This window comes from Mastigoproctus giganteus, chromosome 2, assembly GCF_048544385.1.
Source record: "Mastigoproctus giganteus isolate SK-2022 chromosome 2, ASM4854438v1, whole genome shotgun sequence".
NCBI lineage: Eukaryota > Metazoa > Arthropoda > Arachnida > Uropygi > Thelyphonidae > Mastigoproctus > Mastigoproctus giganteus.
In genome coordinates, this window is record NC_143576.1 from 82,704,183 (window position 1) to 83,280,898 (window position 576,716).

The following is a 576,716-nucleotide window of genomic DNA, read 5'->3' on the forward strand; positions in this document are numbered from 1 at the left end:
ATGTGGTTGTGGAATATATTACGTCAACAAGACCAATGGGAGGTTGGAAGACCATATCTCTGAGCACGAGGACTATCTGTGTAATCCATTTTGAATGCTCTGCAATTGCCGAATACTGTTGGAATGGGCAACACAATCATGATCCCTACCATGATGTCCAAGTTATTGACTCCCTGTGTGCCTTCTGCTAGTGCTCGTGAATTGAGGCACTTAATATTTTTACTGCAGGAGTCATAATAGGGAGACCCACGTGCTACTTATTATGGAGTCTACCATCTTGCAATGTGACAAGTGATAGTACCTTACAGGCACTATTCTTTCTTTGATTAATTTTTTGTTAAAAGGCAGCCAGTTATTCCTGGCCCATGGCAACCATGAACATTCCTTTAAGTTGTTAAAGGGGCACGCCATCTTGAAAGCTACTTGTTATTTAATTTTAATGCTTTTATTCATATCAATTTTTTATCAGATCTTATTGGTTTTATCCTTATTTTATTTGTATTTACTTTTAACCTATGGCATTGTGCCGCAAAGGGTATTGTAAAGTTATGGTACCTGCGTGTACCAGTGAACCTTACAATAAAGATCATATTTATTTTATTCTATTTAGTGATTACTCTTTTTCGTGTAAGTATATTTTATTAAAATTTGATTTTAATTCTCGTGTTTGTCAATTGTTTCAGGAAACCTTCCACAAAACAACATTTTTTTAATGGGAAAAAGATTACATTACTTTGTACATTTGTAGAAGGAAAAAAGAAATTTACCTCAATATGATACGTTGAACACTTCCGTATGATACTCTCCAGAAATTAAAATGAATAAAAGATTAATACAAAATGATTACAGCAAAAAATCAATTGAACACATTTCAAAAATTAACTAAAATTCAAAAAACAATTTAAAAAATTAATTAAAAATCAATTAAAGTTAAATGTAAATTTGAAAAACAATTTTCAAATTTACGATTTTGAGGAAGAAAAATCGTTTTTCAAATTTATGTTTAACTTTAATTGATTTTTAATTAATTTTTTAAATTGTTTTTTGAAATTTAGTTAATTTTTGAATTGTGTTCAACTTATTTTATCTTTTATTCGTTTTAATTTTTTGGAGAGTATCACACGGAAGTGTTCTACGTATCATATTGAGGTAAATTTCTCTTATCCTTCTGCAAATGTTGATATCGACGTAGGGCATATTGAGCACCATAGGTTTGTTATATACTGTCAAATTACTTTATACAAAACACTAACAAATTGGAAAATTATTAAATTGTACAATATTTTAGGGCTGAGAGCTTCAAACTATGACATTAGTTAGTGCATTTACATCATTACTGCATAGTTGAATTTTTTAGACAAACTGAAGTTTGTACCTTGCCATCATTATTGTAACACCTCATATTGTGAATATGAGATGTTATATCCCTTATACCTCTGAGTGCGTACCCACTCGCTGATGAGAAGCCAAATAGCTTCAAAATAGTTCTATCTGAGTGGTGATTTCAACTGAAAATAAATAACAGTAGTCCTCTAATGAGGAAGTGTTACTTATTTGGGATATAGTTGAAGGGTTTCACAATATGGGATGTTACAATGATGATGCCAATGTACAAACCAATTTGTCTAAAAAATTCAACTATGTAGTAATGACACAAATGCTCTTACTAATGTCATAAATTGTGCAATTTATGTAGATTAACCTCTGCAGTAATTGTTAAAAATGTCTGCTATCAGCTTGTATACATAGCTTGACTAATTTGTTTGGGAAACTTTATAATCTTACAAAGAACTTAAGCATTATTAAAGGGTCTTGTGGTATCAAAAATTCACTGGTTTTTCTTTTCTTGTATACACCTTGCATTCATACACAGTTTTTCATGGGACCTCATACGTGGCAACCCCTTATATTATGTGGCGGCCAGTTCAGCATACTGCCATTGTCATTCCAGCAGATAGGGAATTGCTTATTCGTATGCTACATGACATTCCTACTGAAATGCAAGAGGTGCTCCATCCTGCTGGTATTACATCTGCAATCATGTTTGTAGGGAACATTTTCTAGGAGGGGTCAGCAGTTCATTTTGTATAACTCCAGCATAAGAGTCATCTGTTAGATATAGCAAGAAGATATACAATTTGAGCAACTGGCCACCAAGGCTAACCACACCTTTACAGAAAAATTAATTTGGAAGTTACTTTCCACTATTCAGTGTTATGATTTTTGGACTCATTATCATGAGCCAAAAAATGGGAATTTGTGGTGGTGTTGATTCCACTGTGAGTAAATCATGCCTTTTCTGTGAACAAAATGTAGCAATGTAAACAAGGATGTGCACAATTCCAACCACTTACCATTGTTTGCTGGTTATGGTTTGAGTAATATCCTTCATTTATTATTGTTCTCCAGACCATCATGCATAGAACAATGCAGCAGGTGGCAGCTATGTACTAATTCGAATGTTGCATTGCATCACTTTAATAATTTTTTCCTCCACACCATGCTGTTTGCATTTTGTTGTTTTGAATGCTTGGCTGTCAACAGCACCCTTGGGAATGAGACATTTTCTCACAAAACTTGATGAATATTAATAAACTCTCACCATTCTAGGATTCTTTGCAGTAGAACATCGACTGGGACATGCATGTGTCCAAAGTTCAAATAATGTGGACTATATGGCTCCAGGCAGTCCCTCATGTTGCAGATGGAGACAGTATGTCACCCCTACCTTGACAACAAATTCTAGAATTTGATATCTTATTTCTGAGTACAGTAATACCCCGAAGTTACTCTATAGGTGGGTCCGACGAAAATCATTTAAGTCGAATTCGTGTAAGTCGGGGTACAACTTTGCATATAAATACATATAAATTTTGTTTAATTGGGACCAAGGACTAACAAAAACACTAGTTTAAAAGAAAAATATTTAATAAAATTGCAATTATTTATACATATTAATACAAATTATGTATTAAAAAAATAAATGAGTTACGTAAAAAAGTTATTTCAATGTCGATGGCTTCATAAAATCTAACAAATTCGTCTGACGACACAGTGCCTTCTTTTTTTCACGCAGAATTTCTTCGTAGCAAGCTAATCATTTTTTATTCCTTGCTTTGTAGCTATAACGCGTTCTTCGTTGGAGTCTGTTTTCTAAAGTTTTTAAGCCCTTTTCAATTGAGCTGAGACCTGTCAAGCTTGCAATTGTCATGTGCTTTTCTAGTGGAACTGGGTCTGAAGTGTCGGATAATTCAGTGACGTTTTGCTCACGCATCTTTATGAGCTCATTCATTGTTTAAAAGAAAAATATTTAATAAAATTGCAGTTATTTATACAGTTAGTTATACAATTGCAGTTGGATTCACTATGTGAATCCAACAGCTCGTTGACATCATCACCATTGACTTCCAAATCTAATTGCCTGGCAAGATTAGCAACTTCTATTATGAGCGACATGATCAGTTTCTGGCATTGTTTTCGTCTCATTTTTGAAAAAAATGGACAGAGTTTCTTCTAGACACCATTCAATGTTTTTTTGTGAATTTCATCCCAAGATTCTTCAGTGATTCTTATGGCATCTAAAACATTGAATTGTTTCCAAAAGTCTTTAACAGATATCTCACTATTTTGTCTCATAGCTTCATTGAGACGTGCAAACGAACGCCTCGTGTAGTAGGCCTTGAATGTTTTGATGACTCCCTGGTCCATCGGTTAAAGCAAGCTGGTTGTGTTTGGAGGCAAAAACACAACTTTCACACGTCGGTCGAAATTAATTAGGGTGGCAGGAGGGCGACCGGGTGCATTGTTAATAAGAAGGATTAGTTTAAATGGAATCTGTTTAGACTTGCAATAACGTTTGACTTCGGGTATGAAGTGGTGACCAAACCAGTCCTTAAAAACGGAGGCTGTCACCCAAGCTTTATGATTTGACTTCCAAATCACTGGTAAGCTAATTTTAGATATATTTTTTAAAACTCTTGGGTTTTCGGAGCGAGAAATTAAGAGAGGTTTTGACTTGCAGTCACCATCTGCATTCCCGCCGACCATCATTGTCAGTCGGTCTTTGGAAACCTTAAAGCTTGGAAAGTTTTTTTATTCATGAAAACGATGTAATTTCCGAAAAGTTGAGCACAAATTTGAACACATATAAATATGACAGTTGGAATGCAAATTCTTGTATATGTGTGCAGCTCATGCGGCAACAAAGTTTAATTTTGTTCATCTTTCGCTCTCACTCTCCGCCGTCGCACCGTATATTGATGGCATATGAAAAATTACCTTGAAGATAGTGGGTGGCAGTGTTGCCAAATGAAAAAATCAAGAACCGCGTAACTCAGAGTTCGCGTAAGTCAGGGTATTACTGTATTATAGGCGCCTCCGTAGCCAGGTGGGCAGGAGCAACAGTGCGTAGCACAGGCTTCTTGATTAGACCGGGGTTCAAGCCCATGACCACCAAATACGGAGGATGTGGAAAGGTCAGGGAATGACCACCGCATATCCCTGGAGCAATATGGCCTTAGTTGCTAATGCGCCTAAAAACCAAATAACAAACAAACAATACTGTATTATATTCCTGAAGTGGGTGTAGTCATCATAAGAAGCTCTTCAGAATTTAAAATTAGTACTGGATAGAAGACTGCAGTTAATAATAATGCATTATTAACTGCAGTCCCCTTGACAAAATCTAGAATGTTATATCTTATCTCTAAGAATTATATTCCTAATCTGGATGTAGACATCACAGAATCTTTTTTTTTATTACTGGCTTTTATCTGTATGACAGCGTTTCCCAAACTGTTACATGAAAAATCATAATTAATAATTAAAAATAATAATAATAAAATAAATAAATTTTGCATATTTGTAGCATGCACCACTTTTGTATCATAACATTTAACATAATTTTTTTTCAATTGTTAATATACTGGCATAGACTAATAATCAAATAGACTGTGGAACACTTTATTTTGGCAGGCTTTTGCATAGAGAAGTATGGGTAGAGGTAATGACATCTACAAAAAAGTAGCAATGTAGTGATCTAATATGCCATTCGTATGCAATTTAGCCTGGAGTACATAGATTGAAGGAGAAAAGGAAGTGAACCGATATCATAGCTAAACTCACTTTGTATAATTTTTTTTGATAATTATTAGTATTTCAAAATATTCAGTGGTGACTAGAAATTCGGCATAAATTGCGTAAAATTATTAAATTGTGACATGATGAGGAAGCTTCATCACTGAATAAGAGCTACTCCATTTATATGGCTGCGGCAGGTTTAGTAGATCGGCAGCTTAAATCCCAAGCCCGGATAAATGGTGAGGGTTGATGGCAGGAAGGGCATCCAGTCGTAAAAACTATGCAAAAACCAATAGATGTGTGCCGTTTAAGAAGTCAATCCAACTAGAGTAGAAGAAGAGGATGTAAAGTGTGAATTGGGAACATTGAATGCCGACCCCATATAATGTGGGAAAAGACAAAGAAGAAGAAGAAGAAGATTAATATTTCGAAATATTTATTAAAATATATGACCATAGATTTGTGGTTGAAAAAAAGGAACTTTAAAACGAGAAGCAAAGTACTTCTAGTAGTGCAACCGTGGTCGATGAAAACAAACATGATATTGTTGCACTTCAAAGTGAGGATGAACAATCGCAGCCCTTTGTTCCCCAAAAATCCGAAGTGAAAAAAACAGGAACCAACTAATAAAAGACCACAATGAAAGTATAATGACAGTTATTTGAATTTCGACTTCACATGTGTTGGAAATAAAGATCCTCCTCCTATATTAGCAAACAGTTCTTTGGCCCGCTCTAAACTTGTGTTTCGTAAGCATTCCATGAATATGTTGTGAGATGAAAAGTGTTCTGTGAATATGTTGTGAGATTAAATGTGTTCTGTGACTAAAAAAGCTTGGGAAATGCTGCTGTATAATATTGTAAATACAATGGGGTTTAGACCACCTAATACAATAAATAAATAAAATATATATATATATATATATATATATACATGGAAATCATTGTCTGTATTGTTCAATAGCAGTATTGGTGTTACCATTACAAAATTCATACACAAAATGGACATTCACATATTCTTCATTGGAAAATTGTATTTTCAAAATTACTTCTGTTATGACACACAACAACTTGACAGCACTGCTTGCTAGCATGTGCTACTGGTGTGTCAGTTTGCATAAACATTCATGCCTGCTGTGCATGCATACTACATTCCAAATACTCACAGCTCCATAACCACTGAGAATGAGACTTATGTTGATGTAACATTTTTCACTTAGAATGACTTCAATCATCACATCCTGAAGTTGTGGCATAAAGTGACAGGGCACCCTGTATATATATTACATTGAATTTTTAAATAATTTATAATCTGCCTACAGAATAATATAAAGAAAAGTAATAAAGAATTATACTTATCTCTGGTACTTACTGATACCCAAGAATTGGCACCAAAATTTCCCCCTGGCATCAGCAGGAAATTTCTTGAACTACTCGCCAGATCAAAAAAAAAATTAGTAAATACAAGCCTTAATCAGAAAATCACAAACAATAACCTTACTAGAAATTTGAGATGAAAGATGTTGAGTAGCACTAAATTTTATCCTACTATGCTTGCACTGTGATTCACCACTAACTGTAAAACATATTCTTATAGAGTGCACTTGTTATCATTCTGCCAGACCACATCATTCCAATCTCTAACTTAAACAAGTCTCTTCTACTTAGACATTATTGGGAACAACTCCAATTTATCTTAGTTTTTCGACTATCTAAAAACAGATTAATATACACGGTGTCTCAAAAATACACAGCATAACTTCAAGAATGAGTTCCTTATATGTAGACAATAAAAATATTTTATATCAGCATAGTTCCAGAAATGCTTGGTTCCCAAGTTATTAACCAGAATCTCCGGCGGGTGATTTCCTTCATCACAAGTACTGACAGAATCTGGTGGTTTTCCATTCCGACCATGTACTCAAATCAGGAGCAAGCGGATATGCACTTTATGTACGGTTTGGCGGATTGCAATGCTCCGGAGGCTCGTCGTTTGTACCACGAAAGGTTTCCAGAACGAAGATGTCTAGACAGGAAAACGTTTGAAGGTATCCATCGCCGCCTTTGTGAACATGGGACCTTTACACCTCATGCTGCCGACAGAGGACAACCAAGATCTATGACTCCTGGAGTAGAGGAGGAGATTTTGGATGTTGTGCATGCCACTCCTGGAATCAGCACACGCAGAACATCAATGCAACTGGCTGTTCAACGTTTGACTATTTGGAGAGTGTTGCGAGAACACCAACTGTATCCTTACCATCTGTAACAGGTACAGGCCTTGTCACCAGCAGATTACCCTGCGTGAGTAATGTTCTGCCAATGTTCTTGCAGCATTGTGGTACAACTCCTCACTTTCCTGCCTTAGTCATATTCACAGATGAAGCACAGTTCACATGAGACGGAATCCAAAACTTTCATATTCAGCATGTATGGGCTGAGGAAAACCCACATGCAATACTTCCATCACATCACCAACAGCGGTTCAGCCTCAAAATCTAGGCGGGTGTTTTTGGTGATAAGTTATTTGGTACTTCCAAACAAACTCAAAGGGCAGGTGTACAGAAACTTTCTGGAAAACAACATGCCTGATTTCTTGGACGACACGCCACTGATCATTCGTCAACAAGCACACTTCATGCACGATTGCGTTCCCGCAAATTCAGCCACCTAGCCTGCAATTACCTGAATCAAAGGTTTCCTGGTCAGTGGATAGGTAGAGGTGGACCAACTGCCTGGCCTCCACGCTGAACTGATTTAAACCCACTAGATTTCTTCTTGTGGGGCCATTTAAGTCATTGGTGTATTCGACTCCGGTAGCTGATGTGGAAACTCTCCGCAATGGAATTGTGACAGGTTGTGAGACAATACGAAACATGCCAGGAATTTGGCATCACCTTCGCAAGTTCATGAGGTGCCGATGTGAGGCCTGTATTCAGACAGAAGGTGAACATTTTGAACAATTACTATAAGGTGATGTGAACAGTTAAGTGTCATAACAGACCTTCATAACTCGGGAACGAAGCATTTCCGGAACTATGTTGATATAAAATATTTTTATTGTCTACATATGAGGAACTCATTCCTGAAGTTATGCCGTGTATTTTTGAGACACCCTGTATATATGCACTTCTAAACTCTTTATTAATCTGTGCAATGTCTCTCCATAGGAACAGGTGCAATTTGACCATAGTAACCCTTGCACCAAAAAAACCAACAACAACTAAATTTTATATAAAAGTGAACCCACCTAGCAGAGCTAATACATAAGTGGCCATTAGCTAGTGACAGTGGTTCCTGAGGACAAAGTAATATGCAAGAATAACTAAAAAAGGTAATTAAAAAATGCACATAAAAATAATCCTAGCTTCATAATACTTTACCTGTAAATAGTATTGGACAAGCTTCCATGAATATCACCATAGAGCACAGTTATACTTGTGCTATAATATTAAAAACATTATTGCAGAAAGACATAATAAAACTAAGAAACTCCAAGCACCTTTGTGTTTCTTAGTTTTATTTGTGGGATGCAGCCACAGAAGTTCACATGCCCAATGTAAAAAAACATAGCAGTTAATGTGAAGCTGAACAAATGTTTTGAATTTAGTTGCATTCATGTGATGCCGATTATTGCACACACAATGTCAACAAGCATACAAGCAAGCAAGTACTTGGCATTGAAATTCATTATGCAATATTTTAGAGCATAAATCATTGATTATATTTTGTTTTATATTTTGAATTATTTTTTTCCTATATAATGCTCTTTATATATAATGCTCTAGCATTATATAAATTAGCACAATATAGCATAGCCTAATATGAGATGCTACTGTATATGTGTGTGGCAATTAGGCGAAGTCTACTGCTATTTGGATAATTTGCACAGTGAACATCAGTACATTAAAGAACCACAATTCCAGATTAGCAAAGGTAGCACTAAAAATGGAGTTGAATATTCATAGCTGATGGCTTTCAGGTAGGCGGCAATGGGTAATTTCATTGATTTTCCAAAGTCACTGAAATATGAAAATGAATTTTTTTAGTTAGATGAATGAAAATTGGGAAATAAAAATTCCAGAATGCAGTGATTTATTTTTTTTCATTTCTTTGTAAAAAATCTTTTATACTTTTTAAACGAAAACAAATATAAAAATTTGTATTAGTATTACTGGCATAGGTTGGAAGCCCCCCCCCCAAAGTTTCTTGGTTCGTCCTCGCTATGCATTTTGTAGTACTGACTTCTGATGTTAACAGTGGGAAAAAAATGGCTTCCCCATATGAATTGTAAATTACATTTGGATCCCTGCCCCCTCTCTCCTACTATATTTTGGAATATTGCATTACATTGAGCTCAAAGTAGTGTAACATTCTAAAATACAGTGAAAAATATCAAATATATTGAATAAGGACACTTTTCATCATTCTTGACTTAAACTTGCTTAATTCTGGAAATATGCAAATATTTTTGATGATTATAAAGTAATTTAAACTTTAAAAATTATATATTGGGCTGTCCTTCAGCCCTTTCTCAGTGACTACCAGTAAACTACTTAAAAGGATTTTCATACTGTATACTTGTACTATTCTTACTGTATACTTGTACGATGCTTAGACTATAATATTAGTACTTGTACTAATATTATAGTCTAAGCATCTGAAAGATGCAGCCAAAATTTTTGATCTTTTCAGTTTTTGATAAATTTTACTGGTGGTTCAATTTTTTTCTTTTTTATATTTGTTTTAAATTTAATTTCCATTGTGCTTGATTACATAACTATGATTAGGTAGTTCAAAAATTATATAAAATCCTTCACACAGCCACCAAAAGTAACGTAATCAGTGGTGGTAATTGATAATTTGTCTATAGCTTTAGTCAGCAGAGCCGTGCCAAGAGTGAGGCGAACGAGGCTCTTGTCTCATGTGAAAAGCTGAAAGGGTTGCCAAAAGAAAGATTAAATAATTGCCAACGTTAGCACCATTAACAGTGGGGCGCAATTTTTAATTCTTGCCTCAGGTACTAAAATGGCTCGGCACAGCTCTGTTAGTCAGATGAAAGTTTGTTTAAAGTTGTAATGTAGGTTATTTATAAATACTTCATCTTATTGTAATTAGTATTTCACTGAATATATTATAATATTTTTGTAATTTCAGTTTAACTTTACCAAACAGTAACTGTGGTTTCCACTAGATGTGGCAAAATAGCATGATCCAGGAAATTGCTACTGGTGATTCACCTGTAAGTTATTGCTGGTCTAATTGTTTTTACTTGCTGTGGAATATATGGAGAGCTATACTGGTGATGCATTTCTTGTACATCATTCGGTATATGGATAGTGATTATAATAAGCCAAAAATTAATGTACTTTTTGGACAAGATTGAATCTCTGAAAATGAGTAAATGCCCAATTACTCACCTGGTCAACACCATGCCAAGTTAACACCCCCCCCCCCAAAAAAAAAGATTGGACATCCAGGAATTCATCATTCACTGTCTGCTTTGGTTCCAATGAAGTAATTTTAGTGAACTTCAATGAGTACAGAGAAGTACTCATTGAAGTACAGAGAAGTACTTTAGTGAATGAGTACAGAGAAGGGCAACAAGACTGGTGAAGGGAAGAAAGGGGGTGCTCTTATGAAGAAAGGCTTAAGTTCTGCAAATTGCAGCTTCTGGAGACTAGGCACCTGTGAGGCGATCTGACTGAGGTGTATAAGGCCTTGAATGGATTGAGCAGGTTCAATGCTGATGGGATTCTTCCTCTTGCTCAGAGTTATTATTATTATTATTATAGTTATTATAATAACTATAAACAAAATTAAAATTCATAATACAAATTATGTATATTTATATAATAATTTTATTCTTTATATAGAGGCACTAAATAAACATCAATTATAGAACACCACAAAATTAAAAGCATAGTGTACAATGGATACTGTAAACCTTTTTATAATGAAATAAATATAAATTAAAAAAAAAAAAATCAGTTTAATTAATTAAACCCAAATTACGTGGCAACCCTGGAATGTTGTTGCGGCACCCCAGTTGAAAACCAATGGTCTAAGAAGAGCAGTACCCATTTATAATAACCCCTCTGTCTTCTGCCATACCTTTATCCACAGTAGTAACTTGAGATTTGTATTTAGGGACTTAGTAGAGGATATTTGAGTTATTCAAAACTGGCATTTTGTACTAACAAATGCCAGTTTCATTAGCAAATTTATTATATTTTAATGTCGATCACTCCTGATCAGAACATGGGCAATTGGACCATCAGTTTTTCAAGTTTAAGGGTAACCAGAACAGGTATCATCTTTAGCATTAGCAGTCGCTTATAATGCAAGAAAGCAACCTTATGTAGCATCAACCAAAAAAACAATTTCACACATCCACTCCCTCTAAATGTTTGTCCAATTCCTCCTAGAATTTATTTAAGCTATCAACTTTCACAACTGCAGATGGAAGTTTGTTCCAGCAACCTGCTGGCAAAAGACAAATTTCCGCACATCTATTCTATAACTGCCTTTCCTCAATTTGAATTTAATTCCCTTCAGGTCAATAATCTGAGCAAGAGAAAGAATCCCATCAGAATTGAGCTTGCTCAAACCATTCAAGGCCTTATACACCTCAATTAGATCACCTTACAGGTGCCTAGTCTCCAGACGCAATTTGCAAAACTTAGAAGTCTTTTTTGGTGAAAGCAACCTTTTGTTCCACTCACCAATCTCATTGCCCCCTTCTCTGTACTCGTTCCAGCAGCTCTACATCCTTCCTAAAATGAGGCCTCCAGACCTATATGCAGTACTCAAGGTGTGGCCTGACTATTGCCTTATACAGGGGGACAATCACCTCCTCATCCCTGCTAGCAAAATTTCTGTATATCATTGACAAGACACCATGAGCTGCTCTTGCAACCTATCTGTACTGCTCTAAAAAATTCATATCTGATTGCAATACCTGAGTGTAGTACCACACAGTTGGTACGTTACTTTGGGGTTACTATTACCCATATGCAGTACTTTACATTTGTCAATGTTAAAATTCAGTTGCCACATCTCAGCCCATCTGTCCAACTTTTCTAGGTAATGTTGCAGTAGCATTGGGTTGTCATTAACAACCCTGCCAACCTTCATATCATCTGCAAACTTAGACATTAATCCTGATGTACCTTCATCAATATCATTGATAAATAACGAAAACAACACTGGGCCCAACACCGAACCCTGGGGGACTCCACTAATAACATTAGTCCATGAAGATCAGCATCCATTGATTACCACTCTGTCTTTTCCCACTAAACAACACTTTTATCCATTATAGCAACTTGCCCTTAATACCATACTGCTCAAATTTGTACAGCAGTCTTCCAAATGCAACAGTGTCAAAAGCTTTCCTGAAATCCAAGTATATGATATCAAAATTATTTTTTGTAACCACATCATAGCATCCAGTCAAATTTGTCAGACAAGACTTTCCCTTAACAAAGCCATGCTGTATCTGAATTATTACTGCAGTTTTGTCTAGATGATCCTGCAATGCATCATTTACCAGTGGCTCCACTATGTTTCCTGGAACAGAAGTTAAACTAACTGATCTGTAATTACTCATGTCACCCGTAGATCCCCCCCCCACCTTTGTGAATTGGCGCATTTGCACATCTCCAGTCTGAGTCCAAGGATGCTCTCAAAATTATGGCTAAGAGTTTGCTTACTACCGTTGCAGCCTCCTTTAATATAACTGGATAGATCCATCTACCCTGGGTGCCTTTCTTATGTTTAACTTCAATAATTGCTCCTCCACTTTGCTCTCAGTTATTAGAAAATCATTAAGCACCCTATTACAGTTTGATAAACTTCTGGCATTCTCCTCCCTTAATAACTCCTCGTGTGTGAATGTAGATGCAAAATACTCATTCAGATTGTCAGCTATCTGAGCAGGGTCATCAACGCTCGAACCACCTATATCAAGTGGATCAATCTGATTCATCCCCTTCCTTTCAGAGTTTATATAAGTAAAGAAGTCTTTGCTGTTTTTCTTTGCATCCTTTGCCAAAGATTTTTCATAATCTGCATTCATTTGCCTAACATCCTTTGTGACTTGGTTACAGACTAACTCGTATCTACCATAGGCTTCTGTGTCACCTGACAATTTATGTGCATCCTATGCATTTTTCTTCTTTGCCACAAGTCTCATTAGTTCATCTGACATCCATTTAGGCCTAAACCTAGAGTGGTATTTTTGTTTAAAAAACCTAGTAGTTTCCAAAATTACTTTCTTGAATGCTTCCCATTTAGAATTTGCTGTTGGTAATGTCATCAGTGGGTCCCACTGTACAGAATTTATAAACTGTCTGAGATCACTAGTCACCTCTACAAAAGCAAAAACCCTTCCCCTTACCAGTACACTGTGAACACCTATTGTTTCCTTTAACTGCAAATTCTTAATGCATGAATAATCACTGCTGATAACTAGATCAAGATGATGGACAAGCAGCCCTCTTTAAAATTTGCCATCCATTTAATAGTGTTCGAACAAAAACACAGTGTCTACTCTGAAAGCTGTTTTGAAATATTTTGCATGTTTCTCTAATTTGAAAGAAATTTGATGCATATTCATTTTCTGCTCACTGAAACCTCTCATTTTGAAATGTGATGAAACATAAAACGCTATTTGTTCAAATTGCGCTGATGCAGATAAATGGGTGATCAAATGAGTCACTGAACATGTGTCAAGTTACCATTTGCTATGAGACCACAATTTCAAGATACAAAATCACTCTTTAACTTTTTGATCACACCTTATATATTTAGATTCTTCCCTAAACTCTGTCAGCAACTGGCATCTGAGTCAAACAATTAATTGCACCCTCCCGAGAGATGGCCTTGCGAACAGTTGGCACACTCAGCAAACCAAATTAGTATCTATACGCTGAGTTGGCTTTGCATTAACAACATACCCTTCTCTAGGAATGAAATAGTCTGTGACACTGATGAAAGTTCAGTCAGTAACAACTGATATAAGATTGTAGTTCACACACATGGCAATCAGTTTGGGAGTGTCCATGAGGAAGAATGGTGAGCATTGAGATCTTTCTGAAAAATGTGGAATGATTGCAGGGGCAAGGTGTGCAGGTGTCAGCATGCCAACAATAGCCAACATGGTTGAACTCTGGTGTTATGAGTCTAGATCTTTGGCTGGTTCAGCTGCTGTATGCCAGTCATGGCTCAACAGATGTTGAAAAACAAGCAAAAGGTCACGAACAACCATGTGTCGTTCAACTATAGTAAGTCTTGTGTAGTAACACAGCAGCAGCAGCACAGCACAGTGAACCAGCTAACCACTAGTACAACATAAGAATAGAAAGGCCAATATCCACATGAACTATTCACCAAACATTAACTAGTATAGGCTATGACGGTTGACAGCAACATGGATACCCATACTCACTGCTCATTCACAAGAAACTGCCTTTGCTTGGCCTTGTCAGCACCAACATTGGACTAGACCACTGGCATCTGGAAATCTTTCACCTGGTCTCATGAATCTCATTTCCAACTCTGTCATGCTGTTGGGCATATCTGCATTTGGAGAAAGCAACATGAGGCCATTGCACTTGGATGTACTGTTTGGCAGGCTGGAGGTGGAGATGTTATGGCATGGGGCCTTTTAGTAGAATGCCCTGGGTCCCCTGATCACCATTAATCAATAGCTAGATGGGAAAGCTTACCTTTCTGTCATTGTCGGGCCAAGTATACTCTATGATGATAATGTATCCAGACAACATGCAGTGCTATGGTATGTTGCTAACTGGTTTGAGGAACATAACAGTAAATTCTCTGCAATTGCATGGCTGCCCAGTTCACCTGATCTCAACCCAATTGAGCATGTTTGGGACCTACTGGAAAAGGACCTTTGATGCTACGACCATGCACTTGACATTACGCTGGTATTATTGAACACTTGAAATGTGCGGATAACCATAGGATACCCTGCAACACCCTGTAGTGTCCATGCCAATATGTATGGGCTGTATTATGTATCAGGCAAAAATTAGGTCCACAAGCTATTAGCTGTTACTAATGCAATGCCAATTCAGAATGTGTATGTGTATATATATATATATATATATATATATATATATGTTTTTTGTTGTTGTTATTTGTTTGTTTGGACTTCCCAGAGGAGAAAGATTCACCTTCTCCTTCACACCTCTTGTGATGAATATAAAAGCCATAAACTTTTCTCCAGAATGCATACATTGAATTTTTAGTGATCAGAAATTTTTGCACATTTCCAAAGACATTGCAAATTTTGAGTATTTCAGGCTTTTGTGAGAAAACTACTTTCAAAATATGAGTATTTTAAAATTTTGCTTATAATTTTATTTGAAATGGTGGAACTGGGAGATACAACTGTCACCATCGTTCTGTATCTCTAAAGTTGAAGTGAGTGTTTTAAAAATAATTAAAAATGTGAGAAACAAATTTATGACAAATGAAATCCTTTTTTTTAAGTATGTATCAAAAATCATAGTAGACAACATTATAATATGATGTTTATGTAAATTTTTACACAAAAATGAAATTGATGCAGGTGTACGTTTGGCAATTGGTGTGAAGAACTACACACTGTTTCGCCCAAGTTTGCCCCCCCAAGAAAAGAATATCTTAATCAGTTTACATCTGTTTCATATATTACTTCAGCATACAAAAATTCAGTGGTATTAATGTTTTTTTTTTTTTTTAAGAAAACCCCAAACACGAAAGGTATCAAAACCTATAGTACTTAGTACCGTGCATGAGTTGAAGGAGAAGTATGGGGGGAGGGGGGTGCTGGAAACTTTGCTCTAGAGACTAAACATGGGTTTCACCACTTCAAGCCTCCAATAAGCAAAGTGGTGGTATTTCACCAGTTGATGAAAGTCATACAAGTTTTATATAAATTTGGACATTTAGGCATTTTTTTGCCTGTTATTTTAAATCTATTCTCATGTAACTTTATTTTAAATCTATTCTCATGTAAAAGTGACCATTCTGTGGTCGATGTCTTTCTGTCTGACTCGGGGACAGGAAGGAGTTTTTAAATGTGGTCTCCTTGAGTTCACTGCCAACATTGGCATCTGAAAATTATCACTTTCTCAAATAAACATTGGAAAACTGTAAAAACGTTTTGTGTTAGGCAAAATATAAAATAAAATAAACTTCTGTTTACGAATGTATTTCAAAACTTCAAAAAGAAATTCCTACGAAGAGCATTCACATCCATTCCTAATAAAACCTCTACATTAACTGGCCTTCCCAGGATCAAAGCTGAAATGATCATGCATGTTATTTAATTGTACCATCATAATTCATCAATTCTCATTGCTATATGTTTGAAACTATTCAAAACCAAATGCTAGTTTTTATTATATTAGCAAAAATAAAAAGCGAATATGATTTGGCTTACAAAGGGAGCAGCACGTATTAATACATTGTGCCATTTCTCGTGTGAGGAGACCAGTGCTGTCAGTTTTGGTTGAAACGGTATATGGTGGAGCAGATGGGGGAAAGCACAGCTACTCATACTTCATAGGAAGCCTGTGAAGCAGGCCCAAAAGTATGGGAGTGAGCATTAGAAAGAGTCCATTATGCCAGTATTATTTTTATTACTTTACCAGAATGAGATTAACATTTAATAAGGGTAACAGAATATTTGTAAAAGTGTTTCATGCGTCTTTCAAGTGGTTAAATCAGAAGTCATACATTCCCAAATCAACTTGTTACTCGCTGTTGTTCCCATGGTCATCACAGTTTCCTCTTCAAAGAAATTTATACCAAACCTCCTAGGAAATTTCTTAAACTATTACATTATCCAGTAATACTCCATAAAATTACGGATAAAATATTTTTATTCCAGAATTTCTCAAAACTTCTTGAATTTTGATAAATTAACACGATGTAGTATAAATTAAGATTGGGTTCCTTCTGAAAGGGGCCACCTCTGTAGCCAGGTGGGCAGGAGCAGCAGTGCGTAGCACACGCTTCTTGATCAGACCGGGGTTCGAGCCTGTGACCACCAAATACGGAGGATGCGGAAAGGTCAGGAAATGACCACCACATATCCCCGGAGTAATATGGCCTTAGTTGCTAATGCTCCTGAAAATCAAATAACAACAACAACCTTCTGAAAGGTTGTTGTTATTTGGTTAAGTAGGTTAAGCGGGAATGCTATAGCACACGCTCTTTGATAGACTGGAGTTCAAGTTCCTGACTGCTAAATATGGTTCAACTGCCACCCCGCACTGGACTGCTGTGGCAGATTATGGTCCATTCCCTCAACATGAATTGTTGAGGAGGCTTCCAACCTGCAGCGGGTTGATAATGGCTGCAGTTTACTTTTTTTTTTTTTTTCTTCTTTCTTAAAAACTGTTAAGTTCTGAACACATTTTTCTATAGCAAGAATGCTATAAATAGTGGTTGTTTCCTTACACTATCCTGAAAAAAACTATTTAATCCATAATGTAACTGAAACCAGGGCCCATTTAACCTCAGCTGGGTCTCATACATAGTGGGTTTGTCGGGGGGGGGGGGTGTCAGTGGTTTCACACAAAATTGCACTTATTGACACTGCAACAATGCAAAACCAGATGTGTGTGAGTTATGTGTTGGTATGTTATGTTATTTATCTGGCCACTTAGTTACTGGGAGGTGTGATCGCCAAGGAAGGCACCTCCCAGCATCTATCCACAGGATAGATGAGGAGCCTAGCCAGGATAGTAGGAGGGACATCTGTTGGAGCCTCCCCTCAAGCAAAGAAAGGAAGGAGAGAGCTCAGGAAAAGAAGTGGGGGAGGAAGAGAGTTGGAAGTGAAAAAAAGGAGGAGACATACAGGGAATGTCCCCAGGCAAGCAGGAATGTAAAACCATTAGTGAGTAAAGAGCCTGTAGAAGGGGTAATAGTTAAAAGAATAGGGGTAATAGTTAAAAGAGAAAGAAAAGAAAGGATAGACAGGATAGGAAGGGAGGAGGGGTTATGCTATTAGTTAAAAAACACATAAAATCCAAGGAAGTGAAGCCAGTTGACATCGCTGGACAGTGCAGTGTTGAGTCAGTTTGGTGTGACATAAGCATAGGTAAATCAAAATTGAGAGTAGGAGTGTGCTATAGGCCTAATGACTCTGATGAGTATGATAAGATACTGTACAGGGAAATAGAGTGGGCCAGTAAATCAGAGAGTCTTATAATGGGGGATTTTAATTTCCCAGATATTGACTGGAATTTGTGGGTTGGTCACTCACACACTAGCAAGGCTTTTGTGGATTTATTGGATGATTGTTTTCTACACCAGCATGTTCGGGAGGCAACTAGACGGAGTAATACTCTAGATCTGATTATCAGTAGTGATTCTTCATGCATTAGGAATCTGCAGATAAATGAACCACTGGGTGGCAGTGATCACAGTGTGCTGAAGTGGGATTTACTCAAGGAGGTAACTACCATCAGAGGTAAAGGGAAGGGTTTTTGCTTTCGTAAAGGAGACTATGCTGGTCTGAGACAGTATTTAAATTCTATACAGTGGGACCAACTGATGATGTTACCAACAGCAAATTCAAAATGGGAAGCATTCAAGGAACTAATCTTGGAAGCTACCAGGCTTTACATACCAACCAAGAAATATTGTTCAAGGTTCAGGCCTAAATGGTTGTTAGATGAACTAATGAGACATATGGCAGAGAAGAAAAATGCATGGGATACATACAAATTAATGGGTGACATGGAAGCCTATGATAGATATAAGTTGGTCTGTAACCAAGTCACAAAGGAGATTAGGCAGGCAAAGGCAGATTATGAGAAATCCTTGGCAAAGGATGCAAAGAAAAACAGAAAAGAGTTCTTTACCTATTTAAACTCAAGAAGGAAAGGGATGAATCAGATTGGTCCACTGGATGTTGATGGTTCAACAGTTGAGGATCCAGCTCAGGTGGCTAACAATCTAAACGAGTATTTTGCATCTACATTCACACATGAGGAGTTATTCAGGAAGGGGAATGTCGTAGGTGAAGTAAACATTGGCAGTGAGCTAGATGATTTTCTAATAACTGAGAGGAAAGTGGAGGAGAAATTGTTGAGGATAAACATAAAAAAGGGACCCGGGGTGGATGGGATCTATCCAGTTATATTAAAGGAGGCAGCAAAGGAAGTAAGCAAACCCCTAGCCATAATTATGAGAGCTTCTTTGGACTCAGGGGAGGTACCCATGGACTGGAGATGTGCAAATGTAACCCCAATTCACAAAGGAGGATCAAAGGCTGACACAAGTAATTATAGACCTGTTAGTTTAACTTCGGTTCCAGGAAAATTAATGGAGGCACTGGTTAAAGAAGCACTGCAGGATCATCTGGACAAGAATTCAGTTATAGCTCAGACACAGCATGGGTTTGTTAAGGGCAGGTCTTGTCTGACCAATTTGATTGGATACTATGATGTAGTCACAAAAGAACTGGATGCAGGGAATAACTTTGATATTATATATTTGGATCTTAGAAAGGCTTTTGATACTGTTGCGCATGGAAGACTGCTGCACAAATTGGAGAAGTGTGGCATTCGAGGCAAATTGCTGCTATGGATAAAGGGATGGTTGAGTGGCAGAAGACAGAGAGTGGTAATCAATGGACACTGCTCAACGTGGACTAATGTTATTAGTGGAGTTCCTCAGGGTTCAGTGTTGGGTCCATTGTTGTTTTCTGTATTTATAAATGATATTGATGATGGTGTATCAGGCTTAATGTCCAAGTTTGCAGACGATACAAAGGTTGGCAGGGTTGTTAAGGACACTACTGATACTATGCTGCTGCAACAGGATCTGGAAAGGTTGAGCAGATGGGCTGAGAGGTGGCAAATGAAGTTTAACATTGACAAATGTAAAGTACTACATATGGGAAACAGTAACCCCAGATCAACGTATCAACTCTGTGGTACTACGCTGACAGTGGTAGAGAATGAAAAGGACCTGGGGGTAATTGTGCAGGCAGATATGAAGTTCTCTGAGCAGTGCAGACGAGCTGCAAGAGTAGCTCATGGTGTCTTGTCAATGATATACAGGAATTTTTCTAGCAGGGACAGGGATGTGATTATTCCCTTGTATAAGGCATTGGTCAGGCCACACCTTGAGTACTGTATACAGGTCTGGAGGCCTCATTTCAAGAAGGATGTAGAGCTGCTGGAACGAGTACAGAGAAGGGCAACAAGATTAGTGAATGGAACAAAGGGTTGCTCTTACGAAGAAAGGCTTAAGTTTTGCAAATTACAGAGCCTGGAGACTAGGCATCGCCGAGGTGATCTGATAGAGGTGTACAAGGCTTTGAATGGCTTGAGCATGCTCAATGCCGATGGAATTCTTCCTCTTGCTCAGAATAATCACTTGAGAGGGCATAAATTCAAATTGAGGAAGGACGGATGTCGGATAGATGTGCGGAAATTCGCCTTTAGCCAGCGGGCAGTTGGTTTGTGGAATAAACTTCCATCGCTTGTTGTTGAAGTTGATAGCCTAAACAAATTTAAGGCTCAGCTGGACAGGTATTTCGAACGAATTGAGGGGTGAAATGGGAGTAGTGGTTGTTTTTTTTTTTTTTTTTTTTGGCTGATGCTGAATAAGCTTGCTTTCTTGCATCATATGCCTCTACTAATGCTAAGAAAGTGGAAAAACCAGTAGGGCAAATAGCTAAAAATGGAGGCAGAGCTACCAAGTAACTCTACAATCTTACCCCAGAAAGGGGATTGCAAGGGCTGGGTGAAATACCCAGTAATTCCATGCTGGAAAAACTCAGCATCAGGAGTCTAGTCTGGTGTACAGTCCTAGCAGGTGAATTTATTGATGAGTGGTAGCAGCCAGCAGCGATCTCTTAAAAAGATTTGAGCTAAAGTGAAGAGCAGAAGTGAATGTCCCTACTTTTGTGAGGTAATAAGGCTCAAGCAAAGTAAAATTGGTAGACAGTTTCTTGGATAAAGATAAATATTACAGCTCTGCATGAGATGGATCCAATCTTTTGACTCCCCACAAAAATACTTATCATTGTCCCGTCCCAGATACTTTAACTTGGCACTAACTGAACTATGGCCACTTATAAAGTAGTTGGTTTCCAAGTTAAGGGTTAACCAGGTCAGGGTGCTGGCAGTGAGGAAGCATATCTCAAGAATGAAATGAGCTTCCTCACTCCCAGCACCCTGACCTGGCTAACCATAACTTGGAAACCACCCACATTATAACTGGCGTGAGCTATGAAACCCAGCTGGCTCACATAACTCAGGCCCACCTGCCATTAAATGTATTCTCCGCCACAATTTTGTAGGCTCCTTGACTGCCAGAATATATAAGTAAATATGGCACCCTCTATTGCAGCTGTAGTTCTGGGTGATGGCTCTCTCCCCTCGCTTAAAGGGACCCTAGCTAAAATACATTTGCAGGGAAAAATATCATTTCTATTGCATCTCTGCACTGCTGCAAAAAAAGGGTGGCCCCAGGAATTTTTAAAGGAATGGACTAAGGCAGTGGAGCTTAATGTTCCAGGGAATCAGTATGCTTTAATCATCGTGTAGCAGTAAAAAGAAAAAAAATCCATATTAATTTGATCATAGGGGGACTATAGCCCCAGCCTCATATCACCCATGTTACAAACACTTTGAAGTAAATAATTATTTTACAATATAACATGACAATGTTATTGTCTGTTACTCTTCTGGAACAAGATTAAAAACCCATTGATAAACAGACTCTTCATTATTATTATTATTATTATCATTAGCCATATGGTGCAAGGAAGCCTGAGGCTTATACTGCACCAGCCAAAAAAAAAAAATTTTCTGAATTACCCCGAGAGAGAGTGTGTAGAAGGGAATCACCAAGAAAAAGAGGGATGATATTCAGCTCAGGACCCTGGGTGTGCCAAGCCCATACTCACCAGATGTGAGCCCCTTTGTACATCTTCCACCAACAAATAAACCTAACTGTAAAATACACCTGGCAGAGACACTGTAGCAATATGGTAAGGGCTTCCAAAAAGTCAGGACTCTGATTTGTTAAGTATAGTTGTTAAAGATTGCATGAGGGCAGTTCAGAAATCGGGGGGGGAGCAGAACTTATAGTTTTGCCTCATTGCACGTCGATTCTTGTTTTGCCTCTGATTGCAACAATGTTTTCTTTAAATACTGTACTGAGTTTGGTTCTTCTGCTTAAATGATCTCATGCCTAAACTGCAATTTATTTGCAGTCATTTTGTAGTTTTGTTTTAAGGTAAAGTTTAAATGACAGAATACACTATGAGAATTTTTCTTCAAAGTTAAGAAGGAAACAAAATTACGAATTTCAGAAACTTCAAATACAATTGCATGGAGAAAATCGTGAGACTAAATTTTCACCTGTTGCTAATCCATGAATCAGAGGAGTATGATGATGAAAATAAAACCGATGCCAGAGTTAATCTGAAACAACAACAAAAAATCTGCTTATAGGTTAACAGTAAAATTTATTTTTCCTTATAAGCAATGCACACATTAAGTCAGTGGCGAAATTATCATACTGCGAGGTCTGCAATTATGGGGGCAGTTCTTTTTTTTTCTTTTAAAGATCACCTGGGTCTTTCGAAAATCTGGCAGGGGAATTTCAGAATTCATAGTTTTTTTTTTTTTTTTGTTTTTTTTTAATCTTTCAGCAGTCTACTTGGATAGCCTTTATTCTTGTATTTCAGATTTTTATTTTTCTTTGGATATTAAAGTCAATACCATATATACCGTATTTTCCAGATTATAAGCTTTTTTTCCTTTTTCTTTTTTTTTTTTTTTTTAACAGGAAAATGTTCGCCTATAATTCCTTGTCTGAATAGTGCAAGCAGTGGTTTATTATTATTGATATTTTTATTTATTTACCATTATTATTATTTATTTTAATTTATTATATATATATTTTTTTATGAATCTGTAGATAGAAAAAGTATGGTCACATCCTGAAAAGTGTACTCATTCATCTTGTAACCGTTCAGGTCACATGTAATTAACGCAACAAAAAAAGGATTCAGGTTGCTGAATTAAGAGTTAGTTGTGTTTCAGGAGGCCTTAACCAACTGCAGACATTGAACATCTCAATTTACAAATCCTTTGTGAATTCGTGCATGAGAAGTGGACCAAATGGATAAAGGTAGTAGTAGTAGTAGTAGTAGTAGTGGCGTGTGATGCAAGAAAGCATGTGTATGAGCTTTGCAGCATCAGCCAAAAAAAATAAAAAAAATCACACCATTCCCTCCAAATGCCTGTCCAGTTCCTCCTTAAATTTATTCAACCTATCAACTTCCACGACAGATGGAAGTTTGTTCCAGCAATTAACCACCCGCTGTCTAAAGGCAAATTTCCGCACATCTATTCTACATCTGTCTTTTCTTAATTTGAATTTATGCCCCCTTAGGTTCGTAATCTGAACAAGTGGAAGGATCCCATCAGAATTCAGCGTGCTCAACCCATTCAAGGAGTTATACACCTCAATCAGATCACCGCGCAGGTACTAAAATACTTAAAGGTGGTGCATGTGGGAATAAATATTTTGTTCACCAAATTTTCGAATACGTGCAATATTTTAATTTAGTCAAGTTTGATTGATTTACGTATACAGCCCAGCCAACGTTTCGTGATCGGTGGGAGAAAGTACTTATATTTTGAAAGAAAGAATTTGTATTGTTTTAGTGTTTCAATAAATTACTAAAAATATTAAAAATTGTGTATTACTTCGAAATGCAAAGGTGGTGCGCTTGTACTATCTTGCACCAACAGAACGAAGAGGAAACCAACAATTTCACGTGTGCAAATGAGTGAAAAATTCGTGAGAGTTACTGAAACACTAAGACAGTTGTAAAGTCTTTCAAAAGAAAAAAAGGATGGGGAATCATCAATGCCATAATAATAATATGCACTCTTGGAAAAAAGTGAAAAGTTTAGACCGTGACAGTAGGGACAACGAGTTTTCGGCTTTCTATGACAAACAAAATCTTCGTTTTACACTGACATTTTATTTAATAAATACTGGGGGATTAGTGTTCCAAATATATGCAATATAATGTTTTCCCAAAATTTGCCTTCTAAATGTGGGTGCATCGTCGTTTGAAAAATACGAGTATATTACCACAAGGGTTCACATCTGGTGAGTATGGGCTTGGCACACGCAGGGTCCTGAGCTGGATATCATCATTCTTCTCCTACTTCTCTCTCTCTCTCTCTCTCTCCCCCCCGGGGTAATTCAGAAATTTTTTTTGGCTGGTGCAGCATAAGCCTCAGACTTCCTTGCAACATATGGCTAATAATAATATGCCAATTTGAATATTCATTACTGTCTCTAAAAATTAGAAATATTCGGATTGACGACATCTCTGTTTAGTTTGGAATGAATGCTTCGCATTCAGTGAAGCAGTGTAATTATTGACCAAATAACCAGAAAAACACTTTTTTTAGTGATAAAAGCTGTTAATTAAAAAAATATATCATTATTAATGTAGACAAAATTGTAGTCTTTATTAGTTTTCACCCATTTGTTATATTACACATATATTTGTTATATTACAGTTATAGATAAACCATGAATTATTACTATTTTCTTATTATATTAATCACCACAGAAGTGTGTGTTATATTTCAAATTTATTCCCATTAAAATCCAAGAGAAAATAAGTAAAGTACATTACAAAAATGCATTACAAAGGTTATTATAGTTTTAAGTCTCTCTCTCCCTCCAGGATTGCCATGTTAGAGTCTGTATGTTTGGACTCTGCAAATTTTAAATCCCTGTATAATTTGTAAAGTTGGAATTGAATTGACTGAAAAATTTCTTGGAGGTTAGCTGTTTTTTAACCTCTGGAGCTCCGAAACTGTCAAATTCACATTCTGATAGTTAAATTTTTAGTTTTAATAAAAAAAATAGTGCAGTGAAAAGGTTGAGCTCCAGAAATATCACAACTACTCGGTTGTGCAACTACAAATTCTATCTTCCCTCCTAACCCCCTTCTCTTTAAAAAAAAACTATACCATATATATACCGGTCGTAGACTAATCAATTTAGAAATTTTTTTGTTATGAAGCAAACTGGAAATAAACATTGTGTCATTTCAAAAAGTTGAATTTAAAATGAAAGCGCTTTTGAATTTTAATCGAACTCCAAAATGCTAATTTTACTTTTAATGAATGAACTGAGTAACTTTTTCATTTCAGATGCTGAAATAGTTTGATGAAAAAAAACTGCTTCACTGAATTATATTTTTCTGTCTTGGGGAAGCTAAGTTCTCTAGTGAATGACTTGGGCTTTTGATCTATTTAAGAACGACATCGTTATCAACGACAGGGTCTCACCCGGGCTTTAAAACAAGAAACTCCACAGTAGTTTTCTGTCACAAAATTAGATTGATTTTTCTATAAGCCGATGGCTCTAAACCCCAGCTTTCCCCAAAGAAAAATCCTGGGTGCGCCACTGATAATGAGTCAATCTAAAATTACTAATATCATTTTTAATCGATTCCACTATTCATTAAAAACAATATTAATAATTATAGGCTAACTCGTTGATAACGATGTCGCTCCTAAAGAGAGCAAAAGCACAAAATATAACTCAGTGAAGCACTGATTTTAAATTTTATTTTCAGTTTGCTTCATAAAAATAAAAATTTTCTTTATAGTAATCGATACAGAAATTAAATTTTTCAATGAACCAGCAGTTAAATATTTTTTTTTTTTTTTTTGGGGAGTAAGGAACTATCCTCTATAGGGGGTAGGCCCTCCTTAAAAGTTCAGTACACCCACAAACGAGTATATCGAATTTTCAAGTGTAAAGGTGTCTGTAACTGTGTATGTGATTCGGTCAGTTTGTCTACTTGTGAGGCGAAATCCCCTCACGTCCACAGCCTGAGTCCGACTAACTCAGCAACGAAGGGGGGAAAGCCGGAAAAACTTCCTAAATATTTTTTGCTGGATTCAAACCCAGATCCATCCACTTCGTGAGCAAGCACCTCACGCCCGAGCTACCATGAATATGCAAGTTTTTTTCTATTTTACGGAATGGGCCAGTTTTGAGTACAAACGAGAATAATTCAACATTTGCTTCATAGATGGAGCCACAGGAAGATGTTAACTGTTAAACAAACAGTTGTCTAAGTTGATAAGACATTTTTTTCTGATTAACAATTTGTACGTTCGCACAATCGAACGTCGAAATTGTCCTTTGTCCCCAAAAAATAAAAATAAATAAATAATAATAAAACTCTGCTACCAATTGCGAAATTTCCGACCTTAAAAGAAATAACTAATCTTTAGAATTCCATTGCAATGCTCGCTTACTATATGTCCCCACGTTGCGCACGCGAGCTCATGCACTCATTGCCATTTGTTACCTGTAAAACGTTCAGAAGTCATCATTTTATCTTTATCAACTAGTTTATTTGTTTTTTAAGGTGTGTAATTTAAGGATTTAGAAATATGTCACAGTCAGGAAGGTGTGTCCGCCGCCATGCTACTATGATTGGTTGTGTTGAACATACCTTGTAGAGAAGAAGGTCCACGCCTCTTCATGTTTCCGCAAATGTATTCAGGATTGGTCTGAAATGGTGAAATCAAAGAAAATTTATGTTTCCTCAGATACAACAAATGACAGAGGATTTGACGCTTACCACAAAACATGCACATCATTTCTTTAGAACAGCTAGAGAAAACTTAAAATTTGCATAATAATGAAGGAAAGAACTTTAAAAGAGAAATTCAGGTATGCATTAGTTTCAGGTCTGTGGTTGTGAATATTTTAGAGAACAATAAAGATCCGGACTACCAGACTACAGTTGAAAATATGTTGGCAAACTTCAAGAAGTTGGGCCACAACATGATTGTCACGTACATTTTTACACTTCCACATTTGGAAGTGTAAGTTGAAGAACAGGGTGAGAGGTTTAAAGAGGCATTAATCACATGGAGATGAGATACCAGAGCAGCTGAAATGTCAACATCATGGCTTATATTTGCTGGATACTAAAGAGGTACTGTACAGTAGAAGCATCTGTAAGAAAACGAAACACTAATGAAAGTTTGACCGAGTTTTTAAAGTGAAAGGTGAGTTTTTAGTGTACTTTTTAATATTCTGCCCCTTTCAGCAGTAATTTGTAGAGATGAAAATGAATTGTCCAAATATAAATATTTTCAGGGAATATATCAGGCAATAAGAACTGTGCCATCAATTGCGAAATTTTACCAAATGCGCTAAGGTAGGCAGCGTTACTGCGTGTAGATTCGAATTTGCCATTCTCATTTAAGAAACGGCAGTTTCCTATTCGGCGGGCTATAGATAAAAGTCAAGGGCAGACGTTTGATAGAGTTGTAATTCCGCTTACTTACCCTGTATTTAGTCACGGACAATTGTATGTAGCAATGTCTCGGGTCAGATCATTCCAGCATGTTAAGATAAGGCTACCAGAAGGGCACAAGAATATAAAAAATGTCATTTTCAAAGAAGTATTATAGAGACTGTACTACATTTTATACGTGTGAAATTGTTACACAACGTGCACATTTTGTATAATCGGAAAGATGGTGAAATGAAAGAAAATTTGTTTCCTCAGATACAAGAAATGAGAAAGGATTCGACGCGTACTGGCTTACCTGCTCACGACAAAACACGGACTACATTTCTTTAGGAAAACTAGAGAAAAACTCTGCTCCCAATTGAGAAATTTTCGCAATGGGTACTGCTGGTTCAAATATAATTAGGATGATTATCAATCAGATACAGAAAAAATTAGGTCACGAATTTAAATCTGATAATAATAATAAAATTCTCTTTTCACATAATAATCAAGGTTGAACGCTTATACTGAATGAATCAAAATTCTCACACAATCCGAATATCAGTAATTAAAATTAGTATTTGTTTTACAAATATTATTGAATCGTCGAATAATAAAAATCGAAAGCACGAATCTAAAAGAACAGCAGGGTGCAGAAGTAACTAGATGACTGAATAATTCAAAAAGTCAAACATTTGTTTGACAACCAAACCTAGTTTAACTAGATTATCTGCGAGAAAATTTAACTACTTTAATATTTGGTTTCAAACAAACGTTTGACAATCAAATCTAGTTAAACATTTTCAGCGGGAGCAAGGAACTACCCTCTCTCCCGGGCGGGGATAGTTCCCGTAGCAGAACCTTGAAAGTTCAATACCCCAAAACGGGGCATTGAAATTTCAAGAAACGCGAAGTGTAGTGGTCTGTAACCTCGTGTGTAACCGACGGTCGATTTTAGGTTTGTGAGGGGAAACCGGAGTACCCGGGGAAAACCTCACTCCACGGCCTGAGATCGACTAACTCAGCACCGAGTGGAAGAAGGTAGGAAAACTTCCTGAATACCTTGTGCTGGATTCGAACCCAGATCTTTCCACTCGGCGAACAAGCACGCTACAACTGTGCTACCGTGGACCTGCACAAACAGCGAGCGCGTCAAGTTATATGCTTTACAGATTCCCGGTAAAGTGGGATCGTTATGAGCATGCGAAACTCACATATCTTTAATTAGAATGTTAATTCTTTTAGATTATGTAATTATTAAATTTTATAATACACACTGAAAATGTTAAACTTCTTAAATAAATGCAGATTCTTTTCATTATATTCGATTATATCTTTTGTGTTTTTTTTTTTTTTTTTTTTAGTGTGTGTGTGTCACGAACGCTAACTATTTCATGAAAAAAGGTTAATAATCATGAAATTGTTGATTTGTTTGGTTCTAGTGAACCTTGATATTTTCTCGAAATTCCGCTTTGATGTTTGCATTTTTTGATGAGTTTTTAAGTGTAACGTTACAACCACTGCTCTGCATGCGAAGATTTACTGTTGCCAAAGGTGTGGTTTTGTACGAATTGCGTATGATTATCAAAATGAAGCAAACAGATTGTTCATGAATGACCCTAATACATTTTTATATTAAATTTTTTTTCATTATCACAGATTTTTGCAAAATTGCACACTGGACTTCGAATACCGTATACAGGTTCAGCTGAAATGTTTTCTTACATATTTCGAGGACAGATATTAATCCTAAAACTGATTATGATAAGTAATTGGGGGGGGGGGGGAGACAGACTGAAAAAAAAATATTATTACTTCTCAAGCTGAAAAAAAAATATTATTACACCTTTTGGGGGTAAGAGATTTATTCTCAATATGTCCTTGTTTAAAATTCGGAAAAGTGGATGAATCGTTACTGCGAAACATTTTATAAAATACAAAAATACAATATTTGTGTTATTACTTCCCTTTTCGGGGTGGTATTAATGATGCAAGGAAGCAAGCTTACACTCGGGAGCCAAAATATTGTGACAAGTGATTATCAGAGCGAAAGGTGACCTAACACTTAAGCAGGTAGTCATAATATTTTGGATCATGAGTGTAAGCTTGCTTCCTTGCATCATTTTCCACTATTTATACCCGGCGTGGCATGACCCCACGAGAATGCAGAAGGTGTTCTCAGCTGGACAGAAAATCGTCCCGAAGTTCGGCAACGGATCGAGGCACTGTCGAATGCTGCGTTCCACTGCTGCTCACAGATGTTCGATGGAGGTTGATGTTGGTGGAACTTGGCAGCCAAGGGAGCCCACAAAATGCTTGAACATGATCCTAAAACCATTTCTGCACGATTCGGGCTTTGTGATACGTTGTCTTGTTTAAAGTGGCCAGTGCCATCACGGTTACCATAGGGAAAAACTTGGTCCGAAACAATGCGCAGGTGAGAGGGTCCAGTGATGTCCATGAAAACATTCCCAAGCCTTGATATGTTGCCAGCCATTGGCCGGCGACGACGTATTAATGACATTCAAGTATTATTATAGAAAGTTATTGACTACATTTCAGAACAGCTTAGCAAGATAACATTCCTGTATGAAAATTAACTGTGACAGATGTAAATAATATTAAATGAAATATTTATAATTTCAAGAGAAAACTTCAGTAAGTTTTCCTGCAAGGAACAGTTGATGCTTTATCATCATCCTCGAGAACTACATATTTAGAAAATTTTATATATATGCAGTGACTATTACTAATATAAAATAACACTAATAATGGAATACTAATACAAACGCTAGGTAGCAGACCCCTCATAAAACGGTGCAATATCACCACTTTGCTTATTGGAGGCTTGAAGTGCTCACCCATATTTAGTCTCTAGAGCAAAGTTTCTGGCATCTTCTCCCTCAACCCATGCACAGTACTACTAATACTAATATAAAATAGCACTTATAATATAAAACTAATATGTACTAGGTGGTAGATGACGCTCATCAAACGGTGCTGCAATGCCACCACTTTGCTTATTGGAGACCTGAAGTGGTGAAACCCATGTTTCGTCACTAGAGCAAACTTTCTGGCATCTCCTTCATCTCCTTACTATAGGTTTTGATACTCTTCGTGTTTGGGGGTTCATAAAAAAAAATTGTCTTTAAGTCTCGCGACAGTTAGATGCAAAAGGCAAAAATTTACTGCATTGAATAAAGATGTTTTTAAAACCGGTACGTACGTTGCCACTACCATGTTCCTTCTTTGAGTTCACTCAGTGAAAACTGACTTTAATGGCACATACATAAAATATTTTTTTCGTAAGCTGCATTGCGTTCAAATGATTTGAGTGGAAGACTACGTGAAAATGAATTAATATTTTAAGAAGAATACTTCGCGCCACGGACGTATTGTTTCTAAATAAGAAAATTAATGGTTTAAATTACAACAACTCAATAATCTAGCACGTTGATTTGAAAGTTTCTACTTTGAGCAGGTTTTTTAATTCTGACACCTTGTGCTATCATCAGTATTTTTTTTTTTTTTTTACAGTTTAAACCATTTAATTTGTTAATTTTTCTCAGCACTTTTATTTTATCATAATTATATTTACTTCATTTAAGTAAATGTGTAAAAAAAACAATTATTTCAGTTATATTTTAATTAGATTCGTTTTGTTACGTTAAGCTGCGTTAGGATAGAAATATCATCTGAAATTTTTCTCTGCACAATTGTAGTTGATATATTAACGCTATTATGAAGACTACAGACTAAAGGGAAACGATAAACAGGTTGTACACTTCGAATTTTAAAATAAAGTAAAAGAATTATAACCGCAAAAGTCGGTTCTGTCAGTTAGCTGCTCCTCTCAGTTGTCAAACTCTTGATGTTCGGAATACTGTTAGCATTCTGCTATTTGTGATGCAGTGGACGCAAACAGTTCAAACGATCATTACACGTGCACCTTTTTAAAATTGACGATGAAAGTTTTTAATGCTTTGTAAAAACCGCTGACAGGTGATGTTCTAGAAAGCAAATCAGTCATCTGACGAGGAAGTGTACCAATCAATCAGAGTGATGAAGCCCAATAAGACTACAATTGCTAAAAGATCTGTCCCGTTTGAAGGCAAAAGGAGAGAACTCTACTATTTTTGCTGTACAGAAAAGTTAAGAAACGTTGAATTTATGTTTTGCAAAATTAGGAGATGAGAAGCTAGACACATGCCAGCGAATCCTCCCTACACAAAACGTCTTTATTGCAGTACCACTGATATAAATTTAAATCTGGGCTTTTTTTTTTTTTTTCTCGGATATTTGCATATATGTATCGCAAAAGAAATTTCACATAAAGTTATAGCTTGACAACGCTGACGGTTACATTTTAAGCAAATACTATTTAATTGGAGCACTCGGCTTATTAAAAAAAAGTGTAGACTGCAGAGTATGAAGAAATCATTATTACGAAAATAGTAGTGCTTGAGTTCGCAAAAGTTAGCTTGAGCATATCTGTATGTCCACACGTTTAACAATTGAATTCCCAATAAACGAATTTTCGTATTTGGCTCATTTAGAAACATTAATCGAGCCATTATTGCTTACATTAAAATCGGGTAAATATATATGTATTTTTAAATTCCGATTATATTCGACATATTTGATTAAATTTAATCAAATGAATAGCCACATAAACATAATTACTGTACAAATTTAAGAAGGTATTCAAAGACACAATCTATATTAAAATTTGTTAGATTTACAGGGGGGGGGAATTGAATTTATGCCTTCCTGTAGTTCAAGGACTGCTTCCAGCTATCGGAAATAAGTATACGAAACGTCTTCGTTTATTTTTTAACGTTGTTTCTCCCCACCACTATTTCTGAAACCTGCAGAACACTAAGACAAGTAAATAAAAAGTATTTTCAACATTCATGTCTAATCCTTGCAGAGGATGATAACTAGCATATTTATTGTAGATAAATATGCTAATTCTTTCCATCCCACAAAGAATTGGACCAAGAAGACTTTCCAGCAGTGTCAGATTTAAACGTAAGTCATAGCTTGGGATCTGATCATATCAAAATCAGCTCTGCTCGCCGATTCGCTCCAAATGCACCATAGTACCAGTAGCATGTGATGCAAGAAAGCAAAAAAAATGTATGAGCTTATGCAAAAAAAAAAAAAACTCACACCATTCCCTTCAAATCCTGTCCAGTTCCTCCTTAAATTTATTTAACCTATCAACTTCCACAAGGACAGATGGAAATTTGTTCCAGCAATTAACCACCCGCTGGCTAAAGGCAAATTTCCGCACATCAATTCTACAGCTGTCCTTCCTCAATTTATGGCCCCTTAGGTTCATAACCTGAACAAGTGGAAGAATCTCATCAGAATTCAGCGTGCTCAACCCTTGGAAGGCCTTATTCACCTCACAAGTGCCTAGTCTCCAGCTGCTGCAATTTTCAGAACTTAAGCCTCTCCTGGTAAGAGGATCCCTTCAATCCCCTCACCAATCTTGTTGCTCTTCTCTGTACACGCTCATGCAAATCTACATCCTAAAATGAGGCCTCCAGACCTGCATGCAGTACTCAAGGCGTTGCTTGACCATTGCCATATACCATTCACTGAGCGAAGCCTCGCCTAGTCAGGTAATATTAGGTACTTACGAGTAAACATCAGTTGGAGATTCATCAGGTCAACGAATTGTCCAGAAAATCTGGAAAGTTTTTTTGCCTGTCGATGACAATTTCGACCTTCCGTGATCAAATTCGGCTGCTTACTCGCTGAAATCATCTTCAGATTTTTTCTGCGCTTGGCTTTCTTTGACCCCCACACATGGTAATTTCTCTTCCCAGTTTAAAAACATAGTGGATTTCTAATGGTAGGCCTGTTAAGACACTATTTGTCTTGGCTCTTCTCCCTTTACAGAATGGCATATAGGGGCTCGTGCTGTCTACAATAATTTGCTTTCCCCGGTCTGAACCTTTCATTATCTTCAAAATCCAACGCGAGCACATAAAACACCTAGCAGGGTAAGTTTTTATAATGCGTGCTTAAACAGGTACTGATTGTTTCAAAAGAATAACCATTGATTCCATCAATGGTTATTCTTTTGGAACATAAAATTATTAACTGTAAGGTCGTCTGCTATCATTCTTTATGCTGTATAAGCAAATCTTATACAGCATCAGATAAAACAATTGATTACTCTGGCTGAATGCAAATTTGCATATCTATTCTGTAATGCGCCTTTTCCTAAATTGAAAAAGGTGTATTACAGTAAAGATGACATGAGTATCTTAACCCTTTAAAGCTTATTACACTTCAAGTACAAAAAAGTGCATCTTCCTTTATTCATTATACTAATGGCGCTCATCTGTAATCGTTGTGGGGAGCTAAAGTAATTTTCCGAGGAATCAGTAAAAAAATTCACAACTTTTGATAATGGTTGAAGGCTATATAATTCCGACCTGTAATATTCTATTTAATAAACGTCATTGTTAACTGGTAAGCTTCCGCCTGTAATTACAGACCAGTTAGTTTAACTTCTGTTCCGGGTAAAATAATGGAGTCACTGGTTAAAGATGCATTGCAAGATCATCTAGACAAGACTGCAGCAATAATTCAGACACAGCATGGGCTTGTTAAGGGAAAGTCTTGTCTGACAAATTTGATTGGTTATCATGATGTGGTCACAAAGGAACTGGATGCAAAAAATAATTTTGATATCATATACTTGGATTTCAGGAAAGCTTTTGACACTGTTGCGCATGGAAGACTACTGTACAAATTGGAGCAGAATGGTATTAAGGGTAAGTTGCTACAATGGATAAAAGGATGGTTAAGTGGGAGAAGACAGAGGGTGGTAATCAATGGGTGCTGCTCTTCGTGGACTAATGTTATTAGTGGAGTCCCACAGGGTTCGGTGTTGGGTCCACTGTTGTTTTGTATATTTATCAATGATATTGATGAAGGTATATCAGGCTTAATGTCGAAGTTTGCAGATGACACGAAGGTTGGCAGGGTTGTTAATGACAGTCATGGCAGTGTGCTACTGCAACAGGATCTAGATAATTTGGGCAGATGGGCTAAGAAGTGGCAACTGAAGTTCAACCTTGACAAATGCAAAGTACTGCATATGGGTAGAAGTAACCCCAGAGAAACGTACCAACTGTGTGGTACTACACTTAAGGTGGTAGAAAATGAAAAAGACCTGGGAATAATTGTGCAATCAGATATGAAGTTTTCTGAGCAATGCAGACAGGCTGCTAGGGCAGGTCATGGGGTTTTGTCAATGATATATAGGAATTTTGCTAGCAGGGAAAAGGAGGTGATTGTCCCTCTGTATAAGGCAATGGTCAGGCCACGCCTTGAGTACTGCGTACAGGTCTGGAGGCCTCATTTTAGGAAGGATGTAGATTTGCTTGAGCGTGTACAGAGAAGAGCAACACGATTGGTGAGGGGAATGAAGGGATCCTCTTACCAAGAGAGGCTTAATTTCTGCAAATTGCAGTGGCTGGAGACTAGGCACCTGCGCGGTGATCTGATTGAGGTCTATAAGGCCTTGAATGGGTTGAGCACGCTGAATTCTGATGGGATCCTCCCACTTGTTCAGAATACGAACCTACGGGGACATAAGTTCAAATTAAGAAAGGATAGATGTAGAATAGATGTGCGGAAATTTGCCTTTAGCCAGCGGGTGGTTAATTGCTGGAACAAACTTCCATCTGTCGTTGTGGAAGTTGATAGGTTAAATAAATTTAAGGAGGAACTGGACAGGCATTTGGAGGGTATGGTGTGATTTTTTTTTTTTTTTGGCTGATGCTGCATAAGCTCCTACATTTGCTTTCTTGCATCAAGTGCCACTACTACTACTACTACTACCTGGATTTCAGCGTGGTTAGATGAGCTGCTATTTCTGCAGACGCCCTCCAGCAAGGCAAAAGTAGAGCAGCCACTCACAAAGTAGGTGTACCGTAATGCTGTCTCAATGTAATTAAACTGAATACAATCGGGTACTCAATTTACACTAAAGACACAGCGTATCGTCACGGATTTAATAAAATTTTATTGTGGCTTTTCTTGTTTCTTACACTATCAATCGCTGGCTTTATGATAAAATACAAAACATGCATAACCATGTCTGCATGTAAGTACATACATGGTTAAAAAGCTTCGCTAACCAAAACTGCTGAATGGAAACTAGCAATGAAGATAGCATGTACTTCGTGGGGCAGCGACTCATCACGCTTTGTCATTACTGTGAATAGGCCTTAATTGTTGACATTTCTGCTCTATCTGTCTGCTATGTGGAATTCTTACTGCTCATAGTTCTTCTGCGCTTGTAGCACAGTGGTATCGTCACCGTCCTCCCCACACCGGGTTCGAATCCCGTCGATGACGCGAGGAACTTTAATGTGCGTTTTTCACTCGATGGCTGAGTCGGTCTGAGGCGTAGATAGCAAGTTTTTTCCCTCGGCAACTCGGGTTTTTCGTCCAGCAAAACAGGCAAATTGACCATATAACACAGCAATTTACAGACATAATGCACAGCAGATGAATTTAATTATTTTGGTTTTTTTTTTGCTGATAGTTCTTGAAATTTCAGATGAATATTTAATTGGTCAAAACACGAAATGTGGAAATTATGAAGCCTGGTTCAAGTAGAGACACGGTAAGTAAAATATTAATATCTATTTCCCATAAGTAGCAGTATTCGTTGCAAAGAAGCAAGTTTATAAAACATCATTTTCCATTCCCCTCTAATAATTAGCATTAGTAGAGGCATATAATGCAAGAAAGCAAGCTTATGCAGCATCAGCTAAAAAAAGAAGAAAAAAAAAACCACTCCCATTTCACCCCTCCATTCGTTCGAAATACCTGTTCAGCTGAGCATTAAATTTATTTAGGCTATCAACTTCCACAGCAAGGGATGGAAGTCTGTTCCACCAACCAACTATCAGCTGGCTAAAGGAAAATTTCCGCACATCTGTCTTTCATCAATTTGAATTTATGCCCTCTCAGGTGATTATTCTGAGCAAGAGGAAGAATCCCATTGGCATTGAGCATGCTCAAACCATTCAAGGCTTTATACACCTCTATCAGATCACCTCGCCGGTGCCTAGTCTCCAGACACTATAATTTGCAAAACTTAAGCCTTTCTTCGTAAGAGCAACCCTTTATTCCATTCACTAATTTTGTCTAATTTTTTAAATTTATTGAAACTACTTACTTCATTTACAACAAATTGAAGTTTCTTCTAACAATTATTGTAGTTTAAAGCAAAATTTCATTTCCCACAGTTAGCATTAGCATTAGTAGAGGCATTTGATGCAAGAAAGGAAACTTATGCAGTATCAGCCAAAAAAAAAAAAAAACCACTTCCACTTCACCCCTCTGTTCGTTCAAAATACCTGTCCAGCTGAGCGTTAAACTTATTTATGCTATCAACCTCCACCACAAGGGATGGGAGTCTGTTCCACCAACCAACCACCCGCTGGCTAAAGGCAAATTTCCGCACGTCTATCCTACATCAGTTGCACATCCTAAAATGAAGCTCCCAGATCTGTATGCAAATTTCAAGAAGTGAGCCATTGCCTTAAACAACAGGATAATCATCACCATCAACAACCCCATGAGCTGCGCCAGTAACTGTCTGCACTGATTAGAGAACATATCAGTCTGTACAACTACCCCTAGGCCTTTTTCGTTCTCCCCTTCCGTGAGTTTTGTAATACAAAATTGCTGTTATTTTCTCGGACAGCACGTTGATGGAGAAGAGAGGCTATGGTGTTTGCTTTGTATAATAAAAAAAACGCCTTTTGAAATAATGGTCCAGGAAATCTGCCTTTAGAGAAAACGTTTTCTAAGTCACGCCAACCCTCTGTAATTCACGGTGATAGTCCAACATAATGCCTCAGCCCCTCAGACATCTGAATATCACAAAAGATCTGAGCTGTTAATTCCATTCAGACCTCTCTCCAGATTGGTGTACATAACTCCCTATATCCATTTTCAACGTTTTTCCAATTATATATCAAAAGTTGATAGTCACACTCAATGTAAATGTTAATTGTAGTAATATAAGATTTCAGATATTTGCAATCTATGTTTTGCTATAATATAATTTAGTATAATCTGTATAGAATATTTTTAATCCACTGGCCTTATGGTTTTGGGGATTTTTTTTTTTTTTTGCAAAAGATATTTTCCCTCAGAAATAAGCAGACAGTTGAATGTTTCAGAGAACCTCTTATGATACAATGTTTAATAACATGTCGTCATATTTGTGGCATTAATTACGCGCTGTTTTCGTTGGTGAACTTAATTTTTGATAAGAAGAATGTGGTATTTTGGTCCTTTTCTCTCCAACAGCAGTCAGTTCTGCTACTGATTGCAGGCATGTTCGTCGGGTCTAAAGCTGACGTTTCAGTGAGTTAGTCAGGGCAGACCAATGAAAATTTTGCAAGCCCTTGTCACTAGAAGCTATGCAGTATATAGTGCATTGTCATTCTGAAACAGAGGTCCTCTCTTACTGCTTCCACAGTGTAGAAAGAGCAGAATTTTCCATATCAATGTTCATTCATTGTTTCAGGAATGATGGTTCGACTCCAGACAGTGACGGCATCTCCATCAAATTTTACATCCATTTTACATTTGGGATACAATACGCTTTTGTGTTTAACGTTCTGTGGGCATCCATGACCTAAAATCTCCATCGCATTGGAAAACTGCATCTGGTGATTTGTTACCATAATATAGTGTTCCAGTGACCAATTATGACGGGCGATGCACTAGACATGTCGAAATTGCCGCTCCCTATATATCGTGCTTCTTTTACTATCAGTTCCCCTGACCACTGAACTTCTGGTTGTTAGCAGTCGATGAGGACTGATAGGATCTACATAGCTGCCTGTCTGAAGATTTCCAAGATGTAGTAGTATCATGGCATTTCCATTAGCCACCATTGATCTAGGGTGTTGCAGTTTTGGTGCTAATTTGGTATCCTATGATGGCTCTCCATTTGAATTCGCTAAACTCAATGCATTGACCACCTATTACAATTTGTTTGTCTGATTTCCTGAACTGTGGATGACGCATATAATTGAGTTTCCCCAAGTTCTAATGGGGTCCCCGAAAACTAAGCGAATAGTAGTATTTATTGTGCACAAAATTATAAAAATTAATATGCAGTAATTCGAAACCAAATGCTCCCAGAAAGTTTAGGAGCTGAAGGCCTGAATGAATCTTTGCGGTTATTGAGGTGGCGCTACAACATAAAGTTTGGAAACCTCTGTAAGCAATAAAAAAATTAGCCCAATTTCTTTCTTTTTTTTTTTATAGAGGGCGCTTGAATTTGTTATTATTTGTTCCTAACGAAAAGCATGGCATCAACGAGGTCCTTACCTAATATTTTAGTTACAGGTAATTTTTTTTCTATTTTTAATATTTTAGTCACTAGATGAGTGCATTATGTCGAAAAATTACAGTTACATAATAGAAATTAAGCGACTGTCGAGACTGGTAAAATGCTATAACCTAGTTGCCCATATAGTACGTGCTTTTATTAACTAGTCGTGCCACGTGTTGTGGTTTATATATTATCACTATAATTTCCAAGTATTTTGCCACTGATAACCACCTGTTCGTTATTTTCATACAGAGTTTGTCGGTGTGCTTGAAACATAGTTTCTCAAAAATAACTGTAGCACATGCCTTATTTTAAGCATATGTTTGTCGCCAATCACAACGGAAATTGCTTTTATTATAATTTTTTTTTCTGGATTTGTCAGTGTTCTTGAAACGTACTTTCTTAAAAAATAACTCTGTAACATATGCTTGTCGTCAATCACAACGGAAAGCTACTTTTATTATATATATTTATTTATTTATTTTATTATTGTTATTTTTTCCAACCTAAGGTTTACAATGCGTCGGTTGGGAAACCAGGCCGTCATAGGAAAGTTTCCCGAACTGAGCAGTCCTCTATAATTGCCAAACCCACAATCGAGAATTCAGGAAAATAAAATAAATTTTCAGGTTTATATGATGTACAGTTTGAAATAACAGGAACTAGACATTTAGTACAATACCTGAAATACCAGGAACCTATGTCCATCTATAATACATGCATGTAAATAATATAAACTATGAGCAGTATTCTTCTCAAGAGTAAATTATTAAGTTTCCATGCAGAGACATGTTTATCATTTTGTTCTCTACTGGAGATTAGTACACTTGTGTCCAGACCATTTTATAGATAATTGGTATTATGTGTTGCTGATGCAATTTGCTTACTATCAGCATCACATAATACCAATTACTTGCTGCAATGTATCTCACTCAACAATCATTTCCAACTAAACCAATGAACCAACAAGACTTTACCTTAACATTGATGCCATAAAAAGAAAAGAAAACTTTTCTATCCCTTTTAATAGCTACTCTCAGATATACTATAAAAATTAAATCTGCTTGGGTTTTTAACAAGTTGTTTGTAGCAACTGGAACTGTTCCAGTTCAGTTCTTGTGAACAGACATAAGATTTATAAGTATGGACATAATATATTAGATTTGATAGTATATAGGCAGTCTCAGATTTATGCCATTTGTAACTTTAGAATTTAAAAACCTTTGCTTATTTTCCCATATTAAGAAGTATCATAAAAAAATTTAAACAGGATCTTGTAGTGTACCTGATGATCCTATTAATATTGAAGATCTCTGGTGCTGGAACAAAGGGAGAGCAACATTGAAAGCCTGTTATCTCCAGGGGGAGGTATAGTATTAACCCTGCTGTGCAGCAAGGGAACTGACAGGTCCCTCTAGAAAATAACTATTGATTCAATGGCTGAAACTTTTGCCACCCTCCTAAGTATAGGCAAAGTTTTATTTGAACAGTTTTGGAAGAGAATTACTATTGTTTAACTAGGAATTGTGTGTGCAAAGATCCTGCAGACCATTCCGACTACTATTTCCTCCTCCAGCTCTAACATGCTCATTTTGCTTTCATCTTATTGTAAACAAAACATTGCTGAAACCAAACCTACATATACATTGTTTTATGTTTATTTATTATACAAAATGCATTTTATTTTCCTCTTATAGCCCTTTCAAAGGGACTGCTTCCAAGGAGTTTCCAAGCTTTTTGGAAACTGTTTTTCATTTGTACAAAATACTGATGTTTTTTTTTTAGCATTTATGATGCAATGATTTATATGTAAGCTGCATACATGTAAAATACCAAAAATACTGTACTTGCAGAATTTCTGGTAATTTCTGTTTTGCTTAAAAAGGTTTTATGAAATTAAACTAAATATTTACTGTATATGAGGTGTGGAATAAAAAGAACACAAAAATGGTTTTATTTTAATTCAAAGTAATCACCACCTGATTGAATGCACTTATTACACCATTCTAAAAGTTTCTGAAAAGAATCAGCGAAGACGTCCAAAGAGATTATGTTCAGTTTGGCAGTTACATTTTTCTTTATGTTCTGACATCCTGAAATTTCTTTCCTTTGAAGACAATTTCCACACTGGGAAAGAGGAGGTCCACTGGTGCTAGACCAGTGAGTAGAGTGGCTCGTTGATCTGTACAAATGTACAATGTTTTGCCAGACAATGTCTTCACAACTGTGAATGGATGGGATAATTGTTGTATAACAAGAACTGGCTACCTTTCTCTTAAAATTGCAGCCTCACCTGGTAAATGTGCTTCAGTAGTGTTTGAGGCACCTGTGCATAGAATTCAGCATTGGCACTCTCCCCTTCAGCTACAAATTCCTTGTGAATCAATTGTACTTTGATTGTTGAAAAATATCATCAGCATAGTGTTGATCCTTGGATTTCTGTGAAGAAAATGTTTTGAACCTTGGTAACAATTTTGAAGTCTGCTGCATGCTCTGATGCTTCATTTCTAGGTCGTGTTGAAACACCCAACACTCATCACTAGTGACAATACAACCAAGGAAATTGGGATTGTCTTGACAAGTCCTTATGAAATCTTCACAGAATGACACCATTCGTTGCTTCTGCTCCTCTGTGAGATTGTGTTTTACAAATTTTGCACAGTCCTTCCTTTTTCCTAAATCTTCAGGCAGAATTTGACAAATCATATCCAGATCAGTCATCATTCTGAGGGTTGAACGATGAACTCTTCCCACAGTTTCCGAACTTTTGTAACCCTGTTCTCATTTTGAGAGGTTGCCAGGTGCCGACTTCTTGGGTCATTACAAACATCCTCATGTCCATCTTTGAACTGCTTATACCATTCAAACACTGTTTATGGTGATGAAACATTAAGTAATACACTTGTATTGCTTAATGGGTTCATCACTATAAACAGTTTTTTTATGTTTCTCTTGCATATTTTTTCCAGTTTAAAGCAAAATTTGATATTCATTTGTTGCTCCATTGCAAAATCATGACACAAAACATTAACACCAGTGACAAAACTGTTTGTTACTTGCAACCTGTCAGCCTACTGGACAGTCTCTCTGCTACCATCTGTTGGAGGAAGTTTGAATTACACTGAACCACTTACGTTTAATTTCAAAATCATTGAATGTGACCACAACATTTTCATTTATTTGTACACACACAATTATTACATATATATATATATATATACAATTTTATATACATTAACATTCTCGTTACACATATATAAGACATTATATTATACCTCCTGGTGCACTTCATACGTGTATCCTGGAGCCAAGGGTGGCTCCTAAGCAAAAACCCATCTCCACCTAGTTCTCCATCTGTTTTGGCATAGAACCTCAACAAATCTATCCTAAAAACATGTGCGAGGTATTTTACCACCACCAATATAAGACAGCTGTTGCCCGGTGCCCTTCTCTAGGCCCGGGTTTACGTTATGTATTTATGCTGAATGCACAAGTCCCACACCCACCAGATGTAGTGCAATACCAGTGGGTGTCAACAAATGAATTACTAGTGGAGAACATCCACAAATTATCCTCACTTACACCCACTAATTATTATATTAAACAGATATATACAATACTTTTTTTTTTAAATATGCTCAGAGTCTCTGAATTACTGAGAACCAAGAAAACAATATAATTGACATAAATCTTGTCAATAAGAATTGGCCAAAATCGGTGCAATATTAATTAACATAAATCAACACAATAGCAATCCATATAAGTCAACACAATAACAATTAACTTAAATCTTCTATTTACACATAAAGCTTTTGTCTTTTGGTCATTTGTGAAGTCAATTCCCAGAAGAAGCTGAAGTTCTTCAGCTTCCCAGAAGCTGAAGAAGCTGAGTCCTCAATATGAAAACTGATCTTGAGAAGGTTTGCAGAGCAGTAAAGTTATTATGGTCTTCAATTAAGATATTTACATTGTTCTCCAATAAGTTTGGAACCGCAGACATTAAATCTGTTCTAAGTTGAGAGTACAGTGGACAGTTCAGAAGTACATGAATCCACGTTTCATATTCCCCACATGTGCAGTACGGATCAGGCTCCAGGCCACGCTCAAATAACTTAGCCCGGAGAGACCCATGCCCTGTTAGCAGATAAGAAGTTGTCATAGAAGGTCTAAACCACGAAATAACTCCAGGGGTTGTTGAGAATTCCACTTGCACAATATACTTTCTTGTTACAAACCCAAATTCGCTCTCATCCCATCTTTTTTGCCAAACAACAGTAAATTCCTTCCAAAGCCTTTTCTTCTCCCTTTAAAGTCACTGGCTGGGTCAGTCGTAATTCCAAGCATTGTCTTAGACTGTCCTTTTTTTAGGTAGTAAATCAAACCCCGAAAAGCAATATATATATATCTACAGGAATCATACCACCAAATATTTGGAGTGCGTTGTTTGAAACAGTCTTTGGAATATTATTGATTGTCAAAAGAACTGAACTTTGTGTGGAAATAAGTTTCTGTTTCACTTTTACCTTTGATACTTTTTGGTACCAGACACTTGCTGTGTATGATATAATAGGCAAAAATATGGTTTTATAGTAAAGGTTCAAGGTTTTCTTTGATAATCCCCACTCTTTCCTTGAGACTCTGATAACTGAGGCTGTGAAAAAACGGATTTTGTCCCTGAGTTTTGACACGAGGCAGAAAACCGAGTTTATCATCTAAGGTGATTCCCAAATACTTAGTTTGAGATACATATGGTATTTGGATATTATTTGGTTGGATTTTGGGTGGTCTGTTGTGGCTAAAATGGTTCTTAAAAGTCATAAAACTGGTTTTACGGGGGGATATTTTCAGTTTGTTGACTGTAGCCGATGACATCAAGTCATCCAAAATAGGCTATATTTTCTCTTCAGTTATTCTCCTTGTGTTTTCATCAGCAACGATCACCAAATCATCTGCATAGGCTATCTTACTGATACCATTGTGTTCCCACGTTAACCACTGATCCAGCACAGCATTCCAGAGGAGAGGTCCCAACACCAATCCTTGGGGGTATCCTCTTGAAATCTGAGCCCAGTACGTAAGATGTTTGCCACCACCTTATATGTCTGTCGTTAAAGTACAATCGCATAACACTGTAGATATATGCATCACACTCTGCGGATCTCAAGCTCCCGAGGGCACTTAAAGTGTCAAAACGCGCCCTGAAAGTCCACAAACATAGCGAGTACATATTTAGCAGGTGAGTTGGACACATAGTTGGTCAGAAGATTTATAACGTCTTCAGTCAACCGTCCTCCTAGCCGTATTGTGCTTCTGAACATAACTGATGATCTTCTAGCATTTTTTGGATTCTTGGGGCTAACATTTGCTCAAACAATTTTCCCAGGTTTGCTAAAAGCGAAATAGGTCTGTAGGCCCGTGGATCTGATATTAATTTCTCAGGCTTGTGCAGTATCTTTAGTAGAGCTATTTTCCATTGATGAGGAAATATTCCTTCTAGTAAATACTTATTCATCAAATTTAAAAGAATGTGTGGAAAAAATTCAAAAATGACTGTGTTCTCAATCAGGTCAATACCAGGGCATTTCTTACCATTGAGCTTTGCCATGGCAGAGCCCAAATTCAGGAGTGAAAAGGGTTCAATGTCTGATGATCCTTCATACTTTTCATTATCATGACGTATTTGCATTTGTTCAGGTAAATCTAGATCCGATATATCTTTGGGAAATAGGTTGTTAATTATGGAATCCACCGTAGACATCCAATCTTGAGTCTCTTGACCATCTACTTTAACTGTGTTATAAACATCTCTGCAAGCCATTTTGTTCCTTGATATCCGGTAAAACAAGCCCCACGGTTCTTTATTTCCTATATCCTTTACAAAATTTTTCCAACAACTTTCTTTTGAGTTGGAAATTGCCTTTTGTTAGTTTTCCCTTAGAGTACTGTACGCTTTCCTGAAGGTCCGAACATCCTCGGCAGAAAGATGCCTATGTCACTGGAATTCTTTTCTAGCCTGTTGAACTTGCTTTCGCAGGTTACTTAAGTCTGAAGACCACCAAGGAACAGAAGTTCTTCTTGTCTGCTTTCTTTTGGTTGGGTACTCCATTGCCAAATACAGGTGGGTCTGGACGAAATTTATTTGTAAATTCCATTGCCGTCATAGCATTTAAACTATACAACATCTGCAGAGAAAATAGTGAGAAGGTAATCTCTGAATTTGATCCATTTAATGGTATTCATTGTGAAACATTTAAGATCGTGTGGCTGTGAATCATTATATTGCTGTCAAGGCTTCAAACCAAATAGTGCAGTGGTCTATTCACAACGTTTGGAATAACATCCCAGTCAGCTAGAATTTCATCTATTTTAATTGTGGTAAGAGTGACATCTATGTTTGATTTGCCATTCACAGTAGAGAATGTGAATGACTTGTCAGGCAAGTTTTGCACACTCAAGTTGTAGGATGAAATTAAATCCTCGAGAGCTAATCCTGTAGGGTTGGTAAAACCGCTGTGCCAGAAGTTGGATTTGGCATTTAGATCCGCTGTTATTATAAAATTTTTAGAAGTGAAATTAGTACATATATTGTCCAAATGATGGAGAGTCAATTGTATGTCTTCACTAGACGGACAGTAAACAGATGCAATGTAAAAATTTATGAAAGGTGTAGAAATCATTAAACAGGTCACAGTGTCTGTGCACAGACCTGTAATGTTGGTAACAACTAGATCATTGTTTATAACAACTATGGCACTTTTTGGAGGTTTGTCAAATGAATGAATAATTCTTGCTGACGTGGGAAAACCCATAACTATTTGCAAAGAATGAAAGGGTTCCTGTATGCAAATAATATCAAAATTATTTTCAAATGCTGTTATTCTAATCTCATCCATTGCCACTCTGCAGCGCTGACCATTTATCTGAAGAACTTTTATCCCCTCATATATATTACAGTCAATTCCAGTTATTTGGGACACATCGGGACTAGTGCATTTTGGCCTGATTAAGCGGCTGCCCCAATTATCCGAAGTTTCACGTAAATAGTTAAAAATACAGTGCCCCCCCCTTTACAATTGGTTCACTGTACAATCAAATCACGTTACGATGGAGTCACCATAGTAAAGTACCGTTCACTATACGATGTGTAATAAGCGCCGGTCATTGTGATCACGTTTGTGAATTGAATTTTAATTCAATTAAACAGCGATTCTAATTAGCAAAAATAGGAGGAATATTATCCACAGGCTATAAAAGTAAAGATATATTAAGTACAAATTTACCCTTTATTACCTTACCAATTAAAAAATTAAATGATACATGAAATTCGGAAGAATTAATATGTACATACTAACTAAACTAGTTGACATTTCTGTTCACTGTCATTTGTGGGTGGAAGTTAATTTAAAAAACCAAAAAGATAAGCAATCAATAACAAAGAACACGGCACACACAAATTGCAAGTAACACGATACGCGCAAGTGAGGACGGAGTAACAAATTAATAAGCTTTAAAAATAGGAATGAAGAGAAGATTCTGAAAATTATATTTTTATATGATTGAAGATTCCATAGAAGTGTAAACACATTTTACCATAATAACCCACAGAATTCCAGCTGTCGGTATTATCGCAAATTCAATAAGATCGAGTTTACTATCAGTTTATGATAGATTTCACTAACACAAAAGCCCAATAAACAGGTGACTGCTAATTGTTTTTATTGTTTTATGGTTGTGACCTCCAGAAATCCGAGCGAACTCGGAGACAATCATAGGGTAATCTTCAGTGCTGCGGTCTCCTGCCCCGATTAAATGGCATTTTGTCCCAATTAAGCGAAGTAAACCCTGGGCTATTTTCTCGATTGAGTTCTGTTTTTTAAGATTTGTCCCAAATAACTGGAATCCACTGTATTACCTAAAATTGGATTCTTATCAGCCAACGCTGTTGCTGAATTTGAACCATTATCACTCATGTTTGGTTCTGCTGTCTGTAAGTTGTACTGCTTTTAAGTATTCTGGACACTGGCATCCCTTACTGAATGATTGTAATATCTACCACTGCTCTTGCAGTTGATACATTTTGGAGAGTCTTCTTTATGGGGACAATCTCCATAGATATGGCCACCCTCTGCACAGTGTCCACAAGAAACTGCCTTATGCAAACAAAATTGTGCCGAGTGGCCATACCCCAAACAACAGAAACACTTGCTTACAATCGTAAACTTACGGAATCTGTGCTGCATATGGGTAGCAGTAATCCCAGATTAATTACCGTGTGTTACTGCTCTCAGGGTAGCAGAAAACAAAAAAGACCTGGGAGTAATTGTGCAGTCAGATATGAAGTTCTCTGAGATGCAGACAGGATGCCAGGATAGGTCATCGGGTTTTGGCTATGATATACAGGAACTCTAGCAGGGATAAGGAAGTGATTAACCTATTGAATAATAGGCAATGGTTAGGATGCATCTTGACTGCTGCATACAGGTCTAGAGGTCTCATTTCAGCAAGGGTGTAGAACTGCTGGAATGGGTGCAGAGAAGGGCAACAAAAGGATGGTCTTACCAAGAGGGACTTCAGTTCTGCAAATTGCATCATCTTGACTTTAATAAGAAAAAAAAGAATAATTTAGTACAACTGTTCATAAAATGAGGGTACCCATCGACTGAACTGAAGGATACTTTAAGAGTTAAATTTGTACAACTAAGATTTACAAGTTGTTAGCATAATTTATTCCTTTATCTGATATTCCTATAAAAGTTATAACTTTTTGTTGATTTCTTTTGCTCTTTTTTTTTTTTTTTTTTTGAGTAACAAACTACATTAAGAAACTTTTAGCACACAAACATAAATATTTGAAATGCTGCTAATCGATAGGCATTTAATAGCTTTATTAAATATTAATAATTTGTTTTAGGAACTCCAGGTACTGGAAAATCCACTCTCTGTGCTGAATTAAGCCAAAAGACAGGTTTGGAGTGGGTTAATGTTGGAGAAGTTGCAAAAACTGGTCAGCTGTATGATGGCTACGACGAAAAATATGAATGTGCTGTTATTGATGAAGACCGGGTATGATTATTAATGATTTTCCTGTAAATATAACACATTCATTTTATTTTTAGGCTTCTTAACTTTGGAATGTGTAATTAAAATATTAATGAATGCAAACCAAATTATTAGTATGAGTTGCAAAGACATCTCGTAGTCATACTAGAACAAGGATAACAAGAATGTGTAAATATACTTGAAATATCAGTTGTCATAAATTGCTTCATTTTAATAACACATATCTGCTGTTTTGCCCATTTCAGAAAACCAAATGTTTTTTAAAGATAAGTCAGTTTATTTTCTTGTTAAAGTAGGCCTTACATTCACTTTGCAGAGTAGTTTTGTATCCTTTTGGAAGAAATGAAGGAGCAGGATTACCTGATACTAATTATAAGGTTTTTATCAGACTAGCTCATTCATTTGTTCATTAGCTTCTAAAAAAATATAACATTTTTCATGGAGCAAGACTACCAGATTCCTTGTATAAAGGAATCTGGTATTCTTCATGAAGGCAAAGTACAAGAATAATGAAGATCTATACAGCTTCAGGACCATGAGGTAGGGGAACTTATATGAAAAAGAATATAATCCTCTTCCCAGTGTACAGATGAACTATATTAGAAGACTTAATAAAATCTTAACCTAAAGAAAAGATTATCTTCATTTTTTTTGACATTGGTGATCATGATCATGCAAGAAAGTTATGAATATTTCTCATAGCTATATGTTCATAATTGCATGCCCAGGTGGCAGTTTTCTTGTAGATAGAGCCCTCAGACATCATAAGTTGCCTCTTTGGACTACAGCTTAACAGAAAAGTATTGTTTTGATTGAAAAAAAAAAAACACCTACTAATTTCTGTATATTTCAGAACATTATGACCTCTCCTTCTGTGGATAAAAAGTTTAACATAATTGTCAAATCAGAGAACATGTAGGGTACAAAATGTGATATGTGGGAATAGCCTCCAAAGCAATATCATATACTTTATATCATCACCAAGGATCATTAATCTCTTGTCCCAAAGTACTGAATATGGTGCATTAGCAAAAAAAAAGAAAAAAATAAGGGGACTTTTGTGAGGCACTCCGTATCCCAAAGGAACATTGGTGGGCTACCCCCATGGATAACCATGGATCCTGCACTATATCCAGCTGCCTCACAAGATCTGCAGGAAAACATTACTTGGCATACTAAGTAGACAGATCATTTGGCTGGAGGAAACAGTACCCTTCACAGCTAGATGGAAGATTGAGCCACATGATCATCCTCCCACCACCATAGCCAGAGTTACTTATTACAAATGGTTCCTTCAGTCATAATGGATGCATTTTTTTTTTTTTTCTAATGAGGTATGGTTTTATTTGAATGGACAAGTAAACAGCCAAAATAACAGGTACTGGAGCTTAGAGCTTTGGTACAAGGAGGATTATTTGGCCTGTGTTCCTTACAGAAACAATTAACTTAGGAAGACACAAGTCTGGTAGTACAACCATTTTTAAGGAAAAGTTCTATTGACATTTCCAACAGGAGATGTCACTATGCATATCTGCTGAAAGTAAAAAGTTGTGGATTATGGCTGTTTCACTTTCCAGATATCACTTCCTGTTATTTATTTATTATTATTATTTTTTTTTATTGGAGTTACCTGAAGTATAGAATATGCAGAATAAATCCTCAAATGAATGAATTCAGGAAAAACATTAAAGTTGGAGTGGCCTGCATCAGAAAATAGCATTAACGAACCATTAACATTTTCTTTTATCTCCCTATAATACTTTAGTGACTTTTGCTAACCTAGCTATGAGCAACTAATCTGTTATGGGTCCATTGGTAATGTTCTGTCAAATGCCATTCAGTCTCTCTTGCTGGAGGCTTCTTTTTAAGCTATGTTAGAAAAATAAACTTTTTATTTCTAATTTGCAATCAAAAGAAGAAAATGTGCTCGTTTGTGAAAAGCAATCAAGTGTTCCGCTCATTGTAGTTTGCTAGACCTGCAATAGGATGTGCTATGCTTCATTGTCTTGAAAAATTTCTCTACATAAATTAATTCAGGATGGTCATATGAAATCAGAAGAATTCACAAGACAGTCTATAAGAATATTACCATATTTTATGGTATTTTGCAGATTCGAACAAGCAGTAAAAATGCCTAACCAGCAGCAGCACTATTCTCTTACATCATATAGAAAAGGCTTGAGTTTTATTTCTGTATTTAAAATTGGAATATACAGATAACATCTAAGTCTACATTTGGAAAGCAACAGTTACTTTATTGATTCTGTAATGTTCCAGAAACATAAATCCAGAATATTCAGCAACTGAAATTGAGAAATGCTTCCCATTTGAAAAATTAGTAGTTAATAATATAATTGGCTTATTAAGCAGCAAATATTTGAGGTCCTGATGAAAGAAGTTATAAGCAGACATTTGCCAGTTCTACCTAATAGAAATTGAGAACTTAATCATTTGCAAGTTGACTTCCCAGGTTAAAGCAACATTGATGATCGTCAATTTACCTTGTATCACTATTCCAAGTCTTGCAATTGGCATTCATTTTTCATTTTACTTCAGTTAACAAGATTAGCTGAAAAAATATAATTTCATATTTAAATAACCAAGATCGAAAGTTAGAGATATTGATTTCCAACAGGAAATAAGCATTGTATATGCTATCCGACTCATTCAAGCAAGGCTGTGGTGGTACCAGATACATAGTACTTTAAATGTAGCCATGAAAAATAAATAAATAAGGAAACTAGATTATATTGGCTCTGAATTAGTAGTGTATTTTTTTGGAAACTATTATTACTCAGATTTTGATAATATCATTGTATTTGATAAATTGTTTAAGTTAGAAACAAATGAGAGACTTTAGTGATAAGATCAAAGAACAGCCTGTAAAAAGATATAATTACAGGCCTGTAAAAAAGGCCTGTAATTATATCTGAAGGATTAGACTTTACGAAAATTAAATTTGTGTAAAACATATATTTTTTTTTGTTGTTGTTTTTTTTTTTTTTTTAGGAGCATTAGCAACTAAGGCCATATTGCTCTGGGAATATGCGGTGGTCATTCCCTGACCTTTCCACATCCTCTGTATTTGGTGGTGACGGGCTCGAACCCCGGTCTAATCAAGTGTGTGCTACTCCTTCCCACCTGGCTACGGAGATGCCCAAAAAAACATATTTAATCAATGAGCTTAATACATTACCTTACTCCTCTAGTGAGGATATAAAGTTTATTCAGGACCTCAATTATGATACAGGTAGTCATGTACCCAGATTTCTCAGTGAAACCTTTTTAACTTTCATGGTTTTTCTTTTTGCTTTCCTTTTTCAGGCTGTTAATTAAATACAAGGGTACCCGACTGTTCTACTGTCCTCTCTCTTTTCCTTTTGCCTTCATTTCCCCCTTCCCTTTTGAAGATGGTATTTTGAAAAGCATTCATCTTGCATTTTACCTCTTTAATTAGGATATCTTCATCAATAATACAGTGAATTCCGGTTATTTGGGCCACCGGTTAATCGGGGCAGCTGTTTATTTAGGGCAAATCTTAAAAAACAGAACCCAATCGAGAAAATAGCCAGGGTTTACTTCGCTTAATTGGGACAACATGCCGTTTAATCGGGGCAGGAGACCGCAGCACTGGAGATTACCCTGCAATTTTCTCGGACCGTACCACATGGTTCGGTTGGATTTCTGGAGGTCACAACCATAAAACAATTAGCAGTCACCTTTATTGGGCTTTTTTGTTAGTGCAATAAACGGATAGTAAACTCGATCTTATTGAATTTGCGATAATACTGACAGCTGGAATTCTGTGGGTTATGATGATGAAATGTGTTTACACTTCTGTGGAATCTTCAGTCATATAAAAAAATTAATTTTCAGAATCTTCTCCTCATTCCTATTTTTAAAGCTTCGTAACTTGTTACTCCGTTCTCACTTGCGTGCATCGTGTTACTTGCAATTTGTGTGTGCCGCGTTCTTTGTTATTGATTTCTTATCTTTTTACTGTTTTAAATTTTAACCGCCACCCACAAATGTCAGTGAACAGAAATGTCAACTAGTTAGTATGTACATATTACAGTACATATTAATTATTCCAATTATCACATATATTCTTCTGATTTTCACTTATCATTTAATTTTTTAATTGGTAAAGTAATAAAGGATAAATTTGTGCTTAATATGGCCTTACTTTTATAGCCTGTGGATAATATTCCTCCTATTTTCGCTAATTAGAATCGCTGTTTAATAGAATTAAAATTCAATTCACAAACGTGATCACAATGACTGGTGCTTACTACACATCGTATAGTGAACAGTACTTTACTATGGTGAGTCCATCGTAACATGATTTGATTGTACAGTGAACCAATTGCAAAGCGGGGGTCCATTGTATTTTTAACTATTTACGTGGAACTTCGGATAATTGGGACAGCCGCTTAATCGGACCAAAATGCACTGGTCTCGATGTGTCCCAAATAACCGGAATCGACTGTATTTGGTACAAATTTATGGTTTTATCAGTTCTTGTTTCCTGTAGGAATGGACGTAAATTTTCACATATCTTTACTCCTTGGTTTGTTTTAGTAATGCCTCTTGCTATTATGATTGTTTAAATGTAATACTTCCTTTTGGTTTAACTTACTGAGACATAATCTAGCTAAGTTTACAGTTAAAACAATATTTTTTTGTCAGTGGGATTTTATTAGGAAACCTTTTGTTCCACTCTACGGAAAAATAGCAGGTCTTGACGCAGAAGCAATGGGCTCTCCTACTGCCCCAGTGTGTGGTAGTCCCAAAAGCCATGTTTTAATTTTGTACAGAGTCCAGTCTGCTTCCTCATGTCAAGGATGGGAGCCACCCAGCAAATTTCCAGGCAAGTTTTGTTAAAAAGGCCAGTCATACAACAGCAAACATTGGCTTTGCAAAGGTGACTCAAGGCAGGTTTGAGAGAATTCTTACAGGCTACTGTAACAAAACTAAAACACTTGTATTTTGAATGAGATTTTTTTTATTTGTACTTAAAAGTAGTCATGGGCAAATTATATGATTATAAAATTAGAAGAATTCAGTCCAATGTTATCACAACTAAAGTACTGTTACCATTTGACCGATACTTTCACTGGGTGACTCTTGTTGTCAGTTTCGTAATCAATGAATTTGCTTATAATTGATTAGCAGTCATTCGCTTATGCTCACCACTACTTAAAACCTCTGCTCCAGATTTCACTTCTATTTTTGCATTGTTTTTCCTTCTGCACGTAAATTTGTTTATATCCAGTCAATTATCATCTTATTGTACTCACTCAACTCTCCAGAGTAGTAGTAGAAAAATATATTTACCTCCATTTCTATTACTGATCTGTGGAAAAGTTGGAAAATCTTCAGCAGTTACTCTCGACATTTGTAAGATTTCAGTTGTGTTTGTTAAAAAGGCCTTCTTTCTTATATTTCTTCTTTCCATTTTTCTCTGTGATTAGTCATGGCACTTGCTGGTTCTCTGGTTTCACTACCCAAGTTTCTGTTTTTTCAACCTGTCTATTAATGATATGAACTTTTCCCATTGGCTGTAAATGCTATCTATAGTTTTGCTGATGGTAAGTCACTACATTCCACTTTCTAGTTCAACAAACTCTGCTCTACACAAGCAGACAACACCTTGAATGTTCACAGTTGCTAAATATTCTACAGATGGAGAAAGAAAACTTTATTAATTTCAATATGTCCAGGTCTGTGTTTTTTTTTTTTTTTTTTTTCCACATAGAAATTTGTTGCTGCCATGGTCATCTTTGACAACATCCAGATTTCTATACAATATCGCTAATCTTTCGTTGCATTAAAAAAATTAGGAATTTTCTCTTTGTGGTACTTGTAAATGCCTGATTACAAATCTCTGTTGCCATGAATTGTCTCCCCCCCCCCCCAGAATTTCTCTTAAACTCCTAGATTTTATTCAAAAGAGAACAATCAAATCAGGTGGATTAATTGAATCCTCTTAATGTTTTACAAACTTTCTGTTCTTTCTAACAGCTTTTCTTCTTATTTATAAACTGAAAATTACAATCTGCAGAAAAAATTCATTGTTTTTAGGTATCTCGGTCTTTTCAACAGATACAGTTGGTTGGGGATTTATTTGGTGTATCAGCATCTATGGCCATAGTGTGCCATACATATGGTAAGTATGGATGTTATTTCTTGCAGGTAGGGATAATTTCCTAACCATGGCTATAAAATTATTATTATTATTTTTTTATTAGCTAAAGGAGGTGATATATATTAATCCTTACATACACAGTAATAGATATCCACTGTGATAGGGCTGACCAGGCTAGCAGGGTGGGTAAAGTGCCTGCCTGCCTGGCAGCCCAAAGGTTGTGGGTTCAAATCCCGCCTCGGGCTTGGATATTACAATGGTGCCGTACTCTCTGTACCATGGCCACAATACACGAAGGAAGGAGGAAAAAACTGGTTCCTTCGTGTATTGCTCACATCATACGATAAAATAAAATTTTAAAAACTGTGATAGGATTCAGTAAAATCTATTGTGCATGAGGTTATTATAAAAAAAAAGTAATAAATACATTTTAGTGCAAACCTATTCGGCATAAGCAAAAAGAAACTTCCCATTACCTATTTGTAATTTATCTAAGCTTTCTTTATACTTATTCAGGCTACCCACTTCTACAACAGTGGATGGAAGTTTGTGCTTACAATTTCTTTCATGAGGGGAAAGCATATTTTTACAAATTAAATTTATGCCCCCTGTGTGTGTTGTCTGAGCAAGCATAAGGATTCCAATCAGAATTTAGTTCACCAAATCTGTTCAAAGCTTAAGCATTTGATCAGATCTTGCAGGTGCCTCGTTTCCAGAACTGAAGTCTTTCTTGGCAGAGTAACCTTGACTAATGTGGTTGCTCTTCTCCACACCTTCCCAAAATGAGCCTTCCAGACCTGTAGGCAGTACTCAAGATGCCTTATACAACAGGATAATCATTTCCTTGTTCTCAAATTTGTTTTGATATTAAAAGCATGCAATTTAAGTTGAATTTACGGTAAACCTATGTTTGATTTAGCAAAAAGTTATGCATTGTCATTTTAGGCCAGTTTTCTCCCCCATTTGAATATACAATCTTATGCCAAATTATTTGTTTTTATTTAATTTGGCATTAGATTAGATTGAATAATCCTAGATACAATTCATTCCTTTTTTTCAGGCAGGTTAGCATGTATGTGCATAAAGTGCCTGTTGTCTCTGTCCACATGTAATAACTCTACTCCTACTGCATGATTTCCATATTTTGCTGTCAAAATGGGACCAATAGAAATCTGGAAATTATTATTTGTTACCATGTACTGATTGGAGAAATGAAATGCACTGCATACATTAACTAACTTGTTTATTATTCCATACTGTTCTTGAGACATAAATCTTAAGATGCAGACTGGATGTTTTGATAAAGGTACATTCTGTTTCCAGTAGATGTTAGAGAAGAAAAAGGAATGTACTAGTCTGAAATTTTTATGTTTGCTTATATAACTTTCACATACATTATCAGCATCAAATTTTTCAGCTTATAACAAGTGTAACAACATTAATGTGTGTTAATGCACACTTTTTGACTTTGAACTGAGAAGGAAAGATTAATATACTTATTTTCAAACTTTAAGATGAGAAATCCTTTGCTACAAATTTTATTTTGTTCTCAAATTGCCTTGTCAATTAATACTTATCTGCCATAATTGACTAAAATAAAAAAATTCTGTTATATGATAGTTTTTTTAACTATACCCCCTTGCAATCCAGGGAATTGATCCATTTGAGGCAACCTCCATACTAGGCTTAGTAAAGCAGGTAGTCAGATACCAGCAATTAGTGTTTATGTAGTTTAGCAAGAGAATGGACCCAATATCTTGCTGAACTACATGCCTGGGCACCATGAACACTGCCACTCTGCTGGAATGTTCATGCATAACTGTCTAGAATGAACCAACAACCAGAAAGATTTGAGCCAAAAAGAATTGTGCATTTTAACAGATGGGACCATAACCAGCCAAATGGCAGTGTATTATATGGGAATATACAATGTATTGGCATGGATGGGGGTAAAGACAAGCAGCTTATAGGCACAGGGAAGCCATTTGGCAAGTGGAAAAGAAGGTCACCTGATCTAGTGAATCCTGGGTCCTGTTATTCCATGCTTACAGCAAGAATCAATGGACCCATCATGCTGCTTTTGTGGTACACATTAAGTCCAGGGATACTGCTGGTTCAACATCAGAAATGCTGACGTCGACTAGAACACTGTTGCCAACCAAATATATTCCTTCATGCTTACAGTTTATCCATCTGCTAGAATAACCTTGCCATACATCATTGGTCTGTTTGGTCATCAAATCTCAACCCACTTGAGCATTTGTGGGATGTAATATTGCATCCCTGTAGAACATTTTTGGCACCAATGACTTCTGGCTGTTCTGTGAGGACTAGAAGAAGTGCTACTCACCATTCATTGTATGTGTTTACTTTTAAAGTCAAACTATATCTTTTCATGTGTACATGGAATGATTATTGATACGCAGATAAAGTATGCAGATTAATTTAGGTTTTCCCAAGTATAAAATATTGACTTTGATGACAAACACATTAGGTAACTCACATGGGTGTCGTGGTGTGCAATACTTGACTTCATTAACATAGAAATGATCAGGAGACCTTGAGGTGGGTCTTGACTGTAGCATCCCAAAAATACCCAGTTAGGGCGAGATCTAAATACAGTAAACCCCCGCTATTCGCGGTATCTGTATTCGAGGTTTCGTGGTCGCTGATTTAATATAAAATGAAACCTAAAAAAATGTGAATTTTAAAGCGCCATGAACATTTTCCGCCATAAAAATACATGGGCGTGGCTAAAATTATCTTTCCCGGTCAAAACAGCGCTCGGTGGGGGGTGACAAAATCACGAGTGTGGATGTTTCTCGCTAATCCTTGTTCAGTATGTGTTATGCGCTTGTCATGGAAGGTTTCATCATTTGCTTTTAATTTATATGCTTATAAATTGAATAAATTTATAAATTGATTTACTTACAAAAATGATAAATCTACCGTTTTGCAGTGTAAAACAGACTTTTTCGAGTGTGTTAATGGAAGAAAGTGGCTTTATTGTGGACAAGTTCTTTCTAACCAGTACAAAAATATGGCTACGAATAACAAGGAAACTGTGAAAAGATCAAAGAAGGTGATGACATTAGCGAATAAAATTGAGTTATTGGATAAATTTTCTAATGGTGAAAGTGTCTCCTCGGTGGCAAAACATTATAAAATCAATGAGTCAACGGATCCGCCGAAGTGTCCGTGAAAATGCGCTAATTGTTTCAAAAATTTGCTCTGTAACTCTTGATGTTAAATTAGAAAAAAAGAACCGAACTCAAAATAAAATTCCGTTAAGTTCACTCATCATTTGTGAAAAGGCAAAACTCCTTTATCAACACTTTAGCGAAACTGGTGATAGCACTGGCGGGATAAGTTTTTTAGTTAGCAAAGGCGCTGGTTTGAAATTTGTAATAAATATTACATTTAATATTAAATTGTTTCTTATTTTCATTTCGATGCCATATGCTTGCATTTCACTATGTACATAGTCATATTATGAAGGTACATATAATACATACATACATAGACAAAATAATTTTAGACTAGTTTTTCTTATATACAGTATTTCATACTTTGGAACGGAACCCCTTTATTACTATGGGAGCCATAACTCAGTATTCGTGGCATTTTTCAGGAATGTAACCCCCGCGAATAGCGGGGGTTTACTGTAGTAAAATGGTCAGTCCATGTGCTTAGTATTCATTTGATATCAACTTGTCAACCAGCAATGCCCAGTAGATATGGCATTATTATCTGAAAAGAACTGTTGTGGCAGGATTTTGCTCTCTCTCTAATGAAGCCAGGATTCCCTTGAATCCTCTGTGAAACACAGATGATTTTATACATGTCTTTCTGTAGCTGAAAAGAACACTTATTGTATTGATTCCAAAATCTATTACAGATGACATTGCACCAATCCCTAATGCCACATTTTGTTATCAGCCTTTAAAGTCCTGGAATTGTAAATATTATACACTGGTGTTCAAAGAAAGTGCATCACCTAGGAATTTCATATTTCTAATCCTTTTTTGCAATGGTATGTTACATTAATGACTAGCATCGCAAATAGATATAAACAAAAGATATAAAAAAATTGAATGGCAAATGCCTAAAAAACGGTACTCACCTTGTATAAATCTGCAATAAATTTATTGGTAAATGGTGGCTGAATTTAGTTTGGAAGAAGCATTAAAAAGAACTAAGGCAGAGAATGGGGTAAAAATATTTTTAACGCAAAACTTCCCTTCAACCTCTCACCGCCTTGGAACCTAAAATTCCCACGTGTCAAAAAGAGCATCACGAGAGTATAGACCAACTTTAAATACAACACGCGCTCACTTCTCTTCCATTTGCCAACTGATGACGGTTCATTTAACGAAGGTCTCTCGCAACGACTATTGGCACCACCAGTCTTCTCTTTTATTTCATTCGCGTCCTTCAACCTTTTTATGACAACCAAGGATTGGAGATCTGCACTTCTACTTCCTTGCGCTCATTTTAAAATTTGTTTAAAAATATTTTTACCCCATTCTCTGCCTTAGTTCTTTTTAATGCTTCTTCCAAACTAAATTCAGCCACCATTTACCAATAAATTTATTGCAGATTTATACAAGGTGAGTACCGTTTTTTAGGCATTTGCCATTCAATTTTTTTAGTCAGTTTGTCACGGTATTATAAGACTACTATAATTTCACTATCGTCAAACAAAAGATATTTATTAATAGTTAAGGGAAAGCAAAGTAATATTTGACAGGTGCTTTCAAAATATTCCAAAATGAGTTTTATACAACAGTTTTGGTAAACAACAATTATGGCTGAAATGTTATCCGAAGCCATCGACTGATTACAAGACACTCTATAAGCAATATGATGGAGAGAACATCTGTCCTCACGTAAAACAACAATAGCACTCTTTCTCCGTGGCGTCAACTGCACGTAACTCACCATCCTGACACAAGCAAGGAATGACTTCAACTCTTGCAGAGCATGCTTATATAGCTGAAAGTAACAGTTGATGCAATCTGTAAGAAATACTTACGTTATTCAGACGAAAATTACAATTTTAAGGGGTGATGCACTTTCTTTGAACACCAGTATTGCAATAATACATAATTTTACAATTTCAATAGGAAGTTTTCACTACTGTATTTGTTTTCATATAGGTTGTTGATGAACTGGAAGATAAAATAAATGAAGGAGGAAAAATTGTGGACTACCATGGCTGTGACTTCTTTCCTCAGCATTGGTATGATATTATTTTCGTCTTGAGGACAAATAATACCATTCTTTATGACAGATTGGTTGCAAGGTACATTAATTTGTTCTCTCTATATATATTTTTTTATTTGACATATTTGTACCCTCTAATTTTATATAATGTTATTAGCCCCCCCACACACACACACACACAAATAAGTTAAAATGTCTAGTGATTTCTTTGGTGCAGCAGTGATTCTCAAATAGGCATGTTGTGTCCCTTTCCATCAAGAGAGAGACACACACTGGTGTACAATATGCTTTACTCGCATTAAAATCTGATAGGATCTTTTGGGTATGAATTATACTTTTTATCAAATGAGATCTTAAAAGATATTGTTAGGTTTAATAGGATGCATGCATATGACAATGTCGATTTTAGGTATAATTCACGCCTGAAACTCCTCTCAGATTGGTATATTTTAGTTTATTATTATAAATATTTCTGATGATTATGGCCTATTGAATAATAAGCTCTATTCTTCGTATTAAGGAAAAGTCAATTTAGCTGATGTTTCTTTGTGCATTATAAATTAGCATTTCCTATTTCCCCAAATTTGAGAGAAATTTGTTTAGCAAAAGTACAACTTAAAATTCATTGTCATTTCATTTAGGTTGTTGCAGGTGAGGACATCTTTTTTGCCATATTTGAGCAAATATTTTTCAAAAGTGGTGGCATTTTTGACTGCATCTTTCAAGACATAGATGGTAAGGCTTCACAGACATCCATGTTTAAGCACATAGCATCTTATGAAGTGTAGGCTGGTCTATTTAGAACAGATCTATTTGCATTTTTCAGTGATGCAATTTTACTCAAATTAGCCATCAGGCAGCCCTTTACAGATGCACGCATTTTTTAAGACTTGCATTGTAAATTTTTTTTATTTTTTAGGAGCATTAGCAACTAAGGCCATATTGCTCCGGGGATATGCGGTAGTCGTTCTCTGACCTTTCCGCATCCTCCGTATTTGATGGTCGCGGGCTTGAATCAAGAAGCGTGTGCTATGCCCACATTGTAAATACAGTAGGTCCTGAATTTAACGGATGAAATTAATGTAGAACCTATTTATATCTGATAGTGTCGCACATCTGGCTGATGTGCTGACAATTCCTTCTAATTAAATAAAGGCTGTTTTACTGCTAGATAATGCACCTGCTCACCTTAATGCTGAGAGAATTAAATGTGTTTTTCTGCCTCCTGATACAGCCGATGGATCAGGGTGTAAGAGGTTGTATAGGAAGAAATAGAAGATACAAGAGGCACCAGGACACTGCAAAATTTACATGCATACAACGTCAGATTTGCTATCTTCAATTAGCAGCTGTGTGGAAAGATATGAAGGTACTAGCTTTGCCAATGCTTAGAAGTTGTTGCATCTAATTTTCAGGACACTCTTCTGAGGGCCGGCAACAAAAGTGGAACAGTGGTTCGAAAATGATGAAGGTGATCTGGGCTATCAAATTTTTTCTGAGGAAGAGATTGCAGAACAATAATGATAACAAAGAATCAGTTAGACCCCATCCTAAATTGTCTGTTATAAGACAACATATGGATGACATCATACATTATATTGAATCATCATCATCATCAGAGCCTGATGTGCTTCCTTATTATGAACATTTTAGAGAATTTCGATCTACAGTAAAAAGGAAGTAGCACCAAGGTGTAAGGCAACTGAAGCTTGATGATGATTTCTTCAAGACCACTTCGTCAACTGGACCTGTTTCACCAGAACCCTTTACCAGCAAGGAATTAACACCTCTCCCTCCATATGACAGTTGTTTCTGACTCTGAACATTGTAATTCTTTCAATTAAGTTAATATTGAAATTATATTGAAAGGTACTATGCACCATCATTTCTTTAATATTTTCTACTCTTACCATAGGCAGATAAGTCCTGGATGAAATTGCTCATTTCATCCAAAATTTTTGTAGAGAAGAAAGTTAAATATGTAAGCATCATTTGTTAATTTCATAATATTTAGTTTAGTGTAGGCTAGGAAAAATTCCTTGAGTTACACAGTTAACATGGTTGTGAAATAAGGCAAAAGCTCCTTTTCCCATTGGATTAATGTTTTAACGACAATTTTTTATTAAATACATACATTAATCTGTTTTTACTCCTGCATTTTCAAAAATTAATAACTTTTGAGTTATTATTTTTTTTCCCTTTGAATGTGTACAATAGCCCTGGCCATCATACAATTAGTAGGTGTAACATTTCCTGCTATAATAAATAAATAGAAAATATTTGCAACAAACACCGCCAGTTGTGTAGCACCAGCAATTTCTTTTACTAATGGTAAATCTGAATGTGTTTACTGCCCCAACCAGCCATAGACCCTCCTCATATATCTTTGGTTGCTTGAGGCTATAAATATTGCCACAATTGTGAATTCAAAGTTATGCCTCTAAATATTTAAAAAAAAAAAATAAAAAAAAATTTTTTTTTTTTTTTTGAATCAATATTTGTGAGATAACTGCACTTGCTATTTCAGTGCCCCACTGCTGAATAAATTATCTGTTACATTTTTGGATAACCTTTATCTGCAGATAAATAATCTCAAATTCATTTTGTAGAGTTTTAATTCACCTATATCAGTAATTTTCCTATAATTGTACTCCCTTTTTTTTTCCCCTATCAAAGAGGATACAAGGGTAAGAAATTGGAAGATAACATTCAGTGTGAGATTTTCCAAACGATCCTAGATGAAGCTCGGGAAGCATACAATCCAGGCATTGTCTTTGAATTACAAAGCAATACTCCAGATGATATGGAAGGAAATCTCGACAGTGTGTACGAATGGATAGAAATTTGGAAAACCAGGAATGTACATGGATAGCAAGGTGATATTTAAAGTGCTTGCACTGAAATTCCATATATTATTTAAAGATTGGCTGTTGTCCTATGCTTAAAATGGGCACAAAGACATGCAAGCTGCTTTTGTATATGGACATTTTGTAAAATTAGAAGGTAAATTAAGTGTATGAATTGCTGATGACAAAGAAATTGTTTGACAGATCATGAAGACTTAAAAAAAAAAAAAAAAAAAAAAAAAAAAATCTGTGCTGAATATTTGATAAGTTAAAAGTAGACAAGCTGTTATCTACTTTTATTAATTATAGCTGCAATAATTTGTTTAGTAGTTTTGATATTCAAAGGTGTGGACAGTATATCCATTACCAAATACGAGAATCTGTTGAAAGGTGTCAGAATTGAAGACCTCTTTTCACTTTAATAAACATTTACTGCTCTTTTTGTTTTTCTTCCTTTTGTGTTCAATATACAGGATCTTTAGAGAGAGGGGGAAAAAATGCTAAAACTATATGTTGATTAGAATAGCTAATATTGAATATAAGTTCCTTTACTGTTAATACCTGGGAGGGTTAATTTGTAGAGGAGGTTTTTCACTTGGTGCCAAGTTTTATAGAATCTTTGAAGAACAGGCATGCTGTTAAAAGCCAATGTCCATCCTTCTTCACAACAGTAAAGTAAACTCACTTGTGGTTCTACTGAAACAACTGATAACAGCTATTGTATGCTTTATTATCAAAGCAGTTAAGAGCCCATAAGAATTAAAACCCGTCAGCACATTATCAAAATACAACCAAACCATTCAGCTTTATAACTGAGGGGGAGGTTATAAATTCTTTCAAGAGTAAAACCTGCTGCATTCAGATAGTCTAAGAATGATCTACCAGACAGAAGTATATTCTAAAATAGTAAATCTGGAGCATGCATACTAGTGTTTTTCATATTTAATCCTGCACTGCCAACATATAGTCCATTTTTTAAAATTGATTCCTCCCACATATCTTTAATGATTATATAGAAAATCAATATTTAGTAACTTGTAATTAATAGAAATGCTGTTTTCAATCCAGTAAAAATAAATTCTTTTGTATTAAAAAAAAAAAAAGGCATCTGAGATGCTATGTGTGTGTATATATGGAAAAGCACTTGGTTGATTTTGTCCAGTAGCAGGTGATCTCAATTAGTAACTCTACTTCGTGTTTTTGATGAGGGACAAGCAAGTCCTCATAAAAATTAACTTTTCACTGATGTCAACTGTTAGAAAGTAGTGGTATAAGAATTAGTACTCACAGGGTACTACTGTGAGAATCTCTTGCAAGAATTTATACAGAGTACTCACTTTAAAATAGTACAAGTGCTTTTCCATGTACAGGAGTGAAAAATATGGTATATATTTTTCACCCCTTAAAAATACGTAAGAGTTTACCTCCATACTCTCCAATTAAGACCGACTTAAAAATGCATAATAACTTCTTTAAAATAATTTAATGTATTCATCACTCTTAGCACATGACATGACTGAAGACATTGTGTCAAATAAATCGTAGTTTAAAAATGAAGATAAATGCAACACACGACAATTTAAGTGGGGACCAAGCTTTTCAACCTCGGTCTTGTTCACAGGTTGGAAAACTAATGTGAGCTATGTATATGCTTCAATATAATAAATTATTTTAAAGAAGTTATTATACATTTTTAAGTCAGTCTTGGAGAGTATGGTGCAGAAGTATTGACAAAACGTAGGATACATTAGGCCTTTGTAGCTCTTAGTTTCATAGTAATCATTTTTCAACCCTGAAAATTCTGTTTCTTATGGTCCAAACAAATACTTGAGGCACAAAGTGATGTATAGTTCTTTTCTGTGTGAACATAACAGAAGGGATGGTTCCTCTATCAAAATGGAGTTGGCTGTAATTCCCAGAGGACTTGAATGTTCATTGAAGGCACCAAATCATGATTTTACATGTGTAAAATGAGAAATCAGTAATGCACTCTTTGAAGACCATATCAGAAATTATGAGTAAAAGCTTTATTCTACATTGACATTAGCACAATATTAAGAAGTACTTCTTAAAAAGTCCTCAGCATTAATGGCTTATTTATCAAGCAGGCTTTAAATTCATAGAAATTATGGTAAAAGTATCATATTAATAATAAAATCTCGATTAATACATTTGGAAATGTTATCCGCAGATTCATTTGGAGAATAAACCTGTAAAATAAACATTGGTTGTTAGTTTTGGATATATAATTAAATTAATAAGCAAGCTTGCACATTTGTGTTATCTCATTATGAGGTATTGCAAAAAGGACTGGAAGAATTAAAATCCAAAGTTAACTAAATTTTATTCTCCGTATTGGAGAATTTAGTAAGGAAGCTCATACAGCTCCCAGTCAAAAAAATTTTTAGTTATCCTTTGTCTGACTGCAACCATCCTATTTAAATTCCCTTGTGTGTATCAGCATTTAGTTATGTTTCCAGAGATTGCAAATTATCAAACCACAGTCTTTCTTGGTAACTAAACTTGTTGCTCTTCTCTGAACCCTTTCCAGCAGATCTATGGCCTTCAAGATGTTGCCTTATACAATGGGATAATCACTTCTTTTGCCTTTACAGGTAAAATTCTTGTATATCATTGACTGTTCTAGGAACCTGTTTGTAATATTTCATATCAGCTCAGCCTTCTTAAAGTAGCAGAACACTCATCTTTGTATCATCAATAACTTGAAAGGAACCAACCTCTGTGGAGAGCAATGGTCATTTGCAGCCACCCCAGTAATGACACAAATTTATACACCAGTCGGCCATTGCATCCAGTTCCTTTGTGATGACTTCAGATTTCTCAGGAATGCTGTGAGTGTTAAATATGATTAATGATTGAATTCATTGTAAGATCATGTTTATACTCTGGCACAAAGTATAAACAAGCAGGATCTTGCATTACTTTTTTAACTATTAACTACATTATTTTTCCTGGTCTGTAAGTGAAATATTTCACCCATCTGAATAGGAGATATATTTGCATATCTCTAAGGTTTAACTGCCACTTCTTCTTTTCCACCATTATAATGGCAGCGGCTTATATAGACCTAAATGTTCATAAGATTTGTAATGTTAAAATATTTCTGCTGTGAATCTGTTGGCAACAGCTTCATTTGCATTGGTTCAAAACAGTTTTCAAGAAACTTGGAGACTTGAATTTGCTCCTCTGAGCATCCACATTCATCCCCTCTTCAATGGGATGAATGGTTCCAGTGCGCATATGGAGAATACTGCCTATGCTCCTGTGGAAACGCGTTGTGAACTGGAGGTCGCTGAGATCTTTGGTGTAGTATCACCGAAGTCATTATGAATGTCAATTTATTATTCTAAAGTACTATACAGTATGTCCATCCTATCAGTTTCAAACAAAATTTTAAGTGGAGAAAAGAAATAATTATTTCTTCTTCCTGTCAAATTTGCATTAGGCTTAGCTTACAATTGTTTTATACTCAAGTAATACCAGTCAGATAATTGCCATTAAATGTATAAAAACTCGTACACCTTGAGTGTGGTAAGCATACCGCATACCTGCTAAAACATTTCTCTCTAATACACTCCATTTAAGATTTTGTATAAAACTGTTAGTTTCATAGAGAAAGGAAGGGATCAGCCTTATAAAGACATCTAATATTCAGAAAATTGTAACATGTTATACAGATTACCGAAAATGAAGTAAACATGACAAACAACAGAAGAGAATGGTATCATATATTGTTTGTGCTTAATTATATCAATGATTTAAAAATATATATATATATATACAAAATGAAGCGACAAGTTCCAGGCTATATAGCAATTTACTCTTTGTGTCAAATTTGGAGAAAAAGCTTACTAACTCCAGTGTTTAATTTCACACAAACTGTTCTTATAAAGTTACAAAATAGGAGCAAATGTGGCCATAATAGCTCTTGTATATTTACATTAATGCACCATGGCTCTTACAGCTACATTTAGAACTTTATTTGCTCACTCATAACATTATTGGGTTGTCAAATGTACTTGAGGTGCCTCCCACCACACAATAATAAACATTATACTTCTCTTTTTAGTAATGCAATATAAGGCAACTTGTGGCAGGCTTACAATCTGAACATCAGTGCCTCTCATAAGACTATGTCCTTTTTATACCTAGACTGTTACTGTATGGTTTCAAGACCTTGGTACACTTCAACTGAAAAACATATATATATATATATATATATATATATATTACTCTCTGGAATTCTTTCCATTAAGTCATAATTACTTCACCTATTCAAAAATAGGAGAGGGAAAAGAACTTTTATAAAAACTGTGACAATCCATGAGCTTTACTGCCAGCAAAGACAAATAATGAATCATTAAAAAGCAGCAGGTATAAAGTTCATGAAACACTACAGCAATGTACTTCATTTGATAAATTGAATGTAATAAAACAAATAACTGTTTTTTTTTTTTTTTTTTTTTATCTAAGCACTTTTGGTAGCTGTGCTTTACATGAATCAGTCTACCCATCTATTTATTTGGAAACTGGGAATTCACTGAGTTATCAATTTCCAGCAAAACTTCATTACCAAATTACTGGAAGATGATGATAGTGCATTCTAAACCAATTTAAAATTGATATTGTAGGCCTCTGTAGCCGAGACTGCAATAGCACATGCTCTGCCAACCCGCACAGCAGATTCCAGTCCATTTCCCTCAATATGAATCATTCAGGAGGCTTCTATCCTGCAGTTTATGTGGAATGTTGCTTCATAAGAAGAATGACTGCTCTGGTGATGTTTTACCCTATGCTGACCAAGGAATACCCTGAGTGGTTTCTGGCTATCTTAGTCTCTTTAAATTGATTATAGCATGTTTCTATCTCTATATATTTTAAGACTGCTATACCTTCAGTGATCCACTTCACCCGCAAACCAAATTCAAAAAGTTCCCAAATATTTTATAGAACAGGTTAAATAACAGTTTTTTCAAGCCTTTTTCTACCAGGGAAGGGGAAAAAAACCTCCTCATCCAGTTAAGCTTATTAGTAACCTGCTTAAGAAATTGGAGGTTCATTTCTACAAACAGAATGTCTTTGTATCTTTATGCACATACAATTCTTCTAAATGAAGAAAGCTAGAAAGTGCAGCTTTTTAATGTAAGGTTCTACCCTAGTATTTTAAGTTTACTTACCCTTCAAGCAGTCTTTGCTTCATTGACACATTCCTGATAGAAAAAGAAGTAAGAAATGTTAAATATCTAACTCTATTATAAACAGCATTATCCACTGAGAAAAGTAAACCTTGTTTCTATAATGGTGCATGTGAAACCATAATGAGCAGTTTATTTTTTTGTAAAATGCATACACAGTACCAACAATTTGGATACTTCTGTAATACTTAAAGTGAAACCAAGTCACTAAAATTATGATGCAGATAACTGTTTCAATTCATTAATACTAAAGTGACAATTCCAGTAAATCCTTTTCTAATAAAAATTACCTTTGTATTCTGCAAAGTAAATACAGTAGAATTTCATAGTTCAAGATACCTTAATTTTCAAGTTTTGTAATAAAGTTTGTCAAAAATGTCAGATCTTACTTGTTGTCTAGATTTCTTTTATAAAAGAAAATATTAGTATTATGAATTATTAAAGGGAACATTCAATTCCATATGCATAGTGTTTCTTACATGCATTCTTAACTACAGCACATCTATTATCAATATTAGTAATGGCAAATGATGCAGGGCAAGAGTATATAGCATCAGCCAAAAAATCTGTCCATCCTCTCTAATAGTTTGTCATGTGCTTTGAATTTATTCAAACTACCCACTTGCTGAAGGCAAATTCAGTATCTGCATCTATACTTCAAGTTGCATCCTTCCTCAATTTATGTTCCCTTGTGTATAGTAAGAGGAAGGATGCTATCAGTAATCTGTCAAAGCCTTAAACACTGCAAAAATCTCCTCACAGGTGCCTAGTCTTCAGATGCTGCAATTTGCACTCTCCTGCTAATATTTCTCTCCATGAAATCTGATCACTGAGAAGAAGAACAAACTTTTTTTACATTATACCACAGAGATTTTTATCAGCCACTCTCCTTGTGTATGCCCTGAACCTTTCCTGGCTGTAGATGGAATAATTTTGTGTCATATGCAGACAATATGAAATTTTCTTGAGATCCAAACATCAAGAAACGGTGAAGTATAATCAGAATGCAGGAACTTCACCACTTATTATAGTACAATTAAATTATCTTATACAGTTTTGCCAATAACAAGAAAAAAATCATCACAGCTCATACGATGAAACTGGAATTCAAAAAGTTCAATCTCACATGAACTTGGAGTTTTAAATGGGATGATGGATATTCCTGTAACCCACATTTTGAATACATTAGTAAGAAAGCTTATTCACAAATTTGATTGTTACCTCAGGCTCCAACTATCCTTGGCCTAGAACACTGGAATGGCTAAGGCTGTGCAAACATTTAACATTTTTACCCATCTCTAAAGTATACTCTTTTTTTTTTAGAAATTGCACCTGGAGACAAATAGTTATAACAGAACTGCATGTATCCACTGCCCCCCCCCCCCCTATACACACAGAATCAAGAAAGCTGCCCAGGTGTAGAACCTCTGAGGAGCAAGATGATACACTCAAATAGCTTATAGAAGTTCTTCAGCAGTTTAAGTGCTTACCTGTAGCATGAGTAAAATAAATGCTTGAAGCTCATATTAATACAAAATTTTACAACAGCTCAAAGAATACACTAAGTAGTAAAGACCTAAGCATAATACAAAATAAAAATTAGAAAAGGATGTATGAATTCCCTATTAATGTGTACATTTGGTGTAAAAAGTCTGATAATAATGATGTTTAAGTCAGGGACTGAACTAATATTTGGGAAATGAATCTTGCTAGCTCTACAAGTAAGTGCTCAATAATCTCTAATATAATCAATGCATCTTGGAATCTTTTTAGAAGGCAGCATGCAGTAACAAAAACTTCATTTTGCTTGATGATCAGTGGCTCTTCTAGTAATTGGCTTACCCCATGTTTTTCAATGATATTCTCACCAAAGCCAGTGCAACAACACAACTAATCAACATTATGGGTAGCATCATAAAACTGGGTAGTATGTTCTTCAGCTTAAGTGTCTCAACAGAATCATCCAAATGTTTATTTTTTTTCCCCCTACTCATAATAACCAAGACAAATATACTAAACACAACAATTATGGCTGAAAAATTTATCAGAAGCCCTCAGTTTGCTTCAGTTTATCATTTTAAATGGAAAACAAAATGAAAAGTTCACCAGGTGCAAACAAATATTTAGTTGAAATGCCTCTGGCCCTGATGACAGCAGCGCATTGACAAGATCAATTTCTGAAGATAATCGACTGATAGTTCGTGGTTCCAAACACTAATTATGGCTTCCCGAAGGGTCTTTGGTTTCTTTGTGGCAACTGCAGATTCCACACAATGCCAACAGTTCTGAGCTGTTTCCTGGCCAGCTAAAGGTTGTAATGGACCATTCTTCCAACCATTTTTTTCACCTGTAACAAATGTAAATACATTACTGTTGTACATCTAATGCAGAAATGAAGCTAAAGTAACTACAGAAGTGCCCGATGACAAGGAGCAGAGTCATCCTGAAAGACATAGTTGCTTGGGAGCAATTTGCCTTCCAGTATAGTCCAGTATCCATTGGCATTTACGGAACCTTTTATAAACTGCAGGTGACCTACTCCGTAATACACCTTCATATCGTTTGGCTGGTAGGGAATCTCACTGTAGACACCATACAGTCTTGATGGTATTCTTCACGTCTACGACGAATCATTTGTCTCCCATCAGAGCCATGCAGGTTGAATTTCTTCTCATCCGAGAAAATAACTGACTTCCACTGCTGGGGGGGTCCATTTGACATGTTCCTTACATCAAATTAATCGGATGTTTTCCATTTTTTGTGTGAGGAGGGGCTTCTTAGGATGACAGGCTACAAGTCCATTTTTTAAGAGGAGTCTTCTGTTACTGTACTTGCTACCACTTCTGTATGCTTCCCATTCTCTTTTCAGCTCAGAAGAAGAAGCTTTACGGTTTTTATGTCCGGTTCCTTTTTTCCTATCAGCAGAACCAGTATTCTTGAGTTTGGAAAGAAATCTACTCACTGTTGACTGATTACAAGACACTCTATAAGCAATATGATATGGTGTAATTCCTCATCTTGAACAAGGCTAAATCATCAAAAACCAGGTCCAACTTTCCTCTTTCTACTTCTGGTCACTTGCGAGGGACATCACTGGTTAAAGTCTGCTTAAGAGGAATATCAGAACAGTGTGAATGCTGCTGGGGAGGGATAACTCAAACTGTTGAACACCTGGACGCTTGCAAAAATACCCTCCTCTCCTCTATTCCAGCAGCAAATTCCATTTCCATACTCACCTCTGGTTATAGAACTGCCCTAGTTGGATTTCAGTCATGGGGTGAGTTGCAAATTGTACGACAGGGTCTTGCTACAGCTCAATTCCACATTTAAAATTAACTTTAAACTTTCCATACAAACCTATGGCACCCGTGGTGAGCAAAGTGCACTAATCTATAGAACATGCAAGCGAGGGCAAATGATTGTGTATGAAAGGGGGACTTTCCACAGATGGGGAGAGCTGCTTCATCCTGTGAGAATCCCCATGTTTAACTGATGGGGTAAACAACCTGAAAAAAAAAAAGTGTATGTGCCATTCTATTTAAAGTGCTGTCACAAGTGAACTCGATTGAGCATGTCTAATTAATTTTTATGAATGTGTCAAAAAAATTTTTTTCTTACAAAAAAAGACTGACTGCAGATTAAGATGTGTAATTATTGTGTGAATGACTTGGTCATAAAAAGTGTGGTGCTGTTTGTATTCAGGATGCTGTGATCCCATCTTTGTGCAAGATTGAGTGATACTGGGCAAATGTGGGAGTTTTAAGTTTTAACTTGTCTCTTCGTGCTACACTCTGAATAGTAGATTGTATTGTGAAGGAAAGCTGATGTTCATTTAGGAGAGATATAAAGAGGTAAATGAAGAAAAAAATGATCTCTTTGGAATTAAGACAGGTTGGTCTAACCTGTCTTAATTCCAAAGAGCATTGATCAGTAGCGTAGATACCCTTTTTCGAGCCCCTACTTAATTAATGAAAATTGCAAAAACAGGAGACAGCCAAAGACGCTGGGCCTCTAAAAAGCCCGGGCACGGAGGCAATTGCCTGCCTACATGGTAGCTACACCACTGGCACTGGTGACTGAAACTGCTGATTTGTTTAATGTATTAAGAGATGTCTGCATTCACCAAGTATGGAAAAACAAAACCTGATAGGACGAATTGTGACAGGAAATCAAAGCTAACTGAAAAGGATTGTAGCCCAAAAACATAAAACTACAGCAGAATTTAATGTGTCTCAGCAATCCAGTTTCTAGAAAAAAATTTGGCAAGAACTTCATAAAGCTGACATTTATGGCAGAGCCACTATTGCCAAATCACTTGTTACTGATGATAATGTTAGAAAGTAAGGGGTGCAAAAACTGGACACTCGTTGATTATAAATAAGTTAATTTTCAGATAAATCATCCATTTCCATACTTCACACTTTTTTCAATGTCAAGGAGCGTTTATGTTTGGCAAATGCCAAAGGAAATTCATCATCCTGACTGTGTTGTGCTAACTGTCAAACATGGTGGAGGATCAACAATGGTTTGGGGCAGCAATATCTTGGTATTTTTAGGTCCTATCATCACCTTGAATGGGAAAATTACTGCCACTGATTATCTTAATATTCAAAGTGACCAGGTTCATCCCATGGTACAAATAATGCCATGTTTCTTTCAAGATGATAATGCTCCAATACACACTGACAGATGTGTTCAATCTTGGTTTGAGGAGCATGAAATGAGGCTAAGCATCTCCCATGGCTTGCAATCACCAGATCAGCCACTGTGGGCATATTTGCAGAGGAAAGTAAGAAGCAAATTTCCTCAACCTTCATCACTCAAAAAGAGCTTGAAACATTTCTCCATGAAGAATGGTACAATATTTGACTATTCCTTGTAGAATATAAGCTGTTTTAAATAGTTCATATCTTGAACACTTCAGGTCCAACATAAACTGGAACTAGTTTATTATTTTTTGGAACCTTCCAACACTGATTATAACCACATAATTTTTACCAACAACCAAATTATTATACTTACAATTCTAGCATTGTTGTATGGCTCCTCTCCATAAATACTTCTGACACAGTTTCTTGCTCGATTGATCTAGATAACAAAAAAACAAGTTAGTTAATATATGCAGTGCAAGGCGCATTTAGGGCTAAAGCCTCAAGCTGCGAACAAATTTAGACTATGTATATAAAGTGCTTAGCATCATAATACACAGCCATTTCTGAATAAACAGAAAATTTTTAAGGTGGCATCGTTTTAGGTTATATCTCATATTGTGAATACCTTCACAACGAGTTGCCATGATATTGCACTACTTCGAATAAGTAACGCTTCACCTAAGGAGAAGACTAATGTTACTTATTCTCAGATAGGTACCACCACCCAGACAGCACTGTTTCAGGGCTATTTGGCCCTTCTTCAGTGAGTGGGTAGGTACCCAAGTGATGCAATGATGGCAAAAACAGTTATGAAGTATAACTCCACAATATGAGAGATGCCTGATGGTGTATGATGTATTTAGACTAAGGCGCATTTAGGGCTAAAGCCTCAAGCTGCGAACAAATTTAGACTATGTATATAAAGTGCTTAGCATCATAATACACAGCCATTTCTGAATAAACAGAAAATTTTTAAGGTGGCATCGTTTTAGGTTATATCTCATATTGTGAATACCTTCACAACGAGTTGCCATGATATTGCACTACTTCGAATAAGTAACGCTCCTCCTTAGGTGTCTTCTCCTTAGGTGAAGCGTTACTTATTCGAAGTAGTGCAATATCATGGCAACTCGTTGTGAAGGTATTCACAATATGAGATATAACCTAAAACGATGCCACCTTAAAAATTTTCTGTTTATTCAGAAATGGCTGTGTATTATGATGCTAAGCACTTTATATACATAGTCTAAATTTGTTCGCAGCTTGAGGCTTTAGCCCTAAATGCGCCTTAGTCTAAATACATCATACACCATCAGGCATCTCTCATATTGTGGAGTTATACTTCATAACTGTTTTTGCCATCATTGCATCACTTGGGTACCTACCCACTCACTGACGAAGGGCCAAATAGCCCTGAAACAGTGCTGCTAGGGGGAGCTTGATGATGTCCGGAGTTTCCGAGAATAGGTAACAACAGCCTTCTCCACTGGGGAAGCGTTGCCTATTCGAGGAGTTTATGAGTTTTTGAGTGGTGTGAGTTGAAGGAGTTACTGTCCCTTTCATTCTTCTACACTGTTTCTTTTCCTCTTCCACTCCTACTATAACTTTCCCTCTACCTTTTTTGCTTTTCTAAGTCTAATAGGGACAAGTGGTATTCACATACATACATCAAATAGCCCTGAAACAGTGCTGTCTGGGTGGTGGTACCTATCTGAGAATAAGTAACATTAGTCTTCTCCTTAGGTGAAGCATTACTTATTCGAAGTAGTGCAATATCATGGCAACTCGTTGTGAAGGTATTCACAATATGAGATATAACCTAAAACGATGCCACCTTAAAAATTTTCTGTTTATTCAGAAATGGCTGTGTATTATGATGCTAAGCACTTTATATACATAGTCTAAATTTGTTCGCAGCTTGAGGCTTTAGCCCTAAATGCGCCTTAGTCTAAATACATCATACACCATCAGGCATCTCTCATATTGTGGAGTTATACTTCATAACTGTTTTTGCCATCATTGCATCATTTGGGTACCTACCCACTCACTGACGAAGGGCCAAATAGCCCTGAAACAGTGCTGCTAGGGGGAGCTTGATGATGTCCGGAGTTTCCGAGAATAGGTAACAACAGCCTTCTCCACTGGGGAAGCGTTGCCTATTCGAGGAGTTTATGAGTTTTTGAGTGGTGTGAGTTGAAGGAGTTACTGTCCCTTTCATTCTTCTACACTGTTTCTTTTCCTCTTCCACTCCTACTATAACTTTCCCTCTACCTTTTTTGCTTTTCTAAGTCTAATAGGGACAAGTGGTATTCACATACATACATCAAATAGCCCTGAAACAGTGCTGTCTGGGTGGTGGTACCTATCTGAGAATAAGTAACATTAGTCTTCTCCTTAGGTGAAGCATTACTTATTCGAAGTAGTGCAATATCATGGCAACTCGTTGTGAAGGTATTCACAATATGAGATATAACCTAAAACGATGCCACCTTAAAAATTTTCTGTTTATTCAGAAATGGCTGTGTATTATGATGCTAAGCACTTTATATACATAGTATATGCAGTGCATTACTGTTCAGACTTGTTAATTTTTTTTCACCTGCATTTTCTGTGATTAATAGAAGTGAAAAATAAATATAGTTACTCCTTATTAATTAATTACTAAGATTATAATTTTATGTTCTCTGAAGTGGATGAAACTTATCCATTCAGTTTTAATTACTCTTTTCTCTCTGTATATATATGTCTCTTCACAAGACTTACAGCAAGAACTGGCTAAAGCTAACAATATTCCATTAAATTAATTTAAAAACTTCCATACAAATTGTATGGAAAAAAGAAACATTGCTGAATTTCTTCCACTGGTCCGATTTTAATAAAATTTCACTGGCAATCTAGGTGCTATATACAGGTGAACTGACCAACATGGTGAAGACAGTAGATACAAACATGCCTAATAAAGGAAAGGAAATGATTTATGTATTCACTTGGTCCTCACTGATCATAAGAGCTAGCCTACCAATATGTATATCTTTTACTATGGACCAGATATACACTGAATGCATAAATATATAATATCCTAGACGGTTTCCATATTATTGTTGTCAGCATAGATATAAATTTCCATTTATTCTCCCGTGATTTCAAGAGCAGCTAAATTTGATTTTTGGTGCCACAATTCATAATGGACCATATATTTTCTGTGGCAACATACAGACTCAAGGCTGAATGCTTACTACTGGCCCATGGCCAGCCCAAAAGATACACCCATTTACTTTAAAATAGATTTTACAGCACCCAACATCTAATGGCTTATATGCCATTAGATGATATAGAGGATTCTGTTTTGCAAATGAATAAAGTAAAATAATCTAGCATACTGTAATTTTGATAAGAGTTATAAAGCAAAGGTTTATAGGTTAAGAGAAAGAGCATATTTATATGTTATTCAGTAAGGCAGGTGTTTTCACACTTTGCAATACCATGATTAAAATTATAACAGAATTTGTATAACCCCACTTCATGAATAAAACTAGCAATTTCATTTGGGTTAGAGCTGGGCAAGAAATAAATATACCACTTATTTTAAACTTTAATCATTAAATCTATGCAAGCTGTTCTTTCAGAATTGATTTGGAACTGGAAAACAAAAAAGTTTATATAAACATATGCCTGAAATCACTGTGTCCCAAAATATACATGCATACACCTGTTAGTTTCTAAGTAAGCAACTATAGCATTCAATTACTATTCTAATGTGAATAGTCAAATTTATTTTGAAGTGGTATTTTACTGTTTATAATTATAACTTCTTACCATAAAATTAGTTCTGGAGGGGGGCCCTCCAGAACTGATAAAATAAAATAAAGAAGTGATGGCCATGAAGCTCATGTATGAATGTGCCAGGTGTATAACACGGCCGCAGAAAGGTCTCTGAATCATCTGTCAAATGAGAAGACCTTTCAGAGAATATTTTGGAGATACTGGATCATTCAACAAGTAAATTTTATATGGTAACAGAATTGTTGGGTTGGAGGAGTGGGTCCTGAAAAATGAGTTAAGAAAATCCTTAATTAACTGATTTTTTAATGAATGGTACAATCTACCAATGAAGATCCTCTCACTGTCCAACATTATATATGGTTTATGTATGACAGCACTCCATCTCATTTTAGTTGAGTATGTAGAAACAATTTAGATGAACATTTCTCTCATAAATGGATAGGCCACAAATCCATGCAAATTTTTACCTGCAGACTCATCTGAAATCCGTCATTTACATGACATCCATTGACAGCAATAAAATACTTCAGGTATAGAACAAGAATGCCAGCAAATTCAAAAAGTACACAGATTTTTTGATTCATGTATGGTTCATTTGAGCACTTCGTTTAAAGGTAACTAATTGTTGGAACAAAAATTAGGTAGGAACTTGGAAACAAAATAATTCTGGATATATGCTTATATAAACTTTATTTTATTGTTTTCAGGTCCTGAAAGTAAGGTCCATATGTTATGAAATGCCCTGTATATCAAATAAAACCATTTCATTGAAAATAAACCACAAAAAATCAATAGGGCCCAAAAAAAATTTTTAACAATGTTCAGTTAGGCAAGTTTTTTTTTTTTGTTTTAATGCAAAATTTTAGTCATTTCAGATGTGTGGGGAGGAGATAAATGAAAGGCATATATGTCTTTCATTTATTACAATGTTTACACTACAGGTGAATTTGCCTATTAATTTACCCAGATACATCAACTCATAATGCTTGTCGTATCCTTAAAAATCCTCTAAGGATACATTGCATACATCTCAACCACTTTTACATATCTGAGCATCTACCATTTAATGGTGTTTCTATTACCCTATGAGAGGGGGGGGGGAATGCCCATTAACCATTCATCTTAAATCTGTCTTTCCACAATGGGATACATCCTACCAGATATGGGAAATACAAGATCAGAATTTTATGGATAATCATCCTTATTTTATTAAAGGATGATCTACCTTTATAAACTTTACTTTTGGAGTATAATTAAATTCTTTGGAACCTGGACATTGTCCACTTAAGCTTTCACTTATGGCATATTTGGTTCGGCCTTTTTGAAGGACAGATATCTTTCTATAATTTGAAAAAGGATACTCTTCATGTAAGTAAGCTGCACAAGGCCTGTGGGCCCTTTATTTATAATTATGAACACCCATCACAGACTTATCAAAATTTTCAGGGATCCATACTTGTATATGCAGATGAACTAAAAATTTACAATTAAATAATGTCTAGAATTACAAAAATAAGAACAGTTCCCTTCCTATTAATAAATGTACAGTTGCCATTCTTAATAAGATCATGGACTGCTAATGAATTCATATAATTATTCTAATAATCATATTTCTTGTTTGCCAAAACTGCCTCTAAGCACTTATTCTACCTTTACTTAACTATTTCAATTGTGTCGGATCACCTCACTATTTATACCCTATTAACAGATTGAAAGGAACTAAGATGCACTGTATCCATTTCTACAAACATTATAAAGCAGAACTTCGCTGGTAAAATTAATAACCCCCTGCTCATCTTACTTCCAATTTACCAGTCCCATGCAGAAACTATACTATTGCCATATCTTATGAGATCCTTTGCTAGAATAAACAATATTTTAACAGGCATCACATCACTGTGAAGCTAGACTTCTTCCATTTTGGTTTTCTTAGAAAATGTTTATTTTGTTTATATAAAATTGATCAGCTTAAACTATACAGATTGTAATGATAATAATTCTCATCACAAAAAATTACTATGTTTAAGATTAAAAACAAGCACATTATAAATTAATCTAAATGGTGAACGTATTTCTAAAATTGTTCCAGCTGTTAAACTTTTCTGTTGTCACTGTCAACTAAAGGTTTGCACACCTTCATAATTAATCATGACATCAGAAACAATGAGAATGGCACAATTTTCAAAGTGATAAAGTTTTCTAACATAAGTGCTGCTCATGAATAAATTTCAAAGGAAGAAACTATATTTAGTAAGCAACTCTTAACATTTTATGTAAGGCTTGGAGAGTTACTTTGTATTTTTAAACCAGAAGGTGGAATTTAAATAATCAGAACAGCAATTTCTGTACCATTGTATATCTACCCAATGCAGTAAGTCCACTAGAATATGGATACTTAAACATTATTTAAACAGCTTTCTTGCATTTGTTTATCTTCTTCAGGATATGTCACCAGGAACTTCCATGGTGGGTGTTGATACAGTTAAGAGAAACATCTGGGATGAAACGGGCCTCAAGTGGAGAAGACAATGTCTTAAACATGCCCATGTACAATGGATATAACAAAACAGTAAATCTTCAACTTGTTGTAGTGGAGAAATACAGTGCTTGTTGGAATCTGGCATTGTATGGTACAGGACATAGTCCTGTACTATACAATCAAAGCTGTCATCCTTGAGCAAGATCCACCTAGGCGCACTATAGCCAGTGTAGCTTATGCACCATTAAACACCCATAACACACACTTGATCCACCACAAAGTTCATAGCTGTGCAATGTGGCACATGTATAACATAAACCCATTACATTTCCAAGACATGGTCACCATCAGTTTGCACTGAATAGTACAAGGCATACTGTTAAAATCATTTAAGAGAACACATCCCACCCCCGAGTTCTTATGGAGTATGACGTTGCAACAGTTATACTTAAATCAATGTTCTTTATGCTGTTCAGCTGGATATGGATATAGCTAAACACTTGCCCTTCTAACTTATAATGCTAGTTGTATTTCACAAAGTTTATTGGTATGTTAACAGTATAATAATCAGATCTAAACATTATTTAAAAAATAAAAATAACAGTTAAATTTTGAAGAGATATTACAAATCCCCACAATCTTTCAACCACCTATATTTCCTAATAAAAAGAAACCTTATTATGTAAGCCATGATAGAAATATTGTGGGGACAGCACTATTTGTCAATTATCATACAAACCATTATACCAAAAATATACATTTGATAACAGGTTATATGGAAAAACAGTTTCTAATTAGTGTGGCATGTGCCTTTTTCTTCATGCATGAATAAGGCTATCCAAGTATCCTGGAATGATTCACTCACACAGTTTATTTATTTTGATAACACAAATTACACATTCAATAGTTTACTGTGTATCTGTACAATTTCTATTTATTGTAATAGTCTTTCTTGGAAAATCTGATATGTCAACTATCTTTTTTTTCTGTAATAAGTTTTTTAAATTGAGTGAAATGGATCTGTTTGAAATATATGAATCCAAAAAAAGTTGTGAAGAAGCAGCAGCTACCAGCTCCAGAAATATTTCTAAAAGACATCTACAGATTCTATACATCTGCTTGTAGAACTGACTACTGAACTGGAACTTGGGATAAGTTCAGTAAAAGAAAGCACAGTATTTAGTTGTTGTTTTATGGCACACTGGCATCTAAGGCCATAATGCACCAAGTCAACAGTATTTTAGTATTAGTAAAAAAAAATGATTCAAGGAAGCAAGCTTTTTTTTTTTTAAGCTGTTGCTTTAAAAAAAAAAAAAAAATCCCACATCACCTGACCATCTATCTCATCTAATAATTTGTGCAATTTTTCTTAAATTTATTCAAACTAACCACTTCCACACCAGATGGATGTTTGTTCCAACAATCAACTACATGCTGGCTAAAGCAAATTTTGACACAACCATTTGTGTTGTCTGAGCAAGAGTAAGATGCCTTACTCTTACTCAATCCATTCAAAGCCTTAATGAGATCTCCTCTCCTGTATCTAGTTTCCAGATGCTGAAATCGGCAGAAATGAAGTTCTTTCTTGTAGGTTTACTTTTTCGATCTCTTTGCTCATTACTGTATCTGTTCCAACAGATCCACATCCTTCTTAAAATGAGGCTTCCAGATCTATATGCAGTACTCAAGATGTACTGACATACAGTTGAATAACACCACTCTTTCAATGTTTGTAAATTAATAGCTGTTTTTAACTCACTTTTTAATGCTGGTTTATTTGAGGGTTTTTTTTCTATCACAAATCACAAGTCGATATTATGAGTTGTATTATTGAATGTATTAAATCAGGAATAAATTCTGGGAATTTGTAAACTAAATCTTTACATGTTGGCAACGCTGCCTTCAGTCATTTGCTTCTTTATTTTGAGAGCTCCATGCAGCAGTGTTTATCAGCAAGAGCTCAGTTTATTTTTGAGATTATCGTGCAAAACTTGTGCTGAAAAGTGAGTAAAATGTCTTAACGCAAGTGTTTAAACAATCCAAAATTATTTTGTTATATTTGTGGAAGTTATGTAATCCTCAAGCAAACACAAGATATTACAGAATTTGTAAAAAAATGTGTATTGTGCTTCTTTTGGAGTGAAACTTGGTGACCAAGATAAACAATGTGCACCACGTAAAGTTTTCTTAACCTCTGTTGAAGCATTGAGACTTTGGAAAAATTGTAAAAAGAAGGCTATGCCATTTGCAATTGCCATGATTTGGTGGGAGCCCACAAACCACTGTGATGACTTACTTTTGCTTAGTTAATGTAGAGAGATAAATGAAAAGAGTATGAAGAGCATTGTGTATCCTAATATTCCATCTGCCATTATCCCATATGGAGTTAACCTGTTGATTACATGCCCTCTACTTATACTGAAGAATGTAGCAGCAGAAAGTGCTGAAAGTGAAGTGTCTGAAGATGAAACTGAAGTCTATATGCCTGGAGACATTGAATCCAGCCCTCAATGATCTGGTAAGAAATTTAAATTTAACAAAAGAATCTGCAGAATTCCTTGGTTCTAGACTTAAGTCAAAAATCTTCTAGGACATGGGATGTTTTTCTCATAGTACACAATGAAAATTAGTCCCCTACTTTTCTGAGGACAATTCTATGCTTTTTTGCAGTAATATAAATGACTTAATGATTTAGGAAATAGTTACAATTCTACACAGTGAAGACTTTTTAATGACTCATCAAAGAGGAGTCTCAAAGATGTGTTGCTCCACAATGGAAATAAATATGGGTAGATTAATTCCAGTAGGTTGCTCTATGCATTTGAAAGAAACATATGAGAATTTGAAGAAGCTGTTGACAAATATTAAGTATGATGAACATTGTTGGTTGGTCTGTGCTGACTTTAAAGTGATAGGCAAGTTACATGGACAGAAACCTGGCTACACAAGAATGCCTTGCTTTTTGTAAGTGGGATGTCAAGGTCTGGTCAAAGAGGGGGAGTTTGTTGTACTGGATCAAAGAATATAGTTCATAAACCACTGTAAGACCCCAAAACTGTTCTCCTTCCACCTTTGCACACTGTGTTTAATGAAGCAGTTTGCAAAAGCTTTACCCCAGGAAGGTCCCTGGTTCAACTACTTTTTTTTACTAAATTACCATCTGTCATCCAAGAGAAGCTAAGCTAATATAAGGTCAAATTTGCACACTGATGAGGGACCAAAATTTTAAGGGAACTATGAATAAAAGATAAAAAAAAAACAGGCATGGATTAGTTTCAGGTCTGTTATTGAGAACAACAAGGATCTATATAGTTGGAAATATGTTGGCAAACTTCAAGGACTTCACGTTCCTGGGCTGCAACATGAGTGTCAAGGTACATTTTTTAAACTCCCACATTGACTACTTCCCAGAAAATCTAGGAAGTGAAGAACAGAGTGAGAGGTTTCACCAGGACATTAAAGACATGGGGATGAGGTAGAATGTCAACATGATGGCTGACCTTTGCTGGAGAGTGACTAAAAAAAATCAAATAAATGAAAATTTGACCCATCCTAGATCAGTTTTTAAAATGAGAGGAGAGTGTTTAGTGAACTTTTTACCACCCTGCCCTTTTAATAGTGCTTTAAACATGTATTTAAATATAAAAGTGGCAAAAGTAGCATTTTATTATAATTTCAGTGCACAAATTCTGCCAAAATTTTAAAAAACATGATGTGAATCAGGTTTCTTCAGTTGTTTTTCTTGGATTACTGATACCCATATGCAGTACCTGCATTCATTAATGTTAAATTTCAATTGCCACTTTTTAGTCCATCTACCTAAATTTTCTAGATCATGTTGCAATAGCATACCTTTTCAGCAGTGAACCCTTTCATCATTCAACAATCTCTGAGCAAATATTGCTGACACTTGATGAATGCCAAGATTTCAGGAAGAATAGTCTGGCATCATTCAGCTGGGAGATACCCATTTCATCAGCAATTTCTCAGATAGTTAACTGCCAATCAGAATGAATTTTTTTCATGCAATCTAACAGTAACTTCATCACTGCTTGAAGTTGTAGGTCAATCAGAATGTTGATAATTTTAAACTGATTCTTAGCTGTTTTCAAAATTTCATCTATTGATATACAGTAGCCTTGCTTAAACAGGCATCGCCAGAATTGGTGATGCCTGTTTAAGCCTCCATTTTTCTTGTTCTTTACCAAACTTGATGCATACACATTTTTTTACATTGAGAGGCCTAAAACATGTTCAGTCATCAAAAAATGCTGTTTCTTTTGAGTCAGAATCAGATTGAACTAATACTAATAATGTGAACCTCCACACTTACTTATCATCTTTCAGGTAGCATTGCATACAAAAAAAGGTGAGCAAAATTCAATCATCTTCATTTTGTGTGAAGAAGCCTCCAGTAAAAGTCAGATAAAAAAAAAATAACAAAAATCATGAATTGTAGCTTTTTTTGAAATCAATTTGAAAAAGACTTCATTAATTACCTTGTGAACACTAGTTCCTGTTAATGCTGTACAGAACAAGTTCTTCCATACAAGTTTTGATCCTTATCAAAAATCAAGGCTAACACAGTTCAGCTGTATAACTGAAGCTTTATTTAATAATGAAATGGACAGTATAGAAAAATGTTAGTATTAGTAAAGGGACAATGATGCAAGGAAATGTGGAATGAATGTTCATTTTTCACCACTGTTGGTGGGGGTATCATATTTAAATGGCCAAAAAAATATATAAACAATAAAGTATACTTGACAATTATACCTGGGTGTAATTAAAACAAAAAGATTGTGACACTTCACCACCATTTTCAATGTGGCAGCCTGCTTGGTTATCATCACTAAACAAATCTCAGGGACCTCTGCAATTTGTATTCTGTCAAAATAAGTAGAGTTAACCTGTATTAAATTATTTATTTTTTGAATATTGTAACAGTGTATGTTAAGCTGAGTGGTCGGGTGTGAGGGTGCATAAGCACACGTGCCTTGAGTGACGGGTTCGAGCTAGCGACTGCTAAATACAGTGCCGTTTCTTGTATTCTCTCTCTACCTTATGAATTCTGACTGTGCGGCTGTCCTAGAGTATAAACAAATTTATTTAAACCCCTCTAGCTTGCATACTGCACAAGGGGCAATTGTAACTAGCAATCAATTGAATAAATAAAAAAGTAACCAGTTTGTTGTATTTTCTCTCAAATTTCAGCAATTTCCAATAAATATCAATTCAGTCGCTCAATGGTGTGTAAAAAGGCATGGTGGTGGGGTTCGGGTTCTCTTTATTTCAGAGTAAAATTAAAGTTAAATATGATTCACTCAGTAGGTGCTTTCAATCCTTGTTAAAACTTGGTGATTAAAATTTGGCCATGTATATTACACTTTTTCATGAGAGATGAAAATAAGAATTAAAATATCTTTCTTACCACAACTCCAACATGCATGTCGTCGAGATGGTGACACACATAATCAACAAAGTCATCAAAATGTTCGAACTCCTTGTCACTTTCTTTCTGGAAACAATCTTCCCAGTTATCATGCAACTGTAAACAAAAGCAACTTTAAGTAACTGAAAACAAAGGCTTAAATATAAGGTGTTTGAAAAGTTATGAGAATGGCCCACTAAAGTGCATACAATACTAAATCTACTTTTCACTGACATGGGGGGGGGGGGTCTTCCTCCTATGAATTTAAACACTGAGTGCATATGTAATGGTGATATTTAGTTAGTATTTTACAAGTTGCCATTAAATTTAGTCTGCAACTCTCATAGAAGGTAAAATACTATGGCAGGTTCAGATGATATTTTGTATGTTTTAAAGCAAAGTGTGAATCTGAAAAAGTGATGAAGATGGCAAGATGACAGTCAAACAAGTTCTCTTTCTGCAGCACTACATATCCTAATAAAACAGTGACTAGTAATTATTTTCACATGCTCAATTACTCAATTAGTAATACTTGAAGGATGTAATTTGGAAATAAAGGGCGCATCACCAAAAGACCTACCAATATCTGGATCTTGTCCATTTTGATTTTTGGGCTTTCTCGACTCAAAATGGCAAAAATATGGTAGTGCTATAGAGGGGAAAGTAATAAGGAAATACTGCTACACTGAAAAACAAAAGCCTGTCGAAGTACAGCCTGTTTCAGATTTGTGAAGGCTGCTATTTCATTTAAAAATATATATAATAAATAAAACGTCTGTGAAGAGTTCTAATTCCTGGAAAACAGGTACAATTGCACAAATTTTCAAACACCTCGCATACTAGAATTTTGAGAATAAATTAAATGATGAAATGCTTTTACACAAAAAATCTTGTACTCAAAATAAACTGATCCTGACTTCGAAATTAATTTAAGCAATCTTAAACAGGTGACACCAAAGGTTTGAAATAAATTTGACACCTATGGTTAGAAGTCTCCAATATGCTACATTATTATCATTGAAATATGTTTTAGAGAAAATAGTTGCATTCTCCCTAAAAGACGTATTTAAGAATGAATTTTTAATCTTCCTTCACAATATATTGGAATTATTTTTGCTCTCTTACCTTGTCATCCAGCTTTTCTGCCATACATATCGCCAAATCTTTACCTGAAACATAATCAATCATTCTTTTCACCTTTCATACTTTTGTTTTAAAAGAAATTAAAATTCTGTACTTCTTTTTACAATGTTGTCTGGCTACTTCCAAATTTCGAGAATTGCGCAAAACCAAATTTCCTCACTCATATTCTTTCATTACCTTACAAGTCCAGGCAATTCCGCACTTTCACCTTTTGCAAATAGCCAAACACCACTATAAAGTTTAAAAAAATATATATATATATATATATATATTTTTTATATATATTAAGAAATAAAGTCTCGTCTCTGCTAGATCAGGGTTACCAATATTGCTGGTTTTTTAACAACCAAACACTGCAGTGATAAGCCCATTTTGTGTCATCATGATTCAGCTCAATAATAGATTTAAACTGTCTAATTTAAATTATGTGCTGCCCATAGTTGATTTAGGTACTGGTGCGAACAACTGGACATGATAGCTGTCCTGTATGCCCCAGGAGCATAGGTGATAGACAGAACATAACCCTCATATAGTTGTTGTTATTTTTGGCGCAAGGGCTGCTTAGACCATATTGCACCTATCAGTGATATGAAAGTTATCAATGGTGACAGGTTATGGAAACAGTCAGAGACGATCATATAATTTTATTCATTTAAGAAAGCAGAATAACTCGAAAGGATTAGCATCGTTGCCTATGATATGAGAGAGTTTTGGTTCTTTTAGATTTGGAAGGAAGCTGAATGGACATTACCGAGCATGTTTGTACAGAGTGCATTCAACAAGAATGTGCTTCATTGTGAGCTGACAGTTGCATTGAAAATGCTGTGGAGGATCGTTTCCTGTGAAGAGAAATCTTCACAGGAAATGATTCGTGCTCTGGTTCCTCATATAGTTGTCGCTGTATGAGGAAGTCCAGTTTCTCAATGGATATTGACCTTGACCTTCCAATTTTGATGTTTTTGGTAGACAGAAAAATGGTCTAAAGAAAGTCACCAATGTAATTAAACTGTAGTGGACAGGGAATAAAAAAGTCTGGTAGAGATTCTCATTTTCGTTTAACCAACTTCCTCCGAAGAACTCATTCACACTACACTGATGAAAGAGGTGTCTGTTGCTTACCTCGACTAAACTAACATATACTGCTTGAGGCACTTCTTTCAAGATGCCTTGAACATCATTACATGATATTCTTGCCTTGCTATACATTTAAGTCGGCCCCACTCTTCGTTAGTTTTTCAATGCTAGATTCTCGTAGTCTAGGGGAACTGAACCGACAGACTACCAGAATCTGTCACTATCTTCCCCCCCCCCACCACCACCTCCAGGAGCAACTACACCTCAATAAACTATCTTGACTATTTCTCTTCTTGTTGAATTCAACAGTTATACTTGCTGAATTAGGCCTTTTGGCTCATCCACCAAAAATGCAAAGCACTTTCCATTATCATTTTTAACTGAGTTATATGTGTTATTATAATTCTCTAAAGAAGTTGTCTTTATTTCCTATATGTGCTGGTATATGATTCATCAGTTGCAGCGTAATATCCTTCTCTCTCTAAATCATTAGCCTGTTAAGCTTGATAACATTGATCACGCAAGGTGAGGTGCTTTCTGCCACACTATTTGCCGCCTTTCCTCATAACCAGTGAGAGTGACAAAAATGTTCTTTCCATCAGGTAATAGTGCTGATGAGGAAAAAAGCTGCTCTACAAACTTAAGCTGATAATTGACCTTTGCATTCTATTAGGCTTGAATCAAACCCTCCCTCTGAAAAGGCAAGAAAAATAATATCAGTTGAGTCCTAATTGGCCAACCCATCAGAAAGCCAAACATCACAAGGACCTGGGATGACCACCTGTTTTTCACAGAACACTTCACTACCACAATCTGTTTTTTTTTTTTGGCTAATGCTGTATAAGCTTGTTTTCTTACATTATATGACACTACTAATGCTCCAAGACTGACAGGCATTCATAATGCTACGGTAATGGAATACATTCTTAGGCGTGTTGCCTTATATGATTCATTAATACTCAAGAAAAGCTTAATAAACATAGAATAGTAGTTACATAAGGCCTTCAGTATGCTCTTTATAGTATCAAAAGGAATTCTGAATGCGAATATGGAGTGGGCGCCGAGGTTATTGTCATCAGGACTAGTATACATATCCTGACCAAGTTACTGACTTCTAGATATGATGTTCCAGTACCATCCAGCATCATCTCACATCCACAAAGCCAATGACATCCTGGCAGTCCGCAAATATGGCCACATGCTCCAACCTAACCTCTTTAAAAATCCTAAATCTGTAAAATACAATTGAGATCCTAACAAATGATGCTTTAATAAGGCATATTATAAAACTGCCTTCTTACAACAGTACGAACTCCAACACATAACTTGGAAAATATGTCGAGCCAATTAAAGGACTATAAAAGCTTTCCATTTAATACAGATGTGATTTAGGAAATTTTCATTCACCCATTAAATGAATTTCAAAACTAATTCTTGTATCTATGTTGAATATAGCAGACTCACCACAAGACACTGTTTTTGCATGCAGTATGATTATATTTAATTTTTCTGAGACTATGTGTGCACAATTTGCACTATAATCTACCATTCCCCTCTGGTGTGTTATACTACCAAAGGGGATGAATCCTGTAACTTTGTGCTTCATGTGCTGCTTGTTCACAGCACATGAAGCTTACAGTAGTCAATTCTAAATAAATAACAATAAGTAAATTTGGAAAAACTATCCTGCTTGGCTCTCTGGAACAGGAAAGTTTTTTTTTTTTTTTTTTTGTAAGGATCAATTATAGATTCTGAGCAGTGAATGGTGCAGACCCCACTAGCACTTTGCCGTCCATGGGTGAGATTATGATCTCTAACTGAATGAATAAATAAATTATACAATTTTTTGTTAAAAAAAAATTACTTGCAACAGACTGAACTTTTAACTATTTATTAATGTTAAAAAAAGTCGTTAATAAAGTACCGTTTAAAAATAATTTTTACTTATATGATCCAAGCAGCACAAGGCTTTCTTCTTTTTTTTTTTTTTTTTTTTTTGTTGTTGTTCAAAAAATTAGTCATTTCCAAAGGTACATTTTATTATTATTAGCCATATGGTGCAAGGAAGCCTGAGACTTATGCTGCACCAGCCAAAAAAAAAAAATAAAATAAATAAATAATAATAATAATAAAATAAATTTCGCATTACCCTGAGAGTCAGGAATCACCAAAAAGGCAAGAAAGAGAAGAATGATGATATCCAGCTCAGGACACTGGGTTTGCAAGCCCATACTTACCAGATGTGAGCCCCTGGGATTAGTCGATTCATCTTTCAAAGAGTGTCTGAATGCACCTCACAATTCTACAGGAGAATCTGAGAAAAGTAAAGCAAGCATTCCTACCCATTAAGAACAGAAAAAAGGTGGTGAAGAATGAATGACTGCTTTGATTGCTGTAGGAAAGGTCCATTTACTCGGCTAATAAGTTCTGCCGTATTCCATTTGGAAAATTCACAACGCATGCCTTTTTATTAACATATTAACGGAAAAAGAACTATATTCGGGATAAAATAAAATCATGAAAAATAGGGAGAAGAAAATGAATTATTAGTTTCTAAAATCCTTTTATAGGACACGAAACTGAACAATTTCACTTACCGCATAACTGCTTTAGCCCTGCTGGAACGTGATGATCTGTATCCCCCCGTACGACATTTCCAATAAAAAGTATAGCAACAGCAGCTAAATAAACCCAAGCCATTTCGATGATCTCGACTGGACTTACTCAAGAGATTTGCGAATGTCTTTTTATTATCCAGCATCACGTCATTAAGATAATTATTCACTTCACTGGAGGAGTAAAAGCTTCATTCTTTTATGCTTAGATAATGATATACTTATATCTAATGCTTTCGCATATACATTAGGATAATCTTCGTGTTTGAAGTAAAGGAAACTTATATCGGAAAAATGCCAAATATTCTACGAAATATGCACTTTTATAAATCAACAAAATTAAATTAATCTTTTCAGAAAAATACCGTCAATTTTAAAACTAAACTAGCTGAAATCCGTGAAATTTCACAAGGAAGTCGTTGCTTTCAGTTATAATTCGATTTCACTAAAAACAAGCAATTAAATAATTGCTTGTTTTTAGTGGATAGAAGAATTTAAGATTTTAAAAAAAATAAACACTGAGTGATATGCAGATACATATACTACACTCTCCAGCACATGACAGCACGGCGAAACAAATGGCCCTCAGTCCCCAGCGGCTTCCACTCCCCCTCTGACGACAGATCAGAGGAAGCAGAGGGTGCTAAGAATCTTTGGGTACGACTAAGCTGCCATGCACAGAAACTGAACTTGGCCTGTTACAACGTAAGGTCGCTCATCGGTGAAGACAGGATATTAGAGCTGGAAAAAGAATTAGAAAATGTGAATTGGAATATCATCGGAATATGGCTGGAAGAAGAAGAAGAAGAAATAGCCATTAGTCAAAAACCCCTGTTTGTGTGAAAAAGTCCAGTAGATTAATAGTGCAAGTTAAAGTGAAATTTTGCTAATTCTTGTAAAGGATTTTACGAAGAAATAGCAAATAATGAAGAATTATTAAGAAAAATTCACTCCGCGGAAAAATATATTTAATTTCTATTGTTTTGATTGTTAAAAGAAGTATATATTTCACAGAAACACCTATATTATATAGGGAAAAATACTGTATAGAGTATATTTGTTTTTTGCTTTGAAAACATCTATAGCAGCGCATAACAATAGAATGTAACGGAAGTTTAGCAATGACGTCACACTACCCACGCGAGTGGTGAGAAATGTGAAGTGAAATACTGAAATTAAAACAGCAGCATACGGGACCACGGTAGCCTTGTGGCAAAGTTGCCGGCTTGCTGACTAGCTGGTCGAGGTTCGATTCCAGCTGTTCCCGTTATGGGAATTTTATTCAGCATTGAGTTTGGCGGTCTCAAACCGTGGTCGTGAGGTTTTTCACCGGGATTGACTCCGGTTTTCCCCTCACAACAGACAAACCGCTGTTCGCGACGAGGGATACACTAAAATTTGATAGGGCTAGGGACGCGTGTAGACTAAACTTCGGAGCGTTTTCGCTCCGGACTTTACTCTTGAGGGAAAGGGGTTAGTGGGGCAGCCGCGCCACCATCATAAGGTGGGTTGTTCTGCATCCTTAAAAGAGAATGCATTGCATGCACTAAGGCAGTGAATTTCAGCTATAGCTAAAACCCATCATTAAAATGCGAATAATTATGCTGTTCAACAAAAATCAATTGCTGGGGTTTGCACCTGCTGAAATATATAGATATCTGCGCTCCTGAAATGAAAGAACAAAAAATAATAATAAATAAATAAAAGGTAGTTAAGTGCGAAGAGGTTTCATTTTAGGCGCGTTAGCAAACGTTAATAATTCACGATTTACAATAAAATAAAAAAAACTATTTATGCGCGAACAGAGAAAATTTCTTTTCTGTGCATGTCGGCAAGCATAATATCCAGTGCTTCAGCTGCAGTATATGGATAGCCCATGCGATATATATTCCAAAAAAAGAAAATAATAATTGCTCGAATTTATTAGTGTGATTTTAATGAAACATAGGAAGGGTCGACAAATCTTTCTTAGCGAAATATAAAATTACCTTAAAATCCATCCACTGGGAAGAGTTATTACATGCATACGGACGGAAAAAGAAATAATAATTGTAGCATTTTTATTGGTCCGATTTTATTTGGAATGCTCAACAATTCTTTCTAGAAGGTTCAAATATAAATTTCATGAAAATCCGTCCTGAGAGTTGAGTTGTTGCTAGTGGTTATATGTTAACTTTCTTAAAAACGGGACCATATTTTTTTACATTATATGTTTCATTAAAATCACACCAATAGAATTCCAGCAATTATTTTCTTTTTTTTTTGGAATATATATCGCATGGGCTATCCATATACTGTAGCTGAAGCACAGGATATTATCACAACATGCACAGAAAAGAAATTTTCTCTGTTCGCGAAAAATAAATGAAATCCTACATTAACTACTTTTTTTTTTTTTTTTTTTTTTGTTCTTTCATTTCAGGTGCGCAGATATTTATATAGATACCTATATATTTCAGAAGGTGCAAACCACAGCTATTTAATTTTGCTGAACAGCATAATCATTCGCATTTTAATGGTGGACTTTAGCTACAGCTGAAATCCATTGCCTTAGTACATGCAATGCATTCTTTTAAGGATGCAAAACAACCCACCTTATGGTGGTGGTGGTGGCGCGGCTACCCCGCTAACCCCTTTCCCTCAAGAGTAAAGTCCGGAGCGAAAACAATCCGAAGTTTACTCTACACGCGCCCCTAGCCCTATCAATTTTTAGTGTATCCCTCTGCGCGATTTGTCTGTTGTGAGTGGAAAATCAGAGTCAATCCGGGTTAAAAACCTCACAACCACGGTTTGAGACCGCCAAACTCAATGCTGAATAAAATTCCCATAAGGATAACCAGTTGGAATCGAACCTCTACCAGCTATTCAGCAAGCTGGCAACGTTGCCACAAGCCTACCGTGGCCCCGTATGCTATTGCTTTAATTTCAGTATTTCACATCACATTTATCACCACTGAATGTTAAAGTGTAACATTATTCTTGATTTTTATAACCAAACCTCCACGGCATTCTGTGATTCACTCAGATTACAAGTACGAGGTCACATAAACCGGCATGGCCTCCTTTCACAGGCGTTGTGGCGCCCAGGGCAAATAAAAAATGGCGTCCCTTGAAAACCGTTCTTTAAAATTCTGACTGAATTTTTGCATTTTTTTAACCATAAAAATGGCGCCCAGGGCACGTGCCCCACCTTAGTTACGCCAAGCCTCCTTTACGTACCTGTTGCACAAGTATATTAAATATGTAATCACGTGGTAGATGACTTTCATCAACCGGTGAAATACCACCACTTTGCTTATTGGAGGCTTGAAGTGATGAAACCCATGTTTAGTCTCTAGAGCAAAGTTTCCGGCATTCCCCTCCCCCCATTACTTCTCCTTCAACCCATGCACGGTACTAAGTACTATAGGTTTTGATACCTTTCGTGTTTGGGGTTTTCATAAAAAAAAATAAAAAAAAAGTACTAGCTTTTAGCATATATACTACGTTGCCAAAAATCTTTGAATGTAGCAGACTTTTCAAAACCATTTATTAACAAGTGGTCAGGCGCGCGCGGGTGCATAAGTACACGTGTGTACTTATGCACGTACTTATGTACTTGAGTGACCGAGGTTAAAAGCCGTGGCTGCTGAATACGGTGCTGTTTCTTGTATTCTGTCTAGCTTGTGAATTCCTCTGACCGTTTGGTCGTCCCGGAGTATAAACACCTTTTTTTTTTTTTTTTTTAACTCATAAGGCATAAAATCCCCACCTCGGGTACAATGCCACCTAATCAAAATATTACTCATATAAGGGTATATAAGTAATATTTACTCATATACCCTTATAAGAGTAAATACAAGGCGGACTCAAACCACCATCAAGGAATGTCCATGCCGAAAATATTGTAATAAGTAAAGCATTCTGGTGAAAGATGTTTCTAATAATCAAACAAAACTAAAATTAAAGTATTGCTAATTCTCCTTTTTAAATAACTGTTTTCTTTTCTTTTATTGATTAACAATAATTACTCTTTAATTTGGTAATAAAATATTTTTGAAAATTTCAACTGTATTGAAAAATATTCAAGAATGTGTAAATATTAGGAGTTACAAACAGTCCCAGAATTTTCTAAAAATGGGGGGGGGGGGGGGAGAATTTCCCATTAAGCTTTAATCATCTAGTAACGGGGGGGGGAATCCACATTATTTTGCACATAATGGAAAGGGTTACAGACCTGCTATAATTATAAATTTAGTATTCTTAAAAAAATAAAATCCATATGTAAATCAGTACTTTAATCTTACCCGACGGTACGCCAGATAGGTCAACCTATAAATTTATATAGCCATTGGTCGTGGCTACATTAAGTAGAAATGGGTGAAAAATCAAGGTACTGTATTAAAATATTTACTGGATAACAAGCAATTCACATCAGGAAATAAGAAACAAAACTCCAAACAATCACATTAATGAGATTTAACCATGAAGGAAATTCTTACTGGAAATGTTCCAAATGTTCTTTCGCAGTTTAAATAAACAATGAAACTGAGTTCAGACCATACTGCGTGAAATAACACTTTGGAAAAGTTTGCTTCGTGGTTGTAGTTACGTTAATATAGCTAAAATGAGAGTGTATTATTGTCATTAAAATCAGAAAATATTCCACTGCAAATAAAGTATATTCTTTGATTACGAATTAGGATTCAAGTGACTAATCACGGAGGGAAAGAGGTACTGGCCCATCCTATTTCCCAAATGGAACGTTTGCATTATTCTTAACTGTGTTTAAAGACAGTATGGGAAGAAAGAACATATTTTAAAATTAATTATTTTGGAAACATTAAATATATTACAAAACGAAAAGTGCCTTCATGCTTTTTTTTAATAACTTTTGCATATGATTTCAAATTATAAGGTAGGTTCAATAAGCACCGTTTTCGAGAGCAACATTCAAAATGCTTGCATAATCTCCCTCAACAGAGCCATTAACAGGGAAAATCATATCAGATGTCAGTATGAAGTGTTTAAGAGCAAGGGTTCAGCCGCATTACCTATTCGAGTAATATATTAGAGCAGTGGTCTCAAACTCAAATTGCATGCGGGCCGAATGCACGATCTGAAAGCAGCTGACGGGCCGGAATTTTTTTTTAACAAAATGAGAGTGAATATATATATAATGTATGGATACCACCCCTTTATAACCTGGTGTTATCCGTGACGCTTGTGTGTGGTGTGTTGCGTGTAAGTTTATAATAAGTTTGGAAATTTTACTTTTAAAATTTAATTTGCCTCGAACATGGTTTAATTGAAAATTTATTTCAATAATGTTCAATTGTATTTTCTACAATGTTTTCTTTATACTTACTTTTTATTTCTCAAACTTATATTTTTCTCCTTCTCTCCCTGGCTAAAATTATGAGACTTTCTTTCGGTTAAATTTTCTTTAGATGCCCAATCACGTAGTAAATATTTATCAAAACATACATACACAATAATAATAATAACGCAAAGGAAAAAATTCAAATTTATATTTATTTTATATCTGAAATCTAAAGGTTGGTACCTGCAAGAAATTTCTGTTGGTTACACTTTGTAATTCAAACGTATTGACAGCTAAATATTAAATTTTCAGACTGACATTTATTTCAAATAATTCTAATATGTTGAATTAACCACTAAATAACTTATTTTTAACTTAAACTAAAAATAAACAAATTATGAATTTGAAAACCTATTCTCTTTCTTTTATTTATTAAATTTTTCTTCGACACATACAGAAAAAATACATATGTATTTTTATAAACTTCTATTGCACGATTATTGTGCAGATTGAAAGTCTTCACGGGGATTGCAGTATGCTGAAGCAAGCCGACCGGGCTAGCCGGGTGGGTAAAGTGCCAACCTAGCAACCCAAAGGTCGCGGGTTCAAATCCCGCCTCGGGCTTGGATCAAAGTACTGCAAAAACCTTGAGAGGTGCATTATGGCCACAGAAGCCGATGCGCCAACAGCTACTACCAAAAAAAAAAAAAAAAAATGCTGAAGCAAGCAGTGGTCTTGACACATGACTGGTTACGCCGTATCATTCTCTGATTCTCAGGTTGTGGCAGGGTTTTCCACCTCATGAAGAGGCCCTGAGCAAAGTTAAAAAAGGCTGTATCGGTTTGGTGGTCTTCCAAGAGATGTTGCTCCTGGTCTCTCGGGATGAAATGAATTTGTGTGATGAGAGAAGATCTAAGGTCATAATATAGTAGGCAGTCATGAATCACGTGGTCCCAATCTCCTGGACAACACAGGTGCAAAGGGAGCTGTTGGAGAGTCCAAGAAGGTTCAGTTTTTCTGCGAAATTCACCATGCCCTGCTAGGAGGTATGTGGTTAGAAGACCAGGGGAGAACCAGGATGGTGAATTTAGATATACTTTGCATATGTCCAGTATAAATTTGCGGGTGATGGTCCCTTTGGTGGATTCAGACCATCTAGCTTGCCAGGTCTGCTGTAAATAGGTTAGGTAGTAGACGTCAGAGTGCCCAGCACATGGATGACTGGACCCAGGGTATCCCAGCAGAACATTGCCCAAAGCATGTCACCGCCGCCACCAGCTTGTTTTAGTAAACGACGCACATGTACCCTGCCGTCTACATGGTGCAAGAGGAAACGTGATTTATCGTAAAGCGGCCTTGTCGCTTATATTTGTGAAAGTGTTCTATTAAACATTTACAGTATTTCTCAAATACATCGATACAACTTGACCTAACCCAGAAACACCAAGGCTAGGGAAAGTAGAATTTACAGTTTCGTCTCTGCTCGGCATCAATTGCTTCGCTAACATCAATGAATTTCAAAGAGCTCTTAAAGCAAGCTTATTTGTAAAGTCGAAGCAGTATATAACGACCCCAAAGGGGAATGAGAAAAACGATCGTTATATTGATCATTCATAAAATCAGCAACAAAACAATTTTTTTTTTTTTTTTTTGTTAGTTGTTGGCGCATCGGCTTTTGTGGCCATAATGCACCTCCCAATGTTTTTGCACTACTCTGATCCAAGCCCGGGGCGGGATTCGAACCCGCGACCTTTGGGTTGCCAGGCAGGCACTTTACCCACCCGGCTAGCACGGTCGGCGCAACAAAATAAGTAAAAGCTTGAAAATTTAATGTAATGCTACTAATACAATATAGTATAATCTTATTTATAATATGTCCTACAGTCTTAAGCAAGAAAATTATGAATGAAAAGTTTGCATTGATTCTACAGCGCAGTAAGGTTACAATTAAATTGTAAATCCCGCTACATACCTATCGAGACCTAACAAGAAAATTGTTTCTTACTTTAAAATAATCTGTCATAATACGCTGATTCAATGGTAGAGCGTGTTTTAAAAGAGAATTATGAAGGATTATAAAAGAGAGAATTATTAGAACTTATACTTCGATTTTTTTAAAATCGACGTACAAGTTATAATTCTTGATGAGAATCTTTCACTGAAACTTCTTGTTTAACCACAGTAGGCTCCTGATCTTCACTACAAATGTCAGAAGACTCCATTACGTCTGCAATGAGTTCCTCTTCATTCGTGTATATCCCGAAACATTCAATGTCAACATCCACTTCTACGTAATCTTTGATTGAAGCTTAAGCTTTTCTCTAAGTTTAGGTGATGACGCACATGCTCAAATATTTCTTCCCTGTTATCGGACTGTTCTTCGCAATTAATAGAGGAAGAGTTGGTGATCACTTTTTCATCAACTTCATCCCATGCTGAAACACATAAATACACCCTGCAGGATGTCGATTTCGCACTGATTTTTGCTTTCAAGATAAAGCACAATTTTATTTAATAGCATTCTTCAGTAGTTTTTCTTAAACGATTTTCCTTCCATTCGTCTGTAGCCTCAATGTCCATGGCTGCATTTTCGCACACCTTTTTGAAAGACAGGCCATGACGAGCCTTAAATTTCTGGAACCATCCATCTGAGCTTTTAAATTCTTCAGTATCCATTAGATGCCCAAACGATTCAGCCTTAGCTTTTAAAAGATTTTCTACGGATAATTTTCTGCACGCATCATCATTAGCCATTTCAAAAGTACCATTTCAAGATCCGGATACTTCGTCTTTTGTGCTCCAATCCTATTATTATTTGCAATAAATGAATATTTATTATTATTATTATTACCCTGTACAGCAGATTTCTCTTAACTTTCAATATTTTTCCTATCTTTTAGAATAGTGAGCAGACTACTCTTAGGAATGCGGAACTGTTTGGCGATGTGAGTCTTAGAATGCACACCATTGTCCACAGCTTACAAAATTCAAATTTTCTGCGATTGGCAAAGCTATCCTCTTTCTTGGAGCCATACCAATAAACATACACTGTAACTTCTTCTAGCCGATGTTCATTTGATTACCGCATTGCGAGAAAAGAGCATAGAAATCTTTAAAAATGATTTTTCACGGTCAGGCTGCATTTACTCAATATATTTGAAGCGTTCTGTCATTTTTAAACGAATATCATATTGAAAAAGTGAGAATTCAGATTAAGAGATAGTAATTTATGGGTGTCATATAAAAATCCTTTTATTTTCAAGGTTGCTATTCTGAATCTAAATTAGCATTAGGTTAATGAGAAATTGACCGGGGCAACCACACAGGACGTTATAACGTTCTGAGATGTTAAAATGAGGGTATGCTCACTATTCTGTATGTACGCGTATACTGTATTTGTTTATTATAACCAGTTTACCCTGAGACGTGACGGATTTAGTAGGCAGTATTCTCGGTGAATGAGAATTTTTTCGAAAATGAACAGAAATAGCAATATATCCAGAATTGCCAATTCATAGTTCCATGCATTCCAGATTAGCGGACTTCTACCACACAGGTCCTTGAGGTTGTCACAAACATTCTCTCAGATATGCCAGACAAGCTCTACTTGCTACCTGGGAGTCTAAAACGCTGATGGAACTGATATTCGGGTGACACTCAAGTCAAGTGGACCAAATTTCGGCAAAGTCTGGACAGTCTATGGCAGCCAAATCCTCTGCTTGCACCTTCACGATGGTGGGACTGTTAGTAATCCTGGGTATAACCTTCATGCATAGTGGCATAGTGGCATAGTGTTTTGTGGAAGGCACCACCGGTGGTTTCCCACATCTGCGCCATGGTACTTTGTGAAGAATTTACAGAATCTCTGTAAAAGCCAGAAAAAGTGTGGTGTCTGGTTTGTGACAGAGTTGTGCTGTGTTCTGTTGTTCTGTCTCTGGCTGCTTAGCCGCAAGGCCCCTAAGGGAACCCCACGTTGCCCGCCACCACCACTGGGAGGTGAGCCAGGCTGCCCATTATACTCTGGCTGGCCTCCGCCAGGGTTGCCTGAGCTTCCTGACGGAGCCAAAAAAAAAAAAAAAAAAAATAATAAAAAAAAAAAAAAAATAATAATAATAATAATAATAATAAAAAAAATAAAATAAAAAATAAATAAAATAAATAAAAAAAAATGATAATAAAAATAAAAAAAAATAAATTAATTAAAAAATTAAGTAAAATAAAGTAACAGATTAAAAAAAAAAAAAAAAAAAAAAAAAAAAAAAAGGGAAGAGAGAGAGAGGAGCATAGAAAAAGAGAGGATTTGAGGGAGAATGAATTTGGGTGGGTTGACAGGGGAGAATAAATCCACCCTAATTTAGGCGAAGTATAGGAAAGACCTTCATGCACAAGTACATGGTGGGTGACCACCTAGGTGTGAACCAACGTAAGCAGGGGTCGAGGGGTGGCGCCCACACCACATGGAGGAATGCCGCCGCTCTATGTTACCAGGCAGTACTAGGTGGTAGATGACTTTCATCAACCAGTGCAATATCACCACTTTGCTTATTGGAGGCTTGCTTATTGGAGGCTTCGCAGGCCCGCCGCTAGTTAGTACACCGGACCGAACCTATTGGTAACTCTCTAGGAGGCTTCCGGATCACCTAGTGTATAATCTTGCTACCTCTACTCTGCCAGATAGTGACTGGAGGGAGTCCGAGTAGTGTGTATGCGGGGAGCATTGTCGAGGCCACGTTATGTCAAGGATCTGGGTATATTCTTACAATGTGTACGCCATATCCAAAAAATTCACTATTTCATACAGCATGTCCCACCCACTTTTTCTTACTATTGAATACAACATGAATTGTCAAACTAATAGAGGAAACTTATCTGCGAAAAGATCTAAACCTCCCAAGCACTTCCTAATTCATTTAACAAATATACGTGGTCTCAATTCTAATCTCAACGATGTCCATTTCCACTTGCAGTCTGCCAAACCCATGTACTGCTCATCTCAGATGCCCAAATTATTTGCTGTATGATTCCTTTCGCCTCAAAGGTGGTACTTATGCATATGTCCGTTCTAATATTCCCTGTCAGAGACTTGGCAATTTGGAATTTCCTCTCTTTGATCTTCTCTGGCTTAAAATCTCTCTACCTCATTGTGTCAAATTCATCTGTTCTCTCTCTAGTGTTCTCCCAACTCCTCTTATCACTTGGAGCTCTTTGATTTCCTCTCTTTGCAACTTGACTTTCTCCAGTCCAACTTTCCTAACAGTGAAGTAATTTTCCTTGGTGATTTTAATGTTCACAACTCCAGCTGGCTTCCGTTTTCTAGTCACGCCGACCCAGCTGGTCGAGATGCTGAGGCTTTTGCAATTACTAATAACCTTGCACATATTGTACATGTATCTACAAGAATACCGGACAATACTAATCATACAGCCAACACGTTTGATCTTTTTCTCACAAACAACCCTTCTAAGTACACGGTCGAAATGAGAGGTCCTTTAGGCACTTTAGATCACAACTTGGTGATTGTCTCTTCTCCAATGGAGCCTTTATCTCATGGCTATTCCCAACCTCATGTTGTTTGGCATTGCAAGAATGCAAAATGGGATGACCTGCGAGACTTCTTTTCCTTGGTCGGATTACTGTTTCAAAACTTCTGATGTGAACGTTTGCTCAGATCGTGTCAGTGAAATTATTCTTGCAGGAATGCAATCCTTTATCTCACACTCCACTTTAAAATCTCGTCCTTTATCTGAACTTTGGTTTTCCAATAAATGTGCTAAGACTGTTCAAGAGAAGAATGTTGCATATCGTAAATGGATTGTTTCTAATTCTTCAGTTCCATTTTTTGCCTACACCAAAGCTCGCAACAATTGTAAAGCAGTTATTCATCAGTCCAAACTAGAGTTTGAACAGGCTAAGAGTAGAAAACTTGCTTTTTGTCTAATGGTAACCGACCATTCTGGTCTCTTGTCAAAGCTATTGGCAGCATCTTTTGCCCACCTCTGTCCAAACTAGATGGTTCTGTTGTCACTTCAGCCAAGGATAAAACTGACCTGCTAGCATCCCCATTTTTCTTCCAACTCATGTATTAATGATCTTGGTAAAACACCTCCCACCATTCCTAACACGCTCCATTCAATGCCTCCTGTGGTCTTCCGTCAAAAGGATGTCAGAAGGATTTTGACGAATCTTGATGCTAAGGTGATGATAGATGGCTCTCTGTCTTCTAACTTCTCCACTAATTCCGGTGTACCCCAAGGTTCAGTTCTTTCCCCTATTCTTTTCCTCTTGTATATTAATGACCTTCTTCCATTTAATGGAAATCCTATCCATAGTTTTGCCGATGATAGCACATTGCATTCTACTTTCCATTTTGAGAAACCTTGCCCTGCTCAATCAGTTTGAACTGCTCGAAAATCTGCTACCAATTCCTTAAATGCCGATCTTCAGTTAATTCTCCAGTGGGGCAAAGACAACTTAGTTGATTTCAACCCTTCTAAAACTCAGTCTTGTCTTATATCTCGCAAAAAGGATTCTTCTGGTCCTATGCTTATCTTTAGTTACACTCAGTTTTCTAGGCAAAATGATATATCTCTTTTGGGGGATTACCCTGACTTTTAATCTCTCTTGGCACAAGCACATTACAAATATTGCTTCCTCTGCATCTAAAAAATTTGGTTTTCTCTTTCGCTCTCGGCGTTACTTTTCTTCCAAACAGCTGCTCACACTGTATAAATCGGAAATCCGCCCTGCCATGGAATATTGTTGCGACATCTGGGGTGGTACCCCCAAAACCTCTCTCAGGCTTCTTGATTCCATTCAGAAGACGGCAGTTAGGTTAATTAACGATTCTCTAACAGAGTCTCTCTCCACTCGCTGTCTCATAGACGTACTGTTTCTGCTGAATGCCTCTTCTACAGATACTTCCATGGGCACTGTTATTCTGAATTGGCTTGTATAATTCCCGCTCTCTCTTTCAAAACAGTCCGAACACGTGCCGCCACCAGCCAACATCCATTTACTGTCCAACGTCAAACCCACAGAACCAAATTTTCATCTTCCTCATTTATTCATTCAACTGCCGTTTTCTGGAACACCTTCCTTCATACGGTGAGTACTGAAAAATTAAGCCCTTGCTATTTTATGAATTTAGTCCAATAAAACAGTACTTTAAGACATACTATAACTTCTAAGAAGGTGAGTACTGAAAAATTAAGCCCTTGCTAATTTTTGAATTTATTTCCTTCATACGTATTTCCTGAAAATTACAGCCTACAGAAGTTCAAGTTCAATGTCAACAAATATCTTCTTTCGTCTTCTCAACCTCCAACCGAAGCACGGTACTAAGTACTATAGGTTCTAATACCTCTCGTGTTTGGGGTTTACATAAAAAAAATAAATATATATATTAATTATTGACGGAACGATCGGCTCTTTTTATTTTTTTTTAATTGTATTATTTTTGGGTTTCTCTGCGTTATTTTTATTAGTAATAGAAATAGCCACATATTAGACAAGCTGATTCCTAATTTATTTTCAAATGGGCCTAACCAGAGACTGAAAATATCCAAGAACAGAGTTATTTGTACCTTTGGAACAAAGACACACGAGCTTTATTATATTGTAGCAGGTCATATTACAATAAATCCGATATCTACGACGCGTGTCGTAGATATCGGAATCAAGTTTAATAAAAATCCATTTTCTGACTAAAATTGAAGACGAAATCAGTTTCCTCATCAATAATGAATACCTTATTAATTGTAAGTAGCATAATTATAATTTCTTCAACTTTAATAAGGGGCCTTAGTATTGATGACATTCCATGCGGTAAGTAATTGTGTTAACTCTAATATTATCCTCTATACAGTAGATCTAATTATCTCCTAAACGGCCATTCTTAGATAAAATATTTTTAAGTCGAAGGTGCTCTTTTCAACTCTTTTCACCATCCACTGATGGTGAAATTTGTATATTTTAAAATTCTATCCTCGGATTGTTTGAGTAAATGTGGGTTGCAATTTCTGATCCAGGAGAGTAGCCATGGTTAAACTATGTACAATAATACAATAATAATAACGTACAATAATAACTTTAAGATAAAGTTTGAAAATATAGGAATTTCACACTTGGGGGGAGGGGGATTTTTGCTGTCCATGATTAGAAACAGCATCCTCAACTTAATAATGCACTACAATGATTATTGTTTAGAAAAAAAGTTCTTAAAATAGGGCCGTGATTACCCCAGTCGGAGCTCCTTTGAGAGCAACTTAGAAGAGGAGTCTAAGCGTTTTTTTAATTTTTTTTATTTTGCTTCAGGTTTAATTAATTAATTTATTTATTTTTTGGTTATTCTCAAACGGTCTCATTTTATAAAGCTGTAAGATTCTGTCACTGTTTTATTTAACATATAGATTAATTTAATTAATAAAAGTAAAGTGATATATTTATTTCTTGCCCAAATGAAATCATTAATTTTATTCATATGAGGGAAGGAGTCGCATAAATTCGTTTATAATTAAGGGGGTTGCAGTATCACAAAAGTTGAGAACCCGTCGTTTAAGGAGATTGTCTGGACGAAGTATATAAGTTCCTGGAGCTTCGTTCATATATCTAAACTTCGTACAATAATAACTTTTTAACCCAGGCTCCTTAACTTTCTGTTTCATACTATAATGATATAGATTTATATACGAAATATTATAAAAATACACTATTATTATTGTTGCTCTTATATTATTATTATTATTATTATTATTATTATTATTTATTATTAGCCATATGGTACAAGGAAGCCTGAGACTTTTGCTGAACTAGCCAAAAAAATTTCTGAGTTATACTGAGAGAGAGAGAGAGAGAGAGAGAGAGAGAGAGAGAGAGAGAGAGAGAGAGAGAGAGAAGTAGAAAGGAATCACCAAGAAAGAGAAAAATGATGATATCCAGCTCATGACTCTGGAAGTGCAAAAGCCCAATTAAATACTGTACAGTCGAAGCTCTATACAACAGCCCCAAGGGAATAAGGAAATGGTCGTTATATCGGAAGAACGTTATAACAATTGTTCATAAAATAGCATTAGGTTAATGAGAAATTGGCAGGGACCAACCACATAGGACGTTATAACGTGTGGGGCGTTAAAAAGAGGGTCGCTATAAAGAGCTTCGACTGTACATTTATTCCGATCAATGTTTAAATAAATTAAAATAAATGACAAAGAAACAGTGTGTCGTAAAACGTATTATCACAAATAGCAGGAAGAAAATAAACAGGATTCTCAAGGTCACTCGCTCAGACTTTCCTTCGTAGCATTATTATGGAGTGAAAAGCCAAGCGACTCTGAAGCGCTTTCCACCCCCCCCCCCCTTTCCCCTTTAACGCAATCTCTAGGCTTACTCATTAGCATAAAGATCACATATACGTACAGTAATAAGGCACAGTTCCCATGCTGCACACTACAGTTCCTGACTAAGCGTGAAATTTAGAAAATTTAATGACTTAGTATCCGTATTCTCCCTCTCCAACATAAATTTGAGTCTAGAATAAATATTATTAAACGAATGTAAAATGTCTTGGATGGTGGCTACTATCGGTAATAACTCGAACATCGTCTAAATACCTCCCATAATATGTGACAGGGTAGAAAAGGCGTCACATGTATAATAGCACTATCCAAGACATTTTACATTCGTTTAATAATATTCATTCTAGACTCAAATTTACATTGGAGACATCGGATACGAAGTCATTAAAAATTCTAAATTTCAAGCTTACTCGGGACGCGAATAAAATCCAATTTAACATCTATCGAAAACCTACAAACACCGTTATGCTTCTAACAGCTATCACCCGTTCACCTACAAAAGATCGCTTATCTTTAATCAATTTCTAAATGCCTACAAATATTCAACGACGGAATCTGCTTTGAGCTCAGAAATACAAATATTAACCAGCAGATTCTTAAACGGGGGGTTATCCCCTTGCTACAATAGAGAGAATTAGGGTACAAGCTAAGGATAGAATACAAAAAAATACACCAACCAACAATAGTAATTATGAAAAAATACTTTATTTCTGACTCATATGTTGAACAGTGGCACAAACAACTTAACAGATTCTTTAAAGATACCGAATTTAAAATTGTAGCCAGGCCAATACGGAAGTTACACACTATACTGAACAATCGCTCAGTCCTTTCCTCGTCCGCAACACAAATAAATGACCTAGTATACATTTCTTGCGGTGATTGCGACTCGTCTTATCAGGGTTCTATGCGGTTTCCTCTGAATTTTCGTGTTATTCAACACGCCGCTCCAGTTCGTGCTTCTCGTTCAGCAGCGCTAGAATTAGCCTTTCATGCCGTTAATGAAAAACATACATTTTATTTAACGAGGCCAAAATACTTAAGGGTCCAACGTAATTATACGTGACTATTAATTTCAGAAATCGTCCAAATAAAATTACATGAGAATTCTGTTATTGTTCGCCGGCCATATCTAATCTCCGATTCGTGGTCTTTTACGCGAATGTGCGAAGACAAATAATCCCTATTTAAGTTCCATGCTCACCCCTATTCGGTAATTTTCATTCCTGTGATCACGACATACGTTCGAAAAGCATTGTCAGCTTTAGGAAGGAAAATCGTTTGCAATTTTTTCGTTAAATTAATTTTTTACTTAATTTTTAATTGCGTTAAATTGGTTTTTAATTATTTCTTACTGTAATGTAATATTTTCGAATTTTTAATTGTTTTCGTTTTAATTTCTGGAGAATATCATAGGGAAGTGTTCTACGTATCATATTGAGGTAAACTTCTCTTATTCTTTTACAAATATTGATATCAACATAGAAAATATTGAGCATTATAGCTCTGGTTCATACTATAAAACACTACAGTTCTGTATAGTTTCACTGGGAGGTGGACTGTGGAGTTTTTTTTTTTTTTGAGAGAGAGAGAAAAATCAGGATCCATCCATCGATTATGGCAACCCAGTTGCAACCATCTGCTTTTCAGTTATGAGGAGAAGGAACTGTTTTTTTTTTTTTTTTTTAAAGAAGGCTAAGAGTGCGCGAATTCCACCTTTATATGCTTTTCACTAAGAATAACAGTATTGCAGTTTATATCATTCATAAAGCCTTCTTGATGGAACTGCTTCGTTCGAATTCTGTTCATGTTCTGAGAGCATGTTCAATGCGAAGAAATTTAGTTTAAAGTCTGGTAAGAACTTTTATCGTGAAATTTTCTCTCAAGAACAGCCTCTTGAATACTATCACTGCCTCCTTCTGCCATTTACGGTTCGCCCAGCTTCTACAATCACTCTCATAAGGAACCAACTAAAATCCAACATTGTTAGAAAGCCTTTATAATTTTTCATTGCTTGGACACCGTTTCCTAGACCTATGAAATCGTGGACAGCTTCAGGCCATACTTTTTTCCACACAGCATTCAAAGGTCTTGGTGGAGACGTCATCTCAGGCTGTTGCAACAGTTTCAATTCTTTTCAAATCATTTTAAGCCTTATGTTCACGTCACCAATAGCCAGGAGCAACTGAGACACTTTTCCTATGGTAGTAAACGACCAAGACTTGATAAGATTAAGGTGGTAAACGACTGACTTAGTTATGTTTGGTGGTAAAAAAAAAAAAACAATTTTACGACCACGTATCATTTCCAAAGTTTGAAATTTAACTCTTATTTAATAAAAAAATATATTAGATGAGAGGTGACTGTACAAAATGTTAAAACTCTTGATTTAGACAGCACAGAGGAGTCTTTTTCTCTCTCTGTGCCTTTTACTCGGAATATGCCAACAGCAAGAAAAGACCACATATAAAATACTGCTTTAAAAAATAAATAATAAAAAACACTATTGAAGCAAACAGAATATTTATATTCACATACTACGATGCACAAAATATAGCAGGATTAAATATACAGTCGGGATTTATTTTCAAAGAAAAATCCGTGATGGATATTCCGATGGTTATAAATTTGATTCAGTTTTGTAGGAACAACGTCTCCCCAGTTGGAAAAAAAAAAAAGGAGGGGGAAGGCAGAACCAGCATATTCAGAGAAACTCATATTTATTCAAGAAATTAAATAAAATTGTTACTGTCAAGATCTACAATTAACATAATAATATTAGCGTTAATAAACGCTATGCATAGTATTTCCAGTCAATGGAAGGTCATTAATATTATAAGGAGAGTGTGAGAAAGAACTGGACCTTAAAGAAGGTTTAGGCTCACTTGCCCTAACAGTGACTTGCCATAATCGCACTCCCTGCTTATATGCAATACGACCAACTGGTCAACAGAAACTCAAACAACAAAAAAAAAATATATTAAATCTTTGACTATTTGGCCTCGTGGAGGGGGCAGGCTATCATACCCCCACCACAACAAAGAAGGTCACTACTGTCCGGGTCTTGGCCGTCGCAAAAATACCAATCTGGCAAATCTGCTGTAATAATTTCTAGTTAGTAATAATCCCTCCAAATTGAAGGTAGCAAGAGCAAGCATCCCTCTCCCAAGCCTCACTCGCAAATCCACATAAAGCTGAATTGCTGCACAATGTGGATTCCACATTGTGGAGGCCAGTCTCGGGCCCACTACAATCACACATCACCAAGAGAACAATTCCCAGCCGGGAAAGCCTCGACCTCAGGCCATGCCAAGTAAGGACAGCAGGCCGCCAACCCAAACTGTAGCCAGGAACGTCGTCCCCGGCTCACAGTATGAACAGAAGGCATAAAGGAGAACAAATGTTTACCTTTCTCAGAATTGGTCCACTGTACCTGCTAGACGGCCTCCAATTCATCATCGATGGGCCTCCGCTCGAGTGTTTAATTGGAAGGCAAGCCCGCCTGCCCCACCAGACAGGAGCGGACACCGAAAATCTGCCAAGAGAGTCCCCACTTGATAGCATAACGCAGGGAATATTGCTCCACAAACAGATCTGCAGGATATTCTCATCTAGCACACACACACACACACACACACACACACACACACACACACACACACTGCCTCTGTGGCCACCACCCTGCATGCCCTAGTGATGCCTAGAAGAGCAAGTCTTTGTGCCGAGAGCAAGATTCTTCGGATGTGTGAATGTTCAGTCTGCCCCCCCCCCCAAGTTACAGCCACATAAGTCAGGACTGGATTAAATACACTGTCATAAAGGAGGTGGAGGGCTTCCCCATACGCCCCAATCCACGCATGTAACTCGTTGGAGCCTGGCATACAGTCTTTTGATCTTATCTCTTAAGTACGCAGCATGCGCTACGAAACTTAATCTCTCCTCTAGGCAAACACCAAGTTACATAACCTATTTACCACTCTAAGAGAGAGAGAGAGAGAAGTCTCCCGACTGGCACACTGGTGGCCAAGTCCAGCTGAGGCATCCCCCTGAGTAACAAGGCCACAGACTTTTGTGCAGAGACCCTCAATTTATGAACCATGTTAATAGTTGAGATAAACAGGGGGGTCACCTGTTCCTCCAACTCCCTTCGGAAATATCCTCCCACAAGGATAACTAAGTCATCCACATATCCTACTATCCGTGCCTTCCACACAGTGCAGCTCAAGGTATTCGTCCAATACCAGTTCCAAAAGGTAGGCCCCAGGACTGAATCTTGAGGACATCCTCTGTTAACAGACCTTTCCTGGTCAATATACTTCGTTCCTCACAACTACCTGCCTCTGATGGAAATAGTCCTTTAGAAGACGGTATAGGTTTCCTGGACAGAGAGCCATTCTAGCCTGGGGAGAACGCTGCCTCACCACGGGGCATCGAAGGTCCCCAGAAATTCAAAAGGACAGAAGGATGTTGTTTATCTTCCATACCGTCATCATAGCTGTTCGGGGCATGCGAAAGTTATCAAAGCGGAGGATGGAGCCATTTTTAAAGCAAAAAGTGGCCGTCATAATCATGAGCCTGATATTCAGAACGCTATGAGAGCGAAAGTGGTGGAACAAATGAAGGAGAAAATCTTTACACAGCCAGCAGCAACGATTACTACAGTTTATAGGGAAATATTAAACAAAGCACCAGATTTTGAAGATATAGAAGTTGCTTTTGCTATGCCCAGCTTTAAGAACGTACAATCAATGCTCCATAGAGATTCTGCTAAATCACGTCCTTATTTTCCGGATTCATTATCAGAATTGATCTTCCCAGATGAATATAAGAAGTTGAAAGATGAAGAATTTTTGCTATTTGACGATGGCAAGGAAGAAAATATTCTTGGTTTCGGAATTGCGCAGTTCCTTCAGATTCTCTGCAGAAATACAGGAAATGCTATTTCCATGGTTGGAACATTTAAAGTTCTTCCTAGATTATTTTGCCAACTATATACTCTTCATGCCATGCATAGGAGCCAAATTTTTCTTTCTTTATATTCTGCTTCCAGATAAATAAAAATCAACTTACAATCGCATGTTCCAATTAATTCAACAGAAAGCATTGCAAATCCGGACAACATTTCAACCAAGAAAATTCCAATTTGATCACGAAAGTGCTGTAGTCAGATCCATAGAAGAAACATTTTCTGATACTGATATTAAAGGCTGTTTAGTTCATTTCATTCAAGAAATCTGGCGGAAAGTATAACATTTAGGATTATAACTGACATACATTGAGGAACAAATTGTCAGAAAGTTAGTGAAGTCAATGGTGGGATTGGCATTTGTTTCTTTAGATGAACTAAGGAAGCCTGGGAAGGAATCATTCGAGAACGTCCACCTTCATATGAAAAGTAAAGAGCTTATAAAATATTTCGAAACAAATTGGATTGGACCCACTTCTCGCTTTCCGCCATCACTGTGGCATCATCATGCTAATTTTGGTCCTCGGACAATAAATCATGCGGAAGGATGACATTATGCCTTAAATAAATCTGTGGCGCACCATCATGTTTATATATGGAAGATGATTACCCATTAAAAAAAAAAAAAAAAAACAACAAGCTAAATTTAAGAGTATACTAAGATCAGTTATATAATACTGGTGTAAATACACCATAGTTTACCCATAAGTAGTGTAAAGGCATCGTTTGATTTTATCTCGTATTGTGACTACCTTCAACAACGAGATACCAGGTATTGCACTACTTTGAATAAACAACGCTTCTCTAATAGAGGAGCCTACTGTTATTTATTCTCAGTGGGCACCACCACCCAGACGGCACCGGTTCGGAGCTTGATGGCTCACTCATCGGTGGGCGGGCAGGTACCCTCGTAATACAAACATGCCATCACGGTTGCAAAGTTAATTCCACAATATGATGGAATTCCCACAATTATATGGAAGAAGTATATTTTTATTATCCTTTATAGGGATTCGAAATGACTTTTATGGTACATCTTAGTAGTTGCTCGGATTTTTTACAATTTTAGAAACTGAAAAATCCATGCACTGCTATTCTTGGACATGATAAAAGAGAGAGCGTATGCCAATATAAATAAATCATGGAACGCATTTTTGCACCGACAGAGTATTGTCCTGGCTCTTATAGGCAAGGGTAGAGCATCTTGCAAAAATATTAATAGATATGCTTACCACAGAATATAATAAATTAAACGCACATAATGATTTACAAAATTAAACACTATTATACCATGTTATAGGAATTGTTGAAAACTAACAGGTGATGCTGAAGAAGTGCCAGCTGCCACCTTCCCTCACAAGAAAATCAGACTACCAAATAAAATAAATTAATTGAAATACAGAATAGATAAGCAGGGACCTACACTCATGATCAAGCGATCGTGGCAAGCATAGAGGCAAAATCTCCCGCTTAAAGAATGGCAGAAAAACAACCAAGGAATCTCGTCCTTCCCCCCCCCATCCCATGGACCAAACCTAACAGATGAATATAGACACCCACTTACGAAGAAAAACAGGAAAGTTTAGAGGAACCACAAAGACCACTTCAAGGATGCATCGGCCCTATGGAAATTCCCAACGCACTGGCTTTTTGTTTTTTGTCCATGGCCAGCGCAAAAGAATCATGGATACCCCTATGCGAGCGATCGAGACAGATACAATAGAAATTAAGTCTTTAATATGGTTAACCCGATAAATAGAAAGCAACTCAAACAAACTGGAGGGGGGATACAATTTTCGACCGAAGCCGCATGCCAGGTCAAACCAAATCGCAAATATGCAACGTAACTGAGCCTGCTTGGATGGATAAGCCCCTCTTTATCTATTCTGCGTTTTTAATTTATTTTATTTCGTAGTCTGATTTTTAATTTTCGCTTGAATGAAGTGGCAGTTGGCACCTCTTCAATTTACATGTAGTAATTTGCAATAATTCCTCTAACGCGGTTAGGTGTTTAATTTTATAAATCATTAACAAACTTTAATTTTGTAACATATTTACTCGTAATTTACATTTTATTTAAACATGTTTTTTTTTACTGTAACAGCAAAAAAACTATACTTAAATCGTAAATTTTAACTTTGTATTAGTTACGTGTTTTGTTAAAATAGATTTCGCGTTAAAAGTATATTTCCTTTAATTTTAGGTTTGAAATTGGTTATATGTCTGGATAAAAAAATGAATGGAAAGGTAAGATACTTTTAATTGAAGTTTTAGCATTGAAATGCAGTATTCTTAAGTATTTCGTATTAGTTTTTCTTTATATTACTTACCTATTTATTGAGTACTCGCGTAGTATGATTTAAATTTAGTGATTTCTAAGTAAATACTATATATTAAATGTTTAGTTGAATAACAATAGAAATTAAGGTCACTAAAAGCGTCGAAGTAGGGATCCCACAAGGTAGTTGTCTCTCAGCCTTGTTATTTGCAGCAATATTCGTTCCACTAATGGATCAAATTCCAGCGTTCCTATCGTATGCTGATGATATTGTTTGCTACTTGCCATGCAAACGCCATGTTGGTCCTTCACAAGAAAGACAAACCGCCTCTGAATCTGTAAACAGCTACCTAAATACATTCTGTAAGTATGCTAAATTTTTGGCCTGTCAGTCAATCCAGAGAAGTCAAACTATCTCATCTTTACGCCAAGTCGGATCACTTCTACTGATACTGCATCTTCTCTACTTCCGGAATTGGCAGGAAATGTCCTGACTCCCACAGACAGTGTTAAATTCCTAGGAGTAATCCTTGATGCCAACCTCACCTATAAAAAACAAATCCAAGCTCAGTATTCCAAAGCCCCGAGAGCGTTCTGGGGAATGAAAATTGATCTGTGCAAAACACACAATAAGAAAATAATCAAGAAGTACCTCGCAACTTACTTCTGTAGTGTACTCTCCTACGCCGTGGAAGTTTGGTCGGCGGCACCACCCACCAGCCTCAGGAAACTATGGGGCCTCGAATTCTGGGTGCTGAAGTGGGCCAACTTGTGGTCGCACCAGATCTACACAACATCTAAATCTACTCTCTGCTGCAGCCTGCAATATACGCCCATAGTCCACAGAGCCCATGTGCTAAAAATAAAGTCATTCCTTCATCTGTGCTCAGCTAAGCAGGATCACATCAACATCTGGAACACGGTTGGTTGGCGTTTGCCAGGCAGATATCTCCGTAGTACTCCCTCCTTATGCTCAAGGATCCAGCGGTTACAGAATTTCAAGAGACACTTCCCTAATGTGACTCTGGACACTCTCAACTCGCTCAACATCGACCTGTGGACGATAGCCAAGGCATATCGAGATGGCATCTTGTCCCATCTTGCTATTTGTAAAGGACATTTATGTAAGTGCCGATCTTAGTTAGCCGATGTAATTTCATGGTCTGCTCAACTTGTAGTCCTTTTTCGCTGTAATTACTACTTCATTCATTTTTACATTTTGACTATTATCTTTGCTTTGATCTATTAATTATTATTTAGTTATTATTATTATTTTATTTATTTATTGATTTATTTATTTTTTTATAAATCAAAATCACTTGTATAAACAACTAATTGTAAGATTCCTCTGGCTTTCTGTGTAAGGAATCACTATTGTATAAAATTTATGTTAATAAAGAATCTTATTATTATTATTAAATTGTTTCGCAAGAAAGTGCTGGATATTAGCCTCTGCACATGCTTAAATTAATTCGAGTAGTTGAAGAAAACTATCAAAGAAAGTGGATCCTTAGGACCGGTGGGGATCGAGAGGCAGGCATTATTACAGAGCCGGCACTATGGGGGAGGGAACTTCTCTTTATAAAGGGAGATCCAATTCTCCAACGCCACTGGCCAAGAGGTAGCACATCTTTGTTATAACTGCTATTCCAAACGCAGCAAGTGAATAAATATGCTTGATAACTTCAAAGTAATTTTTGAAGGGAAGTCTGTAAAGAGATTTGAAGGCACACAATCACATTCACAGCTTTTTTCAGTCTGCACTAAGAAGTGAATCATGCCATTAGTTTTTTGAGCAGAACATGAAAATGATTCATCAATCGTTCAATGGGTGATCTTAAATCAGTATACAAACAGGTCATGGCTTCTTTAAACACAACCTTAAGGACGTCTGCAGATATTTAATGTCAAGGACAGTATTCATAACCCAACATATCAAGATAATGCAGTCTACGTCCACACAAGTGACTGCAGGTATACTTCGGTACGTCTTTGTACTTGACTTCCTAAAATACTTGAGAATGGTGCGCAGTATCTTGAAGGAATGATTATGATCTATGCAAGATGTAGGTTGTTCAGCTCAGCTTGTGGAGACCACTCTCATTGAAAATATCAGGATGAGTGAACGAGTTAAGAGATATACAGTTACTGGCCAAAAAATTAGAAACCTTTTGCAATTAGAGTCAACAGACGTAAGGTAAGAAAATAAGCTGTCATATGAAATAATCACTAGTTCCTTGGTATCAGATAAATACTGTATCAGATAAATACTTAGTCGATCAAACCATGGGAAAGAGAGGTGATCTTTCCAATTTTAAAAAAAGGTGTTATTGGTGGAATACTTCTACCAGCAGCCACAATTGAGATAAAAAGAGAGGAAATCACTAGTGCAATCGAACGCAATCATCTCAAAAGTATACAATGAGTTGAAGACGAAAGGCGAATGCAGCTTTAAAAGAAAGAAATGCAGCAGAAAGTCGGTACTACAAGAACGAGACCGCAGAAATTTAAAGCGAATTGTGCGTCAGAATAGAAAGTCCACTTTGAAGCAAATGACTTAAAAATTCAATTCAGGCAAGGAAAGAGCCATTTCCAAATGAATCATACAGTAGGAGTTCAATAATCTGGGATTTGGAAGTCGTCTGCCTATACAAAAGTCACTTCTTTCTATAAAATATCGAAAGATTCGACTTGACAGTGAAAGAAGATCATATGGTCTGACGAGTCTCCATATGAATAGTACAATGAAATTGAAAGTAACACGAGGAAGTCTGGATGCGTGGTGCCATGCATCCAGACTGCCTCGTGTCCAGCACTCAAGCGGCTGGAGGTGGTATCATGCTATGGGTGTCTAGCCTGTTGATACAGACTGAATCCGCTCATACCTTAAGAAGGTCATGTGACTTCCAATGAATATCTTTTTGTCGTATCAGACAAAATTCACCCTACAATACTTCACTTTAATTAGGTTGCAATGGAGCCTTTCAAGACGACAATGCAATTAACTACTTGAAAAAAATGTATCTGAATGGTTCGAGGAACATTCCCAAGATTTTCAACATCTACTCTGGCCGCCTAATTCTCCAGATGTCAATCCAGTTGAGAATGTGTGGGATATATTGGAAACGGCAGTGTGGCTTCGCGGTTCTCGGCCGACTACAATACAGCAGCTGAAGAATCGTAAAATTTTAAGCTAGACTTCCTCAGATTTCAAAATGTGCACGGGATGTAATTCGGACAAAAGGTGAGTTTACTAGATACTGGATAAACGTTTCTAATATTTTGGCCGGTGTAGAATAAAAGGCCCGACGTAGCCAAGTGGTCGAACACTAGAGCGAACCATGATTCGATCCGCATAACTGCTAAACACGGCTAATTGATTATTAAGTGTCGAAATGACTAAATGTAAAACTCCTCTGACCTAGTGATCATGCCGGAGTACAAACAGAACAATTATAGCTCTCCCCAAAACACAAGTACACTTATTACAGTACTACACAATGGCTAAGGAAGTAGTGGACAAAAAGAGCCTTCACTTGGAAAACATTACAGCACAGTCAATAAGTTTCATGCAAAATGCCTTTTTAAATTTGCTCCTGTTGTATTGTTGGCCTGTGGTCCGGATATAAGATCTCGAAATGACTGATAAGGCTTACCAAGACAGAAATGTAGCGATGAGCCATTCATGTATATTTTAGCTATTCTTTTATTTTTCATTTTATGGTAATCCCCTGGCATTTTCTGCAGCGAAAGGAATTTGTCACTTGTCAATGTAACCGATATTTAAATTTGGTATGACAAAATAAAGATTTATTATTATTAGTTCCTCAAAATCGGCCCACCTTGAAAAACAGGCAGGATTTAATATCCAGAATAGGAAGCATCCATATTGACAAAAAAATATATCCTGGTGTCTTTCGATGTCGACTCCATGGTCACTACCGTATCCCTTGAAGAAGCAAAAGCATGTCTAAAACACTCTCTTAGCACTCACATATACCTAGGAGGTTCCAAACAACTACCAATTACAGAAATGCTAGACCTCACAGATCTATTGGTGTGAGAAGCGTATTTTTTTTTCCAATGAATCTTTCTATTCTAAATTTCAGGTTTAAGCAAAAAAAAAAAAATGTTCTCTCTCTCTCTCTCTCCTCTTGCAGTATATATTAATTTCCAGACCAACAATACAAGAGAAGAAAATTCAAAGAGGCATTTTGGATAAAACGCTTCTAACTCCAAAAACAAGAAGCGGAGTTTGACCTACAATATTTTTAAGTACAAAGTAGAACAAGAGCTTAAAATGAAGCTCCATACCGGTACTAAAATTAATATCAGTTGTTATGTATTCAACAACGTCATGGCCCCACCGATCTCAACTTTCCACAGTAACAGAAATCAATGGTCAAGGGTTTTCGGGAGTGTGGCTCTCTCAGCCATAATAGTAAGGGTCACATTTCTTTAGTCATAAATATAGTCTTTGGGTCAAGGCTAATTGGGTCAAAACGTATGTTGTAATTCAGCCTCAGACAATGACAAATGTATTAAACTTTAAGAACACCTCACATTGAAAAGAGCAATCTTAGTTAGATAAGCCAGAGTGAGTTGTTAGCAGGTATATTATTTTACATACGTTTAATTTATAAATTTAGATTTCATTTCATTCATTTATGATTAAATTGTATATTGTAATTTTATCAATTTCACGTATAATTAATTTTATAAAAACCTTTTCATATTTTTTGGACAATTATCTTCTAAAAGGACTAGTATTCTAAAAATGTTAAGAATTAAAATTTAATTAAAATTATTAGAATTGTTTTATATGTAAATTAAAATTTCCTTATGTTCTCCCTCATTTTAGTCCTGTTATTTTAGTCTGAAAATGGGATACGACAAGGATCGATCCTGAAATGTTACTTTTGTAATATATTTAGGAATTAGGTCAAACATTTAATTAAACCAATTTTGTATTATTTATTTAGTAAAAGTGTGGTTCATTTCAAAAATTAATCCATGGATAATCACCACGTAGCGTCATTTTCAAAAATATTGGCTCTGCTGACGAGCATCACTACCAGCACATACAGGACAGTTAACGTGCCCTAGCGTCCGCAAAAGCATAAAGTACTACTCCTATAGTGGCATGTAATTTAAAGTTAGACAGCCAAACTGTTGTTCTCATTTGACCCACTCACGCCCTCGTTGATAGCACAGTTTGTAATATCGCCGTCCTCTCCACACCGGGTGGGAAGACCTGAGTGAGTTCGAGTCGCGTCGATGACATGAGAAATTTTTACGGACCTTTTCACAACGTGGCTGAGTTAGTCTGTGTCAGGCGAGGGTAGCATGGTTTTTCCTAAAGAAAACTTGGGTTTTTCGTCCAGCAAACAGAAACTCCTCTTCAGAAATATGCAATTTACAGATAATATACACAGAGCAATATGGCCTTAGTCCCTAGCTGATTCTATTACAACAGCCCGCCCCCTTTAAGCTTGTTAAAATTATGTAGTACTATTTTTGTGGACATGTTTAGTTTCTGCTCTTTTTTTATGGAGTAATCTAAAAATTTTCGATTACTGTAGGTAGGCATCCATCAATAATCGTAAAAGCCAATTATGCTTTAACTCACAAATATAAGAAGAATTAAAAACTCTATTACTATATTTTAAAAGCTTATTTAAGACTTTTCTAATTATTAAGACTGTTCTAATGCAAATACATATAGTAAAGAAAAGCCTTTTCTAGTGATAAACAAATTTTTAAATTAACAACAAACATACTAGCTTCACACGCTTTTTGGTGGTATGCATATAAAACAATGTCTGTTGAATCAATGAAAAGAGTATAGTGTGCTATCTATCAGATAATAAATTCATTACTTGAATTATTTATTTCATTTTGTTGTATTACATATGCTTATTCATTGATACTGGAAATATATATATACAGGGCGTTTCAAAAATGATGGTCAATAATTTAAAGGTGAAAAGTACAAACTAAAATAAGCAAAAACGTCCCAGTGAACATCGGGCTGTAAATGAACCGTTTTCGAGATAATGCACATTTTTTCTTAAGATCCGCCACTGACTATGGGAGCACTAGTTTAGCAAAAAGCTGTGAATTCTTTGCTAAGGGTGGTTTTACTAAACATAAGATAATACATTTTTAATTTTTGGTTTCAACACCACAAGATTTTACATATGTTACATGATGTTACAAAAGGTGTTCAAAATGCTGTCCGTGCATTCAGTAGTCTTCTCTGCATTGAATTGCGAATCCTCTCAGGTAGTTCTAATTTGCTGAAAGGCTCCAACCCGACGCTGCAATTCCTCAACTGTGTTAGTCAGAAGTGTACACCAAGCTTTTCTCATGACCCCCAGATACAAAAATCCATAGGATTTAAGTACTCTTCATTGCTGTAACCTCTTTCCATGTTGACTATCCTTTGACAAGTACTAGTATGCCTGCTAAGTCTCAGAGCATTGAGAGAGAGGAAAGGGAGAGAATGGGCATAACATAACCTAACCTAAACAAACAAGTCAGTGGATCCCAACTAGAAATGTGCAATATCTCGAAAAGGTTCGCTTAAGGACCCATGTTTACTAGGCTTTTTTGCATATTGTAGTCTGTACAGTTAACCTTTATTTTATTGATCATCACTTTTGAAACACCCCATATATATATATTTTTTTTTATATATACTCAAGTTTTCCGGCTGGTGGAAAGAATGCATGAGAGCCAACGGTATTAATTTCAGAGGTGATAGAGCAGCTCTGGTGTATACCTGTACACATATGAACAGTGAGAAGGTAAGTGCTCCCTATTTCCTAAAGAGAAATCACTAAGAAAATAATTAAATAAAGGTCCACTGGTCGATTGAATTACCGCATTATTTTTGAATTACATTCATTTAAAATTCCAGTTCCAAAATGCTGTCGTTACTCTCCATTATACTGATCAATTTATTATACTGGCTAAAAATATCATTATTATTATTAGTAATGAAATTGCGCGTGACATTGTATACAAATAAATTCCAAACTTTTTTTTTTTTTTTTTGAAATAGTGTATTTGAGTCTTTTTTGTAATGTGCTTCAATTAATAAACAATAAATGCTGACCTCTACAGAAATAAATTTTTATTACTGTTGAAGGGAGCTTAATCCTCTACTAACTGAAAAATAGCTACTGGAAACATTTCATTTTTCTGAGAAGTACAAAGTACCGCAAAAATTTCTGAGAAATGCAAAAGTACTGTATATGGGTAGAAGTAACCCCAAAGAAACGTACCAATTGTGTGGTATTACACTCAGGGTGGTAGAGAGTGAAAAAGTCTTGGGGATAATTGTGCAATCAGATATGAAGTTTTCTGAGCAGGTCAAGGGATCTTGTCAATGATTACCTGTAGCGGGAATCGTGTCCTACATTTCTATGAATAAATAATTTTATTATTATTATTATTATATACAGGAATTTTGCTAGTAGGGAGAACGTGGTGATTATTCTTTTGTGGCAATGGTCAGGCCACGCCTTGAGTACTGCGTACAGGTCTGGAGGCCTCATTTTAGAAAGGATGTAGAGTTGCCAGAACGAGTACAGAGAAGGGCAACAAGATTGGTGTTTGAACTGCAAGTTGCAGCATCTGGAGACTAGGCACTTGCGAGGTGATCTGATTGAGGTGTATAAGGCAAATGGGTTGAACAGGCTCAATGCTGATGAGATTGCTCATGCTCAAGATTGCGAACTTGAGGGGGCATAAATTCAAATTGAGGAAAGCCAGTTGTAGAATAGATGATCGGAAATTTTCCATTAGCCAGCGGGTGGTTGATTGCTGGAACAAACTTCCATCTGTCGTTGTGGAAGTTAACAGCGTAAATAAATTCAAGGAAGAACTGGACAAACTTTTAGAGCGAATAGTTGTGTGAAATGTGTGTGTGTTTTTTTTTTTTTTTTTTTTTTTGGCTGATGCTGTATAAGCTTGTTTTCTAGTATCATATTCCTCTACTAATGCTAAGTCTGGTAGGTGCTTGTGCAACTGCTACTATTCTGCCATTTATCGGATCTCATTTTAACACTTCAATAGGAAAGAGTGCAGAGGTTTTCGTTGGCAGCTAACGGCAAAGAATGATATTAAACTTGGTAGGAATTAAATATACTATTCGAATTAACATAAATATCGTTACACACAAAAATCACATTCGCTCCATTTTCAGTTGTGGCTACTTAAATACAGTATATAAATAACTGCATGAAAATGACAAAAACTGAAACGTTTAATCTGTATATAATACTTTGTGATAATATATTAACTTTCATTTCAAGACTTCAAACAGTTAGCCCTTCACTGAGAGAAATTGATTCTATATCCCTACTGTACAACTAGGGTTGTTACCGCTCGAAGTGCAATCTAAAGTCATAGGCGCTCACTGCAGAGAACAGTGCTTCCTACTGTCTGGTTCTAAATATATTTTTCAGACTAAATCCATCACTCGCTTTAAGTGTAATGAATCACACAAAAAAGCAACTAAACCAATTATGAAAATAATTCAAGTGATATTCCAGCTGGTCTTTTAATGGATAAGAATCATTCTTTTCCTAGTTTATAAGCAACGCCTTGAATTCTGTTTCCCAGATCTGAAATATTATGCATTTACAGCTTCCCCTGCACTCCCTTCTTTAATGTCACAAGGATATCAGAAACAGGATGGGGCCCAGCGCCCAGACTCCATTTGTCCATGCTGAAGAATCGTCCGACAAGCGTCAACGCATGACAGTATAATTTAAATAATATAAAAGAAAACTTTCTCGGGAGGAGAGGAGTTTTGAGCCCATTATCCCCCACCGTGGATACGCCTCGCCTATGTAACAGAAATAATGACATCCTAAAATATTAATAAAAATACTGTTTTATGGCTTTCTAAACTCATATTGCGATTTAATTTACCACACAATATTAATTATTATTTTATTCATTATTATTATTATTTTTTTTTAACTTCACACAGAGTTCCACGCGACCCTTTACGAAATATATGTTGGCGACAGAAGTTTGGGAAGAGATTTACAGATTTGAGAAACGCTGACGCAGATGGTTCAAGAAAACTGTTTCCGAAATAGCATATTTTCTGTTTTTTATACTCCGGCACGACAACCAAGTCAGTAGAGTTCACAATAAATCGTCAATACAAATATTGCAAGTTAACAAATTCCTCAGAACATTTTTGCTTGTAATACCCACACTTAATTTACTGCAAGTTATCTCATACGACACAGATTTAACGTCTATCTAAACTTAATCTGTTTCAGGGTACAGTCTGGTCGCATTTATGAAACGTCTGATAAGCAGCTTAACCCCCCGTTCCCATCAGCCCTCGCTACTCTACTGAACACATGGCATTCACCATAATGGAACCGTTCATCTCTTATTTCTAGATGGCACTATGGCTCTGTTAGTCTTAGTAAATCAGCATTAGTTGCCTTAATCAAGTGCTTAAATTCGTTTAAATTTATTTACAATAGTCCTAGCGTTATTATTAAATTAAATTAAAAATTCACCATGTTTTTCAACTTGGATACCTCCCTTATAGGCTTAGTATAAGCACGTTTTTTCCTATATTCTACTGCGTCATTTTAATGTCTTTTTGTGTATAAAGTATTAGGTATCGCACATAAGTACTTTCGAGGAGGGTACTGAAGATAAACAAAAAGGATTAGCAGTTTTCTTTAGCCCTTAAGGACTCCTTTCAATAACATCATCAAAAACTCTTGCATCACCTCTGTTCAGATCGAGCATTTGAATAGAAGTGCAAAATGGTTTACTGTGCATAGAAGGAAATGGAAACAATCTATGTGAAATTTCTCGTTCTAGAGTGAGTGAAGGAAAACTTAACTAAAAAATCAGTTAAATCTTTAATTATTTACTGAGGATAAAAAATAAGTTACACAACTTTTACTATACACTAGCAAGTTTGTGCAAATTTGTATGTTTTTTCTGTTTGCAGATAAGGAAGACTTACGAGTGTACAGGAATGAAAACTGATCCCGATCTGTATGTAGCAAGGTTTACTGTAAGTACCTCTTGTTCATAATGTGGATTCATTTTTAGTGTTTAATCGTATTTAATCAGAATGGTTAAATTTAATCAGTTTCTCAAAGCAAACACTAAAAATATACTAGATACAATAATTTAGTCATCTGAAATAGCATATAGGATCATCTCTGGCATGCTAATGCTAAGTAAAAAAAAATATATTACACATAACTTAACAAATTAACAAATCGCATCACTTTACCACGGCTGTTCCCTGTGAACACTAATGAGTTTAATAACTGTAAAGCAAATTGTGAACCCTTCTGCAGTGACAGAAGATATACGAAAAATTGCTTACAAAAGGTACGCCATAGAATTCTTAAATATAAACGTATCCATAACGCGATTCCTTTTTCATTTCTTTGATTTCCTGCTCTAAATCCACGAGCACTCTTTTTGTATATACAGCAGGTGTTTGCATTGCAACATTAAAGTTTTTTCGGTATCATGTGAGGTATACGAAAGAATTTTGTTAAAATAATCTTTCGTTCATACTTTACATCCATATTTAATAACGACGTGCTTGTAATAAATAATTTATGCTTTCCACAAATTTTAATAGCTCCCTCATTCTGCTCTTAATTCTACAACCTGTATACAATTCTTTATATTGCTTTCTACTTATGCATTCAATCACACATGAGAAAGGATATACGATATTCTTTTCCAAAATTATTCTTTTCTATTCATCACACTCTTTATATGGGAAATGTCCCAGTATTTCTTCTGCCAACCTTCGTTATCTCCGAATCTCTTTCAGCTAATTGTAGTATTTACACCGCCGAACTTCATACATTCAAAATGGATATCGAACATGCCTAATGAAGAGATAATTACTTTTTCACTGACTGCAGTAGCTGCTTTACAACTCAAACATCACCCTATGTTCAAAGAAATCAGAACACATTTTGAGTGATTTATTATCAAACAAATCGGAAAATAGTTGATAAATCTCAAAAAATGAAAAACTGTGGTAAGGTTCTGCTGGAATTCAGGGAAACGAGAAGGCAGGCCAAGCAGCTAAAAATCCACTCAATCCTGCGTCTTCATCTGTCTTAGTCCCTCATACGGACTACAAACCTATTACATGACAGGCGTGTATTGACCAATGGGCATCAGTATGGCAAGAAACTCATAATAAGCTCTTACAAATAACGAAATTGTCACAACACTGGAACTCTAGTTCCCGGTTAAACAACCGAGAAGAGGTTGTCCATGCAAAGACACGCATTGGGCATACGCATCTCACCCGCCTTCACTTGTTCACAGGTGAGGATCCATCTCACTGTCCCTCCCTACTGACAGTGAAACACATCCTCCTTGATTGTCCCCACAATCAAGCTGCCGGAATCGCAAATTTTAGATCTATTCAAACTCGGCATAATTCATCAGAGCTGTGTCATATTGAGTGATGAAGCAAATCTAGCTGACTTATTTACTTTTCTAAAGCAGATTAATTTATACGAACATTTGTAACACATAACCAAGAAAAATTACTTCATTTGCATAATTACTCTGACTGGCACAAGTTGGCATTGGGCATACGCATCTCACCCACCTTCACTTGTTCACAGGTGAGGATCGACCTCAATGTTCTCATTGTGAGGTGGATCAATGAGAACAGGTTTTCTGGCAAAATCTCATTGATTTTTCCAGAAAACCTCCCATTAAAACCAAACCAGTATTGCTGCTATTTGGTGGAACACTGCTATCTATGTATAGGGAAAGATTTTATCACGAATGCACTTGTGCCAACTAAATGAACTGTAGGATTACTTATGGTAAAGCAACAACTAGCGCCACAGTATGCGTGCAGGCATTACAAAACCTGTATAATTTACGAACAGCTGTACTACTGTGCTTGATGCTTCTACGCATTCTATTAGCATTACTGTACAAGTACTATCATCATCGAATAGGTTTCTACCGTTTATTCAACAAGTTTCAATAACGATTACTGAACTGGGATGACAATAAGAAGTGTCACCAAATCAAGTTTATTATTATACAGCAATAAATTGATAGACATTTTTAGTAATAAAAAAGTTCCTTATTACGAGTAGAAGTAGACATGTATCTCTCGTTAATTTACAAGCTACGTAAATTTGAGTAAGCATTACTCAAAGTTACATAGCTTTTCACTTGCATAAGGTGGGGAGTTTCTTTTATTAATTACTTCTACGAATTAGTCACTGTTTAAAAGAAAGGTCCCTCGCGTTAAGCACAGTAATTACAAACAGCCTTCTTCCACACAGTGTGGGAAATTCTTGGGTTTGCATCCCGTCTCGACAGGGGTGATTGTGCGGCTTTTGTGACAAAGTGGCGGAGTTAGTTGGTCTCTGGGTTACATTTAGAAAAGGTAGACCTTTGCGATTAACATACACCACATATATCAAAAAGAAAGCTCTTTTGATAAATTACAGTTTATTTTATTAATAAAATCTTTCTAAAAATGAATATTATTCGTGCCAATGGCCAGAAGTAGTAGCAGGACAAATTTCACTGATAGCTTCCTTCACTACTAAAAAATAAATTAGCCTCAGGACCTCCTAGAAATTTATCACTGTTGTTGGTTCATTGATCAGTATAGTGGCAAAAACCTTTATTGTTGGAGGAGCCTTTGAACAGGGTCCATCAGAAACAACTAATACATTTTGATAGTAAATCGAAAAAAAAAAAAAAAAACGGAGAACATATTCTATTCACTTACATATACATTATCTCTTTTACGCATTTGGGAGTTTAATGTTGAAAATACTGAATATTATAAAACTGTCCCTTCCTTAATGTTGTCCCCAAAATTGTCCCTTAATAGTATGCACTCGAACACGTTGAGTGAATTATCATAACTCTGCGAAGCATTTCTTCATTTCAATTTCTTCACGAATAACACACTTTCAAAAGTCTCTCAATTCGCGACTTTGTTGCATGTACAGGTTCCATCACGAGAACGGGTCATGGAACACATACAGAACGAGAAACGAATCAGCCTGAAGATTTCACATAAAAGATGCTGGTACCATAATCTCATTCTATATTGCCAGTTTCTTCAAACTGTGTCGGAACTCCTAAATCACGTCACAGTAGCATTCTGCGTTGATTAAATTGTTCGGCCATTTTAATTTTCGAAAAAGAATCCATAATCTTAAAACTACACTATATCGTAACCACCTTCGGTGAATGAAGTGGCAATTGATGAACTTGCAAGGATAATTGTTGATATCACCATTCATATGAAAATATACATCATTGCTCATAAGTCTTTTCAAGTTCAGGTACACTCCACTGTAACTCAATATTTAGAGGATTCATTTTGTTGTTTGCGCTGAGTTCACGAACAACAGCCATTGTGTAAGGCAACAACTTTGGTGCATGAAGAATACGTTTCACAGGAGTCTTTGACAAATATAGTGACAATACGCGGAGCTCAAGGTGGCTTTGCCTGTTACAGCGTCGGTGGCACAGCCAACCTTTAAGGTTGTAGCGAATACAGAGTAGCTGGACCTTCACTGAAATGGGTCCCAAATCCAAACAAAGCAAGGACGACAGAATAGCTCAACATTAATTCTTGCATTAATCATTCTGAAATTAGGAGCGACCCCGTGGACAGCAAAATGGCAATCTATGACTTTATTGTATTTATGGAGAGCATGTTTAAGGCCTGACGTAACCGAGTGGTTAGAAGCGAGAGTGCAGTAGTATGCGCTCTGAGTGGATTGGGGTTCAAGCGTATTTATCATCCCATAACTGATAAATACGATTAATCATATTTATCAGTTATGGACTGATAAATACAATAACTGATAAATACGATTAATCGTATTTATCAGTTATTGTCGTGCGGGAGTATAAACAAGAACTTTTTTTTTTTGTTACGCTGAAAAAGCATGTAATTTCGGGCTACGAACAAGGAAATGTAGCCCGAAATTACATGCTTTTGCAGCGACAGACTCGAAAAACTGCACATGAAATATGGTGTTGAATGCTCCATAACGAATTGGTCTCTCAAGTCTGTTGCACGATTTCACTAAAATCAGAGGCTCCTACTGCGCATAGTCAGGAGAAAAACACCAACAAGTAGTGTCAGTTGTTTCTTCCGAACCCTGTGCATATAACATTTAAACATTTACTTCAAAACTAGCTGAAACTCGAGAGAAGTCACTGCTTTTGGAAAATAATTTTTATACTTCATTTCAAAATATTTCATCAGAATTCAACCATATTTTTTTAAAAAAATCAAAGGATGGAGACTTCATATTTCGCCTGCTATCAAAAATGGTTTGTTTGTTTGTTTCGGGATTTATTAGGCGCATCGGCAACTATGGCCATAGTGCGCCAGCTGTCAAAAATGGAGAATGGACTAGATCCTATAGTACTTGGCTGAGAAGACAGAATATACTCGCTGTCTTGAATTTATGTAGATTATATAATCTTCGGGAAATATGTCAAGGAAGGTTGTGCCGGGAAGCAGAAGGGATAGTTGGTTAGATAGAAGAGAAGCAAAAGTTGGTTTTGCGAATTTGGATTGAACAGTGAATTGATGCTGATGGTTGTGACTCGTGTTCGGACTGGTTTGGAAGGGGGGGGGGGAATTATGAAAAACAATTCATAACTGTGCCCATGGAAATATCTATATATCTCTGTACTCCATTCAAAAGGAATGCAGCAGAAATGGAACGTCTATTAGATTGAGAGTAGAGAGACTTTGTAAGAGATGGGTCATTAATTAACCTGATTGTCCTCTTTTGAATGGAGTACAGAGGCCCGAGAGAGGTTGTGGGTGTACCACCCCAGATGTGGGAACAGTATTCCACAATTGGGCTGATTTGAGATTTATGTGTTTAGAAGGGTTGTTTAGAATAAAAGTAACCTCGAAAATATAAAAGAAAACCCAGTTTTTTGATGCAGAAGAAGCAATATTTATGATCTTCTTACGCCAATAGAGATCAGGAGCCAGAGCCTTAAATAGAGATATGTCTTGTCTATAAATCGAAGTGTCATCGAAGATAAGCATAGTAGTAGTAGACGCTTTTGTTGTGAAAAATAAGACACGACTGAGGACTAAAGTCGCCCCACTAGAGAATTACTGGGAGATCGGCGTTTAAAGTATTGGTAGCGGATATAGAGTTGAAGCTGTTTGCTAACAGTTGTTCCTGTTTGAGAAACTAAATAGAAATTTAGATATTTAGAAGAACTAAATTTTTCTATTTAGTTCTTCTAAATAGGTTTGCGCGGGTAGCATAATGGTATCGTCACCGTCCTCTCCACACCCGGTGGAAAAGGCCCGGGTTCGAATCCCGTCGATGACGCAGGGAACTTTAATGGGCTTTTTTCACTCTGTGGCTAAGTTAATCAGTCTCAGGAGTAGACATCAAGGTTTTACCCAAAAAATGGGGTTTTTCATCCAGAAAAACAGACAAATCAGAACACAAGCAATTAACAGACATAAGACACAGCACGGCAGATGAATTTAATTATTCTGGTGGCCCAAAAATAATAGTTTAGTTTAGTTCTTCTAAATGTAGGGGTGCTATCATCAGAAAAACTAAGTATAGAATTTCCAGGCAGTGCAAGATTATTAATATACGAGTACAAAATAAGTGGAGCAATGCCATTGAAAAAAGTACGGTAAACAGAACCACCTTGTGGAACACCAGCACCAGAAAATTCAATCTGATTTGAAACTGTCCTGGAATAACAACTATTAGTTAATAATGAAGGTATTAGTTTGAATATACAGTATAGTTATAAAAAAAAACCGAACTATTATATTAGGCCACCCGAATATTTAAATTCATATGCCGTGCTGTGTCTTATGTCTGTTAATTGCATGTATGTCGATTTGTCGGTTTTGCTGGAGAAAAACCTTGCTATCTACGCCTCAGACCGACTAACTCAGCCACGGAGTGAAAAAGCCAAGTAAAGTTCCTTGCGTCATCGACAGGATTCGAACCCGGGCCACTGTGCTACTGATATACACTCCTCTATATTCCTCCCAAATGACTGAAAGGATGCCACTTTTCAATTGATCTTGAAAAACCCTAAAAAACCCCAGGACCAGCCAAGACTCTTACAGAATTGCCCTTTTGTTCGTAATTAGCAAACTGTTTGAACACAGCGAATAGAAGTACAAAATAAGAATGCCAATTTACAGTCTACAAACCAATATGGGTTTATGCTGGGCCGATCAACTGTGGATGCCCTGAAAGCAATAACTGAAGCGGATGCAACTGCCAAACAAAACTACAATGAAAAAATGAACGAAACTACAATGAATGATACAAAACACAAATAATTGACAAATTTTTACAGTTCACAATAAATTTTCGAAAATCCCACCGCCAACCACAGTGCACTTTTCAACTCTTGTGGTAATATGGTGTGTTGTTCTTCTGAGGTCATATTGGCATTCCTTTATGAGGGCAGCAGTATGCAAAATGCGAGCGAGCAATTTATCTCTCGTATTCACCTTTTCTTTGTATACTGCGCTTTTCATCCAACCCACAAACAAAAACTAGCGGAGTGAGGTCTGGAGACTTTGGTGGTCAATGAACCAGACCATCAATCCGATCTATCGTTCAGGGAAAGTTCGATTTAGATATTGTGTCACCAGATGAGTATAATGTGCAGGAGCTCTGTCATGCTGAAAGTACATACCAATCCTTGTAGCCAAGGAAACATCCTCCAATAGTAGTGGAAGTTCGTTTTGCAGAAATTCTAGGTAAATGGGCCCTGTAAGACGATTTTGTAACACAACACGCCCAATCAACTGATTGTCGATGATACCGCACCACAAGTTCACAGAGAAGCGATGTTGAAAATTTGTTTCTACAGTGGAATGTGGATTTTCGTCTGACCACCTATGAGAGTTACGGGTGTTGTTTATACCGTCACGGGTGAAAGTAGCTTCATCGCTGAACAGTATTAAGGGAATTAATCGGAGATTAGCATTTATCACCGACGAAATTCCAATCGCTGGGCGTTATCCTGGTTAAAGGTGCTGAATCGCTGTATGTGAAATGGATACAAGCCATGCTCACGTAATGTTCGCCATGCTCTTGTCTGTGTAACACCGATACGCGTAGAAATTCTTCGTCTGCTGATAGTAGGACTACGTTATACAGACTGAAGAATGTGTTCTCTTTCATCCACACTTTGTTCATTTGCACGTTCAGAAGAAATTCGACTGCTGGGAAGTGTACAAGTCTCACGCAGATTGTACCCTTGATGTAAACGCTCTTGACTCCGGTTTTCTGCGGTTAGGAAACCGTCGACGGTGTTCTCTACAAGCAGCAGTAGCACTTCACCATACACCCAACACCACATCGGCATGTAGGCCGCCGTAGCCTAGTGGTTAGGCGCGCGGGTGCATAAATACACGTGCCTTGAGTGACCGGGGTTCAAGCCCGTGACTACTGAATACGGTGCTGTTTCTTGTATTCTGTCTATCTTGTGAACTCCTCTGACCGTTTGGTCGTCCCGGAGTTATAAACAGAAAATTTTATTTATATTGAAGATGTGCGGCATTCTTAACAATACTTCTAACACCAAACAGCGTCAGGTTATAACTGCTTCTTGGTCACATCTGATTCAGGGAGCTGTGCGCCAGTTTCAAACAGCTGTCTCTCCGTATCCATTGAGAACTGGACACATGCTTATATGAACATTTTTACTCAGAATAATCGATACTATAAACTCCCAAAATATTTACTATTCCGCCTGAATTACCCTGTATAGTTATATGATCAAATAAGCCACTTCAATAAAAAAAACAAAGAAATGACAATTGCATGGGAGACAGTAGCTATATATTTAAAACTTCGCGAAACAAGAACTTGTCACTTCACCTCTTTAGATTAAAGAAACAAAACACACCAAACAAAATTTAGTTGATTGGAAGATATAGGTAGCTTAAAACTGTCACAATATTAATATTAACAGAATGCACAATACTGGCCTCCGATACTGATTTTTAAGCAAATGAATTTCCTCTTTACAATCAAAGTAATTTTTAAACTAAATTATTCGTTTCTCATCTAATAAATACTTAATTTTACATATTTATTTTATTTTAGGAATGTGCTTTGACAGTGGCGCAATAGATGTCTCAGAAATTCTGGTGGGTATATTTAGATGATTAAGAAAAACAGATAAACAATTTACTGATCTTTTATAACAAACATTAATTCTGGCATATACATTGCTCGACAAAATTAACAGAATATTTTTTTAGAATAGTAATATAATCTATTCAGAATAGTTTTCATGAATATTTTATTGTGCACAGTGTTGCCGAAGGCGAATATTTGATAAAATAGGCAACCTGGCATGCAAATTCCGAGTATTCAATAGAAATCGATCTAACACTTTACAGAGCCGCAGAGTATGCAAATTATTCATGCCTATGAAAACAAGGATTACCACCACATCACTTCATTCCCGTTTTTTTCGCTTGTTCAATGGTATGGCCACAACTTCAGTACTCAGGATGACAAGTCATCGTTGTTTAGATGATTCTTTGGGCCATTGGACGACTTGAAGCTGGCAGTCGCAGGTAAAGGTAGAACGTTGGCTTAATGTGTAACGCAGTATTTTCTTGGCCCTATGGAAGCGGTTTCAGGGTACAAGAACCATTATAAGAGCTGGCCAAGGCCACCCGAGGGCTATATCAACCAGAACAGACTGGCTCTAACTGCAAGATGGAACTGTCCGTCTTGCTGTTAGATCAGCTGTCTCTTGAGGTTGTTGCGGCCACAAGTGAAAATATTACCAACCAGACTGTGTTAAGAAGGCTCAATTCAAGTGGACTTTATACGAAGAAGCCAGTGGTTTGCATCCCATTAAACCCAAATCATCGTCTGCGATGTACTACGAGCTCTGGCTCGTAGAAACGTGGTGCCATGAACGTGTGACTTGGAGCCCTGACAAATGGCGTACAGTTATGTTCTCTGACGAGTGTATCTGGAGACAACGAGGAATACAGTACCATTCCTCCAACATCAAACAAAAGGACACTTACGGTGGAGGCGGTGTTCTCGTGTTGGGCGGAATAATGATCAATGGCCGCAAGCCTCTTGTTTTTGATAGAGGTATCGTAACTGCGCAGAGGTACCGAGAACAGATACTCGAACCTATGTGCGACTTTTTAGAGTGCGGTTGGCCGAGATGTCCCTTATAGCTATCCGAAGTTTCTCAAAACTCTCCTCATTTCGTTGTTATTCTATGATACACCACCATATCAAATTTTGTCCCGGTTCATTGCAAGCTGCACGAGTTGCACCACGTTTTCTACGTGTTCTGTTAATTTTGTCGAGCAGTGTACTACTTATCAAAACTATTCGGACCATATCATTTTGGAAAAACAGTTTTTAATGAACATATTAATAAGGAATTAATTGACTTCTGGTGTTTGCAATGACAGAATCGATTCAGACGTCGCTACTTCACTGTAGAAGAGGAGTATATTTCCTCGCTTTGATTCGATGTTCTATTATATCCCGAAGTTAAGTAAAATGAATAAATAAATTTTACATTTATATTCTGGGCTGGCTAGCTGATATCGCAGAAGTTTACAACACACATAATACATGGACATTACTGTATTTAGCGGTCAGAGTAGGCTCAAACTATAGCCAACTGAAACATGTGATACTGGTGACACCGTTCTAAAACCCCTGGAAATTTTTATTTTTTTATCCCTCCCCACCACAGACTAGGTTTTTACGCTGTTCATTGTATGGGATGGAGCATTACTTAATGGAACACTGAAGGCACATTTCAACAGAACTGCCAGGGAACTGTTCAAGATGTCAGTTTGTAACTCGGCATTGTTAAGTTCTAGCATTACAACCAATGGTCCGAGATCAAACCACGAGAAGCAGGATCATCACACTATGATCCGCCTCCTCCGAATTTGATTGTGGACGCAACAGATTGTGGTAGATAACATTCTTTAATCATTCACACTGGACGATCTCACCTAAAGCCTTTTTCAAGTGCTTTCGTTGCGCAGGCCCTGCTCCACCGTTTAATGGCCCAAGAACAACAGGCTAGCCACCATGGTTTCTTTTATATACTGGGTGGTTATAAAATAAGTTTCCCTATTCAGGAGACCCTAGTGTCAAAACGGTTAGAGATAGCGCTGTGAAAATCGGTGGGTATGTCATTTAGAGTATGGGGAAGCGATTTGTAGAACGGAAAAAAGTTCAAATTTCCGCCACCAGGGGAAAAACGGCGCTGCACATATGTAGAAGTTGTTATTTACTTCAAGACACGCTGCTTATGCAAATGACATCCTGTTACATAAAAGCAGAAAGGCCACCGTCAATAACCATTATGTCTCTTACAAAAAAAGGAACGTGTTCTTTAAGTAAAACTGTTCTACCAGAATAATAGTAACGCTAATGCAGCACCACGTGAATATCGGAAACTTAAAGGTGTGCGTGAAGGACCTTTGACATCAGTGGGGCTTCGAAAACTAATAAAGGAATTTGAAGCGACCAGGGAGTTAGGTGTAATTCCAGGCAGGGAACGACCACGTATCGGAACGGAGGTAGTGGATGAAGTGGCGATTGCAATGGTCAGAATGTCAGAGGTGTGTCAAGAGACCAGCCTGCCAGAGGTGTGTCAAGAGACTTAAACCTTCCTTGGTCTACTGTACGTAAAGTGCTTCGAATAATTTTACGCTGGTTTCCGTACAAGATTCACGTAGTGCAAGAAATCAAGTCCTGTTATCAGCAACAATGAACAGACTTTGCTCTACGATTTCTGGCTCGTATGGAACTTGATGATACATGGGCTTGAATGACCTTGTGGTCTGATGAGGCACATTTCACTCTTCGTAGGGCTGTAAATGCACAAAACTGTCGAATATGGGGAACTTCTCGTCCATCTGCTGTGCATGAAAGACCACTACAAAGTCCATATGTTACAGTATGGTGTGGATTCACAGCAGAGTTTATAATCGGACCATTTTTCTTTGAAGAGTCTACACCACGTGGTCCCCGTAAGGTGTAGGTAACTAGTGAGGATATTCGACCGCGACCAAATCCCTAAAACATCATTTAGGGATTTGGTCGCGGATATTCGAGAAGTTGAAGCTGTTTGTGCAGGTTAAGGGTTTCTCAAACTAGAAGGTAGAATTCAATGTGCTTTCATCAGCAAAACTCTGGATAGGATTTACAGTCAATGGAAGAGGGTCATTAATATACAAGAGGAAAAGAGTGAGGGAAAGACCTGGAACTGAACCTTTGGGAAACAAGTACATTTGTGGAGACTTAGAAAACAGAGAGCCGTCTACCGTCACCCGCAGTAAGCGGTCAGAAAGAAAACTGGATACCCAAACGAAGTCTGGTGTTCCTTGGTTTGAGTGTAGCTTGTGAGTACAAGCTGTGCATTAAAATTCATGCTGCACAGCTCCCTACAGACAGATTAAATCTGTTCCTGCTTTGCATATATCTTGTTCACACCGTTGAACACATTGGGAGAAGTGTTCGAATAGTTTTAGTAGGGTAGTTTATCTTAAAGTTTCGTTGGCAGTGAACTTCCAATACTATGGTATATAATTTTCTCCAGTTATATATTACTACATTAATTATAAATCAAAAGCATAATTATTCATTTAGCAACAGTTCTGTTTAGTTGAATTGCTTTAAGGTAATGCATTTATGTTTAAAATTGGGTGAACATCGTTAACTGCAAAAGCTCAGATGTAACCGTTCTAAATCTTAAAAAAAAAAAAAAAAAAAACCCCTGGAAATTAATTAGCCTGTGAGGTAATTGAAATAATGACTGATCCCGCCGCCTATCATTGTGATGTATCGTCAAGAGGTTGGAATAGAGTTAAAATCCTGAAAACTAAAATTCTAAATCGATCATTCTAATTGTTAAGTTTTAAATTTATTAATTTAAAAAGTAGAACTTTTACAATAAAAGAGTTAAAATGTTTTAAAAGCGATCACAAGCCTTTTTTTGTTCTCCCTAAGAAATTTAAGTAGTATAACCTAAAGATTATACGTATTATTTAAATTAGGCTTCATAAAGTGGATAATTAAGGTAATCCTTGTAGACAGGTAAGTACACCTCAAGACCTAAATACAATATTCCAAATCGCAACATAACCATCGCCTTATAGAGAAGTATGGAAAAGCAAAATCTGATAGGATAAACTGTGGCAGAAAATCGAAGCTAACTGAAAGAGACCGCTGGAAACTGAAAAGGATTGTAGCCCGAAAACATAAAAGTACTGCCTCAAAAATAACCGCAGAACTTAATGCGAGGACAACAATCCAGTTTAAAGTAAAACAGTTGGGAGAGAACTAATAAGGTAAAATTTATGGCAGATCCGCTATTACCAAGTCACTCGTTACTGATGGTAATGCTATAAAGTGGATGCAATGGTGTAAGAAGAAAAAAATTGGATCTCTTGGCGATTGGAAACGCCTTATTTTCAGTAGAATCATCATTCACACTTTTTCCAACATCAAGCAGACATTTGGCGATGCCAATGCCAAAGAAAGCTCATCATTCTGACTGTTTGCCAACCGTCAAACATGAAGGAGGATCAATAATGGTTTGGGCAGTAATATCCAGGTATTCTTTAGGTCTTATCATCACCCTGAACGGGCAAATTACCACTGATTATCTTGATATTCTGACTGGGTTCATCCCATTGTTTCCCACAAACGAGCCACATATCAAGATGATAATGTTCCTATACATACAGCCATATCTGTCAAATTTTGGTTTTAGGAGCATGAAACTGAGGTTAAGCGCCTCCCATGGCCTGCGCAACCACCAGACCTAAACGTTATTGAGCCACTGTGGGCATATTTTGGAAAGGAGAGTGGGAAGCAGATTTCGTCTACTTTAATTACTGAAGGAGCTTGAGACGTTTCCTTCATGAAGAAGGATCCAGTATCCTCTTAAGAGAGTTCAATATTTATCTGATGTATTCCAAGTAGAATATAAGCTGTTTTAAAAGCAAAGGCGGCTCAACACCATATTCGTACATACCTATAACTGTTATCAAAGGCGTTTTAGTTATTTTGTTCGCCTCCTCTATATTCCTCTTGGTCGATGAAATTATTTAGACCGAATTTGAAGTGGAGCACTGTTCATGCCTTTGTATTAGTTTTAAAAGTTTGTGTTATAGGATGTAAACCAGCTGAAGGATCTAAGTGAGAACTGTAAAAAGGTGAGATAGAAACGATTTCCAGCCTGAAACTGCTCACTGAGAGAGAGAGAGAGAGAGAGAGAGAGAGAGAGAGAGAGAGAGAGAGAGAGAGAGAGAGAGAGAGATTAAATTTCAACTTAGCCAGTATACAGCTTTTGTAGTTATAAAATACTTTTACTAAAATGGAAAATAAATATTTAACATGCATGTAACATTTCTCATTCCAGAATGAATTAAGCACTTCAGCTGATGTTTTCGAACTTTCCATCCAAACAAAGAATCACTAGGATCGTCTTCAAATCTGACACGCTCAGATTGAGATTCCAGCTATCTTCATATCTGACATAAACCACAAAGCAAACAAACTGATCACATTATGTCTAAATAAATAAAAGTCACTATAATTTAAATGCAGTGGCTTTTAGTGTTTCATTCGTAGGATTCTTTTAGCACATATTTACATACAAAACAATTCATTTAATTAAAAATGATGAAATGATATAACTATGGAAGCTGCTTACAAACAGAGGCAATATTGTTCAACCCTGATTAAAAAAAGTTTTAAAATTAAAGCAAAAAAAGGAATACGAAATAAAAAAAAAATCAGAACCATTACATCATTATTATTTACAATGGAAATCGATGGAACAATGTTTCAACTCAATAAAAAAAATTTATAATCCAAGCGTATAACACAGTATAATAATGTAAGACTACAAAATAAGAAAAGAGTATACATGGGTTAAGTAACTTTTTAAAACCAACCAAGTTGGGTTACATTCATTTTCTATCAAAAGGACTGAAGTCACTTAAAAGTTTATCTGAGGCAAAGTAACTTATTATTTCATGAGAATTACGAGTTACTTTCAAGTTTTATTTATTTTTTGTAATCTTAGGCCACTCGTTAATTTATAATCTGGATATAATCTACAACTGTACGATTATGTGCGTAATTTTACATTGTATATAATTTACTTAATATTATGTACTAAGTAAATGATTCAAGGAATCAAGCTTATGCAGCATGAGCCATCATAATTGTCCGCCTTTAAACTTATAAAAGCTACCATTTTCACAGCATCAGGCAGAAGTTTATTCCAACAATCGATTACTCATCCGCTGCACGAAATTTTCCGAACACCTGTCCGGCAACAATATTTTTCTGATTTAAATTTGTCTCCCCTTGTTGTTTGGTGTTTAGGAGCGTTAGCAACTAAGGCCATATTGCTCCGGGATATGCGGTGGTCATTCCCTGACCTTTCCGGATTCTCCGTATTTGGTCGTGACGGGCTCGAACCCCGGTCTAATCAAGAAGCGTGTGCTACGCACTGCTGCTCCTGCCCACCTGGCTACGGAGGCGCCATCTCCCCTTGCTTAAGTTGTCCAAGAAAGAGTGAGTACCATTAGCATACTCAACCTATTTAAAGCCTTAAACACTTCAATCAGGTCTGCTCGCAGATAACTACTAGTGCTATAGGTCACAGAATTCGTCTTTCTTGATAAGAGTATCCTTTTGCGGCCTCGGATAATCTTGTTTTTCTTCTCTGCCTTTCCAACAGATCTATATCTTTCCAAACTTGCATGCAGTATTCCAGATGCAACCTCTAAAGGTCTAACCAATGCCTTATAAAATGGGATAATCCCCTGTTTGTCCCTGCTGGCAAAATTGCTGTACATCTTTGACAGAAACCCATAAGCCATCCCAACAGCCTGTCTGCAGTGATCAGAGAACTTCATTTCAGACTGTACCCTAGATGTGTTTTTATTCGCAACTACCTTGAATTTTAATACCACTCAAATGGTATGTTCTTTGGAAATGACTGGTGCCAAAATGCAGTACCTTGCATTTATCAATGTTAGACTTCAACTGCCACTTTAAAGCCCATCTGCCTAACTTATCCAGGTCTTCTCGTAGCAGCATATCCTGATTACTTTCAATAACCACCGTTGACTATTGTATCGTCAGGAAGCGTAGAGGTCCAACAGCGAATTCTATGGAACTTCACTCATAACATCAATCTAAGAGGCAGTGACCATTAATAGTCTCTCTCTCTCTCTCTCTCTCTCTCTCTCTCTCTCTCTCTCTCTCTCTCTCTCTCCACAACCACCTCTTGATCCATAGCAATGATTTTCCCCCAATGACACACTGCTCCAATTTGCACAGCAATTGTTCATGTGGAACAGTATCAAAAGCTGTACTGAAATCTAATTACTGTTGTATGATGTCAACATGATTTTTTGAATATACTGTACTTACTCTGTGAATACCCCAGAGTTGTTAATCACAATAATTAGACAATAACTCCCCTTAATACGATTGCCGTATAATTGCATCCCTATCATGATCCAGCATCTTGATAGGGATGCAGGATCATTTTGATATCAGGGAAAAAAATGGCTTCAATATAACGAATATGGAAAATAATCATATCCCATTCTGCGTTTCTAGGAAGAGAATTAAAATAAATTAAAAAATTAAATCGATTATTTATTTAATTACTAATTAAACAAACGAAATTACAGCTATATAACAATTATGAATTGTATGCAATTAGAAGACAAACTTTTTTTCAGGTCAGTAGGAACGGAACAGTTGCAATGGTCTTTCGATGATCACATCTAGAACAGACCATGACTTTGTAACAAGTTATTATAGTACTGCGCTACTTATAAACAAATGACACCATTAAATGGAACATTACTGTACAGGTAATGTATAGCTTCAATTTGTACACAGCAATAAGCAAACTAGGTTTGCTACTTAGTGCATCAGTCTAATGTTGTGGAGGCGCTTCACAAGTTACCTCTGTTTCGCACTGCTCAAAGGGGAAAGATTTATTTAAAGATTTATTTAAAGTGCATTATTTCCTCATATAATAAAGAAATAAAATTACCAAAAGTAATAACTTAAAATTTTGTCAGGTGTTATTACCCACGTCTGGAAAGGAGCAGTACCTCTCTTTTAAAGAGAGGAACTTATTCAATCTGATTAAGTCCTGAAATAGGTAAAAATATCAATTTTTTATCTATTTCAAATGGAAAAATAGAAAGTTAAGCTGCAAAACCAACATTAATGATTCCAGCCATGCCTATACACAATAAAGCAAAACAAACAGCAACTGATAAAAAAAGATACTATCGGATGATCACAAACAATAAATACTATTGATTCTCTTAGAATAAATATCATCATCTATAATAAATACAGTAAGGATTTACATCTCGAATTATCGATACCCAGCGAATGTATTTTAACCTGAAAATCAAGATTCGTTCATTACAAGTCTGTTTCTAAAGCATATACATTATATTTGTAAATACATCGCAACAGTACAAGCAATATGTGATAATTTTATTCATGTTGTATGCAAAAAATCTTAAAATGTGTATTATTTTTTTTTTGACATGTCAATTGTAATCCTATTAAAATGCTGTCTAAATGCTTCTTATTCACAATAGAGAGTGCGGTGGTTATGATAATTTGTATGTATTATCGTGCATTGTGAATTCATCTCACCTCTTCCGTAGACCTATGTTGACTACAGGAGCTGTCGGGAAACAACAGTTCAGTATTAAGGTAATCTGAAATATGAATTTCTTTAATTCCTTCACAGATAAAAACTATATTGAAAAATTAAATAGGCTAAACTTGTTAATTTTCTCTCAGTCAACACTTCCAGGAAAATCAGAAAAAGTCACAGCTTTAAAGTACCTATGCAGTTGACCGTTTTATACGAAATGAATTAAGTATATACAAGACTGATCCACTGGTAGTAAGCCATGAACTAAATTTCTGGAGACGATATTCTGTTGTATTGCGCTGTGTGTGTATTATGTCTGTAGAAATCAGTGTTCACGTGCCGATTTGCATATTGTGCTGGATGAAAAACAGCAATAATTCAAGGGAAAAACTTTACTCCTTCCTCCTGAGATAGGCTAACTGCAGTCTCGACTGAAGAGGTCTTAATTCTTCAAGTTTCTGGCGCGATTCGAAACCGGACCTCTCCAAAAGAGTGATAGATAAAGAAACCACTATACTGTCACGAAGGATGAAGCAAGCTACTGCTGTTCGTTCCTGACAACTAATCAGAGTCATCAGTTGAAACATGAAGTTAGAGAAAAAAACAAATTGACTTAAGGCCAGTAAGATTTAAAGTACTGTCTTGTATGTAGATTTTTTTAAGGATACCAAGTTCTAACTCCTAACATTTACCAGTATACATTCTGAAATACATATATATTTTAATAAAATTAAATTTTCAAAAATATTTCATTATCAAACTAACGCTACGAGTTAGGTCAATTATATCTCTCATTAATATAACTTCGTTCTTTTTTGTAAAAAGAACCAACAAATAATTGGCGGAGACACTTGTATCTGTATTTGCTGACGTGTACCCGAAGTAATGATAACAAATATGAAACTATTTTATTCTATTATACAACTGTTCTCGTTGTTATGGCTATGCTTGTGTGTCCTGATTTACAATGTCAGTTAGTCCTGCATTAACAAATTACTTAATTTTGTATTTAAACTTATTATTATTAGCTATACAGTAGTAGGGAATCATCAAGAGAGAAGAATGATGATATCCAGCTCAGGACCCTGGGTGTGCCAAGCCTATACTCACCAGATGTGAGCCCCTACTAACCATAATATAATTCATTAAATTGTGGTTAATATCATAAACTGGATTCGTAGTTAAGACTTTTAGGACAATGTACGATTTATCTTTGTAATTGCAAACCTAGGGGCCAATATCGTGGGGGGGGGAAATATATGTTCAAGAATAGTTTGATAATATATAATAGATTCCGTTCGTTTGTAATGGAACTAAGCCTCAGATCTTTTTCAAATGGGTGTTATATCCACTACACTTCCGGTGCAGTGGATATAACACCAATGGAACCAAGTACATGTCACAGGATGTGGGGCGAGATACTTTTAAAATGGAGGGTGGGGGTGGACCAATTAAGGCGGCAGCAGAAGACAGTTTCATAACGATAACAGCAAGGCGTTCATTAATGCGGTGGATTTTCTCAGAGAAAACGCGTGTTTATTTTAGAGCATTACCTTACATCGAACTCGTTTTTTTTTTGTTTTTTTTTCCCAAGGAAACTAATTTTACCGAATAACAAAAGTTATTATTGAATGTCTCTTGCAACGCCAAGAGACATTCAATAATAAACATCCAAACTGGCCTTTATCAAATGAGATTTCAAAAAAAAAAAAAAAAAAAAACACTATATTCACGCCACTAATGCATACAATTCTTCGTAGAGTTACATTAAACACACTAAACAGATCATCTCTGCATGAGCAAGGTGGACATTTCCACAAAAGTTACGTGCTCATTGTTCGAGTAATTGGTTTTGGCCTAGCTTGAAATACCACGCAACTGACACAGTTCTGTTCGTGAAGTATCCTCTTTCTATCAGTTACTCCTTTTGGAAGTGGATGCTTCATCTTCGGACTACTTATAAATCCTTGATATTATATCCCTGGACAATCCTGGTGATATCCATAATTCTTGCGATGGCTTTCTCAACAATAGACACGGATATTGTCTTTCATATCCATGTGCAGTGTATATTTTGTCTATAAGTGTGTTCACGGGCCAATCTGCACGCTATGCATAGATAGAAGTATCATAGATAGAAGTTAACCTTTCACAGGTTTAATTTCTATCTATTCCACCTGAGGTGTAACAGACAATGGCGCCACTCATCGTGGACGTCTCTAAAAGTGCCCATTGTTTTCCACACACCTCAGATGGAATGACGTGGAATTGATCGTGTGAAATATTTTGTCTAGTATTATTCAGTGTTATTAATATTACTAAAAATAAAATTCAGCTGAAAGGAAATAAATTTTACCGAATAGCAAAAGTTATTTTATTAATATTATTATTTAAAATCTATATGTGAAATCATATACATAAGTTATACGCATGCTGTCATTAATATGTTTGACGATTAGCACTGCCTATAAACCGATTTATCAATTTTCATACTAGGAATGCTAGATTCGCTTAAATACATTAAAAACAAAATATGAATTCAGTCTAGGAGAAGCGTTTTTATGTGGCAATAGACGTCGTTATGAAGCAAGTTGCTAAATGCTTCTGATTTAAAATTCGAAATCAGTTTGAGATATAACATTGTGTTTGTGAAACGAAAGCGAAATGGAAAGGCACTGATGTACAAATAGCTTTATTGCTGTAGCTGACTGTATACAATAGACATTAAGGATCAGAACAACAAAGACAATCAGGATTGTGACTGCCACCGTTCAAACACTTCTTTTTTGCTGTTATCTTTTGGTGTTACTATTTTTAATGGCGCTGGAGTTGCACATTACGTCTTACGTAGGTGCAGGAAACTATAAAACACCATTCGGTCCGATATGGCTATTATTTTTAAGGATATCAACAGGAGCAAAAACTGAGGGAATTTAATAACCGCAGTAGTCAGATAGACCGAGAAGGCTACAAATCTGCATTTTCGTGGATATTAAGTAGGCAATGCCCAAAATCACAGAAACGCCTACAACCAACTTGATGTATGATGTTTTTCTCCAAGAGGTCATTTTCTTGGGGATCTTTCTACCAGACATTCTGGTAGCGGATTTGGACCGACTTTTTGCGGATGGGGCGCGTCCTTTAATTATTTCATAAGCACCTGACCACATCGTCGGCTTTGAAAGGCTAACATCACTCTTATGCATCTGTTTGATGGAACGTTTTTGAGATTTCTTTCCTTTTTGTTTATCAACGCTGCGGAAAGATGTACTTGGATAATCTTCGTCCTCGGGCATATATATATTATCATCTTTTGGATTAAATGACTTGAATGGTTTCAATTTATCATGTAAATCCTTTGATATTCCCAGATGAGAGGCAGTGGACCTAGTGATGATAGTTTTGGGTTCGCTTCCATTGATTCCTGTGAGAGTTTTCATTAGGGGTGGAAATCCAGGAATACTGTGTCTTGATGCATCTTCGAGCAGCTCACAGTTGGATCTTGTTTGCTGAAATAATAATTCACTCATCATAAAAAAAATTCCATTTAAACATGAGATCAAGTTCGTGTAAATGGTTTCCTAAATATATTAGAACTTATCCTTACCCAGATTGTTATCATCGTACCACAAGACTTCACTAAGAGAGTTGTTTATTCTACAAAATAGGCATAGCCAAGAAAATGAAAACTTCTATAGATTTAATGTTCTAGAGACGGTAGTGTAAATGCAAGCTTATTCTATTACATGAAGTTGGCATTATTCAACGAACGGTCATTTTACTGGGCTACAGCTACTTGTAGTAAAGTTCTATCGATAAGCTATTATTATAGTGGATTTTTCACGAAGTAACACGTTTTACCTCCCCTACATATGTGAAGCAGAAATATCGCGATGTAATTCACGAAGAGATAAGAACAAGAATTAACTTCAAAAAAATAAAGTTAATTAAAGCTGTACTTACCGGAAGTCTAACAAGAGCTGTTTGTGATCGGGTTACTATGGTGTTCCAGCTGGTTTTTATTTGTTCTGTATTGTCGTTTGATTTTGAAGCCATCTTATAAATTTTTATTAACGGGTTTCCAAATTCCTTTTAGGAATATTACCTGCAGTTCTTATGAGCAGGTTAGCCCCCTTCAGTTCAAACTGCCACTGTCGATTTTTGATTCTTTTTCAACACAGTACTGTTTAAAAATGCATCGTGAAGTACACTGTTGCTACAAAAGTTGAACTTTCATTGTTATGTAATAATAGACCAAACCAATTATCTGATGGTCAACAACTGAAAAACTGAGTGTTTCAATTTGTCTATTTTATGGTATCACTGATGTATTTAGACTAATGCGCATTTAGGGCTAGAGCCTCAAGCTGCGAACAAATTTAGACTATGTATATAAAGTGCTTAGCATCATAATACACAGCCATTTCTGAATAAACAGAAAATTTTTAAGGTGGCATCGTTTTAGGTTATATCTCATATTGTGAATACCTTCACAACGAGTTGCCATGATATTGCACTACTTCGAATAAGTAACGCTTCACCTAAGGAGAAGACTGATTTAGTCTTCTCCTTAGGTGAAGGTATCACTGGTTTATTAAGGTATCACTGATTTATTGAGCATGAAAATAAATAGCTTACTAATATGGTTTTTAAAACACAAAAAAAACACAACCAGAAATGATATTTAAATATAGAATTTGGCTGTAATGATCTGCTCAAGGGTTCTTCTCAGTTACATGAATGGGTTGAGCACGCTGAATTCTGATGGGATCCTTCCACTTGTTCAGATTACGAACCTAAGGGGGCATAAATTCAAATTAAGAAAAGACAGATGTAGAATAGATGTGCAGAAATTTGCCTTTAGCCAGCGGGTGGTTAATTGCTGGAACAAACTTCCATCTGTCGTTGTGGAAGTTGATAGGTTGAATAAATTTAAGGAGCAACTGGACAGGCATTTGGAGGGAATGGTGTGATTTTTTTTGGCTGATGCTGCATAAGCTCATACACTTTCTTTCTTGCATCACATGCCATTACTACTACTACTACTATATATTATCAAAAATATCCAGTGCACTTGGGATTTCGGAAAAATGAATAATATCCATTACATCAGGAATAAGTATAAAAGCAATTTCATTCACGATTGAAGTAAGCAGATCAACGATATACAGGGGACGTATCGAGACGTTGAGCTTAGTGACTTTCATTTTAGGAGTCATTAAAGAATACCATATTAATAAGCAATTCTTGCTCCCGTTTATGTGGGATGTCGCAGCAAAACTGCAGCATCCGACATCGACGGTGGCTGACGTAATCACAAAATGAAAAAGCGATGGAGAAGCCAGAAAGTGGGTAGACTGCAGAAATTGATGGAATGAGACTGGACGTTGCTCAGAAGAATGGTACATAGATTCCGTCAGTCGTCCTCATCGAATATGTAGATTAGAAGTCCAGGGAGACCACAGGAACTGGCATTAGTAAAAGGATGATACAAAGGGTACTACTGCACACAAAAACGAAACATCACAACAAGTAGTGCACAGCGTTTATTTGTTTAATGTATAATCCATCGCAACTAATCCCTAAAACAATGGAAAGCTGTATTATGTAGTGACGAATCATGATATATCTGAATTTACTGGGTTTTTTTTTTTTTTTCTTTTTTTTTACCGCCAAAATAAATTGACCGAGACATCGTCTGCCTGTTGTCAAATATCGGTTCGGATTTATTTAAGTCTGACATGTTATTAAAAATTTTATCAATAAAAAGTTCTTTTGAAACATGTGACCAGCTACTTTTGGAAATACAGTGTACAAAAACATATGTACATAACTAGTGCTGTAGTCGTAAAATTATCAGAAGGTGTACTCTATGAATGTTACGAAAAGCAGACGGTATAACTGTGCATATCAGGTTTATTAATCGAATTCCAGAGGATATTCGGCGTATAACCGTGTGTGTGTGTGTGTGTGTGTATACCGGTATAATATATATATATATGAAATATGAAAACGAAGAAGTGGAAAAAAAAAAAAAGGCTTGGCATTTTGTGTTTAATAACTTCTCCATCTATTTTTATTTTACTTTCATTTGTAATATATATATATATATATTAAAATAATAAAACTTAAGTATTGCCTAAGAATCAAATTCTAATAAATTTATTTTTTTAATTTTCAGTAAATATTTTAATAATTAAAATTTCAAGTCTTTCAAAAACCAGAAGGTATACGATATTCACCTAAAATCCAGCGGATATACGGCATATACCCTCCACTACAGCCCTGTACATAACTAATATATACTGTCTGTGCTGAGCTTTCAGAAGCCATTATTTATGAAGCAAATTTTAGGTAAAAAATAGCTTTTTTTTGTTAATTGCACTTGTGTTGAGCCTTGCTATCTGGAGAAAGATTTTGTATCTTGAATTGGAATAAATAAATAAATGTGTTTCACTGAATCCTGCTTCACAGGTTTATTAAGAAGACTGGTCCGACTGCCAGCGCTAAATAACCAGGAAAAAAATTTTAAAGCTAAAACACACCAAATAAACTTTTCGTAAAAATCATAAAAGAGGAATGTATCTTATGATGATAACTATTTCTCGAATTTCTAAGTAATTTTACCGTTAAGGTCGGCTAGTATTAGAAAAATTAAAAATTGAAGTAAAAAACAGAAATCAAATGGGTTCATGGATGAACCCACATACTAATAATCTACCATGACAACATACGGTTTCGCCACCCTACTCAAATGGCCTCAGTTCATTCTCATTGGGAAACAGAAGAATTATTTAATTCCTCTTCAATAAGTGCAGTTAACCGATCAACCCGCACAAGTGCAAGTCGGTTGGTGAAAAGACACTTGTACACAGCATCTTTACGGCCTTAGACTAATCTGCTATATAAATAATAACAACAGTACTGAGTCAAAAAGCGCTGCCTAACTTAATGACTGTACGAGAATCGTTGTACTAAATCTGAAACTAAATCTGAAAATTAACTAAATCTGAAAATCAGCTGATATGAAATTAAAACAAACGTAAAAGAGCACACTGTCATTACGTAAGAGTAGAGCCTGGCACTACGGCATCCAGTACGTCGCTGTTCCACGCGAAGAATAGGCCGGAGATTTGACAGCTTAAATGAGTTATAAAGTTATATGATCGCTGAGGCCAGATTAGCGGGATAACCAGTACATTGGCCACGGCCGTGTTGGTTCAGGTGTTTCCATATATAGCCGTGTTTCGGGAGTATCAAGAGTGGAAGAACTACCAGTCAGAGGATCCATGCTGGCCAGTCATCTGTTGTTAACCGAAAGATCGATAGGAGAATCCAACGGGTTGTCCATTGTATTGCATGGTCCATTTGAACCACGCAATACGATGGCCGACCGGGCTAGCCGAGTGGGTAAAGTACCTGCCTGGCAACCCAAAGGTCGCGGGTTCGATTCCCGCCTCGGGCTTGGATCAAAGTACTGCAAAAACCTTGGGAGGTGCAATATGGCCACAGAAGCCGATGCGCCAACAACTACCAAATCAAAAAAAAAAAAAAGCAATACGATGCGGGGGATTGCACGACCCATTTCAACGTGGACTATGTTTCGATATTACCATGGTTTCGCTACTGCAGCTAACGGCCCTCCGGAGTACCCTTGTTGGTCCGATGAATCGCGTTTCCAGATCTACATCCGGAATCTACACCCGTCCATCTACATGGACGGGTGTAGATGTGGGGTACCTAATATCAGTCTTTTTGAAGAACGACAAGAGACACTGAATAAAGGAAACCATATAGGTTAGTTAAGTGGTTAGTGGGCTGTGGCTCCCACTTTACCTATCGATCAGCACGTCACTAGAGACTCGTAGAAGTTCGTTATTTTTGAACATGTACGCCCGTTTATGGTGATTCCCGACCATAAATGTACCTTTCAACGAGAAAAATATTGTGTCAGAGCAGCTGAAACGGTGTTAAATATGTTCAACGATCATTCTGACGAGTTCGTCTTCTTTCTATAGCCACCCAACTCCGATTTCATACGAATTTGAACATATGCGGGACAGCGAAAATAGCATGAGGTTACCAACGAACTGTGTTAGTTGTCTGATGGCACCAGGGGTTTCCCCCATCTCCGCTGTTACCAACGAACTATCCAGTACCATTGAACACCAGAGAACTGTGGAATGCATGTGGTCAGTGTTGGTTTCCCTACCTGTGGACGCTCCTAGCACCTCGCGAAGACTTTTTGATTACACCTCGACAAGTAATCAAAAAGTTCGGGGACAACTAATATTTGGGAAGCATGAAGTTGCTCTAGTTAACTCGCTCAGCAAAGGCGACCCATGCTTGACCATCTTGTTATCGAATGAGACGGCTGTTTTTAGAAGTAAAAAACCGATCCCTCTTGTTTATAAAGGGAATAAATCAGAATGAAATGGACTATAGTTACAATCATTATGGGTAACGTCCATAAAAAAAACAACTCTCGGTCAACTTCTTGATTAAATAGTAATGCTTTTTCTTCTTGGGAACATCTCAACGTGAAAGTGGCAATTCCAAAAACGACAATTGGACAAAAAATATTTCCTTGCTTTATAAAAAACAATGCAGATGGTACCGAGTTATCTGTCCCCTCTGGTGCCAAGGGTTGTAACTACAACCCTTGGCACCAGATGGGTTGTTTTCCCGCTCAAAAACTCCCTCGAAGATGACATAGGAATGATAAAACATTTCTGTATATTTTGTTCTTTCATTTCTATATTAATGAGCGTATTCTATACAAGACGCTGGTTAGAACGCATTTGGAATATTCTATTGGGATGTGGAGAACATAGTGGGGGGGGGAAGTGTTGCATGTGCCGAGCACGCGCGGAAGATGGTTTTATGTGAAACGTCCTTCGTGTTTCTTTTAGGTATTTTGATTTGTAGTTCTGGAGAGAGTTCAAAGGTGTGTGTGTGTGTGTGTGTTGAGTGCCAAAGCAACTAATGCAAGATGTGTCCGTATATTGCATCTGTAATTGCGTGTAATCTTCGGTCGGTTTGTTGTATTCTGGACAAAAAAACCCATAAAAATAGCGTGCAACCCTCGCTTGAGACCAACTAATTCAGCCACGTCGTGAAAAAGCCCATACAAATTCCTCGCAATGAGATTCGAATTCAAGACTTTTCTACCCGCGGTGGGTTCAAGAACGGGGGCAGACCAGATCAAAAGCTTTTCCGTAGCCTAGTGGTCAGGCGCGCGGGTGCATAAGTACACGTGCCTTGAGTGACCGGGGTTCAAACCCGTGACTGCTGAATACGGTGCTGTTTCTTGTATTCTGTCTATCTTGTGAACTCCTCTGATCGTTTGGTCGTCCCGGAGTATAAACAGAAAATTTATTTTTATTTATGAGTACAAATCAATGCGCACACGGAGAAGTTTGAGATGTTTAAAGAAGGTGTGAACTGCAAAATTTGACAACTAGACACCTAAGGGGGAAGGCGTATGATTGAGGGGTAAAAGGTGCTAAAACGGGTGAAAATGAATAACAGGTCTGTTCTCCCTCGTAATTGAGAAGAGAAGCGGAATGGAGGAGGGGGAATTTATTATTTCTTAAGTTAGGGCAGTCCCAAGCCAAAACCGGGGTTGGGACAAATATGTGGGCTGAAGAGGTCTGTAAGAATTCCTTCAGTCTCACATGAGGGGGAAGAGGACGCAACCACTATACTGTGACAACATAGTATGTATAGTGGTTGCGTCTATTTTAAGTAGACTTTGATGGTTTCTGCTCCAATTGCGAAATTACATTAGAAATGCTAATATAATGGTTTCCATAACAATTGCAATTTAAAATGTTTTTCATATTTTCAAACATTTTCCGAATGTCTGAAAACGGTTAAATTAAAAATCACAGCCTAGTTGGAAGATATTTATTAAGGAGTTTAGATTTCATTTATCGAGGCATCTTTCAACAAGTACATTCGTTTCTTCTTAAACAGAGTACTGTATTCGTTTTGGTTCATTGCAGCCTCAAATTTTTACTTTTTTATCCTTAGGATTATTCATTACATCTATTTGTCGCTGACGTCTTTGATACATTTTGAATTATCATAAATTTATTAATTTTGATAATAATTCATTATTAAAATTGAATTATTATGCAAAAAGACTTAATTTATTGATTTGATTTAATTTAATTTAATCTAAAAAAAATACTAAATACATTTTTTTGACCTTCTGCATAGATGCGTAAATACATACTGACTGTAGAGATTTTCATTAAGAAGGAAGTTTGGTTGTATGAAGCATCGCTGAAAGGGTTCCTGTTCTTACGTCAGTGTTTAAACAGATGTGCAAACACCTCATGATGTATTATGAGGCTGAGATTGACAGCTTCTGTGCTTAGTGGGAGGTTCATGGAGAATATGTGCTTAGTGAGGCTGGTAAATAATATTATGGCTTCATTTCAGCGACAAGTACGTGCTCACTATGAGCGAGGATGCAAAAGTTAGTTACATTTTCTCGACTGGAATTGACCCGCGAAAGGCAGAGGCACTGGAGACAGAGGAGGGCCAGAAGTGGTAACATTTTATAATGTTTCAAGTCGAAAACTAAAGGGTGAAAATATTTTATACTGGAACGGCACAACTGCGGAATATTTTCAAACACACAACTCCAATAATTAGTATGAAGAGGATATGTCGTGTAGGATGTAGAATATACTGAATAGATTGTAATTTTTATGATTTGCGTCAACCAATGAGACAACGCTCACAAATAACGTTGAAAGAAGAAATGGTTATTTTTATTTGAAAGGAAATAATCAGCAAGGTCGTAAACCCTAAAGTTTGGTCACTTGTAATTTGTGACTACTGACTAGATAACAATACGTTGATCAAAATTCAATTACCATGCAACATATACCAGAAAATCCTAATCACACATACAACATTTTTCAGCATTTCACTAGAAACAACTTTTGTACATAACGTTAGCTGTCCTCTAGGCACCTCTGGATCACAACTCGATGGTTTCTCCTCCTCTAATGGAACCTATTTCCCATTGCTATTCTGTTCTCGTGTTGTTTGATAGTACAATATTGCCAAATCTCGCGATTTGTATTTTTCTTTTCTTTGGTCGGACTATGTTTTAATCAACTGAACATAATACCTACTCAGACCGTGTCTCAGAAATTATTCTGATACGCACGAAATCTTTTATTATCCATTTAATTTAAACGACAGTTTAAGTTAGATGGGTAATAAAAGTCACGGCGTTCCAAAAATTCGCTAGGGCTGCTCGAATAAAAATAAAGCATATCACAATTGGTCTGCAGCCAAATCCACAGCTTCATTTTCTGAGTTACTCTAAAGCTGGCAACAGCGATTAATAAAAGTTTAACATCTATATTTACTGGGAAACTAACCTTTTTTTTTTTACTAGGACTTCTAACCTTTCTTAGCAAGAGCACATCACAAATATTGCTTCCTCTGAATCAAGGGGAAAAATAACGTTTTTCTCTTTCCTTTTCTTTTAATCAGCTACTGACTGTACAATATGAAATACGGTTTGCACATGTCAGATGATGCCCTCCCAAACCTCTCTTAAATTTCTAGCCTCTCTCAAAAAAAGAGCATTCCGGTTAAATCATGATCTCTCTCGCACACACCCTACCTCCATGACAGAGCCGTTCGCTTTATGCTGCATGCCTTTTCTACAGGTATTTCCCATGGGTACTTCGTTTGAATTGGCATCTGTAGTTTCATCTCTTCCTTACAAACCAATACAAATACGTTTATCAACAAGTCAACGTTCAGTTACCGTTCCATTACAAACTCACCGAACTAACTTTCTTTCTCATTGAACATAAGTTCTTCGGAAAAGTAGGAGATTTATTCGAGTATATACAGGGTGTCCAAAAATATTGGTACAAACGTTTAGGGGAAGTAGGTAACATCTAAAGGAATGTGAATCGCATAGGAACCCATAACCGGAAATGTCACGGGAAAGTAGTAGCAGAGGCACAAGAAGCAGAAATGACACAAGACAGTAATTAGTGGCAAACATTTATTTGACATAATATTAACAATTGAATACGAGATGGGCGCATTCATGATGTTACAACAGATGCTCGAAGGTTCTACCATGAGACGCGATGCATGCGTGACACCGACGCAGCATGGATTGTCGGACACGGTCGAACACACCTTGAGTTTCTTTGACAGTAGCAGCAGCGCAGACGAGTGTCGCCACGAGATCCATTTCCGTCTCCACAGGCGATTCATACACGATAGATTTGAGGACCCCCCCCACAGAAAGAAATCAAGGCTCGATATATCAGGTGAGCGTGGGGGCCAGGCAATGGGTCCACCACGGCCAATCCATCGACGCCCAAAACGCCTGTTCAAATGGTCACGATCACACCTTCCATAATGGCAGGCGTCCCGTCATGTTGAAACCAAATGTTTCGTCTCACATTTGCTGGAACATCGTCATGTAATCCTGGTAGAACTTGTTCAAGAAAGATCCGATATTTAGCGGAGTTCATGCGGGATGGCAACAGGTATGGGCCGACTAAGCAGTCACCGACCATACCTGCCCACACATTTATTGCGAAGCGATGTTGTGCCGCATCGGTGCGCACACCGTGTGGGCCCTCTACTAATCCACACACTACGTGCATGTCTGCCAGCTCACAGTTCGTATATCGATGCATGCTCTTCGTGGGGCGACTACTGCTTGAATGAGTAAACCAGAAATTTTCCCTCTCGCGAAATGATGAACAGCGCCGTGTACCGACTTTTCCGGTTATGGGTTCCAATGCGATTCACATTCCTTTAGATGTTACCTACCTTCCCTAAACATTTGTACCAATATTTTTGAGACACCCTGTATAAAAGTAGAATAAATCTTAAAGGAGGGAACTTATTTGAAGATTATGTATTTTTTAAACTTAGAATTTACAGAAATTCAAGTCCAATTTCAAGAAGTATCTTCTGTCTTTTAAACACATATACGAACATGCAAAAACTAATTGTTCCAATAACCTTTTGTGTTTACTAAGCAACCGTAAAACGTCACCATTGAGCCAAAAATCAATAGAACACCGACAAGATCGAATCTCAGATAATTTATAACGGTTTAGAATTCCAACTAAGCACTTTGTATTATGTACAATTCATGTATTTATTACTTCCTACGAAACAAAGATCTACGACTATTTTGCACGTGAGATTCAGGCACAAATCTTAGAAGGACTGGGGTTATGGAACAGTGTTTCTCAATCTGTAGGTCGCAACTGCGGTGGGCTACAGAAAAATCTCGGTGAGTCGCTACTCGTAGACCGACATTACCTCACAGGAGGAAGAAAAATTTACAAACCTGAAGGAACACGGAAAACAATATAAAAGAACATATGCAGTTTCTAGAAGGGAAAAGAAATCTATATCTTAAAACAAATTTCTGAGATAGACAGGGAGGCCATTGCAGGAACAAACAAAATAGAAATAAAATAAAAAATAAATAAGATATTCGTAGAAATAACAAATTAATATAAAGAGAAACAAACGATGCATTTTATAATAGTGTTTGTCTTCTGTAGGACTCGAGTAGAGGCAATGGAGCGATCGTCCCCATCTAGAGGAAACACTATGCGTTTATGGCATTAAGTTGAATTATGGTAATTATTCCCATTGTGTATATACTATGTAATGGACAGTTGAAAATTCCAGATAAATTCACACTAAATTTGAGCTTATTTTTTTATTATTGTTAATCACATGTCACTGTTATATCATACCCATCCCCTTTAGAACACTGCTTGGATCCGATCTTGCCTGTCTCAGACATTAATTACTACCTTGATTTGTCAAAGTACTAATTCATGAAAATAACTAGATTATCCTCTTCCTTCCCCAGTTATTTTTACAGATCATTTAGGGGATAACTATGGTGTCCTCCAGATACAGATTTTCGCATGTAATATACATTTCTGCTTGCAGTACTTTACAAAAATAAGTTGCTGCTTTCCAGATGGTAGACAAATACAATATACAGAATAATCTTGTCCAATCTGTTGCGTAGTTTGGTCTACAAAGAGTAAGAGCAGCCTATTTAAATCTGTACAGTGGCACCCAAATTATTATTATTATTTTATTTTTTTTTTGGGAGGGGGACGCTCATACTTTACAACTAAATTAATATTGGATATAAGCATAATTTATCTTGAAATCGGTGTGTAAATTACAATATTTTAGGATAGGTATAGTTCATCGTTGCATTTATTCTGTGCAACAGAATTAAAGTTGCATTTTGCTATCTAAATTCTAATTAAAAATATTAAGCAATCCCTCTTAAACGGTTTTATATTTGTAGTAGTAAATCAAAATTTTACAATATCTTGCAAGAAAATTGCTTCCACCTTCTGTACATCCTGGGAGGTATAATGGGGTAGGGCAGAGAGAGAGCTAACGAGTTAGGTAATGTACGCAATGCGTTACATTTTTTAATCTTAAATTAATTGATTTTGTTTTCTGTGATTCATGGGGCATGTACGAATTGCGCAACCAGTTAACTAATCCCTAGCGTGTGTTTAGTACTCAGAAATTATGCACTGAGTGATCGCAGATTGTAGGACTGGGAGATAAGAGTGGTCAACAGATATAGTGTATGCGACTCATTCCATTCGAGTTTTTAATTCCAATATTTATAAATCTCATCCTTCGATTTTTCTGTTTCTTAAAATTTTAAATAACTTCAAAGAAATACACATCTTAAATTAAATAGCTTAAATGGGAAAATAAGAATACGTAATCCGGCGGTGCGTCGCCGACACGACTTTTTAAAAACGAAAAATTCGAGAATACCATCAAGAAAGTATAACCAGAGTGCACTTTAAGTGTTTAGAGCATTATTTCAAAATAATGTTTTATTCTGTACTGTATATTTATTATTTTTAATTTACATTTGCCCCTGGATAGCCTTTTAGGCTAGAAGGGCACATCACAACATCCATAATACATATTTCTTTAACATATTATCTCACATAAATTCATAATTTATATTAATATTACCGATTAATCTGAAGTTCCGCAATTTAAATGACATTAAAAGAAATGATAAAATTATCTCAATTTTGCAACTTAGAGGTAAGTTCCAAAATTCAGGTAATTTTACCACTCCTTTTATGTCATACGTCTCATCTATAATACATAGTGGTTGCTTACAATCACTTAATATTTCCAGTTAATGAGAAAGAGACCCTTATCCCCTATCTGATGCGCAATTCACCATAGTGTTTGGTGGAAGGCGCCATGGTTTCTCATATCATCTGCGCGTGCGCAATTCACCAGCTCTAATCTCTTTCCTAGTGCGAAATTCAACGCCGCCCCATCAGTAGAAGCAAAAAGTAAATAAATATTTTTTTACCAATGATTACTAATTGATTAATTAAAATATATGAAAGTAATAGTTTTCACTTCGCTGCACATACCTCCAAACGTAATACTAAATTTCACTCGTTTCATACTACTTTATAATCAACAGCGCATGAAATGCAACACGTACTTCAGGCTCTGCGATTTAATAAATTAAACAATCGTAGTATAATGTCAATGCTCTCGTAATGCAATTTTACTTATTTCTTCCTGAATTTTAATAGCAATTGTATAACATGCATTTACATTCAGAGTTTAAGTGGAAAGGTTTGGCGTTCAGACGAAAACCACTCCCTATTTCAGCAGATAGCAAGTTTTATTCTACTTGAGCCCACTGGATTGTTTGTTTCTGCAAATCATGAGCGATTTATGAAGAAGGATGGAAAAGCAATAATTATTAAAGTAGTACATCCAAAGCTCACGGATATGCAATCCGCGAGTGTTGGATGTACGAAATATATTTGTTCACGCGAGAGAGAGCAACTGAATGTACTTCTCCGCCGTTTGTCGCACAAAAGTGGTTTACTAACATGCTTAAGCTTGTTCAGATCCGTGCTATCGCCTCCCTGGTTCTGCTGTCAGCATGCAAAACTGGAATCAGGATTATCGCACCAGGTGACTATATTTTCTCCTCCTTAAATGTCCTGTGTCGGTATTCTTGTGTCCAGTGTAGCCACTCGCTTTTAGCTAACAAGAGTGCAATCCAGTGAGTTTGCCTGCTGCCATACTCCATCCCTGACAGGGTCTGTCGCATTGTGCGATCCGATACTCTTTGCAAAAGACTTGTGCTATCAGTTGATCAACTGAAGCCTTTCCGTTAGACTTCACAATTCTTTTCACCCACCTGCCGTCAGCCTCTCACGGGGATTCTCTCTCCAGGCCAGGGTCATTCAACCCACCCCTACCGATCCGAAAGCCTGCATTGTTGCCCTGAACAGAGAGAGACCCAGATGTCCTTGTAATTCGCGGACTCTGTAACCAGTTTGCACTTGACTTTCTGGGTTCCAAAATCATAATTATAACTTCAGATGTAGACGTAAAATCCCTGTTCTGACACTGCCCTGCTTCAGACTCCCGGAGACTCTTACTGGAAGACCTTATCTTTTCCCGTAATATCACAATTCACAACCAACCAAACCAGCCCGCCATATACTATAGTACAACAGGTCAATCAAATATTGATATCACAGTTTCTACCAATGACGTCCAGACCCAGATTAATAACTGGATCACTGTCTGTCCCGGACTGAACTTTGAGTGACCACAGGTCATTCCATTCTACGTGAATAATTCCACTCAGTAACCCCCCCCTCCTCAGATACAATACCCAACATTGTGAGGTTCGCCACCAACAAGGTCGAGTAGGTTGCCTTTGACGGCGCCATCAGGCAGGACTGCCCAATCTCCAGCCTGGATCGCTTTGACCCACCCTCGGCAGCCGAGATGGGGATATCATTCAAAAGTCCTTAATTAAAGCATTCTATAAATCTTCCAGAAAAAAAAAAAAAAAGAGGTCGTCCGTCCTAGGATCTGCTCTTGGTGGTCTATGGAACTTCTAAACTACGGAAAGAAGTTCACCAAGCCGATAAACTCTACCAACAAAATCCGGACTGGCGACCCCCAGAAGTAGACCGTCTTCACAGTGCATACATAAATAAAAAGAACGAGTATACAAAAGCCATTGCAAATAGAAATAAAAGAAACTTGGTAAAAAAAACTTTGTTGCTGAGTCTGGAAACTAACTCCTGGGGACTCTATAAAATAATAAGGAACAAAACCTTCACCTTTGATGTCTTCGGGACTGCCCTAAATAATTCACAGGAAACTCTCTTCCTGGCAAGACTCCATTAACACTATACTGGATAAACTCTTTCCCATTGATGACTCCTTGGAGAACCTCCCAGAACATTATCATCCGAAGTGAAAATGCTCAGTATTACCCCCTTCCCCCTTCACACTACAGAAACTTGAAGCAGTTCTAAAGAAAATAAATGTGAAGAAATATCCCGGCTTGGACCTTATAGAATACATCTTTATCTTCAGATTCGACAAGCTAATGCCAACACAACTCCTACAACAAATGTTCAACAAATGTCTGCTTAATAGACAGTTCCCCAAGTACTGGAAGGTGGCACTGCTCCGCCTCATCTGAAAGCCGAATAAATCCAGTACAGATCCACGATCATTCAGACCCATTGCATTATTAGTAAAATGCTAATAATGCAATGGGCAAAATTCTTGAGCGACTTATGGCACTCAGAATCACTGACCTGTTTCTTTCTCAGGACTTAATCTCACCATCATAGTACGACTTCACCCAGGTCGTTCCTGCGATGAGGCTCTCTTTGACTTAGTCCTACATTCTAGAGTCTTCCACTGCAAAATACGAGATGGCTATCTTTAGCGATTTTTGGGTGCCTTCAATAACGTGTGCTGGGCAAGTACCCTTGAAAGATTCTGCTCTGCAAAATGTCCATCCAATATTTACTGGCTATTTCGCGACTACGTCACCGAGCGCTCAGTGGTCGTGAAATCAAAATACTGTACCTTCAGGTCAAAAGGACCATTTTCCGAGGGGGGGGGGGACCTTCAGGGCTCTGTTCTGGGAACCTCGTCTGGAATATGGTGCTCCAGCACTGGCTGACAAATGCCTTCAACACTACCAAAGTAATAGCCTTTGCAGACGATCTCACTATCATTGAGTCAGGGCACTCACGGTCTGCTCTGAAGTTGAACGCGCAGCAAGTACTATCCAATTTCTCCTCCTGGACCAGGCTAAATAAGCTCAGCATAAATCCAGTTAAAACAGAAATGATAGTATTTACGAGTAGGCTTGACCTCCGACGGCCGCCTCAAGTGAAAATCTCAGGGAGGAAACTCCCGCTAGTAACTCAAATCAAAGTTTTAGGGATGATCACTGACCCAGACTGTCCCTCTTCCCAGTCTGTGCAGATAGCACAGTGGTATTGTCACCGTGCCCACACCGGGTGGAAAAGGCCCGGGTTCGAATCCCGTCGATGACGCGAGGAACTTAAGTGGTCATTTTTCATTCCGCGGCTGAGTTAGTCGGTCTCAAGAGTAGATAGCAAGCTTTTTCCCTCAGAAACTTTGGTTTTTTCGTCCAGCAAACAGGCAATTCGACCATAGAACACATGCAATTTCCAGACACAAATACAGGTTAATGCATTCAATTACGGGTAGCCCTAAAAAAAACTAAATAAATAAAATAATCAGAAACGATCCAACAAATCATCGCGGGATACAAGGTGATCACCCAGACTGAGTACACTCATAGACATGACCAGGTAGCCAGGATAATACATCAGAAGCTAACAAGGAAATACCAGTTGGTCGAAGAAAGTGTTCCGTACTACAAGTACAAACCCTAGGCAGTACTAGAGACCCAAAATCACAAGCTGTACTGGGACCGCGCCATAATAACGGATAGGACAATCCCGCACAACAGACCAGACATAACTTTTGTGAACAAGAAAGAAAAGGCTATCTATCTGATTGACATAGAGGCACCCAACACTGGCAACCTGCAAAAAACCCATGGGGAAAAAATCAGGAAGTACACGAACCTAAGACAGGAGATCAAAGAGATATGGCATATGCAACAACTATCCTGATCGTAGTGTCAACCACAGGTATGGTGCCAAAGACGCAACATAACAGCCTAACAGCAATAGGCTGTTATGTAGCGCTGTTATGTTATGTTATGTATGAATGAAGTCTGGGTGACCCTAATAAATAGTTTTTTTTTTTTTATCCTTCTCTCACCTCCAGCATCTCAGCTCTCAAGTCAAGAATTTTACAGCATCCATTGTCGGGGTCTCCAGGAGCTTGTCAAGGTGAACATCTCTCCTTTACTACAAAGCTGCATTCCTCTCCATTATTAGCATTGGTAGAGGCATATGATGCAAGAAAGCAAGCTTATACAGCATCAGCCAAAGGAAAAAAACCCTTACCATTTCAACCATCCATTCGTTCCAAATGTTTGTCTAGTTCTGCCTTGAATTTATTTAAGCTATCAACTTCGAGAATGACAGATGGAAGTTTGTTCCAGCAATCAACTACCCCCTGGCTAAAGGAAAATTTCCGCACATCTATTCGACAACTGTCGTTCCACAATTTTAGTTCAAGCTCCCTCAGGTTTGTAATCTGAATAAGAGAAAGAATCCCATCAGCATTGAGCTTGCTCAATCCATTCAAGGCGTTATATACCTCAATCAGATCGCCTCGCAGATGCCTAGTCTCCAGACGCTGCAATTTTCAGAACTTAAGCCTTTCTTCTTAAGAGCACCCCTTTGTTGCCCTTCTCTGTACTCATTCTAGCAACTCTACATCCTTCCTAAAATGAGGCTTCCAAACCTGTACGCAGTACTCAAGGTGTGGCCTGACCATTTTCTTATACAAGGGGATAATCACCTCCTTATCCCTGCTCGCAAAATTCCTGTATATCATTGACAAGACCACATGACCTGCTCTGGCAGCCTGTTTGGACTACTGAAAAAAAATTCACATCTGACTGCACAATTACCCCCAGGGTCTCTTTCATTCTCCACTATCCTGACACCACCCAGTTGGTATATTTCTCTGGGGTTAGTGCTACCCATATGTAGTACTTTGCATTTGTCAATGTTAAGCTTCAGTTCTCACTTCTCAGCCGATTTGCCTAACTTTTCCTGATCCTATTGCAGCAGCAGCATACTGTCATTAACAACCCTACCAACCTTTGTATCATCTGCAAACTTTGACTTTAATCTTGATATACCTTCATGAATATCATTGATAAATATACAAAACAACAATGGGCCCAACACCGAACCCTGTGGGACTCCACTAATAACATTAGTCCACAAAGAGCAGCGTCCATTGATTACCACCCTCTGTCTTCTCCCACTCAACCACTCTTTTATCCTTTTTTAGCAACTTGCCCTTAATGCCATACGGCTCCAATTTGTACAGTAGTCTTCCATGTGCAACAATATCAAAAGCTTTCCTGAAATCGAAGTATATGATATTGTAAGATGTAAAATCTTACAAATTTAAAATAAAAATAATTGTTTTGCTAGAAGTAATGTTAAAAATTGAAGAACGCTTCAGTGATGGGATAGTTTAAGCGTAACAGAAAGTAGCAGCCCTGGAAGCAGTCCTGAAAGGCACAGTAAGAAATAGCTCTAGATGGCGGAAGATAGCAGCCCTGAATGAGAAAGAAGTTGAAGGCCCTTACGAAAACATCCCGCCAGAATACAGAAGTAAGCGCCAAGTTAGAATAAGCACAGTATAGATTATTAAAAAGACTATAGGGAGATAATAAGAAAATTAAAGAGGATTAATATACCCTAAGATATATGTATATGTAGATGAGTTGAGTATTGTTATTAGAACGTAGTAATGAACAGAGAAATAGACGGAGATAGTCAAATTAAATATGAATGAACCGATGTAAAGTAGCTATATTAGACAGGCTAAATATCAATTAATATAACGGAACAGTTCATTTAATGTACCATATATGTTGTGTTATCTTACCATATAATGTGCATAATTATCTTTAACTTCATTTAATATATATATATATATATATATATATATATATATATATATGTAATAAAGAATTGTATATAGCCTTTAATGAAGTTGTAACTAGTCAATTTGAATACACAAGCCTAGTCCGAAGGAGGAATTTTACTTAATACAACAATTCTCAAGAATCTGACAGGAAAGAATAAATATGCGTGCGAACCCGATTCTTCTGTGAGGTACACGAGTCAGAATGCGGAATGTGGAGTAAGGAAACGAGAATAGAGTAAGGGTTTAAACAGAATATAGGCATTCTTACAGGTTAAAAAAAATCCCCCCCCCCCCACAACAATATCAAAATTATTTTTTGCATCCAGTTCCTTTGTGATCATATCATAGTATCCAATCAAATTGGTCAGATAAGACTTCCCCTTAAACCCATGCTGTGTCTGAATTATTACTGCAGTCTTGTCTAGATGATCCTGCAATGCTTCTTCAATCAGTGACACCATTATTTTCCCTGGAACAGAAGTCAAACTAACAGATCTGTAATTACTCGTGTCATCCTTTGATCCCCTTTGTGAATTGGGATACATCTGCACATCTCCAGTCCGCGGGGACTTCCCCTGAGTCCAATGATACTCTCATAATTATGGATAAGGGTTTGCTTGCTTCCTATGTCACCTCCTTTAATATATCCCATCCACTCCAGGTGCCTTTCTTATGTTTAATTTCAACAATTTCTCCTCCATTTTGCTCTTAGTTATTACGATATCAATCATTTAAACCCCCCCCCTCCGTTACAGTTTTATAAACATCTGGCCCTCTCCTTATTGAATAACTCCTCATGTGTTAATGTAGATGCAAAATACTCATTCAGTTTGGCAGTTATCTGGGAATGATTATCTACAGTTAAACCATTGATATCAAGGGGACCAATCTGAATCGTCCCCTTCCTTTTAGAATTTATATAAGTAAAGAAGTTTTTGCTGTTTTTCTTTGCATCGTTGGCCAAAAATTTCTCATAATCTGCCTTCGCTTGCCTAACCCCCTTTGTGACTTGATTACAGACCAGCTCATATCTACCACAGATGCATATAAATTGTCGGGAGTGACATAGAAGTCACCCGACAATTTATATGCATCCCATGCATTTTTCTTCTCTGCCACGGGTCTCATTAGTTCATCTGACATTCATTTGGACCTAAACCTAGAACAGTATTTCTTAGTTGGAACAAAAAGCCTAGTAGCTTCCAAGATTACTTCCTTGAATGCTTCCCATTTAGAATTTGCTTTTGGTAACATCATCAGTTGGTCCCACTGTATAGAATATAAAAAATCTGAGACCACTGTAGTCATCTTTACGAAAGCAAAAACCCATTCCCTTAACCTGTGATGGTAGTGGCATCTTTAAGTAAATCCACACTGTGATCACTGCCACCTAGTGGTGTCTTTATCTGTAAATTCTTAATGCATGAATAATCACTGCTGAGTTAGTTAGTTATTTAGTTTTTAGGAGCATTAGCAACTAAGGCCATATTGCTCCGGGATATGCGGTGGTCATTCCCTGACCTTTTCGCATCCTCCGTATTTGGTGGTGACGGGCTCGAACCCCGGTCTAATCAAGAAGCGTATGCTACGCACTGCTGCTCCTTCCCACCTGGCTACGGAGGAGCCCTAATCACTGCTGAAAATCAGATCAAGAGTGTTACTCCTTCTGGTTGCCTCTCTAACATGCTGCTGCTGTAGAAAACAGTCATCCAATAAATCTACAAAAGCCTTGCTAGCGTGCGAGTGACCAACCCACAAGTTCCAGTCAATATCTGGAAAGTTAAAATCCCCCATTATAAGACACTTTGATTTACTGGCCCACTCTATTTATCTGTATAATTCTTCATTGTAGTCATCAGAGTCATTAGGTCTATAACAAACTTCTACCCTGAATTTTGCTTTACCAGTGCTTATGTCACACCAAACTGACTCAACATTGCACTGTCCACCCATGTCAACTGGATGCACTTCCTTAGATTTTGTGTGTTTCTTAACTAATAGTATAGTCCCTCGTGCCTTTCTATTCTGTTTGTACACATTTTACTCCTGAAATTCCAATTCTGCGTTCCTTATATCTGTGTGACACCATGTCTCTAATTTTCCAACAATATCCACCTTTGATGTCTTTACCAGCACTTCAAATTCATCAAATTTATTTACTATACTCCTGGCGTTGGTGTACTTGCAAGTATACATGCACCTCTTCTTACTCTTAGTTACTCTAACATAGCCCATCTATTTACTTGTTTCATGACTCCCAGCAGTTCCTGAAATCCCCGGCAACTTGCTTTCCGGGCTGCTGCTTATTTCAGTAGAAGCAGTGCAAGAATCGCTTCCTCAGCCTGCAGCTACTGTTAATCTATTAGTATGTGAATGCTGTAGGAGCATGGATTCACTGGGCAATGAACTCCAAAATGAAGGGAAAACTTAATTCTATCCTACTGGCCATGATTCTGGCCAAGCATAGGTTCTGCAGACCGCTTCCACTGCAGCGGTACAAGTTATTGCAGATACACTCCCACTAGACCTGTTTTTTTTTTTTTTTTTTTTATCTTCCCGGGCGCTTGTTTAGGATTAGAAAGAGGATTCCGATTAAAATCCCGGACGTAGAATTAAATTTGACAGCAGATGCTAAATGAGAAAAAAACTCGCTGCTTTAATGAACTGGTAAAACATATAGAAATCCAGATGGGTTACCACGAACCACGGCATAGTAACTAAAAGATTCCTCCCTGAGGTAACGTTTGTCATGTCCAAAACAGTAAGTTTCTAGTTCTTCCTAAGTCTCAAAACGTCCTACCTTGTGATGGGGCATGGTGCCTTGAATGAGAAGTTACACCAGCTGGGACTTATAACAACAGATCTTTGCTTCTGTGGGGAAAAGGAAAACTGGCACCATGTACGTTTGATTGTAATTTATATGAAGATCACAGATATCGCCTGAGGAGTTCGGTACCCGAATTCTCCCCTAACCAGGTGGGGCAGCTAATACAAAACCCAGCTAACCTTTCTTCACTTCAAACCTTTGCAGCTGAAGTCTTTGCCAGGCGGAAAAACCTGACTGCGCGCACCAACTCCAATCCATCTGCAGGTGCCAGTAGTTACACCTCCAAAGTTGAAGGCTAACTTTGGCAGTTCACTGCTTTTCTCTCTCTGCTTAATTCTCTAGTTTAAATATAACTAACTTTTTTTTTTAAGTGTTTTTATTTATTTTTTCTTTCTCTCCTTAATGCTCTAATTTATATATAACTAATTTTTTTACCTCTGAAGCGTCTCTATTTTCTTTTCTCTGGTGTTTTTTTTTTTTTTTTTTGTGTTTGTGTGTGTGTGTATGTACATGACGGGATTTTTTTTTTCTCTCTGATGTGGGCCTCCAGAGGAATCTGGCCCACCTTTTGGCAACATCAAGTGAGTCGAAGTCTCAAAATGACATGGTTCGAGCTTTATTGGGACTGGTTCACCTTCCTGTGGTATGGACGAGTACCCAGAATCATCTCTCCAGTTGGCTGATGTTTCTGGGTAGCCAACTGGCCAGAACATAACATAACATATCTGGCCCTTTTACGGTGGTACTGTTCGTCACAAAAAAAAAAAAAAAAAAAAAAAAAAAAAAATATATATATATATATATATATATTTATTAGTGTCACCTGTAATTCATTACATCGACCCATGTGTTTTGTGGGTGTGGGGAGAACGGCAACGATACTACTGTGCTACACGCGCAGACACTGTTCGTCACAGAGATACGAAGGGGATTTGAACTTACCTTCTTAGGAGCAGCCCCTTTTAAAAATACACGTCTCTCTTTCCCCGGTGAATGCTGTCGCTGAGTGCATGTTTTTTGGTTGCTGCACCATTCTGGGAAAACTCTAGACACTGTATATAAATAGAAAATAGAGCAGCTGTATCCCCGAAACTTCCATTGACATATCTGACGCCTATCATATCATGTTCACAGTCATTTAGGCTGCCGTCACATTCTATTGCTAAATTACATGCAAACACAATCTCTCGGTATCTTCTACCTGTCTTATATAGTCTGGTATGGACACGTTAAAGTCTCTCAAGAGGCGGTTGATACCTTGGATGATGGTCGATTTATTAGGTTGATACCTAATAAATCGACCACAGTGCATTTGGCCCCCAGTATTTTCCGTACTTTCCCCGTGTTAATATTCCTCTCCAATTTTGAAAGACAGACCGAAAAGTTCGATTTTATCCCAGACCAAAAGAACTTTTAAAGGCCTTTACTCTACAGAATTAATCAATCTCGGGAAGATGAGTGGAGTTTTCTACGATTTTACTTGGTTTTTCATCCCATAAAAAGGTATTCAGTAGAGGTAGATTCTCAAAGCACATGTTGAATCGCTGCAAAGTACTTTTCTTGGCGGAGTCATATAATGAAGATTCATAGTTTAAGCGCCACCTGATCAAAGTTCTACAAAGAGGAAGCACAGAGTGTCGATCAGCTCCCCCATGACATGGAAAAAGAGAGAGAGAGAAGTTACATGAACTTGAAGTTCAATTTCCTGTCTAGAATTAGGACTAGAAAACGAGAAGTATGGAGAAGTAAAATGGATACATTTTTGATCAGAATGAAATGAATGTCGTTTGCAGAAGTAAGTGGTGGCTAGTTTCTGTTCAAGTAGGCGGCAACCAATGTGTATGATCCATGGTTCTACTTTTGCCATAGCAATTTGGAGCTGTCTTTCGACAGTGTCCATGCTCTGTGATTGACAACACAGGGTTAGCTCGCCTGACTAAATATTAACCTAAAAGGTTTTTAGAAAATACTGCGTCATGCTATTGACCCGGATGCACTCAGTATCGAATCCTGTGGGATACCCTCCTCTTGAATCTGAGATGTCGACAGCAGGTTTCGATATCAAATTTCGTTTTATTATTGTTGATTATATTGTTTTAGCATTGTATTTAAGTTTATTATTATTAACTGCATATTCTCCTTCGCTATTATACTGCAAACGAGTTAACTGTTGTGTATACTTTGATTGAAATAAAATAAAATAATCACTCTAAGCAATGGCAATTAACGCACAATACTATCGCGCAGTCAAACAAAACACTTGCAACCAATGGCCACTATCACCATGCACTTTCCTAAACAATAGGTAACTCTCGAAACTAAGCTTATCGAGAAGTGCAGTAATGCCCACGCGTTTAAGTGTTCAAACTTTTTCTCATTTCGGACAATTTTTGGAGAATATTCTCTGTTCACATCGTTAAGTACGGCAGTAGTAATCATTAAGAATTAGTAAAGAGAAAATGCAAATGAAGGAAATGTATTCAAGGGCTAGAAGCATAATGAAATTAATTACTGTGCAAAACAGTAAACGGATTACGGGTATTTACCAGTTTACTAGTCTAACAGAAAATCAGCGGAATCTACTGTAAGGTGACCGTAGTTCGAATTAAGTGACCATAAAATAGGGTTAATGATAATACCGTATTCCTGTTAATTGACTAGTTGCAAACTACTCTGGTCTAGTCTATCTTGTCGTGCTAGAGTATAAACAGAACACTGAGTTTTGGCACAAATTCTACGCTACCTGATTCTCGACTATCGGAAACTGTAATGAAAACCAGAACACTAATGAGCTAATGATCGGGTATGTTCAACGACAGCATATCCAAGAAGGGCGTCCTGAGAAGAGACGGGATGCAATACACGAAAATATATACTACGTACAGGAATCTTAATTTGTTTCTCTACAGAATAACCATGACGTAGTTACATTCTGTCTTCTCGGCTTGTTTATTGATAAAGTAGCTGACGTGTTGCGTGTTCCTTCAGCTCTGTTTGCTCGACTGTCGCCTTATAATGCATGGAGAATGAACTATACGGATTATGTCCGTGAAACGTTGTTTCACCCATAGAGTGGAACAGCAACTGAACATACTTTTTCCCACACGCACTCTCTTTGTTGTTTTTCGCAGAGAATCGGCGCCGTCAAATATATACAGTTGCTCAGATCGGTCTCGCAGTTGAAGATATTTAAATTGCATGCAGACACTTTCACTTATAAACTGTTCGATGGACACTTCGCATAAGAGATCAATCATGAAGATACTGATGTGGATTGTTTTTATCATAGCCAATGCTTTCATCGCTATATCCGAAGCAAGTAATAGCCAATGCATGCGGTACGGAGTAAGATGCAATGATGGGATTTTTAACTGTGGTAAGTAATGTTGTCATCTAAAGATATTCAGTTAATTCTGTGGTATTTGAGCTTCTCATTATAAACTAACCTAGCCGCTGTCAAACCAAAATTGGCCGCGGCCACATTCAGCTTTTGAGACAAATATCCACAGTCAGCACCGCAATCCTTTCGGACTACGGTGGAAGCGCGCGAAGCCTCAAAAGATACAATCTTCTTAAATTTTTCTTCCATCTCTATCTCCTCCCCACACACTTCCCTCCTAAACAAGGATCCACGATTTATTTTCGCGACGGTGTCGACTTTCCTAGTCATATTACCGACTGTAAATTAATTATAACCTGATCCAAGGTTATAATTGACGAGGGACAATACTAGAACTGACCAGAGACAATGTGTCGAAGACGAAACGCAACGAAGCGGACAAGATTTAAGAATATATTTCACTTATTTAATAGAAACAAGACCATCTTTTCTAAAAGCAAAAATATATAGAACAAATTAGTTAATGTACACAGTGCATTACATTTCAGGCGCGTCAGCAAACAGTAATAATTGATGATGTAAAACAACAAAAGAGCAAACAGCAACGACTTTCATGAGCGAAACAAAAAAAAAAAAAAAATTCGTTTCTGCGCATTCACCATATTGCCCATTCATTCCTTCAACCAGCGCATGGCAATAAACATAATAATAATATTATTATTAGCCATATGGTGCAAGTAAGCCTAAGGCTTTTGCTGCACCAGCTAAAAAATGGAAATTTTGAGTTACCCTGTGAGTGAGAGAGAGTGTGAGAGAGAGAGAGAGAGAGAGAGAGAGAGAGAGAGAGAGAGAGAGAGAGAAGTAGAAGGGAATCATCAAGAAAGAAAAGAATGATGATATCTAGCTCAGGACCATGGGTGTGCCATGCCCATACTCACCAGATGTGAGCCCCTGGGGAAAAATATCCTGTGCTTCAGCTACAAAATGATGTATGTAAGATAGCCTATGTGATACTGCTTGATATATCTGCCGGAATATTCTATTGGTCCGATTTTAGTGAAATTTAGAAAAAGACTTTGACAAATCTTTCTAACCAAGGGAAATATAAAATTTCGTGAAAATTCATTCACTGAGAGTCGATTTATTAAGTGCGTACGGAAAAAAAAAAGGGGGGGGCAACGATATAATAAAAATTGTCGGATTTCTGTGATCCGATTTTAATGAAATTTGGAACGGCTCAACAAATATTTTTAACAGGCCAAAGCATAGTTCGCGTTGAAGAAAATGGCGCCTTATGGATACATGCTAACATGAAAGAATTTAGAATGGGTCTACTAAAATCACTTCAAACAATGTCAAAAATAAATCCCAACATTGAAATCTCGTTTCGAAGATAACCTTAATTCTGTTTATTTACGACTTTCTCTAAATTTTGTATTATTTATTAAAATAACTGGTGAATCGATTTGTAGATTACTCCAGTTAACTGCGAGTGTGGTGGCGCTACCAAGGCCAGGTAAACTTCAATTGCTCTCGGATAACACATTTTATTCAAGCATAGGGTTTATTTTCATTTTTTTTTTTAAAGATTATTTTTCATTCGTTGTTGGGGAGGGAATGTTAATAACTTTATTTCATGTTAAAAGCTGAAAATTATTAGTGGTTCATTTCTCCCCCCCCCCCTATGATAGCAGGAATCACATATCTGCTTCCTGTCAGATTTCGTTCTGAGATAAACAAAATGTACTTTATGCTTCCTTTATATTCCATACGTAAATAAATAGCGGAATCAGTGCGGCGGTTATTTTATTATTATGCTTTTAGTTATTTATTTTTTACAGTATATCAAAGTAATTCGATATCGGTTAGGGCCCTAAAACATAAAAACGGGTATGACAACCTTGTCAACAACCACACTGGCTGTTGTCGAGGTAATGACATGTGCACGTCTGCCACCCCCCCCCCCTCCTTTTTATACTATTTTCTCTTCTTGATGATGAGTCGTTCCTGTCGCACTGTTTCGACAGCTGCACTACAGTGATAAACGGTTACCTACCTTTGGACCCCTCAAATCGAGGCTTTTGCTATTACCTTAGACATGCCATTTCAGTTCACTTTTTAGATATAATTGTTAATATCCACTGCGATCCTAAAACCGAAAAAAATTCGTTGCTGGAACCATCTAGCTCAACTCTGACACGATCGGCGGTCTTTTTCTTCCAAAGGTATGGTCATAAGAAAGTTTATTCCGTCTTTGCCTTACAAGTCTGTTCTAAAATGGTTCAGTCCGAGTCTCCACACTCTTTTTCTTCTGACTGGCCACGATTCGCTTCACGCTAAACTTGCTATGTTTAACCTGTCTGATTCTCCCTTCTGTAACTGTGGCAACACAAAAGACTGGCAGCATGTTTTTTTCAACTGACCATTACTATCAATGTCACTGTGGATCCCAAGGCAGAGAAAACACGCTGTTGGAATCTTTTGATGTAGCGTTGGCAAGAGGGATGGTCCGCTACCTCTTAGGGTCTTGTTACTTTAAAGTCCATCCCTACCGCCACCTTTTCCACGTTAGAGTCCGCTCAGAAATGGTTTCACCCTGGTCTGTACACTCTCTACTTTAATGTCTGTACACTCTCTACTCTAATGGTTTGGTCATGGCTCCCTTAATGCCCAACTTGCAACTTTCAACCTTGCTGAATCACCTCTCTGTTCTTGTGGCGCCCAAGAAAACTGGGAACATATTTTATACCACTGCCAGCAATACCTAGATCTTCGACAGAACCTTCTCTCCACTAGTGTCACTGTCCCCGGAAATGAGCCGGACTTCCTGAGCATCAGAGAAAATTTCCAGTCCCTGCAAGAATTTGCTCGTCATGCTTTTGATCGCCGAAGATGCCTTCTCATTCAACTACGGAATATCTCCTAGCCTTCCTAGTGGAGACTCCTGCTGGCAATATATATATATATATATATATATATATATATATATATATGTGTGTGTGTGTGTGTGTGTGTGTGTATGTGTGTGTGTGTCTAAAAAGGCACTATTCATTTTATTTTATTTTTTAATTAATTTTTTTTTTTTTTTTTTACTTTTATTCGTTTGGGCTGCCCAAGGGATGGGATTTTATTATTTAGCTTTTATTATTTACTTACTTATTTATTTATTTTTATAATACATGCGTAGTTGTGGCCTACTTCCCCGTGGTGTAGATGGACACCGGGCCGGCTTTCCAGGTGATCGTCTGCCTGGTGACAAAGCGGCCAGAAACAACTAAACAACACAACGACACACACACACACTGCACAAACTTAATATTACACACATTTCTGGCCTTTTACAGTGCTCTGTAATCATCACAGTGTACAAAGTCGGAGTTGAACTGACATTCAGGTGTGTCCTACATAAGATACCATACATGTCTACATGACCATATTACTTGGATCTTTGTCAGCCTCTGTCTACTGTCTGTAAACCATTTTCTCCAATCATGAGTTATCTCTCTTGGACTCCAAAGAAAAATTTAATCGTCTGCAAGATTTTTTACCCATAAAGTCTTCAACCAGACGTGGGAGAACTCCGCAGTAGTGCTTCAATTCCGGGAACTACCCCCTAGTTCGGCTCTACCTCCAGTCCAGGCCACCACCTCTATCGTCACCTTTCACAGTTCCTATTCTTACTTGTACAATGCTGAACGATCACTGTTTTCCTGTCTTTTATCTCCTGCTGGCCTCAGGCTGGTCCTGAGACGGGATCATCTGCTGACACAGGTTATCCTGTGTGGAATCTTTCTCTTCCCTCTCTCCCCTTTTAATTCATGTCTTTTCCTTCTGTCAAGCGTTTACTTTTTTACTTTTTTATTCTTCCTACTTTTTTTACTGCTATTCTTTCCTCTAATTGTGTTGCTCATTGCTGGCACCCGCCTTACACCAGTGCGGATTTTTAATTTATTTATTATTATTTTTTTATGTAGTTTGCTATCGATTTCTAATTTTTATCTTATTTATTTTTAATTTCTTTTATCACTTTATTTCCTCATATTGTCAATGGTTTGGACGTTCAATTCGTGATACTCGAGGTTTGTTACGGTTCGCGCTCAGTTGTGGCCCGCCTCCTCGTGGTGTAGACGGGTATCAGGACGCACCTCGCTGGTGCTTGTTGCTTCCTGGTAGCAAAGTGGCCAGAAACACAAACAACATAACAAACATATGCACAGCACAAACATAGCATTACACACATTTCTGGCTTTTCTGCAGATTCTGTATCATCCCAGTGTACCACGGCAAAGTTGAACTAGCGTTTAGGAGCCGTCTTATATAAAATACTATACATGTCTACATTTTCACTTCGAAATTTCGGACTCTAATAGCTCAGCAACCAGACCTCCAAACATCGCGATATTAGTGGAATTCAAGAGCCCCCCATCTAACTATTACTGCTGCAAATATCATTGCTGTATCTGTATTTTTCTAAAAGATATGGGGATCGAACGATGCTGGTTGCTTTCCCCATAGAATTACATGGAAACCCTCTGATAACCGAGAAATACTACATTTTAAAGAGATCTATGATTGGCATCATTAAAAATACCCAAATTACCCCAACTACACAGCAAGTTTCATCATCATGTTTACACCAATATTTTAAAGGATACTGACATTTTAAAATTTCCTATCCCCCTCCCTGGGTTAAGTCTATGATATTTTCGTGAAAGGTAACGGGAACCATAACTCATCACAGAATAAACCGTTTTAATAAAAGGGCACATCATCATTTTAGTGTCAACCTATCCCCCTCTTCCTCGTGTCTATACCAGTTGCTCTTCAAAATTCACATTATTTCCAAAGTTAGGAAAAGAAATGTCTTGCAAACTTGAACAGTATATACAGGTGCCAACAAGTATCTATTTGAGCCCCCAACTTTGTGTGAGGACTTCCACAGGTATTTCTTCTGCTCATACCGGAATCAGCAAGTGGGTAACCATTTCCAAAAGTCCCCACCTACCTTTCAGCAGGGTTTCTGAGACTCGTATTTTCCATACCACATGCTAAAATATGGAAAAATTTTCATTTTGATGGCCATAACTTCTCAGGAATGGAAGATAGAAAAACAAAGATTTAAAATCCTCAGTCCCTAATTCATCAAGCCCAGTCCCAAAGTTTACCTCTTCTCCCCCTATCCAGTGCTTAACCCCCAAATAAATCCTTCAGCCTCATTTCCATTTCAGCCCCAAAAGGACATTTTGGGCCCCCAACAAAAGGAAGTAACTTCAGATTAAGATGGCCAGACTGTTACTGAACCTATAATGAATTGGGACACTATTGAGTACATTTTTGCATTGAAGACAAACTTAATGGATGCTCTGAAGCAGGGAGCTAACGATATGAGGAATTTTTATGGGCCTTTTTCACAACGTGGCTGAGTTAGTCGGTCTCAAGCGAGGGCAGTATGATTTTTTTTTTCTCCTGGAAACTAGGGTTTTTCGTCCAGCAGATAGAAAATCGATCACAGAACACAAGCAATTTACAAGTAGTATATAAGGGGTAATATGGCCTTACATGCCGATGCTTCTAAAACCCAATTCAACCAACCAGCAGGGATCTCAGGTGACTCTCCAATGATTATAAAAATTACAAAAACTTGAGCAGCTTTAGAGAAATTGGTACTTGATCTTATCACACAGAATGAGAAATTAAAATCTAAATTTCAGGAGAAACAATCTGCACCCTCTGATACTGGTCAGGGTCAAGCTGCTACTTTTGCACAAGTTACTGCTCTAAATGTAACCCCCGTCTACATTCAATACCAAAGAAGGAGAACGGAAGAAAACAAACCATGTTACTATAGTATGTGTTACAGATGATAATATACCAAAAGCCAGTGAAGAAGTGAAGCAGAAAGTAATTTCTAAACGTAAACCGGAATTGAAACAAATAAAAATCAAATTAGTAAGAAAGATCAGAAATAAGGATATTATTATTGAGCTAGCCACCTCTAAAGGATGTTGAATATTTAAAAAATTGTCGGAAATGAAAATGAATCTAGATCTTCCTAAAAAACTAGGACCAGCAATGACTGCGTATTATAATATTAAAAATGATACACAAACAGAAGACTTTATTGATAATCTCCTAAACAAAAACCGAAAAGATCATGGTTTACTTTGAGTAAGTCCGAAACTCGCTTAAACTTACATTTAAGACCAAAATCAGGAACAAAGCCAAGGAAAGCTGGATCGTAAAAGTGTCTGGTGCAATCATAAAAGCGGTGATCAGCCAGGGCAACAAGATATTTCTTGGCTGGTCGGTCAAGATTTCCTGAATGCATCAAGATGCTTTAGATGTCTGGGATATGGACATTCCACCAAAACTTGTAGACAGACAGAAAACACCTGCGGGACATTGTACCTGCACCGACCACGTGTACTCGGACTGCCCAAACAAGTTTCAACCAATGCAATGACCTAACTGCAAAGCAAGAAAGAAAGACCACCGTCACTCCTACAAAGACGAAAAGTACCCCAAGTACTAACCGTTTCTCTTGCCTTTAACATATTAAAGGCAAGAGAAACGGTCAAACTCAAAACCGATTAGTAATAACCAAAACAGGATCAATTACAGAAGCGCGTCAACCCCAACGTTTATCCAATTAAATTATCAAAAGTCACTTTCTGTAATAAACCAAAAGCAAAGAAACTACTGACAGGAAAGTTCAGGTTCTTTTACTGCAGGAACACTACACTTACAAAGGAGCAATCGAGGGTCTCCCTGCTGGTGGTAGAGTGATCTCCTCCCAGATTGTTTCTTCTAGGAAGGGTGGAAACATTGTGGCCCTATGCTCGGCTACCACTGATGTCTTAGGCTCAGACATCACGATCACCACGATGAACAGTCTCTTCACCTTCCAAGCAGATGTTGCGTCTCTGGAGGAATCCTATGGACAGCTCTTAGTCCTCTCAATCTGTATGCAATGTAATAAACATTGCCAGCTTATCCAACGTTTTCTTCACTTCCTGGATGAAGCCATCTTGAGAGTCAGGAATGGTAATATAATTACTACAACTGATGCCAACGATAATTTCTTGCTGCGGAATAGCCCTCGGACTGACAGTAAAGGAGAACTATTAGAGGAGCTAATTAATGCCAATGACCTGAAAGTTGTCGATACCCCGGGACATCTCTAAACGTGCGTGACACTACCTGGAGACTCCTACATTGATGTTACTCTCACAAATGAAAGAATTCACAACCGAGTCCAATAAGACTGGCAAGTTTATCCTGCTGGAAGCAACCATAATCCCATCATTTTCAGCATTGCTCCAGCCGCTTGGCGAAGATCTCGGATTTTCGCCAATCGCCCACCATTTCATTTTTCTAAAGAATCTAATCCATACTGTGGAGCAGCGCCGGCTTGAAGCGGGGGCGAAGGATATGACACAATCGGCCCCGCGCTTGTACAGGCTTTTATTTTTTAGAAAAATATATAAAATTACAAAAATAAAAATATTTAAAAAATTAACTAAAATATTTTGTATTGTAATATGAAATAATTTCGTATTACTATTATAGTAATTAGGTACACTTAGCACCAGACATTTTACTTCCTCGTTTCGGCTGAGAGGCCCCGCTCTGCCGTATAGAAAAGCAGATACTGCTGAGCGCTTCAACAGGGCCCATCAAGGACTGTCGTGCCGCAGAAAGGAAAGATAATAATAAGAATATTTGCACTCAGCCCCGCGAAATATCTTGCCTGCCCAGCTGTGGAGATTATGTAACTGGCAGTTATCGCGAGGGATTGGTCTCGTTGTTGAATCCAGGTTCAAATAAACAATCCTGTGGTTATTCTTCACTGAGTATCCAGTTACATTCAAATTATAAAAGTAAAAATCACCATCGTGGTCCTTTGACTTACTCTATATGACAGGTTCAAAAAAGACACCGAATATCAACTTATTCGGTGTCTTTTTAACCAATCAGGTAATCCATTCCAACAAGCAGTACAAATAACATGTGACGCCCGCGCCTTATTCTAGTCACCACTGTACGCAACTGTGATTGAGCAAAGAGCCGCACACATAGCAAAATGTGTTTTGGTAATTTTTACACTTTCGAGGCATGTAAATTGTGTTTCAGTAATTCGCTTAATCTTACCTGAAACAATTTATAATAAAATAATTAAATTATGAAATAAAAAGGGTATGGATATATCAAACAATTAGATAAATATGAAATGTATAAACAATAATAATATCGATATTGGTTGACTGAAAAGGTATAATCAGTCTCATCATGTAATACTGCTCATCACAAAAACTAAACATGCTAGAGGAAAACTAAAACAGATTGGAACAGCGTACAAAGATCTATTCCGTCCATATGTTTTTTGTTGTTGTTTTTCGATGAAAAATATACTTTGACCTGTGTAATGTTTATATTATATATTATCCGCATTTTGTGTTTTGTAATATGGAGTTTGTGTCTTGTGCTTAGATCCTTGCTTCAGGAAATGCATGGAAGAAGAACTGGATAGGGTAAGAATTTATCATAATATACACAAAATAACACTTACACTATAGCTTGGTTTTACTTAGTTAAAAAAAAAATTACGGTGGTAGATTGTTCTTCATGTGATATTTAAGAAATTATTAATATATAATATTTATAATGAATCCTTTTTTGTTTATTATATTTTGATATAAGCCTGTTCATTTGCAAAATTCCAAGTGAAACTAGCTGCACAAGTACTATGCCAAAAGTACATAGCCTAAAACGTTTTTGACTTAAAGAAGATCGGCTCCTAGTAAACTGATAACACTAGTCAATAAATTTTCAATACTTTGTTCCTTTTATGAAAGAAATTTTTTGGTATTGTTTTGTATGTGCAGAGTTAAGAATTCAGAATAAAAAAAAAAAAAAAAAAAAAAAAATATATATATATATATATATATATATATACAGCTCAAATTTTGAAAATACCTACTGTTATATTCGATTAAATACGCTTTACAGACCTAAAACTGGATAAATAAAGAACATCCGCACTGTTGAAATATACACTGTGCTGCCACTTTATTAGGTACACCTACCTAGTAGCGTGTTGAGCCTCCTTTAGCCTTCAAAACAGCCTGAATTCGTCTAGGCATGGATTGAACAAGATGCTGAAAAACGTTGTGCAGGAATGAAGTACCATGCAGACATGAGTGTGTCACGCAGTTCCTTGAGATTCGACGGAGGTGTAGGCCTGCAGCGAACAGCCCTTTCCAGCTCATTCCAAAGACGTTCAATAGGATAGAGATCCGCGGACTGAGCGGGCCACTGCAGCAAAGTCAATGTCATGTTCCTGGAACCATTCCATAGTGATTCGGGCTTTGTGCACCGGCGCATTATCTGCACTTGGTCAGCAACGATGTTTAGATACGATGGGACACTCAGACGTGAATCTGGGTAACAGTGGACCCAACGTGTGCCAAGAAAACATTCCCCACACCATAACACTGCCCCCACCACCTTGCACAGTAGTCGTGAGACATGACGGGTCCATGGAGTCATGTTGTTTTCGCCAAATTCTGAGCCTTCCATCAACATGATGCACCAGGAACTTCGACTCGTCAGACCAAGCAACTGTTTTCCAATCCTCGATAGTCCAGTGCTGGTGTTGCTGTGCCCACAGGAGGCGTGCTCTCTTGTTCTTCATTCATAACAAAGGTACGAGATGTGGCCGTCGGCTGTTGTAGACCATTCGCGACAAAGGGCGACTAGTGGTCTGTTGCGATATTTTGTTTTGTGCACCAAGGTTGTATTCTGACGTGATGTACGACATTGTGGCCCATCTGTTTGCTTGCACAATTATAGCCATCCTCCTCTGACCTCTCTCATCAACAAGCGATTTTCTTCCACAGGAGTGCCGTTGAAAGGATGTTTTCTGTTCGTTGCACCATTCTTGATACATCCTGGAAACTGTGGTGCGTGAAAAGTTCAGGGGAACTTCCGTTTCAGAGATGTTTTGTCAAGCACGTCTTTCACTTACTACCATGCCACGTTCGAAGTCCGCTAGATCACTCCTTTCCCCCATTCTTGCTACGGTTTGTACGCTTAACTGATACTAGAAAGGTTGTTCTGCTGCATTTATATCCACAATTGTGGTCATGTGACTTGCAACGTTGTGGGACGAACCATTTGTGTGCACAGCAGGGGTGTACCTAATAAAGTGGCAGCAAAGTGTATGTTATATGGAAAAACATGTTATATTATAAAGAATTTTATAAAATATTTTTAGTTATTGAAAAAAAATTTAATCACATTGATCAGCAAAATATAAAATCACTTGATTCACATTTTATACTTCTTTTCCTGTCGTTTGTACCCCCACATCTAGGGCATCTCTTGTCACAGTCCAGCAATAAGTCAGCTGGCATTGCAGAGTTCCTTTTGCCTAGGTATCACTTCTGCATCGCCGAGATGTCATAATGGAATCTCTCGCCATGCTCATCATTTAATGCACCACAGTTGTCCAGGAAACAGTCCAAACAGGAGTGAAGAAAGTGTATTTTTCATGACACGTTGCAGCCTAATTGAAGGTATGATGATAGGTTTCTCACAAGCTGTTTATGCCCTCGTAAGTAGCACAGTTGGTAGGATCGCTGTCCTCCCTATAACAGGTGGAAAAGACCTTAGTATGAGTACCGTCGATGACGTGAAGAACTTTTATGGACACATTTCCCACTGAGTTCCAAACGTCCAAGCCAATCTATATGGTTATCTCTTCCACCCTCAGTTTCTGCATAAAATTCGCTTTCAATAATGCTTAATGTACAATAAACTAGACACCATCGAACAACGAGCCGGGGTGGCTATCCTTTTTTAACCTTTTTTAAATTCCTCCATGTTTTCAGTGGACCACTCAAGTTATTTCGAATCTTTTTAATGTCATCATTGTCATTCGTAAGTTGCTCGGGCAACTTATTGATACAGCGGTCATGATACCTCCAGTACAAACTTGAGAACACTGATTCTGTGGCTAGCTGTTTACTGAACAACTTGAACTTCTTTGTTAGTCAGTTGTAGATACTTTAATCTCCCTCGTGTTCTTCAGCATCATGCTGACTAACAACATATTTCATAATTTCTCAATACACTTGATAAATCACCAAATCCTCCAGGAATCGAGTCATCTTGACTGGTCTTTTCAACGTTCCCTGTGAGCTCCAACTATTCCAATCTGACTATGTTCCGATTACCTTTAAAATCCCGAAAAGACATTTTAATGCACCAGTGAAATTTAATACACAAAAAATTACAACTCCAAATTTCCTCTGCCCAGAAATCGTTGCGTCTAGGTTGTTGTTGTAGTGTGATTTTAGGAACATTAGTGACTAAGGCCATATTGCTCCATGTATACCGTCTGTAAATTGCGTGTGCTGAGGTCGATTTTCTGTTGATTGGAAGAAAACCAGAGTTTCCAGGTTTGTCTCAGGCGAGGGTAATTATTATTACCCTCGCTCGTCTGAGACCGACTAACTTAGCCACGTTGTGAAAAAAGGCCATAAAAATTCCTCACATCATCGAGGGAACTCGAATTCAGATGTTTTGTACCTGTTGTGGAGAGGGAGGCGATTCTACCTACTATGCTACCACGAGGGTGTGTCTCGGTAGCCTCAGCTATGCCATGAAACGTTCTTTCCGACTGTGATCTGTCGTTAGCTGTTGACATAACAAATGGAGAAGGTCACAGCTATGGAGTATCTAAAGCCATCAGGCCTATAACCCATTTTAATAGTTGGTCTCCTGCTCTGAATCAAATTTACTGGGAGAAATGGGAGCTTCATAAGTGGGGATTCTCTTGCGATGTCGCGAATAGAATCGCTTTATCAAGGTCTAGAGAAGCCTTCAACTGAATGATATCTGTTGTATAAGAACCATTTGAAAGCTACTCTGAAGAAAGCAAGGCCCTTCTCTAACTCTCAAATGGCTAACTACCATCGCCTCAATATTGATATGTGGCTTGATCATACTGCCAGGTTCTCAACCCTTACCCATTATTATTATTATTATTAATATCAATTTATTTCCGAAGAACTGTCCTTTTACAGCTATGCAGCTAGAGGACATGAGTTATATACAGAGAAAAAAACATAAAATACAGACATATGCATTGCATACAGAGCCAGATACAATATACGGCCTTAAACAGCCACTGGTGAAGATACAAAAACATAAAGTTATAAGAAATACAAAAACATAAAGTTACAACAAATAAAAGTGCATCCGGATACATCGAAGCGTGGATATTGCGGTATCACAGAGAGTCCACCTAGAGCTTGACTAAGGCATACATGTCTGCAAGAATGGAAGATCTGTAGGTTCTGTCCTTGCAAAGTTTCTCAGCGTCTATGGCTAATCTGTTAAATATTTGGAAGGAGTTGTGTGGAAACATGTTGTCCAAGGAGGACATGCTACGCAGCTTCGACCTGTATGGGGAGGTGTTGGACTGGCATCTTCTACTGTCGGACGGTCTGGCGATGATATCCCAAATATCGGGTGACTTCAGTTTTCCGGATAGAAGCTGAGAGAGGGTAAGAAGGTTCCTAGAGATGATGTGATACCTCCAAGGAAGCGTATTAAGATTGGTGACCAGAACAGATTTTGAGATTGTAGGTGTTAGCCCAGCAACCCTATTTAGCCATTTCAAGATCCAGAATTCCAGGGAGAGGAACCTGGCTTGGTATGATGAGGGTGCTGAGGACCATATAGTCGAGGCATATAATGGAATTGGGAAAATACAACGAAGAATGTATTTGATGATAAGGTCCGGGTTATGGAAGTTGGAGATCTCTTGTTTTACTGCCCATAAAGCCGAATATGTTTTCGTTCGAGTGGCATTAAAGTGAGGCAAGAAGGTGAGGTCTTTGTCCCAGATGATACCCAAATCTTTATGTTGGGTGACTTTTTTAACTGGAGAATTCGCAATAATGATGTCCACCTCGTTGGTATTTTTCTTCTTGGTGATAGAGAGTTGTGCAGTTTTCTCTTTATTAATGGAGAGTCCAATCGCATGAAGGTAGTTTTCCAGTTCATGTAGCTGTCGGTTGGAGCTCACAGTAATAGACTGGAGAGACTGGGGGCATTTTGTGATGACGAAGAACTTAATATCATCTGCGTAGGTGGTAAAATTAGTACGGTTTGATAGGAAGGGTTCTAAAGATGCGGCGAAGAGGGCGGCAGAGAGAACGCCCCCTTGGGGGAGTCCTCTGGAGCAGAGAATGTGGTGATTATGGTTTTGATTTCTGATCCATAGGATCCTGGACTGAAGGAGTTTCCTAAGGAGAACTAAGATGTTGCCAGAGATTTTGAAATAGTTGCACAGTATGGTACATAATGCATGGGTGGACAGATTGTCAAAGGCCGCCTTAATGTCGAGAAACACAATATCCAGTTGCTCTTTGTTGCTTAAGGTACTTTCAATTCTGAACAGTGTGTCCAAGAGGTTGGTGATCGTGGAACGTCCAGGTAGTACACTATGGAGGTATGGAGGTTTGTGGCCGAACATGTGATGGATGAGAGCAGGAAGTATGGCTCTTTCCAAGATTTTGAGAAAAGTGCATCCTACAGAAATTGGTCTGTAGTCATTAGGCAATTTTGGGTTAGACTTTTTTGGAACTGGAGAAACATAATATGTGTTCCAGATAGCAGGGTAAACTCCTGTTACGAGGACGGAATTGAATGCATCAAGCAAGAGATCAATGATATATACACTGCACAGTTTAACCATGAAAATAGGGAATCCATCCGGGCCAGTGGTAGACTTGTTGGGAAGACTGTTGATGACCTCAGTAAGGCGTTCCTTTGTGATGGCTATTTTATCCAGTGATGTCTGGTTAGCTGGTGGATTAACCCGAATAAAGGGGTTTGGGGCAGATAGGGGCTTAGTTGCGAGCGAGTTAGCCCATGCAAGGAAGGTGTCAGTGGACATGGGGGACTGTTGATTCTTGTTGGTGAAGATTCTTTTCCCAAGTTTCATTCTGTGTGCAATCCAGTCATTCTGCGCCTTCCTCCGAATGCGTAGGAAGCGTGCCCGATGTTTTTTATAGAGTTGGTAGTCGGCTAGATCCCGTGTTTTTTGCCATTTCCTGTATAGTTTCTGTTTCATGATGAAGGCGAGTTTTGCGTCGCTGGTAAACCAGTTCTTGGTCCTGGGAGACAGGCGTACAGATTTGGAGGCCCCTTCACAGGCGATGTCTTTTAACAAGTTTGCTAAATTGGTAAGCGTTTGATCAGGATGGCTAGCAGCAATTTTTTTCCAGTCTGTAGCTTTTAGTCTTTGTAGGATGATTTGAGGTTGCATATATTTTAATGAGAAGATCTTGAGTTGGGATTCTTTATGGTCATGCTGTTCAAGTTGTCGGGGAGAACATAGACATTCACTATCAAAGGAAATTGGGAGGTGATCTGATGCAAACTTAAAAATCGGCGTTGTGAGAGTAAGATGGTCAAGGTTATGAAATAAGAGGTCTAGGTTTTGATGTCGTCTTGTAGGTTGCGTATGGGTTAGTCTAAGGCCTAGAGATGAGAAGGAGCGTACGACGTCCTTCAAAGCAGCTTCGTGTCTTGGGGAAGGCATGTTGAAATCTCCTAAAACAAAGGTGAGCATGTGAGGCTTGAGGTGGGTTATAATCCAGGTAGTTAGCTCATCCCTTGTGTCGGGATTATGGTCAGGAGGTAAATATACCGCTACAACTTGAGTTCTCACTTCTTTAACTGTAAAAATTGCAGAAATGGCTTCAAATGCAGGGGAGTCGCTGAGTTGTGCACACACAAGGTGATGGATGTCTTTGTAAATGATGGAGACGCCACCTCCACGTTTGAGGTCCCTGCCGTTGCAAACATTTTTGTAATGGTGAGGAGTGGCCAGGTGGGTGAGTTGTCTTCCATGGTTAAGCCAAGTTTCCTGGATACAGATGAAATCATATTCGTCGAGCAGGAGGAGAGATTGCAGAGGGGCCAATTTGTTAACAATGCTGCGCACATTTTGCGAGAAGACCCTGATTGTGTGGCATGTATGGAGGTTTTTGGAATAGATGATTGCTATTGTAGAGGACGAGTAAGCAGGGATTGCTGAGGGGATGGCCTTTTTTCGTCCGAGAAAGGTCTGATAAGTATGCCTGGAGGCCAGAAGTCGGGATCCAGAACTTTTTCGTAGGCAGTGGGTGAACATCTTACTAGAAATGAGGCGTAGCCAGTTTGCCTAGTTTTAAGCTGTTTTACTTCGATGCGGACATTGTGTTCCACAAGAAACATTCTCTTTATGGAATCGGGGCTTGTTGAGGGTCCAAACCGGGAGACAAATATCTTGGTTCTGGGCAAAGCGACAGAGATGTCATATTTCTCTGCGAGCGTCTGTTTACTAGGGTGAGTCTTTGATAATCGCTTGTTGACTAATGTTGTTGGAATTCTTTGGTTGCCTTCTAGTGGGGGAGAAAATGGGGCGGGGCTCTTGCTTCTCGAAACACATCTCTGGTCAGCGATTCTCGGTTCAGTAGCTTGGTCATGTCTGTCGTGTGGTACAATATGATAATTTCTTTCGTGAAACAGAGTCAACTTATTAGTGTGGTTCACTACACCGGTGGTTTTGTTTACTTCCTGTGGACGTTTGTCGCTTTTCTTCTTCTGATCCCGATTCTCAAGTGATTTAAGGAACTTGCAGTAATCTGATTTGATTAGAAGAGTTTCAAGGGCGCTTTCATTTTCTTTAGCCACCCTAAAGGGATTCTTATTGTGCATCTTTTCTTTTTGTGTAAGCAGTTCGGCAGACTCAAGGGGTGTCGTTTGCGTGGCTGCATCCCGTTTTGTGACTATGCAGCGGTCATTAGTGCAAAGACACCGTTCAGCACTTATTTCCTGAAGGGTGCGAGCGATTGTCCCGAGGACTTCACACAATTTTGTAGATGCTTCCTCGATTGCTATTATTTTTCTTTTCCAATCATCCTCCTGCACCTTCAAAATCTGTCCCGCGAATTCTTTTTCTTTCTTTGCTACATGAGTTTTTAGCAGTGTTATTTCTTTCCGTATCGTCATTAAGCTGGGTAGTTTGGGTGTGGCTGACGTTCTGCTGTTCGCTGTCGGTGCTGCTTTAATATTTTTGGTTTGACTACTACAATCCAAGTTGTTTTCTTTCAGAAGTTGGGGGGTTATTGCAATCTTGCGTTTTGATTTGGTTTCGCTGCGGACAGATTTGAGTTTGCGACTCATTCTCGTGTGTTTCATACGATTGATTGTGCATTCCGAGACTTCGCTCTTGCGGGGAGATGCCCTTGAAATATCATGGCTATCGGAAGATTTGTTTTCTTGGGCGGCCTTACCCTTACTTTCGGGTATGTCGCGGTGGTTGCATTGTGGGATCACTGTGGTGTTTATGCCCGATAGGCGCTTTGCCACTTTTTTCATGTTGCCGAATAGGGCTGTTAGTTAGTGAATGGTTGATAATTCTAGTAAGGAATTCACTCTGTTAGGTCGGGACTCCCAAGGACGAAGAGTGGGGGTTCTTTCAGCTTCAAAACAAACAGCCCACGCAGTGAGGGGAAGCTCGCACGGACGACCTTGAGAGAAGCTAATGATTAAGGGACGGGACACAAAAGGCACGTAGAGCACTGTTGGCTTTTGATATAGCTAATATTAAAATCATAAATATCTTTTTACCTTGTATCTTCTGTCCGGAATCACTTAAAGATCTGGATTGGTGACTTAAATCCGCGTCGGAAGGTATTAAACTTAAGCCATAGGGTTACTGTGGCACTGAAATATTACAGATATTGGAGGAGCACGTTAATTTAGTTCCAGATATGCCTCTCTCCTTCATCCCGCTTCAATCCATTGATACTGTTCATATCTCTAAGCCTCAGCTGATGAAAACAATGAATAATCTTTCATCTTCAGCGACCTCTGACTTTTTTTTCAATTCACTTTCAACTCAACCTCCGTCAATAGAATCCATCAATTCATCCTTAGTGCCTAAGCACATTTATCCTTGAGCCTCTCTTCAGCATCTATAACGTGTTCTAAAACAGTGCCACTTCCCTCCCAATTAGAACTGCTACAGAATCAGACTTCTTCCAAAGACCCATTCTGCCTCCCACGTCATTGACTTCAGATAGATCCCAGGAGAACCCCCCATCTTCGCGTGCCGCCTCCGTAGCCAGGTGGGAAGAAGCAGCAGTGCGTAGCACACTCTTCTTGATTAGACCGGGTTCGAACCCGTCACCACCAAATACGGAAAGGTCAGGGAATGACCACCGCATATTCCCGGAGCAATATGGCCTTAGTTGCTAATGCTCCTAAAAACCAAATAACAAACAAACAAACATCTTCGCGTAGTATACATTATCTTGTGGTACATAACGCTGTAAAGGCCAGCGCGCAGTGGGGATAATGCTAGGATTTGAAAGGATGGAAATATTAATGGGCGAATGTAATTTAGATGAATGTCATTAGGTTTGTTTGGAAAGTGTGGAGAATTCGCTTGCATACAGTGGGGGAGGGAGACTGAGGGCTAGGGGAGATAGCAGTATTGGAGTCAACAGGCAAGACGACTCCAGACTCCAGTGTGTGTGTGTTACGCATTCCCTGGCAGCTACAGGAGGTTAATATTGACCGCCATATAAACCCTAGATTGCGATCTCGGAAGTGTCAAGTGCGTTTAAGGTCTAAAGGCACCTGAGGTTTCCCCCATCTCCGTGTAGCATACATTGTGGTGTGTTACAGTACGCTGTAAAGGCCACAGATTTAAAAGTGTATGAATATTGTAGAGTGTAGTGTTGTGTACACTACACTCTACAATTAATGTTTAGTGTAGCGTAGTATACTACACTAAACATTAGCAACTAGGGCCATATTGCTCCGGGGATATGCGGTGGTCATTCCCTGACCTTTCCGCATCCTCCGTATTTGGTGGTCACGGGCTGTATACCGTTGTTCTTCTGCCTTTTAACCGTTGGACCCCTAATGGGATCCACAGTTGTCCACACTTAGCCACGTGGAGGCAAGTCAGGTACACTAGCGCCGTAGCTAGTGGTCAGGCGCGCGGGTGCATAAGTACACATGCCTTGAGTGACTGGGGATTCAAGTCCGTGACTGCTGAATACGGTGCTGTTTCTTGTATTCTGGGTATCTTGTAAACTCATCTGACAGTTTGGTCGTCCCGGAGTATAAACAGAAAATTTATTTATTTTTATATAGTACTCTGGCAGGTCCTGCCACCTAATTTCCTGAAATTTCAGTGGCTAGGACCTAAAACAAAATCTTGGGGAGACGCTAGAATTGGAAAAGCCAAAATGTTAATGAGCGCAGTTCAATTTTACGTAGTTAAATTTAGATGTGTATGGCGTACGCTGGTGTATAGGTAGAGTAAGGGGGAGAGAATACTGGGGGAAAGACAGAAATATGGGGTCGATAGAGATAACTCTAGGTGATCAGTGGGGCATGCCCCACCAGGCAAAGAAAGAGGGGGGTAGAAGCGCATAGTATGATAGGTTTAATTTCCTTTTCTTTTATTAATTATTATTATTAATTATTATTATTTTTGTATCATTGTTTTATTCGGGGTTTTTTTTTTTTTTTTTGGCTGGTGCAGCAAAAGCCATAGGCTTTCTTGCACCATGCGGCCATTACTAATACTAAGTCGTCCCATCCCCCCGCCAGGGAGAGAGGGGGACGGATAAGACTACACAAGGGAGTGTGGTTTGGAGCTAAGTGCCACATAATTGTGCACGTCAAAGTTCCTGCTGGAACGTCTATACTGGGGGGACGCACAAGTGGCAGTGTCCTGTCCGGTAGATAACGCTGTCGTGAGAAGTCATGTATATGTTGTCATACGTGGGACACTTATCCTGTCAGGTCTCTTTTCTCTTTGTCTGAGTCGGGTTGTCCTGTCCGGTAGATGACACTGTAGTGGGAAGTCACATTCATGGAGTTTGACACACAAGGTTATAAGCGGAAGATGATCGGTGCTGTGTTGTCTCTGACCAGCCTGATCAGGAAGAAGTTGCTCCAGTCGCCGTTGTGATCTAAGAATGGAACAATTTATCTGTGTGCTCCTTTGTCTGTCCAACTCAGATTTACTTCAGGCAATACAAATCTTGACTTTGGAGTGCCCTGTTAATAGTGGCTTAGCCAGGCGCATATATCCATACAGTATACCTCTATGACACGAGAAGTCAGCCTCGTATATTATTTTACTATGTTATCATTCTTTATTTTTTGTTAACTCCTAGCGTAATACCGTAAAGGGTTACTGTACGTATCCATTAGTTTGTCTTTTACTTCCTTCCTTCCTATTCTTATGGTACGTCAAATAATGCCTATTTATATGTTACAATGATTTCTCTTATATCCAGGAAGTATGTAACCACTGGGTGCGTTGCTTGCAGCAGGCTGGGGTACCTGACATAACGACATGCAACCATGCTGTTTGGTTTGTTTGCCTACATATGCATTATGAGAGGGTAAGTATCCCTTAATTTCATTCCCTTATTTGTTCTAAATAAGCAAATGTAGTTTTTTTTAATTATTATATAGTTGTACATGCAGAAAATTAGAAATACTTGAGCATACAGTTTTAAATGGAAATTCTAAAGTTCATTTCTATTCATAACGAAGGCTTCAGCCTCCAGATCATATTAGGAACGCCATATGCTTGATCATTTTATGTCACTTTCTTTTAACTTTAGCCTTTTTCTGTAGCAATATCTCAGATTAACAGAAATTGGTAAAAATAATGCCCACTTTGCTTACTCTGTTGTTTTTCAGAACCCAGAAAATTTCACGACAGGCTAAGCTTCAGGTCATGGCGCACTAGTTGAGAAGTATTGCTCTAAGCATATAACCCAGAAGTACAACAATTTTTAATCATTTGAGATTTCGTTGTTAAAAAGCACTGGGACGAAGCAGCTCTAATCAGCTAAAATAATCGAGACTAGAAATCTCTTACCTTAGTTACTTGAGTACAAGTCGAATTCGAGTATAATTTGACTCCTAGTTTTGGGCCTCGAGAAATCAGAAATTCTATTGATCGGTGCAGAAGTCTATATTCGAAAATGTGCTCTGAGGGGGTAGCCAATATTGCATATTTCCGAATAACGAAATAGGTGAAGGTACAAAACTATTTTATCCAAAACCTTTTTTTGATAATAAATGAATGAATGAAATATTTATATATTTTATAGAATCAAAGATACTGTTTCTCATTTACCTTAATATTAAATGATTGAACGGTTTGAAAAACTGCCCAACAAAAATCAGTAACGACTACATATTCAATAAGCTATGCATCGCACTTACTTTTTTTTTTTTTTTTATGAAACCCACAAACACGAAAGGTATCAAAACCTATATACTTAATACCGTGCATGGGTTAAAGGAGATATCGGAAACTTTACTATGGTGACTAAACATGGGTTTCACCACTTCAAACTTCCAATAAAGAACTAGAACTGATAAGTTGAATTTTTTTCTGGTAACGTTAAAAAATTGTTTAAAATTTATTTTAAGTAAGAATGTGTAGTTTATTTTATTTATTATTATTAACAATTATTTAATTTTTTTGGCTGGTGCAGCAAAAGGAATTTCTTGCACCATATGACTAACACTATTAACATAAATTTTTCTCCGCTTGTAAAAACCTGACACGATTCCTATACAGGGTGTTTCAAAAGTGACGGTCAATAATTTAAAGGTGAACTGTACAGACTACAATATGCAAAAAAGCCTTGTAAACATGGGTTCTTAAGCGAATCGTTTTCGAGATATTGCACTTTTCTAGTTGGGATCCACCACTGACAAGGTGAATTGTACAAAGTGGGGATCCGCCACTGACTTGTTGGTTTAGGTTAGCTTATGCTCATTCTCTCCCTTTCCCCTCTCTCAATGCTCTGAGACGTAACAGGCATACTAGTACTTGTCAAAGGATAGTCAATATGGAAAGAAGTTACAGCAACGAAGAGTATGCGGACATAAACTTCATATATGGTAAAGCCAACGGCACTGCATTCGAGGCTGCACGTTTGTACCAAGAAGCATTTCCCCGGCGAAGGCAGCCCAACAAGCGCACATTCATCAGGGTACATCAACGCCTTGGAGAACATGGGCGCTTCGCACGTAGAATACGAACAGGTAGGCCCAGAAGCAGAACACATGACGTTGAGAAATTGGTGTTACAAAGAATAAAACTGTTATTTTAAGACCACTCGAATAATGAAATTCATCTGCCATGCTGTGTGTATCTTATGTCTGTTAATTGCATGTGTTCTATGGTCGATTTGTCTGTTTTGACGAAAAACCTGGCTATCTACGCCTGAGACCGACTAACTCAGCCACGGAGTGAAAAAAGTCCATTAAAGTTCCTCTCGTCATCGACGGGATTCGAACCCGGGCCTTTTCCACCCGGTGTGGGGAGGACGGTGACGATACCACTATGCTACCGCCCAGACTGTTAGAAAGAATAGAACAAAATCCAGGAATTTCGACAAGGAGTGTTGCTCTGCAAGAGCGTGTACTGAGTCATAGCAGTGTGTGGCAAAATTTACATCGCCAATTACTGTACGCCTACCATATCCAGCGTGTACAAGGTCTCAGCAATACAGACTACCCTCTCAGAGTGAACTTCTGCCAGTGGATGCAACAGTGTGTCCTGAGCCCCCAATTTTTAAACATCATTTCGTTCACTGACGAAGCTGGGTTTACTCGTGATGGTATTTTTAATTTTCATAACTGTCACGTTTGGTCCGACGAATATCCTAATGCAATTCACGACATCAGCAACGTTTCTCGTTCAATGTATGGGCAGGACTACTAAGAGGCCGTCTAACTGGACCGCGCTTTCTGCCAAACAGGCTAATAGGGGAGCTGTATCTTCAGTTCCTGCAGAATGTTCTTCCAAACCTCCTTGATGATGATAATGTTCCACTTCAGCAACGCCAGAACATGTGGTTTATGCATGATGGTGCACGGGGATATTTTGCTCGAGTTCCGACTCGGTATCTAACTATAAGGTATGGTCAACGGTGGATAGGTAGATGTAGGACTGTAATGTGGCCTCCCAGATCACCAGACTTAAATCCTATGGATTTTTGTATCTGGGGTCATGTAAAAAGCTTGGTGTACACTTCTGACATTAACAGAGTTAAGGAATTGCATCGTCGGGTTGAAGGATGCCTTTCAGCAAATCATAAATGACCCAGGAATGCCTTAGCGGCGTACGGATGCATGGACAACATTTTGAACACCTTTTGTAAAATCCTGTGGTGTTGAAACCAAAAATTAAAAATGTATTATCTTATGTTTAATAAAACCACCCTTAGCAAAGGATTCACAGCTTTTTGCTAAATTAGTGCTCCCATAGTCAGTTGCGGATCTTAACAGAAAATGTGCATTATCTCGAAAACGGTTGATTTACAGCCCGATGTTCCCTGGGACTTTTTTACTTTTAGTTTGTACTTTTCACCTTTAAATTATTGACCATTTTTAGCACTTATATCATCTGTAGCACTTATATACAGGGTAAAACACCCTGTATATAAGGAAACTCTCGTAGATTTTGAAAACGTCCAAAGATTCTTGACTGAATTATATCTTTATTACCCTCTCTTCTCCCAGTCTAGATCATGTTGATGGGACATTTATCAAAACGTTCCACAGTCTTTGTTCCAGCTTTTCTTTTGTCTCTGTTTAATAAAGGTTTAAATTAATTTCCAAAATGTCTGGCTCTACTTCAGCTAAAGCGTCCGATAGTTTTCCTGTCAATGGACAAGACTTTAGAGCGGTTGACTGCTTTAAGGTTTAATAGTTTGCTTTCCGAACAGTCCATAATGTTCTCGAATCAGTTTTCGTACTGGTAGGAGACACCAAATAGGACTTAGTGGAACTGCTTTCTCGGGTTAAATTAAGCAATTGGAAACATATAGCGGCCATTTTTTTTTTCAGACTTCTGCTGGGACATTCGACTCCCTATGGTGGAACAATCTGTTTGTTCGCCTTAAGGTTGCTAATGCTCAAAACAACTCTACCAGATCATCAGGCACTATTTTCTAAATCGCACCGTCCATATTATTTTAGGCTGGCAACATCTCGCACGTCCTGTTTCACGTGGCAATCCGCAGGGTTTCATTTCAGGACCACTCGTCTGGAACTTGGTTCTCGACAAGTGGCTCTTTAGGCCTACTCCTGTTTCTAAATTGGCCTAAGCCGACGACCTCACCCTTCTGGCACATGGAAATTCGCATTCCTCACTAGAACTCAGAGCTAATTCTATTATGATGATTTTTGTTGATGGGCTGCTTGTAATAAATTACCCATCTCCTCGGAAAAACAAAACTTTTATACAGAAAGGCAATCTTAACATTCCTGTTATCAAATTGTTTGACCAATCATTTTCCACGTTTAGCTTCCATAGATGTTTGGGTTTCACGTTAGATTAAATTTTTAATGCATGTTTCAATGTTCTCGGTATTAATGAAAACGTTATTAAGTATACATCTATGCTGCTACGAATCTCAAAACATTTTTGGGGCCTTAATTACAAAACTTTACGAATTCTTTACAAAGCGGTAATTTTTGCCTATCAGTACATATGGCACTGCCATATGGTTTCGGGTCTCCAACATAAGTGAAATAGATGTTTGTTGTTGTTGTTTGGTTTTTAGGAGCATTAGCAACTAAGGCCATATTGCTCCGGGGATATGCGGTAGTCATTCCCTGACCTTTCCGCATCCTCTCTATTTGGTGGTCACGGTCTCGAACCCCGGTCTAATCAAGAAGCGTGTGCTACGCACTGCTGCTCCTGCACACCTGGCTAAGGAGGCGCCCCCAGAAGTGAATTAGAGTCTGAGAATGAGAATTGAAGAGCATTATCAAAACGAGACCATAATATACGTTTAAGGGAAACGCGGCAAAGGTCCTGCAGAGGAAAATAAGTCTTTCGAGGCCTAAAACTGCGAAGGATTTTCGTCCGATCTCAGTAGGCACTTCGCTAAAAGTTTTGAAAAGACAATCCTAGCGCAACTTATTGAGCACTGTTTTCATCACAGACTATGTCACCTTTACAACGTTGTCCCTGGGAGATCTACTATCATCAATCTCCTTCAAATGCTGTTTCACATACAGGAAGCTATGAATTGTCGAAAGTAGCTCGACAATTTTTCTTGACGTTAAATCTGCATATTATAGGATTTCTATCACATCTTTACTTCACATCCTGAAGAACTACTTCAGTATCTCCGATAACTTCCTCACTGTACTAAAAAAAAAATTTGCAGGAAAGACGGCTTCTTCTTGAGCACAATGGTCTCTCACGATCCTTTACTGTCTTCAGTGGGGTTCCACAGGGTGGCGCTTTGTGAGCAGCGGCTTTGGAATCTCTGCTAGCAAATTTCAAAAACATGATATCGTACGCCAACGATCTGAAGCTTTTCATTCATTTCGATCAGCCGGAGCAAGCGCTCTCTGTCCAAAGAGCTGCAACAAAACAAATCTCTCAGATAAGCACATTTCTTCAATACATTGGTTTTGAGCTAAATGCTGAAAAATCTGCCGAGATGACGTTTACAAAGAGGAGAAGAATAAATTCGATGCACATCTCTATAAATGGACATCAAATTAAACTTGTCAACTTTCACAAGGACCTAGGTTTGATCTGGGATTCGAACCTGTCTTTTCTGGAGCACTTCAAGGAATCAAGAAAATTCTTCGCAGCCCTTTGGTCTGCTGACAGGAACTGATTGGTTACGGCAATAAGAAGCTAATAACTAGGTTTGTCCGAACTTGCAAGGTACCGGTGGCACTATACGCATCGGAAATCTGGTCCTCTCTCTGCACCTACACCAACCTACCTGCGGCAGTTCTTGGGGATTGAGTATTGGCTTCTGCGATCCCTCAATAGGACTTCAGGACATCCCCTTACTATCTAAGGGTATACTACATTCGCTACATGGAAGAAAATAATCACCACTCGCAACATAATTACTCTCTCCAAGCTGATTTCGGGTAGACTAGATGCTCCTAACATCGACAGAGCCTTATCATCCTGCCCACGAAGAACAGCAAAAAAATAACTAACCGGCAAACATCTTTGATCAGACCTGCCCTCAACCAAATCAGCTTGCTCAGCCATATGTTCCCAGCAAACACGATTGGACTCCTCAACGACCTAAATATCAACTCTGAGACGATTTGCCACGACAAAGCCTACAGATCAAAAGTTTTAGCTGATACCTACACAATCTTGCAAATTTAGACCATCAACTTTCACCTCATTTCACCATCGCTTTACGTGGCTACTGTGTTGGAGGATGATATGCGCTCATTCTCCTGTTTCGGACAGCCGCAGCATTTTGCCAGCATCCCTGCACTCTTCTTGGACAGACGCTGAATGTATTTAGAGTATTATGTCGAACCTAATCTGTCTTAACTTCTGTAATTAATTATTTATTTTTATTTTTTTTTTTTTTGTTAGTGCATTGGCTTCTGTGGACATAATGCACCTCCCAAAGTTTTTGCATTTTACTCTGATCCAAGCCCGAGGCAAGATTCGAACCCGCGACCTTTGGGTTGCCAGGCAGGCACTTTACCCACCTGGCTAGCCCGGTTGGCAATTAATTATTGACTTGATCTTAGTGTATTTTATTTTACCTAATATTGATATTGTTTTAATTTTTATAATTGTTTACCCTCCTAGCATTTGATTGCGGTTAAGGGGTGGATGTAACTTTTCTTTACCTGATTAAATAAACAAATCGTTCTCAGAGTTAGTTTATATAACAAACCCTTATTACGAGTAAACTGTTGTTGTAATAGTGTTTTAGGAGCATCAGCAACTAAAGCCATATTGCTCCGTGTATATTGTCTGTAAATTGTGTTCTATGGCCGATTTTCTGTTTTGCTAGACGAAAAACCCGAGTTTTCGGGAGAAAAAACCATGTTATCTGAGACTAACTAACTCAGCCACGTTGTGAAAATGCCCCATAAAAGTTCCTCACGTCATCGACGGGACTCTCGAAATCTGGTCTTCCAACCGGTGTGGGGAGCGCGGCGATTCTACCAAGTGTACTACCCAGGAGGGCTTACTAGTAAGCTTCATAGCTTATTTTAAAGTCCTTCATATTTTTCTTCAATACCTTAGTCACTGCCGATTTAAAAGCTTGGCTAGTACCCAGATTTGAGTTTTCCCGTGCCTTTAAAATAATAATATTCTATTGAACAGCTTGTTTGTTTGTTATTTGGTTTTTAGGAGCATTAGCAACTAAGGCCATATTGCTCCAGGATATGCGGTGGTCATTCCCTGACCTTTCCGCATCCTCCATATTTGGTGGTGACGGGTTCGAACCCCGGTCTAATCAAGAAGCGTGTGCTATGCACTGCTGCTCCTTCCCACCTGGCCACGGAGGCGCCTCTATTGAACAGGAGCCGAAGCGGACTTGGTTGCAACAGTGGCGGCTGAGGAGGAGATGGCCTTTAATTCAGGTGCTGGAGAACCACGTCATACTTGAGTATAAGTCAAGGTGGTGGAAACAGGATGTATAGGAAGAGAGAGACATGATTTTCATTTTCTTCCAGTTTGGTCTGAAGCTTTGTGTTCTCTAAGATACGTTTATTTAAAGCATGTTCAAGCCCAGTACCGAAGAAAATTTTTGGATACTTGTTTAATCACTTTGTTGGATTCTTTAAACAAATAATCCTCAAGATTCTTACGTAATAGATCTGCGACCTCCTTAGGTGGAAAATGAACAAAGGGTATGGGCGGGACCTTTTGGAAACTCTACTTTCAGAATAAGTGGTGGGATCAGCACTCCACGAGGATGCAGTAGAGTGCCATAAGTGAAATCTGCACTTAGAGAAACATCAAGTTGAGGCTGTATAGCAGAAGTACAGTTATCAGGTGTCGAAGTATCACCAGTAGAATCAGAAGCAGTCTCACAGACAGATGGAGAATGTGCAAGCGAGGCACAGATGTCACATTGAGAATTTAATAACTCAATTTCTGAAGATTCCAACCCCTTCAGAAGACTGCACATTAGGAGAAGCAGAAGTGTTGTCAGAAGACACATCACTAGAAGCATCATTATTATCAGGGTCAGTCGCTAAAGACAGAATTAGCCTGTTCTTGAATTGGAGAGGACCTTCCAACGGTTCTGTTAGTATTGAGAGACAGTTCACAGAGTCAGTGAAGTATACCAGATTAACAGAAGTAACAACAGTAGCGTAGCCAGGGTAGGGTCAGCAGGTATCCCCTGACGCCGAAATTGTGTTAATCTTGCGCGTTTTAGCATTAGGCGCCTTTTTTGTGAATGTTCCTACTGACAAAAAAAAAAAAAAAAACTGGATACGCCTCTGAATAACAAGCAGTATTTCTTGGTAGTATTTAAGTAATATAGTAATATTTGTTAATTTATTAAGTAATTAGTTAATTTGTTTATTAAGTCATATATAATGCAGTCAGGCATATAATGCCCTCATGTAATGCAGTCAGGCATATAATGCAGACTCATATAATGCAGTCAGGCATCAAGAACGGCGGTGACGCATTAGGCACAGCATAAGACAGGTGTGTCTTTTACGTAGTAAAGATTTGACTTACTCCGTCATAACTCTACATTTTACGTAAAAAGCGTGCGCAGGGGTTGGCGAGCAAAGCGAGCAGGGGGCGAAGTCCCCTAGTGGTAATTATAATAATAATAAAATTATCGGTGTTTCCTGGTAGCAAAGTAGGCAGGAACAACTGAACAACCCACACTGCACAAAAAGAGCACTAACTACATACATTTCTGGTCATTTTACAGAGTTTTGTATATCATAATAGAGAACCATGGCAGATCGGAACTAACGTTAAGGGGTCGCCCTACGTAAGACACAACACGGTCGCATGATCGGCACACTAAGGCAGCCACAGGATTGTGCCAGAGTATTGACGAATTATCCGAGTCCGATTGTTCGGTTTGTACATCATCATACTTACACTCATTAAAGCGTTTCCCGAGCAAGAGGCTCAACAACGCAATTTAACTATTTACATCGCCCTATTTAGCCTTCCATGCTGCAGAAGGAAGTTTACCATCCCTAGCCCCGTGGAGGCAGGTCGCTACTACCCTTTTAAAATTAACAATAATTTTTTCACTATGTACATAGAAATCAGATTGTTTTGATCAAACCACAATCAAAAATCTAATCAACAATATCAATTTAGAAATCATACATAATAATATATTACATTAATTTAGAAGTCAAAAATATCTATACATATATATATATACACACACACACACAACTCATAATAAGCAACGACAAGCAGTTGCAACATCCGAAACTAACATCCGAAAGCATGCGGGAATAATGAACATACGGTTCAAGTAGTGTCTAGAGCACTACTGCTATTTACAGTTCTTAGGAGCACTAAGGACACGGACCACATTGTACAACCCTGTACACCAAGGATAACTTCGAACCTTGTCATTCACCATATACAGCACATGCAAGGATACAGTCACAATCTCCAAACCAAATTCCCACTGCAACAGCAGGGCAACTGGCCAAGAGCACTAACCACCTGTGAAACATGACAAACGTTACCAGTGGCCATGGACATTGTCCATAAACAACTTTACTCTTAATCTGTTCTAAATAATTCTTGTAGATGGGACAATCTGTACTTCGAACAGAATGGTCAGAAGCATTACCACACTTCTTACAGTCACCACCAAATACGGAGGATGCGGAAAGGTTCAGAGAATGACCACCGCATATCCTGGAGCAATATGGCCTTAGTTGCTAATGCTCCTAAAAACCAAAAAACAAACAAACTTCTTACAGTTCACACAGGCTTATCAACCTGTTTTGGACACTCTTTGAGAAAGTGACCTTCTCCAGCGCAATGACCGCACACATCTTTGAATTTACAGTTCTTTGCTAGATGTCCAAAGGCTAGGCACTTGAAACACTTCACTGTGACGTATATATCACAGATCTTGTAGGACGACCAGTGCAAGAACACTCTGCCACTCTCGATCAGGATTTTCCGCAACTCTGTGGGAACCACAATGATCCAATTCTTAGTGTCTTTATTTGCAACTTTTGCCACAGCCCTAATCCAATGCTCTTCTGGAATAGTACTCTGCTGACCCCCACGAGAACTCTAGTTTCTATCATACAACTCAGACAAGAAATCTTCTTTTTCGACATCAGCATCTACATCGTAGATGATGAGACGACATCCAGGCTTCTTGAGGACCTCAGTCTTCATTCCCTTGGCCTTAATGGTCTCACACGACAGTACCCTTTGAGCGTCTTCTTTGCTAGCCACCTCCAGCACGACTCCGTTGTCTCTAATAGTTCTCATGCGACGAACAGTCACATTCTTGAGAACTGGCTTAACAGCCTGTAAAACGACTTCTTTTACGGCTTCACTGGACTTGAGACTGTCAGAGTCTGACTTTATAAAAATGGCGTGCACTTCCGCCTTCTTTTCTGTACTCGCACGACATCCGCGTACGAGGTAGGCACAACACTGACAGAGGACTGACTCTTCAGCTGTGCCTTAAGCGACTGGTTTTCGGCGTATACTTCGATTGCCTTTGCTTCTAGTTGATTCCACATACCTAGGATCGCATACACTGCCGCCCTGTTTGCTTTGTTTGAGTCGTTAAACCTGTAATCATGGAGCCTCTAACGCACAATCTTCATGTCTTTGAAGTTTTCTTGCGGATCTCCTTCGTCATCAGAATCCTGACTGAGACGTTTCACTGCAGTTCTCTGAGTAGACTCGTGATCCATCGAGTCATTAGTTGAGTCACTATCCAACAAGACTTGTAGGTCACTGGGCAATCGTTCGAGCACAACTTGTGTCGAACCCAGCCGAACTCTCCCAGCACTGCCGTCTCCAGTGACAGAAGCACCAGGAGCAACAACCTCCATCTCCTCACCGTCCAAAGCCTTTGGACCCAGCTTAACCTTTGGCTGGACAGACAGTCACCGTTCTTGACAAGCCTTTAAGAAATACAGACAATTATTTGCAACAGTACTTTCAGAAATATATGTATATGGCACAATACCTATGGGCTTTCCGGAAACAATGCTCGATTCATTAGAGTCCCGCACTACGCCATTCACTTTTGACCGTTCAAGTCCAACGGTCAAGGCCTACTTAGCTGACCAGGAGTTTCCTGGTCGCCCACTCCGGATTACGTGGAAGTGAGGCCAACCACCTAGCAGTAGCTACTGCACAGTTAAATAAGAAGTCTCTTATTTGGAACAATAAGATCACTATAATAAAGGCTAGATCAAAGCAATGAGAACACTGTGCACCCAGACCGCCAAAATAGTACCGGGGCTGTTCGGTTTGTACAGTGTAATTACTCTTATTATTATTATTTTCATTTTATTTTATTATTTATTTTTTGTTTCTTTTGAATTTTGGCCAAAGTAATCAAAGCCGTGAGGTGCCGTCATTATATCATGTCTATAAATTGTGCACTCTAAGGTAAGTTTTCCTACTTTGCAGAAAAAGAAACCAAAGTTCTTGAGTGAAAACTCCATATACTGCTCGCCCGAAACCGCTTACAGGCCTCGATCCTGGAATGTACCCTACAGAGAGTGATAATGACTGTGATTATAATCACTGTACTAACCGCTAACGTATCATAATGTACATAAAATAAATAACTAAATATTTTTATAGCGTAATAGCACATACCGGTAACTGTTAATGACTGACCAAGTAATAATATATACTTGAACAATTGTATGATGGCTTGCATTTTCATTACACAATTTTATTGCTCATTTCAGACCAGAAGAGCCAGACGTTGCGTTTCTGATAAATATGGGAGGGCGAGATACGATCAAGCAAGACGGGTAAGCAGCCATTTTTCTCCTATGTATTCTCTGCTAGCCACAGGATTTTACAGTTCTCAAAAGTGACACCAGGATGTACTTTGCGCTATATACTGTCAGTGCAACATAAATCTTGTGAACACACACACTAGTGACGCGTACGTGTTAGATACCAAAAAATGTATGGACACAATGGCAAGCAAAAGCCAATATGGTTCTGCAAACGAAATCTCGAACTTTGTCGGTAAAGCTCTTAAAAAAAAAAAAAATTAAGAGGAAGCTTTTCCCAAAATGGACCTTGCAAAATGAGAAAATTCATGGGAACAGATGCTTGTCTGTAGCCCTGACAGAGGATGCTGTCCAATTTTGATCAGTTTTTAAGCTAAACCAGTTTGGCTTAGCATAATAATTCTAAACGCAGATGACATCAAATAAATTATAAATGTAACGATTTTTAAAGTAAAAAAAAATTCATTTTTTTTTTTATAAATTTAACTATATCACTATTTTGCTGATTATTTTAAAACTAATTACATTTATAATTCATTTGATAAAGTAGCTTATATTTCCATACAAGACGGAGAGATAACATACGAATAATATTTCCTAATATAAACCCTCGCGTAAACAGTCTCGCGCGGCCAATAAGTCATGAAAAATTATAACAAAATTTGTGTACAATAAACATTATAGGTCCTCTAGCAGTCAACAAGGATATCAGCTTACCCCCATAACATGTTCCCGTACACTACTGGATTGACCATTAAGTCTAAGAATGCTTTCTTAATGAATTACGGGGTGGGGGTTAACATCTGTTCCATAATATCGGTCTGTCTATATTAGTCAGCACGATACACTGATGCATATCCTCGTTTGGATAGGTCTAGGTTCGATTCCCATCGATGTCTCGATTCTTCAATCGAGGCTACAGTTAGCTCAAGCAGAGTTAATAGGGTTTTTCCTATGAGTTATATCAGGTTTTGTAGCTCGAACAACATGCAAATTGACTCGTGAACACACCTATACAGATGAATACACGATTTGGATGTGAGCAACAAGCTCCGTTGCTTTTAAAATAATTTGAATTTCCATAACATCACCTATGAATATGTTTAATGATTAAGGATTTTAATTATAATAATAATCACAGGTAGTGGGTTATTTTCCTTTTCCCAGATTGTTGTGCAAGGACTAGAGGTGAGGCATATTGCACAAACAGGCGAAACTACAAATTCTGGGCACGAACCAGGAGAAACTTGAATGGAACCCCTGTGCTCTTTAAAAACAATGGATGCCAAATCAAATATCGGGCGCCATCCTTGCGTGGTGATGGAGTTGGCAGCATGACAGTTTCACCATTGATGACATTAATTGGAAGCAACAAGATCTTCGTGATGGACATGGCAGACTCCACCCAACGTGTCAATCCATATACATACCAGAGGGCTCTTTTATGAACCGGAGTCGGTTTGATTTTGCTTTCAATTTCATCATATTGTCTTGCATTGTCGCCTGTGCTGAGCTGAAATATGTATCCCGTTTAAACGTGTTTATAAAGAAGTCCGTTTACCATTTATTACCAATTACTTCAAAATTATATATTTGTTATTATCCAACTGTTTTGACACTGTTAATGATTTTTTTTTTTTTTTTTTTTTTAATTTTTAAATAGTCAATGTAAAAATAATCAATTTAAATAATCTTGCAGAGATGTATTGGGGACGGAGAAGAGAGATACGACTACTGCAATCAATAACTACAAAGTAAGTACGGATTCATTGCGCTATTGTGTCATCAAAACTTCTGATATCCACTAAGTAAAAAATTTTATTGCTTAAAATTACTGGATTTTGATAACCCTTTGTTTCAAATTTGCAGTTACATATTATTTGCGTTATTATTATTTGTCAGGAGGAAGTTATAGTTCTCTGCGAGGATTTTATGTACTTCAGATACAAAGAGTGTGGGGAAGATTAAAAGATTAAGCGAAAACTCCGGTTTCAATGAACAAATCTGGGTTATTGGGGAAAAGGACTGATGACTTTGAAGAATTTAAAAAAGGGGTACACGTCAAGCACTCAGCTGCCCAAAACGACACTAGAGCTTATATTCTTGCAACAGATAGCAAAAATTGTCAAAGGTGGGAAGCAACTGTCCCAGGGAAACATGCTATGCATAAAGGAAAGGTGGAATAAGATCAATGGTGTATTCGGGCTGGAACGGCGTTCGGGTACTTTTTTCTAAATGTCATAATAGAAAATCATTAAATTTATACACCTAATATTATGAAACAATGGCAAAATCAAAGGGGAGGGAGAAATAATATCTATTTTACCCATTGCTACTAAAACTATATATTAATAGTAATCTTTAAAATTAAAAATTAATAGATTTATTTAAAAATTTATTTAAAAACAAAAATATAAATTTCGGAATGAAACTTGAACGTTTCTTACTAAAGTACAATGTGTTAGATAAAGAGATCCAACGAATGAGATATACTGTGGTGCGTGCGAACGCTGCATTTTGATTCGACATGAGCTGAACGCTAGAACTGGTTGTTCTATGAACCGTGAGTCTGACGTTTGATTCAGTTACTGTACAGTCGATGTGGCGTTATCATATAGTCTTCTGAAGAACGAGCGTTCCGGTACTATTTTCTTAGCAGTACACCTCTGAATAAGACACCAGGGTATGTCTGCCAGGGACAAAAGTTAATGATGTGGTACAGTTAACTTTTAAAGGAATAAAAGAAGGTGATATTCTTGAACATCTTCGTACTAATAATATTAAGCACAGGCGATTTGGAGAATTTACTTCGTAGGTATGAAGCAATGTTGAAAAAATCCGCGAATTGGGACCAAATTTCAAAGTGTTATGTTATTTGGTTTTTTTTTTTTTTTTAGGAGCATTAGCAACTAAGGCCATATTGCTCCGGGATATGCGGTGATCATTCCCTGACCTTTCCGCATCTTTGGAAAGATGCGGAAAGGTCAGGTGGTGACAGGCTCGAACTCCGGTATAATCAAGAAGCGTGTGTTACGCACTGCTGCTCCTTCCCACCTGGCTACAGAGGCGCCTATTTCAAAGTGTCTGGAATTCTGTCCAGACATTGATAGGAGGGAGGACATCATGAGCTCGATGTCAGTCAATTCAACTCTGGAGAGACCGTACAAGATTTATGGGTTAGAATTTTCCCAACGTGGCCTATACTTGTTAACAGGAGGGACCTTTTTTTTTTTTTTTTTTACAAGGACATAGAGAGAGAGAAGAGGTACAAGCATATTGCCTGACGTTATCGAGGCAGTATTAGGTGGATCGGGAAGCTGCTACTTTGACTGAATTTACAGCCTAACAGATTAATGGGAGCCATAAACAGATTGGTACTGGTATTTCTGGCGGAAGAGCTATTGTGCTCTTAAGACCATACTGTGCCCCATAAACAGCGACGAAACTGATTCTTGCAGTTCTTCTATTGGGACATGCAGCAGCCCGAAAGTAAGGTGGGAGGAATTACAAGGGTGGGAGGGATTTGGGTTACTAAGAGCATAAAAGACACAATATACTTCATTATACGCAATGCTAGGAGAAGAGTAAATAAATTTGATGCGTTGATCAGGTCATCAAATGTAGACATCTGGATATGACATGCGGTGTCACTAACACAGGAATTTCAAAATTTACGATGTGTACAGAAGAGACATTTTAAAAGAGAAAAAAAAATTTAAAGACAATTTCGAATATATAAAAAAGTTTTAACTTTCTTCTTTTAAGGAATAATTATAACTGTAAGTGAAACGTTATCAATTTACACATTTTGATTTTATTAATTAACTGTGAAGAATTTCTATCAATCTCTTGTATATAATAAAGGTCGCTCAGTTCCATTTTTTTTTTTATCGACACTGAAATTTGTCATGAAGCTGGCGAGCTCTATAACCGCAGCAGGGAGGAAAAAAATGTGGCTCATGTCGGCTAAGCCTTCTCTTCCACATACCTTCGGGGATAGATAAAATAATAGAAACACCTGATATGAAAGTAGTAGTTTTTGTAATGGCTGTATGATGTATTTATGAACATGCCCTAATGACTTTTCTCATTGCAGGTAGTAGTGCAGAAAATACAATAAAAGCCGATGTTTATTTAGAAGTGATATCAAAAAGTACAAGAAGAAATGACTAACCTGTCTGAATTCCAAAAGGGTTAAATTCTTGGTGATTACATTTAGCAGAGGCATCAGTAATTAAACAAATCAGCAATTTAATTATCGAAAGCGATGTCTGCATTATGGGAAAAAATCTGATAAGAAGAATTTTGCAGAAAATCGAAGCAGACTAAAAGATCGCTGGACAGTGAAAAGGACTGTAACCCGAAAGCATAAATCACTGCTGAATTAAATGCGAGCCTCAGAAACTCAGTTTACCGCGAGAACTTCATAAAGCTGAAATCTATGGCACAGCCGCTATTGCCAAGCCACTCTTTACCAATTGTAATACTAGAAAGAGGATGCATGGTGTAAGGAGCGCAAAAATTGGTCACTTGATAATTGGAAACATTTTCAGAAGAATCATCATTCGCACTTTTTCCAACGGAGAGTTTATATTTGACCAACGGCAAGGGAAGCGCATCATCTTGATTGTCTTGTGCCAACCGCCAAACCTGGAGGAGGATCAACAATGGTTTGGACAGCAATATCTTGGTATTATTTAAGCCTTATCATCCTGAACTGGAGAATTACTGCCACTGATTACCTTGGATATTGTGAGTGACCCAGTTCGGCTCCTTGTGCTAGGGCGAGCATCGAGTGGTATTTGCCCATGTTGGTGGTTGCCACCTGATGGCAGAAAGGCCTGACAAATACACATTTACACTTCACGCCGATGTGATTAAGAGGATTTTTTTTCTCTCTTCATGACAATTGGTGGAGATGGACGAATAGTCCTGGTGCCACTGTGAGACAGGTATACATGTAGCATAGTCCTATCATCATCCTGAACGGGAGAATTACTGCCACTACCTTGGATATTGTGAGTGACCAGGATAAACCTGGTCACTCACAATATCCAATATGGTGCAAACATTGTTTCCCATAAACGATGCTATTTTTCAACATGATAATGCTCCAATACACACAGCCACATGTGTTCAAACTTGTTTTACAAAAGGAGCAGGAAACTGAGGGTAGGCATCTCCTACGGCCCGCACAGCCACCAAACTTAAACGTTATTGGGCCACTGTGAGCATATTTGGAGAGGAGAGCGAGAAGCAGATTTCCTTCACCATCACTATAGGAGCTTGAAAAGTTCCTCCATGAAGAATGGTCTAGTATCCTCTTAAGACGATTCAAGATTTATTTGCATCTATTCCATGTAAAATACTGTTTTAAAGGTAAGGGTTGGCCAAACACCATATTAGTGCATACCTGTAACTCTTATCACAGGTGTTTTCATTATTTTGTCAGCCCCTGTATATAAGCAAATGCAATTAACGCTTCTCCTCCCCACATGTGTTCATAATCGTTTTGTTTCTGTCTTCTTAACGTTCTACTCATACATACTAAAGTCTTTAATACCTTTCATGCTTAAGTTCACCTTTAAGTTATACTGATATTACAAGCTGATTCAGACCTCTCTTGTTAAACTTCGAATAACATTGGGTAGTTAACAATAAAGAAATTCCTCCTCATTTTCAGAATGCTATTATTAAATATTTTGAACAGTTATACGAAGCCTGTAGTTGCTTTTTTTTCCAAATATTGGATTAATAACTATAACTTCATATATTAGCTAAGTTAAAACATTTACATATTACTCTTACTTGTATACTGAGATTTTCATTTTCTTTTCAGTCCTGACCTTTCTTGCACTTTATGCGAACACTTCTTCAGTTGATGCATCGTTTCCTACACGCAGATATAATAGACTGCTTATAATCCGAGCTGTTTCATAAAAATAAATTTGTATAATAATCATTATTAGTAATAAATGTAAGAAAAATCACGTATAGAGGTAATTTCTTACTGTGGCTGTTGGCGTGGATGATGACTAGAAATAAAACACGTTGTTTACATTTACATAGTCTGCAATTACTGAATCACTATATCGCATGCAATGAAAGCAGCATAATGGCATTGATGAATGCCCATTTAACAAAATATCGATAAGAAAGTAAAAACGAATGATGTGTAATGAGTATTTTCTTAAAAATAACAAGCCTGAAGGCCCGTAATTTTGAAAATAAACAGCAATATTTAGTTTTCATGATGTTAACTAGATTTATTAACACACAATGCAAGACACACAACTTGCAAAATGAAAAAATAATCTTACTATTTAAATCTACCGGCAGGAGGATGCAGTGGGCAAAGGACCTTAATGTTTCATCGTGTCACTGTTCCGGAATTAGAATATTAATCTACACAATGGAAGAGAAAACCCACATAGTCTGAATTATCAATATACACTCATGGTAAAATAGTGGGTAAAAGTTAAGAAATTTCCAAATTTACACCTTATGTCAATCAATATCGGTCAAGATTTCAATAAAATTTTTATAAATTAATAACTCGAGAATAATCAACTCATGAAACCCATAAAAAATTTAACAACAAATTTCATATCTCACGATAATGACGGTTATTATAACTCACTCAATTTTATACACCTCTCACGCTCCATTTGAGAGATGTACAAAATTGAATAACCTTGTTGGCAACACGAGAAATGATCATACCTATCATGCTGCCAAGAAGGTTTTTCAGAAGGTCAGTAGGCAATAAATCTCATTCATCTTTGAAGGCAAATTTGCGCTCATGTAAGTTTCTTCGGGGAGGACGAATTACAGGCTTCAGGTTTGGGGACTCTGCTAGGGCAGCTCCTTACGTCCATAAATGAGGATCAACTGCTCCACCCTGGAATAACCTCAAATATCTCTAACCGTAATCACTAGATTGATGTGATGTCAATGCTTTGCCTATAAGTTATGGAGAGGCGTATGGTTACTAATGGTGACGTCTGACAATACCATTATTCTTCTGTCACCAAAACTGTCTATTCTATGTGTTGGTTGGCTGAAATCGTGCATCGCGTTCTCTCCAAATGTTAACACTGTCGATAATCACTACTGAAGGCTGAACCTCAATGAATAAAACCTTAATCCATTGTTCAGTGTCCCAGTTGCGGTGTGTTTTATTCCAAGTAAAAGCACCGTAAAATAGCTCTTTTGTGGTGCTAGTTAGAGGAAAAGAAGATTTCGAGACATTGTATACCTCGATGCAGCACAACCAACATAAAGGACAACTATTAATGATCTGGAAGAAATTGCTGAAGCGAAAATCACGTTAGTTAATGTATGCAGTACGTTACATTTAAGGTGCGTACGATTTTTATTTCTTAAATTAATTGATATTTTATTTTTCTTGATTAACAGACATAAGGAAAAAAGTAAATAACTAATTATCTTGTTATCAATTAATTATTAATTAAGTAATAATATATAAAATTAATTATTTTCACTTCACTATACAACGTAATATTCACTGAACGTTTCATAATAATTTGTAATCACGGCACGTGAAATGCAACACGTATTTCAGACTAATTTCTCTCTGTCTAAACATTAAAAAAAGTTTTCCTCCTAATATTTATTCGAGCCAATGAGAGAAGAGGGCGGGGCAAATACGTCACTACAAATGCGTAAGTAAAGAATTACATAGGTCATTTCCTGATTAGATTTCGATCAGTGCGTTACATTAGTATAATGTTATTATTATAGAAACAATAACAAAACTATACAAATATTTACAAAATACTAAACTATTCACAATCATACCTTTACTATATCGGGATGATGGCTCCCTTCATCAGCTGATATTAATATACAAAAAACGTTAAATGGAAGGATTACTGGGCAGAATCAGACACTTGCTGTTGACAATGTAAAGCACGTACGTGGGACGCATGCCAACGTTCGTCGCATTGCAAAACAACTGCCTCCATAACGTTCATAAATGCAAACTCTGCAAATTTATACTGACGGCTCCAAAAGTGAGAGCGCTGTGGGTGCTGTTGTGGTTCTACCAACATCAATAGTTGTCTCGTTACCACAGGAATGCAGTGTTTTCACAGCAGAACTCTATGCCATTAAGATGGGGTTGACCTTGATTACTAAAAACTCCACTCAGAAGCCATCCATGGCAATTATCGCTCTCCACATCCATTGATAAATCAAATAACTCAAATATCGGATCTTCATAACAATAGGCAGTGTCACTTTTTGTTGGATCCCAGAGCACACTGGAATACCAGGAAATGAGCATGCAAATAAAGCAGCAAGAAATCCCACTGACAATGACACTATATGCAAATTCCTTACAGAGACTATAAACTAATCATACACCGAATACGCAATGAAAAATGATGATATATTTGGGATAACCAGTTAAATAACAAGTTACGAAATATAAAACAGAATCCACAGCTGTGGAAATCTAGTTTCCGCTCAAACAGACACGAAGAGGTTGTGCTTGCCAGAGCACATATTGAACATACCCACCTTACACATCTCTATTTTTTTAATCTATATATAATCTTTATTGTATACAAAAGTGGTATATACAATACATCCTTCACAGCAGCAATGCCAAGGGTTGCAAGGAAATAATCCCCCCCCCACTATGCTTGCACTGTGATTCACCACTAACTGTGAAACATATTCTTATAGAGTGCAATCATTATTAGTCTGCCAGATCCACATCATTCCGTTCCCTCCGTAATTTGAATGAGTCTCTTCAACTAAGACATTATTGGAGACAACTCCAATTTATCTGAATTTTTACACTATCTAAAACAGATTAATATATATATGCTCTTATAAACTCTTTTTACTAATCTGTACAGGGTTGGGCCGACCGGGCTAGCCAGGTGGGTAAAGTGGCAACCCAAAGGTCGCGGGTTCGAATCCCGCCTCGGGCTTGGATCAAAGTACTGCAAAAACCTTGGGAGGTGCATTATGGCCACAGAAGCCGATGCGCCAACAACTACCAAAAAAAAAAAAAAAAAACAGGGTTGGTTTTTATTTTTTGTTTTTTTGTGCCCTTGCGCCAAAAAAGTTCATCAACCTCGTGCACATTCTTCCCTGTCTAATACATGACCATGCCTGGTATCATTTATTATTATTAAAATCAGTTTATTTCCCAAGAAACCTTGGGTCACCCCGGGACGGCTCTGTGCCAGAAGGGAGTGAATATTTACAGCCTAAGGTGCGAGGAACACATGTACAATAAACAAGAGTACATGTGTGCTCGATCTGAGAAATTTACAGGATTAAATATACAAAATATACAATAATATGCAAAATACACAACAATATACAAAAAATACAGTACTATACAAAACATAATTGCATGAAGACAAAAAGTCTTTGTCAAATACAAATAGGCAAGTTAAAAAAAAAAAAAAAAAAAAAAAGTCAGTCGTGTCCAGGAGCAGGTGAGTATCATAGATTCATTAACTGGTAACAGTTCTTTAGGATTTCCTTCCTGTAGGGCTTGTCTTCACAGAACCTATCAGGGTGGATCCTAAATTTATTGAAAATCCGAAGACAATTGGCAGGAAACATATTCCTCAGGGAATCAATGCTTGACAACGTAAGACGCAGAGGGAGACAGGTTGGGGTGCTCCACTCTTGCCTTCCTCGGGCCAGAGATTAATGTGGATACAGATGGAGCATCAATTCGCCCCGTTAGAAGACATGCAAGCGTGAGGACATTTTTTGTCATGATGATATGTTTCCAGGGAGTGGTGCACAGATTTGCTTGTAGGATCGATCTGGAGATAGTTAGGGGTGGCCTACCACCCTGTTCATCCATCTAAGCAACTAGTACTCTAAACTGAGATACTTGTGAAGGTATGAGGCAGGAGCAGATGACCAAATTCCTGATGCATAGAGAGGGATCGGCATAATACACCTCAGGATATGCCGAACAAGCAGCGCTGGCTGATGAACACCAACGAGCTCCATACGCACGGCTCAAAGAGCCGCGTGCGTCTTCTGCCTCATCCTGACAAAGTGAGGCTGAAAGGTGGGCTGCTGCATCAACACGCCAAAGGGTATTCACACATTTGGGAAACACTATGGTCCTAACTCTGACTAGACCATAGGAAAAAGACGTCTTACAGATCACATGAGAACAGTGTGGCAGAATCGGTGGAATTACTCCAATAAAAGCAGCGTAATTAGAAGCTGCATACCAGGCATTGGACGTGTTTACCCTATTTCCCCAACCTGGTACTCTCCTGGACTTCATACCACTTACCTGCTGACAAGGCATGGCTCCTTCAGGAAGAAACTATACTATTTTGGAATCTCGGACGTAGCCCACTATAGCTGTGGACAAGAAGAAACTTGGGAGCACCTGCTCTACGAATGTAATATCTATGAAGACCTCCGTGGCCTGCTGTTTACCAAACTACCCTCCATCCTTAGAAATCAGGAGGACATAGTGCTGCAGGAAGAAGAAAACTATAACGCTTTCAGCTCAAAATCTCTTCGCGAGGCAAAGAGCACCACCACCCTGAAACAAATTTCGGACTTTGGACCACCGAATAGACACAAAGAACACAACAGGCCATTAACGACCAGCTGAGTGACTACAGGACTTGAACACAAGAGACAGTGACAACCTACAGCAAATGAGTCTTTACTGGATGCAACCAAACACTGGGATACACTACGGACCTAGATGCAGCTGGCCTGTCACGTGCAGGTGATGCATCCTGGCCTTTGCCGAGACTAGGTCCATCACCTGGAGAGTCAAAGTGGACGACTTAGATTGCAGCCTTGCTGCCAACTAGCCAAATGGTGACCCAGGTCCGACACCTTGCTGGGTCTGCTTTATCTTCTTTTCCCGGCGGGGAGCGACATCCCTATCCCCATCTTTCGGCTACCAAACCCACTTATCCTCTGGTGTGGAATGGGCATGCCCACTGAACATTTAGGGGCCACCTTCTCTATCGGTCCCGTTCTTCTCTTACCCTCCAGCCATCCTCCTCCCCACCCAAATCTGTCTAACTTCACAGCCCCACATGCCAAAATTGTAACTACACCAAAATGCTTGCCCGACCCTTTCGGCCAAAAATAAAACTCATTCAGCGTACAGTCCCTTCTCGCTCTTAAAACAAATCTCTATGACCAAACAAAAAGCATCAACAGCGATTAAAGCGATTTTTTTAGGTCCTAGCCTAAATCTGAGGAAAGTAGGTGGCAAGACCTGCCAGCGTACTGATTTCTTACTGGTAACACTTGGCCAGCCTCCCCGTGGCGCGGTGTGGGCAACATCGTGTCCAATCAGGGGCCCGACGGCCAATAAGCCAGATGAACAATGGGCGCAAAAGACTTCACTATACACGATCCACACACTTTTAATCTCTGGCTTGACAAGATACTATCACTCGATACAGCGGAGATGGGAGAAATCCCAGGAACCACTAGACCCTCAGCATAACAAATACTTAAACATTATTGCTGACCAGGTACACCCTTTTATGGCAACGGTCTTCCCCTCTAGCGGTGCCGTCTTTCAGCAGGATAATGAGCCATGCCACACCGCCCGGATTGTTCGAGACTGGTTTGCGGAACATGAGGAAGACTTCCAGGTATCGCCCTAGCCTCCAAATTCCCTACACATCAATCCCATCGAGCATCGGTGATTTGTGTGGAACAGCAACTCCGATCTGCGGCGTCTCAACCACAGACCTTTCAGGAGTTAAAGGATCTGCTGGTTACGTGTTGGTACCAGATACCACAAGACACATTTAGAAATCTTGTAGCGTCCATGCCTCGCCCGATACGAGCTGTTTCGGCTGCACGTGGAGGACCAACACTATATTAGATAGGTGTTCATAATGTTTTGGCTCAACGGTGTATAACTTATGTATAAATAAGTCGTAGTTAACGGAATCAAATCCATGGGATATATCAGAATACATTACGTAAATTCTGTGACTGGCATCTGCGGAGGTAGACGGTGCCAAAAAAGGCTAGCAAATTAGTTATTATGCATCCTTCTCTACGAAAACCATATTGTTGAGGGATAAAGAAGGGTGTCTAAAAAAAGTAAAAATTTTATGACAGAGTATTGAATCCAAAACCAGCCAGGGAGTTTAGGGTAATCGGACTATAATTACTAAGTTTGTCTTTACGTTTCTTTTTGTGAATAGGAAAGATAAAACAAAATTTAAATGTCCAGGGATAAATACCTGCTGAAACGTAGAGGTTAAAAAAAATGTAGCATTTGAACCATTAAAATGTTTATACTTTTTCCTAAAAATACATGTGGCATTTGATCTGGACTTTTAGAATAATCTTTCCTTTTTCGTTCGGTTACAGTCTTTATATTTGTCTCGTAGGTCATCGTATTTGAAAACGTTTCTTTGCAAGGGATATGAGAGACATCATATTCAGATAACATAGAAGTAGTTTATTTAAAATAGTTCGCAATTGGCCGATGAATCTGTTATATATTTTTCATTCAAGTGAATTGATGAAATAACTGAGGTCTTAGTTGATCTCAATGATTTATCATGCTCAAAAATGGTTGAAATCATTACGAGATTTTATACTGTTGAAAAGAGTTTATATACTTCTTATACAAATCGTTTTTTTTTATTTTTTTTTTATTTCTAGTTAAGCGAATGTCATTATATGTCTGCGAGGATTTAGTTGAATGAATCTGGAATGAAGCTTGGATTGCTTTGACAGCAAAGAAATCAATTCGCGGTCAAACACCAACCTGGTTATTTTCTGTTCCGTTTATAATAACAAGGCACATTTTTGGCAATTATTCCGTTTATAATAACAAGGATCATACTGAGAAATTATCATCATTAAATCATTAAGGAAGAATTAGAAGTAGATTATTCTATTAAAGTTAATATTGTCAAATCTGTGAGTAGCTTGGACCCAGTGAGCTTTCTTAAAATTGAAGCTTTGATATCGGTCGATACGAGATGTGTTCAAGTAATTTAGATAAAGCATAGTAGCTTTATAATCGGAAGGAAGTAAATCGATACGAGATGTGTTCAAGTAATTTAGATAAAGCGTAGTAGCTTTATAATCGGAAGGAAGTAAATTATTACCTACTTCCCGGGAAATAGTTCCGTTTGAAAAGACAACATTGAGAGTATTATTCCCACGTGTCGGATTTATTTTGCAATATTTTAGATTGTATTTGAATATTATATTTAAAAGATTACGGGTGTTTCTGTTCTGTAGACCCAATGATAGAGATATATGTGGAAGATTCATATCGTCTATCATAATCGTGAAGGTAGATGATGAGATATTTTCAAACAAATCATATAACAAACAATCCAGACTGTTGATGACTGAAGACGGTACAGGTGGCAGAAGGTAGAGAACGATTATAAGAAATAAGGAATTTCAGCAATTTTTGACTAAAAGAAATAAACTTTGGATGGTAGAAAAGTATTCCGATCTGATTACTTTTTAATATCTGCGTGGTATAAAAACCAAGATCCCACCATCTCGACTGCCCCTGTCTCATATAATATTATAATGTCGAACCTTGATAAGCTCGTCAGGAATGTGATCGCTAAGTCATGTTTCTGTAAACACATATTATATTATAATCTTCAAGAAGTTGCATATTAATAATGATCCTTATATTGCAAAAAATGCCTTCAACATTTTGGTAATAAATAAAAAAGATTTTTACCACGAGGTTGATTAACTGAAGTTAGATTATTTCTTGACCACGAGTTTAATTGCTATTGAATAGATAACTTGATTTTCTTGCTGCGGAGAGGGGTGAATTAAAAGTCCCCTCAGGCCAATGTGCTGAATCTTTAATTATAGGCACCGCTTTAGGTTCACAAGTTATACAGAAAGAAGTATAACGAGATTATTTAGTTTTTAAGCTTTCAGATATTAACTAAGATATCCTGAAATTAATTAACAATATTATCTTGTGTTACATCCCGTGACAATATCGAAACAAAGAATTTATTTTTATATTAGCAGTAGACAAGTTATATTTTTTAAAATATTCAATAAATCCCCTAGATTCCTGATATTCGCTCTGGCAGTAGGAGAAAGAGAAAGGATTTGCTCTTTCTGTAATACAATGAGTGTTTTGTTTTACAACTGAAGTATACAAACAAATCAAAACAATAGCCGTAAATTTCGGTATAGAATCAGAGACACTATTTAGAGACTGTCTGCTTTTGAACAGTAGGTAGTTCAGTACTCTTAGGTTCCTCTTTTTCCACCGACGTAATTGAGAAATCCGTTGAGTCAGGTGTATGGTTAAATTCTACATCTGTTTGTTTCCCAACTGTGAAAAGATCAGAATCCGTTCAGCTAACTCGATCGATTTGTCAGAACAAGCAGCTGCACGAGGGGCACGGTCTGATACTGGATCAATATACTGTATTTCGTAGCAGATAATCGCACGTTGAATGACCTTGCCTTAAAGTTTGTTCGTCTCTTACACTTGATTTTAATATTGGAGGAGTACTTTTTCTTTCACTTAGACCTTTCGGAATAGCATCACTTGAGATGAAAGGACCATGTAGTAGACTTGAGTTCGTACATGTAGTCTCCAGCAAATCCAATCTATTCGAAGCATTGATAGTAACGGTCAAGATCAACTCTTGCTTATTAGATCTCGGTGCAATATATACACCCACAACCCCCGATGCTCAGACAATCAATGATATTGCATCCTGGCTAATAAATACGCTTCACACATCTGCTATCCACCTCATCTGTGGGGATTTTAACTTACCACCAAATCTCCAACATCTTCATGAGTCACTTATGGCTAAGATTGCACCTAGTGGCCTCAGGATCATAAACGAAGGCCCAACTAGAGGTATTCATCGCCTGGATCTCATATTATCGTCTGGTTCCTGTAGCGTCGACATTAAACCCGAAACTCACTTTGAATCCGATCATGAACCCATCGTAGTCCTATTGCAGCTCCCAACGCCCAACTTTAATGTCTCCCACTACGTCAAAAGGAAGATCATCATCTCTCCCACCTTCCTACAACCGAACAGATGCCTTTATGCAACAAGATTAATTCCCTGGGAAGTTCTCGAATCAGGAGATCCCGAACTGGCTCTAGACATATTAACTAGATGGTTGCACACTGTTACTATGTTCTCAGCAGCTAAAGAGGTCAGTATCTCCGCTAGAACTAATGCTTGGTGGTCTTCGGAGCTAAATTACAGTTTCAAGTGCAAACAGTCCCTCCATAAACAATGGAAACAGTCTGGTACAGCATATGACCGAACTCAGTACTCCAAAGCTAGAGCACTGTTTAACAGACTGAAATCGCAAGCCATTAAAGAATACACTGACAAGACCTTATCCAAAGGCAAAGTGCCATATACCCGTAACTCTGAACCAGATTCCAATTTCAATCCAGTTGAATGGATCAACTATGTAGCCAGATTCCAAGACAACATCACACAACCATATGATTACCAACCAGACCCCATTTCAAGTCCAGATGATGAGCTGTTTTCCATTCAAATCAATCGACAGTAGCTTCGTCAAGCCATCAACTCGCTGCGTCCGTCATGCGCCGCTGGCATCGATAATGTCCCACATTTCATCGTAAAGTGCCTCAGTCCATATATCCTTGATCCTCTGCTCTACTTGTTCAACTCCATCCTCTCTCATAGAGTGTTTCCGGCATCCTGGAGCAAATACAGTCTTGCCCCACTACCTAAAGTTCAACTACCAAGCCAGCCGAAGCACTATAGACCGATTTCCACTGCATCCACGCTCCTAAAGCTACTGGAAAAAGTCCTTCTTCCGCATATAACACGCCATTTTCTTCCACAATCATTAAAACAACTCTATTATGTTCTCCCTAATAGATCAACTGTCTCCAACCTTCTGGCAGTCCAAACGGAAAATTTTAAATGCATTTGAGGCCAAATCAGAAATGGCGGTTGTTTATGCCGATATTGAAGCTGCTTTTGATAGCCTCAACATCTCAGCCCTTCTGAATCTCCTAACCAATTTCTTTCGGATCAAAGGTGACGTTTTCGCTTTTCTGCACTCGCTCCTCCGGAACAGAACAGTGTACCTCACTCATCGTAACCTCTGCTATACCCGATCCATCAATGCTGGTGTGCCGCAAGGTGGCGTTTTATCGGGGTTACTTTTTACCGCCCTCCTTATTCCGTTTGTGTGTAACAGAGATGATGTCATTACCTACGCCGACGATATAAAGTTCCTAACGGAAATACCACCATCAGCCGACAGGGGAGTGATCACATCGGAAATCTGTAATAAGATCACAGCTTTCTCTAGCCATCTCAACCATTTCGGTCTCAAACTGAACCCCCAAAAATCCGTTATTATGGTTTTTTCTCTGAAGAAGTGTCCCACATCCATACAACCCTCACTGCAGGGTGCAGTTATTCCAAGTGTTACTAAACACAAAGATCTCGGTGTAACCTTCGACCCAAACCTTAGGTTCAACTGTCACATCGAATGTGTTCTACGCAAGATCAACCGAATGCGCTGGATTGCCCGTCAACATCTTCTTCATAACACAGACGCAAGAACCACAATCAGATATCTGGAAACCATTGTGTATCCTACCTTTCTGTATGCCTCTGAAATATGGGCATCCGCAGTACCTCCTCTCATGAAGCCCATCTTCGCCAGTGAATACTGGATATTGAAGTGGGCAACCCACAAACATCGACTCCCCCCTCAGCAGAGGGCCACCAGCATGGCCGACCAACTCCAAATCCCGCGGCTGCCTCAAATAATCAGCATGAGGAGAACTGTGACCACAGTCAAAATGCTGGTTGGCAAAATCAACTCCCCTGACTTCTGGGATATATGCCAGTGGCATGTTCCACTTCCGTCCTTACGAGCCACCCCTCTTCTTCAGCTACAACGGAACAGGCTGAAGATCAGTGACAGATTCCTACCTGGACAAGTACTTCCTACAGTACAAGCCCTGCTAATGATCGGAGTTGACCTCCATAAATTCGCATCTGATCGCAATTACAGGCGCTCGTTGGCCGAACTTGTTCCCCTTTTGTTTGGCCCCTGATGTCGACTCATACTGATATCTCCATCTGCTATCTCCTATGAGGTGCATAACGGCACGTCGCAGGCAAATCGACGAACTGTCTTCACAAGAAAATGCAATACCGAACAATAATTTGGCACTGTGAAATTTTCTGACTTGTGTGAATATGCTTAAATATGTGCTTTGTACATATGAACGTGCACATACCTTGGTGCACTGTCTGCCTCACAACTATGTACATATTCATATCTATTGAATGGCTAATGCTACGTTTTTAATTGTTATGTAATATTTTATACTGCACAAATTTTTATACAGTACATATTTTTATCTTACCCTATATCATTGTCAAGCCCCTGGCCTCCTGGCTGTGGCGGGCACATTATTGTATCTTTACTGTACAATAAAGATTTTCTTCTTCTTCTTCATGTAAATGACAGTGAAGTGTTGGTAAAACTAAAGCAACATCAGATCATTTTATTAATCTATGTGTCCGTCGAAGACTTCCTTAAAAATATATTGCTTAGTACCGAATTTGTTTGTACTAGTACATTTAGCAAAACGTTATTTGTATTATTAGAATCCATAATTTGGGATTTAAGGTCCGTTAATTATAACTTCATTGCATGTTGGTTAATAAGAATCTTATCAAGGGCATTCCGATATATTTACTTTAGACAGTTTTCTAATTTCGATTGTAGCTGTACAATAGATAATGTTTTTCTACGTTGTTCACGTTCAGCATCCTAAAGCCCTTGAATTAATTAAGATAGAATCCATAAACGACATGAAATTAATTAATTTTTCGTCGTTGTTATCATCTAACTAAGCATTTGGGATTTTAAAAAAATATTATCGAGATAATCGTCAAGAAGATTCTCCGAAGAACGAGGAAGTGTACTAGTACTAACAGTGGCAAATGATGCAAGCTTATCACGGCATTAGCCAAAACAAACACACATACACACAATTCACCTATCCATTCCCTCCAATAGTAGTTTCTCTAGTTCTTTCTTGAATTTATTCAAACTATCCACTTCCACAACAACGGATGGAAATTTATTCCAACAATAAACCATCCGTTGGCTGAAGGAAAACTTCGCACATTTTTATGTTGTATTTGTATTTTTACGGTCTATGGCAATATTCTGCATCGAGGTTGAGGGGAGAAATCAGATTTTCATTTCTACAGTCCTTAAAACGAAAATATTTAAGTGAGGCTTGATTTAGTTTGCTTCTTGGCATATTTCGCACCACTGCAGGGGAGGACAGAGATATGCTCTGTCTGTAAGGAGATCTTTATATGACATGTCTGTATATGACATGATTTTCATGCTTTTATATCTTTAATTTTCGCAGATTCTTATCGTCCAGGGAAAATAAACGTCAGGGAGCTAATAAAGCACTGTTAAGACTAGCACAAACTTAAAAACCTGTCACTAATACTTAATAAAATCGATGAGTCAAACTAAAGAGCTCACCTGAGGTGGAATACTGCAAAAATGTGATAAAAGTTAATTTTTTATTTAAGAAAAAAAAGTTAATTTACGAAAATGCAAATCACTGAGACAAAATGCCTTCTTAACACAATCTTAATACTACCTACCTCAGGTACATGAAGGAAGCAGAAAAGCATGTACACTGTGCTGTGCCACTTCAGGAATCCCAATATCTACAAACAACATGCAAAAAGCTAGACACAGTGTGCATTGCATGAGTATGAAGATAGCACTAAAATTGCTTCTTCTTCAATGTCTTGGTCTGGAAAAGTAGCAGACATGATTATCGACAAGATCCAAATCGCATTGGTGTCAGTGAGTATTTGGACTTTCATACCCATGTTTTAGATATGTTTGGAAGATGTTGACTAACCAAATATCCGTTTATTGGCCGACAAATATAGTTCAATACCTTAACCACCTACTAAACCAAGGCGAGAAGGGTTTACACGGTCAAGACACACCATCAAATAAGAATTAAAATAAATGAAAATATTTTTAACATACAGTCATTCACGCACTTACATGAAACAAAATGTATTATAAGAATATAATTCACAGAGAGTTAAGGCGTACAAGTTTTAATTATATCTTCTCTATGATATCCACTATTCAAAACAGAACAGGGTAAGGGTCAATACTGAACATCAGCCCGAGAGAGAGAGAGGGATAAGTAATAATCAGTCGAGCAAGGAGAATCTGTAAGCTAATGAGAAAAAGAGGCGGTCTTTGCTTAACGTTCCTTAACATGCCACCCAAATAAACCCCAAACAGCCGGAAGCCCAACGTCCAGATCAAATTTTAATGAATTAAGAATAATTATGACATTAGCTTAACTAGTAACCATCGTGAACAACGATCGATCCTGAATACAGAACGCTTCCTAAATAATCATAATCATATCATCGTCAACATGACGAAGGACGGGTCATGGTCACGATGCTCCAAACCTTGGTTCAAATCCCACCTGAAACCTTACTTTAAAAGTAAGCAAAAACACCACAGACAGTGGAAGAAATACGGCACTTCATCAGCACACATAAAATATAAAAAGAGCAGAGCATTGTTTCAACTCAAAAAAATTCAGTGATACAAAAATTATGTTATGTCCACGCTAAACCACAATAAAACAGCACTTTCTACAAAAACAACAGCTACCTTACAGCACGATCTAGTTTCTGAATGGATAAGATGGAATATGGAAACAAGCAGATCTGACATTTTCACTGAAGGTATACAAAACAGATTTATAGCATTTAATTCCTAGGAACAAGCAGACAAAGTGCAACATGATGTGTCTCCGGATCAAGCCCTGCTAATTAACCAACTTGTGAACAAGAATACAGTTCAGCGTGCAGTTAACCAAACAGGCCCTGATAGTAGTGAAGGTCCTGACGGCATCCCTGGTTTTATTATTAGATTGTCCAGCATATACATTATTGATTCGTTAGTGCATATCATTTCCAGGTGCATCTGCCAGCCATTCCTTCCAAGACAGTCGAAAACTTTCAGGATTATTATGATTCCTAAAAAAGCTTGCAGAAATAACCATCCCGGCCATCGACCAATTGCTGTTTCGTCAATAATTACTAAAATCATGCTCCCATATCTTCAACATGCAATCTTCGCTAATGCACCTGTCAATATGCATTTTGGTCCTAGACGGCGCTTCACAACAACAAGCCTAGCTGACACCATTGTACGCATCCAAACTGCGTTTCAAGATAATGCGATGTATTTTATTTTCACATCAAAGGTGCTTTCGACAACATAGATCTCAAAAAAGCTTTTCAAATACTAAAAAATCACTTTCTCGTTGACACAATGATTATTTCCTATCTTCAATACAGCCTAAATCGCAGACTTCTCCTCTTTCTCACTAGTACTGACGATATTCTCGTCACAACCTCAACAGGCATTCCCCAAGGAGCCGTTCTCTCCAGTACTATATTTTCAGCATCTCTTCAACCACTTCTACAAGAAAATCCAAATCTACTGGCATATGCCGATGATTTAAAGTTATTTATAATCTCCAAAGCCAGTGATGATATTCGCAAAGTTATCAATGATGCGAATTCACAGATTTGTGAAATCATCAAGTACCTGAAAGATCTCAATCTGAATATAAATGCAAGCAAATCTGCTCAAATTACTTATTCTCTTCAGAAACAACCCAACCACATAGAAATAAAAATTGCAGATGTCCCAATCCCAAATGTTTACGCTCACAAAGACCTTGGAGTTGTTTTTGATAAAAATCTCTCCTTTAATGCCCACTATTTATATGTTGCTCAAAAAATTCAAAAAGCAAAATGGTTAATCAAACAAGAAACAGCAGCGATTCAATTAGATAACGATTAAACAGTCATTAAGCATGTTCAAATATTCATCTTTCCCATTCTGTCCTATGCTTCCGAAATCTGGTCTGGTGCTCCTCAAGTAACCGTCAAGAAATTCCTTGCCCTAGAATATTGGGTTCTTAGATGGCTTAGTAGTAAGCTTCGTTTTCCCCATACAATATCCAGGCAACAGCTTTATAAAAACCTAAAAACAAAGCCTCTGCAACAGATGATCAACGAGTCTGGAGTCATGCTTCTTGCAAAGTTAATCACTTCTGCATGCGATTCACCAAACTTAGCCAATATAATAGCTGTCCCCAACAGGGAAAATTCAAGAAACCAGCAATTCAAATCCAACCTCTCCAGGCTCAAACAAATGGACAGAATGTTCCCCAATTCATCTCTTCACCTCATAAATCATCACAACATTGATTGCAACAGGTTAATCAACTCTGAAGCCTACAGGAGTCAGATCTCCGACAAAATGAAGAAAAATAACCCAACCCAGTAATTGCAATTGAAGGCCAAAATATCCTGTTCTGCAATTTTTTTAAATTCATAACTAAAATTCCTAGCCATTGTTAATATTTATATAAAATCTGCTATGTACATATACTTTTATGTCATTCCCTTTGTATTTTTACCTGCCCCTTGCCATGTACTGTGATGGGCTTGCTGTATTTGCAGAATATTTATTTTTTTATTATGATCTTGTGAAATGGCCTACCCAGTCACCAAACTGAATCCAGTATTACGCTGAAGTACTTAGCAGCTATTGTGAATAATATACAATAATTGTTTTATCAAATATCATTGAAATTAAACTACATTTCAACCGAACCATTTTTCTGAGACCTGGCATCACCGCCCTACAGACTAAGCTGTATCCCATAAATCGATAAATATTTCTTCTTTTTTTTTTTCTTTTTTTTAATAAATTAAATTTTCTGAATTCCCGTCGATTGTCATGTGTATACTTTACGTTATTTTTATTATTGTAATACAATCGCGTCGTTTCGCATCCATTTTTTTGATACTGAAAATGGCGTCACGAAACATTAAACATCATTTATTTATTATTTTTTTTTAAATTACACAGCTTTAATCTCCTAAGAATCATTGATTCCCTTTGTTACGAGAAACTCATTGCACGAGTTAGGATATGCAATTCTAAAATATTTGTTTGTTTTATTTTATACTTATACGAGTAAAATTTTGGAGAAAGTCTGAGTTCGAATCCCGTCGATAACGCGAGGAATTTTCATGGGCCACTTTTACAAATGGCTAAGATTGTCAGTCAGGCGAGCATCGCATGGTTTTTTTTCTCCCGGAAACTCGTTTATAAGACTACAAATCAACCCCAGAACACATGGAATTTACAAACATGATATATACGGTGCAATATGGCCTAAGTCGCTAATGCACCTATTAAAAAAAAAAAAAAAAAAAAAAAACCTATAATAATACAAATATACATAGTTAAATTTTATTTCTCACAGTTTTTAAAACGAATTATTAATTTATAAATTTATCGGTCGGCGCTTAACATAATTTATACATTGACTTTTTACCTGATCTTCAACGGTTCGTTTATAAACTGAATATACGACAGAACCGTAAACATGATGTCAAGCGAAACTGTTATTCGTATAGAACCATTAAAAGTTTCGGCATTCTTCGAGAACTTCATTCTACTTTTCGTTTCTTTCCTTTTTTTTTTATCTAATTAGCCCGCGACGTTGTAAAGGTTCGTTACTGACCATACAAATATAATGAATGGGCAGGAAAAGAAAGGAAAGGAAATGATTCGATGATATAATAAGGATGTTTGTACACCTGGCATGCGCGAACTCATGAGAAAACAATATTCCGAAGAGCTAGCTGGTGTGCAAATATCAAAACAATCGATATGATTCAATACAAGTACGGTACCTTTGAGATATTAACAATAGCTAAAATACAGTATATTTTTTTCGTCACGGTGCCTACAGTTTGTGAAAATGAAAAATCAGTTAACAGAAAGTTTCGTTCTTCAGGACTGCTATTCTGCATTTTATATTACTATTTAATATATATATGCCATTTACGGATTAATTTAATTTATTGTATTTATTATTTTTCAAATCTTTATTATTTTTAGAGTAAGAGATATGACCATAACGTAGATGACCAGTTACATCCCGAGAGTTTATTTTCGGGACTGATAAATGTCTAGGTTTTCCGAAATTTTAAACATAATGGTTTACCCAAAAGTTTTCATCATCTCCATTTGCAAGAATTCACTTTCAGTCTACAAACTAGATCTTTTCTTAAACAATTTCGCATTTCTACTGCTGTTAGATGTGTGTTAATTGCCAAAGCAACTAATACCATGAGGCGCCAATAGGTTTACTGGTATAAAAAACCCGATGTTTGTTTTATTTTATACTTATACGAGTAAAATTTTGGAGAAGATCTGAGTTCGAATCCCGTCGATAACGCGAGGAATTTTCATGGGCCACTTTTACAATGTGGCTAAGGTTGTCAGCTCAGGCGAGCATCGCATGGTTTTTTTCTCCCGGAAACTCGTTTATAAGACTGCAAATGCGTGATTTTTCTCCCGAGTTTCCGGGAGAAAAATCACGCAATCCTCGCCTGGGACAAACTCAGCCATGTTGTGAAAAAAAAAAATAAATAAATAAAAAAAAAAAATAAAAAAAAAATAATAATAAAAAAAAAAAATAATAATAAAAAAATATATATATATAAAATTCCTCGCGCCACTGATGGATTCGAACTCGGCCCTTTTCCACTCTACAGGACAGGGAAATAATTACATCCACATTCAATCAGCGAGGGCCCTAGTTCTCTAAAAACTAGTTATGCGCGTAAGTTCATTGAGAGCCGATTCTAGAAAAACAAGGCAGCTAGCCATATATTTCCTCTCTATAAGCGGCTTATTAGCACACCAATAGGTGTGCCAAGATGCTCTTGCAGGATGGTGCGCCATCCTGCAGAGCACCTTCCTGTGGGTTAAAAGGCGGAATTCTACGTGCACAGTTAAGAAACAATGTGCATTGTACGGTGGGAAAATTTGCCTGCAACATCCATTGAAATTCCTCAAGGTTGCGATGTTATTGGATACTGTTCAAATAGTCATGGCGTGTACATCGGCCACAAAGAGTATCCAGTGTTTCGACTTGTGTGGTGTGAACATAATGACGTTCCGTGTTAAGTGAAAGCCGGCAAAATGGGGGGGGAGCAGACTCCCATACCGAGATCCGCTTTTTGAATGTAAAGCGAATCGAGGAGCTGAAAGCTGGATCAGATGTGGATGTGTTCAGACCTATTAATTCAGATAAAGACGTGACTACGGCTAGTAGAGAGATATTTGTAATCAGAATCCACATCGAATGAGAGAACAGTTTGTTGTTAGATGCGAGTTCTATGAGGTGGAGAAGGTAATTATATATCAGATTTTAACGTGTGTTCTTTAAAATGCCATGACTATCCGCAACCGAAATGGTACATAAATTTTCTCGTAGAGTGCTCTGGAATGTTGCCCACGTACATATTTTCGTCCAGTTCATCAAGGGACTTTAGATCCCTGTAAAAGGCAACAGTTAATCCACAACTTAAGTACTGCATATAAGTTTGAGAACCTCATTTTAGGAAGGAAATAAATCTGTTGGAACGGGTGCAAGGAAATTATCAAGAGCACAAAGCAGTTCTCTTACCAAGAAAATCGCGTTCTGTAAATGGTAGCGTTTGTAAACTAGGCATCTGCTACAAAACATAATTGAAGCGTTAAATGGGTTCAGTAAACTAAACACTGATGGTATCCTCCTCTTTCTTGGACAATACACACAAGGGGCATAAATTTAATTGGAAACAGATGGTTGGAGGGAAAATATGCGAAAATTTGTTTTCAGCCAGAGTAATTGATTGTTCGAACAAACGTCCATCTGGCGTTGTAGTAGCCGACAGTCTGAATAAATTTTGAGAACTAAACAAATTATTAAAAGAGGAGCAAATGAAGTTAAGTTTTTTTTTTTTTTTGTGATGCCGTATAAGATTGGTTTCTTGTATAAATTTACAATTACTAATAACAGATGTCTTTTGTAAACATCTTTGGCTCACCCACAAACAACAATCCCCTGATATCAATCAACTTTTATAGAGTAATACACTCTATAAAAGTTGATTGTGCACTATTAGTGCATTCCGTCCGAACCATCTTCCAGAAAAGTGACTGTTTAACCACGCACAACCTGTTTGTGTGAAATGGAGAGGCGGAACCATCCTACATGAGTATCAGTTCAACCTTTGTTCCATTCATAAATATCCAATAAAATCCGTAAACACCAAGTGCAGTTAGATAAAACTATACAAAATAATTCAGATACAAGCAATATACACAAAAAATAAAATTATGTAATACAATAAATACAGTAAAAATATACGGAATGCAAAATACGCCCATTAAACAATAAAGAAAAGAATGTAAAATATATACAGCCTTCAGGGCACTGTCTGTGTCTTTTATCAACTTAAAAAGTGTTAAAACTAAAAAACTAGCGATTTATAAGCATACAAAGACAGTACGGCACGCATGTCAACAGACGGCACGTAAAGTAGAGGTAAAAAGAAATGGAGTAGGAGGAAAAATTCCGCAACACGACCGACTCCATTACAGGATGACCGCATGACCTTTGGTCTCGATTAATACTATTTCATCTAGTTTTACATTGATCAGTATTATATCCAGCGATAATGTCCTTCAGACATCTTGTTGATTCACCGATGTATTCTGAGTCGTAATGAGGGCAAGAAATATAAGTTACCCCTCATTTTGACAATCGGGATTTTAACTTTAGAAATTATTATTATTATTGCTCTTATATTATTTCTCCCTGACTGGGGGGGGGGGTTCCAGCCAGTAATGGGTAAACCGAGTACACTGGGTGGTTGTTATGTCTGGTGTTACGGTTGGTCGAGGAACTCTATCCTACAGATGTTCAAGGATTGCGATTTTATGGAGTTCCTTAAAATTGCTGTGAGCTGTTATGTAGGGTCTTTGACACCATACTAACGGCTGACACGATGATCGGGATGTCGTTACTTGTGGCATATGCCACACATCTTTGATCTCCAGTCTTAGGTTCGTGTACTTCCTGATTTTCTCATGGCTTTTCTGAAGGTTGCCAGTGTTGAGCATCGCTATATCAATCAGATAGGTAGCCTTTTCCTGCTTGTCGATAAGGGTTATGTCCAGTCTGTTGTGTGGGATTGTCTTGTCCATTATTATGACGCGGTCCCAGTACAATTTGTAGGTTAGAGGGCTCTAGTACTGCCTGGGGCTCGTACTTGTAATACGGTACACTTTCTTTGATCAATTGGTATTTTCTTGCTAGCTTCTGATGTATTATCCTCTACCTGGTCGTGTCTACGAGTATACTCAGTCTGGGTGATCACCTTGCATCGCGCGGTGATATGTTGAATCGATTCTAAGGCCAGGTGGCATCGTCAATATGTCATCTGACACTCCAGGCTCCTTGGCGATGTATTTTCTATAGTTCCTGGTGTTGATTACCTGGTCTTGAATGACGAGCATGAATCCTTCAGTCTCAGGGAAGAGCGTTCCACTCGTCAGCCATGGCATATCCGGTGATAAAGATCTTGCGGAGATTAATACGATTCGCAGCATTATGCATAAAGAAGTTTTCAGCAATGTATCCACAGGCTATTGTACAATATCGAAAATAATGTAGCCAGTGCGAAGAACAGGCGCTTCAAGTTGGAGTGACTCAGTAAATTTCTGTGATGACTTGCACCAACTTTTTTCCCACCCGAGATATTTCCAAGTTCATAAAGTGAAACTTTCGACAGTAACCCCATCACAAATAGAAAAATAGAACTCGAAACGACGATTTTTCTAGGCTTGTAAATTGTGTTAACAATCAACACAAACTGTGGAAGAATTTTTCAACAACAGAGAAGATTTAATTGTAGAGTAATAATGGTAAAATTTTCCTATGCTTGGGATTGGAGAGCCATTTGGTAGCAACTGGACTGTGCAACGCATTAGTAGTGTTTATCAACTTGCTGAAGTCTACCAAACAGGTTTCCTAGTCTTATCAGTGCAACCACAGTTAAACTCCAGAGCATGGCGTTACATTTATATTTAACAGTCTGACATTAGTAGTAATGAAGAAATTTCTGTGGAAGGAGAGAAGAATTAACCTACATTTCAAGTCAGACGTTTAATTGGCTACTCCAGTACAAGACTTAGGAAGAGGAATTATTTCAGTTTTATTATTAACTAAGAAGAAACTAGCCCGTGGCGTTGATCCGCGCTGGACACGCGCGGATCAACGCCACGTGGTTGACCGTAGTGTTTTGTGCGCTACAAAGTGTAAATTCTAAAGTGGTTCTGACTTCAGGATCTGGATTAATTTCCATACCAAACGATTCCTTTTGGTATGGCGAGTCGAACTATGGTATTTTTATGGCAAACTTCTTGGCCATTGTTGTGTTATGAACGTTTTTGATTTTCGCCCTTTGTCAAGTCATCCTTAGATTGCTCATAATGGCATCGTCCTATAGGTTTTGCCGTTGTTTCACGTAAAAACTTTGAGTTGGTTTGATGTTGTTAGAAGTTATTTTGACTAGCCTTACTCTAAAATGAATCCTTTAGGAAATATGCTGCATGCTGATATAATTTTCGGGTTAAGTTGTTAATGTTATTTGTCATTGTGGGAGAACTCTTCCTTTTACGCCAATAATTCAGTTGTTTGTCAACGGCCATTTACTCCTTTCCTGGCAGGAACAAACCCTTTTGCCCCAAACAACGACTAACCACGTAACTGTAAAGGGGAACGGCCATTGGTCAACAACTTCTGCCCTGCTGAAGACGCTATTTACTCTGGAAATTGGTATTGCCTACTATGACGTTGAATTTTATTGATTATGGGCATATTCTGATTAATTAATATGCAAATTAATTAATTAGTGACTCCTCGTTTAAATACAGTGTATATAATTAGTATAGGAAATTGCGTAATCCCCCCGTTACCATAAACTGACTATGGCGGATTCGCAACTCTCTTCCTATCATGATGTACAGCGCCCCTGAAAATCCCAGGGGAGATTAGCCCCGTTGTTCTAGGGGGAAAATTTTTTCCCCTAGAACAACTGGCGGTGCCATTGTGGATCCTGGGAGCATCTCATGTATAAGTGCCCTGCCTATGACAACAGTAGACTCAAATTTGTTACCGCAATTCAAAGGAATCCACGTAATCAGGAGTCCTCGCTGCTGCTTGACGAAAACACGTACAAGGCACTAAGCGTGTGTGTCCAGGAAATCTTCGCACTGAGGCGAGCCAAAATTGCTAAAATGAGAACAATGTTGGATTATGCTCCCCAAGGCCTGAATCAGACAGGCGTGGATTAGCTCCTTCTCTGCCCTGACAACTTGCTAACACCGCTGGTACCGTTTTGGGCGGGATTTAGACTCCGATCCACAAGGGTTGGATATCGCTGGCAATCCCTGAGTGCGAGATACAAAGTCCAGTAGCCTCTGGTGATCATGCAGGGGCACCTGTCGCCTGCAACTCTAACTCCCAGACCCCTATTTTCGCCTCACAAAGAGAGGACTCCTCAATTTTCAGTCCACCCTCTTTTCCCCTCATTCTATCCCTTCTTACCTGTACCCCCGTTCTATGTTTTTTTTTTTTTTTTTTTTTAACTTGGCCTCTGTCAGGAAGCTCAGGCGAGCCTGGCAAAGGCCAGCCAGAGTATGATGGACAGCCTGGTTCACCTCCCAGCGGTGGCGACTGGCAACATGGGGTTCCACTAGGGGCTCTGCGGCCAAGCAGCCAGAGACAAAAAAACATAACAGTAATCTGAACTAGACTACACTTTTTCTGGCTTTTACAGAGATTCTGTACTTCTTCACAAAGTACCACTGCGCCGATGTGGGGGAACCACCGGTGGGGCTTTCCATAAAACACTATAACCTCAAGATATATAAGAACAATAGCGTATTCGGCCATTTTGTATGATGCTGAAAGGGGCGTGAGCCACCCCTACGCACATTAAGGGAATATATGCGACTGAATTCTGGCTGCTCAAGTGGGCCAACAATAAACACCAACTCCCACAACAGTTAAGGACCACGCAGCTTGCTGAACACCTGAAAATATAGCGTTTACCACGCATTACTGCCGTGAAACGACTGATAACTACAATCAAGATGACTAGTGATATCATCACCGTGCTTCTGGCAGCTTTGTGAGTGGCACATCCCTCCAATCTGGCTTAAGAGGCACCAAATCCCTGAGGATAAAAACTAACAGGCTGAAAATGGCCGATAGGTTCATAACATAACAGCCAAGACATTGGAATCAATCCGCAGCTTGTCTCAAATTGAAATCGACCTTGAAACGCTAATAGAAGATCCGAAGTACAGGAAACAAACCGCAATGTGGTTTGCTCAGGCTACTATCACCTAACAGTTCTGTGCATTCTGGAATAACTATGTGACTCAATGCTGTGCTTATGTGAACAAGTGTACCACGTCTATAGTGTATTCGGTGGCGGCGTTGTTATTATATTCCTTTATGTTGTATTATACGTAAATCCCTTGGCATATACTGCTGTGAAGAGAATTTGTCTCTCACCAATGTAACACTTATTTATCATGTAGGACAAATAAAGATTTAATTAATATCCTTCGTTTCTGTTTTTATTCTCTCCATGTTCCATCTTTTATCTTACTTTCCCCTCTCATTCTTTTAAACTTTAATTTAGATCCATTATTACAATATTCTGATCAGAATATATGTCTGGTCCTGGATATGCATTGAAGTTCTTAACACTGTTTCTTAATCTATTCCGAAATAATATATAGACATTGATTTCCGTTTCCGTCCCTAGGCATCTTCCATGAATATTTCCTTCATTTATGCCGTTTAAACCAAATAAGCACACTGGCTAAAAATCGAACCTTTGAATTAAGACAGTCAAGACAGAAAAAATGAAAAGAAAACTGTGATGTGGAATGATCAGGTGTTGATTCGTTGAATATAAAGACCGCACAGGCTGTTCGACTGCAGTACTCTGAAGTCGGAATGGGGAAAATGCATGATCTCTCAGACTTTGAAAAATGTCTTATCATGGGCGCACGTTTAGTAAGAACCACCACTTCAAAAACGGAAGACGTAACTAGTTTCTCGAAAGCATCGATCTCAAAGGCTGGAAAAAACGCAGTCCTTCCATATCTCAAAGGCGTAAAAGGCGTATTCTAAGGAGGACTCTACAGAAAAATAGGACGTCCATCTCACTGGAAAAGCTAGCTGTGATTGTCTGGTTTAATAAATAATCTATCTATACATTAAAAAAAGTTTTCCTCTTAGTGATATTTATTCGAGACAATGGGAGAAGAGGGCGAGGCAATTACTACAAATGCAATTAATTATTGACAACTGCCTGCATAACGTTCACCAACCTCGTGCACGTGGTTCACTGTCTAACATTTGATGTTCCATTGTAACGTTTTTTGTATATTAATGAATATTAATATTCATTCATTATTCATTAGTATATTCATTAATATACAATATTCAATACAATGTTCTTATTAAATACAATATTCAATACAATACTGAAATGCCAAGTTCCATTGTATTTCAGTAAAATATTTTAGTCCTGCTCTTTCGAATGCAACAAATATTCCTCATGCATTATGCAACCCAAAGCAAAAGGCCTTTTCCTAAAATATCATATGTAAATGCAGGTAAATAATTACATAGTGATATTGGCTAAAGTCCAGTATAGTATAGTATAGTATACACTGTCAGGTACTTCGAAAATGGCGATAATTTACAGGTGAAGGCAACTCCCTTTTTCGATTGTTCTGTGTCGTCGAGGAGGTTGGGGCTTAGCTTAGTAGGGATAGAGGGTTTAGGCCTCTATCCCGCTGTTTTAAAATGGGAAAACCAGTTCTCGATTGAAAAACAGCGGCAAATGTGGGGAAAAACACCCTAGGCATATCAACCTAGGAGGACAATGGGCAGGAAAAGCAATGGTATCTGCCAATTACTGTTTGGTTCCTGCCCGTCTGGCAAAATATGGGAGTCACAACTCGTCAATCGCTGCTTTCCTACTGTTTTGCTTGCCGCCATGTTGGAGGGTGTACACCGTTCTGAAGTTTTACCGTGATATTTATTCGACCTTGAGAATGCCGCGGACTACAAATGCGCAGGTAAATAATTACATAGGTTATTACCTGATTAAATATCGACCAGTGCGTTTCGACAGGTGTGTCTTATGTAGAAAAGATTTGACTTACTCCGTATACCTCTACATTTTACGTAGAAAAGGGTGCGCAGGGGTGGGCGAGCAAAGCGAGCAGGGGTCAAAGTCCCCTAGTAATAATTAAAAATATGTGCATTAAGACGTTCTCGGCACAACTAGAAGCGGATTTTTCTCTGAAACAAATGGCTTCCGGATATGCAGAGGTGGCTGCTAATACCCAGTTTCTTCAATTCCCTGCGCATAGTTGATAATTGATAATTTATTTATCCCTATTTTGTGTTACAATTGTTGGAAGATAACAGCAAGAAGGGAGGGAGAACACATAAGCCAGAGGCTTTTTAGGGGGTGTTCCCTTTGAAAAAGATAACAATAAAACCAGACCTGAAATTACACAGGTGTTATTTAACAGATACATCAAGTTGAATTCAACTCGTTCCATGCACAGGGAATTGAAGTAATTGGGTATTAGCAGCCGCCTGCCCATTCGGAAGCCATTTGTTTCAGAGAAAAATCCGCTTCTAATTGTGCCAAGAATTTCGTGATTGCACATATTTTTAATTATTATTATTTATTAAACCAAGCAAACACAGCCAGCTTTTCTGGCATTTCCGCCACACTTATACAGTTTTCAGACTTATCTACGTGCCCAAAGACGAGTCGCACTCTACACTCAACCAGAATGCACTGATGATAGAGCAGAGCGAGAAAGTGGCGACCACCTCATTTATTATTATTATTATTTTATTATTATTATTAGCCATATGGTGTAAGGAAGCCTGAGGCTTATGCTGCACCAGACAAAAAAAAAAAAAAAAAAAAAAAAAAAAAAATTCCCGAGTACCCTGAGAGAGAGAGAGAGAGGGGGGGAGGGGCTAGAAAAGAATCACCAAGAAAGAGAAAAATGATGATATCCAGCTCAGGACCCTGGGTGTGCCAAGCCCATACTCACCAGATATGAGCCCCTGGCTTGCCTTGTTAAAACAATACCTGGAGATAGTAACTTGGTATGTGGAATGTTTTGTTGACACGGACTAGGTTAGGTTAGTTGATACCCGTGGAAGGTAGAATGCCATCCAGGGAGTATCCGAATTTTGTATCAGATCTATTGCACCCTGCAATGTTACACTTTCATCCCAGAGTGTGATGGTCACTTTATGGATGCCAATGGAACAGCGCATCTTGCCAGAATCGTGCAAAATGGTTCGGAGAACATCGTACGGATTTCCACCATCTTCCCTGGTCGCCACATTTACCTGATCTCACTCCTACTGAGAATGTGTGGAATATGCTGGGGAGAACTAGTTGGCAAAGAAGTCCTCGTTCTTCAATTTTGTCGTAGCTACGCATATTTTGCTGTAAGAATGGTTACAATTACATCAAAATGCACTATAATACTAAACAGAAATCACGCCGCGCCGCACACTTGCTGTTATTCGAAACAAAGGCAGCCCGATTCGATATTAAATAAATAAAGGTTCGTCATTTTTTTGGCCAGTGCTTTTTTTTTTTTTTTTTTTAATCATTAAATCAGAGGTTCCAAACTCAAAATATTTCATAAATTTCACGCCCCCTTCCAGAACAAATGCAAATAATCAGAATTCGCATAAAATTTAGCTCTCTATATATTTTAGAAATTATTATATAATTCAACACACTTAATCTCAAAGGTGAAATAAAATATGCTTCATACCTGGATTAATAAGATCGATGCAGTTGCCTCTCGAAAGAATTTGTCATGCCGAGGCTAGAGATTTGAAATGGCCACTCTAGTACTAGGTAATAACTAAACTATGTAAACCAAGCAACAATTTTTTAAAAAAAGTTTGTCCCATATTTTGTTAAAAATTTGCTTCATGAAAACAACACGTCCCCACCCCCACCTCCCCCACAGAAGACCAAGTGTCTCCAGGGAGGTGGGGTGTGCTACACTTTGGGAACCTCTATAAAGAAACATACCTAACTGTAACTCTAATGACTGTCCAAAGCACGCGTCAGCGCTGACGCGTGCTTATTATGGGCAGTTATTTATTACGCATCATACTAGTAAGTCGAAAATCAAGCACTCGATTAAGTATAATTACGCGCATAAGATTACAACGCTATAAATCGCATTTACAACACAGAAATTCATACCATTAACGATATTTAAAAAAAAAAAAAGTAGTAAATTTATGCTTTGAACTATTCGATAGAGCTTTTAAACCATTATAATTATTCTGAAAGTTTACAGAATGAATTTGATTTATTATATATTGTGATGAAAATGGTCCCTCCACTAATAATGAGCAATCAGACCTGAAGAGGATGTATCTTCCTATAATGACAATGCTGCTGCTGCTACAGCTGGATTTGCCTTCAAACGCTGTCATTGGTTTGTCTTTGAAATAAAAAGCTGAGTGCTGACCAACCCGAGTGTCGTCATCACACATCTGCTATTTTATTTGTAGCTCACGAAGAATAATTTTATTATAAAATGTTATATATTATAATGTCAGAGGAGAGTAAATATAATAGCTTCTGCATCGTATCAGTTACTATCCGTGAGCTATGAATGTCGTGACTGCTTCCATCGGGTTAATGCTGTGCGCCTCGCTTGTGACAGGGAATTTGGTAAAGAAAGGCGACTCGGAATACAAAAGCAAGCACAAACTTGGTACAAAGCTAAAACAGGCAGTGGCCAAGCTTCCATGTCGTAAGTAAAGACCATGTTTTGATAGACTCTACAGATTTTGTTTTGTTCCCATACAGTACAGAAGTTAGAAGGAATGACCAACATATAAATATATATATATATATATATATATATATATATATAAAATGATTTACATAATTTTTACACTGCGATTCCAGAAAATAACCCATTGGATTTCTTAAAATTGGGTGAAAAACTGCGTTGAATATACGTGGCATTCGTATAGCCTGTGACTATAATATGGCACTGCAACGGAGCAGTTTGAATAAGGATTTTTTTTTTTTTAAGGATTTTTCTCCACCAATTCTGGAGCCGTTACCCAAATGATGAGTTTGCTGTCGTTAGCAGAAATTCTCAGGTCACGCTTCTCCAATATCTCGATGGTCCCTCTGACTGCGTATAGTTTACTAAGAATGGTGAATTTGACCCTGCTCTGACGGTTTTATTGGGTGTCATGATTCAGTGCGCTAACCCGTGCTTAGAAACAACGTCTTTTACAGTAACCTTACGTGAGCGAAAAAGTTAAGTAACAATGGTCCAATCCATGTTTGAGGCCGTTTCAGATCTACTGCCAAGTCACCACTAAAGCGGCAGAATTTCAGGTATATTCGCTAAGTTTCTGATGAGCCTATTTTTTTTACAATGTCCGTTCGCACATGTAACACATCGGCTCCCATTAAAGGGATTTTCATGAATTTTATATCATATAAAGATTGCTCTAGAAATTATTATTATTTTTTTTTATTTTGCGTTCTCTATACATGTTGAGAATGCAGGGCCGGCTTCAAGGTCGATCGAACGTTCCGGCCGCACAGGGCGTCAAATGTCCCGAAAATTCACTGATTTGCTGTAAATCTCAAGTCGCGATATGAAGTCAATCTTACTTTCCGATTAAAGAAATTCGGATATCGTGCATTCGAATGCACGATAACTGAAATCTGGAAATAATTTTTTTGCCATGGGCGCAGGAATACTTTTGTCCGAGCCTTTATACATAGATTATATATTAAGTTTATGTATTATAGTTTTCAATTAATAGTAAAAATGTAATGCATAAACTTAATAGGAAAGTTGGAGGGCGCACCAAAAAAATCTCGCAAAAGGCACTGATAGGGGCCGGTTCTGTGAGAATGTTTAATCATTACTCGATAAGAAACAGTCAAGTAGACGCCAAATTTTAGCATATATTCTCTTAGTTCCTGGGAAGGTTTCGGTATTATTTTCAATTCTACAATCCCCCTCCCCACGTTTCACCCATAAATCTATATTAGTTTCTAATGTTCGAGCATCAAGCCCCAAATATTTAACATAGGTTCCGCTGGTCTCTGGTAAACTTTTAAGATCATTGCGATTCCACAGACCTCCAGTTATCCCCCCCCCCCCCCAAAAAAAAATCTATATACATGTACAATATAATACATCAGGTCTAACGTAGCCGAGTGGTCATGTACGAGAGTGCAATGGCGCATACTTTTTGAGTAGACCGTTCAATTTCGTGTCTGCTAAATACGATTATATTAATGGTTTATCGTAAACTCCTCTGACCGGAGTATCAGACAGGTCGCGTCGGAGTATAAACAAGACTGTACATTACAGTACGTGTCAGATTTCTAGGAATTACTCGATATGGAAAAGTCAGATCGACACTAAATTTTCAGCGCAGATTTTGTTGATCCCTATGGAGATTTTAGGTCTAATTTAAGTTCCCCACAATCCTCCTACTCTTAAGAAAAACATTGATAAATTAGGATTATCAGCTGCGATCCTTTTCAAAACTCATTTAGAATATTCTTAGCGAACACCCGTTTCTTCTTCTTCTCCCCCCCTCCCTCCCTCCATCACTAAAAAAAAAAAAAAAAAACCTTACCCATCACTTAGTGAAGTTTGGAGGAAAATTTCCTAAGTACGGAAGTTAACCCCTGCGGTACGTTATATGATAATCGAACGCGCCTGAAATGTTACGCATTCTCTCTCTCTCTCTCTCTTTATGTTAACTCCAAAACACAAAAGATTACTGGAACCTACAGTAGTAGCGCATGTGGGTTGTTAAGATATAAGATACTTCTTGATGTTGCACTTAAATCTGTATATTGCAATTTCCAGAAAACAGAAAGGTAGAGAGGATGTTCCACGGAACAGAAGTAGGAGTAAGTGAAGAAGAGGCAAAATCATTTGTGGGTTTGGATTCGAACTGTGAATACGATGCTAAATGAGGCATGTGTTGGGGTTGGTTTGGAACGAATTAAGGTAAATTACAGATGCCAATTCAATGGAATTAGCATCATTAATTTACCTCTACATGAGGGAATAACATCTGGGCGGTGTACCTCCCCAGAAAATCAGAGGTTTGTGATCTGTACAGAGTTAACAACTGTTTGGAAGAAATGTAACACAGAGAGCGAACGGAAAGCTTAGTTTTAATACTGTATAGAAAGAGAAGCAATATTAACCCCTTAATTGTACTACATTGGAGAGAAATTCTACATGCGATTAACGGTCATTCGTTAGCTGTTCTCCTCTCTCTCATTCCGTATACCTTTCACCCACAAATGCTTACAAAAGTAATCAGTTTCTTAGACCAACGGGTTGTTGATTAAAAATGGTGGAACTGTGGAGTGAATACCTGGCGTAATACTAGTGAATGACCTGACACGCGCAAAAAAATTCTCTCAACTATAGTAGTGGTTTGTGAGATACCAGCAGTTGCTTCTTTCCTTGCAAAATTAACAATGCTCGTCAGACAGTGTTGATCATCTGCGTATTTTCCTTAATACCGAAGCTTCAGCCAATGTATTTTGCTCTTGTTGTTGTTGTTGTTATTTGGTTTTTAGGAGCATTAGCAACTAAGGCCATATTGCTCTGGGGGTATGCAGTGGTCATTCCCTGACCTTTCCGCATCCTCCGTATTTGGTGGGCACGGGCTCGAACCCCGGTCTAATCAAGAAGCATGTGCTACGCACTGCTGCTCCTGCCCACCTGGCTACGGAGGCGCCTTGCTCTTGTTAAAGCGGAGTGGGGTACACGGCACAATTACAGGCATTTAAGTGTTCGTAGCTTGCTGAGAATTTTTTTTTTTTTTTGTCAGTAATTACGAGTATATTTTTGAAAAATAAAAACGTTCGTTTTAATTTTTTTTTTTATTCGTAGTAATTATAACTAGCGAATGACTTTTTGGTGAAATTTCCGCCTCCTGTAAGAGTTCTTTCTAGAATCTAGATGACAATAGTAAAGATTATCTTTCACCTTCTTCAAGAAAGACGAAAAATAAGATTCGACCACCTCAGTTGCCAAAATTAACTATAAATTCAAGCCCTTTCATACTTGAGTAGCAGGTTCATTTTGTTTTTCTTATTTTAACTTTTTAGAATTTTTCTAAAGCTTTTTCGCATCCTTTCATTCTTTGTGAGTAATCAAGTTTTTTTTTTTTGCATTCATAAAATAAAATTCATATGGAAGTTCTTAAACATTTTTTTAATACTAGCTTTGCACTTCTGCAAAAAATGTTTCTAAAGGGATTTACGTAAACTTGCGTAATAGGAAGTGTGAGAAAAAAAGTTCAGGTACTGAACTAATATTTGCGAAAGGATGAAAGCTTACCATCTATTTCCAGGGAACTCCTTCGAAGTAGTCGTCTTAATGCTCTATAGCCGATCGGGCTAACCAGGTGGATAAAGTGCCTGCCTGGCAACCCAAAGGTCGCAGGTTCGAATCCCGTCTCGGACTTGAATCAGAGCAGAAAATGCAAAAACCTTCGGAGGTGCAATATGGCCACAGAAGCCGATGCGCCAATAACTAACAAAAAAAAAAAAAAAAAAAACTCTATACTCCAATTCAACGCTTCTGTAACCTCCGGAAGTTCATGACAGGATTCTTTGGAATTGCTAATAATTCTTGTGTCGCATTCTCAATAATTTCCTTAGTCATTACAAATCCGTGACTTTGCAAAGAGACTTTAACCTGGTGGGAGTCGAAATCAAAGTCTACTAAATCCGGTGAATGTGGACATGTGTCTATGTTAGGGGCACTTAAACGTTAGTTCAAGTCCACCATGGTACGCTGTAATGAATACAGAACTCTGTAGAAATGAGTACGGGGTTAATACTGAGTACATTCTGTCTTGATTATTATTATTTATTTATTTTTTTTTTTTTTGTTAGCCACTTAGCTAGTACATAGCAGCGATCCCAGGAAGGCTGCTCCATAGAGCTCCTCCGCGACGCGAGCAGGTGGGCCACAACAAAACGCGTACTGTCAAAAGAAAATGACAACACAAGAATGTCGCATTTACTAGAGGAAAAACAGTTCCAATGGATGCCAGCAGATCCGTTGGTACCGGAAAAATAATAAAAATATAATAATTAAATAAAATGCAAATAGAAATAAAGGGGGGGGGGGGAATAAAATAAGTAAAATAAATATAAATGAATATTGAATGCACCTTTAGGATTAAAAAAAAGTTTAAAAAAATAAAAATAACTAGTATATTATCTAAAAGGACAGTCAGGAACGGAGAAAAGAGATGGTAAAGTTAACTAGTAATCGTTGTCATATAGCCTAGTCAGGTATTACAATCAGAAGTTCGGTCGTTGGATAAAATCAAGAGGGCACGGGCAAGTAGCCGTTGTTGTGTAATGAAATTTCACGTGGGCCTGTCTCCAGGACGAACTCTGAAAACACAAGGCAAATAAGGAGACTCAGTCGAGTTGATGTCAGAATTACATGAAGGTGGAGGTGGGTTTGGTTGTTTGGTTTTTTTTTTTAGGAGCATTAGCAACTAAGGCCATATTGCTCCGGGGATATGCGGTGGTCATTCCCTGACCTTTCCGCATCCTCCGTATTTGGTGGCTCACGGGCTCGAACCCCGGTCTAATCAAGAAGCATGTGCTACGCACTGCTGCTCCTGCCCACCTGGCTACGGAGGCGCCAGGTGGAGGTGGGAAAAACATATATAGTTAATATATGTGATAGGTTCTGAAATATTTATTCTACTTCGTAAAATAAATATATGAATGTTAATTGATGGCAGGGTCTGTTCGAGGCGGGTACCTGTATCATAAGAGATTGCATTGGCATTATCAGAGGCTTATGATGCAAGGAAGCAAGCTTATACAGCATCAGCCACACAAAAAAAAAAAAAAAAAAACTTCCCATTTCACCCATCCCACTCAAAGTTTGTCTAGTTCTGCTTAGAATTTATTTAAGCTGTCAACTTCCACAAAGACATACGGAAGTTTGTTCCAGCAATCAACCACCCATTGGCTAAAGGCAATTTTCCGCACATCTATTCTACAACTGTCTTTCCTCAATTTAAATTTATGCCCCTCAAGTGCGTAATCTAAACTAGAAGAAGAATAGTATCAGCATTAAACTTGCCCAAACCACTCAAGGTATTATACACCTCAATCAGATCACCTCACAGGTTCCTAGTCTCCACATGATGCAATTTGCAGAACTTAAGCCCTTCTTGGTAAGAGTAACCCTTTGTTCCACTCACCAATCTCTTTGCCCTTCTCTGTACTCGTTTCAGCAGCTCTACATCCTTCCTAAAATGAGGCCTCCAGACCTGTATGCAGTACTCAAGGTGTGGTCTGACCATTGCCTTATACAAGGGAATAATCACCTCCTTATCCCTGCTAGAAAAATTCGTATATATCATCGACAATACACCATGAGCTACTCTTGCAGCCCGTCTGCACTGCTCAGAAAACTTCATATCTAACGGCACAATCGCCTCCCAGGTCCAGATCTCCCACTAACCCGTAGTACTGCATAGTTAGTATGTTACTCTGAGTTTACTGCTACCCATATGCAGTACTTTACATTTGTCAATGTTAAACTTCAGTTGCCACTTCTCAGCCCATCTGCTCAACTTTTATAGATCCTGTTACATAGCGTACTGTCATTAACAACCCTGCAAACCTTCGTATCATCTGTAAACTTGGACATTAAGCCTGATATACTTCATCAATATCATTGATAAATACAGAAAACAACAATGGCCCCAACAAATGTTATTAGTCCACGAAGAACAGTGTCCATTGGTTACCACACCCTGTCTTCTCCCATTCAACCATTCCTTTATCCATAGCAGCAACTTGCCCTTTATGCCATACTGCTCCAATCTGTACAGCAGTCTTCCATGTGCAACAGTATAAAAAGTTCTCCTAAAATCCAAGTATGATATCAAAATTATTTTTTGCATCCAGTTCCTTTGTAAGCACATGATAGTATCCAATCAAATTGGATACTAAGAAGTCAGACAAGACTTCCCCTTAAACTCATGCTGTGTCTGAATTATTACTGCAATCTTGTTTAGATGATCCTGCATTGCTTCTTTAACCAATGACTCCATTATTTTCCTCGGAGCAGAAGTTAAACTAACAGGTCTGTAATTATTCGTGTCACCCTTTGGTCCTCCTTTGTTTAATTGAGGATACATATACACATCTCCAGTCCGTGTGGACCTCCATAGAGTCCAAGGATGCTCTCATAATTATGGCTAACAGTTTGCTTACTTCCTTTGCTGCCTCCTTTAATATAACTGGATAGATCCCATCCACCCCAGGTGCCATTCTGATGTTTAACTTTAACAATTTCTCCTCCACTTTGCTCTTAGTTATTACAAGTTCATTTAGCTCCCTGTTAAAGTTTGATAAGCTTCTTGCCTCCACTTTCCTACAGAATTCCTCATGAGTGAATGTAGATGCAAAATAATGTACTCATTCAGTTTTTCAGCTACCTGAGCAAGATAATCGACAGTCGAACAATCAATAATAAGTGGACCAATCTGATTCATCCCCTTCCTTCTAGAGTTTTGTAACCAGGTAAAAACCTTTACATTGTTTTGTAAAGGAAAAATCCTGCTTAACCAACCTGGTTAGCTATTTTAACAGCCACTCGTGAGTTGGATGTAGGTAATAATTTCAATATTGTTTACTTATGTTTCAGCAATGCATTTGACTGAATCGCACTGGAGGGCGATTCAGTACAGCATACTCTATATGCTGTTGTGTGTGTGTGTGTGTGTGTGTGTGTGTGTGTGTGTGTGTGTGTGTGTGTGTGTGTGTGTGTGTGTGTGTGTGTGTGTGTGTGTGTTTAATGGCGCACAAGCTACACTGATTATAGTGCGCCTCTGTAACATGTTGGAATCAGAGGAAAATCCTTAGATGGGTCAAAGGCTGTCTGTAGGTCAGGAGGAAGAGGCTTGTGATTAGCGGCTATTCTTCAGATTGGGCTAACATAAAAAGTCTGGTTCCTCAATGATCGGTAATGAGACTACTATTGTTTTTAATTTTCTTAAATGATACCGACGATGCGACACCGTGTAATGTCAAAATTTGAAAAAAAATGTTGATATTTCTTAAAAACTTAAACACGCAGCATATACAGAAATAACTAATGTCGTGCATGGTGAGTGTAAATCAATAATAATTCGTCCCCTTCCTTCTAGCGTTTACATAAATAAAGATGTCTTTGCTGTTTTTCTTTTGCATTGAATTATAAAGGCAGATATCTTTATAGTAGGGAAGCTGGTGCCGTCTGTTCAAGATTTATTTGAAAATTCTTGGAAGATTTTAAAAGTTTCCTTATTTTCAATTCAGTCGTTCTCATTTCCAGGAACAAAAAAATGAGGAGATATAGCTGAGGTTTGTTGCCAACGGTCTTGGTAAATTGGGAAAAAATAAATCACATGTTGCCAGTTGTTGGTGCCACCGCATAAGCAAGAATCTGTAGAGGTTGAGATTAAACTGAAAGATCTTCGCATTCAATGATCCATGTTCTGTATTAAGCGACGTGCAGAGACAGAGGAAGAACTACTTCTGTACGGTCTTGGAATAGGAAATGATATGTCAAGTATAAACGACTTATTAACAATGTCTTTGGTAATCGCACTGGAGGGCGATTTCCAAAGACATTGTTAGTAAAGGACAACCTGGATTGACAACAGCTGTGAGTAGATCCAGTAGTTCTATTTTTCTTTATTTTGGTTATCAGTTGGATCGACAGTTGTATTTAAGATAATAAGTATTCTTTTCTCAATCCTAAAATAATAACAGAGACCTTTACAAAACAAGGTCAGCAGATAAGGTGCCTGCGATAGCGTGTAGCATCGGTAGGAAGACTACAGCATGTACATAGTAAGGCCAAGAGAAAAGATCTCTGTATAGTGTCCACTTGGTTGTTATTATGGGGGTTTGATGGAGCATAAGCTACTTTGGCTATAATGCGCTTTGTCAAGTTGGGATTTTGTCCAGTTCCCTTTGAAACCAAATACAGGAGGGAGAGAAGTGGGATAAAGACAGTAAGATACAAGATACGAAGAGTACTGTGTTTATTCTCCATTCATTCCAAGATATTCTGAAGAATGTTGTTGTAGGGTTTTAGGTGTATCAGCAACTTAGGCCATGTTGCGCCGTATACAAGGTGTGTTTGAAAGGTTTTAGGACAACATTCATAAAAAATTGAAATATCAAAAGGGAAAAAAATGTATTACCATTTTATCTTCAAAGTACATCCCTCCTAACTCGATACACCTCTTTACACTGCCGCACAGCTTCTGAATTGCTCTGTGAAACTGATTTGTGTAACCCCTGTTTAACTCCATCGTCATCTCTTGGATCTCTGAAAAGCTGCCAAAATGGTGTTCCTTCAGGTGGGATTTCACTTTGAGAAACAGAAAAATAATCAAAAAGTGCCAAATCCGGCGAATATAGAGGACGGTAAAGCACTGTATCGCCCTTCCGTCCAAGTAACTGTTTGACGATGGTTGCGTTGTGTGAAGGTGCATCGCTGTGAAGAAATAACCATTCTGATTCGCCTGGGTCTGACCCTACACACAGAATTCGTTTCAACAGTCATTCACACTCCTCTGTAAAAGTCAGAGTTGACTGTCTGTCCTTCCGGTACAAATTTCTTGTGCGCAACTCCTTGCCAATAAAAAAAAAATCGCCAACATTGTTTTGGTTTGAGACTTTTGGATATTTATTTTTTAAATGTCTAGATCACTGTCTACCATCTCAATCAAATCTCGACACGTAGCAACTCATTGCTCCCCGTGTTGCGCTGTCAATGCATGAGTACCGACACTTTCCCCCTTTTTTTTCCCCACATCTTCGACAACAATCGAACGCATTGTATCCTTGCTAATATCAAGCAGGTCTGCTAGCATTCGAAGGGACAGAAGACGATCGTTCATTAACAGATGCCGAAATTCTTCGATGGTCATGGCCATAGGACAATCGGATTGGCCACCATCCCGGACATTGTCCTGAACATCTTTCCGCACTTCATAGAACCGCCCATACCAGCGAAAAATGATGGATCGTGATGGAGCTTCATGTCCACAGGTTGCACTCCACCAATATGCAACTGTTCCATAGTGTTTTGTGAAAGGCGCCACCGGTAGTTTCCCACATCTGTGCCACAGTATTTTGTGGAGAAGTACAGAATCTCTGTAAAAGCCAGAAAAGTGTAATTTCTGGTTTGTTACAACTGTTTCAGTGCACATGGTGTTGAGAGTAAGGTGCCACTGGTGGTTTCCCACATCTGCACCATCTGCTCTCTTGTGTTGAATATAGACTCTCTAGATGCCAGAAGCGTGAGTAAAGCGTGGTTCCTGTAGTCATATATCATTATCTTATTACATAGTTATTTTTACATTAAAAGCATAATTTGTAATTTTACAATTAAAGTAACATTTAACTATGTCCACATCTACAAGACCATTTACAGCGAAATAAAACAAATATAAAGTAAGTGCTAATGCGGAAATAACACAGAATGGTACATATTGAGTTTGTTTTTCTTTCAACCTACACATTCAGTTTGTCTTCCTGTTCATTACACTATCCATTTTCTGCATTCTGTTTTCTTCTATGGGCTTCACTTGCTCGCAGCATTTATAAGTGGAGTAACGCAATCTGAAAAACTTCCATCCTGTAGTTCTCGGTGCAAAGCCTTTCTGGGTTTACTTGCAGATCTTTGTAGACCTTGACTATGTGCAACCGTTAATTTGACCAATATTATCAGATAAACGCGTATCTATATTGCCCTTGTCCTCTCAAACTAGCAGTTTCCCTGAACCTTTAAGGTATCCTGAATAATACTGACAAAAACTCTTGCACCACCTCTGTTTAAATGTATCCAGTCTCTACAAAACAGATTCCTTCTACCTACAAGTGCGGGCCAAGCTGATAGAAATTCCCCCCCACCCCCAAAAAAAAAAAAAAAAAAAAAAAAAAAAAACCTGCAGAGTCCTTCAAGCCTTGAGTTAATCCACAAGGCTTTCAGCATATAATCCCTCCTATCATGCCTGGGCAGAATTGCAACCAAAGATATTGTGGCCTAACTCGCGGCATTCTTCAGCATGGTCCTATATTTATCTATCAAATTTCAAATTTAATTAATGTCATTAGTCCCCACATGAATAATATTCTCCTCTTTACCCCCCCCCCCTTAAAATCAGACAGGCTGTTGGTGACATCATTAACAGTTGCTCCCGGCAGACATACCCTGGTTCTAGTCCAGGGCATTTGTCCTTTTTCATTGAATGAACTGCAGTTTTAATTCTTCTGATGAGGAAGGAAACATTGAAGTGGAGATGAAATAGGATTCATTTGAACTCCTGATGTCAGACAGCAGAAGGATAGTCAAAAGTTGGAGCACCGTGTGGGAAGAGTCTGTCTAGAATTTTATTTACTCTATTGTTCCAGTTTAAAGAATCTTCAGTATTTGTGATAATTGTATTAAGGATTGTATTAAGGATATCTCCTGCTTTTATTTTGTTTCTGCAAATTTTGTAAATCAGATCCCTGGGATCCTTATTGCAGCAGTGTTTACGAAATATTTCCAGGATTCCAACTTACTTTTTTGAATCGTTTTGACGAATAATTTTTTGTACTTTTAAATTACCAATATAATCTTGAGAGTTCTGATGGTAAGATACTGATGTTTTTTCGAGCCTTTTGCAACGTTTCTCTAATGCGATGAACTTTACGCCTTAATATCGTGAATTCGTGTGCCCATCAAGGTATGATTTTAGTAGACAAGAACTTCTTCCTTGTTTATCTGGAATTGTCTTACTGAATTGTCTTTTGAATAACAAGTGCTCTTCCTCAGGATTAACAGTGAGAAATAGGTTTCATATCTCTGAAGGAAAATCCTGGATTACAGATTTTTCAAAGGCGTCACAACGAATATGGCTAAGAGAATACCTAACAAGATCCCTTGGTTTCCTGTTAGAAACTTGAGATGTTTCTAACAGAAAAGAGATGGCGAGTACGAGTAAATGAGAGTACGTTGTTGGTTACCAATATGATGTCTATGTTTGATTGACCTAAAGAGTTTCGAAAAATGTTTTAAGTTTACCTTGAAGATTAACGACGTTCAGTTGATGAGCAAAAATTAGATCTAAAAGGCGTCCTCTTGTACCTGTGGATTTGCTGCAGTCAGAGAAGATTTGGAATTTTTGTCCATTAAAATTAATAGAAACTCTGAATTAATAACATGAAGCGCTGATTCTAAGTAATGAAGATGAGGGGCGATATCTGTAGATGGCGGAAATGCAAGGAAATAATGCAAAATGAAAGCGTGTCTGTGGTAACATTAATACGCATTGCAAATTGGGTACAAAGACTGGAAATTACAACTATATCTATATTTTTATTGCAGAATCATGATTGGGTTGAACTCTTGAGGTCATTGGGTGTACCATGACTTTACCACGAGAATTAAAGGGCTCCTGCCCACAAATTATATCATACGGCGATACATCACTAAATGACGAACCTATCAGAATGTTCTCCAATGCATCCCTTCATCTCATAAATCATCACAACATTGACTGCAACAGGTTAATCAACTCTAAAGCCTACAGGGGTGAGATCTCCGATAAAATGAAGAAATATAATCCAACTCAGTAATTGCAACTAAAAGCCAAATGTCCTGTTCTGCAAATTCTTTTTAATTCATAACTATAATTCCTAAGTCATTGTTAATGTCTATATGAAATCTGCTATGTACATATATTCCATTATTTTATGTCATTTCCTTTGTGTATTACTCTCTGCCCCTAGCCATGTGCTGTGATGGGCTTGCTGTATTTGCAATAAATGAATATTTATTTATTATCAGTGGCCGATGTAGTATACGTACTTTAGATACTAAGAGAAGTGGTTGTGGTAAAGTAATCACTTTGCAGTTCCTTACATTTCGGAGTGAAGGGTTCGTGAGCCTACAGTTTCTAAAGCTCGTAAATACTCTGGGCAAGCAGTATCGCGAATGGAATGCCTGGGATCCTTATTTTCGCAATTCGAGCACACAGGTGGGTCCTCCTTGTGATGTCATTCATTGAATTATGTCCTTGCCGGAAACAGTGCATGCAAGTAAGCGCTTCCTCTTTGCACGTGTTTGATCTGTGTCCGAACATCATACAACAAAACCACTTTGTCACGACACCGGATGGCGTGACAGAGTGCTTCGGAAGAAAATTTTGATGTAAAGCTCCGAACGTGCACTGGTGATGTTGCAAGCCTTAATTACCTGTAGCATGCTTTTCCTGCAGTTTCGCCAAACGACATTGCGCAATCGCCGCGGAACTTTTTTGTAGTATTCCTGGTTCACCGCTTAACCATAGTCAAAAATACAATAAGCATGACCTTCACATTTGATCCAGTTTGTCTTGCTTTTTTTGGGCCTTGGAGAAAAAAACCTTCGTCGAAAAGACTAGGCCTTTGTTTCAGGATCTAACCGTTTATACTTCGGGAAGCCCACACGGTCAGAGTTCACAAAACATGATTCGTGACCAGTAATGATGGAAGAAACAAAGTGTGAGCAGCAGCATTGTAATCAAGGTCCTGACATGCAAAAACTTTTCTCTGATCATAAATGAGAACGCGAGAAAACACGTCGCATTCCCAAATGTGCTAAAATTCATTGACATGTCACATAAACACCAGTTTTACTACAACTTCGCGGATAGTAAACGACGTTTCTTCTTATTATACTACACATAGTTGGTTTTTGAAGTTGAAGGACAGCCAGAGGAAGGATGATCTTCGACGATTACTGAAAAGTTGTCTAACGAAACACAGCATCTTCTCAGAAAGATGATTTTAACATTCCGTGAATTTTTGTTGAACTTTTTCCTAATTTGAAAATTATTCAAACTGGCTGCTCAGTAAAAGAATTCATTTTAATGAGAGGAAACACATAAAACAAAATATATAAATAAATGAATTTTATGTTTATACTTCGGGAAGCCCACACGGTCAGAGTTCACAAAACAGACATAACACCAGAAACAGCATCGTATTTAGTAGTCGCGAGAGCTGAACCACGGTCACTCAAAGCACACGTACTTTTCACCCTCATGCCTGACCACTCGGCTACGGCGGCCCTAAATACATTTTCCGTATATATTCCGGGACGACTACAAGATCAGAGGAGTTTACAAGATAAGAAAGAATACAAGAAACAACACCGTCTTTAGAAGTAACGCGAGCTGGAACTACGGTCACTCAAATCACGAGTACTTATGCAACTTTCGATTGACCACTTGGCTACGGCCGTCCTCTATTCTAAACGCGCTAATTTATACGGACTGCAGATAAATTGGCGATTCTTGCATTACTATATCTAGATTAATCATTAAACACGTTGCTATCAATCGCAACTCACTATGACACCGCAATTTCAAGATACAAAAGTTAATCACAGAACTTTTTGATCAGGCTTATATGTATACTACGCTCTACGTTCTTTTCATGTAAACGTTTTTGTGTTGAGTGATTTTTTTTTTCCCCATCAGCACAACTAAGTTAATAAAAGCAAAGCAATATTAATGTGACATGCTTATGCCAAGAAACAGGAAAAGTCAGGGTTAACTTCAATAAAGATATGTGATCTTTTCCAGAAATCCCAGCATTCTCTGTTGCAGTCCTTTTTCTGAGGGGGAGGGGAAGAAAAAAAAAGACAACTGCATTTAGAAGGAGTGGGGATAATAAAGTTTTCACTCCTCACTGAAGAAACAAATGCCGGTTAATCCACAAATTGAAGCTGCTTGTCAAACTGGACAGTAGTGTAATTACTATTATTAACAAAATTATGGATTAGAATTTCATCCAAGGAAAGATGGTCAGAGTGTGCATAGTGTTAGGGTCAGGCGCCACCTGTGGTTTCCCACATCTGCGTCGCATGTGAAGAAATACAGTACTACTGTAAATGCCAGAAAAGTTTTTTTTTTTTTTTTGTAGTTGTTGGCGCATAGGCTTCTGTGGCCATAATGCACCTCCTAAGGTTTTTGCAGTACTTTGATCCAAGCCCGAGGCGGGAATCGAACCCGCGACCTTTGGGTTGCCAGGTAGGCACTTTAGCCGCTCAGCTAGCCCGGTCGGCTCTGCCAGAAAAAGTGTTGTCTGTTGTATATGACATATTGTCAGGACACACAACAGAACCTGTTGTGTGTCCTGGCATTTGGCTGCAGGGTCCCGGTGGGACCCTACGTTGCCCATACACACCACTAGGAGTTAGCCAGGCTGCCCATAATTCTCTGGCTGGTCTCCGCCAGGGTCGCCTGAGCTTCCTAGGCAGAGGCCAAGTAAAAAATAAATAAAAATAATAATAAAATAAGATAAAAAAAAATAATTAAATGAGGAAAAGAAAATGAATGAACACTTTTTAAAACTGATTATACTAGGCATTCCCAGTTTGTGGCAGGTAATATCATACAATACCGTACTTAGAAACATAGATACATGAATCCACTTATACATATATTTAAAACACAGATCCAGTTAGTCCAGTCCAGTAAAAGACGCTCAGGAACAACAACCCCATTATATAGGAATCTAACTAAAACGCCATCAGTACATCAATTATAAAAAAGTTCGTACACTGATGAAGTTCAGACTTCACGAAGATGGAACCAGAAAGAACAAGTTAGCTGACTTAATTCAATCAAGTCCAAAAGAAGTGATGGGTTCACCAATCTTGAACTTCGGCACTAGTTGAGAATTTAGAAGTCAGAGGGAGATATACAGTTTTTTTTTTTTTTTTTTTTTTAACTGTCCAGCGGTTGTAAGCTGGTCAGAGAAAACAGTGGGTATTCAATTACAAAAATCGGAAAGAAGGCCACAAAAGATGAAAATTTCTTAGAAGACCTTTATGTCCAACTGTCAAGAGTAGCTGTTTAAGTCTCTCCAAACTTTTCAATGGAACGTGTTTGAAGATGAAGAATGTAAGTCAAGTTATCTAAAAAAAACAAGCACCAGGGTGGTGCGTCCTGATACCAGTCTACGCCGCGAGGAGGCGGGCCACAACTGAGCGCGAACCGCAGCAAACCTCGAGTGTCACGTACTGAATGTCCAAACCATTCAAAATATGAGCAAATAAAGTTAATTTTAACAATAAATTAAAAAAATAATAATAAAATAATCAGAAAAATTAAAGATAAAAATAAGTAAAAAAGAAAAAAATAAATAAAATAAAAATAAAATTCAGTAAAAATAAAGATAAAAATAAGTTAATAAAATGGGAAAAAAAAAAAATAAAAAAAAAAAATCATCCTGCACCAGTGTAAGGATGCGTACCCCGTCTCAGGACCAGCCTGAGGTGTGATAAATGTAAATAAGTACGACAAGCGAAAAGAAGTGCCTTCTTCCTCCTTTTAGAAATTGTCTGATACCGAAAAAGTTCCACGCAGAAAGAAACATACGAATTTGAAAACAGTGTAAGTTTCAAAAAAAACAGGAGGGAGTTAACTGTGAACCCGGTTTTAGGAACTAGTTGGAAAATAACATCAAAAGTACTCAGAATCCAAATTTCTTTCTGTCGGAAATCAAGACGGGAATTGTTCGAGAGAAAGATATTTACCATGTTCACTAATGCAAGAATTTAAAAAAAGTTGCTAGTACACTGCTTGGCCACGTTATCAGACACATACGTTGTGTCCAATGTTAAGGTAACTCCTGAAAGTTAGTTTAATTACACTGTGATGATACAAAACTCTGTAAAATGGCCAAAAATGAGTATTATACTATATTTATGTATCGTGTATCTTGTTGTGTTTAGTTGTTTCTGGCCACTTCGCTAACAGGAAGCAGCAACCACCAGGAAGGCTGCTTCCCAGGACCCATCCACGCCACAAAGAGGCGGATCACAGATATACTTTTGTCTTAGTGAATAAAATTCTGGACCCATAAATAATACAGCAAGTCCAATTAGTTTCAATAATCTCGCACCGTTTGGGGCGTAACCAATAGTATTATGAAAGGATTCTGCCTTCTCACAAAGGTAAGAATTCCGGCAAAAATAAAAATAAAAAATAAAAATAAGAAAGAAAGAAATAAGAGAAAAATGGCCAAGGGCCTTGCAGTTCTTTTCCCTGATGTCAGAGGAATGGAAACGTGTTACATAATCTCTACACAAGAGATGAAGTCAAGAATTGCTAATACTAATTGCTGAAGACATCTCGACTCACCAATTAAACTTATAGAACATTGGCAATTGGTGATCCAGACAGTGTTATTTAAACGAAATCAAACAGCCCCCCCCCCCCCTTGGGAGGACTACGTTAGTGGGCTGCTAAGCACAGACAGCCCAGCATAGTCCCTTTTCCTGAAGCCATCTGTCTGTCTAAAGAAATAGTTCCCAAAATGGGTGATATAGTCTCCTGGGGGGGCGATGGGATTACCTAGGGGTGCTAAGAGGAAAAGGAAATGGGATGACAGGGAGTGCTGGCGGATGTGGGCCCTTCCGAGCGGGTTGATCGCTTATTTACAATTAACCAGGCGCCTAGGGCGAAACATCTTCCTTGCTTCGAATTTAAAGTTTTACTGCTCTTATCGCTACCAAAGATATTCCCTTTGGCCACTTCGTATTTACGATTCAGCGTTGTTACAAGATAGACAATTATTGTTAATGGCTACTGATTTTCTTATAATTTAGATACCGTACATCTATGATAGGTGAAGGTTTGTGCGTGTTCGGAAAATAGTTATATATAAATATTTTATGATGGTTTTAGCGTGGTTATCCAACTTCTCTCCAAGCAAAGAAATCGATTCCAGATTACTAAACGTGGTGGTTTAAGACTCTTGCTAAGTGACTTTAAATCAGACATTTGGAAACTGGCATCACTTCAGAAAATCCATCTATCGCATTAGCAATTTATTGAACAGTGAACCAGTCATTAAATGTGGTATCTAACCCTCTTGCTAAATGACTATCAGACTTTGAAAATCGGGTATCACTGGATCAAGTTCATCAATTTTGTTGAATTAAACAAAGGTTATAATTAGATTTTGAATAAATGTGCAATTATTTGTTACTGTTTTGAATTTTATTGTGTTGCTATCTTTCTTAGTGGGTCGTGCAAACAGCAAGTCTGAATAATGCTTTTTATCAGGTGGGATTGGAGGCACTGAGGATGAGTATATGTAAGCAAGGGGGCGGCGGTCGAAAAGGTTTGATAGCCACTGTAACTCTGAAGAGATATCCTCACTTTAATCGATTATATAAGGTACTAATCGATCATCGGAGCAGTAGCGTAGCTACCCTTTTCGGGCCCGGAGGCAAAGAACATGTTCGGGTCTCTACTTAATTAATGAAAATTGCAAAAACAGGAGACAGCCAAAAACGCCGAGCCCTAAAGGACACGGAGGCAATTGCCTTGCCTGCCTACATGGTAGCTACGCCACTGCATCGGAGTCCTATGTGAAAAAGGTAGAAGCTGATAAAATTAACCATGAAAAAGATGGTACGATGGATATTAGAAGACGCTGTCTGTGTATTTGTATTTACTTATAGTTTCGCATAATACTGCCACTTCTGTGATGGTTGAGAGGTCTAGAGACAGCTGTCAGGCTGTCGCCTACCGAAGGCTTCTCGTCATTAACGACTCGTAGCAGCCATTCTGGGCCGTGGTAACTTTTTCAACCATGAACTTTCCTTCATCAGTCCTGATGATACCATAATCTTTAAATTACCAATCCTAACAATTTAAGGCTCTGAGAATTTCAGCTTGCGAATGCCCCACCAGCAACTATCTAGCACTCCGGATCTTCTAAATATCTGCGTTGCATTCTACAGTAAGTAAGATAATACATAACCAGCTGTATTTTGTATGGCTTTAGATCAGAAATTAGTTGTGCTGTTATGCACATTTTTATAGTCCTACTGATTTGAATATTCCAGAACTTAAAATCGTTTTGTAAGCAAGTAACTTTTACATGAATCAAATTCATGTATAATTTACTCCCTCATATTAAAAAAACAAACAAACAAAACGAACTACTTTCGGACGTTAATTTATTCAAATAGTTACATTTGACTACTTATAACAGTTTTATACGAAAAAAAAAAAAAAATAGTGTTATGTGTTGTCTTTGCAGAAATACATATGCCAGAATGTATGATCAATCAGCTACCAGTCCCAGATAATGTGAGGGTAAGTAGTTTTTTTTTTTTTTTTTCCTCTCATTACTGCGTAAGTTCTAAAAATGCATATCACTAATGGCGATTAAAATGGGCTTTTGTGCTAATAAAATGTCTACTAAAAGGACAACTAGTTGAAAGCGTGGTGATAAATTAACTAATGGACAGTCATATGAATACCGGAAAACACCAAGTACCCAGAAAAGCCTATACAGCATCAGCAAAGAAAAAAATAATAATTTCCCCCTATTCTTTCCAATAATTTGTCTCAACTTTTCTTAAATTTATTCAAACTACCCAGCTCAACAAAATTAGGTGGAAATTTATTCCAACAACAATTGATTATGCTTTGGATGAATGTGACTTTCCGCACATCTATTGCGCAACCAGCCTTTTCTTAAGACCTCTTGTGCTTCATTTCAGAAAGTATAAAATTGGCATCAGCATTTAATTTACTTAACCTTTCTAAAGCTTTATAGACATTAATTAGGTTATCATGCCTAGTTTCAGAAGAACCCAATTTAGAGAACCCCAATCTTTCCTGGTATGAATATCTTTTTGTTCCCTAAACAAACCTGTTGCTCTTCTTCGCACTCTTTCCAACTGATCTACGTCCTTCTTGAAATGACGTTTGTAAACCTATATGCAATATTTCAGATGAGGCCTAACCATTGCATTATGCGTCACATCTTTTTCCCTGCTGAAAAAATTCTTGTATATTATTGAGAGAACCACATGGGTTGTTCTAGCAAGGGTTGTCTGTGCTGATCGGAGACATTCATGCCACCTGTACAATTACCACTAGATCCATTTGATGAAGCACTACCTTAAATTTAGTACCACTGATGGTTTTATTATTCCAGGATTACAGCTATCCAAATGGAATACTTTCCAATTATGATTTAAACCTCAACTGCCATTTTTCGAGCCCATCAACTAAGCTGATAAAATCCTCTTGAAGTATTTATACTTTCAAATCTGAAATACCTACATCAATATCATTAATAAATACAATAAACTCTAAAATCACGCGCTTCACAATCCGGCACACTTTACAAATAAATAAATAAATAAATAAAATCGGGGCATACTGAGCAATCCATCTGGTAATAGTATCAACGATCGCATTTGTCTTTAAAAATGCATTTCAGAAAGAGTGACATTTATAGTGCTTGTAGAACTATCTTGTCTCTTAATTTGTTATTGCGTTCTTTAAACGAGTTGCGCTGGTTCTCACTCTCAGACTACTCTGATGAGTTATAAATCCAACAAAGCAGAATGCTTAATGGAGGAAAGAGAAAGGATTTAAACTGCATAAATAACGCAACGATCTTAATTCTCACTGCTGGACAAACTTGCGTCTGCAACGAGTTGCTCTGGTATTGCACTATTTCCAAACGGATGGTCTTGCCAAAAGATAATCTGTAGTGATAACCTAGTGGCAACACTACGACAAAAGAGCTGTAAAGAGATCGATGTCAGCTGCCGTGTAATTGAAATTAGTGTAATAGTAGGGCAACTCGCACGTTTGTTCTTCTGAGAAAAGGACATGATAGTCATAAATGTGGACAGATGTAACTAAGTTCATTTATTTATGTTTAAATAATTACACTGGTTTACAGTATATCTGGGGTTTGAGAAAAAGTATGTGGCAGTTATTTATGCATGTTTACGGATTACTAAACCGAAGTCCGTTTGTTTCTATCATGTAAAGATTTTTCACAATTCGTTACCTAGGTATTATACACAAATGTGTACACAACTATAATTTCTGCAATGGTTTACAAGTTTTATACCCCTATACTCGTAATCAGTATCAAATATTTGCCTCAAATAAATAAATATTCATTTATTGCAGATACAGCAAGCCCATCACAGCACATGGCTAGGGGCAGGTAAAAATACAAAGGGAATGACATAAAATAATCGAGTATATGTACATAGCAGATTTTATATAGATATTAACAATGGCTAGGAATTTTAGTTATGAATTTTAAAAAATTGCAGAACAGGACATTTGGCTTTCAGTTGCAATTACTGGGTTGGATTATTTTTCTTCATTTTATCGGAGATCTGACTCCTGTAGGCTTCAGAGTTGATTAACCTGTTGCAATCAATGTTGTGATGATTTATGAGGTGAAGAGATGCATTGGGGAACATTCTGTCCATTTGTTTGAGCCTGGAGAGGTTGGATTTGAATCGCTGGTTTCTTGAATTTTCCCTGTTGGGGGCAGCTATTATATTGGCTAAGTTTGGTGAATCGCATGCAGAGGTGATTAACTTTGCAAGAAGCATGACTCCAGACTCATTGATCATCTGTTGCAGAGGCTTTGTTTTTAGGTTTTTATAAAGCTATTGCCTTGATATTGTATGGGGAAAACGAAGCTTTCTATTAAGCCATCTAAGAACCCAATATTCTAGGGCAAGGAATTTCTTGACGGTTACTTGAGGAGCACCAGACCAGATTTCCGAAGCATAGGACAGAATGGGAAAGATGCATCTTTGAACATGCTTAATGACTGTTTAATCGTTATCTAATTGAATCGCTACTGTTTCTTGTTTGATTAACCATTTTGCTTTTTGAATTTTTTGAGCAACATATAAATAGTGGGCATTAAAGGAGAGATTTTTATCAAAAACAACTACAAGGTCTTTGTGAGCGTAAACATTTGGGATTGGGACATCTGCAATTTTTATTTCTATGTGGTTGGGTTGTTTCTGAAGGGAATAAGTAATTTGAGCAGATTTGCTTGCATTTATATTCAGATTGAGATCTTTCAGGTACTTGATGATTTCGCAAATCTGTGAATTCGCATCATTGATAACTTTGCGAATATCATCAATGGCTTTGGAGATTATAAATAACTTTAAATCATCGGCATATGCCAGTAGATTTGGATTTTCTTGTAGAAGTGGTTGAAGAGATGCTGAAAATATCGTACTGGAGAGAACGGCTCCTTGGGGAATGCCTGTTGAGGTTGTGACGAGAATATTGTCAGTACTAGTGGGGAAGTGGAGAAGTCTGCGATTTAAGCTGTATTGAAGATAGGAAATAATCATTGTGTCAACGAGAAAATGATTTTTTAGTATTTGAAAAGCTTTTTTGAGATCTATGTTGTCGAAAGCACCTTTGATGTTAAAATAAAATACATCGCATTGTGCCTTATCTTGAAACGCAGTTTGGATGCGTACAATGGTGTCAGCTAGGCTTGTTGTTGTGGAGCGCCCTCTAGGACCAAAATGCATATTGACAGGTGCATTAGCGAAGATTGTATGTTGAAGATATGGGAGCAGGATTTTTTCAATAATTTTAGTAATTATTGACGAAACAGCAATTGGTCGATGGCCGGGATGGTTATTTCTGCAAGCTGTTTTAGGAATCAGCGTAATCCTGAAAGTTTTCCATTGTCTTGGAAGGAATGGCTGATGCACCTGGAAATGATATGCACTAACGAATCAATAAGGTGTAAGGTATATTATTGTCATGCGGCACCAGGGGTTTCCCCTACCTCCGCGTTGCTTTCTTTGTGGGTGTACCAGCTTCCTGGGAATGCCAGAGGTTTAAAAGTGTGTGGGTATTGTACCTGTGTAATGTCGTATACCGTTGTTCATCTGGTCATTTAGCCGCTGGACCCCTGCTGCAGCCCAGCGTTGTCCCACCTTCGCCCCGTGGAGGCAGACCAGGAAACACCAGTAGACTAAGATTTACTCTGGCAGGTCCTGCCGCTTAATTTCCTGAGATTTCGGCGGCTAGGACCTAAAACAAAAAAAAAAAAAAAAAACTTATGTACACATACACATATACAACAGTGATACATAATATATATGCATCCATGCAATCGTAATTACTTTGGATGTTTGCATACAGCACGTGTGCATGCATTCATATGAGAGGAGTAGGGCAGTGCGTAGGATAATTAGGCTGAGACTGGGCGAAGACGCCTCTCCAATATCGGTATTTAGGAATTCATCCAAGACGATGTTCCATAACGTAGGTCCTAAAACGGAGCCTTGTGGACAGCCTCTGTTGATTTTTCTGGTGAATATTTTATATGGAGAATTCACCATGCTGAGTCTACTGGAGAGGTAGCTTTGGATTACTCGATAGAGGTGTTTTTTTTTTTTTTTTTTATGTGAACCCCAAACACGGTTGCCTGGCATCCCACTCCCCCGGAGCCGGGCCAGGACGCTCGGCCACCAAAGGGTGTCGAATGCCCCAGAAAAGTCGATAGAGATAGCCAGGAAGTATTTGTTTTCTGTGGCAGCTGCACGTGCAAGGACGTTCTTCAGGGCATCTACAGGGCAACGAATCAATAATGTATACGCTGGACAATCTAATAATAAAACCAGGAATGCCGTCAGGACCTTCACTACTATCAGGGCGTATTTGGTTAACTGCACACTGAACTGTATTCTTGTTCACAAGTTGGTTAATTAGCAGGGCTTGATCCGGAGACACATCATGTTGCACTTTGTCTGCTTGTTCATAGGAATTAAATGTTATAAATCTGTTTTGTATACCTTCAGTGAAAATGTCAGATCTCCTTGTTTCCATATTGCATCTTATCCATTCAAAAACTAGATCGTGCTGTAAGGTAGCTGTTGTTTTTGTAGAAAGTGCTGTTTTATTGTGCTTTAGCGTGGACATAACATAATTTTTGTATCACTGAATTTTTTTGAGTTGAAACAAAGCTCTGTTCTTTTTATATTTTATGTGTGCTGATGAAGTGCCGTATTTCTTCCACTGTCTGTGGTATTTTTGCTTACTTTTAAAGTATGGTTTCAGGTGGGATTTGAACCAAGGTTTGGAGTGAGAAGATATTCTAACAATTTTGGATGCCGACTCTGTTTTCAGTTGATTCAGCCATTTTATAAGAAGAAATGTGGCGTCCTGTATAGGAATATTTTTGAGAGAATCCCATGGGTAGTATTTTAAGAGCTGCAAAAACTTTTTCTTTCTGAAAGAATTTAATTGATGATATTCTTTTAGTGATTTCCAGAGGGGGGGGGGCGAGGATTCCCGCAGCAAATTGTTGCTTGCAGTTCTATACGTTTGTGGTCAGATTTTAATGTAATGTTCCTGCTAAGATTTTCATGCAGTGGAAAGTTAGAGTATACAAGATCAAGCGCTTGATTACCTCTTGTAACAGGGACGTTGATTTTTTTAGCTCCTAGAACTAAAAATGAGTCGGACAGCAGCTTCATTTGTAGATTATATTTGGGCAGGGGAAGGTTAAAGTCGCCCATTATAATGATGTTAGTTTGAGGCTTAAGAACAGTAGTGATCCAGGTTATTACTTCATTAATGATGTCATCAGTAGGTCCAGGCGGAATATAAATATTATAAATTTGAAGCAGAGAATCAACTTGGATTAGTAGGGAAATTCCTTCAAAGTTGAAAGTATTAGAGTTGTATGTGTTCAAAACTTTAAAATTGGATTTTAAAATTATTGCTGTCCCACCACCTCTACGATTAATTCTTGATGTCATGAATGGCGTGTAGCTGAGATTCTTCGGCAGTAGGAAAACATCTTGTAAAGATTCCTGCATCCACGTTTCAACTAAACATATGATGTCATGCGATTCTTCGACCATTAATGAAATAAGCGTTGACAGTTTATTTTTTATGCTTCTTACATTTTGAAGAAAAATGCTGAGATGGACATACAACAGATTGTGCATGTTTAACCCGTAACTACACACACTGCAAGGTAGCCGACCTTGACCCAGGAAGACAGACGGCTCGCCACCCCGCTCTTCCGGCCCATCTGTGATTCCCAGAATTTTATTTTCCGAGTGGAGTCTGGGAGACTCCTATGTGTAGTTACGGGTTAAACTTGTCTGAGCATGCACTCACTTGTTTGTACAGTCCACTCAACCACAGAGCCTATGCACATCCCTTATGCGGTCACAGTACCCCTGTAAAAACCATCGTGAGCTCTCATTGCGTGTTAGTTTTCTTTTAGTATGGCAACCAGAAAGTGTATAAACAGTCCCGACATATTTTGTTACATATGAGGTTGTTTTGTTCCTGTAAAGCAGAGGCGAAATATTACCGATTTTGTAAAAAAAAAAAAAAAATCGTATTATGCATACTTTGACGTAAAACTAGGCGATCAGGATAAATCGTGGGCACCGCATAAAGTATGCCATACATGTGTCGAACATCTTAGAAAATGGAGTCAAGGAAAAAAGGTGTGCTTGCCATTTGCTATTCCTATGGTGTGGTGCGAGCCAGTAAGCCATGCCGAATGTTACTTTTGTGTATGTGACGTTAAAGGTTACAATTCAAAAAAATAAAAAGGACATCAAATATCCAGATCTACCGTCAGCCATAAGACCGGTTCCGCATGGGCCTGATCTGCCTGTAAAACCTCCACCAGAAACTTTGGAGTCCACATCTTCTTCCACCGAAGCAGAAGCTAAAGAGGTTAGTGAAGAGGAATGTTATCAACCAGAAAATATTTTAACGCCATAGCAATTCACGCAAGTCGAACTGAACGATTTAGTAAGGGACTTAGGTATTCCAAAGTATGCTGCTGAAATTCTGGGATCCAGACTTCAAGCGAAGAACTTACTTGCTCCAGGTACATCATTTTCCTTGTACAGAAATCGTGAAAGGGAGTTTATACAGTATTTTTCACAAGAAGGTCCTCTCATATATTGCAGTGATATCGCTGGTTTAATAAGTGCCTTAGGAGCTCCATCATATGTTCCTAGTGAATGGAGACTATTTATACTCTTCTAAGACTAGTTTAAAAAGTGTTCTCTTGTATAATGGAGATAAGTACGCATCTGACTTAAAAGAAACTTATTACAATCTATAGTTGCTTCTGGAGAAAATTAAATATCAAGATCACGAATGGCAACTAGGTGGAGACTTAAGTGTTATGTATGTTGTTGGGGCAACAGGGTGGGTAAAATTCCATGCTTCATTTGTGAATGGGATAGCAGAGCTAAAGCGCTGCATTAGACAAAGCAATGGCCTCAGAGGCACAATCTTACACCGGGGTCAAAAAATATCGTGCACGAAAGTTTGGTGAAGCCAGATGAAATACTTTTACCTCCACTGCATATCAAGTTAGGCATAATGAAGCAATTTGTTAAAGCATTGAATAAGGATGGCAACTGCTTTAAGTACCTTTGCAGCAAATTTCCCGGTTTATCTGACGCAAAACTTAAATAGGGTATCTTCATTGGTCCCCAAATTAGAAAATTGGTTTTAGACGGTCAGTTTGAAACTACTGAATGACGTTGAAAGGGAAGCCTGGATTGCTTTTAAAGAAGTATAATGGAAAACTTTCTAGGAAATCATAAATCACAGGATTATGAAAAAAATTGTTCAATGCTCGAAAAGCTTCGCAATTTAGGTTGCAATATGAGCATCAAAATTGACTTTTTGCATGCCCATCTCGATTTTTCCCCCGGAAATCTTGCACAGATGAGCGAAGAACAAGGGGAGAGATTCCATTAGAACATAAAGAAAATGGAGCAGAGGTACCAGGAAAGGTGGAATACAAGCATGATAGCCGACTACTGCTAGTGTTTAAAAAGAGAGAAACCTGGCACTGTACATAAAAGAAAAACGATTAAACGTTCTTTTCAAACAAAGAGACGAAGGTCTGATTAATGAAAGTTTCAGAATTTTTATTAATACTTGTTAGTATTTACGTATTTTTTGATATATGAAAATGTAATCCTATCAACTTGTCATTACTAAATACAATAAAGTTATATACTTTTGTAAAAAACAATACTTTTTATTTCTTAAATTGTGATGTATCTGGATGTGATAGGAAAAAAATCTAAGTCATATTTGAAATCACAGCAACATATTTCGGCAGTAGGACCTATTGAAATTCAAACCCCAGTGAACAAACTTAAATTTGTAAACTAATGTTACTGAAACGTGCTCAACCACTAGGTATACCACTCTAAAAATCCAGGCCCTCACAATTCCCGAGGGTACCGGATTTTAAAGACTTTACTATATAAAACAGTATGGGGTTCAATATTGATATCTCAATCCAACACCACTTATCAAATTAGTCCAAAATATACACTGATGGTGGTGAATGTCCATCCTGTAGCAATATAAGCAAACCTCTCTCATCCTTGGTCGACGTAAACAACGCTGTTATTCAATTCATCTTGCCGGAGAATGTAAAAGGGCTCTAATATTCTCGACTCGATTCTCACCAAGGATCCAAACTGCATCCAAAATCTGACAGTGCAAGACAAATAGCGAGTAGTAATCACAATATCATAAAATATGGTGTAATACGGAGGCCAAGAAGGCAAACAGTGTCCTCTCTATGATATACAGGACTTTCGCGAGTAGGGATATCATTACCCCTTTATGTAAGACGATGGTGAGAACGGTTTTAGAATATTTTGTTCAGGTCAGGAGGCCAAACTCGAAGAAAGGAAAAAAAAAATTTTTTAAAAGACTACTAGAAAGGGTTCAATTAAACCAACCAGATTGGTATGGGGTGCAAATCGACGTCTTTATGAAAAATGGCTTTGAAAGTGAGGACTGCAAAGCTTGTCAACTAAACACCTTCGGAGACTGATAGTGGTATATAAGGCCCTGAAGAGAATCAGTAAAATGAACGATGGAGGTATTTTCACTGGCAGAAGACAGTAGAACCAGGGGCACAAACACAAAAATTTTGGGTGAAAGAAGGCTGGATATTGTGAAGTTTACTTTCACAGTGGTCGAGGCAGATAGTTTGGTAAACTTCAAAAATGAACTGCATACACACTTTTTTGCTACGGTGAAGAAATGAAAGTTTTTTTTTTTTTTTTTTTGGCAGATGCAGAAAGTGACTGCTTGCATTATTTAGCGCTCGTTGGGAAAAAGCCTACTGAGCCCTTTAGCTAACAGACGGCATGCAAAGAAGCCAAAGGACGACCCCTCGCCAAAAAAAAACAAAAAAACATCAGAAAACAATAACTCGAATAATCAAAATGAATCCTCTGAAAATTAAACACATACAAAAAAAGTGAAATAATTTAAATAAAAAAGAACATCCATCACAATACACAGTTCACCTGAATGCAAAAAATTGATTTGGGGGGGGGGGCAGATTTTATTCCCAAAGAAATACGCATAACTTGTCTGACTATAAGGGTAAAATTTGAAAAACTGTTTTATCTTTAAAAAAATTATATATATATATATATATATATAACTGAAATTACGTATAAAAATTAATACAAATGCCAGTAGTATGGCAAAACTGTAGAGCAAATATTTAACATAAACCTAACAATTAATCGTAAAAGGGAGGGAAGAGAAGGGGTAACAAGACAAACTGTAGTAGCCGAAAGCCTCCAAATAATTCAGAATATAATTTAAACCCAATTCAAATAAATTCATTTTAAAATTTAAAATATAAAACCAATTGTATAACAATTTAGCGGCACCCCCTAGTACCTTACTAGGGGGGTGCCGCTAAAAAACGTTAAAAATCACCAAAAGAGACTAATCAAACTATTATAACAAAATAAAAATAACTGACCATTATGCCCCATATCGACAGAGGACCACAAGGCCAATAACGGTCATGGAATCGCTGCATTTCAATCGCTAGACAAATCGTCGCATGAGCGAACCGATCGTAGAACCTGTCCACCTCTCCATCCTCCGATCGAGCCACAATGCAGAGGATTTGCATAGCGATAGTCCTTATGCAGCGAAAAATAAACAATAGAACAGACTAGCACTCCAGATCACAGCCACACCATCAACATACTGAAAGCTTAATCAGCTTATATAGAGACAGAAAATATATTTATAGATGGCGGTACAGGCATAGCTCTAGCACGTCGAACCCACTACTACCATCTGATTTGAAATGAAATTAAAAATAAAATAGATAAAGAAGAAAATTAAAAAAAAAAAAAATTCCCCTACATTTGTAAGATTTCTATCTTACAGTATGAAGTAATGAAATTTTTGGATATGGCGTACACACAGCAAGAATATACCCAGCTCCTTGACATAACGTGGCCTCGATACACTACTCGGGCTTCCTCCAGTCACTATCTGGAAGATTACATCAGCGAGATTATATACCAGCTGATCACATTTCACATTGCATGGCAAATGTGCTCTGGAGTATCATGGATCAGGAAAATGGATATAACATTTAACTACCACTGAGGATGAAAATTTCAATCCTAAAAATTTCAATTTTTAGGATTGAAATTTATATGGCATTTTATGCTCCAGAAGACCTATGGACTTTGAATTTTATATGGCATTTTATGCTCCAGAAGACCTATGGACTTTGAATTGTGATTAGTGTATGATGACAAATCGGATCATAAGTGTTCTACACAAAGTTTCGGCCGTCATTTAGTGTAGCCACGATTTCTCGAGCTCCTGAATTTTGAATTATTTAATGTGTTTAAAGTGTTTTCTTCCACTGGAAAAGTGTGCCAGCTGAAAGAACTAAGTAAGCGGATTATTTGGGTGAGAAAATTTTGTCATTATCAGAGTTATCTTGTGAGAACCCTCTCGTTATCTACTTAATCTCATTAGGCTTAGCATTCTGCTGACCGCATGCTAACGCTTTTTGCTGTAATCACATACGCATTGTTGATAATTAGGCTTAGCGGTTTCACTATTTCAATTTAAAAATAAGAATCTGGGGTTTGAATGATATTGCTCGTTCCCACTAGAATTTGCTTCTTAGTGTGGTCAATAACTATCCAAATAACTGTCTACTAATTGAATCCTAAACAGGTAATATGTCTAATCTTGATTTTAAGCATTCATACTTCACGTAATAGTTGAAACGAGCTGTTGGTTTATAGTGATTCAGTGCAGCGGAACATAGCAATATTCTGCTTGAGGAAATACGGCATTTAAGCTTTGAACAAGGTTAAGCAGAGACAAAGTTAGGGATTAAACCTCCCCCACTCCCACCTGCATACTTCAGCAGCTAGTCATCGAAGGATAGAAGTGCCCTATCTTGTTGTACTATAGACTACCTGCCTCGAAATTACTGAAATTCCGGCTCCCGTTTACATTTCAAAATGACAGATTTCAACGCATCAGCCGTGCCGCTTACTTGCTGCATTTGTCTGACCAATGATAACCTCATAATTAAATGCGTTAATTGTCACAAAAGCTATTGCAATAAGCCTGATTGTACTTCGGTAGATATTAAGAGATTAAGCAAAACTAGAAAACGCAAGTTTGAATGTGACGCTTGTAGGCAACAAACAGGGAAAAATAATAAAGAATTACCTAATGAAGTCATTTGTGAAAATTCTTGCGAAGAACAGATTAACGATCTTGAACAAGCAACAAGAGTAAGCCTCTCGCAGACTGACCTTGGAAATGGCATCTTGGGCCATCCTGAAGGATCAATTTTGGAAATCTTGGGATGCGATACTTGCCCGGAAGACTGCGAGCACTCTGAAGGGGCTTCCGCTAGACAGAGGAGCAATCATAGCCTGAAGGAAAGGCAAGAAGAGAACCGTAAAGAATACGTCTCGCGTACGGAATTAAAGGATATCCTTGCAGACTGCATCAGTCCCTTTTCGATGCAGGCTGTGGAATACGCTGAAAACCTCGCGAGCAATTTAATCCCTGTACATAAAATGCTACAGGAATTGCAGGAAGAGAATTTTCTTCTCAAAGAACAAAACAGTAGAATATTGCACACCCTTAAACGACTAGAGGAAAAGCTAGATTGCTTTAAATCAGTACTCGTTGCACAAGGTGGCTCAGCGGCCCCCGTAACCGACGAAACTTGCTATGCGAGGCAGAGCTACCCAAAGAAAAGTGGTGATATGCAGGGACTGCACAAGAGGATTGAAAGCATTGAAAATCACAAACAGACGACAAGAAACGAATTGCATTCGGGGGAAAACATATCAGAACGAATTGCAAAACTACAAGACAGCCAAATAATATATGACCTTCAAGTCCAGCCGAGAACTGTCTGTTTGCAGCAGGACCTCGCAAGCAATAGTACCAAACCCAGTGAAGCTTTAGGGGCAGCACAAGAAAATGGCTCCACACATTCCACTAGGAAAAGTCGAAACCAAAATAAAGAAGTCTCAGAAAAATTAGGACAACAGGAATCCACTGAAATGATTGGGGCATGCATGTATTCCAAGAGTACGAACGCCAGAGTTACATCTTCCCCCTCAGATCATGTTCCTGCAAACCCACTCGCCTATGCGCACATCGCTAAGCTACCTAAAAAGCATAACACTTTTGAGGGTGGAAATACCCGCCCATCTCAAAATTTCATGCCTACTCTGGCCGAGGACGGCCGACGACGTAATCCAGTTCGCAGAGAATGTATTAACGTATCTTCCAGTAGCACACCTGAAACAAACAAACGGTTTTCTGAAATCTACAACATTACTTCCGTTGCAACCAGAGAGAAAATTTTTGTATCAAGGCTGGGGCCCACAACACAGCCCAGAAACATTAAAGCCATGTGTGAGGGCGAACATGGGATAATTGTAGAAGTAAAGCAAGTGAAAACACGACACCCAGCTTACTCCTCCTTTATAATCTCTTGTCCACCACATAAAGCAACTTGCCTACAAGACGTAAATGCCTGGCCAGTAGGTACCTTAGTCAAGCCCTACAGAGACAGATGGGCCAGACCACTGGTTAAAAATGATTCAAGGAATCGGGCTCAATAGCAATCAAAAAAACTCCCCCCAGCTGGGGATGCAGAACATCACATCCACTTGTTTGCACAAAACGTGAGGAGCATCTCAAATAAGCTCCACACCTTACAAACGATGATGATGCACCAGGACCTGGATTTCATTTGCCTAATAGAAACCTGGTTGGGAAATGGAAAACAGTTAGATCGGCTAACTGCGGCAGCAAACTGCAAATGTGTTGGAACCGGAAGAACAGATAGGCGAGGAGGAGGAGTTATAATTTGCTATCAAAATAAATACCAGCCTATAAGAGAAAGAAAAACCAATTCAAACAACTTTGAAGGGATTTGCGTTACCTTTTCAAAAGAGCATATGAAAATACAGTTATGCATCATATACCTCCCACCTGAGCACACAAAGGAGACAAGAAACGAACTCTATGCTTGGCTTGCTGCAAATCTAAAGCCATCAGTCGACACAATAATAGCGGGGGATTTTAATCTGCCTCTTCCGAAACACAGGGAGGCCAAGAAAGAGCTGGATACTACATTGGGTGCTTTGCACTTAACGCAACTTCCGACACCAGTGACAAGGGGAATGCAGCAACTTGACCTGTTGTATCATAGTTCCTTAGACATAAGACTAGCGCAAAACTGCATAAAATTTAAGTCGGACCACAATCCCATTGAAATAGAAGCAGCACTGAAGATGCATAAAAACATGCAGGGTAAGCACATAAACTGGATAAAACAAAGTAAGTATCTTTTCTCCGTGAAGTATATTAATCCAGAAGTCATTCTCAGTCACCTGACTAGTTACAACTGGAACGACCTGCAAGAAAAGTCAGTAGACGAAGCTTTAGAAATGATCACTAAAAAGCTTTACCAAATAGCATTGGAAGGAGCAGCAAAAGAAATCAAAATATCTGAGAGAACAAAAGAATGGTTCAACCCACAAATGAAAGCAAGTTTCCTCAGGAAGCAAAAACTGTATAGAAAATGGCAAAGAACGGGTCATCCCGCCGATCACGTGCGTTATAAGAAGGAAAGAGCACATTTCATCAAAGCAAAACGACAGGCACACTGCAGTGTTGTTCGTAACAAACTAAAACGAGCAAAAAGAATTACTAGCAATAGAAATAGCACCGAAAATATGACCGAATGCATTTTCAAGGAATGGGCTAATAACACTTTTGGTAACCTGCACGGACTGAATCAAATTAAAAACACTGATAATTGTAACAAAATTTTGGAATTCCTGAAAGATATAAACAAGCGAAACTATTCGGCAAGAGAGGAACCAACAAGACCTCCATTGAGTGAAATACAAATCACCAAAGAGAGCGTAATGAAAGCAATCAACGATCTGCCCAATAAGGCCACTGTTGGACCAGACAAATTTCCAATGTTCATCCTTAAAATAAGTAGCCCATTTATAATAGATCTATTACTGCACATCTATCAGGAAATCATCAGGTCAGGAGCTTTCCCGCAAGCTTGGAAAAATTACATTGTAACCCCAATACCAAAGATTAAACACCCAAAAGCGGCTAAGGATTACAGACCAATTGCTGTTAGTTGCACCCTACAGAAGGTTTTCGAAAAAGCAATGCTTCCCACCATCAATCAACACTGCTTTAGCAATAGACCACCACATTTGCACTCAGTCATTTCGGGGAGATCAACAATAACAAACTTACTGGAAACCCGTTTTCGCGTGCAGAGAGCACTAAATGAGAAAAAACAAATTGATATTATTTTTTTGGATATCTCCGCAGCCTACGACAACGTCTCAACTCCAGCGCTCATTGCGATTTTAAGGAATTATTTTAATGTAAGAGGAAACTTGTTAGCTATAATAACCAGCCTGCTAGAACACAGAAAACTAACTGTTAAGCACCAAAAGCTACAATCATACTTTACCATCTCGCGAGGAGTGCCACAAGGGGGAGTTCTTTCGGCTACCCTTTTCGCGGCCGCCCTGGAGCCGTTTCTTGCACAGTACCATGACTTGATAACATATGCTGACGATGTAAAATTCTTCATCACTTCCAAAGACCATGAATCAGCAGAAAGTATTTGCCAGATGGCAAATAGCACAATCCGAGAATTTGAGAGCTACCTGGATTGCATCGGGCTCCGTATTAATGCACAGAAGTCTGCACAAATGACCATAACTTACAAGCAGAATAAAAATGACATTCGATCTCTGTGAACGGGTCTAGCGTTGAAAAAGTGCACTCTCACCTGGACCTAGGTCTTAAGTGGGATGACAGACTCACCTTTGCTCAACACTTCGCCCATATGAAGACAAAAATATTCGCCGCTTTATGGGCAACTAGACAGGAACTGGTAGGAATTAGTGATCATCATCTAGCGACCAAGTACATTGTAATGTGTGTCCTGCCAATTGCAATGTATGCCTCGCAAATCTGGTCATCAGCTCCAGATTCACATTATAAGTCCGTCCTTGGGATTGAGTACTGGTTCTTGCGATGGCTTAACAGAGTTGCTGGCCACCCTTTTACTATCTCAAGGGCCATTCTCTACTCAAACCTTAACATCGTACCCTGGATGCAGCGGACAATTAACAGGAACATACACACTCTCGCACAAATGCTCACAGGCAGAGTAGATGCTCCAGTCCTGGATAATATTCTAGTCAAACCGCGTGCCACTGCTAGACGTTGCGGGGAAGTAAATAATCCACTCCGTCCAGTCCTGAACAATCTTAGTAGCCTGCAAAGATTCTTCCCATCAAATACAGCGAAAATATTTAACTCACTACACATAGATGCTGAAAAACTGTGTGAAGATGCAACATACCGGAAAGAGATCTTCCAGAATTCGTACAGATTTACCGAAATATGAATCGGCTGCAAAGTACCAAAGAATTGAGAGTAAAAGAGAAACTTTCTATTTTAAGAACAATAATAATTGTTGACCGGAAAAATACACCTTCTGTAACAGTTATGTAAATAGGTAAGTTATATGTGGAATTATTAATGAATTGTAAATATATGAGCTGTATAATGTTTGTACACAATCATAAATGTGTAAATACTGTATGTATTAAACATAAAATGTGTACAAAATATTTTGGGACGAGACTACGTGTACAGTATATGTAACCAATTGCACGTAGTATCTCGTACCCTGATATGTACTTAGCACCCTCCTGGCAATTTGCCGTCCTGGGGTGGTTCCTTATGGAAATAAACAGATAATAATAATAATAATAAAAAAGTGTGACTTTGACCATTGGAAAACTTTCATGGTCAAGTTCCAGTGGTTAACAACTGGTAGGAACCAGCGATCAGACAAAACGAGTATAGCTTGAGTGAACAATTATTTGACGATAATGATGATTGCGAAGATTTCTAGAAAATGACGGTCGGACAATTTAGGCTGCAAAGGGCAGTGGTCTCATTGTGGCTGCTATTCGCAGTGACAGGATCTATTCGAAGGGCAAGCCAAACTGTCAACAGTTAAACTGACAAAATGAGTTTGGTGAAAAAGCACCTTTTGTTTTGTTGTTGGTTCTTACGTGCTTAATTTTTTTTGTCGTCTCAATATGCTGAGAATATTTTGATTTTTAACTAGAATTAACTTAACGGTCTTAATTTAACTATACTGTTTTCTCAGAAGTAATGAGCTTTTTACAGTGATTTTGCCTCTAGTTAGTTTATTTTATATCATTATTATTTTTTAAAATTTATTTTTTTTTGTTTTTATTTTTTTATTATTAATTATTTTTATTTTATTTTATTTATTTTTAATTAATTTTATTTTATTTTTATTATTTATTATTATTATTATATTATTATTTTTTTTTTTTGCTGGCTGACAAGTTTGGGCAACCTGGGAGTGGGATTGCTGGCACCCGCCGGTATTGCACTACATACGGCAGGAGTGCGCTGAGCACTGACAGTGAATAATGTACCCGGACCTGGCTCCTCCAGCTTGGGACGAGCATTAGGCGGCAGCTGCCCAGGTGTTGGCTGCTGCCTAGTACGAAAAGTCCTGACACAACACATATAAAGGCTGGTTAAAAATTTGAGATAAATTCAAGTTAATGAACATAATTATTATCAACCATATATCACCATTGTTATATTCTGCTTCCCCCACCAGATATCAGTCTGGATGGGCCCCTGACCTGTATACGTATAATCGCGCTTGTTGTTTCATTTTCTGTGAAAAACCCATAAATATTAATAACGAAAGATGTTTACTCCTCACTTCAGAAGCTTCCACAAGGTCCCATAAATTTCGACATGCTGCATTAAAAAGAGGTTACAGTCAGGACAATGTCACGAAAACTAAAGTTTTATGGTTGTTTTATTCGTAATAGTGTGGCACCTAGGCAAATGTCCATCTCCACCTCGATCACCTGCGACAGCGCAAAACCTCTGTGAAACTGCCTGAAAAAAAGTGTTGAAGTATGTCTTAGTATTGTACAAAAGCACACTCGTTGTCCCAAGCCCGTAGAAGGTCCTCATCACTGGAAAACCGCCTCCCTTTTAGCTTCATTTTCACATGCGGGAACAGTGCAAAGTCGCAGGGAGCAAGGTCTGGACTGTAGGGAGGGTGCTCGAGAAGTTTCAGTCCTGTCGTGGTCAAATATTCGGTGCAGGCTTTGGCGCGGTGAGCTGGAGCATTTTCGTGATGGAGATACTAGGTGTCCATTCTTGACTATGGCCGCAGGTTCTTCCTAGATCCAATGACTTTAGGCAGGCATTGTTCAGTATACCACTTAGCTGTGACTGTCTTCTGCGTGTCCAAAACGACACGTTCCACAATTCCACTCGATTTGAAAAATACAGCTTTCATTTTCTTCTTTACAGATCAGGATTTTCTGACAATTTCGGGTATGTCGTCCTCATCAAAGACCCAAACTTTGTTTTGAGCCTTGGTCGGCAGATCGTAATAGTACAGCCAAGTCTCATCACCTGTCACGATGTTGTTCACATACCGAGATTGTCCCTTATCAAACTTTTTTAACATCTCCCGGCACCAAGTCACACGTCGTGTCATCTGCTCTTCAGTCAGTTGATGCGGCACCCAGAGAGAACAAAGTTTCTTCACATGCAAATGATCTTGCAGAATCGAACGAATTGCTGGTGCATTTAGGCCCAAAGTATCCTCTATCTGTTGGTAGGTCACTCGCCTGTTTTCGTCAAGCATTTTCCTCACAGCAGTAACGTTTTCCTCCGTAACTGACGTTCGTGGCCTTCCCGGCCTCTCAGAATCCTCCAGAGTGAAATTTCCCCTTTGGAATTCTCTATACCACCTGAATATCGTTGTACGATGTGGACAATCATCATCTAGTGCAAGAGTCATTTCTTCTAAGCACTGGCCTATGGTTAAACCATGCACGAAATTATACCGCAAAACTGTCCTTATCTCATTTCGTGATCACGATGCCATCGCAAGCACTTTACACTCTCACTACTAATGAATAACTGAGCCCATCGACTTGGCGCGGCGGCTACTATGCACGTTTGAACACGTCTCAACATGCAGCAACAAGCAGCTTCCTGTGATTCATTGTTGCGTCATATTGCAAAACTTTCCTAGTACCCTTTGTACTCCCTAGTGAAACTTGGCAGAACTGGGTTAAAGATTGGTTTCGGAGGATGGAGAGGTGTATTGAATGTAGAGGAAATTACTTTGAAAAAATTAAATAAACAAAGCTTTATTGCAAAACTTTCCTAGTACCCTTTGTATAACATGCATCAACACAAATCGTTACCATACAATCTAACATAAAATAGTATTTTTTTTTTTTTTCAGTTTAGGCCTGGGGGATGATCGCTCCCTACTAGATTTTCCCCTTTAAGAGGTTAATCTTTTTAGTTGTATTGTGGATGGTTAAATGATAGATGTGTGAGGTTTGGTCTCGATTATATGGTATTACTGAATAATGAAAAAAAAGATAACAGAATTGCCAATTTATACCTTTTTGACGTCAAATGTATTGTGATGTTTATTTGTTTTATTTATTTATTATTTCATTTAAAGCTATAACTTGTCAGAGGGATAAAATAATTTTAATATACAGTACTACTGTATTTTCGTAACTGAGTAATAATGTTTTGTAACTTTGTAGGTTATCGTTAAGTGGGATCTGTGCCTTTTGCTTCATGCAGATATTAATGTAACGATGATGGAAGGATCAACCAGTTATGTGTGCAAAAACATGTTCTCTGAAAAGGTACTCTTATTTTCTTTTTGAAATGTAATCCCAATCAGTGATCCAAAATGTCTAATAAAAAAAAAAAAAAAAGGGAATGAAAGCTTGTTTGTTTTGGTTACAAAGTAGATCATTCCCCCTCTTACAAATGAATTATGATAACGTGGATTGCTCCCCTTCACACTTGAATGGTAAGTTTCGCCAATTAAGGCTGTCCTCCCAGCCACTCAATCAAAATTGCAATAAAATCTCAGAATTTAGTTACGTAGGTATATTCTTTATTTAGATTAACTAAAAGCTCAGTATAGCTGTGAAACAAATGTAGCAAGCCTTAATAAAAGTTTGCAATATAAAAAAAAAAAATTACGATTGTATCACGTTTCAAACGAAGTACAGCTTGAACTCTGCTCTGCAGCAAAACGCTGAACTGACATATCTACATTTCACGAGGAACTAAAAAAAAAAAAATTCACTGCATATGAATAGTTCTAAAAATAATAATTATCAAATACAGCTTCTATTAGAAATGTGTCGCGTCACGTGCCAACCACGGATAAATCCAGAAGTTTGACTCCCCTGTATGCTTAATATCAAGAAGGAAAATCTGATGAAAGTTATCAACCAACTACCAAACAAAGCTATCGTCGGGCCTGGTGGATTTCCCTTGTTTATCATTAAAATATCCTGTTGTTGTTGTTGTTGTTGTGGGGGTTTTATGGCGCATAAGCTGCTTTGGTTATAATGCGCCTATTCCTTTATTGTAATAATATATGAGAATTTGTCACGTCAGAAAAGGCAGAAATCAGAAATGACTAAAAACTCCAATTTTCTTCAGAAAGTTAAAAAAATTCAGGAATATTTGCATTGTCACCAATGAGTCTCTAGAGTTATTGGTTTCCGAAGGTTAACCAAAGATAGCAGGGTTGTATTTCTGTCTGTTTGGTGACTCGTATATATTGCTAAGTGGTACTTATTTATTTTTCATTCCATGTGCAAAAAAAAAAAAAAAAAAAAAAAAAAAAGTGATAAAGAAAAATCACAGATCTTGAATCGGCACTTAAAATGGGTCCAAGTTCACCTAGTTGCAATAAAACGCAGAAAATATTCTTTAAAAAAAATATTAGTGTAATTGATAACGTTATAATCCACTGCAAATTCTTACAAAATGTAATTAATCTAGAGGAATGCAACAAACAATAATAATAAAGTCCTGTAAGCGCGCGCACAGTAATAATATGAACTCGGTTTTATCCTCTTCCATTTGAACAGAGATGCAATTCAGAGAAATGCATCAACTGCAGTGTTAAAGAGCGCAAGCTTGGATAAGAAGAGAAAACAGTTATTCTGCATTATTATTTTTTTTTTATGCATCGGATGTACATTACTTGTAAGGTTACATAAAGACTAGTAGAATAAATAATTTGTAGCTTTATAGAAAAAAAAAAAAAAAAAAGACCTTGGCTAGACTAGCTTTACAAAAATGTGTTTTTATTGCCTACTTAATTACTCAAATAAAATGATTTCCTTATTTTTTCAGACAAATAAGTCCAGAGAATGTGTTGCTAGTGACTATGGAAAAGAGATCTACGAGAAGGCGAGAGAGGTAATACCGTACTTAAAATTATATTTATACTCCGTGACGACACAGTCAGAGGAGTTTACAAGATAGATAGATAGATAGATAGAGAGATAGAGATAGAGAGAGAGAGAGAGAGAGAGAGAGAGAGAGAGAACACAAGAATTATACCGTACTCAGTTTGGTTTATTCTGATATTCGTTTCCTTACTCGGTTACTGATACTATGTTGACATTTATCTATAACCAGGCAGTATTCCTAAAGGAATAGTACCAGGACTCTAAAAATCAGATCAATTAAAATGATTGCTATAATTTATAACAGTGTTATTTAATAGGGAATATACTCCTGACTCAAATCCCAGATATCAGTCGCCTTGAACAGACTATTTTGGTTCGAGGGAAAACTAGAAATACATTGAGGACACAGAACCAAAATATGTTTGCATATTCTCGACGACATAACTAAACAGTTAATGCTATCTGAAGAGAACTGATTGGGTTTGGCTACACACGACGGTGTTAATATATATTAAGAACACCAACTGTAAAAAAAAAAAAAAAAAAAAAAAAAAGTCATTAATTAGAAAAAATGCTCCCCCGATGGTATCTCCACCTTGTCATGATGGGGGGAAGGGGGCGACTTGCATGACCGAATGATCCTGAGAGCCATGCCAGTGGTAGTATAGCTACCAGTAGGGCCTTCCAAGTCAGACAGGTCAAAAGTGAGGGAACAGACTAAGTGAGATATCCTGGTCTTGCATGTTGGGGGCTGACCATAGGACCAACAACTATCTCGTAAAAAAAAACGTATCCGTTACGAAACCAAAGCAGCTGAGTAAACAGACTGTCTCTTCGGTACTAAGACCTTGGCTATGGAAAAAATGACTACGATTCGGGTCATGGAATGCAAGAAGTCTTTTCAGAACTGGCGCACTCAAAAAACCTGATCGGTAAGCTGTTTAAATATAAAACAGATATTATAGCCATCCAAGAAACAAGATGGACAGGAAAAGATTGCATGAAAACCACTGTAAATGCCAGAAAAATGTTGTCTGTTGTATATGACCTAACGCAATATGACATATACAACAGACAACACTTTTCTGGCATTTACAGTAGTTCTGTATTTCTTCACAGCGTACATATGGCGCAGATGTGAGAAATCACAGGTGGCGCCTGACCCTAACACTATATGCATGAAAACCCAGCACCTCACAATTTTCTATGGAGAAACAGATAAACGTGAATTTTGAACATGATTTGTAATTAACAACAAACTATTAGAAAATATATTAACGGTGGAATTCATTTCTGACAGACTGTGGTATAAAAAATAAAAAGGTAACTGGTTCCACATTGTTGTTGTTGTTTTTTTTTTTAATCACCCCAACGGAAGATAAAAATGACAAAACGAAAGATAAATTCTACCAAGATATTTAAGAACTGTAAATTAAACTGTCAAAATATGATTGCAAAATCATCCTGGGTGACTGCAATTCAAAAATTGGAAGAGAAGGTATATGGCGGCCAACCATTGAGAAAACGTCTTCACGAAATGTTTAACGACAATGGCACAAGACATATCATTTGCAACATCCAAAAATATGATAATTAAAAGCACAGTGTTTTCGCAGAAACAAATACGTAAGTAAACCTGGATGTCACCAGATGGAAAAACATTTAGCCAAAGTGATCATGTTTTAGCTGACAAAAGAAGACATTCAACAATCGCAGATATTAGATATTACAGAGGTGCTGATGTTGATTCAGACCACTTTTAGTCGTTGCAAAGCTAAAAATAAAAATTATCAACACGCCACACAAAACGCCACACAAAAAGAACTGCTCCGCTAAAAATCAATACAAACAGACTAAAAGACAATGAAAATAAGCTTAACTTTCCAAGAAATCTAGAAAATAAAATTACTGGTCAAGCAGAGAAACATGAATTTAACGATGTTAATATTACACTTGGAAATACATAAAAGATGTTATCCCTGGAATCGGCAAAAGATACTCTGGGATTAGAACCTAAGACAAAGGGTAAGGAATGGTATGATGAGGGAACAAAAGGTGAGGAAAGAAGATCCAAACGATTAGATGGCAAAGGAATCCCAACCACGAGAAGTATGAACTGTATAAACGATGTTGCAAAGAAACTACGGCATTCCTTAGAAAGAAAAGACAATTCCGGGAAGACCAAAGAGTAAACATGGAAAACAACCACAAAGACAAAAATATAAGGCAATTGTATATTACTAATGACCTTGCACAGATTGTTCATTTACCTACAAGAATACCGGACAATCCTAATCAATGATCTTTTTCTCACAAACAACCCTTCTAAGTACAGGTCGAAATGAGAGGTCCTTTAGGCACTTCAGATCACAACTTGGTGATTGTCTCTTCTCCAATGGAACCTTTATCTCATGGCTATTCCCAACCTCGTGTTGTTTGGCATTACAAGAATGCAAAATGGGATGACCTGCGAGACTTCTTTTCTTCGGTCGGATTACTGTTTCAAAACTTCTGATGTGAACGTTTGCTCAGATCGTGTCAGTGAAATTATTCTTGCAGGAATGGAATCCTTTATTCCACACTCCACTCTAAAATCTCGTCCTTTAAATAAACCTTGGTTTTGCAATAAATGTGCTAAGGCTGTTCAAGAGAAGAATGTTGCATATCGTAATTGGCTTGTTTCTAATTCTCCAGTTTCATTTTCTGCCTACACCAAAGCTCGCAACAAGGAATAAACCAGCAGAAAAATGGTTACCAACCAACATACACCCTTGTCCAAAGATTAAAGGAACATTTTGGTGAACTCTGAATATAAAAATGGAAGAAGACGGACAAAGAGAGTAAATACAAGTGCAGAGCCAGAAATAGAGGAACCCATACTAAACGAAGTAAAATCCAGTATCCTCAAACTGAAAAATCACAACGTACCTGGAAGCGATAATATACCTTGAACTCATCAAAGTAGGAGGTAAAAACCTACATAACGCCATGCACAGCCTAATAACACAAATCTGGAGAAAAGAACAATTACCTGATCAATAGAGAGAAAGTATAATATGTCCCATTTACAGGAAAGGTAGAGCAGCCTGTAATACTATAGAGGGATTTCTCTTTTAAACACTTCATACAAAATTCTGTCAAATATCATACCACGGAGGCTAACTTACTGCACAAAGGAAACAATAGGCGGGGGCTGCCAATGTGGTTTTAAAAAACCTCTCCACAACTGATCAAATCTTTACAGGCGGGCAAACTCATGGAGAAAAAATACGAATATGACTAGAACATGTACATGCTATTTACAGACTTCAGTAAGACGCATGGTAGTATTAGAAGAGATGAACTCTGGAATAAAATATTAAAATTTGGAATCCCAAAGAAACTAGTCACCATAACAAAAATATGCATGACAGAATCGATAAACAAAGTTAAAATACAAAATGAAATAGCAGACCCGTTTGAAATAACGACCGGATTAAAACAAGGTGACCCACTTTTAATCCCTGCTCTTTAATTTGGCTTTGGAAAAAGTGATAAGAAAAGTGGAAGAGACAGGGAAAGGAGTACACCTGAACGGACCACACGATGATATACAGAGCCTTATTTTTATAATTTAATAGTGTTGGGAAAAAGAAGCTAATCTCATTGGCCTAAAAATAAAAAATAAATAAACAAAATACCTTAAACTTAGCAGAAATAAGAATATTGAGGACCTCAACATCGACATTGGAAATCAAACAGTTGAGAAAGTGTCAAGCTTCAAGTACTTGGGAAGCATTCTGAATGATTGTAATAATATCGCAGAAGAAATTAATTCTAGGATTCAGAATATAAATGTGCTTTTATGCGGTTCAAAAAATCCCAACTTCAAGACAAGTGTCTAGGAACTTAAAAAGATTTACAGAACGATAATACCACTCACTATAACCCATGGACGTGAAACCTGCCCACTTCCTAAACAATCACAGAACAGATTACAATTATTCGTAGGCGCCTCCGTAGCCAAGTGGGAAGGAGCAGCAGTGGGGTTCGAGCCCGTCATCACCAAATACGGAGGATGCGGAAAGGTCAGGGAATGACCACCGCATATTCCCGGAGCAATATGGCCTTAGTTGCTAATGCTCCTAAAAACCAAATAACAACAACAACAACAATTATTCGAAAATAAAATTCTAAGAATAATCTTCGGGTTAAAAGAAGATGAAATCACTGGAGAAGACTCCATAACAATGAACTAAAAGGGGAAATATGGAACTGAAAGTACAGTGTACAATTGAAATCATAAAGGTTAGAAAATTTAGATCAGGTGGACATGCTATCCGTACTGATGACGGAAGACATCCATCAAATCCTCATAGGATCCCAACCTGGAAAAGAAAAGCTGGTAGACCACCCCTGAAATTGGAGGATGGTATAAAGAAAGATAGTGTAATTTTCGGAGGAGAGGTGAACTGAAGAGAGCTTGCACACAACAGAGAACTCTGGAATTTAGCTGCCAAGGCGATCAAAGATCCTCGCGGTCCAAGCACCATGGAGTAAGTAAGTAAGTTAGGAAAAAATGAAATTGTTCTGGAAACATAACTAGGCCCAGCGCAATGGGGAAGGAATATTTTTATCATTGTGACCAGATGCAGCTGTCATAACTTTATTTTGCAAATATCTACATCTAAACACAGGAAGTGCAAGGGTGGTGCTCAATGCCGGATTTACTAGGGTAGTGGCGCAGTTGCTCCAACTCAATCGAACTACAAAGATATCTCTGAAAGTGATTTTGAAGGTACACGAAAACGATATTTCACTCAGGGTATTTTGCATTAAACGCTATACAATTAAAACGATGCCTTCTACGCTACAATCGTAGCTCAAATCTATGGGTTAACTATGGTGTATTTACACCGATATTATATAGTTAATTATCAAAACCCATAAGGATTATGCCTAGTGCATTTAATTTTCCAAATGAAAATAAAAGAAATGAAAAGATGATACAAAGCACCTTATCCTACTTATACAAAAGGAATCTGTATAAATGAACTGAAAAACAGTTAAGTTTGCTATACTTCTCAGGAATCACAAAATCCGTAAGGAAGACGTCAGTAATCTGCTTCGGATAGCAAAGGGGGAAAAAATTTGTGCCACTATGAGTGTTATGAGATTTTTGTTCTTTTGGGGCTTGGATTTGATTGTGATCTCTGATCTTCTTTCATCAGAGACGAAACCTGCATTGATTCGTCACATACAGGCCATATATCCTACAGGAATTCAAACCTCATCGCAATCAAGTTGTTGAACCAACTACTTGATCGCTGCTTTGTTCATTTTGTTTGCTTTTCAAAATGATTTTTCACATAATTGCAAACATTGTGAATACAATAATCGAGTCTTTGTTGTGATCAAATAAAATCCATGTTTAAGTTTTTAAAATTTTTCTGATAATAACTCTGTACGTATGTAAGATCCTAAAATGATTTACGTAAACCTCCCAATATATATGTAAAGTATGCCCCCCTACATTTATATGGAGGGGGGAAAGGGGTTTCAAAAGTCTGTGTCTGAATATGAAATGGTAGTGGTAAATTTCTGTACTTAATGTACAACCCTTCAAACAGTAACCCACCAAGTTTTATGCAGTTTCAATAACGTATTTTGTTTTCAGTACAGGTCCTGGAGTGAACAAAATCGTGGAAATGAGGAAAGATGGACAAAATCAGTCACCGTACAGTCATCCAATATCTGGGAAAAAGAAACTAACACCAAGGAAATTCGTGAGGATATGGTTACAATATTAGGAAGGGTGCCCCTTACTCTTCCGTGGTTAAGAAGCAGCAGAATTTAAAAGAGGAGAGAGAGCCCGGAAGATGACCTATGTTGTAAACGACATGCAACGCCCATCATACCAGAAACTGTTGTACCGTGCATGACCTGGTGATGAGTGACAGTTTGGTACCACATAATAACAGAGGTTCTCGCTATTAAAAAAGATGTCGGTACGATGGGTTCCAAAGTTGACAGCGGATCAAAAACGCAAAGAGTTGTCAAGTGAACATTAGCATCGTGTTCAAGAAGATCCAGCAAATTTCATTGAAAAGTTTGTGACCATGGAGACACAGATCTCCATGGACACAGTGGAGACACAGATCTTCTCCCCTTTCATCTGTTGCCAAGGTTATGGCAACAGTTTTCGGGAATACTACTAATGGAGTGTTGCTAGGGGATTACCTTCAGAAAGGTCAAACAGAGGCGTTTGCGTGAAAACACGAAAGACAAACGCTGAAGAAAACTCAGCAAAGTAGTTTTGTTCTACCAGGACACCTCACCTACTCAAGTCTGTCAGCTTATAACAACTGGACTCTTAATAGATGAATTTTCATAAAATTTTATATTTAACAATTTTGGAAAAATCTGTCGAGCCAAACGAAATTTCATTAAAATCGCACCAAAAGAAATCAGCAAATTATAATTTATTAATTCGTCCGTCCGCAAATAATAATTCGGCTGCCAATGGATGGATTTTGGTGGAATTTTAGATTTATCTCCTTTAAATCGAACCTTCCCAAATTTCATTAAAACTGGACCAACAGAAATCCGGCAACTATTATTATTATTTTTTTTTTCATACATATCATATAGGATATCCATATACTGTATATGGAGCTGAAGCACTGGATATTATTTTTGCGTGCGCTTATTGAAGGAATGAATTGGCAATATGGTGGATGCCAGACACCGAATATTCTCGGTTCGTGCATAAAAGTATTTTTCTTCCTTTTTTTTTTTTTTTTTTTGTTATTATAATCATGAATTATTACTATTTGCTAACGCGCCTGAAATGTAATGTGCTGCGTACATTAAATAACTTGTTACTTTTGTGCTTACTAATTCATGTTCTTGTATTGCAGTTTTGCTTTTCTGGTGTTGCTTCAGGAGAAAATAAAACAACTCCGTAAGTACCAATAATTTATTATATATTGGATTTAAAATAAGAATGAGGTATGAATGAGAGTATTCTTTACGGCAACAATAAAAATTTCACGAGAAGACCATGAGGTGTTATTACAAAGCATACAGTATGCACAACAAATCCTAACTTGAGAATTCTCTAAAACCTCTAAAAAGTTCGATGGCCACATCAATATATAAATCAGGTGAGATGAGGGAATGAACTTAGGAGGGGATATGTTGAGCTTCGACACCCCGAAAGGGATTCAAGGAAAACGGGGGTGGAAGGAATATGAGCAGTTTTTTCTAGGTCAGAGCAGTGTCTCACCCTAATCTTCGTACATTCTGTAAAGCCTAAAAACGTTTGGAAATGTATATATATCCCTGATCCTCTGCTCTACTTGTTCAACTCCATCCTCTCCCATAGAGTGTTTCCGGCATCCTGGAGCAAATACAGTCTTGCCCCACTACCTAAAGTTCAACTACCAAGCCAGCCGAAGCACTATAGACCGATCTCCACTGCATCCACGCTCCTAAAGCTACTGGAAAAAGTTCTTCTTCCGCATATAACACGCCATCTTCTTCCACAATCATCAAAACAACTCCATTATGTTCTCCCTAATAGATCAACTGTCTCCAACCTTCTGGCAGTCCAAACGGAAATTTTAAATGCATTTGAGGCCAAATCAGAAATGGCGGTTGTTTATGCCGATATTGAAGCTGCTTTTGATAGCCTCAACATCTCAGCCCTTCTGAATCTCCTAACCAATTTCTTTCGGATCAAAGGTGACGTTTTCGCTTTTCTGCACTCGCTCCTCCGGAACAGAACAGTGTACCTCACTCATCGTAACCTCTGCTATACCCGATCCATCAATGCTGGTGTGCCGCAAGGTGGCGTTTTATCGGGGTTACTTTTTACAGCCCTCCTTATTCCGTTTGTGTGTAACAGAGATGATGTCATTACCTACGCCGACGATATAAAGTTCCTAACGGAAATACCACCATCAGCCGACAGGGGAGTGATCACATCGGAAATCTGTAATAAGATCACAGCTTTCTCTAGCCATCTCAACCATTTCGGTCTCAAACTGAACCCCCAAAAATCCGTTATTATGGTTTTTTCTCTGAAGAAGTGTCCCACATTCATACAACCCTCACTGGAGGGCGCAATTATTCCAAGTGTTACTAAACACAAAGATCTCGGTGTAACCTTCGACCCAAACCTTAGGTTCAACTGTCACATCGAATGTGTTCTACGCAAGATCAACCGAATGCGCTGGATTGCCCGTCAACATCTTCTTCATAACACAGACGCAAGAACCACAATCAGATATCTGGAAACCATTGTGTATCCTACCTTTCTGTATGCCTCTGAAATATGGGCATCCGCAGTACCTTCTCTCATGAAGCCCATCTTCGCCAGTGAATACTGGATATTGAAGTGGGCAACCCACAAACATCGACTCCCCCCTCAGCAGAGGACCACCAGCATGGCCGACCAACTCCAAATCCCACGGCTGCCTCAAATAATCAGCATGAGGAGAACTGTGACCACAGTCAAAATGCTGGTTGGCAAAATCAACTCCCCTGACTTCTGGGATATATGCCAGTGGCATGTTCCACTTCCGTCCTTACGAGCCACCCCTCTTCTTCAGCTACAACGGAACAGGCTGAAGATCAGTGACAGATTCCTACCTGGACAAGTACTTCCTACAGTACAAGCCCTGCTAATGATCGGAGTTGACCTGCAGAAATTCGCTTCTGATCGCAATTACAGGCGCTCGTTGGCCGAACTTGTTCCCCTTTTGTTTGGCCCCTGATGTCGACTCATACTGATATCTCCATCTTCTATCTCCTATGAGGTGCATAACGGCACGTCGCAGGAAAATCGACGAACTGTCTTCACAAGAAAATGCAATACCGAACAATAATGTGGCACTGTGAAATTTTCTGACTTGTGTGAATATGCTTAAATATGTGCTTTGTACATACCTTGGTGTACTGTCTGCCTCACAACTATGTACATACTCATATCTATTGAATGGCTAATGCTACGTTTTTAATTGTTATGTAATATTTTATACTGCACAAATTTTTATACTGTACATATTTTTATATTTCTATATCATTGTCAAGCCCCTGGCCTCCTGGCTGTGGCGGGCACATTATTGTATCTTTACTGTACAATAAAGATTTTCTTCTAAAACGAGATTGACGAGCTATCTAGAAATCTATTTATGAAAAAAAGCACATACATTTCTGATGAAAAAGGCTGGTGTTGCATTAACAGATAGCGTAAAGACAGAAACAGTTTATAAAAAAACTCCGCGTATTCTAACTCTCCTTCTACAATCTAGAGAATAAAGCATGCGACTGTGTCAGTCACAAACCAAACTAGATAACTGTGGAATCTTCACATTACGAACCAAATGAGAATAGACGGAGAGGATCGATAACATAATATTAATAAAACTTCAAACTATGATACCCCAGGGTCGACCGAAGAACTTTTCGTATTCATGAATGATTCATCAATTTCAGTAAAAAGCTATATTTACTCGGGCAATATCCCATATTTTTACTTCGGTGAAAGACGACTTATTGCGTAATAAGTTTTAAGTCAACCTAATAGAGCCTACATTGAACTTCCAACTTGTGAATAGTAGATCACATTTCGATCATTTTCAAGATGGCAAATCAAAATAAAAATACCTCATTAAAGTACTGTAAATTTAGTTTGTACCGGATTACAAACATACAACTATGAGCTCTGAAGAGGTTACTTAGTTAATATTAGTGGTAGCTCATAATAATAATAAAAAATAATAATAAATAAAAAAAAGGCGAAGCAGCAACTTGTGTTTTGATTTTTGAAACTTTCTAGTTTCAAAAATCAAAACACAAGTTGCTGCTTCGCCTTTGATTGCATTTTTGAAGACCTAAGTATATGCTTTTATATGATAAGGATGTAGTTCTACCGTATTCTGATTATGTATGCTTTCTGTATTTTTTCAGACCTGCTCAATAGCCTCCAACCTATTCATGGATCGAGAGCTCTTACTACTTTATTCATCAGAGAATAATTTTTATTTACTCCTGAACATTAATACTTTCGCACTAAAGATGTAACTTGACCATATTTTATGTTATATATTAAAAAAGATTCTACAAAATAAAGTGCCTTCTTGTATGCATTTAAATTTTTTTAAATAAAAGAAAACATCAAACGGAAATCACCATTTTGAAAACTGGGACTAAATACGTATTGTGTAATCACAAGGTTTGTTCTCAAACTGTGGTTACAGACAAGACTACTCAAAGTGCTCTCGTTACGTGGTATCGAATCTATCGTAAATGGCTCAACAGCGGTCGAACAACCAGCTTCAAGATACATTTCTAGAGGGTGTCCGCAATGTTCAGTTGCATTATATAGTCAGCCACTACATAAACCTGAAAATGTCACGATCTTCGCCTATGTCACCTTGTGACACTAATTGCAGAAGACTTGCAATTTTTACGTAATTTGTTTACGTATTTGAAATCAAAATTGATGATTTTCAAAGACAAGCTTGATTATGGACCTTCACGCATAAAGATAGATGATAAACAGATCCCACTGGTACCTCAGCTAATGCATCTTGGCATAACTTTGGACGACCGATTCTTCTTTATTCCCTCAAGTAAATAATGTTACGAGAAGATCAAGCAGTTTACTGCAGCAAACATCCATATCACTAGATCTGAATGGTGATTAAGTAGGAAAACACTTCTGTTATATTTAGTATTCATTCCTATAGCTACTTTTGCTTCCTGTGTCTGATTTCTCAAAGCTACCAATGTTAGATTTCAGGTGAGACTTAGGTCCGCACACCGCGTAATGCTTCTTCCTTTGCTGCGATCCTGCATAAAGTGTCTTCTGCTACTTTTCAGGTCCTTGCTGGGATCTTTCCGCTACACGTGTGTGCAATTACCAAAAGTCTATGTTACAGGCTTAAATATGGGGTCCGGCTGACGTTCTTGGTATTGCTTGCAATCTTTCAGCAGACGTTAAAAAGGAAATGCACCGAATCTGGAACGAGTTCAACATGTGGCAAACACAATGATATACTCGTTTATTCACACCTGAAGTCACTTTCACCATCAGTAAGAAAGTTCGTAATTGGTCTACTCCTAGTTTAATAACGTCATTCATACTTACAGGACATGGTTCCATCAACTAACTTTTTCAATTGGGTCTTCCAATTCAAATCTATATTTCTGTGGTGCTGAGGGAACTTGGACCCACATTTTATAATACTACAACTCATACCATGACTCCATAATTAGATTACAAGCTTCAGTCAGTAATATGTCAGAGAGAAATAACGGCTTTTACTGAAAACTTTAATTCATATCTTGCTTTTCAACAATTCGCATCAGAATTTTTTAGCAAAAGGAAACTATTAACTTCGAATCCCTCACTATCTCAACAGCCACAGGGATCCAAACCTGCTTCGATATCACTTGCAGTTCGAGTGGATGGCATTCCTCATACTCGGACTGACTTCCAATCTATTACCTGGATTTTGTCTTTAAATTACTAGAGCAACAAATTTGACATTTCTCTTAACACCTGAAGAACATGCTCTGGCGTACATCTTTCCAGTAGTAGTAATTCTCTTCAGCACTGTTATTAAGCCTCTAGTTTTTTTCCCTGCTATTCTCCCACAGCGGAACAGGATTTTCTGGCCTCTGTTCGCCAGAGACAGATTTTTCTTATTTATTTTTATTTATTTTTTTTTATTTTTTTTTTTTGCTAGTATCCTGGATTAGGCGTTCAGTGGTATGGGATATTGCTGGCATTCACTGCCTCCGGTGGATGAGAGACTCCTGTGATTTTCGCCTCTTAGGCAGGATAGCCCACGATTCATACCAATCTACACCTCATCGTGTTGCAGACGGGAACTGGGCTGATTCCAGGTGGCAAAGTGGCCAGAATCAGCTAAAGAACACAAACTGCATAAACATAACATTTCAGGCAGTTTTACGTTCTGTATTATCACACAGTGGTCACAGTATATTAAAGTATGTATGGTGGCATCTAGACTTGAAGTCCATCTCCACAGTACGATCAGTATCAAGTAGAACATCTACTAATAGTAAAAAATAAGAGGGTCACTCTGTCACAGGGAAGCAAACACCAAATTGGTGATTGCTTCCCGATACTCATCCCTAAAGCCGGGTCTGGGTCAACTTTTCCTGTCTGTGCACAATGCACAATTCACCCATCGGATGAAGTGCAATACCGATAGGTGTCACTTCCCCCCACATCCTGGCTGCCCACACCAGGAAGCACCAAAAAAAAAAGTATGCAAGCAGTATGCAAAACTTATCTAGGCTAACTCAGCAATAATCCCGCATCTTAGCATTATAAGATGCCAGCAAAAAAAAAAAGATGACAGCATAGATAAACAACAAAAAAAAAGTGCACAGAAAGAATTTCTACACTTAACCACAGTCAATCAGTATATTAAATTACCTCTTCTTCTGAAAAGCTCTTCTGGCAAACTCCTGAAGTGTCTGAACATACTCAAAACTAGATAACTTATGTTCACTACCTCTGCATAAATCAACCACTATATTTACAAGTTTAATTCTGATCTGATCGTAAACAGAACAATCAAATAACACATGATCCCAAGTCTCTAAAGCCTGACAAACACAATACGTGTCAGACTCTATCCTTAACTCGCACAAATTGCCCTTCAAAGACCCATGACCGGTTAATAAGTAAGAAGTTTCCATTCTCAAATTAAACTAGTGGTTCTTCTTATAATCTATATTAAAAGTTACATCAGGAATAAACCTCCTAGTCACAGCTCCGGTCACACTGGAATTCCATCTTTCCTGACAAATTTCTATTAGTTTTACATAATATTCCTATTAGATATCTTTCGATCAACCTGAATATCATTAGTAACACCAATAATAGTAAATGGCCTATACTTCCTGGCAAAACAAACGAATCCAAAGGAAGAGCATTCGCAATAACCTGTATAGCGTCATCGCGAGTACCGTTTTACACACTCGTAATGTAGTTAATAACATAGATCTTTATAATGAATTTAACTTATTCCTAAATTTAACGGTACTCACTCGCAAAAACCAAACAGATGAATAATGACACAATAGGCAAAAATATAGCTTTGTAGTCCAAGGAAAGAACTCTTCTATTCAACCCCCAGTCTTTTCTTGTAATTCTGACAATAGAGGCTGTAAAATTTTTAACCTTACTAGCTAAGTATTCTAAATGAGCAAATAAGCCTAATTGGGCTTTGATAAAGCCCAATTAGGCTTTATCAAAACCTTAAGCGTAATACCCCAAACAGTGCTCCTAAAGCAAAAACCCAAATTCGCCATAAAACATCCTCGCGACTATTGATTTTTCTAATTTTTATTTTATTTATTTTGGTCCTTGCCACTGAAATCCCAGGAAAGTAGGTGGCAGGACCTGCCAGAGTACTGATTCAATCACTGGTAACCCCCCCCCCCGTGGCTGGTATTGGTAACGTCGGGCCCCTAGTGGGACCGGGCGGCTAACAGGCCGGATGAACAATGAGCACAACATACTACATATCCCACACACTTTTAAATCTCTGACTTGACCGATACAGAGAACATACGCGGAGATGGGAGAAATCCCAGGAACCGTTAGACCACCAACATACCAAATAACCAACAGATCCGGCCAGTAAACTCCACTTCTCGGACAAGAGTGATGAAAACGCGACAAGCACTGGACTTGACTACCACTTACAAAGACTACAATCAAGACAGCATGAACGGGCCCTGAATCTCATGAACGACAACTACCTGATCAGACCTCTGTGGAGGCTAGACGGATAGCACTGGACTTGACAGTGCAGCTCTGCTGCAAAGCGCCTTATTGGCGATCTAAATCGAGCTCCCTGTCTCGATTTACTTTATACCCTCCTTCCCGGAGGGGGAGAGACGGTTCTCCGTATGGCAGACAAGATGGGATACCATACCTACTGGAAGAGTGACCAACTTGTTTATCCCGAACGTGACTTTTCTGAATAATAAAAAAGTTCGCAATTGGTTTAAACCTAGTTGACAATCGTCATTTTTGTTAACAGGGCACGGGCCAATGAATGAGAAATTACATGCAATAGGACTAAGTAACATGGACCTTTGTTTTTGAGGGGTCAGGAAAGGCTGGCAGCACATACTATATGATTGTCGAATATATGACAATGCTAGGACAGCGATACTTGAAATTATTGAGAGTATAGCTCCCGGAGAATAAGCTATATGTTTAAGAGACTGTAGTAAGTTTCAGAGGCTCCAGGTACGTATTTGCTAAAGAAGTGTTTGAACTAAGGAAATATATCATTCTGGAATATAATTCGAAATATAATTCCAGTAATACGAGGTTGATCAAATCCATCTGGCTGGAGGCATCGAAGTGTTTTTATGCTGCCATTCTTAATGGTTGCACAACTGGAAGATCTACTCTTCTTTTCTTTATTTCTCTCTCCCTTCCCCCTTTCGGTTTTTGGTATATCCCATCAGGATGTCTAAAAAATATTGGTACAAACGTTTAGGGAAAGTAGGTAACATCTAAAGGAATGTGAATTGCATAAGAACCCATAACCGGAAATTTCATCGTAAGTCGGTACAGGGCTCTGTTCATCAGTTCGCGAGAGGGAAAATTTCTGGTTTACTCATTCAAGCAGTTTTGTTTGGTTTTTTTTTTTTTTAGGAGCATTAGCAGCTTAGGCCATATTACTCCGGGATATGCGGTGGTCATTCCCTGACCTTTCCGCATCATCCGTATTTGGTGGTGACGGGCTCGAACCCCGGTCTAATCAAGGCGCGTGTGCTACGCACTGCTGCTCCTTCCCACCTGGCTACGGAGGCGCCCATTCAAGCAGTAGTCGCTGCACAAAGAGCATGCATCGATATACGAACTGTGAGCTGGCAGACATGCACCTACTGTATGGATTAGCAGAGGGCAATGTACGAGCCGCTCAACCAATTTATGGAGAACGCTTCCCAGACAGACATGTACCGGACCACCGTTTGTTTGTGCGTGTGGATCAAAATTTGTGCGATTATGGGTTATTTAGAGGTAACAGGAGTAGTGCGGGCAGACCACGTTCGACGCGAACTCCCTCCATGGAAGAAAGTGTGTTGAATGCTGTCCAGAATAATTCTACTACCAGCACACGTGCCGTTGCCTCTGCCTTAGGAGTGTCTCTTTGCAGTGTACAGCGTGTCTGGCACGACGATTCCTTACACCCCTTTCATCTCCAAAGGGTTCAGTTACTGCTCCCCCAAGATTATCCTGCACGTGTGGCTTTTGCGCAGTGGTTTCTCCAAGAAAGTGTTCAAGACTTGAATTTTCCAGCCTATGTTTTGTTCACGGATGAGGCTTATTTCACTCGGAAAGGCTTATTCAATCAGCACAATGCTCATGTGTGGGCTCACGACAACCCACACGATGTGCGACCCCCATGCGGCACAACATCGCTTCGCAATAAATGTGTGGGCAGGTATAGTCAGTGACTGCTTAGTCGGCCCATACTTGTTACCATCCCGTATGAACTCCGCTAAATATCGGATCTTTCTTGAACAAGTTCTACCAGGGTTCTACTTGACGATGTTCCGGCAAATGTGAGACGCAACATTTGGTTTCAACATGACGGGGCGCCTGCCCATTATGGAAGGTGTGTTCGTGACCATTTGAACAGGCGTTCTGGGCGTCGATGGATTGACCGTTGTAGAACCGTTGCCTGTCCCCCACGCTCAACTGATTTATCGAGCCTTGATTTCTTGTGGGGGCCCTCAAATCTATCGTATATGAATCGCCTGTGGAGACGGAAATGGATTTCGTGGCGAGACTGGTCTGCGCCGCTGCTACTGTCAAAGAAACTCCAGGTGTGTTAGACCGTGTCCACCAATCCATGCTGCGTCGGTGTCACACATGCATCGCGTCTCATGGTGGAACCTTCGAGCATCTGTTGTAACATCATGAAATGTATCCATCTCGTACTCCATTGTTAATATTATGTCAAATAAATGTGAAATAAATGTAATTTCTGCTTCTTGTGCCTCTGCTACTACTTTCCCGTAACGTTTCCGGTTATGGGTTCCTATGCGATTCACATTCCTTTAGATGTTACTTACCTCCCCTAAACGTTTGTACCAATATTTTTGAGACACCCTGTGTATATATATATATATATATATTTTTTTTTTTTTTTTTTTTTTTGTTGTTGTCTTAGTTAATTATTTTTATTCTTTTCTTTCTCTTCCTTTCGGTTTTTTTTTTTTTTTTTTTTGTTATCATACTCTGAAACCATAGGTGTCTCATCTACTGGAACTGGCCCACCTTCCCGTGGTGTGGGCGAGTACCCAGAATCATCTGTCCAGGTGACTGATGCTTCTGGGTAGCCAAATGTTATGTTCTGGATAGGCCAGGACATAACAGAACACACAATATACACAAACATCCGTCACACACACACATATCTGGCCCATTTGTAGTGATACTGTTCTTCACAGAGATACGAGGCGGATTTGAACTGACATTCTAGGAGCCGCCCCTTACATAAACATGTCCGCATGCCACCCCTCCTTTCCTCTGGTGGGGCCTGGACAGGCCCCACTGACCACTGGGGTCGTCTTCTCTATAGTCCCCATTCTTCTGTCTTTTCCCCCCAGTCTTCAGTCTTCCTCCCCAACTCTACCTGACATTACCTACACAGCATTCTCCAAAAAACAGTTGGAGTACACCAGAGAACACACTAAACATCAAAATTGAATCATGCAAAATTGAACCTCCACGACTTTTGGCTACCAATTCTAGCGTTTTCCCCCTTTTTTTTTATTTTATATTTTATTTATTTTTATTTTATTATTTTTTATTATTAGTATTTTATTTATTTTTATTATTAAGGTCCTAGCTACTGAAATCTCAGGAAACTAAGTGGCAGGACCTGCCAGAGTAAATTTCTAAACTACTGGGTACCTGGTCTGCCTCCACGGGGCAGAGTGTGGACAACGTTGGGTCCCATTAGGGGCCCAGCGGCTAAATGACCAGAGGAACAACGGTACACGACACTACACATATACATAATCCATACACTTTTAAACCTCTGGCATTGACAGTGTTCTGTTTCACACCCACAATGTATACTACGCGGAGATGGGGGAGACCAAACATGCCGTTTGACACTAAACACTCTACACTGTACACTGTACTTATATCGTGGTTTTAACGGTGTCCATAATTTATTCCATTAAGTCATTCTCAGGGACATGCGCAGAAAGATGGTCGAAATTCCCCCCCCCCCCCTCGATCAGAACAAAAAAAAAATAATAATAATAAATGGAGTAATTTCTACAGATCAAATCAGCGGCTCTGAACCTCAGATTCCCTCCCCCTCCTAAAAGAAAAATCTTGAGTTCGAAAAATTCATGAGAAACCCACAAATTATTATTCGCAGTACTAAGGAAATTCAGCAGTTAAAGGAAATAACTTGAGCGCATTGCGTTTATCCTCTTAAGTCGGCCCAAATAGCAATTACAAAAAGGAAATATGTAAATGAATCACGCCTACTTATCGACAGACCAACAATAAAAGCCATTACTCGCCATACTGACCTAAGGCTTGATTGAAATGCGACCTTTACCTTCTAAATATAAAATACTGTATTGTTAAACGAGGCCATACGTACAACTTTGGGCCATAAGACAGGAACTTCTGGGATATGATGAAAATGCAATTTTGCACTGTACACAAAGTCTCTCATACCAATATCACTGTACGCATTGATCATTTAGTTCATTTCAGGGCCTACTTTAGGTCCTTTAGCATGCCTAATAACACCCTTAACAATAAATTTATCGATTAATGAACAGACTAAAGAAAGTGCTTCGTAATTTCATCATCAGCTTATTCTTCGTGCCAATTTGAGCAATTCCATGAAAACAGCAGACGGCAGTATATTTTCAAATTAGGGTTAAATAAGTTCTAAAATAAACAATTTAACAATTTTAACAATTATAATTTAAACTGCCGAATTAGGTGCAGCACACCCCGTTTGTTGGTTGGGTTTTATTGGCGCATTAGCAACTAAGGCTATAATGCGCCAAAACCTTGTCATAAAAAAAGTAAAACTTTCAGTGACCTAATGAATTAGGTCACTAAGTCAGGGTATAAAAACAAGTATAAATTGTAAAAGACAAATATCAGTAAACAAGTAACAATAATAAGATAGATTTTTTTAAATGTGAGTAAAAAGGTTTACTGATTTTAGAAAGTTAAAAATAGCAGACACATGGTCAGCCACACCGCGTAATGGGAAAGAAGGAAATAAGAGAAGTGATCTTTACCATTAAGAATGCCTAAAGAATTTGGTAATTTCCTCAGTAACTCTCTCTTCCGTTCATTACAAATCGATTGAAAATTGTATCGCATGAAAACCCTAATAGAGATCTATTCTGTATTGGTATGAACTAGTATGAACTTCAGAATGCTAATGTCTACAAAGGATAGTAGTCTTCTGATAAGAACTTCGTATAATTTCCTTCTGAATGATAGTTAATATTAATTCCCCCCCCACCCCATATGCTCAGAAATATATAACCCCTCTGATTTAATGTGCCGCCCCGGAGTGCCAAATTATGTACCAATATTGCGTTTGTCGTTACTAAAGAAATATAATCCTCTAGCTGAAATAGATCACGATTCACTGTTTTATTGATTTAAATAAAATAAAGTGGTATTATTCCCAAATATGTCCTTAATTAGAAATAGGGGAAAAAATTAACGAATCTTAAATAAATAATTATCCTTCACTGACTCGTGAAGTAAGTAATAACTAAATCAAGAACAGGCACAATATGGCCCAAGAGGCCCTTGTGCCAAAAAACCTCAAATACTACTACTACTCACGGACTCGTTAGTATAGCTATATGGGAGTTAAAATATATCCCCTCCCCATATTTTACTATTAACGAATCGGAAAGCGAAGTAGAAAGGGTATATATAATTCATTACAAATCATACACAAGTCACATTGCAATAATTTATAATGAGAGCTTAACGTTACATAAGGTGCCTTTATACCCGGGATAAAAGTTTGCTGAAAAATTTATACAGAATGGTGTGCATTTATTACGTTAAAAATAAATAAATTTTCTGTTTACACTCCTCCGGGAGGACCACACGGTCAGAGGAGTTCACAAGGTAGAGAGAAGACAAGAAACAGCACCGTATTCAGCAGTCACGAGCTTGAACCCGCGTCACTCAAGGCACGTGTACTTAGGCACCCGCGTGCCTGAACACTCGGCTAAGGCGGCCTCAATATAATGTCTAATAACAAGTCTCAATAATCCTACATAAGATATTTAACGATCTTGACGCACATTCGTTTGAAGGGAAGGGGTGAAATCTCAGAATGAACGTTGCACTGAAATGCAAACCAGTTTCTCTATGTTAATTTGTCGCGATACGTCGGAAGAATAAAATAGTCACAAAGAGGAATGAAAATGGAATGCGGTTACAGAAAATTAAAAATTAACCAGCTCGATATATGCATATTTAAACGAAATGGAATTAATTCAACAGAAATTACAAATTCAGAAATTTACTTACCCATAACAGAAAATACTGGAGCAAAACATACGCGTTAATTGCATTCACTACTTTAATTAAATCAAAAATTTAATAATACACTGAAAACCTAAAATAAAGCGGACAGTTTTCTGATAATAAATTACCAATTAAAACAAACACACATACACTGAACAGGACAAGCACTAACCTGAATAATCGACAACACTGCCCTCTTTGGTTTCATTTTTTAACTAAAATCAACATTTATTATCCAATGTATTTGTATCAAATCCTTCTTAGAAGTAAATTCTTTTGAGTTTGCCATAAATTTGGGAAAATAGTTGGAAATACATAATATATTTTGAAGAAACTGCTTCCATCCGTCTACGACCAGTGATCAGGTTATTGGTTTTAGACTTATATTTTGATCTACGATAATGAAAAACCAAACGACACAGAAGAAACGCAACCAAACAAAATTTTAAATGGATTGGTAGGTAATAAGATTCTTATCCTTAATTTGTTCCGTGTTCCTTGTTGACAGGGTTGCCACTTCAAGAGTAGTTATAGTAGTAAAATAATTTCTGGCAACACGCTATTTGTTCAATATATTTTTGCTCCATCTTTAAAGAGGAAAAATATGACATTTGTTAATCAGTTAGTGGCCGTTACCAGTAAAACTACTGCATGGCACATTAAAGGATTGCACCGTACACTCCTGAAAGTAATTTATAGCAAACGTAATAGTGTCATATTAGTAAAGCTTCGAACACATCATTGCAACGTATTTAGTCAAAATAGGAAAAGGCGTGGGACTAAGTCATGCAAGAAAGCTGTTACAGTTGGATTTTGAAATGGTCTTAGTGTAAGACATATGCCCTCATGGGGAGTACAGTTGGTAGAATCGCCGTCCTCCCAGCACCGGGTGGAAAAGACCTGAGTTCGAGTCCCGTCGATGAAGTAACGAATTTTTATGAGCTTTTTCAAAACGTGGCTGAGTTAGCCAGTCTCAGGCGAGGGTAGCATAGTTTTTTCTCGGAAACTGTGGTGTTTCGTCCGGCAAACAGAAAATCAAACACAGAACACACGCAATTTACAGACAGTATATAAGGAGCAATATGGTGTTAGTCGCTAATTCTCCTAAAACCTACTACAATAACAACAAGACACAGTGGCGGATTCTGAAAAAAATGACAGGAAGGGCACCATTTGTGACAGGGGACACCATTTTGTGCCTTGTTTGTGCACAAACAAGGCACAAAATAATGCATAGAACGAAACAAATATGACACTGAAACATAATGTGACTAGCGAACACAGGCACACAGCTAAAGTTTGAATTACTTTGAAGTAAATATTACGCATGACCAAACTGCATGACGCCACGTACTAGAATGGCGATTACATCAGCATCAGTGGTGCCAACTGTAGTCAGTTGAAAATAGCTGAGCCACAATGCAAAAATAGATAAAATCCTATGTTAACAATGAAAAAAAAAAATTAAATTTGAGCTAAACAGAATTTAAAACGGTTGGTGTATATTCTCCGAAAAACGACAGGGGCCCAGATGCCACGGTCCCCTTACCCTGTGTCCGCCACTAGAAAGACATATATTTAAAAAAGTGGGTCCGTAAGTAATGCTTCTTTGGCCATAAAAATATAAAGACAAAGAAAGATACAAAATTTTAATTTACATCATTCATTAAACGAACACTGAGAAGCGTGTATCCACCTTGTTTATGAAATATATATTTGTCATTATTATTTCCAGTTCACATATATGCACTGTGGTAAAAGGATGGGCCTTGCTGTACAGAACATCCTGTCACTGTCCTTTTTAGCTCCTCCTCCTCAATCAAAAAAAGTGTTTTAAAGATATCTTTGCATTTGCTTAAATAGCTACATGCAGGATCAGGAAAACTATTTATCCTAGGTCAGTCTAGTGTGGCTTGCTATTTTCATGGTATAATTTGGTGTCCTTTTTAGAGCCGTTCTTTTTTGTTTTATAGCCCTATTAAGTTTATCAATTGTTTGTCAATACCCTTCCTTTTTATAGTCTGACCTTCTTCCAAAAAATCGCACAAAATTGGGCCTTCTCTGTTCCAAAACACCTGAACGTAATTTTTTGAGGTCTGGCAATTACAGGTTTTTATTTCACTGGAAATACTGGATGTAACCAATCCATAAATTGGCGTTTAGACTAGGTCATAGTGAAAGGTTCTGGTTTCATCTCATGTTACCAGTGTTTATAAAAATCTTTATAAAAATTGCCTTTATAAAAATCTCCTTGAAATTATTTCACTCCTGCCTGGAGAACTTCATTTCTCTCATTAACAGCTTGGGTACCCAACCCATTTTCAGGATTTTTCTATAATCTAATGTGTCTAAAAGGGTTAATACACTTATTTTTGAACACCCTACTGCCTATATCATTGCATATATGGTTATTGTCGTCTTTTTGAACATTTTCATCCAAATTCTTAGTGTTTTTCATCTAGCAAAACAGGCAAATCGACCACAGAACACACCCAATTTATGGATACAATACACATATGCAAATCAGTAAGTTCTCCGGTGTCTCTAAAATGACAATTTTTATACTAGCAATACAAAACTTTATGATGTTAACTCAATTATCAAAAACTTTTGTCGACCAAGAGGCATAACGTATTGGCAGACCTTTGTATAACTAATAAAATTAGATTTAACCAACCAAAGAAAAGTGTGAAAGGCAGAAGCCAAGTAAGAGTAACCACAGAAGTTCAAAGCAAATTGCTTAAGCGCGTTGTTCTCATAGATCGCTATCTCTCATTTGTACAAGTGCAATATGAATGGGAAGAAATATCTGGAGTGACAATGAGGAGTCTAACAGTCCGAAGAATTGTACCCGTCTGGCTATGGCGAAATCTCATCTATAAAAACGGATAAGAATTCGATGCCTTCAGTGGTCAAACAGATGTCATGTTACGTGGCCAACAGAGATAACAAGGCTATCTTCTCATACAAGTCAAAATTTAATCTACACAGATGTGGTGGTATAATGTATCTGTGTCACCGAAAACGTAAAGAGTCTCTTCCTTTCTCACCACAACTGTCAAGCAACCAGAGGGAGAAATGCTATGGGAATAAAAAAAAAAAAAAAAATATATATATATATATATATATATTATATTAGGGTCACCCTGTAATTTCTTACATATACCCATATTTGTGTCCGTAAATTGCGTCTGTCTGTGTTCTCTGGTCGATTTTCCTGTTTTGCTGGATGAAACAACCCCAGTTTCTGGGAGAAAAACCTTGCTATCTACGCCTCAGACCAACTAACCTAGACCAAAGTGAAAAAAGACCATTAAAGCTCCTCGCGTCATCGACGTAATTCGAACTCGTGCCTTTTCCAGCCGGTTTGGGGTGAATGGTGACGACACCACTGTGCTACACACGCGGAATAAAAATTGACAATAATTTTCATTCCTGTGATCACGATATACGGTCGAAAAGCGTTGTCAGCTTTAGAAAGGAAAATCGTTTTGCAAAATTTACGTTAAATTCTTTTAGTTAATTTTTTACTTATTTTTTAATTGTGTTCAATTGATTTTTTTTTTTTTACTGTAATGTAATATTTTCGAATTTTTAATTGTTTTCAATTTAACTTTTTACTGTAATGGTATGTTTGTTTTAATTTCTGGAGAGTATCATACGGAAGCGTTTACGTATCATATTGAGGTAAACTTCTCTTATTCTTTTACAAACAAATCACTTTTGTAGAGCTATGGAAAAATAGGTTTTTCACTGGACTGCTTATTTTTTAAGAGAAAGTATAAATAACCACTTGAACAGATCTAAACGTTTTACTCAAGTGTAGCTTAATAAGCTCTTAGATCATACAGAGGATGTATTATGGCGTTAATCGCGTATCAAAATCTAACAGACCAAATACCTGAGAAAAAATAAGACGGAAACAATGTGGGATATTTTTGGATTAAGGGTGTCATTTCCAGGATATAGCGCACGAATGTTTTTGTGATGCCACATCCTGTTCTCGGCTGAACCTCTCTACAGAGCAATATAGCGTTTAATCAAGACGATCAGAGCATCAATAACTACCGTATAGCATTTTTCTGATCAATATCTGCGATAAGAGGAAGAGATCTGCAGATTTACACAAGTTCAGGTCAATATTGAAAAAAAGGCACGAGTTAGAGTTAAATTTGAAAGTGTCTATAATTCTGCCCAGACACCGATAGAACGGAGTATATGATGTGAGCCTTGTCAATCAATTCGGCCCTGGAGAGATTGAGCAAGGCTCATGGGGTAGAAATTTTTTTAGAGTGGTCTGTATTTGCTAACAGGAGAGACTGCTTCTATAGGGATGGGATACACTCAAATAGAAAAAGGTGCAAGAATATTTTCTGATGCTATCGAGGCAGTGATAGGTGGGTCGATGCTACCTTGGGGGGATTCATAGAATAAAAGATCAACAGTAGCCGCAGAAAGAGACGAAAGAGATTCTTGCACTGCTTCTACTGTAATGAGCAGCAGCCTAGAGAGCAAGTTGCTGGGGATTTCAAAAACTGCTGGGAGTCAGCATGGAACAAGTAAATACATAGGTTGTGTTAGGGTAACTAAGAGTACGAACAGGTGCATATACACCAATGCTAGAAGTATAGTAAATAAATTTTATGAATTTGAAGTGCTGGTCAAGACATCAAAGGCATATACAGGGTGTCTCAAAAATACACGGCATAACTTCAGGAATGAGTTCCTCATATGTAGACAATAAAAATATTTTATATCAACATACGGAAATGCTTGGTTCCAGAGTTATTAACCGGAATGTCTTATCTCCCGCAAGTGATTTCCTTCATCGCAAGGTACTGACAGAATTTGGTGTTTTCCATTCCGACCATGTACTCAAATCAGGAGAAAACGGATATGCACTTTATATCACCTCCTTATCCCTGCTAGAAAAATTCCTATATATCATTGACAATACACCATGAGCTACTCTTGCAGCTCGTCTGCACTGCTAAAAAAGATTAACAGTAGCCACTGGCAGAGGTGAAAGTGATTCTTGCACTGCTTCTATTGGAATGAGCCGCAGCCTGGAAAATAAGATGCAGGATATTTCAGAGACTGCTGGGAATCATTGGGGTACAAGTAAACACATGGGTTGTGTTAGGGTAGCTAAGAAAAAGAACAGGTGCATGTATACTTGTGTGTACACCAATGCTAGGGGTTTAGTAAATAAATTTGATGAATTTGAGGTGTTGCTCAAAACATCAAAGGCAGATATTGTGGGGATTTCAGAGACGTGGTGTCACACAGATATAAGAAATGCAGAACTGGAATTTGGGGAGTACAATGTCTACAGAAAGGATAGACAGGATAGGAAGGGAGGAGGGGTTATGCTATTAGTTAAAAAACACATAAAATCCAAGGAAGTGAAGCCAGTCGACATCGCTGGACAGTGCAGTGTCGAGTCAGTTTGGTGTGACATAAGCATTGGGAGATCACAATTGAGAGTAGGAGTGTGCTATAGGCCTAATGACTCTGATGAGTATAATAAGAAACTGTTCGGAGAAATAGAGTGGGCCAGTAAATCAGAGAGTCTTATAATGGGGGATTTTAATTTCCCAGATATTGACTGGAATTTGGGGGCTGGTCACTCACACAGTAGCAAGGCTTTTGTGGATTTATTGGATGATTGTTTTCTACATCAGCATGTTCGGGAGGCAACTAGAGGGAGTAATACTCTTGATTTGATTATCAGTAGTGATTCTTCATGCATTAAGAATCTGCAGATAAATGAACCACTTGGTGGCAGTGATCACAGTGTGCTGAAGTGGGAGTTACTCAAAGAGGTAACTACCATTAGGGGTAAAGGGAAGGGGTATTGCTTTCGTAAAGGCGACTACAATGGACTGAGACAGTATTTAAATTCTATACAGTGGGATCAACTGATGATATTGCCAACAGCAAATTCAAAATGGGAAGCATTCAAAGAACTTATCGTGGAAGCTACTAGGCTTTACATACCAACTAAGAAATACTGTTCAAGGTTTAGGCCTAAATGGTTGTCAGATGAACTAATGAGGCATATGGCAGAGAAGAAAAATGCATGGGATACATACAAATTAACACGTGACACGGACGCCTATGATAGATACAAGTTGATCTGTAACCAAGTTACAAAGGAGGTTAGGCAGGCGAAGGCAGATTACGAGAGATCCTTGGCAAGGGATGCGAAGAAAAACAGCAAAGAGTTCTTTACTTATGTAAACTCTAGAAGGAAGGGGATGAATCAGATTGGTCCACTTGAGATCGATGGGTCAACTGTTGATGACCCTGCTCGGGTAGCTAACAAACTAAATGAATATTTTGCATCGACATTCACACATGAGGAGTTATTCAGCGAGGGGAATGCCAGAGGTGTATTCAACTCTAGCAGTAAGCTAGAGAATCTTGTAATAACTGAGAGCAAAGTGGAGGAGAAATTGTTGAAGATAAACACAAGAAAGGCACCTGGGGTGGATGGGATCTATCCAGTTATATTAAAGGAGGCAGCAAAGGAGGTAAGCAAACCCTTAGCCATAATTATGAGAGCTTCCTTGGACTCAGGGGAGGTACCCATTGACTGGAGATGTGCAAATGTGACCCCAATTCACAAAGGGGGATCAAAGGCTGACACAAGTAATTATAGACCTGTGAGTTTAACTTCTGTTCCCGGAAAATTAATGGAGGCACTGGTGAAAGAAGCACTGCAGGATCATCTAGACAAGACTTCAGTTATAGCTAGGACACAGCATGGTTTTGTTAAGGGGAAGTCTTGCCTGACCAATTTGATTGGATACTATGATGCAGTCACAAAAGAACTGGATGCAGGGAATAACTTTGATATTATATACTTGGATCTTAGAAAGACTTTTGATACTGTTGCACATGGAAGACTGCTGCACAAATTGGAGCAGTGTGGCATTGGAGGCAAGTTGCTGCTATGGATAAAGGGGTGGTTGAGGGGGAGAAGACAGAGAGTGGTAATCAATGGACACTGCTCATCGTGGACTAATGTTATTAGTGGAGTCCCTCAGGGTTCAGTATTGGGGCCTTTATTGTTTTCTGTATTTATAAATGATATTGATGATGGTATATCAGGCTTAATGTCCAAGTTTGCAGACGATACGAAGGTTGGCAGGGTTGTCAAGGACACTACTGACACTATGCTGCTGCAACAGGATTTGGAAAGGTTGAGCAGATGGGCTTCGAGGTGGCAAATGAAGTTTAACATTGACAAATGTAAAGTACTACATATGGGTAACAGCAACCCCAGAGCAACGTATCAACTCTGTGGTACTACACTGACAGTGGTAGAGAATGAAAGGGACCTGGGGGTGGTGGTGCAGGCAGATATGAAGTTCTCTGAGCAGTGCAGACGAGCTGCAAGAGTAGCTCATGGTGTATTGTCAATGATATATAGGAATTTTTCTAGCAGGGATAAGGAGGTGATTATTCCCTTGTATAAGGCAATGGTCAGGCCACACCTAGAGTACTGTATACAGGCCTGGAGGCCTCATTTCAGGAAGGATGTAGAGCTGCTGGAACGAGTACAGAGAAGGGCAACTAGATTGGTGAATGGGACAAAGGGGTTCTCTTACGAAGAAAGGCTTAAGTTTTGCAAATTACAGTGTCTGGAAACTAGGCACCAGCGGGGTGATCTGATAGAGGTGTACAAAGCCTTGAATGGTTTGAGCATGCTCAATGCTGATGGGATTCTTCCTCTAGCTCAGAAAAATCACCTGAGAGGGCATAAATTCAAATTGAGGAAAGACAGATGTAGGATAGATGTGCGGAAATTTGCCTTTAGCCAGCGGGTGGTTGGTGGGTGGAACAGACTTCCATCCCTTGTCGTGGAAGTTGATAGCCTGAATAAGTTTAAGGCTCAGCTGGACAGGTATTTCGAACGAACAGAGGGGTGAAGTGGAAGTGGTTATTTTTATTTATTTATGTTACTTAATTTTTTTTTTTTTTTTTTTTTGGCTGATGCTGCATAAGCTTGCTTTCTTGCATCAAATGCCTCTACTAATGCTAATGCTAATATACGGTTTGGCGGGAGGCAATGCTCTGGAGGCTCGTCGTTTGTACCACGAAAGGTTCCCAGAACGAAGATGTCAGGACAGGAAAACGTTTGAAGGTATCCATCGACGCCTTTGTGAACATGGGACCTTTACACCTCGTGCTGCCGACAGAGGACGACCAAGATCTACGACTCGTGAAGTAGAGGAGGAGCTTTTGGATGTTGTGCATGCCACTCCTGGAATCAGCACACGCAGAATAACAATGCAACTGGCTGTTCAACGTTCAACTATTTGGAGAGTGTTGCGAGAACGCCATCTGTATTCTTACCATCTGCAACGGGTACAGGCCTTGTCACCAGCAGATTACTCTGCGCGAGTAATGTTCTGCCAGTGGTTCTTGCAGCAGTGTGGTACAACTCCTCACTTTCCTACCTTAGTGATATTCACAGATGAAGCACAGTTCACACGAGACGAAATCCAAAACTTTCACAATCAGCATGTATGGGCTGAGGAAAACCCACATGCAATTCTTTCATCACATCACCAACAGCGGTTCAGCCTTAACATCTCGGCGGGTGTTTTTGGTGATAAGTTATTTGGGCCCCATGTACTTCCAAACAAACTCACAGGGCAGGAGTACAGAAACTTTCTGGAAAATAACATGCCTGATTTCTTGGACAACACGCCACTGATCATTCGTCAACAAGCCCACTGCATTTACGATGGCGCTCCCGCACATTTCAGCCACGTAGCCCGCAATTACCTGAATCGAAGGTTTCCTGGTCGGTGGATACGCAGAGGTAGACCAATTGCCTGGCCTCCACGCTGAACTGATTTAAACCCACTAGATTTCTTCTTTTGGGGCCACTTAAAGTCATTGGTGTATTCGACTCCAGTAGCTGATGCTGTTAGTTAAGAAACACAAAATCTAAGGAAGTGCATCCAGTTGACATGGGTGGACAGTGCAATGTTGAGTCAGTTTGGTGTGACATGAGAACTCTCCGCAATCGAATTGTGGCAGGTTGTGAGACAATACGAAACATGCCAGGAATTTGGCATCGTCTTCGCGAGTCCATGAGACGTCGATGCGAGGCCTGTATTCAGGCAGAAGGTGGACATTTTGAACAATTACTATAAGGTGATGTGAACAGTTAAGTGTCATAGACAGACCTTCAAAACTCGGAAACCAAGCATTTCCGGAACTATGTTGATATAAAATATTTTTATTGTCTACATATGAGGAACTCATTCCTGAAGTTATGCCGTGTATTTTTGAGACACCCTGTATTGTTGGGATATCAGACTTGGTGTCAAAAAGATATAAACAGTGCAAAATTGGAATTTGGGGGGGGGTATAATGTGTACAGAAAGGATAGAGGGTAGGAAGGGAGGAGGGGTTATGCTGTTAGTTAAGAAACACAAAATCTAAGGAAGTGCATCCAGTTGACATGGGTGGACAGTGCAATGTTGAGTCAGTTTGGTGTGACATGAGCACTTGGAAAGGGAAAATGAGGGTAGGAGTGTTTTATAGGCCAAATGACTCTGATGAGTACAATGAACAATTCCGCAGAGAAATGGAGTGGGCCAGTAAATCAGAATGTCTTGTTATGGGGGATTTTAACTTTCCAGATATTGACTGGAATTTGTGGATTGGTCACTCGCACGCCATCATTTATTGTGAATTTATTGAAGGATTGTTTTCTACAGCAACACGTTCGAGGGGCAACCACAGGGAGTAATACTCATGATCTGATTATCAGCAGTGTTTATTCATGCATTAAGAATTTGCAGATAAAGTGTACCGATGTGGGATTTACTTAAAGACGTAACTACCATCATAGGTAAAGGGAAGGGTTTTTGCTTTTCATAAAGATGATTACAGTGGTATAAGACGATTTTTCAATTCTATACCGTGGGACCAACTGATGATGTTACCCACAGCAAATTCTAAATGGGAAGCATTCAAGGAATTATTCTTGGAAGCTACTAGGCTTTTCATACCAACTAAGAAATACTGTTCAAGGTTTTGAGCCTAAACGATGAAGGAAACTAAAACGTTGAAACGAAAGAAGATGAACTAAAGAAAAAGTGAGTCATGTATTACGTAATGCAACGTAAACTAAAAATGTTATGCCAGGAATATGATGAAGGTGATCGCTTTTTACCAGACTTTTTAATAACAGTAGCACACTGTATACGTGTGCTAAAAAATTTAAAATGCATTTAAAATCTGATACTTTCATTTATTTAAATGCCTGTTTTTATCCATGTGTTGCTTTGTTCTTTTTCTCTTTTCAATAAATATATAATTACAATTGTCTTTTTGTTATTATTAGATATCTGTATAAATCAATTGATTTACGAATTGTTCACATTTTCGAATTTATACTATATAATATTCATAATTTTTAAAAATATGTGAAACAGTTTTGTTAATATCATCACTGTAATAAGAGAATATGAGAAAACAAAAGGAACTATTTATTAACACTTAAATACTAACAGTATACAATCAGTTCACACAAACCACATTATTAACAATAATCACAGTTTAATAATATCAAAATCTTAGATTAAAATTCTCAAAAAAAAAATCATACAAATTTTAATCAAACGTTTAAATATTATAATAATCTTATTCATCTTTGCTTTTTTATTTGCATATGTATCAATCACATCAGTTATTAATTTTTCTAATAACTCATTCGGGCCTTCTATGCTTATCTTCTTGCAATATTAAAATAAAATTTACTATTTTTCGCCGGAATGGGGGAGGAAGAATTTTGTCCCACCGGAGGTAAAACTCAATTCCCCCCTCCCAATTCAACGCTGTGTGACACTAAACAATTTTTCCTTGAAATTATGTTAGATCAAATGGTTATGCATAGTTTTTAGGGGTGGGGGGAAGAAAATCGGATATTTTTTTCCGGGATAAGCAAAATAGGAAACGAAAGGAATATCATCACTATAATAAGAGAATATGAGAAAACAAAAGGAAACATTTATTTATTAACACTTAAATACTAACAGTATAAAATCGGTTCACAAAAATCACATTACTGATGATAATCACAGTTTAATGATATCAAAATCACAGATTAAACTTTGCAAAAAATCATACTTTTATATATAATCTAACATTTAAGTATTATAATAATCTTAATATACTTAAATAAGTATAAGTAGGAAGGTTTTGTCCCCCGGAAATTCGGATTATTCGTCCAACAAAACAGACAAACCGACCAAAGAACGTAAGCAATTTATGAACACATTACACATAGGCAGATGAGGCGTTCTCGGGTAGCTCTAATACGATAGTTCTTTTTTTCTTTTCTTTTTTTTTTTTTTTTTTAACGGTCCGGTGTAGTTTCACATTATCGGACCTTTCATTCTGAGAGACAATAAATGCTGAAGTAAACCTCAAAACGTTTCAAGTTCATGTATGGCCAGTTATTTCACTGAGACAACAGTGAAATTTTTAATTTTATGCATGATGGGGCTCCCCCTTCATTTTGCAAATGATGTCCGTACATGGCTACTAATTAATTCCCAGGACTGTGGAATAGTAGACGTGGTATACATGAATGACCTATCCTCATTTCGGATCTGGCTCCTTGCGATTTTTTTACATGGGGAGGGGGGCAAGGAAGAGGTTTACTGTAAAAACCACCAACTTGGACGAACTAAAAGCAACAATCAACAATGTGCTCAAAGACATTCCAATTAAGTTTTTGAAAGTAGTTTTTGCAGGGGCATATGTGGAATTTTAAAATGTAGTGTCAAAAACCTCAATAAATTTTTAATCATGTAACACAGATTTCATTAAAATTGGTTAAATCATAAAGAAGTTACGATAATTTAAAAATAGGGAGGGACACCCTGTATATTAATTTCAGCGCACTAACTACGGGGAAAAAAGCAATTAATCAAAATTATTCCGCTGTTCTGCGTTTGTAGGATTCATTTCGTTTAATGGAACGTATATTCCACTTTTTTCAAGATAGTGAATAATGGACGCTATTTCATTCTTATGAAATAAAAATGGAAATTTTTATTTCCATTTTATTTTAATCTGTTTCATGATTAAAATAAAATGGAAATAAAAATACACGTCAGAATATACTTGGATTCCCTCACATGCGAGCTGTGCATTGTAACTTTGAGTGAAACACAAAAGTTATTAGAACTACACACACACAAAGCCAAAAGTTGAAATACAGTACAGAAATATGCACAGCTTAGCTCAACTTGGCTTTAGTAACCCTTAAAACGATATGTGCCAAAAAAAAAAAACAATATAAAAAACACAAGGCACGCTTTCCAAAAAATGGAAAGAGGATGACTAAAGAGAAAAAAAAATACATGGCTTACACAGAAAGCAATTGAAAATCGTAAGTATTCCTATTTTTATATACAGTCTCCACTATCCGGTTCTGACTTATATCGAAAATTGGTTCATCATCCATTGAGCAGAGCTAATTTCTCCTTTTCGATTTATGCCTCTGATCAGTAACACTCAATGGAACCTGAACAAACAATGTAAACAAGAGGTGCAACTTTGCCTTTGGGGCTGCCAAAAATCTAAAAAGGTATCTTTAATAATTTTAAGTTATATACTTTGGAGCTTTCTTCTTTAAATAGAAGAACTCCCTGCATTGCGGTCTTTTACGGTACGACTGTTATGCCACTGAGTAGAGAAACAGAAGCAAATTAATTCATATATATCACCCAGTTATCCAGTTCTTCAATTCTAAAGAGGAGATCGGATATCCTCTGCCAACTTTTGATGAAAGAAGCTGCCAATTTTCAAAATGTTGAAAAGACTTTGTACAAAATGGGCGCAAAACATGTGTATTTAATCTATTTCACTAAAGATGAGCAAGGAAGTTTTAGAAGTTAATTTGCAAGCAGAATCTCGTTCTAGGGAGCTCAATTTTTGGGTTTTGTCATAAAGAGTTCTGTCAAAGAGTCAAACTTAAGCATTTTCTATGGCACTTAAGGTTTAACAGTAAATAAATAATAATAAGAATAATATTCCGTTTAGATTTTCGTTCATTTATAAGTGTAACCATGAGAAAAAGAAACTACATAATTGACATGAAAATATATAATTACTATCACATACACTAGTAAAAACATAATTATGGTATTAATATTAAAGGACAGTAATCTCAATTAACTATTTATTTTTTAAATAGTTAATTAAGAATTAAATTTAATTAATTAAATTAAATAATTACAATAAAAATTAAATAAAAAGGAAAATTATATAAAAATTGAACTAATTTAAAGTAAGAAACCAATTTCATTTGCATAGTTTATGTCTTATATGCATAATTAAGTAAGGCACATACACATTTCGGTGGATTTCAGAGACTGCTGGAAGTCATCGGGGAACAAGTAAATACATGGGCTGTGTTAGGAGAGCTAAGAATAAGAATAGATGCATGTATACTTGTGTGTCCACCAATGCTAAGAGTTTGGAAAATAAATTTGATGAATTTGGTCAAAATATCAAAGGCAGATAGTATTGGATTATCAGAGACGACGTGTCACACAGATATAAGGAATGCACAATTTGGAATTTGGAGAGTACAATGTGTACAGAAAGGATAGACTGGATAAAAAGGGAGGAAAGATTATGCTGTTAGTTAAGAAACACATAAAATCTAAGGAAGTGCAGCTAGTTGATATGGGTGGACAGTGCAGTGTTGAGTCAGTTTAGTGTGACATAAACACTGGCAAAGCAAAATTGAGAGTAGGAGTATGTTATAGGCCTAATGACTCGGATGAGTATAATGAACAATTATACAGAGAAATAAGAGTGGCCAGTAAATCAGAATGTCTTATAATGGGGATTTTAATTTCCCAGATATTGACTGGAATTTGTGGATTGATCACTCACGCACTAGCAAGATTTTTTGGATTTACTGGGTGATTGTTTTCTACAGAAGCATGTTCGAGGGACAACTAGAGGAGTAATACTCTTGATCTGATTATCAGTAGTGATTCTTCATGCAATACGAATCTTCAGATAAAGGAACAACTAGTAGGTGGCAGTGATCACAGTGTGCTCATGTGGGATTTACTCAAAGAGGTAAGTAGCATCAGGGGTAAAGGGAAGGGTTTTTGCTTTCGTAAAGATGACTACGGTGGGCTGAGACAGTTTTTAAATTCTATACAGTGGGACCAACTGATGATGTTACCAACAGCAAATTCTAAATGGGAAACATTCAAAGAATTAATCTTGGGAGCTACTAGGCTTTTCATACCAACTAAGAAATACTGTTCAAAGTTTAGGCCTGAATGGATGTCAGATGACCGACCTAATGAGACTCATGGAGGAGAAGAAAAATGCATGGGATACATATAAATTAACAGGTGGCACAGAAGCCTATGGCAGATATAAGGTGGTCTGTAATCAAATCACAAAGGACGTTAAGCAGGCAAAGGCAGATTATGAGAAACTTTGGCAAATGATGCATAGAAAAACAGCAAAGAGTTCTTTACTTATGTAAACTCTAGAAAAAAGGGGATGAATCAGATTGGTTTTCGATGGTTAAACTGTTGATGATCCTGCTCAGGTAGCTAGCAAACTGAATGAGTATTTTGCATCTACATTTACACAGGAAGAATTATTCAGGGATGGAATGCCAGATGTGTATTAAACTCTGGCAGTGAGCTAAATGATTTTGTAATAACTGAGAGCAAAGTGGAGCAGAAACTGTTGAAGATAAAGAAAGGCATCTGGGATCTATCCAGTTATATTAAAGGAGGCAGCAAAGAAAGTAAGCAAACCCTTAGCCATAATTATGAGAGCTTCCTTGGACTCAGAGGAGGTACCCATGGACTGGAGATGTGATGTGCAAATGTGATCCCAATTCACAAAGGAGGATCAAGTGGTAGCACAAGTAATTACAGACCTATTAGTTTAACTTCTGTTCGGGGGAAATTAATGGAGGCACTGGTCAAAGAAGCACTGCAGGATCATCTAGACAAGACTTCAGTTATAGTTCAGACAAAGAATGAGTTTGCTAAGTGGAAGTTCTTGTGCCAAGTGCAAGTTCTTGTGCTAAGTGCCAAGTTCTTGTCTGACCAAATTTGATTGGATACTATGATGTGGTCACAAAGGAATGGATGCAAAGAATAATTTTGATATCATATACTTGGATCTTAGGAAAGCATTTGATACTGTTGCACATGGAAGACTGCTGTACAAATTGGAGCAGTATGGCATAAGGGGAAATTGCTACTATGGATAAAGGGATGGTTGAGTGGGAAAAGGCAGATAGTGGTCATCAATGGACATTGCTCTTCATTGGACTAATATTATTAGTAGAGTTCCCAAGGGTTCAGTGCTGGGGCCATTGTTGTTTTCTGTATTTATTAATGATACTGATAAAGGTATATCAGGCTTAATGTCTAAGTTTGCAGACGACACGAAGGTTGGCAGGGTTGTTAATGACACTAATGACAGTACGCAACTGCAACTGGATCTAAAGAAGTTGAGCAGATGGGCTGAGAAGTGGCAACTGAATTTTAGCATTGACAAATGTAAAGTACTGCATATGGGTAGCAGTAACCTCAGAGTAACTGTGTGGTACTACACTGATGGTGGTACACTGAGGGTAGTCTTCTCCATCGGTGAAGCGTTACTTATTCGAGGTAGTGCAATAACATGGTAACTCGTTGTGAAGGTATTCACAATATGAGATATACTTAAATGATGCCAATTTGTAACTACTTAGTAGTTGGCTACGTATAGACATGATACCACTGCAATATCTTATATGTCAGTTAACTTCTTCGTAACCTAAGGCTATAGCCCTAAACGAATTATAAAAATATTTCTTACCGTAGAATCTACAGTCAGGAATTAAAGAATAAAAATCAAACTTGTCGGAATTATAACTCATAAAATGCAAGCTGTGCCCACTCCATGAAAAGAAGATGCAATAGAATGTAACAGTGATTCAACAAATCAAAACTATGTGAAAACGCTTTTATGTTCAAACGCCCTACTTAGGTTAATACACTAATTAAATTTTAATCATGCATGCCGGCAGGCGCATATCGCGTGATGTTATGTGTGCATCATCCACTTCGATAGAAATGTGGCATTCAGAGCATGAGACAAAGTGCTTAGAAATGTTTGATTAAGTGTTACTTTCGCACCACTTCCAAAATAATTGCCACTGTCAACTGTTATGGAGCTTGCATTCATGCAGCGCTCTCTAGCGTGAAAAAAATATAGCCGCCTTTTAAAATAAAGTATGAGTCTCTCAGAAATGCCGTTGTAGCTGACGCATGCGCGATTGTTTGTCGTCTCACAGAGGACAGAGCAGAAACTAAGAAGCATTCTATTGGGGTTATGATGAACTAATTTTTGGTGTAAAGGCGTTATCAATACAACTGGATAAGTTTATTCCATGTCAGTTCTGTGCTGTCTCTGTGATTTTCAGTACAAGTAATTGGTTCTTGTTAGTTTTGCTGGCAACGCCCTGTGGTGTTGAACCGTTTCCCCGGGCAACGGAGAATGGCTGTAGTAGAACTGAACGAAGCAGTTTCAGCTAGCTGAGGTGTGTTCGTAGTGCACATTAATCTGATGGAAGGATGAAGAACAGCCAAGGTAAGTGTGTACGCAGATTTCTATTCTGAGATAGTCACGTGCTCAAAGCTCAGCAAGTCGCAGCGAGATGAAATGCTGTTATTTCTTATCTCTAGCTTGCACGCCATGTAATAGTCGAATATACATGTGGTATTACAGGGATAAAGATTAGAGCTAAGGCGGCAATACGCATCGTTATAGTGCACAGCTGCAAACCATTATTACAAAAACTCTCTCTTTCTCTCTCTCTCATTTTAATAATGACGCATTTGATTCAACTACCTACAAATCCATTACACAACTGTTAATTCAGAGCACTTCGCTGAGATAATAAGATGTTGAGCTTCAAGACATCCCACAATTATCACGGTTGGAGTCGTCGCAGAACAAGAAACTGAAATACCATCTCGGAAACAAAGGGCATTCCTGTGTAAGAACTCTTCGCAATCGCACTTTTCAAGTCGAAACCAGTAGTCTTTTGGGTTCGGATATTTCCAATAAACACCAAGCCAACTAAGGCCACGAGATGTCAGTATATACTGTCCATAATCTTATGTCTGTGGTTTGTCTGCGTTTTGCAGGATGGAAAACCTATACCTCTGCCAGAAACCGACTACCTTGACCACCATTTTAAAAGCAATCTAGAATTTGTGCCGTCACCGATGGGAATTAAATGCATACCTTTCCAAACCCTGAGTCAAGTGAAGTCGCCATTACACGAACACAGAGTCAGCCCCTTGGAATAGTAAATAAATTTCTTTGGTATAAATTTCTAACACCCATGGCATCCATCAAAAAAGAGACTAGGAGCAGAAGAGGTTATCGTGTGTTTTCAAAGCAAAAAACGGTGTATTTAATCAATCCAGCCAAAGAACTCCAATGTTAAATTACCAACTACCACTCTGATCTTATCTCTGTTGTAATATAATTTCTCATTATTTACATTATGAGCTTAATTTTTGTTTCACAACAATACAGAACGATACTCGCTTACCATCCAGAAGTTATACGTGCTGTATCAAGAAATGATGCATCAAGAGTAGAGATTCCGCGGTTTCCTTATATCAACAATTCTTGGGAGACAACAATTCTGTCGAATGGACTTTTAATGGGTTTAGGCATACACGCAAAACCAATTTCAATTCTTTAAAATGTTCTGATGAATCATCTAAACAGATTTTATACAGGAAAAACAAACCTAATTACCACGATATTCAAATATGATTAGCCTTTCGATAGCCAAAGAAATGCATAATGATAATATTATCCACAAAGTTGGAGAATATTCTACAGAAAATAAAAGTTCCTATAAACATGTGTCAAAATTCTTCATCTCCATGATATTAATCAGAAATTAGAAAAAACAAAAAAGAAACTACAATAAACCTCTGAAAGGAAAACATCTAAAGCAGCAGTTTAAAGTAATTGCCATTTTGTTCGATGCACATTCAGGGCGAAGAATGCGCATTCCGTAGCATGTCTTATTGTTTCAGAACATTTTTAATGGTTTCAGCAGCTTCTAAAACGCGATTTCTCATTTTGTCTTGCGTGACTTCGTGGCAGCTTTATCCGCGCGATGCATCGCTACTACTTGTTTGAAAAAGTGTGGGTTCAATTCCCGTTGGCGACTGGAGGAATTTCTAATAGGCTTCTTAAATCGAGGCTGTAATTTAACTGATCTCAGACGGAAGTTTATAAATTTTTTTTTTTTTTTTTTTTTTTGGTAATTTGTTCTGAGTACATTTACAGTTATGAGCGTACACTTGGGGGCCATTAATACCAATATTTATATATATTTTTAGTTCGTCTTACGTGATAATACATGGGTGATCGTGATGGCAACTGTACAGGGCAGTTCCAACCAAACCATCGGTGATTGTACTCCATATTTAAAAGTCAGAAACATCACAAGAAAGGGATGTGGTATACGCACCATAAAATTTTCTGTTTATACTCCGGGACGACCAAACGGTCAGAGGAGTTCACAAGATAGATAGCATACAAGAAACAGCACCGTATTCAGCAGTCACGGGCTTGAATCCCGGTCACTCAAGGCACGTGTACTTATGCACCCGCGCGCCTGACCACTAGGCTATGGCGGCCTTCATGCATAAACAACATCATCTACAGATTTTCAAGGGTTGTGTCTTCCGATAGTTCCCATAAATTGTTGAAACTGCCATTCCTGAAAGCCTGGTAACTAAAAAATAAAGACCAAATAGGGTTGCCTCCAAATACACCACACCAAACATTAAAGGAAAGGCTACGGTAAAAATGAGTACTGACAACCTAATGTGGATTTTTCATCGGCGCAGCTATGAGTGTTTCAAGAGTTGAAAATTCCATTTCTTGTAAAAATTATTCATCTGTAACAAGAACATGGCTGAGATATTGTTGATCACTTAAAAATGAGCCAGTGGCAAAAGTTTCTGTGTTTATTCGTATTTTGTGGCAATAATTCTAGTAAAAGTATCTGCGAAATGGATACAATTGTTGGTCAATGGTACACATGAAACATTTACGGAACCCGATGATAACCTTCTGGTGTGTGTGTGTGTGTGTGTGTTATGCACCACAGCAACAGAAGCGTCAGTGTGGTGTACTGTATTTGCAATTAATTGTATTCTTTGTTCAATTTGCTGTTTACTGGACGAAAAAGCCAAGTATCAGGGAGGGCAAAAAAAAAAAAAAAAACCTAACGCTCGACAAACTCAGCCACGCTGCGAAAAAAGCCCATAAAAATTCCTCGCGTCGCTGACGGGGCTCAACTGTTATAATTGTCGTCCTGTAGGAGGACGGTGGATTACGACCACTGTGCTATTGCAGGAACCTTGTGGTTGAAAATACTTGTACTTTGCACGAAGTATTTTCTCTTCAACATTTTCAGTTCGTCGAAAAGTCTAAGCGTTTACAATAATGGCATCAGCATACTTCTTTTTATAAGTCGTCTCTCCAAAGCAGCCAATGTTTAATGATTTGCTACTCTTCCGTCGAGTTGGAAATTTTCGATGTATCTGCGAACAGCAGCTAAGGAATTCTTATGAACCTCGCCATAAATTAAAATCATATCAGTTACTTGGCAAAAGTAAACAGATTTGTAGTGTCTCCCACAATATCAGTTTTAACAAATGCCGTACTGGAAACAATGAGGCATTCGTGGGCGAATCTGAAATTGAAGTAATACACCCGTTAACATCCGGGATATGCGGTGGTCATTCCCTGACCTTTCCGTATTTGGTGGTGACGGGCTCGAACCCCGGTCTAATCAAGAAGCGTGTACTAAGCACTGCTGCTCCTTCACACCTGGCTACGGAGGCGCCTACATTCTTCGTGTTGATTATTGGTATATAAGTTACACAGTAATATTTTGATGATATAAATTTCAGCATAAAAATGTTTTGTCGTCTTACACGGTTTTGTAATTTATCATTAATGTTTTATATCTCGGGAATAAAGACTTTTGAGAGAGAGATATGTTTACAGAAACTTTTCGTTTACAGAAAAATTTCGAATCTATTCGTTTCCGATCACCAGCCCATTAAGCATATTCATATTAAAAACACTTTATATTTCACCTTCACTGAAATTAAGTACCTATTAAATACTCGCACGTGGATTAAGTTGGCACAAGCTTATAAAACACTCTATTCTCGGAATTCTGACTGTTTCTATAATTAACTGTTAGTGCCTCTGCCAGAAAGCCGTGACTGTACTGTTTCTTGTTGTGGCGTAGTAGATTAAGCACATCTACTAAACAAGAGGCAATATTTCCACAGCAGTATTTCTCAGCTGATAAGAAGTAATCTCATAATATTATTTACTTTCGCAGATGGTATTCTCCTACAATTTTATTATTCTGTCCCAAGCATATTTAAGTAATGATAGATCATGAGTTCAAGGGATGATTAATGAATTCTCTCCTGTCATTATAATGCCACAACCAACTTTAATATCTAAGTAAGAAAAATATCCAGAAGTGTCTCTAGATTGGCAGCTTTCCAAATTTCAAAATAAAGCAGATAGAATAGATTAATATTTTTAGTTAAACTACATCACACAAAATCAGATACTCTACGGTTCGTTTAATAAACTAAGAATTCGTTTTACTGACATTTCATCTCTGATAGCTAGGGTTGTCATACTGTATCTCCCTAAATCAACCATTGTATGTTCCTCCCGACAACCGTTATCAATAAAAGATCATTATTAATACCACGAAAATATCGTAGCAGTAAAATTAAAATTCATTGCACACACTTTTGTTAAATAAATCAAACGAGTTTCACTGTTCACATAAGGTGCGTTTTTAATCTGCTGCAAAACCTTATCTCTTACTATGTATTTTTCTCATTTTTATGATTTATTCTGTACATCAACGTTTCGAAAAGCACGATCTTCTCTTAAAAAGAAAAGATCTTCCATATATTGGAAATTCGCTACGAAAATAGATAAGCTGTTTGACTCGACAAACACCGAAATTACGATTTTCACAGATGAGTTAATATTTCATATAGAAACTTTGTGTTAACAAGGCCTACAGAACAAAAGTTTTTGCAGATACCTAAGCTATCTTGCTATCTTGCAATTTTAGACCTTCTTTTGCACGAAAACTTTATGCACCACATCAACGGAGTTTCTGACTTCGCATCTGATAATAATAACAATTAATTTCTAATCCATTTTTAAATTTATTAGGTTTAAAATTAAGCATAAATATTAAGCACATTTCATTAAGATTAACTCAATATATTACCACTCTTATACCACATGAAATTAATAATATAATTTATTAAGCTATTTGCCAAAACTACTATACATTAAGGTAACGTTTCAGGTATTTTACTGATACCCATCATCAGACAGTACTGTTGGAGGAACAAAAATAGAAAGGGTTACAAAATTTGATTACAGTTACTAATATATTACATTCACAATTATCCATATTACGATTGCAATTACCAATATTATGAATTTTACAATTACACTTCTCAACGACTTAAACATCAATCCTGAGGCAATTTGTGTTGACAAGGCCTACAAAACAAAAGTTTTTGCAGATACCTAAGCTATCTTGCAATTTTAGACCTTCATTTCTTCATCTTCCTACGTGGCTTCTGTAATTGAGGATGATCTGTGCTCTTCCTGTTCCAGTCAGCTTACAGCATCCTATTGGCATCCCTGCACTCTGCTTGGACAGACGCTGGCTGTATATATTGAGCATTTATGTCGAACATAATCTGTCTTCGCCTTGTATCTTTATCTTTGTATATTTTATATTACCCAATATAGATTTTGTATTGCTATGTTATGGTTTTGTTAACCCTTCAAGCATTTGATTTCTGTCTAGGGATGAATGTAACTTTTACTTTATCTGAATTAAATAAAAAAATTACAATTTGCAAATAAACAATTCTAAGTTTGGATTATTGTTACAACAGAACCAGATATTAAATTAAGTAAATACAAAGAGATTAAATTCTTACCTGCTGACAGACTCCTCTTGCCGATGCTCCCAGAAACCAGATATGCATACAGCTAAGAGGCCTGCCAGCAGTTAAATGAGTATAAGAGTGGTAATATATTGAGTTAATCTTAATGGAAAACTACCACGTAACATCCTTCCCTAACTAAATTAAGCATATTTATTAAGTATAAAACATATTTATGAATATGTTCAAGGGTTTCCTTGTTGTTATCTTAATTCAAAAGTATTGAATCTACCGTAAATCTTGATATTATAATATAGAAGACTTCTTATTATTCTAATAAATCACAAATATTAGGCATACTTTATATATATATATACTTTATTATATTTATAATAAATTACACTATAATTTAGATGGTTGCATATTATATATATCTGTGATTTCAGCAGGGTTTATGCCACTGTGCTAAGTAACGATGTAATTGCTGTTAGGCACAGAAGTAACTATTCAGCTGAAATCCAACTACACAATCTATTAGGTCTAAACGAGACAGATATATTTTAAATGTACATTCATCTAAATTGTAGAGAATAACATATCCGTACAATGGCTAACTGGTTAGCAATAACATTAACGCTAGAACTAACTACAACTAACACTCAATTTTATACGTAACTAAACTTTTAAACTAAATTTTATATGTACAACTAAATTTATAAATTCTTGATAGGATTATCAATAGTATGGTTTTACATATATGGAAATTTTAATTAAAATAACATATTTAAATAAATATATAGTTCCATACAGTAGCAGAATTTTAAAAAAAACTTGACCCTTACTCTTACATAACAATAATAATTTTAACTCTATGTTTAACCCATAAAGAGAAGAAATAGATAATAATAAAATATGGAATATAAAGTGTGAAAATAACATCACTGTGCACAAAAGAGCCACTTCCATTTCTTGAATCAGTAGGTGCTAATGCCTGTGTGGACCGAGTCCGAATGCAAGGTTGCAGAACATTACTGCTAGAGGGATGTCATAATTTCCAGCTAACATCCTGGTGGTAGCTATTTTTACCGCCATTCCATCCCTGCTTCGTCAGCACGCTTTCCTCGTTCAACACACACATACTCTCTCTCTCTCTCTCTCTCTTCAGATCTGCAACGTTGCTATTAGCAACCCCATCATTGTCATTAACGAAGCAAATCATGATACATCGAGAATACCAGTGCACTATCATGCCCTAACTGCGATGCCTGGTCGCCAACTCCCTCAAGGAATGAACAGTGTTAGAAGTATTAATTTATTTGACGCTAGTAAGCAACATTTAGTAACTCCTATTTAGAAGCCCGTTAATGTTTCCATTTCTAGAAATAATCCTTCCCTCTGAGGATTCCAAAATTTACCTTTCTGATCACTAAAAATCGCTTATATTTTACTAAAAATTAAACCGATCTTCAAATGAGAGTCTGCTGCTGCTAATGGATAAAAAATTAAATATTGAATATTGTATGAAGAACTAGTGAGAGAAAAAAAAAAGATAAAGCTGAAAACAGGTTCAGAATTCTGTATACTGTATTGGACTGCATGGAAAGAACTGCATAAAGTTAAATTTTAGAACAGAATGAAAATAGTAATTTACTGCACAAAAATAAAGAATAGATATGTTTCTATCAATCAACAGCATTTAATTTGTTATTATGGATTCTTCTTTTAAATTAGCATTTCAAAAATATGCATTGTGCAACTCAACATATCCAAAGAAAAGAGTACGCAGTAATTAGCTGGGGCACCATAATGCTGGAAAATCATAGTTCTTCTAGTATCCAGAGATACATTTTCTAATAGTCCGGGTAACTCGTTGCATAAGAAGTGTAAGTACGATGCACCCCTGGAAGGAAATAAGGTCCCACGATTTCGTTACCGATTATACCAGCCCACAAGTTCACGCTCCACCTTTCTTGAAAATGCGTTTCAACAGTAACGTGAGGATTTTCAAGTGCCCATCAATGCGTATTATGTATGCTGAAAATACTGCGTAGTGTAAATTTGGACTCATCAGTCCATAAAATTAGTGATAAAAATTGTGGATGAATAACCAATGGCAGAAAGCCATTCGTGGAACAAAATCACGAGCTCTTAGTCCGTGCACTCCGGACATGAAACGGATGCATCCTGTTCTCACGTAGTACGCGAATAATTGTCGACCTGCTAATCTTATGCCGAGAAGAAAGATATCTCGTACTAATACGAGGATTATTATTGACATCCGTCATAATTTCTTCTTCTGTATGATTAGGCAGTTGTCGACGACGTCCGCAATTTTGATGCAGAGAATGGAACGAACCACAGTCGGACAGCGTTTGCTCTACTCTTTGAATTACTCACCTGTCTGGATGATAACGATTGGGATATCTTTCTGTAATAATTTGCTGCAGCAGAAGTTTCCAGCACATGCTCCTAATACAAGGAGCATGTCTGTGTATCTTGCCATATCGATGGGTTGATAGAAACTGATAGTGAATACTGATAAGTAAGATACTAAGATGATAAAAAAATGATGACATTGTATCATAAAAATACGCCAAGTTGTGATATTGTATACAAATAGAAGAGTAAATAGTGGTCGGTATTTAGATCCGCTCAACGATGTCTTAGTCAAGTGCACACGTACTCAACTAATATTTAAAGTCGGTTTTCTCAAAAACGAAGCCTCATATGAAAAAAAATTATTCCGCAATTACGACTTATTTTTTCATGAAGAATCAGCCTCTTGCCGGTTGTACCATGAATTACGGACCACCCTGTATATATTTTCTGTTTTCTGGATGAGAAACCCGAGTTTCCGTGGGGAAGAACAACCATGCCTGAGACCGACTAAATCAGCCATGCTGTGAAAAAGGCCAGTAAAAATTTCTCACGTCATCGACGGGACTCGAACTCAGGTCTTTTCCACCCGTTGTGGGGAGGACAGCGATTCTACCACCTGTACTACCCACGAGAGCTTAAACATCTAAGAAAACGAATGTACAGTGTGTCTATAAATTATTCACCTGATTATGAAGCTCGATTAAAATTTTATTGTAACAGGTATTGTAAAACGGTTTGCTGCAACCCAAAGCAACCCAAAGAATTTCTTATCGGACAACCGTACTTCAGTAAACCTCCAGATGAGCACCTTTGGTAGAACTTACAAAATGTCAAGATGGTAGCCGATTTCATTCCAAGTATTTTGAAGCATCTCTTGAGAAATCATTTGGGAAGTCATTGCTTGTTCAATCCGATCTTTTTAACTAGGTGACAGTGTTAACTTCTTTTTTTTTTTTTTTTTGCATACACCTTGTCCTTTACGTAGCCCCATAAAAATAAATCCATAGGCGTGATATCTGGTTACGAGGAAGCCATGGAAGGGGACTATCCCGACCGACCCATAGGTTAGGAAATTGTTTACTGAAGAAATTGCGCACATGCAAGCCCCAGTGTGATGGTACCGCATCTTGCTGATAGAACACATATATAGGGCTACGTAAAGGACAAGGTGTATGCAAAAAGTTTAACATCTCAGGGTTAAAAGATCGGATTGAACAGGCAGTGACTTCCATATCTCAACAGATGAGTCAAAACACTTAGAAGTAAATCGGCTATCGCCTTGACATTCTACGTGTTACCAAAGGGGTCCATGTGGAAGTTTACTGAAGTACGGTTGTGTGATAAGAAATCCTTTGAGTTGCTTTATTAAGTGCAGCAGACAGTTTTACAATACCTATTACAATAAAATTTTAATCGAGCTTCATAATCAGATAATAATTCATAGACACCTTGTAAAATCAACTGAAATAAACAGAATTAGAAACAAGTTAAATTATGTACTCATGATAATTGGTACATGATTTAAATTATGTACCAAAGTGGGTTCGGACAAAACCCCTTTGGATAAAACCCACTTCATAGAACCCCCTCAATTAAAGTGCAAAGTAGGACAAAACCCCTAGGACAAATAATAATAAAAATTTTAAACCATAATTTTTATTCTTTTTATTTGTGGTTCTTTAAGAATGAACACTTAAAGAACACTTCTCTGAGATGTAAAATATTACATTCATTATATCATAAGCCAGCAATAAGGAAGACATTATAACTATTGCACTGTAGCATACATTAACACTTGCATTTTAAATTTATAGCTCACGGTTTTACAGGAGAACAAAATTATTTACACAATCATAAAAATGAACGTAATAAAAAGAACATCACACCATATCTATGAAAAATCGAACAAATAAAGCACAATACTGAAAATCTCATTAATCGTAAGGTTCATTTTACGTTCATTAAAGTTAATTAATAACTTTCATATTATAATAAGGTAACGTTCATTTTACTTCCACCTGGTGATGTGACCTACGGCATTCAGAAATTCCTCCAAGGGCTTCCTCTCATTCACATAGTCCAGACATAGGTTCTTCAAAAGCTGTTGATACTCTTTTGTGGCACGTTTGACTCGTTTTCTTGGAGGTTCACCACGAGAATCCTTAATCAGGGCTATTGATACAAGAGCCTGACCCTTTCTAATACTTTCAATGGCCTTCCAGATGGTCGGATGGTCATGCCCAAAAAGCCAATGGAAAGCAAGATTCCAACTCTCGCATAGGTTGTTGGTGCGATCCTCCTCATCAGTGGTTGCCTGATGGATATTCTATAACTGTGGTGGAAACAGGGGAGAAATCGTTCTCATGCATACTAGAGGAAGTATTCTGTCATGAAGAGCCGGTGGCTGGATGCGACAAGTGCCGAACACTTAGGTGCTACTGAAATAGTCCATTAGGCTTTCCAGTCCTTCAACAAACTTGGAGGATTTTCTGAATGCTGCAGGTTACAGCATCAGGTGGAAGTAAAATGAACTTTACCTTATTATAATATGAAATTTATTAATTAACCTTAATGAACGTAAAATGAACCTTACGCTCATGAGGTTATCAGTAGTGATTATTCGTGCAGTAAGAATTTACAAATAAAGAAACCACTATGTGGCAGTGATCACAGTGTACTGATGTGGGATTTAGGGGCTCACAACTAGTGAGTATGGGCTTGGCACACCCAGGGTCCTGAGCTGTATATATTAAATTCTTCTCTTTCTTGGTGATTCCTTTCTACTTCTCTCTCTCTCTCAATTTTTTTTTTTTTTAATATATTGTGATTACCATCAGGAGCGGAGCGAAGGGTTATTGCTTCCTGCTGTCCAAGGGGTGGCTCTTCGGCAGAGCAATAAACAGATTTAATAAATAAATAAATAAAGGTGACTATAGTGGTCTCAGACAGTTTTAAATTCTGTACAGAGGGACAAATTTCAAGCGGGATCGTGCAAGCTACTAGGCTTTTTATACCGATTAAGAAATATTGTTCAAGGTTTAGGCCTAAATGGATGTCAGATGAACTAATGAGACTCGTGGCAGAGAAGAAAAATGCATGGCATGTATATAAATTATCAGGTGACACAAACACCTATGACAGATATAAGTTAGTCTGTAATCAAGTCACAAAGGATAGGCAAGCGAAGACTGATTACGAGAAATCCTTGGCAAAGGATGCAAACAAAAACAACAAAGACTTCTTTAGTTATGTAAACTCTAGAAGGAAGGTGATGAATTAGATTGGTCGTTATATAGTGATGGTTCGACTGTTGATGATCCTGCTCATATAGCTGACAAACTGAAGGAGTATTTTTCATCTACATTCACACAAGGAATTCTGTAAGGAAGGGGAGGACAGAAGTATACTAAACTGTAACAGAGCTGATTATCAAATTATTATCGTGAACATTATTATCAAATAATCATGAAGAGAAAGAGAGTTGATTATCAAATTATTATTATTATTATAAATTTTTATTACTACTTGAGAAAATATTTACACTGAAGATGAGGCCCCTCTTCGGATGAAACCCACAGCCATGACCGGTTTGGCAGTAGCGTTAACGCGGCCGAACAACTAAACTTTCTTTCTCTTACGATCCTTCAATTTGCTTATCATTGTTAAAGATTTTCAAAATAATAATAATAACAGCACAGGCGTCTCTTAGTAGTTTCTGAGACAATCTTTAGTAGATGATGATGATGATAATATGATGACCTTTACTGGGAATTGCAAGAAAAATTAATAATAATAATAATATGATTTATATGATTACCTACTTATGATTAAAATTAATATAAATATGAAAGTTTACTAATCGCTCTCATCACTTCTTTATTCCTAAAACAGACTGCATCTGGTGGTAACCTTTTGTTCATTTTCATGGCAGTATGACGACAGGTTATAAAATTACATGAAAATCCAGTCATTAGAATTCGAGTTATTACATGTGGAAGAATGGATGTGCTAAAGCTCATAAGCGCTTACACATTTCCGAATACTCCATAAAAACAATACTAAATATGCAAATAAGGTAACATAAAGTAAAACTAAACTTTCTCTTGCGATCCTTCAATTTGCTTATCATTGTTAAAGATTTTCAAAATAATAATAATAACAGCACAGGCGTCTCTTAGTAGTTTCTGAGACAATATTTAGTAAATGATGATGACAATATGATGACCAGAGGAACCCTTTACTGGGAATTGCAGGAAAAATTAATAATAATAATAAAACCATATTGTTAACAATTTTGCGGACATCACTAAGAAGAAGAACTCTTTATTGCATACAAGAGGCACAAGCCTTCACGGCTACAAGAACTGTATTAGTCTCCAGGAGGATTTAATTTATATTTCATTTATCTTTTGAGTTAGCTTATATTCACGAAAAAAACCTGATGAAGACGAAGGATTCAGCTTCCCCTCATCATCCCACTACCCTGACATGAGGAAGTCTGAGTTCATACAAAGCTGTAGTGAGGTTTCTCAAAAAAAAAATAATAATAATTTATTTAAAATATAATTGGTTAAGAAGAAAAATTGCGAATTAACTGTAATCTAAAATATTTCGAGGACAGGTTTGTTTATAATTGTTGATATTTGACAGAGTAGCTAAGTTAGTTGATCTATCTCAGAATAGAGTTGTATAGTGTAATGAGAAATAACAAAGTCCTGCAAATCTTAAAAACTGACCAAAGAAATACGTATTTTATATACACAATTACACACACTTCTCATCCATAAAAGTTTAATAATCAGGTAAATAATTTATAGCCATCTTGTAAAATCAACTGCCTTTGCAACATTTTCAAACAACCCAAATCCACTTTAAATTTTAATTCTGTGCAGTAATGTTATCATGAAGGGAGAGAGTTCATTATCAAAAATTAAAAGTTCAAGGGTCGATCCATAAGTAATGCCTCTTGGGCGACAAATCTTTTTTGTAACTGAGTCAGCATCATGGAATTTTACATATTGCTAGTGTAGATATTAAGATATAAACATGCTAAAATAAAACTTACTGTCTGTTACCGATCTAAAATTATGAACAGACAAACTGATGTCCGTTTCTGGTGATAGAGTTCCTTTATAAGTCAGAGGAAAACTCAGCTGTCCGGCTTCATGAAAAATTAAGGAAAGTATGTATAGCAACAAGACACTATTGACATAAGCAGTGTTCTTATGTGACTTTCACGTTTTAAAGGAGGGGGTCACTGACATCTGTGACCAGCCAAGGAGCGAAAGACCAAAGTCTGTGTACACAGGAGAAAACACTAAGATTTTGAATGAAATGATTCAAAAAGACAGAACAATAACCACATATGCAATGATACAAGCAGTACGGTGTTCAAAGAGAAAAGCGCATTAACCATTTTAGGCACATCAGGTTATAGAAAAATGCTACAAATTGTACTCAAGCTATTAATAAGAGAAATAAAATTCTCCAGGCAGGAGTTCCGCCAAGACCTATTACAGAAGTGCAATAATTTTGAAGGGAATTTTATTAAAGGCCTGATAAAAGATGTTGAGACTTGGATCTTTCTTATTAGCAGTATTCTAAACGTGTCTATGGAGTGAACACATCCATCAATCCCAATGAAGAAAAACACCTCGAATTCCAGATCATTACAAAAAATTATGGCTAGAGATTTTTTGGAAGAAAGCAGGTCCAAATTTTGATTGATTTTTTTAGAGAAAGATCACACTATAAATAATATAAATACTGCCAAACACGTGATAAGCTTAATATGACTAAAAAACAAGTTAATCAGTGTACAAAGTGCGTTACATTTCAGGCGTTCGATTTTTTTTTTATTAATTGATTTTTTTTTTTTTTTTTTCCATTTCTATGTGATTAATAGAAGTGAAAAGTAAATACAGTTATCTCCTTGTCAATTAATTACTCAGATTATAATTTTACTGAACACTTAATACAACTCTATACTTTAACCTTCTCTAAACTTAGATGTTCAATTTAACTTCAATTGTATAATATTTATTAGTCTCTCCCGCATACTTTTTAGTCTCTTTTCACTCTGTATATATGTTTTCTCTTCACAAGCGGCGCCATGTTCACGAGTCATAACAATACATACGAAGTTTGCACTGACTGTATAAAGGTAACAGTACTACATTAAAACTACATTTTTCGAATTTCTTTTTTCCATGCAATTTGAATGAAAAATACATTTATTATACGTTATGGAGGCAGTAGACTTTCAATAGAAGACAACAGTATAATTATTTATCTGCGCATTTGTAGTGACGTAATTGCCCCGCCCTCTTCTCCCTTTGGCTCGAATAAATATCACTAGGAGGAAAAGTTTTTTAATGTATGGAGAGATATTAAAATAATTATTTTTCTCAACAATAAAAAGTTCTAATCAATAAAACAAAAGAATAATGAATAGTCAATTGATAAAATACAAGGAGTAGCTGGATAAAAATATCGTAGATCTGGTCTGTTAGACGAAACGAGAGAGAGTCTAGGTCTGTGTTTTAGAAAACGGCTCTATTATTTCGTATATCATGTAGCAGAAGCACGAAGTGGAATACATACGTAGTGTTTCTCCATTAGTATCAGTTCTGTCCTACATAATTCATACCTTGCTCTGAAGACTTTATCATCTGGGCATGTTTGCACACTGCAACCCTTTCCACGCCACTGCAAATGCCACTACTAGGCTCATATATTTTTTACTTGCCTCTTGGGTAACAGCTACAGTTCACGAAAAGCACTTTAGAAATTCACGTGACCGTCATAAAAAAAAAGATTTGTGGAAATGGCTGATGCGCCTCTAGACGTTATGGTATTTTGCTCACTAACAGGAAAGTACGTGGAAGTTAAATATGTGGGCTCTGAGTCTCCAACAAAGAGTGATTCAACTTTCGCTTTAGTATACCAAAAAAGATGAAAGTTCACATCTGAAAAGGAATTAAAGGTTGCTACTACATTAACAATACGAAAAGAAAGGAAAATGAGACATAATCTAAGCTATCCTTAAGTAGAAAGGCTACAATTAAAAGTGATGTTACCTTGACAACACCATATGTGGACATGTATAAATGTGTTGTCTTATGTAAGGCAACCCCTGAATATCAGCTCAACTCCGCTGGTACACGGTGATTATACAGAACCCTATATAATTGCCAAAGGTGAGAATAGCACTGTTTTGTGCAGTGTGTGTGGTGTATTGTTTAGTTGTTTCTGGCCACTTTGCCACCAATAAGGCAGCTTCCCTATTACTCGGCCACGCCACGAGGAGGCGGGTCATAACTATACAAGTGCTAGTCAACTAAATCCTTAATAACACCAGTTGTTTTAAGAAGAATTATTCAAAAGAAACACTATATAAACCAACCTATTTTTCTTAATACGTGACTACTAAATGCAACGCCATGTAGTCCAACCGTAAAAGTGACTAATTTCAGAAAAGAATTTCTGAATTTCTAATTTCAGAAAAGAATTTCTGAATTTCTAATTTCAGAAAAGAATTTCTGACAATTTCTGAATCCATGAGAATTTACAGTTTACAGAATTTAGTTATTAATGTGAATGAAATTTAATAGGTGCAGATCAGGATGAAATCCTCGAACCTGCACTCCCTTCAGCAAGCTGGTCTTGACTACATTTTAATGGAAGTATCCCACACCACACCCACCGTACAACGCTCAACTGTAAGTTGTTGCCAAAAAAATACGAGTATAGCATGTGTAAACTAGCAAGAGCAACGTTAATTAACATCGGAGATATACAAATATTCTGTGCATTTACTCTCTTAGCCCCCACCACTTTCTCCTAGACATTCATGAACTTACAGTGGGTTCGCTTTCACAAAAGTATTGGTGATTATTATTTCATCATTAGCAGATACCCGTATCCTGCACAAGAAGGTAATATGGCGTGTGCATGAATAATATACATAACATAATATCGCACGCTGGCCAAAAAAAAGCCAGTCTGATCTATCAGACTTCGAAAAATGTCTTCTCGTGGATGCACGTTTAGCAGGAGTCGCCATTCAAGAAACGAAAGACATAACTGATTTCTCAAAAGCATCCATCTCAAAGGTGCACACTGCAACCGGTTGCACCGCACAAGGAAATCGGTTCTTCCACATCTCAAAAGCGGAAATTTTGCAGAAAAACAATACTTCAAGAGCGAAGTCGTCATACTCTAAGGGGGCGCTACAGAAAAATAGGGTATCCGGTGTGCAGAAAATAACATCTGATTCAGCCAAGCCCAGAACTGCTCTATTTCAACCCGTACCATGCGCAGGGAATTGAAGAAATTGAGTCTTGTTAGTCGCCTGCCTATTCGGAAGGCAATTGTTTCAGACAAAAACAGAAAAATCTGCTTGCAGTGGTGCCAAGAACGTCGTAATTGGACAGGGAAACAATGGAAGAAAGTTATGTGGTCAGAGGATCACGATACACTTTGTTTTGCATTGGTGATAGGCAGAGAGTGTAACGAGGAGCTGGACCCTGCTTACCTTGTTGACAATCCAAAGCATCTGGAGGTGATATCATGGTATAGGGAATATTCTGTTGGCACGGGCTGTGCCGTTGATACAGGTAGAAGGTTGAATCTCATCCAGGGAGTGCCTGAACTTTGTATCAGATCTAATGCACCCTGCAATGTTACACTTTTATCCTGAAAGTGATGGCCACTTTAGGGATGATAATGTAACAGCGCATCGTGCCATAATGATTCAGAGAACATGATACGGATTTCCACCATCTTCCCTGACCCCCCACATTTAATTTATTGTATTCGCTTTTATTGCTTTAAGCTTTATTGCTCTTATTCTTATATCATAAGTAAGTTCATAATTAAACCAATTTTATTTCATGCTATATCATCAAATTCCTTTTTAACTATTTTAATGACCATGCAATTAACTCAAATTTTCATGCTGTAACTGGGTTCACTGCCTGTAATGTGCTTTACCAAATAAATCAATCAATCATTAAACAAAAACATCCACCTTGCCTAATCCTCTACAGTATTGTCGGCGGGAGGTGATTTGACACGTTCGACACTATTCTTTGTACATTTTGTATGGGTATAAGTAACTCATGGGTATTGTCAATGATATACAGAAATTTTGCTAGTAGGGAAAAGGAGGTGATTATCCCTTTGTATAAGGCAATGGTCAGGCCACGCCTTGAGTACTGCGTACAGGTCTGGAGGCCTCATTTTAAGAAGGATGTAGGGTTGCTTGAGCGTACAGAGAAGGGCGACAAGATTAGTGAGGGGAACGAAATGGTCCTCTTACCAAGAAAGGCTTAAGTTCTGCAAATTGCAGCGATTGGGACTAGGCACCTGTGAGGTGATCTGAAGGAAGTGTATAAAGCCTTGAATCAGTTGAGCACGCTGAATTATGATGGGATTCTTCCGCTTGCTCAGAGTATGAACCTGAGGGGGCATGAATTCAAATTGAGGAAAGACAGTTGTAGAATAGATGTGCGAAATTTGCCTTTACCCAGAGGTTAGTTAATTGCTGGAACGAACTTCCATCTGTCGTTGCCGAAGTTGATAGCTTAAATAAATTCAAGGAGCAACTGGACAAACTTTTAGAGGGAATGGATGTGTGATTTTTTTTTTTTTTTTTTTTTTGCTGATGCTACATAAGCTCATACGCTTGCTTTCTTGCATCACATGCCTCCATTACTACTACTACTACTACTACTTTAACCACCGTGGGCCATGAGCAACTGAAAGACGTGCGGTTTCCGCTGCGGAAGCATCCGATGAGCAAGCTCCCACAATCACGCTCTTTTGAAACTCCATGATATCTTTACTACCTCCCGTAATCACTTTGACTTGCACGACCAGATGCAAATTACCAAACGTACGAAGCTGTTTGGCTTTTTATACTGCAAACTAAGCGAAATAGTCGATTACAGATGGGGTGGTCATAACTCAGTGATCACTGAGAGTTTGTGAATATAATTATACTCTATGTATAATTATTAGTATTATCTAGTAATGTATCTATTTTTTATCCCTCTGAAGGCATTCTAGAGAGTTGTAATTATGTAGAATTGGTGCTGAAACTTCAGCATACTGCAGATTCATGTATTTGATTTGCCTGTGCCAGATGAAAGATCTGAATTTTTGTGAGGCAAAAACTAAGCACTCGTATGTGATAAATCACATGCATAAAAAGTTTACCAATAAAGTTAGCTGATTCGACAACTGACGTCATTTATTGGTAGTGTGATACAGCATAAGACTTTTACTTGTCACAAGACAGTGTTAATAGCAAATGAACACATCGTTAACTTTTACAACACAACTGTGTAAGCGAAAATTTGCGACTATGCATCATTATGGCAGATGTGTAGAAAATCTTCGGTTCAAATACTGATTAGAAAAGCTAAAAAGCACTGCAAGTGATGCAAGATTCGCAGTTAAGCGACTCATTCTAATTACATTATGTGTCTTTCACGAGAACCTCAGTTTCGAGATTAGTGTGAAATTATGTATTAATCCTAATTATAATATATGTATAATATTCAATATGAATTATATGTCACTTCCATTTACAATACATAACATATAACACTTTCTATATATGATAAACGCGAAAGAATCCTAAAACAGAAAGCTAGACAGAGAATGTCAAAAACGACACACAAACATTAATAACATTCCTGAGAAAATGTCGTGTATCGGTAAAATATCAGAAAATGAAAACAGATGCGCCGCATAATAATTTGTCTTATTTAAACTTTAAATGTAGAGTTAGGAAAGGAAACAGTTTGAATTTGAAGACCTTCAAAATAATTAAATGCTGATTGATTCTGATCTGTTAATCTTTCTGCTACTATTAAAAGAAAAGAAAAAGCTTTCCGCTTCTTCTTGCAAGACCAAGTGAGCAAGGTTCCTTGCAATTTAGTTTCATACTTCCCGAAGATCATTTTCCGTTCAGTATATAATCCCGTATCCTACAGTAGAAATATTTAATTTATGATTCTCCATGCGGATAAGAAACGCTGCCCATTCACAGTATGTAAATTATGCTTGTTTCAATTCCTTTTCCTTCCATTTTGAATTTAGTATACTCTAAAACACAGTCCTTGCTTTTGGTCAATGTCATAATCAATGCCGTCTTATTATTGGTGTAAATTCAAGTATCTGAGGGAGTAATGTGATATTAAGCGAAGAACACCTGCAGATGATGTACATACCAAACTAGCTCTTCAATTTTGCGCATAAGATATAATAGAAATTCACGGGCTTCTTAAGTCGTGATGTTAAATGGCTCTGATATCTTTACAGAGTTGTTAGTTTTATGCATGGGGCCCAAAATCGGCTACGGAGTCAAAACAGCCATCAAACTTCCTCCTGTCTCTTACAGTAGTATTTCTCAACTTCGGCCAGCGAGGGGAATCAAACTCCGTTCCTTACCGCATGGTCGAGAGAGAGAGAGAGAGAGAGAGAGAGAGAGAGAGAGAGAGAGAGAGAGAGAGAGAGAGAGAGAGAGACGCTATCCAACTCGCCATCCGCGAGAAACGTGCAGAACTTTAGGTGTAATGTTCATTCAAAAACACACCTGTGCATGATTTCTCGGTTCCCGAAGTTTAGAAACGTGACTTCGCAAACTTGATCATTCTCCAGATCCGATTTCTAAATCACTTTATTTTTGCTTACTAAACTAGTACCTCCACAGATGTATCTTGTCGATGACGAAAAACTAGAAAGCAATGCAGATTCAAGGAATACGATTTATTTTATTTCAGTAATCACAAACTTATTGATCTCTTGTAAATGATAACCAAATAAAAAAATAAGCAAAATTTAAGTTAACCTTCAAATGATTATTCAAAATAAAGTTATTCAAATAAATGACTGTTGACACTAAAGTTAATCGAATAACGGACTGTTCAAACTACAGTTAATCAAATAATTGAATGCTCTAATCAGTTTCCCTTGTTTAACTTTGCTCTTAATTAGCACATAGCACACAAATACTGAATTGACAATATTTAATGATCTATAGCGAAATTCTTCTTTAAATAGTGAATTTTCAATTGAAGTGTCGACAAAACAGATTTGCATCTAATTTTACAGAATTCCAGTTATGTTTTCGAAGGAATGAACTTCAAACTAGTATTTAATTAGCCTATTCGTTACGTATGTTAAGCCTTCAATTACAGTATATTTTATCAGAAAAGAGGAGATGATTAAAAGAAGTCATGTAACGTTTACCTAACTTGGTACTTCATTACATTTCAGGCGTATGAGGTGAAATTTGTGCAGCAGTTTTGTTTCTCTCTCTCTCTCTCTCTCTCTCTCTCTCCCAGGAGAAAGAAGAGCGCACAGAGGACATAGGTTAACCTACTGATATGATACTTGCAGATTTTGTCCTTGCGGGGGTGGGGGATGCCGCCAGTGCAACACAAGTGAATCCCTTATTGAATAGAGGCCTAAATCCAAGAAAAGGAAGGCTGTCAATCCCGGAAGGGACTGGGTATTCCCAGTCTTGCATTAAGATCCCTTGAGCCCTAGGATACAATATTTGGTTTAAAGGTCCAGAAGAATATTCTAAATAAGTGCTGAAATAAGAGTTATCGGTTGATAGATTTCGTCATTACTTTGACAACAGTAAAAATAAATGCAATGGGGCGATAATTGGAAGGGAAAAGAGCTATCACTTTTTTTTTAAGGAAATGGCTGGATGTGAGCATCCACAGAGGGAGAAACACCAGTGGAATAAGGAAGTGTAAAAAGGAAAACAAAACAGGTGCTAGCTGAATAGCATATGTGCATAAATTATGGTGTTAATAAAGAATTCTATTTGAACGCAGGTAGGCACTCTTTCAGAATCACTTATTCCGTTTTGGAAGCTGTATTAGGACATATAAACAATTTATTAGTGAAATGGGATTTGATTTTGCTAATGTTTTGAGTACAAGTGAAGAAATGCCATTAAGACCCGAAACATTCTTGGCATTAAGATTGTTCAGAATTCTTTTAACATTGTTCTGTCGCAAGATCATAGGAGGTATTGAGTGGAATGTAATGGGTATGACAAGGATGTGGTCCAAGATCATCAATACAAAAGTTGGCAGAAAAATAGGATATAGTAAGACGGCTTTGTCTTTAGCTGAAAATGCAATCGAACCATCCGATTGTAACAAATGTGGGAGTATAGATAGACACAAGTTGCGACCAATAGCTTGCTTGAAAACTAGCTTCTTGTCCAGCATGGACAAGAAGCTAGTTTTCAAGCATGGACAAGAAGCAAGTTTTATATTCTTAGCCTTTTCAGAATCGACTTTGGATTGATTAATAACTTTTTACATTTGTTGTGAGCTTTAGTATAGGCATAAAATGAAGCTTCAGATTTGAATAAATATAAAAAATAAATACATTTTCTGTTAATACTCTGAGACGACCACACGGTCACAGAAGTTCACAAGATAGAATACGAGAAACGGCACTGCTCAATACGGTGCTGTTTGTTGTATTGTCTCTATCTTGTGAACTTCTCTGACCGGAGTATAAACAAAAAATTTATTTTTTTTATTTATTCAAATCGGAAGCTTCATTTTATGCCTATACTAAAGCTCACAACAAATGTAAAACAGTTATTAATCAATCCAAAATCGATTCTGAAAAACTGCGACATGCTACATCCTTATATTTGAATAGCCTTATCATATTTAATCAAAGAACGAGATTTCAGGGTGGAATAAGGAAGAAAAGATTTCATTTCGTTCGTACAAGAATAATTTCACTCACGCGATCTGAGCAAATATTAGGATCAGAAGATTTAAAACAGTACCAGTACCCCAACCAGGGAAAAGAGGAACAGAAATCAAGTAGGTCATTCCACTTACATTCATGTAATGCCAAATAATACGAGGCTGAGAATGACCATGGGAGGGAGGGAGAGAGAGAGAGAGAATTCACTGGAGAAGAGATCATCACCAACTTGTGATCTGAAGTACCGAGATGACCATTAACTTTACCCTCGACTTTGAATTTTGAAGGAATTTTGAAGGAATGTTGATTAGAAAAAGATCAAGAATGTTGTGGTTGTAGTTTGGATTGTCTAGTATTCTGGTAGGTAAATGCACAAGTTGTGTGAGGTCATTATTAATCGCAAAAGCTTCAACACCTCGACCATCTATTAAAATCTCCAAGAAAAATTACCTTACTGTTAAAGAAATTTAGATTGGAGAAAGTCGAGTTTCAAAGCAAGGAAGCGAAAGCGATCTCAGTAACTTGTAGTGTTGAAAGAACGATAGAAGTAGAGGAGATTCCAGATTATAAAGTTTTTGACAAGGAATACCAAAGCAAATATCACCTCCGAAGTGAAAGAAATCACACAGCGAATTATTAAGACAACTGCAATAAATGGTGGTTGAGGAACCGATTATTGAGGTTCTGTTAAAAAAAAAAAAAAAAAGGACGTTTGGCTTGGCAGATTATGGACATCATTGAGTAATGGAACTGAGACTACTTTTACTCGTGAAAGGAATGAGGAAAATTTTCTGGAAGTTTAGCAATTTCGCAGATAAGTTTTTTTTTTTTTTTTTTTTATTCATGATGCACTGTGCAGATAAGGTAGGGGGGATATGTATGCATTAATGAAACTTTTGGATATGGCATACAGACAACAAGAACATACTTAGCTCATTCGGGATTTTCGCTCAGCTTGCAAAAACCTGAGTTTTCGGAGGGGGGGGACATGCTACCCTCGCCTGAGACCGACTAACAGCGGCAATCCCAAGGCAGAATGAGTTGGTCCCACAGGAGCTAGTTGTTATCGGTGACTTTGTTTTCTGTTTCAGGGAAAGGGGAAATATATTGTGTAAAAAGGATAGGTAGAAACCAGGGTATGCCTGCCACAGGAAAAAGCTGACAACATTGTAGAGCAGATATCATCTTTTAACGGCACAAAAGGTGATATTGTTGTACACATTGGCACTAATGACATTAAGAGAAGGAGATCTGCAGACTTAGACAAGTACAGGGCAATATGGTTAAATTTTAGAGTTTTCAATACTGCGCAGGCACGATAGGTTTGTTTGTTTGTTTTGGTTTTTAGGAGCATTAGCAACTAAGGCCATATTGCTCCGGGGATATGCGGTGGTTATTTCCTGACCTTTCCGCATCCTCCGTATTTGGTAGTCACGGGCTCGAACCCCAGTCTAATCAAGAAGCGTGTGCTACGAACTGCTGCTCCTGCCCACCTGGCTACGGAGGGCACGATAGGAGGGAGTATATAATGAGAGCTTTATCAATCAATTCGGCCCTGGAGAGATTGTACAAAGCTCATGGGGTTTAATTTTTCTCTGGGCTTGATTGCTGGAACAAACTTCCATCTGTTGTTGTGGAAGATGATAGCTTATATAAATTCAAGGAAGAACTAGACAAACTATTGGAGAGAATGAATATAGGTGAAATGGGAGGTGTCGTTTATTTATTATTTATTTATTTTTTTGCTGATGCTGTATAAGCTTGCTTTCTTGCATCATTTTACACTGTTAATGCTAACTCAGCCATGTTGTGAAAAGGCCCATAAAAATTCTTCGCGTCGTTAACGGGATTCGAACTCACGTCTTTTCCACCCGGTGTGGGAAATGACGATGATCAATTGTACTACCCATAAGGGCGTAACCGCTGTTCTAAGAAGGTTCAGAGTGCTTATCTAAGCGCCAAACAGTGTTTCTTTGTAGAAGCGCTTCATAAAACTATTTAAAAAACTATTATATTAGGATCACCTAGAAAGTCACTTCAAGTACCCACGTGTATTGTGTCTGTAAATTGCGTGTGTTCTCTAGCCGATTTGCCCGCTATGCTGGTAAAAAACCAAATTTTCCGGGAGAAAACCTTGACATCTACGCCAAAAACCGACTGACTCAGCCATGGAGTGAAAAAAGCTCTTCGCGTCATCGACGCGAAGAGCTTTAAAAGTTCTTCGCGTCATCGACGGGATTTGAACTCATGCCTTTTCCACCCGGTGTGAGGAGGACAGTGACGATACCACTGTGACCCAGGCAGACCATGGGCATTTCGTCCGCCGAACTCCGTTCAGAATTTTTCTCTGTACTTCAACCCGAAATTTTCTATTTTTTCATATTCTTTCGCAATGAAAATTTTCCGCCGCATATTGTAGGCCACCATAATTCTGGGGTTAAATGATGTGGTTACAAAGTTGACCACACAAATTCTAGATCATACGCAGAGCCTGCCTTTTAAATTTTCAATTCTGAGACTATAAGGTTTAGAGAAATACAGATAACTGAAACGTTCGAAGAATAAGACAGTCTTGGAGTACAAACAGAAAATTTATCCATTACGAACATTAACTACCAACAGTTAATTTATTAATTTAAAATTTGCATTTGTTGCAGTGTAAGAAAACCGAAATTCAAACTGGAATGTAATATTTCTTTGTCTGTTTTATTTCTGCTGTGTAATTTAAAGCACCTATTAAAACGCACAAAGTTTTAGTGAAAGAGGGAAAAAATGTGAAAAGAGTTCATTTCGCACCCACATGAGAGCTATGTAACGGCACTAGTTGAGAAGACATCCGAACGCCGTCGTTTGAACCTCGTGACGTTAAACCTCTAGGTAATATCTTCTTAACAGCATTCTGCATGTCATTTCAAAATCTAGTATGATGAAAGGAAAATTTAATTTTTTTTCCGTGCAGTCTCTAACAACAAAAATTATTTGTAAACCGTTTTATCCATAAATTGTAAGAGCTGATCCCGGAAGCAGTAATTCTGTAGAAGCATGTGGGATTTCTTTCCTTGAAACTGTCCTGGGGGTAGAGGAAGCAATTTTCAAACCGTTGGATATATCAAAGAGGCTGTTATCTTTTTTTTCATTAGTTTATGCACGAAATGGTTGAATAATTTCCATACTGTTTTTTAAAGTCAAAGACAGTCACAGAACTGAACAGATGTTCCGAAAATAACAAAATCAAGAAACGTTCCCTTCAATTTCCCATCTTTTGATTTTTTTAACTTCATTCTGCTGGGTTTTGTTTTAAAAGAAATGGCATTCAGATTAGGTGGATGTAGACTGCTTCTATGGGGTAACGTCATAACGATGATGATATACATGAGTGATACCAACTGAAAATTAAACTGGAATTTAGCTAGAATTTACCTCGAATGTTTAACTTAATATCATAAAACTGCAGCATTAGTAAGAGAAAATGATGCAAGGAGGCGAACTCTTTCTGTATCAGCCAAAAACAAATAATAATAATTAAAATAATCATACTATTTCCATTTCCAATTCTGCTTTAAACTTAGCCAGATTCACCACTACGTTGAGAGGTACGTAACTTATTCAAACGTTCGACAACTCGTTGCCTATAAGTGATCTCCATGAGATCCAATCTTCTGTTATTCCCTGAGATTTTACATCTGTGTCCTCTGGTTCGTCTCTCACCAACAATGGAGAACAGACATTCCTCATTCACTTTACTCAATCCCTTCCGTGCCTTATACACCTCAATTAGATCTCCCCTTAGATGTCAGATTGTCAAACTTTGTGGTCACACCTGCTAAGCCGTTCTTTGTATGCGCATCACTTTGCACTCATGACCAATCGAATAGTCCTCTGAAACCGCTCCAGAAATTCTTGGTCTTTTTTTTTTTCAAGTGTGGTCTCCAAACTGAGTGCATTATTCCAAATGCATCCTAACCATCGCCTTGTAAAGAAATAAGGATAATAATATCCTTCTCCCTACTAGAAAAGGCCTTATAAATTACAGATAGAAGACCGCATACGTTTCTATTTGTTCCAAAGGTAGCGGGTTCGAATCCCACCTCCGGCTTGGATCAGAGTAAAATGCAAAAAAACTTTGGGAGGTGTATTATGTAATTTGAACTATATTTTTAATGGAAATTTCTAAATTTGCTCATCAAGTCAGATTTTTTTACAAAATAAAAAAAAAACACGAAAATATTGATAGAGGTGCTTCCGATTTCTTTGCAGATTTTACAAATAAATTATTTTTATATGAAAATACCGATAAAAATACGTAAAAACAATATCAAAGGCTACATCCACTTGTCAAGCATAGATGGCCGCAAACTGGATTTCTTAGACTGGGTAAAATTTGTGCTTTTTTGACTTCCTCGCTTCTTCAGCTAGTTTCGGTGGCTGTTTCTCTTTTTTAGCATCCAGCAAAATAGTCTTATGGGCTTTTTTCAGTACGTGGCTGAGTTAGTCGATGTCAGACGTAGATAGCAAGGGTCTTCCCCCACCCCCGGAAACTCGAGTTTTTCGAATAGCAAGACAGGCAAATCGACCAGAGAACACGCGAAATTTATGAACGTAATAAATATGGAGATATACGTCCGTTCGGGATGCCCTAGTATGACAGTTTTATTTGTTTTCACTTAAACTAGTTATTTGGGAAATAATATAATTGACATGAGAATGTAAGAAGGCTGCAATAGGAGTGTTAAGGGTATCGTAACACTCATATTGGAGCTTGGTTTTCTGAACTTCGCTAGCATGGCGCTCATGTCCGTCTCATTATCTGGGTATTTACTGATTCCTGAAAAACTGGGCGCTACATTTTTAAAGCCAGCCCAAGCATCCTTTTCAGTTTGGTTCAAGGATTCTTCAAATGCAGATTCTAGCAGCAGGGTGCGGATTTGAGGCCTAACAAAAATTCCTGCTTTAATGATTTTTTCGTATGTAAGCGATTGAAATTTAGTGCAGACATACTTGAAACAATTTCCTTCTTTATTTAAAGCCTGGACGAACTGTTTCATTAAACCTAGCTTTATATGCAGAGGAGGTAACAGTTTGTTTCTAACTACTAGTGGCTCTTTTTTAATGTTCTTTGAACATGGTGTCAGAGACTGTATCGGTGGCTATACTTTCCTTTTCCCAATGTTCATTTTTTTCTCGACTGTCCCACTGACACAGAAATAAATGTATTTTTGTGTAACCATGTTGCTGGCCTAATAACAAATCAAAAACTTTAAACTTTACACATTAACTGATCCTTGTATTTGCTTTTTTTCGAAAAGAAGCTTCATTTTTTCGAGTTTTCTTTTCGGTATGCTGAATGAGCTACAGGAATAAATGCACACTTGTTTCCATTATGAAGGAAACTCCTTTGAGGCTTTTCTTCGATGAATCAAAAAATAGCGTCCACTCTGTTGGTTGGTTGGTTGAAAATTCCAAAAAAGTTTCATAACTGCAAGAATGTTGTCGCATTACATCATTGAGCTTTCTCTGGAAAAATGAGTAACCAATTTACACCATGATATTTATACCGTGAAATCGATATTTATACTGTGAAAAGACTGTTCCTGAGGCCAAAAGATCCTTGGATTTCAGTCTTCATCCTAAAAGCTCCAAATCCTTAGAACAGATTCAAATTTCTCACGAGATTCGATGAGTTCACTTTTTTTGTAAACAGCTATGGTTTAGAGTTGTGAAATTCATCGCCACAATTGTTGAAATTGCAAATGACAGATTACTCGGAATCTGATAGCATATCTGAATTTGATCGTATCAATAGTTTAGGTCCATGGGGTACTGGCCTTAGAGCTGAAGTAATGTTTCTGGAGATTTAAGGAACATTTAAGGAACAAAAACAGCAGTCATTAATGATAGTGAAGTTTCCACCACTACATGAGAACGCAAATGTTGTAGCTTTCTTTTTAACACAATTAAAGAAATAATCGCAGTCCCTCCACAAGTGTACGGCACACTTCACAGAAGGCCCAACCTTTCTGCAACACCCAGGAGTTGCCACTGTGAAAGACAAAATATGAAAATCACATTACAAGCAGATACCAATTAGCACGACTGCACCAGAAAAAAAAAAATTGAATGCGGCAGAATGGAACGCTAATCTAAAAAAAAATAATTCTCATCGCTTGTAAAAAAGCTGTAGATGATAAGTAAAAAAGGATTCGATTTTCTCAATTAGCACTAAAATTACACCCGGAAACACCATGAATTTTTGAAATATCAAAATCTATGCAGAGCATTGTTATCAGCTGTAACTCTCTATGTTTAAAAAACCTTCAAATAAAGGAACCACTGGGTGGAAGCGATCATAGTGATGTGGAATTTATTTAAAGATATAACTACCGATAAGGGTAAGGTAAAGTGGAAATTTTCCTTTAGTAAAGGCGATTACAATGGTTTAAGACAGTTTTAAATTCTCTTCAGTGGGACCCAATGATGCTACTACCAAAAATGCATTTTACACCTACTAAGAGATATATATATATATATACACAGTTCAACAAAATTAACAGAACAAAATGTTTTTCATGAATATTTTATTGTGAACAGTGTCGCCGAAGGCGAATATTTGCAATAGGCATCCTGGCAAGCAAATTCCGAGTGTCCAATAGAAATCGGTCTACCACCTTACAGAGCCACACATTATGCAAATTATTCATGCTTATAACAATACGGGTTACGACTTCATACCAGAGTTTTGGCTTGCTCAGTAGGATAGCCATATATGGAGTACTCAGAATGGCAAGTCATCGTCGTTTAAATGATTCTTTGAATAACAGGCCATTGGACAACTTCAAACCGGGCTGTCACAGGCGGAGTTGGCGCGGCTTAATGTGTCACGCAGTGTCTTCTTGGAACTATGGAAGCAGTTTCAGGAGATAGGAACCATTACAAGAAGAGCTGGCCAAGGGGGCGGACTGCTACGTCAACAAGAACAAACCGCTATCTGGCTCTAACAGCAAGACGGAACCGTACGATGTTCTCCATGAACTGTCTCTTAAAGTTGCTGGGGCAGGTGAAAACATTTTCAACCGGACTATGTTAAGAAGACTCAATTCAAGTGTACTCCACGTAAGGAAGCCAGTGGTTTGCATCCCATTAATCCCAAACCACTGCAGAGCTCGTCGAAACTGTTGCCATAAACACGTGACTTGGAGCCCTGACAAATGGGGTACAGTTCTGATATCTGATGATTCCCGTTTTAGCCTACAAACCGATTCTAGACGTTATTTCATCTGGAGACAACGAGGAATGCGGCACCGTCCCTCCACCATTAGAGAAAGCGATACTAACGGTGGAGGCAGTGTTATCAAGGAAGAATTATCAACGGCCGCTTGTTTGTTGTTTTGGTTTTTAGGAGCATTAGCAACTAAGGCCATATTGTTCCGCGAATATGCGGTGGTCATTCCCTGACCTTTCCGCATCCTCCGTATTTGGTGGTGGGCTCGAACCCCGGTCTAATCAAGAAGCGTGTGCTATGCACTGCTGCTCCTTCCCACCTGGCTACGGAGGCGCCCATCAACGGCCGCACCACTCTTCATTTTTGATAGGGCTACCGTAGCTGCGCAGAGATACCGAGAACAGTCCTCGAACCCTATGTACGACATAGGGTTCGAGGACTGTTCTCCGCATCATGCACAACAACGCCACTGCACATAGAGGAGGAACATGGAGGAACATCTTGAAACTGAAGATATCCAACGGCTGCCGCAGCCAGCACGATAACCAGACTTAAATCCGATGGAACATGTGAGGGACGGCGTCGCATTGCGCGCCAACAGCTAACTCCTAGGTCAGCTGGTGAGCTAAAGCTTGCGGTGGTGGAAGAATGGATTTGTTGTCACAGAATCTTATAGACGCCCTTATATGGAGCATAGTTCACTGCTGTCAGGCCTGTTTAGTCGTTGGAAGGGACTATACACCATACTGATGTCATGTGACCATATTTTCGAGCATCTTGTATGACTTCTGTAATGTGACCATCTTGGTAATTCTTATACAATCCCTATAAATATCCCTTATACTTGTCCGAAGTTCCTCGTTGTCTTCTCATTTCATCGCTATTCTATGGTACACCGCATACCAAATTTTGTCCAGCTTCATCGCAAGCTGCACGAGTTACACCACGTTTTCTACGTATTGTGTTAATTTTGTCCAGCAGTGTAGTTCAAGGTTCGGAACTAAACGGATATCAGATAAACTGACGAAAATAGTTTAAGAAAAGAAATCGTGTGGGATAATTATAAATTAACAGGAAACACAGAAGTCTACAATAAGTATAAAGTAGTTTGTAATCAAGTTATTGGAGTGGTGAAGGGGGTAGATAGGCTAAGGAAAATTATGAGAAATCTTGGCTAATAATGCAAAGATTTCTTTGCTTATGCTAACACTAGGAGAAAGAATTATCAAAGAATAGCTGAACTAATCCTGAATAGACTGCTGACAAGCCGAATAAATATTTTACATCTAAAAATAAAACCTCTTAATTCATAAAAACTTATTCATGTGAAGTATCTCAGTAGCCTGTGCCAGTTCACAGGAAAAAAATGTAACACTAGGGTCACCAGGAATGTTAATTCAACTACACAAATGTATTATGTTCGTGAATTGCGTGTGTTCTCTGGTCTAATTGCCTGTTTTTCTGGAAAAAAAAACTCGAGTTTCGGGGGTGGGAACCTTATTATCTATGCCGGAGACCGACCAGGTTATGTAACTCAGCCATGTTGTGAAAAAGACCAATAAAAATTCCTGGCGTCACTGACGGGATTCAAACTCGTGTCTTTTTTACCCGGTGTGGGAAGGCGGTAATAATGCTAACTGTGCTACCCACGATGGTGGAAACCAAAGTATACCTAATTGTACGTAGAAGTTAAATGATTTTATGATAATTATAACTGAAAAGATGAAAGATACCGGAAGAGAAATTTTTGAAGCTAAAAATAAATAAGGTACCTTGTGCTAATGGAATCTATTAGGTTTTTTTTTCCTGTTATATTAAAAGAAGAGTAAACAGGGTAAACAAACCGTTAGCCAAAATTTGAAAGGATACTGGAAGAGAAATTGTTGAAGATAAAAATAAATAAGGTACCTGGTGCTAATGGAATCTATTAGGTTGTATTAAAAGAAGGAATAAAGTGGGTAAGAAAACCGTTAGCCAAAATTATGAGAAAAACTTGGATTGGAGGATGTCCTTACAGACTGAAATGTGCAAATATCTCTCTTATACACAAAAAGGGAGATCAAAGGGCAACATTATTAATTACAGTTCCATAAGCTTCATTTCTGTGCCAGAAAAAGTAATATAGTGGATTAACGAAGTAACGCAAGATCATCTTGAGAGGATGCAGTTATGTGATAAGCAGAGCATAGATTTGTTAATGGGAGATTTTGTCTGGCCAGTCTTAAGTGATTAGTTACTGCGAGGTAGTTACAAAGGGACCGGATGCAAAAAATAATTGACTTCATATTCTGTATTTAGGTTTCAGTAGGAATTTTCATACTGTTCCAATTTTACGGATGCTGTAAAAATTGGAGCAGTGTGGCATTGCCAGCAAATTACTTTAAATTGGAAGAACAACTAAAGTTTAACAGTGATAACTGCAAGTATTGCATCTGGCTAACAACAATTATAACTAGTTGAGCTGTACCATACTGAAGCTAATGGAGAATGAAAAAGACCTAGGGGTAATTGTACAGTTCGACAAAGTTCTCTGGACAGAGTAGACAGGCTACTTCACGGTGTTCTGTCAATGACATTCAGGAATTTTAGCAGCAGAGACAAACAGGTAATTAGGTCGTTGTATAAGGCAATGGTTGGGCCAAATCTTGAATACAACATACAGTTTTGGAAGCCTTATTTTAAGAAAGATATAGGTCTTTTTGAATGGGTCCCGAACTAGGGCGCGTGTCCCGACCCGCGTCCTAGTTCACCTGAGTTGCTTCGATTTGTATAACGACTCGCTGGTCATAATGTTTGTTCGTCTGCGCGGGTAGCACAGTGGTATCGTCACCGTCCTCCCCACACCGAGTGGAAAAGGCCCGGGTTTGAATCCCGTCGATGATGCGAGGAACTTTAATGGGCTTTTTTCACTCCGTGGCTGAGTTAGTTGGTCTCAGGTGTAGATAGCAAGGTTTCCCCCCCAAGAAATTGGGGTTTTTTCGTCCAGCAAACAGGAAAATTGACCAGAGAACACACGCAATTTACAGACAAATAAATATATGGGTAGATGTAAGAAATTTACGGGTGACTCTAATATAATAATTTGAATTTGGTCATAATGTATACCATCGATGTATTCATAGTTCAGCAGAATCAGGCTATATTCCACAGAAAACGTTTTTTTTTTTGTCTGCCTTATTCCTTAAACGGAATGATTGTCACTAATAAGACAACTAATTGGTCCGTAGCCAATTAGGAAATGATTTTTAGTAAGTAAGAAAAAAAAAAAGATTTAATGAGCTCAATAAAGTTACCCCAGACGTTTTGAATGCTGAGAATCTTCTGTTATTTAGCATTTATTATCAGTAAAGAAAAATTACACAATTTTGGCGAAATTTCAGATTTTAAAGTTCTCATTTCAAAAAATATCAAAAAAAAAAAAAAAAAGAGGAGAATATATCACTTCAGAAAGTTAAACTATCCGTTTAACTTTCTGAAGTGATATATTCTCTCCCAGAACGTCTCTCTCTTAAGCTAAATCGCTAAATACAATATCGCAGTACTGGCTTGAGGTTTCATTTTTATGTGTGCTAAATTGGGTTTTGGCATTCAGTACATACAAGGATGGTCATAAAGTCCTTTTTTAACTTTAAAAAATGAATATCTCTAAAACTATAAATCGTACCGGAAACTATTATACGACCGACTTGATTGATATTGCATAGATATATATACTGCTTTCCCCCTGACACTGAGATCATATATCATGCTAATCAATAATCTTCATACAATGGCTAGTCACCTGATTTGTGGAGATTTTAACCTACCACCCTCACTTGCAAACTACAGTTGCTGCTAATGGCTAATCTTGCCTCTTGAAATATTAAAATCAAGAGATGCCAACCGATTTCACGTTATCCTTTGCTCTGCATCATGTCATAAATACCACAAAAAACTATTCACCGGAAAGATCCTTTATATCAGACCACAGTTCCATTGCCACTCTTCAATACGTGATGTACTGAAATCAAGATGTCAGTACATCACGTGATTTCAATACATCACATCAAGTGAAAAAAAGAGTGGCCAACTTACCGAAGTTCTTAAATACGGAAAAATTTCTTAATACAGCAAAATGCATTGCCTGGAATGTTTTACGAACCCCTCATCCAGACCTAGCTGTTCACATACTGACTAGATGGCTTGACTCTGTCACCTTACTGTAGCGTCCTTACTGTAGCGTCACATGGTGAAACCCCAAACTGGAAGAAACATTCTGGACAAAACAGACGCTGCAAAAGATATGGAAAGCTTATGGCACTGCTGAAGACAAGATCCAGTATTTTCTGACAATGGCACTGTTCCATAAACAAAACGCAGCTGCAATTAAAAATATACACAGGACATTTGAAATTAATGAAGCGCTACCATATACTCTACCACAAAATAAGTTTCCACCTTTTATCTCTCCAGGAGAATGAATGCAAAGCCTAGCTGAGCTCCACAAGTATAAGGCCCGTCCAACCGCTTCATCTTGACATGAAGCCGGTTCCTCACAAACATGAGTTGCTGTTTGGTTGTTAACAAACCGCAACTCATAGCAGCTGTAAGCTCTGTGACAATCAGCCACCGAAGGTTTAAATAACGCCACATTTCATAATTAAATGTCATTAACTAAACTAAACTATTATATTAGGGTCACCCGGTAATCTCTTACATATACCCATAAATGTATTATGTCTGTAAATTGTGTGTTCTCTGGTCGATTTGCCTGTTTTGCTGGACGAAAAAACCCTAGTTTCAGAGGGGGAACCTTGCTATCTATGCCTGAGACCAACTCAGCCACACTGAAAAAAAAGCCCCATTAAAAGTTCCTCGCGTCATCGACGGGATTCGAACCCGGGCCTTTTCCAACCGGTGTGGGGAGGACGGTGACGATATCGCTGTGTTACCGCGCAGACAATCAAATGTCATAGAACATGACATTTGATGGTCTGCGCGGACAATCAAATGTCATAGAACATGCCTCATAGATCCTCTGCTTTATATATATAATTCCATTGAATAGATTCTCATTTTTCATCTCCTTACCGCTACGGCCTTCGAGAGTAGCACAGTGGTTACAAGGTTATAATCACCATCCTCCCACACCCTATCGACAAAGCCAGGGGTTCTAATCTCATCAATAACGTGAATAACTTTTGTGGTTTTCTTCACATTGCATCTGGGCTATTCGGGCGAGGGTAACATAGTTTTTCTCCCTCAAATTCAGTTTCCTTTTTGTCCAGGCAGACAAGAAAATTTACGAGAGAACATACGCAATTTACAGACATACGTAAATACTTGTATGAGCTACTTTGTAGATAGGGTAACGCGAGAGTCAAAAATTTTTGTTTGTTTTCCCTTCTTTACGGTTTATAAGAAATAGCAGTTCATTACTTCACGTCACTGTCTTCAGATAAAATTTAAAAGTTTCTGAAGCAGAATTGAATTTAAATGCGGGAGAAATGAGTCCATATATGCTGAATCATTATTCAGTATTCGTATATGTACGTATCATTATATGCCAGCTCATTATTAATCCATTTTCATTCTTGGTAACTTACTCTTTGAAATATGATTTACTGGTTATTCAGACTTGTAAGGTTGCAATCTTAAGTAATAGATCTTATTATTTAATCTCAAGTATATATAGAAACCTCCCCTGAATACAAAGATGCTCTCATCATTATGGCAAAGGATTTGCTTACCTCTTTTGCTGCCTCCCTTAATATAATTGGATAGATCCCACCCACCTCAGGTGCCTTTTTCATGTTGAGCTTCAAAATTTTTCTTCCCCCTTCCTCTCAGTTATCACAAAATGATTTAGCTCCCTGCTTGATAAGAAATGAAAAGAATTGAATGAAATAATTCTTCATGTGTGAATGTAAATGCAAATCAGCTTGTCAGTAACCTGAGCAGATTCATTAACAATGAAACCACTGATATCAAGTGGACCAATGTGATCCATCTCCTTCCTTCTAATGTTTACATGAGTGAAGTCTTTGCTTCTTTTCTTTGCATTCTTTACTAGAGAAGTTACATAAACTGCCTTAGCTTGTCTAACCTCCTTTGCGACTTGATTGCAGACTAGTGTATATCTACCGTACGCTTCTGTATCACCTAATAATTTATATGCATTCCATGCAATTTTCTTCTCCCCAATGAGTCTCATTAGTTCATCTGATATCCATTTAGGTCTAAGCCTTTGAACAGTATTTCTTAGTTGATATGAAAAGCCTACTAGCTTCTACGATTACCTCTCTATTGTTTAGTTGGTTTTAATGGAGGTTTTCTGGCACAAGGGTAACTAATGACAAATTGTGAATGTTTCCCATTTATAATTTGCTTTTAGTAACATCATCACTTGGACACACTATAGAGTATTTAAAAACTGTCTGACTTACAAACGAATTATATGAACTTCGGATAACAACTAAACTAATTTTAAAAGCTTCAGTGCTCTCGAATCGACAAAATTATGTAAGATCAGAGGGAACTGAAAAAAACATCTGACAAAAGCCATCGACTCAGTTCGTAAATGAGAAAAGGTAGCCGCGCTTGAATTTTATTTTGAAATTTAATTGAATTTTGGTTAACAATATTGTAAATATACGCACTTGTGTAAATATTATAAATAATTGTAATCGTGGATTTTTGTAAACCCTTCTTATATTGTAAATAATCGAATTCTTGCATTTTTGTACACCCTTCTAGGCGGTCGGCTGTGTATAAGGGGTGAAAGCAAACACTTGCTACTTTAATAAACGTATTTAATAATAATAAATAAATACCGACAGAGAAGAACGACTCTGAAATATCCACAGAACATTTGTGTGACTATTTGTTGCGGGAAACTCATTCTAAAAAACTAAGAAGAAATAGAATCCTCTGCAGATAGAAAAACCAGGAGCATGAGTTAGACTTGTTTGAAGTATTAAGCGAATGCAGAGAAACTTGGATATGAACATTACTAGAAAATTCTTGTGTAAATTGCATGTCAGTGCTGCAACCTGAGCTGCAACCTTTTTCGTTTCAGCAGCATCAAGCATCAGTTTCGTGATAAAGTTGGATACAGAGGCAAAGTACTAGCTCCGCGAATATTCTTGTACAGAACTGCTAGAGAATATAGGCCTTCTACAATGTAGGCAATTTTCACTGATGATAGTGAACAAAGGTGCAAAATGATGCATATGTGTATATTCTTTACAATTTAATGAAAATGAATTCCTATTTTTTCCGTTTTTTTTTTTTTTTTTTCATTTTTCATTTCAATATATTTTTCAAAAAGGGGCGTTATTGTGTAACGTTTGACAATTTTCGATATCATTTTTTTCCAATCGACAGAATGAGTCTTTTAAATAGGTAAACAGAATTAGTTAAACCTAAGGAATTAAATTATATATTAAGATTTTTAAAAATGTGTAACATTTAAAAGTAGCAGCGTTGTTGAGTCCCTTCCCCTCATAGTAATTAAATATTAATTAGTCTCAAGCAGCAAACAGCAATAACAAGTATACTAAACTAAGAATAGAAATCAAAAATATTTTCTGGGCAATTATTTATATCCTACCGAATACAAACAATTAATCTTAAAAGGCGAAACAGGAAAGGATCACAGAATTTGAATATCAGAAGAGGAGAAATTCAGTGCCCTTCTAAAATTCTCAAACAACTAAGAGAAGATTTTAACAAGCACAATTCTTACTGTTTCTGTATTCCACAGTTGTGGCAATTTTCTGTCTAGAGTTCTAATAACGTGGCGAAAACGTTAAATTTTAATGCCTGAACAGACAATTAGGTGCATATTCTTATGGTGTAATGGTTCGCCACAATAAATGTGATGAAAGTTTGGAATGCTGAAATGCAATTAGCAACTAAATGGGAACCGTTAACCTTTTGGGAAACGTTAAAAGAAGAACACTAGTTGAAGGCAACTATCCATCTTGTGTTGTGAACATTTATGACGATCACAGTTCCACCGCTTCTATTGGTGGTATCCCAAATCAAACGGAATCACAGATGGAATCTCTATTACTTTACCCCGACAAAGATCACTGGAGCATGACATCATACAAATTATATAATATGCTGTCCCTCATTCTTTAAGGATTAAATTACGTAACTCTAAAAACAATTTGTAAACTGTGTCCATCTGTCATTTCGCGATCTCCTCGGAGAAAGTAGAATCAAACTCTTAACTCTTAATGGCCTCCTATTTCATCCAGGGGAACGAGGGAGATAAAGAGAGAAGTCATGAATTATGTTTGGAACCAAAAATTTTACCACATGGGTATTAATCACTACCGTCAGTAGTCATGCAGCTATTCGTTTGAACAAGTTGTCAAAACTTTTTCATATAGGTCGAAGCTAGGTTTAGATCTAAAACTGACTCCTCCAGATATTTTATTCTCTATGTTCTTTGATCCCAAGGATATTGTTAATAATATATGTTGATCGGGCAATTGTTTTCATCAAATTTTATACACAAAATCATTTATTGCTATCAAATAATTTAAAATAAAATCATCAAGCAGACCACCCCATCAAAATAGGAGTTCACCAATAAAAATAAAATGAAATAACGTAGCCATTCAAAGGAATTAATGATAGAGAAAGACTGTCTCCTAGAAGAATTCTTAGGGAAACCTATCTGCTATAATCTTTAACGCTGATAAAATTTTGATGAAGTTCATTAAAATTTTTAAAAAAAGATAAAAATATTTTACCAAGATGTTTTTAACTTCAAAATATAATAGAAATTATTGAAAACATTCATCCAAGTGATTTTCATGCGATATGTTTATACGCTACCAAGGTACATTTTTTGTATTATTCTGAATGTTGATTTTCCCTGGAATACGCTGTGTACTTCAACTATTAGAAATAAAAGATTCTTATTCGAATTATAAACATTACATCTAACGTTCAGACAGAATTTTTTCGTGTTTATTTATTATCAATATCAATAGTTTAACAATTTTCCTTTTTCGTGAACTTGTACAAAAGCTGAGAAAATAAAAAGAAATCTAATTGTGGGCACTCTAGTTTTTCCGAACTATCGTATATTCTATCTTTACCGACCTGCATGATTCTTTACTTCTCTTTCAGTGCTTGCTTCATAAGACTGATTCTATTTCTATTTCAACATAGGGCACGATGCAATCACCTGCTCTTCCTGTTGTAATCAATGCACTTCCTCTCTCTTAAGACTTGATCAATCGATCAGAAAAATCTTCGATCAAACAACACATCCAGAGTACACTTACAAAGATATTGTTAACAATGAGTTCTATCGTGGAACTTTTCAGAGTAACTGTTATAATAAGGTTGGGGAGTTTCCGGACTTTTAATAATATCAATATTCACTGTTAAAATTATTTATTTTCCTTATGTTTTCTCCAGAGCATAAGATTCCAGTTTCTGCTCACTTGGCCGTTCTTATGAGATAAACGTATGAGACAAACATTGACAGGAAACTTGGCTTGCTAAAAATAATAAAGGCGCTCTAACTAATAATGAAAGCTGTGCTCAAGAGAACAAGAATGATTATCATGCGAGCGATTTTCTATTGCATGAAGCTATCACATCGGTCTTCCGTTGACAGCAATTTTCACCGTTAATAGAAGAATATTGTCTCACCTGGACAAACCACTGCAGCGTAACCCCGCCGCCTGGCACATCGACACAATCGATAACGTGCCACTATGTTCTTTGTGCTGAGCATGATCAACAAGTCAACCTTAGAGTGCACTTCACGGTTCCACCTTCTATTCACCCAAAAGTACAACGAATGCAAGCGAAAAGTGGCGGATTATTTTCTTTCTAGACAAGTGGCGTTACAATTATTTATTTTTAACCCGAAATAATTTCGATTGGTGTCGAGAGAGGAGAAATTTTGTTTAAAGAAATCGGTATCATTTTATATTAATAAAAAGCACTCCTGTTTCGTGCCTAAGCACACTGACTGAAAAGCCTGAAAACTTCATTTCATTTCACTTCAATTGGTGGAAAAGTAACAGTTTCAAATTATCCTAAATTTTTCTTTAAAAGCAGCCATTATTAATAGATTTTTCATTGTCTCTTACTGGAATCAGTTTGTTCTCATAGGATCTTCATTGTAAGGTTCACCGGCACGCGCAGGTACCACGACTTTACAAAACTCTTCAAGCACCACTTTGAAGAAAAAACATTCCTTATTATAAACTTTAAATAAACAGATTTTCGAGACACGTGTTCTAAAATATTTCTGCATTGCAATATTATCCGACTGTTTTAATTCATCTTTTCATTATAGGGAAGTAACGGGTTTGCTGTTCTTTGATTTTTTTTTTTTTTTTTTAATTTTGTGGAGCACTTTGGGCAATAGTTGTTGTCGGCTGTCTTTCCCCCTGCTAAGTACTTTTGTTGTTTTTTTATAATGTTCCTGAAAATTTATTCATTTTTACCCAGAATTATGAGGATATACGAGCAGCATGTTATCATTTCATCCTGATTTCATCATGAGCTTATACTTTTTTAATATTGGATATATCATGATATATCCAATGTGTCACAAATTTAATTCATTAATTCTTCAGTTACGTAATAAACAAGGCGTCATCTTAAAAAAATCGCGTAATTATTTGTTATGGCCAGTTCATATAATTAGTAACTGTTGATAATCGGTTCATAACTTTCAGCTGCGTGTATTATTTGTTAACGTATTGGGAACATTATCATTCTGTTTCTAACTGTAGTAGTAATGGAGGACGGTATGAACCGATTTCTTTGGGTCGGGTCCCCAGGAGGATGCCCAGCGGGTCCCGACAATATGAACCGATTTTGCTGGGACGAAATCGGGCCACGATTTGCCGGGAAATAAAAAGTTTTGTTTTTCTCTCAATAGATAGCGTTAGTTGTAATTTCAGAATTTAATTTTCAGATTATTATTTTTGGTTTTTTTTTTACCTTTGGATGGTAGGCGTGAACTCCGGTTATCATGATCAGGCATCTTACCTTGTGACTAGTGCGGGAGATGGTAAAGATGTGATGTTAAAGTGGAAATTACCAGTATTAACTTAGACATTTTGGTTCTAATCACAAGAATAAAAGTTAGAATTGCACATTCACAGGTTAGAGGAGGTGTCTTGGACTCTTAATCTCTATAGTCGGGAAGGAGGTGGGAATATCAAAGGTTGACTTCTTATACACTCCGTATTATTTTCTTGTTTTATGACCTATGTATTTTTACTGAAAGATAACTAAGACAACGGACTTTATGCGACCATTGAAGTTGTGTGAAGTTAATGTAAATTACTCTTAGAAACACGCTTTCCCTTTAAAGATGAACGTACAATTTCAAAATATATATATATAGATATAAAAGTTAATATTGTAGACACTAAACCAACGATTGAAAAGGATCATTTCAGAAATAATTATCCTAGATAATCGGTTATTGGAGTGGGTTATAACGACTCCTTGGAATGTGGGCTCTCGTTTGAGACTAATGCAAAGATATCAGTCGTCGACTGATTCACAGACTGCACTTAAAGTTAGTGCTTTGTTGTTTGGGGTGAAAAACTTAAGACATTATGAGGGTAAAAAACCTTAACAGACGGTGTACTCGTGTGGCCCAAATCGACCCTAACACGACATGCTCTACCGCCAACTATACAACATCTCTAGGGTGCAGGGGAATGGACAATAACTTGAAACTGAAATAACGATACACACTACAACTATGAGACACTTTGATCGACAAAACGCAACAGCGACACCTACCGGAACAGAAAATAAACAATACCAACTGGTGGATAGAAAAATTTTCTCCTCCCACACAAACCCTCTTCAGGATAACAAATCTTCCTCCTCTTGACACGATGCAGAGACCACTGGCTAGTGTTCATTTCTGATTTTTCCCTTACATCCCAATCCAAAACACACAGACCGAAGGCTGGAACCTACTGTCCACCCAAACCGACCAAAGCGCGCCCGGCTGGGGCCACCAACCATCCCCACAGCCGCAGGCTTTCTGCGCAGCAGAAGGCCGGTGGCTGCTCTCTGATGGTTGGTGGGGCCCCGGTCAGGAGTGCTTTGGTCGGTTTGAGTGGACAGCAGGTTCCAACCTTCGGGGGGGAGATTGGATTGGGCTAACCCGCACTAGTCACACGATAAGGTGTCCGCTCACTGATCATGATGACCAGAGTTCACGCCTACCATCCAAAGGTAAAATAACCAAAAATAATAATCGGAAAATGAAATTCTGAAGATACAACTAACGCCATCTATTGAGAGAAAAACAAAACTTTTTATTCCCCACCAAATCAGGCCCGCCTCCGTCCCAACAAAATCGGTTCATATTGTCGGTACCCGCATCCTCCTGGGGACCCGTCCCATCCAAAACGGTTCATACCGTCCTCCATTACTGTTTATTTTGTTACCCGTCTTCTGGCTTAAAACTCTATTACTAACTAATAGTAATTCTAACGGATTGTTTAATTGACTGTTCATATTAATTATTTGCTGTATTTGGCTATTTTAATATGAATATACAGGTATGTAAGGTTCAGTCATGGTTGCTTCTTAAGGTTGTTGGCTATTGTCGTTTCTTTACATATTCTTCAGCGCATCTCTATTGTATATGTTTATAACCAAGACTTGACAAATCCTGTCTCCTGGTCGCCATTGGAACTTCGAAATTCGGCTTAGCGACCAGTATTTTACAAGTCAATTTAGCGACCGTGATGCTGAATTGCTAGTTATTTGTTTTAGGATCGCTATGGTCTGTCTCTTGACAAGGATTAACAGGACTTTCGGAAATGGACCCTTGATACAGTACAATGGACTCTTATACGTATGCAAAAACTATTTAATGTATTTATCCAATTGCATCTGATCAGTGGGAAAAATAAACAAACATTCTAAGTGTTCATTTGTGAAAACATTATGATGTTTATCTTATGGAATTCATCTTTTGTTCGCATCTGATGCTAGAAGTGTGGCATTCTTAACTTGAGAAGTTACTTGAATTTTCAGTGGACCACCCAATAACAAAGCGTGAGTTTGATTGATATCAACTGCTTTGGGGAGTTGGCATTATATAAAAATGCAAGGTAAACTATATTTGCTCCCTCCATCACGTAGCTCTGGAAACGTTTCTTGTGTAATGGTTGTTCCAAAAGACTTTTTTTTTAGTGTGCTGTTCCCACCTCATCCCACCTGACGAGTAAAATTTCGCGAGTGGCACCTAGATTTTGAACAAATATTTCGAGGCTCGTTTATAACCACTCCATTTAATTACGTGTGGTGATACATATATTCATTTCAAAACTTTTCGCAATGAATTTGTGTAAAAAAAGGAAAAGTTTTCTTCTTTAAGTGTTCCTGAGTACACTGATATAAAATTAAACATATATTCGATTCTTTTATGTCCTTCTGCAGCCTTGCATGTAATTCGAGGACGTTTAAAAGCAATTTATTCACGAGAATGCACATGCACCGTGCATTGCTATACTATGTCTCCATAAACATTAGAGCATTTCTCCCACCATTAGCAGTTTCTGCATATCCTCACATCGGAATTTGGCGTCACACTGATGTAATACTGCTTTTGTTACCTCATCGCTTGACTGGAAAAATTAACAGATATTCCTTTTCAGGCCTAAACACAAGAAAATATCATGGGCATATGCATTTATTAGGAAATGGGGATTAAAGGTTATTTCAATTATAACAGTCCATGGCCCACAAACTTAGGGAAAATAGAAGCACAGGATGCTCATACTGAAGATGGTACAATACAACTATAGAAGATCCCCATTGCTTCGTTTCAATAATAGAATTTTTTCATTAATTTTTATGCCAAAGTTTATAGTTTGTTATGTGTTAATTAACAATACGTAGCCGAGTGGTCAGGAGCGGGAGCACAGTAGCACATGCTCTTTGAGTAAACCGAGGTTCAAGCCTCTGACAGCTGAATACAGTCGATCTGCAAACCCAGTGGCAGATTATAGACCACTTCCCTCAACGTGAATCGTTGAGGAGGCTCCCATCCTGCAATGAATTGATAATGGCTGCAGTTTATCTTCTTCTTTTTTTACTTACACTATAACGCAGAACATATTCTGTGACAATCGTAATATGATAACGAATCCTTCACTCTACCGCCTAAGTCAGGTTATTGTTTGTTATTGTTTACAGTTTTGTAAAATTATTAATTTATGATTACTGCAATCCATTTTAAAGAGCATAATTACTGTATATGAATTACTTGGTATACGGTAATTATTCTGTTTAAAATGTGTTTAAGATATGTTTATGCGACCCTGAACTCATGCCGAAGTTTTCATGAACTGCTTGCTAACTATATACGTATTGAATTTATATATATCTCTGCCAAATTAGTGGCCGAAGACAATCATCTCATTTGAATAAACGTACATTCGGCTTTGAAAACTTTTAGATAGTAGTGGGCATCAAGCTGCTACTGACCACAGCTACTATACTGTGGTCAGTAGAGAACCAAGGAGCTGACCTGCCCTTTCCAACATTTTACAGATGTATTTCATTCTCAACTGGATTCGGATCTGGAGAATTAGAAGGCCAAGGCAGTTCTTAGAAATTTTAGGAATGTTCCTCGAATCACTCAGATACAATTTTTACAAGCTGAATAGTTGCGCTGTCGTCTTAAAATAATCCATCACAGTCCGGGTAAAAATGAAGAATTGCAGGGTGAAGTTGGTCCAATATGATGGATAGATATTTACTGGAGATAACACGACCTTCTAACGGTATGAGCGAACCCGTTCATACCAACAGAACATACACCATACCATTATACCACCACTGGTCGCTTGAGTGGTGAACATGAGACAGTCCTGATGCACATGGCTTCATGATACACTTTCACCTGCCATTGGTGTTCAAAAACGTGTAAATCAAGGGGATTAGTCAGACATGCTCTTTTTTCTACTTTAAGTCTAGTATTGGTGTTGGTGGCACCGCTCCAGTCGAATCTTTCGACTCCTTACGAAATAAGTAGCTTTTATAGGCACAAGACTATCATATCTCAGATTACTCAACCCTGCTGCATAGTTCAGTTAAAAATGGGTCTTTATTTGCCTACATTGAAATTTTCAGTCAACTTCTGCACACATTGACCTTCTATTCTGATGCACAATTCGCTTTAAATTCCTGAGGTCTTGTAGCACACACTTTCTGTCACATCTCTTCCTTTTAGAGCAGCATTCTCTTGTCGTCTTCCACTCGTCTTCCGTGTTGAACAATCAGTAAAGAATTTAGTCAAGTATGAACATAAACAATCAATATTTGTTGTCTCAATAGTGTGATGGGATGGGAGTAGTGATATAATGCACCCTGCAATCTCCAGGTGAATTTTGATTTGTTGAATATGTTTTATTTCTTGTGTGAAGCGGTCCCGAACCAGATTATGGAAACCCCACCATGTGTATGAGACGATACTTTATTCAGCAAAGCCAAGCTGGGTAGTGTTTTCGTTGTGTGTGTGTGTGTGTGTGTGTGTGTGTGTTTGGTTTGGTTTTGTTTTTTTTTTTAAGGAGCATTAGCAACTAAGGCCATATTGCTCCGGGTCATGCGGTGGTCATTCCCTGACCTTTCCGCATCCTCCGTATTTGGTGGTGACGGGCTCGAACCCCGGTTTAATCAAGAAGCGTGTGCTACGCACTGCTGCTCCTTCCCACCTGGCTATGGAGGCGCCATGTGTGTGTGTTGAGTGAATGATCGGTCTCTAAACCAGATAAGAAACAGAATATTCAACTTACAGGTTTACGTCCCTGCCCCGTGGAGATTAGCCGTCTAAGATCATCGTTCCAATCGCTTATTTCGGATTAAAAAATACCAGCGTATGTTCCACAGCGGCAGTGCACAAAAAAAAAAAAAAAAAAAAGACAATGGATAGTTACACCGTACAGTATTTCAATTGTGCATCGATCCTGTTGAACAGTGGATTTTGCTGGGGTGGCCTGTGACTCAATTGACAGGTCGCTACTGCCTGGAGAATAGGAAATTTTGCTTCTACAGTACGTTCAAATATGATAAACCGATGTAATTGGCTAGCTAAGGAGCATCATCGGAATTGCGTAGAACGTTTTTAAACTTTTACATCACTAACAGACATCATCTTCAGACAAGTACATATCGCCGTCCTATATTAGAATAATGAGTAGAAAGATAATCGTGGCTCGGAAAAAGTCAGTAGAGACAATATTAAATGCTTACAAATATCCTAGAAAATTTGACTATTAGACCGACGCCATGAAAATAAACTTAACATTCAGTCACACCGAATAGGGGTTCTTAACTTTTTTTTTTTTTTTTACAGTCACTTCACTTCCAAATTTGTCCTACAACCTCACCTCCCTTACTCCAGTTTCAAAATCTTTAAATGAAAAACACTGTAGTTAAAAAACTGAAATTTGGGAGGCCCTCGACCTTCCTGTACCCCCGACACAGAGGAAAGATCCTTAATAATGACGTCATTTCAAGCATGAAATGCTCGTGCCTTTGCTGGAACTTTTTTTCGCCAAACAGAAAGAAAATCAATAATATTGATAACTTCCTTTGATCTAGAGCGCACTCCGCGTGTCGAAATTTGGAAAACAACAGCACAGAGATAGACTCTAGAACGGATTGAAAACCAAGCCAACGCTTCAATATTACTTTATCTTTTAAGACTTTCCAATTTCAAGAGCACTTTTTAGATACTTGAGAAATTAAAAGCTTCTGTTGACATTTTATTTCGATAAAATACTCCAGGGAAGAAAAAGATCATTCTGTGTTTACAGGAACAGGCATGCTCAACAATAGCAATCGGCAGTTAGTTCTACAAAATTCACTCATGAAAGAACTAAAAAAAAGTACCCAAGAAATGAATAAACAATTTCTATAAGTCTGTCTCATTTTGCATTGCAAAATACCAGCAAATCAAGAAGTTCGCGTCTTCGTCTTAACTTTCTTCGCATTAACTGATAGTCCAATTTCATTTTGTTCTTTTAAAGTGAAAGATTCGAGAGACTGCTGATACTGTATATATATATACAATACGATAAAATTATGAAAACCTGTGTGTGTGTGTGTGTGTGTGTGAGTGTGAGAGAGAGAGAGAAGATGAGCTCACAACTGCTAAGAGCCGAAGTTAATCGGCGCCACCAAGAAGAAAAGCACAACAGCAATTTTTTCTTTTATGTTAAACTTTGGTAAACTTAGGCATATATTTTATAGGAAAATTAGTATTTTTTTTTGAAAGAATGTCAATTCTTTATTAGCGAGAGATATTTACTTTGGTTATCTATATCATAAAAATACTTTAAATTCAAGATAAAAAATGGATTTCGATCTCAAAATTCACAATTTGTAAAAGTTATAAAGTGAGTGCAGTGTAGAGCTGTTCGTCGCCTGCGGCTGTGGCTTTCTCTCGCTCATCAGTAAAGTACTGTCCAAAAGTAACAAATGAAGTTTTTGCACAAAGCAGGTCCACTTTCAGGAAATAATATTTGGAAAATACTCGACAGATGATATTAATTTAGGATGAAAGCAGATAATTGCGTAGTCATGGGAATAATTAGCCTTCTTATAAAAACCCGGGAGGGCTGAAGTTAAACGAAACCAGCAAAAGTGTCTAAAACATATGCCGCTTAACGGAGCCAACCTACCAAGAAAATGCGATGAATCTCTGGAAAACAGCCGTAAGTTATTTCTCATGAAATTTCTAACTGTACAATCATGTTTTGGAACAAAAGACGGAAAAAAAAAAGTCTAAGGATGTCAGTCTTACTTTTAACATCACGTGGCTCTCAAATCAGGCTACTGAATGCTGAATGAAAATCTCGTATACATCGTGTAAATTTCTATATCTAAATATGTACATTACGTATAACTTAATATACACGAAGGCGAAAAGGTTTTTGCCAACATTTTTATTTGACATATTTTGTGATTATTAACATTTCAAAATACGCAAATGGAAGATAAGCTGTCAATGTCTTTTGTATCCTCTTTTTTTCGGATAAGTGGTAACACTGCACGGGCTGTTCCAAGCATGGCACCTCTCCTGAGGAACAACAAATTGTTGTGGAATTTTTGTGGTCCCAGAATGTCACACCCAGTGGCATTTATCAGCAGAGGGCCCCTGTATACGGGGAGAAATATTTTTCACGCTGAGCAATAAACTGGTAGCGCGAGCAGTTCAAAAATAGACGGGGGGATGTCAACGATGTGGGAAGGTTCCATCGACCGCCAATACATGTATTAGCAACTCTGAACAACATTCCTGCTGTGAATGCTGCCATTCAAAAGCACAGGCGAGGGACAATCGACGCCACTGAAGCTAATCTGAAAATTTCATATACGCAACCGTTTACGGTAGCAACTAAGGAGTAATCCTTAGGCTGAAGGCAATGGGTGCCGAAAGAGCTCACTGAAGACCAATCGGCTATATGCGCTGCACTCAACGTGGTACATCTATAGTGCTATCAGCGTGATGAAAATATTTTTTTGGAAATGAATGCTGGTCTACCATTCCAGAGAACGGAAGGTGCACAGTAGAGTGTGGAAACTCCCCCCCCCCACTCCGCACTCACAAAAAAATGATCCATTTTGGCCAATTCCTTGTCTGCGGGCTGCAGCATCGCTTCCAAATAATATGGAGACCCTGCAGAGTTTTTCTGCTGCCATATTGTGCGAGGGAGGAAAGTCCACACTCCTTGGACTTAAACCTGTAACTTACTTTACTTCGTCAGTAAGTACATCGTGCTAGGTGTACTTACCAATGACATCGTAGGAGCTAGCCACCTCCTGACGTCGAAAGGCTTAAAAGAGAATATCAGGTTCTCAAAAGATAATACGTCAAGGTTATCACTACCTGTAAAATCAAATCTTGCAGAACTTGATTACTTCCAATAGCAATCGAGAACAATGGGGCCTTGTTCATCGCCTTAACACCTGCTTATCGCCTGCTGTTTTATTGTTCCTTACCTGCAAATGGCACGGAAACTCCTACCATTAACACTATCTTGAACGCTCCGTTTCCTTCTAATCGCCCAGAGGATGACTTGACTATTCATCAACAAATAAGACTTCTCAACCACTCCTACACTACTGCTTCCGAACCTCAAGTAATTTACGCAGCTGGAGGTGAACACTGCTGTCCTAAAAAGTAATAACTCTGGTTGCCCAGGCCTCGACCTTCATAGGGGTATCTTTATTAAGCAATTCCAAAAGCTCCGTCCAATGGTTCTTCCGACTCTATTCAACAAATATCTGAATAAAGTACTTTTCCTGTTATCTGGAAGACAGCTCTTCTTAAATTAATTCCTAAACCTTCCCACATCCCGAGTGCCAAGTTTTTTCGTCCAATTGCTCTGTTATTTCATTTGACAAAAACACTTGAAATATTGATTGCAAAAAGGGCCACTTCTCTTTTCACTAATATTCTACCTGGACAAGGTACTGAAGAATCAGTTGTTGAATTCCTTTCTCGAGTTCATTCTGCAAACTCTAAGTACGTTTTTGCTATTTTTGTTGATTTCTCTGCGGCCTTTGATCTGTTATGGGGATATAGTCCGCTTGCGCGCTTATGTGTTGCTGATTGTCCTTTCGCCTTATAATCTTCTAAGAACTTATTTTGAAAATCGTACGGTTTCTATTATTTCTGGGTCTAACTCCGTCTCACCCTCTCTCACTAGGGGGCTGCCCTCAGGGCTCTGTTCTTGGACCACTCATCTGGAACATCGTTCTTGACGAATGGCTTCTTAAAACTCTTTTCCTTCTACTTCCAAATTGGCTTACCCGGATGATCTTACTCTGCTGATCCAGGGCAATTCCCGTGCCTCTCCTGAAATTACTGCCAATTTAGTCATGTCAGATCTCTCTCTCTCTCTCTCTCTCTCTCTCTCTCTCTCTCTCTCTCTCTCTCTCTCTCTCGCAACGATCCACTATGAATAAATTATCCATATCCTCCACAAAAACTAAGATGATGTTGGTTAAGGGTTCGCTTAACATTTCACGGCCACCTGTTGTAAAACTTCAAAACAAATCATTGTCCATGGTTTCTCCTCTAAAATTTCTTGGTCTGATCATTGATAGTAAGCTTACATTTACTAAACACTTGGAACATCTTTCAGAGAAAATCAAAAAAACTTACTTTCTCACTTCTGCGTCTCTCCAAACAGTCTTGGGGTCTTAACTTTCTCCCCCTACAGTTGTATTATAAAGTTGTGTTTCTACCAATTTGTTCCTAGGGTGCGGCCGCCTGGTTGTGACACGTTAAGAAGGTTTCAGTCCGGACTAAACTTCACGGCATTCAACATCAAATCTAACCCCTGGGCTCATATCTGGTGAGTATGGGCTTGGCACACCCAGGATCCTGAGCTGGGTATCATCATTCTTCTCTTTCTTGGCGATTTCCTTCTACTCTCTCTCTCTCTCTCTCTCTCTCAGGGTAATTCAGCATTTTTTTTTTTCCTGGTGCAGCATAAGCCTCAGGCTTCCTTGCACCATAAGGCTAATAATAATAATAGTAAATGCTTTTGGCGATGTGCAGGACCTGTCAGACTGCGTATACTCCTGCTTTGCAGGTCCTTAACGGCTGTCTGTCCCTGTGACCTTCCTGAGTATTACCATCAATGTCACTTCGGATCCCAAAGCGGAGAAAACAAGCTGTTGGAAACTTTTGATGCAACTTTTGAAGGAGAGATGGTCTGCTACCTCTAAGGGTCTTGTTACTTTAAAGTTTATCTCTAACTCTAACATCGAAAGGTTATAGGGAGAAGACAGCAAGGGAAGCTCGCTCGCTCGCTCTCTCTCTCTCTCTCTCTCTCTCTCTCTCTCTCTCTCTCTCTCTCTCTCAGCATTCACAGGAATGACAGTTGACGAACTATACAGAAGGCTTCGAGTGAGGGAACTACAGTGGCGGAAAAAAAACTGCATCACTTGTGAATTTTTCAAATAATGTGTTTTGCGCTGCACTGTGTTTCAGAAATGTTCGAAATGCATTTGTTAGATGGGATATATATATCTCTATGAATGAAATCCAATAAAAAGACTCCACCTGATATACCTAACTGCCATAAATATCTTCCCAAAGGGTAAAATGTGTAATTAATGGAAATATGAGAAATCATGCAAATGGCGATCATGAACCAAACATACATTTTATTGCATTTACGTGTACAAACGGAAATTACAAGTTAACGTAATAGTATTATGTACTGTAAATCAGCAAAATAAGTCCTCAATATTTCAGTTCCTCCTCGAGCTGCAATTACAGCCTTGCAACGATCTGGCATAGAGTTAATCAAATTCTAGATATACGGTTGCCCAGTTTCGTGGTACCGCACCCTTACAATGTTCTCCTGCAGCTGAATCTTACTTGTTGGCTTCTTCTGAGCAGTTTCAGACGACATTATGTACAAACAATTTTCAATAGGGTTCAAATCTGCACTGTTGCCGGGCTAGTCCAACACTGTAATGCCAGCATTTCTGAGGTATGACTGCACCTTAATGGAGAAAAATGAGGGGAAACATTGGTGTAAGTATGTTTTAACCCTTGTGAAACAAGAAGACAAATTCACCATTAGATCGAAATACCATAAAACTTACCAATTTTGCTGTATGGCAAGGTGCTGAATCCTGTTGAAAAATGCAGTTTTGGACGTCTGTGTGGTGATCCCTAATAACGGGTTTCAGACACTCCTCCAAGATGTGGTAGATGACTTTCATCAACCGGTGAAATACCACCGCTTTGCTTATTGGAGGCTTGAAGTGGTGAAACACATGTTTAGTCTCTAGAGCAAAGTTTCCGGCATCCCCCTGCATACCGTGCATGGGTTGAAGGAGAAGTATGGGGGACCATACTTCTCCTTCAACCCATGCACGGTACTAAGTACTATAGGTTTTGATACGTTTCGTGTTTGGGGTCTTCATAAAAAAAAAAAAAAAAAAAAAAAGATAGCAGTGTAGGTTTCTGCATTCACCGTTCCATTCCGTTAATGAACTTAATTCGCCCCACCCCTTTGCTTGTTATGCATCTCTAGACCATTTGACCGGCGGGGAACTTTACAGTCGGTGTTATGCAGTCAGGACAATTCATGGTGTATTCAATAGTAAGAAAACGTGTGGGGGGGTGACATGCTGTATGAAGTAATGAAATATTTGGATATGGCGTACACATGGTAAGAATATACCCAGATCCTTGACATAACGTGGCCTCGACAATGCCCCCCACATATACACTACTCGGACTTCCTCTGGTCACTATCTGGCAGAGTAGAGGTAGCAAGATTATACACTAGCTGATCCGGAAGCCTCCTAAAGAGTTACCAATAAGTTCGGTCCGGTGTACTAACTAGCGGCCGACCTGCAAACACCATTTTAGAGCTGTACCCTCGAAATGTAAGGAAGATTGGATCTCGCCATGGTGTTCATCGTAACCTCAAAAGTCATCAGTCATACTGCATGATGGAAGAGATGGGGAAGGGTTGACCAGAACTTAGCTCTGGCGAATAAACATGGGTTCCACCACTTCAAGCCTCCAATAAACAAAGTGGTGGTATTGCAACGGTTGATGAGAGTCATCTACCACCTAGTACCACAGAGGGGCGGAATTCCACCATGTGGTGTGGGCGCCACACCTCGGCCCCTGCTTACTTTGGTTCACACCTGGGTGGTCACCACAGTGTGCTTGTGCATGCAGGTTATAACCCAGGATTGCTAACAGTCCCACCATCGTGAAGGTGCAAGCAGAAGATTTGGCTGTCACAGACCGTCCGGACTTCGCCGAAATTGGGTCCACTTGACTTGAATGTCACCCGAATATCAGTTCCATCAGCGTTTTAGACTCCCAGGTAGCAAGTAGAGCTTGTCTGGCATATCTGAGAGAATGTCTGTGGCAACCTCAAGGATGGTAGGCCTTCGATTTTCGTCTTCTCACATATCGCTTCCCATCCGAGCCATGCAGGTCGATTCGTCAGAAAAGATGACAGTCCGATTGCTCTTTTGTCCATTAAACATGCGTTTTAGCCCAAGCAAGTCGCTTCTTCCTCATTTGTTGGGTCGACAAAGGCTTCTTCTTGGGCCGATAGGCATGCAGACCACATTCCGAAAGCCATCTTTGGATATAGTGTGCATAGTGTGCATAGTGTTAGGGTCGGGCGCCACCTGTGGTTTCCCACATCTGCGCCATATGTACACTGTGAAGAAATACAGAACACTGTAAATGCCAGAAAAAGTGTTGTGTGTTGAATGTGTGGTTTTGTGTTGGGTTCTGTTGTATGTCCTGGCATTTGGCCGCAGGGCCCCTGATGGAACCCCACGTTGCCCGCACACACCACTAGGAGGTAGCCAGGCTGCCCATAGTTCTCTGGCTAGTCTCCGTCAGGGTCGCCTCAGCTTCCTGAGCGGAGACCAAGTTAAAAAAAAAAAAAATAAAAAATAAAAATAAAATAAAAATAAATAAATAAATAAAAAAAAAAAATAATAAAAAAAATAAATAAAATAAAATAAAAAAAAATAAAAAAATAAATAAATAAATAAAAAAAAAAGAAAAAAAATAAATAAATAAATAAATAAATAAAAAAAAAAAAATTAATTAAAAGAAAAAATAATAATAAATAATTAATTAATTAAAAAAAAAAAAAAAAAAACAGCGATTAGATAGAGTGAGGTAGTACAGGGTGTACAGAAGAGGGGGAATGAAAGTAAGAGTAAGGGGATATAGGCGAAGGCGTCCCCAACCAGTCAATGTACACTCAGTCAATCAGGTGAAGGCGAAGAAAGGGGAAGGAATGGGGTCGAAAGTGACTGTACAATTGAGCACAGATAGGATCGCCATTTGGCGCCTCTGTCATCGACATCGGGTGGTGTCCAATCCAGGGGTTTAATTCAATCCAATGGTAGCTTTCAAACTTCAATCATCAGATAGTTGTCCGTTTGATGGTGTGGCGGTCAAGTTCATGACTGTCTAGTCTGGATGAAAGTCCATCATGGTCTCAAACCGCCTGTTGTCTTCCTTGGGACTGCTATGGCGCAGGTACAGGAACTGTAGAAAAGGATTTCCTTCGGCTGAAGAGCTCTTGTGCGAAACGCGAAAAAGCTGTATATTCCTCCCTACTATCAAGCAGGTGTGTTTCTTGGTCTTTGGGTATGTAGGTCAAGGTAGTGATGAAGGTGCAGCGAAGATCCTCATACAGGGGGCAGTCATACATAAGGTGCGACCAACTCTCAGTCCCACCACAGGTGCAAGTGGGATCATCGATGATTCCCAGGGCCGTCAGTTTGCCTTTTAATGATCCATGGCCAGTTAACAGGTATGTAGCATAAAGACCAGGTGAAAACCAGGGGGGAAGCCTGGGGAACACCCTGTTAATGTAAGGGAAGAACTTTCTAGTGATTTCGCCTTTGTTGGAAGTAGTCCATCTCGCTTGCCACGCCTGCTGCAGATGCGTGAGGAGACGCTTCTTTTCTGCTGTTCTGTCGTTTGCGGGGTCTGTTGTGAATTCGAGGATGGTCTTGGAATTTGTTTTGGAGAGGTGGAAGAGTAGTCCACAGCGGACCACCTCCAGGTCCAGTGGCATGGCGCCTGCCAGGATTTGCAGAGCATGGGTACTGACAGTGCAGCAGGCACGGGTAGTAGCAAGCAGGATGTTCCTTTGCAGAGAGTCGAGGATTCTTCTACCACTAGCAGTGATTGCTTTCGGGTACCAGATGCCTGCTGCGTACGTTATAATCGGGGTAAATATCACTTTATAGAATAAGGACAGAGTGTGCCTATTGAGTCCCCAGTCCCGTCTGGAGACCCTGGCGACAAGGGCGGTGTAATTACGTATCTTTCTTCTTAGGTATTTAAGATGTGGCTGGAAATTCAGTTTGCTGTCAAGTATAACTCCTAGATACTTGAGATGAGTGGAGAATTTTATGGTCCTGTTGTCGATTTTTATCTGTGGCGGTCTGGCTTCATTGAGACTTCCTTTGAGAAGAATAGAATCTGTTTTGGCGGCAGAGATGGTGAGGTTATGGTGTTTAGCCCAGTCCTGTAGCTTCTGTAGTGCATTATTCGCCAAAATCTCCAGTCGGGCCCTAGAATCGCCGGTAACGGTGATAATAAGATCATCTGCATAGGCTTGAGAGGTGACCTCTCCCAGGTCCATGCCAAGGAATTCATCAAGCACAAGATTCCACAAGAACGGTCCCAAAACCGAGCCCTGTGGGCATCTTCTGTAGACCTGTCTGGTGATTTTCATATATGGAGCATTGACAGTGATTGATCTGTTGGAAAGGTAGCTTTTGATGGAGTTATATAGGTTTACTGGAAGCTTTGATTGACGCAGTCTGCCTAGGACGCTCGGCCACCAAAGTGAGTCGAACGCCCCAGCAAAGTCGACAGCGATGACCAGAAAGTATTTCTTTTGGGTAATTCCTACTGCTTCAAGGAGATTGTGGAGTGCATCTACAGTGGAGTGCCCCGTTTTGAATCCAAATTGTCTGTGAGAAGCCATGTTTGCATTGTTGTAGTGTTTGAGAAGTCTGTAGTAGAGTAGCCTTTCATAGAGTTTACTAAGTACCGACAGGAGAGCGATGGGACGGTAGGAGTTTGGGAGTTCAGGTGGTTTCGTCGGGTTCTTCAGGATCAGTTTTACGTTGGCCGACTTCCAATCTGTTGGGTAGTGACCATCACGTAGACAGGTATTGAATAGATGAAGTATTAATTCGGGGACACACTCCACTGTTTTCTTTATAATCTCAGGCTCCAGCAGGTCCGATCCTGGACATTTCCTATCTTTGATCAGGACCGCAGCAGTTTGTAGTTCTCCTAAGTCAAAGGGAGATTCCTGCTCTTCAGTGTGGTAAGTCTCATTCTCTGCACAGAGGGATTTTTGTTCCTGAGTGATTGGATTTGTTGCTGGTTGTAGGATGGCGTCCAAAATGTTTGTTATGGATTGCTGCCAGGTGGTTGCTTCCGTACCTTGTAATGACTTGGTTGAAGTGGTGACCTCTCCCCTGGGTAGTTTGTTTGTGGTGATCTTGTACACCACTCCCCAGGGGTCGGTATTGCCAGTGGTGGTGACCAGGTGTTGCCAGGATTCTTGTTTTCGTTTGCGGATCAGGGCCGTGTACTGGTTTCGCACTTCCCTGTAGTTCTGTCTGAGCGCCTCCACTTCACGTGCCGGCCAGGTCCTCCGGGCACGCTGGAAAGTCTTTCTTCTTATAATTACTTCTCGGCGCAATCTATGCAGCTCTGGGCTCCACCAGGGCTTTGCGCCTGGGACAGGGTTTTTCCTTTTGATTGCCAAGTTGCTGGCCGTTGTGATCAGATCAGTGACTTGTCTTTGGAGGGCATCTGCGTTGTCGGGAAGTAGGTGGGGTTGGGTCTCATTAGTTAGGGTTGTCCTGAAGACGTCCCAGTTCGCCTTTTCAATTGCATATCTATTTAACATGACTCGTATGGCTGGGGATCTAGCTAGAAATCGATTTAGCTGGAAGGAAATAACCCTGTGATCCGAAGTAGTCCACGCCTCGTTGACCTTCCAGTTGGAAATGTTGCCGACAATGTTCCTTGAGGCCATAGTGATATCAATAGTGGCCTCCCATAGGGTGTTTGAGAAGGTGGTAGGATTGTTCGGTTGGTTAATGACTGTCATAGTCGAGTTTGCCAGGAAGTCTTCCAGGCGTTGGCCATTTGCAGTGCTCCGCCTGTCTGGTGTCAAACTATGCCAGACCGGTGATCGGCAATTGACATCGGCTCCGATGATGATTTTTGCGTTTGGCAGAGTTCTCAGGACATCTTCCAGGTATCTGATAGCATAGGTAATCTCTTCGCCTGGTCTACAGTATAGGGATATCACGTAAAAGGATCCCATGGAGCTGATCAGGTGGGCACAGGCAGCCCAGGCTGTACACAGTGCTGAGATTTTAGTTGCTGTGATTTCTGGATTTCGAATGACTATTGCAGCCCAGGGGGTATCCTGATCTGTTTGAATTATTTTGTAGGTCAGGGGGTAACCTCTCACCTGCCTCGTGTGAGTGTACGGTTCCTGTATAATGAGAATATCTGCATTTTCTTCGTCTGCCTTGATTCTTATCTGATCGGCCACCGCCCTGGCCCGCTGTGCGTTGATTTGAAAGAATTTATTAACTCCGTAGTTATATCTTTTAGGCTGTGAGCCCATAATCGGTTTTCATCTGGTATAAACACTTGGCGCTTATATAGGACGGACACGTATTATCCCGAATAGAGTGGTGGTGGTCTAGTTTATTACTTTTACAATTTGCACAGACAGGCTCAGATTCTTTGTTAGGGCATGTGTTGTATTCATGTCCTTTCTCAGCGCAGTGGCCACAGGTCCTGACAGCCTGGGCACAGGTGTGTGAAGTGTGCCCGAACTTGCAGCATTTATAACATCTTGGTACAGCCACGTGCTCCCTGAAGCGGTGACTGCCCCAATTGATATAGATTCTCATTTGATCTTTTAAGATAGGCCAGACAATCGGCGCTAGTTCCACTATCCAGTTTACTCCATTTCCGACTCTTGGCTTGGTTGAGTATCTGGGCATAATAAGGTCACTCTTGTCCAGGTCCGAGAGATGTCCATGTACATTACGTCGGTATATTTCATCGGTGATCTCGGAGGGGGTGATGTCTTTATCTACGTCGAAGATGACAATTGACGGCCCTTTTCTTTTGGGGGCCGCAGCAGTGAGGCCTAGAGTTTGGATCTTTGGGTTTTCCATAATTTCTTGGGCTTCCTCCCTGGTTTCAGTCTCTATGACCACTCCGACGTTTCTGGTTTTCCTTATACTTTTGATTTTAGTATTTTTCAGTTCTTCATTTAGATTTTTCATAACGTGGTTTTTGATTTCTTCGCTTGTTTGCGCAGTATCCTGCGTTGTTGGTCTTAAAACTACCAGGTTTGGCTGTTTGATCAGTGTCTTCTTCCCCAAGGGGGGTCCACTTGCTTTTGGTAGTTGTGTCGCATTGGGTGCAGTCCTCAGCGCGTCTACGTACGAGGGGGCGAGCTGTGGCATTTGGTTGCCCCGCTCATCTAGGTATGCCTCCAACTTGGCCTTAGCCCTTTCCTGTTCTACGTGCTGGTTTACTATTATAGTCTCCAGTTTTGTCCAAATTGTCACGATTTCAAAACGGAGACCGGTGGTGATTCTACTGTTTGATTTGGACATTAAATTCTCTAGTTGAGTGCGCAGGGCAAACATCTGTTCGAGAGCTGTTCCTTCCGGTGGTGAAGTGCCCAGGGGTGGGATAGAGTCTTGCTTTGTCCCCTTCTCAGCGTTTTCCGTTTGTGAGCACTGGTTGTCTTGTACTTCTCTTAATCCACTAGCACTCCTACTCTCTCGGTCAGTCTTAGAGGCAGGGCCTGTCTTTGCATCTTCATTATTATCTGGATCATCGTCGAGGGTTATATTTACCTGAACTGAGTACTCTTCTTCATCTTTGGATAGTTCGTGCACTTGTTTCAACACCAAAGGCCATCTCAAAGTCCAGTTTTAGATCAGGAGCACTAGAATGGCGATTACGAAGGCATAGCCGCTTCAAATATCGATCTTGGGAAGGCGTAGTCACTCTCTTACGGCCTGATCCAGGTCTTCTCTTCACATCACCGGTTTCACGCTTTAATTTCAGCACCTGGGATACTGGTGACAGCCTATTTTATCAGCGATAGTACGCGTAGAAAGACCTTCCTGGGACAGAGTAACAGCTACACTTTTTTTTCTTGGTGTCAACTGAACATACGGAGCGATGCTTACGCCTCCGCAAAACAGGATACTAATGAGCGTGTATACCCTTCCAACGCCGTATTTATATAAACGGCTGATGCAATATCTTTGCTTTGCGACAAACAAAATGACTGTAATCAAACAATATCTTATTTGTAAATATCTTAAAGTAACTACAAATGTTACTTTTTTTAAGGTGATGCAGTTCTGTCCGCCACTGTATACGCGAGACAGCCCATAGGAGTTAATGATCTCTTTACAGAAGAGTCGAAATTCACTCTTCAATCTGATTCTCATATAGAAGGAACATGATCACACTGGTCTAACGTCAGGGAAAGGAACGATAATCGTGGCAGTGGTCTGTTGCCCTTAGAAACATAATAATGAACAGCTGAAGTGATCTCCTCATCCTCGAGGAAAACACCTTAACGTCTCAAAAGAGAAACGAGATCCGTTAGCCTTATTATGAAGCTTTTCAGAGGTGCCTTGACCATGAATTCGTTTTCGTTTTTTGAAACTTTTTTTTGACATTTTGAGATTATATTTTAGGACTTTTTTTTTAAATTACGATTATGAAACTGGATTTCATTTTTCACATGTAAAACCCAGCTAAAATGTAAATGTTATTTCATTCTTCGTTAGTTTTGCATGCGTGAACTGTTGTCAGGTTTGACTGTGTTTTTATTTTAGAGGATTTAGTAAAAACATAATTCGAGTTTTTGAATTGAGAAGCGACGGTAAATACTATCGAAAAAAAGTTGCAGCAATTGTTTCAGGTCTTGCAATATTAAGCTAGAGTTTGTTCGCATAGTTCCCATACGAATGTTGTCTTGTAATTACGGTCAAGTTCAGTGTGGAGCTTCATTTTTTCAAATTTCCATTTCAACAGTTACCCAATTACACAACAGCGCCAAGTTTCGTAACCTCTGTGATGAAAAACTTTACCTTCACAAGAAAATTATATTATTAAAAAATATGGTAACATGACTTATCATACTTCATGTGTTGGAAATTATAAGCAGAACCAATTATCCACCCATCCTTTCAAAATGCTGAATTACAGAGTGATTCGAAAAATGCCATGCTATAAATAGGAAAATTCAGAGTGAACTGAGAGTTGTTCAAGAACTACATCTACTTTTTTTTTTTCTTAAAAAAAAAAACAACTTCTAATGGTTTAATCTGTCATTAAAATGACCTCTATATTTATTCTCCTGTCATATAAGCAAAAAAGGCCTATGTGTCCTGGATTTATAATCAGGAAAGTAATAATACTGTGTCACAAAAACGGGTAACAGGTCACAGGTAAAATACGTTTAATGACAATACTATGAACAAAAACACAGGTAAAAATAATAATACATAGCTTTCGGACGGGTGACGTCCTTTATCAGTTGTGACCGTTATTGCAAAAATACAGAACACCATGTGCGTGCCATAGTGGTCGTGTGTGGTAAACCGCGTGCTATAGGTGCAGGTAACAATTAGCTGTTTGAAGGGAATGCATGCAATTGTAGCTGTAATGCCTGGGAACGTTGTAAATGTCAACAATTGTCAGCCAGGATGGTCGTATCAGTGATGGGATCGACGCGACATCCTCTGTTCCAGTTAAAGGAACCCCGCTACAGGACGAGATGTTCAGTGATTCCAACCAGAGGCGGCGATGGCAATGGCGGGACCGGTCAATAATCAAGATGTCGCGGAGTAGATCAATGTCGTGCTGAGTTGACCAGAGTTGCTCGGCAATGGCCGAGTGCTCCACGTCCGCTAAACGGATAGCTTTCTCGTGTTCAGAGACACGATTACTAAGCCTCCTGCCGGTTTCCCCAACGTAACAGCCAGTGCAGTCACGGCAGGAAATACGGTAGATTAATCCACTCTGCAGCAGGGGGAACTGATGTCTTAATCCTCGAAGGTTGCGATCCCTCGTTTCGAGGGTTAAGCATTAGCATTAGCATTAGTCGAGGCATACGATGCAAGAAAGCAAGCTTATTCAGCATCATCAAAAAAAAAAAAAAAAAAAACACAACCATTACTCCCATTTCACCCCTCCGTTCGTTCGAAATACCTATCCAGCTGAGCCTTAAATTTGTTTAGACTATCAACTTCAACAACAAGTGATGGAAGTCTATTCCACAAAACAACTGCCCGCTGGCTAAAGGCAAATTTCCGCACATCTATCCGACATCCGTCCTTCCTCAATTTGAATTTATGCCCTCTCAGGTGATTATTCTGAGCAAGAATCCCATCGGCATTGAGCATGCTCAAGCCATTCAAAGCCTTATACACCTCTATCAGATCACCTCGCCGATGCCTAGTCTCCAGACTCTGTAATTTGCAAAACTTAAGCCTGTCTTCGTAAGAGCAACCATTTGTTCCATTCACTAATCTTGTTGCCCTTCACTGTACTCGTTCCAGCAGCTCTACATCCTTCTTGAAATGAGGCCTCCAGACCTGTATACAGTACTCAAGGTGTGGCCTGACCAATGCCTTATACAAGGGAATAATCACATCCCTATCCCTGCTAGAAAAATTCCGTATTATTCCTGTAAATTCCTGTATCCCTATCCCTGCTAGAAAAATTCCTGGACAAGACACCATGAGCTACTCTTGCAGCTCGTCTGCACTGTTCAGAGAACTTCATATCTGCCTGCACAATTACCTCCAGGTCCTTTTCATTCTCTACCACTGTCATCGTAGTACCACAGAGTTGATACGTTGATCTGGGGTTACTGTTTCCCATATGTAGTACTTTACATTTGTCAATGTTAAACTTCGTTTGCCACCTCTCAGCCCATCTGCTTAACCTTTCCAGATCCTGTTGCAGCAGCATAGCATCAGTAGTGTCCTTAACAACCCTGCCAACCTTTGTATCGTCTGCAAACTTTGACATTAAGCTTGATATACCATCATCAATATCATTTATAAAAACAGAAAACAACAATGGACCCAACACTGAATCCTGAGGATTCAGTGTTGGGTCCATTGTTACACTCCACTGTTATTAGTGGAGTGTAACCTTGGGGTTACACTCCACTAATAACATTAGTCCACGTTGAGCAGTGTCCATTGATTACCACTCTCTGTCTTCTGCCACTCAACCATCCCTTTATCCATAGCAGCACTTTGCCTCCAATGCCACACTGTTCCAATTTGTGCAGCAGTCTTCCATGAGCAGCAACAGTATCAAAAGCCTTTCTAAGATCCAAATATATAATATCAAAGTTATTCCCTGCATCCAGTTCTTTTGTGACTACATCATAGTATCCAATCAAATTGGTCAGACAAGACCTGCCCTTAACAAAACCATGCTGTGTCTGAGCTATAACTGAATTCTTGTCTAGATGATCCTGCAGTGCTTCTTTAACCAGTGCCTCCATTAATTTTCCTGGAACCGAAGTTAAACTAACAGGTCTATAATTACTTGTGTCAGCCTTTGATCCTCCTTTGTGAATTGGGGTTACATTTGAACATCTCCAGTCTATGGGTACCTCCCTTGAGTCCAAAGAAGCTCTCATGATTATGGCTAGGGGTTTGCTTACTTCCTTTGTTGCCTCCTTTAATATAACTGGATAGATCCCATCCACCCCGGGTGCTTTTTTTATGTTTATCCTCAACAATTTCTCCTCCACTTTCCTCTCAGTTATAAGAAAATCATCTAGCTCACTGCCAATGTTTACTTCACCTACGACATTCCCCTTCCTGAATAATTCCTCATGTGTGAATGTAGATGCAAAATACTCGTTTTGATTGTTAGCCACCTGAGCAGGATCCTCAACTGTTGAACCATCAACATCCAGTGGACCAATCTGATTCATTCCTTTCCTTCTTGAGTTTAAATAGGTAAAGAACTCTTTTCTGTTTCTCTTTGCATCCTTTGCCAAGTATTTCTCATAATCTGCCTTTGCCTGCCTAATCTCCTTTGTGACTTGGTTACAGACCAACTTATATCTATCATAGGCTTCCATGTCACCCATTAATTTGTATGTATCCCATGCATTTTTCTTCTCTGCCATATGTCTCATTAGTTCATTTGACAACCATTTAGGCCTGAACCTTGAACAATATTTCTTGGTTGCTATGTAAAGCCTAGTAGCTTCCAAGATAAGTTCTTTGAATGCTTCCCATTTTGAATTTGCTGTTGGTAACATCATCAGTTGGTCCCACTGTATAGAATTTAAATACTGTCTCAGACCATCATAGTCGCCTTTACGAAAGCAAAAACCCTTCCCTTTACCTCTGATGGTAGTTACCTCCTTGAGTAAATCCCACTTCAGCACACTGTGATCACTGCCACCTAGTAGTTCCTTTATCTGCAGATTCTTAATGCATGAAAAATCACTACTGATAATCAGATCAAGAGTATTACTCCCTCTAGTTGCCTCCCGAACATGCTGGTGTAGAAAACAATCATCCAATAATCCACAAAAGCCCTGCTAGTGTGTGAGTGACCAACCCACAAATTCCAGTCAATATCTGGGAAATTAAAATCCCCCATTATAAGACTCTCTGATTTACTGGCCCATTCTATTTCCCTGTACAGTATCTTATTATACTCATCAGAGTCATTAGGCCTATAGCACACTCCTACTCTCAATTTTAATTTACCTATGCTTATGTCACACCAAAATGACTCGACACTGCCCTGTCCATGGATGTCGACTGGCTTCACTTCCTTGGATTTTGTGTTTCTTAATTAATAGCATAACCCCTCCTCCCTTCCTATCCTGTCTATCCTTTCTGTAGACGTTGTACTTCCCAAATTCCAGTTCTGCATTCCTTATATCTGTGTGACACCACGTCTCTGATATCCCAACAATATGTCTTTGATGTTTTGAGCAATACCTCAAATTCATCAAATTTATTTACTAAACTCCTAGCATTGGTGTACACGCATGTACACATGCACCTGTTTCTATTCTTAGCTACCCTAACACAACCCATGTGTTTATTTGTACCGCAATGACTTCCAGCAGTCTCTGAAATATCCTGCATCTTGTTTTTCACGCTTCTGCTCATTCCAATAGAAGCAGTGCAAGAATCTCTTTCACCTCTGCCAGTGGCTCCTGTTAATCTATTAGTCTTTGTCTCCCCCCAAGCTAGCAGTTTTCCGACCCACCTAACACTGCCTCGATAGCATCAGCAAATATTCTTGCACCCTTTCTATTTAAGTGTATCCCATCCCTGTAGAAGCAATCTCTCCTGTTAACAAGTATAGTCCAGGCTGAAAAAAATTCTACCCCTTGAGCCTTGCACAATCTTTCCAGGGCCGAATTGATCGACAAGGCTCTCATCATATACTCCCTCCTATCGTGTCTGGGCAGAATTGCAGACACTTTCAATTTCAACCCTACTTCACGGCTTTTTTTCAACAGTGACCTGTACGATATCAGTAGAGTCAGTAAGTTAAGATATCAGTAGAGTCTCGTTTCGGTCTCTTAGTCTATTAGATCTCTCCTCTAATTTTTCATTAGCATTTCTTCTACATTTTCTCAAAGTTGTTACACACTGTTCAGCCATTTTTACACTTCTTATTAAAATTGAAGACAAATAAAATAACACACATCGATAGCTTTCAGGCATAGGTTGCCTTTCTTCATTCGAAAAACGTTAGTACAAAAATTAATAAAGAATGCCTAGTATGGTGGTCATGCGATGTGAACCACGTGAACGGGTGCAACCGTGCAGGCAACAATTAGCAGTCGAAAAATTTGGGCAACATACCTAAGCGTTTTATATATATAGAAATGTCATCATCGACATATTTATGTGTGTTGCCACTACTCCCACACCAAATTTCACACCTATTTTATTACACACTTTATACTTGCACTTATTTTATACTTTCAGAAAAAAAAAATAAAAACTAATAAATAATATACGTAAGAACGGTAAATTCTTTGTATATACTGATAAGTCATATCCGGCGATGTCACCTACACAAAAATTTTAACATGACTTAACTCGTCATTATAAACCAGAGGGCTGTGGTGAAGGGTATACGCCGTATATCCTCTGGGTTTTTTTTTTTTTTTTTTAGGTGAATAGCATAACCTCCTGGTTTTTGAAAGACTTGAAAAAACAAATATTATTAAAATATTTACTGAAAATTAAAAAATAAATATACTAGAATTTGATTCTTAGGCAATACTTAGAGTTTTATGTGTTTTATATTTTATTATTTTTAATATAAATGCTGTATATATATAAGTAAATATGCCGTGTATATATATATATAATTTGTATTCATATTAAATTAAATTGAGTAAGTATAAATGGTTCCCGATACATGGTCAGGTGTAGTCCCCTGATGAAATACCTGATCATGTATCAATATTTATTTCTGCTGACATCAGATCAAGCATTTTTTGCATTACCTATATTAGACCTTTTACTTAAATTGTCCCCCCCCCCCAATATCTGATGACAGCTATACCATTTTCATTGTATTTTATTTTCATTTTATTTTTATTTTAATTTGCATTTTATTAATATTTTGTTGTACTAATTTTACTTTACCGTGCCTTCATTTTATATGGGCTTGGCAATCCAGCCCATAATTTACTTAATTCATCATAACCTCTAGAATATTAATATTCTTTCATCTTTCACTAATCTACTACTCTTCTTTTTCTACTTTCCTCACCCTTATAGTTACTGGCACGTTGTGTTAACTTTCACATCCATTTATACTTACTCAATTTAATTTAATATTAATACAAATTACATATACTCTTGAATCCTTTAATGCTGCTTTGCGCTTTTAGGTGCATCTGCCATACCTTATTTATTAATCTTGCTTTCACCCAAACCATTTCATCTACTGTTTACTTATTTTCTATGTGACTCTTCAAACTTTTATTTTAAAGAGTTACATTAAAAACCCATTTATATATATACGGGTATACGCCGTATGTCCTCTGGAATTCGATTAATAAGCATTATTTTGCACAGTATACTTTCTGCTAATTTTACGACAACAGCACTGGACATGAGTGATGTCAAGTTTATAAAAATTATTATTTACTTAGTTATTTTTACGAAATGACAAGGTAAATCAGATTTTTTTCGGGATTTAATATCCCGAGGAAATGTCAACGAATAACTATTTCCATGCATCAGGGATACTGAAACTCAATATCATCTAATTGTTCGGGGGAGATGAGAGAGTCCGTTAGGAAATAAGCTGTCTAGAATTCCTTCATGAAATTTTGTGTCATCACTTGACATCACACCTTTCCAGCCGAATTTTTGTGACGTCAAAGAGATGAATAATTTATAATTAAGGAAATTTCAATTATACTGTACAGTTATCGTTCACGTGAAATTTGCGTGTCTTTCACTAGCTTCATACATAGCATTACGAGTTCAAATATTAAAATGGAGCCTTGTTCACTATAATCTAGTTCTTTCTCCTTCAAAATCTTCAGCAAAAACTACTTTAACAGACCTCACTTAAAGAGAGATCATTTAAAAATGAGTGTCACTTTGGCTTCCTGCCAAGGCACCTCTTATGAAACATCTGCTAAACTAGAACCGGGAAATAAGGCTTCAATGGACATTAAATGCTCGAGAAAAATTGACGGTACGCAAATATTCTAAGCGCTCGATCTCCATTAATTAATTTGTATTATAATGATATGCGTATGTATTAGAACCCATTTAAATGGTTAATTTAGATTAGTAACTTTATTAAACTCAAGCAATTTAGGGTATATGTGAATTTACTATATCAATTACCGCATACAATTTCGCACAGAAATCTGCAGCTTACAGTATTCTCTGTTAGCACATGCACACTGAACATCCATTGAATTATGGAAACAAGTTTCTGGTGAACGTACTTTCCAATATAGTAAATACTACTCTTAATTACTAAATAAGACAGTAAATATTTTCTAAGAGAACATTCCAAATATATATTTATTTTTTTCTTCATTAGGCTCCGTTAATCCAGGCGCCCACCATTCCCATATGTCACCAACAGAAAACGGACCCTGTCCCCCAGAGGTAAGTCTTACGAATGAAACAGTGATATGAAAATAATGATGCTATGAAAGAACGTACTGTATAGGGAGGGAAGTAGATCTACAACTCAATATGACAACTTAACAACTGTATATGTAGGATTGATCATGGAAATTATTCCATCATCAACAGAATCACATTAGCAGACAGAATTATTATCATTTAACGGCATCGGAGTTTATCACTCATATCCATACTGATATTCTGTCTGTGGAAATGTGTGCGCTCACGAGCCGATTTTATGTTGTGGGAGGGCTGAAAAATCAGGACTAACTCGGTGGGAGTTGCTCCCTACTCTCTCCACCTGAGATCAGCTAATTACAGCCTCAACTGAAATTAGAAATTGATTTTTGAAATTCCTCCGGTCATCAAGGTATTTAAACCTATACATCACGCGAGTGACAAACAGCGATGTACCGTGCAGACTAACCTGGCAGAGGACCACACATTAGCAGACAGAGGAAGTCAAAAAAAAAGAAAAATAAAGAAATTGGTAGCTTTCTTTATTATGCTGTCTATTGTAAACTTAAAATTAAGTTTTACTGTAGGCCGACTACACCTATTTTTTTTTTTTTTTTTTTTTATGTTCGTTTTTGCATTAGTACAAACCAATCGGTAGTTTGCAACAGAATTGTGATTGGTCTGTAGACAAACATTTTTACCTCTACAAAAATACGTGGTCCATTTTTCAAAAATTATCAATTAATTTTAAAATCAAAGTGAACCTAGCTTAGACTGTAAAGCACCCAAACTACCTCTGAGTCGTGCGTTCGAGCTCCACATTCGCTGACAACTTTTAAACTCTTCTGATCCTAGGTGGCCGTCTTGGAGTATAAACGGAAAAAAAAATAATGCCTTGCATTATGAAATAATTAGGAAACAATGAACTGTATCCAGAGCTCTGTTTTATTCTGTAACCATAAAGATTCGTTATCACCTTGTATTTGCTCAATCTCTGTTTTCTTTTATTTATTTATTTATTTATTATTAATTATTATTTTTTTTTTTTTTTGCCTGTCATTTAAGGCAAGACGTTGGAGGCCACCGTAACGAAGTACCCTTTAAATTTCTGAGAGTAATGTTTGAGTTCTCCAGAATGGAAACTTTGCTTCCCCCACTGGATAATACCACCACTACTTCGACATACAGAGGCGGATTTAACGGCGGGCGCACTGGGCGCGCGCCCTGGGCTCCGACTTCTGAAGGGCCCACGCAAAACCCCAACTTTATACGCAAAACCCCAACAAATTAGTTGAACTAATATGTTCAACTATTAGTTCAAAACTTTGTGATTATTATTATGCTATTATTAATTATATTATACATATATTATATTCAAATTTTATTGGAAATAAAACATTAATAGTACATAATATTTTTTATTTATTTAAAAAAATGGTTAACATGTATTTTTATTTTCCTTGTCTCTCTTTTTTTTAAAGAGCCCAATATTTTCTTCTGCGCCCGGGGTCTCAATCGACCTTAATCCACTACTGTCGACATAACCCGGCATTTGTTGACAAAGAGAGAAAAAGATACTCGCTCATTTCTGAAGCGCACAGGTACTAGGTAAACTCACCCTGACGGTATCCACTTCAAGGCGTATATAGCGACCACTGACAACCGCGCACTACCACAGCTAGCTCAATGGCTGTTGAGTTGTAGATCAATTAAATGTACAGTGTACAAAGATAAAGAATACATTAAGGCGAAAACACTTCGGTAATAGCGTTCCTCCCTTATATAGTACATGAAGAACAAAGATATGATCTCAATAGGGATTATGTGACAAAATGTGGTATGTGTGTGTGTACTGAGAGTAGAATTTATTGTATATTAACTTCGCAACATCAATAAACGACTTTTCCTCGATCCATGAATTCTTTATTAGTGAAATTCCAATTTATCATCAGAAATTCATTCTGGATGTCCAAACTCTAATTCCTCCTAGGAATTAATTTGGGCATTCAGCTGGAAGTCACATAGTTTGATATCAAAAACAAGACAGCCAGGAAATTCAAGTATTCGTATAGGTTTCCTGTCTTCTAATGAGCAGGATAATTCCTAATGAAAGGGGAAAGGCTGTATTTTAACGTTTTCAATCTAGAAACTAAAAGATGAATAAGGTGTGTGTGTGTGTGTGTGTGTGTGTGTGTGTGTGTGTGTGTGTGTGTGTGTGTGTGTGTGTGTGTGTGTGTGTGTGTGGTGTGTGTGTTACAATTTAAAATTAAGGTTTCATGTTCAGTCGGTATTGCATCAGAAATATCTTCACAGCATTTTAACGATTTTGTAATATTTCGACATTATATGTTTGAAGTCGACTTCAGCAGCACTTTGATATTGCTTTATATTTCAAAGACACGTTCTTTCTTAATAATAAGAGTCGGACACACCCATCCCATGCCCTTGATGCCAGTACCTGTCTAGAGGTGGAAAAAATTCCAATAAGGAGAAAAGTCATAATAACAATCGAGAAGATCGTAAGAACGTTTCATAAATTATAGAAAAAAGGGGGGGGGGACTTCGAGTTAAGCAATAAATATTATTTCTTCAAGGCTTCGAATGCGCCAGAACACATCAGATCGTAATAAAGCTCCTTTATTAAGGAGCTTTTTTACGAAATATTGTTTTCATTATTTAGATATATTTTATATTGTTATTATCATTATTTAGATATATTTTATATTGTTATTATCATTATTTTAAGAATTATTTTATCCTAAATTTAATATTTTTAATAACTGGATATTTTTTTCTTGTTAGCCTATACAGCGAAACTGCGCTTTAACGGACTATATGGGATAAGATAAGACTTGTCCGCTTAATCGGATTGCCCTTAAACTACAAAGGAATACAAAACAGCCGAAGTTGCTACAATGTGATGAAAAATTGCCTTGCAATAAAAAAATTAAATGTTGTAACGTGGTACTTTTCTGGCTAACAGAATGAAGCAAAAAAAGTCTGAAATTCTGCTGTGTGGTATTGTCGTAGTGGAAATTAGCTAAATCTTATTGGGTCTGAAGAGCTCTCAAGTATCTCAACTAGAGGGTCAGATGACTCTCTGTTGATAACTGATCCGTTTGGCAAGAAATTAAGAGGAAAATCCTGGCTCCCTGGGACTCTGCTTTACTGTGAAATTATTTTAACTGACGGAAAATTATATCAGAGTGAGGTAGATACCCGTATGAAACAAAAATTTGTTTCGAACAGTGGATGCTGCCCGTTATTGCCGAATTAAACTGTGATTTGTTAAAACGAAGTTTTACTGTATCTAAAAAGTGATAAATTTCTGTATGACTGTCAAAATCTATTCCTCACTGTTGTTGTATTTCATATTATACTTTTACAAACACATTGTAATTCTATAAATACGAGGATCTGTAGCTCAGTATGGTCTACAAATTCTCGTATTTGCTTAGAATGATTTGTTGCTCATGATATTTTTTTGTGCTTCAGATTGTAAATATTTCTGTACATATCTGTACAGAAACATTTACAATATGATATATGATAACTATATACAGTATAATACGTATATAGTTCTAGTGGTTGATTAGTAGGGTTCGCCTGTATGTCGCAATGCATATAATAAATAAATAAATAATACGATTATGTTCTGTTTTTTTATTATTATTTTTTCCACTGCAAAATGCATTTGAATTTTTTGTTTCTGCAGTTAATGTTACCTTACAAGAGCGCACCAAGGGTTTTTCTTGGGAGAGGCTGAGCATCACAACTGTGCTTGACCTAGAGAAAATTACTCTCTTTTTTTTTTTCTGTTGCTTTTTTTTTTCTTTTTCGTTTTAATTGAGTTTCTCTAGGAATGGATGAAGGACGGCAACCACTACACCTAAGTGTGTCTTTGTTTCTTACAAAAAAAAATGTTAACCGGACTTGACTTGGAATTTGTGTGCCTACAGTTAAATGACTGGTAATTTTACTTGGAGAAAAAATAAATTACGGTTATATTTTAAGAAATCATAGCGTTGCTCATATTAGGTGCCCCAGAAAAACCAGGAAGTAAACATTACAACATCTGGCATTTATAGCTAGTTTCCGGAAATATCCCAGTTTTGTTTCTTTAGAATTTTTGTCCCAGTTTTTCATCTTTAGAATTTGTTTTGTCCCAGTTTTTCATATTCGGAATTCATTTTTTCCCGTTTTTCATCCCTGAAGATCTTGACACCTCACCTTGTTCAGAAGAAAGTAGAAGAGAAATTTTCCTTAGCATATAAAAATAGAAAATGCTCTCCTACCTATATCAGGAGGAAACATTCTATGATTGATAACAATATCTAAAACAATATAACACACCAGAAAGACTTATAAGAAAAAATGTGGTTTAGTGCTAGCAGATATCATCCTAGCACTCGCTTGGAGTGACGCTAAAGCAAGTATCCCATACGATTGCACAGTTACACCATGAGTATTACATTACAAAAATGGTAGTACGAAAGTAAAACTCACAGAGGTATTTGATTTTCTCTTTCTTTGCGGTGTTGTTATTAATTATAAATCCATTAAGAAATGAAATCTAGGTGCTGTTATTCTTTCCTGGTTGCTTATAACCTCTTGCCGCCATTTTAACTCCTTTGAATTAAAAAAAATTGATTGATTTAAAAACAGTAAAGGAAGAAAGGGGTCTGGGAGTCATAATACAGGCAGATATGAAGATTTTTTCTGAGCAGTATTAGCAATCACCAGGAAAGCTCATTGTGTCCTATCGATGATTTATAGAACATTATCCCGTAGAGATATGGAAGTCATAGTCCCACTTTATAGGGCAACTATAAGACCACATTTTGAATACTGTGTTCAAGCACGGAGGCCTCATCTGAAAAAAAGACATAGAGCTTCTTTGGAAGGGTCCAAAAAACGGGTAACTCGTAGTGAGATCGGCAAAAGGGCGACCATATGAGCAAAGACTCCGAATATGTGGGTTACAGAGCTTAGCAACTAGCACCTCAGAGGTGATCTGAGGTGCTAGTTGCTAAGGTGAGATTTATAAGGCTCTGAAAGGGGTTAGTAAAATGAATCAGGGCGGAATTTTCATTGTTATAGGCAGTGAAAATTCACTGTCTATAACAGTGAAAATTACAGGAGAGGAGGTTTACACTAGATTGTAGGAGGTTTTCTTTTAACCAGCTCTAACCTGTTCCAGCTTATTGCTGGAACAGGTTGCCTTCACAGATAGTTGAGGCTGACAGTTTAAATAAATTCAAAGTTCAACTGGATAGTTACCTATGTGAGGAGGGAAGCAAATGATCTGAAGAAGCAAAATATTGTTTATCTACTCGGTTTTTTTTTTCTTTTTTTTTTTTTCCCAGCCAGTGCAGCAAAAACCTGTGCTGTCTTGCACTATTACTATTACTTTGAATTGAAACAGTAGCATAACCAGGATTTGTAACGCCTGTGGCTAAATATACTATATTAGAAAAGAGCCTTTGATTTTTATGGGTTTTCACACTTTGGGAGAGTTAGTCAGCTTCAGGTACTGCCATCTTTTTTCCCCCAGGACAATTTACAGACATACACTGCAGTGTACCAAGATCGTGTTATTCGGTTCGGGTTCCTAAAATTGAAAATATCTTTGTTTACAAGACTGTTTGCCAAAATTTCTCCACATCAATAATCGAAAAGTTCCATTGCGGTAGCCTAAGCTCCAACAGTACGCGCTCTCTTAAAGAATGTTCGCTTTAATGTTGAGACCACTTTGCAAAAAATCATGTTCTATGTTTTCAAAAGCGTGATCCTGGCGTCCTTCGCCTGGCATGTCATCATTTTCAGATAACTTTACAGATTAAAGAACAACCAAAATATTGCTTATATTCATTTAGTTTCTTTCTGTTCTTAGCCATAAAGCCGTGATGGGTCTGGTCTGTATTCCTGGCAATAAAATAAGTACCGGTATTTATTTATTTCAGTAAGCAACAAGTGCCTCTGTTTTTCCTCACTGGCTGTAAATAACTACGTAACAAGTAATACCCTACACGTTTTTACTTTCTAGGATCAAGATGATGTCCGTCAATTAGCCGCTAAGGTAGTGGAGGATGTTCTTACGAAAGCCACAGACGCAGCTGCACATAAAACGGAAAAGGAGGAGAAGTTACCTTCAGTACCGGTCGTACCTTGTTACCTTCAGGTGAATAGGGCACGCTAAAGTGATTTCTTACCCATTATTTTAATTAAACTGTTATTTTTAATTAAATGTCCTAGAATATCTCTGCGACATTATGTTTTTCTTTCAATAACAACTGTGAAACTGTTTTCCAAATAAGAGTATATATTACAATTGGAATTTTAATGGAAAACTGTTGAAATCTAAATTTTTAATCTTATTCGTAAAATATATCATATAATTTAACAATATTAAATTATATTTTACATGCAATGTTAAATTATAATTTTTGTTAAATTGTTTTGTGTCCTGAATATATGATCCCGAATATACGATCCTGAATATATGAATTTTTGATGCTTGTTTTTATGATAAATAGCTCCAAGATATAAGGCATTCAAAAAGTCCAACTTAAAAGTAGGATAAAAATTTCTAGAATTATATTTAAAAAAAAAAAAGTCACTTATGGGATAATACCATCTGTCCTCTTGATACTACAAGGCCATTGATTCCACCATTGTCTGTCCCCACCCCATACTGATCTCCTACAAAAAAAAAAAAACACTAGGATTTTTCTATATATCTCTGAAATGCCATAAAAATCCCGTCTTTTCAATATAAATTCAATAAATATAGTTTTAATAACAAGCAGAAATCACAAATAGCCAGACATGAAGTACACACACTCATTAACCAACATACGATTAACTTCCATTTGAGAAGAGAAAGCAGATACATACCAAAAGATCTGGTATAAAGTTAAAAATAAATGGTTAGGTAAATGAATTGTATGGAATATCAAACTTCATAGAGCTGAGACATGGACATTAGACACAGGAGATACTATAAAGATGCTTTTGAGATGTGGGTAAGGAGAAGGCTTGAAAGGGAGAGATGAATGGCTAGGGTTAGAAATGAAGAAGTACTGAGGAGGGTAGGAGGAAATCGAAACATGATAAAGACTATAAGAAAAATAAACAAAAATTGGATGGAATACATACTGAGCGGAGAGAAGATGTACGAGATGTAAGTGAAGGGAAATGACAGACAAGAGACGAAAAGAAGAAGGAAAACTGGAATGTGGGATGATTTAATGCAAAGTTTCAATGTCAAGAGAAAATTTGTGTTTACTAACATCAAAGGGATCAAGCATCAACAGCAGCCTGCTTCCATCCCAGTAATTCCAACCGAAAGCTAACTGTGCTGTTCTGCAAATTTTTTTATGAATTCATTGTATAATTCCTATTCATTGTTAATGTACACTGGGTAGACAGAAATCATGATACCTACCTAGTAATGGATAGGCTCCCATTTCGTCCGGATAAGGGCAGTCACACGGGGAGGCATTGAGTCCACTAGTTCACGAAAGCGTTCCACAGGTATTTCCATCCATGGTATTTCCATAATTCCGTCGCATTCCTGGGTAGAGGATCCAAAGCTCGAATGGACTTTTCCACAGCATCCTAAAGATGCTCCACAGGGTCCATGTCCCGTGAACGGGGAGGTCATTCCATGGTGGTAAAATCTGCAGAATGCTCTTCGAACCATGTTCTAATCACCACGGATCTGTGGGGAGGCGCACTGTCCTGCTAGAAGAGTACATTGCCCTGTGGGTACACTATGACCATGAAGGGATGCAGATGGTCTGCAAGGATGGACACGTAACCTGGACAGTTCAGAGATGCGTCTAGACCTACCAGAGGTCCCAACGTGTGCCAGTTTAACACGCCCCACACCATTACCGACTGTCCACTTGCCTGAACAGTTCCTTGTTGACATGACGGGTGCATAGCTTCCTGCGGTTTCCGCCAGATACGCATCCTCCCATCTGCTCGAAATAACTGGAAACGAGACTTATCGGACCAGGAGATCCAATCATCCACGGTCCAGTGCCGGTGTTCTTTTGCCTAGTTGAGGCGTAGAGTCCTGTGTCGTGGTGTTAGCAATGGGCCTCTGTTGGGTCGGCGGCTCCCATAACCTATTGCGGCAAATGATGCCTGATGGTCTTGATGGAGACGTTTCTGGCACTTCTCTTGTTGAAGTCGGCGGTTGCTTTCTGGATGGCTGAAACAATGCGAGACAGACATCGACGGCCATGTTCATCCACCACCTTTCTCCGCCCACAGCGATGTCCACGATGAGATGTTATTCCGGACATGGCGTATTCCCGATACACGCCTCATACTGTCGAATGGGGATAGCGCAATTTCTGTACCACCTCCTCGATAGAGTGACCTACGCGTCGGGCACCCACTATCATCCCTCTTTCAAAGTCAGTTAACTCACGACGTTTATCCATACTGATATCGATTTACCGTCTACATGAATACAGTGAACTCATATACATGCCAAGCGGTGGATTAGTCCACTAGCGCGATGGGTGACAGCGTCGCGTTGGCCAAGAACCAGGTAGCCCATGAATTCTGTCCTTTCAGTGTATACTGTATATGAATTCTGCTATGTATTTTATATTTATGTTATTTACTTTTGCCGATTTCTGCCCCTAGCCATGTGCCGTGATGGGCTTGCTGTATTTGCAATAAATAAATATTTATTTATTTATTTATTAACAATCATCCCACCTAATCCAAACTGTCATTCAGCATTTTTACAAAAATGTTCTATAGCGGGTAATGTAACACGTGTGTGGTACCAAAAATACCTGAAAATTGTGCTGCAGATTTGTTACTGCATCACAAAAATGTTCCTACTCACACCAGTCTGAACGTAAATTTTTGGCTAAACAAAAGAAGTTAGCATTTTTCAGGATATGTAGGAATTTTTATTTTTAAATTTTTATTAAATGTTTCAGGAAAAATCACGTTATCTAGCGGCTTGTTGGCATTTGATTGTAACATCATCAATGAATAAAGGTGTGATTCAAGGCCAGGCCCTCGTGGTAGCACTGTGGTTATAAAGGCCTGAATTCGAAACCCGTCAATGAAGCTAGGAATTTTTATTAGCTTTTTCATAACGTGGATGAGTAAGTTGGTCTCAGACGAAGGCTTCATGATTTTTCTTTTGGAAGCTCGGGTTTTTCGTCCAGCAAACAGGCAAATCGACCATAGAATATACGCAATTTACAGACAAAATATATCAAGGCATCATAGTCTTAATTACTTTGGCACATAACATGTACTCCACTTCACCAAAACCAGGAAATAAATTAGTTTTATATTTAACATTTTGCTTTTTCATAGGCAGAAACTGAAGATCTGACTTAAAACAGACCTGAGACAGCACAATTATCAACGCTAAGGTACAGTACCGCACGTTTAAGTTGACTGTGGTTCAGGCCCACGTGATTGCTAAATGCAGTAATATCCTTGTATTCGCAAGCTTGTAAACTTCTCTCTATACATATGTGGCTGTACAGGAGTAAAAATTTCTATTTTTTTTTTTTTTTTTTTTTTTAAAACGTATTAGTGCAAAAGATCATTTTAATTTTTGGAAACTTTATTTGCGTTCCATGTGAACTGCTTATTAAAATGATGTTTTTTCGCCACCCAATACATGTTAGTAAATTTCACAGTACGAGGCCTTAAACTGCTTTAGTTTATTTATTTATTTAAATATGATAATTCATTTTGGAGTTGGTGCATTCAGTGTAAGTGTTCGATAGTTTTTATTATATCATTTATTTTCGACGGATAGTTCTGTCAAACAAAACTAATTTTAAGAGAAGTCTGCAAACGCGTTAGCTTGTCTCTGCTTTTTCAGTTGTTTTTAGAACATATGGAAGAACAATTGGGATTCAGAATGTCGCTTTCTTGTACCTGGAAAATTTCCAGGTCGGTTTAAAGTCACTCGTTTTCTTACAAGGGATTTCGAGTGAATTTATATGATGTAGGATAAATTAAGTTAGAAATAATTATTTTTAACGAACACATAACTTTAGACTAAATAAAAATAGAAGTAAGAAAAGGCTTCGTCTGCGATTTCTTCTTCAAATTTGCACAAAAGCGCATAAATGCTCTTGTGTAAACTATTTAAAGGTAATAATGCTTAAGTGAATTATGAAATGACTTCAGTTTTAACTTATTACTTATGATTAAAACCTGCGATATTTCAGATGGTTCCTAGTATTCAAATAGACACAGTGCCCTCGATGCCGCCTAGTCCCACTGAAGAAGATTTACCACTACACCATGAAGAGAAGCGGGAAAAAGAAACCAATCAATCAGTAAGTGGAGCTGCCTCTGTTTTAGAGGTAAGTAAAGAATTTGACTTATTTAACCTCTTTTTGTTCATGTGATATTGTACAGTTTCCATTATCCAATATCTAATTTCCATCTTACAATAACTAATTTAAAACTGGCTAGCGGTGAAAAAGTGGGACACCAAACTCACCAGCAAAGAGCCAGAAAACTTTGAGAAACCACTAATTTAAATAATTTTCTACAAAGGAAGACGGAAGATTTCTGGATTAATGCCAGGGCAACCTACGTCAGTATAATGCATATGTTCCAAGGTGGGTTTATCAATTTGTGGAAATGTAAAAAAGTGAAAACCACATACTTTCGCTTTGGCGAATGTGTGTTAATCAGTTAAAGGCAACTTTCATTAATCAGTTAGTCTTTGAGAGGATGATGGAACTCTTCAAGTCATTCAGTGTAACACAACATGGCAGAGAAGGGCAAAATCAGCATAGATTATTTTTGCAAGTAACAACTGGATAAACCACACTTTGTGATATACTGGACAATAAAATTTATCTGCAGATGGATGATATTAGATGTAACTTGCTCAGAGAGCGACTTCCATAATCTCACTAATCTATATCTCAGTAAATGATTATGGTTATGTGAAATTGTGGGAGCATTATGCAATTGAAATGCATTCTATTCAAATTGCCTGCTCGTTATCGAGAGGTTGATTCAAGTAATGGACAGACGGTTCCCGAAAGTATTTTTGATAACGGAGTTTCCACATTGAATGAGCGATGTTGTCCTAACTCTTCAATCAGTTGAGATCTCGAAGACCATCTGTTATTCTACTGATCCTCTTTCCTATATATATGCAAGTAATCATTCCAAAAGGTCTGTATCCTTTGGTATGCTGAATGAGCAGTTTGAGCCCAATGGGCAAAAGCAATTTTTAGAAATTCGAATATGACTTAAAATTTCTACCTTCATCATGTTCACATTTTTAATGGTGTTGTTCAAGTCCCTCAGAAGCAAGTTTGCCTTATCAGCTACAAAAGGTGAGTGACTCGCGAATGTTGATCTGCAGGTTATCATTGAAAGAGTGGCCCAGTTTAGGTAAGAGCACCTACGACAAAATTACCAAAGGGTGCAAGATCAACCTAACACCTGTGTTCATTCTCTTGTAATAAATTTTGGGAGAGATAGCCTAGAGTGACGCTGGTGTTTTCTTAGAACGTTTTGTAATTCTAGAATCACAAAATTTAAGTCACGGCATAATGAAGTACAAAGATCTGACATTCTCAGAGTTTATATAAAAGCATATATTAATCAACAGTAGTCCATGACCGAACATATTTTAGCTGTCCTTGAATCCCCCAGCGTTTTGTAGAGTGGAGAAATACTAGCATGTCTATTTCTTTCATCTGTTTTAAAATTAGGAGTTGCATGATCCAAAATTTCGCTCTCGGCGTTACTTTTCTTCCAAACAGCTGTTCACTCTGTACAAATCGCAAATCCGCCATACCATGGAATATTGTTCCTACATCTGGGGCAGTGCCTCCAAAACCTCTCTCAGGATTCTAGATTCCATTCAGAAGAGGGCAGTTAGGTTAATTAATGACTCCTCTCTAACAGAGTCTCTCCACTCGCTGTCTCATAGACGTACTGTTTCTGCTGCATGCCTTTTCTACAGATACTTCCATGGGCACTGTTCTTCTGAATTGGCTTCTATTATTCCCGCTCTCTCTTTCAAAACAGTCCAAACACGTGCCGCCACCAGCCAACATCCATTTACTGTCCAACTTCAAAGTCACAGAACCAATTTTTCATCTTCCTCGTTTATTCATTCAACTGCCGTTTTCTGGAACAACCTTCCTTCGTACATATTTCCTGAAAATTACAATCTAAAGAAGTTCAAGTCTAATGTCAACAAATATCTTCTTTCCTCTTCTCAACCTCCAATTCAATCACGGTACTAAGCACTATAGGTTCTAATACCTCTCATGTTTGGAGTTTTCATAAAAAAAAAAGCACTGTACTGGTGAATACAACGAGAAAAAGAGAGCTGTTAGCCGTTGAAATTATTTTTTAAGTTATGCAGACGTTCTGCAAAGTCAACGAGAAAAGAAAAATAAGTTAGTTTTTTTCTGTCCGGAAGTTGTGGATGGAAGCTTGCTCATAGATAAAGTCAAGATTTTCTGTTGCATACCATTAGCCCCTCTGATTACTTGGAGACTGTTACACCTTCCATTTCGAAGACAAACTGCTAAGCACTTAAAGAATGTGATAAATTTCATATAATTATAACAAATTAGTAAAACTACGCGTTAATCAAATCCAGTAATTCTTCAAATTTCAAGCCCTGGAATCAAGTCGCCACTTTAGTAGGGTCATACTAAAAAAGGACTCGCGGACTGGAGTGCCCACCTCCATTGGTCTAGATTCTGACAGCACCTGCACGTCAATGGAAGTCCAACAAAATACTACTGTAGAAAGATGTTTATGAAATAGTTACAAAGTGTTAATGAATTGTTCAGTAAGTGCACATATGCCCTCGTGGGTAGCACAATGGGTAAAATTGCCACCCTCCCCACACGGAGTGGAAAAGACCGGAGTTCGAATCCAGTCGATGGCGTGAGGAATTTTTATAGGCATTTTTTTAGAATGTGGCTGAGTTAGTAGGTCTCAGGCGAGGGTAGCCTGGTTTTATTTCCCAGAAATTTGGGTTTTTCGTCCATCAAACAGAAAATCGAACATACACAATTTTACAGACAACATATACGGAGCAATATGGCCTTAGTCGCTGATGCTCCGAAACCCTACTACAATAACAACAACAAGTGCACGTATCATATAAAAATTACTTCAGTTCGTAGACAAAATGAGGTTACAAAGTTTATGTAGGGAAAATACTAATTCCGCTTTTTTATTGAAAATTCAGTATACTGTAAGATTAGTAATACAGTACTATACACTATCAGGCACACACAAGACTAAATCTGACTTTGGAAAAGTTTATAAATTTGGAAAGAATCCAGGAACACATCCAGAGTCAAATTTAGTGTAATGTGTCCAGGGCTCCCACTCCTGGGTTTTTCCACCCAGATCTGGGTTTTTTGATTGTCATCTGGGTTGATAGGTTTTTTTCACAAAAATATCTCATTATCTGGGTTTTTTCGGTAATTTTTAATTTTAAGTCAAAATTTATTTTTATTTCTTGTAAATACAATAAAATTTAATACATTTAATAACAGTTTACAATTTTCTTAATTTTATATTCTAACAATACTGATCATAATCTGTAATATCTCAAGTGCTTGTACAAAATACTACAAATGTAAAAGGATTTCAAAGTTTTCGCAGGGTTCTACACTATGAAATTACGCTTACATGTTCATACATGTAAGCATACATGTTCGTGTTACTAACATGTATGCACAGGCAGAAGGCGGTCTTCACTGCACAGTCTTTCGCGATCGTTCGTGGTATTTATTGCATTATTTGGTGTGATTTTTACATTTATGCGTGTACTGCATACAGTGATATAATAAATTTAAATTGTAGTGACTATTTCTATTTTATGTTAATGGATTAGTGATTTATTTTTTATTTTATAGAACATTTTAAATAAGATAACTGCTAATTAGCCATACCCACAATGTCTGAAACTTGTTCCCCACAGAAAAAGATGAATAAAGTGGTATACTCAAAATTTTAGAAATGAATGGTTAGAATATCCGGAATTAAAGGATTGGTTGAAAGAAGACAGTAACGAAAAAGGTGCATCTTACTGTATTTGTTGTGAAATGAAATTAAAGAATGCCTACTATATAGATCGATGTTACTAGCGCATAAAAATACAGTTAAGCATAAAAAAGTGCAAATATTGCTAAGACAAGTTCAACGTTAGACACGTTCTTCACAAAACGTAAACCTACGGAGAATGAAGAAGTAGCAAAGGCAGAGTTAACAATTGCTGCACTCATTTCAGAGCATAATATTCCATTTGCGCAATGTGTTCACCTTATAGAAGCATGTAAGAAAGCATTTCATGATAGCAATATTGCAAAACAAGTTCAGATGAAGGCGACTAAAGTCTCTTATCTTATACAAGATGGCATAGCCTATCATGAAAAAATATACATTTCTAACATATGCAGAAACAACAAGTTTTCATTGATAATAGATGAAAGTACAGATTTATCTTTATCGCAAGTTCTAGCTGTTGTTGTTGTTGTTAGATATTTTGATATTCAAAAACTTGATGTTGTAGATGTGTTACTTGACACTGTTTGTGTCGAAAATGGTACTTCAGAAGGGCTTTATCAAGCTGTAAAAGATCTTTTCATAGAAAAAAAACATTCAAATAAGTAATCTCGTTGGCTTTGGAAGTGATAATTGTGCCACTATGATGGGTACTAAGAGTGGGTTCCAGTCATTGCTAAAAAAGGATGTACCATCAGTATTTATAATGGGATGTGTTTGCCATTCTTTTGCATTATGTGCTAGTCATTCAGTCAAGGTACTACCATCATACCTAGAAATATTTATAAAAGATATCTCTTGTTATTTTTCCCATAGTAGCAAAAGATTAAACGAGTTCAAAATGATTCAAGATGTTGTAGATACTGCTAAGCATAAAATCCCCAAATTAGCACAAACACGTTGGTTATCCTGTGGCAATGTAATAAAAATTATTATTGAGCAGTGGGATGCATTAGTTCTTTATTTTCAGTCTCAATCAAAAATTGACAAAATCGATGGTGCAGGAAATATTTACAATACTATGATCACCAAAGGAACTAAGCATATGTTGTTGTTTTTAGGATATGTACTGGAGAAAATAAACTGCCTGAATATTGAATTTCAATCTGAGCATTTCAGATTGCACTTACTTCATTCAATGGTTTCAATTGAGTATAAAAATATTCTTAGTTTTTTCATAAAAGAAGAAGTCATTACTTCGTGCAAGCTGGTTGAAATTGATCCCAGCAATGCAATAAATCATAAGCCTCTGAATAAAATATATTTGGGAGGCCGTTGTATGGCCTTATTAAATTCAACACCACTTGGTGACAGTGAAAGCAGGTTTAAAAATGATGGTTTAAAATTTCTTGTTGAACTTTGTATGGAAATCAGAAAAATATTTCCTCTAAATGATGATGGAATTATCGCCAGTCTCAATGTTCTTGACCCAGCAGTGATACATGATCGTGCCAATTCGCCAACCTCAATTTTCCATTTAGCAATGCAGTTCCCTCACCTTGTTTCTGAAGACAAACTAGATCTTCTAGATGATGAATGGAGATCATTTCGTTTAAATCAAGATTTAGATTTCTCTTACAAAACCATCCCTGAGTTTTGGTATCTGTTACGTAATGTAAAAGATGGCTTTAATAATTCTAAATATGAGATTTTATCTAACTTTATGACCAGTCGAACTATTTTACCTCACTCTTCGGCAAGCGTAGAAAAAATCTTCTCCCAAGTAAACCATATAAAAACAAAAGCCACAAACTCCCTTAAACCAGAAACTGTGAAAAATCGACTAATGGCAAAACAGGCGATAAATAGATCTAATCAAAATTGCTATACATGGAAACCTAAATCAGAATTGGTAAAAGAAGTCATACAAGGAACTTGTCATAAAAGATACGAAGAACGTTTGAAAAAAAATGAAAGAACTTCAAAAAATAAATGTGGAGGGAACTGAATGGGATGAAAATTCTGATTACAATTAAAAAAAATATATTTTTGCATGGTAAGTTTTATCTTATTTGTGTTGCTATACTATATGATGAAAACTAGGTTTTTTTTGGGTTTATTTAAGTTGCAATCTAAGTTTTTTTAAAATTTGTAAGTGGGAGCCCTGAATGTGTCACTTGATAGTGTATTATATTCACTACATTATCGTTTCAATAAAGTAAATTTTCACAAAACTCACGTGAATTTAAGGTTTTCCCTGGATACACTATATTACAAATATTTCAATGTCTTTTCTAAAGTACATTAAAACTGATGTTACTCATTGGAAACCAAACTAAAATATTTCAATGTCTTTTCTAAAGTAAATTAAAACTGATGTTACTCATTGGAAACCAAACTAAAATAAATATTTTCACATTATTTTTGGAGTTTTAAAATTTCAATTAATTTTAACGCGACTGCCAAAAGTTACATAAGCCAAGAGAGACATGCAAAATATAAGGGTACAATAACTGTTTACAAAAAAATCATATAAAATTAATTATTAATAGAATACAGTATATATAATAAAATGCTATGAAATATCTTTAACTTTAGTTTTAGAAAGATTACACAATATACTTCTTCAACGTTTAAATCTTTTAATAGATTTCCAAGTGCATTCTTTCACTTGAAAATAATTGCTTAACCTGTTCAACTTTATCCTCCTATTTTCCCTGATTTTCTAGCTCTCTGACTGAAATACTACTTATATAACTGCATCCACAGCATGTCTATTCTTCTTGTTATTAACATTTACAAGTTGCTTAACTTCGAAAATGCTATTAGTCCCAAAATAAATATGGAAATTAAGTAAAGCTGTATCTGTGCATGCGCTCTGCTTAACCCCAGACAAGGCACAGCTTCATACTTATTAATGCTTGCCCCCAATCCGTGCATCCTTATTTATGCCTGTCCCTCACATTCCGTGCATGCTTATTTATGCCTGCCCTCCCCGATTCTGTGCATGCTTATACACGTCTGTATCTTCCCCTTACCCTGCTTTCACTTTCACGCATTGCACTGCTACGCTGAAGTATTTACCATGTTGGAATTTCTATGCATTAGGAGGCGTCATCTCTGATGTCTGATGAACTGCGGGACTTTGCAAGCAAATACATCCAGGAAGTCCTGGATAAAGCACTTTCAGCATTGGAAGAGGTAACACATTGCACTTCTATTTTTATATTGCTGTATTCTGCAATTATTTTATTTAATTAGGTTTTATATTTCCAGTCTTGCATGCAATATCTGCACTTGCGCACATATTTATTATCAAATATTGGCTTCGCTTTATCTTCAGGCATACATTGTGCCATTTTAAGATTCCACTCGCTTTGTTTTTTTTTTAATAGGTTATTTGGTATAAATGACCAGAGTAAACAAATACCATTACTCTGACATCCAAAGGCTTCAACCTCACTTTCCAAAACAGATTATGCATTTGTTCCATTTTAGGTGATTGTATGAAGACAGGCCTACCAATACACTGCTCGACAAAATTAACAGAACAAAATGTTTTTTATTGTGAAAAGTTTCGCCGAAGGCGAATATTTGATATAGTAGGCATCCTTGGCATGAAAATCCAGTCATGCAAATTCCGAGTAACAAATAGAAATCGAACTACTACCTTACAGAGCCGCATATTATGCAAATTATTCATGCCTATAAAAACACGAGTTGAGGTCACATCACTTCATTCCCGTTTGCTTAGTAGGATAGCCACATCTCCAATACTCAGAATGGCAAGTCATCGATATTTAGATGATTCTTTCAGATGGCGGGTTAGACGACTTTAAAACGGCGGTCGCAGGCGGAGGTGGCAGGTTGTGGCTTATTGTGTCACGCAGTCTCGTCTCAGCACTATGGAAACAGTTTCAGGAGATGAAAACCATTATAAGAAGAGCTGGCAAAAGTCGCCAGAGGGCTACGTCAACAAGAATAGACCGCTATCTGGCTCTAACAGCAAGACGGAACCCTACGATGTTCTGTCATCAACTGTCTCTTGAGGTTGCTGCGGCCACATGTGAAACATTTTCACGCGGACTGTTCCGTTCTGTTGAGTTCCGTTTTAACCTAAAAACAAATTCTAGACATAATTTCACCGGAGGAATGGTGCCACAAGGAATGTGGCACCATTCCTCCAATATCAGAGAAAGGGACACTTAATGTGAAGGCGGTGTTCTCGTGTGGGGCGAAATAATGATCAACGGCAGCACCCCTCCTCATGTTTTTGACAGAACTACCGTTAACTGCGCAGATGTAACAAGAACTGATCCTCGAACCCTATGTGCGACTTTTTTGGGATACGGTTGTCTTTTCATGCACGACAACGCCACTGCACATAGAGTTCAAGTAGTGGAGGAACATCTGGAAACTGAAGATATCCAACGACTGCCATGGCCAAAATGATCGCGGGACTTAATCCGATCGAACATGGGTGGGACGCCCTTGGGGGGTCGCACTACACGCCGACAGCTAACTCCTCGGTCACTTGGTGAACTAAAGTCTGCGCTGAGGGAAGAATGGGATTTGTCGCCACAGAACCTTAGAGACTCCCCTATGTCGAGCATAGTTCACCGTTGTGAAGCCTGTTTAGCAGCTGGAGGGAAACATACGCCCGTAATGATTCATGTGACTATATTTTCGAGCATCATGTATCGACTTCTGTAATGTGACCTTTTTTTGTCAATTCTTATACAACCCCTATAAATGTTCCTTATGCATGTCCGAAGTTTCTTGCTGTCTCCTCGTTTCATTGTTATTCTATGGTACGCCACCATACTAAATTTTGTCCCGCTTTATCGCAAGCTGCGCGAATTACACCACGTTTTCTATGTATTCTGTTAATTTTGCGAGCAGTGTATTATTGGAATGCTATAATTTCGAAATTTAAGCTTATGCTAATAATTACTTTTATTAGAAACTTTAAGCTTATGCTAATAATTGCTTTTATTTATAAAGACAGGTACTCAGTAAGCAGGAGTCACCTCTGTACGATTTTGAATAATTCATTTGTGGGTGGGTGTATTTTGAAGTGGGAGAGTGCTATTGAATGAATTTTAGGAATTCATATTTCGGTGGGTAGTTTATCTAGCATAAATCAAATAAAACAATCAAAAAGATTGAGTGGTATTTTCTTGTTTATTATTATTTTTTTTAATTTAAGGGGTAATATTGTACATCTACCTAAACTTCGTTTATAATATTTTATATTTATTTTTATACTGTGAATACAACCTGAAAACAGAAACACCGAAATGCGATGCAAGAAACTTGAGACGGCGAAAGATGAAAGATTATTATGAGATCAATTCAATAGCAAACAGTAATATTCCTGAAATAGCATCATGTCATGCCATATACCCGTCAGCCGACCGGGCTAGCCGAGTGGGTAAAGTACCTACCCGGCAACCCAAAGGTCGCGGGTTCGATTCCCGCCTCGGGCTTGGATCAAAGTACTGCAAAAACCTTGGGAGGTGCAATATGGCCACAGAAGCCGATGCGCCAACAACTACCAAATCAAAAAAAAAAAAAAAAAAAATATACCCGTCAGCAAGGCAAGATCCTGTTATCAATTAGTTATTTCACGCTTTAGAAAGCAGGAAATCAGCTGGGTGACTTATGCGAGATCATAAATTATAGTATATTAGATTCCTCTAATAAACTCCAAACAGAACAATCATGCATACGATATTTGGTGCAGAAGACTATCAAACCACGGAAACTACTAAAATGGGAGCCAGGGCGGTAATAGGGCTAATTACCCAAAAACATATTCCAAACGCATGTTTCTTGTTTATGTTGTGCCTCTGTATTATTCGTAATAAGAACAATATATTGTACACGGTGTTCGCAAATGGTTCTATATATATATATAGTCGGTTTTTCCTCTTTTGCAGAATGAAAACTCGGGGGTTTCCGAGTGAAAACTCCAACTAACTCGAATACAGTGTCACGCAGTCTCGTCTCAGCACTATGGAAACAGTTTCAGGAGATGATGAAAACCATTATAAGAAGAGCTGGCCAAAGTCGCCAGAGGGCCCATAAAAGTTCCTCCTGTTGGTTGAATTGCAGTCCAGGCCTTTTCCACGCAGTGCGAAAGGAGAGCGATGATATGTGATACTTTTGGTGCCATAGGGTGTGTATGTGTGTCATACTTCCTAAGTAAGGAACAAAAAAATTCTGAATAGGGTTTTTTTGCATATGCAGAAAAATTCTGAAATAGGGCAACCTCTGCAGCGTTTGATGTGACGAAATAAAATCGGACATCATTTCCTGTACAAGGCTGGGGATGGTAATAAAATAGGGTTTCACCACTTTGAGCCAGATTAGAAGTTCAATGTTCAGTAGAACTGAATGTTATACTTCTTCGGAATCCCCGTTTCATGCCGGACAAATATATTCAAGACAAAACCATTTTCTAATAATGTAATGTATACAGTTTTATTTAATCAACGATATCCCATGCTTGTGGATCTCAAGGAACATGGAATTTCCATTAATCCCCAGAGATATGTAAAAACTGCAAACTCTATATACAGTCATCAAGAATGAGAGTGCATGAAAGATCAGAAACTGAATCGTCCACCTTTGTAATAACGCTTATCGACATTATAGAAAAAATAATCAAAATTCTGTACGTAACAGAATTTTGATTATTTTTTCTATAATTTGAACGTTTGTGCCTTAATTGAATTGGTAAGGCACCAATCGACTGTTGGTGCCTTACTCGACATCTCCCTTCCAATCTCTGGCGATTATTCTATCTTCGGGTGCCTAAAAAAAGGCACCAAAGTACAGTAGGCTTCATGCCATTTGTACCGAAGGGTTTTTAGGAAAAGGTGTCTCCATTTAGTGAAAAAACTGAATGCTTGTTTTTAATGCAAGCTGACTTTCTGTGAATACAAGTAGTCTCGTAGTCCGAATAGAAACCTACCTTGCAATTCTTTTATTTAATCCTACTTGACCCTATTTTCAGATTGCAATTAACCAAATCTTCTGGCTGTAACCAATCAAATTATGAAAGAAAAACGGCCAGTACAGCAATGATGCCCAAATCACCAGGAAAAAGAGAACAGAAGAAATTAAGTAAGTTTTTTTTTTCTGAGAAAGCAGAATACACACATAACAATCCATAAAACACATAAACCAGCAACCAACATGAAGTTCAGCTACATAAAAAATTGTCCCTCTTCCACAAAAAAGGGTCAATCCATCAAAACACACTTCCCAGGAGGTAACACCATCTTGCAGACTAGGGTCTACTTTATTGAATCAGCTCAACGACTAATCAGGAAGTCACAGTTCAATCACCGTGGTGCTTCGAAAATTGGCTTGGCATTTCATATAATTCTTAGAACTTAGCTGTCATTACTTGCTACTTGTTTGAGAGATGAAAAACTGTGTAAATATTACATCTCCGCATGAGATTATTTAACTCAACATTCCCTTATTTCATCTTGTAAGTTTTCTTACAAGAAATTATTTAATTATTTAACTCAACATTCCCTTAATTCATCTTGTAAGTTTTCTTACAAGAAATTATTTAATTATTTAACTCAACATTCCCTTAATTCATCTTGTCACCAAGTGGCATCCCCACTAATTCAACCTGTTTGGTTTGCGAAAATTTCTTAATGGAAAAATATTGGTTAATCGATTAGTAAAATAAAACATTTAAAACTCATTCAAACTACAAGTTTCAGAATTCAGTCTTCTATAAAGATAAATAAGAAGATAAAAAATGCTAATAAAGCTATAAACTAAACAAAAATCATCGGGCTAGTCGAAAGCCAACATAAAACTTCCACACAAGAGCAACCACACTAAGCAGCTTTACCAATTTGGTTATTAATTTCGTTTTTCCTCCAACATAAGTTTTATTGTGCCTGTAAAATGCATGTTTTCTATGTTCGATTTACTTGCTTTGCTGAAAAACCTGAATTTCGCACCTGTTCGAATTAATTCGACCACACTGAAAAAAAAAAAAAGCTCATAAAAGTTACTTCCGCCTTGACGGTATTCGAACTCAGGCCTTTTCCACACAGTGTGGAAGTACAATGATCGTACCCACTGTGTTCCTCACGAAGGTCGACAGGCAACAATCAGCAATAATCTCCACGCACGAGGGTCGTTCATATATCAATACCAAATTGTTTACCAGAGTGCAGTGAGCATACTCTTAACAAGTAAGAAATTCTGCTACATAATAAGATGCACATCATATGCTCTGAGCCTTGTGTGTAGCAGAATGGTTATAATACCGTTCTCCTGCATCAGGTAAAAAAATCATCAGTTCGAATCAGTGAAGAGAGTAATTAGCTTTTTTCACATCGTGACTGAATTAGTTTGTGCAGACAAGGGTCACAATGTTTTTAAGCCCAAAACTCAGGTGTTCTGTCCAGAAAACAGCAAATAGACCGAATAATTCAAGTAATTACTGAGACATCACAGCCATAGTTGCTTTGGCACTTAACACACAAACAAGTAACCATATGCTTCGAGACTGCTGTGCGGATCTATGTGTTCAAATAAACATCAGCTGCATCCATCCCATTAAATAATAAAAAAAAACATTTAAAAACAACACCTCAGTGCTTTCTGCGGTGTTGTTTTTAAATGTGTGAAGAAACTGTGGGTACTCACACCGGATATAAAAATAACGTTTACCATTTCTTTTATTTGAAAATTAGAATCAAGCACCTTCACAGAAAATATCTACGGACTTCCTTTCCTTCTGACATTAAATTTTTCTGGAATTTTGCTGTCTATCAAAGCTTCTGCATTTCATCCCCAACCACTAAAGTTAATAGCAGGAAAATATTCAGCTAACATCTGGAAGAACGTTCCTTCATGTTTCATCGGTGATGGAAATGAAGAGTTGTTTGTCAGTTTGACTACTGAGTTACTCAATGCAGAAAAAGCCGGTACTAAAAGCAGCCCTAATTGACGCCATGGGCAATTGCTCGGTTCAAACGCCTTTAAGTTGGCTCAAGTGTACGAAATTCGTTTACCAAAGTATAAATAGGATGGAGTTCAGAATTACAGTTTATTCTCGAGATTCATATGGTCCAATATATGAAAAGCAATTGCTTCCTTTTCTTGTAAATTTAAACTGGGTCCAGCTGGCTGACAATATCTACTAAGAAGCCAACGCAATCAATCACGAAAAATTGCTGCGGCAGTCAGGCAGATTAGAAGTGACGGCAAGCAAGAGCACATCACGTAATTCAAACAAGCATGTCAGATGTTATCCTCGAGGTAGCTTCAGGATTTAAACTCACTGTCCTAACGTACTCTTCAAGTTTTGATTAACTGGAAGCTTTTTATTTATGCAGGTCCTTGTGCCATTCTGCAGTGAGTCAATTTCGTTACCAAGTACCGCATCATGAATCTGTGAAACTAACTCACTGATTCTGCCAACGATGCGCAATATCGATACAAATTCTAATGAAACATATTCAAGCAAAAATAAATATTAGCTTTATATATGAATTCTCACAAAATTTTATAATAGAGCTCATGTTTACAGTTCTCGCGAGTAACAGTGATTATAATCATTAAACACTAAGCAAGGAATATTTATGAGCTTTTTTGACAACGTGGCTAAATTAGCCAGCCTCAGGCGAGAATTGCATATTTTTCCCAAAAAAAGTCGGATTTTGTAATCCTGAAAACAGCAAACCAATGATGCCCAAGCAAATACAGTGATGCCTCATAGCCTTGATTGCTCTAGCACCTAATATGTCGACAGTGTCAGACAATGAAAGTCTTCATGGCAAAAGTGTGATGCACTGAGTCATCAGTATGAAGAGAAATTCTGTTTTCTTTTCCATGAGGTGTTCTGTTCCTCTACGTTTTCTACCGTACTCATCCCAGGTTTCACTTTAGATAATGAACTTTCAGTATAATAATTACCTGTAATTTATTCCAAGGTCTTCTTTTTAATCAAAAGCTTTACTAAATCCAATCATTTATGGGAAGGAATTAAAACTACAATTTAAAATCATTATTCATTTGTAAGCGGCGTTAAGTAATTTATTTTAACCACGGTTTTTAATGCAATACATGGACAGTGGGAACTCAAAGGTACCCAGTTCCAATATTTCCGATAACAACAAAAGTGTATAGCAATCTCATGTGGCAGACATCTAACAAAAACGCAAATACACAATTTACCCTCAAATTAGATGCACAATTTAAAAAGAAGTTATTGTTAGATGTCTGCCATACTTTTTAGTGCTGGGTATTTTTGAGATCCCACTATCCGTGTATTTGATAACGTGGAAAGAGTAGTTACACTAAATCACTTTAGCATACTTCTACAAATGAATAATGGGATTTTAAATTCAGTTTTGGTTCTTTTTCATAAATATAATTAGTTTATCAAAGCTTCTGAGTCAAAATAACACCTCGAATAAACTATAAGTAATTATATTGATCTGCTTAACCAACACTCCGAACATAATGCTCTAATTTAATATAAAGAAATTTTGCGAACGTTTTCACTATTTCAGTATAATATACTACTAGCAAAAACCTGTTGGAATCAACGGAAGACAATATGTATGTAATCTGACTGAGCCAGTGTTATCAATTCCTGGAAAAATTACAGAACCATTTGAATTTGTTCACAGTTCTAGACGCTTCCCTCAGATCACCATTATCTTAATGGCAAAGATTACCAATAAGAAGCAGAAGATAACCCAAGTTACCAACAAGCGTCGTCTACTATAATGAATTGGACTACTGTCATTATGCTGCAACCTTGCCCGTAGAGAATAAACTAATATCATTTAGAAATGTTCAGTTTAATACACCCTATCTTAGATAAATTCGATCCTGCCTCGCCAGGATCGAATTCATCCGGGCAGAACTGACAAGTATCCATCGCGATACACACTGTACTGCCAAACGTATCCTGACATCCCTAGCATTTGGTAAAAATGAACTACGCTCTCTATTCAAACATTTATCCTAATTTTTTAAAAGATTTTCGATCTTGTTACAGGAATGTGTCATGACACTGGTAACTTTTAACACACTGCGATGTAACCTTATTATTATTAAGGAAACATTTTCCTTCAAGATGTTGGTAAAAGTGGAAATCGGGAAAACAAATGGAAATCGGGCTTTATGGGGGATGCTGAGACGTATTCCACTGATCTGCTCTCATTTGCGTAGTGTCATCGTACGGTTCACGCTAAAATGGCTCCATCATCAAGAAATTGGGGTTGTTTTCTTCTTATGGCGTTTCTCAATACCTGTAAAGTTGTACAATTGTCTAAGCATTAACAGTGCGACCACGTTCTGCCAAGTGAAACAAGAGAAACTTTCTCCTGCTTCAAAAGATTGTGCACATCACTTTTTACACAGAAGATTTTCGTTTGAATTTTTTGTTCATTCTGATCCACACCAGGAATGCGTCTTTCGATTGAAGAAAGAAATTCAAGGCCTTGAGCTCTTAGGAAACAAATAACTACTCGTACTTATTTTGTATACGTGTTTATGAGAATGAATATTTCGAATTCATCACTGCACAGTCACATGTGAACAGACGTCAATCAGAACAATTTAGGCTATAATTTTTTTTTTTCAAATAGCATTCTATTAATGTTAAAAGTTACATTTCTATGTAACATCTAATTTTTCAAATTACAACATTGTACACCTTACTTTCAAATTTGTCTTTGTGTAATGGCTATGTTTCTGGATTCTGCTTTGGGATCTATAAAAAGAGTCAACAGTCCAAAAATGGGATAAACCAAGCCATAATCACTGCTATAAATCAAACTGACGACTACAAAAGTTTTCGGTTGTTAATTCAGTTTGTACCACTATTTATGGTCTAATAACAGGATTCTAAACCAGAACCCAAAACCGTAGCCATTCCACGTTTTAGTAATTGAACTATTCTAGTACTGAAACATAATAGCTATAGAATAATAATAAACTAAAATATAAAAATTTTATGTGGGAAAACATTTTACCATTAGATGTAAGGAGATCGCTGCGAGCTAACAAAGTTTGGCATCCTTATCCGACATACAATATTTACTCTACCCACAAGATGTGAACAAAGTCATTACAGAACAGCATCGGTCTTATATGAACGCAAGCCTTTTACACACTAAGAATTTCAAGTCTAAATGTTTTAATACTGTACTTAATACACACTACACAATAAGAATTCCATCGGTCCGGGAATTACATAAAGGTAAACCAAAATCACAAAATAATCGCTCCACTGATAATGATCAGATTTCTATTTCAAAATTTAACCTTCGCAAGTAACGCAATGGTCACAATCGCCGACTTCCTACACCGGGTAGAAAAGGCCTGAGTTCGAATCCCGTAAATGACACGAGGAATCTTTATAGGCATTTTACATATCGTAGCTCAATTAGTCGATTTTAGGGTTGTATGACTGAATCCCTGAAACTCCTTGGGTTATCGTCGGTTTTTTGTCCATCAAACAGCATGTCTAGCAGGAAAATTTCATTAACGTCCTCCAAATACTTCACCAGGATAACATAGTCGTACCGACCGAAGAATTGACAGAATGTACTGATAATCCTTAGTTGTTTTGGCGGTTACACACACGTACCTTAATTTTAAAATATAGAAGTGGGGGGATGAATATTTTTTGCCATTACAACCACTTGGAAAAGTTCTTAAAAAAAGTATTTAAAAAGTAATATTTAAGTAAACGCGAGGGTTTGTCGGAGACGCATATTTAAACGTTCAATTGGAATCCCAGAATTGGAATGGCAGTCATATTGAGACAGTTAATAACTTTCAACCAAAAATTAAGTCATATTCGATACCTTCACGTTTTCTATAGACTGTTACCAAGAAATACTGTATCAAGGTGCCTGAGATGTGATCAGACCGATTCCATTAATCTAAAACTGTTTTCTAACCGTACAAAAAAGCAGAATGGGCCAATCAATGCTGTGTCTTTCAACACTATTCATAAAAAGAGGAATCTCTCATTGAATATTCTAAAATCGTGTCTGTAGGGTGGGACTATCGTTCAAGAAGAAATGAATGCCCTTGAGGTGTCACCCAATCTCTATGACCACCATTCGGACCAAGTCGATTTCCTGTTCTCTGTTCTAGAAAAATGAGGTCACAGAGTATAGTGGTATACAGGTCGATACAGCATATATCGATCTGCGCAACGCATTGATAAAATATATTTGTTACGATGTGTTAATGGACTTTGTAACCTCCCTCACGATGTCGTCATGGAGGTTACAAAATTCTTGTAACATAACTTAGCTACTATTTTACCGATCTAACAGCGGATTCGAAAGATGATACATATAAGACAAATCTCGGTATCATCAATCTCCTATGGGACCTCGCTAAGGCAATCAGAACACCTACATGATCCAAATAACTTAAGATCTTTGCAGTGCGACCCTGTCAAGCAGTAAAACTCCATAAATATCCTCAGTTTACCTAGTGGTAATGATATAAAAACTCCAGTAGGGGCAGCAGTAGCATCTATTAAGCAAAATTCAAAATAGTTAAGCAAATAACAGTCCTCTTCAGTAGCAGCAGCACCCATGACAACTAAATGATGCAAGACACATTTCTGTAAGCATTTTTCATGCTTTTTCCCAATGAGTGTACAAAACAAACCTTTTCCCTATGTGTATACATATCAATAAATTAAGTTTATTTAGGGTCTTGTGTGCCCTGTGGGTGAGAAGTCTGTATGTAAATAAATAATGTATACACATAAATCCTCACTGCAAGCCCTTTAACCAAGGCAGTATTTTGAATAATGCAGGATCACATTCGAAATCGTTCGGTGAAAGAAATGAGTTCCTCAGGACATAACGTTTTCGCTATTTCTACTAAAACTACTACTCGCGTGCGACAACTATGTGTATCTATACAAGTGACTGGACAACCTAGTGCCCAGTAGTTATACAGTCGCTAATGCAATACCAAATGTTGTCCCAATTTTTATGGAGTCTGCAGTCACGCTCAGGTTCCCATCTTTTCTGGCAGAAGTAGGTCTATTTTTTGGAAAAACTGGGGGGTCCCTCGCGGCGGAGTATGACACACGGTAAACGAAATCAGGCGTTCTTGCGATCTACGGGTGAAGATCTGGGTGCTCTAGAACTCAGCTACGAATGCGAATATGGAAGATGTGTGCGGTATCAATCACAAGCCTAATTTACACTGCTTATAGGTTCTCATATGCAGGATTGTGCTGCAGACTGAACACTGCGCGGTAGCACAGTCGTATCGTCACCGTCCTCCCCATACCGGGTGGAAAAAGCCCGAGTTCGAAACCCGTCGATGACGCGGAGAATTTTAATAGGCTTTTTTCACTCAGTGGCTGAGTTAGTCGGTCTGAGGCGTAGATAGCAAGGTTCTCCCCCCAACAGAAACTAGGGTTTTTTCGTCCAGAAAAACAGGCGAGTCGACCACAGAACACGCGCAACTTACAGGCATAAATACGGGTTTATGTAGTCAATTATGAGTAACCCTAATATGTAGGTTAGTGCAAAAGCATCATTTTAACGTAGCCATCTACCAAAGTAGTTAACTTAATTAATTAATTAAATTACTTTGGTAGATGGCTACGTTAAAATGACGCTTTTGCACTAACCTACATGTTAGTCATTCTACCTCGTAGCATGATGCCTTTGCCCTTAAATATTTTATAGTGTATATCACTGCACACCATCAGGCATCTCTCATATTGTGAAGTTATACTTCATAATTGGGTTGCTGCCACTATTGCAACACCAGGGTACCTGCCCACCCACCGAAGAGAAGCCAACAAGCTTTGAAACGGTACCGTCCGGGTGGTGGTATCCGCTGAGAATAAATAACAGTAGTCTTCTCCGCTGGTGAAGTGTTATTTATTCGAGATATAACCAAAACGATGCCAACTTAATTAATTAATTTAACTAATTTGGTAGATGGCTACGTTAAAATGATGCTTTTGCACTAACCTACATGTTAGTCATTCTACCTCGTAGCATGAGGCCTTTGCCCTTAAATATTTTATAGGGTAACCCTAATATAATAATTTGATTTTTTTTGTGTATGTGTGACTGAACAGAACGACTGAATTTGTTTCGGTGGGAGTGGGCAAGGATAGATAAATCTTTATTGCAACACAGAGATGATGATTACGTAATGATTACGTCATTGTGCCATGACGGGTAGTTGCAACTACCCGTCATGGCACAATGGCCAGCGGTAAGTGAGTATACACACGCTTAGTTACAAAATACATAACATAAGAATATACACTGGATTGCATAATTATGTACATTGGATTGAATTAGTTAATAGAATGCACTGATCGGGGTCAGGTTATAATAGTGGGCCTTGGCCATACACCACGGAGTATTCTTTTCCTATATTGTTGATCTTGACTTATTGAACTCATTGAAGTCTACATCTAGATCCTGGACACGTGCTAGCATCTGCTGACGAAGGATCAGGTTCGAAGACGGCATAGCTACAGAGATGTTCACAGACGCGCTACTGGGATCCTCCATGCACAGTTGTCCTAGAAGGAGGGAGAGGAAATGAAACCAGTCATAAGCTTGACGGTATTGACGAGCTTCCTTTCATTAATGAGCCACGTACGCCATGGGATATCGAGTGTGATGGCCATAGCGGTGGTTCGGAGCTGGAGAGGTAGGTTGAGCTTGTGGCAAGCCCACTTGAGGAGCCAATACTCGCAGGAGAACACTGGTTTGGTGGTAGAGGGAGATGCAGATGCCCAAAGCATAGAGAAGCGGGGGATAAACTATTGTTGCTAAGGAGATGGTATTCTGTTCCTGAATCAGGATGGGTGTCCATTCCCACTTCCGCATAATCGACAGTTTCGATTTTCTCTTGATGTCCCTTGGCAGTTCATCGTGCCGTCAGCATTGTTGTTATTGTCACGGGCGCCTCCGAGTTCCGACATTCGAGATCCCCAGTTCCTTATACTGATTCATGATTCTAGAAGAACTCCTCCAGCTCCTCGTGCAGTTCGTGATTCTACAGAGCTCAAGCTCCTTGTGCTGGCAGTTCTATCTTTGGCAAGCCCCGGACGCCTTAACCTGGACTTAAACACCGGAACCTGGACCTTCAATTGAGTCATACATGTGCGTATTCTTCTTTTCTACTCATTATTGTCATTACTTACTTTTTTTTAAGATCCTTCCACCACGCAAATGAGTAAGCGGTGGGGGAGGGGGGTGGTTTATAAGTGTGTAAATTGAATAGATAAATACAATACAATAAATAAATAATAAAATGTCCTAATTTTGCTGACGCAGTGATTAACCAAAAAACGAAGGGCCACTACACGTTGGTGTAACTGAAGCAAAAACTCAGTTTAAATAAACTAAACGTGTAAGTTACAACGAACTCTCTTCAAGAATGCTATAGAACTGAAGAGAGTTCGTTGTTACACACGTCGTTGTTTGTGGTTCTCCTGAAGAGAACTACACTTCAAAACCAGTCCAAGGGACGTGTGTTGAGGATACTATGTACACGTACACGCTACAAACGTAGGAATATCTCGAGCGATCCTAACTTTCTCAATGACTGAAAGTTTACCGAAGTGCAGTGGCGCTGTTGTTCCAGAATCCCAACGTTGAGTGGAGCCCTGGAACAATGCAGTTACTTGTTCAATAGTCCCCGCAACCTTATTTTTAGGCTCTCTTAAATTATGCGCGCCACGGCCCCACACTACCTAAATTCAACATTGATGACAGGTATCATAAAACAAGGTTTATTAATACTTGGCAACTGTTTAAACGCCTTATTGCTCTTATTACAATTGAAGTTATAAATAGAATAATGTTATTTTTAGTACTTAGTAGAATACCAAAATTTATTAATTTTAATATTAAACAAAATATGTATTAAAGTGATTTTTTAATCTTTTATACTTCTGCTATTTCTGCATGTATAACTTTCACTATCAAATTAGTAATAAAACTAAATAATATCTGTATTAAAAGAAATAAAACTTAACGATATTTATATATTTCAGAGAATAGCAACTGAAGAAAATGAAAATTTACGTGAGGCTGCTGCAAGAGTAGTAGAGAATGTGATACAGCGTGCTACGGAAGCAGCCTCCGAACAAGAAGATTCAGAGTCATCTGTCCAAATATCTTTTACCTTACCGGTATGTAACCTTTCCTGTTGATATAATAAACGTGTCACCCACTGTACGATTTTAAGTTAGCAGTGTCGTGCGCACAATGATGGGACTCCTTTCGAGAGCTCCAGCAACGTACTCGTTTGAAGAGATTTTGGTTTGATTCCTATCCGTGATTGCAGTAATTCTCTAGATCACTTCAATTGGGGCTGCAGTTAGCCTATCATAGGTAGAGGCAGAAGGATATTTTAAAGTAATTTATTCAGCCTGCACAACATACAAATCGATCTGCGAACACACACACGTTATGCCCCGTATTAAGATCAGTCATTCGGTGTGGGTGGGGATGGCTTGGCTTGCCATAGCTGCGGTTGTGTGATAATCATATCATATCTTTTTTTACTACCACATCATTTATTTACTTAATTAACACGTGAGGCTATGTTTAGGAAAGCCGCAAAAAAACAGGTCGAGGCCTGTTTTAAATTTTTAAAATAAATTTTAAAATAAACCGTGTTGTCAGTTTTTAGTTCGGCTGTAAAAATAAACGCATTATATCGACAAACATGAGGCTCTAAATCCTTTAGACCAGGGGAGAGCAACCTTTATAAATGGCGGGCCAAATAAAATGTCTGCGAGGTACACGCGGGCCAAATTTATTTCCACGACTTTTTGGATTATTAAAATTAAAATAGCGTATAATGAAAAAATTGTAATAAGCAGTTTTATGTTATTTATTATATTTATACATACACGCACATATAATTAATTTTATTAATAAGAAAAACTAAATACAAATTCAAGATAAAGTTAGAAAAATAGAATTATAGTAACAAAATACGAATACAATTCCCGTGACAAAAATTGCAATACTGTTTTTTTTTTTTTTTTATAATATTTAATGAGATTTGGTACTGTTTATTTTTTATCAGTGAATCGATATCTGGATTGATATTTGTCGTAACAATGCGCAGAGTATTTTCTAAATTTATGCCAGAAATTCCATTAATTCAAAATTACAAATGGCAGGCCCTTTATTATATACATTTTGAAAACGAGCGCGGGACGGAGATGAGCTGGGGAGCAGCAGGTTGCCCACTCCTGAAATTTAGACGAAAAACCCGACTTTCCGGGAGAAAACACCATGCTTACTCCGGTTATTAAAAGGTCAATAAAAATTCCTCACGTCATTGACGGGGTTCGAACTCGGGTCATTTCCACCGGGTGTGAGGAGGATGGTCATTACACAAACCGTACTATCCAAGGGGGAAGGTTACCCCTGCATAGGTAATAACCAATTAAGCAAGGAAGCTGAAACAACTTTAGCAAAATGACAAATCTGAACAATATCAAAATTTGGACCCTTATAATAACGCAAAATATATATTGAAGCACAGAAGTGATAGGAGTGCAGAAGATCCCAAAAAAAAAAAAAAACATTATTATGCATTTTAATTAGTTTTCAACGAAGAAGCGAAAGTTAGAACAGGCTACAATAGGGAGAATTTTTACAGGCAGATAAAGATCATTCACTAGCCATCCCGCGACACATTGACATTACAATTGCACCTCTTCCCAACAACAAGCTGTTGGTCTAAGAAGCTCACTGCTTGCGGAAGCAGTCAGTACCACCAATTATGTGCGTGAAACGTACACGGAATGAAAGATGGCAGCAGCTAACGAATGGCCTTCAACCGCCGATTCAATTTCTCTCCACTATGGATTGTTACATTGTAACTGTGATACTGGTTACATTTAATCCCAGTACTACAGTTGCACTGTAACTCTAACACTGGGATTACAGTTACATTGTAACTACGTTCTTATACACGGGAGTTTACTATATATATAGTAAGCTCCCGTTATAACGCTTCTGCTTATAGCCCTTTTCTTCTGACCCCATGGGCAATCCTATGAAGTGCAATGAATTTTTAAAAATCTTTTTTAAAGAATAAACCAGATATAAAAACCTTTTTCCTTTTTATTTTTGGTTTTCGTAAAGAGATAACAGGGACAAAATTTTTGGAATCGTTTATGGTGCAGTTTATTTCCTTCGTATTTAACTTGAAACTTTAGAAAGGACGCTCGTTACAACTCAGTGAATGGCCATTTATCGTTGTATTTACATATTATCCTCGGCTTTTTTTTTTTTTTTATTATTATTATTATCATTAGACATTATTCGTCCGCTTTTCTTGCTATTATAGTATTCAGGGTTTTGTGTGCGTATATTCGAAATGATATCAAAAATTAATGAAGACAATATTATTATTATTATTATTATTATGTTATCCACATTTATCACGTTTATAATACTCATGATATATTTAATTTAATTTAATAAAATCTTTTTAAAAATGTTCATTCTTTTTAATTAACAGGATGCCGTAAAAAAAAGGTTGAAGGTTGCAAAAAAGAAAGCGTAGTATATTAAGTGTACGTCTTCAACTTACATATTTAACATTGCTTCATAAACACTGCAAAAAACAAAAAAAAAAAAATAGAAAATTAGAATTTTTTTCTACCAAAATAATGAAATATGAAAAATCAGTCTCCAAAACGGGAGTCCCGCTTATAATCCCCCCCCCCCCCCGCGCTCACCCCGACAGAGCAATAGTGGGGATTTACTGCGTTTGTGTGTGTACACACACACACCGGATTTGGAAACAACAGTAATGCCAAAAAATATAAATACGACAGTAATATAGCAGGACGGAGGTATAGAGATCGCGCGGGAAACAAAGCAATAGAAACATAAATAGTAAAGTAATTAAATAGAAATAATAACGTGTAAGAAAAATAATATTGTCCAACCCGACTATATCTTATCAAAATAAAAATTTTGCTGGGCTATATGAGACCAGGTTTATCTGAGTGAGCATTGATCTAAATAAGATATCATACCTATAATAAACACGGAAAAGGGGGGGGGGAAGGAGAAATGTCAGACATGAATCTCATACTTTTCGGTAAACATGACTGACAAGCAACATTACGTAAACTAGTTAACCAAACAGCAACTTACTTGTTTCAATGGCTGCTGCTTTTATGCTACAAAACACTCAGAAAAAAGAAAAAGCAAAAAAAAATAAGCCATAATCAAATACAAACCTAGGACTCACAGCAACATAAAAAAAAAAAAAAAAAATATATATATATATATATATATATATATATATATGGCCTTTACCATTTTTTTTTAAAATGAGGCATTTTATGATGCAGGGGTAAAGGCCATACCATATATTTTATCGAAATTAGGGTATATTTTTGAAAAACTTGTTTTTTATATTATTTTTTATTTTCTTGTTTTTTTCTATTTTTATTATTTTTTATGAATAGAATTCTCACACATTTTTTATAAATAAAGTATGATTGAAAATTTATGTGAAAAGATTTTCCCCAACAAAAATCTTTACACACAATGCAAGGATAGATGATAAAATCTTGCACGCTTTATATGTATCTATATAATATCGGTGTAGATACACCATAGATAACTCTTAAGAAACTACGATGGTGGCATGGTAGGCATCATTGGCTCCACCTCATATTGTGCTTTTCCTTCACAACGAGTTGCCATGGTATTGCACTACCTCGAATAAGTAACGCTTCACTAATAGAGAAGACTATTGTTACTTATTCTCAGAGTGTACCACCACCCAGACGGCACCGTTTCAAAGTTATTGGCCTATCATCGGCTTTATATGTATGTATTACATGCATACAACCATGTAAAGTAGGGTAGCTGATATGAGGCATGTAATAGCTGCACAGTGAACCCGCGTTGGATTACTTCAAATTTAATTGGAAACATTATTGTCAAAAACAGATCGTTTACAAAATTACACCCATCTAACCAGATAAGAAGTGGGGAAAGGGTCCGAAATCCAGGTCAGGTATAAATCCAGGTAGCCGATATATGACATGCTTTGGCTGCACAATGCACCGCTTGATAGATTTAGCTCCAAGTTGATAGAATGCATTGTCACGCGAATCAGGAATATGTACAAAGTTCCAGCTGCTATCTCTATTAGAAGTGACTGAAAAAGCGATCGGCAGATTTGATGACAAAGGCAGTTACTTAATAATAAGGTATATAAAAACAGAGGCAGTAAGGTAAACAAAAAAAAACGAACACTATGAATGCGAATAAGTATATGACACCTGCGTATGAATACTAAGCTCTAAGATCAAAGTGAACTCACTTGAACTACAGACAGAAAATAATAATAATTCTTAAAAGTCAAGGATAACCTTATTCGATAACCTTTGCCCTGTTGTTGCTGCTGCCCCCATAACCTTAAAATTTAAGTTATGGGGGCAGCAGCAACAACGGGGCAAAGCAGTTTGTAGGTATACTACCGTAAACATAAATGCTAATAAAATGAGTGATATAAAGTAGAATACTTAGAAATTATATAAAAACTGTATGAGTAAATGTGGAAACCATAACGAAATAGTAAGCACAAAGCAGCAGGCATAAATTTTGCTGGAATATATATTTAGAAATAATAACAATACCGAAGAATATTTCCATGCATTCAACCTTTTTCATTCATTTTACTGGCATACAAGTTTTAAGAACTTCTTGCTTTGATTATACTGAACATTCGAAATTTTTTTTTTTTTTTTTTGGCTGGTGCAGCAAAAGCCTCAGGCTTCTTTGCACCATATGGCTAAATATAATAATAATAATAATAATAATAATTCGTCTCTCTCTCTCTCTACTAAATTTAATACCAAAGGTATGAAGAACGCTTACCTGTCAATATGCTAAGCAGACGACACACTTTTCGACTGACAGCCGCTCGTTTTAACGAACGAAGATAAGCACTTGTTCGGTCTAACATCCTAAAGATGTTAAAACCTAAGGAGAATTTAAATTCAGAACGAGACATATGACTAATGTCATATTCAAAATCAGCATATCGAATAATCAGTTGAATAATTAATAATTATATAATATTTTATTAGATAGTATGAATCAGAGCTGTGAAACTCAATATGTTCTACGTTGATAATAATATTAGTAAATAAATAAGAGGAGTCAACCTCAATATAGTACGTGGAACACTTCCGTATGATACCCTCCAGAAATTAAAACGGAAAAACCGAAAAAATCGAAAACTTACCGGAACATTAAAGTAAAATATAAATAATTAAAGAAAAATATAAATAATTAAATAATCAATTTAACACAATTCAAAATCAATTAAAAACAATTAAAATTCAAATTAACGCAATTAAAAGAATCTAACGAAAATAATCAAAACGATTTTCCTTCCTGAAGCTGACAATGCTTTTCGACCGACTGTCGTGATCACAGGAATGAAAATTACCGAATCACGCTAAACCTGCAACTTAAATAGTGATTATATGTCTTCGCGCATGCGCGTAAAGGTCCACGCATCGGAGATCAAATATGGCCGCCGAACATTAACAGAATTCTCGTGTAATTTAATTTCAACGGTTTCTGCAATTAATAGTCGCGTATAATTACGTTGAACGTTAAGTATTTTGGCCTCGTTAAATAAAAAAGTATGTTTTTCATTAATGGCATGAAAGGCTAATTCTGACGCTGCTGAACGAGAAGCACGAACTGAGGCTTCGTGTTGATTTACACGGATATTAAGAGAAAACCGGGTCGAACCTTGGTAAGACGAGTCGCAATCACCGCAAGAAATGTTGTATACTAGATCATTAATTTGTGTTGCGAACGCGGAAAGAACCGAGCGATTGTTCAGTATAGTGTGTAACTTCCGTATGGGCCTAGCTATAATTTTAAATTCGGTATCTTTAAAGAATCTGTTAAGCTGTTTGTGCCACTGTTCAACATATGGGACAGAAATAAAGTATTTTTTGATATTGCTGTTGTTGATTGGTGTAGTATTTTGTATCCTATCCTTAGCTTGTACCCTAATTCGATTTATAGTGTTAATGGGATAACCCCTGTTTAAGAATCTGCTAGTTAATATTTGTATTTCTGAGTCCAAAGCGGAATCCGTCGTTGAATATTTATAGGCATTTAGAAATTGATTAAAGATAATCGATCTTTTGTAGGTGAACGGGTGGTAGCTATTATAATGTAGAAGCATACCGATGTTTGTGGGTTTTCGATAGATGCTAAATTGTATTTTGTTCGAGTCCCGGGTAAGCGTGAAATTTAGAAAGTTTAATGACTTTGTATCCGTATCTTCCCTTTCCAATGTAAATTTGATGTTCTAGTTATTACCGATAGTAGTACTATCCAAGACATTTTACATTCGTTTAATAATATTCATTCTAGACTCAAATTTACATTGGAAAGGGAAGATACGGATACAAAGTCATTAAACTTTCTAAATTTCACGCTTACCCGGGACTCGAACAAAATACAATTTAGCATCTATCGAAAACCCACAAACATCGGTATGCTTCTACATTATAATAGCTACCACCCGTTCACCTACAAAAGATCGATTATCTTTAATCAATTTCTAAATGCCTATAAATATTCAACGACGGATTCCGCTTTGGACTCAGAAATACAAATATTAACTAGCAGATTCTTAAACAGGGGTTATCCCATTAACACTATAAATCGAATTAGGGTACAAGCTAAGGATAGGATACAAAATACTACACCAATCAACAACAGCAATATCAAAAAATACTTTATTTCTGTCCCATATGTTGAACAGTGGCACAAACAGCTTAACAGATTCTTTAAAGATACCGAATTTAAAATTATAGCTAGGCCCATACGGAAGTTACACACTATACTGAACAATCGCTCGGTTCTTTCCGCGTTCGCAACACAAATTAATGATCTAGTATACAACATTTCTTGCGGTGATTGCGACTCGTCTTACCAAGGTTCGACCCGGTTTTCTCTTAATATCCGTGTAAATCAACACGAAGCCTCAGTTCGTGCTTCTCGTTCAGCAGCGTCAGAATTAGCCTTTCATGCCATTAATGAAAAACATACTTTTTTATTTAACGAGGCCAAAATACTTAACGTTAACGTAATTATACGCGACTATTAATTGCAGAAACCGTTGAAATTAAATTACACGAGAATTCTGTTAATGTTCGGCGGCCATATTTGATCTCCGATGCGTGGACCTTTACGCGCATGCGCGAAGACATATAATCACTATTTAAGTTGCAGGTTTAGCGTGATTCGGTAATTTTCATTCCTGTGATCACGACAGTCGGTCGAAAAGCATTGTCAGCTTCAGGAAGGAAAATCGTTTTGATTATTTTCGTTAGATTCTTTTAATTGCGTTAATTTGAATTTTAATTGTTTTTAATTGATTTTGAATTGTGTTAAATTGATTATTTAATTATTTATATTTTTCTTTAATTATTTATATTTTACTTTAATGTTCCGGTAAGTTTTCGATTTTTTCGGTTTTTCCGTTTTAATTTCTGGAGGGTATCATACGGAAGTGTTCCACGTACTATATTGAGGTTGACTCCTCTTATTTATTTACTAATAATATTTTATTATATTAATAATTACATTTATATAATATATTATATTCTACATATAATATAATACTGCAAATATATAAAATAGTGACATGGCTCTTCTACTAAACTAAAAGTAGAAAGTAATTACTGAATTTGCCCAATATTGTAAATACACAATTTTTTATATTTTAAATATGTTCTATACTACAATTATTTTATTGTAAGTAATTAACCAACCATAATACTGTATATGTAAACTCAACTACAAGGCAATCCAATGTACAGTGGCAAAAACTGTTTGGCTAAATCACTGCATAATAAATAAAGAATTGTAAAAAAAAAAAAAAAAAAAAACACAGCAAGAAATGGAATTTTTTTATTTTGTCGCACAGCGTTAATCCGTCACACGTTTGCTGTATAGAACAACAAATATTTGCTGTTCTATACAGGAATATCAAAATTTTCTTAAGTTAAATTGCAACTCAGTTCACTGTTTCCGATTTTTATTCTCAACGGAATATGGTGGGGTGGGCGAGTACTAATTTTGCCCCATATGCTGATGGTAAAAGATTATAACACGAATTCTAAATTTATAACATTTCTAATTTTTGTCATACAGGAATGAATAATTTGCATTCCCGCCATATCTCTTCGGTAAAACCCTTCTTGCTACTGCCTCGGAGTGGCATTCATTATCCCTAAAGACAACATTGCCTTAATTTTATCGAACAATTATCTCGACCAAAACGTTAATTATGTATATACTTTACATAGCTATTCACCATGCTTACCTAGATATAACAGCACATGAAATAAGATATAAAATAACTTTAATTAACACTAAATGAAATAGCACCACGTTAAAATCACACATTACTCACAGATACTGGAAATTCGAGGAGTATATATATATATATATATGCAAACAATCACCAGGTGTCTGTAACATCCGTAACGCCAAACTAAAGTAAAAACAAATTAATAGCCTAAATTGCGCACAAAAACTAACAAAATTTTATAACTACTGTAATAAAAATTAAAAAATTAAATTGCGAATTAAATTAAAAATTAATAAATAATTCTGCAACGAGCAAACATTTGAAGCTAAAGGTTCTAAAAATTTTCTAAAATCGTATAAAATTGTTCGGTTATAGCAACACGCAAGAAGTTATTTGAGAGGATGGGAAAAATCAAAATATTAAAATAGTAACAGCTCTAGCAGAACATTAATATAATATGAAAATTTCACATATTTATGCATTCAGTTTTATCTCGGAAAAATTTTTGTCCTTCCGTTGACCGAGGCTGATTTTCGGGCATCTAGTCTTGTGCTTATGTTCACATTCCAGACGTTACCATTATTCGGGAGCCGATTTACGTTGCAAATATTGTTTTAATATAAATATCATCACCAAAAAGTGAAGCTTCTATTTACTCAAAACTCAAGCCCATGCTCACATCACAGGAGATCATTATTCATAATTCAATTTAAACAGTTGGACAGACAACTTGAGTAGTCGAGACCCGCTAATTTTCGAAAAATCGGACAAATGCTAATAATTTATTGTAATTTTTCCTTGTAGAGGATCTGCGATCTCATTATAGATTTAAAATAAACTTTGTAGATTTTTTGAAAAGGGTAGTTTAGGCTATTTTTGAAAATTTTAAAGAAATATTAAATTTTAAGAATATTATATATTTTATTTTAAGGCAGAAGAATACGCTTACCTGGGGTTTTCTTCAGGGACGGCTGCGTCCGGGAGAGGTGTAATTCAGGAGGTGTTGAAATTGCAATTATATGGAAGGAGGACGAAGGAAAAAGCCAGCTTTTGTCCTAAATCCTTGCATGGGGAGTAATTTTAGACATAAAGGGAGATGTCCTGAAGCCTGATGGGGGCTTTTCGTTAATACCATCTTCAGAGGAGGGTGAATACGTGTCGAGGCTGTCTTTTATGGCCCGAGCACATTCCATTGCCGTATTTCAAAAGCGTGGTGGGGGAGCAATGGAACGTGCCCAGGCTATAAAAGACGGCCTCGACACGTATTCACCCTCCTTTGAAGATGGTATTAACGACTCGAAAGTCCCTGTCTCATACTGCAAGACTATTAAATGAACTTGAAGAGATTCAGATTGGACTGATAGTCCTCAAAATTCCTAATATGCCCTACATGTTATTAGCTAAATTAATAGCACATGGTCCCATTTCCTTCGAAATTACTGGGTTCCTGAATAATTTTCAAAGGATAGTATATATAATAATATTCGTGAATTCATGAATTAATTATCACTTTCTGTGTTATCAAGTGCTCTTTGTTTCTTTCAGATACTGCCAACCATCCAGATTGATACAGTAGCCTCAATGCCACCGAGCCCTACAGATGAGCCAGAGCCGCTACCACCGCCCCAGCAACGTAAAAAGAATGTCGCGAAGACGGTTCAGAAAAAAATAGAAGCTCAAGAAGAAAAAGTAGTTAAGGAGGCAAGAAGGTTCGTTTTCAAGGAGGACGATATAATAGAGACAACCCCTCAGGTATGATGCAAAAAAAATACAATTACATAACTGCCTGACGGTGTTTAGTTTTTCTATTAAAATGTGAATTATACATCCCCGAGGACAACTTATTCTCCCGTTTGGAATTCATCATGCAGGTAATTGTAGTAATATACAGAATGACAAAGTGAATCTTATATGCTTATATTTATATGACTTATGAAGTGATATTAAAATAGCATTCACAATGTACTAATTATACACAGGGAAGAGAACTGGACGAAATACCAGCACTACTTCATTAACATCAATGTGCTGTTATCACCTGAATAAATCCATTAGTTCACCTGAATAAACGATTTAAACGATGCACTTGGAGAAAACAAATTAGAATAGACAAAATTGGGAGTGAGTCACAAGATGCTAAATAACATTGCTTAAAAAATCATTTATTGAATTAAGCTTACAGTTTTCTTCTTCAATTTAAAGCTATTAGTGAATAATATAACAAGTAACTTATTAGCAAAATACCACTGTAAAAAATAGGAGTTTATTTTTAAATAAACTCTTAAACCTCTCCTCCAGCAAATCAATTCCTGGGTAATTTATATTGATGACTGAATTTGCTCGATGGGTTTCAGGCGAACAATAAAATATATATGTAGGTTTCTCCCGGAAACTCGGGTGTTTTCGTCCAGCAAACAGAAAATCGACCGCAGAACACACGCAATTTATCGACAATATACACGGAGCAATATGGCCTTAGTCGCTGTTGCTCCTAACACCCTACGACAGGGGTCGGCAACCTTTTTTGAGTGAAGAGCCATTTTTGATCTAATTAAAAAAAAAAAGAGAGAGAATCCAAAGAGCCGCACCTCAGCTCAAGCTGGGGGGGGGGGGGGGTTAAGAAATGAAACAGTGTGGGAAGGTGTTTTATTAAAAATATATATTTTTTGAAATATTATTTATTAATACTGAAAAAACGTAACAAACATGCAATTAGGTACGAATTATTGTGACTTTTGCTGCTGAACTTCTTGAGCGAGTCTCTCAACATCAAGCGAGTATGCCGTAATTTTCATCTTTAGGCATGCTGAGAGACTCATATTGTTCAGACGTTTCTTGATTTATTTTTAATCTAGTTCATGTCCGAAAATATTTGCTCGCAGAAATTCGTCGAACCAAAAACTGAGTGAAGTCCAAACGCAAATATTTTAAAATTTGTGTCCGGTAAGTTACTCCATGTATCGAACACAATTTGGTCTTGCTTTTTCGACTCATCTATCACCGTCCATTTGTGTAGAATTTCAAGGGCAGCCTTTTGCATTTCCAATTCCTCGATTTCAGTTTTGAGGCATTTTAGTCTTGCAGTCCACATGTCCTTGATTTTTAAGTCCTCTAACTCCATTTTAAATGGTGCTTCATGTGGACTAAAAGTTAAAGAGCCGCATGCAGCAGGAATAGACTAACCCTGCCCTACGACAACAACAAAATATATAGGATTAACAAACTGAAGCCCTGGGTGGTCATTATTAATTTGCCCGGTATTAATTTATTCATCATAATTTATTCATTCATCATATTTATTTATTTATTTATTTATTCATCATAATTTATTCAATAAATTAATTAATTTATTAATTTTTTAGAAAAATTAAAAACGTTTTAAACATACATTTCATTATGTTCTTTAGAACTTTTTCAACAATATTTATGAATCCCATCCATCCAGGAGACGAAACGGGGGAATCCAAATTATAAAATAAGAACCGCCGTTTTTAATAAATTTTATTATCCATAAATTTTATATTAGTAAAGTTAATAAAACCTCTTTTAATCAAGCCTAATTTTCTGAAGGACGGAAAGTTTTTCAGAAATTTTTATCCCATGATTCTTAAAATGAACGTAGTTGGCCAATATCAGTATATTCACTGGAAGTTTAAAAGCCTTAACACAGCCTTGACAGGACTGAGCCAAGACTTTTAAACAAGAAAATACCACCCTTACCAAATATATGACAAGATCCCATTTGTACCATATTCATTTTGCTGCCGTCCCACCACAAGTAAAGTTCCTATGTATACTATATATTTTAAGCCCATGGGAGTTATCACCTGGATGCAATCATTTCCGTGCCTCCATAGCAACAGAACCTTGGTGTTATTAAAGTTCCTCTGCATATTATAACTGTAAGTAAATAATTGAATAGCTAGCTTTAAATGAGGATTACAAAAAAGAACTATATAGCAAATATATTTACTATTATTTATTATAAAACCATTGCACTTTATCCAATGGTAAAGCTATCGATAAACTCCTGTAATGATCTGATTATCGTTGTTGTTGTAGAGTATTAGGCGCATCAGAAACTTTTACTATATTGGCTGTAAATAATATGTCTATAAATTGCGAGTGTTCTGTGGTCCATTTTCTGTTTACTGGACATACAACCCGAGTTTCCGGGAGAAAAATCATACTACCTTCGCCTAAGACCGATTAATTCATCCATGTTGTTGTGAAAAAGACCCATTAAAATTCCTGGAGTCATTGACGGGATTCGAACTCAGATCTTTTCCACCTGTGTGGGGAAGACAGTGATTCTACCAACTGTACTACACACTAGGGCCTGTAAAGTAAATAGGCTTGTATAGGTTCAGTAGGTCTTTAGAATTTAAGTCGCTTATATAAGTTAGTAAATAATTTCGAGATTTTTTTGACATATAAACTATGTCAGTAAGAATTCCGAATAACAAAGACCTCAAAGTTCCATCCCTGCAGAACTCCCTTATCTATTAAAACCATTCCGAAGGTTCAGAGCGTCTTTTAATGGTGGATTTTACCATAAACAAAGGAATTTCGAGGAACTGCATGAAATTATTATTATCCCTAGAGACTGGGCATTTGTTGAGAGCTAACATTAAAATATTTGCTTACAATGTATTTCAAAGTTAATTAATTTATTAAAAAATATACTTTTTTTTTTTTTGTTTAAGCGAAACGTGTATATAATGGATATGTTTTCGTACCATATCGGTATGTTATTATATCATATGGAGCCCCTAAAAATATTCCCGCTTATGGCCCCGAAGGTGTTGAGTCCGTGCCTTTTATTGTTTTATCTTGATTTGGATATAACAGTTGAATTGCAACAAAATCCTTTTCAAAGGTCCCACAAATAAATTATATTAACTTTCACCTCTTTATTCAAAGAGTTGCAAATTAATATCCGGATATCATAGTGAACAGAAATGTCCACCATGGATATCCCTTTATATATTCTTAAAGAACACTTGCAGTGGTAATAAACTCAATACTCGACAATATGGATTTTGTGTCGCTAACTTAATCTTTTAAATCAAAGGTTAATAGGAAAAAGTGGGGGGTGAAGCAAAAGCAATTATATCGGTAAAAAGTCAAACTTAGAATCGAATGACAAGCCAGAAATATAAATTTGAACTGCCTATACTACAAGGCAAGCTCCTTTTGATTATTCTCTCAGTGCTCGCTTAATTTAAAAGTTGTACTAGTAATATGAAGAAGATCAGATTAATGTACATTCGATAGACTTTAATTGGAAAGTAATGGGTGCATCTTCTCAGTAATGTTTGTAGGCTCCTTTCGCGAGGAAACAATAACATGGTTATAGTCTTCTTTGGTTGTCCTAGGGCAGCCGAAGAAGACTTCTGGTAGCAGATAATTTCATCACGAACCATTGCAAAAACAAAACCCTCTAGCGTCTATTTACACAAGCGTTCCTCAGATAATGAAAAATATAAAGAAGATGGATTAATAAAATATGTTAGGAACCAAAATTTTAATCAGTAGGTCCCACACGTCTTAATTTGACTCTCTGCTGGAAGATTTGTACAGCTTTGCTGCAAATAAACTGGTTTCGTTAAATTTAAGGATATCCTTTATTTATTTAAAAATAAATGCAGCCCTATACCCCAGGGTAAAAAAAACATTACTGTGCCTTGTAGTTAGTTATGGGAAGCATACTTTGTGAATTTCAGCTCTTCTTAATATCTTCTCTGAAGCACTTGTACCTGAAGCCATAAGTCCATTTTGTTATATTTTTATGTTATATGAAAATAGCTACGGGATATTTTTATTATCGTTGTTAAGGTGTACACAGGGCAGAATAAAGTATTTCAGAATGGAATTTATCTTCATATGCCTTTGGCTAAAAATCTGAAAAGAAAGTCACAGGATAGACTATTAGCATATATTCTTCAATAAAAACCGGAAAAAAGAGTATATGACCAGTACCTAGATGCACTATTTGAAGAAGACTTCAGTTTAACTGTACCAGTCTAGCTTAACAATAGTAACTCCAAATGAAATTATTTAGAATGGTCACAATTTTAGTGTTTCTCATAAAATTTTATGACGCAATTCATCCAAAAAAAAAAAGATGACGTAATTCGTCACACAAATGAGATGACACAAATTCATAAAAAAAATGAGATTACATAATTCATGATTTGTCTTTTCAGATTAAAAAAGTGTCGTAATTCATATCAGAATTTCTCGACTACATAACACAGCACAGTAAAAGTCCAGCTGCATTGCTGGACTTGCATGAACTTGCCTGTGGAATGAACATTACTCGTATGGGTACCCCATTACGAGTTTACGCATTAAGTAATACTCAGCCAACCAGCATTACCCTTACACGTGGCAATCCTATTCAATGAAATGCAGTAAAGTGAAATTAAACGTTTAGTGACAGCAATATATACCGTAGTTTATTTCCTTTGGCTTAATTTTAAAATATCACTTTTTATCACTAAACACTAGTCACCGATTGCGCCTTTATCTCATAAACTGTAGAAAAGCACAAGATCATACTTCTTCATAACTACACCACGATTTTACTCTTTTAGAAAATGTCTAGTTTCTGTTTTAAGGTTACTACAACACGCCTACACATTTTCCATCATCTTTTTAATCTTTTTGGGTACCATAACGGATGGATGGATTGCAGTTTTTCAAGGTAATTTTTTGATATAAATCGTTGCCTTTTTGAATATTATTGATTTTATTTAATACATTTTTGTTAAATTATTTAATTCATTGTCTGTTTTCTAGTAGGTACGTAGGTTGTGCAACATTTTTTTTTTTTTTTTTTTTTTTTTAATATATGATTTTTAAAATGTGTTCGTTTGCATGGGCTTTCCGGATAGCTGGTATCTTAATATACTCTGTGGTTATATAATAGGAATCTGTAGACTTTTTAACTGATGAATATTAACGAAGAATCTATTATTACAAGAGAGAATGAAAAATAAATCACAAAAATGCGATTATTTGTTTTCGTCTTAATTTTTTTGAGTTAATAGAATGTGTTTATTGCTCCTAGAGCCAAGGTCCTCCTGTGCCGGAAGAAGTATGGGATTTTGCCACAACCTATGTCAAAGATATCGTAGCTAAAGCCATATCATTAGCAGAAGAGGTAAATAAATTTTATCCTCGAAGGAATATACAATTCTCGTATTTCTGCTTTTACTTCATAAATAATCAATTAACACTATGTTCACCTAAATTCACCTAAATTTGTTTAATCTATTGTGCAACTATACATCGTTAAATCCATCATGCCAACCACAACTCTTTGACACAAATTTAAAACAGCATAATTTAAAACAGCATTTCGAAATATTGAGTTACTTTCACATTGACATGTGAAAGTAACTCAATAAAAAATCCAACCATAGTCATTATGCAACTAAACAAGAGCCCACTGAATTTTAATATAATGCAATTAATCTTAATGGAAACGTTTCCTAGATGATGACAAAATGATTTTATTTAATAGACGAAAAAAAACTAGAAATCGAGAGAGATTTTTTTTAAACTCAAGCTGCATCAAGTTACAAATATGTTGTCTGCACCTTTCGCCAGTGAGAGAATTAATGAAATTAATGTAAGAATTAATGGCTGACCTCCTGAAGATATTCACCATGGATCGGTAGCCTTTGATGATGCAAGAGAAATCTGCCAGCCATTATAATAGCCAGCTGATATAGGAGAATGGACAAACAACTAGTAAACATTAAATTTTATTTCAATCTGAGTAAAACTGCAACAGACGTCCATAACTTTTTGTCAGGCTTGCTTTGGTTTTACTTTACTACGTTTGAAAGACTCTATATATATTACTACGTAAAGGTTTTAAGTATACAACATACATATTAATTTAAACAAAAATACTTAATTAAAGCAACAGTTTGAATAGCTAAAGTTATTCTTACGAATTTATTAAGAATTTTTTACCCTTTCCAGTGCTTAAGGGGGAACAAAAAAAACAAATCAAAAAATCATGCTTTGTTTTCCCTTAAGCACGAGAGAGAGAGAGAGAGAGAGAGAGAGAGAGAGAGAGAGAGAGAGAGAGAGAGAGAGAGAGAGAGAGAGAGAGAGAGAGAAATTAGGACCATCAGGCTGTGTCAGAGGTTTTAGAAGTGCTTTGCTGAAGATTTGTTTTATTCCTGAAGGGATTGGCTGGCTGCAGGGCTTGAACCCCCCATATTCATCATGCATCATTATCAAAGTATTTTGATCTGCACTTTGGGTTTATTTTCAACCTAATTTACTTTTTAGTCTATAAAATTCTCTTTAGTCTTAATTACTTTTGTAACTGAAGAATTGCATCGTATATTACAATCATTCTCATCAACGTAGGAGAGAAAATCTTTTAAAATTCTTGATAGCTTTAACTATGTAGTTACGGTTCTAGACGACTCAACTTCGACACCAGCATCTCTCTCTCTCCTCTTTATGTATTTTCCGCTGTTTTATTTGAATAAAATCGTCATTGCTCATTTCCTCCCTGTTGGAATCGCCAACTCCTCGATGTCCTCGAATTCATCAAAGAATTCATCAATTCCACTTGTCTTATTGATGTGATAGTGATTCAATCCCTGTTCATAGGATTCTTTGAGTTGGGGGCGTAGCCACTTTAGGATGTCAAAGGTGTGAGTGGGAATAATTTCAAACACATCGTAATCACAAACATAGAACGTAAATCAAAACGTAATCATAAACGTAAGGAATAAAGGCATCCTATTCCATTACTGACCGTCATTAGTGCCACATTAGCGAAATGAGGACGAAAATTTTTGTGAAGTAATATCCTCTTGAAAGAAAGCTGGGCCGTTTGCTTATGCCCTGCATTCAAAACACCACGATGCAAATCGTAATATTGTATGTTGACTGTAGCTTCACGTCCAAGAAAGTTCATATGGATTAAACCTAAATATGCAGTTCCATAAAAACAGCAGTTTTTAATGGTTGCATTGTATGCACGCTAGATCACTCGATTAAAAATAGCGTTTTTGGACTTTCGCCCACCTGAACAGTCATATGTGGCTGATATGATTTGCAATAGAGTTGGTATTACCAAAATCTTGATAATGCAAGGAATCACACTGACGGAGGTCGTCGCTTCAACACTGAACGACTCTTGTAGACTGGCTTTATAAACCTAGATTTTAATGTAATATAATGTGTGTTAAGCTATGAGGGATTATTATATTATATCTGTAAATATTGCGTGTATTCTGTGCTCGATTTTCTTCTTTGCTGGACAAAAAACTTGAGTTTCAGGGATAAAAATTCCTCACGTCATTGATGAGATTTGAACCTAGGTCTTTTTGGAAAGGTGGAAAAGGCCTTGGTGTGGGGAGGACGGTAATTATACATACCAGCTATGCTCTCGAGGGACCCTATGTTTTGACTTTTTTTCTTTTCTTTTCTGTTTATGTTCTTCAATGTAATATGACACATCCACGCTGCTGAACATAAGTACTACTTCAGCTGAATATGGGTAATATGCTGTAATGTCACTAACCTTGGATATTTATATTATTAATTTTTTTTTTTCTATTTTTTTCAGCGACTGGTGACAACAGCCCAAATGAATTTCGGTAAGTAAATTTCCTTAGCTGATATAATTATCCTAATATCTAATGTTGACCAAGGACAAATAATTTCCGGAACTCCGATTACACAGAGGTTAACGAAATATAATCCCTAATATTTAATTGCTTTGATGTCATTAACACGTTATCAAAATTCATTTGTGCATCTCAAATCAACGGCGAATTTAGGAAAATACCCGCCGAAAATGAACAATTTCAATGCTAGTTTCTCAAATTATGAAAACTAATATCTGTACATAATGTACAAATTATTCTATACAAGTTAGTATTGGCTGTCCTAAAAATATAATATTAATGTAATTTTATTGAATTTGTTATCATTTTCATATGTTTAAACTTAAGTTTGCAATACACTCGCCGTTTTCATTTAAAATATAAAAAACGAATTACATGCAAGTTCAACTGGAATAGACTAACAGCCTGCTTAGACTAACATTCTGCTTACCGGCTACCAAACATAACATCCATTATAGAGTGACCATAAACTAGAACCATGTCCAAAACCAGCTGTTAAAAAGCGAATTATCACAAAGTAAAGAATAAACTTCGCTCCATCTTTCTTTCTTTCGCACGCACATATATGATATTTAGATGGTCATTTTAAGCAAATATTTAAAATGTAAAAAACTAAGTTATTTTTAAAATATATAAAAAAAATGAGTCATTTTTGGCGGTGTACTACTAGTGCGGTCGATGAAGCAAAATTATAACCTTTCATTAATTTGCTTTTGCAGAGGAAGCTGAAAACTTCATAAAGAACAGTGGTCCTTGGTACATCCGGGCTAGAGAGGCATTCCTTCGGTTCTTAAGGGTCGCCTGCCTCTGCGGTTCTCGGAGGGATAATTCCTGAGTATGTATTGAAACGCATCGTGTGGATCCTCGTGATTTCGACCGGTGCATCCTTTCGCTGATTCGATGTGACGTTCCCCGTATGTTTGTTGTACAGCGATCCTGGTGACGAGTTCGTCAAATAAGTACTGTCGAATCACGTGTTTATGTGCTACGCATATCTATCCTGTTGTTCGAATGTTGTCCCTTGATGAGCACGGCATCACTCAAGATGTCTATCTCCGAGAATTGCATGTGCCTAGAAATGAGTGCCTAGCAACTGCTCACATGACTTATGAGAGCTTATATAGCTTTTAAGAGTCCCAGTACCTAAATGAACTGCCAGAGTTGCAGAGCGACAGCATGTTCACCTGTCAAACCAGTCAGGAAACTAAAGATCTATTTTATTTTTCTCCTTAAACTTATAAAATGGAAGACAATATATACAGTACATATATATCATAGATGATTTGTTCTAATAATAACTTCACCTACACGTTGTTTCTCTTATAATGTATTTCTCACGCCAAAAATATGGTCATGCTGCTGATCCAAGAGCTTCGGGATAGTTTGGGATTCCTAATGAAAGTCAGGTCTTAAAGAGTGTGTTATCAAGTAAAGTATATAGCTGGATTCCACCCACCCACACACACACACACACACTCCTAGCAATCCGCCCGGCACTTTGTAACCCATTTGACAATAATCTCGATGATCTGAACTCAAAAGTCATACTACTCGCTGGATACTCATCTCAGTGAATGAGGAAGGACTCTGCTTATCCTACTGATAGTAGGTCATCCACGCAGTGCTTCTTGATGTTGTTCTGCTTACTGCCATTTATGAATTTATTTTGTACTTCTGCCGCAGCAATTTTATTCCATTCCTTAATCTTTGTTCCTTTGTCTTAATTTTTATAAGTGGCACAATCTATCTAAGGATATTTTCCTTGTTTTGCGAGTTCTCGTGTTTTTTCACAACTGTTCGAGATCAAGAAAACAGGGATTCATATTTAAACACCGTAGCACGTAAACCGTTGCCTGTAAATTGCGTAGTCTCCCAGAAGAAAATATCCTGTAACTAACTCAGCTTCGTATGGAAAGTTGATCAAACACAGTAATATCTAACGTAGACTTTTCCAAACAAGAATGTGCCAAATCAACTATACATGCAACCAATATTCATAATAAACGTAAACTAATCTTAATAATACCAGATACCAAACAGATCACGTATCCCCGAGTCCTTGTGTGAAGTTATATTGGTAGTAAGAATGAAAGTTCCATTATTTTTCCTACTTTTTCTAAGTACAGTAAACAGCACACAAAGTAATACCACTTTCGGTTAAACTGCGTTGAATAAAGAAAGATTAATCATGATAAATCATGATATTGAGCAAAGACATTATCTCTGATTACGTGTAAAATATCAATTGCAAGGTCTGATAGTCCTTTCAGTTTCTTGATATGCTCCCAACCCTTCTTGAAAATTTTCTCTTTGATAGGAACAGAAGAAATAATATTTTCAGCTAAAATATTCATACCTCAAATCTTTGATGACAACTCTATTCCAAAAAAAAAAAAATCACTCAGTTTCACCAATTCATTTTTTTGCGTAATTACGCTGAATTTATTTCCCTCTTAAAAATAGATAAATAAACTCCATCGGGAAAGTTATCTGAGTTTCTAATGCAGCACAATGCTGGGAATTTAATATGCACAATCGTGTTTATAAATTTTTATATTGTATGGAATAAAATAACTCGACAAAGATTTCACCAACCTTTAATTATTCTGCTTTAACTAATAGATACTGAAACAAACATATCATTGCACTGCCATTTTCTGCTGTTTGTAAAAGTGCATCTCGTTTATCTAAAAAATACACTTCATAACATAATGAATGTAAAGCACGCCGACCTATTTGGTAACATAAAACGGACAGCGTTTAGCCCAGGCTGCATGTCTCCCAACCAGTTGTTTCTGTGGCTTCTACTTTCTAAACACGACATCCATTACTAGATGAGTTCGCCTTGTTGTTGGTTACGGTTTCTCCCAAGAAAAGTAATCGAAGGTCGCAATCCTGGCAGTACCCTGTCGCAGTCATTGCTGACATTTTCTTGAACAACGCGCTGCGCAATTGCATTAAAGCACTGTTGCCATGGGAACGTGCTACAGACCTTTGCATCTATAGTTACACATGCAATACTAGTGTTTCCTTTATCTCTCTGTCTCTCAGTTACCGGGCCTCTATTAGTTGCTATCGGATAATAGCTGGTACACTTCATTAACTTTGCATCTTTAATGAGAGGTTTATATCATCCCAATGACATCTACGACAGGTGCTTTCGTTCTGGTTTGCATAGACCATCTCATATATGGATCGTTGTGGTTAGTGTTCATTTTATCTACGTAGATGCAAACTTATTCGATAATCGCTTTCTTTTGTTTTGATGTGAATCGGTGTCTGTCGATAAAATCTGATCCGTCTTCAACTTATTGCGACACTGGGACTTCTTATAATGTTCTTTCAATGAACAGCGCTCATGTTTCATAACTGTCATGTGATTTCTGAATGAATCTATTTGTGTTTATTTATAACAATGGAAAGACATTGATAAGTACAGTCCTAATATTGACATACACCGTGTCGTTCTCCGGTAATGTTCCAGTTCCCATATCTGTAATAATGGAAACATTATTTGCTATGGACTTTGGCATTCAGTGTGAAGTATCTATTACTTCTAGAATAGCAGTGAACTTTTACTGAAGGAATTGAACGTTCTTCTCAAAATAATCTTATACGCTTTGGCAGTATGGCAAAGTGGATTTGTACAACTGGAAAAAGTCAGAACCTACTCCATAAAGCTTGTCCACAGCTGAAAATGTTGCTTGTCATAAACGTTGAGAAATGCGCCATCTAAAATGCTCACACTTCTGAAGGATGCTTCTCTTGAGAAGCATGCAAAGACCCAATAAGTACCAATATATGACTTCCTCTCCTCCATACCATACCGTAATAGATCTACGCTTCCTTTCACTGGAGCTGTACAATCGGGCTGATTGCCTTTCGATAAAGAAAATGACACGTCATACGTCATTTCATATTTCAGCTCTCACATATCCTCTACCACGCCGCATGTTCTTTTTCATCTCATCCGCTGCACTTGGTATGATTACAAGCTGTTCTCGTGGAGCCTGTATTTCTAGTCGACTCGTTAAACACTGCGGTCAGTGTGGTAACATTCTCAGTTGATTATCCATAAATCAGCCTTTGCAGAGTTCTGCTACTTTCTGTAACTTTTTCGGTACGAAATTTGCGGGAGATGTTAGCAAACCCACTTCTTTTCCTCTCTGAAATAACGTTGCGCACAGAATAATATTATTCTCCCTCTCTGTGTCCTCCTGAACATCCCAGCAACCAGTGATCTGATGAAATCAATAGGCTCTCATCAGTCGGCCAATTCTTAAGGTTCTTTCGTGAGATATAATAGATATATTCAGACCAGGATATTTATGCAGTTTTAATCCCTATACAGCCTTTGAGTTTAGAAAGGTTATATGTTATGATGCGATCATACGATAGCATTACGTATTTCATTGCGCGACATGTCGTAAATGTCACGTGACAGTCATGTATGCGTACTTCTATAGGTATAATGTATATTTGGGAAGTCAGAATTTGGATGCAAAGATTAATTTTATTGTAGCATAAATGACAGACGCTCAAACTTCAATTCCCTAATTCCACCAATGACAAATTGCACAGACGGGTAGAAGCTCGAGATGGTTATTGATTTGTATCTTTGGGTCAGTCAAACACGACCTCTAAGTCACTGTTTAACCAGGTATGGAGGTGCCATAGACAGTAGGCTGGATCAGGATGGAAATCTGCTTCAACAAGATCATGCTCTCGGACTTCAGTAGAACTTTGAGAAAAATTGGGTGAAATATAGTTAGTTACATGACCGCACCTGTTTCTTCTCCACGAGCTGATTCCGACTAAACCGTAATATGAGACAGCTTATCATAAATAAGGAAACGAATCTAGAAAAAACACCTTTGGAAGCTTTTAACCATCATACTGCACTGCTTCTATGTTTCTTATTATAGAGTAACGTGAATATTTAAATTTGAAGACAAACTTTTTTTAAAATGTTTATGAACTTATGAATATGAATTTAGTAACAACTCTACTGCTACAAGATAATTACGTAACTTATGTATTAAAGAACTTCGGTAGACCCTTGTAATCCTTTTTGAAGGGAAAGCATTGAAATTTTATTGCTACTGAAACGTAGACAGCGTCGAGGAACAAATATATATACGTATATAATAAAAAGCGAGCAGTGCAATATTTTCTCTTTCGTTAAGTGCATTTTATACATTTTTATGGGCTTCATTGAAATAGAGATGTGCACACTAGTTCATGTATTTTCAGAAAGCATGGGCAGCTTTATTCATCTGGAAAAAATGGGATGGGGGGGGGGTTAACTGATTAAGTTGAGCGAGAGCACCCCCTTCTCCACCTTTAATAAAAAAATAATGGCACAACTCTCTGTTACAAAGCATCGCATTTTATAGTTGCAATTCGGTGATAAAACAAAATATCTCTACATTTATTATATTGAATATTGTTATAGAAAATATTAATATTCGCTATTTAAATGCAGAACGTTTCCTATATTTAATACTTTCGGAATGAAATGAATTGAAAATGAGTTAATTCCAAAGAATAACATGTCCATGTTACCAAAACATAATTAAGAGAAATGAAATGTTTATCGGTGGCTTTATCTGAAACTCTACTTTACCAGGCAGCGCCATAAAATCCCAGAGTGCCTAGTCATTTATGAGAAAGAGCTCCAAACTCCCAGTTGGATTAGAGCACGGGGAAGAGGGTAGAAATTACAGAAGGAGAAATCGTAAAACCTCTTGTAAAGAATCGATTGAAGCAGACACTTTACGGTGGTTTTAACCGCCAGCCGGGAACTGTAAGCCTTGTTACTTCAGCCTGATTTCCCCCACGTAGAGTATGAAATGTTTGTGTAAGATTCAGTGAAGTATTCCAATGAATACCCATAACAATGTGGATAAACCTCCCCGAGTGACCAAAAGGATGATGTGGGCATCAGTTCATCCATGCTGTTTGAGGGGATTACTCAGATATATCACTGTGCAGCATGTTGAAATGATAAACACTGGCAATGTTAGTAAGGTGATGTCTGCGTTTTTGTATCCACTTCATTATTATCTCTCAGAAATCAGACTATGACTGAGTTCCGAACGAAATACAAAAGAATTTGTTAAGCCATTGTTAAACTAGGAAATTTATTTTCGATTATTTTTGAATTCATTTCGTGGTTCCTTCATATATATTTTATTGGAGACAATTCTTTATCAATTGGATATTTCACAGATGTGCTTTAGAACCGGACATCTCAGGTGTGCCCAAAAAATGCTACTGTAAGCATATTCTAGCAGGTTGTTGCCGAAATAATTTTTTTATGCATTTAAATTTTAAATAAAGAGTATATTAGTAGTAGTTGTTTTGAAGCAGTCATAATATTTTAAAAGTATATATTAGTACCATATCTTCGGTGAAGCCATATGGCTGATTATTGACCGCGTTTAATAGAAAATTAAGAGCAGACTGCTCTTATTACTGCTTTAGAATTTATTCCATTTTCGCAATCTCTTCAGCTATAATTAAGTATGAGGGATCTGTTGCGAGTTTTTCAAATAAGCAGCTTTTAATGCCATGGGACTTCCATCTACCATTTTAAAATGATAGACGTATTTGCAAACATCGTTTGGTATTTGGTATTGTAACTGAGATATTTCCATATCTGCTCTCTGGAAAAAAAAAAAAAAAAAAAAGGAAAAATTGAAAGAAAAGTAAATCTTTCTCACAGCGTGCATTTATTCATCTTCTGGCGCATATCCTCTTTGTTATCCATTTACTGCACTAGAAATATAATAAAACTTGAATCTGAATTATTTATTTTTGAATAATTCAGATTCACTGTATGTCCTATTACTTTTAGCAGTCAAGTTTGTTTGTAGCGAGCTGCGAAAGAAAAAAAAAATCAAAAAGAAAGGAAAATATTCAACAAAGTGCATCCTGATGTCTTGTAATGCTATCGTTTCCATCCCGAGACAAATGTCTTCGCCGTATATATGTAAATATTCCTATATGTACAGTAAAATAAACAAGAATTTATCACCGTCTGTTGCTTCTACTTTCACTGTAGTTGTAATCCTTCTCTATTACTGTAATAAGTTTTGTCATCACAACACATAACAAGCAATACACAACTCTGTATAAAAGCTTTATAGGAAGTAAGCAATAAATAAAGAAATCGAATTTTTCGCAAGAGTTATTTTAAAAGGAATCATTATTTCGGAGGCTGATGCAGGCATATATCGAGGATTTCCAAACGGAGGCCAGCAAAATAGTAAATACATTACTGTTCTCATATAGAACTTATTCCACGTAGTTCAATAAACAATCATTGCTCTGATGGAGCAAGGTTGCATTTTCTCTGGTGAAACATTGGTATAATGTTATTGAAATACTTTTCATTTCACTGAAAATATTTCGAGCTTAAATTTTGGTGGGAGAGCGTTTCCTCCTTCTCTAAAGGAATTATCTTTAATTTTTAATTGTAGATTACTGGCAAGAATTTTAACAATATTATTAGGGTCACCTTTACTCATTTCATATACGTATATAACCCAAGAATGAAATAAATAAACTGAAAAATTACGTAAAAATTTGTATGCCAAACGAAAAATTAGAAGATGCTGTTTGTCCACGCTTTGTATAGCAGGGAGCAAAACCGGAGTATGGCCCTCTTAATTGCCTTATTGCATAGTTAGGGGCTGATAATCGATGGCTGATAAACATACTGTGTATTTGAGGTTTTAATCGCAGCCCAACGCGCGTGAGCCTTCTCTTTATGATGTGAAGTGTTGTTTGCTACAACTAACCACTTAATTCATCCGTTCTTTTTCGAGGAGTTACCACTTAACGTTCCACTATAGCAACTGTAGATAATTTCAGCCTTACGTTATATTCTGAAATTACTTATAGATTTAACGTGATAATAGTACTACTGATGTAGCGGAATAAGTTGCCTGCCGCAGTAGTCGAGGTGGAGTTTGGTAAAGTTCAAAACGGAACTGGATAGGCACTTTTTGCGAGGAGGAAGGTAAAATGAATCGAAATTTTTTTTCCCTTTTCCTTGCAAATGCAGAAAAAGTCCGTAGTCCGTTCTTTTCACCATTGAGTCATTATAATAAGAATACTATTACATTGAAAAATCCTATCTTCAGTATCCAATATGGAGTAGGGGGTGATATCTGAAAAGTATCGGGTGTAGCGGTTCCATGGCAGTCTTTCCAAGAAAAGATCAATAAGTGTTAATATTCCTAACACGTGCAATTTGAATTGCTAAAAATAACACAGGCAACGACTAACACACAAATTCGATAAAATAATAAAAAAATCGCAAAATACACGATTTCTAGGTTTACCTCTCGGATGACCAAAATGGGTTAAATTCGATGGCATGATGAAAATTATTTAATAGACAATAATTAAAAACACAATTAATTAAAGTAAATTAGACAACAGTTAATTAGAATGAAAATCACTTATTTATTACAACTCGGGCAATGTTTTTTATTATGCTGGCATAGGATTTCTGCTATTAACATTTAAAAAAGCAAAGTTTAAAATAATTTTTTAAAGAAACTTTTTAAGTTATTGTAAAAGTGGTAAATATTTAGACTCTAAGATTAAAATAACAGTTTAACGGTTAGCGCGTTCGAAGAATACAGAAGATTATGCAGCGGTTAATGCTATATGAAAGGAGTGTAAATTTTGAAATACAGGAACGAATATTTTAAAACGTAAGAAATGTATTCATTGGGGGTCAAGACTATGCGAATCAGCATGAAAATATGTTTATGCTAAGGAAACGTTGCTTTATGGTTTGGGAGAAAATTATTTTAAAATATATTCGACATAATTAATTGGAAATATTGGACATTAGACATCTAAGAAGGAAGAAGAAGGATAAAAGCGTCACCTTATGAATAAATTCATTGACTGGAGATATAATATATATCCGTTTGTATATATAGACGACCTCTGGAAACGAGGCGTAAACCAGTTGTAATCAGCTTTCTGCACTAAGTGGAGCTCTGCTGTAGTCACCTTTTCTCTTCAAGAGCATCTCGTAGGATGCATGATGACTCTTCCTATGATGGTAGGCAATGGCATACCACCACATTATCTGATGCCATAGAGACCATAACAAAACTAACTCCAAAAACTGTTGTTAAAGGAAGACCTGTAACTAGGTGGAAGGATGGGATCAGTGAACTTTTGGGCGTAACATTTTGCGATGCCACTCGTAAAGCACATGATCGATCCAGTTGGAGGAATTTATTGGTGGCCACAACAGCTCCTCAGGGAACTATGTGATTGTTGTTTTGTTTGTTATTTGTTTTTAGGAGCATTAGCAACTAAGGCCATATTGCTCTGGGAATATGCGGTGGTCATTCCCTGACCTTTCCGCATCCTCCGTATTAGGTAGCGACGGGCCTATGTGACTGGAAGAAGAAGAAAAGTCTTATGGGATCAAATTTGACCTTTTCTGATCTTACGTGTGTTAAAGAGCGCAAATGTGTTTTACATTCGAGTTGGAAATCTCTTGACTTGATAAAGTAAAACCTCAAAAACAAATAAAAAAAAAACACAACAAAACTAGGTAGGTAAGTATTGGAAAATATGAAGCTGTCTGAATCTCTGAATAATCAAAGATTGTTTCTTCTCGAAAAATTAGATTAAAATAGCTTAAATCTTACTGAGGAAAATATCGAACTCTTTTAGTGGTACTTCGTGCGTCTTAATGAGAAGAGAATCCTTAAGCGTACCTTGGGCTATCGTTCACGTCGAATGACGTATTTAGCCCGTAAACATTGTTCGGTTGGCATAGCAACAGCAAGCATGTTGAAGAGAAAAATGTACACGCCTAATTAGCTTCGTCGCTGTATTAATTCACTGTTTATGAACATTGAATACAGTATCAGATACAGTCCGAAAACGTAGTTTTCGGACTGTATCTGATACCGGTTTTAAACACAGGTTCTTAACATGTCGAATTAATTAGAACAACAGATACTGGCAACTCATAGACCAGTTATTGACTTTTACGTTATTAATAACCGTGTTAAAACCCACGCAGATAGAACAACGATTAAGATCCTTATCCTTCCGTGTAATAAAAGACGGGTATAGACTACAAGGGGGTCTAGACCCGCAAAGATGAAAGACACTACGGGCTTTTTGCACACCATGAAGACGGCTGCATAGTGTTTTCAACCCGTAAAACAGACCACAAAACTGACCATAGAATGCATGCAATTTGCGGGCATCATATAGTGACTTCTCAAGCTTTAGCTGCGTAGGCACCAGGGACGTATCAAGACTTTAAGCACATGGGAGCAAATAAGAAAATGTCGACGCTCCCTCCCCCACCCTCTGAATACTTGAAGATGGTCTAGAAAAAGCATTTGGCAGCATATAGAAGAGTCGTGTTTTTTTTGTTTTTTTTCAAGAGCATCAGCGACTTAAGACCATATACAGGGTATATCGTAACATGTGGGACTACTACAGAGATGAGTTTAGGAATTCAGACTTTAAACATAGGTCTGAATTCATCTCATCTCATTTTCGAGTTAGATCCAATTTTGTGTTTCAGCAATTTTCCTCAAACTGAGCTGGTATACATTGGTGTTCAAATAAAGTGCATCACCCCTTAAAATTGTAATTATAAAGTGCATCACCCCTTAAATTGTAATTGTCGTTCATCCGAATAATGTAAGTATATGGCAATATTTCTTACAAATTGCATCAGATAAGACTGACACGCGTAGGTGATGACGTAATATTGCATCAGCTGTTACTTTCAGCTATATAAGCATGCTCTGCAAGAGTTGCAGTCATTCTTGCCAGGATCGCGAATTACGTGCAGTTGACGCCACGAAGAAAGAGTGCTATCATTGCTTTACGTGAGGAAGGATGTTCTTCCCGTAATTTTGCTTATAGGGTGTCTTGTAATCAGTCGACAGTGAGCAGATTTCTTTCCAAATTCAAGAATACTGGTTCTGCTGATAGGTAAAAAAGGAACCGAACGCAAAAGAACCTCTATGCCAAAACAGGACTGCGTTTTAAAAGCGCTTATGCTTTAAAAACCGTAAAGCTTCTTCGTCTGAGCTGAAAAGAGAATGGGAAGAACATACAGGAGTGGTAGCAAGTGCTGTAACAGTTAGAAGACTCCTCTTCAAAAATGGACTTGTAGCCCGTCATCCTAAGAAGAAGCCCCTCCTCACAAAAAATGAAAAAGGCCTGATGAATTTGGTATAAGGAGCATGTTAAATGGACCCCCGAGCAGTGGAATTCAGTTATTTTCTCGGATGAGAAGAAATTCAACTTGCATGGCTCTGATGGCAGACAAACGATTCGCCGTAGACGTGTGAAGAATACCATCCAGACTGTATGGTGTCTGCAGTGAAATTCCCTACCAGCCAAATGATATGGGAGTGCATTTCGTATCGCGGAGTAGGTCACCTGCAATTTATAAAAGGTTCCGTAAATGACAATGGTTACCTGGCTATATTGAAAGGCAAATTGCTGCCAACCATTAGAGACCATTTCAACCTGCCAAGTAACTGCATCTTACAGGACGACTCTGCTCCTTGTCATCGGGTGAAAAGTGTAAGTAGGCACTTCTGTAGTTACTTTAGCTTCATTTCTGCATTAGAGGTTCGACAGCAATGTGTTTACATTTGTTACAGGTGAAAAAATGGTTGGAAGAACAGTCCATTACAACTCTTAGCTGGCCAGGAAACAGCTCAGCCGGACCTCAATCCTATAGAGAACTGTTGGCATCGTGTGGAATCTGCAGTTGCCAGAAAGAAACCAAAGACCCTTCGTGAACTTCAGGAAGCCATAATGTTCGTGGTTCCGTGTTTGGAACCACGAACTATCAGTTGATTATCATCAGAAATTGATCTTTTCAATGCCTCGATGGAATGCTGCTGTCATCAAGGCCAGAGGCCGTTCAACTAAATATTAGTTTGCACCTGGTGAGCTTTTCATTTTGTTTTCCATTTAAAATGAAGCAAATTGAGGGCTTCTGATAGCAGTTCAGCTATAATCGTCATGTTTACCAAAATTATTATATAAAGGTTGCAAATGCTCTTTTTGGAATATTTTGAGAGCACCTGTCAAATATTATTTAGCTTTGCCTTAACTATTAATAAATATCTTTTGTTTATATTTCTATTTGCGATGCTAGTCATTAATGTAACATACCATCGGGAAAAAGTGTTAGAAATGTGAAATTCCTAGGTGATGCCCTTTCTTCGAACACCAGTGTAGTTGGTTCCATTCAACTGTTTACAAACAATGCTAGCTATCTCATAGAGGGTTTTGATGTACTTTTATAAACAAGACCCTCTCTAATGTTCTTTGAGTGATTTCAGTTAGCTCTCTTGACAAGGGCACTACATTTTGAGCTTGTTATTTGCATTTTGATAGGTGCATTTGCTGTGATAAAGGAACCTTATTCAAATCGAGAGATGGCAGACATGCATCTCATGTATGGACTTTCGAGGCAACTTGCAGAAACTGATTCATTTAGAAAACGAGTTTCAGATTGTCGTAGACCCATTAGCATCAGAACAGCAAATCCCTCAGACACCTGGAACTTTTGACGGATGAGGTCTATGATGACTTGTTTGCAGGCTTGTATTCAGGCGCTCGGTGGTCATTTTGAGCATTTCCTGTAATACCTGTCAAATAGCGTTGCTGGAACATAAAAATGGCTGTAAGTCGGAAACAAGGCGAAATCAGACCTATGTTTGCATGAACTTTTTATTATTGTTTTTAGCCCCTAAATCCATCCCTGAAGTGGGTCATATGTTATGATACACCGTGTATATATTGCTATAAATTGGGTGATTCTGTTGTCGATTTGACTCTTTGCTAGACGAATACCCAGAGTTTCCGGGAGAAACACGGTGCTTCCCTCGCCTGATCGACGGAATTCGAACTCAGGTCTTTTCCACCCGCTTTTTAAAAAAGCCACCGCATCCATCAGCCCGCACCAAACAGTCGTGTTAACACGGCCTCCTTTATCCAGTCTAAAACAACCAATCAGCCGGCTTTATTATATAGTTGTCGGTAGTTGATATAGAAGGTAATAATAATAACTCGGGTTTCAGGCGTGGCGTTATATCATGGTTGCTATGGCATAATCGGGCTCAAACACTAGAATAATATTCTTAGTTGTGTGTGATTGAGAAATCCACTATTCAAGTGGCAAAATAGAAATTATTGCCATATAATGTCCGATAATACCATGAAATAATAAAATAATAATGTCCGATAATATCATGAAACTAATAAAATACAAGTTACAATGCTAGTGGATGTATCTCTTCGCTTAACACAGAAAAGAGATACCAACCAATATTTCTTTACTTAATTAAAGAATTACGACATTCCGAAATACTCTTTAGGATACTCTCCCAAAAGCTTTAAATACAACCGTCATCTCCCCCACCGCTATGGTCCATTGTGACAGAATGATGGGTTCGTTACTTGACACTCGTTTGGAGAACACTGGATTTGATTCCTGTCGGAAGATGGAGGAATTCTTAAAGGCCATTTCATTTGGGGCTCTAGTAAGGATCTAAACATGCATGGAGTCCCTAAAGATCACCTTCACAAAAGAAATGAATACATTTTTAAACTGATTAAGAAAACTCACCAATATTTTGTTCAAAATCTCAAGAAAGTCAAAAGAACAATACGAAAATTCGTCAACAAAAAGAAGATCAAAATCGGATTCAGCATATGGATACGAGAGTGAACAAATAGTCTGGTAGAATATAAAATTCATCACCAGTAAGGCAAGGTGTCCTCTGAAATATCTGGAAGTAAAGAAAGGATTAATCAAAACAATTAATAATCTTCCTGGCTAAAATGTACAAGAGGAAAATACATTTAATTCATTTTTGTGTATTTTTCTCTAGAGCTGATGTACATGCTGCAAGAACTCAGAAACCAGAAGTAACTCAGGGAGAAATCCTACTCACTGTGCTTAAACTTGGTTAACTGAGCCTCAATTGAAGATGACTTTAAAATCTCCGGTCGATAATCGAACCCTGGCCTCTCCAAACGAATGGCAGATGACGATGTAACGTGCGGACTAAGCTATTACGGAGGACCTATAGCGGAAGCATTTTCCTTTTATTGGTAACACATTCGCTAGTTCAAGGAGGACCCAGTCCAAATTGGCAGGCCACACACTATGCAGAAATTCCAGCTGCAGGATCAGTTCATCAGAAATAACAGGCTTCCTGCTGATGACAACGGTAAAAGAAAAACCCTGCTGTCCCCCACCAAAAACAGCAAACTTGGACTTCAAGGAGAAAGTGCGTCCCAGGCCACAAGAATATTGGAGATCATAGCTCCCTGCACTAGGCCTGGAGAAATAATTACTATCCTGACAGTAGACCAACGTTCATTCTCAAAATCTTAATAGAAATGGATGTGTGTGTGGGGGGGGGGTGCAGGGTAAACAAGGCATCTTATATGAGTAGCTAAACAGTGTCTCTTCAGAACAACCCTGCTCTACAGTTAGTTTTAAGAAAACTCAATTTTCCACTTGATAAGATTTAATTAAGATTTATGAGAAATTCAGGATAGACATTTTTTTTTTACCGCAGTCAGTCCCACTTAAATTAAAATGGCTACTACTGGTGACGGAGGGGAGCAGAAATGTTGCCACTGAGAATTTATACTTTTGTACAATATTATATATTCAAATTGTGACCGTTGCTGCTCCACACTAGTTCATTTGAATATATGAGGGGAAGTACTCAAAATGGTTCCATAAGTTATGAAATGCCAGATAGTAATAATATTTCCCTATATTGTTAAAAGAGCTGAAAAATCGCACAATCTCTAATTTTTGGAGCGCAACATTTTCAGAACAAAAAGAATTTTTACCAATGCTCTACAGCACAAATTGATTCAACCAAATACGAATGTAATTATTCAGAAAATGTGCGTATACACATTTGCAAGTTGCATTAATAAAAAATTACTGTTAGATATTAATACGAAAGTCTTAATTACCTGGTGCTCACGATGCAATAATTAATAAAGGTGTTAGCCAACTAGTCACGGCAGCAATGACTACCCTAAGGATGGGGAAACGAACGTTTAAAACGCATGCGCTGCACCAGTCATAAAAGTATGCTGGATGTTTTGTTTGAGTGCAGGTTTTTTCCACTTATTCCTCCCCCACCCCGAATTACGAGTTAAATGTGAAACTGCTTTTTTTCTGCTCATGTTAGAAATAGCAAACATATGAGCGTTTAACGTATTTTGATAGTACGAAAACTGTGAATACAAGAGAGTAAACTTTAAATATATTAATTTATTTATTCAGTTGGAGATCATAGTTGGAGATTACAAAATAAAAATAAATCTATAACAAGAGTAAATTAGATTAAATTAATTCTATAAAAATGAACAGAAATTGATCAAGGCGATTAGCAGGAAAAATTCTAAGGTCCATTTTGAGCTCCATACATCCCAGGAAGAAAACAGCATTCCGAATTGGCCCTGTCAGTCGACGAAGTGGGATCTCTGGTTTGTAGAGCTAATCAACCATGGAATCTATCGTGCTGCGTTAGAACTGAACCACGGAGGTTTCAGGCAGGATTTCTTTTCAAAACATATTTTACTTAGGTCTATTTCATGAATGTTGCAGAAATTGATGGTATTGGAGGGGGACATGTATAAAATACATGTTTGGCTTTGAAGCGCATTTCTGTATATAGTGTAGTTGTAATTTTGGCCACTTCTTTTCTTCCTGGTGCATAGGATGTTGTTAATGTCGGGGGCATCCAAAGTGTGTGTAAACAGCTGACTAAGGATTATAATATTCCGTTTAACAATGAGATGTTTCCACGGTGGGATGTTCGGGTTTGAGAACAGTACCGCCTTGGAGATTGCGATGGGCTTCCTCGAGGTCCAGTTCAACCATCGCAGGTACCAGTATTCTAATCCAAGGTGACGTTTCAGGTAGGAGGGCGGAGCAGATTGACAAAATCACTGATGCGTACATAATGACTGGGACGATACATCTCTGGACATACTGAACGATTAGATTTGTATAACAAATATACTTTTATAAGTTTTTAAAACTACAGGTATATAGGTACACTGCATTCACATAGACGGTAATTCGATGTCAGTATGAATAAACGTCGCGAGTTAACCCACTTGGAAAGAGGGATGATACTGGATGCCCGACGCATGGTTCATACTACGTTATAATAAAAATACATAATTATTATTTCTGTAATAAAGATGAGTTACCTATCTTTACAGTTAAGAATGAGCACTCATAATAGCGCGCGTATTTCCGTAATCACTTTGTAAATCAATCTAACTCGCGCAAGCAATTTGATTGGCATGGTCGCGCTGAATGCCAATCCAACGGATGTCTGTAAAACCACGACAAACAGACTACATAGCCAACTTAAGTTTAAAATAATGTTAACAAAATAATATTCTCATTTCAAAAAATTATTTTTTTAATATATTGTAATCTCAGGTAACTTTTATATATAAGGTCAAGTTAAGGTTGTCTTTCACCACAACACTTTTGTCTCTGGATTCTTGTTCTTTCCGCAAAACGAAACCTAACAAGTCGTTATCATCAAACAATTACGATAATCAACTTATAATAACCTAACCTTCGATTCCATGAATTAATTTTCTTTCCTAAATATGCATCTTTAATACTTCTAAGTTTCTCCCGTTCTGTGAATTGAAAATATTGAGGACTATAACACCACAAATCCACCATTTGCACAATCGACAGATCATACACTAACGGAATCCTAGTTTGTTGTTTGTTATTTAGGAGCATTAGCAACTAAGGCCATATTGCTCCGGGGAAAAGCGGTGGCCATTTCCTGACCTTTCCGCATGCTCCGTGTTTGGTGGTCACGGGCTCGAACCCCGGTCTAATCAAGAAGCGTGTGCTACGCACTGCTGCTCCTGCCCACCTGGCTAGGGAGGCGCCGGAATGCTTGTTCCGGGCTGTAAACACAGCGTAACCTTTACAACGAATGATTTATCAAAATTGTGTTCCCTTGTAGTGGAGAAAATAAGTATAGCAACATGGAATGTACAATGATGAGAATACAAGTAAAATTTGATAAAATGTAATAAGCAATACGATGGGAAAGAAGGGAGAAAAATAATGTGCATTGTTCTTTTGATGAGCATTACTTTTCCTGGTAAACTTCCTCAACGAGTGCTTCCTTTTCTTCAGATACTTATTGGATCGTTCTGTTGTTTCGTGGTCTGAAACATTGCTGGTAATACTCTTTGAACGCAGGTAATAATCTGAGACGTGTTTTTTTTTTTTTTTTTTTTTGTATCGAAATGAAGATTCTTCCTTGCTAGGTTTACAGATCGATACCTACATGCTTGAACACACTGCGCACGCCGTCGAATCTGAAAACGATGTTACTGTATCACATGGTAACCATAACGACAAACTGGAAGCGAAAGACGAAGACGATTCTAGCCGAAAAAAGTAAGTAAATACATATCAGCATACCCTACATTTGACGAGTAGCAAGCGACGCAAGTTAAATTGGGCGCTTTCTTCGTATCACTAAAAACAATTCTGGAAAATCAGGCAAAGTTAATTTCTGAAATTCATTCTTCAAAATAAGTAGGAATTAAGAGAAGGAAAACTGAAGAAGAGAAGGAAAACTGAATGTAGATTTTCATGATTAAGAAAGAAAGCGTTTACACTTAATATAAGAAATAGTTTATCCAAAGTTTGTTATACGATAGATGAAATTACTCGCGATTCCTTATTAATTTGATACCTGGCAACGCGACGCTTTTCACCGCTTGACAGGTATATAGGTACACTGCATTCACATAGACGGTAATTCGATGTCAGTATGGATAAACGTCGCGAGTTAATCCACTTTGAAAGAGGGATGGTACTGGGTGCCCGACGCATGGGTCATTCTATCGCGGAGGTGGTACAGAAATTGCACTATCCCCGTTCGACAGTATCAATGGTGTATCTGGAATACGCCATTCCCGGAATAGATCTCATTGTGGGCAGAGAAAGGTGGTGGATGAACGTGGCCGTCTCGCATTGTTTTAGCCAACCGGAGAGCGACAGTGGCACAAATCACCGCCGACTCAACAAGGGAGGTGCCAGAAACGTCTTCACCAAGACCGTCAGGCGATCATTAGCCGCAATAGGTTATGGGAGCCGCCGACCCACCAGAGTCCCTTTGATAATACCACGACACAGGACTCTATGCTTCAACATCGGCACTAGACCTTGGATGATTGAAGGCAGGTCTCATGGTCCGATGAGTTCCATTTCCAGTTATTTAAAGCAGACGGGAGGATGCGTATCTGGCGGAAACCGCACGAAGCTATGCACCCGTCATGTCAACAAGGAACTCTTCAGGCAGGTGGACGGTCGGTAATGGTGTGAGGCGTGTTGAACTGGCACAAGTTGGGACTTCTGGTACGTCTAGACGCATCTCTGAATGGTCCAGGTTACGTGTCCATCCTTGCAGACCATCTGCATCCCTTCATGTACAAGCCGACGGGCTTGTACATTGAGTGAACAAGTCTTGGTTTTCACTTTTAATTGACATTGGCTAAACGTGATCATAAGATATGCTACAAGGAGTTACTCATCTTTGAAAACTTGCTTATTTATCAAAAATAATCAAAATAAAGCGCAAAATATTTGTAGATAATAAATCGAAATACAGGGTTGATTTGATCCGTGTTTTGTATTGGTTCAAATAAATTGATTAAACGCGTGCCTCATACACACCTAAAGAAACTATGTGAGTTTTCTAATGGCAGCGCCTAATTTTATTTATTGCATGTTTCTATCTTTACATAAAGGCCATACAGAAAAAAACCATAGCAAATTATCCCTCACAGACTGAACAACCGTGGCCAGAAGTTAAAATTTTCCGTTTATACTGCGGTGCGATCAATGTTAGAGAGCTTGCGATTAACCATCAGCGCACTCTATTGAAGAAGCTGTTGGATAAAGAAATAATTCAGCAGACAAAGGTAGTCATGCGCGGCAACTGCTGGCTACTGTTTCGACGAAACTTCAAGCAGATCCAACGTGTTTAAACTGATGGTCATTCGGATCCCTGTCGTTTTCTCAAAACATATCCTCACTACAGTAAGGGACCGCAACAGTGGACGTAGGCTTGGGCAGACTTAATATACAAAATGTGATCGAGAAGTTCAGTAAGTGCAATAATATTTCGGGCAGATCTCCTTTGAAGTAAACTCTTTGACATTATATATACCGATTCCAACGTTTCTATAACTTCTAGGAGCATTCCTAGTAAGACTTCTTTCGGAATTACTAATAGTTCCTGTGTCGCGTTCTGAAAAATTTCCTCAGTCGTTAAAAATCTGTGTCCTTTCAAGGGAGCCTTAAGCTTGAGGGGGGAAAATTCACGAGGAGCTAAATCCGATGGATACCGCTGATGCAAGAACCAATTCCCTAAAATCTAATTTTCAGAACAGTAACGAGAAATTGTCGTAGATTAGTATTCCGGTTCACTGTTTGATCACGAAGGACAAATTAGTAACGAACAATACCCTCTCAGCAAAAAAACACAATAAGCATGGTATTCACATTCGATCGTTGCTTTGTTACTTTGAAGACAGTCTTCCACTGAGAGGATTGGGCTTTTGTTTCCCGATCACAGCCATACACCCACGAATCGTCACCAGTAATGATGACAGAAACAAAGTGTGACTCAGGAGAGGCAGATTGACATGCGAGCCATGCAAGAGCTCTTTGCTCTCTGTGATCACCAGTGAGGATGCGGGCACAAACAGCTGTAACGCGTCGCATTCCCAAATCTTGGGTTAAAATTGATTTGCATGTCTCACACGAAAATATTAAATTCATTAGCAACTTAGGGGATAGTTAAACGTCAATAACTCCCAGTCAGAATAATTGAATTATTGACTTTTGAAGTCGAAGGTCGAACAAAACGAGGTTCATCTTTGACGGAAAAGGAGGGGCCTCTTTAAATTTGTGAACCACCGAAAAGTTTTTGAACGGCATATTCTTCTTCTAGGTAAGCTGTTTTTAATTAACATTCCGTGGATTTCTGTTGCATTTTTCCAATTTTAAACAAAAATTGAAGAAAACTCGATGCTCAGTAGAATCACTCATTTTAAAATGCAACAAACGCATAAAACATCTATTTAACACGCACTGTTCTGACTTCTTGTATTGATTGCGGCCTCCAGGGTTACCCTAGTTCTGACTGACTGCAGATAAACTGGTGATTCGTGGGTTACTATATCCAGATGAGTCAAAGAACACGTTTCTACAAGTCGCAACTCGGCACGACGCCGCAGTTTCAATGTACGAGTTCAGTCCCTGAACTTAGGCCTGGGGTAGCTGAGTGGTCAAGACCAGAGTGCAATAAGCACACGCGTATGAGTGGAACGTGGTTCGGGCACGCGTGACTGCTAAATATAGTTAACGACTGCATTCATAGAAAATAATTAAAACATCCTCTGATCTAGTGGTCATGCTGGGATATAAATAAGAACATTTTTTTTATTACACCTCGTACTACGCATACACATAGCAGAGCATCTTCGAGATAGTCGCTGCGACTGGATAAAAATTCTTGAAACTATATGAGACTTTTTTAGTGGTCCAGTAAGCCTCTAGTTTCTTGTAATAGTTGATAATGATCTTTCCCTTAGATGTAAAATGGTGGTGCACTTTCTTCAGAGAGGATATTTCCCTTATTAAGTAAATTCCGAACTACTTGGATCTGAATTTCATCAATTGTTATTTTAAAGAACTTAGCCCATATTGCGCCATATATAAATATGTCTATAAATTGCGTGTGTTCTGTGGTCGATTTGCCGTTGTTGGACGAAAAACCAGAGTTTCCGGGAGGGAAACCATGCTCTTCTCGCCGGAGACCGACTAACTCAGCAGCGTTCTGAAAAACATCCATAAAAATTCTTCGCATCATTCACGGATTCGAACTCGGGTCTTTCCATCCGGTGCGGGGGAGGACAGTAATTATTACAACTATGCTACCTACGAGGGCAGTAGTAGTAGGAAAGTGGAATATAAAATAAATACATCATATAGAACATAAAATACTTATTTTAAGAATGCAAATTAAATTTGCATTCTTAAAATTGCGTTAGAAATTAAACTTGCATTCAAAATTTTCATTATGAAAATGCAAATTACACAAAACATAAAGATTCTAAAATGTAAAAAACAAGTAGAAAATAAATAATATAAATACTAAAAGATAACCAAGGAATATATACACTGAGTGATCACTGAATTATGACCACCTACCTAATACTACTTCGTAGGTCCTCCTTTTGCCCTCAGTACAGCAGCTATCCGACGTGGCATTGATTCAACAAGATGTCGGAAGCGCGGGAGGTATTCCAACCAAGCTGTGTGTAATGCGGTCAGCAATGCAGGTATGGAGGTGATTGGTGTATCCAGACGCCTGATATGCCTTTCCATAGTGTCCCACAAATGCTCTATGGGATTGATATCGAGGGAGTTCGGAGGCCAATCGATATGCTGGAAGTCACAACTGTGTTCCTCAAACCATTCCTGCTCATCAAGTGCCCGATGGCTCGGCGCATGGTCATTTTGGAAGACACCATCGCCATTCGGGAAAAAAAAGTGTAACACAACGGGGTGTACACAGTCAGCAAGCAGTTGACGATAGCGGAGACCAGTGATACGTTGTTCCACATGCACCAGGGGTCAAAGTTCCTGCCAGCGAAACATGCCCCACACCATACAACCGCCTCCACCGGTCTGCATTTTTGATACCATGCATGATGGATCAAGAGCCTCATGTTGTTGACGCCAAATCCGTACACAACCATCCACGGTGTGGAGTAAATAACGTGACTCATCCGACCAGCACACCTTCTGCCAGTCTTCTAACGTCCAACTTGCATGCTCTTTGCAACAGGCGAGTCTTTTACGCCGATGAACCTTGGTTAGGAGAGGATGCCGTAGGGGTCGTCTGCTAGTATAGCCCATAAGTGCGAGCGTGCGACGCATGGTCATTCCAGATATTGTTCTGGGTTGGCCCATGTTGTATTGGGTAGTCAACTCTTCAACAATGCTGTGCTGGTTCGCCTGTACGAGTCGTCGGACCCGGCGTTCACCTCTAACAACCTTTCGCTGACCTTTGCAGTTTTGCCGTCGGGTCGTTGTTTGACCATATTTACGCCAGTCCTGATACACTTTAACTACGGCGGCTCTCGAACACCCCACCAGTTCAGCCGTTTGGGAAATCGAGGCACCAGCTCGTCGAGCATCCACAATCTGTCCTTTACCAAAGTTCAATAAATCCTTCTTTTTACCCATCACGCTCGGAATTTTACTACCTACTGAACCACTGACACCTTATCTATGCTACGTAGTCGACTAACTCCGCACTCTCGTACCTCACGTGGTCAACGGGTCGCATTCAGTTTTCATAGGGGTGGTCATAATTCAGTGTGTATATATATATATATATATATATAGTTTTTATTATTATTCTTTTTTTTTCCGTTCCGAGGGTTTGGCGCCCTTTGGATCATGGCGATCAGGGCAACTGCCCAATCAGCCAATCTATCTTCTTGAAAGCAAAGAAAAACAATGTCCCATCTGCTTTAAAATAATTCTAAAAAAACTACAGTATACACTATCACTAAATTTAACGAAGACATTCGTGAAATAAGGCAACAAGAACTTCTACAGTTTAAAAAACAAAACATCTATTTTTATTCTCTGATTGCATTTCATTGAGTTGCATCGATGGAAGAACACGCGGTATAGTTATTAAGGGAAAAGTGCCTGATTTGCATATTTTTTTTTAATGTAACCAGTGGTAAAATTTTGTAAATTTATGCCGAAAATAATGTTGCAGGCACTCGCATTTTATATATACATCTGCTTATCAAACTGTGGAAGTGCATAAAGAGGAACCTTGAGCTGTTTTGGATTGTCAACACGATAAGTTTATAAATCACCATGCATTGTTATTTGGAAGATAACTTGCCCTATCAAAACCTTAATTTCGAAATACAAGCTTATTTTGGCAAGGTATAATAATTAGGATGAATAACAACACACAAAGATGTATAATCGTTGGAAAATACAATCATCACAGAAGTGATAAAATACACACGTGTGGAGTGTTTGCCACCCCTGCAAAAGAAACAGCAAAATTAAGTGTTTCATCACACGAAATATCTCAGAGGCACTTTATGGTGAGTAAACCATGTCAGCCACTTGATTTAATCTTTATGCGACACAGAATCGGAATTGAACTTTTCTTCTTCTGCAACAACCACTGGAGAGGAATCCTTGATTAGTCCTATTTCCTTTCCCAGCCATTTGATTTTCTCGATGATCTGCTGTTGCATCAGGTTGATACACATACTGACAAGGGCCATGCCTATCAATATGAAGACGCAGGTGCCCAACATCTTCAAGGTACTCACTACAGGAAGAAAACAAAATCAATGAGAAGTCAATACAAAAATCTGACAGCATTTTTCAGTAATCAACAGTTATATAAAAAACGTTTCGCTTAATTATTTTAGATATATGCTACAAACTAGTTGATGTGCCCTCGCGAGTAGCACAGTAGACATAATCACCGTCCCCTCATACGGGGTGTAAAATTCTCGGGTTCGAATCCCATCAATAACATGAGAAAATTTTATGTACTTCTTTCATAACGTGGCTCACTTAGTTCTCAGTCGAGAGTTGCAGAGTTTTATCTCACAGAAGTTCGTGCTTTGAATTCAACAAATAGGCAAATCGACCACAGAATACACTTAATTCACAAACACAATGCGCTATTTCCTTTAACTTCAGTTCCTTTGGGGCTTAACACACAAACCAATGTACCTGATTTTTGGCCGTCGGGGAGGGGGGGGAGTCAAAGTATGCAGAAATATCTGATACATCAAAGGTAAAGGTAGACCGCAACCATTATCAATCCACTGCAGGACAGAAGCCTCCTGAACGATTCATGTTCAGGGAAATGCACCATAATCTGCCACGCTGGTCTAGTTCGATTGGCAGATCGACAGTATTTAGAAGTCAGGGGCTTAAACCCCTGGTCTACTAAAAGATCGTGTGCCATTGCACGTCCGATCCTGCCCACTCGGTTACGGAGGCCTTTTCGGATATACCAGCTAGTATGCAAATAGTACGATCGGTGTCCTTTTACAATGTATGGAAATAGCGTGGGTTCGAATTCCGTAAATAATGAGAAGAATATTTATGGGCTTTTCAACTCTAAAATGAAGGGAATGAATCAGATTTTTCCACTTGATATCGATGGTTCGACTGTTGATGATCCTGCTCAGATAGCAAACAAACTTAATGAGTATTTTGCATCTACATTCACACATATTAAGGACAACCGACCCATGGCATTCTTAAAAGTGCTAAGCAAACTCCTAGAACACCTCCTGCGAAACAGAATCGAGCAACACTATATAAACTCAGGTCCACAATATCCGAACCAGTTTGGCTTCCGAAGGGGATGCTCAGCTGTAGATGCCCTAGAGAACATTACCAGAGCTGCCACAACAACAAATAGAAAGTATTTCCTCATTATTGCAGTCGACTTTGGCAGGGCGTTTGACACTCTCTAGTGGCCAAGCGTCCTCGGCAGACTCCGAGAGGCTAACCTGCCAACCAACCTCTACAAGTGCATCAGTAACTACCTCACAAACAGATCCGTCACAGTCACAGCCCCGTACTGCTCCGTAACCAGACCTGTATACAGAGGATGCCCACAGGGCTCCTTACTTCTCTGGAATGTGGTCCTAGACGGCTTCCTGAATTTAAACCTTGGAAATGCCAAGTCCCAAGCATATGCGAATGACCTGATTCTGACGCTAGCTGAAGACACCAGAGCCCAACTAGAAACCACCGGAAAACGGGCACTAGCCACCCTGCAAGAATGGGCCAACCATAACTTATCAATATCATCAACAAAGACATGCTCAGTATTACTTCAAGGGACCCTAAACATTAGGAGACCTCTCCAAATCAAAGTGCAAGGGACCACAATCAAATTAACAACTGAGCTGAAACACCTTGGCATCATCTTGGACAGGCACCTATCCTTCACTCCTCATATCAGCTACCTACGCAACAAAATCAGACGGTACTCCTCCCTTATTGCCAGAGTTACTCGCAAAGACTGGAGCCTAAGAAAGAAAAACCCTCGCCCTCCCTCTACCACAAATCTGTCTTCCTACCAATCATCGTGTATATGGCTGGAGTATGGTACCACAAAGCAACTAATGCGACTAACAGACAAAGGCCCGACACAACACAGCGCCACATTCTGCTCACCATCTCCAGAGCATGCAATACAGTCACCACCCATGAATTCCAAGTTTTAATGGGTGCCCTCCCCTGAACTTGGAAATAGTTCGCTGTGGTCTCCTCCACGACCTTTCCAAGGGCAACACCAAGGTTTTACAATGGATCCGAGAAATGACATCAAAGAAGAGAAGAAGAGGCTCACCCCCACACCTACAGCAAACTTGCCAAACACGCTGGGAAAACTCTCAGAATGGCACAATAACTCGGAAATTCATATCTCAGGTACCTGCCGTCTATACAAAATATCCACACTGGCTATCACCAGAATTACTAACCACCTATCTGCTCACCGGCCATGGTGCCATCTGACAAAAACTGACTGCCTTTGGACTCGATAACACACCTCTCTGCCACTGGAGATACACAGAAACGTGGGAGCATCTTATGCACCACTGTGAATTATACGAGGACCTACGATGTCGCCTAATCACAGAAACACAATACGTATTACAAAACTAGAAGCATCATGCTAGAGGAGTATAGCTACAAGGCGCTAACTAAATATGCGCAGGACCTCTTCGGCCGAAGAAGAACCTTCCCTGAGCCACAACCATAAGCAGTGAAACCCTGCTGACGCATCAGCCCAAAGAACGCTCTTGCCTACATAAAATTTCAGACAAAAAAAACTTAATAAATATGATCTTTATTGTAAGGTTCCTAGGTACACGCAGGTACTCTACCTTTACAAACCCTTCACGGCACTAACCCAGGGGTTAAGAAGCGGCAGAGATATCATCTCGCCGGAAATGTAATAAATACATAATAGGATAAATAAAAAACATACAGCAGATTGAATTTTGTTAAACATAAAATACAATAATAACAATAATACATCAAATTAAAATAATAAAATAAATTAAAATAACACATGACAGTTTTCTTGAATTCAAGTTTCCCTGAAATTCTTGCCGAGCTGGAGCGATCTTACATCAGTTGATGGTTGTGGAACACAAGTGCAGATCCAGGATGCGCCGTCTGTACTTTTTGCCATCGACGATTTTGCACAGGTCGGCGTCCAAGGACTGAGCTAGACGGAGCTTCTGATAAGGGAGGAACCGATATTTAAAATGTAACTTCGACGGAAGAGCAAGAAGCTTGGGAGTGGAGCGGAGTGCTGGTTGAGGGATTCTCCAGCACACGGTGTCCCAAATGTTGGGTGCTGAGATTCTTCCAGTGATCATTTTGATGGTGAAGATTAGTCTTCTTTTGTTCATTAAGGCTGTGAATTTGGTTAAATTCAGTGCTTTCGCCATCGGTGTTGTGTGAAGTTGTGGTGGGAGATGACACTTCCAGGTAGCCCACTTCAGGAGCCAGTATTTCGCGGCGTTCAATGGTTTGATTGTTGTGTCTGCGGCCGAACCCCACAGCTCTACCCCATACAATAACTACCTGGAAGAAACCCCACCTCATTACTCAAACTCCGCACCCGATCTTCAAGGAGCAGGTTTACCCGCAGTCCCAAGCACAATGCAGGCTTTGTAAAGAAAACGATGACTACGCCACTGACAACCAGGAACAGCCGTTCACACAGGAAGAGCTTCAGAGCGCTGCTGCGCAGATAAAAACTAGAAAATGCCCGGGCAAGGATATGCTTGAACCGGAAATCATTAAGCGTGTTGTGGATTTAACACCAGTACTCCTGCTTCGACTCTATAACTGTTGTCTGAAACAGGGGTACTTCCCCAAGGACTGGAAAATTGCCAATACAAAATTAATCCTAAAAAATCCTAACAGAAACCCAACTCTTCCGACCTCCTATCGGCCCATTGCTTTGCTGTCGGTCTTGAGCAAGCTCTATGAAAGACTTTTATACAAGCGGATTCAACAGTATTACTCCATAGCAAACCTAGAGGCAGCAAACCAATATGGCTTCAGGCCGGGACTGTCAACAATCGAAGCCATCAGGAACCTTATAAATACTGCCAATTCATGCCAAAGTAAATATTTCCTGGTGATCGCTGTGGATTTCGCTAGGGCGTTTGACTCTCTCTGGTGGCCAAGCGTCCTTGGCAGACTCCGCAAAGCTCATACGCCCATAAACCTTTACAATACTATCAAAGCTTACCTGTCCCAAAGAAGAATTGAAGTCATAGCGCCCTTCCAAAGGATAACAAGAAATATCCATAGAGGATGCCCGCAGGGGTCCGTTCTTGGCCCCCTGCTTTGGAATATAGTCTTCGACGACTTCCTTGACACCAACTTGGGGGAAGTAAAGTGTCAAGCCTTCGCAGATGACCTTGCACTGATGGTGGCTGCAGACTCCAGGGCCCAACTGGAGATACAGGCAAACCATGCCCTAGAGATCCTACAACAATGGGCGGAAGAAAACTTCCTACAAATTGAACCGACAAAAACAACGTCGATCCTTCTCAAAGGATCATTAAATATCAGAAGACCCCCGCAAATTAAAATAAAAGGAAAAACGATAAAGTTTACCACCCAAATGAAATATCTAGGTGTCATCCTTGACAACAATCTCTCCTTCCAACCTCATCTCAAGCAACTAAGAATAAAAATTAGAAACTACTCTGCACTGGTAGCCCGTGTTACAAGGCGCGACTGGGGCCTGAAAAAGCGAACACTCTCTCTCTACTATAAGGCTACATTTATACCAGCAATCTCATATGCTGCTCCAATTTGGTTCCACAAGACAGCCATGGCCGTAAATAAAAGAATTCTTGATTCAATCCAGAGATCAATCCTTCTAACAATAACCCGCGCATGCAGGACTGTCAGTACGCATGCGCTCCAGGTGCTGGCGGGGGTTCTCCCGCTGGACCTGGAGATTGTCAGGTGTGGCCTGTCATACTACCTATCTAAAGGGATGCCCGTCACATTCATGGGGTACACCATCGAACTTACAAATGACAGAAAGACAGAAAAAACCCGATTATTAGGGCATCTAAAGCAAGAGTGGCAAACCCGCTGGACAAACAGTACCAAAGGAGAAGTGACAAGGAAATTTTTTCCGGAAATACACAAAGTGTACCCTAAATCACCGCCTTGGCTCCACCCAGGACTGCACTCCACTTACCTCCTGACGGGTCACGGCCCTTTCAATGAAAAACTTGCAGCCTTTCGGCTTGTGGAGGACCCACATTGTCCATGTGGGGAACGCGAGAGCTGGCAACATTTGATGCACCAATGTCCACTGTACGACGACCTACGCGGAATCTTAATCACCAGACTAACTTACTTACCTCAGGACCAGGAACACCATCTCCTGGACAGCTTCGATGAATATAGTGCGCTCGCCAAATTTGCACAAGACTTATTTGCAAGAAGGAGAACACAAATTGCAATCAATAATGCACGCCATTAGCCCAGGGCTCCCTGCAGATGAGCATCCAAACTGAACCAGACTATGGCCGTTATGGTGGGACCTCACTCTCCCTGTCTCCTAGGATTGAACATCCATTGCAAATGATAGACGATCCGACACCATATATGCGGACTCCTACTAGACAATGATCTCTCTCTGGACGGGACTCTTTCTCCCATGTGCGACTCAATGACTGGACCACATGACCACAGCAGCTCTGCTTCAGCACGCCGCCTGGCGTTCTAAACTGGGCACCTTTGCCCAGTTCACTTTTAAAACCCCATCCCTAGGCAGGGAAGGGGAAGAGATAGGCCTCTGTCTCATCCCCTCCCCTGTCCCCCCCTTTCCTCCCTGGTGGGGCTTGCTCCACTGACACTCCTGGGATCGCCTTCTCTTTCGTTCCCATACTTCTATCTGTTCCCCCCAATCTTCAGTCTTCCCCCACTCTACCTTTACCGACCGTGAATGTCCCACTGCATGCTGCTAAATTTCAATGTAAAAAATTAACCTAACCTTCATTTAAAACCTATCTCGGCCTTACCTAAACCTCTAGCGTCTACCCCTTTTTTTTTTTTTTTTTTTTTTTTTACATAGGTCCTAGCCACTGAAATCTCAGGAAATTAGGTGGCAGGGCCTGCCAGAGTAAATAATTGTAAAACTGGTGTACCTGGTCTGCCTCCACGGGGCCAAGTGTGGGCAACGTTGGGCCTCAGTAGGGGTCCAGCGGCTAAATGACCAGATGAACAACGGTACACGACAGTACACATGTACAATATCCACACACTTTTAAATCTCTGGCCTCAACAGTGTTCTGTTTCACATGACAATGTATACTACGCGGAGATGGGGGAAAACCCCTGGTGCCGTTTGACACGAATACACTTTACACTTTACTCAAACTCCGAGGGAGAAGCCTCTCACCTGGACTAGACAAATCCACCGTGTGCAACACACAGAGGCACTCACCATATGGACTTGGAAGCGACAACCACCCAAGACGGTGCTTTTAGATAAAAATCGATGACGTGACCCGCAGAAACCGCGTGTGACAGCTCACCTACCAGACAAAGAGCGGAAACTAGACGCCGCTGGCAACGCAGTCGAGCAAGTCACCATTGAGACATCATCCTGCAAATGGCATATACACTGGAGACAACAACTTTAGTGCCAGAACCTGTGGCGACAGCAACACCAATGACAAGACAAACAGCAGATAAACTGCTGCAGAGCCTTACTGGCGATATGAGTCGGCTCCCTTGCTGAGCTCACTATTCTCCCCTATCTGGCGGGCGGGGGGTCGACGTTCTTCCTGTCTCTTCCCTCTCCGCTCCCCTCTTTTCTTTCTGGCGGGGCATGGGCATGCCCCACTGATATCTGCCTGGGTCGTCTTCTCTACTGACCCCAGATCTTCCTACCTTTTCCCCCCAGTCTTCAGTCTCTCCCCTATCTTTACGCCAGTGTACGATCTAACCCAAATTTTTAACTTCTCTAAATTATTTTCGCCAACTCCTCGCCACTAAATCTCCAGTGCACCCCCATCTAACTAGGAAAATACAATATGTACGTGTTCAACATACCAACCGGCGCGATATACATTTATTTTATTATTTTTTTTTATTATTTGTTTATAGGTCCTAGCCACTGAAATCTCAGGAAATTAGGTGGCAGGACCTGCCAGAGTGAACTATACACCATGAGTACCTGGTCTGCCTCCACGGAGCGAATGTGGGGCAACGTAGGGCCTCAGTAGAGGTCTGGTGGCTAAAGGACCAGAAGAACAACGGTAAAAGGCATCACACATATACAAAGTCCACACACTTTTAAATCTCTGGCTTTTCCAGTCAACTGGTTCACCCACAATGTAAGCTACGCGGAGATGGGGGAACCCCCTGGTGCCATTTGACAATAAACGCAATGTACACTTTACCTAAACATCCTGCTGACCGGGTACACCCTGTCATAGCAACGGTCTTCCCCTCTGGCGGTGCTGTCTTTCAGCAGGATAATGTGCCATGCACACCGCCCGGAGTATTCGAGACTGGTTCGGGAACATGAGGAAGACTTCCAGGTATTGTCCTGGCCTCCAAATTCCGCAGACATCAATCCCATCGCGCACCGGTGGTTTGTGTTGGAACAGCAACTCCGATCTGCTGCGTTTCAACCACGGACCTTACAGGAGTTAAAGGATCAGCTGGTTACATGTTGGTACCAGATACCACAAGACACATTTAGAAACCTTAGAGCGTCCATGCCTCGCTGGGTACGAGCTATTTTGGTTGCATGTAGAGGACTAACATCATATTAGGTAGGTGATCATAATGTTTTGGCTCATCGTTGTAAATCAATCACAGGGGCTCACATCTGGTGAAATGGGCTTGGCACACCCAGGGTCCTGAGCTGGATATCATCATTCATCTTTCTTGGTGATTCCCTTCCACTTTAGACTCTCTCTCTCTCTCTCTCTCTCTCTCTCTCTCTCTCTCTCTCTCTCTCTCTCTCTCTCTCTCTCTCTCTCTCTCTCCCTCCCTTTCTCTCTCTCTCTCTCTCTCTCTCTCTCTCTCTCTCTCTCTCTCTCTCTCCCTCCCTTTCTCTCTCTCTCTCTCTCTCTCTCTCTCTCTCTCTCTCTCTCTCTCTCTCTCTCTCTCTCGGATAACACAGAATTTTTTTTTTTTTTTTTTTTTTTGGCTCGTGCAGCAAAAGCCTCAGGCTACCTTGCACCATTTGGCTAATAATAATAATAATGTCTGGAATTTTTCATTCATATCGTAATCAATTTAGTTAAGTTCGTTTGCCTTTATGGTTCGTTTGCCTTTATACTGCACGTACTGAATTTCAAAGCATACGTGAGAATTTAAGCAAAATTCTTTTAATGAAAAGGAATTTTAACAAATTCCATTTACGTTTAATTAACTTTGGTATACAGTACTTACCGAATCTGTTTGTATTGTTATCAGTGAATGCTTTTCCTGGCACATAATCTCCAAAGCCTATGGTCGTTAGGCTTACAAACGTAAAATAGCTAGCACTCAGGAGATCCCAGTTTTCAACAGAAGAAAATAGCACACCTCCCGCCAAAATATAGAGTGAGATGAGAATGAGATTTAATAAGATGGGAACAGTGACCTGACAAAAAACGAGGGAAAAAATAGCATGTTAGTTGAACGTTCTTTCTCAGAAATTATATTCACTAATTTCGATAAAGTGTGAACGTCATATGCACATTAGTGAATATAATTCCAGACATGTTTATTACACTATATAAAAAATTTTCGGCAAGCTTTTGTTTATTTGCATTTTTTTTTTGTTTTTTTTTTTTTGGTGTTTCTTTATGAATTTGAGCATGCTGATTCCGAATATACTTTAGTTTTTCGATAGCATCAATAGTTTTCCCAAAAATGAAACAAAATAAATATGAAATAATACTGTTTCAGATTTATTAATAATATTTAACTTATGTACAAAACAGAGAATTAATCTTAGCTAGAAGTAAACAGTAAGATAACAACTCACAAATAAAAAAGAAGAAATCCTCCGATTAATAGAAAAAAAAATTATAAACTATATATTTAAACGGCTTTGTCTTTTATTTGTGTGATCATTCGGAGCCAAGAACAAGAAATAGCCGTCCATCAGTGTTTTTTTTTTTTTTTTTTTCAGAGCAGTAGTTAAACTTTTAGAGGCCCAAGCCCCAAAATCGCTTTGGGCCCTTTGTAGGTCCAAAGTGATTTTTAGGCCAATTAAGTGTAGACTCCCAGCAAGAAAGGGCCTCTAACAAGTGCGAGCCCTAGCTAGCGCCTTTTTATTAGTACAACCTTAGCTTCATCCTAACTTCCTTGCTATCCCTTCCCCACTGATTGTATGTCCACATGGGGGAGAAATTCCAATTACTGTGGAATCGGTCCCCAGTTCCGTTTCACGAACATCGCCAGATTTCATCTAAAAAAATTTTTTTTTCGTAATCTTCAATCGTAATTCGTAATCAATTCGTAATCTTCAAATGATAGAGTTATCACACAGTTTATTTGTCAATTTCACTGTTAATGTTATGAAGAAATTTGCCATCCACTACAACGCGAAACGACTGCCAAGCATTACCCCTCAGCATCAGTCATTTTGTCTTCAGAAGCCAACATCTGCTTTTAATTTGTGAAATAAAATGTCACCTCTTTCCTTTGCATCAGACAATGCTGGAAACACAAATTGTATGTGCTTGAAGGTGTTACTTTGAAGATCGAGTGCTTTAACAAATTGTTTGATCTGTCTCAGCCTGATATGGAGTGGTAATTTACTGATGAAAAGCCAGCGTACTACTGTAGTTGCTTATACGAGAGTTATAAAGCCGATATTCAATTGGGATTGTTCATCAGTACAATATGAATCGGTACAATGAACTTTCCATGTTCCAGCTTTATCGTGCTAGAACATGGAGAGCCCATTTTCATAGAACTGCCTGAGTGTGAGCACCAAGGATTTATCCGCGACGTTAGGGTATCAAGATAGCAGCATAATTGAAGAATAATACAGCATTATTAAAGAGTGACAATAAATATGCACTTCAGTTGAGTACGGGTTATTAATAATTTTGGTCATAATTTATTGCATCTATATTTCAATTTATTTTTTTTAACTTCTTATGGAGTCATCCACAAAAATATACAAAAGCGTATCACCAAAAGTATCAGGAAAAAGCCAATAATTAACCATGTTTTTTACATCTCCACGACAATGTCCTTCTGCCTGCGCTCCAGCAGCAGCGTTTATAATTCCATGGACTCCATGGACAAACAGACAAACCGACCGATGTAAAAACGCAATTGCAGACACAATACACTGAAACCTCATAGCCTTAGCATTCGCAGAGCCCACAGAAGCCTTCTTGGATAAACCCTACCAGTTAGTACTGCAAATCTGGACTCCTCTTGCCTGTTGACTCCAATACTTTTGTCTATTTCCCCCCAAGCCTTCAGTCTCCCGCCCACACTCTATCTGTATGCAAGCGAATGTCCCACACTTTTTTAAACATAATTACATTCGCCCATTAATATTTCTGGCCTTTCAAATCCTAGCGTTATCCCCACTACGCAATTATTCTCTTTTTTTTTAGGTTGCAGGACCTGCCAGAGTACTTAGTTAAAATACTGGTGTACCTGATCTGCCTCTACGGGACGAAGTGCAGGCAACGTCGGGTCACAGCAGGACTTCGGCGGCTAAATGGCTAGAAGAACAACGGTACAGAACATTACACATATACAATACCCACATACTTTTAAATCTTTGGCCTTTACAGCGTTCTGTATCGCAAGAGAACGTATACTACGCGGAGATCGGGGGAGGGAGCCCTGGTGCCGTGAGATAAGACGTTCTTGTATAAAACTTCTTGTCTGCGCGGTAGCACAGTGGTATTGTCACCGTCCTCTCTACACCGGGTGGAAAAGGTCAGGGTTCGATGACGCCAGAAAATTTTATTGGCTGTTTTCACTCCGTGGCTGAGTTAGTCGGTCTCCGGCATAGATAGCAAGGTTTTTTCTCCAGAAACTGGAGTTTTTCGTCCAGAAAAACGGACAATCGACCAGAGAACACATGCAATTTACAGATACAATACACATGGGTAAATGTAATTACTTACCGGGTGACCCTCATATAATAATTTGGTTTTAGTTTGTATAAAACTGCTTATTCGTTAGTGACCAAATACTTTTGGTAACACAGTGTATAATATTAATAACTTTTCATTGCTCTCTGAATAAAATTATAAAATGAGTTTCAGCTTGAAAACAAACCTCGTTGGTTGGCATATATTCTTCCATGCCCACAGTGTCACTTGACAAAGGTGGTAAACGGCCTCCTAGTTTCACCATCGATTCTCGCGAAAATTCTGAACGTCGTCGACGACTCCGACAGCAGCGACAACATACTCTGCTGTATAGATAAATGAAGCTGCTAGCCATGACATCACCGATATTTGCAAGGAACACTAGAGTTAGAGGAATACCAACTACGGCATAAAGAATGGTAGCTATTTTTCCCAACTGCGTCTCTGGAGCAATATGCCCATAACCTAAAATTATCAAAACAAACAGCCATCACCTCTACAAATAAGGCAAGGATAAACATTACATATTAAGCATATACTGTATTATAAAGATAAGAACTTCGTTAACAATTAGCAAAATGAGAAGATTTATTGGGTATTAGTAGTGGCAAATGGTATAAGCAAGCAAGCTTATAATGCATCAATTAAAAAAGGAGCGGGGTGTACGAGGTTCAATTTGAAAACAATTATTAGTTACATTATAAGGTATACAAGCTTATATCGCTTTTAACAGTAATTTCCATCGGATGCTACAGTAAACATAAAGCTGATAACATCAGTAAACTCTTTGTTGGGCGAGTACGTTGGACACAGGAAAATTTCTTTTCACAGAGCTGATATTGATGGCTAAATGGGTTCCTCGAAACGTATCTTTTAATCTTTGGAAATAGATGTCTGAAGAAACTAGATATCAGAAGAATACAGTGGGGGAGGAGGAGGTACTTCCATGTTCCCTTTTTGGTCAAATCTAAACTTGTGAGAAGCCGAATTATCTAAATGAAAAATTATATTAAATGTCGCAAAGTGTTAACATGGTCATATGTGTTTGTAAAATTTTCAAAAATTTAAACCATAATAATCCGTTAAGACCGCTGTCTCTTTCCACTCCGACTTCGTTTCATGCCGGGTGGTGTTGGAGTGGTCCGGGCATTTTTCGGATCCGGCTAAAGGGAGAGTTAAATTAGGGGATACATTTAGTTTGGGTTTAGTGGGAATATTTATTTATTTTATTTTATTTTATTTTTTATTAAATATTATTTAATTATAATTACTAATTAAAATTATTAATTAAATATTATTATTATTTAATTTTATTTAATAGTGCCTTCTGGGGCAGGATTCGCTTGTCTTCAGTTTATTAGAGACGGGATTTTCACCTGCTTGTACCCAGATTTGGGCTTCCTGGATATAGGTACTGCTGTTACAGGCGCCTCCGTAGCCAGGTGGGAAGGAGCAGCAGTGGTTAGCACACGCTTCTTGATTAGACCGGAGTTCGAGCCCGTTACCACCAAATACGGAGGATGCGGAAAGGTCAGGGAATGACCACCGCATATTCCCGGAGCAATATGGCCTTAGTTGCTAATGCTTCTAAAAACCAAATAACAAACAAACAAACACTGCTGTTACACTTTCTCCAGTGGATGCGGGATTCTTTGTGGTATTCTATTTCGCGCGATTCCCATCAAAAAAGAAAGAAAAAAAAAAGTATGGTGCGTTTATAAAAAATTGTATACGCTGCATTATCGAGTATATTCTTGACAGGAGAGATTCCGTTTTGACTAGGCGTCGATGAGAACCGAATCCTCCGCTAAAATTTTACACTTTTACTGATTGGAAGAATTTTCCACATACTAGCTTCTGGCTCCGTACATTTCAAACCTTGTTTCTCCTCCACTACCCACATACTTCCGGTATCGAGCGCCATAGGACACGTTCATATCGCGATACGACCTCTGGCCCTGCATCTTCGTGTCACAACGTACGTAATTATAGGAGACTGCTGCACCCACAGGACTTGCACTTCTTTCTATGGGTGCTGGAAATATTACATTTAGTTTGGTACGTGTATAGTTCGATCCGCCTCCTCGTGGTGTGCACGGGTACTGGGAAGCAGCCTTCCTGGTAGCAAAGCAACCAGAAACAACTAAACAACACACACACACACACACACACACACACACACACACACACACACCGCAAACATAACACTACCCTCATTTCTGGCCATTGTACGGAGTTTTGTATATCATCACAGAGAACCATGGCGGAGATGAACTAACGTTTAGGGGCCGCCTTGCATAAGACACAACACATGTCCATTATTTTATTTAAATCAGATTAAGGTTATTTATTTAAATCAGATTAATAAACTGTCTGCGAAGGCAGGGGAAAATATGCGGTTAGCAGTCACTTCCGTGTATAATTAAGTTATTGCTAGCCGTCCCGGTGTAGGAATGGCTTACAGGAATACTCCTTCTGCCCATTGTGCCGACTCACCCGGCGTTGTGACACGAAGATGCAGGGCCAGAGGTCGTATCGCGATATGAACGTGTCCTATGGCGCTCGATATCGGAAGTATGTGGGTAGTGGAGGAGAAACTAGGTTTGAAATGTACGGAGCCAGAAGTTAGTATGTGGAAAATTCTTCCAATCAGTAAAAGTGTAAAATTTTAGCGGAGGATTCGGTTCTCATCGACGCCTAGTCAAAACGGAATCTCTCCTGTCAAGAATATACTCGATAATGCAGCGTATACAATTATTTATAAACGCACCATACTTTTTTTTTTCTTTCTTTTTTGATGGGAATCGCGCGAAATGGAATTTATCAGAATTCCTGTGTTTGTAGGACGTGAAGTCGCATGTTTTATGCATCCCAAAGTATCGTCTTGGCGTATCTGACGCATCTTGTCCTGACGAAGTCTGGCGGTCCCAGACGAAACGGCACGCAAAATTGCCACCGACTCAGCCGAATGGTCTGAGGAACTGGACAGGCATTTGGAGGGAATGGTGTGATTTTTTTTTTTTTTTTTGGCTGATGCTGCATAAGCTCATACACTTGCAACAAGTGTTTCAGTGACAAAACTCCTATATTCATCAATAGTATGTAGTATACGAAGAGTAATTTGATTATACAATTATGTAACTCAATACAACGTAGGGGCAATTTTAAAATGCATTTGAACTGCGCTTGTGTGTGTGTGTGTGTGTGTGTGTGTGTGTGTGTGTGTGTGCGCCTTAATATCAGATTAATTTTGTATATTTTTTCAGAATTATTAATCATATCAAAATTCAAATATGACCAGGGGCGGCTCATCCATAGGCCCTGTGTCACTGCAGCACCCCCAGCTATTTAAATCTAGATATACAGTGAGCGGAGTTATATGAAATTTTGTGAAGAACAATGCAACGCAATGAATATTTTTATTAACAGAACCCGCTTATAGTATGTGAATACTCTATTGCCAGTAATCGTTTCAATAATAAACGAATAAAAACACGAAATCGTTTCCGACTTTGAAGTTTAATTAACCGTAGACCTCACTGTGCGCCAGGCAGTGAGTGACACATTTTCCATTCCAGTGAATATTTGGTAGTTGGTTGCCATTGGCAACCAGAATATTGGCAACTTGCCAATATACATTTTTTATAGGTGAAACGAATCAAAGTCACTGTAAAGCGCGTAGTGCATATTTCATCGTTGACCATAATGGGTGTGTAGCCACAATGTCGGTGTCTTTTTGTGATTCGTCCGAATTCCTATTAAGTAACTAAATAATATCAGTGTTAAGTCAATACTCAACAGTGTAATTATAGATTAATTGCGAATTGAGCTTGAACTTGGTAAGTAGAAATTATATTATGAGGTGATGTGTAAGAAAAACATTTCTACGACACACGATTTTGTGAAATTTGATTCGATCATGGCCTCCATGCTTCCCCATGAAGTGTTATTATTATCATCATGTCTACGGTGGCATCTATATCTTCCCGATGAAGTAAATTGCGTGACAGTAAATAAACTTCAGCAACTTTAGTTTTTCACAATTATCTCTCCAAGAAAAAATGCGATTAAAAAAGAAGGCCGCCCCACACCAAAGATTCACATTTCTCAGTGGGGAATAAGTAATAATAAGAAATATATTCGCATTTTTAAAACTAAATGGTACCAAAGGAAAAGCTGACTCACATGTTGTGAAGTTAAAAATGCATTGTTATGTTTTCTATGTTTATTGTTCAGAGGTGACTTAACGTGGACAAAAAGTGGCTTTACAAACATAAACAGAATGAAAGAAAAAAACTCTAAAACATGAGAGTTCGAAGAAACATATTGATAATTTGATTTCACTATCGCTTTTAGGAAGCATAAATATTAGTGAGGCCTTTCGATCTGCAAATTTAAAAAACTTTCGATCTGCAAACATAACAGAAAAGTTACCAAGAATCGTGAGGTATTATCTAAAATAATAGTCTGCATTAAATTTTATGGACAGTTTGAAATTCCTTTACGTGGACATGACGAAAAAGACTATTCTAAAAATCCAGTATTCAGAGGATTAATAAATTTTGCCTGTACATTAGATTCCAATTTAAAGAACCATTTAGGAAGTAATGCAGCATTTAAAGGCATTTCAAAAACTATTCAGAATATTTTGACTGTTTGCTGCAAATATACCAGGATGAAGTAAAAAGAGAAATTAAAGAAGCTTCATTCGTAGCTATCATGGCTGATGACACAACAGATTTTTTTAGAACATATACAAATGGTAATTGCTCTGAGATATGAACTGGATGGAGACATATTTGAGCGTTTTTGGGTTTTTTTTTTCACTCCGGAAAAATCAAACAGCAGACGGAATACGAAGTGCATTCTAGATCAGTTAGACATAATCCTCGAAGGAAATACTGAAAAACTGGTTGCTCAGACATTTGATGGCGCAAGTGTGATGAAAGGCAAGAAAGGGGGAGTTCAGGCTAAAATAAAAGAAGTGTACAAAAATGCACATTTTATTCACTGCTATGCACACCAACTGAATCTGACGATTAGAAATGCAGCAAGTAGGACCCGAGATTCAAGAATATTCTTTTCGAACCTCATGTCGATACCAACATTTTTCTCGAGATCACCACAGCGTCTCTCTGTTCCCAGAAAGCATATGGACAGCCGTGTTGCCCGACCTTCCCATACAAGATGGAACTTCACTATACAACAGCGTTTATGAAAATTTTGAATCCTTAAAAAAAAGTGCACGGAGGAACTACAAGCAACAGCAAAAGCAGATAAGACGATTTCAGAAGCAACCGAAATTTTGCAAAAAAAAAAAAAAAAAAAAAATGTCTGAGTTTCCCCTGAGAGAGAGAGAGAGAGAGAGAGAGAGAGAGAGAGAGAGAGAGAGAGAGAGAGAGAGAGAGAGAGAGAGAGAGATGATGATATCCAGCTCAGGACCCTGGGTGTACCAAGCCCATACTCATCAGCAATTGATCTGTTAATCTGTTCTCCAATTTTATTTCCCAGTATGGAGTGGACAATACTAAATGATCTGCAAAACAGCGATCACTACCCAATTATATGCAAAATTCAAACAAAACAATCCCACTATCCAAATTACAGAGTAAAATGGAAGTTCTTAAAAGCAAATTGGGCAAAATACTCAGCCAGTGTCTCTTTTGATGATCAATTTATTAAAACACAACCGATAGACAACGTCACTGAGCACATTGCCACACAAATTTGACAGGAGCGTCTGAAGCAATCCCTCAGGCGTCTGCAGACAAACATAGACATGTAAAACACTGGTGGAATGAGGCTTGTAATAGTGCCAAAAAGTAAAAAAATAAATCCTGGAATCTATTTCGTAGGTTTCCCACAACTGCCAACCTCATATTATACAAAAAACAAAAGGCAAGAGCACGACAAATCAGAAGACAAGCCAAAAAAGAATCCTGGATAAGATTTGCCAGTACCATTACAAAGAACACTAGTAGTCGGTTAATATGGAAGAAAATTCAACAATTAAATAATAAATGCATTCCTTTTTCTGCTCCAATCTTAAATAAAAATGGACGAGAACTGTCCTCTCCTAAGGAAATAGGCGATTTCCTTGGAGAGACTTTCAGTCAAATAAAGAAAAACAATTGTCATATGTAGATACATATGACAATTCTTTCCTGAAAATCAAAACCTCGGCAGAAAAATATAAAATAAATTTTAATACAATCCAATCTCTTCCTTATAACCAGCCTTTCATCTTAACTCAACTCAAAGAAGCTCTGAACAAAACAGCAAACAATGCAGCAGGACCGGACGAAATCTACTATATAATGCTCAAACATCTAAACAATACAGACTTAAATCTATTATTAGTTTTCTATAATCGAATTTTTCTTGAATGTGTTTATCCTTCCTCATGGCGTCACGCTATCATTCTTGCTTTTCCAAAACCAGGAAAGGACCAATCACTTCCAGAAAACTATCGGCCCATTTCTCTCACTAGCTGTCTGGGTAAAACACTAGAAAAAATGATACACAGCAGACTAAAATGGATCCTTGAAGGTGAAATGCTGTTAAATATCAAACAATAAGGTTTCCGAAAAAACAGATCCTAAGTGGACCTAATGATAAGAGCCGAAACTAATATTCGCAATGCATATGTTAAAAACCAACATCTAGTAATGGTTAGTCTAGATATTGAAAAGGCATTCGATACCACATGGCGGTATGGCATTCTTCGAGAGCTCCATTCCTACGGATTGAGAGGACACTTACCTCAATTCATTCAGAATTTTCTTAAGCACAGAACCTTTCAAGTCCGTCACCAGAATGTACTTTCACAGTATTTTGTCCAAGAAGAAGGAGTGCCCCAAAGGATCTATCCATAGTGCCACCCTCTTCGCAATTAGGCTAAATACCATGACACAATATATTCCCAAAACTGTAGAAATATATTTGTATGCCGACAATCTTGCCATATCATGCCATTCACCAAACATTATCAGCATAGAGAGACAGTTACAACTTTCCATAAATAAGTTGGAGACGTGGACTCTACAAAATGGTTATCGCCTGTCAGAACAAAAGACGCTCGCGATTCACTTTTGTAAAAAGCACAAATTATATCTAGAGCCTGAACTTAAATTAAGAAATCGACCAATCCCTCTTGTCAGCAATATACGTTTTTTTAAGTTTTTTAGGTTTAACACTAGATACTAAACTCAATTTTGCAATGCATATAAGTTACCTCAGAACCGTCTGTCTGAAAAAACTCAATATACTCAGAGCCATCTCAGCTATGGCATGGGGAGCAGATAGATACACTCTCCTGCATTTGTATCGATCTCTCATCAGGTCACGTCTAGACTATGGTGCAATAGTCTATGACTCAGCTAGGAAAACTGTACTTTCAAGACTGAATATTATACAACACAGTGCTCTTCGTACAGTTCTCGGAGCTTTTCGAACATCCCCGGTCCAAAGTCTCTATATCGAAGCAAACGAACCACCACTCCATCTAAGAAGGAAATGTTACTCCTCACCTATGCAGCCAGAATTAAAAGCCTCCCTGATCATCCCAATCAACCGTTACTTTTCAATCCTGAATGGATAACTTTCTATAACAATAAACCCACTGAAAATAAACCAACTGGTATTAGACTACAAGAATTGATTCAATGCTGGAATGTACATCTTGAAAACACACTTAAAGAAACCAGAATACCTGATCCACCCTGGTAAACAAACTCAACTTATTGCGACACCTATTTCCAACAATGGGGGAAAAAGAACCTGGAAAATTGTAACATAAAACAACTGCACGCAGGACATGCTTGTAGTAATGTGCAGAGCTGCATAATCTATTACTGATGGCTCAAAATTAGATGCCGCCGTAGGTGCTGCAGCAGTCTTTCCCTCATTCACAGTGTCTGTATCTCTTCCGACTGAATGTAGTGGTTATACTGCAGAACTGTATGCAATTCAGCTAGCTATAGACAATATCAATATCCGTCTCGACCCCAGTAGTTTAATATATACAGACTCCATGAGTGCGCTGTCCACAATAAGTAATAAAATCTCAACCCCACATCCCATAGTAAGAGAAATCCGGTCTCGTCTAAATCATACTGTAAGTTTCTGTTGAATTCCAGGGCACACTGGTATCACAAGTAATGAAACAGCAGACCAGGCAGCCAAGCACCCAAAAGAGCAGTGCACCAACATCTTACCAAGTACCCTACATATTCCTTGTAAAACATATCCGACATATCTGTAGAGACCAGTGGTTAAACCTTTGGAAGACACAGACGAACAATAAATTATTTGAAATTAAACAAGAACCAGAAATATGGAACTCCAGCTTCCGACAAAACACGAAGAGGTAATAATGGCAAGATTGCGCATAGGACACACACACACTGGACCCATCTGTTCCTGCTCATGGGCGATGACCCACTTTTATGCATTCATTGTTTATCAACACTGACTGTAGACTGTTTTTTTTTTTTTTTTTTTTTTTACTCACATATCAGAAATACTACCTTCTGCTCCCTGGCCCAAATCCAAGAACCCTTATCACTAATCCATCTGTTGGGAAACAATGCTAATTTAGATGAGCTTTTTACCTATCTCAAAATAAAAACAGACTGTATGAACATCTCTAATATCAAATAAAGCAAATTTCCAGCATCTATCCAAACACTGGATTAGGCACTTTTTGGCCTAGTTGCCCTTATGCCGTTAAACTTCTATACCAACCAACCAACCATACTCATCAGATGTGAGCCCCTGGGTGAAAAATTCGAGTTCTGATTAGAACTTCCTCCATCAGATAATGCCTCACGTGGAAGTTATTTATAATCAAATGCCATCTCGAGAAATTGAGGCAGTTAAAATACATGAATATATAGGAAACTTTAAGAATGCCATTCTAAAAATCAGGAATTCAATGTATTGTGAAAATCCTTCAAAAACACTCATGATTGAAGCGAAGGAAGTATGCGACTATATAAGTGTTGACATAGGTGAGAGATATTCTTTTACAAAGCAATTAATTGCTGCTAAATTGTTTTAACAAGGAGAACTTTTATTTTTCGTACGAAAATGCCCATGGAACAGGTACGGGAGACTACTGGGGCATATTCCATGATTGAAAGAGAAAAACCCTTCACGGAATTACAAGTTTTCTATAGCAGACATGATGTACACAATCATTGCAAATCAACTGACTTGCTGAAATTTATCTCAGAAAATAATCTAGCTGAAGTTCTTGGTGAACTTAAAAAACTCAAAGTTATTTTGACCATTCCAATGACTACTCCACCCTTGAAACTGTGGTGCGTGATAAGTTCAGGAGAACTGCCGTTTCAGACATGCTTTGTCCAGCACGTCTTGCCCCTACTACCAGGCCACGTTCGAAGTCCGTTAGAGCACTCCTTTTCCCCATTCTTGATACGGTTTATACACTTAACTGATACTAGAAAGGTTGTTCTGTTGCATTTATATCCACAACTGTGGTCATGTGACTTACAACTTGTGGGACAAACCATTTGTGTACACAGCAGGGGTGTACCTAATAGTGGCAGCACAATGTAGATTCTACATTATAGATTCTACACCGGACGTAACAAACACTGATCAGATGGAGATTATTGTGCGCTACTATTATAACGGTAAACCTTATAAGGGATTTTCAACTTTTTCGCCAACTGAAAAACCATCCATCTGTGACTATTGAACAAAGGGAAAAAAGTCCTGGACGATTGTAATCTGCCGTTGAACAACATTCGCGGTCAGTCGTATAACAATGCAGCTGTTATGAAAGGTGATGACAAAGAGCTGTAAGAACTCTTTAAAAATATTAATAAGTAAATATTAATTAATAAGAACTGGAATTTGGGGAGTACAACGTCTACAGAAAGGATAGACAGGATAGGAAGGGGGGAGGGGTTATGCTATTAGTTAAGAAACACATAAAAGCCAAGGAAGTGAAGCCAGTCGACATCGCTGGACAGTGCAGTGTTGAGTCAGTTTGGTGTGACATAAGCATTGGGAGATCAAAATTGAGAGTAGGAGTGTGCTATAGGCCTAATGACTCTGATGAGTATAAAAGAAACTGTACAAAGAAATAGAGTGGGCCAGTAAATCAGAGAGTCTTATAATGGGAGATTTTAATTTCCCAGATATTGACTGGAATTTGGGGGCTGGTCACTCACACACTAGCAGGGCTTTTGTGGATTATTGGATGATTGTTTTCTACATCAGCATGTTCGGGAGGCAACTAGAGGGAGTAATACTCTTGATTTGATTATCAGCAGTGATTCTTCATGCATTAAGAATCTGCAGATAAATGAACCACTAGGTGGCAGTGATCACAGTGTGCTGAAGTGGGATTTACTCAAAGAGGTAACTACCAGTAGGGGTAAAGAGAAGGGCTATTGCTTCCATAAAGGCGACTACGATGGACTGAGACAGTATTTAAATTCTATACAGTGGGACCAACTGATGATGTTACCAACAGCAAATTCAAAATGGGAAGCATTCAAAGAATTAATCTTAGAAGCTACTAGGCTTAACATACCAACTAAGAAATATTGTTCAAGGTTTAGGCCAAAATGGATGTCCGATGAACTAATGAGGCATATGGCAGAGAATAAAAATGCATGGGATACTTACAAATTAACACATGACACAGAACCCTATGATAGATACAAGTTGATATGCAACCAAGTTACAAAGGAGGTTAGGCAGGCGAAGGCAGATTACGAGAAATCCTTGGCAAAGGATGCAAAGAAAAACAGCAAAGAGTTCTTTACTTATGTAAACTCTAGAAGGAAGGGGATGAATCAGATTGGTCCACTTGATATTGATGGGTCAACTGTTGATGACCCTGCTCAGGTAGCTAACAAACTAAATGAATATTTTGCATCGACATTCACATATGAGGAGTTATTCAGCGAGGGGAATGCCAGAGGTGTATTCAACTCTAGCAGTAAGCTACAGAATCTTGAAATAACTGGGAGTAAAGTGGAGGAGAAACTGTTGAAGATAAACAAAAGAAAGGCACCCGGGGTGAATGGGATCTATCCAGTTATATTAAAGGAGGCAGCAAAGGAAGTAAGCAAACCCTTAGCCATAATTATGAGAGCTTCCTTGGACTCAGGGAAGGTACCCATAGACTGGAAATGTGCAAATGTGACCCCAATTCAAAAGGAGGATCAAAGGCTGACACAAGTAATTATAGACCTGTGAGCTTAACTTCTGTTCCAGGAAAATTAATGGAGGCACTGGTTAAAGAAGCACTGCAGGATCATTTAGACAAGACTTCAGTTATAGCTCGGACACAGCATGGTTTTGTTAAGGGGAAGTCTTGCCTGACCAATTTGATTGGATACTATGATGCAGTCACAAAAGAACTGGATGCAGGGAATAGCTTTGATATTATATACTTGGATCTTAGAAAGGCTTTTGATACTGTTGCACATGGAAGACTGCTACACAAATTGGAGCAGTGTGACATTGGAGGCAAATTGCTGCTATGGATAAAGGGATGGTTGAGGGGGAGAAGACAGAGAGTGGTAATCAATGGATACTGCTCATCGTGGACTAATGTTATTAGTGGAGTCCCTCAGGGCTCAGTGTTGGGTCCATTATTGTTTTCTGTATTTATAAATGATATTGATGATGGTATATCAAGCTTAATGTCCAAGTTTGCAGACGATACAAAGGTTGGCAGGGTTGTCAAGGACACTACTGACACTATGCTGCTGCAACAGGATCTGGAAAGGTTGAGCAGATGGGCTGAGAGGTGGCAAATGAAGTTTAACATTGACAAATGTAAAGTACTACACATGGGAAACAGCAACCCCAGAGCAACGTATCAACTCTGTGGTACTACACTGACAGTGGTAGAGAATGAAAGGGACTTGGGGGTGGTTGTGCAGGCAGATATGAAGTTCTCTGAGCAGTGCAGACGGGCTGCAAGAGTAGCTCGTGGAGTATTGTCAATGATATACAGGAATTTTTCCAGCAGGGATAAGGAGGTGATTATTCCCTTGTATAAGGCAATGGTCAGGCCACACCTAGAGTACTGTATACAGGTCTGGAGGCCTCATTTCAAGAAGGATGTAGAGCTGCTGGAACGAGTACAGAGAAGGGCAACAAGATTATTGAATGGAACAAAGGGGTGCTCTTATGAAGAAAGGCTTAAGTTTTGCAAATTACAGTGTCTGGAGACTAGGCACCAGCGAGGTGATTTGATAGAGGTGTATAAAGCCCTGAATGGTTTGAGCATGCTCAATGCTGATGGGATTCTTCCTCTAGCTCAGAATAATCACCTGAGAGGGCATAAATTCAAATTGAGGAAAGACAGATGTAGGATAGACGTGCGGAAATTTGCCTTTACCCAGCGTGTGGTTTGTTGGTGGAACAGACTTCCATCCCTTGTAGTGGAGGTTGATAGCCTAAATAAGTTTAAGGCTCAGCTGGACAGGTATTTTGAACGAACAGAGGGGTGAAGTGGAAGTGGGGTTTTTTTTTTTTTTTTTTTTTTTGGCTGATGCTGCATAAGCTTGCTTTCTTGCATCAAATGCCTCTACTAATGCTAATGCTATGCCGTGCGCAGCAAATACCCTTAATGTCTTCGGAGAAAACGTTTCCTCCACAGTACCTGAAGTTGTTGACTACTTCGGTATTTTGCACAGTTATATGTTTTCTTTTCGGGTTCGGCTAGTACAACGGTTCTGAAACTACTGAGATTTCCGGACCCCTTCGAAAATCAAAACAAGTTTGCGGACTCCCTTCAAAAAAGAAAACCAAGTATGAACACTGGGTTTTCTGAAAATAAAATTCAAAGTTTAATGTGCGAAACAGCTCAGCTTTATTCTTATTTTTATAGAGATATATAATAACTTTATTTATCGTCAATTTGCTGTTCATAAAACGAATAATTTAAAATATGTATACAATTATATGTACTAATCGTATCGAAAATAAGTAATGTACTATAACGAAATTCGTTGCGATTCTATCAGCATATTTTTTGAGAAAATAAACACATAATACTTGATACCTTCTGAACCTGGCAGACCCCTGGAACTGGTCTACGGACACGAGTTTGGGAAACGTTAGTCTAAAAGATGGAGTATTCTAAACCCACATGCCAACTTGGATAGAGTCTAAGTGTAACGAGATGGTGTGCCCATTATAAAGCTGTTCAAGCCTTGCAATGTGAGTACGACTTTTTAAAGGCTCTAAAATATATTTTCGAAGACTTGGAAGAGAAACCGGAACACAAACGAGATCCAAAAAGTTCATTCAAAAAGTTGATAAAGCTCGAATGCATCATTTTAACTGCAATTTGGAAAGACGTTTTGGAATGTTCAAAAAAAAAAAAAAAAAGTGAGAAATTAAGACTCCTGATTTGGACGAATATGATTCTTTTGTCATCTTTAAATTTAATTTTTTTAAAGAACTGACAGAAATTTCAAATAAAAATTAATGGAATATGAAACAAAGGCGATAAAGATGTGTAGAGCGTCGCCATCATCTTATGGATGGCCCTGTTCTCTTTGGTTACGTGGCACGTCTTGATTGGGTTGGTTCTCTTGCTCGCTTCAAGGCGCCATCTTGTTTTCTCTCGTTTCTGTGGGGCGACGCCCTTTTTCCGTCTAGTCGCTCAACTCACTATCTTTTAGGACAAAATCCCCGCCCTCGGTCTCCAGAAATTATATAACCCCTGTGACTGCAGCAAAGGATTAGCGTTGTGTTAAAGGATCGACCAATCACAATGCGTTGACTCGATCCCCCGCAAATAACTTATTTTAGTTGGTTCTTACCTGTGCTGGTGTGATTGGATATGGGCAGAGAGGATGAGACTTAGTAAAACACATAACAATATTTATTATCACAAAACAAACTAAATATACAACACTTGCACTCTACTTAAGTGATCAGTTTAAATAGTGGCAATCAGGCATTAGTTACATTTCATAATGTCAAATGTGTGAGTCCGTATTAAGCTAGTACATTCAGCTCTTCGTAGAAATCCTGTATTTTATCTTGCGACGTTACTCTTCACAATTCTTACTTTTTTGTAGTGTACTAGATTATTCTAGGTTAATCGTCCAGAATACTCATAGACCCTTTTTGGTACTCCTCATATTCTGAGTCTAAACGCGGGTGGGTGTGTTTAGGTCTCCTGGCTTGTTAACTCTCAGTGCATCCTTCATCATCATCCGGAGCTTAGCGCTTGATCACGCTCGATTATACTGCACTTTCTTATGAACATCAGGATGGGGATTTTCGTGTCTATGGCAGCATTCTAGTCGTTTAACCTACAGTGTATTAACATGTAATTCATTTGTGGTTAGGAAAGAAGCATTGAAAAGGTTGTCATTTTAGTTTCAGGTTTTGATTGTTACATTCACACGAATAATATAATAGCTTACCGGTTAATTCGCTCGCTCCTAGAATTCAGTGATACGGCCTTCTTCTCTCCAGCGAAATCTGGGCGGGGTCCTCTACTGGTTTTCGGGCGACTTTTCTGGTGGCCGCTCTGCTTCTTCTCCGCCTTTTGTCTCTCGCTGCTCTGGCGATCTTTCGACTAGATGTTCGTCTGCGAAGAGCCAACTCTCCTCCCTTCGGTGTCCTCTCTCTGTCTCTGTCTGCTTCTCAGTCGTGACTCCCTCTCTTGTCTGACTCAGCTCTCCTGTATATATCTCGGACTTGGGCGCTACTTTCCCTCTTTAACTTTTTTCTTCGTTGATTACTCAGTAATGAGGAATTCTTCGCTCCCTCCCAATGACAGTGGGGAAAGTCGTAAATATGACAGAGTACTGTTCTTTTAGTTGCCCAAGTCTGCGTCATAGGCAGGTGTGAGCCTGGTTTCGCTATCAACCTAAACCTTCCTTTTTGTTTATTATCGTTAGCGTGGGGCCGAAGTTCTCGCTGGCTCTTTCTACCCCCGTTACGATCCCCTGTTCAGAGCGAAAGTAAGTTTGTGTTAGTCATGGGCTCTTGCCTTCTCATAGGCTCGCTCACCTCTTCCTCTTGAGCCTGGTTTCGCTATCAACCTAAACCTTCCTTTTTGTTTATTATCGTTAGCGTGGGGCCGAAGTTCTCGCTGGCTCTTTCTACCCCCGTTACGATCCCCTGTTCAGAGCGAAAGTAAGTTTGTGTTAGTCATGGGCTCTTGCCTTCTCATAGGCTCGCTCACCTCTTCTCTTCAATACTTTTGGTTTGGCTTTCCCTAGCTTGAATATTACGAATTCTAATTGAAAACTGTTTTTCGATAATTTCGCCCTAATATCCTAAATATCGGTTTTATTTATTGAACAAAGAATTAGATTTATCTGATCGTCGTGAGCTGAGAATTTATCAGTCTCACAGATGAGCGATGAAATCAATAGAAATTATTGTGATATCGAGAAGCGAATTGTAACAAAAAATTTTTTAGATCATACCAAAAGCAGTAATTCATTAGAGGAAGAGGTAAATTTCGAATAGAAGTAATGAATAGGCTCTTCGACTGTTTGATAATCCAATTATTTCTGAGAAGTGGATCATATGAACACACTAGAAAAAGATTTAAATTGAAATACTGATATCGACGAAGATAACATAAAACGCATAATACACCACTACAACGAGGACATCAATGACAAACTGGCTAATGAGTTCATCAGTTCAAAGACTATTTAAGATTAGTCACTGCACAAGAAAACTTGAATGCCTTGAAATCTTACAGCTTATATATGAAATAAACTTGATAGAGGTTTTCCCAAATTTGACACTCCTAAAAATTTACATAACATTACCAATTTGGGACCAGCAGAATGGGCTGGTCCCAAAGAAACTAGTTATTATTGGTGACTATTGTCAGGGAGACGGGGAATATACTATGCAAGAAGAATAGGTGGAACAGGACCAGGGTAAGTCTGCCAGGTGCAAAGGTTGATGACGTTGTAGGGCAGATATCATCTTTTAAGGACACAAATGGTGGTGTTGTTGTACACGTTGGAACTAATGATATTAAGAGTATGAGATCTGCAGATTTACTCAACAAGTACAGGTCAATGTTGAAAAAAAGTCGCAAGTTAGGGTTGAATGTGAAAGTGTCTGCAATTCTGCCCAGACACGATAGGAGGGAGCATATGAGAGCCTTCTCGATCAATTCGGCACTGGATTGTGCAAGGCTCAAGGGGTAGATTTATTTCAGCCTGGTCTGTGCTTGTTGACAGGAGAGACTGCTTCTACAGGGATGGGGTACACTTAAATAGAAAAGGCGCAAGAATATTTATTGATACTATTGAAGCAGTGTTAGGTGGGTCGGAAAACTGCTAGCTTGGAGGATACACAGACTGACAGGTTAACAGTGGCCGCAGGCAGAGGAAACGTGATTCTTGCGCTGCTGGGAGTCATAGTGGAACAAGTAAATACATGGGCTGTGTTAGGGTTACTAAGAGTAGGTACAGGTGCATGTATACGTGCATGTACACCAATGCTAGGAGCACAGTTAATAAATTTGATGAGCTTGAAGTGTTAGTCAAGACATCAAAAACATCATCAAGATAGTGTTGGGACACCAGAGACGTGGTGTCACACAGATATAAGCAGTGCAGAATTGGAATTTGGGGAGTACAATGTGTACAGAAATGATAGACAGGACAGGAAAGGGGGAGGGTTTATGCCGTTAGTTAAGAAATACATAAAATCTAAGGAAGTGCATCCAATTGATTTTGGTGGACAATGCAGTGCTGAGTCTGTTTGGTGTGAAATAAGCACTGGGAAAGGAAAAATGAGAGTAGGTGTGTGTGTGTGTGTGTGTGTGTGTGTGTGTGTGTGTTATAGTCCTAATGAATCTTATGAGTATAATGAGCAATAGTGCAGGGAAATAGAGTGGGCCAGGAAATCAGAATGTCTTATAATGGGGGATTTTAACTTTCCAGATATTGACTGGAATTTGTAGATTGGTCACTCGCACACTAGCAAGATTTTGTGTATTTATTGGATGACTGTTTTGTACAGCAACGTGTTCGAGAGGCAACCAGAGGTAGTAATATTCTTGATCTGATTATCAGCAGTGATTATTCATGCATTAAGAATTTGCAGATAAAGGAACCACTAGGTGACAGTGATCAAAATGTATTGATGTGGGAATTACTTAAAGCTGTAACTACCATCAAGGCTAAAGGGAAGGGCTTTTGCTTTCGTAAAGTTGACTACAGAGGTCTCAGACAGTTTTTAAATTCTGTATAGTCGGTTTAACTGAAGATGTTACCAACGTTGAATTCTAAATGGGAAGTCTTCAGGGACTTAAGTTTGGAGGCTACTAGGCTTTTGATTCCAACTGAGGAAGACTGTTCAAGGTTTAGGCCTAAGTGGATGTCAGATGACACAGAAGCCTATGGCAGGTATAAACTAGTCTGTAATCAAGCCACAAAGCAGGTTAGGAAGGCGAATGCAGATTACGAGAAATCTTTGGCAAAGGATGCAAAGAAAAACAGCAAAGAGTTCTCTACTTATGTAAACTCTAGAAGGAAAGAGATTAATCAGATTTGACCAATTAACATAAATGGGTTGACAATTGATGATCATTCTCAGATCAGATAGCTGATAAACTCAATGAGCATTTTGCATCTACATTCACACATAAGGAGTTATTCAATGAGAGGTGTGCCAGAAGTTGAACAAACGCTAACAGGGAGCTAAGTGATTTTTATAATAACTAAGAGCAAAGTGGAGGAGAAATTGTTGAAGTTAAGGAAGGCAGCTGGGGTGGATGGGATATATTCAGTTATATTAAAGGAGGCAGCAAAGGAAGTAAGCAAACCCCTAGCCATAATTATGAGCTTCCTTGGACTCAGGGGAAGTCCCCATGGATTGGATGTGTGCAAATGGAACACAAGTTAAACTAAGAGATCTGTAGTTACTTGTGTCACCTTTGAACCCCCTTTGTGAATTGGTGATACAAGTAACTACAGACCTCTTAGTTTAACTTGTGTTCCGGGAAAATAATTGAATCACTGATTAAAGAAGCATTGCAGGATCATCTAGACAAGACTGCAGTAACAGTTAAGACACAGCATGGGTTTTGTTAAAGGGAGGTCTTGTCTGACCAATTTGATTGGATACTATGATGAGGTCACAAAGGAACTGAATGCCAAAAATAAATTTGATATCATATACTTGAATTTCAGGAAAGCTTTTGATACTGTTGCACATGGAAGACTGCTGTACAAATTGGAGAGGTATGGCATTAAGGGTAAGTTGCTACAATGGATAAAGGGATGGTTGAGTGGGAGACGACAGAGTGGTAATCAATGGACACTGCTCTTCGTGGACAAATGTTATTAGAGCAGTTCCCCAGGGTTCGATATTGGGCCCATTATTGTTTTGTATATTTATCAATGATATTGATGAAGGTATATCAGGTTTAATGTCCAAGTTTGCATATGATACAAAGGTTGGCAGGGTTATTAACGACAGTAAAGACAGTATGCTACTCCAATTGGATCTATATAAATTGGGAAAATGGGCTGAGAAGTGGCAACTGAAGTTTAAGATTGACAAATCTACAGGGATGGGATACACTTAAATAGAAAGGGTGCAAGAATATTTGCTGATGCTATCGAGGCAGTGTTAGGTGGGTCGGAAAACTGCTAGCTTGGGGGGAGACAAAGACCAATAGATTGACAGTAGCCACTGACAGAGGTGAAAGAGATTCTTGCACTGCTTCTATTAGAATGAGCAGAAGCCTGAAAAACAAGATGCATGGTATTTCAGAGACTGCTGGGAGCCATTGCGGAACAAGTAAACACATGGGTTGTGTTAGAGTAGCTAGGAATAGAAACAGGAGCATGTATACTTGCGTGTACACCAATGCTAGAAGTTTGGTAAATAAATTTGATGAATTTGAGGTATTGCTCAAAACATCAAAGGCAGATATTGTTGGAATATAAGAGACGTGGTGTCACACAGATATAGGGGATGCAGAACTGCAATTTGGGGAGTACAACGTCTACAGAAAGGATAGACAGGATAGGAAGGGGGAAGGGGTTATGCTATTAGTTAAGAAACACATAAAAACCAAGGAAGTGAAGCCAGTCGACATCGCTGGACAGTGCAGTGTTGAGTCAGTTTGGTGTGACATAAGCATTGGGAGATCAAAATTGAGAGTAGGAGTGTGCTATAGGCCTAATGACTCTGATGAGTATAATAAGGAACTGTACAGGGAAATAGAGTGGGCCAGTAAATCAGAGAGTCTTATAATGGGAGATTTTAATTTCCCAGATATTGACTGGAATTTGGGGGCTGGTTACTCACACACTAGCAGGGCTTTTGTGGATTTATTGGATGATTGTTTCTTACATCAGCATGTTCGGGAGGCTACTAGAGGGAGTAATACTCTTGATTTGATTATCAGCAGTGATTCTTCATGCATTAAGAATCTGCAGATAAATGAACCACTAGGTGGCAGTGATCACAGTGTGCTGAAGTGAGAGTTACTGAAAGAGGTAACTACCATTAGGGGTAAAGGGAAGGGTTATTGCTTCCGTAAAGGCGACTACGATGGACTGAGACAGTATTTAAATTCTATACAGTGGGACCAACTGATGATGTTACCAACAGCAAATTCAAAATGGGAAGCATTCAAAGAACTTATTTTGGAAGCTACTAGGCTTTACATACCAACTAAGAAATATTGTTCAAGGTTTAGGCCAAAATGGATGTCAGATGAACTAATGAGGCATATGGCAGAGAAGAAAAATGCATGGGATACTTACAAATTAACACATGACACAGAAGCCTATGATAGATACAAGTTGATATGCAACCAAGTTACAAAGGAGGTTAGGCAGGCGAAGGCAGATTACGAGAAATCCTTGGCAAGGGATGCAAAGAAAAACAGCAAAGAATTCTTTACTTATGTAAACTCTAGAAGGAAGGGGATGAATCAGATTGGTCCATTTGATATTGATGGGTCAACTGTTGATGATCCTGCTCAGGTAGCTAACAAACTAAATGAATATTTTGCATCGACATTCACACATGAGGAGTTATTCAGCAAGGGGAATGCCAGAGGTGTATTGAACTCTAGCAGTCAGCTACAGAATCTTGAAATAACTGGGAGTAAAGTGGAGGAGAAACTGTTGAAGATAAACACAAGAAAGGCACCCGGGGTGGATGGGATCTATCCAGTTATATTAAAGGAGGCAGCAAAGGAAGTAAGCAAACCCTTAGCCATAATTATGAGAGCTTCCTTGGACTCAGGGGAGGTACCCGTAGACTGGAAATGTGCAAATGTGACCCCAAATCACAAAGGAGGATCAAAGGCTGACACAAGTAATTATAGACCTGTGAGCTTAACTTCTGTTCCAGGAAAATTAATGGAGGCACTGGTTAAAGAAGCACTGCAGGATCATTTAGACAAGACTTCAGTTATAGCTTGGACACAGCATGGTTTTGTTAAGGGGAAGTCTTGCCTGACCAACTTGATTGGATACTATGATGCAGTCACAAAAGAACTGGATGCAGGGAATAACTTTGATATTATATACTTGAATCTTAGAAAGGCTTTTGATACTGTTGCACATGGAAGACTGCTACACAAATTGGAGCAGTGTGACATTGGAGGCAAATTGCTGCTATGGATAAAGGGGTGGTTGAGGGGGAGAAGACAGAGAGTGGTAATCAATGGACACTGCTCATCGTGGACTAATGTTATTAGTGGAGTCCCTCAGGGCTCAGTGTTGGGTCCATTATTGTTTTCTGTATTTATAAATGATATTGATGATGGTATATCAAACTTAATGTCCAAGTTTGCAGATGATACAAAGGTTGGCAGGGTTGTCAAGGACACTAATGACACTATGCTGCTGCAACAGGATCCGGAAAGGTTGAGCAGATGGGCTGAGAGTTGGCAAATGAAGTTTAACATTGACAAATGTAAAGTACTACACATGGGAAACAGCAACCCCAGAGCAATGTATCAACTCTGTGGTACTACACTGACAGTGGAAGAGAATGAAAGGGACTTGGGGGTGGTTGTGCAGGCAGATATGAAGTTCTCTGAGCAGTGCAGACGGGCTGCAAGAGTAGCTCATGGAGTATTGTCAATGATATACAGGAATTTTTCCAGCAGGGATAAGGAGGTGATTATTCCATTGTATAAGGCAATGGTCAAGCCACACCTAGAGTACTGTATACAGGTCTGGAGGCCTCATTTCAAGAAGGATGTAGAGCTGCTGGAACGAGTACAGAGAAGGGCAACAAGATTAGTGAATGGAACAAAGGGGTGCTCTTACGAAGAAAGGCTTAAGTTTTGCAAATTACAGTGTCTGGAGACTAGGCACCAGCGAGGTGATCTGATAGAGGTGTATAAAGCCTTGAATGGTTTAAGCATGCTCAATGCTGATGGGATTCTTCCTCTAGCTCAGAAAAATCACCTGAGAGGGCATAAATTCAAATTGAGGAAAGACAGATGTAGGATAGACGTGCGGAAATTTGCCTTTAGCCAGCGGGTGGTTGGTTGGTGGAACAGACTGCCATCCCTTGTGGTGGAGGTTGATAGCCTAAACAAGTTTAAGGCTCAGCTGGACAGGTATTTGTATTTTGAACGAACAGAGGGGTGAAGTGGAAGTGGGTTTTTTTTTTTTTTTTTGGCTGATGCTGCATAAGCTTGCTTTCTTGCATCAAATGCCTCTACTAATGCTAATGCTAATGCTAATGCTAAATGGAAAGTACTGCATATGGGTAGCAATAACCCAAAAAAACGTACCAACTGTGTGGTACTACACTCATGGAAGTGGAAAGTGAAAAAGGGGGTAATTACCCCCTTTTTCACTTTCATATTTTTTTTCATATTTGACTGCACAATTACCTAGGGGGTAATTGTGCAGTCAAATATGAAGTTCGCTGAGCAGTGCAGACGGGCTGCCAGGACAGGTCATGGAGTGTTGTCAATCATATAGAGGAATTTTGCTAGCAGGGACAGGGAGGTGATTATTCCTTCATACAACGCAATGGTCAGGCCACACCTACAGTACTGTGTATAGGTCTGGAGGCCTCATTTTAGGAAGGATGTAGAGTTGTTATAACGAGTACAAAGAAGAGCAACAAGATGAAGGCCGCCGTAGCCTAGTGGTCAGGCACGCGGGTGCAAAAGTACACCTGCCTTGAGTGACCGGGATTCAAGCCCGTGACTACTGAATACGGTGCTGTTTCATGTATTCTGTCTATCTTGTAAACTCCTCTGACCGTTGGGTCGTTCCGGAGTATAAACAGAAAATTTATTTATTTTTTATTGTGAGGAGAACACAGTGGTGCTCTTACCAAGAAAGGCTCAAGTTCTCCAAATTGCGGCACCTGCGAGGTGATCTGATTGAGCTGTATAAGGCCTTGAATGGGTTGAGCAAGCTGAATGCTGATGGGATTCTTCCTCTTGTTCAGACTAAGAACCTGATGGGGCACAGTTTCAAATTGAGGAAAGATAGTTGTAGACTAGATGTGCCGAAATTTGCTTTTAACCAGCGGGTAGTTGATTGGTGGAACAGGCTTCTATCTTTTGTTGTGGAAGCTAATAGCCTAAATAAATTTAAGGCGGTGCTTGATAAGCATTTGGAACGAAGGAGGGGTGAAATAGGAGGTTTTTTTTTTTTTTTTTTTTTTTTTTTGGCTGATGCTGCATAAGGTCGCTTTCTTGCATTGTATGCCTCTACTAATGCTAATGCTAATAAAGTGTTGTGACGATGAAAGAAACTTCTCTAAACTGTCAATAATAAAAAAAAACAAATTTCGATCAACCGTACTAGAAGGACTAAATTATCTTTCTATTCTCTCCTCTCTCTAGAAAATGATATTACAAAATCGTAGTCACATGAAGAGGCGATCAAAGGGAATGCAGCCAAACAATGTAAGAAAACAAAGTATTGTAGAGGTGTGTCAGGCAGTTAATTAATAGTCAATTCCAAAATCATACTTTTTTTTGTAGATAAGATATAATTTTGAAATCATAAATTTAAAGACTTAATGATTGAAATTCTTTCTACCATTCAAATGAAATGACACGATCCATGAAAATCTTTCACAAATTGCAAAGAAGAGATTTTTGTTTAACAAGTTATTTAATTTTTCTGATATTTACGGTTGATTAAAAATTGCATTCTGCAGTGGCTTTCTGACAAAAGGGAACAGAAAATGTTCTTATAATTTTTTCTTTTCTTTTTGTAAAAGGCTTAGTCCTTAAGAAAAGCAATATTAAAGTTTCCTAACGCCACTTTCAATATGAGAGAAATCGGTACGAAACTATGTAGGACGACGGTGCAGGTCTCGGTGTATCCCTAACATACTCAAAGTCAATGCACTGCTCTCTACGGACTTTCCATAATGAAGAGCATATTGAACGTGGATATTACAAAAGTGTGCAAAAGGTCCTATATCCTCTGGAAGGATGAGGCCTGTTATTCAAGAAACCGGTTCAGATTATGAAGAAACGACATGCAGATTGTGCATCAGTCTTGTCAGCCTCAGCTGGCTTCATGCATCAGCGCGCTGTTACCGAAAACAGGACCGCCGTTGATTGTATTTGGTTATAGGACCAATATAGTTACATCCAACACAGACGTACATGAAAAACCCCAGCAGGGCTGCAGTTTCCAAAATACTAATGCCTCTAACGCGAACTACCGACATGTTCCAGGTTATTTAAATTTTCATTTGGTCTCTTTTTGTACTGAGCTGCACACGTTTATTATCAATACCTATCTGTCCATTGTTTTATATCGCATGATACGATTATTTTAAGTTCGGTATGTTAAGCACCAAAGGCTTGTGCACCGTAACGCTGCGTTAATCAGTTAATCAGAGGGGGTTAAACCTTGCTATCTACGCCCGAGACCGACTAACTCAGCCACGGAGTGAAATAAGCCCATAAAAGTTCCTCGCGTCATCGACGGGATTCGAACCCGGGCCTTTTCCACCCAGCGTGAGGAGGACAGTAAGACTACTGCAAACGCAGATTCCGAGTCATGTTTCGTGGGATGACGGCGTAGTTGACATCCACGCTAAAGCATACTCTTGATACAATCTTGGAGGGGATAATTATTCCACCTGGATGTCGTTAAACTGCTGCGACAAATTAGGCAAAAAATCAACAGGAAAGGTAATTGTAATAACTAATAAGTAACATTCGAAATTGCATAATAAATGGATTGAATGATTAGTTGTGTGTTGGTAACAATTCGTGACATAATCAGAACTTACCTATTGATGTGAGAATGCTAACTACGAAGAGAAGTGTATTTCCTATCGTCCAGCTCCTTTCCCAAGATGCAATATCCGTGGTACCATCATAAGAAAAATTTTGAACAATACCTACTATGTATAAATCGTGGTTATTTAGCTCTTCATAAACCCTCTCTCGGAAATCTTCGAACGTCATGTTAGTTTCCCTTAAATAAGAAAAGAGATCAACAAGATAATTCCTAGTGTCATTGGCATCTATAGATCTTATCTGTCTCTCCTGTTTCATTTCCTCTTCGTTTGGGCTTTCCAGAGTGATAAACAACCAGGTCCCAAAAGCCGAATATCCACAAACCAGGATAAAAAGTCCCACGTGAGAAAACAGGAATCTGAGAATTAATTTAAAAACAGATGATTTATTCTCCGACATTTCTGTTAATATAGGACAGCTCAGCTTCCTTTCATTTGTTTTCGGAACTGTTTCTTAGTAGTTATTTCAGTAAGAATACGCGAATAACGTTCGAATGTTCATTCCGAAAATGTTCTGATTCAATTCTTAGAAGGCTCTGTCATTTTCTCCACTTTATTCAGTAACAGGCAAGTGAAAGCAGCTTGAATGAAATCTCATAAGGCAATAGCATCAGATATCTGAAAACATTTACTGCGCAACATAATGAAAATTAACATACTGAGGCCAATTCCCTATCGTGACCAGTGCCTGAATAATGACACAAGCTACCAGCCACAATTTAAGGAAGCGTTACCATAGATGCCATAGTCAACATTCAGTAGGGAGTTGCTAAGAAGGCCTAGTGTGACTTGTTTGCTACACGGTATCCACAACACAAAATTCTAAAATGCTTTATTGATTGTAAGCATCTCTAAACGTTTTTCCTTCCCTTTTTTTTTTAAATAATTTTTTCTGTAATTTGTGATTTTATCGAACATCTGGTATCCCTTAACAATTTCCTCGATTTCGTTATCGTTCCTACTAAATTTAATTTCTTCAGGCGCGTTCGAATATATATGCTAAGCACTTATACTTCACCCTTTCCGTCCATCTGTAACAGAGGGACTCCTAGTAGACAGATTTTTATGCAATTTTGTATTTCATAAAAATCAACGTTTTCTTTTTTTGTTATCAAGCCACACCAAATGTTATTAAAATCGAACAGATAGAAATCTTGCATTTTTTATTTTATTTTTTCCCCCATATATTTCCCCGTATACAGTCGGACCTTTATATAACGAAATCGAATCGATTGTGCGCTCGGAAAAATTCGCTAAAGAGAAATTTCGTTATAAAGAAATATGACCTTTTCAACAATGAAAGTACTGCGATTCAACGTTAGGAAATATAGTAAAAGATGGGAAATAAATTTTCTAACATTTTAAAACAATTAATTTATTAAACACTCAAATACACTGTGCTGCTACTTTATTAGGTACACCCCTGCAGTGCACACAAATGGTTTGTCCCACAATGTTGCAAGTCACATGACCATAGTTGTGGATATAAGTGCAGTAGAACAACCTTTCTAGTATCAGTTAGCAAGAATGGGGAAAAGGAGAGATCTAAAGGACTTCGAACGTGGCAAGGTAGTAGGTGCACGAGGTGCTGGACGAAGCATCTCTGAAACGGCAATTCTCCTGAACTTTTCATGCACCACAGTTTCAAGGGTGTATCGAGAATGGTGCCACGAACAGAAAACATCCTCTCAATGGCACTCCTGTGAAAGAAAATCGCTTGTTGATGAGAGAGGTGTAGAATTGTAGCCGTCAGAGGATGGCTAGAATTGTGCAAGCAAACAGATGGGCCACAATGTCACACTTCACATCAGAATACAACCTTGGTGCACAGAACAAAATATCGCAACGGACCACTAGTCGCATTTTGTCGCGAATGGGCTACAACAGCCAATGGCCAGATCACGTACCTTTGTTATTAATGAAGAACAAGAGAGCACGCCTCCTGTGGGCACAGCAACACTAGCACTGGACTATCGAGGATTGGAAAACAGTTGTTTGGTCTGACGAGTCGAAGTTCCTAGTGCATCATGTTGATGGAAGGCTCAGAATTTGGCAAAAACAACATGAATCCATGGACCCATCATGTCTGACGACTACTGTGCAAGGTGGTGGTAACAGTGTTATGGTATGGGGAATGTTTTCTTGGCACACATTGGGGTCCATTGATACCCACAGATTCACGTCTTAATGCTACATCGTACCTAAACATTGTTGCTGACCAAGTGCATCCATTCATGTTGACAGTTTATCCTCAGTCAGATGGATAGCAGCAGGATAATGCGCCGGTGCACAAAGCCCGAATCAGTATAGAATGGTTCCAGGAACATGGCAATGACTTTTCTTTGCTGCAGTGGCCTGCTCAGTCAATGGATCTCAATCCTATCTTTGGGATGAGCTGGAAAGGGCTGTTCGCTGCAGTCCTACATCTCCGTCGAATCTCAAGGAACTGCGTGACCCTCATGTCTGCATGGTACTCCATTTCTACACGACGTTTTTAGCATCTTGTTCAATTCATGCCTAGACGAATTCAGGCTGTTTTGAAGGGGCTAAAGGAGGGTCAACATGCTACTAGGTAAGTGTACCTAATAAAGTGGCAGCACAGTATATATTTTTGGCACATTTTCTTCACCCTGATGGCCTCGATGCAAAGTTTCAAATGCTTCCAAAATTTCATGTTTGGAAGATTTAATATTACCCTCATTTTCATCCACCTCATTGTCAATAGGTCTTTGAACTCTCCAAAATGCTGGAATCACTGGGATATTCAGCTACTATGACTTCATTATCAACTCCTAAAAATTCGCCAAGAACAATTTCTCTACTGATCAAACCTCTCACATGGAACTCTTTCCAAGATTGCTCAATATCTTTTAGTAGTTCATCCCCCCCCCCTTTTTTTTTTTTTTGCTTCTTGCAAGTAATACTGCGAAGGAAAGACCTGATAAAAGCTGACGATTATTTAGCAATAATATAAAAAAGTACATGAAGAAAATGACTGACCTGTCTGAATCCAAAAGAGGTAAAATCGTTGGTGCACATTTAGCAGGGGCAATAGTAACCAAAACTGCTGATTTGTTTAACATATCCAGAGCAACCTTGAAAGTGATGTGCACATTTGCCAAAAATGGAAAGCAAAATCTGATAGAACGAATTGTGGCAGAAAATTGAAGTTGACTAAAAGAGATTGCTGGACACTGAAAAAGATTGTTGCCCAAAAACATAAAACGACTGCCCCAAAAATGACTCCAGAACTTAATACGAGTCTCAACAATCCAGTTTTCCCTGGCAAAATATGAATTCTCTGAGCAGACGGGCTGCAAGAGTAGCTCATAGTGTCTTGTCAATGATATACAGGAATTTTTCTAGCAGGGATAAGGAAATGATTATTCCCTTGTATAATGCAATGGTAAGGCCACACTTTGAGTACTGTATACAGGTCTGGAGGCCTTATTTCAAGGAGGATGTAGAGCTGCTGGAACGAGTACAGAGAAGGGCAACAAGATTAGTGAATGGAACAAAGGGTTGCTCTTACGAAGAAAGGCTTAAGTTTTGCAAATTACAGTGTCTGGAGACTAGGCAACGGCGAGGTGATCTGATAGAGGTGTATAAAGCATTGAATGGTTTGAGCATGCTCAATGCTGACGGGATTCTTCTTCTTGCTCAGAATAATCACCTGAGAGGGCATAAATTCAAATTGAGGAAAGACAGATGTAGGATAGATGTGCGGAAATTTGCCTTTAGACAGCGGGTAGTTGGTTGGTGGAACAGACTTCCATCCATTGTGGAAGTTGATCGCCTAAATAAATATAAGGCTCAGCTGGACAGGTATTTCGAACGAACGGAGGGGTGAAAACAGTTTGGTGGGAACTTCGTAGAGCTCAAATTTATGGTAGAACTGCTATTGTCAAGCCACTTACTGATGGTAATGCTAGAAAGAGGATGCAACAGTATAAGAAGCACAAAAAACTGGGCAGTTAATGATTGGAAACATATATTTTCAGGAAAATAATCATTTACTTTTTTTTCCAGCATCAGGGAGTTCATTTGGTGAATGCCAAAGGAAGCGCATCATCCTGTGTTCTGCCATCAAACATGGAGGAAAATCAGCAAATTCATAAAAATGTTTTTATGAATTTGAAGTACTGGTTGCGTCATAAAATGTAGATGTTATAGCGATAGCAGAGACTTGGTGTCACTCAGACATAAGTGATGCTGAATTTGAATGTGAGGAGAGGTGGGTGGAAGGGTTATTAGTTAAGAAGCATATTAAATCTAAGGCAGTTCATCCAGTCGACATGGGTCACCAATGAAATGCTAACTCAGTTGGATGTGATATAAGCACTGGAAAAATAAAATTGAGAGTAGGAGTGTTATAGGCCTAATGCCTGGGATGAGTATACCAAACAGCTGTACAGAGAAATAGAATCGGCCAGTAAATCAGAATGTCTTATGAAATTTTTACTTTCCAAAAGTTCACTGGAATTTGTGAATTGGTCACTCGCATGCTAGCAAGATTTTTGTAGAATTCTTGGATCTACAGGTAAAAGACTCACTAGGCAGCAGTGATCACAGTGTACTGATGTGGAATGTAATTAAAGACATTACTGTCAAGTGTAAAGGCTTTTATTACTGTAGTCACCCTTACGAAAGCTTTTGCTTTCATAAGGGTGACTGCAGTGATCTCAGACAGTTTTTAAATTCTATGCAGTGGTATCAACTGATGATGTTACCATCAGCAAATTGTAAATGGGAAGCATTCAGGGAAGTACAGTCTGTCCCTGACATACATAAGAGATATGTTCCAGGACTCCTTACGCAAGTAGAGTTTTATGTAACTTGTTGTTTGTTTGTTTGTTATTTGGATTTTAGGAGCATTAGCAACTAAGGCCATATTGCTCCGGGATATGCAGTGGTCATTCCCTGACCTTTCCGCATCCTCCATATTTGGTGGTGACGGGCTTGAACCCCTGTCTAATCAAGAAGCGTGTGCTACGCACTGCTGCTCCTTCCCACCTGGCTACGGAGGCGGCATGTAACTTGGGAATGACTAATAAAATATTGCTACTATATTCCTGATATGCCAAAATTACAAAAACCACATAATATTCTCAGAAGAATGAAGAAAAAGTTATATTCCATAACAATTAAAAACTTTATTTGGGGGACAGCGGTGAAGTAGCCGGAGTGGCACATAAGAAAAGGAAACATAAAAGGAAGAAAAAAGGCATACTGTTATACTGTAAAAATTGATGTGTATGTATTTCGTACACCATGTAGGCTACTAGGGAATCAAAGGGCTACTAAGAGAATCAAAACCAAAGTGTACATATTTAAGAAACCTGGACTGACTCTACAACTCAAAAAGAAAGAAAGGAAAGGATGTAGACGAAGGGCTAGAATGTAATTCTCCAAAGAAATAGCCGATGCGACGCATGGCTTGAACGTTGTGGGCAGTGCTGTAGTCATAAAATTAGCAGAAGGTATACTTTATGAATGTTACGTGCATATCAGGCTTATTAATCGAATTCCAAAGGGTATACGGCGTATACCCATATATCTATATACTGTACAGTGCTTTTTTTGTGACGGTATGGCGTACCAGCACCTTTATTAACAGTGACGTGTGACATTTGGATGCAATGCACTTCGAAATTTATAATATTCCGTAAATTTTTTCACATGTTTACCTACTATTCAAATAAGCTTAAAATGATTTAACTAAATTTGCATTTTTTACTGTCTATTGTTAAGATATTTTCTATGTAAAACTGTATAACCATTTTTATAATTCTAAATTACTCAGTCGGACCTCTGTTTAATTATTTTGAATTTCCCTTGGAAGTTACATTTAAAATAGTTTCAGTTGAGGGAAGATAATTTTCATATAGCGAACGGATTAGGAGAGAGTAAACTTGGAATGGCTTGTTCGCATTTCTGACCTTCAGGCAATTAGTGCTGCTGCGGGAATTAAGAGAGCTAAAGTGATTGTATAACTTAGCGGTACCTGGTAAAACCTATCCGACCACCTGTCCCACATATGGAGAAGTTGCACTGGTCAAGAGTGAGCGGATCAAGGGGTATTCCCAATGGGCTCTGGCCCACCTTCTACTGCAGTGGTGTCCAACCTTTTCCAGTACCGGGGCCATATTCAAAAAAATTCAAAGTTTCTTTAGTGTGTTACATTTTCGATATCTTATTGCATGTAAAAGTAAAATTGAAAATATTCAAAAATTTTATTAAGTACAATACACAATTACATTTACTGAACAGAAATTTTTTGATAATAAAATTTAAAATGCTGTTTTAGCTCACTTTCCTCGCGGGTCGTAGGTGGGACAGCTCTGTGAATCAACTGAAAGCACTCCGTTCGAGAATTAGCGGAAGTGCGTTATCCACATTTTTCCGAAAAATTTCCCTATCTCTGTTTACACTTTACTTTACCTATCCGAATGATACTGATATTTTGGACAGTTTCAAAAAAAAAAAAAAAAAAAAACAAGAAAAGAAAAAAAAAATTAATTTAAGAACTAGTGACAATACCGATGACGAGAGAAGGAAAACGAGGACAACGAAGGTATTAAACCTTCTAAACATGAATTGTTGGCATTTGGTGAAAATGAAGTCAGAAAACTGTCAATTAGAGTTAAATGCAATTCGTGGATACCTAATTGATAAGAAGGTTTCCGAAGAACTGAAGCACTTGATGAACGCTCTGAGTATGATACCAATTTCACCAAGTGAATGTGAATGAGGATTTTCAGAAATAAATCTGATCGCCAACCAGCGCTTCGTTAATGACAAAAACAGTTTCTTCACTGCTGTTTCTTAAAATTGTGGGCCGTCCGCTGATCCAGCAAAATATGTCGATTCGTGGCTGCTTCGGAAACGTCATTCAGCAACCGATACAAAGAGCAGGAAAAGAAGTCAGCATAGGGTGTCGGATGAGAACTTAATAAAAATTTGGAATATTCTACAAAAACTTTACGAAATTATTTTTACTTATTTTACTTATTTTTTTATATACTTCAATAATAAATTTATGCTTAATAAACTGTGTTAATATACTTAATTTCTTGTTCTTATTCTAAAAAAAAAATATTACTATTAAAGTAACAATATCATGGGGGAGGGGATTAGAGTACTTTTCATATCCTTTTAATTTTCAATTTATCCCCATAGCAAAGAATGAGTACCGGCACCTATTTTTTTTTACAAAAAAAGCACTGTATATATATATTATTCTTTTGTATTATCATTCTATTGTAGTTTAATTCGTCTTTGTTCATCATTAATATCATTGTTTTTCGCCATGATGGCTAATTAAACATTGTCCGTGCCGGTGTTTTTTACCTATAGATATTATAGTTAATACATTACTGGTCTTTAAGCTAGCCTATTCTCGGTTATCTTAATTACCCGTGGCCTATACATTTAGGATTTTGCAACTTGCTGCGCATTACTAAAGAAATTTTCATAACACTTACTGATGAAAAACTGTAGCAATAGGCAAATTATCAATATTATTTTATAACTATATCTATAATTTATACATTTTTATACATTTTTGTATTACATCACATGGACGTCAATCCCCTACTTCATCGGGGGCTTTGAGTGGATTGACGGCCCATTCGATGTAATGCATTTTTTACTTACCCGTTTCTGTTTGCATCTATCACAGCTTTGCTATTAAATTAATTCTAAATTCCAAGGTTATTTTTGAATTTTTTTGGACTTATGTTTATCTTATTCTTCTTAATTGTTGTTAGTGCAACAAAAAAAAATTCAAAAAGAACCTTGGAATTTAGAATTAATTTAATAGCAAAGCTGTGATAGATGCAAACAGAAACGGGTAAGTAAAAAATGCATTACATCGAATGGGCCGTCAATCCACTCAAAGCCCCCGATGAAGTAGGGGATTGACGTCCATGTGATGTAATACAAAAATGTATAAAAATGTATAAATTATAGATATAGTTATAAAATAATATTGATAATTTGCCTATTGCTACAGTTTTTCATCAATAAGTGTTTTGAAAATTTCTTTAGTAATGCGCAGCAAGTTGCAAAATCCTAAATGTATAGGCCATGGGTAATTAAGATAACCGAGAATAGGCTAGCTTAAAGACCAGTAATGTATTAACTATAATATCTATAGGTAAAAAACACCGGCACGGACAATGTTTAATTAGCCATCATGGCGAAAAACAATGACATTAATGATGAACAAAGACGAATTAAACCACAATAGAATGATAATACAAAAGAATAATAATAGGTACTCTGTTTGTACCCATGCATTGCTAAAACAGCTACTGGGACAACAGAAAAAGCTAGAAAGAAATTAAATAAAACTACTATAATAGAATATTAAAAATAAAATGCGAACTGAACCATCATAATACAAAAGAATAATTATATATATATATATATATACACACACACACACACACACACAAGATATTTACTTACTTATGTATATGGCATATATATTAAAAATAATAAAACTATAAGTATTGCCTAAGAATCAAATTCTAATAAATTTATTTTTTAATTTTCAGTAAATATTTTAATAATATTTGTTTTTTCAAGTCTTCCAAAAACCAGAAGGTATACGCTCTTCACCTAAAAAAATCCAGAGGGTATACAATGTATACCAGCATATATCCTCCACTACAGCCCTGGTTGTGAGGATTTCTCTGAAGTGCTTTGATATAGTTCATATGCCTCAAACACATGTTGTTGAATATTTCTTTAGAATTTTTAAAGCAGAAAATGAAATGTTAACCCTAGTTATTTACCTATGTTCTAGTTATGCCACAGGTTATTATCTAACATAGTTTGTATGGGAATGAAAATAAAAAGTTATACTAATTGTTCCTTCATGTGATTTCAGCCTTAAAAATTATACAGAAAGTATCTTTACGATTTTACCAAAAAAATTTACATAAGCAACACGGAATTACATAAGTCTGGGACTTACTGTAATCATAGAACTACTAGGCTTTTCATACCATTCAAGGCATAGACCTAAATGGATGTCAGATGAACTACTGAAGCAGAGAAGAAAAGTGCAAAGTGCATAGGATGAATATAAACTATCACAGATACAGAAACCTTTGGTAGACATAAATTAATCTGTAATCAAGTCACAAAGGAGGTTAGGCAAGCTAAGGCAGATTATTAGAAGTTTCCTGCAAAGAATGCAAAGAAAAGCAGCAAAGACTATGCAGTCGATTCTGGTTATTTGGGACACATCGGGACTAGTGCATTTTGGCCTGGTTAAGCGGCTGCCCCAATTGTGCAAAGTTTCACATAAATAGTTAAAAATGCAGCTTTACAATTGATTTTCTGTACGATCAAATCACTTTACAATGCACTCACCATAGTAAAGTCCCGTTTACTATACGATATGTAGTAAGTGCTGGTCATTGTGATCATGTTTGCGAATTAAAGTTTAATTCTATTAAACAGCGATTCTAATTAGCGAAAATAGGAAGAATATTATCCACTATAAAAGTAAAGATATACTCTATTAAGTAAAAATTTACACTTTATTACGTTACCAATTAAAAAATTAAATGATATGTGAAAATCGGAAGAATATTTTTCGCAGATTAGCAAAATAAAAATAAATTTACGCTTACGTGCATAGCTTAATTAATACGTACTGTAATATGTACCTACCAACTGGTTGATATTTCTGTTCACTGACATTTGTGGGTGGGGGTTAAAATTTAAAACAGTAAAAAAGATAAGCAATCAATAACAAAGAATAAGGCACACACAAATTGTAAGTAACACGATACACGCAAGTGAGAACGAAGTAACAAAGCTTAAAAAATAGGAATGAAGAGCAGATTCTGAAAATTAATTTTTTTATACGATTGAAGCACTAACAGAAAAGCCCAATAAACAGGGGACTGCTAATTGTTTTATGGTTGTGACCTCCAGAAATCCGACCGAACCAGGTGGTATGGTCGGAGACAATCGTAGGGTAATCTCCAGTGCTGCGGTCTCCTGTCCCGATTAAACGGCAGGTTGTCCCAATTAAGCAAAGTAAACCCTGGCTATTTTCTCAATTGGGTTCTGTTCTTTAAGATTTGTCCCAAATAAACAGCTGCCCTGATTAAACAGTGGCCCAAATAAACCGAATCCACTGTATTAACAGTAAAAGAAGGGAGATTGAATCACATTGGGCCACTGTCAATGGGTTACCTGTTGATGACTCTGCTCGGGTTGCTGACAAATTGAATAGGTATTTTGTATCTACATGCACATATGATGAATTCTTTAGGGGAGAGTATGTCAGAAGTTTATCAAACTCTAATGGAGACCTAAATGACTTTGTGATAAACTAAACAGAAAGTGGAAGAAAAATTGTCGAAGCTGAACATAAAAAAGGCACCTGGGGTGGATGGGATCTATCCAATCATATTAAGGGAGAGGAGGTAAGCAAACCCTTAGCACATAATTATGAGTGCATCCTTGAATTCGGGTGATGTCCCCGTGGACTGGGGATGTGCAAATACAGACCTGTTAGCTTCTGTTCCAGTTCCACAGAAAATAATGGAGTCACTGGTAAAAGAAGTAATGCAGGATCATCTACACAAAACTGCAATTATATTTCAGACACAGCATGGGCTTGTTAAGGAGAAATCTTGTTTGACCAATCTGATTGGATACTATGATGTGGTTGCAAAGGAACTGGATGCAAAAAATAATTTTGGTATCATATCCTTGGATTTAAGAAAGATAAAAGAATGCTGTACAAACAAGAGCGATGTGGCATTAAGGGCATTTTACCACTATGTACAAAGGAATGATTAAATATAAGAATACAAAGAGTTGTTATCAATGGGCACTGCTGTTTGTGGCCTTATATTATTAGTGGAGTTCCCCAGGGTTCAGTGTTGGGCCCATTGTTATTTTCAATATTAATTAATTGGGTCTGTAACCAAGTTACAAAGGAGGTCAGGCAGGCGAAGGCAGATTACGAGAAATCTTTGGCAAAGGATGCAAAGAAAAACAGCAAAGAGTTCTTTACTTATGTAAAATCTAGAAGGAAGGGGATGAATCAGATTGGTCCACTTGATATCTATGGTTCAACTGTTGATGATCCTGCTCAGGTAGCTAACAAACTAAATAAATATTTTGCATCGACATTCACACATGAGGAGTTATTCAGGGAGGGGAATGCCAGAGGTGTATTCAACTCTGGCAGTAAACTAGATGATAATCTTGTAATAACTGAGAGGAAAGTGGAGGAGAAATTGCTGAAGATAAACACAAGAAAGGCACCTGGGGTGGATGGAATCTATCCAGTTATATTAAAGGAGGTGGCAAAGGAAGTAAGGAAACCCTTAGCCATAATTATGAGAGATTCCCTGGACTCAGGGGAGGTACCCATGGAATGGAGATGTGCAAATGTGACCCGAATCCACAAAGGAGGATCAAAGGGAGACACAGGTAATTACAGACCTGTTAGTTTAACTTCTGTTCCAGGGAAATTAATGGAGGCACTGGTTAAAGAAGAATTGCAGGATCATCTAGAGAAGACTTCAGTTATAGCTCGGATACAGCATGGGTTTGTTAAGGGGAAGTCTTGTCTGACTAATTTTATTGGATACTATGATGTAGTCACAAAGGAACTGGATGCAAAGAATAACTTTGATATCATATATTTGGATCTCAGAAAAGCCTTTGATATTGTTGCACATGGAAGACTGCTGCACAAATTGGAGCAGTGTGGCATTGGAAGCAATTTGCTGCTATGGATAAAGGGATGGTTGAGTGGGAGAAGACAGAGAGTGGTAATCAATGGACACTGCTCTTAGTGGAGTCCCTCAGGGTTGTGTTGGGTCCATTGTTGTTTTCTGTATTTAAAAATGATACTGATGATGGTATATGAGACTTAATGTCCAAGTTTGTGGATGATACTAAGGTTGGCAGGGTTGGCAATGACACTAATGACAATACACTGCTGCAACAGGATCTAGAAAAGTTGAGCAGATGGGCTGAGAGGTGGCAAATGAAGTTTAACATTGACAAATGTAAAGTACTACATATGGGAAGCCTAGTAATCCTAGAGTAACATATCAACTCTGTGGTACCACACTGACAGTGGTAGAGAATGAAAAGGACCTGGAGGTAATTGTGCAGGCAGATATGAAGTTTTCTGAGCAGTGCAGACGGTCTGCAAGAGTAGCTCATGGTGTATTGTCAATGATATTCAGGAATTTTTCTAGCTGGGATAAGGAGGTGATTATCCCCTTGTATAAGGCAATGGTCAGGCCACGCCTTGAGTACTGTATACAGGTCTGGAGGCCTCATTTTAAGAAGGATGTAGAGCTGTAGGAACGAGTACCGAGAAGGGCAACAATATTAGTGAATGGAACAAAGGATTGCTCTTACGAAGAAAGGCTTAAGTTTTGCAAATTATAGTGTCTGGAGACTAGGCACCTGCGAGGTGATCTGATCGAGGTGTATAAAGCCTTGAGTGGTTTGAGCAGGCTCAATGTTGATGGGATTCTTCCTCTTGCTCAGAATAATCACCTGAGATGGCATATATTCAAATTGAGGAAAGATGGTTGTAGGATTACAACCGTCTTTCCTCAATCCTACAGGTTGTAGGATAGATGTGCGGAAGTTTGCCTTTAGCCAGCAGATGGTTGATTGGTGGAACAAACTTCCATCTGTCGTTGTAGAAGTTGATAGCCTAAATAAATTTACGGCTGAGCTGGACAGGTATTTGGAATGAACGGAGGGGTGAAATCGTAGCGGTTTTTTTTTTTTTTTTTTTGTGGCTGATACTGCATTAGCTTGCTTTCTTGCATCATATGCCTCTATTAATGCTAATGCTAAAGCCTAAAAGAAAAAAAAAAGAAAAAGAGGCTGGGGGGGTGGATACAACACAAAATTGTTAAAAGAATGCACAATTATGTCAAAAAAGCAAAGGATTTCATATCAGTCAACAGCACTGGCCTCAGAATTATTTATGCAATAGTGTGTGTGTGTGTGTGTGTGTGTGTGTGCGTGCGTGCGTGCGTGCGTGTAGAGGCTGATGAAAATGTCACTTTTAACCAGTGTTCGAAATCGGAAATATCAACAACTGATATTGATGCTGTTTTTAACATTTTTTAGTACTGGAGAGTACAAATCACTGAAGAAGGTATGCAGTCATACTGAAATGTTTGATTGACCTTTAATGTTGAGTTTCTGTTAAATTAATTTATGTACTAATTACACAGAAATTTATTAGTTGAAATAAACTGATTTATTTTCAAAAATAAACCATTTAACTAACTTCCTGAATAACCCAACTGGCAGCATAAAAACTCAGTGCAAGTGTTGTATAGCAGAGAAGAGTGATCACGTGCTCTTCAAATGTATGCTGTTAAAATCAGTATTGTGGTACAAAATCTGTATGATTTATATGAGTTGATTATTCCTTCATGACATGCACAATCATTATTTTTAGTTTTATGAATTATTCATTTATAAATGACAACAATGTTTTAATGGAATCTCCAAAGGGGATGATGATATATTTCTAAAAATGTGTAACTCTCTTAATTTCTGCACTTAGTATATGAAAATTCTGAACCAGAAACTGATTGGTTGCAATGATTTGAAGAGTGACATATACTGTAAAGCTACGAGTGGTAAATAAGGTGGAGCTGATGCAGCCACTGCTCATGGGCAGTTTTCAATCAGTGATCACACAATATGGTTATCCATTATTAGACATTTAAAATGCTGACAAAACTAGGCTTCTTGATCAGATGCCACCTTCCAAGACTGTACTCTGTTAGGTATGATGGGAAGGGAAGAGAAAGCAAGCAAACAATGCATTATTCTTTTTTGCATTAGTGAATAGCATCAATATAAGGGTACCACTCATCATTAGAAAATATGCAGAGCCTTTGTTTTAAGGGAATATTAATTTATTTCTCAATCAATACACTGCAATAACAAACAGGCATGGATAAAGGGGCTCACATCTTGTGAGTATGGCCTTGCCAAACCCAGGGTCCTGAGCTGGATATCATCATTTTTCTCTATCTTGCTTTCTTGGTGATTCCCTTCTACTTCTCTCTCTCTCTCTCTCTCTCTCTCTCTCTCTCAGGGTAATGCGGGAATTTTAGCATAAGCCTCAGACTTCCTTGCACTATATGGCTAATAATAATAATAATTATTATTAGCCATATGGTGCAAGGAAGTCTGAGGCTTATGCTGCACCTGCCAAAACAAAATTTCGGAGTTACCCTGAGAGAGAGAGAGAGAGAAAAAAGAGTCAGAAGTACAAAGGAATCACCAAGAAAGAGAAGAATGATGATATTCAGCTGAGGACCCTGGGTGTGCCAAGCCCATACTCTGCAGATGTGAGCCCCTGGGGTGATGATGACATTCCCAATGAATGACTGGTAGAATTTGTGAAATAGTATAAAACAAATATTCTGTTGATGCTTGATAACTGTGCATCCTGCAGGGCTCTCTATACATTAATAACAGAACTGGAGTTTTTCCACTAAGCTCTACTTCAAAGATTTAGTCCCTAGGCCAAAACACAATCACAAGGTTTAAATGTAATTACTGAAGAATTGCGTACGGAATTCAGTATAACCTAGTTTTGCTGTGATTGGAATTGAAGTAATTTTTGATGATGCAGGCACAGAACAGCTGTGGAATAAAGCCATCTTCCATATCAAGGATTTACTATTAGTAATATAATGGCTCAATGATACAAGGAGGCAGGCTTTTTCTATATCTGCCAATAATGGAAAAAAAAAATATATATATATATAATTCATACTTTCTCCATTGCCAAAAAGTACCTATCCAATTTTGCTTTAAATTTCATGAATCAACTTCAACCACTGTGGCAGGCAATTCATTCCAGTCGCCTACAGCATGCTGCCTGAAAGTAAACTTCATGAGACACAGTCCCCAAAATTACTCTTTTACTCTCCAACTATTTTATGATTTTATCAAAATAATTAACTAGATTGGTCAGGCTACCCACCCCTGATAAACTCACGCTGTGATCCATTAAGGATACCATTCCTATCAAGATGATCCTATATTGTATCGTTAATCAGAGACTATATTATCTTACATGCCACTGAAGTTAAACTCAATTTTTTGTACATATGATTTTTTGACAGATTTTTGACATTATTAACAGACTCTAAAATCACTATTCCAGTTCTAAACCAAAACAAATAGTACAATGTAATACTGAAGACAAATTACCACATGGTATAAAAAATGTTGTTTTTGGATGTAGAAGCTGCCTTGTGTTATGAGTCAGTTAAAAGTCCTTTGGTGTTGTGTTGTAAAGCATATGTGCTCAGATTGTTGTACCAGATAAAATGGATTTTCTTGAAGGTGTAGTGAAGAGACAAAACATTGTAATTTAGATGAATAGTTACTTAAAACAATAGATGAGTTTGAACATGTCAGTTATTTTTACTCAACACACTTTTTTACATTTTATTGTTGGCTTTTTTTTTACACTGTACTGGATTTTATCCTCATCAACTGTAGAACTTATAAAATAACTTGTACACTGCACTGCATAAATTCTTTTATAATAAATTTATTGATATATAACAATTTTTATACATCAACCTTTCACATGTTCATTATACAGGGTGTCTCAAAAATATTGGTACAAACGTTTAGGAGAGGTAGGTAACATCTAAAGGAATGTGAATTGCATAGGAACCCATAATCGGAAACATCACAGGAAAGTAGTAGCAGAAGCACAAGAAGCAGAAATGACACAAGACAGTAATTAGTGGGAAACATTTATTTGACATAATATTAACAATGGAGTACGAGATGGATGCATTTCATGATGTTACAACAGATGCTTGAAGGTTCCACCATGAGACGCGATGCATGCGTGACACTGACGCAGCATGGATTGGCAGACATGGTTGAACACACCTAGAGTTTCTTTGACAGTAGCAGCAGCGCAGACGAGTCTCGCCATGAGATCCATTTCCGTCTCCACGGGAAATTCATACACGATAGATTTGAGGGCCTGCCATAGAAAGAAATCAAGGGCGATAAATCAGGTGAGCGTGGGGGCCAGGCAACAGGTCCACCACGGCCAATCTATCGACACCCAAAACGCCTGTTCAAATGGTCACGAACACACCTTCCATAATGGGCAGGTGCCCGTCATGTTGAAACCAAATGTTGCATCTCACATTTGCTGGAACATCGTCAAGTAACCCTGGTAGAACTTGTTCAAGAAAGATCCGATATTTTTTTTTTTTTTTTTTTATGAAAACCCCAAACACGAAAGGTATCAAAACCTATAGTACTTAGTATCGTGCATGGGTTGAAGGAGAAGTATGGGGGAGGGGGATGCCGGAAACTTTGCTCTAGAGACTAAACATGGGTTTCACCACTTCAAGCCTCCAATAAGCAAAGTGGTGGTATTTCACCAGTTGATGAAAGTCATCTACCACCTACTTTTTAGCGGAGTTCATGCGGGATGGTAACAGGTATGGGTCGACTAAGCAGTCACCGACCATACCTGCCCACATTTATTGCAAAGTGATGTTGTGCCGCATGGGGGTCACACACCGTGTGGGTTGTCGTGAGCCCACACATGAGAGTTGTGCTGGTTGAATAAGCCTTCCTGAGTGAAATAAGCCTCATCCGTTAACAAAACATAGGCTGGAAAATTCAAGTCTTGAACACTTTCTTGGAGAAACCACTGTGCAAAAGCCACACGTGCAGGATGATCTTGGGGGAGCAGTAACTGAACCCTTTGGTGTAAGGAATCGTTATGCCAGACATGCTGTACACTGCAACGAGACACTCCTAAGGCAGAGGCAATGGCACGTGTGCTGGTAGTAGGATTATTCTGGATGGCATTCAACACTTTCTTCCATGACGGGAGTTCACGTTGAACGTGGTCTGCCCGCACTACTCCCATTACCTCTAAATGACCCATAATCACACAAATTTTGATGCACATGTGCAAACAAACAGTGGTCTGGTACATGTCTGTCTGGGAAGCTTCTCCATAAATTTGTTGAGCGGCTCGTCCATTACCCTCTGCTAATCCATACACTAGGTGCGTGTCTGCCAGCTCACAGTTCGTATATCGATGCATACTCTTCGTGCAGCGACTACTGCTTCAATGAGAAAACCAGAAATTTTCCCACTTGCAAACTGATGAACAGCGCAGTCTACCAACTTACGGTGACGTTTCCGTTTATGGGTTCCTATGTGATTCACATTCCTTTAGATGTTACCTACCTCCCCTAAACATTTGTACCAATATTTTTGAGACACCCTGTATAGTTGAACTATAGGTTCAACTATATAAAGGTTTGTTTCTATCTACCACAACTGTGAACTGTTGATAAGGGTAAATAAAATTTCCTATCTGGAAATTTATGAAGATATAGAGGAGTTTTGCTTTGAGCTTCTGAACATTTTATGATTTTTTAATTAATTCCTCAATGACTGGGTGATGTTTTATAATAGTTTTTTGATATACTATGAACAATATAGAACAATACACAATGAACATAAAATAAAATTAAATGACACTGAGAAATTAACTCTAATATGCCACTGAGTAGTACTATATAACATTAAATAATATAACATAAGATAAAAATCAGAATTTTTTTTGAGATGTTACCAGAAGGCTATCTAATAATTACTGGGGTTAAAATGATTTTATGATATCTGAAAGGACAATGGAAGAGAAACTGTTGCAGCTAAAGGTAAACAAGGTACATGATACTGATGGAATCCACCCAACTACAGCAGAGTTCCGATTAACCGAGACTTGTTTAAATAAGGTATTCCGCATTATCCGAGGTGAATTGTTGAAAAGTTGTATATACATCAAAGACAAGAGTACGTAGTTCAGTACAGAGCAGGAACTCACACTAGTTGACTGTTGAGCTGTGCTGATCTTTTACGTTTGTTGATTTTGCAACTTTTTACTCTATAATTTTAAAGATTTAAAAATTTTACTCACTAATTTTTTAATTTATTTATTTGTCATGTTTCATCTATATTATTAGGGCCAGCCTTTAATCCAACAAAGACTGGCTCTAATAACCCTAATTTTTAGGGTCAGTGTAAGCACTATGAGTGGAAAACGGAAGCGTGTTGTTGTGTCTTTAGATATGAAGTCGAATGCAATCAAACACTTGGATCAAGGAGAAACAATAAAAAAAGTGGCTAGTGACTTAGGTGTTGGTGAAGTGACTATAGAGGACTGGAGGAGAAAGAGAGTGGAAATTGAAAAATGGTGTTCACAAAGAGCATTTGTATGTGATAGTGAAAATTTGAATAGAAAAACAATGAAGAAATAAGAATTTGATCAAACGTCTGAATTTTTTTTTTGTGGTTCACACAGATGGGAGACAAAGGAAGTCTGATTTCTGGACCGATTTTAAAAGCTAAAGCCTTAGAATTTCATAAGCATTTAATGAAGGAGAAGAACAATTTACTGAAAGTATCGGTTGGTTGGATCACTGGAAAAAAAGGTTTAGAGTTAGAAATCTGAACATCACTGGGGAAAAATTATCAGCTAGTATGGAAGAAATAACTTAGCATTTACTGCTAAGTTAGCAAAAGTTATTCAAGAAGAAAATTTGAATTTGGATAAAATTCATAATTGTGATGAAATGGACCTGAATTATAAAATGCTCCAATTCATCACTTGCAGCTAGAAAAGAAAACTCAGCTTCTGGTTATAAATGAAGCAAGGAGAGAATGACGATACTGGTATATTCAAATTCATCAAAAGCTTAAACTAACTCTCATTGGAAAGTCAAAGAATCCCTGAGCTTTAAAAAATGTAAAATGTTTGCCTGTTAACTATGCAAATCAAAATAATGCATGGATGGAATAAAATTTGTTTAAAGCATGGTTTCATGAAGAATTTGTCTCTAGCACAAAAAAATATTTGAACAAAAAGAAACTTCCCTATAAAGTACTTTTAATTTTAGACAATACTCCATCCCATTCAGATGAAAGTGAACTAGTTTTGGGTGACATCAGAGCTCTGTTTTTGCTACCTAATGTGACATCCCTTCTTCAACCTCTAGATCAAGGTGTTTTGGAGACTTTGAAATACAACTATAGGTGACATCTCTTAAAATATCTGCTTCAAAATCTTGAAACAGGGACCAGTGTTGTTGAGAATCTTAAAAAAAATAAACATCAAGGACATTATTTACTGGATGGCAGAAGAATGGAACGATGTTAAAATATCTACTCTTATTAAATCCTGGAAAAATATTTTCTGCTCCCAAAATGAAGCCAACAAGAATGAGATGGCAAATGAAGATGAAAGAGGTGAGGAAACCCTTTTAGAGCTAGCCAATAACCTTCCTGTTTTGGACACTCTTACTACAGAGGATATTAAAGAGTGGATGAATTCTGATGAATAGCTGGAAATGACTGATGACATGATCATAAAGCTTGTTGATGAACAAAAAGATGAATGTGAAGATGATGAAGAGTTCACAGAAACTACATAAAAAATGACACACATGGAAGGGCTAAATGCTACTGAGTCAGCTTTATGTTATATTGTATGCAAAAATTATTCGAGGCAGGAGGATACGACGCCCACTGATGTTTTGTTACTTAGGTGCCTACAAAATATATATCAGCTAAAATGCAAGGTGCATCTATGAAAGAGAAACCTATTAAGGAATTTTTATATGATATTAAGGTGTAGTGCTAACAACTGTAAGTGTACATTTTTCTTGTCTATGAATTATAATTTTTATATATATGTACTATTTTTTTAAAATTTTTGTAATATAACTGTTGTAAATAAAATTAAAAGCATTTTATTGTGTAATTATATATAATTATAGTTAAAAGCCATTATGTTCAATAAGTAGGTCTAACCTGAAAACAGAGTGTACATCATCACATTAATGTATTCAAATCCAGTTTATTTAATAATAATTTACAAACCTTCCATGTTATCTGAGCTTTTGATTATCCGAGGTTCCCTCTGCCCACATTACCTTGGATAATTGGGACTCTACTGTATAATTATTTCATTAATGTATTTTATTAAAATTAATTAATTTTAGTAGAGGAGTGGGATTTTTTATAAAAATTCAGATTTTGAAATAATTTAATAATTAATACTTACTACTGCTTTATAATTCTGTGTTGCTGTGTGAGAGAAACACTGCAATTTGCCTCTTTTGAAGATGTTATTCTACTAAAAATGAAATTAGTAATTTTAGGTAAACTTGTGGACAGTAAAGTTATTTCTAAATATGAGTGTAAGCCTAAGACTGTTGTTGTTGTTGTCTCAGAATGAAACACAGCATTCTCCCCCTCCACCAGATAACAAAACAGAATTATAACATGGTAGCGTTAATTATAAAATTTATTCTTAATTAATCAATATTTTTAATATATTAAAAGCAGCATCAAAAGAGGTAATCAAACCTTTAGCTATAATAGTGGGAGCATCCTTGGATTCAGAGGAAAATCCCCACATACTGGAGATATACAAATGTCTCTTCTATTTGCAAAGGTGGTTTAATGGATGAAATGAATAACTGCAGACTCATAAGGCTGATTTCTGTGCCAGGAGATGAAATATTTTCTGTTTTGCATTTCCATTTTCTATTATGCTGTTTGTAACTTACATACCTGATTTCCCTCATAAATTCAGAGTATATAGTTTCTGCTGTGCAATTTTCTACAGTAATACTTACTACTAGATTATGTTAAAATTTCTCTCTCTCTCTCTCTCTCTCTCTCTCTCTCTCTCTCTCTCTCTCTCTCTACTCTTCTTCTAATGGTCATTTAGGCAGGCAGATCAACTAGAAAATAAGAATATATGTTATAATCTTATACATTAAATAAGTAAATATCAGTTTATTAGCTGCTTCAAGAATTACATGAGAATTACTCAACTTATGTTGTGTGGCTGTGGCATAAGTTACATATATATATAGGTTTAGAAAAATGTCACAAATTATATAATTTACAAGTATAAAATACACAGCAAATAGCATTAGCACATGAAAAATAGGATTATTTACATGGGTGTACATCAAAGGAGACAATCAGAAGAAAGACATTCTTACAAGTATGAGTTATGGTATGAGTTACACTTCAATTTACAAAACACTGAGTGCACCAGAGAAGCAGGACAGTATTAAGAATATTGGTTGGCCTCAGAAAAGGGATATGGAAAAAAATATGCCATGAGACAGAATTTTAGTGAATTCTGTCTCTTGACATATTTTACTCAGAAAAGGAAGTCTTGAAAAAGACAAGGGATAATCAAGAGTGCATTTTACTGAAGAAGGAATGTGCTAACCAATCTACCAGATCAAAGGCATTCAATAAAACTAGAAAAAAGTCTTAAGGCAGACAGCAGTATTTTTTTACCTACTTCTGTAAGTTAAGCAGTAGTCAGTTAAAGTCCTTTACATTGTTCACCAAGAAATTGTACACTGATATTCTAGATGTAGCTTGTACTGTATAAAAATAAGATTTTTATATAACATTTAATTTTTACAAAATGTTTAATCTTCTCTACACAATACTTGTGAAGAGACGATTAAACATTTTTTCAGCATAAGTATGAAAGTTAATTCTTTGGGAAAGATGCAGGCATTCAAGTTTCTAATTACTCAGGAAAGGAAGAATGTAGGATGGATGCTCAAATTACAAATATTACAGTATTAATTTTTATAATGTTTTAAACTCAATGCAAAGCTTTTTAGTGGGACACTGAAAACTAAACTAGACAAAGAAATAAGGATTTCGGAGGAGCAGTGTGTATTTATAGCTGTGCAGTCCTGTACTGACCATTTATTCACAGTCAAGCCAGATTCTGGAAAAATGCCATGCTACTGGACAAGATAAAGGATTAGTGTTTATTGACTTGGAAAAAGCTTATGACAGTGTCCCAAGAAAGATGCTGCGGAGTGCCACGGAAAAAATATCAATACGACAACCACTGATTGACATAATTAGAAAAATATACAAAAATAACGCTTGCTGCATTAAAATTGGGTCAGAAATATCCAGGGAATTCAAAACATCAAAAGGCTTGCTACAGGGGTGCTGTTTATATCCCACGTTATTCAAGTTGTACCTGGAAGTTACTCTGGAGGCTTGGTTCCAAAGATGCAGACCAATGGGATTATGTGTGGCTCAAAACATCTACCTTTCAAACCTTTTGTTTGCAGATGACCAGGTACTGATAGCACAGGATGTGGAGGATGCTGACTATATGTGCAGAAAGCTACTGGAACAATATAGAGAATGGGGTTTGACAATAAATTTTAATAAGACGGAATATATGAATTCAAAGGGGACATTTTGAGTGTAAATGGATTAGAGATAAAGAATGTGAAGCAGTTTAAATATCTAGGAGCTATTGTGCAGATAGATGTTTCATCTGAAGATGAGATTATAAGGAGAATTAATGAGGGAAGAAAAGCCTTGGGAATGTTGAATCATATATTATGGAGTAATAATATTCTCCCAAAAACCAAACGATTACTATAGAATGCAATTTTTCAGAGTATCTTACTATATGGATCTGAGATTTAGACTATAAAGGAAAGGCAAAGGAAGAAATTGCTAGCTATCGAGATGGATTTTTGGAGATCAGCCCAAAGATCTAAACTAGAAAGAGTTAGGAATGAAGACATAAGAAAAGCAACCGACGCTCAAATAAACATCAACAAAATAGAACAAAAAAGATTAGAATAGTATGGTCATGTTATGAGAATGGGGGAAGAGAGATTATCTAAAAAAAAAAAAAAAAATGGAATGGACATCCCCTAGAAGGTAAAGGAGAGGAAGACCTAGAAGCACATGGATGGGAGGGAGTGAGGGTCGCTATGGAAAAGAGGAAATTGAAGAATGGGAAAAATTAAATTATATAAAAAAAAAAAAAAATTAAAATTAAATTATATAAAAAAAAAAAAAAAAAGTTAGATTGAGAATAACTGTTGATACAATGGAGAAATCCAAGATTTTTATAATAACGTTTAATTAAAAATTCTAATCTCTCTCTCTCTCTCTCTCTCTCTCTCTCTCTCTCTCTCTCTCTCTTTCTCCCCTCACAGACAAACTCACTGAAGTGTAGTTTTTACTGTACACCTTTTTGTATGGATATTTCCATGAGCACTGGTCAGAATTACTAATTCTTCCAAAAATTAGTATTATAATTCTAATTATTTCTTTTAAACTAGTCCAAATATGTGCATTAACTAGTCAGCATGCCTCTATAGTTCAACTCCAAACTCACTGAACTAACTATTTTGATTCTTGATTTTTTTCTTCAACTTCTATTCTTTTGAAAAAAAATTCTTTCTTATGTATTTCCTGAAAATTTCAATCTACAGAAATTCAAGTTCGACGTAAACTCTACTTAATGCAACGTACAATTATCTATGTGAAAAACATGGTGATGCTAAGTCAACACCAACCTTAGATAATGTTTGATCTTGACTTTTATTTATTGTCATACTAAAAGCCAATTTCACAGGAAACTGCGTTTGTTGAAAAATGAAGTTATAATCCCCTTCGTTTGAATACATATGAATCCGTGGAATATATGCTTTTGATCCGGCTCTGACACCTGTGATATGGAAAAAGGGATATGGAAAAAATATGCCAGGAAAAAAGTGGAAATAAGGAAAAAATATAAACCAAACATTTCTTCCTTATTTCCGCTACATGTAGTCATTTTTTATATCTAAGTTTCTTAAAACCATAACAATTACGTTTACATTTAACAGTAATTTATGGGGAGGCGATTTGGCCTTCTGATGAATAAACTATTTTCAATTCTCCTGGAATCTTAATTTCTGATAAAAATTTTTTCATTCAGCGAACAGTATTATTTGTTGCAGCTAAACTGAAACTTTTCTTCCAAATGAGTTTCAATACTTCCAAAAACGTCATGTATTAAATTTCCTGAACTGCGAATATTTTCAGGAATCTCTATTTGATCATTTTCTCTTTTACAACTTTATCATTTTTTATGATTTTTTTCTTTTTTATCACCGATTGGAGTTTCAGTAGAACTATCAACAATTTGTGATTCATTTTTGTTGCTCTTTTTGTATCTTTCCTTTCTAAATTGTGAAGCCTTTAACTTATTATAATCACTTTGTTTTCTTCGATATCAGGATTTTTAAGTGCTGCTTCATATTCTTCAATATCTTTTCTTTTCTTCTCAGCCTTTCTGATGCAATCTTTTCCTTTCCTATTATTGCCATTATTAACAACATTGCTAATAGCTGAAAAAACTTTTGAAAAAGTTGAATCGTTGCCTTGAGACATAGAGAATTCTAAAATTAAACCCTATAATGGCTGAACATTGTGTGATGTTATAATGCTACTAAATGCTATCAGGTAATGAGTCATCACTGTGGTATATGCAGCTTAATTTAAGAGTGACATACCTAGGTGTGGTCTTTGAGACAGACCTGCCAATCACTTTGTTGTAGTATGACACAATAGCAGTTAGCCCCACATTTGCGGAAAGCAAAAAGTATGAACGTGAAAAAGCACTATTTTAGCATTAGCATTAGCATTAGTAGAGGCATATGATGCAAGAAAGCAAGCTTATTCAGCATCAGCCAAAAAAAAAAAAAAAAAAAAAAAAAACCCAATCACTACTCCCATTTCACCCCTCCGTTCGTTCGAAATACCTGTCCAGCTGAGCCTTAAATTTGTTTAGGCTATCAACTTCAACAACAAGCGATGGGAGTCTATTCCACAAACCAACTGCCCGCTGGCTAAAGGCAAATTTCCGCACATCTATCCGACATCCGTCCTTCCTCAATTTGAATTTATGCCCTCTCAGGTGATTATTCTGAGCAAGAGGAAGAATCCCATCGGCATTGAGCATGCTCAAGCCATTCAAAGCCTTATACACCTCTATCAGATCACCTCGCTGATGCCTGGTCTCCAGGCTCTGTAATTTGCAAAACTTAAGCCTTTCTTCGTAAGAGCAACCCTTTGTTCCATTCACTAATCTTGTTGCCCTTCTCTGTACTTGTTCCAGCAGCTCTACATCCTTCTTGAAATGAGGCTTCCAGACCTGTATACAGTACTCAAGGTGTGGCCTGACCAATGCCTTATACAAGGGAATAATCACATCCCTGTCCCTGCTAGAAAAATTCCTGTATATCATTGACAAGACACCATGAGCTACTCTTGCAGCTCGTCTGCACTGCTCAGAGAACTTCATATCTGCCTGCACAATTACCCCCAGGTCCTTTTCATTCTCTACCACTGTCAGCGTAGTACCACAGAGTAGATACGTTGATCTGGGGTTACTGTTTCCCATATGTAGTACTTTACATTTGTCAATGTTAAACTTCATTTGCCACCTCTCAGCCCATCTGCTCAACCTTTCCAGATCCTGTTGCAGCAGCATAGTATCAGTAGTGTCCTTAACAACCCTGCCAACCTTGGTATCGTCTGCAACTTGGACATTAAGCCTGATACACCATCATCAATATCATTTATAAATACAGAAAACAACAATGGACCCAACACTGAACCCTGAGGAACTCCACTAATAACATTAGTCCACGTTGAGCAGTGTCCATTGATTACCACTCTCTGTCTTCTGCCACTCAACCATCCCTTTATCCATAGCAGCAATTTGCCTCCAATGCCACACTTCTCCAATTTGTGCAGCAGTCTTCCATGCGCAACAGTATCAAAAGCCTTTCTAAGATCCAAATATATAATATCAAAGTTATTCCCTGCATCCAGTTCTTTTGTAACTACATCATAGTATCCAATCAAATTGGTCAGACAAGACCTGCCCTTAACAAAACCATGCTGTGTCTGAGCTATAACTGAATTCTTGTCCAGATGATCCTGCAGTGCTTCTTTAACCAGTGCCTCCATTAATTTTCCTGGAACCGAAGTTAAACTAACAGGTCTATAATTACTTGTGTCAGCCTTTGATCCTCCTTTGTGAATTGGGGTTACATTTGCACATCTCCAGTCCATGGGTACCTCCCCTGAGTCCAAAGAAGCTCTCATAATTATGGCTAGGGGTTTGCTTACTTCCTTTGCTGTCTCCTTTAATATAACTGGATAGATCCCATCCACCCCGGGTGCCTTTTTTATGTTTATCCTCAACAATTTCTCCTCCACTTTCCTCTCAGTTATTAGAAAATAATCTAGCTCACTGCCAATGTTTACTTCACCTACGACATTCCCCTTCCTGAATAACTCCTCATGTGTGAATGTAGATGCAAAATACTCGTTTAGATTGTTAGCCACCTGAGCTGGATCCTCAACTGTTGAACCATGAACATCCAGTGGACCAATCTGATTCATCCCTTTCCTTCTTGAATTTAAATAGGTAAAGAACTCTTTTCTGTTTTTCTTTGCGTTCTTTGCCAAGGATTTCTCATAATCTGCCTTTGCCTGCCTAATCTCCTTTGTGACTTTACAGACCAACTTATATCTATCATAGGCTTCCATTTCACCCATTAATTTGTATGTATCCCATGCATTTTTTTTCTCTGCCATATGTCTCATTAGTTCATCTGACAACCATTTTCCAAAATATTCTTTTATATATAGATAAGTTTTGATGGAAAATGATGAAAACTGATAATAATCAAAATTTTTACTCACCATCAAACTTTAAACAAGTCCAAAATTTTTTCTGAACTCTGTTAACTTCTTTAATTGACCTAATGACCCTGGAAGCAAACAGAAAAGAAAAAAATAACTATTTTAATAAAATAAATGGATGCATTTATTTAATGTAGTAATTAAAAATATTTACATGGAAATTAAAAGTATTTATAACAATGCTGTTATATAAATATTCTCATTTATCCTTTTCAACCAATAAACAATGCTGATCACATATATAAAAAGTGTTTTTAATGGTCAGAATTCTAGAAATGAATATAATTTAATGAAAAGTCTGATCAAAATAATCTTTAAAAACATCTAACAAACCACCACATTGCATAAGTGATTCTCTTTTTTAACTCAACATATACTCTGTACTTGACTCCTAGGTTGTTTAATTGTTTGTTAAAGGACTTTTTTTTTTTTTTTTTTTTTTTTCCGCTAAATGAGCAAAAAAATATGTCACATGCTGATATGTGTGGCATACTTTTTTTGGCATGCTAAAAAAGCTATAGTATGCCACACATATGGTAAATAGTAGGGAATCCAGGTTAGGAGAAGAGGAAATCTTATAATAAGGGTAGCAACGGAGGTTTGGATTTCCTATTTAAAGAGGTATTATTAATAATGTTTAGGACAAAGATGTTTTAAGATATGAGGGTTATCTCAAAAGTAATGTACACTGTTTATGTGCTCCTCACTCCTGCACAAGTGGCATTTACAGGGATAATAATTTTTATAAAGTTTAACCTTTAACATTAGCATGCTTGAAACAGAGTTCCTACATAAAATGTTTGCATAGAGGTTTTGTGTACAATTTCAGATCAAAATTGAAACTTTAAGTGGTTGAATGCTGACACAACTTTATGGATTTTTGCAGGAAGGTAAATCAACACTATATTGTAGCCTGATTTTACAAAGATTTCATCAAGGTCAGACCAGTATTGAAGACAAGCAGTGCTCAGGTAGACCAAGAACATCTACTAACAACATACTGATAGTCATTATTACCACCAGGTTGAAGGACGACAGACATACGAGCTGTGAAGAAATAGTCAACAAATCTGGAATACTAAAATTATCTGTTCACTAAATATTAACCGAGGTGTTACAAATATGAAAGGGTGCCACTTGCTGTCAGTCCCACATTTGCTGTCAGATGAACAATGAGTAAAGCATAAAGAAATTACTACAGCTTTTCTCGTTGTTCATTACTTGCATGTTACTGCTAAGAGGATGAAGAGTTTTTAAAATGCATTTTTGCCACTGAGACACACGGACAAGCAATTTGAACCTGAACTAAAGTCACAATCAGTACAGTAGAAGTATATATATATCCTTTCAATACTTTTCTAAATGTCACTGGCAACAATCAAAGGTGAAACAAATGGTCGTCATGGCATACAATTATGAGGGCATTATTGCTGCTAATCATGTGCCACTTAGAAGATCAGTAACTGGAAACTACTATGCACAGATCTCAATGTGTGTACATGTTTTTTCTGGCATTGCCAATTTTAGTACCACACACACACACACACACACACACACACACACACACACACACACACACACACACACACACACACACACACACACACACACACACACACACACACATGTTGTTGTTTGTTTGTTATTTGGTTTTTAGGAGCATTAGCAACTAAGGCCATATTGCTCCAGGATATGCAGTGGTCATTCCCTGACCTTTCCGCATCCTCTGTATTTGGTGGTGACAGGCTCCAACCTGGGTCTAATCAAGAAGCGTATGCTACGCACTGCTGCTCCTTCCCACCTGGCTACAGAGGCACGCACACACACACACACACACACACACACACACACACACACACACACACACACACACACACACACACACACTGTACTGCCACTTTATTAGGCCTACCTAGTAGCATGTTGAGCCTCCTTTAGCCTTAAAACAGCCAGAATTCGTCTAGGCATGGATTGAACAAAATGCTGAGGACATCCAGGAATGGAGTACCATGCAGACATGAGTGTGTCATACAGTTCCTTGAGATTCAATGGAGGTGTAGGCCTGCAGTGAACAGCCCTTTCCAGCTCATCCCAAAGATGTTCAATAGGACTGAGATCAGGGGAACTGAGCGGACCACTGCAGCAAAGAAAAGTCATTCTAATGTTCCTGGAACCATTCCATAGTGATTTGGGCTTTGTGCACCAGCACATTATCCTGCTGGAAGTAACCATCTGACTGAGGATAAACTTTCAACATGAACAGATGCATTTAGTTAGCGATGATGTTTAGGTACGATGTGGCATTCAGACGTGAATCTATGGGTACCAATGGATCCAACGTGTGCCTAGAAAACATTCCCCAGCCATAACACTGCCCCCCACCACCTTGCACAGTAGTCATCAGACATGACGGGCCCATGGATTCATGTTGTTTTCGCCAAATTCTGAGCCTTCCATCAACATGATGCACCAGGAACTTCGACTCGTCAAACCAAGCAACTGTTTTCCAATCCTCGATAGTCTAGTACTGGTGTTGCTGTGCCTACAGGAGGCATGCTCTCTTGTTCTTCATTAATAACAAAGGTATGAGATGTGGCCATCGGCTGTTGTAGCCCATTTGCGACAAAGTGCGACTAGTGGTCCATTACGATATTTTGTTCTGTGCACCAAGGTTGTATTCTGATGTGATGTGCGACATTGTGGCCCGTCTGTTTGCTTACACAATTCTAGCCATCCTCCTCTGACCTCTCTCATCAACAAGCAATTTTCTTCCACAGAAGTACCGTCGAGAGGATGTTTTCTGTTCATTGTACCATTCTCGATACACCCTTGAAACTATAGTATGTGAAAAGTTCAGGAGAACTGCCGTTTCAGAGATGCTTTGTCCAGCACATCTTACATCTACTACCATGCCACGTTCAAAGTCCGTTAGATCACTCCTTTTCCCCATTCTTGCTACGATTTGTATGCTTAATTGATACATGAAAGTAGTTCTTTGCTATGATTTGTATGCTTAACTGATATGTGAAAGTAGTTGTTTGCTATGATTTGTATGCTTAACTGATATTAGAAAGGTTGTTCTGTTGCATTTATATCCACAACTGCGGTCATGTGACTTGCAACGTTGTGGGACAAACCATTTGTGTGCACAGCAAGGGTATACCTAATAAAGTGGCAGCACAGTAAGAAGAACAAAAGGGCTGAATAAAAAAATGATAAAATACTGGCAAACATCAGAAAGTGCAAATATAAAGTAAAACAGAACATAGGCAGAAAGGAAAAGCAAACAATCAAAAAGTTAAACAATGAAAGTAGTTAAACCTAGGCAGTAGTAAGCAAAAAAAAAAAAAAGGAGTGGAGAGAAGTAACTGTGGAAGGAATATGTATTTAAAATTTAGAACATTTAAATAAATGGCAAACGTAGACAAGATTACGAGCCAATAAATAATAAATTTAGATCAGCATTTACATGATGGGGCTCAAGGCTGAAAAATGTGAACAACAACGACAAAATACAATAAGCCAACCACAAAAGTATAACAGATAGATAAAGAATGATGAATAAATAATACAACTAAAAATATAAAAAACAGAAAACAGACACCCATTGTGACCATTCTCGTCAGACGGTCACTGGACAATAATAGTCGTAGAAAATACTGCAACTTCAAATGACATGCAAATCATTACAACAGAAAGCTACTGACAAACAAGGGTCAACCCACTGAAGCAATAACGCACCACAGAAGCTCTAATGCAGTAAAGAAATAAAACTAAGAAAACCTATGTAATATAAACCCAGGGGCTCACATCTGGTGAGTATGGGCTTGGCACACCCAGGATCCTGAGCTGGATATCATCATTTTCTCTTTCTTGGTGATTCCCTTCTACTTCTGACTCTCTTTCTCTCTCTCAGGGAAATTCAGAATTTTTTTTTGGCTGGTACAGCATAAGCCTCAGGCTTTCTTGCACCATATGGCTAATAATAATTATAAACACTAAAATTAGTAGACTATGAAGAAAAACAAACAAGCTGGATAAATAAAGCAATAAATAAATATCGGCAAACATTAGAGGCTGCATAAGCATAACCACCACATTTTTTACTTTGCATACTTCAAAAATACACACTGGTTTTCAAATAAAGTGCATCACCCCTTAAAATTGTAACTGTCGTCAGAATAACGTAAGTATATGGCAATATTTCTTACAGATTGCATCAGATAAGATTTACATGCATAGGTGATGACATAATATTGCATCAGCTGTTACTTTCAGCTATATAAGCATGCTCTGCAAGAGTTGCAATCATTCCTTGCTTGTGTCAGGATGGCGGGTAATGTGCAGTTGACGCCACGAAGAAATAGTGCTATTGTTTCTTTACGTGAGGAAGGATGTTCTTCCTGTAATATTGCTTACAGAGTGTCTTGTGATCAGTCGACAGTGAGTAGATTTCTTTCCAAACTCAAGAATACTGGTTCTGCTGATAGGAAAAAAGGAACCGGATGCAAAAGAATCTCTACGCCAAAACAGGACCACGATTTGAAGCACTTATGCCTTAAAAACCATAAAACTTCTACATCTGAGCTGAAAAGAGAATGGGAGTGTAGCAAGTGCAGTAACAGTCAGAAGACATCTCTTCAAAAATGGATTTGTAGCCCGTCATCCTAAGAAGAAGTCCTTCTTCACACAAAAAATGAAAAAAGCCTGATTAATTTGGTGTAAGGAGCATGTCAAATGGACCCCCGAGCAGTGGAAGTCAGTTATTTTCTCGGATGAGAAGAAATTCAAACCTGTATGGCTCTGATGGGAGACAAATGATTTGCCATAGACGTGGTGAAGAATACCATCCAGACTGTATGGTGTCTACAGTGAAATTCCCAGCCAAATGATATGGGGGTGCATTTCATATCATAGAGTAGGTCACCTGCAGTTTATAAACGTTTCTGTAAATGCCAATGAATACCTGGCTATATTGGAAGGAAAATTGTTTCCAACCAGCCAAGTAATTGCATCTTTCAGGACGGCTCTTCTCGTTGTCATCGGGCTAAAAGTGTAAGTAGGCACTTCTGTAGTTACTTTAGCTTCACTTCTACATTAGAGGTTCGACAGTAATGTGCTTACATTTGTTACAGGTGAAAAAATGGTTAGAAGAACAGTCCATTACAACTCTTAGCTGGCTAGGAAACAACGCGGACCTGAATCCTATTGAGAACTGTTGACATTGTGTAGAATCTGCAGTTGCCAGAAAGAATTTTTTTATTTTTTATTTTAAAAACTGGTGCTAATAAATAAATTCTACTTACTTTTGCGATGGATGAATGCCTGGTAGAGGTGAAGGGCAAGAAAATCCCAATAGTGTTTTTAGAATTTGGCGGTGGACTTCTTTTGGAAGGTAATCCTAAAAGAATACTAAAATTAATTCACAGCTAATTTTCATTTCTGGGCATACATATATAGTTAAATTATTTAATTTAACTAATACTATAATCCAGTACTTTTCAATATCATGTCAATCTAATGGGTGGGTTTATTTTTCTAATTCAGATACAATGAAACCTTTCTAAAGTCGACATAACTGGGTCAGAAGAAAATGTCCATATAGGTATCTATTTTGCAGAAGTCAGTACAGCTGGTTCCAATCGTTTGGAAAAATGAAATTCATTGCTTCCTCAAGAGTTTTTTTTTTAATTGATTATCATTGTACATATGTTTCAATTAATTAACTTTCAATAACACCACTTTTTGTAAACACAATTAACTTTTAGTAAAAATAAATATAAGTGGCTTTGTTTAAAGCATTTCATTTTCATTACGGATAATTAGATCACTTACTAGTTTTAGTCAATATTTATTGCTTTTACTAACATGGAATTTTTTTTTATGTAATAGGATATCACCCCTTTAACAGTTCAAAACCCTGCCCTTTTCAAATTTCTGCATACAGCTCTGCCATAAATAACAAGAAATTTAATTTCTTAAACAATTACCATGCAATCAATGTAATTCCCAGGAAAATTTTAAACTGAGGGACAATGACAAATTGTCTTTGTCCCTCAGTTAAAAAGCTGAACACTGCTGTGACTAAAGTAGTTATGAAAGTAATGTCAAGCATCACAGCATTTTTATCTAATATACAGGGTGTCCACAAACCTTTACAAAACTAAAACATTACTGTGTGAAAAGGGTACATGATACGAATCTGAAATCACTTCCAAGTGATAGAGGAGAGTTTCAAGTTTTTACTCACCAATCAAAAAGTGTGCATGCTGCAAAAGATGGCAAAGTAATCATGGAAAAATTTACCAACAAATTCCATTCTCTTGGTTTTGCAACTTGTATGGCTTCTGCACAAGCTATACAAGTTGCAACTTGTGTGGTTTCATCCTCATATGGCAATGTAATGTATTGACATATGAGGATGAAACATTGTTGACTTTGACATGTTAAGCTTATGACTGGCGTATTGTATGGATTTCCCTGGGTTTTGCATAAAACTTCCTCAAACCAGCTCTGCTGTACCTTCATTGACTCTTGTTTGGCCACCATCTCTGTCAGGATGATAGCACAAACAGGAGTCCTTTATAAATTTTTTGCACCATTGCAGAATTGCAAGTCTGTTTGGTGGCATCTTTTCAAAATGCCACCACTATGTTCAAAATTTATGCATAAAGCAGTGGCACACTACAACTCATTAAACTAAAGAACACATTGCATCTTCTCGGGTTGCCTTATTAAGTGATGCGCAGCAGCAGAACTGCATTGTGGGGAAAGCCCAATAACTTTGTAAACAGTCCTTACCAGCAATGAGTGTATTAATTGCATATTGTGCCATCTGCTCTGTAAGTAATCCATGGCCATCAGAAGTCTAATTAGTGTCACTATAATGACCTTGACCTTCACTGCAAATGCTGTTGACTAACACAAATGCCTGTGTGTGTGTCAATTACCACTGAAAGTATTCAGTCTAAGGGAGGTTGAAAATACCACTTCTGGCCTGGACCAAATCCTGAGTGTCTATAACAAGAAGGTGTCTGTTAAGGGCAGTTTCACTGCAGTTAAAAACTTAAAAATTCTTCCATCAACATTGGACTGTTGTTTGCCTGACGCAGATAAGCTCCTGCTTTTCAGATTTTGAGGAATTATAAAAAGTATATGTAGCTTGCAATCAATTGGGTTATATTTTACTATAAATTGTATTGTAGTTTATTTTATAGATTATTTTATACTGTAATTTTGAATTGTTAAATCAGAGCAGAGTAGCCAAAAGTTTCAATAATAAAGTATTGGGAAATATAGCCATCAAAAGTGTAATAACTGAGAGTTTACAATAAAATAATTATTATGCAGATCTATATTTAAAATTGCAGCATAGCATATTTTTAAATGTATTTCATCATATTTACAGAGTGCAACCAATAAAACAGGTGTTGGAGATAACTTTATGCCTGCATTATAAACAAAGAATGCTACAGCTGAAAATAAAATTTTTACTTAATTTTTTCCAATTTTTTTAAACACAAATACACATTAGCCAAAAGACAATCTCAAGCAAGCATTTTTATATTAGAAAATTTCATTTTGCATGTTTTTTTTCTTTTAGTTTTATAATTGTGCCATCAGTGGACAAAAGGGGTTAAGCATTTTAAATGGCAAATGTACTATTACTACAGCTCTTTTTGTAGTTTTTTTTTTTTTTTTAAATACTATTTTGCTGTCAGTGTACAAAATGAGTTAAATGTTTTTAAATGGTAAATGTACCATTGCTGTATTTTAAAATAGATGCTTAATTTTAAAATAAAAAAATTAAATTATGCTTCATATACTTCAAAATTATTAATTTATTATAATGATTGTTCACAGAGAAACCAATTTATAGTACACTTCATAAACAGGAAATAAAGAAACTCAGTCATATAATCATGGGCCACATAATATAACAGCCACCACAGCTGAGTGATATACTGTAGCATAATTATAGAGAAATTGTGGTCAGTAGCAGCAACTTCTATACACAAACGGTTGGTCAATTCATGCACACTTAGCATTGTGCCATCAGCAGTTTTTGGCATTCTAAATGTGATTTCATCCTTGAAAAGAATGTCACACATTGTTGCTTTTTACAAAAATTTAAAACTAAATATATTGCAACTGACAAATACAACAGCTGGTGCTCCTCTCAGCACTAAATGTTTAGTTTTGTGAGTGTCCCCTAGACAAGTAGCACTTCATTGATATATCTTTTACTGCATCTCTTACTGAGGAAAAACATGGGAGAAACTGATCTACAGTAACTACCAGAGCTGTGCCGAGGGTGAGGCGAACGAAGCTCTTGCCTCAGATTAAAAGCGGAAAGGGGTGCCAAAAGAAAGATTAAATAATTGCCAATGTTACCAATGATTAACAGTAGGGTGCAATTTTTCATTCTTGCCTCAGGTACTAAAATGGCTTGGCTCGGTACGGTCCTGATAACTACTACTTTTTTTTAATAAAAATTTAATCATCTAATTGAAGGAATTACAGTTGAAGAGAATAAAATAGCTCATTGATCCACACTTTGAAAACCACTGCAGTAGCTGATTCCCCCTCTCTGAGGTACAGTGTTTACTTCTGCTAGTGTCTATTGTGACACCTGTGTTTTGCCATAAACTTTTTTAAGTCCCTTTTGGGAGACATAATTACACTTGTGTTATATCCAAAACTACAGTATAACCAACCACTGTATGTTGAGTTGTACTGGAATTAGCACTCTTCACTGAATAATTTGTGATTTTTTTGTAATTTCAGTTTAATTTTATCTAGTAGTATATACAGTTTTCACTACAAAGGTAAGCATAGCACAACTCTTGGAATTCTCTGGTGATTGATTCACCTGTATGCAGGTATGCAGAGTTTTTCCTAGCTAAGTAATGTATTTCTGTGTGATAGATGTAGAAGAGTGCAATGATCTTAAGATGAGACATGGTATACTAATGGATGAGACTGAGAAAGTGAGTAGATACCCTGGAAAGCAGTAAATCTGGGATAACAATGGTTACTCAATGGTACTACTCTGCCAAATGATGCTCTCCTGAATGATTTGGCTCCCAGAGGCAGAATATCAGGTGCTGAATGTGTTGGTTCCAATTAGGTAATTTTATTGGAGGACTCAACTTTGAGGGAATAGATGGAACATATTAAAATGGAATATTTTAGTGATTTTCAGAACTAAGAATATTTAAAATTTTAATCTGGTAAACTTTATTTTGCAATGAATCTAATTAAATCAATCATTAACTGATAGTTATGGTATATGTCACATACCTAGGCTAATTTAGCTATTACTAAAAATTATAACAGTAAAATAAGCTAAATATAATTAAGCACAGCTAACATAGGGAAATAATTCTGGATACTAAGCTTCAGTGAAAATTAAGCAATTCATAAGGTCCTAATTCTTTTCTGCATGTTATGGACTGGATAATTTCTATATGCTAAATTTTCAGTAGAGCTATTCTTTCTATCTTTACATGGGTCTTCCTTGTCCCCCCCCCTCTGTTTTAGACTGAATAGTAATTTTGGAATTCTTTGGTCTTGTATTTTTTTGACATATCCTCTTTCCATTTTTGTTGGTATTTCTTTATTTCTGCATTTTCACAAATGGCTCGAGAATCACATTTGGATGGCTCCCAGTCTGTCAGGGCCTTTTTAAGGACCCAAAGCTTACTTTCATGTAGAAGTGTGTCTAACTGTTATGCTGTAAGTCCGAGTTGGGTTTCATTGGTCAAGCATTTTCCAAAGATGTTCTTGATTGTTTCATTTATTTTGTTGTAATTTATGATTTTGAAGGTCTCCCCCCCAATTTATTCTTGAAATTACTTTTTAAAACCCACATATTCTGACCTTTGATTTAGAAATTTTTTTATCGTAGGGTGGTAATGTTAGCAACTGATTCTGTGTTGGTGAATATGAATTGAATGTCAGTAAAAAAAGAGAATGTTTTTTGTTTTGTTATTTATTATAATTCCTATTCTGAGCTGATCTATCCCCATTTCAATAATCTGATTACTGCAAATATTAAATATAAAATAATAATGGAAAAAGTCCACAGCTTTGCTTGAATGCCTTTGATGGAATTTATTTGCTTTGAAGGCTTTCTCCATTTGCTATCATTACATTATTTGTATTTTTATACAGGCAACCCAAGCTTAACACGGTATTTCTACAACGTGGTTTCGCTCTAACATGATTGATAAATTGTGGCAATCCTCGCACAACATGGTACTTATATAATATGGTTTCACTCTAACACAGTTTGAGAATTGCAGGAAATTTCGCATTACGGTATTTTTGAGCTTTTGTGCTGGGAAGGGAAAACTCTGCTATTATGTTAGATGTAATTTTTCAACATTTCCATTCCTTTTTGTGACTCCTTGCTGTTGACTTGCTAGTTGTTGAATAAGCTATATACAATTAAAATAAGCTAAATACAATGAAATAAGCCTTCGTGATAATTTCCTAAAGAACATTTCTGGAGGTCACAACCATAAAACAATAAAAACAATTTGCAGTTTCTGGTTTATTGGTCTTTTCTGTTAGTTGTTGTTTTTGGTTTTGGTTTTTAGGAGCATTGGCAACTAAGGCTATATTGCTCCGGGGATATGTGGTGGTCATTCCCTGACCTTTCTGCAGCCTCCGTATTTGGTGGTTGGCGCCTCCGTAGCCAGGTGGGAAGGAGCAGCAGTGCGTAGCACACGCTTCTTGATTAGACCGGGGTTCGAGCCCGTCACCACCAAATACAGAGGATGCGGAAAGGTCATTCAGGGAATGACCACCGCATATCCCGGAGCAATATGGCCTTAGTTGCTAATGCTCCTAAAAAAAAACCAAATAACAAACCAAAACCAAAAAATTTGGTGGTCACGGGCTTGAACCCCATCTAATCAAGAAGAGTGTGCTACGCACTGCTGCTCCTGCCCACCTGGCTACATTTCTGTTAGTGTAATCAATTATAAATGGGTAGTAAACTATCTTCTTGCATTTGCTATAGTACCAATAGCTGTAATTCTGTAGGTTTTCACGTTATTGTGGTGAAATTCCTTTCCATGAAATATTCAATCATATAAAAAACTTAATAAATTTTCAGAAACTCATTACTCCATATCTCACTTATGCATATTGTGTTCTTTGTTATTAATTGCTTATCATTTTTACTGTTTTAAATTTTACAACAATGAACAGAAATATCAATTAGTTAGTGTGTACATATTACAGTACCTATTAATTAAGCTACGTACGTAAGCATAAACTTATTCTTATTTTGCTAACTGGAAAATATTTTTCCGATTTAACTTTGTTAATTGGCAAGGTAATAAAGTTAAATTTGTGCTTTATATCTTTAAAGTGGGGGTCCACTGTATTTTGTTGGGAGATCCCTGGGTTAGGTTCTGTGCTATTGCACTCGTGCTTGTTTGAGGCCATAAAAAATTGTGACTTCGAAGCATGCAGTTTGTGACTTTTAAAGAGAGCAGAAGGTATAAAATCTAGATGCTGCAGAAGAGATTGTGCTTAGCAGCGATGAAGAGGAAGAAAATTAAAGACATATAAGTATCACAGTTTTTAAGGTAAGATGTTTGTTCAGTTATTACTATTTAAGTTACTACTATTATAAAAATAAAGTTAAAATATTAATGTTATTGAAATGAAAAAATTATAATTCCTCAGAGCAGTTAATACTAGAATATACATATAGAGAACGGTTAGTATACAAAAGAGCCGAAAGCTCTTTTGTATACTAACTTTTCTCTATATGTATATTCTAGTATTAACCGCTCTGAGGAATTATAATTTTTTCATTTCAATAATATGAATCCGGAGCGCATAGGCCTCTTTCACCTTAAAATATTAAGTTTAAACTACTATAAAAATTAAGTTTCCGATAGTTATATATATAAAAAAAATGGCGTATTTTTGTTAGCTTTTTGGAACATAACCCCCCTTTTTGTACTGGTTCTTAGTCCTGTAAACACAGTTTCGCATTACACGAGATTTTGTTGGAACCAAACTACCGTGTTATATGAGAGTTGCCTGTATATAGTTTTAAGAGAGTCCTGACTATTTTTATATTTAATTCATTTGAAATTAAATACTTCTTCCTTTAACAAATGAATATGCCAGGAAGGAAAGAGCTGATGACAACTGAATGACAAATTTAACAACATAAAAAAGTGGGAGAAAACATTGCATAACGTATTTGATTATGATAAATAAATAAAACACAATAATATAAAATAAATAAATAAAAGTATAAGGTAAATAAAGAATTTCATTCCTTAAAAATACAGGCAAGTAAAGCAAAGTTCTCTTTTAGTGGTGGTATGTGGAGAGATCAGCAGCAAACTAATTTTTGCTACTGATCCTCACGTAAGGTGTCTAAGGAAAATATTGCTGGCATCAGCTTAGAAAAACAGATCAAGGGGACAATGACTATTTCATGACATGATTTGGAGAAAATAACATCTTATAACAGAGATAGAAACAGGATACTGGCAACCAATACCATCATGGGGAACACTTTCTAACATATCTGCAGCTGACCTTAAAGGAACACAAATACACTACTCTCCAAGAGTATCTGGTCACACATCAGTTTCACACTGATGTCACTACCATACATGTGGACAATCTCATATTCCCTACTATTGTAGGGAGTATGGAATTGTCCACAATGTTAAGGTTTGTATTCCCCACACGCAACCTTATCTGTATCATGAAAAACAGCTCCACACCATAACCCAATCTCCTCCGAGCTTAATTGTTGGCATAATACACTCTATCAGCAGACATTTTCCCAGCATTCTACATATACAATCTTGTTCAGTTGATCACAACAGGGTGTAGTGAGATTCATCAATCCACAAAACTAATTTCTCTGCTCTATGGATCAATTATGGAATTCATTGCACCATGTAAGGTGAGGCCACTGATTGTGGTTAGTGATGCTTGGATTAGCCACTGCTGTCCCATGGAAATTGAAGCCATGAAGCTCTGTAACGTAGTGTGTTTATACAGAACTCAACCACTGGTGATACCTTAAACTCCTGGTTGATGTTTTGCAGGGATGTCTGATGAGGTTATTGTACTATCCTTCCAAGTAATCCTCTGGAAGATTAACTCAAATAGGCAGATGTAAACTCTGCCATTAGAGTTAACAAACATTTTTAGGTTATCAACATATGTAATGAAGTCACTATGTCAAGAGCTGAATGGGGCTACAGCAAAAATAGTTACAGAGAGGATCCCTCCAGGTGGGCAGCCTATGCTTACTGTGAATTCAAGGCATGAGACTTCTATGTCCACAATGATTTTAACTCTCTGTAAAGGGTTGTTTTCAAAATAGCAGACTGGAAATCCTGAAATGATTTTCAAGAATAATGAGAAGAGAGTACAGTGAAATCCAATCAAGTGCAGCCGCAATGTCTAAAAAAATTATATTAAATTGGCTTCTACTACTGAGCTTTTCATAATCTTCATGATGTTTATTATAGGTTGGTAACAGTTGATCTATTTTCAATTACTGGATGGACATAAGATAGTCTGCTCAAAGCAATAATCTATTAGTGTTCAGGATTACCTTTTCTCAAAAATCTTAAAGAGACTGCAACTGATAGATATGAATCTGAAATGTTTCAGGGTGATGGTGGAACTAGTCTTTGAGATAGGCCTGGAAATGTAATGCTCCATACAGGCAGGATGGAGATTATCTCTAAGATCTTATTGTAGATGGATAGGAGACTTTTGATATCAAAAGAACTACACATTTTGATTAAGAACAGCAGGAAGCCATTACAACCTGAAAGTGCATATGATTGAAAGGCTATTTATAATCCTAATAAGCTTTTTCTTTATTAATTGTTATTGGCGTGAAAGGCTTTTTTGTGACTGCAACAAGGACAGGGTCAACGCAGAGAATTACAACAGCTAAGTCTCAAATATCAAACGCTAAGGGTCGATGTATGTTGACTCCACTTTTGTACATGTCTTGGTTCATGCTATTTTATGAGTGCATTTGATGAGGGTCTTCTTATTCTCTGATAGCATGTCTATAAGCATTTTGTGCTTATAGACATGCTATCAGAGAATAAGAATATTATGGCATGTTTATAACTTCTGAACAACTGTATTATTTCTTGAGAATTTAAAACAGTAATTGCTGGCTGTTGATCTTTTAGAGTTTAATCTTATTTATGCTACCTCATAACATTAACTCAGCTTGATGTAACAGCGGTCAATACAAAATTACAACAGTACATATGCTTCAGTTGACTGTGATTCAAATCTAAGACACACAAATACAATTAATAATGATACTCCTTGTAAAATGACTCCTCTGATCTTATGTCACGGTGGAGTATATACAGAACATTTTTTTCAAAAAAGTTTCTATTCTCTTTATGAATTATAACTTTACAAATTGTAATGTGGACAGCTATGCCTTTGTAATTTCATTATGTAAATACTATGTAGAGACCTCTCTAATGTTAGTAATCTCCATTTCAAGATTATCCATCTTTTTTATAGCATTATAAAAAGATTATGATTCACTTGGTTCCATGCTGGAGATGACATGGAATTCCATTGACAGCACATGGCATCAGTCTATTTATAATGGACTGGTGTCATGTGCTGAAGGCTATGTTTTAGATGCTTGAGTGATAAGTTGGTCACGTGCCACATGACTAAAGTTCAAAGGCACTTCTAGATATTTGGAGATTAGAATAACCTTTGGGCACTTAGACAACACTTGAGTTTGGGGGGGGGGAGGACATGTATTTGCAAATGGAATCATGGGCAGTGGGCATTTGTACCCAGAAATTTTGTTGGGGGGACACTCATATGTTTCACACTAGTAGCTTTATTATTATTATTAGCCATATGGTGCAAGGAAGCCTGAGGCTTATGCTGCACCAGCCAAACATTTCTGAATTACCCCAAAACAGCAGGGGGGGATGGTGATATACAGCCCATACTCACTAGATGTGAGCCCCTGGGGTTCAACCAGTATCAGCACATGGTAGTATAATTATATAATATAAAGCAAAATGTTCTTGGTGGTAGGGGGAATGCACCTATGGTAGGTGGGCAACCTTTCCTTGCTTACATGACTTTGACAATAACACTAGAACTGCAGATATTATTGTAGTATAATATACAGTATTTGTCCTTGATGGTTTTTAGGCACATCAAACACTCTGTGCCATTATGTGTTATGTCTGTGTTCACAGGATAATTTGCATGTTGTGCAGAAACACTATTCCCTCCACATGAGACTGGCTAATGTATGTTATATTCAGAATATAAATCATTTTCAGATTAGGGAGTTAAAATTTTACAGGTGTATATGAGAAGGAAACCTTCAAGCACCACAAAGCTGAAGACTTTAGATCTTTGGTTTCATAGTGCTCAAGGACTTTAAACAAACTTCAGCTCTTTGAGGACTACAAAAACAGAATGTTTGCATGTGTACAGGCTTTGCAAAACTCATTGGTTTCATATAACTTTTCTTGTTGTTGAAGGGGGTTTTGGAGTTTATGAAGAGAATAAATAAAGTCTAGCTGAACTATATACATTTTTTTTTTTCAATTATGGTTCTATGCATCCTGTTACCATTCTAAATCCATTTTACTGCATAATTTTAAGTGAAATGGTGTTATTATGCTGTGAAATGAGCAAAATCTCTCTCTGCAATTATCATGAGTTTCTGCTCCCTTTTTTATGTAAAATGATAATTTAAGTTTGTTACTGTTCAGGTACCATACACTTTTGTTCAATGCTGTTAAAGGGACATATTAACTTATCGAGGATATCTTATTGCCTCCATCTTTTATAAGTACTATATCAATATTTTATTTTTTTTTTTTATCCTGGGTTTCAGTTATTCAATTGAATTTCCTTCTTTAATTCTTCTGTTGTAATTTCTAAGTATTCATTTGTGGTATTGGTGATATTTACATCTTTGATGTAGGATTATATTCCACATTCTACTATAGTGTTTTTCAGTATACAGTTAATCTACAGTTTGTTCCTTTCCACCTGAATTAATATTTTAATTATTTTAAATATGAATCTCTGTAATCCTTAAACAGCAGAGGAATTTCAATTTTCTTGCTTTTAATCCCAATCCTTTCTTCTTACCTCTTTCATTTTTCTCTCATTATTGCTCTGAATGCATTACATTCAATTTTATTATTTTCAATGCCTGGTTAAAAATGTTTTTTTGCAGGTTTATTATTTTTCTGTTTAGCTTTTGCTTCCATTCTTCATTATAGGTTCCTAACCTATTTATTTTCTTTTTTCTTTTATATCCAATTACTTCTTCTGCAGTAGCTTTCACAGCTTTCTTAAGTTTTTTTTTTTCTAGTTTGTTTCAATTTTTGTTGTATATGACAGTTTTATCTCAATTCTGTTCTTATAAATATTTCAAAAAAAAAAAAAAAAAAAAAAAACCATTTTATTTTATTTCTCTTATGGAAAACCAATGTATCATACTTAAATATCCATTTCTCATGAAAGCGTTGAAATTAGTAGTGGCTTGTGCACAGACTATTTTTTGGTGAAAACAAGAAAAAGTTTCAATTTCTCCAAGCCTAAACATGATCAAAATTACATTTTACACCAATTAAATAACAGGATTGTAGTGTGACCGTTATTCATCTATTAATATAATTTTAGATACCATAATTCATTTAAAATTTTTTAAAAAATTAAATTTGCATAAGATTAGCAAATATCAAATTTTCAATGTGAATATAATAAAAATTACTTACCTCAGCCACAACAATTAATTTCCCATAGGCTAATGGCAGTAAGAGGTGAATCATATGGCATAAGGTTAAAGCAATGGTCCTATTATCCTGCTAACAGAAATGTCATCAGAATCAAAATGAATTATTTTTGAAAGCTATTTTTGAATTGCTGTCAGTAAAATTTTCCTTTCTCTCTCTTATTCAGCTTCTTAGAAAGAAAACATAGCCATTTCAGAGTGAATATTTATTTTTAATACAGTATCTAAAACTTTGCACATGGAAGACTGCTGTACAAATTGGAGAGGTATGGCATTAAGAGTAAGTTGCTACAATGGATAAAGGGACGGTTGAGTGGGAGATGACAGAGAGTGGCAATCAATGGACACTGCTCTTCATGGACAAATGTTATTAGTGGAGTTCCCCAGGGTTCGGTGTTGGGCCCATTGTTGTTTTGTATATTTACCAATGATATTGATAAAGGTATATCAGGTTTAATGTCTAAGTTTGCAGTTGATGCAAAGGTTGGCAGGGTTGTTAATGACAGTAAAGACAGTATGCTACTCCAACTGGATATAGATAAGTTGGGAAAATGGGCTGAGAAGTAGCAACTGAAGTTTAACAAATGCAAAGTACTGCATATGAGTAGCAATAACTGAAGAGAAATGTACCAACTGTGTGGTACTACACTCAGGGAAGTGGAAAGTGAAAAAGACCTGGGGGTCATTGTGCAGTCAAATGTGAAGTTTGCTGAGCAGTGCAGACAGGCTGCCAGGGCAGGTCACGGAGCCTTGTCAATGATATATAGGAATTTTGGGAGCAGGGACAGGGAGGTGATTATCCCATTATACAAGGCAATGGTCAGGCCACACCTAGAGTATCGCGTACAGGTCTGGAGGCCTCATTTTAGGAAGGATGTCGATTTGCTTGAGCGTGTACAGAGAAGGGCAACAAGATTGGTGAGGGGAATGAAGGGATCCTCTTACCAAGAGAGGCTTAAGTTCTGCAAGTTGCAGTGGCAGGAGACTAGGCACCTGCGCGGTGATCTGATTGAGGTGTGTAAGGCCTTGAATGGGTTCAGCACGCTGAATTCTGATGGGATCCTTCCACTTGTTCAGATTACGAACCTAAGGGGGCATAAATTCAAATTAAGAAAGGACAGATGTAGAATAGATGTGCAGAAATTTGCCTTTAGCCAGCGGGTGGTTAATTGCTGGAACAAACTTCCATCTGTCGTTGTGGAGGTTGATAGGTTGAATAAATTTAAGGAGTAACTGGACAGGCATTTGGAGGGAATGGTGTGATTTTTTTTTTTTGGCTGATGCTGCATAAGCTCATACACTTGCTTTCTTGCATCACATGCCACTACTACTACTACTATATATCTCCATGTCTCCATTTGTTCTTAACATCTGTGCAACTTAACAACATCTGCTCAAGGTTCAACACTACTTTGAAACTTTCCATTTGATTAATGATTACTGATATGGATTCTACCAGAGCTTTTTTGCTGAATGGAAAATCAATTTGTATTTTTGGTGACAGTACACTACATTCCACCTTTCAGTTTGAGAAACCCTGCTCTGCACAAAACATCTACTTTTTTTAATGTCTGTCACTAGCACCCTAATGCTGATCTTCAGGTAATTTTCTAGTGGAATGAAAGAAACTTAGTGAGGTTCAATCTTAAAACTCAGGTCCTATCTGTTTGTCTGCTTCTTCTTGCAAATATATGAGGTGCTATCCAAAAGTGTTTCTTAGATAATAAAAAACACTTTTTTTACTATTCTGTGGAAACCGCCCCCTAAATTTGTCTCCATGCAAGATAAGGATAATACACCTTATCTAGTAATGGAAAAATTGCTGTATTTTTTGAGGCACTATTTTTTTTTTTTCTCCACAGTGCTTGATTTGATTTTTGCTGAATTCCAGTTAACATTAAATCCTTTCGCATTTAAATTTTAGCCTAAGAAACAAAAATAAATCTCAGAAAGTTAAATGTGGAAGTGTGGAGGAAAAGGAGATAAGGACCATGTTATTCTTGGCCAGAGATGGCTATGTGAGTGAGTGAGTGCATTTACTCATTTGATTTGTCATAATTCAGCCACCAATCTATTGTGTGCTATTCTTTGGATATAATCTGGATTTTCTCCTAGAATCCCTTTGTAAAAATAATGCTGCTTAGCATTATGACCATGTGGAACTTATTTTCTTTCAAATCCATCACCCTAGTAAAACACAGAAATTGTAAGGGATACTCAACATATCTTGCTTGCATGGAGTGGGGAGGCGACAAAATGATAGTGAAGCAAATAAGATGGGCAAATCTTACATTATTTTCTGATCACAAAGGTATACACTATTATCATCATTTATTGTCATATAGTGACAGAACGTTAAAAAAAAACAAAAAAAAAAAAAAACACCAAATATACTTCACACATTACAAGCTATGAACAGTAAAAGAAGCAAGCAAAACAAACTTGATAAAGAGCATATAGCAACAAAAATGAAACTAATTATTACAATGGGAGGAAAAACTGAATAGCATTAGCATCCTATTCATCACATAGCTGCTATAATTTATGCTAACATAGCACCAAACCAACATACAAGATGACCAATTTAGGGGTGAAAATGGTATTAAATTTATGCATTTCATGAACCCACTGGTTATGCACACCGATTCAGATATTTCCCCCAAAAAATGTACTTAATTTAGAAACACTCCAGGTGTTATGATTGCTTCACTATAACCACTTTGCATCAGATATGTTAAAATATGGTGATATTTTATCATGACAAAAGTAAAAAAAAAAAAAAATACCTTGGCAGAATCTGCAGTACTGTTCCACATTCCACTTGTTTCCATCATTACTACTTGTGGATTAAACTATTACAAAAAAAAAAAAGGAAGAGAAGAAGTAGGAGATGAAGAATAAGAAAAATATAAATATAAATAAGGCCTATAAATATGACGTGTAACTGGCATATAATAATAATCACACATAATAATCATACATAGTAAACACACATAATAATCACATATCAAAATAAAAAAAAAAAAAGAAATATACCTTTTACACACATACACGCGCGGGAAAGAGTAAAATATTTACATGGAAGTTTTAACTAATGTAAAAATAATAATAATTGTAATAACTAATGTAAAATTATTTAAAACTATCAAAACTTGATTTTTACCTGATGTTTGCTAATAGCAACAAAAGACAGAAAGATGGATGAAGAAGACACTCCATGGCAGACACTACAATGACCTCCATCATGACTATACAGATAAGATGGCTTCCAGCACTTGACTCACAAAACGAATGCTCTTCTCCAAGACTGAAGAATTCATGCTCACCATCCAAGATTGGGTCATCAACATCAGAAACTGCAGGCAATACATCACTAAACATTTCTGAGTGACAGATGATATGTGTTGATGATGCCACCTGGCCCGAGAAACAATCCACCATATCATCACAGGATGCAGTGATCACCCAGAAAGAATACACTCACAGACATGACCAGCCACCCCATTCACTGCAAAAATACCAGCTGATTAAAGAAGGTTTATCGTATTACAAGTACGAGCATGAGGCCATACTAGAGACTTCTACCCTTAGATTATACTGGGATCATGCCATTATAATGGACAAAACAATCCTGCACAACAGACCAGAGGACATAACTCTCATCAACAAGAAGGAAATGGCTATCTACCCAATTGACATAATGGTGTCCACCAGCAATCTCTAGAAAATATACAAGGAAAAGATCAGGATGTACTCAGACCTAAGACAGGAAGTCAAAGATATGTGGCATATGGAACAAGTAATGACCAAGTAATGAAAAAAAGCTGTGAATTAGGGTTGAATTTGAAAGTTTCTGCAATTCTGCCCAGACACGATAGGAGGGAGTATATGATGAGAGCCTTGTCGATCAATTCGTCCCTGGAAAGATTGTGCAAGGCTCATGGGGTAGAATTTTCTTTAGTCTGGTCTGTACTTGTTAACAGGAGAGACTGCTTCTACAGGGATGGGATACACTTAAATAGAAAGGGTGCAAAAATATTTGCTGATGCTATCGAGGCAGTGTTAGGTGGGTAGGAAAACTGCTAGTTTGGGGGGATACAAGGACTAATAGAATAACAGTAGCCAATGGCAGAGGTGAAAGTGATTCTTGCACTGCTTCTATTGAAATGAGCAGAAGCCTGGAAAACAAGATGCAGGATATTTCAGAGACTGCTGGGAATCATCACGGAACAAGTAAACACATGGGTTGTGTTAGGGCAGCTAAGAATAAGAACAGGTGCATGTACACCAATGCCAGGAGTTTGGTAAATAAATTTGATGAATTTGAGGTATTGCTCAAAACATCAAAGGCAGATATTGTTGGGATATCAGAGACGTGGTGTCACACAGATATAAGGAATGCAGAACTGGAATTTGGGGAATACAATGTGTATAGAAAGGATAGACAGGACAGGAGGGGAGGAGGGGTTAGCTATTAGTTAAGAAACACATAAAATCCAAGGAAGTGAAGCCAGTCGACATCAATGGACAGGGCAGTGTCGAGTCAGTTTAGTGTGACGTAAGTATAGGGAAATCAAAATTGAGAGTAGGAGTGTGCTATAGGCCTAATGACTCTGATGAGTATAATCAGAGAGTCTTATAATGGGAGATTTTAATTTCCCAGATATTGACTGGAATTTGTGGCTTGGTCACTCACACACTAGCAAGGCTTTTCTGGATTTATTGGATGATTGTTTTCTACATCAGCATGTTCAGGAGGCAACTAGAGGGAGCAATACTCTGGATCTGATTATCAGTAGTGATTCTTCATGTATTAAGAATCTGCAGATAAAGGAACCACTAGGTGGCAGTGATCACAGTGTGCTGAAGTGGGATTTACTCAAGGAGGTAACTACCATCAGAGGTAAAGGGAAGGGTTTTTGCTTTCATAAAGGTGACTACGATGGTCTGAGACAGTATTTAAATTCTATACAGTGGGACCAACTGATGATGTTACCAACAGCAAATTTGAAATGGGAAGCATTCAAAGAACTTATCTTGAAAGCTACCAGGCTTTACATACCAACTAAGAAATATTGTTAAAGGTTCAGGCCTAAATGGATGTCAGATGAACTAATGAGACATATGGCAGAGAAGAAAAATGCATGGGATACATATAAATTAATGGGTGACATGGAAGCCTATGATAGATATAAGCTGGTCTCTAACCAAGTCACAAAGGAGATTAGGAAGGCAAAGGCAGATTATGAGAAATACTTGGCAAAGGATGCAAAGAAAAACAGAAAAGAGTTCTTTACCTATGTAAACTCAAGAAGGAAAGGGATGAATCAGATTGGTCCACTGGATATTGATGGTTAAACAGCTGAGGATCCTGCTCAGGTGGCTAACAAACTAAATGAGTATTTTTCATCTACATTCACACATGAGGAGTTATTCAGGAAGGGGAATGCCAGAGGTGAAGTAAACACTGGCAGTGAGCTAGATGATTTTGTAATAACTGAGAGGAAAGTGGAGGAGAAATTGTTGAAGATAAATAGAAACAAGTCACCTGGGGTGGATGGGATCTATCCAGTTATATTAAAGGAGGCAGCAAAGGAAGTAAGCAAACCCCTAGCCATAATTATGAGAGCTTCTTTGGACTCAGGGGAGGTACCCATAGACTGGAGATGTGCAAATGTAACCCCAATTTACAAAGGAGGATCAAAGGCTGACACAAGTAATTATAGACCTGTTAGTTTAACATCTGTTCCAGGAAAATTAATGGAGGCACTGGTTAAAGAAGCACTGCAGGATCATCTAGACAAGAATTCAGTTATAGCTCAGACATAGCATGGTTTTGTTAAGGGAAGGTCTTGCCTGACCAATTTGATTGGATACTATGATGTAGTCACAAAAGAACTGGATGCAGGGAATAACTTTGATATTATATATTTGGATCTTAGAAAGGTGTTTGATACTGTTGCACATGGAAGACTGCTGCACAAGGAGCAGTGTGGCATTGGAGGCAAATTGCTGCTATGGATAAAGGGATGGTTGAGTGGCAGAAGACAGAGAGTGGTAATCAATGGACTAATGCTCAACGTGGACTAATGTTATTAGTGGAGTTCCTCAGGGTTCAGTGTTGGGTCCATTGTTGTTTTCTGTATTTATAAATGATATTGATGATGGTATATCAAGTTTAATGTCCAAGTTTGCAGATGATACAAAGGTTGGCAGGGTTGTTAAGGACACTACTGATGCTATGCTGCTGCAACAGGATCTGGAAAGGTTGAGCAGATGGGCTGAGAGGTGGCAAATGAAATTTAACATTGACAAATGTAAAGTACTACATATGGGAAACAGTAACCCCAGAGCAACGTATCAACTCTGTGGTACTACACTGACAGTGGTAGAGAATGAAAAGGACCTGGGGGTAATTGTGCAGGGAGATATGAAGTTCTCTGAGCAGTGCAGATGAGCTGCAAGAGTAGCTCATGGTGTCTTGTCAATGATATACAGGAATTCTTCTAGCAGGGATAGGGAGGTGATTATTGCCCTGTATAAGGCAATGGTCAGGCCACACCTTGAGTACTGTATACAGGTCTGGAGGCCTCATTGGAATGAGTACAGTGGAATGAGTACAGAGAAGGGAAACAAGATTAGTGAATGGAACAAAGGGTTGCTCTTACGAAGAAAGGCTTAAGTTTTGCAAATTACAGAGTCTGAAGACTAGGCACCGGCAAGGTGATCTGATAGAGGTGTATAAGTGCTTGAATGGTTTGAGCATGCTCAATGCCGATGGGATTCTTCCTTTTGCTCAGAATAATCACCTGAGAGGGCATAAATTCAAATTGGGGAAAGGCAGAAGTAGGATAGATGTGCGGAAATTTGCCTTTAGCCAGTGGGTAGTTCGTTGGTGGAACAGACTTCCATCACTTGTTGTTGAAGTTGATAGCCTAAATAAATTTAAGGCTCAGCTGGACAGGTATTTCGAATGAACGGAAGGGTGAAATGGGAGTGGTGTTTTTTTTTTGCTGATGCTGAATAAGCTTGCTTTCTTGCATCATATGCCTCTACTAATGATAATGCTAATGCTAAGGCAGGAAGTCAAAGATATGTGGCATATGGAACAAGTAATGACCAACCCGATCATTGTGTCAATCACCGGCATGGTGCCAAAGGCATAAGAACCTAGTAGCATCAGGCATCCCAGAAAACATTTACATGGAACTCCAGAAAGCCGCGATCCTGAACATCTGTAGGGTAGTATGAGAGTTCCTCGACCAACAGTAATAATATCAATAATAATAGTAACTGGACACAAGCAGCCACCCCATGCACTTGGTATCAGGACCCATCACAGGACAAAAAATTTTTTTATATAATAATAATAATAATAAGGGTGATTGACAGCCTGCAGGATTACTTCAAGAAAAACACAGTACCAATCTACCAAGCCATAAGAAAGATATACAAATGGCACATAACACAACCTTAACAAGGAGACCCACTCAAAGAGAGAGAGAGAGCGAGAGAGAGAGAGAAAACAAAGACAAAAAGATGGGCAAAGAAGGCACTCCATGGCAGACACTATCAAGACTGCATATATAAGATGCAGGGTGACAACCCAGAGGATTACAGACACAATGAGGTGACCAGGATAATACATCTAAAGCCTGCGCAAAAATACCTACTGATCAAAGCAAGTTTATCGCATTACAAGTATAAGCATGAGGCCATACTAGAGACCTCTACTCTTAGATTATACTTGGATCATGCCATAATAATGAACAAAAACGATCCCCACAACAGACCAGAGGACATAACTCTCATCGACAAGAAGGAAATGGCTACCTACATGATTGACATAGTGGTGCCCACAGTAGCAACCTCCAAAAAACATACAAGGAAAATATCAGGAAGTACTCAGACTTAAGAGAGTCAAAGAAATGTGGCATATGGAACAAGTAATGACCATCCTGATCACTGTATTAACCACTGGCATGGTGCCAAAGTCCCTCCATAAGAACCTAGCAGCAATAGGCCTCCCAGAGGGATTTCCACAGGGATTTCCAGAAATTCTGGCACCAGCACCCATTATGGGGCAGAAAAAATCCCATAAAGGAGAATAAATTTTATAATAATAATAATAATAATAATAATGGGAATTATGTTTTTCCTACATTGATTGTGTGTTATGTCAGCATGTTTAGGATGTGTTTTGATATGGTAAATTGTACTTTTTTCTTTACTGTAACAAATTAAAACAACTTATTCTTTTACCCTTTTCCTCTTCCATATGAATGGCCATTCAATGAATTTCAGAAGAATCCTAACCATATTTTACCAATGCCATTTTTGCCGTAACCAAAAACTATATTTTCTTTTATTACTCTTAGAGTTCCTTAGAGCAGCTATTAACTGACTGGAAATCAAGTCTACCATGAAATATTTTTCTCATCTAAACAGGTACCCCCCTCCAAACTTTCTCTCTCTCTCTCTCTCTCTCTCTCTCTCTCTCTCTCTCTCTCTCTCTCTCTCTCTCTCGGACACACAAACAGACTGTGTTTAAAAGCAAGGAACCAGATTAATCAATAACCCCTCTCCTCGAAGCTCACCACTTCTTACTGAACAGATTTTTCATTTCCGCTGCCTACTTCTCTACAGATATGTTCATGGACTCTATTCTTCTGAATTGGAATTTGTAATTCCCCCTCTTTCTTCTAAACCATTAAAAGTGCAGCAAATAGCATTCATTCCCATTAACTTCTCTGTTCTTTGAAACAACCTTCATCCATTTTTGTTTCATAAATTGCAACTTGAAATACAAACCTGCATGACTAAATACAGTGATGCTTTTATATTCCATCTCTCTATCTTGAGAACTCCTCTGACCTTATGTGGTCATTTTGAAATATAAAGAGAAAATTTATTTAAGTCAAACATCAATAAATTTTTTCTTGTTTTCCAACTCCTGATTCATTACTGTACTAAAGCATTATAGGTTTCAATAGTCTTTCATATTTGGGATCACCATAAAAAATATTAAAAACCACACAATGATCTAGAAATGTTTATTCTAATATAGAATAAACATCTGTGACTGTTGCAAAATGGTTTTCATAACATTAGTAACAAAGTAAAACTTTCAGAATTTTTAAATAATATGAACAAAACATGATTACCTGATAGGCAGCAGGAAGTATTATGTGAAGAAAGGCTGCAATGTAGTCACCAATTGTTGCCTTTTCCTATAAGATAAAAAAAGTAAGAGATTACCTCAATATTTTTTGTGGAATGCTTCCAGTCAATTCTGTCCAAATGTAACGAATAAAATAAGATGAAAAAAAAGAAGAAATCCTTCACTCATAAAGATACGATCAAATTCAATGCGCAACAGAATTCAAAGCCGAGAGCCCCAACCCAACCCTGAAACACATCAAACCACCACAGCAAGACCATGATTTTTTTTTTTTTTTTTTTTTGTTAGTTGTTGGCACATTGGCTTCTGTGGCCATAATGCACCTCCCAAAGTATTTTTTTTTTGCATTTTATTCTGATCCAAGTCCGAGGCGGGATTTGAACCCACGCCCTTTGGGTTGTCAGGCAGGCACTTTATCCACCTGGCTAGCCCGGTCGGCAGAGCATGAGTGTGAGAAGACTGTGTCAGAATAAATAATTAAAACTGCTTCTGATAATAAATAATTAAAATCACTATTAAAATCACGATTAAAAAAGATTAAAATCACAATTAAAATTTCGATGAACACTCAAATTAAATGAAATGCACAGCTGTTTCCCTTTCTATAATCTCTTGCTTATTGCGGTGGCTCCTACGGTTTTGGCTGCTGGCCCTTTGAAGAAGTAGTTAAAGCCCTAGGGCCCACTACTTTAGGTACCATTATTATCCACCTGGCTAGCCCAGTCGGCAGGGCATGAGTGTGAGAAGACATTGTGTCAGAATAAATAATTAAAACCACTTCTGATAATAAATAATTGAAATCACTATTAAAATCACAATTAAAAAGATTAAAATCACAATTACAAAAAGATTAAAATCACAATTACAAAAAGATTAAAATCACAATTACAAAAAGATTAAAATCACAATTAAAATTTGGATGAACACTCAAATTAAACGAAATGCACAGCTGTTTCCCTTCCTATAATCTCTTACTTTTTTAATATATTGAAAAATCGTGGAAGTTGAGCCTCGCAGCTCTGAAATTTTTACTAGAAGATAAAAAAAAATACAGTACATATATATAAAATATGTATGTGCATATACATATAAAATATATACATAATGTAAAAAGAATAAAAAATTGAAATACAAATAATAACATATATAAATATACAAATTTAACAAAACAAACACTTTTCTTAAGTTTTGTCGATGTCGTTATTTGAATTTCAATTTTTTTCTTCCTTTTACATTTCCTCAATAACAATACCAATACTGACTTAAACACATGAGGCATTTGTCCAGTCTTCCATCCAGGGACCGACTATGGTATGAGTTTAACAACTCGACAACCCGAGTACAACTATATTCCCCTTCTTCCAATTGCTTTCTACTGTCCTTAATAACTACAACTTATTTCTCATGTGCGATTAGGCTGGCCAAAAGCAATATTGAGATGCTATTCCTCTGCTACCACTCCTTTTTTCTTCTTAAACAAAGTTTAGTGTCTTTTCTACACTACCTTGTCAAACATTAATTGTCCCTTTGCTGGTACTTTGCCTCATTTGTTTAATTGCTTACTTCCCAGTCACACAGGTACGGTTCATTTTGACAATTTCACACCTTCTCTCTCTCCTTACCTCTCATTCAAGGTTACTTCAACTGATATAAATATACTGTACAGAGAACTATCGGCTTTCTTCTTTGGGTCTCCAATGCTGCTCTGTAATCACCACACATAGCAAACTTCGCCAATTCTGGTCTAAGCAAACAGAAAGTTGGCATTAACCTGACTTTATTCCGTTATCTAAAGTTACTTTGTTTAAATTTCATACTGTATTTTGCCTTCTTTTTGAATTCAAACTTTCATTAATTTTTCCTTTAGCTAGATTTAATTGGCATTATTTTAGCTTTTTAGCTCTATTTTATACTTATATATTTGTTTTTATTTATGTTTGAATTTTATTCCTTCCTTTTGGTCACTGTCGGGTCGGCTATGATGTATATGTTTCGCACATATACATTATAACAGAAACAGAGACCCTGCTTATTGCGGTGGCTCCTACGGTTTTGGCTGCTGACCCTTAGAAGAAGTAGTTAAAGCCCTAGGACCCACTACTTTAGGTACCATTATTATTATCATTATTCTCACTCGATGAAGATCTGGGAAAGAATTGTGGAAGGAAAGATAAGGCAGGAGACGGAAATAGGAGAGGAACAGTTTGGTTTCATGCCAGGAAGAGGAACAACAGATGCGGTCTTTGCTTTAAGGCAGGTGATGAAAAGATACAGGGAAATGCAAGTAGAGTTGCACATGGTGTTCATAGATTTGGAAAAAGCATATGATAGAGTGGCCAGACAAGAGGTATGGAGATGCATGAGGGAGAAGGGTGCATCAGAAAAGTACATAAGGCTTGTGAAGGAAATGTATGAGGGAGCAGTGACTCAGGTTAAGAGTAGTGTAGGTATGACTGAGGGGTTCAAGGTAGAAGTTGGACTGCACCAGGGATCAGCTCTCAGCCCATATCTATTTGATCTGGTAATGGATGTGTTGGTGAGAGAAGTGAAGAGTAGAGCACCATGGAGTATGCTGTTCGCAGATGATATCGTACTGTGTGAACCATCTCAAGGAAAGGTAGAGAAGAAATTGGAGGAATGGAGGAAAGCGTTGGAAGAGAGAGGCATGAGGATAAGTAGAACAGACAGAATACATGGTAAGAATATACCCAGATCCTTGACAAAATGTGGCTTCAACAATGTCCCCTGCATACACACTACTCAGCCTCCCTCCAGTCACTATCTGGCAGAGTAGAGGTAGCAAGATTATACACTAGCTGATCAGGAAGCCTCCTAGAGAGTTACCAATAAGTTCGGTCGGGTGTACTAACTAGCGGCCGGCCTGTGAACGCCGTTTTAGAGCTGTACCCTCAAAATGTAAGGAAGATTGGATCTTGCCATGATGTCCATCATAAACTCAAAAGTCATCAGTCATACTGCATAATGAAAGAGATGGGAAAGGTTGACCAGAACTTCGCTCTGGAGATTAAACATGGGTTCCAACCACTTCAAGTCTCCAATTAGCAAAGTGGTGGTATTGTACCAGTTGATGAGAGTCATCTACCACCTAGTATTGCCTGGTAACACAGAAGGGCATCATTCCTCCATGTGGTCTGGATGCCACACCTCGACCCCTGCTTATGTTGGTTCACACCGGGTGGTCACCCACAGTGTGCTTGCACAAGGGGGTTATACACAGGATTACTAACAGTCCCACCAAGTGGCTGTTAGTAATCCTGGATATAACTCCCATGCACAAACATAAGCAAAGAATTCTTTGCCAACTCTAGCAGTAATTATCTTCTTTCCTTCTTCTAATAAATCCGCAACTGACTGCCAAGCTGTTAGTTCAGTACCTCGTATATTTGTTTCAAATAACATCATCACCTTTCAGGAATTTCTTTATTTGAGACCCAATGAAAATTTCTTCATTCAGATTTTATCTGATAAATTGGGAAACACTTCCCTTACATTACAAAATACACTTCCTTCTTTATCCAGAGCATTAACAAAATTCTTCATTAATCCAAGCTTTATATGCAAAAGTGGAAGAAGAACCTTTATGGGTTCAACCAGAGGAACACATTTTATATTACTTCTCCCTGGTAAAAATTCCTCCTTCCTTTCCTACTGCTGCACAATATAATGGTTTCTGTTGCATGACTATCTCACTAACATAGAAAACAACAGTATTTTGTGAAACCTACCCATAGGCCAGTGTGTAATACAATTACCTTAAGATCATTCCACACATTTCAAGCGAAGTCATGGTACTTTACTGCACTCAGGATCTTCGACATACTTTCATGTTTCTTTTAAGCCAACAGCATGAAGTAGAGAATGCATTTTAACTGTGCAGAAAAATTGCTCTTAAATTTAATTTTGAGGCATCAATAAATATGCCATTCATTAGGATTGTGTTCAATGCCCAGTTCATTCAGAAACCACCGATATCTTTACAGAAACATACCATCTTCCATGATGAACTATTCTGAAAACACAGTTTTTTATTTCGATATACATATTTTAACTCTTGCTTCAAGTAACTTCCACTGTTGTAATCAAAAACCGAAAAGTTCTGTTTGCTCTTTAGATAAGTCAAAATTACAAAGTCTTCCAACTCTTCTTAATTAATTAAGCGCAGTGCATTATACTTTTCTGGTTATTAGTCCAAATCTGTTGTAGGGAATAGTCCAGAAAAGTCTTCAACACAAGAATTCTCACTATATTCATCACTGCTTCCTTTATCCCACGATTTGGTGATTGAGTGGAGGGATTCTGCTATTGGCAGGTCTTCATTATGTGGAACAGGCCTTATTGTAGATGATATTTTGTGTGCTTTCTTTTTCTGGACATTCTCATATTTCTGTCATTCAAAAATAGCAACTGTCAATATGATTGCACAGTTCTCGCCAAACCATAGGAATAGCAAGAGGCATACTTTTAATTTTTCCAGTTAGTCACATCCTCAGATTTGTGGTACAGGTAAAAAAAGCACATATATAGAGTCCAACTTTATCCTGGTCACCAACCTTGCAACAAAAGTACAACACACATGGTTCCAAATGAAAAAAATATGAAAAAGGTGGAATATCAGAAGTGAGTCATGAATACTACTCATAAAGGCATCCTATTACAATGTGATCACAAAGTACAATCTGAAAATTTAAAAAATTAGGTAACTTTGGGGGGGGGGGTAAAATTTCACATTTTCAACTATACTTCTGAGTATAAACATTATGCAAGGGGTGAATATGCATGTAAATATAGTAAACTGGGATCTTATTCCATAAAATATTATGAATGTAAAATATTTTATCAGTAAATTGTTTTAAAATTTGCTAGCTTACTTTTTCTATGGCAAAATTTATGTGGTATTTTGAACTCTTAGCACCGTCAGCTTCATTTTGATGTAACCTAATAATTAGAAATCTGCCAAAAAATAAATAAATAAAATTCACTAAATATAACACATTTTATGTAAATTATATGAAACAGGATTTTAATAAATTTTCATGGTTCAGATATTAACCAATTGTCACTTAATTATGATGGTCCTGCAGCTGTCACTTAATTAGTTAAGCAACAGCTAGAGGACCAACTGTGTTCCAACTGTTACTTAATTATTTAGTTATTTAGCGAGGGGAAAGCCAGAGGTGTATTCATCTCTAGCAGTAAGCTAGAGAATCTTGTAATAACTGAGAGTAAAGTGGAGGAGAAATTGTTGAAGATAAACACAAGAAAGGCACCTGGGGTGGATGGGATCTATCCAGTTATATTAAAGGAGGCAGCAAAGGAAGTCAGCAAACCCTTAGCCATAATTATGAGAGCTTCCTTGGACTCAGAGGAGGTACCCATAGACTGGAGATGTGCAAATGTCACCCCAATTCACAAAGGAGGATCAAAGGCTGACACAAGTAATTATAGACCTGTAAGTTTAACTTCTGTTCCAGGAAAATTAATGGAGGCATAGTTAAAAAAGCACTGCAGGATCATTTAGACAAGACTTCAGCTATAGCTCAGACACAGCATGGTTTTGTTAAGGGGAAGTCTTGCCTGACCAATTTGATTGGATACTATGATGCAGTCACAAAGGAACTGGATGCAGGGAATAACTTTGATATTATATACTTGGATCTTAGAAAGGGTTTTGATACTGTTGCACATGGAAGACTGCTGCACAAATTGGAGCAGTGTGGCATTGGAGGCAAATTGCTGCTGTGGATAAAGGGGTGGCTGAGGGGGAGAAGACAGAGAGTGGTAATCAATGGACACTGCTCGTCGTGGACTAATGTTATTAGTGGAGTCCCTCAGGGCTCAGTGTTGGGTCCATTATTGTTTTCTGTATTCATAAATGATATTGATGAGGGTATATCTAGCTTAATGTCGAAGTTTGTAGACGATACAAAGGTCTCTATGCTGCTGCAACAAGATCTGGAAAGGTTGAGCAGATGGGCTGAGAGGTGGCAAATGAAGTTTAACATTGACAAATGTAAAGTACTACACATGGGAAACAGCAACCCCAGAGCAACATATAAACTCTGTGGTACTATACTGACAGTGGTAGAGAATGAAAGGGACCTGGGGGTGGTTGTGCAGGCAGATGTGAAGTTTTCTGAGCAGTACAGACGGGCTGCAAGAGTAGCTCATGGTGTATTGTCAATGATATATAGGAATTTTTCTAGCAGGGATAACGAGGTGATTATTCCCTTGTATAAGGCAATGGTCAGGCCATACCTAGAGTACTGTATACAGGTCTGGAGGCCTCATTTCAAGAAGGATGTAGAGCTGCTGGAACGAGTACAGAGATGGGCAACAAGATTAGTGAATGGAACAAACGGGTGCTCTTACGAAGAAAGGCTTAATTTTTGCAAATTACAGTGTCTGGAGACTAGGCACCAGTGAGGTGATCTGATAGAGGTGTATAAAGCCTTGAATGGTTTGAGCATGCTCAATGCTGATGGGATTCTTCCTCTCGCTCAGAATAATCACCTGAGAGGGCATAAATTCAAATTGAGGAAAGACAGATGTAGGATAGACGTGCGGAAATTTGCCTTTAGCCAGCGGGTGGTTGGTTGGTTGGTGGAACAGACTTCTATCCCTTGTCGTGGAAGTTGATAGCCTAAATAAGTTTAAGGCTCAGCTGGACAGGTATTTTGAACGAACAGAGGGGTGAAGTGGAAGTGGTTTTTTTTTTTTTTTTTGGCTGATGCTGCATAAGCTTGCTTTCTTGCATCAAATGCCTCTGTTAATGCTAATTACTCACATATGTAAAAGACAGCTTATTAGCACTTTTTCCTATGCTATTTTAATGCTTTTACTGTGGAAGGTAGAAAAGGAACAGATATGTTAAATTTGGTACTGTGGACATTGTGGCTATAATTAAACTGCATCACTTTGGAGGTTTGTAGATAATAAATACAGCCCACATAGACAATGCAGTAGTTATAACTGCTGCACTTCTACATGCCATGTGAAAAAGGCCTTTTTTTCCAAATTCCATCTTAACAGGAGAAACTTTTATGGGCTTTTTTTCAGAGTGACTGAGTTAGTCTCAGAAAGTTTCATCCCACAAAACAGGCTTGGTTTGGTTTGGAGTTTATTGGTGCATTAGCAACATAATGCTGTAATGTGCCAACAATGGTGAATGAATAAAAACAGTCATAAAAATGGTAAAATTAAAAAGGGGATAAAAGACTACAGTAATCCATGAAAGTGGTCACTATGTCAAGAAAAGATTTGTATGCTATATAAGAATAAAAAAATCCTCAAAAAAGGTATAAATGACATATAAACAAGAGTATTAAAGGTATATGTAATAAAAGAGTATATTTTAAATAGAACTAAACAAGTTAATTAATTTTAAATAGTTAAAATCAGCCAACATGTTTTTTTTTTTTTTTTTTTTGTTAGTTGTTGGCTCTGTGGCCATATTGCACCTCCCAAAGTTTTTTTGCATTTTGTACTCTGATCCAAGCCCAAGGCGGGATTCGAACACGCGACCTTTGGGCTGCCAGGCAGGCACTTAACCCACCTGGCTAGCCCAGTTTCCAGCTGACACGTGGTCACTATCAGAGAGTATCTGACTGAGTGTACAGGGATCAGTCAGACAGCTAAACCAATAAAAGATATCAGTCATTCATGTCTAAACTGGACATTCAATTAAAATATCTCTAATGGTTAAAGTGGTGTGTGTTGTGGTCCTCACACAAAAGTCCCCTTGGTAGAAAAGAATGCATAAGATGACTGTCCTATGGAGGCAAGCAAGAACAACTTCCTCTCTATGCTAACTGCACAGACTAGACTGCCATGTTTGGATTACAGACTTCATCTGATACAACTTGTTTGTCACCTGCCCATGCCACGATTGTTACCATTAGGAGTGTAATATACTTCTTATTATTTGTCTGTAGTCTGTATAGGCTATGTGGCTTGGAAACCAGTAAAAGTGGATGTCACAGACTAGACTGCCATGTTTGGATTACAGACTTCATCTGATACAACTTGTTTGTCACCTGCCCATGCCACGATTGTTACCATTAGGAGTGTAATATACTTCTTATTATTTGTCTGTAGTCTGTATAGGCTATGTGGCTTGGAAACCAGTAAAAGTGGATGTCGAATGTAGATTCATAAAGAGAATATAACTTCTACTGAACCCTAAACAGGATTGGATGAGGAGTATATCTCATCACTAAGCCTGTAATGCACTTAAAGAATGTGTCCAAGGCTAACTGTATAGAATACAACCCTGTGGTGTATACACTGCACTTGTGGTGAGTCTTCTCAGATACTATACTATCTGGGAAGACTGCAATGGATTCCACAGATGATTCTGATTTTGAGCCATCAGTGAAGACAGGCAGGAAATCAGAGTAAGCAGATTGATGGGCAGTATAGAATTGTAGGTAGACAGATGGTGAAGTGCCAGCCTTTCCCTGTTATTAATGGAGAAGTGCATGGTGAAAAGTAATCAAGTCAAGGTGAAAGAGGTTGCCTTGGTGACTGGCAACATTGTCTACCATGATGTTAAGCTCTCTGAGAAGCTATTAGACACAAATACCAAAGGGATGGTTGATAGTCTGACAGGCATTATAGAGATTTTCTCCATCATGGTTCGAAAACAAATGTTCACATAGGGTGGTCTGGCAGGCATTTCATTTTAAAAGTATATTTTAGTGAAAATTACTTTTTTTTTTTTTTTTTCAAAGAACCGTGGTGGTTCAGTTGTTTCAATGCATAAACTCTGGATGGAGGATGTTCTAAATATTCCAGTAGCACAATGCAGATGGATTGAGGGTGAACTGGGTTTAGCCATCGGAGTAGGCTGTTTTTAGTAGATGAGCACACTTGGGACTAATAATCTAATTTAGATTGGACAAGTGTATCATAGAGGCTGAATAAAATACAGCAGTACTACTCTCCAACTGTTATATGAAATGGCATGTTGAAGGTTCAGTCCTTTTGTGCTCTATGTCTGCAATTGACAAATATGTGGAAGGAATATCAACTTATTATCAAATACAAGCCCCAATAATTTTGTCTTGAGTGCTACCAGAATGATGTTTTGCATGAGATTTAGTTCCAGTTCTGGGAAAAGGTTCCATCTGCTGCAAAAATGTACACAGACAGTCTTCTGAAACAAGAACCTGTTGCCACTAGCTATTCAGGAGGTGAATTGATCAATGGCTTATTGCAAAAGCCTAACACTTAGAACTAACCCTTAGGGACCTCCCTCCTGTTGATAAAAAGGTTAAGAGAGAGAGAGAGAGAGAGAGAGAGAGAGAGAGAGAGAGAGAGAGAGAGAGAGAGAGAGAGAGAGACAAGACCCCACGCAAACTTAGAATGAGCTGTTTGACATAATATTTTTAATAAAAAATGCTAGTGACCCCTAAGACCAAGATTATAGATACCTTCTAAAATTCCAAATCTCCAAGTTATGCTATATGCTTTTCTCATATTAAAGGCAAATTTCCATATATCTATCTACAACTGTCTTTCCTCAATTTGAATTTATGCCCCCTCAGGTGCGTAATCTGAGCAAGAGGAAGAATTCCATCAGCATTGAGCTTGCTCTAACCATTCAAGACCTTAATCACCTCAATCAGATTCCAGCAGCTCTACATCTTTCCTAAAAGAGGCCTCCAGACCTGTATGCAGTACTCAAGGTGTGGCCTGACCATACCATGAGTACTGCATATACTGGTGTTCAAAGAAAGTGCATCACCCCTTAAAATTGTAATTGTCATCTGAATAACATAAGTATATGGCATAGGTGATAACGTAATATTGCATCAGCTGTTACTTTCAACTATATAAGCACGCTCTGCAAGAGTTGCAGTCACTCCTTGCTTGTGCAACAGGATGGCAAGTTATGTGCAGTCAACACCACGAAGAAAGAGTGCTATTGTTGCTTTACATGGGGAAGGAGGTTCTTCCTGTCATATTGCTTATAGTGTCTTGTAATCAGTCGACAGTGAGTAGATTTCTTTCCAAACTCAAGAATACTGGTTCTGCTGATAGGAAAAAGGAACTAGATGCAAATGAGTCTCTACACAAAAACAGGACCACATTTTGAAGTACTTATGCCTTAAAAACCATAAAGCTTCTTCGTCTGAGCTGAAAAGAGAATGGGAAGAACATACATGAGTGGTAGCAAGTGCAGTAACAGTCAGAAGACGCCTCTTCAAAAATAAACTTGTAGCCAGTCGTCCTAAGAAGAAGCCCCTCCTCACCAAAAAATGAAAAAGCCTGATTAATTTGGTGTAAGGAGCATGTCAAATGGACCGCCAAGCAGTGGAAATCAGTTAGTTTTCGGATGAGAAGAAATTCAACCTGCATGGCTCTGATGGGAGCCAAACGATTCGCCTCAGACGCGTGAAGAATACCATCCAGACTGTATGGTGTCTGTAGTGAAATTCCCCACCAGCCAAATGATATGGAGGTGCATTTCGTATCACGGAGTAGCTCACCTGCAGTTTATAAAAGGTTCCGTAAATGCCAATGGATACCTGGCTATATTGGAAGGCAAACTGCTGCCAACCATTTCAATCTGCCAAATAACTGCATCTTTCAGGACAACTCTGCTCCTTGTCATCAAGTGAAAAGTGTATGTAAGTAGACATTTCTGTAGTTATTTTAGCTTAATTTCTGCATTAGAGATTCGACAGTAATGTGTTTACATTTGTTACAGGTGAAAAAATGGTTGGAAGAACGGTCCATTACAACTGTTAGCACTAGGCCAGGAAACAGCCCAGACCTGAATCCTATAGAGAACTGTTGGCATTGTGTGGAATCTGCAGTTGCCAGAAAGAAACCAAAGACCCTTCGTGAACTTCAGGAAGCCATAATTCATGTTTGGAACCACAAACTATCAGTTGATTATCTTCAGAAACTGATCTTGTCAGTGCTTCAACGGTGTGCTGCTGTCATCAGGGCCAGAGGCAGTTCAACTAAATATTAGTTTGCACCTGGTGAACTTTTCATTTTGTTTTCCATTGAAAATGATAAACTGAAGCAAATTGAGGGCTTCTGGTAACATTTCAGCCATAACTGTCTTGCTTACCAAACCTATTGTATAAAGGTTGTAAATGCTTATTTTGGAATATTTTGAGATCACCTGTCAAATATTACTTAGCTTTGCCTTAACTATTAATAAATATCTTTTGTTTATATTTCTATTTGTGATGCTAGGCATTAATGTAACATACTATCGTGAAAAAGGGTTAGAAATGTGAAATTCCTAAGTGATGCACTTTCTTTGAATACCAGTGTATAAGGAGGTGATTATCTTCTTATACAAGAGGTATAAGAAGATAATCACCTCCTTATCCCTGCTAGCAAAATCTTGTTCCCCCTTTACAAAGATTTCCTGGACTGAATCGTCTGGTACCTCCTTAACCTCCACATCAATTATTTCTTGTATTTCAGGTGGCTCTTATGGTTTCTTACCACTTTGTTTTGGAAGTGGTGGACCACTAGGAGGTATGGATACAGGAATGGCAGCTGATTGTGTTTTTTGAGTGGCTTTTGCAAGCTCAATAAATAGCATGTGATGGGAGTGAACTGATATGACTACCCACTCTCTTGGTGGGTAGTCATATCAGTTTGAATTGTGATGGAATGCTTCCCTGCAACTTTCTCAGCATAGGTTGGCTTATTGCTATTTATTGGCTTCACTTATTACCTTCACTTCTTGAGAATGCAGGGTGTTCTCCTTAGAAGTTGATGCATACAGGTTTTGTAGATGAACATCCCAAAATTTAATGGTGCTTTACATCACCTTTAGTGCACACAAGGGTACTGCAACAGGCCATTTAAGAGTGTTTGTATTTTTGACAATTGAAGCATTTAAGGGATTCAGTTATGTATGGCCTTACTGGACAATGGAATTAGGAGATGTTGGTGAGTTGAAAGTAAGGTTGAGGTTTCTAGTGGGTACAAAGTAAGGTTGAGGTTTCTAGTGGTTACAAAGTAAGGTTCAAGTTTCTAGTGTGTACTAGATTCCAATCCCCATGCATGAATATTCTCTTTACAGTTATCACTCTTTGCAGCTTAAGTTCAGAACAGATTTCTTCCTCTGACTCTTCCATGGAATCCCACTTGGGGATCATGCCACAAGATGAATTTTGTGTTTTATGTGGGACAACTGTAACTGGTATTCCCCCAATAGAGATGCCTCAAATACTTATCATTTTTGGTTTCGATTAAAAGGTAGCCAGAACATAGCCATTTTACCGATTTAGGAGAGCCTGGCAAACCTGCTCACCCCTTCTGTATAAAAAAAGGTGACATCTTTGCTATGGGCTTTTTGCTTGGAATGGACTATAAGCATGGTGCAGCTCCAGATGCCTCCTCTGTTCTGAGTCTTTTTGCTGCTGTGGTAGCATTATTGTCAATGTGATTGTTATCTGGTAGAGACCATATTGGGACGGCAGAAGAAAAGTTTAGATTATCAGGATTCATGAGTTATTTCTTTTTGTTCAGTGTGCTCAGGCTCCCCACCCACCATGGAGCCCAAATGGGATGCTTACTACCTAGCAAGCAATAAATGTGTTCGGAAGTGGAATGCCAGGACTACCCAGACACCATACCTGCATCACAACCAGTCTGAATCTATTCTGCAGACCATGAGGGTCAGGCATGATATTGACACAGTTGACCCTTACAGGTGAACCCACTAGCCGATTGATCCTGGTGTGCCATCCTAGAACCACCCATCTTGTCAAAGCAGAGGCAAAAGTGGTGTGTTGAAGCTGGGCCCCTCAACTACCAGGATTTCCCTTTCTGAGTTTCCACAAGTCACAGCAAACAAATAAACATGCTGAATTCCTATGATGATAGCTTGGAACTTAGGCTATGGGCATTGGATCCCAGTGATACTAATCTGGAGGACTAGCAGCATCACTGGGGAGTCCCCTCACCACATACAGGTGCCATGTTGAGGGTCCCACAAAATAGGCAAGCAAAATGCAGAATACACTCAATTTATGGATATGATATATTGTTGCCTCATGGCCTTAATTTCTTTGATACAAATTTGAAACCAACCGACAATCAAAAAAATAGTTAATTACAGGGAGCTAAAATCTGCTAATCTAATATTTAGATCATATCAAAATGGAAGATGTGAGACAAAATATATGGCTCCTAAAAGTGACACAAGAATGAAATTTTTGCTATATTATAGCAAGTATGTAAATCAATACCATCAACATGTCTGTGAAAGAGGTGCAAAAGAAAGTGGTCACAGAGCAAGCAAAACATATCTAGATGGACGGTACTTTAAATGAGAAATTATGTAGTGTAAGTAAAACTTAATAACTAGAACAACAATTTCAGCTGCTAGCTGCACTTCAGAAATATTTCTGTATGAAAGTAATGAGAAGAGGACAAAGGATGCTGATGTTGTTGGGATTTATGTGCATCAGAGACACAGACCGTACATATTGTGTCAAAGTCTTAAAGGCTGAAAATCAGTCACTGTCACTGGAATGGCCAAAGTGTTTCCAAGGTGAAAATGAATACAGAATTTTGTACAATTTTATAATTAAACTGATATTTACCTTTCATTATATGACAAATAATTTGGCTCCTTTTCTGCAGTTCCACTCAATATAACAAGAATTCTGAAATTAAATAAAGTATTAGACATTTTAAAAAGATCATTGTTTTCTCAAAAACAAATTTTTTTATTGACAACTTCTTAAATAAAAAAATTTAACCAATCAAGTTGGCTTAAAAAAAATTTAAAAATTACTATATACAAGGATCAGCCAAAGAAGTTTCTATTAATATGCCAAAACAGCCATACGGTAAGCAAGAGAAGTTGTTAACCTATTGCAGTGCAGCAGCCAAAAAATGATATGTATGCTACCATGTTAAATGTGGCCCCTCAATTCAAAAAATAAATAAATAATTAAAATAATAAATTCCTCTGGAAAAAAGATTAAGCCTACTTCTAGTTGCATAATTTGGAAACACTCCTAACAGGTTGCTGTTATTTAATTTAATTCATTTATTTTTTCTGTTATGTTTGCTCGCTAAGATGTATACTTAATGCAGACACCCTCCCCATTGTATGTATTTGATTTTAAATAAATAAATACCAGAGTAATTAGTTATCAAATTTTAATGCTGTTTTTTAAGCCATACAAGTTTAAAGACCAAAAGTAAATATCATGCATAGAAGCTTCTCTTTCTATTAAACGGTTGTTCAAGAAAATGAAAATTCTCTTCTCTTCTCTTCTTCTCTTCTCTTCTCTTCTCTTCTCTTCTCTTCTCTTCTCTTCATCTGTTCCAAGAGATCCATATCCTTCTTAAAATGAGGCTTCCAAAATAGTACACAGTACTCGAGATGTGATCTAATCATGAGTACTGCATACTGCTCTGCAAGCCTCATTTTTAGTAATTATCATGCCTTCTAGTGAGATAATTACTACCATCTCCTTGCCAGCAAAATTCTTGTATTACATAACCCCATGAACTGTCAACGCTACCTAGCAGCCTGTCTACACTGGTAATAAAACTTCATATAAGACTGGCAATTACCTCTAGAACTCCTTTTTTCTCACTAACTCAAGTGTGGACCACATAATTGGTTTGTTATTCTGGGATTACTGCTGTCCATATGCAGTATTTGAATTTATCAATGATAAACCTCAACTCTTTTCACTTTTCATTCCACCTGCCTAATTTTTTTGGGGGATTACTGCAAGCGTACACCATAATTCTTGTCATAAGCAACCCTGCCAACCTTTGTAAGATCTGCACACTTAGTAAGCTTGATATGCCAGAAAACAGTATGGGGACCCAGCACTGAACCCAGAAGGATGCCATAACATTAGTCCATGAAGACTATGACAATTTAGAACCACCCTCTGTCTTCAGCAAATCAGTCATCCCTTTATCCAAAGCAATAACTTATCCCTGCTCCAATTTATATAGCAGTCTTTCATGTGGAACAGTGTCACAAGAGCTTTAATAAAATCTAAGTATATGATGTCAAAATTATTTATTTTTTTTAATCAAGTTCCTTTGTTACTACATAATAGCAGCTAATAAAATTGATCAGACAAGATCTCCCCTTAATAAATCCATGCTATCATTTCCGTATAACTGCATTCCTGTCAAGATGATCTTGCAGTGCTTCTTTTACCATTGATTCCATTATTTTCCCTAGTTTTCAAAGTTACAGGGCTTTAATTACTCACTTCATCCTTTAATCCCAATTTGAGAATAGGAGACATTTGCACATCTCCAATTTACATATAGCTGACATATTCAGTTTGTCAGCTCAGACAGCTGAAAAACTGAATGAGTATTTTGCATTTATATTCACACATGAGGAATTCTGGAGGGAAGTGGAGGATAGATGCATATTAAACTTTAACAGGGAGATTAGTGATTTTGTAATAACTGAGAGAAAAGTACTTACACGAGTACTTATAGACCTATTAGTTTAACTTCTGTTCTGGAGAAAATAATGGAATCACTGGAATGGAGTCTTGCAGGATCATCTAGACAAAACTGCAGTAATAATTCAAACACAGCATGGGTTTGTTAAGGGAAAGTCTTGTCTGACAAATTTGATTGGATACTATGATGTGGTCACAAAGAAACTGGATGCAAAAATAATTTTGATATCACATACTTGGATTTCAGAAAAGTTTTTGATACTGTTATGCATGGAAGACTACTGTACAAATTAGAGCAGTACGGTATTAAGGGCAAGTTGCTACAATAGATAAAAGGGGGTTTGAGTAGGAGAAGACAGAGAGTGGTAATCAATGGACACTGCTCTTCGTGGACTAATGTTATTAGTGGAGCCCCACAGGGTTCAGTGTTGGGCCCACTGTTGTTTTGTATATTTATTAATGATATTGATGAAGGTATATCAGGCTTAACATCCAAGTCTGCAGATGATACAAAGGTTGGCAGGGTTATTAATGACAGTAATGTGCTACTGCAACATGATCTAGAAAACTCAGGCAGATGGGCTGAGAAGTGGCAACTGAAGTTTAACATTGAGTTAAATTCCATTCCTTTACCCATGATAGTTATATCTCTAAGTACATCACACAAATATTATGATCGTTGCCACCTAGTGGCAAAGATCATAAAAGCACGAAGCATGAAAATAAAAGCATGAAGAGTCAATGCTGATAATGAGAATCAGAGTACTGCTTTCTGTACTATAGATAAGTAGCCTATCTAATGTGCTGTTGTAGAGAGCTATCCAATAAATCCAGAAAATTTCTTCTTCTGTGTGAACCAACAAATTTCAGTCAATATCTGGAAAGTTAAAATTCCCCATTATAAGCTATTCTGATTTAACAGACACTGTATCTGTCTGAGTTGTTCTTCATATTTTTCACAGTCATTTGGCCTATAACACACCCCTACTCTAATTTTTTGTTTTCACACCAGACTGTTTCAACATTGCACTGGACATCCATGTTACCTGAGTAAACTGTCTTAGATACCATATGCTTCTTATTTTGTACTAACCATATTCAAATTCTACATCCTGTATGTTTGAAGAACACCATGTTTGTGAAAACCTCATGTCCACATTTGATGATAAAACCAGTATGTCAAATTCATCGGATTTGTTTACTATACTCTTAGCATTGGTTTAATTGATAGGAGGGAGTATATGATGAGAGCCTTGTCAACCAACTTCGCCCTGGAGAGATTGTGCAAGGCTCATGGAGTAGAATTTTTCTTAGAATGGTCTGTGCTTCTTAACAGAAGAGACTGCTTCTACAGGGATGGGATACACTTAAATAGAAAAGGTGCAAGAATATTTTCTGATGCTATCGAAGCAGGGTTAGGCAGGTCGGAAAACTGGGAAAGCTTTAACACCCACATTATAACTGAAAATAAAATTTAACCAGTTTTATCAATTTTTAATATGAATATGCAACAACCAAAAGACAACAAGAAATTAAACAAGCATTTTTATTATAAGCAAATTTCATTCTAACTTTTTTTTTTATTATTATTTTGCCACCAAGGGACAAACAAAATACATTAAATGTTTTCAAATTTCAAAATGCACTCTTTCTGTCCTCTTCCAACTCACTGTGATGTGAGTGATGTGCACTCTAATTACAAGTGCACATCATTTTATTGCCAGAAAATGTGTGCAAACTGCCCATTAGCTATGGAAATAATACATTTTATTTATCTCTTGTTTTCACACCACTGAATAATAGACTAATAGATTAACAATAGTCACAGACAGAGGTGAAAGTGATTTTTGCACTGCTTCTAATGGAATGAGCAGCAGCCTTGAAAACAACATGCTGGGGATTTCAAGGACTGCTGGGAGTCATGAAACAAGTAAATACATGGGCTGTGTTAGGGTAACTAACAGTAAGAACAGGTGCATGTATACTTGAATATACACCAATGCTAGAAGTATAGTATATGAATTTGAAGTCTAGTCAGGACATCGAATGCAGGCATCCTTGGGATATCGGAGACAACATGGGGTCACACAGGTATAAGGAATGCAGAATTGGAATATGAGGGGTACAATGTATTCAGAAAGGACATCGTATATAATGTCATTTGACTAGTGGCACCGGGATTTCCCCCCTAACTCTGCGATTTTATGATACTTTGTGATGTGTACAGAACTCTGCAGAGGCCAGATGGTGAGTTAGCGAGTGTTTGTGAAATGTTAGTGTAGGGTTGTGTCGTTCTGTTGTTCATTTGGCCACTTAGCCTAGAGATCTGTGGAGGCCACAAACCCCTAGTTACTGTCCTTCACCACGGGGAGGCAGGCCAGGTCAGTAGGAAGAAATAGACTCTGGGATTACCTGAGCTTCCAAGGGAGAGCCCAGAAGAAAAAAAAAGAGAGAGAGGGGTAAAAATGGAAGTGGAAAAGAAGTGACAGTTGGAGACCCCCTGAAACTGGATGCCCATGCTGCTTCGGGGGAGTATTAAAAGAGGGGGTGGATATTTGTCCACCAGGTGGGAAGGGGAGGAAAAGTTATAGGAAAAAAGGATTCCTAGAGTTGTTTGTTATTTGGATGGCCTTAGCAACTAAGGCCATACTGCTCCGGGGATACGCGGTGGTCATTTCCTGACCTTTCTGTATCCTCCATATTTCGTGGTCACGGGCTCTAACCAGTCTAATCAAGAAGCGTGTGCTACGAATTCTGCTGCTCCTGCCCACCTGGCTACGGAGGCGCCTCCTAGAGTTGTGAAGGGGAGGGCAGGAGGGAATAATAGGAGGTGGAAACATCCACCCAGAATGAAATAGGGGTAGAGTGGGGAGGGGGTGTACCGAGGAGGCCATCCCCCCCCGTTGGAAATAGGAGTAAAGGTCATGGGTAACATCCATAAGGTTGCCACATGGATGCCAAGATCCACGTCAAGATGGAAGACATCTGCAGCATTCTAGACACAGGGAAAACTAACATCCTAGTCATGGAGATGCATGGCCAACAGGGAAGTATACATTAGATGTATACATTAGAATGGGGGCATGCTGACATAGCGCTTGAGGGCTATGCTGGCATGTACAGGGTTCCTCTGAATCTGACTTCCCCTGTAGTCTTGTGCCGTTAAGGCGACAACAGTCAGTTTGGTGCCTAAGAGTCCAGGCAGTTATTCCAAGCTGTGACAGCATCAGCATCCCACACCTAATGGTGTCAGCAATTCATATCTTTAGAGATGAAGTTCTTTGTTTAGTCAGGGTTGCTCTGGCAGATGAGTTGCCTTGAATTCATCCAACACCACACTGGGTTTCAGCATTGTTGGTGCACTAAGGAGATCTATTCCAGGATCATCCCATGCTGAAGACTCCAGTAGTGTCTTTGATTCTTTGGGTCCCAATTATATTCAGTTGGCGAGTCACAAAGACCACCTGTGCATACTCAGTCAGCACTTTGTAGTAGTGCTCCCGTCTAACAAAGAGATACTCTTGACCATTCGGAGGGTAGTCGATTTTAGAAATTAAATGACACCTGTGATCCTCATAGCCCAGACAGTGATACATAACATGCTCACATTTAACTTTCAGTGAAGTTACAGATAGGATCATCAGTAATTGAGGAGGTCAGGTCAGTTTATCCCTGAAGTATCCATGCCCTGTTTATTCTGAATTGAGACAGCAAGATTTGAAAGTTAATTAATACTTAAGTGTCCGTAGATTACCGTTCGTAACTTTCCCGCCTTTGTGATACAATAGTTATATACCGTACTAGATAGCGTTAGTTGAACTTCGTTAACAGTTAAATTGTACTTTTAAATAAATACATATAACGACTTAGATTACAAACATAATATAATTAATCATATATTTAACATAATTAATAACATAACATAATTAATTAATAGAATCATGACTCAGACAAGAGCAGGGCTCAAGCTAATGGAAGTGCTGTGACTCAGAGTAGAACTGAGGGGGGCAGTTGTCCTCTGACTCACAGCCTTATAAAATGTACTGTTTGCTTGATGTTTGCAGAGCAATCGGGTACGGGACATGATACTGCCATGGGGGATGTCTTTGTGTGTGCGCGATGCAAGGAGTGTATCGATATCAGGCAACAACTCAGCGTTCTTGTGGGCCTATATGAGAGCTCGCAGGACAGGGTGGATGCCCTCGAAGAAACTAAATTGAGGGGCCCATCAAGCTCGCAGCTGCCCACATCAACGCCAGAGCTTGCACTTGGGCATCATGTGACACAGAGGCAACCCTCAAGGCAGAATGCGCTGGTCCCGAAGGAACTAGCAGTTGTTGGTGACTCTATTGTCAGGGAAACGGGGAACATGCTTTGTAAAAAGGATAGGTGGAACAGGACCAGGGTATGTCTGCCAGGGGCAAAGGTTGATGACATTGTACAGCGAATATCATCTTTTAAGGGCACAAAAGGTGATATAGTTGTACACGTTGGCACTAATGATATTAAGAGTAGGAGACCGGCAGAATTACTTAACAAGTACAGGTCACTGTTGAACAAAAGCCGAGAATTAGGGTTGAATTTGAAATTGTCTGCAATTCTGCCCAGACACGATAGGAGGGAGTATATGATGAGAGCCTTGTCGATCAATTCGGCCCTGGAAAGATTGTGCAAGGCTCAAGGGGTAGAATTTTTTTCAGCCTGGACTGTACTTGTTAACAGGAGAGATTGCTTCTACAGGGATGGGATACACTTAAATAGAAAGGGTGCAAGAATATTTGCTGATGCTATCGAGGCAGTGTTAGGTGGGTCGGAAAACTGCTAGCTTGGGGGGAGACAAAGACCAATAGATTGACAGTAGCCACTGGCAGAGGTGAAAGAGATTCTTGCACTGCTTCTATTAGAATGAGCAGAAGCCTGAAAAACAAGATGCATGATATTTCAGAGACTGCTGGGAGCCATTGCGGTACAAGTAAACACATGGGTTGTGTTAGGGTAGCTAAGAATAGAAACAGGTGCAGGTATACTTGCGTGTACACCAATGCTAGGAGTTTAGTAAATAAATTTGATGAATTTGAGGTATTGCTCAAAACATCAAAGGCAGATATTGTTGGGATATCAGAGACGTGGAGTCACACAGATATAAGGGATGCAGAACTGGAATTTGGGGAGTACAACGTCTACAGAAAGGATAGATGGGATAGGAAGGGGGGAGGGGTTTTGCTATTAGTTAAGAAACACATAAAAACCAAGGAAGTGAAGCCAGTCGACAACGCTGGACAGTGCAGTGTTGAGTCAGTTTGGTGTGACATAAGCATTGGGAGATCAAAATTGAGAGTAGGAGTGTGCTATAGGCCTAATGACTCTGATGAGTATAATAATAAACTGTACAGAGAAATAGAGTGGGCCAGTAAATCAGAGAGTCTTATAATGGGAGATTTTAATTTCCCAGATATTGACTGGAATTTGGGGGCTGGTCACTCACACACTAGCAGGGCTTTTGTGGATTTATTGGATGATTGTTTTCTACATCAGCATGTTCGGGAGGCAACTAGAGGGAGTAATACCCTTGATTTGATTATCAGCAGTGATTCTTCATGCATTAAGAATCTGCAGATAAATGAACCACTAGGTGGCAGTGATCACAGTGTGCTGAAGTGGGATTTACTCAAAGAGGTAACTACCATTAGGGGTAAAGGGAAGGGTTATTGCTTCCGTAAAGGCGACTACGATGGACTGAGACAGTATTTAAATTCTATACAGTGGGACCAACTGATGATGTTACCAACAGCAAATTCAAAATGGGAAGCATTCAAAGAATTAATCTTGGAAGCTACTAGGCTTTACATACCTACTAAGAAATATTGTTCAAGGTTTAGGCCAAAATGGATGTCAGATGAACTAATGAGGCATATGGCAGAGAAGAAAAATGCATGGGATACTTATAAATTAACACATGACACAGAAGCCTATGATAGATACAAGTTGATATGCAACCAAGTTACAAAGGAGGTTAGGCAGGCGAAGGCAGATTACGAGAAATCCTTGGCAAGGGATGCAAAGAAAAACAGCAAAGAGTTCTTTACTTATGTAAACTCTAGAAGGAAGGGGATGAATCAGATTGGTCCACTTGATATCGATGGGTCAACTGTTGATGACCCTGCTCAGGTAGCTAACAAACTAAATGAATATTTTGCATCGACATTCACACATGAGGAGTTATTCAGCGAGGGGAATGCCAGAGGTGTATTCAACTCTAGCAGTAAGCTACAGAATCTTGAAATAACTGGGAGTAAAGTGGAGGAGAAACTGTTGAAGATAAACACAAGAAAGGCACCTGGGGTGGATGGGATCTATCCAGTTATATTAATGGAGGCAGCACAGGAAGTAAGCAAACCCTCAGCCATAATTATGAGAGCTTCCTTGGACTCAGGGGTGGTACCCATAGACTGGAAATGTGCAAATGTGACCCCAATTCACAAAGGAGGATCAAAGGCTGACACAAGTAATTATAGACCTGTGAGCTTAACTTCTGTTCCAGGAAAATTAATGGAGGCACTGGTTAAAGAAGCATTGCAGGATCATTTAGACAAGACTTCAGTTATAGCTTGGACACAGAATGGTTTTGTTAAGGGGAAGTCTTGCCTGACCAATATGATTGGATATTATGATGCAGTCACAAAAGAACTGGATGCAGGGAATAGCTTTGATATTATATACTTGGATCTTAGAAAGGCTTTTGATACTGTTGCACATGGAAGACTGCTACACAAATTGGAGCAGTGTGACATTGGAGGCAAATTGCTGCTATGGATAAAGGGGGAGAAGACAGAGAGTGGTAATCAATGGACACTGCTCATTGTGGACTAATGTTATTAGTGGAGTCCCTCAGGGCTCAGTGTTGGGTCCATTATTGTTTTCTGTATTTATAAATGATATTGATGATGGTATATCAAGCTTAGTGTCCAAGTTTGCAGACGATACAAAGGTTGGCAGGGTTGTCAAGGACACTACTGGCACTATGTTGCTGCAACAGGATCTGGAGAGGTTGAGCAGATGGGCTGAGAGGTGGCAAATGAAGTTTAACATTGACAAATGTAAAGTACTACACATGGGAAACAGCAACCCCAGAGCAACGTATCAACTCTGTGGTACTACACTGACAGTGGTAGAGAATGAAAGGGACTTGGGGGTGGTTGTGCAGGCAGATATGAAGTTCTCTAAGCAGTGCAGACGGGCTGCAAGAGTAGCTCATGGAGTATTGTCAATGATATACAGGAATTTTTCCAGCAGGGATAAGGAGGTGATTATTCCCTTGTATAAGGCAATGGTCAGGCCACACCTAGAGTACTGTATACAGGTCTGGAGGCCTCATTTCAAGAAGGATGTAGAGCTGCTGGAACGAGTACAGAGAAGGGCAACAAGATTAGTGAATGGAACAAAGGGGTGCTCTTACGAAGAAAGGCTTAAGTTTTGCAAATTACAGTGTCTGGAGACTAGGCACCAGCGAGGTGATCTGATAGAGGTGTATAAAGCCTTGAATGGTTTGGGCATGCTCAATGCTGATGGGATTCTTCCTCTAGCTCAGAATAATCAGCTGAGAGGAAATAAATTCAAATTGAGGAAAGACAGATGTAGGATAGACGTGCAGAAATTTGCCTTTAGCCAGCGGGTGGTTGGTTGGTTGGTGGAACAGACTTCCATCCCTTGTAGTGGAGGTTGATAGCCTAAATAAGTTTAAGGCTCAGCTGGACAGGTATTTTGAACGAACAGAGGGGTGAAGTGGAAGTGGGTTTTTTTTTTTTTTTTTTTTTGGCTGATGCTGCATAAGCTTGCTTTCTTGCATCAAATGCCTCTACTAATGCTGTAAGGAAGAATGTCACATAAGTGCCTGAGGAAAACCACGGTGGAGCCTTTTGGGCTAGTCATTTTTACCTCCTGTAAAAATCACCTCATTATTGCACCTTTGGTACTTTCTTCCCAGCGTACCTGCCATATTCTGTGCAGTTCCTCCATGACATGCTTGATATCTCTGTTGGTAACAAGACTGATGTCAAGAATAGTTGTGGCTGTACCTTTCTTGTGAAGGTAGACCATACCATCTAATCACTTTAAGATCCAATGGCAGGATGCCTGCAATTAGATCTTGAAGATTCAGAAAGGAGACACAGGAGAGGAAATGGGGGGGAGGTGTTATGCTCTTAGATAAGTAGCACATAAAATCTAAGGCAGCGCATTCAGTTGATATGGGTGCCAGTGCAATGTTGAGTCAGTTTGGTGTGACATAAGAAAGCAAAAATGAGAGCAGGAGTGTGTTATATAGTGGCGGACAAAAAAAACTGCATCACTTGTTAATTTGGAAAATAATATGTTTTGAGTTGCATTGTGAGTTTCAGAAATGTTGGAAATGTGTTTGTTAGATGGAATATACATCTCTGTGAATGAAATCCAATAAAAAGACTCCACCTGATATACCCAACTGCCATAAATATCTTCCTAAATGGTAAAATGCATAATTAATGGAAATATGAGAAATCGTGCAAATGGCAATCACGACAACCAAACATACATTTTATTGCATTTACGTGTACAAACTGAAATGGCAAGTTAATGCAATAGTATTCTTCTTCTTCTTCTTCTTTGGTCCTTAGCTGGCAGCTGGGGGAGGCGGTTGGCCACGCAACCAGTATGCTGCTGTAGGTGCCGCAGGGTTTCGGACTTGCTCTGTGATGTTCTTCCATACCTTACGATCCATGGCGTCAGTCCTGGCCTGGTTAAGGTCGAGACGTCGGCTCTTCAAGTCATTTTCCACTTGCTTGGCCCACGTTTTCCTAGGTGTGGTCCGTTGGATGCTCCATTGGGTGGGTCGTTGTCTCCAAAGGAGTGTGGATGGTATTCTGTTCGTGCCCAGTCTACATACGTGGCCAAACCATCTAAGCCTTCGCTTCTGGATTTGGTCGGCAATGGTTGGTTGCTGTTGGCATCTGGCGCGGATGGTATCATTAGTGATGCGGTCGCGAAGAGAGATGCCCAAGATCTGCCACAGGCATCGCTTTGGAATACCTCAAGTTTGTTCAAATCTAACTTGAGACAAATCCATGTTTCTGATCCGTAAAGAAGAATGGGCAGGATCAAAGTCCGGAAGAGTCGGATTTTAGTCTTTGTGGAAATGTTGGTCCTCTTCCACAGACACCATTTGAGCGAGGCGAACGCAGTGGCCGCCTGTCCAATTCTGCTGTGGATTTCCATGGTGGATGCAACTTTCTTCTCCTGGACCAGCGACCCAAGGTATTTAAAGTCCTGCACTTGCTCGATCTGGACGCCTTCGAGATAGATGGTGGCATGCGACCCATCTGTTGTCAGGGCCTTTGTCTTACCAGCATTGATCTTCAAACCGTATGGCCGAGCAATGCGAGCAATGTCGTAGAGGATGTCCGTGGCTTCAGCGTCGTTACCGGCAAGGATAGCACTATCATCAGCAAACATCAGGTCAGTCACATAGTGATCCTTGTCATATTGTATGTCCTGTCTGTTTCTGAATGCTTGCCTCATAATGGCGTCGACCACGAAGTTGAAAAGCAACGGGGAGGCTACATCCGCTTGGCGGACTCCAGTTTGGATGGTAAATTCCTCAGATAAATCGTTCTGGATGTGCACCTGGCTGGTTAAACCGTTGTATGCAGTTTATAGGAGTGTAATGACTTTTCGAGGGACATGTTCAACCTCTAGTAGTTTCCATAAGGCAGGCCGGTGGACACAGTCGAAAGCAGACAAAGTCAATGAAAACAATGACGCTTCGCTGTCCACACCGGATCCTCTCCTCCATCAGCTGACGAATGGCAAAGATTTGATCACAGCATCCTCGCCCGGGTCTAAATCCTGCCTTTTCTTCTCGACTGGTTTGCTCGCGTAATAGTATTATGTACTGTAAATCAGCAAAATAACTCCTCAGTATTTTGTTGTTCCTTCTTGAGCTGCAATTACAGCCTTGCAATGATCTATAACAGAATTAATCAACTTCTGGATACACGATTGCACAATTTCGTGGTACCATAGCCTTACAATGCTCTCCTGCAGCTGAATCTTACTTGTTGGCTTCTTCTGAGCAATTTTAGACGACATTATGTACCAGCAATTTTCAATAGGGTTCAAATTTGGACTGTTGCCGAGCCAGTCCAACACTAATGCCAGCATTTTGAGGTATGATGCACCTTAAGCGAGAAAAATGAGGGAAAACATTGGTGTACGTATGTTTTAAGCCTTTTGCGACAAGGAGACAAACTCATCATTAAATCTAAAAATAGCATAAAACTTACCAATTTTGCTGTGTGCCAAGGTGCTGAGTCCTATTGAAAAATGCAGGTTTGGATGTCTATGTGGTGATCCCTAATAATGGGTTTCAGACACTCCTCCAAGATAGCAGTAGGTTTCTGCATTCACCTTTCCATTAATAAACTTAATTACCCTTGGCGGCTCCGTAGCCAGGTGGGCAGGAACAGTACACAGCACACACTGTCTTGATTAGACAGGGGTTCGAGCCCGTGGCCACCAAATACGGTGACCATGGGATGGAGGATGCGGAAAGTCAGGGAATGACCACCGCATATCCCTGGAGCAATATGGCCTTAGTTGCTAATGTTCCTAAAAACTAAATAACAACAACTTAATTACCCCCACCCCCTTTTCTTGTTATGCATCCCCAGACCATCTTACCAGCGAGAAACTTTACAGTCGGTGTTATGCAGTCAGGATGGTATATCTCCAATTTTTGTCTTATGACATATCACTTCCCATCCGAGCCTTGCAGGTTGAATTTCGATTCGTCAGAAAAGATTATGGTGTCCCATTACTCTTTTGTTCATGAAACATGGGTTTTAGCCAAAGCAATTTCTTCTTCCTCATTTGTTGAGTCAACAAAGGCTTCTTCTTGGGTTGATAGGCATGCAGACCACACTGAAAAAGCCATCTTTGGATAGTTTGTGCACTTGTTTCAACACCAGAGGCCATCTCAAAGTCCAGTTTTAGATAAGGAGCACTAGCAATTACGAACGCATAGCTGTTTCAAATATCGATCTCGGGAAGACGTAGTCTCTCTCTCTCTTACAGCCTGATCCAGGTCTTCACTTCACATCACCGGTTTCATGCTTTAATTTCAACACCCAGGATACTGTTGACTGGTGGCAGCCTATTTTATCAGCGATAGCATGTGTAGAAAGCCCTTCGTAGCACAGAGCAACAGCTAAACTATTTTTTCTTGGTGCCAACTGAACATATGGAGGCATGCTAACACCTCTGCAAAACAGGTTACTAATGAGCATGTATACCCTTCCAACACTGTATTTATAGAAACGGCTGATGCAATACATTGCAATTACTGTCTGATGCAATAGAAGCATTATAAGACACAATATCTTTGCATTGCAGCAAACAAAATGACCATATAATCACACAATATCTTATATGTTATACTACAAATTTATCTTTTTTTAAGGTGATGTAGTTTTTTTGTCCGCCACTGTAGGCCGAATGACCCTGATGAGTACAACAAACAGCTGCACAGAGAAACAGAGGAGACCACTAAACCAGAATGTCTAATAATTGGAGATTTCAACTTTCCAGATATTAACTGGAACATGTGGATTGGTCACTCACAGCAAGAATTTTGTAGATTAATTGGATGACTTATTTCTATAGCAGCATGTTAGAGATGCAACAAGAGGGAATAATACTCTTGATCTGATTATCAGCAGATAACACTGAACAACAAATTTTGGGTCATATCTTGTTACAGCCATGAAAATAAGTTTATATAGATTCTTGGGTGATAAACATGTAAATAGTGCTTAAAACACAGAGGCAATCTCCAGGGCAAATGCACTGATCCAAAAGGAACTAGTTATTGTTGGTGACTCTACTGTCAGGAAGACAGGAAATATACTATGCAAGAAGGATAGGTGGAACAGGACCAGGGTATGTCTGCCACTTTGGAACTAATGACATTAAGAGTAACAGATCTGCAGGAGTTACTCAACAAGTATAGGACAATGTTGAAAAAAGTCGCAAGTTAGGATTGAACGTGAAAGTGTCTGAAATTCTGCCAGACTCGTTAGGAGGGAGTATATGATGAGAGGTTTGTCGATCAATTCGGCCCCTGAAGAGATTGTGCAAGTCTCGAAGGGTAGAATTTTTTTCAGCCCGGTCTGTGCTTGTTGACAGGAGAGACTGCTTCTACAGGGATGGGGTACTCTTAAATACAAAGGGTGCAAGAATATTTTCTGATGCTATTGAAGCAGTGTTAGATGGGTCAGAAACTGCTAGCTTGGGGGATACACACAGACTAAAAGGTTAATGGTGGCCGCAGGCAGAGGCAAAAGTGATTCTTGCACTGCTTCTATTAGATTGAGAAGCAGCATGGAAAGCAAGGCAATGGACATTTCCAGAACTATTGGGAGTCATAGTGGAACAAATAAATACATGGGCTGTGTTAGGGTACCTGGGGCAGATGGGATCTATCCAATTATATTAAAGGAGGCAGTAAAGAAAGTAAGCAAATCCTTAGCCATAATTATGAGAGCTTCCTTGGACTCAGTGGAGATTCCCACGGACTGGCGGTGTGCAAATGTATCACCAATTCACAAAGGGGTTTCAAAACATGACACAAGTAACTATAGACCTGTTAGTTTAAATTGTGTTCTGGGGAAAATAATGGAGTCACCAGTTAAAGAAGCATTGCAGGATCATCTAGACAAGACAGCAGTAATAGTTATGACACAGCATGGTTTTGTTAAAGGGAGGTCTTGTCTGACCAATTTGATTGGATACTATGATGTGGTCACAAAGGAACTGAATGTCAAAAATAATTTTGATATCATATACTTGGATTTCAAGAAAGCTTTTGATACTGTCGCACATAGAAGGCTGTTGTACAATTTTTTTTTTTTTTTTTGTAGTTGTTGGCACATCGGCTTCTGTGGCCATAGTGCACCTCCCAAGGTTTTTTCAGTACTTTGATCCAAGCTTGAGGCGAGATTCGAACCTGCGACCTTTGGGTTACCAGGCAGGCACTTTACCCACCTGGCTAGCCCGGTCAGCTGCTGCTGTACAAATTGGAGAGGTATGGCATTAAGGGTAAGTTGCTACAATGGATAAAAGGATGGTACAACAGAGAGTGGTAATCAATGGATACTGCTCTTCGTGGACAAATGCTATTAGTGGAGTTCCCCAGGGTTCAGTGCTGGGCCCATTGTTATTTTGTGTAATAGTAATTGTGGCATGTGATGCCATGATTACTATTACCACTGCTATTATTACAATTACTACTGCCATGATATGTTGTGTATTCATCAATGATATTGATAAAGGTATATCAGGTTTAATGTCCAAGTTTGCAGATGATACATAGGTTGGCAGGGTTGTTAACTATAGTAAAGACAGTATGCTACTTCAACTGGATCTAGATAAGTTGGGCAAATGGGCTGAGAAGTGGCAACTGAAGTTTAACATTGACAAATGCAAAGTATTGCATATAGGTAGCAATAACCCAAGAGAAATGTACCAATTGTGTGGTACTACACTCAGGGAAGTGGAAAGTGAAAACGACCTGGGGGTAATTGTGCAATCAAATATGAAGTTCGCTGAGTAGTGCATAGGGGCTGCCAGGGCAGGTCATGGAGCCTTGTCAATGATATATAGGAATTTTGCTAGCAGACACGGGGAAGTGATTATCCCATTGTACAAGGTAATGGTCGGGCCATACCTAGAGTACTGTATACATGTCTGGAGGCCTCATTTTAGGAAGGATGTAGAGTTGCTAGAATGAGTACAAAGAAGGGCAACAAGATTGGTGAGGGGAACAACAGGGTGCTCTTACCAAGAATGGCTTAAGTTCTGCAAATTGCAGTGTTGAGAGTAGGCACCTGCGAGGTGATCTGATTGAGGTGTATAAGGCCTTGAATGGGTTGAGCAAGCTGAATGCTGATGGGATTCTTCCTCTTGCTCGGATTAAGAACCCGAGGGGGAATAGATTCAAATTAAGGAAAGACTGCTGTAGAATGGTGGTGCGGAAGTTTGCCTTTAGCCAGCAGGTTGTTGATTGGTGGAACAGACTTCCATCTTTTGTAGTGGAAGTTGATAGCCTAAATAAATTTAAGGCTGAGCTGGACAGGCATTTGGAACGAATGGAGGGGTGAAATGGGAGGTTTTTTTTTTTTTTTTTTATGGCTGATGCTGCATAAGCTTTCTTTTTTGCATTGTATGCCTCTACTAATGCTAATGCTATTTTGCTTAAATGGCTTGTTAATATGTCAAGCCAATTGCATCCAAAGGCTGCAATTGGCTTGACAATCCACTAGGAATGACAACTACCTGTGTACTGAATTCCCTCCCCCTCTTTTTAATGACTTCAGTTCTATGGTCTCTGAACTAGTCCCAAATGACAAGAGATGGTTTCCTTAAGAGACCACCAGGATGCCTTGCCCATAGTTTTTGGAGCCATAAATTCATTCTGGATTCATCCATCTATCCTTTTGGATGAACGTGAACAAATACACCTTCTGGAATTTTTTTCCTTGGGTGGAGTTTTTCTATTAAATATTAAAAATGTGGTAGTTTTGTGCCATCAGCACAATAGGCCAAAACTACTATGTAATGTGTTTTCTCATGCCCGGTGGTTTTTATTGACACTGTTTTAGACCCTTTGATATTCACAGTTTTGTTGGATGGTGCATCAAAAGTTAGCGGGACCTTGTCCATATTTTCTATTTGGCCAAGTTCAAAAGAAGTTTGTTTTCGTGCCTTTATTACAAATTTATGGAATTCCAGTATTTTTTCTTTATAATGTGCTGGTAATTTTTGTGCAATTGATAAACCACGTCTTGGCATGAATCGGTAACAACAACCTTCTGTTCCAGAAAATTTCGGAAATCCTTGTCCTTCTGCTTATATCCTGGCCTTATGCATAATCATATTGGTAGAAATACTTCTTCCTAAATTCCTTTCACTTACTACCCACTTTTTTACCCATCTTCTTCAAGTTCTGGCCAATGTGGGGCAGGACAAAGACGGTTATGTTTACTTTTTTTTAGCAGCTTGTTCTTTTTCTTGCTCACCAGATGTGTATTATTTTTTCTGTAGGCCCATAAAATCATTCTGCAGCTCTGTTACCATGTTTTTTTAGTGTGATCTATTATGTTTAGTTTATATCCAATAGTGTAATTCAACCTCTTTTCTTCTACAGACATTTTCTGAGGGTAAAATACTTTAAAATAATTTCGAATGCCAAGATTAAACAATATTGTTATGAAATGGGATTCTGATTAAAAACAACTGGTATACAATTAACACTCTTCATTATTTTATTTCAGTCACCCACAATGATTACAATTTTGTCATGATAATAGTCACTTCACGCACAATTAAAGTACACTACCGTACACGGGGACACATTCTACATCACGAAAGCCTGCACAGAACTAACAGTCCTGCCGGTAGTGCCATCTTTTATTATTAACCATATGGTGCAAGGAAGCCTGAGGGTTATGCTGCACCAGTCGAAAAAAATTTCTGAGTTACCCTGAGAGAGAGAGAGAGAGAGAGAGAGAGAGAGAGAGAGAGAGAGAGAGAATTAGAAAGGAAATACCAAGAAAGAGAAGAATGATGATATCCAGCTCAGGACCCTGGGTGTGCCAAGCCCATACTCACCAGATGTGAGTCCCTGGGGTTTAAGGGATCGGTGAACTATTGAGAAATCTGGAGAAGAATCTTGAAGCTTCCATTGCCTTCTAAGGCTTTTCCTGTGTTCCCTGGCTTTCAAAACTTCTTGGAACTGATTCTAAACAACTCTGCAAGTCCAAAAGTATCCTACAGTGCCTTGTTATTCTTCAGAAATTAAAATATTCTGACCGAAAGGCGAAATACAACCTGCCCATTTGCTCCGATGCTGAGGGCTCACTTACGCATATAGGACGTAGAGTGATTTATATATATATATAAAATAACAATAATTATAACCAGTTCTTATTTAAGATTAAAATAAAAAATTCCAATTTAATTTTTGTTAATAACTTCACTCTAATGTTAGCAATCAAGTAAAAATAAGAACAAATTAGTATTTGAAAGTATTAGTATTAGTAATTTGATATACTGATAACAAATTAGTATTTGATTTTTTAAAGCAAAAATTCCAATTTGATTTTTGTCAATAATTTTACTTTAATGTTACCAATTGTGTCAAATTGATATTGATAAAAACTGGGTTCCAAAAGAACTCACTGCTTGAGGCCACACAAGGGGTTATAAAAAAGATAATCTTTTTTTTTTGTGCTTGATTCTTACTCATTATGACTCCAATACAGAGTTTAAAAATATTCATTAAGAAGTTAATTAAAATACCATAAAATTTTATTTATTTTATTTGATTACAATTTATTCTTAAAAATAATACCTTTCCAGATGGTAAATATTTGTGACATAACTTGCGATATCCATTAATGAGAAAGCAAGTGGATTTTTGGCATAGCACTGTTTTACTATGGCAAAACCATTGTTACACTGAAACAAAAGAATTAAATTGTATAATATGTTACTTTTGAAATGCCATATTTTTAAAATTTTTGCCACATCCATGAACTGTGGATCTGGCAAATGCAAGAACTTGAAACAAAAATGTCAATACTTTCAATGTTCTTTCAATACTTTAAAAATATATATCATTTTAGTTTTCTAGTATGATATAAAATGCTTTTATCCAATTTAAAACTAATGCTATTTGTGCAACACAGGTATTGGGTAAAAATAAGATGTGCAAACTTATTGAGACAAGGCCTTTCAAGAAATGAAAGCAAGCTAACTTTAGTAGTTATTGAAAATTATTTATGTATTTCAAAATGTTATTAAAAATAATAATCATTCTGCTTTAACTCTAAGATGCATTTTAGGCCTAAAAAGTTTATAATTGCAGGGATTGAGAGGTGATAAACATTATTCAGTGTTACTTCTATTTGTGAAACCATGTTTGCTCAAATATGTACAGAATTCTGTATATGCACAACAGCTACTAAACCATGGTCAAATCTATATAAGAGAAATATATAGTGCAGAATGGTATTTGCAAATTCTAAATTATTATCCACTTTTTACCTAAGGTAGAAAAGCGAGTCACGATTTATTCATGGCTGGCATCCAATTTCTGTCACTGACAAAAGTTGACAAATACCTGAGTAATTAAATGAAGTATGCTACACACATAGAACTACAAATTTAGCATATTACTGAAACCTAATAGGAAGGATGACTCCATATGAGTATATCGAATATAGTGAACTAATTTGTTAAATAGCAACAATGTTTTGGATCCAGTCTGGGTTCCATATCATGTCTACATTAGCAGAGAAGGAAGGAAAAGGATACAGTTGTTAAAAAGAATATTGTCATTGAAAATAAAAAATGCAAGATACATTCATAATTAATGTATGTGAAAAAATTATGTCAAAATTAAATTAACAAGACCAGTGATAAATTAACATTTATCACTGGTCTTGTTAATTGAATTTTTACATAATGATTTCTCATTCATTTGTCTCTAATAGCTTAGGTAACAGAAAGTCGCTTTCCAAGCATCTCCTATAATTTTCTGAATGACCATATGCTGATAGCCACAACTGGAACAAAATAAGTTTTAAAGCCTAAAATATGAGACATTAAAAAAAAAAAAATGAATAACGAATAATGAGAATTTTGCCATATTTAGGTAATATGAGCTCTAAAAATGAAAAAGAAATATTTATAAAAGAGAAAATATGATTTAATATACCTTAAGATAATTACATTAATATATCTGACACTAATTAAGCAATACTGCAATAAGGGGCATAGAGGGGGAACAGGTATTTTGTGTGTTATCAGATACTGTCTAAAACACTTATGGATTCAATATCTTTCTGTTTTAGAAGATTTAAGAGAAATTCGGTTGGGCTGCCTCCATAAAATCCACTCATGCACACCTTCTTGTTGGTAAGCCCTGTTATGTCACTTTGGTGGTAACGAACATGTGTAGAATGATTCTCTTCAAGAAGCCTGGTCGGATGAAGAGGAAAAGACCAAATCCTCCAACAATTTATTGAATATGACAAAATGATGAAACAAATGACCCTCAGTCCCCAGCAGCTTTAACTTTCCCTCTTATAGCAGAGAGAGGATCAGAGTGAAAGTAGAGGGTGCAAAGAAAAGAATCTCTGGGCATAAGCAGGCTGCCATGCACAGAAAATGAACTTGGCCTGTTACAACGCAAGATCACGCATCGGTGAAGATAGAATATTATAGCTGGAAAAGTATTTAGAAAATGTGAATTGAAATAGCATCAGTTTGACTGAAACAAGAAGAAGAAATGAATCACAAGTATATCAAGTGGAAATCTGCTGTACACCAATGGAAACAGTGAAGAGAGTAAAGGTGAAGGTGAAGTTGGCTTTCTGGTCCATAAAAATATAAAAAACAACATTTTGGAATTCAAAAGTACAAACACCAAAGGTGCCAAGGCTCAGGTTTTCTAAGATCTAAAAATTAAGGTTATAATGATATATGCACCAAAATTGAGCTATGATGATGAAGAGGTTAAATTGAGAGACTTCTAGACAAACAGGGGCTCACATCTGGTGAGTAAGGGCTTGGCAAACCCAGGGTCCTGAGCTGGATATCATCATTCTTCTCTTTCTTGCTTTCTTGGTGAATCCCTCTACTTCTGACTCTCTCTCTCTCTCTCTCTCTCTCTCTCTCTCTCTCTCAGGGTAACGCAGGAATTTTTTTTTTGGCTGGTGCAGCATAAGCCTCAGGCTTCCTTGCACCACATGGCTAATAATAATAATAATAATAACAGAAAACTCACTATACCATCATTAACCTCCATGGGGTGAAAGTGGGGCAATGTTGGGCCTCAGTAGGGGTCCAGCAGCTAAATTACCAGATGAACAATGGTACACGACACTACACATGTACAATATCCATACACTTTTGAATCTCTGGCATTTCCAGTAAACTGGCACACCTATCACAATGCAAGTAATGCAGAGATGGGGGAAACCCTTGGTGCCGCTTGACACCAAACACACTTTACACTTTATACCATCATTAAATCACCACTATCATCATCAATAAATGCCCAGATTTTGATCTCTTAGAGGTTGAAATTATCAAAAATTAGCGGAAATAGCACCAGACAAATTAATAGCACTATATAATAACTGTATGATAGAAGGTATATTCCCAAAAATATGGAAAAAAGCAGTGTTAAGATTAATTCTCAAAAACCCTGAAAAACCTCTTACTGATCCCAAATCATATAGACAAATAGCCCTACTTCTTGTACTAGGGAAAATATATGAAAGACTAATATACAGCAGATTAGCTCAATATTACACAGAAGCAGGGTTACATTCCAACAATCAGTATGGTATTAAGCAGGGCAACTCTATGGAGGATGCCATGCACCACCTACTGACAACAGTTAAAAACTCAGAGGAGAAATATATGCTAGCAATCTCCATTGACTTTCCTGGGACATTTGACTCACTCTGGTGACCTAGTGTCCTTAGGAGACTCCACCAGGCAAATGCCCCACAAAACCTCTATAAGGTAATAAACAGCTACCTTACAGACAGAAGTGTCTCAGTATGCACAAGGTTCCAGGAATTGACACGCCCTGTGAATAAAGGCTGCCCGCAGGGTTCAATCCTTGGACCTATCTTCTGGAATGTTGTTCTTGATGAATTTCTGGCCTTGGATCTGGGCCCTGTGGAAAGCCTGGCCTTTGCAGATGACATGATTTTCCTTGTAAAAGGTAACACGCGAGTGGTTGTAGAGCAAAGATCAAATGCTGCCCTCTTGCATGCACATGCTCAAAAACCAAACAAATACTTCTAAAAGGCAATTTGGACATAAGATGTTCACAAATCAAAATTAACACAACCACTATAAAAATGGTAACAGAACTAAAATATCTTGGAGTGGTCTTTGATTCAAAATTAACTTTTTGCCCCCATTTGATCTACTTGGCGAAGAAAGTGAGATTTTATGCAGGTATGATTGCCAGAATCAGTCGAGTAGACTGGGGACTCAAAAAAAGACCCTGGCAATCATGTACTGTGCAATGTTCCTATATCACCTATGGAGCCAGTGCGTGGATCAACCACTCGGCCATATTAAGAAATAGGAATAAATTAGAATCTATACAAAGGACAATACTACCCACTATTACCAGAGCATGTCGCACAGTAAGCATACCTGTTACTGGCCGGAGCTCTCCCACTTTACCTGGAAGTAGCCAAAAGAGGCTTATATTATAGATTTAAAAAGGGCACACCCACAGAATTTCTGGGGATAGCCCTTGATACAACCAACACCTTCAATGCCGAAAGAAAAAGAATAGCCACAAAGCTCCATGAGCTAGGGCAAACAAAGTGGGAGCAGGAAACCAGAGGTCTGGTTACCAAAGGTTTCTGCCATGGGTGGCTATTATTAGCCCAAAACCACCTAAGTGGTATGCCCCTGGAATTTTTGCAACATTTATATTGACAGGACACGGTTCCCTAAAGGCAAAACTAACCTCCTTGGGGCTGACCGATGACCCAAACTGTATCTCTGGCGAGAGTGAAGACTGGGCACACATTCTATATGAATGTATAATATATGACATCCCCAAAACAGAGCTAATAGCACAGATTGGCCCCCTTCCTAGGGGAGAAGAACATCTGTTCATCATAGAAGAGGAAAATTATAAAGCTTTCTTTTACATCTTTCACACAGAAAGTATTCGAAATGTGCAGAATTATCCAAAGAATGGCAATTCAGCCCCCCCCAGCAGTTAAACAATAATCAACAGTTAAAATTGCCCAAGTTTCCCACCACACCCAGAAGATGACAGAAACCTGACATGACAAAACTCCCCAGGACTACCCTGCCATGGGTAGACCTTGGGCCCCACACAAAATAAGTAACCATGTAGGATAGGGAGATATACAGGCAGCCAGGGAAGCAGATTAGCTGAAAAACATCAGTAAGCTAATAGCAAGGGGATGCAATGTAGAATGAAAGAAGAATGAATGAATGAGAATGAAAGACAGAATGAATAGGCTGGGCACTGAGTAAACTAGGAATTATGGTAAAAGGGAATAAATGGCAGTTTTGGTGGAAGAAAGAGTGACCTAGCAAGAGGGAACGAGAGAGTGAATGGGAATGAGTGGAAGAGTAAATGTGGTTTTCCGAGGGAATACAGAGCTGGGAATAACTTACATTACTTTATATATATTAACAAACATTTACTAACAACATAAACACTGCATTCTCCCCTGGCCTGCAGGGGACGAAAGTTGAATAAATGAAATGAAAGCCAGAAGAATGAATGTGTAAGTGTGTGAGAAAAAGAACAAACCATAAATGCTAAAGTTAAGTACACACTAATCCTAGTTTTAATTAGTATTTAAATTTACACTACACATCATTGCAATCCCTCTTGGTGTGTGAGGAGATGAATGAGTGCGAGTGAAAAAAAAAAAAAAAAAAAAAAAATATATATATATATATATTATGTGAAGTAAAAATTAGGCAAAAAGTGATAAAAATAAATAAATATGGCTATGTAGCTATCATTAGAGGTAGCAAATGCACATCCTCCACATGATGCCTAATTATATCTGATAATTAAAATAAATATGATATTTAAAATAAAAACATCAGCCAGTAGTACGGCAATAATGCAGAGCGAAACGAAACGTAAAATAATATAAAATAAACAAACAGGGAAGGGAAGGTAGCGGTAGTAGGACTAAAGGTAGTCGATAATCCCCTGTATAATTTAGTCAATTAAGTCATTAAACCCAATTAATAAAACATGATGTAAATTTAAAATAATGCCAATTATACATAATTTAGCGGAACCCCCCTCGAAGGTACCATTTCCAAAAGACGTGAAATATCACCAAAATAGGGTTAAAGAAACTACCAAAAAACTAAAATATCAAAATAATATTAGTCCTACTACCGCTACCTTCCCTTTCCTGTTTGTTCATTTTATATTATTTTACGTTTCGTTTCGCTCTGCATTATTGCCGCACTACTGGCTGATGTTTTTATTTTAAATATCATATTTATTTTAATTATCAGATATATATATATATATATATATATACGCACACAGTAGACTCTCGATTTTCCGGGACAGATGGTAAAATAAAAATCCCGGATAATCGATTTCCCAGTTAATCCAAAAACACAGTAAGTCCCCGACATATGTTCCAGGACTTCTTACATAAGTCGAGTTTCACGTAACTAGGGAATGACTAATAAAATATTGCTCCTATATCCATGATATGAAAAAAAAATTACAAAAACCACATAATATCCTCAGAAGAATGAATAAAAATAGTTATATATTTTTATTTAATTCAATAAAAAACTTTATCTGGAGACAGCAGTGAAGTTGCTGGAGTGGCACATAAGAAAAGAAAACATTAAAGGAAGAAATTGTACAGTAAAAACTGATATGTATTTCGTAGCCTTGGTTATCAGTTGACTTCATTGGTGCCGATCCCTTCACCGCTTCTCGTATTCTGTCTTTTTCCTTTATTATTGTGTTCACTGTTGACACTGACAAATCTAAATTCCGTGCGATACTTGTTCATTTTGACCATTTTCAAACATCCTTATTTCAATTTTCTGATCCGAATCGATCGCTTTCCTTTTTTCTTTTTTTTTTTTGATATATTTACTAGTACCACTCTCACTTATTCTTTTAGTCAGCACCATGATAGCAGTCAAAATGAAATTATGTAAAGAATTTCACAGGGTTAAGGCAAAAACTCACTATTAATCACCACACCTGAGCTCACATTTTACTAAAACACCTTTCTGGAGGTCACTACCATAAAACAAAAACAATTTGCACATTCCGGGTTATTGGGCTTTTCTGTTACTGCAATTCATTATAAATGGGTAGTAAACTTGATCGTATTGCATTTTTGATAATACCGATAGCTCGAATTCTGTAGGATTTTACATTATTATGGTGAAACATGTATCCCCTTCACTGAAATCTTCAGGCATATAAAAAAAAAATCTAAATAAATTTTAAAAATCTTTTCTTCATTCCTATTTTTAAGCTAGTGACTCCGAATCCTGCTTGTGCAATTTGTGCATGCCATGATCGTCTTTATTGATTGCTTATTATTATTATTCTGTTTTAAATTTTACAATCCTAAAAAAGAAAACAAATTGAGTGAAAAAAATTAACCTAAGTTCGAAGTTACGTAAGTCGGGGACTTACTACAGTACAGTATATCCAAAAATGTTCAGCAACCTACGTAAAAAATATGGCGATAGATAAAACACTTACCATGCACTACTCGCGTGCCCAATAGATGCTGCCTTTTATTTTTTATGATGTTGATTTTAAATCTAATAGCTTCCCTTTATCTTTTAATGTCACGGATGGTTTGGTCACCAACATTATAATGGTTCATTAGAGATTTAATGGATGCACCGTTTTCAAACTTTTGAATAATTTCAAGTTTTTGTTTAATTGAAAGCATAACTCATTTGAGTTTACCCATCATTTTCACGATTTATAAACAAAAAAAAAATTTTCATTATCCCTGATAATAAATAACTAAACAAAATTTTTCTCTTTGCGGTGTGACAAAACAGAACAATCAAAGCAACGCACTAAAACAAACTAAACATTTCTTCTCTTTTTCTTTTTTTTTGAGTGTCGGTGTGAAGACAGTGGGGGTTGCAAGATAATTTTTTTGGCTGGTGCTGCATAAGCCTCGGGCTTCTTTGCACCATGTGGGTAATAATAATAATCATCTCCCAATGACAACTTTATAATGCCCTGCTTGTTGCTTATTTACGACTTGCAAAACATCTGTTTATACCTATTCTAGTTATTACTTGAATTTTATGATTTCTGGTTAATTATTATTTTTTTTTTTGGAGTCTTGAAGTGTCCTGGTTAAACCGATGTAGTCTCCTGATGAAATACCTAATCTATGTACCAATTTTATTTATTTTGCACCAAAAAGCTTTTTTTTTTTTTTTTTTTCCTATTTACCTTTCCTACCACCCTCATTTTGATGCTCTCTATTATTTAACATTGATTAATTTCTTCTTTCCCTTTCAGCTCATGTACATATAATTGGCTTGTCAATTCATCCTTTAATTCTATATAATTTTATAATTTTTTTAGGTTCTTAACATTCTTTTTCTTTTAATTCCTCTTTCCCCCTATTAGGCTCGGCACCTGGTGTTATTTACTTCTCCATCTTTTTGTATTTTTTATTAATTACTTCTAATTTTATCTTTATATCTTTTTGTATCCTGTCTTTGCAGCTTTGCACATTCAGGTGCAATTCCTGTTTTTCTCTCTGTCTCTCTTTCTTTTGCTTTTCCCTTTTTCTTGCATTTCCTACTCATACATAACATATATATATAAAAAAACTTCGAGAAAAAAAAAATATATATAAAATATAAGAAAAAATATATAAAAAAAAAAAAAAGGAGTAAATGTGTGTCTCTCCTACCCCTTTGCCTGGTGGGTTTCCCACTGCTGGCTAACATGTACCGCCCCCAGAGTGGGATGGGCAGTTTGACCTTCCTATCAGATTCAACACTATATGGAATTGACAACCATCACCGACGAAGACATACTGCAGCTTTGCTGCCAACACGCCATTTGGCGATCTGAACTGGGTACTCTAACCTGGTTCCCTTTAAAACCCAAACCCCAGGCAGGGGAGGGAGGAGACGGATCTCTGTCTCCTCCCTTCCCTGCCTCTCCCTCATACTTTTCCTGGTGGGGCTCGTCACCACTGACCTCTTTGGAGATGCCTACTCTATCTGTTTTCCCCCAGTCTTCAGTCTTCCCCCTCTCACTAAACCGATGGAGTACACCCCATAACAATGCTGCCAAATTCTATCGCTTTCTTGTAAATCTCTTTTGGCCAAATTCTAGTGTACACCCCCTTTTTTTTAGGCTTGCCTCTGAAATCCTTGGAAATCAGGTGGTGGAGCCTGCCAGAGTACTTAAATAATCTACTGGGTGCCTGACCTGCTTCCTCGTGGCAAAGTGTGGGCAACGGTGGGTCCCAATAGGGGCCCAATGGCTAAATGTCAGAAAAACAACAGAACATAATGCTACACAACAGACCACTCCTCACAGACTTTTTAAATCTCTGGCCTCCACAGAGTTCTGTGTCACTCACAAAGAATACAATGCTGAGATGGGGGAACCCCCTAGTGCAGTCAGACAATTAACACACTTTACACCATCCTTATGGGGACTTCAATGCTAAGGTTGGAAAGAAACAAAACAGAAACGGAAACTATACGAAATTTTGGAATTGGTGAAGGAGGTGAAAGACGTTGAATTTACTGAATCTTGAGGAATGTCAGTAGTGAACACTTTTTTTCAAAAAAAGGGTGAACAAAAAGTGGACATGGCTGAGCCCAAATGGATTAACAACTAATGAAATTGACTTCATTCTCAATAACAGAAGATATGTTTGTTTGCTATTTGGTTTTTAGTAGCATTAGCAACTAAAGCCATATTGCTCCGGGAATATGCGGTGGTCATTGCCTGACCTTTCCGCATCCTCCGTATTTGGTGGTGACGGGCTCGAACCCCGGTCTAATCAAGAAGCATGTGCTACACACTGCTGGTCCTGCCCACCTGGCTACGGAGGCAGCCAAGTATATGATGAGAGCCTTGTCAATTAATTTGGCCCTGGAGAGATTGTGCAAGGCTCATGGAGTAGAATTTTTTTTTAGCACGGTCTGTGATTTTTAACAGGAAAGACTGCTTCTACAGAAATGGGATACACTTAGCATTAGCATTAGCAATAGCATTAGTAGAGGCATTTGATGCAAGAAAGCAAGCTTATGCAGAATCAGCCAAAAAAAAAAAATAAATAAATAAATAAATAAATAAAAAATAACCACTTCCACTTCACCCCTCTGTTCGTTCGAAATACCTGTCCAGCTGAGCCTTAAACTTATTCAGGCTATCAACCTCCACGACAAGGGATGGAAGTCTGTTCCACTACCCAACCACCTGCTGGCTAAAGGCAAATTTCCTCATGTCTATCCTACATCTGTCTTTCCTCAATTTGAATTTATGCCCTCTCAGGTGATTATTCTGAGCTAGAGGAAGAATCCCATCAGCATTGAGCATGCTCAAACCATTCAAGGCTTTATACATCTCTATCAGATCACCTCGCTGGTGCCTAGTCTCCAGACACTGTAATTTGCAAAACTTAAAAGCCTTTCTTCGTAAGAGCACCACTTTGTTCCATTCACCAATCTTGTTGCCCTTCTCTGAACTCGTTCCAGCGTCACTACATCCTTCTTGAAATGAGGCCTCCAGACCTGTATACAGTACTCTAGGTGTGGCCTGACCATTGCCTTATACAAAGGAATAATCACCTCCTTATCCCTGCTAGAAAAATTCCTATATATCATCGACAATACACCATGAGCTACTCTTGCAGCCCGTCTGCACTGCTCAGAAAACTTCATATCTGCCTGCACAACCACCCACAGGTCCCTTTCATTCTCTACCACTGTCAGTGTAGTATCACAGAGTTGATACATTCCTCTGGGGTTGCTGTTTCCCATATGTAGTACTTTACATTTGTCAATGTTAAACTTCATTTGCCACCTCTCAGCCCATCTCCTCAACCTTTCCAGATCCTGTTGCAGTAGCATATTGTCAGTAGTGTCCTTGACAACCCTGCCAACCTTCGTATCGTCTGCAAACTTGGATATTAAGCTTGATATACCATCATCAATATCATTTATAAATACATAAAACAATAATGGACCCAATACTGAACCCTGAGGGACTCCACTAATAACATTAGTCCACGATGAGCAATGTCCATTGATTACCACTCTCTGTCTTCTTCCCCTCAACCACCCCTTTATCCATAGCAGCAATTTGCCTCCAATGCACCACTGCTCCAATTTGTGCAGCAGTCTTCCATGTGCAACAGTATCAAAAGCCTTTCTAAGATCCAAGTATATAATATCAAAGTTATTCCCTGCATCCAGTTCTTTTGTGACTGCATCATAGTATCCAATCAAATTGGTCAAGCAAGACTTCCCCTTAACAAAACCATGCTGTGTCTGAGCTGTAACTGAAGTCTTGTCTAGATGATCCTGCAGTGCTTCTTTAACCAGTGCCTCCATTAATTTTCCGGGAACAGAAGTTAAACTAACAGGTCTATAATTACTTGTGCCGCCCTTTGATCCTCCTTTGTGAATTGGGGTCATATTTGCACATCTCCAGTCTATGGGTACTTCCCCTGAGTCCAAGGAAGCTCTCATAATTATGGCTAATTGTTTGCTTACTTCCTTTGCTGCCTCCTTTAATATAACTGGATAGATCCCATCCACCCCAGGTGCCTTGTTTGTATTTATCTTCAACAATTTCTCCTCCACTTTACTCTCATTTATTACAAGATTCTCTAGCTTACTGCCAGAGTTGAATACACCTCTGGCATTCCCCTCGCTTAATAACTCCTCATGTGTGAATGTTGATGCAAAATATTCATTTAGTTTGTTAGCTACCTGAACAGGATCATCAACAGTTGACCCATCGATATCAAGTGGACCAATCTGATTCATCCCCTTCCTTCTAGAGTTTACATAAGTAAAGAACTCTTTGCTGTTTTTCTTTGCATCTCTTGCCAAAGATTTCTCGTAGTCTGCCTTCGCCTGCCTAACCTCCTTTGTAACTTGGTTACAGATCAACTTGTAACTATCATAGGCTTCTGTGTCATGTGTTAATTTGTATGTATCCCATGCATTTTTCTTCTCTGCCATATGTCTCATTAGTTCATCTGTCATCCACTTAGGCCTAAACCTTGAACAATATTTCTTAGTTGGTATGCGAAGCCTAGTAGCTTCCAAGATAAGTTCTTTGAATGCTTCCCATTTTGAATTTGCTGTTGGTAACATCATCAGTTAGTCCCACTGTATAGAATTTAAATACTGTCTCAGTCCATCGTAGTCGCCTTTATGAAAGCAATAACCCTTCCCTTTACCCCTAATGGTAGTTACCTCTTTGAGTAAATCCCACTTCAGCACATTGTGATCACTGCCACCTAGTGCTTCATTTACCTGCAGATTCTTAATGCATGAAGAATCACTACTGATAATCAAATAAAGAGTATTACTCCCTCTAGTTGCCTCCCGAACATGCTGATGTAGAAAACAATCATCCAATAAATCCACAAAAGCCTTGCTAGTGTGTGAGTGACCAGCCCCCAGTCAATATCTGGGAAATTAAAATCACCCATTATAAGACTCTCTGATTTACTGGCCCACTCTATTTCCCTGCACAATTTCTTATTATACTCATCAGAGTCATTAGGCCTATAGCACACTCCTACTCTCAAATTTGATCTCCCAATGCTTATGTCACACCAAACTGACTCGACACTGCTCTGTCCAGCAATGTCGACTGGCTTCACCTCCTTGGATTTTATGTATTTCTTAACTAATAGCATAACCGCTCCTCCCTTCCTATCCTGTCTATCCCTTCTGTAGACAATGCACTCCCCAAATTCCAGTTCTGCATTCCTTATATCTGTGTGACACCACGTCTCTGAAATCCCCACAATATCTGCCTTTGATGTTTTGAGCAATACCTCAAATTCATCAAATTTCTTTACTAAACTCCTAGCATTGGTGTACACGCAAGTATACATGCACCTGTTCTTTTTCTTAGATACCCTAACACAACCCATGTGTTTACTTGTACTCCAATGATTCTCAGCAGTCTCTGAAATATCCTGCATCTTATTTTCCAGGCTGCGGCTCATTCCAATAGAAGCAGTGCAAGAATCACTTTCACCTCTGCCAGTGGCTACTGTTAATCTATTAGTCCTTGTATCCCCCCAATCTATCAGTTTTCCGACCCACCTAACACTGCCTCGATAGCATCAGCAAACATTCTTGCACCCTTTCTATTTAAGTGTATCCCATCCCTGTAGAAGCAGTCTCTCCTGTTACAAGTACAGACCAGGCTGATCTTTCCAGGGCCGAATTGATCGACAGGGCTCTCATCATATACTCCCTCCTATCGTGTCTGGGCAGAATTGCAGACACTTTCAAATTCAACCCTAATTCACGGCTTTTTTTCAACAGTGACCTGTACTTGTTAAGTAATTCTGCCAGTCTCCTACTCTTAATATCATTAGTGCCAACGTGTACAACTATATCACCTTTTGTGCTCTTAAAAGGTGATATCCACTCTACAACATCATCAATCTTTGTCCCTGGCAGACATACACTTAAATAAAAAGAGTACAAAAATATTTGCTGATGCTATCAATGCAAGTTTAGGTGGGTTGGAAAATTGTTAACTTAGGGGGGGATACACAGACTAATAGATTAACAATAGCTGCCGAGAGCAGTGAAAGTGATTCTTGCACTGCTTCTATTGGAACAAGCAGCAGCCTTGAAAGCAACATGCTGGGGATTTCAAGGACTGTTGGGAGTCATCATGAAATAAGTAAATACATGGGCTGTGTTAGGGTAACTAATAATAAGAACAGGTGCATGTAAACCAATGCTAGGAGTATGTTAAATGAATTGGATGAATCTGAAGTACTAGTCAAGACACTGAATGCAGACATTTTTAAGACATCAGAGATGTGGCACACAGATATAAGGAATGCAGAATTTGAATTTGGGGAGTACAATGTGTACAGAAAGGACAGATAGGAGAGGAAGGGAGGAGGGGTTATGCTCTTAGTGAAGAAGCACATAAAACCTAAGTCAGCGCATCCAGTTGACATGGTGGTAGTGCAGTCTGGTGGTTGAGTCAGTCTGATATGACATAAATACTGGGAAAGCAAACATGACAGTAGGAGTGTGCTACAGACCTAATGACGCTGATGAGTACAAGAAACAGCTGTACAGAGAAATAGAGTGGGCCAATAAATCAGAATGTTTTATAATGGGGAATTTTAACTTTCCAGATTTTGATTGGAACATATGGATTGGTCACTCACAGACTACCAAGACTTTTGTGAATTTATTGGATGCCTGTTTTCTATAGCAGCATGTTAGAGAGGCAACAGGAGGGAGCAATACTCTTGATGTGATTATTCATTCATTGATAATCTGCAGATAAAACTACCAGTAGGTGGCAGTGATCACAGTGTACTGATATGGGATTTAATTAAAAATGTATCTGCTATCAAGTTCATAATGGTGACTATAGTGGTCACATACAGTTTTTAAATTTTATACAGTGGGACCAAATGATGATGTCATCAGTAAATTCAAAATGGAAAGTGTTCAAGGAATTAATCTTCGAAGCTATTAGGCTTTCCATACCAACTAAGAAATACTCTTCAAGGTATAGGCCTAACTGGATGTTAAATGAGCCAATGAAACTCATGGCACAGAAGCAAGGTGCATAGGAAGCATATAAATTGTTGGATGACAACACAAAAGCCTACGGTAGATATAAACTAGTCTGTAATCAAGTCACAAAGGAGGTCAGGCAAGCGAAGGTAGATTATGAGAAATATTTGGCAATGGATGCAAAGAAAAACAGCAAAGACTTTGTTACTTAAGTAAACCACACTACAAGGAAGGAGATAAATCAAATTAGACCACTTGATATTGATGGTTTGATTGTTGATGATCTTTGTTTAAGTTCCTGACAAACTGAATGAGTATTTTGCATCTATATTCACATATGAGGAATTTTATAGGGAATTGGAGGTCGGAAGTTTATCAAACTCTAACAGGGAAGTAAATGATTTTGTAATAACTGATGGAAATTGGAAGAGAAATTGATAAAATTAAACATAAGAAAGGCACCTGGGGTGGTTGGGATTTATCCAGAAATAACAAGGAAGGCAGAAAAGGAAGTAAGCAAAAGGCTAGTTATAATTATGAGAACATCCTTGGATTCTGGGTAGGTCCCCACAGACTGGAAATGTGCAAATATATTCCCAATTCACAAAGGGGGATCAAAGGGGTGACACGAGTAATTACAGACCTGTTAGTGTAACTTCTATTGCAGGAAAAATAATGGAGTCACTGTTTAAAGAAGTAATGCAGGATCATCTAGACAAGAGACTGCAGTTATAG

The 576,716-nt window shown here is 37.7% G+C and overlaps 6 protein-coding genes and 1 long non-coding RNA gene across 8 annotated transcripts; 4 read left to right on the top strand and 3 right to left on the bottom strand.

Moving 5' to 3' along the window:
- Window positions 1-38,736: 38,736 nt before the first annotated feature.
- On the top strand, window positions 38,737-62,256 carry Ak6 (adenylate kinase isoenzyme 6). The gene is made up of 4 exons (XM_090368551.1): window positions 38,737-38,823; window positions 47,721-47,872; window positions 59,177-59,322; window positions 61,920-62,256. Exons 1-4 carry the CDS (start codon window positions 38,784-38,786, stop codon window positions 62,113-62,115), a joined length of 534 nt encoding a protein of 177 aa, XP_090224677.1. The 5' UTR covers window positions 38,737-38,783; the 3' UTR covers window positions 62,116-62,256.
- A 1,971-nt stretch (window positions 62,257-64,227) lies between these two features.
- Window positions 64,228-88,572, bottom strand: LOC150089370 (uncharacterized). Its single transcript, XM_090389288.1, has 6 exons — window positions 88,465-88,572; window positions 84,776-84,819; window positions 83,651-83,767; window positions 72,328-72,393; window positions 67,288-67,320; window positions 64,228-64,299 (listed from the first exon to the last, which is right to left on the bottom strand). Exons 1-5 carry the CDS (start codon window positions 88,565-88,567, stop codon window positions 67,291-67,293), a joined length of 360 nt encoding a protein of 119 aa, XP_090245414.1. The 5' UTR covers window positions 88,568-88,572; the 3' UTR covers window positions 64,228-64,299; window positions 67,288-67,290.
- Window positions 88,573-140,571: 51,999 nt separating this feature from the next.
- On the bottom strand, window positions 140,572-340,895 carry LOC150089371 (uncharacterized). Its single transcript, XR_016547930.1, has 4 exons — window positions 340,726-340,895; window positions 201,533-201,604; window positions 201,008-201,092; window positions 140,572-140,674 (listed from the first exon to the last, which is right to left on the bottom strand). It is a non-coding gene; the product is annotated as an uncharacterized LOC150089371 (long non-coding RNA).
- On the top strand, window positions 164,229-201,128 carry LOC150089372 (uncharacterized). The gene is made up of 6 exons (XM_090389278.1): window positions 164,229-164,362; window positions 172,817-172,857; window positions 183,712-183,819; window positions 195,146-195,211; window positions 196,899-196,953; window positions 201,039-201,128. The coding sequence occupies exons 1-5, from the start codon at window positions 164,242-164,244 to the stop codon at window positions 196,944-196,946; spliced, it is 384 nt and encodes a 127-aa protein (XP_090245404.1). The 5' UTR covers window positions 164,229-164,241; the 3' UTR covers window positions 196,947-196,953; window positions 201,039-201,128.
- On the top strand, window positions 228,927-278,032 carry LOC150089373 (uncharacterized). Its single transcript, XM_090368552.1, has 6 exons — window positions 228,927-229,099; window positions 247,489-247,544; window positions 266,288-266,392; window positions 267,909-267,974; window positions 274,867-274,910; window positions 277,922-278,032. The coding sequence occupies exons 1-6, from the start codon at window positions 228,955-228,957 to the stop codon at window positions 277,932-277,934; spliced, it is 429 nt and encodes a 142-aa protein (XP_090224678.1). The 5' UTR covers window positions 228,927-228,954; the 3' UTR covers window positions 277,935-278,032.
- Window positions 303,921-421,239, top strand: LOC150089374 (uncharacterized). 2 transcript variants are annotated; one of them, XM_090389258.1, is made up of 10 exons: window positions 303,921-304,232; window positions 369,709-369,776; window positions 375,802-375,936; window positions 379,985-380,122; window positions 386,871-386,963; window positions 400,834-400,971; window positions 410,727-410,933; window positions 416,257-416,349; window positions 418,789-418,819; window positions 419,569-421,237. In XM_090389258.1, exons 1-10 carry the CDS (start codon window positions 304,217-304,219, stop codon window positions 419,682-419,684), a joined length of 1,035 nt encoding a protein of 344 aa, XP_090245384.1. In that variant the 5' UTR covers window positions 303,921-304,216; the 3' UTR covers window positions 419,685-421,237. The 2 variants fall into 2 exon arrangements, with proteins under 2 accessions (XP_090245384.1, XP_090245392.1); XM_090389266.1 differs by lacking the exon at window positions 386,871-386,963 and having other exon boundaries at window positions 419,569-421,239.
- Window positions 421,240-442,150: 20,911 nt separating this feature from the next.
- LOC150089375 (TWiK family of potassium channels protein 7-like) lies at window positions 442,151-455,105 on the bottom strand. The gene is made up of 4 exons (XM_090389960.1): window positions 455,033-455,105; window positions 453,369-453,646; window positions 450,519-450,711; window positions 442,151-442,356 (listed from the first exon to the last, which is right to left on the bottom strand). The coding sequence occupies exons 1-4, from the start codon at window positions 455,103-455,105 to the stop codon at window positions 442,151-442,153; spliced, it is 750 nt and encodes a 249-aa protein (XP_090246086.1).
- Between the last annotated feature and the right edge of the window lie 121,611 nt (window positions 455,106-576,716).

Coding starts and splice junctions, on each gene's coding strand:
- Ak6 (XM_090368551.1), top strand. CDS start 38,784: ATGGCATCAACGAGGTCCTTACCTAATATTTTAGTTACAG. Junction 38,824..47,720: donor ACCTAATATTTTAGTTACAG/GTAATTTTTTTT, acceptor AATTTGTTTTAG/GAACTCCAGGTACTGGAAAA. Junction 47,873..59,176: donor CTGTTATTGATGAAGACCGG/GTATGATTATTA, acceptor GTTTTCATATAG/GTTGTTGATGAACTGGAAGA.
- LOC150089370 (XM_090389288.1), bottom strand. CDS start 88,567: ATGGCTTGGGTTTATTTAGCTGCTGTTGCTATACTTTTTATTGGAAAT. Junction 84,820..88,464: donor AGGGCTAAAGCAGTTATGCG/GTAAGTGAAATT, acceptor ATTATGTTTCAG/GTAAAGATTTGGCGATATGT. Junction 67,321..72,327: donor CATACAACAATGCTAGAATT/GTAAGTATAATA, acceptor TTTTTCTATCAG/GAATGTGTCAATGAAGCAAA.
- LOC150089372 (XM_090389278.1), top strand. CDS start 164,242: ATGAAGATACTGATGTGGATTGTTTTTATCATAGCCAATGCTTTCATC. Junction 172,858..183,711: donor TGGAAGAAGAACTGGATAGG/GTAAGAATTTAT, acceptor TCTTATATCCAG/GAAGTATGTAACCACTGGGT. Junction 183,820..195,145: donor TACATATGCATTATGAGAGG/GTAAGTATCCCT, acceptor TGCTCATTTCAG/ACCAGAAGAGCCAGACGTTG.
- LOC150089373 (XM_090368552.1), top strand. CDS start 228,955: ATGAATGTCGTGACTGCTTCCATCGGGTTAATGCTGTGCGCCTCGCTT. Junction 247,545..266,287: donor CAGTCCCAGATAATGTGAGG/GTAAGTAGTTTT, acceptor GTAACTTTGTAG/GTTATCGTTAAGTGGGATCT. Junction 266,393..267,908: donor AAAACATGTTCTCTGAAAAG/GTACTCTTATTT, acceptor TTATTTTTTCAG/ACAAATAAGTCCAGAGAATG.
- LOC150089374 (XM_090389258.1), top strand. Junction 375,937..379,984: donor TCGTACCTTGTTACCTTCAG/GTGAATAGGGCA, acceptor GCGATATTTCAG/ATGGTTCCTAGTATTCAAAT. Junction 418,820..419,568: donor AACAGCCCAAATGAATTTCG/GTAAGTAAATTT, acceptor TTGCTTTTGCAG/AGGAAGCTGAAAACTTCATA.
- LOC150089375 (XM_090389960.1), bottom strand. CDS start 455,105: ATGGCGCTCGATACCGGAAGTATGTGGGTAGTGGAGGAGAAACAAGGT. Junction 453,647..455,032: donor ATGTACGGAGCCAGAAGCTA/GTATGTGGAAAA, acceptor TGATAATTTTAG/GTTATGGGCATATTGCTCCA. Junction 450,712..453,368: donor AATATATGCCAACCAACGAG/GTTTGTTTTCAA, acceptor GTTTTTTGTCAG/GTCACTGTTCCCATCTTATT.